Here is a 546,986-nt window from a genome sequence, read left to right as displayed (position 1 = left end):
TGGGAGGCTGAGTCAGGAGAATCACTTGAACCCAGGAGGCGGAGACTGCGGTGAGCCGAGATCACGCCATTGCACTCCAGCCTGGGCAATGAGAGCGAAACTCCATCTCAAAAAAAAAAAAAAAAAAAAAAAAAAAAAAAAAAAAATTGGTAAGTAGTAGTGCAAATATATGGTAGACTTCAAAAGTAGCTTTATATCCTTTCCAGAGTCTGTTCTTTGGCTTAGTCATTCACTCCTTTATTTACCAAATATTTATTGACCATCAGCTTTGACTCTGGGCTGGGTCTACAATGGTGATTCCCTGTCTTCAGGGGTTGTGAAAATCAGTCCAGTACACAAAGTAGATAGGTCTTTTGCTGTCTGTGTCTCATAATTGGCTAAACCTTATGAATCCAGACCTATAAATAAAATTTAACCATCAAGTTAAAGAGAACAATTCTCAAACAAAGCTAACTGTGCTTGGTAACTAGGACACTTTTTTTTTTTGAGACGGAGTCTCGCTCTGTTGCCCAGGCTGGAGTGCAGTGGCATGATCTCAGCTCAGTGCAACCTCTGCCTCCCATGTCCCAGCGATTCTCCTGCCTCATCCTCCCTAGTAGCTGGGATTACAGGCATGCGCCACCATGCCTGGCTAATTTTTGTATTTTTAGTAGAGACGGGGTTTCACCATGTTGGCCAGGCTGGTCTCGAACCCCTGACCTCGTGATCTGCCTGCCTCGGCCTCCCAAAGCGCTGGGATTACAGGCATGAGCCACCGTGCCCAGCCTAACTGGGACACTCTTAACTGTGAATATGGTCCAAGCTACTGAGCTTAATTGATGTGTAGGACAAGACCAAAGTTAAGGCCACTTCTTGTAATAGCTGTGTAGCTACCTTCAATCACATCTCCTTTGCTGGGCGCTTCCAGTCAACTCATAACTTATCACCTGACTTTGAAAAGGGGCAAAACTTCTCCATCAAAGATTTCTATTTCTGCCTCCTAGGCTTTTCCCATTCCCTTTTTGAGCGGAACCTTTTTCTTACGTTTCACCTGCCATAGTTCAGCACGTCGACTTCACAAGGGCAGCATGGAAGCTGTAGAATAAATCAGACCGTCAAACAGCACTATCCATCTAGTAGCCAGAGTCATGCTTTCAAAAAACCATAAGAGCCTAATGCTATGTGCTGTTCTAAGCACTGGAGATACAGCAGTAAATAAAATAGATTTTTTAAATCCCTGCTATCCTGGAGTTCACATTCTAAAGACAGGTAAGAGTGGTCCCTCTCCAATGCTAATGAGAAGTACCACGGACTCTCGTGTAGGAACAGAATACCTAGGAAAGATGCAGGAAGAATGGGTGGAATTCTGACCTTGGGAAATGTGGATTGGAGGGAGGAAGAGGCCATCCACTGCCAACACCAAAGTATGAAGAAAGGTACGGAGGTGGGAAAGTGTGGAGGTAGCTGTGGAAATACAGAAGGAAAGGTAGGTTGAGGGCCGTATTGTTACCATAGTAATGGATATCAATTTCCGAGCATTTACTTATGCCAGGCTGTGTGCTGCCTTCCGGATGTGTAATCTCATTAGGTCCATACTACAACCCAGCTTGACAGGTGAGGGGAAACTGAGGCTGAGACAGGTTAAGTGACAGAGCTGGAATTCTGAACTAGGTCATCTGACGCTAGCACCCCAGCTCACGATGATGACACCGCATTGCTGCACAAGGTCACAAAGGGCTGCAGATCCCAGGCTGAGGAGCGGTGGACTTGATTTCATAGGACCTCATCAGAGCTTCCAGGAAGATGAGCCTGAATGATAGGATCTAGGACGTGGTGTGTGTGCTGCATTCCCTACGTGGGTTGAGTGCCTAATAATAGGCTTACCAATATGGTCTCCTGGGTGTGGAACAGGTGTCTGGATGGAGGAGCCACTAGGAGCCCAGGTAGGTCAAGTTCATAGTCAGTGATGAAATGAGGCAAACCCAACTCCTAGTAGCCTAATGGGGGGCTGTTGTTAGCTTAAGTAGGGTCATCTGAGAACAAGGATTGCAGAGGCTCCTAAACCTGGTTTTCTTCCATGGGACTTTTGCCTCTGGCAGTGGTCACACAATCTTCCAGTCATGTATGCCAGCCAAACTCCACTGAGCAATTCCTTTCATATAATCAAGGATTGCTCCACCAGTGTCCTCAGGATGAGCCATGCTCATGCCCTCCTTTCCATGAGGCTCACACAGGGAAGGGCAGCTGGCAGGGAATGTCAAGAACCCCATCCCACACACATACTTCAGAGGTCCAGTCCTTCATACCTGGAAGGTGGCTGTCCCCACCCATCCTCATTGTCTCTCACCTGGATGATTGCTCCAGCCTGGCCTCCCCACTCCACATCATCCTTCACATTCCTATCTGCCTCACTTTTCGAAAACCTCATGCTGCCAGGCTGCTCAGAAACCTCCATGGGTTTCCCAGTTCCTGCTAAAGCATAACTACTGTAGACCTATGCCTAGTTCAGACCATAGGCTTGGACTTTCTGGTTTGTTTCCTTCCCCACTTCTGCATCCTACTTACTCTACTCTCCAGCCAAATCTCATATTCCTTGAACGTTCCCTTGTATCCGGATGTAGGCATTGCTAATGCTGTACCCTTTGGGATGCCCCCTTTGTGCTCTCTCCTCCTGCTAGAATCCTACCAATTAGGCAAAGCTTTTTTTTTTTTTTTTTTTTTTGAGATGGAGTCTTGCTCTGTCACCCAGGCTGGAGTGCAGTGGCATGATCTCGGCTCACTGCAACCTCCGCCATCCAGATTCACAAGATTCTCCTGCCTCAGCCTCCTGAGTAGCTGGGACTACAGGCACGTGCCACGACACCCGGTTAATTTTTCGTATTTTTAGTAGAGACAGGGTTTCACCATGTTGGCCAGGCTGTTCTAGAACTCCTGACCTCAGGTGATCCACCCATCTCGGCCTCCCAGAGTGTTGGGATTACAGGTGTGAACCACCATGCCCGGCCTATTTTTTATTTTTTGACAAGGTCTTGCTCTGTCTCCCAGGATGGAGTGCAGTGGCACCATCTTGCTGCTCACTGCAACTTCCACCTCTTGGGTTCAAGTGATTCTTGTGTCTCCTCCTGAGTAGCTGGGACTGCAGGCGCATGCCACCATACCCGGCTAATTTTTTTGTATTTTTAGTACAGACGGGGTTTCGCCATGTTGGCCAGGCTGGTCTTGAATTCCTGGCCTCTAGCAATCCACCTGCCTTGGCCTCCCAAAGTGCTGGGATTACAGGCATAAGCCACGGTGCTCGGCCTAGGCAAGGCTATTTCTAATGCCAACTCCTCTAAGAAACTTCCACTTTTCTAGCCCAGCATCATCTGTCCTTCCTTAGAACCCCATAAAGCTTAGGTCGTGTCCTGCACACAGGCATCATTTAGAACACATTTCTAGTTCTGTGAGGACCAGAGGGCTGCGAGATCAGCTTACTTCTGTGTTCCTTACAGCCTAGGGCCTGGCCCCCAACAGGTGCTTGTTCAGTTGAGGTCACAACAGTCTCCTACAGTCTTAAGACAGGCTTGGGAGTGGCACTAGCAGGGTGAGAGACTGGGGAGAAGAAAATACTCCCTGAGATCCAGAGATACCCAATTCCTGTTCTGGTGAGGGCTACAAATGTATGAAACTGCACCCTTAGTGGTTGTGTTGCCTCTTGTAAATTCAATCATCCAGTAAATACAGATGTTTCATTACCAGCCACTCCCAAGCCAGGCACGACCTGCTTCAGAAATTACTGGGTGTTGGCCGGGCACGGTGGCTCACACCTGTAATCCCAGCACTTTGGGAGGCCCAGGAGGGTGGATCATGGGGTCAGGAGATCAAGACCATCCTGGCTAACACGGTGAAACCCTGTCTTTACTAAAAATACAAAAAAATTAGCCGAGTGTGGTGGCAGGCGCCTGTAGTCCCAGCTTCTTGGGAGGCTGAGGCAGGAGAATGGCATGAACCCGGGAGGCGGAGCTTGCAGTCAGCTGAGATCACGCCACTGCACTCCAGCCTGGGTGACAGAGCGAGACTCCGTCTCAAAAAAAAAAAAAAAAAAAAAAAAAAAAAAAAAAAAATTACTGGGTGTCGCAGGTCAGCTTTGTCACATTCAAGTTTCTCCCCTCTTCGGGACTGAAATGTGCTGAGCCACAAAGAAGCTCCCACAGCTCCTCCACCAGCCTGGCCTGCGAGCATCTGTCACAGCTGGCGTGCGGTGCCTGGGATCAGGAACTGGTCACTGTTCACAAGCCAAAGTGGTCTGACCAGGCTGTATGTCAGCCACCCTCTACTCTACCCCTAGCTGAGCTGCTTCTGCACCTCCTGGTCTCTGCACCCTCTCTGCAAATGGAGGCCCATGGTCATTCAGGCTGGATTTTCTTTTGGAACTTAGAAAAATGACTAGCTTGGCTGACTTTAAAAACACAGTCTCTTGTTCTTTGAGTCATCTTATCAGGGTCACAAACCTCCCTTTCAGAAGTCTGGACCCCAAATTGCCTCCCTCTACCTTGGGCAGGATGAAAGTCAACTTGTTATTCTACCGAATGCCTGGGAGGCAGCTTGTCCTGTGATCAGAGTTGGGGGGTGGGGGGATTCTGCCGGGTGGAAGGGCAGCCTCCTTTGTGGTTGGCAGCCCCTCCCCAAATATGACCCTTATCTGCTCCAGGCAAAATTGTTACATGCTCTTACAGATTTTCTCCTGTAACAGCTGCACTTTCCAGCAGCTACTGACCCCTGGCCTCCATCAGGGGTAATGATACGGAACTTGCACAGACAGTGATCCAAGGAAGAGACCCTGGATAAGCATTCCCGCCCCCTGCCAACCCTTATTCACTAGAAAAGGAAGGTTTTCTCTTGGTAGAGTTTAATGACTCCTATGGACACAGGAGAACTTGGCTGAATGCACCATTCTTTCCATCGCGCTATTAGTTTAAACTTAAAGAAATTTACACAAAAGCTTGCATTATCATTGTGTGATTCAGTCATGGACCTCAGGATTTCCTGCTGGCCACATGCACTTTTTTTTTTAGTAACTGAAGTATGATCAAGCATAAAAGCACAAATCATAAATGTACAACTCAATGAATTTTCACAAAATGAATGTGCCCATGTCACCAAGTATCTAGATGAAAAAACATGGAGCTCAAAATTTCCCTCATTCTTCTCTCCAAGGGTAACCTATCCTGACTAGTAGCGCTATAGAGTAGTTTTGCCTGTCTTTGAACTCAGTATAAATGGGATCGTAGTGGCTGGGTGCAGTGGGTCACATCTGTAATCCCAGCATTTGGGCAGGCTGAGGTGGGAGGATTGCTTGAGCCTGAGAGTTTGAGACCAACCTGGACAACACAGGGAGATCCAGTGTCTACAAAATAACATTAAAAAATTTTTTTGTGGCTGAATGCGGTGGCTTACACCTGTAATCCCAGCACTTTGGGAGGCCGAGGAGGGCGGAGCCCTCAGCGTCCTGAGTAGCTGGGACTACAGGCACCTGCCACAACGGCTGGCTAATTTTTTTTTTTGTATTTTTAGTAGAGACAGGGTTTCACCGTATTAGCCAGGATGGTCTCGATCTCCTGACCTCGTGATCTGCCCGCCTCGTCCTCCCAAACTGCTGGGATTACAGGCGTGAGCCACCGCGCCTGGCCTCTGCTGAAGAAGTTTAACTGGAAGAGGAATCCAAAAGCCAAGATAATCAGCAAACAGGAAGAAATGCTCCAATCGTTTCACTGAAAAGAATCGCTGTCCAGGCCGGGTGCGGTGGCTCACGCCTGTAATCCCAGCACTTTGGGAGGCCGAGGCAGGTGGATCATGAGGTCAGGAGATCGAGACCATCCTGGCTAACACGGTGAAACCCCGTCTCTACTAAAACTACAAAAAATTATCCGGGCGTGGTGGCATGCGCCTGTAGTCCCAGCTACTTGGGATGCTGAGGCAGGAGAATGGTGTGAATCCAGGAGGTGGAGCTTGCAGTGAGCCGAGATCATGCCACTGCACTCCAGCCTGGGCAACAGAGCGAGACTGTCTCAAAATAAATAAATAAATAAATAATAAAAAGAATCGCTGTCCCACAAGTGGGTTTCTGGAACATATTGTTGGTACAAGAGCGATGATGGAGGAGAGGTTGTTGCAGGTGACTCTCCCACTGGGAGAGAGAACGAGGTCAGTTACACCCAGCCCTCCTGGGGCTTAGCTGTTGGTTGTCTCTTACAAGTGGACTCTGCCTGTTTTTCAACTGTATGGAAAGGCAGGGTGAGCAGCAGTTTTGAGAGGATGTTAGCATAAGGACCCAGGAAGGCTGGCATGGTGGGAGATGGTCTGCCTACAGGCAGGGTGGTTGGAATGCTGCCTAATCCAGAGGGTGCTACAAATCTGTGTTCCCTGGTTCCGAGCCATCTCATTCTAGCGGGAGCCTGACCTCTTTTTGTCCTTCCTTTGTTCCTTATTTTAAAACATTTATTGAGCACTTGTCTGTGCTCAGCTTGGTGCTATGCTCAGGGACCACAATGGGAAATAAGACAGTCCCTGCCCTCAAATTGCAGGATGCCCGTGACAATAGGAGATGCTGGTAACTTCTAAGAACCACGAGAGAGCAAGACAAGGTCCCTGTTGTTAAGCTGCTTATGCCTGACAGTCAGCAGATGTCCAGGCTCAGTGTGATAGTTCCCAGGTAAGTTGGGCGTGATAGAGAAGCTAGAGAAGCTGCAGGAAAATAAGACCTCATCTCAACAAACCCCAACCTGGATATAAGAACTACTATCTATTGCATGTTTATCACATATTAGGCACTTTGTAAAGCACCGTACAATCATTATCTCCTAGGACTACTCCCAACAACCCTGTGGGATCAAACAATTATCTCCATTCTATAGATGGGGAAACAGAAGCTCAGAAAAGCATCTTCTTTGTTCAGTGAGTTTTGACAATGGAAACTGTGTCCTTAATTTATTGCTTGACCAGAATTTGAGCCACCCCTAACTAGACTTCAGGTCTGAAAGTTCTGTTGAAGAGAATGGGTGCAGGTTACCCACTTATCTGAATGTCCTATGAGTACTGGAGGCAGGTTATAGGGAAAGTCTTTTAGTATATTTTTGTCAGCTAAGCCAGGCTTCTGGGCTTGGAAATTAAAAACCTGCTTTGGTTCCAGCCAGGAGGAGGGATTGAAGCAGAGATACTGAGATTCTCTCTGTGCAAAAAAAAAAGTCATCTGGATGAATTTAACCTACTGAATAGTTTGGCAGTGAGCACCAAGGTTTCTGGAAGTTCTAAAAGCTACTTACTCTCAGGGAGAAAAACGGTATCTTGCAAGCCAGGGAATTAGAAATAAAGGAAGAGCCAAGATACCTCAGTCTTCCGGAGTCTTGATTGACAAGGAAGACATCCTCCCCTTTGAACAGAGACAGCTCTTCAGGCTATGAGGCGGAAGGGAGGGAGGGAGCAGATCGGTTGAAGAGTTTTCTCATTAAGTGGCCAGAGGCAAAGATTCCACAGAGCTAAGCTCCATGATGAAAGGGGAGCCCAGAATGACAGCAAGTCAGGGGTGGAGTGGGGGAGGGAAAGGTTTGAAGGAGGGGAGGGGGAAGCAAAGCCAGGGTGCACCTCCACGCCGTGCTGCTCCCTCACTGCCCCCTGCATTGCTACCATCTGCTCTGCCCCTCATATGCCAACAGCTCCTATTGACCCACCACCAAGTAAGTGCAATGTTCTACAGACCACTTTACCTCTGCTATCTCCTGGGATTCTTCTAACAACCAGCTGGGACAGGTACTGTGACGATGCCCATTTTACAGAGGAGAAACCCAAGAGTCTGATTAATTTGCCCAAAGGCTCATGGTTTTTACCATGTGTGCCCAATCTCGGAAATGCAGTGAAAGAAGTCAAGTGCCCAGTAACAGTGGAAGCACTGAATGTGAAAACAAGGCCAGTGAAGCTCTGGGCCAGGGATGGGGAGCAGGACTACAGAGCTGGAACCAGGAGACAAAGGGGACCCAGGAGCTGACGAGGAGCAGATCCCAGAGCAGCCAGCAGAAGAGGATTGATCACAGCAGGACAAGTAAACAGGGCTCAAGTAAACCCCGGCTCAACATCAGCAGCGAGGAAGATGGTCAGGAAGGCAGGTAATGGTACCAGGGGTCCCTGCTCCCCTGACATCCGTGAGCCTCCTCTTGTTTCATAGAGTAAGGCAAGACTAGAAAAAAAGTAAGAATTCAAACTAGTATTAAAACACCCTCATTGGTAATGTATTTCTTCTCCTGTTCCCCTTTCCCAGTTTATTTTTCCCACACCCCTTCTCACCATCTAGCATATCACACACGGTTACTCTATGCCTCTCCTTCCCATGAAAGCATGAGATATCGTGTAAGCTGAAGAGTATGGGCTTTTTCCCCTGTCTAGTTCTTTTTTTTTTTTTTTTTTTTTGGTGAGACAGAGTCTTTCTCTGTTGCCCAGTCTGGAGTGCAATGGCACAATCTCTGCTCACTGCAACCTCTGCCTCTCATGTTCAAGCAATTCTCCTGCCTCAGCCTCCCGAGTTGCTGAGATTACAGGCGTGCACTACCATGCCTGGTTAATTTTTGCATTTTTAGTAGAGACGGGGTTTCACCATGTTGGCCAGGCTGGTCTCGAACTCCTGACCTCAGGTGATCTGCCTGCCTTGGCCTCCCAAAGTGCTAGGATTTACAGGTGTGAGCCACTGCACCGGCCTCCTGTGTCTACTTCTATATTCGCATTCATTCTAGAGCAATGCTTTGCACTTAGTAAGAGTTCAATAAATATTTGTTGAATGAATAAGCATGCAACAGTAGTTTTCATGACAGGCTCTCCCTGGCACCGTGGGCCTCCCTTGCACAGCTGGGTCTGCGTGCAGCATGGTGATTCTCACCTGATTGGGACTCCTTCACTGACTATTTCACAGCGTGAACAAGCAAGGCAAGGATGCATGGGGACTCTAGGAAGCAGAGTTAAAACAGATGCTGAGTACTCTGTTGATGCTCAGCCAGGAAGAAAGGCAAAAGTCAAAAAAGCAAGGTCAGCCAGGCATGGTGGCTCACACCTGTAATCCCAGCACTTCGGGAGGCCAAGGCGAGCAGATCACCTGAGGTCAGGAGTTCGAGACCATCCTGGCCAACATGATAAAATCCCATCTCTACTAAAAATACAAAAATTTACCAGGCATGGTAGCACATGCCTGTAATCCCAGCTATTCAGGAGGCTGAGGCATGAGAATCGCTTGAACATGGGAGGCGGAGGTTGCAGTGAACCTAGATCGCACCACTGCACTCCAGCCTGGGCAACAGAGTGAGACTGTCTCAAAAAAAAGCAAGGTCATGGTGACAGCGAACAAATGTGTACATTGGTCAAGACTCATCATACCTCATTAAAGTTTATTAAAAGAAAAAAAGCAAAGACAGACTCTCCCTCCTCCACAGTGCTTGGGACAATGATCTCATAGCCCCCTGGGATTTTTATCCCCAAAGGGCTCCTCTCCATTCTGATTCTCTTGTAAGGAGGAAGGGAATAAAGGACCAGCAGAAGAAAAAAAAAAAAAAAAGGAAAGAGATTAAAGAGAGACTCCCTCCCCTTCTACTCTCCAGATCCTCACATTTGAAATCTTTAGTGAGGTCTTCAAGCAATCAGATTCCATAACTTTTATTTTTAAATAGCTCTCAACTCTGAAGAAAGCCCTAAAGTCATGTCTAAGGTCAGTGGAACTATTTGCTCTAGGGAAATTTACTTAGAGGGAAAAGGTTCCATCTTCCCAGGTATCTATTTAAAAAGCCTTGGTCATCAAAGTCATCCTGCAAAGCCCTCTGACTTCTGAGCGAAGGCGAGCAATGTTTCTGGTCTCATGTTTGATGGACAGGATGTTGGCTTTAGATTAAACATATGTGGCGGTGTGAATGCTCTTCACGTGCGGTTGGCTCCCTTCACTGAAATCCAGGGTGTGCTCAGCAGGTTTCTGCCTGGTTTCTAACACTTATAGCACAAAGTCACCTCTTTAAATCAGGCTAGATCTTTGAAGATGTCTTCACTTTTCTGACTGCCTGTGAGAAAATGCAATGTGAGTTACATCAGTCCACCCTGAGACATAGCTTTCAAGAATGCCATTGATTCTGAGCTATACTCTGGATGTAATGACTGCCTTTGGGGCAAAAAACACACAACCATATTAAATATATGCATTGATTGTAAGTTGTCCTCTGATTCCAGAACAGAAATTCAGTGACATTAGTCCCTGTTTTCAGATGAGTAAGAAGAAGTAAAAAAGATTAAGTGATGCACCCAAGGCAACTTTAAAGACCCCTCCATTCTCTTAACCAGCACACAACACTGCCTACCACGGTACTGTGAGTGTGGTTATGAAACTTTGCAATTAATAGCTCTGATGAAAATTGAGAGGCAATTGTACTGTGTTGAAAAAGTGGGTCCTGTTGAAGGCATCCTTTTTGACCAGGTAGGTGTGTCCTCTGCAGGAACTGGGGTGGAGAGGTCCATGCAGATTTCTTGAAAATCTTATTCTTATTTATTTATTTTTTTGAGACAGAGTCTCCCTCTGTCACCCAGGTTGGAGTGCAATGGCGCGATCTTGGCTCACTGCAACCTCCACCTCCCGGGTTCAAATGATTCTCCTGCCTCAGCCTCCTGAGTAGCTGGAACTACAGGCGCATGCCACCGCACCCGGCTAATTTTTGTAATTTTAGTAGACACTGGGTTTCACCGTGTTAGCAGGATGGTCTTGATCTCCTGACCTCGTGATCCACCCCTCTTGGCCTCCCCAAAGTGCTGGGATTACAGGCGTGAGCCACCGCACCCAGCCTGAAAATCCTATTTTTCTCATGAGGATTCCCTACAAATGTGGAAGGCATTTCTCTCTCTTCTCACCTATTATCCTTATGGGTCAAGGGAAGCTTCCAGGTAGGGGCTGGTTAGGACCAAGAAAGCATTTACAGTGAGGGGAGAACCAGTCTTAAGGCGTGATACAGGTAAAAGGGGAAAAGAAATGGGGTTTCAGTCTCTTCATTCATTCATTTATTCATTCATTCATTCATTCATTCATTCATTCATTCATTCATTCAGCAAACATTGTTGCCCATTCAGTACCAGGTTCTCTGTAAGGTGCAGGGAAAATGGAACAATAAAGCAGTCCTTGCCCTCAGGGAACATAGAAGAAAAACAGGTAGCCACTCATTTTCTATTAATCCAAAAAATATTAAGTATCAAGCACTGAAGAAATAGCAGAGAAGAAGTCAGACAAGTTCTCATCCTCATGGAGTTTACGGGCTAGTGGTAGGAGACACAGCTATTAAACATATAATTGTACAGGTAATTAATTACCATTGTGATTACTACAAAGAAGTGCAGAGTGCCAGGAGAGTCAGTTAAAAGTGCTGGAGAACCATCAGGAAACCAGGAGGGCGCAGACCAGGAAGAAAATTACAGAGAGGAAGAACTCCAGAGGCAGCACCTGGGCCCAGTGGGTGTCAGCAGGGCTCAGGTCAGAGACAGGCAGGACTCGAATGGAAGCTGAACAGGGGAGACAGGCGGAGAGTAGAGAGCAAGTCATCTCTGCAGGAAGTGAGGAGTGGCCTCATGGAAATGGGTGGCGGCTCTTGAGACCATCCTTTCTCCCTTTCTTTCCTCCCTTTCCTTCCTTCCCTTCCTCCTTTCCTTTCTTCCTTTTCTTTCTTTTCTCTTCTTTTTTTTTTTTTTTGAGACAGAGTCTTACTCTTGCCCAAGCTGGAATGCAGCGGTACCATCACAGCTTACTGCAGCCTCAATCTCCCAGGCTCAAGTGATCTTCCCACCTCCCACCTCAGCATCCCAGAGTAGCTAAGACTGTAGGCACACACCACCATGCCTGGCTAATTTTTGTAGAGAAGGGGTCTTGCCATGTTGCCCAGGCTGGTCTTGAGCTCCTGTGCTCAAGCAATCCTCCCACCTCAGCCTCCCAAAGTGCTGGAATTACAGGCGTGAGCCACTACACCCGGCCTTCCCTTGCTTTCTTGCTGATCAAAAATACTTATTGAGTATGCCATTCTGAAAACATTAAATTATTATCTTATTTGCCCACTGAGGTGGGTACCATCCCCGTTGCTACACAGACGAGGAGGCCAAGGCTCAGTAGGGTCAAATGTGACCTGAGACCCATCTCAGGTCACAGAGGTCTTGTGCGGCTGAGCTGGAGTTTAGACCTGGATCCACCTCATTGCTTAGCCACAGGATTCTCTACTGCCCGGTCTTGATCACGGAAAGGAAGCTCTTCAAATCACACCCCTCAGCCTCACCATCATCTAACAGGTGAAGAAGAGAAGCTCCGAGGGGTAAACCAACTACCTGGTCCTCATTGCAAAGGCGGTGAGTGTCTGAGGGTTCTCCAAGGAAGCGCTCTCCCTGACCCAGGAGGAATGTTCACCCTCCTCTGCAGAGGTGGCCAGGTAGAAGGAAACTTGACCTACTGGAATGATCTGGAAGTCAGTGGACATCTTGGGACTGTTTGGAGAGACAGGCTCCCCCTTCGACGGTACTGTTCAGGTAGTGAGGCAGGTAGAAGGGACACACTAGTGGGTCCTGGTTAGAGGAGGAAGAATGAGGAAACCCCAAATAATTCATATATTTTGTTTAAGGGAGACACATGAGTTACGTGTGTGTATAAAGACTAACAGGTGCCAACAGTCAACAGGTTTTGCCAAACTCTGAGGAGTGCCAGGTGGACCACAGCCAAGTCCTGCAGCCAGACTTCTGGCAGAAAGGGTCCCTTGTGGGGGCCAGAAGGAGAAGCTGGGACCAGTTATAACCTGGCTATCTTGGCTCTCCAAGTGCTCAGGAATCTGGAATCAATGAGAAGCGGAGATTCAGGCCGTATCTGTCCAAGGAGGGGGAGAAGAGGAAAGAATGGGAAGGGAATTAACTTTTACGGCAGACTCACACATGCCAAGCACTTCACAGGCTACCTCAATTAACACATGACACGGTGAGGAGGCTGGAGATGTGTTTTAGCCATGTGCTGTGGAAGAAGAGAAGGCAGAACACAAGTATTGGTAAGCTATCAGCCATCACCCTCACATAGGCTGACTCCCACGATGGGAAGCCCTGCATCTTTTTTTTTTTTTTTTTTTTAAGAGAGAGTCTTACACTGATGCCTAGGCTGGAGTGCAGTGTGGTGATCATGGCTTACTGCAGCCTTGACCTCCAGGGCTCACGCGATCGTCCACCTCAGCCTCCTAAGTAGCTGAGACCACAGGCACGTGGCACCACACTCAGCTTTTTTTTTTTTTTTCTTTTTTGTAGAGATGAGGTTTCACTATATTGCCCAGGCTGGTCTCAAACTCCTGGACTCAAGTGATTCTCCTGTCTCAACCTCCCAAAGTGTTTGGGATTACAGGCATGAGCCACCTCACCTGGCCAGAAAACCCCTTCTTAACTGTGGATTGAAGGACAACACCAAACTTCAACAAAATGTGAATTGGATCATTTCATAAATGCTGCTGGGGAAAATGGATAACTGTGGAATAAATTAAAATGAGACTTGTACATCACTCCCTAGACTTCTTGATTTCAAGGGAGCGAACGAGTTAAATCATTTAAAACTGCCACAAAGATTATGGGAAAACAGAAACACATATGCACCTCAACTGTGGAGGAGTGACAGTTTTTTAACTAAAATTAGTAGAGACCATGACAATCAGCTAAACAACAAGAACAAAAAAAGCAAGGGGCTGGAAAAATATATAAATGATGAGTTTGGTGACCCAGTTAGGTGGGAGAGTAAATATAAACTATGAGGGAAACACCCAGCGTCCAATGGACAGACAGATGGCTAACAACTTTGAGACACTTGGCAGAGGAGGGTCAAAAACTCAGGAACTATTTTAGTCTTTATAGTCCTTAATGACATGCAAATATTGTGTCACAGCCAAGAAGACCCTAACTCTTACCAACGAATTTAGCAAAAATCAGTTAAAATGATGAGGCTGATCTGCAGGAAAAACTCTGGGCATAAGAATCAGCTCAGTAGTCCGGAGGAAACCTGACAAGATGATGTATTCCTGTGCCCTGGGTGCACACGTACCTCACCCTTGGGGACAGATCTCAAGAAAACAACTCAAGTGCAATAGCAAATCAAGAGCGAGACTACCTGTCTGCCCAGGTGCCTGCAGTTATAGGCGGGTTGCCTAAAATGCTATGCTTGGATGTTCTGTTGCTATAAGAAGGCAGAGAGACAAGGGAGTTCATCCCAAGTCTGCCATTTACTAGCTGTGTGACTTTCGATAAGTCATTCAACCTCTCTGAGCCTCAGTTCCCTCTTAGATTAAAATGGGAATAGATCGCCACCTCCTTAGGTTGTGTTAAATGAGGTCATGGCTGTCAAGTGTCTACACAGTGCCCTGTATGGAGTGTTTGACAAAGGGTAGCTGTTGTTATTGGAGGATGACCACTGGACAGATCCTGGAGAGACAGTTCCTGCTTGCAAAGGATGAAGTAACATCAGGAAGTCTCCGCAGCTTTCTATCCTGAAGAGGAGCTGGTATCTTTCCTCCTAGTTTATTTTTATTACAAAGCCAGAAAAAGGAAAATAAACCTCTGCCACAACTACTGACTCCACCAAAATGCAAAGGGAAGCTCTTCAAAGAGTGTTACATTGGTCTAAAGCTGAGAGGAAAATGCTGGGTGAGGCTCCCACTCCCACCCAACGGTTTGAAGATTGGGGTGTCCCCAAGGGTCTGGAAATGCACATTTTTTGAGGCATGCTCTGTGACGTGGGTTTTATAACAGTGAGTTGGGAATTTTCACCTCCGTTTTGTTTTGTTTTTGAGACAGGGTCTTGCTCTTTCACCACTGCTGAAGTACAGTGACACGATCATGGCTCATCGCAGCCTTGACCTCCGGGACTCAAGCGACCCTCCCACCTCAGCCTCCCCAACAGCTGGAACTACACGCATGTGCCACCAAGCCTGGCTAAGTTTTAAAAAGTTAGATGGGGTCTCCCTATGTTGCTCAGGCTGGTCTCAAACTCCTAGGATCAAGTGATCCTCCCGCCTTGCCCTCCCAAAGTGCTGGGATTACAGGCGGGAGCCACTTCCGTTTTGAGAGAGAGAAAACCTGCCCAAGGTCATAAGGGGACCCCCTATGACAGGTCCCCAGAGCCCTGCTGCTAACCACTGCACCTTGCTGCTTTCAGCTGCCCTGCCAGGAGCAGCTCGGGTGCGTGGCAAGCGCCTGAAGAGATGCAGGAGGGAGGGTCTTGGAAGGGAGGGCTGGGCTGGAGGCAGTCCCCCAGTGCTGAGGGGGTCGAGGGTCCTGGGCTCTCTCCCACCCGTTTGATTCCGGGAGCCCCTGAAACGCGCCCCACTGCGCCGCCCTCCTCCCGCCAGCAGGGGGCGCCGAGGAGAGCGCGGGCTGAAGGCAGAGCCGACGCCGCTCCCCGGAGTCGGGACTCCGGGGTCCAGACCAAGGCTGCCGCTCGCCCGCGGCGAGGCTCTGGGACGACAACCGGGCGGGCTCAGGACTCCGGGCCCTGGCGAGAGGTCCGCCGCGAAGCGCCACCACCCGGGTCGGCGCCTGCCCGGAAGCGCGGGCGCCCAGGGGGCGGGGCGGGGAAGCGCTTCCGGGGGCGGGGGGCGCGGGCTGGGGCGGCAGCCGGAGCGGCGGGGACGGGCCTGGCGCCGGCGGCGGCGGAGGGGGCGCCGCGGGCGGGCGATGTGAGCGCGGCGCTCTGGGCAGGTGAGGCATGCTGGCCGGGGGCGGCGAGCAGCGGGCTAGGCGCGGGCGGGGCAGGCGGGGCGGGGGGCAGTCCCCGGGCCGCTGTCCGGCTCCCTCTGGGCGCGGCGGGGCGGGAGCCTCCGCGCCTGGTCAGTCCCGCGGGCAGGCGGCCGGCGCGGGCAGGAGCCAAGGCCGGGCGGGGTCCGGAGGCCCCGGGCACCTGCTGGGGTCAGGCGCGCGCCCCCGAGGGGCCAACTGTGCTCGGTCCTGGAGTCCGGGCGCCGCTGGCCCGGCTGAGGGTCGAGCTCGGGCAGCTGCCCTGGGCTCCCCAGCCTCCGCCCGGGGCGTCTCGGGATCCCCAGCTTCCGGGCCCCTAGCCCTGGGGGCGCTCCCTTTTGTACGGGGAGGGAGGGCAGATGGTTGAGTTCCCTGGAGAGCCGGCCGGGCCAGGGGTCGGCCCTTCGGGTGGCTGCCACGGAGCCGCTGCCTCACGCCACCGCCTTCCTCCAGGTAAACAGGCGGCGGCGACGGGTTGCGCTTGGCCCCAGACGTCTCCATGGTCACTCGCGCTCAGTTGGTCCTGCCATTGCAGAGGGCTGGGCTGGGGCTGACCGGGGGTGTAAACAGTGCCCTTCTAGGCCAAGTGGATGTGCTTTCAGGGCGGCACTCGTCTGGGAGTCTCTGTCTTGAGGCCTTCCGCAAGCCCCTTCCATGCTAGGACTCAGTTTCCCCGTGTGATCATTGAGGGTTTCATTTAACTCTCTAAGAACCCTTCTGGCTCTGCCATTCCGTGTATGTCTCAAATTGGAAGGGCTGTCCCTGATTCAAGATACTGGGCAGTTTCGCTGAAGACTTTGTCAGTGTGGACTTTTTAAGCCACTTACTGCATTTTGTTTCAGACAGGCTTTAAAATGATTTCAAGAAGCGTTTTCTAAACCTCACCTTAATCCTCATTCATCCCTTGTTTTTGTCCCTAGTAGTAGTTAATCACATTCCGCCGAGTTTTTGCATGCAGAATTTTTTGTTGTTTATATTTGCCCATATTCTCTTTGTTCCGTAGTCCAGGCCCTCTTTGCTTCACATCTGGATTATTGCAACAGCTTCTTAGCTGGTCTCTGACTCCAGAGGTTCCCCCCTCCCCCATCCTTCCTTTATGCTAAAGCCAAACTTACTATAGGAAGTCAAAAAATAGTTGAGTGCTTGCTTGCTTATTAAATGGCAAGATACTGTTCCATGTGGTGGGAAAGTAGTAGAAGGCACACTTACAGTCTCCAAGCAGCTTTACACAGGGTGCTGAGACATTACCTATGAAAAGGTAATTTTGATGAGACAAGGCTGTGTGCTATAGAATTAAGAAGGAGAGATGGAGGTCACTGTAGGCCGAGTGGTTAGGGAGGGTTTAGTGAGGGGGCGGGATTTGAGCCGGGTGTTAAAGGATGAGTAGCATTCAGATAGGAAAAGAGGAATCAGGCCCAGTGATCCTATGGAGTTAGTGAATAGACCAGTCTCCTGGCAGAGAAGGGTTCATATAGGAGGGAAGTAGGAGGAGAGGTGGGCCGCGGCTAGTTCCTCAACTCAAACACTAGGTCAAAGTTGAAACTACTGAAAGCATTGGTGAAGAAGCTAGAGGCCAGGAGATCAGTTAAGAGGCCACGGCAGTTATACCACTGTTCAAAGCTGAGTAGTGGCCTCTTGCCTGCCACTGTGGGTCCAGCCACCGCCCACCCTGTCTTTTCAAGACTCTCCGTGGTTTGGCCCCACCCCACCTACCTGAACCTTATTCTCTGCTTCTCCAAGTCTGTCCCCTGCAGAACTGAGTTAGTTACGGCTTCTTGGGCTTTGCTTCTGTTGTTCCCCCTTTTGAAGCACTGGCCTCCTTTTTCTTTTCTGTGCAAATTCTCCATTTCACTTCCTTCAAGCCCCTGCTGCAGATATACTTCCTCCAGAGGGTGTTCCCTGACTTCCCTGCCCCCATGGCTTTGTGGCACTCGGATTCAGCACTTGTTCCTTGGGTGTTGAACTTGTTCTTGTCCCAACTGGAGTGGGAGTTTTTTTAAGGGCATGGTGTCTTAATACTCCTCTCGGAGCCCTTATAGTATCTAATACTGGGGCTGGACTTCTATAATAGGTACTCAAATACTTCCTGATTTTTGTTGGTAAACAACTTTTTGTTTTGTTTTGTAATTTGCCTTTTTTTTTTTTAAGGAGAATCTGTTTTTATCAGCTTTCTGTGTCGTATATAAGTGATATGTAATGCTACCATTCAAGGTGGATGTTTTCAGCTTGCTCTCTTAGGGTGCAGAAAGCACAAAACGAATCTTTGAAACTTTAAAACGTTTCCCTCTGATCATGGAAAAAGATAAAAATCATGTGATTCTTCATTCGGAGGCTATGGGGAAAGAACAGCAGCTTTGGAATCAGACAGACCTGGGTTTGAATCCTAGCAAGTCTACTTACCAGCTCTATGAAGTTGAGCAATTTATCTAATGCCTCTGAGCCTCCGTTTCTTATTTGCAGTGGTGGAGGATAATAAAATCCATTTCATAGGGTTACTGTGAACTGTAAACGAAAATGGAACGAAGTAGAAAAATGTGCAGCACCTAGTAACTGCTTAGTACATTTTCATTATTGTTACTGTCATTATTGGGTGTACATTTATCAAGGTGGAGAAATGATAAGCTGCTGAACTGTGTACCTACTGAGTTTTGGATTTCTGCACCTCTGTGTCCCCCCACTTTTGCCTTCCATTTGAAGCACTTGTCTAAAATGTCAGTACCATGAATCTAGTTACATTTTATTCCCATTAATGTTCATGTTACTTTAGTTTAAATTCTGCTTAATGTTTTTCAAACTTCTTAATTGTGTCTATTTAATGTTTTGTAGCTGACAAACTGCTGAATTTAGCTTAGTGAAGGTCATCAACTGAACGCAGTTAAATTTCTAATGGTTATTTTCTGGTTGATGTTGATGGCAAGGAAAACCTCATGGAAGAATGCAAGTCAAGGTGAGCTTTTCTAATCCTTTTGTCATAAGAGGCAGGACTTAATGTATTTTCCAGGGCCAGTGCCCCTGAAATGCTAGCCAGCAGTAAGCAGATAAGATGCTGTGCCTTAATATTTTTTCGTTATTTGCCTTAAGAAAGCTTATTCTTTTATCTGAAACAAATCCTCTCAATTAATGATTAAAATATGAAACATCTTTTTGCCTGCTTCACTGACAGAAGTAAAAATAATGGACATTTTGCAAAGAAATGGCTGCAAACCACTTGAAGTACAACATATTGTGACCCCTTAATCATCACAGTGTCAGACTCAGCCTGACTTTGTCTGTGTGGCGGAACATCCTTAAATGAGAATTCTCTTTCTACTCGGAGTTGATCAGTAAGAATCCAGCACCAATAAAAATCCTGCATCTCACCAGTAGGCCTGGATTAAAATCTTACTCTTACAAGAGATAAGAGTTCTGAGTCTGAGACTGACAAATCTAGGTCCAAATCCTGGCTCAGCCAGTCATTAGCTGAGTGACCTTGGGTAAGTTTCTCAGCCTCTCTGAGTTTGCTTCCTCGTCTGGTAGAATGGGGATAACTGCAGCCTCTTAGTGTCGTCTAAGAGCTTACTTACCATACTGTACACAGTAGGAGCCTACTGACTGTTAGTCCTTGTGATTGTCAGTAAAATTAAAGAGGCAATTCCTCTCCTGCTTGGAAAGCTCAGAAGAAGCTTCTGATGATGTTTTGCATTGACTAAAAGACAAATCGCACCCTCTTGGAATTAGTGTATCTGAGCAGACCTGGAGAATGTTAACGCCTTGGTAGGAAATGTAACAGTTTGGATAAAAATGTTCTTTCAGGCTCACATGAATTAATGCAGTAAGAACTCTAAACTTGTTTTCTTTTAAATTAGGATGAGTGCTTCATGAATATCCATCACAGAATGCCATTTTATTTATTTTTTTTTCTTGCATTGGGTTTCAGTAGCACCAGAATGTTTCACGCAGCCCTGGTGTTATTTGACTACTGCTTTCTAAAAGATTAGATTGTAGCTCATGACAGCTCAATTTTGGTTTTAATCTAGACCCAGGCAGAAATACCTAGAAAAGTTATTTTTATGTAATTGTTACTTCTGTTACCATGCCTTTTGTCTGCAGTGCTTCAATCTGTGGTCTTTTTAATGACTTCGTATGAAAATGAAAATTAGGGATCTTCAGGTTTCTGGTGCCTGCCAGAGAAAGCCTAGTTTGAGCCGTGTCTCAGGTATCAGCAAATGACTGAAGCCAGCAGGTGCAAATCTGGGTTTGGAATCATGAGCATCTTGATTGAGAATAATAGGTACCTCCTGGTGCCTTAAACAACTTCCAAATTTGTAACTTTCCTTTCTTTTCTTGGAAGTGTAACTGGATATTTTTAAACAAAGTGTAGCATCTTGTGGAGCAAATTAGACTGTTTATGGGTTAGGTTGGAATAAGCCACCTTGCTAGATTTTGCTGTTGGCAGAGATGATCCCACATCTCTGGGGTCTCCAGAAGGAAAAGTTCAGAGCCGAGGGTGCGGCTGTAGTGGCAGTCCATGGATCTTGAGCCACCAGCTTGTTTTAGTTGACATGTACTGAGAGCCTCTCTGCCCCAGACACACTGCTGGGCTCTGGGCACACAGTCCCTGCCCTCATAGAGCTCACCGCCAGGAGTGGAAGCTCAACAGCGAGGAGTCTCACAGAATCAGCACATTTCTAATTGTTCAGCTTTTACATTTCTGCTTTTGTTCTGGTTGTTGATATGTGGAGACAATTCCAAGTCTTTATCCAAGAAAGCTGCAGAGGAGATTTTAAGGCCCAGGTGGGTGTTTTGCCCAGATGGCATCTGAGAGTCCCTTCTTATTTTTAGGTTGTCTGCAGAATGGGCCAGCAGTGTGAGAGGATGTCATTAGCTTTCCATTGTTTCGTTTCCTCACAGCTTAACACAATACATGGTGCAGAATTTTACTGAAAGATACTAGCCAATGGGGCCGGGCGCAGTAGCTCATGCCTGTAATCCCAGCACTTTGGGAGTATGAGGCAGGCGGATCCCTTGAGGCCAGGAGTTTGAGACCAGCCTGGTCAACATGGTACAACCCTGTCTCTACTAAAAACACAAAAATTAGCTGAACGTGGTGGCACATGCCTGTAATCCCAGCTACTCAGGAGGCTGAGGCATGATAATCTCTTGAACCTGGGTGGCGGAGGTTACAGTGAGCCGAGATCACACCACTGCACTCCAGCCTGGGCACAGAGCGAGACTGTCTCAAAACAAAACAGAAACAAAAACAAAACTAGTCAATGGAAAGGCTTGAGGGGAGGGCTAGATGAAGGGCTAGCACCCTTTCGTCAGGTGCTGTGTTTCCATTCCTCTTTTCTAGGAGCAAACACCCTTTCTATTCTCAGCCTTCTCTTTTTTTTTTTCCCTCCCTGAGTAACCTCATTTTACCACAACGATCCTCAGTCAGTACCTGGTCACTCCCAAATCAGTATCTTCGGGTCTAATGTTGCTGTCTAGCTCCAGCCCCGTATTTCCCACGACCCTGTGAAAAACCTGAGCCCAGCTTGTCCTGGCTGAGCTAAATGGCCTCCGAGTAGACACCATGCCTCAGTCTCCAGGTGCTGCCGCCAGAATTCTGTTTGAATTCTCTGAGTGTTCAAGGCCCTCCACCTTCCAGCTGTGGCCTTCTTCTTCCATGGCCTTCCTTGTCCCTGAGCTGGGGCCACTACATGCTGCCTGCTCTACCCCAGACGCTGTCTGTTTGCATTCCCCTGTGCCCTGTTCCTGCTTTTCCTTCTGTCTAGAGTGTTCTTTCTTTTCCCTTTGAAATGCAAGGCCCTGTTCAAAAATATCTTCCTCCATGAAGTTTTCGTTTGTTCTATTTTGATTTTTTAAAAATCTTTTTGGTCAAAAGTAATCAGCCTTGTATTGTTCCTTGTAGTTCTTTGTTTCTGCCTCTGTAACTGTCTGCTTGATGTAATAATTATCCATTTGCAGCCCATCTTTCTCCTCTAGATTCTTTGGTTTAAAAAATTATATATTTGTAGGTACTAACCTACATGTCTTAAAAAAAACTTCTAGTGAGAATAATACAGTTATATGATTTTTTAAATGCAAAGGTATAAAATAAAGTCTGTTTCCCTTCCCTCTCCTTAGTCCTTCCCCACAGTGACCACCATTAATAGTACCACATGGTTCCTTCCAAAATGGATACAGCAAGCAACATAATATAATTCCTTTACAAAATGTACGTGAAGGGAATGACATATATGCATACGTATTAGTCTACATCTTGCTGTTTTTGGCTAAATCTTAGCACTCTTTCCATTATCAAAGCATACAGATCTACCCACTCTTCTTAATAGCTGCGTAGTATTTCATTGTTGATTATATTTTTTGAAACCAGTTTCCTTTGGGGGTTCTTTTTGTTTTTGCTATAGCAAAGAAAAATTCTTAGTGGTCATTCTCATATGTCTCTCCTACACTTTCGTATGTCCTATATATTAGTAGGCTTAATTCTTCCCCGTTATTTGTGGAACAAAAGGTAAATACCTTTTACATTTTGATAGAGATTACCAAATTATTCATTCCTCAGGACTACACTTGCCAGCGCTTTTAAACTGTGCAAGGCTGATGGATTAAAAATGGTATCTCATTATTTTTTCTTTTTGTATTTCAAACGTCTTTAATCAGAAGTAAATTTTAGCATCTTTGCTTCTTTTTTTGTCATTTTTCTTTTTTTTTTTTTTTTTTTGAGCTGTTTGTATCCTTTGCCCATTCTCTCTTAGGGGTTTTTTTGTGTATGTCACCTAATTTGATTTATAAATTAAGGAATTTGGAAAGTAGTTCTTTGTCAAATATGCATATATTTTTCCTCAATATATATCATTTATCTTTTGGCTTTTGGGGAAAAGGGGTATTTTTTTTTGTCATATACTTTTGTGTTGTCGAATGTATTTGTCTTTGCCTTTGTGGCGTCTGAGATTTATGTCATGCTTGGAAAGGCCTTTATGTCAGTATTATAAATAAATTCACCTATGTTTTCTTTCATTTTTTTTTTTTTTGGTGATAAATCTTTTTAAAATACTGGCATAGGAATAGAATGGCATTAAATGGAAAGTAATAAGATCCTCCATACATTCCTTGGTGCTTTATAAGAAATTGGTTAACATGTGACACCTTTGAAAATTCAAAGGAGCTGTGTTTGCCATTGGTGGGCCATGGTATTTTATGTGACCCTCTAATGTTACATATAAGGGCTGTTATTGCCTTTTTGCCTCTCTTACTAACTCAGTGAGGGTGGGGAGCTGAATGGAAGAGCAGGGGCTTGAGTCACTGGTTTCTGTTCACCCTTCTCAGCATCAGCTGTGAATGTGACATGATGGTCGCTTGCTTTTCCTGTCTTTGTCGAGTGGCTTTTTGTTCTTAAGCCCCTTTGGGTGAAATGCGTTAACCTGGATTAGGGGGTGTCTCTCCCTTGTGTGTTGTTGGAGAGCAGCCTCTTGCTGTCCTGATGCATGGGTGCAGTGACGGATTCTGTAGCTTTTTTGAGTGGGATCTTGCGAAGATGTCAAGCAGCATTACTTACCAAGCCTGTCCTCATACGGTCTCGCATCAGACCTTAATTTTCTTTTCAGCGCATCCATGCCTGCTTATTTCCAGAGCCCCCGCTTTGGCTTTGGACTTCAGGTCTGTGGGAGGAGTGTCCCAGGATGGCTCGTGCGGTCATTTCCAGGCAGTGCCGCTCTCCCTGTGGCTTGTACCCACAGTGCCTCACTGTGTGAGTGGCCTCCTGCTCTGGTTGCCCAGCTGGCCATCACTCCGCAGCCTGTGTTCATTTCTCCCAAAGCTGCTTGCCTTCAGCTGTGCTCACCTTTGCGGTGTGGCTTCCGTGTCTGCCATCCTCTGGTGCTTTCAGACTTGGCTTCGTCACTGCTTGGTCAGTCCTGGAGGGCCCCTCACAGTTTGCTGTTGCTTTCAGGGCGCCGGTCTCAGTGCTGCTTTGAATTCTGTTGAACTTGGGCTGAACCCTGTGTCTTCTTGGCAGCATCTGCTCTCTGTGACTTTCACCTTCAAACACCAAAAAGACCGGTTTACTTGAGCCCTAGATCTGTGGTTTCTAATTAATTGAGGCTTTCTCATGTAAAGATAGCTTTTTATTTAAAGCAAGTAGAGTGAGCCAGGGTCCGGGGCTCTGAGGAGGAAAGGGGGATCAAAGCTGTGAATATGGAGGGCATGATATATGGTGGCTGCGGGGCCCACCTGGAACATTTTTCTCCTCATAACCCTTCTGCCAGTGATTCTGGTCTAGAAAAGAGGGAGATTTTGCTCTACAAAGAGAGTGCTTCACTAAACTCCTACAGCTGAAATTGCTTGGTCACAGCAAATATGCAGATGTAATCCTGATGGATATTACTAAAATGCCCTCATTTGCCTTCTCTATTCTGGGCAGCAATAGGGAGGATGTTTGCCCACCCGCATCCCCCACCCCATCTCTATCCCTTTCCTTGACACTGTCCTAGGGCAGGAATGTAACACAGGGCAAGCTCGCTAGGGATAAGGAGTTGTTGTGTGGGGGCCTAAACGCGCACACTTCAGAAGGGTCCTGGGAAAGTCAGCTGCTTGGATCCTTGGTTTCCCCTTCTTTAAAATAGAAGCAATAGTACCTGCCTTAAGGGGCAGCTTGGGAGGATTCAGAGACATACTGCATCCTAAGCCTTATTTATGACATGCCTGGCATGTATCACACATTCAATAAAAGCTGGTCACGGATGATGATGGTGGTGGAGTGACTCTGCCAAGTAAAGGGGGAAGGCTGAGGGGTGTGGCAGCAGGGGCAGTCATCCCGTTTTACAGTAGCCCAGGCTGGTGTGGGGGCGGCTGGGTGCCTGGAAGTAGGAGAATGTCGGTCCTGCCCACATCAGAGGTGGTCCTTCCCAGAAGCTACCTGGGAGACCAGTGGTGGTCTTGTGTGGTCACAGCAGAGGCTGCGAGTGAGGTGAAAGCTATTCCACAGGTGTGAAATTATTCTCTTTCTTTGTAAGAAAGTAAGAATGCGGAAGTAAGAAATTAAAGAAATTGAAAGAGGCCGGGCGCGGTGGCTCACGCTTGTAATCCCAGCACTTTGGGAGGCCGAGGCGGGTGGATCACAAGGTCAGGAGATCGAGACCACGGTGAAACCCCGTCTCTACTAAAAAATACAAAAAATTAGCCGGGCGTGGTGGCGGGCGCCTGTAGTCCCAGCTACTCGGAGAGGCTGAGGCAGGAGAATGGCGTGAACCCGGCAGGCGGAGCTTGCAGTGAGCCGAGATTGCGCCACTGCACTCCACCCCGGGCGACAGAGCGAGACTCCGTCTCAAAAAAAAAAAAAAAAAAAAAGAAATTGAAAGAGCAGAAAGATTGTCTTTCCATTGATTGAGTGAACAGAAGAGACCTGTGAAGAAGTTGAGGAGGTGACAATTTTGAACTTAACAAAAAACCATTTCAACAAAATTCTATCCATGTGTATTTTTTAAAAGAAGTATTTCACATTCTTTTTCCAGAGTATAGTTTTTACAAACAAAAACAAAATTTTTGTTAAAATACATATTGATACTGAAAATAAATCCAGCTTGTATGTGCTTGTTTTTTCAATTAAAATAATAGCAGTGTAAATGTCTAATTTGGGTGTGGTTTTTTTGCCTAGAATAATGTGACAGAAACACCTATGATTAATCTCCTGAATTAAAGAGTCCTGGTTCTGATGGTTTTAGTGAGTGGAATAATCAAATTCATTATTATTTTCTGAGGCAGCTGCAAACTTAATCTAAATGAAAAACTAATATAAATCACTACTCTGCATTATCAAAAATGAATTCCATTCCCATCTCTCTCTGAGTGGGGAGGAATCTGCATTAAGCCTCTATCAAACTGCAAGACTGGGACTTGTATTCATCTTTGAATTCCCTTTGGTTTTCTTTATGTAAGAGATTGATATTGAGTGAATATTTCCTATAAATGTAGGAAAAATAATTTAAATTCCCAGTCAGTGTGCCATTTAGTGATTGCAATTAAATCTAATACTTGCAGCGCATGACAAAAGGCTAATTTCCTTAATTTGCGAAGAGCTCTGACAAATCAATAAAAAAGGCAAATAAGGGCAAAGGATATGAGTAGGCAGTTCAAAGACAAACTTAGACAAATTGCCATTAAACATGAGAAAAGATATCAACCTCATTTATAATTAAAGAAATGCAGCCGGGCGCAGTGGCTCATGCCTGTAATCCCAGCACTTTGGGAGGCCGAGGTGGGTGGATCACGTGAGGTCAGGAGTTCAAGAACAGCCTGGCCAACATGACGAAACCCCGTCTCTACTAAAAATACAAAAATTAGCCAAGCGTGGTGGCTTGCACCTGTGGTCTGAGCTGCTAGGGAGGCTGAGGCAGGAGAATCGCTTGAGCCTGGGAGGCGGAGGTTGCCTTGAGTGGAGGTTGCACCACTGCACTCCAGCCTGGGCTGCAGAGTGAGACTCTGTCTCAAAAAAAAAAAAAAAAAAAAAAAAAAGGCAGCACATCAAAACAATGAGGTACATCTTTCATCTATCAGTTTGGCTGAAAAAGTGAAAAGGTTCGATACCCATTGCTGGCGGTTATGGGGAAGGAGGCCCTTCCCTGTGAACAGATAATTGCTGCTACCTCTTAGAGGGTAATTTGGCATTATCGACTGAAATGAAAAATTTACCACAATTCTGCTTGAAGTTGAGGCTACAGATTTGCTTACATAAGAAAGCCAAGATGTAACTGAGGGGTGTGTGTGTGTGTGGAGTGGGGATGACATTCTGAGTTTGTAATGGCTATCTTAGTATCAACTGGGAACTGATTAAGTACGTTGTGATATAGCCATCCGTGGAATACTGTGAAGTTAGATAAAAATTGGTCAATGTGTGTGTACTGCTATGGAAAGATTTGTTTTCTTTTTTTTTTTTTGAGACGGAGTCTCACTCTGTCGCCAGGCTGGAGTGCAGTGGTGCAATCTTGGCTCACTGCAACCTCCCCCTCCCAGATTCAAGCAATTCTTCTTCTTCAGCCTCCCGAGTAGCTGGAATTACAGGTGCGTGCCACCATGCCCAGCTAATTTTTGTATTTTTAGTAATCTTGATCTCTTGACCACGTGATCCGCCCACCTCGGCCTCCCAAAGTGCTGAGATTACAGGTGGAAAGATTTTAAGGTATATTAAACGCATTTCTTTAAAGTAGGATACAGAACAGTTTATGCTGATAGATGTTGAAAATTTTCTCTGAAAGAATACCCCAAAACTCCTACCAGTGATTATCTTTGGAAGAGGAGCTGGGGGAAAGTTTTATTATTTCTGTTCTATGATCTGAAGTTCTATCATATGCATATATTTTATTTTAAAGATAAAATTAATTAAAAATTGGCCGGGTGCAGTGGCTCATGTCTGTAATTCCAGGACTTCGGGATGCTGAGGTGGGAGGATCCCTTGAGGCCAAGAATTCGAGACGAGCCTGGGCAACATAGTGAGACCCTGTCTCTACAAATTTTTTTTTTTTTTTGAGATGGAAATTCACTCTTGTTGCCCAGGCTGGAATGCAATGGCACGATCTCGGCTCACTGCAACCTCCGCCTCCTGGGTTCAAGCAATACTCAGCCTCCCGAGTAGCTGAGATTACAGACGCCCGCCACCATGCCCGCTAATTTTTTTTTGTATTTTTAGTAGAGATGGGGTTTTGCCATGTTGGCCAGGCTGGTCTCGACCCCCCGACCTGAGGTGCTCCACCCGCCTCGGCCTCCCAAAGTGCTGGGATTACAGGTGTGAGCCACCGCGCCCAGCCTACAAAAATTTTTTTTAAAAGCTGGGTATGGTGGTGTGTGCCTATAGTCCCAGCTACGCAGGAGGCTGAGGTGGGAGGATAGCTTGGGCCTAGGAGGTTGAGGCTGCAGTGAGCCAAGATTGTGCCACTGTACTCCAGCCTGGGCAACAGAGTGAGATCCTGTCTGTAAGAAGAAAAAGTAATTCAAAATTGATCTAACTTAGGTGTAGGCCCACTGACATTCCATGCAGGGGAGAAAATCAAGACCTTCAAGAAACCAGGGAGTAGTCCATGTTGTAAAGCTGCCAGTACAGAGGGATAGAGGATCTCATTTGAACTTGAATTGTGCCTACATAAGAGGCTCTGACCTCCTCTATCCTGGGATCACTGGACCTGATAAATCCACACGTGGAGCGTAGAACTTGTGATCGATGATGAGTTTCTCTTCCTTTAGTTGGTCATATGGCTCAGACTGAAATTAACTGTAAGTTCACTATGTGCCAGTCATTTAGAAGCTTCTTGTTCAAGAGTGTGGCTTGTTAGCAGCTCTAAGGGGGAATCTTTGAATCTCATTGTCACTGTGGAAAGGAAGTGTTAATGTAAGGGAGAGGAGAGCAAAGCACTTCCTTTCTCATATTGCAGAAAAATGGAATCCCACTCTTAGGTGTTAATCATGGCGTTCCGTTTTTCTCAGTGATTATCTTTCAAGTGTAGTTCTCCACCTTTCTTCTGAGAAGTAGATAAGAAAAAACCACACAGAGGAGGAGGAAGCCTCATTGGGAAGCCGCTTTCAGTTGTACATTCTATTTCAGAAATGCTCTGTTGCATTCTTTTCTGTACTGGTTTTCACCCTGCAGTCCACACCTTTAAAAAGCCTGAACCCACCTTGCTTTTGTCCTTGCATTCCAAAAGTCACTATTTACACGCCCCGTGTCATGAGAATGCTATGATGAGTAGGTAACATTTGCCTATTTGTTAGGTGCCAGCTGAGTTACATTTTTATAAGCTTTGCCAATTTGAGAAAGAAGTATTTTGTCTCATGTTTATGCATTTATTTTTGAGACAGTGTCTCACTCTATCACCCAGGCTGGAGGGTAGTGGCACAATCTCAGCTCATTGTAACCTTGGCCTCCAGTACTCAGCCCCCCGAGTACCTGGGACTACAGGCGCCCACCATCTTGCCCGACTAATTTTTGCATTTTTGGTAGAGACAGGGTTTCACCATGTTGGCCAGGCTGGTCTCGAACTCCTGAGCTCAAGCAATACGCCTAACTCAGCCTCCCAAAGTGCTGGGATTACAGGCATGAACCACTGTGCCTGGCCTCATATCGATGTTTGTTTACTGATGAAGTTGTTAAGCATTTTTTTTTTTCTTTTCTTTTTTTGAGACGGAGTCTTGCTCTGTTGCCCAGGCTGGAGTGCAGTGGCGCAATCTCAGCTCACTGCAACCTCCGCCTCCCGGGTTCAAGCGATTCTCCTGCCTCAGTCTCCCGAGTAGCTGGAATTACAGGCTCCCGCCACCACGCCCAGCTAATTTTTGTATTTTTAGTAGAGACAGGGTTGCACCAGGTTGTTCAGGTTGTTCTTGAACTCCTGACCTCAGGTGATTTCACCCGCCTCAGCCTCCCAAAGTGCTGAGATTACAGGTGTGAGCCACTGTGCCCGGCCTAAGCATTTTTTCTGTACGTGTAAAGGCTATTTTTATTTCTTTTTAAAGAAATACATACATAGTCGCGTTTTTCAGTTGTTACATTTGGCTTTTATTGATTTGTGAGAGACTCTGCTGTGTGTGTTCTTTTTTTTTTGAGATGGAGTCTTGCTGTCTCCTAGGCTAGAGTGCAGTGGCGCGATCTTGCAATCTTGGCTTACTGTAAGCTCCGTCCTCCAGGTTCACGCCATTCTCCTGCCTCAGTCTCCCGAGTAGCTGGGACTGCAGGCGCCCGCCACCATGCCCGGCTAATTTTTTTTTTTTTTTTTTTTTTTTTTTTTGTATTTTTAGTAGAGACGGGGTTTCACCGTGTTGGCCAGGATGGTCTCAATCTCCTGACCTGGTGATCCACCCACCTCGGCCTCCCAAAGTGCTGGGATTACAGGTGTGAGCCACCGCGCCCGGCCTCTGCTGTGTATGTTCTAAGTATTTTTTATTGTTTTCTACCTCAGTGTTTTGTTTTGTTTTGTTTTTTGCTAAAAAAGTATTTTTTAGATATATAAAAGTTGTATTTCTTCTGTAGTTAAACCTACATTTCTTCTGGTATCTTTGTGTGCTTAGAAAAACCTCTAGAGGTTATTTTGGGGTATGCTGTGAAGAAGGATCTAAATTTATTATTAATTCAAATTCTCTAAGCAGCATCTATTTCAGTAATTCTCCCCTTTTTACTTACTTGAAATGGCCCATGAGGCCATCTCAGTCTGATTTCTACCGTGACAACCTCACGTGGCTTCTGTCCTACCCCTTGCGCCTTGTTCCAGCTGTGCACACACTTCCAGCACGTCCTTCCTCCCCAACCCTTTGTACGTGTGATTCCGTCTGGACAGTTTCCCTGCAGCACCCTGATACCCACATGTATCTGACTAACCTTTACTTGTCCTTTAGTTCTTATTTAAAATAGCAGTTGTTCACGTAGGCTTCTCTGACCACTCCCCCATCATGAAAGATCTCATAGCTTTTATCATGATTTATGATGAGAGAATTAAAACTCTGATGGATCCCTAGTGCCTGACACTTAATACATACTTAGCCGATGAATTGTAGGCCAATCATAAATTTTGACATCTATAAGTTTGATTGTATTTGTCTATTTCTAAAATTTCTTTAGTATTCTAGATCTGCACTATCCAGTTTGGTGGCCACTGACCACATGCGACTGTTGAGCACGTGGAATGTGGTTAGTCGAAACTGAGCCATGCTGTGTGTAAAATACACATCAGATTTCAGAGACTTAGTGTGAAAAGAATGTAAAATGTCTTAACTTTCTGATATTGATTACATGCTGCAGTGATGTATTGGGTTATATAAAATATTACTACAATTTATTTTTTTTAACTTTTAAAAACTGTAACTACTAGAAAGCATTAAATTACACATGCAGTGTCTTATATTTATGTTGGACCACAATGTTCTAGATGAATTTTAAAATCATTTTTTCAGGTTTCTAAGAAAAGATTTCATCAGGCTATGTTATATTTATGAATTAATTTTGGGGGAGAGTGTCTCTCTTTACGGTATTGAATCATCCTGCCAGAAGCATGTTCTCTCTCTTCATTTATACAGGCTTTTGTCCATATTAAAATAAGTTGTATTTTTCTTGTTGACCCTGTTTTTTGCTTATCTTCCCCCACCCCTAGGTATTTTCTAGTTCCTGTTGCTATATTGTTGGTTGCACCTTATTGTCATTATCTTACCTGTTTTTTATGTATAATTTTTTGAAACCTCTACTTAGTAGATGCCGATTCTGACATTTTCCAAGTGATTCTCTTGGGTTTTCTGTATAATAATCTGCATATTATATCTACATGTAATAGTAATTTTGTCTCTTTTTTAATGGCTACTTGCCTTAATGTTGCTTTGGCTAGAAGTTCTGAAATAATGTTAAGTGAGAGTCGTGATGGCAGATAACCTTGTATATCTTCCCAGGCACTGATGGGAGTGACTGTACTAAAGTTTTACCAAAGTATGCTCCAGGGAACACTCATTCTTGGGAATATTAATATGTGTACCTTGAGAGAACAGTTCCACCATTAAATGAGTTTGCGAACTGTTGAGTTAAGCAGGATTCTTGTCCGCAGGACTTTTCTGATGGGATATTATGCTAATGTGTGTTTTAATCCCTAGGAGGTGAGGATATTGGGGCTAGCTGTTGGGCTTGGGTTCTACTAAATGCATTTTGGGAAATGCAGACGTCATGTTTCCTTTTTTTTTCCTTCCCCCCTTCCCCCCTTTCCCCCTTCCCCCCTTTCCCCCTTTCTCCCTTCCCCTTCCTTCCTTCCTTCTTTTCCCTATTAAGTATACCAACATATGCAGTGTTTCCTTTTTAAAGGATGATGTTGCTATTGGTTTGTAGTAGATACACTTTATTGTGTTAAGAAAGTATTGTTCTGTTTCTAGCCTATTGAGTATTTTTGCCTTACTCTAAAAGGCATTTACCTTTTTCTCACGTGCATTTTTTACATAGTATTGATTTGGTCATATGGGTTTTCTCCTGTACTTATTGATGTTGCAACTTATATTCGTCTATTTATTTCTGAACATGTAGACATCCTTACATTTGTGAAACAGCTGTTCTTGGTCATAATATATTATTTTAATAGGTTGTATTTGCTAGCATTTCTGTTAAGACTTTAAAATCTATTTATTTAGATGAAGTAGACAGTTTTCTTCTTTCTGCTATTTGTCATCTTCTGGTATCAGATTTGTGCCATATGAACTGAGATGCTTTAAATGTTTTTACATGCATCTAGAACAGTGTGAACGGCCTGAAGATCATTTGTGCCTTGGCACTTCTGTTTCTTATTTAGTTCTGCCAATTTATGTTATCCTAAAAATATGTTCATTTCATACAGATTTCAAATTGATTTCAATCATAAATCTAGGATAAATAAGGGCACAGTATTCCTCTTCGACTAAAATGTTTTAACTCAAGTTTTGATGTGATAAAAAAAATTCGGACATGATCTAGGCACATTTAACTGATCCTTTCCTGTGAGAGTCTTAGATTTAGTTGCACGTTGTCTTGTCTTGAAATTTAAAAATTCCGTCTGTGATTATGTGCTGTTTTTCCGTATTAGTTATTTTCCTACTGTCTTTGGGCATCATTTGTTTTTCCTTTTCTGACCTCCTGAGTTCAGTCATTTCACTTGTTTTTAGTATTTATTGTTTAGTGATAAAAACTCTTAAGGCACTGACTTTTCCTGTTACAGCTTTTTTTTTTTTTTTCAAAACTCTCAACATTTCATTTTGAAAAACTTCAAACAGAAAAGGTGAGAAAATTTCACAATAAGTGCCCAGATATTCACCATGTAGACTCTACAATTGTTAACATTTTACCGTGTTTGCTTTATCACGTATCTGTCCATCTCTTTTTTGGAGATACATTCTCAAGTAAGTTGAAGACGTGAGTAAACTTCATTCCTAAACCCAGATTTTATGAGTTTTCTCATTGTCTAAGTAGTTTTATTCCATTTAGTTTTTTTCTGATCTAATACTTAGGAGGTGTTCACATTTCTGTTGGTCAGGTTTTAAAATATAATTGTTAGATCTGGTTTTGTTGTGTTTCCATCAGAGGATGGAGCCGGGGCTGTATATACTTAAGTAGTTCTGAGCAGTCTGGTGCTGCAGATTTTAGGCCACAGGAAGGAAACCTGTTGTAGGTGTGCCACAGCTGTGAGCGCTAGTAGATGGTGATACCTTTTGATGTGTCCATCACCCTTTTCACTCTTGTTGTCTAAAATGACTACTGTTTAAAAACACTGTCTTGGCAGAGCGCGGTGGCTCATGCCTGTTATCTAGGCACTTTGGGAGGCTGTGGCAGGCAGATCACTTGAGGTCAGGAGTTGGAGACCAGCCTGGCCAATGTGGTGAAACCCCATCTCTACTGAAAATACAAAAACTAGCTGGGTGTGGTGGTGCACGCCTGTAGTCCAGCTACTCAGGAGGCTGAGGCAGGAGAATCGCTTGAACCCAGGAGGCAGATGTTGCAGTGAGCCAAGATCATGCCATTGCACTCCGGACGACAGAGCGAGACTCCATCTGTAAAAATAAATAAAATAAAATATTGTCTAAAATAACTCTTCACTGGTCGGGTGTGGCAGCTCACACTTGTAATCCTAGCACTTTGGGAAGCTGAGGCGGGAGGATCACAAGCTCAGGAGTTCAAGACCAGCCTGGGCAACATAATGAGACCTCATCTCTAATAAAAAAATAGTAATAATAGGCCGGTGTGGTGACCGTTGCCTGTAATCCCAGCACTTTGGGAGGCCGAGGGGAGCAGATCACCTGAGGTCAGGAGTTGGAGACCAGCCTGGACAACATGGTGAAATCCTATCTCTTCTAAAAATACAAAAATTAACTGGGCATGGTAGCGCATGCCTGTAATCACAGCTATTCGGGAGGCTGAGGCATGAGAATTGCTTGAACCTAGGAGGCAGAGGTTTCAGTGAGCCAAGATCACGCCACTGCACTCCAGCCTGTGCAACAGAGCAAGATTCTGTCTCAAAAAAAAAAAAGTAATAACAACTCTTCGCTGAAGGAGACTGAGCATAGTAAGTCTCAGCCAAACCAACCCAACCCAAAAGAGATACAAAGGTGTACAGAGCTGAAGGGCAAACACACAAATCAAGACACTAATACTGAAAAGAGTTTAGCTCCATTTATTGTATCCAGTGTGCTACAGAGTTGAAAAATACCAATCAGAAATACACAAGTAAGGCAGAACATTTTTAGATGAATTTAGTTTTGTTTTTTTTTTGAGAAGGAGTCTCACTCTGTCCCCTAGGCTGGGGTGCAGTGGTGTGCTCTCGGCTCACTGCAACGTCCGCCTTCTGAGGTCAAGTGATTCCCCTGCTGCAGCCTCCCAAGTAGCTGGAATTACAGGTGCACAACACCACACCAGGCTAATTTTTGTATTTTTAGTACAAATGGGGTTTTACCATGTTGGCCAGGTTGGTTTCAAACTCCTCACCTCAAGTGATCCGCCTGCCTCAGCCTCCCAAAGTGCTGGGATTATAGGTGTAAGCCACTGCGCCTGGCCTGAATTTAGTTATTTTTCACAAAGTACTTCAAACCCTCAAAAGTACTTGAAATGGGGAAATATTTTTCCTAAAAGGAGACCAATTTCTCAGTCAGAGCCAAAATAGTCCTACTATGTGTAAAATATTTTACTTTTGATCAAGATGAATATTAGGCAATTATGACACTAGGCTAATTGATCATTAGTTTATTTGGCTTTAGGTGAATTAACCAAAACATGAAAGACTAAAACAAGGGGAAGAATGCTTCAGGTAGATTTTAGGAGGTATGATAGCCACAATGGTATTGTCGTTGTAAGCTTATGTTTATGCCACTTGTACTTAGTGAGGAGTCATTGGTGAATGATGCAAACTCTCTCTCTCCGCAGAGTACGCTTCATGTCAGTAGAAATGGACAGCAGCAGTTTTATTCAGTTTGATGTGCCCGAGTACAGCAGCACCGTTCTGAGCCAGCTAAACGAACTCCGCCTGCAGGGGAAACTATGTGACATCATTGTACACATTCAGGGTCAGCCATTCCGAGCCCACAAAGCAGTCCTTGCTGCCAGCTCCCCATATTTCCGGGACCATTCAGCGTTAAGTACCATGAGTGGCTTGTCAATATCAGTGATTAAAAATCCCAATGTGTTTGAGCAGTTGCTTTCTTTTTGTTACACTGGAAGAATGTCCTTGCAGCTGAAGGATGTTGTCAGTTTTCTGACTGCAGCCAGCTTTCTTCAGATGCAGTGTGTCATTGACAAGTGCACGCAGATCCTAGAGAGCATCCATTCCAAAATCAGCGTTGGAGATGTTGACTCTGTTACCGTCGGTGCTGAAGAGAATCCCGAGAGTCGAAACGGAGTGAAAGACAGCAGCTTCTTTGCCAACCCAGTGGAGATCTCTCCTCCATATTGCTCTCAGGGACGGCAGCCCACCGCAAGCAGTGACCTCCGGATGGAGACGACCCCCAGCAAAGCTTTGCGCAGCCGCTTACAGGAGGAGGGCCACTCAGACCGCGGGAGCAGTGGGAGCGTTTCTGAATATGAGATTCAGATAGAGGGAGACCATGAGCAAGGAGACCTATTGGTGAGGGAGAGCCAGATCACCGAGGTGAAAGTGAAGATGGAGAAGTCCGACCGGCCCAGCTGTTCCGACAGCTCCTCCCTGGGTGACGATGGGTACCACACCGAGATGGTTGATGGGGAACAAGTTGTGGCAGTGAATGTGGGCTCCTATGGTTCTGTGCTCCAGCACGCATACTCCTATTCCCAAGCAGCCTCACAGCCAACCAATGTATCAGAAGCTTTTGGAAGTTTGAGTAATTCCAGCCCATCCAGGTCCATGCTGAGCTGTTTCCGAGGAGGGCGTGCCCGCCAGAAGCGGGCTTTGTCTGTCCACCTGCACAGTGACCTGCAGGGCCTGGTGCAGGGCTCTGACAGTGAAGCCATGATGAACAACCCCGGGTATGAGAGCAGTCCCCGGGAGAGGAGTGCGAGAGGGCATTGGTACCCGTACAATGAGAGGTTGATCTGTATTTACTGTGGAAAGTCCTTCAACCAGAAAGGAAGCCTTGACAGGCACATGCGACTCCATATGGGAATCACCCCCTTTGTGTGCAAGTTCTGTGGAAAGAAGTACACACGGAAGGACCAACTGGAGTACCACATCCGGGGCCATACAGATGATAAACCATTCCGCTGTGAGATCTGCGGGAAGTGCTTTCCATTCCAAGGTACCCTCAACCAGCACCTGCGGAAAAACCACCCAGGCGTTGCTGAAGTCAGGAGTCGCATTGAGTCCCCCGAGAGAACAGATGTGTACGTGGAACAGAAACTAGAAAATGACGCATCAGCCTCAGAGATGGGCCTAGATTCCCGGATGGAAATTCACACAGTGTCTGATGCTCCCGATTAAGATGGTAAAGAAGTGCACCCAAACAAAGCACATTAATCAATGCATATTTGTGATTTGCTTTGTTGTAATCTTTGGTTTTCCCAACCATCTGGAAATCTCTTGGTCTCTTGGCAGTTTTTCTAAAGTTTCTGGATGGAACACTTCGTTGTGTTTATCCTTTCCCCTGCCCTCCCTCCCCGAAGGAGCTCAAAGCATGAAGGGCAACGCATCCAGGGAAAACACAGGCTGACAGTATTCCTCTTTGGCTGAACTCTTAATCCAAAATCTGCCAGTGATTTAGCTATGCCAACTGGTTGACCCTCCATTCTCTGCCAAGAGGCATACTCTCTCTCATTGTGTGCGCTGGCAGCAGTGCACTTCCACGGAGGGAGATTAGGATGCCGTCAGCTGATACAAATGGGTAACCTTTTCTAATTTAAAATTCCTTTTAGGGGGTAGCTAGACAATTTATATATATATATAATAAAACTATTATTATATATATAGTATATATACATTCTCAAATTTGATTTTATTCTGGTTGAGGTGAATGTAAGAGGAATATATAATTTAATACAATGTGAACAGGGCTTCTGAGTCTGTCTCATCCCTACCTAATATGTTAGGGTTTTGCCCCTTCATTTCCCTTACAAAAGAATGTTAGTAGGTTTATATTAATCATTGTGTCCAAAAGCAAGCAAAGCAAATCACAGTGTTCACAGCTCTGCTTCATAACAAATACATAAACCAAATGCCATAAAATTTCTTCAACTCTAGTTGGAAACCGTTCGGAATTTTTGTTAGTTGTCCAGCAGGTGAGCTGGATGACCTGTGGTGCTGACCTTTTTACATAGTGTAGTGTTATATTAGCCAACCCCAAAGGAGCAGTGGTTTTCAAGGTTTTTACTGGCCTACAAATCTACCTTCATTCCGTACTGTAGAAACATACATACCAGGTAACTAAATCGAATCACTCTCTATCATGAGTTAGTACTCACTCGCACTTAAGGAAAGGGATTTGTAGTTCTGTCTACAAAATTCTCCAAGCAGTGTTGTGGTTTTTTTTGTTTTTTTTTTTTTTTTTCTTTCTCTTCAAACAGCCAGTTCAGGTGCACAGCAACTTTTTCTACATGCAGTTCCCAGGGAAACTGCAGAACTTAGAATTTGTACTTTTTGTAAAGCTATACTCTATGGGAATTGCAAGCAATATATCTTAGTATTGTGTGTGCTAATGAGAGCCTCAGTGGCTCCCCCATTCTCTCAGTGTTTCCTGCTTAAAGAACCAACAGTTTAAAAGCCCTCTAAGATACTCTGTGTGTCACCAAATCTGTGTGTCACCATTTTTTGGTCATGTGGTGCTATTTTTGTTAAGTGTCTTTTTAGGTCAGTATAGTTTTAGAAAATGTGAAATCTGATGGTAATAATGAATTATAATTGTTTTCCTCTCTCGAGTTCATAGCTTGAAAAGAGACCTCAAAAGCACGTGCTGGCAAACACGTTACTGTATGAAAAGATGCCTGAGTCCTGTTTGAATAACGTTTTATTAGTACTTTCAGAAATGTCTTCAGTTCTGTATTGTGTTCACATACACAAACAGGCTTTACAAGATTGCTTCGGTACTGTAAACTCTGGCAGAGAGTAATTTTGTAGGCGTTTTGGTGGTGAGTTTGTGCTGCAAGCTGCCTGTGGGATGTCAGCGTTCTGGTACCTGCCTGAGAACCTGGGCTCTGAGACGCACAACCAGTGCACCTCCATAGGAGAACAGTGCAGCCACCTAAAAGAAAAACGAACGAAGGACCAGCTTCAGAGTCTAGAAGTTAAAGGAATACAGAATTAGATGTTTGCTGGTTTTCTGTGCTTTTTTGGCTCCTAAAATACCAATGGTGGATTTGTTTTTGTTTTTGTTTTTTGTTTTGAGAAAAAAAAAAAGTCATTCAAGCCCTTTGTGTGTAATAGCCCCCAGGGGTGGCAGCTGTGCAGTCGCATCTCTTTAGCACACAGGATCTGTTCACGTGTGAACTGCTGCGCTACACATCAGTGTTAACTCCCTACAGATTACACTCTAATCCCGCTGCTCCCGAGGAGCGGCTTTGCTAAATCGGGTATATAGTATATGCCTTTTTCCTCGTCAAACTGCCTAAGTAGAGGGTCGTTCTCTCCCTGAAGCACTTGTTCAACTCCTGTTAAAGGCGGGTGCCTCAAGGGGAGGCTGGACCCCAAGTGTTTACCCATTTAAATATGTTCTGGGGTTTCAGGTAAATGTTTGTGGTTTTTTTTTTTCCTTACATGAGTAAGTTTGGTTTTGATTTTTTTTAATTGAATGCAAAAAATTTGTGTTGTGATACAAGCTAAGTTTGTGACAAGAAATGCCCAAATCCAAGGACATAAGGGGTCAAGCTCAGGGAAGGAACCTCCTTTTCACTCAGGCTTGGGGCCTTCAGCGAGGTCTCCAGAGCATTCCGTGGTATGAGAGACAGTGAGGAGGGAGGGCACCTGGCGCGGGCACCTCCAGCGTCCTGGCTCTTGGCATTGTCCGTCTTAACCTTATTTACATGGAGTTCTTTGTATTTGTGAATCTGTTTAACTGGTTTGAGTTTACCAAAGAGTGACTTATCCAAAATTGTCTTTGACAAAAATATCCATTGCTTTGATTGTACAGTTCAGGTTCAAACATTGTAATGGGACTGTTAAGGGGCAGAAAATTGATTGAGTTTCTCTCTAAGAATCATGATTCCACATTTTGCAAGTTCCACTTGCTCCCATTCATGTTGCTAACACTTTACCCTTTCCACTGCTCGCAGTGTTAAGAATGAATTCTCAAGCCATAACACAGTACTGTAAAGTTCCGCAGGGCTTCGAGGGAGGCAGCGCCTAGGCCAGCACGGAGCTGTGTAGCCTCTCTGAGCGCTCGCACTGTCATGCTTCCCAGGGGTGTGACCGGTGAGAGATTAACTCCATTCAGATCGGGCAGCAGCAATTAATTGTGCCTTGCCGCATGAGGATGTGTCAGGAGGATTAACATGACCACAGAACCGAAATATTCTCTCCCTGAAGTTCACTTCACGTCTCCGCAGACGAAGTACGCTGTGTAACTCCTTAGAGCAACTCTTTTTGGAAAGTAAAGTCCCTATTTCTGTACAGTTTTAGGTTAGGTGTTTCATTTATAACAGATGCAGAAATCAATTAAGATAAAGTGATATGTGAAGAAATCTTTTACAGTAAAATATATCCTGAATTCATATAGGCTTGTTCATAATTGAGTCTCTTCTTGAGCTACCTTTTCAATATTAGACAATGTGAAGACAGTGACAGCGTCCTTTTTCTAGAGATATTTAGCCTGTTATTACAAACTGTGAAGACAAAGAGTTTTATACTTTTACTAATGTTTGTGGTTTTAAGCAGTTATTTTCATTCTAATCAGTTCTCTACCCTCTAATTTCTACTAAAGCTGTAAATACATTTAGAAATTATATTTGTAAATACAGTATATGGAGACAAGTTAATTTTTTGGTCAGTGGAAAAAGCCTCCCAACCAATTGGCCCTGCCTTGGCAGTTGTGTTTTTTTTTGTTGTTTTTTCTTTTTTTTTTTTTTTTTTTAGTTTAGTTTTTTTTTTTTTTTAAACAGCAGAAAGGATACTGTCGGTTCACTGTTGAGCAGAATATACTGTAGAACGAAAATGATAATTTGTAAATCTTCCAGAGCATGAGTAAATGTCTTTTCTAATGATAGCAAATATAACCAACTCTTTGTTTTTCCCTTAGCCCAGACCATATAGGCCTGCATATTTTGTGTGTGGTTTTGTTTTTATTTTCGTTCTTACAGCCTGGACTCTAGGAAAAATTTGCAGGAACACAAAACAAGGGCTGGGGGGAAAATCATCTATGTGAATGAGCTTTACTTTAAAGAGATCAATGTCTTTTATTTTATCGACCTTTTCTCTTAGTTACTGTGATTTTTGTTGTTGTTGTCCTCGTTATTGTTAAATTCTGTAATGGTTTCCTGTGAAGCCTCCACTGAAAGGGACTCAAATATGCAACACCTAAACTATTTTCCAAGGGCACATGCCCCTTGAATGGTGCTTCTAGACTGGTCAGGGTTATTTATTAAATTTTATATATGAAAGTATTGGGGAATTATGTAAATTCTTTATATGAAACTATCTAGTTCATAAATCATAGATTTCATATTACTCAGTGCAACTGAACTAAAAGTTCAGAAAAGTCATTCACATTGTTCCAAATTTGTAATGGTTGTCACATGTCACATGCGTCTTTTTCAGTAAGTGCCAGAGTGTTCCCACTGTTTCTGCCCAGTGCTTGACTTCTCGGCCCAGAAGAGAACCTGCTTTCTCTGGTTTCCTCCCTGGGTCTGGCACAGACAGGGCTGTTGTAGTTCTTGATCAAGTCCTGGAGTCAGCCTTGCCTGGCTCTCCTTGTAGCAGATTCAGTCCACAGACCTCTTGCTGCCCCTCAGTGACAAGTATGCTGTGAATTCAACCTTTGGACTTGCTGCCCAAGCCTTTGGTTGCTGCCCTGACTATTGTAAGAGGTAAACTTACCTGGTTTGTTTGAGAATGACCATTTTCCTAATGTGAAAACCATCTCTCTCACCACTTTTATTAGTAGGGCTAACATTTTTTTCCGTTATAAATGGTTGAGCAATTTGAATGACTTAACACAGTGTCATTATCTTGCAATATAAACTGGTAACCTCACAACTCCACACTTCATCACCATATGAAGTAAATGAAGCTAGCTAAGCGGATGCTGTATCAACTAGTAACTTGCCATTAAGGATTATTTTATAGCATGAATTTAAGACTATTTATTCAAATGATATTTTACTCTTGTATTCACTTTGTTTTAGATTTGTGACATGAATATTTCAGTGCTGCTTAATTTTGTTCTGAATTCTTGTTTCTTGCTTGTAAATGGCTTTTTTATGGTATAAATAAAGTCAATGGACATTGCTGTTTGTAAATAAAAATGCTGCTAGAGCAAATGTGCTGTGGTCTCCCTCTGCGTGGGCCCCCCGAGCTTCGGTGAGTGTCACTGGCTCTGACAAACATCTGCAGCGTCATAGTTTCTGTAATCACTGTTTTTGAAAGGTTAGGGTTTCCTAAGAAGCTCTTGTGCCACTATCGTGCTGAAAAGAAGAGAAAGAAGCGAGTGTATTTCTGACCTCTTGTGTGGCGACTGCATTGTCGGCCTCGGTCTGCACCCAGGCGCCCCCAGAACGAATCGCTTGTGAATCCCTGCCCCTCGCGCCTGCAGAGAATATCTCTTGCTCAGTTGTCCACAAAGTGTGGGGTTGTACAGGCTCTTCTGTCTCCATTCAGCCAGTTAACTCCCCCTCCTCTTCCAGGTTCCAGCCCAGGGGCCCCTCTTCCCGCCAGCAGCCCTCCAGGTCAGGCCCCTCTAACATAGTATTTGTTGAACTGTTCCTGCTCTTTGGGGCACCTATTTCAGTTTGTAATTGGATATTAATTAGCGAGATGATTCAGTTAGTATTTCTCCCTCTAACCTGGAGGCTCCCTGACAGCAGGGATTATAAACTCTTTTCTCTCCCTCCAGTATCCTTAGCACAGGACCCAGCACCACAGTAGGCACTCAGCAGCGTTTGTTGAGTGAATGAGCTAATGCGTGTCTCCCGAAGGGTCACACAAGGCAGTGTAGCTGGGATGTAGGCAAGATTGACCTCAGCTCCTGTGGGGCTGTGAGGTGACCTGCTCCTTACCCGTAAGGGCTGCTGTTAAGCAAATTCTCACCAGGCCTCCTCTAGGGTGAGATGGGCAGTGAGATGGTGCACAGCAAGAAAGGTCTGTACAGGAACCAGCTTCACCTGCTAGCTGGGGGTCCGGGGATTCCTGAGGGAGGCAAGGGAATGATGGAGAAAGTGCATGGGCTAGCATAACTGAAGGTCTGGCTGTCATCCCTGCCTTTGACTGTGACTTTTAGCAAGCCACTTGCCTTCGTTAGCCCCAGTTTGATTCTGGTGACTCTGAAATGTGAGGCAGTGGCTTCTGATGAATTTGCTTACTCCCTAAGGCCGGTAAAGTAGCTCAACAACAAGAAATGGGCGAGCTGCTTCTCCAGCAGGGTTCGAGGAATATCCCAAGGGGGTGGGGTCCTGGAAATAGGAGCATCAACTGAGGCCAACGCACTGAGTCGGAGCAGATGTTGTGTAGACCACACTGTACTGCATTGCTGGCAAAGGCCATTGGCAGTCGTTGGCTCATCTTTCATTTGTCCTGATGTCAGACCTATCTTTACTCTGGTTTCTTCCAATTATAATTCATACAATTGTTGGCCAAACCTGGGTGGCTTCAGGGATGTTTATGAATATTATAATGTCACAGGACAACCACTAATCCCCAGTTGTCTGCTAGTCTTCACCTCTGTTTCCTGGACCATTTCCCTCAAGCTCCTCAATCCTCAGTGGCCGTTTTTTTTTTTTTTTTTTTTTTTCCTGAGACAGGGTCTTGCTCTGTCACCCGGGCTGGAGTGCAGTAGTGCGGTCACAGCTCTCTGCAGCCTCTACCTCCGGGGCTCAAGCAGTCCTTCCACTTCAGCCTTTTGAGTAGCTGAGACTACAGGTGCACGCCACCATGTCTAATTTTTAATTTTTGTAGAAATGAGGTCTCATTATGTTGTCCAAGCAGGTCTCAAACTCCTGGGCTCAAGCGATCCTCCTGCCTTGACATCCCAAAATGTTGGGATTATAGGTGTGAGCCACCTTGCCTAATTTTTTTGTTGTTGTTGTTGAGACGGAGTCTCACTGTGTCACCCAGGCTGGAGTGCAGTAGTGCGATCTCGGCTCACTGCAAATTCCGCCTCCTGGGTTCATGCCGTTCTCCTGCCTCAGCCTCCCGAGTAGCTGGGACTACAGGCGCCCGCCACCACGCCCGGCTAATTTTTTGTATTTTTAGTAGAGACGGGGTTTCACCGTGTTAGCCAGGATGGTCTCCATCTCCTGACCTCATGATCCGCCGCTTCGGCCTCCCAAAGTGCTGGGATTACAGGCGTGAGCCACGGTGCCCAGCCTAATTTTTAATTTTCGTAGAGATGGGGTCTTGCTATGTTGCCCAAGCTGGTCTCAAACTCCTGGGCTCAAGCAATCCTCCTGCCTTGGCCTCCCAAAGTGTTGGGATTATAGGTGTGAGCCACCGTGCCTGGCTCAATGGCACTTATTAAACATCTCCTATGATGTTTTCCTTTGGTTTTTCACAGCATACCTACCTTGTGCATCTTTCATCAGCATGTAGGGCTCACAATTTCAGAACACGAAATGGCAGAGAGGTGATGGTGAAGGAAAGGCATTACAGACCATGTCAACTTGGTATCATGCATGGACCCTGTGCTATGTAGTTGCTGTGCTTTGCCTGGCCAAAGATGTACAATAAAGCTCACTGCTCTAGCACTCACTGGTGCCTGCATACGTGTGCGTATGTGTGTTTTATTTTTTGAGACGATCTCAGTCTGTCATTCAGGCTGGAGTGCAGTGGCATGATTGTGGCTCACTGCAGCCTTGACTCCCTGGCTCAATTGATCCTCCCACCTCAGCCTCCCAAGTAGCTGGGAGTGTGGGCACGGACCACCTCACCTTGCTAATGTTTTAATTTCTTTGTAGAGACACGGTTTTGCCATGTTGCCTAGGCTGGTCTTGAACTCCTGTGCTCAAGTGATCCTCCTACCTCAGCCTCCCAAAGTGCCCCGCCTATGTGTGTATTTTAGGTGTGCAAATGAGAGTGAAGGTCATTTTGAATTCTGTTCCCTTTCCCAGAGTGCTGGAAGTAGAAGGGAAGACCTTTGCAATTTCCTGACAGTGGGAGAAGGACGTCACGGGTGAGCTACTATCTGGCCTGCCAGTACCGGGGCTCCTGTAGTCGTCCACATAAGTGATCTCCAGTTATGAAAACCAGCTGTCTCCCAAGGGACTCTGCAAATTTGACAGCTTTGGATGAGCCCCAAATCGGCCTCCCTGGAGCTTGCACCCCTGCTGTCTGTTCTACTCCATGGGACCACAGTGTGTTTTAAATCTTCAGTGACGGCTGGGCACGGTGGCTCACACCTGTAATCCCAGCACTTTTGGAGGCCGAGGCAGGCAGACCACGAGGTCAAGAGATCAAGACCATCCTGGCCAACATGGTGAAACCCCGTCTCTACTACAAATACAAAAATTAGCTGGCGTGGTGGCGTGCGCCTGTAGTCCCAGCTACTCAGGAGGCTGAGGCAGGACGCTTGAACCAGGGAGGCGGAGGTTGCAGTGAGCCGAGATTGCGTGACTGTACTCCAGCCTGGCAACAGAGCGAGACTCCATCTAAAAAAACAAAAACAAAAAAAAAACCTTCAGTGACAATATCCAGTCTGTCTAGCCCTCTCTTTGGGCTTCCCTAGGCAAAATGTGTGTCTGGGCTATCGCCTTTCTCCTGGAGTCCAGGCTGTGGGGACAGATTTTTCCTTTCTCTCTGCCCACACCCCCTCCAATTTAGGGACTTGTTTCCAACAGAATTTTCTTGTAACCAAGGTGGTGGAACCCATAACTTGGAGGAACACTTCTTTGGCCAGCAAATTACTTTTATGTGACTGTGATTTTAACTAGCCTGTCTCTGCCAGATGATCTATTCATCACACATAGGGGGCCTGGGTGCTGTTTTCAGGGGTTTTTCTAAATCCTTTTTTCCCTCTTCAGCCCATTCCCTCTCTCCCCTTCCCTCTCCAGATATTCAGGTGAGAATCAGAAGCCAGCCATCACCTTTACTTTGAGAGATCTGGGCTCTGAGCGTCTTGCATCTGAATTTCCCCAGGCCTCTCATGCCATCCATTCTCTTTGAGAGCTTCCTCTCGCTTTGATCACTGATTCCGCCTGCTCTCCAGGGTGCTCTGGCTTCCTCAGGGAGCTGGGTCTCAGCTCCCAGGCGCTGGTGCCACCTTAGCTGGGAAAAGGGTTTCCTGCCTTGCTTGGTTATCACCTTTGCAGAGGGAAGGCACTTGGGCCAGTTGCTAGTCTCACCCTCCTCCTCTTTGCCCTTTCATCACAGTGGCTTTTCCAGGTTCTGGCCTCTCTCTCTCCTTCTTGCTCGCTGTGCCCTGGTCAGGCTGGTGGTAAAATGGGAATGTTATTAGGTTCAATAGCTAAACTACTAGTTCCCTTCTTTTCCTCCACTGTGGTGCCGACCTTCCCCCAGAATGGGCCTCCAGGATCCTCCTGCCACCAGGCTCTTTTGAAAGGCCCCACTTCCGACCGTGGTCAGGGGATGGCCAGCTGCAGGCCCTGTGAGTATTAGAGCCTTCCACTGTAAAGATAAAGCCACAGCTCTCTGTGATTGTACTCGTGGAAGTGGTTCCCAGGCCCTACGAAGTGTCAGGCATTACCTGAATAGAATGGTCTGGCCCAGCTGGAAAGGGTTGAGTTGTTCCCTTCCTGGGGGCTCTATGTGGAAGATAGGGTCCACAGAACCTCATCAACTGCCCCCACAGGGCTGGCAAAGGCCTGGCAACCCCGAGAGATCTCAAGAGGGCAGAGGATTCAGGAACGGTATTCTGTACCTGGGACTTGCCCTGGGCACAAAGATGGCCATTCGCTTGGGTCCTGGGGGGCAGAATACAGGGAGAGCCAGTGCACACCTCCTGTAAGTGGAGGCCTCAGCCTAGGGCTGAGATTGCCTGGGGCTAGTTTGGAGGTCCCTTGAGAACTTACATCCTGCTGGAGGGAGGAGGGACCAGAAGAGGCCTAGTCTGAGGGAGGAGGCCCCGCTAGGTGGAGAGAGAACAGAACCATGAAACAACATTCTGGTGAATTAAACTGTTAATTATAGAAAAATGAAGCCATAAACTAGTTTTTAAAACATTTTGTTTATTTTTATTTTTATTTTCTTGAGATGGCAACTCGCTCTGTCACCAGGCTGGAATGCAGTGGCGCGATCTCGGCTCCACCTCCTGGGTTCAAGCGATTCTCCTGCCTCAGCTTCCCGAATAGCTGGGACTATAGGAGTGCACCACCACGCCAGGCTAATTTTTGTATTTTTAGTAGAGGCGGGGTCTCACCATGTTGGCCGGATGGTCTTGATCTCCTGACCTCGTGATCCACCTGCCTCAGCCTCCCAAAGTGCTGGGATTACAGGCGTGAGCCACCGCGCCTGGCCTATTTTTTATTTTTATTTTTTGGAGATGGAGTCTCACTTTGTCACCCAGGCTGGAGTGCAGTGGCATGATCTCGGCTCACTGCAACCTCCACCTCCCCGGTTCAAGCGATTCTCCTGCCTCAGCCTCCCGAGTAGCTGGGACTACAGGCATGCACCACCATGCCTGGCTAATTTTTTTTTTTTTTTTGTATTTTTAGTAGAGGTGGGGTTTCATCATGTTGGCCAGGTTGGTCTCGAACTCCTAACCTTTTGATCTGCCCACTTCGGCCTCCCAAAGTGCTGGGATTACAGGCATGAGCCACTGCTCCCGGCCTAGTTTTTTTTTATTTATTTTATTTATTTATTTTTTTTTAAAGGAGTTGAAGATTTACTTGCTTTTGCAATAGGGAAGATATTATTAAGGATAAGACCAAAAAGAAGAAATCCTAAAGGGAAAAACAGATTTGACTATATACAATGTAAAATGTGTTCAGTAAAAGCAAAACAAAAAAACCCACATAATTGAAATGTAAACTACACATTTAAGAAAAAAAACTTTGCAACATATAGAACAAAGAGCTTGTAAAATTAATAAGAAAAAAGATGAATACTCTCATTTAAAAGGGGAAAGAACATGAAGCAATCTACAAAAGAAATACTGAAGGCTAATAAATATAATCCATGGTAAAGATGTTTTACCTCACTAGAAAACAAAGCAACATTGAAAGCCAGTTTTCCTACCCATTCAGTTGGCAATACCCAGCATCGACAAGAGTAGGGGAAAATGGGACATTCATGTCCTGTTGTTGGAAATATAAGCTGGTATAACGAGTTCTGGAAGGTAATTTCGTATCACGTTTCAAAATTGTAAATGTATCACTCCCTTGATATAGCAGTACTACTTTTAAGAATTCAATCTAGGAAGATACTCTAAGTAACTGAAGATGTACAAATTTATTCATCCTAGTGTTGATTATAATATTGAAAAGTTGGAAGCCACTATAATGTCTATCTATAAATCTGGTACATTCCTACAATGCTATACTAGTGAGTCATTAAAAATAATGTTGTAAGCTCGGCACGTGGCTCGTGTCTGTAATCCCAGCACTTTGTGAGACCGAGGTTGGAGGATCACTTGAATCCAGGAGTTTGAGACCAGCCTGGGCAACATAGCAAGACCCCATCTCTACAATTAATAATAATGATAATAAAATGACTTATGCATGTGTAAATAAACCTGTGTGGCATGAGGAAATACCCATGATGCACTGTTGAGTGTGGAAAAGCAACTTAAAAAAGAACCTGTGTTGTGTGAGACTATTTAAGTCATAGCATACACATGTGGTCAGGCACAGTGGCTAATGCCTGTGATCCCAGCACTTTGGGAGGCCAAGGCCAAGGTGCATGGATTACTTGAGGTCAAGATTTCTATTTTTTTTTTTTTTTTGAGACGGCGTCTTGCTCTGTCACCCAGGCTGGAGTGCAGTGGCGCCAGCTCGGCTCACTGCAAGCTCCGCCTCCCGAGTTCACGCCATTCTCCTGCCTCAGCCTCTCCGAGTAGCTGGGACTACAGGCGCCCGCCACCACGCCCGGCTAATTTTTTTGTATTTTTAGTAGAGACGGGGTTTCACTGTGGTCTCGATCTCCTGACCTCATGATCCGCCCGCCTCGGCCTCCCAAAGTGCTGGGATTACAAGCGTGAGCCACCGTGCCCGGCCTGAGGTCAAGGTTTCAAGACCAGCCTGGCTAACATGGTGAAACACTGTCTCTACTAAAAATACAAAAATTAGCCGGGTGTGGTGGTGCACACCTGTAGTCCCAGCCACTCAGGAGGCTAAGGCAGGAGAATCCTTGAACCAGGGAGTCAGAGGTTGCAGTGAGCCGAGATCGCACCACTGCACTCCAGCCTGGTGACAGAGTGAGACTCCATCTCAAAAAAATAAAAAAATAAAAAATAAAGTATACACATGTATATGCAAGATATGATGTTATATTACATAATGTATAAATAATGGTCTCTATATTTGATACCTATAGGTATCTATCTTTTTTCTTTTGGAGACCGAGTCTCGCTCTGTTGCCCAGGCTGGAGTGCAGTGGAGTGATCTCAACTCACTGCAACCTCTGCCTCCCGGATTCAAGTGATTCTACTGCCTCACCCTTCTGAGTAGCTGGGATTACAGGCGTGCACCACCACACCTGGATAATTTTTGTATTTTTAGTATAGACGGGGTTTCACATTGTTGGCCAGGCTGGTCTCAAACTCCTGGCCTCAGTTGATCCACCTGCCTTGGCCTCCCAAAATGCTGGCATTACAGGTGTGAGCCACTGCACCCGGCGTATAGATATCTATTTTTATTGAATGAGATAATGAGATAGTATACTTCATGAGATAAAATGTAGTAAATACTTTGTAAATGCTGGCAATTAGGAAATGAGGGTGGATAGGGTGGTTGGAGCCAGATATTAAGGTGTATTTTATTTCAAGCTGAGAAATTTGGATTTCACCCTCTGGCCATGGGGAGGCAGTAGAACTCAATTCAAAGAACACTTAACGGAGTGTCTACTGTAGAAATGTCTAAGTTAAAAAGGTCTTTTTGTGGAGAATATTGCTGCAGAGAATGCCATTTGTATCAAGGGAAGGTCAATAAATTGGCTCTCCAAGGTAGATTGCCTTGGGAACTTCATCAGGGTCTGGGGCTAGTCCTCAGCCTTGTAGACCTAGAAATCTATCTTTGAGACACAGGGAAAGTGGATCTGAATCTGTCACTGACTTACAGTCACTACGTGTAAAACTGACATATAGAATTAGAATGCCACCGTGTTAAATTTCAGAGACCTAGTAGAATGCAATAATCAGACAGATTGCCACATTATTTTCAGCCACTTCTAGTAGTACTAACATGGATGGCTGCCATTTCTTAGACATTTAATGAGCGCTGGACAATATACTAAGCACTTTTTTTTTTTTTTGAGATCGAGTCTTGCTCTGTCGCTCAGGCTGGAGTACAGTGGTGTGATCTCGGCTCACTGCAATCTCCACCTCCTGGGTTCAAGTGATTCTCCTGCCTCAGCCTCCCAAGGAGCTGGGATTATGCCACCACCAATGCCCAGCTAATTTTTGTATTTTTAGTAGAGACACGGTTTCACCATGTTGTCTAGGCTAGTCTCGAAATCCTGACCTCAAGTGATCCACCCGCTTTGGCCTCTCAAAATGCCGGGATTACAGGCATGAGCCACTGTGCCTGGCCAAACAATATACTAAGCACTTTTCGTGCATTATTTCCTTGCATCCTCAGAACAACTCTGTGAGGTAGATACTATTATTATATTCGTTTTACAGAAGTGGAAACTGAGACTTCTGGAGATTCAGTTGGTCAGGGTTGTACAATACTGAGGTGGTGTGAAGTGGGATGTGCCTTCATAGCTTGCCCTACTTTAGATTGTATATGTCAATCATGTCCCAAAGCTGTGCTAAGCATTAGGGACACAGTAGTGAGCAAAGATGACAGCCCAGCCCTCATGGAAGCTTCGAGTTTAGCAGTGGAGAAACATCAGTCACATTAATCACATGGCCAGAATAGCACATAATCACAAAATGCAATGAAGACGAGGTCGAGGGAACCAGGAGAGCCTATGGCAGGAGGATCTGACCCCATGTGGGAGCCACAGGAAGTGACACTTGAGAGAAACCTGATGGTGAGTAAGTTACTAGGTTAAGGGGGGTGGCAGGGAAGGAAAAGCATTTCAAACAGAGGGAACGGCATGTGCAAGGGCCTTGAGGCTGGAAGAATCCTGACATATACAAGGAACCGAAAAAGGCCAAAGTGGCTGGAGCACAGGAGAGTGGCCCTAGATGACACACACGGAGGGCCCGTTCCTGGTGTTCAGCTCTGCATTTCCAATGTGAACCTTGGTGACCCTCTTACAATGCTTCTGTGACCAAGCAACCTGCCTTCTTTTTTTTTTTTTTTTTTTTTGAGATGGAGTCTTACTCTGTCGCCAAGGCTGGAGTGCAGTGGCGCGATCTCGGCTCAGTGCAAGCTCCACCTCCCGGGTTCATGCCATTCTCCCGCCTCAGCCTCCCGAGTGGCTGGGACTATAGGCGCCCGCCACCATGCCCGGCTAATTTTGTTTTTTGTATTTTTAGTAGAGATGGGTTTTCACCGTGTTAGCCAGGATGGTCTAGATCTCCTGACCTTGTGATCTGCCCACCTCGTCCTCTCAAAGTGCTGGGATTACAAGTGTGAGTCACCGTGCCAGGCTGCAACCTGCCTTCTAAAGGATCCACTCCTCCGTTTGAGTGGTTAACTTTTTCAGAGAACAGTCAAGTTTTCTTAGCCTGAGAGTCAACTCGTCTCTTTTTTTTATGAGACAGGGTCTCACTCTGTCACCCAGGCTGGAGTGTAGTGGTGTGATCACGTCTCACAGCAGCCTTGACTTCACAGGCTCAAGCAATCTCCCTTAGCCTCCCAAGTAGCTGGGACTAAAGGTGGGTGTCACCACACCTGGTTAATGTTTTTTATTTTTTGTAGAGATGGGGTCTCACTATGTTGCCCAGGTTGGTCTTGAACTCCTGACCTCGGGTGATCCCCCTGCCTTGGCCTCCCAAAGTGCTGGGATTACAGGCATGAGCCACTGCACCTGGCCAACTTGTCTCTTTAAGGTGTCTTTGCATATCATAATTCTTCTTGCTTCACTTGGTTTTAAATTTGTAGTTTCCGAAGACAGTCTGACTTCCTTTGTAGTTGTGTTTTTGCATCGTGCCTTTCTCTAGCCCCAGATGATATTATTACTGGTCTTCAAGCAAGGAAAGGCTTTTTCTCTCAGACATGGGAGGGCAAGCTGCATCCCTCCCACAGAAGGGAAAGAAGCTCTGAGAGATTCAGGGGTCCGGGCTTCTCAAATTTATCTGAGTCCACTTGGATAGTTGGGCTTGTATAAAGAGTCTCTCTTTAGCCCTACTAAAATGCAGTGCTTGGTGCTTGCTAGGCACTAGGCCACAGACATAAAGTCTTTATGGTTCCTGCCCCTGAACAGCTCACAGCCTCAGTTGTAACTTAGATTTAAAAAATGACTGGTGGTGGGCCTGGAGCGGTGGCTCATGCTTGTAATCCCAGCACTTCAGGAGGTGGGTGGATCACTTGAGGTCAGGAGTTTAAGACCAGCCTGGCCAACATGGCAAAACCTCGTCTCTACTAAAAATACAAAAATTAGCCGGGCGTGGTGGTGAGTGCCTGTAATCCCCGCTACTCAGGAGGCTAAGGCAAGAGAATTGCTTGAACCGGGGAGGTGGAGGTTGCAGTGAGCTGAGGTTGCACCACTGCACTCCAGCCTAGGTGACAGAGCGAGACTCCGTCTCAAAAAAAAAACAACAAAAAAAAACACCTCAGCAAACTATACATTTAAAATGGGAATATTTTATTTTAATTATACCCTAATAAAGTTGATTTTAAGAAGAAAAATATGTTAATATGGCAATACTGGGAGAGAAGTATAACCTATTTTCCCAGTATTAAGCTGGGTCCCTTCTTCAAACCTCTAAATCCTAGTAACCCCAAACACTTCCCTTTTATTCACCCAGCCCAAGGGAGGGTAGCTTCCTTCCACAGTTATTGCCTCTCACAGTTTAGTGATCCCTTTTCATTTTTTCTTAGACTGCCAGTACGTGTTTAACCCATTTCTTAAGTTATCTCTGCTGAAGTAACCAGTGTGATTGTGATTTCTGTTTCTTTTTTTCTTTTTTCTTTTTTTATGTTTTGAGAAAAGGTCTCACTCTGTCGCCCAGGCTGGAGTGCAGTGGTGCAATCATGGCTCACTGCGGCCTCACCCTCCAGGGCTCAATCGATCTTCCCAGCTTGCCCTCCCAAGTAGCTGGGACTACAGGTGCACACCACCATGCCTGGCTAATTTTTATATTTTTTGTAGAGTTGGGGTCTTGCTTTGTTGCCCAGACTGGTCTTCACCTTCTTGGCTCAAGCAATCTGCCCACCTTGGCCTCCCAAAGTGCTGGGATTACAGGTGTGAGCCACCACACCTGGCTGATTTCTTTTTTTTTCTTTTCTTTTTTTTTTGAGATGGAGTCTCACTTTGTTGCCCAGGCTGGAGTGCAGTGGCATGATCTCGGCTCACTGCAAGCTCCGCCTCCCAGGTTCATGCCATTCTCCTGCCTCGGCCTCCCGAGTAGCTGGGACTACAGGCACCCGCAACCACGCCCGGCTAATTTTTTGTATTTTTAGTAGAGACAGGGTTTCATCGTGTTAGCCAGGATGGTCTCGATCTCCTGACCTCGTGATCCGCCCGCCTCGGCCTCCCAAAGCGCTGGGATTACAGGCGTGAGCCACCGCGCCCGGCCACACCTGGCTGATTTCTTCCTCTTACCTGGGCTCTGGCTGGTCTCTTCAGGATGGGACTCTGGGACTGGTTTGGTTGTTCTCCTGGTCTCGAATGCACTGCTGCCTCACTTGCCAATGGGAAAGCGCAAGTTGGAAACGCACAGCATATAGCAGCATCATGACTCATGAAATGATCCTCTGAATTTGATTTTGATGAAATGTGGCTGCCACTTTTACTGATAGGCAGGAATACTAACTTCAAGGGCTGAGAAAGGAATGGCTTTCTCTGACTGCACTAGAGCACTTACAGAAAGAAAATGAGAAGCTTCAGACTCGAGTCATGGTTAGAGAATCCATGGGCTTTTATGGTGGGCCTGAGTGCATCTCTTCCTTCTTGAGGTGTGGGTCAACCTCAGTGAAAACCAGACCCAAACTTTGTGGGTTGCAGAATTAAAATATTAGTTGAACTCACAGCCTTGCCACATTTCTCATGAAAAATTTAGGGCATTGATTTAGAAAGATTGGAAGCCTGAGATCCTGACAGGGGCATCCAGGCAGACTCAGATAAATCTGAGAATCCCCAAACCCCTGAATGTCTCTGAGTCTCCTTCCCTTATGTGGGAGGGACACAGCTTGCCTTCTCATGTCTGAGAGGAAAATTCCTTCCTTGCTTGAAGGCCAGCAATCATCTCACCTGGGACAGTGGCCTTGTATGGAGGTGTCCATTCTCTCCAAGACCCACTCCATCTACCACTTAATCACCCCTACAATTGTATCTAGCATCAGATTTCAGCATGCTTCAGAATACAAAGTGTGACCTGGAAGGAGATAGTAAATACTACAAAATGATCTTGCCATTTATTGAAATAATTTTGCCATTTATATCACAAAAACCTAAGCAGTGTGTTTGGCAGTGGTTAGACCAAGGAGGATAGAATGGAACACTGGACAGGGCTGAATTTATTTATATGGGTGTTCTGACCGGAGAGCCTGGATTCATTGTGCCAGCTCATGCAGCGAGAAGTGGCAGTTTGCCAGGTTGCTTGACTGAAACTTGGATTCACTGAGGATGATGGGACTCATGGTGACAAAAGTCAAGTGGCAGGCAGCCTTTAAAAACCAGGCAGAGGCCGGGCACGGTGGTTCACACATGTAAACCCAGCACTTTGGGAAGTCGATGTGGGTGGATCACCTGAGGTCAGGAGTTCGAGACCAGCCTGGCCAACATGGTAAAACCCTATCTCTACTAAAAACACACAAAAAAAGGCTGGACGTGGTGGCTCATGCCTGTAATCCCAGCACTTTGGGAGGCTGAGACAGGTGGATCACCTGAGGTCAGGAGTTCCAGACCAGCCTGACTAACATGGTGAAATCCTGTCTCTACTAAAAATACAAAAATTAGCCGGGCGTAGTGGCGGTGCCTGTAATCCCAGCTACTCAGGACGCTGAGGCAGGAGAATACCTTGAACCTGGGAGGTGGAGTTTGCAGTGAGCCAAGATTGCACCATTGCACTCCAGCCTAGGGGACAGGGCGAGATTCTGTCTCAAAAAAAAAAAAAAAAAAAATACACACACACACAAAATTAGCCAGGAGTGGTGGAGCACACCTGTAGTCCCAGCTGCTCAGGAGGCTGAGGCAGTAGAATCACTTGAACCTGGGAGGCGGAGGTTGCAGTGAGCTGAGATTGCACCACTGCACCCCAGCCTGGGCAACAGAGAAAGAGTCCATTTCAAAAAAAAAAAAATACCAGACAGAAGTTGGGCATAACGACCACCATGGGCAGCAAGAACACAGTGGCAATCAGAATGTTATGACCTATAGGGAATCTTGTGGGTGGTTAATTAATCATGGTATCCCCAGGGATGAAACAGGTAGCCTGCTGAAGTATTATTTGATTCATCATTATAATAGAAAATATTTCTAATTGTAGAAACCCAACTTGGCCGGGCACGGTGGCTCACGCCTGTAATCCCAGCACTTTGGGAGGCCGAGGCAGGTGGATCACGAGGTCAGAAGTTCAAGACCAGCCTGGCCAAGATGGTGAAACCCCATCTCTACTAAAAATACAAAAAATTAGTCGGGCATGGTGGCACGTGCCTGTAATCCCAGCTACTTTGGAGGCTGAGGCAGAGAATTGCTTAAACCTGGAGGGGCAGAGGTTGCAGTGAGCCGAGATCATGCCACTGCACTCCAGCCTGGGGGACAGAGCAAGACTCTGTCTCAAAAAAAAAAAAAAAGATTAAGACCATCCTGGCCAACATGGTGAAACCCTGTCTCCACTAAAAATATAAAAATTAGCTGGGCGTGGTGGCACGAGCCTATAGTCCCAGCTACTCGGGAGGCTGAGGCGGGAGAATCGCTTGAACCCAGGAGGTGGAGGTTGCAGTGAGCTGAGATCATGCCACTGTACTCCAGCCTGGTGACATAGCGAGACTCCGTCTCAAAAAAAAAAAAGAACCCAACTCAAGTGCCCATAATGGGAAGTTGTAACTTTTCACCTAGTTCTGGACCTAAGCCAGTTCATAGCCCTGGAGCCCCACAGTGGAAAGGAGATCAGGTTTTTTCCTTGAGAAAGGATTCTGCAGTACTGGCACCCGAGGTACCTGTAACTATTTACTAAAGTGACTGTGCATCTTTTGAGGAGTATTAGATATTGGCTCTGTCTTGGTCTGTTCAGGCTGCCATAACAAAATACCATAGACTGGGTGGCTTATAAACAACAGAAATTTATTTCTCACTGTTCTGGAGGCTGGGAAGTCCAAGATCAAGGTGCTGGCAGATTCAGTGTTGGGTGAGGGCCTGTTCCTCATAGATAGCCATCTTCTCACTAACTTTACATGGTGAAAGAGGCAAGGCATCTCTCTGGGGGTCTCTTTTATAATGACACTAATCCCATTTGTGAGGGCAGGGCCCTCATGACCTAATTACCTGTCAAAGGCCTTCCAAATGCCATCACCTTGGGGGTTAAGATTTCAGCATATGGCTGGGCACAGTGGCTCACGTCTGTAATCCTAGCACTTTGGGAGGCTGAGGCGGGCAGATTGCCTGAGCTCAGGAGTTCAAGACCAGCCTGGGCAACATGGTGAAACCCCGTCTCTGCTAAAATACAAAAAAAAGTTAGCTGGGCCTGGTGGCATGCGCCTATAGTCCCAGCTACTCAGGAGGCTGAGGCAGGAGAATCACTTGAACCCGGGAGGCAGAGGTTGCAGTGAGCGGAGATCATGCCACTGCACTCCAGCACTACAGCCTGGGTGCCAGAGCAAGACTCTGCCTCCAAAAAAAAAAAAAAAAATTCAGCATATGAGGCCAGGCATGATGGCTCATGCCTGTAATCCCAGCACTTTGGGAGGTCGAGGCAGGCGAATTACTTGAGGTCAGGAGTTTGAGTCCAGCCTGGCCAACATAGAGAAACCCCGTCTCTACTAAAAGTATGAAAATTTGCTGGGTGTGGTGGCATACACCTGTAATCCCAGCTACTCAGGAGGCTGAGGCATGAGGATCGCTTGAACCCTGGAGGCAGAGTTTGCAGTGAGCAAAGATTGCACCTCTGCACTCCAGGGTGACAGACTGAGACTCTGTTGGCACCCCCGCCCCCCACCAAAAAAAATAGCCAGCTGAGGTGGCTCATGCCTGTAGTCTCAGCACTTTGGGAGGCCGAGACAGGCGGATCACTTGAGGTTAGGAGTTTGAAACCAGCCTGGCCAACATGGTGAAACCCTGTCTCTACTAAAAATACAAAAATTAGCTGGGCATGGTGGTGGGCACCTGTAGTGCCAGCTACTTGGGAGGCTAAGGCAGGAGAATCACTTGAACCCGGGAAGCGGAGGTTGCAGTGAGCCAAGATTGTGCCACTGCACTCCAGCCTGGGTGACAGAGTGAGACTCCATCATACACACACAAAAAAAATACAAAAAAAAAAAAGGTTTCAGCATATGAATTTTGGGGGAACATAAACATTTAGTCTGTTGCAGGGTCTAAATAGATGATGATAATTTCTGCCACACAAAGTACCACTGTGGTCCATGTGTCACAAACTAGGGGCTTATGGTGAGTAGGTAAAAAAAATGGAGTTTTGGCCAAAGTCTGTCCCACTGTGGGCCTGGCAGATCCATAGACCACATATGGTCATTTCCGCAGTTCTTGAATGTATGATTGGAATAGACATACTCAATAACTGGCAGAACCCCCACATTGACTCCCTGATCTGTGGAGTGAAGATTGTTAATGGTAGGTAGAGCCCAGTAGAAGCCCTCGGAATTTCTCTTCTTTATTAGGATACTTAACCAAAAGTAATACCATTTCCCCAGGGAGAATTGCAGAGAATGACATTAAAGACTTGAAATACATGGGGGTGGTAATTCCTGTCTCATTCCCATTCAATTTACCTGTTTGAACTGTACAAAAAGGATGATCTTGGAGAATATCTGTGGGTTAGATGTACTGTGGTCTATTTCTACTCATACTTCTGACACCAAATGCATGTTTTTTTTTTTTTTTTCCATACCAACAACCAGTTCTCCAACTTTCTAGACACCAGCTGGGTGTCCAGTGATTTGATTCTATTCTAACACTAACTACTTGGAGTTAGTGCAGACCCCACAGGTTAAGGGTACAGTCCCACAGTACTGCCCCTACTCCACATGTCCATCACAAGTCTGGGCCTCCCATACCTCTGACCAATCAGCTAGCAACTGGAGATTCCCACAATCCCCTTCTCATGTTTGATAATTTCCTAGAATAGCTCACAGAAGTCAGAAAGACACTTTGCTTACTAATACTGCCTTAATATAAAGTATACAACTCAGGGACAGCCAAATGGAGGAGAATGGGGTAAGGGATGTGGGAATGTTCCTGGAACCGAGCCGGGTCCAGCTGCATTTTCTTGTGGCACAATAACAAGAAGCAGACAAACTAAGAAAGAAGGGAACTTATTACTGTAACCGGATACAGGGAGAAGGCTGGAGATAATTCCACCAGACCAACTCAAAGTGTTACTATTTTCTTAGTGCTTATACAGGTTGGGGTTATGTGCCTATGTGCAGTATAGCATTTGCCTAAGTCTACAGGTAACTAATTTTGTTTCAACTAGGTCAGAGGCCAAAAAAATGATTGCTAAGTCCAATTAAGGGGCCTCAGTACCTTCAAGGCCTGTCTACTGTGGTACTGGAGTGATTATTTTTGTCTTATCTCATTAACAGCTTGGTCCAGAGAGCTGCCTTAGACAGTCCAATAAATCTATTCACACAGCTGCCTCTGTTACCTTGACTCATCTCAGATTTCGTCGACCTGAGATGGGTCCTGGCACTAGGAATGGAAGGCTGTCTCCATTATTTTGGCTTGCTCCAAGTTAGGGAGAAGCCCATGCAAGGCTCCTACTGACCATATGTTTCATGTCTAGCTTTGATGTCTGGGCACTGATTTCCCTAGGTTTAATTATTTGCTCAATGTTAAGGCAGCTCTGTGGAAATTTGTCTGTGTAACTGGAGTGCTATGCAGCCTGTCTGTGTGACTGTCATGGAGGCCTATTTATGTGATTGTCAAGGAGAATTGTCCTGCCACAGGAAGGCCTGCTCTCTCTGGGCACACCAGCCTCCCAGCACCTTGATGTGTTCAACCTAGAAGCTCTCTGAGCCCACAGTTTAGGGGACTTTATGGAGGTTTTATTACATAGGCATGATTGATTACATCATTGGCCACTGGTGATTGAAGTCAATCTCCAGCCCTTCTCCCCTGTCTGGAGGTTGGGGGTCAGGGCTGAATGTTCCAACCCTCTAATTACAAGGTTGGTTCCTCAGGCAATTAGCCCCCAACCCCGATGCTATCTAGGGGCCCACAAAGGGTCATCTCATTAGCATAAACACAGGTATGGTTGAAAGGAGCTTATTATGAATAACAGAAGATGCTCCTCTCACCTCTATCACTCAGGAAATTACAAAGATTTTAGGAGCTCTGTGGCAGGAACCAGGGATGAAGACCAAATATATATTTTGTATTATGTTGCAGTATCTCAAGATGGTTACTTCAATTGGAGCTACTCTCCCAGATATGGAATCTATTGGAGCAATTCAGCACAGTCCTTGGTACTTGGTATGCAGATACTGATTTAGAAAAAAGTCCTTTTTCTTTTTCTTTCTTTTTTTTTTTTTTTGAGACAGAGTCTCACTCTGTCATCCAGGCTGGAGTAGAGTGGCACGATCTCGGCTCACTGCAACCTCCACCTCCCAGGTTCAAGCGATTCTCCTGCCTCAGCCTCCTGAGTAGCTGGGATTGCAGGTGCGTGCCACCACACCGGGCTGATTTTTGTATTTTTAGTAGAGACAGGGTTTCACCTTATTGGTCAGGCTGGTCTGAAACTCCTGACCTCGTGATCCGCTTGCATCGGCCTCCTAAAGTGCTGGGATTACAGATGTGAGCCACTACGCCCGGCCAAAGAGTTCTTTTTCTTTATGCAAAATTGCAGGGACCGCCTAACATAGTCAACAGAGTCAACTATATACCTTTTTCATCTCGCCTCAGGGCTTCCTCAATTCTCTTGCCCTCTTTCATAATCTAGTCCACAGAGATCTTGATTGTCTTGATATCCTATAGAACGTCACGCTGGTTGACTACATTGATAAATCATGTGTACTGGTGTCAAGCATACAGGATAAAGCAAGGTCAAGGCCAAGGTGTGATTGATAACTGATAAAGTTACAATGAGCCGCTTTTAGATTGTTTATTACTCAGACAGCAAAAAGAATAGCTCATGGGGAGTCAATATCTTTGGCAACTAAGAAGCTAAGCAGTTTGCAGGACTGATTGTGTAGCTCTATCTATTCTGAGGGGTTGATCTGGAAAGTCTCATACCTCATCAGAACCTGGGAGCAATAAGAAACTGTCTCATGACAACCTCCTAGGGAAGATAGGAAGGTGAGTCCTCACAAGCTTTCCATCTGCTTGTGTTCAGGAGGATTTCGAGGCATTCTTCCAAGATTCAGGTAAGCTGCCATTCAAGCTTTTTTTTTTTTTTTTGAGACAGAGTCTTGCTCTGTCACCAGGCTGGAGTGCAGTGCCGCGATCTCAGCTCACTGCAACCTCTGTCTCCTGGGTTCAAGCAATTCCCCTGCCTCAGCCTCGCAAGTAGCTGGGACTACAGGCATGCGCCACCACACCCGGCTAATTTTTTGTAGTTTAGTAGAGACGGGGCTTCTCCATGTTGACCAGGCTGGTCTCGATCGCCTGACCTCGTGATCCACCCACCTCAGCCTCCCAAAGTGCTGGGATTACAGGTGTGAGCCACTGTGCCCGGCTGCAATTCAAGCTTTTAATGCATAGCCTCTGTGGATAAGTGCAAGTTGCCAGAGTGCCATGGAGGAGCCATTCCCCTACAACTGGATTAGAGGGCAGGAAATAGCAAGTGTTTAGATGTCTTAGAAAGATACATGTGAGCCAAAGAGTGGGAGATAAACCCCCCAAAGATTCAGGAGCCCACTACCTCAAGGAAGTTCCTGAGGATCCAGCAGTTTGGGAGAATGTTTGGATATTCCTTCTAATGTGAAATAAGAATGTTTCACCATATGCTGCTTATCATTAAAAAGAAACACAATGCTTGGTGAGACTTTTTGGATTTTGGATACAACATATATTATACTTGAGTGAGCTGCTCTGACCCAGTTACCAATAACCTGTTGAGCTGCTGGTTTTGAGTGGGACCTATAGCAAGAGAAAGGTCTGGAGAAATCCAGACTGCAGTGCAAGGTTTTCTGCCACTTGGGCCTTATGACTAAGTAGATTCTTTGATGTTCCAAGTGTGTATGGTTAATAGGAGTGCTCCACGGAGCCTCTACCCAGCCCCAATAAGAGGATGCAGACCTCTGCAAAGTCATACCCTTGTCTGTAGACAAGTTTCTCCTTTTGAGAAACATCTCATGTCTTGCTACTGAGCCCTTGTTGAAATTGAACACCTAATGTGGGAACAGTGAGTGACTATGTGACTGAGCTGCTCATCATGCATTGAGTATAATCTGATCCACCAAGCCGTAAGGTTGAGCATGGACAGCAGCAATCCATCATCAAGTGGAAATGGTGTGGCCGGGCGTGGTGGCTCACGTCTGTAATCCCAACACTTTGGGAGGCTGAGGCGGGCAGATCACGAGGTCAGAAGTTCGAGACCAGCCTGACCAACATGGTGAAACTTCGTCTCTGCTAAAAATACAAAAATTAGCTGGGAGTGGTAGTGTGTGCCTGTAATCCTAGCTACTGGGGAGGCTGGGGCAGGAGAATTGCTTGAACCTGGGAGGCAGAGGTTGCAGTGAGCCAGATTTCGCCATTGCACTCCAGCCTGGGCGACAAGAGCGAAACTCCGTCTCAAAAAAAAAAAAATCAATATATAATTGTATTTTATGTGTTTCTGTTTAGAGATACCTTGTTAATAGACATTGTTGATTTGTTAACATTAAACTCAGCTGGGCGTGGTGGCTCATGCCTGTAATCCTAGCACTTTGGGAGGCTGAGATGGGTGGATCACCTGAGGTCAGGAGTTTGTGACCACTCTGGCCAACATGGTGAAACCCCGTATCTACTAAAAATACAAAAATTAGCCAGGCGTGGTGGCGCGTGCCTGTAATCCCAGCTACCTGGGAGGCTGAGGCAGGAGAATCAGTGGAACCCAGGAGGTGGAGGCTGCAGTGAGCCAAAATCTCATCACTGTACTCCAGCCTGGGCAACAGAGCGAGACTCAGTCTCAAACAAACAAGCAAACAAACAAACAAAAACACAAACACACACGAAACTCACACCCAACAGCACTATAACTTATGCCTGAATGAAGCTTTATCTAACTCATATATGTTCTCAGTAAGGTCCCGCCACAGCTGGCTCGTGCTCAGGAACACCAGACAGCATTACAGCGCTGTACCTGGGGCCACTTTAATCAGTGCAATCACCCAGAAAAAGCACAAAAATATGAAAAATATAGCACTAAATAGACGGAGAAAGGATATTTATTTATAGTACAAGAGGAAACAAGAAGACAGAGTGTTGTTTGACCTCAGCAGGAAATGTATATATCGACCGACTCAAATTATTTTTTACTGCTCTGTGCATGTCCATGAATGACCACAAAAGTGCTGCGAGTATTCATTCTGGGATACAAATAAATTGTAGTGAGCAGGCTAATTCACAAATATGGAACTGGAATCCATGAATAATGAGGATCAACCGTATGTCTGTTTCAGCATGCCTACTTCTGCCATCTGCCAGGGTAGAGGACGATGGTAGAGAATTTCCACTTCACTGAGAATTGGCCATTGTTTTGGCCAGGCTTCTGAGAGCCACCCCAATAGCTGGATTCCTCACTGGGGTATTAAATCCCTTGTGCTGGCCGGGCGCGGTGGCTCACGCCTGTAATCCTAGCACTTTGGGAGGCCGAGGTGGGTGGATCACTTGAGGTCAGGAGTTCGAGACCAGCCTGGCCAACATGGAGAAAACCCATCTCTTAAAAAAAAAAAAGAAAATTAGCTGGGTGTGGAGGTGTGTGCCTTGTAGTCCTGGCTACTCGGTAGGCTGAGGCAGGAGAATCGCTTGAACCCAGGAGGCAGAGGTTGCAGTGAGCCGAGATTGCAGCACTGCACTCCAGCCTAGGCGACAGATCGAGACTCTTGTCTCAAATACATAAATAAATAAATCCCTTGTCTGGAGAAAGTGTCCTTAAGTGAATGATTACTTGCTTATCCAATCTCACATTCCAGCTTCCCTGATCAAGTACCCGCCAAATCCAACCCCAGGGGTACTCCCCCGGCTTGTGCCAGTACAAACCGGTTAAGTTTTGCGATTTAGGGAGGGGATCTCTGTTCTCCCTTGTTTGGTCCAGTCTATCCCCAGCCAGGTTACTTTGGGATTTAATCCTAGTTTCCAGCCTGGCAGCCAGGAGTGGAAGCGGGGGCAGCACCCACGGGGGCTTGTGTTGCCTGTGGCAGAAGAGCCTCTGTAGCATCTTCCAGCACAGCAATAGCTCCAGTCCTAACTCAGCTTGGGAAGCCCAGAGAGGCCTGGGGTACATCTCATGGGGTCCACATCCTCAGGGATATCCATCCAGATGTCCTTATCCCATGTTTTAGAATCCTTGGTTTACCCCACCAGGGGATCCTGACCTTCACACAATAGACCTTCCTTGCCTGAATATTCAAACATCTCTGGGGCTCTAGAGTGTAGCTTAGCTCTTCAGCCTGCAACTCAATTGTGTCTGTCCTTCACCACCACAGGTGATAAGAGCCTTTTTATAAGCTACCATCAAAGCTCTCTGGTTCTCATGCTTAGCCCTTAACTGCCCCTGAACAGCTGTCAGTCAGTCTCTCCTTATCCTTCTGCAACACAGCCAGTCAACTAACTTCCTCTGTCTTTGTCCACGTTGTTCTCCCCATATTTTTCAGACTCTGGAAAATATGTGCCCAGCACAGCATTCTCCTCCATGGGGGTCTTTTCCCAGGTTGCTGTCAGTGAAATCTTTAGCATGTGAGCCACCACCTTGTTCCAGGGACTATCTGTGCTCCAGCAGGAGGGTATTCTCTGTGCCTACTGAGCAGTGGGCAAATCATCCCAAATCCACATCTCACCACCTATTTTCACTGCCTATTCCTGGTGTCTGTTCTTGTGGTCACTGCTTCTTGTGTCTGTCCAGGTTCACTAAGGAGCAGGTGCCATAACAGAATTAAACATGCAAGAATTGGCCGGGTGTGGTGGCTCACACCTGTAATCCCAGCACTTTGGGAAGTCAAGGTGGGCAGATCACGAGGTCAGGAGTTCGAGACCAGCCTGGCCAATATGGGGAAACCCCGTCTTTACTAAAAATACAAAAATTAGCCGGGCGTGGCAGTGCGCGCCTGTACTCCCAGCTACTCAGGAGGCAGAGGCAGGAGAATCGCTTGAACCTGGGAGGCAGAGGTTGCAGTGAGCTGAGATTGCACCACTGCACTCTAGTTGGGGAGACAGAGTGAGACTCTGTCTCAAAAAACCAAAAAAATGCAAGGATTTTATCAGGGGGAAATGGGTTGAGAGAGCCATCAGACTGTGAATCAAGTCTGACCTCAAGTAAAGGAGAGAGGGAAGGGAGTGTGTGGAAGCATCCCATGCTACCACACAGTCCAACAAAGGGTCAGCAAGGCTGTTGGGCTGTCTTTGAGCCAAAGATTATCTATCACCAGAGGACTCCCATTGTCACCCGGGGCCAGGCCTGCCTTAGTATTCCTGCCATGGTCATTGGGTGCAGCCCATGGGTAACATGGCTTTGGTGCCAATGCTTTGATGGATTTCAGAGTGCAGAAGCTGAGCCCTTGGTCAAATAACCTCCCTATAGTTGGAAGTCTGCCAGGTGCATTCTCATGGTCACTACGGGATTAACTCACTTTTCCTCAGGAGCACCCTGTAAGATAGGTACTCTGGATATTATCTTCTCAGAAATGAGAAAACCGAGGCACAAAGAGCTTTGGACATTTGTCCAAGGCCACATAGACGGGAAGCGGAAAAGCCAAGATTGTTTCCTAGAACTGACCAAATTCAAAATTTCACTCTCAGTCCCTATTCTTCCACCTCCTTCCTGCTTCCCATATTGATGGCTGCTTTCCCTGACGCCCCTTGGTGGCACCTCACCATTGTACCTGTGTGCACAGGAAAAGCACCTGTGTCCCTAATGACAGTGCTCTTTCCCGAGCCCTATTTTCTGTCTTCTGATGCCCCCAGAGATACCAGCCACCAGGATCTGGAGGATACTTTATTCCAGAATCCTTATAACACCTGGGTGTTGATGGCCTCTGAGCAGGAGCTACCTCTTAGGCAACAGAAAAGAGTGGGTTATGGCCTGTATTAGTTATCTTTTGCTGTGTAACAATTTTATCCCAAATGTGGCAGCTTAAAATAACACACATTTATTATCTCAATGTTTCTATAGGTTAGGGACAGCTTCGCTAGGCCCTCTTCTTCAGAGTCTCACAGGCTATAATCAAGGTGTTGGCTGTGACTGCAGTCACATCTGAGGCTCAACAGGTGAAGGATCTGCTTCTGAGCTCACGTGATTATTGGCAGCATTCTGTTCCTTTCAGGCTGCTGGGCTGAGGGCCCCAGATTGATTCTTTCTTTCTTTCTTTCTTTCTTTCTTTCTTTCTTTCTTTCTTTCTTCTTTCTTTCTTTCTTCTTTCTTTCTTCCTTTCTTTCTTTTTGAGACAGAGTCTCACTCTGTCACCTAGGCTGGAGTGCAGTGGCACAATCTCGGCTCACTGCAACCTCTGCCTCCTGGGTTAGAGCGATTCTCCTGACTCAGCATACTGAGTAGCTGGGATTACAGACGTGTGCCACCATGCCCGGCTTATTTTTGTATTTTTAGTAGAGATGGGGTTTCACCATATTGGTCAGGCTCGTCTTGAACTTCTGACGTCATGATCTGCCCGCCTCGGCCTCCCAAAGTGCTGGGATTACAGATGTGAGCCACTGCGCTTGGCTGAAGGCCCCCCCAGTTTCTTGCTGGCTGTTGTCTGGAGCCTGCCCTCCGCTCCTTGCTGCATGGTCTTCTCTATAGGGCAGCTCACACCATGGCGGCTTAGATCTTCAAGGCCAGCAAGAGAGTCTCCTAGCAAGATGGGTTACAGTTTTCTGTAATGCAATCACATACCTCCTAAAGCCTTTGGTTCATTCTATTGGCTAGGAGCAAATCAGGTCCTGCCCACACAAGGGCAGGGACACAATGAGGTGGGCATTATGGGGGCACCTTAGAGTCTGTCTGCCACACCTTCCTTATGGGTCAGCATCTCTAATGAGAATAACTCCTTGAACCTTCCCAAGTTTGGCTCTCCATGAAGTGTAAGTTTGTGCGAAGACAGCTGGGTTGAGGCTTGACCCTTGGTGATTTCTCCAATCCTCCTTTCCTCCTGTGGCTCAAAAGTTCCTTTCCCTCATTGAGAGTGACTCAAACACATCAGATACTAAGAATGTGCCCATTTCACCAGCATGTCACACTTTGACAGTGAACTCTAGTGGGCACAGCAAAGATCCTCTCCACATCCTGTTACACATATTTAAGCATGGGAATGATGGGATTGACCAGACTTTACAATAACTTTATTTTATTTATTTATTTTTTGAGATGGAGTCTCTATGTATTGCCCAGGCTGGAGTACAGTGGTGTATGATCTTGGCTCACTGCAGCCTCCACCTCCTGGGTTCAAGTGATTCTCCTGCCTCAGCCTCCCAAGTAGCTGGGACTACAGGCGCGTACCACCGTACCCAGCTAATTTTTGTATTTTTAGTAGAGACGGGGTTTTGCCATGTTGGGCAGCCTGGTTTCAAACTTCTGACCTCAGGTGATCTGCCCGCCTTGGCCTCCCAAAGTGCTGGAATTACAGGTGTGAGCCACTGTGTCTGGCCAACAATAAGTTTAAAAAATAGCTTTATTGGCCAGGTGTGGTGGCTCACACCTATAATCCCAGTACTTTAGGAGGCCGAGGCGGGCAGACCGCGAGGTCAGGAGATCGAGACCACCCTGGCCCTGTCTCTACTAAAAATACAAAACATTAGCCGGGCATGGTGACACCCACCTGTAGTCCCAGCTACTTGGGAGGCTGAGGCAGGAGAATCACTTTAACCCGGGAGGTGGAGGTTGCAGTGAGCCGAGATTGTGCCACCTCACTCCAGCCTGGGCAACAGAGTGAGACTCTGTCTCAAAAAAAAAAAAAAAAGCTTCATTGAGATACAATTAACCCACTTAGAGAGTATAATTCAGCCAGACATGGTGACTCATGCCTGTAATCCCAGCATTTTGGGAGGCTGAGGGGGGCAGATCACTTGAGGTCAGGAGTTCAAAACCAGACTGCCAACAAGGCGAAACCCCGTCTCTACAAAAATACAGAAATTAGCCAGGTGTGGTGGCATACGCCTGCAGTCCCAGCTACTCAGGAGGCTGAGGCAGGAGAATTGCTCGAACCCAGGAGGCAGAAGCCGCAGTGAGCTGAGATCGTGCCACTGCACTCCAGCCTGGACAACAGAGTGAGACTGTTTCAAAAAAAAAAAATAAGAGAAAAAAAGAAAAAAAAAGAGCGAGAGTATAATTCAGTGGCTTTTAGTATATTCAGAGTTTTACAACCATCACCACAATTAATTTTAGAACACTTTCATCCTCTTCCAAAGAAACTCCTAAGTTGTTGCCCCTAAATCCTCCTCTCCTTCAGCCTTAGACAGCCACTTTGTCCACCCTCCATCTCTATAGATTTGCTTATTATGGACATTTCATATAGAAGGGATCATATAATATGTGATCTAGCTTCTTTTGCTTAGCATATTTTCAAGGTTCATCCATGTCGTAGCATGCATCAGTACTTCATTTCCTTTTACATTCCATTGTATAGACAAACCATATTTTATTTATCTATTCATCACTTGATAGACATTTGAGTTATTCACATTTTTTGATATTGTGAATAATGCTGCCATGAACATCCGTGTACAAGTTTTTGTGCAGACATATTGTTTCCATTTTTTCTTGGGTAATACGTAGGAGTGGAATGATTGAGTCATATGCTAACGCTATGTTTTCTAAAGTGGTTGTACCATTTTATATTTCCACCAGCAGTGTATAAGGGTTCCATTCTCTCTCTCTCTCTGTTTTTTTTTTTTTTTTTGAGACGGAGTTTCACTCTTGTCCTCCAGACTGGAGTGCAATGGCACGATCTCAGCTCACTGCAACCTCCACTTCCCAGGTTCAAGTGATTTTCTTGCCTCAGCCTCGCAAGTAGCTGGGATTATAGCCACCTGCCACCACACCCAGCTAATTTTTTTGTATTTTTAGTAGAGTTGGGGTTTCACCATGTTGGCCAGGCTGGTCTTGAACTCCTGACCTCAGGTGATCCACCCGCCTTGGGAGACAGGCATGAGCCACCACGCCCAGCCAAGGGTTCTATTCTCTTCACCTTCTCAGCAACACTTGTTATTGTCTATCTTATTTGTTGTAGCCATCCTAATGGGTGTGAAGTGGTATCTCCTTGTGGTTTTGATTTGCATTTTCCTAATGGCTAATGATATTGAGCACTTTTTCATGTTCTTATTGACCACTGTGTATCTTCTTTGGAGAAATGTCTATTCAGATCCTTCTCTCTCTCTTTCTCAGACTGCACTTGGCTTTATTGCTTTAAGAAACCTATTATTTCTCGCTTATCATCATCTAAGCTTTTCTGTCTTCTTTAACGTTGAACTCCCTTCTTTCTTGCTTCATTTTACTCCCATAGCACTTTTCTCTATCTAGCCTACTACTGTAAATATTGATTTTAATAGCTGCCTTACCCCACTAGAATGTCAACTCCACGAGGACAAGAATTTTTGTCTCTTTTATTCACTGCTGTTTTCTCAGCATTTACAGTAGCACTTGATGCATAGCAGAGAACCATTAGATGTTTGTAGAAAGAATGAATACATCCTTCTGGAAGCATCAAGAATCAAGATTAAATGACGTTTTCTCATTTTAAAATTGGGTTTACAATAACTTCTAATATATCACAAAAGAATCTGTGTTCATTGAAAAAACTTAGAAAGTATGCATAAGCATAATAAAAGTATAGATGCCATTTAGCAAGCATACATTGCACACACTTCTGTGCTTGCCCAAAGTCACACAGGTAAATATAATAGTAGCCAATGTTTATTGAGGTCCTGTTAGGTGCCAGGCACTCTTCCATGTATCATCTCATTAATTCCTGCCAACAGCCTGTCTAAAGAGGTTGCTACTTTTATCATTCTCATCTTTCAATAAAGACACCGATGCAGGTTGGGCGCCGTGGCTCACGCCTGTAATCCCAGCACTTTGGGAGGCCGAGGTAGGCAGGTCACCTGAGGTCAGGAGTTCACGACCAACCTGGCTAACATGGTGAAAACTCATCTCTACTAAAATACAAAAATTAGCTGAGCGTGGTGTGTCTGGCGTCTGTAATCCCAGCTACTCGGGAGGCTGAGGCAAGAGAATTGCTTGAACCTGGGAGACGGAGGTTGCAGTGAGCCAAGATCGTACCACTGCACTCCAGCCTGGGCAACAGAGCAAGACTCCGTCTCAAAAAAACAAAAAAACGGAGGCACATAGATATGCTAAGTAACTTGCTCACACGCACACAGCTTGCTGGTGGCAGAGCCAGGGCAGAACCATTGCACTACACTGTCTCTTGTTCTCTCTCTCTTTTTTTCTTTTTCTTTTTTTTTGGAGCGGGGGACGAAGTCTCGCTCTGTCGCCCGGGATGGAGTGCAGTGGCGCGATCTCAGCTAACTGCAAGCACCGCCTCCCGAGTTCACGCCATTCTCCTGCCTCAGCCTCCCGAGTAGCTGGGACTACAGGCGTCCGCACCACGCCCGGCTAATTTTTTTGTATTTTTAGTAGAGACAGGGTTTCACCATGTTAGCCAGGATGGTCTCTCTCTCTTTTTTGAGACAGGGTCTCGCTCTGTCATCCAGGCTGGAGTGCAGCGGCGCCATCGCTTGAGGCTCACTGCAGACTTGACCTCCCGGGCTCAAGTGATCCTCCCATCTCACTCTCCTGAGTAGCTGTGACTACAGGCTTCGTCACCACGCCTCGCTAATTTTTGTATTATTAGAGACAGGGTCTGGCCATGTTGCCCAGGCTGGTCTCACACTTCTGAACTCAAGCAATCCTCCCGCTTTGGCTTCCCAAAGTGCTGGGATTACAGGCATGAGCCACCTCACCAGGCTCTTGTTCTCTTTATGCAAAACAATTAAGCACCTTCTTCGATGATTACCGTTTTCTTAATACAAAATAGCAGAAACTTCTCCCAGAGGTCTTTTAAGACACAGGTGGTTTAACTTCTACTGACTCTATTTCTTTTTTGTTTGTTTCTTTTTTCCTTTCATAAGCTTTGGGAAGCATAGTAACCAATCATTCCATATTCATTCATATCACTGCATAATTACTTTGAAGATTGTCAAAATGATGTTCTATTTGTCCAAGAATCTTTCGGAGTAGGGCAGGTCATAATACCTCCTCTCTGTGGGAGGCAGAACAGAGTTTTACTGTGGTTCTAGATTTCCAGGGCTTCACAGACCTGGCTTCAATTGTCTTTGCAATGTATTATCCCTGCGACTTTAGCCAAATGACTTAACCTCTGTGCCCACCTCACCGTGCCTGGCACAGAGTAAAGATGTGGGAGCAGGGAGACAGGATCTGGGCTCATTCTCCAGCTTTGCCCCTGTGTGGTCTTAGGCAAGTCCCTTCACCTCGTTGGGCCTAACTCTGCCCAGCTGTAAAATGGATGAGACCCCCAGGATCTCCGAGGTTTCTTCTGGCTCTGACGTTCTGGGCTCTGTGCCTACCTCCCAGCTGTGAAGAATGGGCACTAAGGCGATGTCTCGCTCACAAAACCATTTTTGTTGAAAATGATAAATCCCAGGTAGGGATTTAGGGGGGATATTGGGTGAGGCCTAGACGGCCGTGTGGGGAATGAGATGCGCGGCTATTTCTAGGCAGGGGATGGGCGTGGCGGGCGGCAGGCCGGGTGTGCTGGCAGCGCAGCATCCCTGCGGGCGGAGAGGGCGTCTGCAGATCAGCTCGGAGGCCGAGGCCCGGGAGGACCGCGGATGCAGCGGCTGCGCACTGGTACGACCAGCCAGCCGATTTGCGTGTCTCCGCCCCTGCAACAAGCTGGTTGGGGGGCTGTTCTAGCGCCGCGCGCCGATTGGATGAGCGGCCCGCCGCTCAAGCCCTGGAGCGGACGGTTCCTACTGCGGCTGGGCACCGGCTCCGCTCCCGCGTCTGCCCGCGCTCCAGCTGCGCCCGGCCCGGCCTCGGCCCGGCTTGGCGCGGCCCCGGCCTCCGAGCGAAGGCGCCGCTGCCGCTGGGCCGCTCCCAGGGCCATGAGGAAGCGGCGGCAGCCACTGCGGCCAGCGTCAAGGTGACCGGCCGGGACTGCGGCGGCGGGGAGAGCGGCGGTGAGAGGCGCGGCCGACGGGGCGGGGCGGGGCGGGCCCTGAGGCCGGGCCTGAGGGAGCTGCAGGTGTTGGGGGCGGGACCCCGAGGGCCGCCGGAGCCGGGGTGGGGCCTCGGTGCGGGAGGCGGGGCCGGTGCTGTGCATGCGGGTGCCCGGCGCCGGGGCCTGGCCGGGGTCCGGGGGTTCTGGGGTCCGGGGCCGGGGGCGCGCTGGTCCCCGGGAGCGTGAAGGACGGCGGGGAAGAGGCGCGGGCGCGGGGGGCGGGGCCGGGGCGCCGCGGCTGCAGGTGCGGGGGGCGGGGCCGGCGAGGCTGCCGTGGGCGGGGCTGCGGGGTGCGGCCGGCGCGCCGGACCGGGGAAAGCACAGGTGCGGGGGGCGGGGCCCGGGGACCTGCAGCGGCGGGGGGCGGGGCCCGGGGCCCGGGTGGCTGCGGTGCGGAAGCAGGGCCCCAGGTGAGGAGCGGGCGAGGGTGGGTGGTCGCCCGAGAAAGAAAGGGCGCCCTCTCCGCTGCCCAGGGGGGCTTGGGTGGGAGCGGGGGCTTTGGGCTCCCTGCGGATTCTGGGGGCATCTGGGGCTGCCGCTAGAAGGGCCGTCCGGGCCTGCCTGTGCCTCTGCTGACTCGTGCTTGGAGCTCAGCTGTCCTGGTTACTGGCCGGCTGCCTCCCCTATGCTACGCCGCGCCCTAAGTGGGGCGCGCTATTTTTCGCACCTCAGGGGCTTTCCTGTTGCTGTTGAAGGGGCATGCCAGGCTGCCGGGGGCGGGGGGTTGGCTGTCATTGGATGATCGGCTGTTGAAAAATGTGTGTGCTTGAAGAGTAGTGTGAAGCTTGGAGGGGTCCTGGCTTGCTGGCTACTGATACCAGAAGCTGCTGTAGATCTCAGCAGTGCGTCTCAAAAAGACTGAAATGGCAGCCTGGTAAGTGGGGAGAGCAGGGATGAGAATTCAGAAGCTTTTGACTATGCTACCTGAGAGAGTTTTTCACCTGTTTCCTCCTTTGCAAAATGAGCATGTTAGTACCTGCCTGTGTGCCTCCCAGGGGCCTGGTGAGGATAGGATGAAACAGTGCCTACTGAGCAAATCGCTGGATAAAGTTATGAATTCCCTTTTTCTTGTGCCGATGGGCAGGTTGGATTCAGGGACTGGAGAGTCTAAAGAAGAGAGGGTTTGTTTCTAGTTAAGAGGTGAGACTAGACCATTGTCTTTTCGCAGTTTGGGATGAGGTTTTGTTGGGAGTTCCCAAAAGACTCAGCTGTCTTGGATCGTGACTGCTTCTCCCTGCGAGGCCTCTGAGGGAGCTGCTGCAACGCAGGGAGCAGTGGCAAGTGGAAGCAGAAGAACATTTGTTTGCTGACCTTTAGACCCCAACCCCGGTGAGGACTCTGAGCTGGAACATAAAGCTCAGGCCTGAGGCTATGGAAGTCCCTCTGCCCCCATCCAAGTACAGACCCCGATTTTACCACATTCCAAGAGGGTCGGGAGCGGTGGCTCACGCTTGTAATCCCAGCACTTTGGGAGGCCGAGGCGGGTGGATCATTTGATGTCAGGAGTCCGACATCAGCCTGGCCAACATGGTGAAACCCCGTCTCTACTAAAAAATACAAAAATTAGCCGGGCATGGTGGCAGGCACCTGTAATCTCAGCTACTCAGGAGGCTGAGGCAGGAGAATTGCTTGAACCTGGGAGGCAGAGGTTGCAGTGAGCCGAGATTGTGCCACTGCACTCCACCCTGGGCAATGGAGTGAGACTCTTCCGTCTCAAAACACACAAAAATCCCAAAAAGAAGACCCCCAAAAGAAGGCAATGCCCGACTCCACTGTGTACCCACAGGGGCGGGGAGAAGGAAGCAGGATGACAGGGCTTTTTCTGAATTTCAGAAGAGTGTTGTATACCCATATATGTGACCTTTCAAACCCCAGTGCCTCTGCTCACTGGTAGTTGACCAGTCCAAACTGTAATGCCTCCTACCTTCGTTGCATGGACAGAAGTGAAGGTAGGTGGAGGCTTCTCTACTAACCTGCATTTTTTTTTTTTTTTTTTTTTCACTGTAGAAGGTGTGGAATTTTTAGGGGCCAGAAACCATGGTGCTGGCCTCCCTCATTACCACTAGTTGGTGCAGTGGTGACCCAGTAGCATTGAGGGAATTAGGCCCTTACTGGTGCCTGTGCTTCTGTGGCAGGTCCCAGAGGATCTAGAAGCAGCATGTGAGAGTTCTCCCACTCTGTCTTGGCAGAAGCGGTGTTAATGGCTCTCAGAGACTGCTGCTGTCTGAGTGACCATCATGCTCTTGGGGTTAGAAGGAAAGCCCAAACTTGGTGGCAAAGAAGACCTAGAACATGTGTTGAATAATGAGGGGATTAGCAACATTCAGGGTCGAGAGAAAGACTTCATTAATGAAAAATACTGCATCTGAGGCTCTGTGATATGGCCCACCTCTTGAAATGGATTTTCCTTTTCAGTATGGAGGGTAAGAGCTCTGACTTGGAAGTCAGTCAGGTCTGTTTGAAACCGCAGGCTGCCACCTCCTGCCGAGTGAACCAGCACTACTTCCTTAGCTTCACAGAGCTTTGGTTTCTTTATTTGTAAAGCAAGGAAACCATGCCCACCTTGTGAGGTTGTTATGAAAAATAAATGAGACAGGAGGGGAGAAGGCATCTGATCCACCTGGTTAGGGTCCTGTTCTGTCTCTCACTGCCTGCCCATCTTTCAACACAAGCCACTCAGAACAGCATGTAACGTGCAAGGAGAGCAGGACAGGGAATTCTGAGGCCTCTATTTCTTATATAACCTTGAACAAATCCCTTCCTGTCTCCAGACCTTGGGTTTCTTAGCTGAGTGAGGAGGGTGTTAGACTTTGTGATCACCAAGAGTCCTTCTAGCTCTGGCCTTCTGGTTAGCATGCCGTCATATTTTCTTCAAAGGCAGGAGGGAGGAAACTAATGACCTGTTGTTTAGTTCTTCTTTTACAAACATCTGTCTAGCACCTTGCCAGGCACATAGTAGGTGCTCACTGAATGCTTGTTGAAAGAACAGATGAAGGACTTTAACTGGAAAGAAGGTGTGGCAAGTTGTCCCTGCTACTTTTGTGTGTATGGTTTCTGTACCTTTAACATACATTTTATTTATTGCACAAAAATATTGTAACATTAGTAAAATTAGTGAACTTCAACGTAAAAGACAAAAGTTGTTGCATGGTTCCATTTCATCACACATTAAATTCATTCAATTTTTGTTTGTAAACATACATAATTCTTCATGGTTGCAATCGTATGTATGTAAGCATTTGGGAAAGGCCCAGTAATAAATGGTTTCTTTGAATATCGTTTAAAACTTTTTTTTTTTTTTTTAAGAGACAGGGTCTCCCTCTGTTAGCTAGATTGGAGTGCAGTGGCACAGTCACGACTCACTGCAGCCTTGACCTCCCAGGCTCAAATGATACTCCCACCGTAGCCTCCCAAGTACTGCGCCACAAAACCTGGCTAATTTTTAAATTTTTTGTAGAGATGGGAGTCTCACTGTGTTGCCCAGGCTGGTCTCGAACTCCTGGGCTCAAGTGATCCTCGCATCGGCCTCCCAAAGTGCTGAGATTACAGGCGTGAGCCACCACGTCTAGCAAATATAGTTTTTATTTTATATTTTGAGGAAGTAAAAAAAATCACACAGGGATTTTTTTTTTTTTTTGAGACAAGAGTTTCACTCTTGTTGCCCAGGCTGGAGTGCAATGGCGTGATCTCGGCTCACAGCAACCTCCGCCTCCCGGGTTCAAACCATTCTCCTGCCTCAGCCTCTCGAGTAGCTGGGATTACAGGCACGCCCCACCACGCCCGGCTAATTTTGTATTTTTAGTACAGATGGGGTTTCTCCATTTTGGTCAGGCTGGTCTCAAACTCTGGACCTCAGGTGATCTCCCGCCTCGGCTTCCCAAAGTGCTGGGATTACAGGCGTGAGCCACTGCACTGGGCCCACACATGGATTTTTTTTAAGGCGAGTTGGGGAATAAGTTGTAAGTGTCATTCTTGCCTCAAGTTGACAGTTCCTAGTCCTTTTCCCTAGAGGCAGCCACTGTTACCAGTTTCTTGTTTATTATATATTCTTTCTCTTACACAAAGAATAGCATTTTATACATACTCATTGCCGCTTCATGTATCCACTTGATTTACTTTGGACATTGTTCTAACATTGGAAAATGTGTCGGTTAGTATGTACAGTTCCTTCTTAATAAATTTTTTTGACTGATACAAGCATAATTTTGTACCTCCACCCCCCACGCCCCAATGATGTTTACTCAGTATTGGTTGGCAGTCATTGTTTAGAAGACTAACAAGAGACATCCTTTGTCCTAGGAAAAAAAGTGGCCTTGGTCCCTGTGAACAGTAGATTAAAGGGCAATCCATGTATCTGGATGCAAGGCAGAGTACAGAAAGAGAAAGGAAAAGAGATTTGTTCGCTGGTAATTGAGAACTGATTTTCCATTCAGGCCTTGATTCAAAGTCCAGCTCTGTCGCTTACTGGCTGTGTGACTTGGAACAATTTACCTAATCTCTCTGCATCTTAGTTTCCGTATCTGTAAAATAGGTAATGATAATAGGATCTGTCTTTGGGGGTTTTTGTGCAGAGGAAGTGAGATCATACAATGCAAAGTACATACAGCAATAGCAGGTCATAGTAGGTGCTTAAGAAGGATGAGCTGCTATGTTATTAATAATCTGAAATAGATTCTATTCTTTGTGAGCAGATATTTACTGGACAGTTAAGGGTGAGCCATGGAGAATACCTAAAGTCCTTGCCTTTGAGGTGCTCACATGCTGTGTGTGGAGATCGGCACACAAGCCATTGATTACCAAACAGTATAGTGGGCCAGGTGGTGGGAGGCGAGCGTTGTGTGAGGTCACAGAGGCAGGGAACAGTGACTTCTCCCTGGGGTGATTTGGGAATGCCTCCTCAGCTCAAGTTTTCCCTCCTTTGTGAAACCTACTTGATTTTTCCAGGCACCCTCCTATTTGTACTCCCTTGACTTTCATTCTGTGTACCTGGATCAGAGCACACGTCATTTTATTGCATGTGTGACTTTTTGCCTGTGTCTCTACTCTGCACAAGGAAAGTCTCCTGCTTTCTTTGCTGCTGGGTCTCCAGAGCTTGGCACAGGGTAGGCTCTTGTTGAACAGTGTGATGGACCTATGCTTAGACAAATCATACTACTAAATGGTGGCAAATTCTTATTTATACATCACCAGGACTCTGGTGAAACCCATTCTCTGGACTCTACTTCTTCACTCCCCAAATATTTGAGTGCTGACTCTGAGACAGGCATGTGCTGTGCTATATGCTAGTTGTAGGCTTTGGGTATGGCTCATGATACTTGTCCTAAAAAGTCTTAGGGATGGAGAAGAAGGAAATATTTGTTGCAGATGCTGAAAGTCAAGATGTGGAAGCAGAAAAATGGACAAGCCTGGAATGAGCTGCTCATGCTTGCTGAAACTCACCTCTCCTTTCTGCAGAAGTATGGCTGCTGTCCCTTGCCTTGGGCTGGGGTTGTGTAGCAGCAGGCCAAAGGAGCTGAGTAGGTGGCTCATAGATTTTAACTCGGGGGAAGAGTTGGTTGGATTGGCTTCTGTGAGGAGTGTTTCTGGGCCTCCTTTTGTAGCAGAGAGTACACTTGACTTTCTTCATGTGGGCATTCATTAACCTGCCTTGCTGGGCTCTCTTGCTTTGGGCTAAACCTTGTACTGGATGCTGGACACATGCAGATGAAGCTTTGCCCCTGCCCTTTGGGATCTCACAGTCAGTGGAGAAGTCACCCACAAACAGAAGGTGACTGAAGGCGATTGGCCATAACAGAGAACCTCTCGTGAAGTGGCCAAGCAGTTTCAGGCTCGGGGCCAGGCAGACCCGGGTTCAAATCCTGCCTCTGTCACAGACAACCTGTGTGATCATGGGCAGGTGTCTTCCCAGCTCTGAGTCTTGGTTTACTGATTTGGTAAAGTGGGGATAGCAGTATTACCTAACTTAGGGCTGTTGAAGATTTCAGTGGAATAATGCAGTGCAGTGTTTAGCACAGTGCCTGCCAGGAAGCTAATGCTTAGTGAGTGCTCACTATTGTAATTATATGTGGTGCTGTGGGAGAACCAAGAAGCTGTTTCTCATGGTCCTAATGATGTGTCATGGTCATGGTGAAAGTTAGGTATTGAATGTGAAGGTCAAGTCGTCTGAGAAATCAACTCTGAAGTCACCAAGCGCTCAAGGAGTCCTCAGGACCTTCCTCACCAGCCCTGTGGGTGATACTATGGCTCCAGGGCTATAGGCTTGTCTGTAAGTGTTTCCTCCCCACTTTCTGCATGAGCTCTTCTGAAAGATACATTTCACCCATCATCATTGTGAACACCTTTTCTTTGTCCGAGTACCTGCACTGATCAATTCCATGACTTTTCCCCAAGGAGAGGTGTGAGTTGTACTTGTCTCTCCTGTACTTGCTCAGGAGTGCAGAGACCTGAAGACCCAGAACAGCAAATCATTCCTTGGTTTTTCTGTAGAGCTTTCAAATCTGTCATGTTCTTCTTTGCAGGAGATTTATCTCCTGAGCGTCAGAGAGGCAGATAGGGCAGTGCTTAAAACACGGACTCTGGAGTTGGGACACAAACAGATGTGGGTTTGTGTCCTGACACCGTCACTCACAAGCCATGTGGCTTTGAGCAAATGACTATACCTCTGTTTCCTCATCAATACAAGAAGTGAGATAGAACGCGCCTTTGTGTGGTTTGTACAGGGTTTCAGGGAGACACAGGATAGGGCTTAGCAGAGGGCTTGCACATTGTGAGCACCCAGGAAATGGGAGCTAGAATAGTCTCCTCTTTTCACCCAGGGTTATAAGATTTTTAGGATGCTTTTCTCAGGGTATTAATTTGTATTGCTTATGGAAGTTATGTGAGTTACTGCACAAGCAATGTGTTAAAACACACATGTACTTGGTGATGGGGGGCTGGGAAGCATGTCCAGGGTGGTGGGCAGAACTCTTCCTGCTTTGGGATTGCAGAGGCAAGCCTCAGCTCCCACAAAGACATAGGGTACTGGTGAGGGAGAGGATGGAGCCATTCTGGGCGCCTTTGCCTCAGGCCCATTTAGCAACTGGGGGCTGCTTCTCAAGTTCTTTCTGTTTAATCATTCTGTTATTCCGTGTAAATGATTGGTCTTTAATATAAACTAATAATGCAACATGATACTTTCCCTTTTTGGGATTTAAATATTTATATTTTAAGGTTAAGTCAATTTTTGAGTAATCAGAAGAAAATTTAAATGTTTGGCCTTGACATTCATAGGTTTCTTTTAAAATCATCTGAGATGAAAGGAAGAATAGGGAATGTATTTAAGTCCATGTTTATTGGATACAGTAATTATCACCCACTGTTGTATAAGCCTGATAACTAGGGCAAGGGAAGTTTGTGCTTTTGGCATATTTCTGAATAATTAAATATTTATGGAAAACAAGTTAATAGATTCAAGACAATTTGCTGTGTCTTTCTCTGGCATAAAGTTCGTTATGTGGAATTACAGAGAGGATTAGTCCTCTGTGCAGCTGTTTATTTTTCCCTTCTAGGCACCGTATCTCTAACACTTTCAGTCCACTAGCATTTATAGATTGCTCTCCTACTGGGCTCCCATGACTCTCTCACTGTGTGCCCTGCCGTAGCATACAGTACAATTGTGCCCACCAGTGACTCCCTCATGACCTTTCTCTAGACTTTGCAGAGTGAGAGTCCACATTTGTTCTTGCATATTCAGGGCCTACCCCAGGGCTGGTACAAGGCAGCCAGAATGGTCTGAGCATGCCATTCCCTTTGCTTAAAAGCCTCCAGTGGCTTATAATTTCTGTCAGAAAAAAGACCAAATCATTAGCATGGCCGGTGAGGTGTAAGAATATGCTTTCTAGGGTAATTGCTGGATATGTCTGTCTCCCCTGGTGCAGTACAGTCCCATTAGGTCATGGGCCATGACTGTTTTGCCCACCAGCAGGTCCTCAGTGCCTAGCCTAGCATCTGGCCTGTAGTAGATGCTCCGTAAATGTTTACTGGATGAACAAATGGAGTAAATAGTGGGCTCCCAGTGACTGATCTGAATCTATAAAATGAGAACATTGTTAGAGCTGAGGTTCTGTCCATTGTACATATGTCAACACTTTACAACACTTAGGTCTCCTCGCACTTTTTATTCCAGCCTTATGTTGATTCTGCAGGTAGGTAGGGCAGGTTTTGATGTGCATAGAAGACAATGGAAGCTTAGAGAGGTTAAACACATTGCCCAAGATGTAGCTATGAGAGAAGCTGAGGGTCCTAATGCCTCAAGTGCCTCTTCTCATACTCCTGGCTGCCTCAAGGTGTGGCTTCTGACACACTCATTGTAGAAGTCACAGGTGAGATAAGGCAACAGGGCTTCATTGGAAAAAGGTACTTACAATAGTTTTTCTTTGTTTTAGATATTTCAGTTTCCTGATAATTGAATTTGAGGAGTTGAGTTAAATTTGGAATGATGGGTTTAAGGTCTTGTTTCATGCTTATGGGTCAGAAAATACTGAACTTTCCTGTAAATGGCTAAAGTATAGTAATTATTGGTACCTGTGATGGTTAGTTTGTAACTAGGGTTAAAATTTGTGTTCTTGTTGAGAAGACACAGTCTTGCTGAGTCACGTGGGCTGGAGTGCAGTGGCTATTCACAGATGCGATTGTAGCACACTACAGCCTTCAACTCATGGCCTCAAGCGATCCTCCTGCCTCAGCCTCCCAAGTAGCTCCCAAGTGCCACTACATCTGGCTGACAAGCTTTTTTGATAAGATTAGAAGTTACTTGCTGATTGATATGTAGCATCCTTTGCTGTTTTCAGAAGATACTTGTTGTTTCAGTTAGTTTATTTCTTTAATGTATCTCTGGCTATGTCTGTTATGGGACACTTTGGCAATGAGCATCACTATGGCCTTTGTGCTTATCACATATAGTGTCCGTCTATCCTGATGGTTACCAATCATTGAGTCTACTCTTTCCACTTTCCAGATGAGGGTGGAGGCTTTGCTAGAGTTTCATACTCAGGTGCCCTGATTCCCCACCTGACAAAGCCCATTAACTCGAACATGTCCATATGCATGTAACAGTTTCTCAACAGCTGCCTGCAGTTCATGTACTGCTGCTCATAAACCATGCCCATGGTGAAGCATTTATCTCAGATGGAAGTGTCTGCTTCAAGGGCCTTTGTTGAATCTGCAGTGTGACTGTATAGGAAAAGGATGCAAACTTGACTTAGCACACAGCTGCAATATCTAGTCCAGTGTTGGTGGCTAGTTAAGAAAAGACAGTGCCTGTTGTGGTCTGTTAACACGATAATCACTTCAGGGGGTTCTTAAGGACTAAGAGATTTTTGGAACCTAGTTTTATCAATATAGCCAGTAGTACCTGTTGAACAGAGAAGCAGCCTGGTATATAGAAAGATCAATGAATATGAAGTCAGAATGCCAGATGTGTCCATTTGCTTTGAGACTCCCACTTTCCATGTAAATAGGAATATCTTTGGTGTGCATGCATCCTTTTTCAGTAGGAAAGCCCCAGTTTTAATATCTGAGATTGTGTTATGAGGCTTAAGTCAGAACAAAGAGAGCTGGATGATTATAAAGGATTGTACCAATAACTGAAGGTAGCCTTATTCCTTATTCTTCCCTGTCCTCCATAACTACTTGCCTACTAGCCCATCTGGCCATCCATCCATCCACCCAGTTCTTGTCCAGGGTCTACTGAGTGCCAGTGCCGTGCCAAGTGTGAGGCCACAGTGGTTAAAAAAAAAAAAAAAAAAAAAGACAGGCCGGGCATGGTGGCTCACGCCTGTAATCCCAGCACTTTGGGAGGCCGAGGCGGGCGGATCACCTGAGGTCGGGAGTTTGAGACTAGCCTGACCAACATGGAGAAACCCTGTCTCTACTAAAAGTACAAAAAATTAGCTGGGTATGGTGGCGCATGCCTGTAATCCCAGCTAATGAGGAGGCTGAGGCGGGAGAATTGCTTTAACCTGGGAGGTGGAGGTTGCGGTAAGCTGAGATTGCACCATTGCACTCTAGCCTGGGAAGCAAGAGTGAAACTCCATCTCAAAAATAAATAAATAAATAAATAAAAATACAGATCTGGTCCTTGCTGTCCTTTAGCTTACAGTCTAGTAGCAAGGTTAAATAACAAAAATAATAACAAGTACATAAAAAAGTAATTACAGGGGCTGGGTGCGGTGGCTAACACCTATAGTCCCAGCACTTTGGGAGGCCAAGGCAGGCAGATCACTCAAGGTCAGGAGTTCAAGACCAGCTTGGCCAACATGGTGAAACCCCTTCTTCACTAAAAATACAAAAAATTAGCCGGGCATGGTGGCACGTGCCTTTAATCCCAGCTACTTGGGAGGCCTAGGCAGGAGAATCACTGGAACCTGCGGGGCAGAGGTTGCAGTGCGCTGAGATGGCACCACTGCACTCAGGCCCTGGGAGACAGAGTGAGACTGTCTCAAAAGAAAGAAAAAAAAATTACAGCGCATAGTGTTGTGCACCTATAGTACCAGCTACTCAGAAGGCTAAGGCAGGAAGATTGCTTGAGTCCCAGAGTTGAGTCTAGCTTGGGCAACGTAATGAGACCAGCCTGGGCAACGTAGACCCTATCTCTAAAAAAAAATAATAATTATAGCACTGATGTCTGCAAAAGAGGAGTATAAGGTGCTAAGAGACCATATATTTAATGGCTTTCCTGCTAGGGGAGTCAGAAAGCTGGTACCAGAGGAAGGGGCCTTTAAGCTGACACCTGAAAGATGAATTGAAGCTAGCCAGGTGGAGAGGTGGCAGTTGCATCTGCCATCATCCTAGCTGGGGAAGGAGCATGGAGGACTCCAGATGTACTGGGGAGCCAGCATGGCTAAAGCACTGACAGCAAGGGAGAGACCAGTGTTCATGTTCTGGTCATGGCCTTGTTTCCTTGGACTATGCCAAAAATAATGGACAAATTATGTAGTTGCTGACTCATTTTTCATAACTCCCCAGCTGTCACCAAAAGCATCTATTACTGAAACATTACCTGTGGTTTCCAATATAGCAGTTGGCCTTATTTTTATTGCTTTAGAGATTGGTTGCTTCCTTTGCTTCTTGAAGGTGTGGAAGCAAATACTTGGACCTCATTAGTGGTTTTCAGTCATTAAGTAAACATTTGCTAAGCATGTAATAGGGCTTGACACTGCAGACCCTGCCCTCAGGAGCACCAAGACTTGACAGAAGTAAATACATAATGATAATACAGTGTCGTGGGAAGTAGAGTAGTGGAAATGGAAGCTCATGGGACCAAATAAGACTCACAGGCTCTTAAAGATTTTCAGTTTTCCAGGTGAAGCAGGATACAGGCAGAGGAAACAGATTGTACAAAAGTACAGAAGCAGGAGGGAGTATGATGTGCTTCAGGGATGGTGGACAGTGTGGTGTTGCTGGAGTGCGAGATTTATGGTGGAGGATGGAGGGAGGAGGAGCTGGTTGGAGAGGTGGTTTGGGGTCAGTTCGCAGAGGGACTTGCAGGCAGTGCCTAGGAGTGTAGGTGTTATCTTGTGGTCAGTGGAGAATCATTCAAGCTGTAAGAGGAGAGAAGGATTGTCACTTATAGTCCTGGTGGCAGTGTGGAGGATGATGGCGTGAAAGGGGACTAGAGATTGGGAGCTGAGTGAGGGTTATTATAGGAATTCAGGAGTGGGATGATGGGGTCCTGGCTAGGTGGATGGGGAGGAGAAGGCAGGTTCAAAAGAAACTGATGTAGAGGCCTCTCCTACTTGGTAGATAGGAGGAAGGGTGATGTCAGAGTTTCTCACTCGGTGCCATGAGATGGTAGGACCAGTCACTGAGCTATGAAATGTGAAAGGAATACTGGGTTGGTAGGAAGAAGGTTGTGAATTTGGTTTGGGCCATTTTGAGTTTGGAATGGCTGTGGGGTTGCTTGGTGGACCTGCCCACTTGGCGACTGGCCTGCTAATCTGCAGCTGAGAGAGAGATCTAGGCTGAAACAGTGGTTCTCACACTCTAGAGCATCAGAGTTCTCTGTAGTGTTTGAGGGGAGGGAGGCTGGTTGTCTTATGTTTAAGGGCTTTCACAGATGGTTCTGATGCCCTAGGAGATACTTGGGGTCATTCTTGCATAGCTGGCCCCTGAAGTTGTATTGTAGGAGAGGATGGGATCACTCAGGAAGGCTGTGTGGTAGTGGGTGAGAGTCCTGGCTGAATTGCTGGGGGAGCGTCAGCATGAGAGGTGGAAGTGGAAGTCGGGGAAGAAGCAAGAGGAGGAATGGGCAGCTAGGAAGAAAGACAGGAAGAACGATGGTGTGGAAACAGGTCGTGGGGGCACCAACCTCCACTTCTTTCCCTGCAGGGCTTCAGTTTTCTCATTTTTCTCTCTAGTAATTCATTAGGGAATTATTGCCCTGCCGCCTAGAGCTGAGCCTTCCGTGCCTCCCGTTAACATTTGTTTACACTAGTGTCAGAGCCAGTCTCCCATGAGAGGTTATGCTTCAGTTACCTTTGTTGTTGTGTGCAGAGGACTGAAAGAGGCTATTTGCTGCAGACAGTCTCTACCCCCTTCAGCGCCTCCCAGCAACCTTCTCAAGCAATTCCCTCATGCCTTCTATTGCTGGTCCTTGGGACTAAAATCTCTGTCCCCTGAAGCCAGAAAGTTGCGTCCTCCCCCATCTAACATTGTGAGGTTCAGGATGGATCTGCAACCTCAGGGATGTGTGTCTGGGTCCTAGGAAAGGCAGCTGATTGGAACAGCTGGAGTCTGAGAAGATGATTAAAACATTCAGATTAGACTAACGTGATGCGTGGGTAGGTATCTTTGACTTGGGGTTGGGATGCATCCCTGGTCCACTTTATATCCTGTGCTTGGGTAGCAGGGAAAAGCCTGTTATACAATTTCTGGAACTTATGGTTGGGGTCTGAGAGTTAGAGTACTTGGGATCTACTCAGACTGCTGGTGGCGGTATGGGAGGTGGTATGCTAAATTGGTAAAAGTGGAAGTCTGTCTCCCTGGTAAGCCTAAGTGCCTGACTGAGCTCAGCTTACAGAACCAGGTGAAGAGCCTTTAATCTGAGAGATCCAGTGGGAAACTGATCTGTGATCCGTTGTGTGTGTTGTTAGTATTATCCTCAACCCTAAGACTTTGGAGTGTAGGACAAAGGCACAGACCTAGTTGCCACTGATCCTGGTGCTGAAAGCCACAGCTGAGGAGTAGTGAGAAGGATCAGGGTTAACTTGAGGGGGAGTCGTTAATACCAGGACTGACCACCCTGGTGTGATGCCTTTTGCTTCTTAGGGAAGGAAGAAGAAAAGGAATTAATGTTGGTTGAGCTGAGAAACCCAAATGCTGGGCAAAGAGAAGAGAACAGATAGAAAGTAGAGGCAGGATGATGAGATATGTGTACCAGTACAGAACATAAAATGCTATTCAGCTCCTATAGAACATAAAGAAATGTTTCAGAATAAGAGGCAGACTGAGCTGTGTTCAAATCCTGCCTTTGCACAAATACTACCAGTGAGGATGATACTTTTTTTTTTTTTTTTTTTTTGGAGACGGAGTCTCATTCTTGTTGCTCAGGCTGGAGTGCGGTGGCACAATCTCGGCTCACTGCAACCTCCACCTCCACCTCCCAGCTCCAAGTGATTCTCCTGCCTCAGCCTTCCAAGTAGCTGGTATTACAGGTGGCCACCACCACACTTGCCTGATTTTTGTATTTTTAGTAGAGAAAGCGTTTCACTGTGTTCGCCAGGCTGGTCACAAACTCCTGACCTCAGGTGATCTGCCTGCCTTGGCTTCCCAAAGTGCTGAGATTACAGGTGTGAGCCACTGCGCCCGGCCAGGGATACTCTTACTGGCTGTGAGTTCTTGGATATGTTACCTAACCTCTTTGGGCCTCAGTTTTCTCACTCTCTCTCCAATAATTCATTAGAGAATTATTGCATGGGTTTGGTGGTATATTTCTATGGATAAGGTGCTTAGCAAAGTATCTGTCACAGGTAAATGGTGATGATAATGATGATGACCATCATGTGAGTACCTCTGTAGATATCTCCACTGGACCAAATCCTACCTGTATAATAAATGTTTGAAATGAACAACATCAACAGTAACAAGGTCAGTATGAGATTAGCAGCATATGAGAGGGAAAACCAGATCCACTGGCAAAATTACTGGAACACTGAGAGGATAAGGATAGCAGTGGAGAATCATAAAAACATGACATGATAGAAAATGAAAAGGTACAAGGTAGGAACTGTTAAGTATGATCAAAGTAGTCTTATTGGCTGTGAAGAAGAGAGGCAAGAGATTCTGAATCAACACCTGGAGGTGATGAGGACAAAATAACCTTAGTCTTTAGTGATGATAGAAATTTTCTTTATTTTTTTATTTTTTGAGACAGAGTTTTGCTCTTGTTGCCCAGGCTGGAGTGCAACGGCGTGATCTTAGCTCACCGCAACCTCTGCCTCCTGGGTTCAAACGATTCTCCTGCCTCAGCCTCCCGAGTAGCTGGGATTACAGGCATGCACCACCATGCCCGGCTAATTTTGTATTTTTTTTTTTTTTTTTTTTTAAGTAGAGACGGGGTTTCTCCATGTTGGTCAGGCTGGTCTCGAACTCCCTACCACAGGTAATCTGCCTGCCTTGGCCTCCCAAAGTGCTGGGATTACAGGTGTGAGCCACCGTGCCTGACTGATAAATTTTTATTGCCACTTCTACTTCCCCGAGTATTTTAGTGGATAGACATTGAGGGGAAGTGGCATTAGGGATTTATTTTTACTTTTTCAGAGATGGAGTCTTGCCCTGTTGCCCAGGCTGGAGTACAGTAGTGCAATCATAGCTCACTGAAGTCTTGAACTCCTTGGTTCAAGTGATCCTTCCACCTCAGCCTCCTAAGACTACAGGTGTGCGCCACCACTCCTGGCTTAAAAAATTTTTTGTTTAGAGATGGGCTCTTGCAGTGTTGCCCAGGTTAGTCTTGAACTCTTGACCTCAAGTGCTCCTCTGCCTCAGTCTTCTGAGAATCTGGGATTACAGGCATGAGCCATTGAGCCTGGCTACCAGGATTCTTTACCTAATGTTTGTTTATTTATTTTATTTTAGTTTTTTTTTTTTTTTTTTTTAACTCCAAAGCCCCGTTGTTATAATTAGGCTTGTTACAGAGGAGCCTCATATTAAATATGTATTGAATGAGTAAGATGAAATCAATTAATCAGTTCCTGGCTCTTTCTAAAGAAGTTTAAATATAGTAATAAAGACAATATTTTATCTCCAAATGTTGGCAAAGATTTAATGCAATTCCTATGAGAGATTTTAAAAAGCTTGAAAAAATAATGATGTTTACCTGGAAAAATAAGTTGGTAAAAAAATAAGATATTTATTTATTTTTAATTTTTTTGAAACAGGGTCTTGCTCTATTGCCCAGCCTGAAGTACAGTGGTGCAATCTTGGCTCACTGCAACCTCCACATCCCAGGTTCAAACGATTCTCATGCTTCAGCCTCCCGTGTAGCTAGGATTACAGGCCTGTGCCACCACACCCAGCTAATTAAAAAAATATTTTTAGTAGAGATGGGATTTCATTTTTAGTAGAGATGGGGTTAGCCAAGCTGGTCTTGAACTCCTGGCCTCAAGTGATCTGCCCGCCTCAGCCTCCCAAAGTGCTGGGATTACAGGCGTGAGCCACTGCTCCTGGCCAAGATAGTTTTTTAAATGAGTGAAATTGCCTTTAGTTTTCCAGATTCTTACTCATTTCAACAAATGTTTGAGTTGCCTACTATATAAAAGCAGTGCTAAACTCTTTGTTTAGGGAATATAAAAATGGCTATCTGTGTTATATTTTCTCACTTAACTCTTACCACTCTCCTTGTGAGAGGGCCACTTTAGGTTGTGCTATGAGTGAGAGAAAATGCAAAATAACAAAGACATAAACAAGTTAGAAGTTTCTTATGTGCAGGAAGTCAGAAGGTAATTAGGCCAGAGTAGGTATGGAGCCTGCATAGTCAGAGACCCAGGTTCCTTCTAAGTCCAAAGTCACTTCATGGCCTAAAATGGCTGCGAGAGCTCTAGCCTTTCCATATGCATTCCAGCCTTTGAGGGCTACTGTCCAGAAATTCGGCATCATACCTCTTACATCTCAATCATTTAATCTTGGTCTTACGGCCACAACTATCAGTAAGGGAAGCCAGGAAATGTAATCCACACTCAGGGAAGCCATGTGTCTACCTAAAAGAAGAAAGGGAGGATGACTACTAGTGGGCAGCCTCATAGCAACATTATTAGTAATTGCCAAAAATGGAAACAACCCAAATATCTACCAGTTAATGAACAGATAAACCAAATGTGGCATATACATATAAAGGAGTATTATTGAGCCATAAAAAAGAATAAACTAGGCGGATAAACCTTGAAAACATTCTGAGTGAAAGAAGCGAGACACAAAAGTCCACATACCGTATGATTCCGTCTGTATGAAACGTGTAGAAGAGGCAAACCCAAAGAGACAGAAAGTAGATTCATAGTTGCTGGGCCTCATGGCAGGGGGAGTGGGGAGTAACTGCTGATGGGTTGGGTACAGGATTTCTTTGTAGGGTGATAAAAATGTTCTGGAATTAGATAGTGGCAATGGTTGTGCAACTTAGTGAATATGCTAAAAATCACTGAATTCTGTGGTTTAAAAGGTGAGTTTTATGTTGTATAAATTATATCTGAATTAAAAAAATAACTTTTTCTTATTAAATTTTAACTGTAAAAAAATAAGAAAGACAAAAAAGAAAGAAACAGCCATCATCTCATTGTCAATACCTGGGGTATGTGTCCAGACAGTTTTCTGTGTCTCTGCCTCAAAGGTGAGTTGATAGAGGAGCAATGTGTTGGGATTAGCATAGTCCGCAAACATGTTTTTTTACTAGTGGTTCAGAATTCCTCTGTTGTTAGGCTGTTACGTTGGAAACAACACTTTGCCATGGTGGAAACCTTAGCATATTTGGAAACCATAGCATATTTGAAGATCTGGGTGCCTCTTCCAACTCACATTGGGTTTGTGAGCTTGAGAGAGGCACTTAGTCTCCCTGTCCTCATCTTGAAAAGGGATTGTGGTACTTGGTAGTATCTTTCTTACTAGAATGGCTAAAATGAAGGGGGAAAAAGACAATATTATGTTGGTGAGGTTGTGGAGCGATCAGCTTTCATACTGCTGGTGGGAGTATAAATCGGTCTAGCCACTTTGGAAAATTGACATCATCCATCAAAGCTGAACATATACATACCTTATGACCCAGCAGTTCCACTCCTTGGTGTCAACCCAACTTTGAGACAGACACAAAGAAATACATATGGATGTGTACCAGAAGGCATGCTGAGTCACGCTTCTAGCAGCACCATCTGTAATAGCTCAAACTGGAAACAATCCCAGTGTCCATTGGTAGTAGAAGGGGTAATACACGTGGTACACTCCGATGATAGAATACTGTAGTCAGTTAGAGTTAATGTACGAGCCCATGAAAACAATCTGATGAATGCCACAAACATAATGTTCATACAGATAGAAAAGGTTATAGACCATACAAGTCCATTTAGATAAAGTACATTATATAATGTAAATTATAAAACAAAATGTTATAAAACATTTTTATAAAACAAAAATGTTGTAAAAACATTTTTATAAAACAAAAATGTTGTAAAAACATTTTTATAAAACAAAAATGTTGTAAAAACATTTTTATAAAACAAAAATGTTGAAACGTTAGAACATATAATTAATTTACAAATACATATATACATGTTAGAGGTGCCTTGCTTAATATTTTTTAACTATTGTTCATGAAGGATCATAAAGTTTGGTGAGCCAAGGCTTGCCGCCACAAGAGGGGGCAGTCTGAGCCGCGGCCAGGCTGTGGACGCAGCTGGCTGAGTGGGTGAGCCTCACGCTATTCAGTTGGCGGCCTGTGTTAGGGTTGCTTTCCTTCTTGTAGGATCGTGAAATGTGGGGCAGGGGAGGGTGGTGGTGAAGCTGGAGAGGGGGCAGGGGTCTGGAACCCAGCCGGAGGACTGAGAAGAATGAAAAGGAAGCTTGGTGAGAGGACGAAAGGGAGGCGGCGCTGGTGTGGCATCCAAACAGAAGCAAGGAGCCAGCAGGGGAGGCCAGAGACCAGCGAGGCTAAGGAAATGGGAGGAGAAAGAGGGACGGGGCATCATCAGGGCTGGAGGGATGACTCCAGAAAGAGGGGCTGGTGAGTAGGTAAAGCTGCCATGAGGTGGGAGAGCCTTAGGCCACTAGTCTCAACAATTAGCAGCAGGAGGTTCTGGGACCCCAGAGGGGCCAGTGTGACCCCAGCCTTCGGGCAGGGGTTACTGAGCAGGTGAGTGTCTGATGGGAAAGTAGCCTGAGGTTCAAGGGTCAAAGCTGTTCTGAAGATGTTCTTAGGCAGAGAGAAGAACCAAGGGAGTGGCAGAGACTGAGGTTGCAAGAGAAGGGGCTGACTGCCTGACTGGCAGCTGGAAGTGGACCCCAAGTCCAGGGCCTGCCACCAGCCCTGGCTCTCAATAGATGCCTTTCTCAGAGGTGGGAGGGGAAGACCAGGTTAGAGGAGGGTCCTGAGGGAGCAGAAGTCACCTTCCCTCAGTGAAGGAGGTTGTGAGGCTGCCCCCCTCACAACCTGCCCTGGCTGTGCACAGGTGTGGAGTAAGGTGTGGGGTATGGTGAGGGGGTGCTTTGGAACAGCTGCCATGGGAGACAAGATGAGCCAGTGGCCACTGAGCTCGTAGCACCTTGTGCACAATGCTTGCATGTGCCTGCATGGGGGGGCGTGCCACGCCCACCCTCCCTTGCCTTTATACTCTTTTTCACACAGCAACATGCTCCTGGGGCAGGAGCGTTTGTGTCCAGGCATTCCTGAGGTCCCTTCTTGGTGGGTGGTGCCCGAGGCCTTGGCTCGGTTTTTGGCCTGTCAGAATGCATTTTCCCACAGAGTCAGTTTTTCTCTGGGGTTCATTCCCCATGCACACCTTACATGCTTGTTTACCACAGCGTGTACCCAAAGCATGATGGGAAAGGAAAATAGTGACCACATAGGATGAATTCCATGATTTTAGGACAGGATTTGCCACCTGAGTGGCTAACGATGATATCAAATGTGGATGCATGGGAAAAGTATTTTAACATTTCAAAGAATAGATTGAAGTCAGACCTTGTAGCACTGTAACTGGTCCAAATGACTGAGCTTTGAAAGACAAGTCTTAACCATATGGAACATCAATGTAAATTGAATTATTTTCCCTACTTTTATAGTGGCTACTGTTTGGAAAGAGACGTGCTGGGAAGGTATGTCCTATTGATTAGGGGATTATGAAGCCCAGCATGTATTCCTGGTAAGCCAGTGCCCTGACCATAGTGAAATGTGCCATTTTGAGTAGGTGGTCGTGCCGTGTGGGCACCCACAGGTGTATACTGGGTACAGGGGAGCTGGGTGGTGCTGTAGTCAGAGAGACCTCCTGCCAAGCGGAGCCCGACGGGACTAAGGCGCTGCAGAGTGGTTTTCAGGGCATCAGGCAGCCTCCGCGAGCCACACAACAGGGGATGTGTTGGGGCTTCTTCACCACATGAAGTTCTGGGGTTTTCTCTGTTGGTTCTCCTGTCAACGGTTTTTTAACTGTCTTTCTCTCTCTGCCTCCTCCTTGTGCACACCTCTTTGCTACCCTGTCCTGCTGTCACCCTTGTGTTCCCATTGGTGTCTGTTCCCCCAACAGCTGGGCTTACTTGGGCAACCTCCCGTCAACCTCAGTCAGGTCCCTGTACCTACCCAGAAGCCCCCCTCCTCTCTCTTTCCAGTTCACCTCCCTTCCTCACTTAGAGCTGTTGTTGCTTCAGACCCTTAATCAGAAAGGGCCAGCTTATTGTGTGAGTTATGTTTGTCCATGGGAGAATGGGGTGAAGGAATGTGAAGACAAATAAGACATGAGCCTTGTCTTTAAGGAACTACGAACTGGTTGACCTCCCCACCCCACCGCTGCAGACCATTCTTGCCCCCTGAGATTCTGCCCACCTCATTTGGCACCTCTTCTAAGAATGCTTTTCTGCTCTCCCCAGCTCTTCTTTCCTTAAACCCTCATGACACTGTGGCCCTGGCCACATTCTGCATTGCATCGTGCTGCTTTGATCTACTCTGTACCTCCTACCTTATCTCCTTAACTAGACTTTAATCTCTATTAAGGCAAAGTCTGTGTCTTGCTCAATGCCTTACACACAGGAGATGCTCAATAAATGTTACAAGGCTGAAACCAGCATGGAATCTGTTATGGCTCCCAGCATCCATCTCCTTTGTTGCCGTGGCACTCAGGTCTTGAGCTAACGAGAGAATAAGGGAAGAAACAGAGTGTTTGCCTGGAAGAATCCTAGGTGCTTCAGTTTAGGTAGGAACAGCCACAACAAATGTTGAAAGCTGAAATATTAACAATATTTCTCAGATGCTTCTGGTAGCCTCACTCTTCTGTCAACCTGTTTTCACAAAAGAGGCAGAAGGTAAAGTTTCTGATGCATTTCTGCACAGGGGCCCAGTCTTCTTTCATATTGCATGATTAACAACACTATAAGTAACTCATATAGTACTTAGAAGAAGCACGTTTCCAAAACTTTATATATCAGTGGATTGGTTCTCCTAAGGAGGATGCTAGAAACAACCAGTCTTGGTTTTCTCATATGCTCTCTGCTTTAAACCAACAAAGGAGTAATCTCAGAGATGAGATTCAGAGATGAGTAATTTCTCTGAAGTCACACAGCAAGGAAGTGGCAGAGTTGGACTGGACTCAAGGTCCGTCTCTGGCTCTAGAAGTGGAGCTCTCTCCACTGTCTGATTAGAGTTGGATTCCATTAGAAGCACAGCAGCTGCCCACTTGCTGCCTGTGCTCTTGGAGGGGCTGGTGGGATCCTGCCAGTCCCAAGGAATCTGGGCTGAATTGACCCAAGTCCATTTAGCTAGGGGAGGACTGCCTCCCCCCGTTGTCACCGCAGGGACCAAAGGGCAGAGAATCTGTTTCCATTTCTCTTAGGAAGACCGCAGTCTGCTAACCCATTTCACCTGGGCCCACCTGGATGACAGCTGACCAGTCATCCCGAGCCTCAGGCATGCTAAGGCAGCAGGAGGTCAAGCAGTCTGTTGTGAACAGGGGACAGAGAACCTGCACTCACTGACAGGCAAAGACAAGTGACATTGCATTTAAGGACTCTTGGCCATGGAAGGGAGAGAAGGAAGCCAAGCTTCATACTTGCAGCTGTGGCACTTTTGAGGCAGGATGGGTGGAGTGACTGCATAAGAACTTTATAAGGAGAGAACTCCCAAAGAGAGGAGATTAAAGTATATGAGAGGCTTTCTGGAACTAAAAGTCAATGAAGAACTGAAGTTAGTAGTTTGGAAGGTCAGAGGAAAAATATTTCATGATCCAGAGTAATAATGACAAGAAATGGGAATAATGAAAATGTGAGGTACTTAGAGGCAGCAAGAACAGATTTATTTATTATTATTTTTTTCCAAAGGAAAGAGAATTAGGCTCTCTTTGGGCTTCCCCTGTGCAACTCTGGAGGCTGAAAGACAGCGGGTTGGTATCTCCAGACTATTAAAGGGAGAGGGCCCCAAGTCCTCTATATACCCAGCCAAGATGTCAGTGAGGTGCCATTGCAAAAGAAAGCCATTTTCAAATACGTGAGGACACAAAACATTTATTAAATGTACCTGAGGAAAAGATCCAGTGAAGTTCTCTAACCTAAGGACAATGGAAGTGGAGTAGAGATGTGGAGGCAGGTAAGGAAGGAGTGCAGGAAACAGGAATGGCACCTTTTTTTTTTTTTTTTTTGAGACATAGTCTCGCTCTGTTGTCCAGGCTGGAGTGCAGTGGCATGATACCGGCTCACCGAAACCTCCATCTGCCAAATAGTTCAGGTGATTCTTCTGCCTTAGCCTCCTGAGTAGCTGGGATTACAGGTATGCACCACCAGACCCAGCTAATTTTTGTATTTTTAGTAGAGATGGGGTTTCACCATGTTGGCCAGGCTGCTCTCGAACTCCTGACCTCAGGTGATCCACCCACCTTGGCCTGTCAAAGTGCTGGGATTATAGGCATGAGCCACAGCTGGAACAGCACATCTTTTAGTGCATGTAGTTTAATCTCAATGGATTAAACTGCTGTGAGTTGGAATTTCTATTACTAAATTATGAAGAGTTCTAAAAATAAAGGAGATCTGTTGTAAGGGAAAACATCATAATAGGTTGAGACTGAAAATCCTAAACCATTTCTCCAGTACCTAAGGCTTTGGGAGGAAGGATGAGAGAGTGGGGAAACAAGTGCACTTAAACATAGGGCACACAGAACATGGACACATAGCTATTCATTGTGTTACAGAAGGAGAGATAAGGGTTCAATTTTGACTATTAGAGATCAGAACTTATATTAGGACTAGATTTGATTGCCTATAATAATACCTGAATGACAATGGGTTTACACCCTCACATAAAAAAGTAAAAAGATGGGCAGTCTAGGGTTGGTATAGTGGGATCAAAGACATCAGGGACCCATGTTCCTTATATCTTGCAACTCTTCCATCCATAGCAGATTGCCTCCTGACCCAGTGTGGTTGCTTGAGCTCCAGTCATCACATCCGCATTCCAGGATTCAGAGGAGAAAAGGAGGAAGAAGGATGTGCCCCTTCCCTTCTGAGACACTTCTCAGAAGTTTTACGTAGCTTTAACATGTGCATCTCCTTGAATAGAGCTTAGGCACACTGAGCTGTAAGGGAACGTAGGGGTGCTTGGCTAAAGATGGGAGCTAAAGAAGGCAAGGAGAAAGAAAGGAACTTGGCCTCAAAAGATAATCCCTACCAGGATGCAAGTTACAAAAACAGGTTAAATGGCAGAAAGGTCACAAAGATGGATAAAACCAGTGTCAGCAAGTGAATGGGGAAGGTGGGTGCTCCTTTACATTGCTGGTGGGAGTCTGAATTGTTCAACTTTTGGGGAACATGATCTGAAAATATCTAATGTTAAAATATCTGTGTCTCGCAATCCAGCAGCGTACTTCTGTGAGTCTCTTCTGCAGAAATAAAGCACCGATGCAAAAAGTGGTACATACAATGCCATTTTCTGCATCATTGTTTATAGTGGCAAAAAGGTGAAAAGAAGGGGAGCAGCCATCACCAGTGTTGGGAAGGAGCCAGCTCTCTATAAATTGGCATGAGAGAAGGCCAGGATATATCGTTAGGTTTAAAAAATCTGCTACCCTACCTGAGGAGCTCTGTCTAATCTCCCTCTCTGATGCTTTCTTTGGCCAGCTGAATACTCTACACCTTTTGAAAATGTAAAGTTTTAGGTGGTGTAGTAGCCATAGGCCCTGTCTGTCCCTATTCTGTTAAACCTCCAGCTTCACCATTGACGTGATCTGTCTGGACCCAGCAGGCATGGAGGCCATGACCCTGGTCTCTGGCATGAGCCCAGCATGGTTACATGTTGCTAGGCAGAAAGGCATGGAGGAATGTGCTCTTGGCGGCTCAAAGTGAGGTGGGTGGAAGGGGGAGGGCGTACAAGGAAGGATGGGTTGATGGCTTCTTATTTGTAGACCCCTACTGGGTTTGGCTATAGCAATAAGGATATGTTTTCAAAGTAGGCTTGCTCAGAAAAGGGTTTGCGAGTCATGGAAGCTGTGGGTGGCCACAGCTGTGACAATCCAGTGAGGAAGATGAACACACACTTCACGACAAATGTTTTGAGTGTTATGGAGAAGTCTAGATGCTCTAAAAGCTGTAGGAGAAGGACCTACCTAGGACATCACAGCAGATTTCCCACAGGAAGTGACATTTAAATGAGAATGGAAGAGTAGGAAAGAGCCAGGAGTAGAGGAGGAAGGAGGGTTTTAGGGAGACAAACTAGCCCCCGTTTTTGCTGGTGGTGAAAGAAGCAGGCTGGGTATGGCCAGGGATGTGCCCGAATGATCTTCTGGGACTTGATGTGGTATCCACAAATCTCTCCTTCCTTGGCTGGGCTGTACCTACAGTGGAGCCACTTCTAAGGGCTGGAAGTGGGAGGGGGGGCAGAGGGTCTGCACTTCAGCACAGAACATGCTCCCCCGATGGGCTCTGTGATTCTCATTGCCCCCCAGTCCCGCAGGATCGCTTGTGTCTGTCAGGGCACCTTCTCTCCTTCCAGTCCCTTTGTACTATCCTTGAGCCTTTTGGGACAGCAGAACCAGGCAGCTTGGGTGCTCATGGGGTGGCTTGAGCATCACAGGCTCACTCTGACCTTTCTCCTTTCCATAGTAGGCAGGGGAAGTATTCATTCATTTTTATTGAGAACACAATAGACTATGCTGGGTACTGTGCTGGAAACTGGGGCTGAAATAACAGTATTTGAACACGTATCCCATGCCAGGCACTGTGATCAACACTTATTGCACAGAAATGGCTTCAGTTAAGGAACTTAATACATATAGAGCACTTAGACAAGTGCTTGGCACCCCCAGTACTCCTGAGCGCCAGCTGTTGCTATTAGTTAATCCTTACCACAGCCACATGAGATGGGTACAATCCTGTATCCCCACTCTACAGAAGGGGAAATAGAAGCCAAGAGGCACTTGCCACATAGGTGGTAGATGGCAGAACAGGATTCAAACCCAGGACAGTTGGACTTCCAAGTCCTGTCCTTCTCTGGGAGTGAGTGAGACAGACATAGAGGGTGAATGGGATGGACATGACCCTCGCTTTACAGAGCTCTTATGGTTGAGCAGGGAGCAGCTGCATTGGCAAGTCAGAGTGACAAGCATTGCAGAGGGCTAAGCAGAGAGCCTGCAGAGGAAGGCCATGGACCCAGGCTGGAGGCCTGTTGGGTGGGGGGGAAGGAAACAGTATTCTAGGTAGAGTGTCCTCAGTGTGATCAAAGTCACTTCCTGCTCACCTAAGGGATACGTTTCATTCACCCCTGGGCTTCGGCGAGGAGGTACTAGTTCAGTTGTCTGTGTACAAGCTATTAATGATTAATCATTTGAGTGCAGGAGTGTGGTTACTCATCCAAGCCAGTGTTCTGGGATCTTATCTCCCAGGCACTCCCATTGAGGCTGACCTCTCCTTTTCCAAGCAACCTGTGCCCTGAGGTCCTGTCACACTTCTTTACCATGTGCAAATAGCCTAGGTTATGAATCTGTGCTGCCCAGCCCGCCTCTCACTCCACTTCTGTTGAGTGAGTGAGTTCATTCAGATGTCATGTTGGACTGTTCCATTGCACAGTTAGAAATAAAGAAATGAAGCATCATTATAAACCTATGATTGAAAATCCAAGCCACGTAAATTCTGCTATGATCCTGCCACCTGCCACCCCAACATACTGAGTAGTGTTTATGTTTGTGTACTTTTCTTCAGTCCCTGTCCATTGGGCAGGTGTGTGTATGTATGTATGTATATATATATGTATATATATATATGTATGTGTATATATATGTGTATATATATGTATGTGTATATATATACACGTATGTGTATATATATATACGTATGTGTATATATATGTGTATATATATATACGTATGTGTATATATATGTGTATATATATATACGTATGTGTATATATATATGTGTATATATATATACGTATGTGTATATATATATGTGTATATATATATATAATCACGCCATTCTCCTGCCTCAGCCTCCCGAGTAGCTGGGACTACAGGCCGCCCGCCACCACGCCCGGCTAATTTTTTTGTATTTTTAGTAGAGATGGGGTTTCATCGTGTTAGCCAGGATGGTCTCAATCTCCTGACCTCGTGATCCGTCGGGCAGGTATATTCTTATGCCGTTGTGTACAAAAGTGCATCTTGTCTCTTGCTTCCTCGGCATGGTTGTATGAAATTGAGTAGTTAGGTGATTGGCCACCAGGTGGTGCTGCAGCACCAGGCACCAGACCCGAACCTGGGAACCGCTGTCTTTAAATACCCAGCTCTGAGCCATCCTTGTCTGTGGAAGTTCATTTTCAGTTTTTTCCCCTAAACGCTGTGCCTCTCATAAATGTTTTCCATACCTATTTCAAAAGAAACCAGAAAATATTGAAGTGTACAAAAATAGAAAGTTAAAGTGCCATACAATAATGTCTTTAAGAGGCAGTGATATTAACAGTTTAGTGAATATCATTCTATACTTCTATATGTGTGTTCACATGTGTTATAAAGATTTTAAAACATGTTCAAGTGTCATTTTCTCAGTGAGGACTTCTCATGTACCCCCCCGCCCCTTTAAAATTATGACCTTGTCTAGTCGGGGCGGGGGAGTTTGTTGGGGAAGGAGGGATAATTAATGGATACAAAGAATAGGAAGAAGGTTGGATAAGATCTAGTATTTGATAGCACAACAGGGTGATTGTAGTCAACAGTAATTTAATTGTACGTTTAAAAATAACAAAAGGAATATAATTGGATTGTTTGTAACACAAAGGATAAGTGCTTGAGGTGACAGATACCCCATTTACCCTGATGTGATTATTACACATTGTATACCTATATCAAAATATCCCATATACCCCATAAATATATGCACCTGCTATGTACCTGCAAAAATTAAAAATAAGTGTAAAAAAAAGAGAAATTTATGACCTGTCTCCCACCCTGCCTACTTTTCTCTGCTTTACTTTTTTCTTTATCACTTACCACCAGCTGGCAAGCCTTATCTTTTACTGAGTGATTTACTTAGTGTCTATTTCCCCCACTAGAATATACTGGGGGTTTTGGGTTTTTTTTTCACTGCTCTATCCCTAGCACCTAGGACAGCGCCTGATATATACTAGCTTTTCAGGAAGTATTTATTGAGTGAAAGCATGAGAGTGAGTGTGCCCTGAGTTTATGGACATTGCTCTCTGTCAGGAAGTATTGATGTCCCTCACCTTTTTATCTACCGCCTAGTATCCCATTGAATGGATGTGTTCTAACTGCCTGTACTGGAGCACATTTATGTGGTTTTCAAGTGTTTTCCTGGCTTTTTTGTAGCCAGTGTTAACAGTCAGTAGCTTTCCTGGAACATACTCTGGTTGTTTAGCTGATTATTTCTTTGCTTTGTTCAAACTCTGGGCTTAGTGCTTTACAAAAAATAGCTCATATTAATCCTCACACCAAACCTGTAAGAAAGATGCTGCTCTTAGTTTCTCTTTTTCACCTGATGAGAAAGGGGAGGTTTAGAGAGAACAAACCCCCTGTTCAGGTCCACCCATCTTCCTAGTGTTGAGCCATCCTGTATTAAGGATGTTAATTCATCATCTGTCATGTGACATCACAAACACCCTTTTCCCAGTTTATTGACTGCCTTTCATTTTTTTCATGATGTCTTTTCATGTATAGAAGTTTTAATTTTAATGTAGCTAAATCTGCCAGTAGTTTTCTGGCTTTTGTATCACTCTCAGAGAGGACTTTTTTTACCTCCAAATTATTTTAAAAATTTGATCTGTGTTTTCTTTAGTATTTTCCTTTTTTTGTGGTTGTTTAAGTCTTGAATCCATCAAAAGTTTATCCTTATATAGGATATTGAGTAAGATTTTAAACAAATTCCTCCTTTTCCCAAGTGAATAGTAAATAGTTTCATCAACATTTATTGGAGAATCTATCTTCTCCACTGTTTGAAATGCCTCTTGGTTATATGTTACTCCTCACATATACTGGATCCTGTGTTTTGGACTGTGTCTTGTCCTGCAAATCTGTTCCTCTGTTTCTGTGTCATTTATCATTGACTGTGGCTTCCTGGCAGGATAAGACCCTTCTCACTGTAGTTCTTTTTTGAAAACGTCTTAGCTGTTTTTAATTATTCTTCCAGATGAAATTTTAAATCAATTTGTTGAGTCCCAAAATGAATTCCCTTAGGATTTGGAGTGAACTTGCATTTTATTTATAGATTGATTGGGTGGAATTGATGGCTTTACAATACTGTCTCCTTATTCAAGGGAGTGAAATGTCTCTCCTTTGATTTAAGTCTTTTTTTTTTTTGTCTTTTAGTAAGGTTTTATAATTGTCTTTAAATGATTTTTGTACGTTTCTTTTAAAGTTTATTTCTGGATCTTTTTCTCTTTTGTTAGTGGGCTCTTGGGCCATTATGCTTTCTAGCTGGTTATTGTTCATACAGAGAAAATTGTTGATTTTATGGCTGGATAGATATCATTCATAGATTTATCTTTAATCCACTTCCATTAGCTTGAAATCTAGAAATTCTTCACAATTTATAGTTCACTGATGTCATCCTTTTCTGTGTTTTAATGCTGCAACAGATTTTTTTCCCTTTTTTCTTTTTTTTTTTTTTTTGAGATGGAGTCTCACTCACTCTGTTGCCCAGGCTAGAGCGCAGTGGCGCAATCTCAGCTCACTGCAACCTCCACCTCCTGGATTCAAGCGATTCTTCTGCCTCAGCCTCCCAAGTAGCTGGGATCACAGGCATGCACCACCACGCCCGGCTAATTTTTATATTTTTAGTAGAGACAGGGTTTTGTCATGTTGGCCAGGCTGGTAGTGAACTCCTGACCTCAAGTGATCTGCCTTCCTTGGCCTCCCAAAGTGCTGGGATTACAGGAGTGAACCACCGCACCCTGCCTTATGTTTTACATATCTGGTCTTTTCAACAGGACCTGGAGAGTGGAAGGCAAATGTGTGGACTCGTCTCATTATCTTCATAGTCTGTTAGTCGAGGTTGATGTGAAAGTGTCATCTGTCCCTGTGCCCTTCTGGCACCTCCAACTCACACCATCAACCCTGCAGTGCTCTCCATGGAATGTGGGCTGACCCTGAAGAGCCTCTGAAACTGGGCACAGGTTTTCCGTTTTCCTGCCGCTTGGGGTGTGCCCTTTACTCCTGAAGTCTTTCTCCTACTGCTGCCTTGACTGCTTTCACTCCCCCTTTTCCAACCAGACCTTGCCTACCCTGCCTGTCTCTGTAGACAGCTTCCTTCTTATTTTAAGGGAAGGACCAGGCTGTTCATTATGAAAATCAGGGCATAGGGCCAGGACTCAATGCTGTTTGTCAACAAGGCCCAATAATGTAATGTGGGTATCCTGTTCTGCCAACCTACCCCTTGCCTCAAGGTTTCTGAGGTACCTGATCGCAGAAGGAACAGCAGCCAAGGAGAACTCAGAGACCCTCATTATTAGCCCGGCACCCCAACACAGGGCCCTCTGGTCAAAGCTGGGTTGGAGCAGGTAATGGGCTCGCAGCCTATGGGGGCCTCCCACTTGCCTGAGCTTGATCTGTGTCTGGATCCCTTACCATCCTCCAGCCAGCAGCAGTGTATGGGACATGCAGGCCTGGTGGGCACCCTTAGGCATGCACGCAGGAGTCAGAGAGCGCTGAGCTCAAGCAGAGGCCCTAGTTCCCCACACATCTCCCAACAGCAGTGGAGAGAAGAGAAGGCCTTGAATAGGTGATGATCTTTTGGCACTTAGTGACACTATCGGATGTGTTCCTATCCTGATCTGGCTTGGTACCAGCCAGACCAGTAATGTCTCTGCCTTTGGCAGGATCTAAGCGGGAGGGAAAAGGAGGTCAAGACCCCCTGCTCCCTGCACAACTCCACAGTCCACCTTAGATGGTTTCTGTTTGGCCCACACATAACAGGTATAAAATGCCTGAATGTCAACACCCAGGGCTGCAGTCCTCCAATAATGGTTTTTCACAGGAAATGTTGAGACCCCTGTTTTTAGACCTGTTCCTAAGGGAGATTGTGGGGAGGGAAATTGGGTGGGGAGGGAGGGTGGGATAGGATATGAGAATATAGAATCCTTGAATTTTTTTTAACTTTTTATTTTGAGATTATTTTAGATTTATAGAAAAGCTGCAAAACAGTACAGAGCTTACATAACCACAGTACTATTATGAAATTAATAGGTACTACACTGTTTACTGAACTACAGCCCTTTTTCAGATGTTACCAGTTTTCCCCACAGTGTCCCTTTTCTGTTTCAGGATCCAGTTTAGGGTCCCTCAGTGCATTCAGCCATTGAGTCTCATCAGTTTCCTCTGGTCTGTAATAGTTCTTTAGTCTGTCCAGAAGGTCTCAGCTGAGCCTTGGTGGATGAAATTTAGAGTCTAGTTTTGGTGATTCTATTTATCAAGTCTATAGAGTGAAAGAGTCTCATCCAGCCTTGCAGGTGTTGTTGTAGGTGCCTGGCCTGGCTGGCACTCCCCATGGACATGAGCCTTCCTGTCCACAGCAGGCAGCCCAGGAGGATCCCCACTGCTGCCCTCCTCCAGGTGAGGTATGAGTGGGCCACTGTACTCCTTCCTCCAGTTGCAAGGGAAGCAGCTAACAGGGTCTGACACTTCTTTAAGACTGTCTTTGTCAGGTGTCCTCTCTTTCTCTTGCTTTTTATTTTTTTGAGATAGAGTCTCACTCTGTCACCCAGGCTGGAGTGCAGTGGCACAATCTCGGCTCACTGCAACCTCCGCCTCCCGGGTTCAAGCCATTCTCCTGCCTCAGCCTCCCGAGTAGCTGGGATTACAGGTGCTCACCACTACGCCCAGCTAATTTTTTGTATTTTTAGTAGAGATGGGGTTTCGCCATGTTAGCCAGGCAGATCTCGAACTCCTGACTTCATGATTTGCCTGCCTCAGCCTCCCAAAGTGCTGAGATTACAGGCGTGAGCCACTGCGCTTGGCCTTCTCTTGCATTTTTAATATTTTGCCCTCTGCTAACTCTTTGAGTCTGAGGATGTGCTTAGAAGTCTTCCTCAGGCACCTTAAAACCCCAACCTCAATCTGCTGCCCTCATCTCGTCTTCCCCTTTCTGCTATACTTGGCCCTGGGAGAGTCAGGACCATTAGGTCCCATTGTGTGTCGGGCCTTCCCTGACACCGCACATAGGGTGCTCTTGCCATTATATCCTTAGGCCTGTTCTCAGGTCTCATCCCAAGTGTTTCTGCAGTACCTTATACCATGGACTGAATTCTTTCTGCAGTTCCTGCTTTCTGCTTCTGTGTGATAACGTCGCTCTCTGGGGCAGACATCATCTCTTATCAGTCAGGGTATTTCTTCAGCTTCCGTTTGGAGAAGGGGAAGATGCATTCTGTTTTTCTCCAGCTGGGTATGCTTTAGATATAGGAAAATGTACCTTTTTTAGTGTATTGTTCTGCAAGTTATGACTTAGCTTTTGCAATCACTCTATTAAGAATAAACCATAAAGGGACAGGGGTGCAGCAGGGAGACTGCGTAAGAGGTTTTCACAGTAGATGGGAGGTTTTGGTGGCTTGGATCAAGATGGAGGGATTGGAGGTGGTGAGACCTGACCATGTTCCACAGAGAGGAATTTTCTCTGTCCATGATGTCCCAGGACAGAGACAGTACCCCTTCTAGTTCCAGACAGCGTTGCCTGCCGATACCCAAAGTACATGTTCCCTGGATCCTGATTAAGACTGAGGGTTTGGCCAGGCACGGTGGCTTATGCCTCACTCGGGAGGCCGAGATGGGCAGATCACCTGAGGTCAGGAGTTCGAGACCGTCCTGGCCAATGTGGCGAAACCCCGTCTCTACCAAAAATACAAAAATTACCTGGGCATGGTGGCACATGCCTGTAATCCCAGCTACTTGGGAGGCTGTGGCAGGAGAATTGCTTGAACCTGGGAGTTGGAGGTTGCGGTGAGCTGAGATTGCGCCACTGCACTCCAGCCTGGGTGAGGGAGCAAGAATCTGTCTCAAAAAAAAAAAAAAAAAAAAAAAGATTGAGGGCTTTAAAGAGTTAGGAAAAGGAAATGGGGGGTTGAGTTCCTGGCCTGGCTACTGCGCGCTGTGATTCCGAACACGCACAAGGGGAAGCTTCACTATTCAGGCTTCCAGAATAGCAGGGCACCTCTGATGCACCCAGGGCTTTTGTGGGTATCTGGTATGTCTGAGGTAGACCACCCTCATTTCTTCACTCTCCCTTTCACCCTCATTTCTTGATGTTCCCTTTAAGCCCACCCCCCACAAATATCCCCTGGCCTCCCAGTTTCCTAAAATTTGCCTCCTTTCCCTATAGAAGAAATCAGGTCTTGCCAGCTGGTGGCTGCAGGGGAGGATTTTTTCCTCCTTCACCTGTCTTCTGCAGGCACCTTGTTTTGGAAGGGGAGAATCTTTGATTTCCGGAGTAGATTGTAGATGCTCATGTGGGAGATGGGGACGCTCTAGCCAGCCTTTCATAGAGGGTCTAAAAGAAAACTCTCCTGCCAACCAGAGAACCTTTCCTGGTCTTCAGAGAGATGCATATTCCTCATTCACATTTGTTTCACTGCCTCACCTTCAAATTGATTTCTTGTGGTCTTAGGCTAAGAGAGCATTGTCTATGCTCACTCTTGCCCTGGAAGGTGAAGTGGTGGTGGAGGGTGTTACCGGAAACAATAGCTGTCATTTCTTGAATCCATGCTACCTGCCAGGCTCTGCACCAGCCACTCCTACATACATCATCTTATTAATCCTTTCAGCCTCCTGTGAGGTAGGTACAGGGGTAGGTACAAGATGAGCATCCCAACTCTGAAAATCTGAAATAAAAATGCTTCAAAATCTGAGACTTTTTGAGTGCTGACATGATGCTCAAAGGACATGCTCATTGGAGCATTTTGGATTTTGGATTTGGGGATTTGGGATGCTCAGCTGGTAAGATAATGTACATATTCCAAAATCCAAAAAATCAGAAATCTGAAACACTTCTGGTCCCAAGCATTTCGAATAAGGGATGCGCAGCCTGTACCATGATTCTCCCCAGAGGAGGAAAGTGGATGTTGGCCAGGTCAAGCAACTGGCCAAGGGCACAAAGTAAGTGAAAGGTGAGTGTTCAGATCCTGGTTCTCTGTCCCCTAAGCCACAGGGAGGAGCCTGGCTTCTTTGACTTGCTCTGTAGCTGCCTTGTTTTGTGCTCCTATCAAGCCTGCACTGCAGGCTTGTTACCCTGGTGGGGGTGGGGGTTGAGCTACAGGTGACTTTAAGGCCTCCCCAAATCCAGGTGTGCTCTGAGCCTTGTCTATAGAATGAAGGGTAGGTGCTGTGCATAGCCCCTACTATTACTCAAGTATATGTAGCTACTGCAGGGATTGTTAAACCAGAGTGTTGGTGAATTTATCATAGCTTTTTGTTACAGAAGGTTTTTTTCCTTAACAGATGTCAAAAAGAGAACTACATTTTTTTTTAGTGTTGAAAGGCGGGTCTCTAGAGTGTGTTTCCCTCTATATTTATATGCCTGTATATCCACACATATCAGAGTATCTGTGTGGGTGTGTGCATTAAAATGCTACCCAACACTGTGAACAGTGTTAACCTTGGGGACAGGGACTAGGTAGGGGCTTTGGGGAGAGCAGACTTTACTTTTATATTTTATACCTTTGTATCCAGTTTACATAATTCTACTATGCATATGAATTACTTTTCTTTTAAAAATTGAGGCCGGATGCAGTGGCTCATGCCTGTAATCCCAACACTTTGGGAGGCTGAGGTGGGCAGATCACTTGAGGCCTGGAGTTTAAGACCAGCCTGGCCAATATGGTGAAACTCTGTCTCTACTAAAAATACAAAAAATTAGCTGGGCGTGGTGGCGCATGCCCGTAGTTCCAGCTACTTGGGAGGCTGAGGCAGGAGAATCGCTCGCTTGAACCTGGGAGGCAGAGGTTGCGGTGAGCTGAGATTGCACCACTGCACTCCAGCCTGGGCAACAGAGTGAGAATCCATCTCAAAAAGAAAAAAAATAAATAAAATAAAAATTCATAAAGTCCTTATCCTTGAAAAGGTTAGGCATCCCTGGGCTGGACTATAAATTTCCTGAGGCCAAGGATGGGTTTTCGGTCCCCTTCTGCCTCCTCAGCTTCAGCATACAGAGCCTGGGACATGGGGGCGCTTGAGAATGCCTGTCACAGGATGGCTGCCTGTTTGTGCCGGCCCCCACTTCAGCTCCGTAAACATAGGTGCTTCCCTTCCCCAAGAAGACGCTCTTCCTGGCCCTTCTTTCCATGCTTGCTCAATCTCCCAAGTTCCATCCCTTGTTCCTAGTACCTGTGGAGGATCCTGTCTCTAAAGCCAGCCCTCTTTACTGAGCACTGCTGACTTCTCTCCTCCATGGAGGCCCAGCCCCACATGGCATTTTGGACTCAGTGGTGCCTCCTCAGCTCACTATTTCTCCTTTCTTGGGAGAGAGGCCAGAGGTTGGATGCTGAGTGGTGTAGTTTGAAAGGAGTTGAGGAGGGAGCCGGTAAACACTGGAGTGAGTGATGGCCGTTCCAGTCTGACATGTGCTTACGTGGCCAGGCTCTCTTTGAAAGCCTCCAGATGCTGCTACTTGCCAGGAAAGGAGGCTTGGAGAGTTTGGAGAGGGTCAGGAGGAGGTAGAGGTAACAGCATGGCCATCCCTGCACAAGGGGGCCTTTCTTGAACTCCTGGCAGGAGGTCCAGACCCAGAGTAATGGGTGCCCTAGTGGGAAACCTTTTGGCAATACAAAATCTGATGTGCTGTGGCTATGGCTGAGTGTGTGTGTGTGTGTGTGTGTGTCTCTCTGTGTGCACGTGTCTGTGTGCGTGCTTGTGCATGTGCCTGTGTGCACACGTGTACACTTACTGTTCATGGAGTAGACCGAACAGTTGTTGGAGGAGTTGTGGCAAAATCCTTCTTTGTTACCTTCCTATTTGTCTTTGTCTAGCTTCTGTGCGTGACACAGAAAGGAGGAAGAGGCAGCTGCAGAGTCGTGGGAGAGCTGCACGTCCACACTGCGGAAGTGGGCTCGGAAATGGTGTTTGGGATCCATTTTCATACTTGTCTGAAACATTTGGAAGAAATCACTTTCTTGTAATTGAACATTCCTGGATGTGTGTATTTTCTTTGAAACAGCCTCCTTAAGCTAGGAAAAAGTGATGATTATGCCTTCTCAGGAGTGGTCTGCATTGGACTGTCTCGTGTTATTTTCTTGGTTTCCTGAACCTGAAACGTTGAAGGAGAATTCTCGAAGATTGGAAGGAAACCAAGGTTGCATATGGGATTTTCCTTTCCCTCTTCAGGAGTCCCCCCACACAAGACCAGATTCTGTCATAAGCAGAAAAAAAAGATGTGGGATTGTACTGTGGTTCTGATACAACTGCCACGTTCTTAAGAAGTTACATCATGAGAATCACTTTTTCTCCTGCAGTGTTTTGGTTTCCAGGGAGGAATTAGCAGCCAGAGTATGTGTGTGCATGTACACGTGCATACGTGTGTGTGTGTGTGTGCGTGTGTGTATGTGTAAGGTGAGGGCGGAAAGAATGGCATTTTTGGTGCGGTGCAAACTAATTTGCCCAAACTAAAAAAGCTGGTGCTCTCACCATTATGCCAGGCTACCTCCCTGTGTAGTAGATGACACAGCTGATGTAGATGTATAAAAATGTAGCCCCTACAGTTTAATTTATCTCTCTGAGCCTCAGTTGCCTCATCTGTAAAGTGGGTCTTAATGTATATAAATCCTCTCACCTGACACGAAGTAAGTGTCTGATAAATTGTCTCAATGACAATGATCAGACTGTGTATGAGCTCCTAGAGGCCCAGGGCTTGTGTGACTCCCCTGCACAGAGCAGGGCTTGGGAAAATTTTACAAAGTTTGCTGAGTGGATGAGGGAGTGAACAGGAGGCAAGATGCTGTTGCTATATTGTGGTGTTAGTTCCATCTGTGAAAGGATAAACTCCGTGGAGAGTCCTGCCTATTTTATTTGCTGCTGTGTCCCCAGAGCCCATTTAATCTGTGATGGACATGGGACTGGGGAAGGTGGGAGAGGACACCTGCCACTCATGCCCCAGCATGCTGGTATCCCACCTGTCCCTTTGTTCCCCTGTGCATCCACACATGCCCAGCGCCCTCCACACACTGCCCACACTTTACTTGGAGCCTCTCATTCATCCTTTGAGACCCAGCTCAGTGGTTCTTCTCAGCGATGTCTTCTTTGACTCCCAGAGGTATTGGTCACTCACTTCTTTGTGCTCCGGTGAACCCCCTAGTGGGTGGTAGTTCATAAACAAATGAATTAACTACCAAGCAGTGTGTGGCAGTTAGGCCGCCATCTACTCATTCATAACAGCCTCAAACTTAGAAGGCATCCTTGGTTCCTCTCTCTTCTTTTCCCTCTGCATGCAGTCCATCAGTAAGTCTTGTCTATGCAACCTCCAGAACATCTCCTGGATCCATTCCCCATGAATCCAAGCTGCTGCCATCTATTACCTCCTAACTGACTTAACTGCCTCCATTTTGGCCTTTCCAATGTAATTCTCCACAAAGTAGCCAGAGTGATCTTCCAAAACAGTGCCAATCAGATCATGTCACTCCCCTGCTCAACACTCTCTAGCACAGCCAGGCATGGTGGCTCATGCCTGTAATCCCAGCACTTTGGGAGGCCAAAGCAGATGGATCACTTGAGGTCAGGAGATCAACTCCAGCCTGGCCAATGTGGTGAAACCCGATCTCTACTAAAAATACAAAAATTAGCCGGGCATGGTAGTGGGCACCTATAATCCCAGCGCCTGTAATCCCAGCTATTCGGGAGGCTGAGGCAGGAGAATTGCTTGAACCTGGGAGGTGGATGTTGCAGTGAGCCAAGATTGCGCCATTGCACTCCTGTCTGGGACCTGGGTGACAGAGTGAGACTCTGTCTCAAAAGGAAGAACCTCTCTAGCATACCCTCCAGTATACTCCAAATGAAACCCCAGCTCCTCACCATAGCCTACAAGGCCATTCATGCCCTGGCCCCAGCCTGTCTGTCCACTGCTTCCAGGTGACTCAGCTCCAGCCATGGCCTTTTCCCTCCATCATAAACCTGCTAGGCTCATGTGCATCTCAGGGCCTTTGCACTTGCTGTTCCTTCTGCAAAGAATACTCATATTCCCACTGGTTTGTATGGCTGCCTCCTTCCTAAGGTTTCAGCTCACATATTGCATCTGTAGAGAGTCCTTCATTGACCATCCTGGCAAATATCATCTTCCACCCTATTTCATTTCTTTAAGGCATTTATCAGTATCTTAAGTTACCTTCTTATGTGCATTTTCTGACTCCCCACCTAGAATATAATTTCCATGGCAGCAGGGACCTTCTGTGCCTGCCCACCTTGTGTGTCCAGTGCCTGGGACAGAGGTTCTTGACCAGAGTATCTATGAATTTGGATGGAAAAAGTGACATTCATTAACTTTGAACTGAAATTTAGCATTTATCTCATTTATTAATATAGACAGTAAACCACAGTAATAACAGTACCTGGGACTTGGTCACCAATAGAAATCTCAGATATTTTCATGTCACATAACATTTGTGGGCAACTCAGAATATCCGTGCTCATAACTACTTTGAAATTATGATAGTTATTAGACTCCCCAATAGTTCTTGTTATTGAATACAATAATAAAGATATATATTTCCTTACATAAAGAAATACATATATTACTACATAAAAAATTATTTAAAAAACAATTTAATATATTTCAATATAATTTTTCGGTATAATTTTATGCACTTAAAAACATTTCTATGAGAAGGAGTCCAGAGGCTTCATCAGACTGCCAGAAGGGTCTAAGACACAAAATCGTTAGCAACTGTTGGTTAGGACAGTGTCTAGCATGAGGTAGGGGCACAGTGAGTGAATGAATAGTGTGTGTCTTCCCCTTTCCAGTGAGCCAGTGCATTTCCAGGGTCAGATTTCCCATGGATTGGCATGAACTTGATGTTTAGGAACGAGCTTTGGTCAAGGTCTTGTGGAAATGTACTCTAACTGCCTGATGCTGACAGAGAGGCATTTATCGCCAGGCCCCGGGCTGCTCTCCTTTTCTTTCAGACACAGGCTCTTTCTTCAGTTCCTGTCTGTGCATCTGCTTCCTCCCCCTGCTTTCATTCCTCTGACCAGACTGTCCCTGCATGGGGCCACTGTCTACTCCTGAGGGTGTGGCACCTTAGCTTAGTTGACCAGCAGAGACTAATATCTCAGGGTCCTGAGTTCCTAGGAGAACCAGGGAGCACCCTGGTCTAGTCAGTCTGGCCTAGGAAGCACAGTTCCCTATCTTCAGGGCCCTACTCTGGGTAGGGAAGCTGTTCTCAGGCAGGGGCTAGGCCAGGCTGACCCCCTCAATGGCAGTCTGCTCCCTGATACAGAACTGGGGGCTCAGCCAGGCCTCAGGGACTGAAGTTGGATGGGTGGGGGTTTCTCTGAGCCTTGAAAAGGACAGTCCATTGTACTTGATCCTGTACTTTCCTAGCATGTGAAGTATCACTTGTCTGAGAGTCGCTGCCCATAAATTCGGCCATTTTTGTCAGGGGCGAGACATGCCGGAGTCAGACTGGAAACAAGTGCTCTGTCTTTCCTTCTAGGTCAGACCTCTCATAGAAAGCATAATGGGTAACACACTATGACTGCCATACTTCATCTGTGGGTGGGGTGGGCCACAGGAGGAGGATGGGCAGGTTGAGAGGACTCCTGTACTTGGACCCCTGGACTCAGCTATGCTCCCTGGGGAGCCTGGAACCCACTGCTGGTGATCGCCTTCCCAGCAGTGGAAGCCCATGGTTTTACAAAGCATGATACAGTTCTTTCTCAAACACTTAAAGTTAATTTTTTGTTTGTTTTAGGAAAAAAGAATAGGTATAAATGAATAGAAAATTGTATGATAACACTGACACCAATAGTAACTGATAATCTTGATTACTTGCCCTATGTCTGGCCCCGATGGAGCATTTTAAATACGTTTCCTCATCCAGTGCTCACCTGGACTCTTGCAAGAGGCAGCATCATGGATGATGAAGAGCCCAGGCCTTGGCATTGACTGACCAGGGTTTGCACCTCCCAGTCCTGCCACTAACTCACAGCAAGTCACATTACCTAACTGTGCTTCCATTTCCCTGAAGTCTTAAGTAGTCTTTACCTCATGGGGCTGTTGTGACGATTAAATGAGCTAATCATGTGATGCTTAGCCAGGTGCCTTGCACAGCACCTGCACTCACTTTAGTGCTGGTGTTGGTGTGTGGAGCGGAGCCACCCAGTGAAGCTGGAGAAGTGGTTAGCGTGGTGGTGCCCTTCAGATGGGCAGAGGGTGTGTGCTGATGGCCAGTGACAGAAGAGGGCCTGAGGACTGTGTTGAAGGGCTGTGAGACTTGAGAATTCAGTTGTTAGGAAAGAAGGGAGAGCAAGGCCTCTCGTTTGGGCCAGGCTGAGCAGTTTGAGCTCCATGTCTGGGCTCCCCTTGGGAAGAGCTACTGAGTGCCAGGCACACCCAGAAAGGAGTCAAGCCACTTCAGCCTGGGCCTGAGACAGGCTGGATCCACTCAAAGAAGATCAAACTGGCTGTCTTCCATTTGGTCTCCTGTGGTGACTCTCTGTTAGGCCTGGATTGAGTCACTTTAATCCTGTTTGAACTGATCTGAACAGGTTCCATCCATACCAGCTGGTTTGTTCTGGCTTAGAACAGACAGGCTGAGTTGGTCAGCCTTATACTGCCTTTGAATCTTGAGCTGGATTTACTTTTAGTCTCAGTTTTTGGTTTCCTATTTTGAAGTGTATGGGTTTTTCATGGGAGTCTCTGTTGGAGGGTCCCAGCCACTCCATCCTGGGAAGTCTTTCCTTGCCTCCAGGGGCTGTTTCCCTCCTTGGTGCCGTCTCTTCTGCACTAGACGTTCTTCAAAGTTTTTTGCTTATTAATAGTATCCTGGCTAAGTGTGGTGACTCATGCCTATCTATAATCCCAGCGCTTTGGGAGGTGAAGGTGGGAGGATTGCTTGAGCCCAGCCTCAAGACTAGCCTGGGCAGTGTAGTGAGACTTCATTTCTACAAAAAATAGAAAAAAATAGCTGGGCATGGTGGCATGTGCCTATAATCCCAACTGCATGGGAGGCTGAGGATCCCTTCAGCCCAGGAGTTTGAGGTTGCATTGAGCTATGATTGCAGCACTGCACTCCAAACTGGGAAACAGAGCTGTCTCTTAAAAAAAAAAAAAAAAAAAAAAACTCTCTCTCTGTATATCTATATCTATCTATATATATATATAATTTCAAGGGGAATGGGGGAGGGAAGATTAAACATGTAAGTTCAGATCACCATCATGAAACAGAGCTGAAGGTATGCTTCTTTTATGGTAGTATAATTTATATTTCATAAAACCCACCCCTTCTAATTGTATAATTGTATGAGTTTTAGGGAATTTTTAGAGCTAACTGCCACCACGATCCAGTTTTAGAACATTTCCATCCCTCAGAAACTCCTGTGTCCTTGTGTAGTCAGTTCTGCCCCTGCCCTGGCCCACCAGTGATGTGCACTTTTGTCGCTCTAAATTTGCCTTTTCTGGACATTTCCTAAAAATGGAATCACACAGTACATTCCTTTGCATCTGTCTTCTTTCCCCGAGCATGTGTTTTAAGGTTTGTTGGTGAGGTGGCTGTATCAGTGCATCACCTCTCTGTTTTGCTGGGTAGTGCTCCATCCTGCGGTGTGTCGACTGAATTCTCTGTCCATTTACCAGGTGATGAACATTTGGAGGGTTTGTAGCTTTTGGCTTTTATGAATAATGGTGCTATAAGCATTCATGTTCATGTCTTTGTGTGGACATATGTTTTCTTTTTTTAGGTAGATACCTAGGAGTAGAATTACTGGGTCATGTGATAAATTTATATTTAACTTTTTAAGAGAATACCAAACGATCTTTCAAAGTGGCTGTGCCATTCTGCCTTCCCACCAGCAATGCATGAGGGTTCCGTCTCTGCACATTTTTGCCAATACTTGTTATGGCCTGTTGTTGTTGTTTTCTTTTGTTTTTAATTATAGCCATCCTGGTAGGTATGATGTGGTATCCCATTATGGTTTCATTTGTGTTTCCCTGATGGCGTTTCTCTTATTAGCCATTCATATATCTTCTTCTTCTTTTTTTTTTTTTGAGGTGGAGTCTCACTCTGTTGCTCAGGCTGGAGTGTAGTGTGCAATCTCTGCTCACTGCAACCTCCGCTTCTTGGGTTCAGGCGATTCCCCTGCCTCAGCCTCCTAAGTAGCTGGGATTACAGGCATGTGCCACCACATCTGACTGATTTTTGTCTTTTTAATAGAGATGGGGTTTCATCATGTTGGCCAGGCTGGTCTCAAACTCCCGACCTCAGGTGGTCTGCCCACTTTGGCCTTCCAAAGTACTGGGATTACAGGTGTGAGCCACTGTGCCTGGCCCATATATCTTCTTTTGTGAAGGATCTGTTCAAATCTTCTGTGGAGCAGCTTTTTAAACCTGCACCAGCTGTGGATCTCTGGTTCTTGGTGATGGCAAACATGGCTTCTCTCAGGACAAAAATGACTAACAAATGAGACTTCTCAGCCCGTCTCTTCTCCTTGCTCATGAAAGAGGACTTTGGCCTCTCCAGCTCAGCTGTTTCTCTAAGGAAAAACTTTACCTGACCAGTTCTTTTTTTTTTTTTTTTTTCTTTTTCACTATGAAAATTATCAAGCACTTGGAAAAGTGCAGAGACTGGTACAATGAACTCCTAGAGTCTAGATTCAGCCATCGTTACCATGCTGCCATATTTGCCTTTCTCTACTCACATATATTTTGCTGACCCATTTGAACCTAAGTTTTAAACTCACTTTACGTCTATATGTTGACACATACCTCATTAAGCATAAAGACCTTTTCCTACTTAACCACTGCACTGTTATCATACTTAGGAGAATTGACAGCAAGTCAGTGGTACCCTCTAAGATCCATAGTCAGCTTTCCCCAGTTGATTCCCAAATGTTGTTTATAGGGCAGGCTAGTTCTTCTGAGTGTTCTTGGGAAGAATGGGAAGGTAGAAGGCTCACAGGATAGAACTGAGGAGGGGATAACTGAAGTGAATATATTGTATTGGAGCAACTTTGAGGGATGAGAGAAGAGTCATTATCAGCACTGGAGATGTACCAGGAGAGAGCCTGGGTCATTTGGACATTCCTTTTTGGTTGCTTGCCCCTGTTTCTTCCCTTTCTTCTCCTTCCTTCCTTCCTTCCTTCCTTCCTTCCTTCCTTCCTTCCTTCCTTCGCCTTCCCTCCCTCCCTCCCTGCCTTCCTTCCTTCCTTGTTTCCTTTTTTTTTGACGGAATCTTGCTCTATCGCCAGGCTGGAGTGCAGTGGTGAGATCTTGGCTCACTGCAACCTCTACCTCCTGGGTTCAAGCAATTCTCTTGCCTCAGCCTTCCAAGTAGCTGGGACTACAGGCGCCTGCCACCACGCCTGGCTAATTTTTATGTTTTTAGTAAAGATGGGGTTTCACCATGTTGGCCAGGCTGGTCTCGAATTCCTGACTTCAAGTGATCTGCCCACCTCGGCCTCCCAAAGTACTGGGATTACAGATGTGAGCCACTGTGCCTGGCCGCTCCTGTTTCTTTGACAGCATACTGCTGTGTGCCGGGCCCTGTGACTGAGGGACCTGGGAGGGTTGCAGATGGAGTCAATATTATCAGGCTGACTTTTTCTTCTTTTTGAGCTACCTCCAAAGACTGGAGCCAACTGCAATTATCCAGGCAAATCATTTTTCGCAGTGACCTTTGGGCTAGATCTTGCTCTCCAGGACTGATTTTCACATAGGCATCACAGATTCGGCATTTCCCAAATCAAATTCATCATCCTTCCCCCAAATCTACTATGTCACCTCTGTTCCTTCCTTGAAGAAGGACACACCATCCTTCTGGTACCTCATGCCAAAAACCATCTCATCCTCAGCTGGTGCTTCTGCCTCCCCTCCACTTCAGTGCCCAGGGAGTCTCTGTCCTTCCTGTCTCTCAGTCTCTCTCCTCTCTGACTTGACTGCTGCAGCCTCAGCTCAGGGGCCCTTCCTTACCTCTTGCCTGGATAACTGCAGTTGGTTCCAGTCTTTGTCTTCTCCTTGCCTTCCTCCCAACCCCCTCCTTACTCTCCTGGTCACTTGCCACTAAAAAGCTGTCAGTGGCCACAGCTTTCTGTGTTCAGTGATGTGGTAAATGCTCTACTAGAGGTGTGTGCACTTGGGTGACAGAACAGCTGGCTCTGTTTTGGGTTGTTCAGGCATGATAGCCAGAAGAAGGGACATTTGAGCAGGGTCTTGAATGATGACAGGGTGGTAGGGTGGCATGAACAAAGCCATCAAATAATGAGATATCTGTCTCCCTGTGCCTCAGTTTCCCCACATGCAATAGGGTGTAATGATAGGACCTACTTCAGGATTTTTGGGTTAGATGAGCTAATGTATGCCAAGCATGGCATATAATACTGTATGGGGTTAGCTATTACCCAGGTTATTATTGATGAAGTGTGGTGCCAGGGGAACACAGGAGAATTTGCTTGTCTTCTTCACCCTGCCTTTGTTTTAAAAGAAAAATCAAGGCTGAATGCGGTGGCTCACACCTGTAATCCTAGCACTTTGGGAGGCCGAGGTGAGAGGATTGCTTGAGCCCAGGAGTTTGAGACCAGCTAGGCAACATAGCAAGACCCCACCTCCACAAAAAAATTAGTGGGGCATGGTGGTAAATGCCTGTAGTCCCAGCGACTCGGGAGACTGAGGTGGAAGGATCACCTGAGCCCAGGAGGTTGAGGCTGCAGTGAGCCGTGATTGAGCCACTGAACTCCAGTCTGGGTGACAGAGTAAGACCCTGTCTCAAAATAAATAAGACAAAGATCACAAACTCTAGAGCCTGCAAGGGCCAGGCACACACTGAAATGGTTGCACAAGCCAATTGGGGACTCAAAGGCCCTGCTCCAATCCAAGGGGCAGCCGCCACTCAGCTGGCTGATGGTCACCATGCAGGAAAATGGGCCCAGTATTGCCAGAAAAGTCAGAAATCCAGAATTCTATGTGAAATCGTCTAATTTTTAAATGTTGATTATTAATTTTAAAAATATTAATACCCTGTACAAGCCCATCAAACTGTATCAGTGGGCCATAGTTAGCCTGAAAGCCACTAGCTTATGACCTTTCTTTAAAGGTCTCTTCTGAGATGATCTGCTCAAGTCTGGTACAGCTTTTGCCTGGGGGTGGGGATAAATTTGTTTTGAAGACTGGTTTTTATGAGCCCCTTTGCCTTGCAGGACTTCTCCAGACAGGTTATGTTACCTGCAGAGGCTGCCCTGAAGCTCCCTGTGGCCTGGAGACTATGTACAAGAGGAATGGTCTGATGGCTAGCGTGTTGGTCACCTCTGCCACTCCACAGGTACTGAGGCTGCCAGAATCAGGACAGTGGGTAGAGGGGTCTCCTTTCAGCTAACCCAGGCCCCAGCTGAGCCTTGGACAGCAAGGCAGTAGGGCTCTATGAATACCACCATTCTTAGCACTCCTAAGGCCCCTGGCCACGCCAGGCGTGAGATTTGGGAGGCAGTCAGCCCTGAGGATCAGCATGTTTTCTGAAGTCATTCTCTTCAAAGAAAAACAAATACCTGCCCAGTCCAGTCGTAGCAAGTGCCACATTCCATTTTGGTGGCAAGAAGGGATCAGACCTTTCCCAGGAAAAGCTGCTTCTGATTATAAATAAGTCACACACATTCCAGAATGAAGTCAGACAGAAGTCATTCCAGCCAGCCCTGGGTTCTTATTTACCTTGCTCAGTAGGAAATGGTTGTAAGGACTGGTGGTCTGCAGTGGCCTGGGCTAGGGCCCCTGCTGTGGGGTTTGGGAGTTTGCTTTCCACGCTCAGTAATGGCACAGAAGCATGCAGGAGGAGTGGGTGCCATTTGAGGCCCAAGATGCCACCACCCTGTTGTGTGTGTAATGCCTGCTCCTCTGACAGATTGGCAAGGCCATACCAGGGTTTGAGCCCACAAGGCCCTCCTCATTATGCTAGGCTTTTGAAGTGATCCTGGGTAACCAGCCAAAAAGTCACAGGACTCAGTTCATTTCTTATAAACCGTTCAAGAAAATTCGGTGTTTTGATCTCTGGTCCTGAAATCGGGATAGGTTTAAGTAAAGCTGCTGCTGCAGCAGGATTGTCATTACCCTCATCATCATCACCAATGAATGTATTTGGGGCAGCCTTTGATTGAACAAGTCCCCTTGTATGATTGTGTGTATTTGGGGCAGATACAATGGTGTTTCACTGGAAAGTTATAATACCTGAAATCCCAGGAATGGACTCCTTTTTGTAACTAGAGGAATCAGACTTCTATTTCCGTTTAGAGTGAGCTTCTTTTTTCTCTGGTCTGTGTGTGTATATATGTATATATGTGTGTGTGTGTATATATATATATATTTGAGTGTATATATATATGTATACACATTATACACATTCACACATATATGCTGTGTATATGTGCATATATGTGTATCCAGCACAAGGTAAGTACTCAATAAATATTTTTTGAATAAATGAATGAGCAAATGAATGAATACATGTATAACTGAAGGGCTCAATAAATTTTGATGTCTGAGTGATACATTTACACCCACATAGCCCCATAATTTGTTGCTTACTATATACCAGGCACTTTTTTGCATGTTCCATAGGCATTGTCTAATTTAATATTCACAATAACCCCATCAGGTGTATATTATTATTTTATCCCCAGTTTATAGATGAGGAAGCTAAGGCACAGACAGGTGAACAAGCTGGCTTGGAATCACACAGCTGCCAGGTGGGTGGGGATTCAAAGCCAGGCCTCCCTGACTCTGGAGCTGGTGCTCCTAACCATGACATTATACCATCCAAAAGAAAATCCACCCTGTCACCCTGATATATTCTGCTTTCTGGAAGGTGGGTGTAGAAGTACAGAACGGTTTGTGCAGAATTGTCTGCTCAGGATCTACATATGAGACTGGGAGATGGAGTAGACTGCCAATTCCAGCAGCATCAGGAGAAGTCTTTATAACTTTTCAAAAGTTCACTCTGCATAGGTTCTCCTCAAGGGAGAATGTCCTGTCACTGTGGAACTTTAAAAATAGCCATGCCTGGGCCGGGTGTGGTGGCTTCATGCTTGTAATCCCAGCACTTTGGGAGGCCGAGGTGGGTGGATTACCTGAGGTCAGGAGTTCGAGACCAGCCTGGCCAACATGGTGAAACCCCACCCCTACTGAAATTACAAAAATTAGCCAGGCGTGGTGGCGGGTGCCTGTAATCCCAGCTACTTGGGAGACTGAGACAGGAGAATCACTTGAACCCAGCATGTGGAGGTTGCAGTGAGCCGAGATCACACCACTGCACTCTCGCCCGAGTGACAGAGCGAGACTCCCACCCAAAAAAAAAAAAAAAAATAACCATGCCTGAGCTCACTGGAGTCCCCTCGAATCAGCCCTTCTGGGGGTGGAGGCAGATTCTGCCAGTTACTTTTTAAGCTGTATTTTATATAACCCATACTATGGCCCTGGGAAGTAGGTTTAACATCACCATTTTACAGATGATAACTGAGACTCAGTAAAACGAAGTTATTTGTCTGAGCACAGACAGCAACTGGTGTGGAGCTGGCATTTTAACCAGGCCTATCTGACCTCAGAGCTCTTAACCACTATGGTATACTGCTTCTTAAGATCATCTTAAGAGTTTTTGGTATAGTAGACTCATTTTAAAATCTTTTGATGACACAGGCCTATCGAAATCTACAGGTTTAAGTTCCTGCTCTTCTTTTTAACCTTACATTTCCAGTTGTTGACTATTGGTTTCCCTCACTGGCCTAAAAGCACTCTAGTTTTCAGGAAGATTACAAAGTTTTTCCAGATATAGCCATTTTGGACAGAGTGAAATAAGGAAGAATTAGTAAAAGCATATTCTCTAAATCCCAGTCCAAGATGTTGAGGTTAATGGAAACCACAAAATCCTTCTTCGTGAGCTGAGACGAATAAAATCGTTTATGAACTGGGCACAGTTTTTGGGTGGTAAGCTTGATTGAGCTTGATGAAGTTAAATTAAAGAGAAAGTGTATTCAACATTCTGGGATCCCCACAGTGTTGAGATTCATGAAATCAGCCACATTTGAGGAGTTTTAACTTGCCTTTTTATGGGAGACTCTTTCATATCCATGCAGGATGCAGAGTGTCCTTAGCACAAAGGACTCTACTAAATATAACTTTCACACCAGCCTCTAAAGCCAGTTGGTTACCTCTCAGCTCATTAGCAAGCAGGCGTTGAATTCCAAGTGGCCCCCATGATAAATAAGCCTTGAGAGCTACTTTCACATTTTGTGTAATAATTTCCTGCAGTGACTTCAAGTAGGAAAAAGAAAGGTAAAACCAGGTAATGTTTGAAAGACATCATGAAGCAGATTGTCTCCTCAGGCCTCCTAAGACATGCAGTACTGTTCTCCCTCAAGGAAGATTGGGCTGTAATTTTTTACACCACCACTAAACCACTGGCCAGAGAAAGTTAGGGTGTGGCAACTGAAGGTATGTGTTTTGGGGTCGGATAGATACAAAAGTAAGTTTATTTTCTGGCTTTCCCTTTCATAGCTGAGATACCTTGGAGAAGTAACATTGCCTCTACTTCCTTATCTATAAAATGAGAACAATAATAATGTATACTCATAGGGCACACATGAGAAGGAAATAAGATGATACACATGCAGTGCTTAACACGGTGCCTGGACTGGGGTAAAGCTCTAATCAATAGAAGCTGTTTTTTTTTTTTTTTTTTTTTTTTTTTTTATTATTATACTTTAGGTTTTAGGCTACATGTGCACAATGTGCAGGTTTGTTACATATGTATCCATGTGCCATGTTGATTTCCTGCACCCATTAACTCATCATTTAGCATTAGGTATATCTCCTAATGCTGTCCCTCCCCCCTCCCCCCACCCCACAACAGTCCCCAGAGTGTGATGTTCCCCTTCCTGTGTCCGTGAGTTCTCATTGTTCAGTTCCCACCTATGAGTGAGAACATGCGGTGTTTGGTTTTTTGTCCTTGCGATAGTTTACTGAGAATGATGTTTTCCAGTTTCATCCATGTCCCTACAAAGGACACGAACTCATCATTTTTTATGGCTGCATAGTATTCAAAAGAAGACATTTATGCAGCCAAAAAACACATGAAGAAATGCTCATCATCACTGGCCATCAGAGAAATGCAAATCAAAACCACAGTGAGATACCATCTCACACCAGTTAGAATGGCCATCATTAAAAAATCAGGAAACAACAGGTGCTGGAGAGGATGTGGAGAAATAGGAACACTTTTACACTGTTGGTGGGACTGTAAACTAGTTCAACCATTGTGGAAGTCAGTGTGGCGATTCCTCAGGGATCTAGAACTAGAAATACCATTTGACCCAGCCATCCCATTACTGGGTATATACCCAAAGGACTACAAATCATGCTGCTATAAAGACACATGCACACGTATGTTTATTGCGGCACTATTCACAATAGCAAAGAGTTGGAACCAACCCAAATGTCCAACAACAATAGACTGGATTAAGAAAATGTGGCACATATACACCATGGAATAGAAGCTGTTTTTATTGTACTATTCTATTGCTCTCCCATCCTCAATTCCGAGGAGGTTTGGGAGGCAGTGATTCCACGTCAGATCATTCAGTTGGCACTATCTCTCCCTGCTCTCCACAGGGCAGCAGCAGCTCGGACTCTCTGGAGGGCCAGAGCTGCGACTATGCCAGCAAGAGCTATGATGCTGTTGTCTTCGATGTCTTGAAAGTGACCCCAGAGGAGTTTGCTGTAAGTGAAACAGGGCTGGTGTGGGTGGCTGGGCACCACAACAGGGCACTAGAGGGAGCCACCACTTAGGCTTTGGGCTCAGATTGGAAACACTCTATATGCCCAACAAGAGGGGAGCGTTGAGTAAAGTCCGTACCACCCTTTATGAAATACAATGCAGCATTAAAAAGGGTGCTGTCTTGAAATTAACTAACCTGGAAGGCTGTATACTATATATATAAAAGTGAAAGGAGCAGACTAAAGCACAGTTTGTGGAGAACATGCAATTTAAAAAATGCATGTACAGGCTGGGCAAGATGGCTCACGCCTATAATCCCAGCGCCGTGGGAGGCTGAGGTAGGAGGATGGCTTGAGCCCAGGAGTTCGAGATCAGCCTGGGCAACATAGGGAGACTGCCTCTACAAAAAATGGAAATAAAAAAATTAGCCAGGTGTGGTGGCACACTCTTGTAGTCCCAGCCACTCAGGAGACAGGTGAGAGGATTGCTTCAGCCTGGAACGTTGAAGCTGCAGTGAGCTGTGATCGTGCAACTACATTCCAGCCTGGGTGACAGAGGAAAACCCTGTCTCAAAAAAAAAAAAAAAAGCATGTACAACACACATATGACATGTATTTGCACGAGGTCTAGATTTTTTGTTTACATATTCGTAAATATCTGGATCTGTGTAGCCAAACATATTATTTACTATAGTATTTGGTTATAGATTCCAGGTAATTGGAATTTAATTTTTCTTTTTTATGTATACTTTCTATATTTTTATAACAACCATTTTCTACAATGATAAACAATATTATTTGGGCAATTTTAAAAAATATAAATTTAAAAAGAAAATATATCTTCAACCAGTGTGTTGCTCCCGGTCTAACTAAGGGACTGTCCCTTGTAGTGGAGCAGTGTTGGCTCCTTGTTTTGCCATGACTTGGTTTTCTCCTTTTGCACTTTGACAGCAGAGGGAGAATATTGACTCTGGGGTGACCTCAAACCTGATTGAGAGTGTTGTCCAAGCATTGAACTTCTCTCCAGAACCCTGGAAGTGTTTCTAACCCATACCCACGTCTTCTCTACCCTCTTTGGTAAAAGAGGTTTCTTGTCCTCCTGGGTGCCAAGGGAACTAGCTGGGCCCCATGTCATTGCTCTGCCATCATTGGCTTCTTCCATGTTTACTTTATGCAAGGCCATACTGAGCCTGGCACATGCGTCATCTCCTTCAGTGTGTCTGAGGGATCATTTTAAAACCTTCAAACTCTCTAGTGGCTCCCTCCTACTAGAATGAGACCCAGAGTTCCTCCTGAGGCCTCCAGTACTCTCTATGGTCTGGCCAAGCCTCCTCGTCTGCCCCCACCTCCGTGCTCTCCCACTGTCTCTGTCTTCCTCAGGCTCACCTGCATCCTCTGTCCTTTTCTTTTTTCAGTCTTCATGGCTCTTCCTTAGTTGTCTGCTCACTCTGTGTTCAAATGTCTGTCCTTAGGACTTTCACTGGGCTAAAGTAACATCTTTCCATCATTACCTTTCTCCTTACTCTGCTCTGTTTTTCTTCATAACTCTTATTACTACTCAACATTACATTATAGAATAATTTTTTTTTTTGAGACAGCATCTCATTCCATCACTCAGGCTGAAGTGCAGTGGCACAGTCACAGCTCACTACAGCCTCTATCTCCCTGGCTCAAGTGATCCTCCTGCCTCAGCCTCCCAAAGTGCTGGGGCTACAGGTGCACACCACCGTGCCCTGCTAATTTTTTTGATTTTTAGTAGAGATGAGATCTCACTGTGTTGCTGTGGCTGGTCTCCAATTCTTGGATTCAAGTGATCCTTCCACCTCAGCCTCCCAAAGTGCTGGGATTGCAGGCGTGAGCCACCACTCCCGGCCTATATAATAATAATTTTTTATTTCATTTCTCTCCCACTGGAATATAAACTTTCTGAGGACGGGAACTTATCTGACTTGTTCACTGAGTTTTTTCCCAGTGCCCAAAATATGCCTGGCTCGTAGTAGGTGCTCAGAAAATATGTATTGCCTGAAAGAGTTCAATTCTTTTTTTTTTTTTTTTCTTTGAGACGGAGTCTTGCTCTGTCACCAGGCAGGAGTGCAGTGGCGGGATCTTGGCTCACTGAAACCTCGGCCTCCCAGGTTCAAGTAATTCTCCTGCCTCAGCCTCCTGAGTAGCTGGGATTATAGGTGCACACCACCATGTCCAGCTAATTTTTGCATTTTTAGTAGAGACAGGGTTTCACCATGTTGGCCAGGATGGTCTCAATCTCCTGATCTCATGATCTGCTCGCCTCGGCCTCCCAAAGTACTGGGATTACAGGCAGGAGCCACCGCACCTGGCCAAGAGTTCAGTTCTTACAGCAACTCAATGAGGCATATCATTAGCTCCCAATTTTTTGATAAAGTAAGGATCCAAGAGATTAATTTTCTTACATGGATTATATAGCCAGGTATTGGCAGAGCCAGGTCTGAAACTCTCATCTCCTAATTACCCACGTAATGCTAGGAAGTAATAATAAGAGCAACTCCTATGTTTGAACACTGATTATGTCTAGGTCTTGTGCTAAATGTTTTACATGCTTTATCTAATTTACTTTTCATAACAGCCTTATAGATTAGGTATAATTATTATTCCCAATTTACTGATAAGCGAGTCAACCCTTAAGAAAGTTGTCTCTTCACACAGATAGTACCTGGCACAGCTGGGATTTAAAACCAGGGCTGTCTGACACTGTAGACCAGTGATTTGCAATAGAAATACAATGTAAGCTACGTATGCAATTTAAAATTTTCTACTAATCGGCCGGGTGCGGTGGCTCATGCCTATAAATAATCCCAGCACTTTGGGAGGCTGAGGCGGGTGGATCACCTGAGGTCGGGAGTTCGAGACCAGTTTGGTCAACGTGGAGAAACCAGGTCTCTACTAAAAATACAAAATTAACTGGACGTGGTGGCACATGCCTGTAATCCCAGCTACTCAGGAGGCTGAGGCAGTAGCATCGCTTGAAGCCAGGAGGCAGAGGTTGCAGTGAGCCGAGATCACGCCATTGCACTCCAGCCTGGGCAAAAAGAGCGAAACTCCGTCTCAAAAGAGGAAAAAAAAATTTTTTCTAGTAACTACATTAAAAAAAGAGGTAAAGTTACTTGTAATAATGTTTTATTTAACCCTGTATATCTAAAATGTTATCATTTTAAAATATAAGCAACATAAAATTATTGAAATACTTTATATTCTTTTTCTTTACAAGCTAAGTCTTCAAAATCTGATGTGTGTGTGTGTAAGAGACAAGGTCTCACTATGTTGTCCAGGCTAGAGTGCAGTGGCTATTCACAGGTGCAGTTACACCGCAGTGCAGTGCCTTGAACTCTTGGACTCAAGCCCTTTTCCTGCCTCAGCCTCCTAAATAGCTCGGACTATAGGCTTGTGCCACTGTACCTGGCTCCGATGTGTGTTTTACACTTTATAGTGCTAACAACATTTCAAATGCTCAGTAGCCACATGTGGGTAGTGGCTACCATATTGGACAGTGTAACACTAGAGTCTGCACTCTTAGCCACAAAGCTGTATTGCCTCTCCTTTAGAGGACATCATGGATCTTGCAGGCTGATGGCCTAGCTTCTATGTTCTATTTATGTATGTTTACTTGTACTCTTAAGAGTCATGTTTTTTAGCTTCATGAAAGAAGCAATAATGAGGCTTAAAAATCCCTTTATAGCTGTTTACCCTGTGGAATGGCAGAGAGTTAGACTGCGTCATAGAAAAACATTGCCTAACAGGACTCCTTGGTGAGACTCAGGGCCTGGTTTTCTAGCCTCAGCCGTAGGGTATTGCTTGGCTTGCTTCAGGCTGCCTTTCTGAGGCTGGGAAGACTGTAGGGAAGGATGGTGAATACTTTTTGAGAATACAGTGCTAAAACTGTGGCTGTCCCTGCTGGAGCTAGTGTGTCTTTAGCTTACATGTGAAACCAGGTCTCTGGAGTCTTTGGCCTCTGGGAAAGCACTGGAGTGCCTAGGTGTTAGATTTGAACCAGACCAACTGGCATTTTAGTTTCCTGTCTAGTGAAAGAAAAAACCCAGACATGAAAACCCACTGAAAGAATTATTTAAGTGATTCTGGGAAGATGGTGGTGGCAGTAGCATATTTTTAAATTATCTCTTAATCCGTATTCCCCCACTGCCCCACTGTGGACATTCAGAACAACTAGATAGCAAACCCTGAAATCCATGAATAAAGTTGTAGTAAACCTAGGTGACAAGTTATCTTCATCACCCCCAAAATACAAGTGGTTGAATATATACCACCAGCATCCACAAGACCTTCAGGGTATCAGCATCTGTAGAGGAGAAAGCAGAATAAGCATTGGGGTATTTGATAGACTTGAGAATAAGAGAACCTGAAAGTTGTCAATAGGTATTTGCTAGAAAGTTCAGTGGGTCAGGGTGGGAATAGCAGCTGAAATTGGCAGGGATTTTGACTATTCAAATAATGGGTGAGTAGAAGGGATCTGTGGAATAGCCATTATGACCTCTCGAAACCAGGCAACTAAGGGGTCCCTTCTAGAATGATGCTGCATACCTAAGAAATTCAGTATGGAGTGGAGTCAAAATGATCAGAAAGGATAGAGATAGTTGTGGCAAAAGATGATCTAAGAGAGTGTGTGTGTGTGTGTGTGTGTGTGTGTGTGTGTGTGTGTGTGAGAAATCTCAAGAAATAGTGGCTATGGTGTTGAACACTACATGAAAGCAACCTAAAACAGAGCTGTGTGAAGTTAGAAGAGGTACTCTGAACCATATTGTCCTGTAAAAGCTCAGGAAAACTAATTTTGCATAAAAATAAGCAACAGGAAATTATTGCTGTCAAATCTCATTCAAAGTTATTATACAAAAAAAGAGACAAGAATCCCTATAGACAATGAAAGCATGCCACAAAACAGACAAAACCTGTAACTGTTTATTTTTAAATGAGCTAAGATATGTTAAGATCACACATGAAGATCATAAATCAGAAAAACGAAAATCTCAGAAATGAGATGACAGAATTTAGGAAAGACTTAAAAATAAAAGAATTCTTTTGGAAATGAAGATTGAACTAGTAGAACACAGGAACACATAAACAACAGAAAATGCCTAAAGGAGGAAACTTTTTCACATGAAAATAAATGAAGAAAGAATAAGACTTTGGGGAAAAGTGACAAATATTCATGATAGCCAAAGAACATCCAACATACAGATAATAGGAATGCCTGAAAGCAGGGAACAAAAAGGCAAGGGAACTTCACAAATAATTAAAACTAAAATTTAGGAAAATGTTCATGAAATAAAAAAAAAAAAGATTCGAAACTGCATATTGAAAGAGCACACCATGAAGCCGAGAATGTCAACCCCAAATGGTCAATACTAAAGACATATTTTTTTACAAACTACTGGCTTTTAAAGGAAAAAAAATCATTTGGACATTTAGGCAAAAACAGCAAATGACATATACAGGAAATGATTAGATTACCATCAGTCTTTTTTTGACAGAAACACGTTTTTGCCAAAAGGAAATGGAACTATATAATTAAGGAAAGAAAGAAAAAGTGAGCCAAAGAATTTATAGTATATCCAGCAAAACTGACTTTAAAGTATAAAGGACACAAACAAACTGTTGTGAACATGCAAGGCCTCAGAATCTTATTCCCCTGAGCCCTTCCTGAGGAATCTATGAGAGAATGAATCTTAGATAATGAACATAATTAGAGAACCATCACTATAAAGACAGAGAGCAGTAAACATGCAATTACTTGTGGAATTAAGACTGAATGAGGATTAAAGATAGAGGGTATAGTTTGTAATGAATGTATGCCCAGATGGTAGATATAGTATGACTATAGGATAAAGTAAATGAAAACTTAGGGGATTCTGGAATCCTAGTATACTCTGTTTCCTTGAGACCAAGATTTTCAAAATAGAAGAAAGGAGATACAGATATAATACAGAAGAGGTTAAGTAAGTTTTTAAAAATGCCCTGAATTTGAATTGGAAATATCAGTATGAATTCTGCATTGTGGTCTTGAAATAGCATTTCTTACTAAAAGAACCCATGGCTTCCAGAGAACTGGTTGATTCCAAGCCTGGGAAAGGACATGTTCAAGATGAGCCTGGTACATCTTCCCAGTACCCAGTGAGGAAGCTGTGAAGGAATAGGAGGGTCCGTGGCAAAAGGACTCAAGAGCTAGCTAGAAGAAGCTCCCATTGCCCCATCATGGCACAGTTTGAGCTTCAAAGGGATAACAATTGCAAATGATTGAAACTCATCAAGCAATGGGCCACCTTTCGATGATAATGGGGCAGTTTATAATCTTAAAAACTGGTAAATATGAGGAAAGAATCAAACATTTGTCCTGCCTTTTACTTTTGAACTAACTGCACTGGATAACCAAACAGTAGATGAGGGAAAGTGTCTATTAAATTAGTTCAGTTAAGAAAAGGAAAAGAAATGAAAGAATTGGAATATCATCATTTTGTAACCCCAGTGAATGAAAATATCTAAGCAGTGAACATCAATAGCCACTAACATTACAAAAGGAGAGCCATTGTGTGCCTCCTGATGAAGCAGTGTGCCACCACCTGCGGTCTTGCCAAAGGGATGCATTTGTGTCTGATGAAGTCCCTGGGTTCAGCTGCTGATTTGCAGACACACCAAGAATGGAAGAACACATTGACCTGCTCCGTAAGTGTGGAGAACTGTGTAGGTCAAATGGCTTGGATTCTTCAGCAGATGTATTACAAGGAATATAAAGGGATGGAGAGAATATTTGTAGATTAAAAGAGATTTAAAAAGTACATATTGGCTGGTGCAGTGGCTCACGCCTGTAATCCCAACACTTTGGGAGGCTGAGGTGGGCGGATCACAAGGTCAGGAGTTTGAGACCAGCCTGGCCAATATGGTGAAACCCCGTCTCTACTAAAAATACAAAAATTAGCCGGGCATGGTGGCGCACACCTGTAGTCCCAGCTACTCAGGAGGCTGAGGCAGGAGAATTGCTTGAACCCGGGAGGTGGAGGTTGCAGTGAGCCGAGATTGCACCACTGCACTCCAACCTGGGCAACAGAGCGAGACTCCATATCAAAACAAACAAACAAAAAGTACGTATCAGGTTGAGCATGGTGGCTTACATCTGTAATCCCAGCACTTTGGGAGGTTGTGGTGGGAGGACTGTTTGAGGCCAGGAGTTAGAGATCAGCCTGGGCAACAGAGCTAGACTCCATCTCTACAAAAAATTAAAAAGTTAGCTGGGCATGGTGGCTTTATACCTGAGTTGTAGCTTCTCAGGAGGCTGAGGCAGGAGGGATCACTTGAACCCAGAATTTTGAGGTTAGCTCACTAGGTATGATCACACCACTGCATTCAAGCCTGGACAACAGGTAAGACCCTCTCTCTAAAATAGGTAGGTAGGTAGGTAGATAGCACTTAACAAATTTTTAAAAAAGTGGACAGGACTACCCTGTGATGTATAGGTGTATATACTTGAGTGATTAAATTATTTAAAAAACTTGAAGAAAGTCAGGATAATGGTTACTTTTGGTGGGAGAGAGACTTGTGATTGGGACAAGTCACATTGAAGAACTTCTGGGGTGGCTCTTTTTTTCGTTTTGATTGTGGCAAAATATACATAATATAAAATTTACTATCTTAACATTTTTCAGTGTACAATTCAGCAGTGTTAAGTACATTCACAGTGTTATGTAACCAGTCTCCAGAACTGCTTTCATCTTGCAAAATGGAAACTCTGTATCCATTAAACAACTCCCCATTCCCCCCCTCCCAACCCCCAGCAACCACTATTCTACTTTCTGACTCCATGATTTTGACTCTTCTAGTTACCTCATGTAAGTGGAGTCATATAGTATTTGTCATTGTGACTTTTTTGTAGATTTGACTTTTTGTTTTGTTTTGAGACAGAATCTCACTCCCAGGCTGGAGTGCAGTGGTGTGATTTCGGCTCACTGCAACCTCCTCCTCCTGGGTTCAAGCAATTCTCTTGCCTCAGCCTCCTGAGTAGCTGGGATTACAGGCATCCACCACCACACCCGGCTAATTTTTGTATGTTATATTAGAGACAGTGTTTTACCACGTTGGCCAGGCTGGTCTTGAACTCCTGACCTCAAGTCATCCGCCAGCCTCGGCCTCCCAAAGTGCTGAGATTACAGGCGTGAACCACTGCGCCCAGCCTAGTTTGACATTTTTTAAAAATAAAAAGTTAAAAAAGCTTTGAATAAGTTACTGCTTGATTAATTTTCAAAAGGAACAGAACAGTTCCTAGGCCCATCCCCTGACTCTTTTCTAAAATTGCCAGACATGGGCTTTCTGTGGTTCTGTGAGTCAAAGCAGGAATAGATCTTTGGAGCTGATTACCCTTTGTTCTGTGAGCCCTCTTGGCCATGCCTTGGTGGAGTGGGGTAAAGCCAACGGCTTTTTTTGTTTGTTTATTTGGGGTCTGGAAGACCCTTACACTAAGGTTGAGGCTGGGAAGAGAGGATTTAGTCGGCCACTGTTAGAGAGGAGAAATACTACATTTAACATATGCAAAAAAACTTTTTTTTTTCCTTTTGGCTAACCAAGTAGCATTTCCCTTAAAAGCCTGGGTTTTTAGAGGGCCCTGGACCAGGAGGAAGGAGGAGATGGGAGAAGGGACTAGGTAGTCTTAAGGAAGCCATTGCCAGGTGACTAGCTTGACTGAACATCTTATGTTAATGCTTTATTTCTCAAAATAAGGATAGGCCATTAAGAGACTTACGAGTGTTCTCGCTCAGCCCCACTACTGGCCGGATTTGCTGCTTGGAAACGAGAATGGGAGGCTCCTTGTCTCATGTTTCTTAGAAAATGCCTTTTCTCTCCAGGAAACCAAGGTACCTCTCCTGAGGGAGGGACAGGGTGCTGAGATGGTCCCAAGAGCTGGCTATGAAGTGTGACGGGACCTGACCTCACCTCTTACCACACCCCCATACCCACACTTCCCACCCCCCTTTTTGATAAAACTGAGTGGCCTTGAGTGTTCAAACTTCCGGGGAAGGATTAGTCATCAGCAACCTCTTTAACATATGTTTGGCTTTTTAGTAAAATGGCATGAAATCGATAATCTGATGATCTTTATAAGTATCTTGTATCAAAATATCCTCGCTCTAGACACTGTATCTTTTTTGGTCAGAATTGAAAGGATAGAAATAGGAGAGATTCTTCTGAAACCTCACTATGTGTTTCGGACTAGCTAGTCTAAGTCTGGTGACCTTTGTTGTTGTTTGTTTTGAATAAAACACCTGAACACATTTTCTGACTTATGGTCTGAGTAGAGAGCAGAATATTTGAAACTTGGACCATCCAAAAAATGTGAAATGTAAGGTCACTGCTTTAATAAATCATCTGGAAATTCAGTAGCAAACCCTAGAACTGGTGGCAGGATGGAAAGGAAGTTTTCTCATTTTCACATTAGCAGACTTTTGGTTCTTTTCCTAAATGACATTGCAAACATCCTGCCGGTTCTCCCGGATAGGGTGTTAACTTGAACTGCAGGGGAGATTTCCAAGGTCCTCTGAGCTTTCAGTTCAAATCTCCTGTCTTTACAAGGCCTTTCTGTTCCCCAGGATGGCAGACTTAATCCAAATATGAGAAACACTTGGCTAACAATCTTGATGGATCTGGCAGAAGAAATGCCAGTCTGTTTGCACTGCTCAGGACATAGCTCTGAGCCATGTAGCTGTAGGCCAAACATAGACCTATAGGCCTTCAGGGCTTATGGCCACTCAACACCCAGATTATGAGGGCCAGATACATTATGCTGATGTCAAGAGTCTCCTTGACATCAAGAGGTGTTGGGTGGTACCTGGAGGCAGAAGAGCTCAGATTCCGCTCCAGTGCTTCCTTATTCCTGGTCCTCTCTCCCACCTCTCAGCCAGGCTGGTGGCAGCATTTCACCCGTTTCCATGAGGAACACTAGCTCCTGGGAGAGGAAAAAGAGGTTCTCCACTGAAGCCAGCCGCATGTTTTCCTCTCCACTCTGCCTGAGGATGGTCTGCTTTGGCCTGTATCCTGTGCTTCTCAGGAACCCAGTGACCTTGAACCACCTTTGAGTGTATTGCCATTTTTCTCCAATATATTCTTAATACAAGGGTTTTTACTGGCGCAGTGGATTTTAAACATGTTCTTTAGAGCAACCTCAGTGCATGGATATTCAACCAAATTAATAGTCCCTTATTTGCTAGCTTATGTATTGGTCAGGAACCGTAAGTTCACATGCCAGTACATGAGCCCATCTGTGTGGCTTCCGTTTTGACACACACACATACACACCCTCACACTCACATTCTCTCACACACACATACTCACACTTTGATACACACGCACACACGTACACCCTCACACACACACTTATACACTTACACTCACACTGTCACACACACCATATCCTCACACACACACACTCAGATACACAAACATAAACACACTCTCTTATGTATTTATTGAGCATCTGTCAGGTGCCAGGAACACTACCTCTTGTCTTGAATTTTCACCGAGACCCTGTAAAATAGGGATTATTGTCATCATTTTCTAGATGTGGTACCTGACTGAGAGAGATTGTGTGTCAAAGAGAACATTGCCATTAAGTGACAGTGTCCAGACACACACCCAAGCTCTGTAGACTCCAGAGCCCATTTGTTCCCTGTATCATGTCATCCTGGATGGCCTGTGTTCAATGGACAGAGTGTCTTCTCACATTAAAGGCATCCAAAGGTCTTCAGCTCTCCTCTCCCTGGCGTGTCACAGAGGCATCTCTTAACTGACATCTGGCATCCCATGTGACATGGAGGTAGGTGGATCATGTGAAGGCAGTTCAGTTCATGCCTTGGTCTGAAAAATGGTCAGGATGATGCTTCCTCTTACTGTCACCAGATGAGGTTCTTATGATGAGCGCAGCCTTTTAACCCGATATATGTCTTCTCTATTGATGACATTGCTGCCTCTTAAGCCGGCTGTGGTGAAGGACTAGTTTTTTCCATTTCCAATAATTTGAGGACAGATACTTAAAATGTATATAATGGAAATGTCATGGTCATGTAAAAAATTGCTATGCAAGTTCCAAATGGTTGCTCTCAGCTTCTGTACTTCTCTCGTTGTGGGCTGGTGGAATAAACAGTTTGTGGTCCCGTGATGGTCTGTGGGTGCATCTTGAATAGCACTCTACCATATAATTTAGGGGCAGTATCAATGACTTCAGAAGAAAAATATAATTTCTATAAGCCACAACTTTAAAATGAACTTAATTTATAGTAATAGTGTTTCTGTTTAGCATTCTAATTTTAAATATTGTTTCTACAACTTTAAAAAATTACAAAAGTAGTTCATGCTTGAAATACAAATTCAATTAGTATGAAAATTTCCAAATAAAACTGTTCCCTTTTCTCCCACGCCCACCCTCCAAACAACTTCTTTAATTCCTAAATTGAAAGTTCATCTCACATTCAAGAAAGAAGGGTGTGGATCAGGATTTATGAAGAGGGGGAAGGGTTGGGAGAGGCATTTCAGAAATGTATCCAATTTTTTACTCTATTCGGTCTTGTTTTTTATCTCAAAGGGGAACGTATAACTTTTATGAATATATATGACTCTGTATAAAGTAACATGACAGTTATCTTTGATGTACAGTATTTTCTAAAATTAATTCTCTTTTGTTGCAGAGCCAGATTACATTAATGGATATACCTGTGTTTAAAGCTATCCAGCCGGAGGTCTGTACTTTGTCTTTCTGCTCTTCTATTAATGCTGTGGGTGGGCAGTGAGGATTTAGTCAGCCACTGTTAGAGTGACTCCATTTCTCAGTTTCTCTCTTGAAGGCTCTATAAATGCATGTTATCGATTTAAACCCCATTCTATTCTTGATGGTGCTCATGTTTTTGAGCCCGTTATTTGGATTTTCCAGAGAATGTCTCCTGTCTGGCTTACTCTGGCAGGGCTGGGAGCAGTTGGTACCCACAGGACTCTATGCCTGAGAGTCAGGTCTTAACACCCTCATTCCTTTTCCCAGGCTCCTCCTGCTGAAAATGTTTACTTTCAAGAAGTGATGTGAGGGAACATTTTTCTAGACAGTTCTCCTTTTGTTGATCCCAAATTCTGGTGGTTGCCTTGTTTCTATTTTTGAAACCAGTTGCCATAGCAAACATGTACATATTTACATTGAAAGCATATATTGGTCAGGTGTGGTGGCTCACACCTATAATCCCAGCACTTTGGGAGGCCTAGGTGGGAGGATCACTTGAGATCAGGGGTTTGAGACCAGCCTGAGCAAAATAGTGAGTGTCAAAAAAAAAAAAAGCATATGTATATTTTTAGAAACAGCATATTCAGTAAAGGGTAAAAAGTTGATTTTGGTCTTAAAAAAATTCCTGGAAATGTTTGGCAATTGATAACAAGGTTTTGGTTATTTTACCCAGGGTGTGTGTATGTGTGTGTGCGTGTGAGATCAGGTAAACAAAAATCCATTTCAAAGTAGCTGAATAGGGAGGCTGAGGCAAGAGAATTGCTTGAACCCGGGAGGTGAAGGTTGCAGTGAGCCATGATCGTGCCATTGCACTCCAGCCTGGGCAAAAGAGCGAGACTCTGTCTAAAAAAAAAAAAAGTAGCTGAATAGGCTGAAGAGGAATTTATTACAAGGATAAAGGGGCACTTTACAGAATTCATGGGGTGAGTTCAGGCACCCAGAGAGCCACCAGGACACAGGCAGTCACTACTTCCTGCTCCACTTTTACCTCTCCTTCTCCTGCTTTCTTGTCTGATTTGACCTGATTTGGCCTTTCCAAAGGGCCCACGTTTACATGATCTTTAAGTCACCGCCCCAGACTGGGACCAGCAGATTTCAGTCCAGGCCAGCATAGTCATATGTCCAATGCTGGTCCAGTCACCTAAGGCCAAGAGTATGTGGTCAACGTGGGCAAACACTGAGGGACCCAGCCTTGTGAGTGAGGTTCAGACCTCAGAGGAGAGGAGTGTGGTTGGGGAGGTAGATCAAAAAGTACTGCAACTAGGGTGTGAATTCCAGAATACTCTTAACTTAATGCCTTTCTTCTTAAAGAACTGTGACTGTTAAGACTTTGACAAAGAGCATATCTTAACACAAAGTCATAGTGTTCAAGCCTTCCAAGAGCTGGCACCTAGTCTACTAAAAATTAGGAGGAAACTAGTACCACTAGCATTGTTCAGCATTTATGTGAAGACGTGGCAGTTATTTGTATTATTGTATTATTGTGTGTGTGTGTGTGTGTGTGCTTGTGTCTGTGTGTTGTGTTCATTAGGGTTGGGGAACAGAGCTTTGTTTGCTTTTTTTGAATTGGCTGACTTCCATTCTTTTTCTGTTTTGTTCTAGTGTGGTATGATTCATTCTTTCTAATCAAAAACAACATCAAATCACTGCCTCTTGGAGCCTTTTGGTAGAATAGGTGTGTGATGGTTGCCTTAGTTCTCAGCTGAAGCTATTTCTGATTACGTTCTCTGCTTAGCTCGGATCTGGAGCAGTTTAGACATTTAGGGCTTTATTCTTCATCCGAGCATCAAGGAGGGCAGCCCACCTGCCGTGAGCCCTGAACCTGCATGTGCCCAGGAGACTGGGATCATTGCCAGGCTGCTGGAAGGGGGGAAGCGGGTGGGGGTTTCTTCCTCTTCAGAGGCATAGCCAAGGCCAGACCAAGACTTTTCCTCAGGGTGCCGCAGTTTGGAAGGTACCTCATCGACACATATCTTAGTTCAAGTTGTGACAAGATGTTAGAGTGGAGATGTTTTGTTTTCAAGACTGTAGTTTGTAGCAGTGGTTCTTAATCGTGGCTGCACATCAGAATCACCTGGACAGTCTTGGAAACATGGGGGTACCCAGAGCCCCCTCCCCACACTCCCCCACAGACCATTGAATCTGAACTTGAATCTCTTGATGGGGGTCTGAAACCTAATCAGCCCTATTTTGTAAAAGTTTCCCAGGTAATTCTGAGGCAGAGTGAGGATTCAGAACTAGTTGCTTTGAGGTATCTGGAGAAACCCCAGACTTGAACATTTTGGATCTATAACATGTTAGCTAAAAATGGAAGAGTTTGTTCCTCATTGTCAAAACTGTGGTCAAAGGAAGCACGCTGGGAGCTGCCCCAGCTTTTTTGCTGATGTTATTATCGTTAGCAGACTGAAAACTGAAAATTTTCTTCTTGGGGATGCCTGCCATGTTGTGGCTGGACCACCCCAGAGTTGGAAGGGCATAAAATAAGGATGCAGAGGCCAGCATCTGAGAGCAAGATGGGTGCTGTGAGTGACCTAGGCTCCCAGGAGATCAGGAAACTTGTAGACTAGTGCTTTTCTTTTTTTTTTTTTTTTTTTTTTTTTTTGAGACGGAGTCTTGCCCTGTCGCCCAGGCTGGAGTGCAGTGGCGCAGTCTCGGCTCACTGCAAGCTCCGCCTCCCGGGTTCACGCAATTCTCCTGCCTCAGCCTCTCCGAGTAGCTGGGACTACAGGCGCCCACCACCACGCCCGGCTAATTTTTTGTATTTTTAGTAGAGACGGGGTTTCACCGTGGTCTCGATCTCCTGACCTCGTGATCCGCCCGCCTCGGCCTCCCAAAGTGCTGGGATTACAAGCGTGAGCCACCGCGCCCGGCAGACTAGTGCTTTTCAACCCTGGCTGTGCATCAGAATCCACTTGGGAATTCTTTAAAAAAATTACGAATGCCTAGGCTTCAGCCTTAGAGATTCCAAATGCTTAGGTTTAGAGTGTGACTCAGGAATCTGCTTTTGACTGGGCACCCTAGTGGGTTCCCAGTTGGATGAGAACCAGGGATGTAGTGATTGTAAGACCGATAGCAATTTGCTTTGTGAAATCCTAATTTTCTTTTTCTTTTCTTTTTTTTTTTTTTTTTTGAGACGGAGTCTCGCTTTGTCACCCAGGCTGGAGTGCAGTGGCACGATCTCGGCTCACTGCAAGCTCCGCTTCCCGGATTCACACCATTCTCCTGCCTCAGCCTCCTGAGTAGCTGGGACTACAGGCGCCTGCCACTACACCCGGCTAATTTTTTGTATTTTTAGTAAAGACAGGGTTTCACCGCGTTAGCCAGGATGATCTCGATCTCCTGACCTCGTGATCCACCCGCCTCGGCCTCCCAAAGTGCTGGGATTACAGGCGTGAGCCACCGCGCCCGGCTGAAATCCTAATTTTCTAAAGATTTTTTCTTGCCTAGTTACTAAGATTACCCTTAATTCAGCCCACAGAGATAAGAAGAAGAATATTAACCATAGACCCTGTAGCCAGGACTTGAACCAGGCCTGTCTGAGCCCTGACCCTAGAGCTCAAGCTCTCAGCCCCTGTTGCATGTGGGTGTAGCCTGACTCCTGCACTGCACAGTGGGCTCTTACCTCTTTTGATGTGGAAACAGCCATCTTACCAGGCTTCCATTGTGTAAGCAATATAGTTTATGAGCCTTTCCTAGGCTGTTCAGATCCTTCACAACTGGAGAATTGATCCTGGCTGGGTTTAGATATGGTGATTTGGACCTCTGGGGTTGTCCTGGAAGGCATCAGCCACTTCCTAGCTGGTCATTTTTCCACCCTGGCTCAGACTTCTGCTTTCTCATCATGCTGTTTGCCAACTCTGTGCTTATTAATGAGGAGCTGGGGGTATGTAGCTTGAAAAAAGAAGATACCTGAGGGCCATGATTCTTGTCTTTGGAGATCTGAAAGGCTTTGAGCAAGCTATGAGGAGTTATGGTGAGACCTGGATACTTTTGGATAGTATTCGGGATGGTCCTGGAAGAAGAATGTTCCAGGTAGTTGGATTAGCATGCACAGAAGGTGTGGTCAAGGACACTTGCTTTGATGGAGGAGTAGGGGAGATTTGAACATAAAGGCTTCTAAAGCCCTCCCCGCCATGGGGGTCCTTGAGTTTCTGGTGCTTGTCTGGAGGGCAGCTCCCAGTGATGGAGTGGTGGGCAACACCCTTGCCCATGCAGACCCTTGCCTCTGTGTCCTTGCTTGGCTTCCTAGCCCTCTGACGTAAGCCCTGAATGCCCAGTGGCTCACTGTGCACAGGGTTGAAAAGGGGTGCGTGCTGATGTGGACTGTTGCTGGTTAGCCTGGGCTGTTTACATTTTCCTGAGCATCTACTGTGTGCAGGCTCTAGGCTAGGTTCCTTAGATGTAGGGTCTCATTTAATCCTCATCACAATCTTATGATGTACCTGCTGTTATTGTCTTTGTTTTATATGTGAGGAAGCTAAAGCTCAGACATGTTAAGTATTGTAACTTAGTCCATGATTACTGTATTAGTCCTCTGTTGCTATGTAACAAATTACTCTCACATTTAGCAGCTTAAAATAATAAGCATTTATCTCTCACAGTCTCTGTGAGTGAAGAATCCAAGAGTGGCTTAGCTGGGTGATCCTGGCTCAAGGTCACTCAGGAGGTTGTAGTCAAGATGTTGGCTGGGACTGTAGTCATCTGAAGGCTTGACTTGGGATGGAAAGTCTGCTTCCAAGGTGGCTCATGCACAATGCCTGGCTGTTGGCAGGAATCCTCTGTTCCTTGCCATGTGGAACTGTTCATAGAGCCACTGAGTGTCCTCATGGCATGGCAGTTGACTTCTCCTAGAATGAGTGACCCAAGAGAACAAGACAGGAGCCAACAAGGACTTTTGTGACCTGGCTCAGAAGTCACATACTGTCATTTGCACAGTATCCTATTAATATCACAGATCAGCCCTCTTCACCAAGGGGGGCACTATACAAGAGCTGGACACCAGCAAGTAGGAAGTGGAGGACCCCTTGGAGACTGCCTGCCACAGGCCTCAGGTCAGGAGGTCAAATACAGGTAGTCTAACTCTGGAACTTTCACAATTCTGCTTCTGCCAGTGCCCCAGCTATGTGACCTTAGGTAAGTCACATCACCTCTCTGAGTTTTGGTTTCCTCATTCATAGAGTGGGAATAGTAAGAGTACCTCCCTCATAGGGTTATTTGGAGAATGAAATGAGATAATGCATATAGAGTACTTAGCACAGAGGCTAGACCCTAGTAAAACAACATCAACCATTTTTGAATGTGTAGTGCATACCAGGCATTGTGTTGAGCGGTTAAAGACTTTATTCAGAGTTTACTGCTATTATTACTGTTGTCGTTGTTGTGGCTGTGACTGTGGTTGTCACCCACCAGTGTCCCTTTGTGTCAGTCTCTGGCTTGCCCTAGGATACATGCCTTCCTGCCTCAGCCCACTGCCCTGCTGTCCTCCTATCTTCCTGCCTCTCAGTTCCCCTTCCTTCTTATTCTTTTAAAGTATTTCTTCTTCTTCTTTTTTTTTTTTTTTTTTTTGAGATGGAGTTTTGCTTTTGTCACCCAGGCTGGAGTGCAGTGGCGTGATCACAGCTCACTGCAACCTCCGCCTCCAGGGTTCAAACAGTTGTCCTGCCTCAGCCTCCCAAGTAGCTGGGATTATAGGTGCCTGCTACCACGCCCGGCTAATTTTTGTAGTTTTAGTAGAGATGGGGTTTTACCATGTTGGCCAGGCAGGTCTCGAACTCCTGACCTCAGGTGATCTGCCCGCCTTGGCCTCCCAAAGTGCTGGGATTACAGGTGTGAGCCACTATGCCCAGCCCTGTTCTTTTTAAACATTTCTTATTGGTAACAATTTCGAATAGATACGTGTATGCACATACTGGGTTTATATAGGAAGAGTGGTAAAATGAACCTTTGTATACCTGTTACCTAGATCCAACAATTGCCATATTTGCTTCATTTACCTCTTTTTTTCTTTTTATTTATTCCTGGAAATCTTTGAAAGCAAATGCCTAACATCTTCTTATTTCCCTCCTTCAAACTTCAGATGTATAGCTCTTTAAAAAGTTATTTTCTACCATAATCACAATAGCATTATCACACCTGACAAAATTAGCCATAATTCTTTAGGATCAAATTGGGGGAATTTCAAATTTCCCCAATTGTCTCAAAAACAAACAAAACCCACTAATAGCAGTGACAATTCCAGGGCCTGCACATTGCATTTGGTTGGTTGTAATGTTTCTCAAATTCCTTTTGATTCTAGTGTAGTCCATCCTCCCTCTCTTCCCTCATGCACTTAACTTCTTGAAAGGTTAGTTGCACTGTGTAATATTCTAAATTGTGAATATTCTGCTGCTTCTTGGTGGTTTAACTTGTTCACTTGTCGCCTATTTTCTTTCAACTAGAAGTTAACCCAAGAGGCTTGATTGGATTTTGGGTCAGTCTTTTTGGGAAGAATGTGTCCTGGGTGGTGCTGGGTACTTTCTATCACATATCACATTAGGAGACATCCAGTTGTTTTGCTCTGTGTCATGTGAAGATTTATTGATGGGTTCAGGTGGTGACTGTTTTATTCCTTCATTGTGAAGTTCCCCATCTACCTTTTACCTAATTATTTCATCTGTCAATGATCTTTGCCTGAATTGAGTATTTTATTGGGCCTAGCAAAATGGTGACTTTTCTCTCCTTTTTTTTTTTTTCTTTTTCAGAGACAGAGTCTTGCTCTGTCACCTAGGCTCTAATGCAGTGGTGTAGTCATAGCTCACTGCAGCCTCAAACTCGTGGGCTCAAGCCATCCTCTGCCTCAGCCTTCTGAGAATCTAGGACTACAGACATGTGCCACCATGCTTGGCTAATTTTTAAAAAATATTTGAAGAGACGTGATATCACTGTGTTGCCTAGGCTGGTCTTGGACTCCTGGCCTCAAGCAGTTATCCTGCCTCAGCCTCCGCAGTAGCTGAGATTACAGGCATGAGCTGCCACGCCTGACTCTTATAGCTGAAATTCTTAAGAAGAATTTTTCCTCATCAGCTAGGGCTACTTGTACATACTTAATTCTTTCCTTTTAATTATCAATTTTCAGAGTAAGCAGTTGGTGCCCCACTTACCTTTAATGGTGACTTGTGGGTGTGTAACCGCTTTGTTTTGTTTTTGGTGAGCAGTCTCTCTCCTCCGTCATAAGGAACTTGTGGATGTTTATTATACATCCTGTGTGTTTCAGTCAGTTGTAGTCATCATTCTTTTTGGTATACAAATTGTCCTGTCTTTGACCAGTAGGATCCCTTTTATGTTGGCTCCTGTATCTTTTTAATGTGATCCCATTCATTTTTGATCACTTCCCTGCATTTTGGCCCAACAAGATCCCCAGGGTTATGTTGTATATTTTCTGCTGCAGACCTGGAATTAGGCATTCCTTCAGGGGGTTTCTTTTAGTGGGGAATAATTTAGAAACCATAATCTGGGTGAAGACTGCTTAGTATTACTGAGTTGCCATTGCTTTTAGGCCTTTGCCATGGACAGAGCTAGTAAACAGTTATTTTTTAAAAGGAAAAAATCATGAGTTCATAGTTAGGGTAGATGATATTATTTCTCCATAATTCTTCCTTCTCTCCTTACTCCTTGTCATACCTTCACTGTGGGTGGTGTATATCTCCCCACCCTATTGACTTTGGGCTTGGCCCTGTGACTTGGTTTTGCCCATGGAATGTGGGCAGCATGGCAGTGTGCAGATTTGAGCTGAGCTGCTGAGAGGCGTGGCAAGCTTCGGCCAGCTGTGTTGGAACTTCCCTTCCCCATGATGTACCGCTGTTGCTCCTTTATCTTCAGTCCCCAAATGAGGACATTACAGTTGACCTGAACCGACCTGAAGTCTAGATTCCACACTGAGACAAGCCAAAGCCAACCTGGCAGAGCTGGGCTGAGCTGCATCATCTACAGACCTATGAGCATGAAATAAATGTTGCTGTTGTAAGCATCTGAGATTTGAGGATTGTTCGTTATACTATATTATCTTGTAAAAATTTGACTAACATAATACTGATCTTTCCAATTCAAATCTAACATTATAGAGTTGTTACTTAATTCCCTTGATATTTATATATTTTATTTTACAATGACAATTTTGGTTCCTAGCAACATTACTTACTTTTTTAATTATCCCATCATATATATGTAAAATAATTTAAAAATAATAATACCAATATTACTACTAAGCAGTAGACTACTGGTCAAATTTTAACATTTTCTTGCAGTTAGTTCTTTTACTTCTTGTCTTCTCTCTTTCCTACTACTTATATATCCAAGTAGGCCTCTCCCCTGGACTTTTCCCTTAAAGGTCTTTGGAAGCAGCAGGACAGAAAAGGAGGGTTATGCTAATTTGGTTCTAGAGGGTCTGCATACTGAGATACCCTGTTGTAATCCCAGTACCTGGAACACAGTACATAATAAATATTTGTTGAATGAGTGGAGTGTGAATGGATGCCTGAATGATAGGGGAAGCGCCATAGCAGAACATTATCTGGCTATGTTTAGGCACACTGCCAAGCGAGGGGGTGTGCCAGCCAAAGGAGCGATATTACCAGGGTGTCTGTTTTGTGGTATAACCACTTCCCGCAAAGCAAGGGTATTTCCTGACGAGCTCAGCCTTTTGAAGATTCACATTTCCAAATGCAGTTGATAACTGAGGTGGAGCTGTGGCTTTTCATGACTTCTGCTGGTTTCTGCAAGGGGGACCACAAAGAACATCATTTCAGGGCTTGGAGGAAGCCAGGCAGACGGTGAGTTAAGGATTGGCAGAGAGTAAGGAAAATGGAAGTTACAAATACGGAACCATAACTGCCCTGTCCCCTGGTGACTCTAACGAGTGACCAAGTTTATCAAAAATTGGTGTATTAATGCAGATACAGCTTTGTAGCATAATATCTCACAGCTGTGTTGAACTTACAAGTTGTGGCGTAGAACCCCATTGCCACTGTGGTGGATTGGGTTGCAGGGTGGATTCCCGGTTGCCAGGGCTCGGGGCAAGGGCTGCATTGTAAAGGAGGTCTGTCTGAAGGTCCTGGTGGCAGCAGCCTTCTAAAAGGGTATGTTTTCAAGGTGGTGTTTTGTCTCTACCAGAGCTCCTTACCAAATCTGTCTGTCAGTATGCCCAGTTCCCAGCCTATGGAGTTGAAGGCGCAGCAGTGTCTCAGAGGCTGGTCTAAATGTCAGAACTGTTTTTGTCATTAGTTTTAACATGTAGCAGCATCAAGGGGGAACTGCTGTTCTCAGAATGTGCTGAAAATGGGCACAGCCTGTGCTTTATTCAGCCCAGGGTTCTGTCAGAGCCGAGCTGCTGGGTCTGTTAAAGCCACACAGCTTGAAGAGCATGAACTTTGATCTGATGAAGCTGAGATTGAGTTCTAGCCTCACCCCTCTAGCTTGGAGACTTAGGACAAGTCCTGTATTTTCTTTATGCCTTGATTTTCTCATGTGTAAAGTTGGCGGGGGGTGGAAATCATAGCTTTTACCTTACAGTGGGCATGTAGGAACTTAGTACGGTGCCTGTACAAAGCAAGTTCCTAGTCACGCGTGGCTATCATTTCACCAATGTATAGTTTGAATAGGCACTGTGGGTTATAGATGCGAGGTTGTTGCTCAGAATATTCAGTGATGCCTGTGCAGGAGCCAGTGCCCCAGAGGAGGTGATACCTGTGTAGCAGAGTGTTTAAGAGCATGGTACCTGGGATCCTTCAGACCTAGGTTCACCTCCTGGTGCCCTGGATAGCTGGGAGGCTGAGGGCTAGAACAAGACATACACCATGGTGCCCTAGGGGCCCTGCAAACATCATGTGGGGAACTCACTCAGTCTTGGGGTTGCGACATTATCACTAGGCCTTGAAGGCTGAAAGAGATCATCTCTTATTGGTGATTTGGGGAGTTGGGGTGCAGTTGGAATTTCAGGCAGAATGAATAACCCTTTGAAGAGACAGGTGATATGCTTAGCAAAATTTAATACTACTTTTAGTGCCTGGTGTTCTTGAGAGAAGAAAAGGAGAACCTGCTCTTCCCTCAGTTCTGTGCTCTGCCAGGGCATCATTGCCCTGGTGCATGCCGAAGGCTTACCAGAAGTCAGTGTTTCATTCCCTTGCCGACTGGCAGCTGGGGCATGGGTGTACAGTGGACCTCAGTGGGATGGAAACGAACTGCAGTGGGTACCAATTTCAGTGAGGTGGAAAGCTTTCCTAAGTGCTCATGTTTTTTCCAGTCTTCTCACTGCCCCTGCCAACCTTGTTCCATCCCCACTGTCAGATTTCCCAGTAGTCGGCCCTGCCTTCACTCATTTACTCATTCATCAGTCTATTGTGCTAAATGCTGGAGAGACGATGAAGGGGACCTCGGCACAATCCAACCTGAGTCAGGCAGATATGTAAATAAATAGTAAACAAGAAGTATTCAGGGGTTGGGGGGCTAGCGTATCAAGGAAAGAGTGAGGGTGGGGATGGGCAGAAGGCAAGGAGCATGTCCCACAGAAGGGATGTTTGAATAAGGAAGCCAGAACGGGGTGGCCAAGAACATTGCAAAAGCAGACAGATTCAGTTGCATGTGGGTATTTGGAGAGCAGTGAGAAGTCTGTCATGACGGGAGAAGTGTATCTAGGTCTCTCCTGCAAGACCAGGACCAAAATCCAGAGGATGAGTGGCCAGGAAATACAAGGACCAATGGTGAGGTCAGCAGCAAAGGAGGTGGCAAGAAAGGAAGAGCCTCAAGCCTGGCGGGGGCGAGAGATTCAGAGGCCTTGCACTGAAACCGGGACATACAAGGCCTGGCATCTTTGAGGAGCATGGACATGTGTCAAGAGAGCCAGGTTGGGCCAGGCAGTTTGAGTTGGGCAGGAGAGGGCAGTGAGGCTTGGAAGGGAGGCTTAGACTTGCCTAACTAAGGAGTTTGAGCTTTATCTTGTTAGCCCTGGGCATTCAGGAGATTTAAAAAAACAAAAAATGGAGACAAAGTCTTGCTATGTTGCCCAGGCTAAAGTGCAATGGCACGATCATAGCTCACTGCAGCCTCAAACTCCTGGGCTGAAGCAATCCTCCCGCCTTAGCCTCACAAGTAGCTGGGACTACAGGTGTATGCCACCATACTCAGCCCTCTGAAGGATTTTAAAAGGGGAGCACCATGGACAAATTTGTATTTTAAGACGTTCATTTCAACTGAGCCAGAACCCACTGTAGTCAGGGAGACTAGTTAGGAGGATTTTGCAGCAGTCTGCATGAGGCAAGGTGGTCACACTGGAGAGAAGGGCGGGGCCGGATGTTATACTGGTTGTGAGGCTGCTGCAAGGGCCAAGATGAGAGGAAGCAGGCTGTAGTTGTGCCTGGAGAAAAGTGGCCTGTCCACTTAGGGAGCAGAAGGAAGGATGCAGAGAAAGTGGCCCCAGAGGTAGGAGGAGGCCTAGTTAAGTCAAGCAGGGTGGTCAGCAATGTTTTGCCTGTAGGGAGGGAGGCCAGAAGGGCCAGAGACAGCTGATGGCCTGAAAAAAGACTGAAGGACTCAGGAGGCCAAGATGGGAGGACCACTTGAGCCTAGGAGTTTGAGGCCAGCCTGGGCAACATAGCAAGACCCCTTCTTATCATCATCATCATCATCATCATCGTCATCATCGCTGAAGGACCAAAAGTCAGGAAGAGAGCAAAGCACAGATTTGGTTAGGGGAAGGGGAGGGAAGCCAGGAAATAATGGAGGGAGGAGGATTTCAGAGTTCAGGGTCTTTGAGGTGGGGTGGCTCTGGTGACTGTGCTTGAAGGTGTGATGGCGGTGCTTTTGTGGAGCACAGAAGAGGTTGAGGCATGGGGGCACCCGGAAGTGAGAAGTTTAGTGAAGTGTGTGGAGATGACAATAGGAGAATGGGAGGAGGGGAAGACTCGAGCCAGAGCTACAGGCAAGGGAGCATCATGGTGGGAGAGCAGACAGCAGCATGGAGGGGAAGTAGAGGTGTCAGGACCCGGCGTGGGCCTCCCAGAAGACAAGCTGTGGGCCTGGACTGTGGGTCTTGGAGGTGAGGGACCAGAACATCCCCAGTATCTATTCCTGGGTTTGAGGCATAGACCAGATGCTCAGTGTTAGTGAAAGGCAGGCCAGGGGTGGTCTGGGTGGGCCTGCTGGTCCTCTCCCTCTTCCTCATTGTCTGTGGCCCTGGAGGGAACCTGCTAAGTTCCTCCTAAGTGTGTTTTAAGGAAGAGGCAGTTCTGGTTAGAATGAGGAAGTGGAAGCAGCATTAACAGAAATGTTTTGGGACAAAGGAGGCATTCTGCAGATAAAAGACATATTCCTCTGGGACACTTACTCTAGAGGGATTCGATTTCACCCTCCCTGCATCAGGCTGGAGCTTGAGACCTTGAGCTTGACTTGACCAGCATCTGTTGGGTCCTTTTCTGGTTTACAGAAAGGCTGGCCTGTCAGAATGGAAGACTCCCTGCAGAAGCCCACAGTTTCCTCCAGGCCACATGACACGTTGCAGTTCAGGAAAACACTGCCTGTGGGTCCAGGAACCTGACCCTCTGGCCTTTTGTCTGGATGCCGTTTGCCTGCTCTGAAGAAGCGGGCATTCCAGAAAGCCGAGGTCAATGTTGGACGTCGGACAAACCCTGTGTGTCTTTGCTGCTCCTTGGAATCAGTGTTTGGCCCTCGGAGAGGGAATAATGTGGCCAGCAGGCAGTCATTTGTAAAGTGGAGATTGGTTTCGCTGACATCCTTAAAACCCCTCTCTCAGGTCACATGCTGGGCAGTTTTCTCAGACCATTTCTCTCTGCTACACCAGCCTAGTCTAATCCACTGCCACCCCTCCTCTGAATGATGGCAGCAGCCTTTTCACGTGTCCTCACATTGAGTTCCATCCCCCAGCCTCCTCTTTGGAACCAGAGACATCTTTCTAAAGCCAAAGTCTGACCATGTCCCTGCCCTGCTCAGAGCCCTCTGTGGCTCCCCACTGCTCCTAGGATGCAGATCCGCCTTCATGCAGCCTCCCAGGCTCTGTGAAATAGGCCAGCAGTAGACTTCCTGACTCTCTCCTGCTCCAGTTCACCACTTTGTGTGCACACCACAGCCTCCCTGGTGTTCACTCCTGTCTCAGCACCTCCGCACAGGTTGTGCTCTCTGCCTGGAATGCTCTGCTCTGCCTCTGGGAGATGATGAGCAGTCAGAGCTCTGAGATAGTGCTTCTCCTTCTCATGCTCCCTCTCATAGCCGCCTCATACTTCTTACGTATGGCACTTTTCACCCTCGTACTGAAATATTATGACTTTTAAAAGTTTGAGTTCAAAGTCTGTCTCCCTCCTGGTTTGTGAACTCCAGGAATGCAGAGATCATGCCAGTACTCTTCATCCCTGACTCCTGTGACCTAATGCAGTGCCTGATGTTGTTTGTTATTTGTCGGATACATTTAGGATGTAGCAATAGTAATAATATTAAAATCCCTTGAATCCTTTCCACTTCTATGCTATCTGCCTCTCTTTGTTCAAAAAACTGGATTAGGCAGTAGGAGCAGTCTTGGTGTCCACAAGTTGGGGCCAAGGCATAGAAAGGATGGCTCCCAGCGTAAGACTCATTACAGCTGTTGTTACTTCGCACCCAAAGGCTAAACAGCTGTCTAATTTGTTACTGCTCTGAGTTCACATTTGTTATTTGCACATTTTCTAGGAATTGGTCTGTTTTAACAGTTTCTTGTCACAATGGAAACAGAGTAGAAAAGGAATTCCCCTCAACTCCATTCATTTCATGGTGGAGATAAGAGTAAGGGCTGGAGTTCCTCTCTGAGCCACAGGATAAGACCTGCCTGAAGGGTGGGGAGAGGCTACTGGGGCAGGAGTCTGAACTGGCTGCACACACAGGCCAGCAGCATATTTGATCCAACACTTTGCAACTTCGAGACTCATTTTTTTTTTTTCCCTTCTTGAGCATGGGTATGACATTAGTATTGGTTAGAAACCAAATTTCCTTTTAAGTGAATTAATAACACGAAACAGAGCCTTTGGTGAACAGCTGTTTTCATCCGTGGGGACTTGGCGCCTGTTTGGGATTTTTGTCTGCAAGGAAAAGAGGGTTTGTTTGAACTTTTGTCATAGGAACAACTACATGATCCCAGGAAGTTTGGGGTAGTGAGAGGATCATAAGTTTTGGAGACAGGAAGGTCTGCATTTGAAACTTGGCTCTGCTACTCTGTAGCTGTGTGATCATAGGCAAGTTCCCTCATCTTTCTGTGTGTCTGTTTTCTTCTCTGTAAAGTGGAAATGATACCCATCTCATAGTGTCATGATGGTTAAGAAGATTGTGTAAGAGGGGGCCTAGAATGGGCCTCGCACATGGCAGAAACTCACAAATTGTTTCTTAATTTTTGAGAGAAGTCAGGGATGTAATAAGGAGAAAAGCAATAGGTAGCCCTAATAAGTCAAGCTGAGAAGGGCTCTGGGCTCAGCAGTATGTAAAGCTTCCCAAGGGTAGGACCTCATCTGTCATTGCTATGTCCCTTATGGCAAGCAGTGAGTAAGCAGTGTCTGGTACATGACAGGATCAATGCTTGTCAGTACTTGTTTGATGAATGACAAGTGTGTAGAAAAGCATCTCCACCTGTATGGCTTAAAGCTTAAGAGCTTGGGCTCTGGAGAGAGAAGGACCTGGATTTCTATCTCTGTGACCATGGTCAAGTCACTTAGCCTCTCTAAGTCTCAGTTTCTGTATCAATAAAATGGAAATTATAATATGACCTCAAAAGAATTGGACATGAGGACAGCATGAGATTATTTTCAGCGTTATTGAGGTATAATTTACGTATGATAAACTATGCATACTAAAGTCAACAGTTTGATATGTATGTATCTGTAAAACTGTCACCATCTCAGTATAATGAACATACCCATCACCCCAAAAGTTTTTTAATACCTCTTTGCAATCCCTTCCTCTTCTTCCACTCCTCCCACTTTTCTTGAAATTAGGTAGTGTATGTCCTTAAAGTTTGTTATTCTGTTTCAAAATTGTTCTGACTATTCTAATCCTTGGCATTTCAATATGCATTTTAGGATCAACTGGTTAAGTTTCACCAAAGAAGTCTGCTGGGATTTTGATTGTGATTGTGTTGAATCTGTAGATCCATTTGGGGAGAATTGACATTTTAATGATATTGCATCACCTGAACTATGAAACACAATGTAACTCCAGGTATTAAGGACTCATAACACAGTATATCACCTCATGTATGTAGGTCTTCTCTAATTTAGTTTAGTAATGTTGTATAGTTTGCATTGTATAGGCCTTATACATCTTTTGCCAAATATATGTAGGATTTTCTACACAGATGATGATGCCTCTGTGAATAATGACAGTCTTGTTTCTTTCTGAACTGGATGCTATTGTTTCTTTTTCTTGCCTTGTTGCATGGGCTACAGCCTCTAGTACAGTGTTGGGTAGAAGTGGTGTGTGCAGATATTCTTGGCGTGGTCCTGATCTTAGAAGAAAAGTGGTCTTTACTCATTAAGGATGATGTTTGCTGTTAGCAGTAGGTTTTTTCATTGAGGTCCTTTTATCAGGTTGAGGAAATTTCCTTGTATTCCTAATTTACTAAGAGTTTAATCTGGAATGGGTATTTGAGTTTTATCAAATGCTTTTCCTGCATCTATTGACATAATCATATGGTTTTTCTTTTTCAGTCTGTTACTGTAGAGAATTACACTGATTGATTTTCGACTATTAAACCAACCTTGTATTGCTGTGGTAAACCCCACTTGGTTATGATGAATTAATTATCTTTTTTGTATATTGTTGGATTTGATTTGTTAAAATTTTGTTTAGAATTTCTGCATCTGTGTTCATAATGGGGAATGTTGATCCATATTTTTATTTTCCTGTAAAGTTTTTGTCTGGTTTTGGTATCAGCATAATGCTGCCCTCACAAAATCAGTTGAGAAGTATTCCTTCCTTTTCAATTTTCAAGAAGAGTTTGTATAGAATTAGTATGAGTCTTTCTTAAATATTTGGTAGATATCACCAGTAGAGCCACCTAGGTCTGGAGTTTTCTTTGTGGAAAGTTTTTTTTTTTCTTTTGAATAGAGTTTATTTTTAAGAACAGTTTTAGATTTCTAGCAAAATTGAGCAGAAAGTACAGAGTGTACTTTCTGTATCTCCTGACCCCATACATGCACAGCCTTCCCCACTATCAGCATCCTCCCCCAGAGTGGATTTGTTAAAATTGATGACCCTACACTGATACAGCATCATCACCCAAAGTCCATAGTTTTCATTAGAGTTAATTCGTGCTGTTGTGCATTCTATCAGTTTTGATAAATATATAATCACATGCATCTGCCATTATAGTGTCGTACAGAATAGTTTTACTATTCTAAAATCCTCTGTGCCCCGCCTGTTCATCTCTTCCTCTCTCTTAACCCCCTGGCACCACTGGTCTTTTCATTATCTCCATAGTTTTACCTTTTCCAGAATGTCTTATAGTTAGAATCATATAGTATGTAGCCTTTTCAGATTGGCTTCTTTGATTTAGTAATAAGCATTTATGTTTTCTTCATGTCTTTTCATGGCTTGATAGCTCATTTCTTTTTAGTGCTGAATAATAATTTATTGTTTGCATATACCACAGTTTATCCATTCACCTACTGAGGGATATCTTGATTGCTTCAAAGTTTCGGCAATTATGAATAAAGGTTCTGGAAAGATTCATATGCAGATTTCTGTGTGAACACAAGTTTTCAACCCATTTGGGTAAATACCAATGAGAGTGATTGCTAGATCATTATGGGAAGCTTTTAAACCACAAATTTAATTTCTCTAACTATTCAGGTTATCTGTTTCTTTTTTAGTGAGTTTTGGTTGTGTTTTTCATTGAGCCTGTGCATTTTATCTAAGTTGTTAAATTTATTCCCATGAAGTTGTTCATAATATTCCCTTTTTATTCTTTTATATCTGTAGGATCTGTCATGATGTCCCCTGCTCTCATTCTTCATATTGGTATTTTGTGTCTCTTTGCTTTTTTTTCCCTGGTCAGTCCAGCTAAAATTTACTAATTTTATTGATCTCAAGGAGAGCTTTTGGTTTCATTATTTTTTTCTGGGGCTTTTCTGTTTTCTGATCCATTGATTTCAGTTAATATTCTTTCTTCTGCTTACTTTGGGTTTAATTTGCTCTTCTTTTATAGTTTCTTAAGTAGAAGCTGAAGTCAATGATTTGAGCACTTTCTTCATTTCTAATGTAGGCATCTAATGCTATAAATTTTCTTCTAAGTGCTGCTCTAGCTTTGCTCCCACGCATTTTGATATTTTGGGCCTTCATTTCCATTAAATTCAAATGCTTTCTAATTTTCCTTTTGATTTCTTTTTGACCCATGAGCTATTAAAGATGTGTTATTTAGTTTCCAAATATTTGAGGAATGGCTAGGTATATTCCTGCTATTGATTTCTTGTCTTGTCTTGTCTTTTTTTTTTTTTTTTTTTTTTGAAACGGAGTTTCGCTCTTGTTGCCAAGGCTGGAGTGCAAAGGCATAATCTCAGCTCACTGCAACCTTTGCTTCCTGGGTTCAAGCGATTCTCCTGCCTCAGCCTCCCGAGTAGCTGGGATTACAGTCATGCACCACCACTCTGGCTAATTTATTTTTTTGTAGAGACAGGGCTTCGCCATGTTGGTCAGGCTGGTCTCAACCTCCTGACCTCAGGTGATCCACCCGCCTCAGCCTCCCAAAGCGTTGGGATTATAGGCGTGAGCCACTGTGCCCAGCCTCTGCTATTGATTTCTAATTCCAATGTAGTTAGAGATCATACTTTGTATGACTTAATTTAAATTTATTGAGACTAGTGGCTAAGAATATGGTCAATCTTGGTAAATGTTTGGTGTGAGCTTGAGAAAAAAGTAAGTTCAGGCCAGGCATGGTGGCTCACGCCTATAATCCCAACACTTTGGGAGGCTGAGGTAGGAGGGTTGCTTGAGCCTAACATAGTGAGACTCTGTCTCTACAAAACAAGACAAAGCAAAACAAAACAAACTTAACTGGGCATGGTGGTGCATGCCTGTAGTCCCAGCTACTAGGAGGCTGAGGTGGGGGATCACTTGAACCCAGGAGGTTGAGGCTGCAGTGAGTCAGGATTGTGCCACTGCACTCAAGCCTGGGTGACAGAGCAAGACTCTGTCTCAAAAAAAAAAAAAAAAGTAAGTTCACACTATTTTTTGTTCTCTTTTCCTTCTTTTTCTGACTTCTTTTTAATTAACTGAGCACACTTCATGATTCCACCTTAACTTCTTTATTGGCTTATGAGGTATAATTTCTTTAATTTCAGTGGTTGGTTTAGGGTTTTTAGTATATATTTTAAACTTATAGTCTACTTTCAAGTGATAATATGCCATTTTATGTATAATGTAAGACATTTACAACAGTGTATGTCTATTTACCTCCGTCCTATTCTTTGCAGTATTGTTGTCATACATTTTTCTTCTAAATATGCAATAATCGGGCCGGGCACGGTGGCTCACACCTGTAATCCCAGCACTTTGGGAGGCCGAGGTGGGTGGATTACTAGGTCAGGAGTTCAAGACCAGCCTGGCCAACATGGTGAAACCCCGTCTCTACTAAAAATACAAAAATTAGCTGGGCGTGGAGGCGCGTGCCTGTAATCCCAGCTACTTGGGAGGTTGAGGCAGGAGAATAGCTTGAACCTGGGAGGTGGAGGTTGCAGTGAGCCGAGATCGTGCCATTGTGCTCCAGCCTTGGCAACAAGAGCGAGACTGCGTCTCAAAAATAAAAAATAAAAATAAAATATATATGCAGTAGTCTCTGTGTTGTTATTACATTTGCATTAAACGAAAATCTGTTAAAGTCTATTATCTTTTAAAGAAATTTTTTAAAATGCGTATAATCAGGTACACAAATCTTAAGGCTATAACTCAATGTATTTTTACAAAGCAAACAAACAATGTAGCCACCATCTGGATCAAGATATAAAACATACCAGCACCCCAGAAGGCTACCTCATGCCCCCTCCAAGTCATCAGCTGTGTACAAATGTAACCACGATTCTATCACCATAGGTAGTTTTGTCTGTTTTTGAACTTTATATAAATAGAATCATAAAATATGTATGTTTTGTCTGGCTTCTTTCACTTAACATTATATTTGTGAGATTTATCCTGTTTTTGTGTGTAGCAGGAGTTTTTTTCTTTCTCATTTTTGTATAGTATTCCATTCATTGTATGAGTAGATCATATATATATTTTTTTTCAGTGGTGATGGATATTTTGGGTTTCTGGTTTGGAGCTATTATGAGTAGTGATGCCACAAACATTCTTGAACATGCCTTTTGTTAGACATAAACTCCCATTTTTCTTGGATGCAATACGTGGGAGTGAAATTGCTGGCTTGTAAGGTATGTGTATATTTAGCTTAATAGATACTGCCAAACTGTTTTCTTTCTTTTCTTTTTTTTTTTTAAATTATTTTTTAAAATTTTATTTTAAGTTGTGGGATACATGTGCAGGATGTGCAGGTTTGTTACATAGGTAATGTGTGCTGTGGTGGTTTGCTGCATCTACCAGCCCATCACCTAGGTAAAAAGTGACTGTATCATTTCACATTCCTGTCGGCACTCTGTGAGAGTTTCAGTTGTCCAGCATCTCTGTCAGCACTTTGTGTTGTCAGAAGACGAAACAGTACCAAATGCAGAGCTCACCTCAGCACATTTATCCTCTTTCTGGCATCTTGGGCCTCAAATCCTGGCTTCTTCGGTTGCTCTCTCTCTTTAAGTTGCTGTGCTTTTGTTATTGTAGTTACTTTATCCAATTTTTATGGTTAGTATCAGTTACTTTGCCGTAGACAGAGTCAAAGTCTCTTTCTTTACTCTCTTCTCTTCTCTTCTCTTCTCTTTTCCTTTCCTTCCCTTTCCCTTTCCTTTTTTGAGATGGAGTTTCACTCTTGTTGCCCAGGCTAAAGCGCAATGGCATGATCTCAGCTCACTGCAGCCTTCGCCTCTTGGATTCAAGTGATTCTCCTGCCTCAGCCTCCTGAGCAGCTGGGATTACAGGCACCTGCCACCACGCCCGGCCAATTTTGGTATTTTTAGTAGAGACAGGGTTTTGCCATGTTGGCCAGGCTGGTCTCAAACTCCTGACCTCAGGTGATCCACCCGCCTTGGCTTCCCAAAGTGTTGGGATTACAGGCATGAGCCTGTAATTGTTTTGAAAACAATCTTCTGTGGAAACAAATTATTTTTCTTAAATTATATTAAGGCATTGTTCTACTCTAAAGGGTTGGGATGGCATGAAGTGCTGCTACGTATGTCTGAGTAATTGCAGTTTTCATGTCACTATGTTATGTCTACTGTTATAGTGTCTGGAGTATGTTCCATTTGAAAGGAATTTATAAAACTGTAACTTATCTTTATGATTATACACATCTTTTTGTGTTTATTTGATCTTAGCTTAAGTTGGAAAATGTCAATGAAAAAAATATATTGTGAAGCTTACATAATCTTTAGTGTTACTTTCATAAGCAGACCTTTAGTCTGCAATGATAGGCTTCTTGTCAATGGTTGCATGACATCTGCAAAGGGGAAGGAGCATCCACCTCCAGAAAATACATAAGGGAGAGGGGACCTTATTTATGAGAAGAAGGCTTGACTTAAAAAGACTGGAAATTTTTGAAAACAGATTTACCCTAATACAACAGCCTTGTTTTAGAATACCCTTCAAAATTGTTTATTGCATTGCCAAGCAAAAGAAGTCATTCTGGTAGGAGAGAACTTGGTGATGCTGCTTAACTGAGACATGACTGAGCTGAGTTGTGGCCCAGAGCAGAGGAAAGAGATTAAGTAGTTCCTGTGTCAAGTGATGTGATTTCTAGAGTAGCTCACTTGTCTTCTGGTATTTTGAAGCAGGTCGTGGAAAGAATTGGCAACAGTGCCATTTCTCTTAAAACTCATTGCATGAACTGCTAGTGATAGTTTTAGTGCAACCCAGCTCCTGTTGACATCTGTACCTGCATATTGTCAGCATCCAAGAAGAATTGTTATACTGCAAACCCTTTGAGAAATTTCAAAGTCTTCAAAATGGCCAACAGTTCCTTTGCCAAGCTAAATTTTGACTGAAAGGAATGTCAAGGCTATCTGTGCACGGATGAAGCATCTGCTTTCTCTGGCAATACTTCTGGTTTTGTAGCTTTCATGAAACAAGAAGGCCCACCTGTCACTGCGGCTGGGACTTTCTATGTCAGCATGCATTGATGTCAAAGATTGCAATGGTCCTGAAAGCCTGCTTTGACAGCCTATGATTTCATCAGAGCCAGGCCTTGAGTCACTGCCGTCTCAGGAGGTTTTTTTATGAAATGGAGCAGAACACAAAGCTGCACAGGAGTTCACTGACTCTCCAAAGGATAAGCCTTGAAGTACTTCACTGAACTTCAGGCTGAAGTTCTACTTTTTTTTCTTTGAAAGGAAAGGAAAACTCACAAAACAGAGAAAGAGGAATTCATTCATGACTTGTCTTACTTAACCAGATATTTTTGGCCATGTGAGTGAGGTAAACCTTTCAATTCACCATTATAGATGTTGCTGAAAAGTGGGCATTTTTAGCCACTCTGCCTTCTACAAGAGGAGACGTAGGTGGACAAGTCTGCAAACCTTCTCCTGCTGGAAGAAATGTTTGTACAGCTTGGGAGTGGCAGAGTCATGCTTAGTCTTCAGCAGCAGAAATCTGCAGAGACCAATAGATATGAAAACGGCTTTCGATAAAATCCAACATCTCTTCATGCTAAAAACCCTCAACAAACTAGGCATCAAAGAAACATACCTCAAAGTAATAATAGCCATCTATGACACATCCACAGTCAGCATCATACTGAATGGGCAAGAGCTGGAAGCATTCCCCTGAAGAACAGGAACAAGACTGGGGTGCCCACTGTCACCACTCCTACTGTCTGCTTTTGAAGGTAACTTCTGCTCAGCAAAACATGAAAACAGAGTATGGATTCACAGTCCTTTGGGGACAAGCCATTCGTGAGGAAACCTTGACATTGTTTTCCTCAGGGACTTAAGAAAAAAGAAAAGGATGCAGTGTTGATCCAGCTGGAAAACCCTTGGAGAATGGTGGCGTTCTTTGACATCTGTCATTCACTGACTCTTGTCAGTAGGCTTTGGGAGTGGTGATTTAGTATACCACTGCCTTCCTTTGGGAGTCTGGGTTTTCAAGCATTTGTTGGTATCTAAATTTTAAAAAGTCAGGTTGACCAAATGTCAAGGAGTGTTTCACAATTCCAGTGTTACATTCAATAATAATAATCATTATAATTTGTTTATTGAATGCTCGTTATGTGACAGGCACTATTCTAATAACTTTCCATGAATTAACCCATTGAATATTTCCAACATTATTATAAGGAAGGCAGTTTTATAATCTTCATTTTCAGATGAAGAGACTGAGGTCCAGAGAAGTTAATAAAATTGCCCAAGGTAATAGGGCTGCTCAGTGGTGGAGTTAGATATAAGCCTAGGTTGTCTGGCTCCAGGGTCCACATGTCCACACCCCTGGTAACTGCTTCTGTTGTGCCAGGGTACAGCATACTTTGTGTTATAGTTTTCATTTTAATCTTACCGGCACAATTTGGATTTCTTTTGATTCTTTTTAGGGTGTCGGTATTAACTTTTGTGCATGAAAGGGAGAGAGGGAGAGAGGAGAGAGAGAGGGGGGAGGGAAAATAATCTCTGAAAAGATTTTTAAAATTTAACTTTAAGATAAATTGTGTACAACATTTCTCATGCCTTGGTTATTTACATTTTACTGGAGAGGGAGCTCGTAACTGTTATTAGGGATACCAGAGACTCCTGAGACCCAAGAGCAGGGACCACATCTGTGTGTCTTTGTCTCCCATGTGCTTAGCATAGTTCTGGGCACATAGTATTTGTTTTGTAATTTTTCATTGAGTATAAAGTTGCTGTGCTTAAAGAGTTAAAGCTCTATTTTCTGGAAAACTTACTTTTCCCAAACACTTTACTTCCAACTAGTTGATACAGGATAACACTCATTTGGTCAACAATTAGTTATTCAATGCCTTCTATGACTGGGTGCTTCCTTAGGCACCAGACACACATAGATGCACATATTAGATTGTCAGGTCCCATTCCTGCACATTGCTTGTAGCCTATGGAAGGAAGACATGACTCGAGAAGCAATTTAATAAAGAATGGTAGGGGCTGTCGGGGGAATTACACGTGCCACAGAAGTACATAGAAGGAGCATCCAGCTTTGTCTGGGGTACGGTGGGGGGCTCAGGAAAGCTTGTCTGAATAATAGTATATAAGCCAAGACTTGAGGAATGAGCTGGTAAAGGGGAGAAGGAGTTTTTCAGGCAGAGGGAGCAGCATGTACTAAGGCCTGAGGCAAGAGAACGCAAGACAGGGAGGGCAGAGAACTGAAAGAACACATGTCAGCATGGCTGGGTCACGCCACAATGAGGCCAGTCACAGATGAGCTAGAGAGCCAGCCAGGGGTCAGGGCCGAAGACCCTTGTCTGACAGGTCAGGCAGTGTGGATCGTCCGCTGATAGCAATAAGACATTGGAGGGTTTCCCGCAGGGGAGAGCTTTGATTAGATTTGCATGGCTTGCAAGGATTGCTCTGGCTGCTCTGTGGAGAACAGACCTTCGAGGGAGAGCAGTTCAGAGACTCTCCTGTGGTCTAGGTGAAAGACGATGTGGTCTGTATGAGGATAATGCAGTGGAGAAGGGTGACCACATAGATGCAGAAATGTCTAGGTGCTGTTCTCTGCAGGCCTTGGTGCTAAGGTGGATGTGGATGTTGTGAGAGAGGGAGGAGTCAAGGATATCTCCCAAGTTTCTGGCCTGGGCAATTGGGAGACTGGTCAAAAAACAACCAGATGATGTGGGGGTGGGGCGGGTATGTGCAGAATTTGGTTTTGCACATGTTGAGTTTGAAGTGCCTGTGTGACACCTGCATGAGGTATCCTGTGCCAGCAGCATGACTGTGCGGCTAGTACACTTCTTGCTCAAACAGCTGGGCTATTCCATGGACCTAATCTTCATGCCTTCTGGCAGAACTCTAGGTTCTTAGAAGCAGCTGCCCCTGGACCTGTCTGTGGGAGGACCTCTAGGCTTGTGAAGGGATCTGGTTGGGACTGGCTTGCCACCAGAACCTCAGTAGTGGCTGAAGTGTCTTTGGAGATTGGGACCTCAGCAGGACCAGGGAAACAAAACCCTTGGTAGAGGCAGCTGTGGGAAAAGTGGGATGGGGTGAAGTTGAACATCTTAGATTAGATCCCTGGTTGTCTAGAACCCTCCAGAAAGGAAGGGAGGAGTCAGAAAGGAAGCTCAAGCACCTTGTCTGTGGGAAGACTGGTGACATCCTGGTTAGTAGCATGAATTATGGTACAGACGAAGCTGGGCTTGAGATCCTGCTCTACCACAACCAGATATGTAAATCTGGGCTTAACATCTCAAAATCTTCATTATCTCATCTGTAAAATGGTGAAAATAATAGTACCAACTTCATAGGATTATTGGGAGAGTTCATGTTTAATGAATTTAGATCCTGGCTGGAACATACTCAGGAAATGGCTGCTGCTGCTATTTCTTCTCTTCCTCTTTTCCTTTGGCCTTCATTTGCTGTTATAATCGTCACTCAGCTGTCTCTCTGAGAAGTATGTTCTTGAATCTTGAATCCCAATTCTGTGGCTTTAGAAAGGCTTTAGGAAGGTTTTTTGCTTTCAAAATCCATGCAAGTTCCTAGAGGCTTATTTTTGTCACATATACCATTTTTCACTGCGCCACAGTGATGTGGAGACAGTTCTGCAAGTTCTTCTCAAAGAGTCTGTCATATAGAACATTAGGGAGCCATATACACTTCATTGAAAGGAAAATTTGGGAGCTGCACTGTCAGCTTTAATAGGCACTATAGGCATCACTGTTTCTAACATAGCCATTGGATGCCTCATGATTGTGGGCCCTTTAGCTCATCCCAGCCTCTTCCAGCTTTCCCCTGAACGACTCTTTGTTCCCCCCTCATCCTTTATCATGGATTGTCCCTGGGATCATCCATCTCCTTTTACTGTACAGAGCAGTTCAGATTCCCCAGCACCTGTGGCCCAGCACACATCCTCCAATCCATCAAGGGGACCAGCAGGTCAGAGCACCCTCCACCTAACAGGACCGCCTTTCCTTGAAGTTTGTGGGTATAAATAGCCGCTTTTAGCAGAGAAAGGATCTGATTTCATTATTAATGGTCACGGATATCTTTATTTATGTTTCTTTGATCTAGGACCTAGGAGATGAGGGTGGGTGAAATCTATTGAAGGGGTTGTGAGCATGGATTTTGGCTTATCTAAGTTGAAATTTGGGCCTTCCCACTTACTGTTCTGTGGCCTTGGGCAATTTGCCTCACTTTTTTGAATCTCTGAGCCTAAGAGTCTAGGCTGTTGTTTCTCTTCTTTAAAGCTACCACCATCTACTTTGTGCCTTGGAAAAAATGTCCCCAGCATACCTGTGAGATGGAGTACTGTCTTAGCCTCTGCCCTTCCCACTTTCTTGAAGGTTTAGCCCACAGCCCTCAGTTTGTTGATGTTTAACTGCTAACTTCCCTGAAGGGAGGCAGGGAAGCAAAGTTGCACACCAGGAATATCAACAGAGATTCTAGAATTCCACAGAATTGGAAACTGTGCCCCTGGGTCTATGTTTCTTGGCTCCTGACTCTTCCAAGGAGGTCCCTGGTTTCCTGTCTGCTTCCATTTTCCCCAAGAGAGGAGCTTTGCCTTTCCTTTATTGGGCCACCGTGCTGAAGGGCTGTGAGAGTAGAACAGTGGGAGGCCAGGTGAGTCTGGTGAGCCAGCTTGACCAAACAAGGAATTTGGCCATCCTCACGGGGCGGTGTCATGGAGGCTAGAGGTGAGGAGAGGCTGGAACCAGAGCCTGGACACCTGGCCAGGCTCTGGTTGTTCATCTCTCTCCTCTTTGTCCTTCATCCCTTTCTCCTGCCTCCCCTGACTTCCTCGGACTGTATTAAGGTGACTGCCCTGCAGCTTCTGAGTCCTAGAGACTGACTGACTTTTTCTCCCTCCATCTAGCTTCCAGATTCATACACAATGAATTTATTAATTGACTGGAGGGTTCAGATTTATGTCATTCAAAATGACTGCCTGGATTCCACCCCTGGCTGGGGTTGAGGGCAAGGTACCATTGTTCCTAGAGATGTGGGGATGGTTGAGAGCCGAGCACTCTCAACATGCCAGGAATGGGCGCCATTGTCCATCAACATCCACTTGTCCTAATATGTCATTTGCCTCTTGGGGCCCTTCTGGCTCTGAGAGCCCTGTCTGCTTTGATCAGTGCCTTTCGTGTTCATATTGTGCTGGTTTCTGAGCAGAGGCCAAGAACATGGCAGCAGGGCTGGTGGGCTGGGAGCCCACAGAGGAGTCAGAGGATGAGTGATGCCTCCTGCTAATTGATGGCCTCAAAATCATCCATGTTAGTGCAGCCTTTAGTTTTACATGACTTGGGTCAGATGTGGGGACATTTGGCCATTAGGAAGTAAGCTTTACATAGCTATTTGGGGTTAAGAAAGATTCCCCTTATGAGAGAGCTCATTCTACATTTTTGTAACTCTTTGTTTGGTCTCTGATGTGCTGCCTCTTTGTGGGATGAAGTCTGCCTCTGGAGAGTCCCATATATCAGTGGCCTATCTGGGTCTTTCGCCTTCTGTGGAGGCTCCCCCAGACCTCCTCTGGGGTGGAAGGAGTCCTAGAGCTACTTCAGTCCCTTCTCTGTGGTGATCATAGCAGTGTGGCCAGGCCAGGGGCTGTATCTTGGCTGGGCAATGAGGGGGTTTGCCCTGGCGGCTGGAGATGCGTAGGGTGTTCCTAGACCGAGAGCCCACCACCCCACCGCCCGCCTTTTTTTTTTTTTTTTTTTTTGAGATGGAGTTTTGCTCTTGTTGTTCAGTCTGGGGTGTAGTGGCATGACCTCGGCTCACTGCAACCTCTGCCTCCTGAGTTCAAGAGATTCTCCTGCCTCCACCTCCCGAGTAGCTGGGATTACAGGTGCCCACCACCATGCCCGGCTAATTTTTTGTGTTTTTAGTGGAGGTGGGGTTTCACCGCATTGGCCAGGCTGGTCTCAAACTCCTGACCTCAGGTGATCCGCCACCTCGGACTCCTGTAGTGCTAGGATTACAGGCGTGAGCCACCATGCCTGGCCAAGAGCCCATTTTTTATGGAAGTGCACTTCTTTGGGACTCTTAGAATTCAGTAGGGTATATTAGACGAATTATATGTCTAACTAGAAAAAGTGCATTTTAAAAGCCTTATTTATATCTGGCTGATATTTTAATAGCCATGTTAGTAACTTCTGACTAGGTTTGTACCTATATTTGACTGAGACAGTTAGGTTGACTCTCCCTCTCACCCTAAGAAGTTTAAAAAATAAATACTTTTATAGGACCATAGGATTTTACATGCCAAGATTTAGGCTGAAAATCCGAGCATAAAAATTGGTTTGTATGTAACAGGAAGATTAATAGGCAGTTCCTCCCATCCCCTGTCCCCTGTCTTACAGAGTGGTCCTGGCAGCCCCTGCCTGCCTGTAAATAGTTGGGTTTGCCTCACTGGCAGGTCAGCATGGGGGAGGAAGAAGCCAGATTATTTTATGATCCATAAACGCAAGCACCAGACATGCTCCGAAATTCATTAGTGTTTACTTGTCATTACAAATAGCCTGTGTTGTTTGCCTTCTGACTAGACGGGCAGACAGTCAGGGCCCAATTGCAGGGTGTGGAGGGCCCTGAAACCCTGACTCTCTTGGGAAATGAGAGTTTAAAGCAAAGCTTTAATTTATGGCTGCAGATTGTTTCTTTCTCCTGAGTGTAGGTATTGAGGATGTGAATCTTCAGAGTCAGACTGGCTTTTTCTTCAGTGGAAAATATGAAGTTTTTGGATAAAATCTACTAATAAGTAGTCATCTCATGTTTTGTTTATTTCCCCCTTTTGAATTATAGATAAACTTTTTAAGCAGGGAAAGCTTAAAAAGTTTAAGCTTAAAAAGCCTCAAAATGTTATGCCCAGATACTTCCCTGGGCAGCAGATTTTGTACCATCTCCCCCTGAGCCTGCCTGCTTTACAGAGAGCAGCCCTGTGTCTCGGCCACCCTTCCCTTCCCTCCTCTTGGACCTGGAGCACCCAGGGCTTGGGCTATGGCAGGCCCCTGACTATAGCCCCCTTGGTCCGTTTCAGACCCGGGTGACACCGCGAGGTGATTGTTAGACTATGGAAGCCCCTAAGACGCTGCTGTTCCGATGTGGAGGTAGTCAGGATGGGCTGAGCTGTCTCAGCTGCACATGTGCTGAAGCCGAGACTAAGGCAGCCCTTGGAGGCTGAATGGCATCTGGGGGATGGCTGGTGTGCAAGGGGCCAGATGTCTGAGGTTTCTGAGTGGAGTTGTAGATTTGAATGTAATTAGAGGATAATTCTTCCAAATGATCTTCATGTGGGGCTGGCTTAGGCATTCCTGGGGTCTGCTTGGGATGGTGACTTCATGTCTATTAGTCACTCAGTTGTTCAGCACCTATTGACCAGGCACATACCATGTGTAAGACCCCCTGCCTGGTATTTCAGGGAACTCGAAGATGAATGAGGAATCCCTGGTCTAATGGGAAAGGTAAGAGATTTACCTAAATAATTACAAGGGTCTCACTAAAGAGGACAAAGTGCTATCTGGGAGGGGAGCCAATACTTCCAGCTAGGACAACACCCAAAGCATCCTGGTGGAGCTCCCATTGTGGCCTGGAGAACTGGTATAATTTGGGCACAAGATAGGGAGAAATGGCAATTCAGGTATCAGGAACAGCTTGAACACAGGTAAGGCAGTTGGGAAGAAAGTGGCCATGTACAGGGACCAGTGAGCAGATTAGTTTGATCTAAAGCAAAGGTGAAGGGCTTTGTGGGAAGTAAGACTGGAGAATAGAGTGGCCCCACTATGGCCTTGGTTCTGTGGGCCCTGGCAGAGCAGGTGTTGTTTAGGAGCTGTGCTTCCTTCAAGAAGCTGAACAGGCAGAAGCCAAAGTCCTACAGGTGCCCCAAACCAAGCCTGATTCTTTCCCCAGAATCCCGCTGTGGTACACACCCCTGGAATGGCATGCCTGCCCACCCAGTCAGGCCAGAAGCATGGTGGCTGTCATTGACGCCCCTTCTCTCTCCCACAGTCTCTGCTCCCAGTCAGTCCCCACACCCTATCTCCCCTTTTTCCACCTGTCTGTCCCCAGTGCTACCCCTCAACTTTGGCACTTATCTCCCAGCGGGCATCTCTACACCCATGTCTACCCCATCCCACTCTGTTGCCCACTCTGTGGTTTTAAATCTCTGTCCTCTGAGCCTCTTCAGCATCTCCAGTGGTTTCCCCAGTGCCTTTGGGTGATTCCACATCTCTAAGGGGTCCGTGCAAGTAGGAGTAGCTTATCCTTTCCTTCTAGCCCTCTTCTGGCCTCCCGACTCACTCTCTGATTCACCTCCTCTGGCCTTCCCACAGGTCCTTGAACCTACCTCCAGGCCTGTGCATTTTCTGCTCTCTGCCTGGCATGCTAGTTCCCCCGCTTCAGCTAAGCCAGTCCTTCTTACACAGTGATTGCACTCTGAACTTGTCCTTATGCGTTCAGCAACATGTTCATAATTGATGCCTGTCTTCTCCACTGGAAGCCAAGCATTGTCTTGTCACTGCTCTGTCCTCCCAAGCTTTGCACAGTGCTGGGCACAGAGGAGGCACTCCATGAAGACTGACTGGCATTACTGATTAAAGGATGCAGGCGACAGAGCTGGGGAGCTAAGGCAAACAGAGCAGTCCGGGCCTGAGGTTGGGAACACTGCCATGGTCTTGCTTCCAGCCTTAAAAAAGGGGTTTCACACCATTGAAGGCTAGTGGCTCAAATGTCCACAAGGTTTCCTCATACTTTTAAGTATCCATGTATAGATCAAACATTTGAAAGTTGTTTTTCCTTTGAGCCTTTTAGGAAAGGGAACTTTCCTGAAAGAGCCATTCCTCTTGGTCTATGTGCACACCAGCCATCTGTAGCCATCATCAGACAGTACAAATGCCAGAACAGCCTAGCACCCCATAAGATGTTCCACTGCGTAGCCATTGCTGGAATTTATCAAATTCTGGCATTGCTTCCAGGAATCCTACTCTGTCTAGAGACTTCAAGCTGCTTGTGATCAAAAAGTGAGTTACTGGGATGGGGGAGAAAACTCTTTGGCTGTGAAATGTTGAATGAAATTATTATCTTGACGAATGGAGTCTTACCCTGTGGTCCCTCTTGCAGTCTGTCTTGCTGCATACTGAATTCGGCCGACACTGCAGGGAGGCCTGGGGGTAGGGGGTGTGGCCCAGGGTTGAGACAGCCTTCAGTCCCTGTGCATCCTCTAGGCATATCATTTTTTACAGCCCCCATCCCCTGCCTCATCAGCCTTTTCTAGGTGATGTTTGTCCACTTCCTGGTCTCCTATGTGGTTATCTTACATCATACCTGGGACCTTTGCTTATTAAGAGGTCAGGCTCTGGAGTTTGCCATTTACTACCTGGATGCACTTGCACAGTTATTTAATCTCTGTGAGCCACAGTCTTCTCATCCATCAAATGAAATAGTAAAATCTACTTTATGGTCTGGTTTTGAGACTTAAAATAAAGTAGATTTAAGCCCATTATATAGTACCTAGAATGTAGGAAATGTACAGTAACTTATAGTTCTCTTCCTTCCCTGTCTTTTTGTTCCTTTTATAACCCCTGTGGTGCCATTCACTTTGTAGATAATATTATTCAAAATACTGGTAGAAAATCATGGTAACAGTGCCTGCCCAGGCTGACAGCACTGTGGTTAGGAGCCTGGGCTTTGGAATGCCGACCTGGATATGAACTCCACTTTGCCACTTATTTGTTACATTGACTTTAGGCAAGTTAATCATCCTCTCTCTGAATCTCAATTTTAGTTATGTGTCACCTGGGGGCAATCATAGCCCTTCCTCAGGGTGCCCTAAGGGGCATAATGTGAGAAAAGTATTTTGCCTAGTGCCTGACATACAGTAAGCAAACTGTTAGCTGCTGTTGTTATTGTTTATTATTATTATTCTCAGCCTGGGAACAGGACTGCGAACAGATCTTGAAGGACTCTGTTCACTTCTCAAAGTGAGGAGGAGCTAGGCGTTCTGGCAGTTGGTTATCTCAGTGTGTTCCCGCTGTATTCTTGTCCTAGCTGGTGAGATTTGGGGCTACACGGTTTGGGTCTCAGCCTCCCCAAGATGGGTCCCAGGTGTAAGATGGCCTAGGTTGCCTCTTTGGTATCTGACCATCTGGTTGTGTCTGCTCCTGACCTGCAAACTTTCAGAAACAGCTTTGTCTTGGGAACATGGAAAACATGTGGGACACTTCATATATGCCACCCATTTGTTCCTCTCTTCTCCCAAGTTCTTCTCCTGCCCTGGACGTCACATCCCTCCCTCCCTGCCTTGCTCCACTTGGAGGCACTTCTCACACCATGTTTCCACCTCCAAAAGATGCACCTGATCCCACCTGGGGTTTAACCTTTCTGCCCTTGAATGCCTTTCTCTTCCTTCACCTCCTTTTTTCTTTTCTTTCTTTCTTCCTTTCCTTTCTTCCCTTTCTTCTCTTCTCCTTTTTCCTTCTGTCTTCTCTCTGTCTCTTTTTCTGGAACCTGAGTTTTCCATTTGAATTTTTTTCTGTTCATCTGCTCCCGTCTGTTCCCAGCCTCCCTCCTTCCCTGCCACCCCACTGTTTCCTGTCTCCTGCCACACCAGATTGTCTTGTCCAATTTATCCCTGTACAACAGTGCAGTGCCTAGAAGCCCCTACCCCTTCTTGACTGTCTCTCTTGGACTCAACCTCTCCATTTGCCCTCGAAACACTGAGAGAAAGAAAAGTGCTGCAGTTGCTCAGTCTCCAGGGGCAGGTCTTACTTAATAACGTTTTTAGGTAATGCCAGATATATGGTCCCTGCTTCTCTTAGGCTCACAGAATGGGAGAGCTGGGAGGATCTCAAAGACCATCTGGTGCTGCTATATTTTACAGAGAGGAATCTGTAACTCCTGCAGTGGGATGGGCTGACTTTAAGTCACAAAGGGGGTTTAGGACACATCTCAGATTAGAACCCAGGACTCCTGACTTAGGAAGTCCTCATAAAAATATAAAGTTGCCAATGTGAGCTGCATCTATCCTTGTAGGTCTTTTTTTGTATTTATTTCATTCTACCTATAACCCGAGGCCTCTAACAGTTGCAGCTGGATCTACTTAACCCATTAATGACAAGCCTTACCTCCTTTTGCAGGAGTGAGGCGTGGAGGTGGGGACAGACTTCAAGCAATGGAGATATAAACAACCTAGGTCAGTCATACGCAGTGTCATCATCTGTTCAGTCTTCCTACTTGTCCTGGGCTGACCTTGCCCTCTGGTTCTTAGCTCACTCCAGCCCTTATTGATGGGGCTTCATGGTTTGTCTTTGGTTCTCCTACCTTGACCCCACCTTTTCAAGAAGTACACCTTATATTTCAATGTCATGTCTTTTTATACCAGTTAGAGCTGTGTTGTCTTAATATGGTGGCTGCATGTGTCTGTTGAGCATTTGAAATGTCATTACTTCAAATTGAGATGTTCTGTAAATATTAAAAAAAGACCAGATTTCAAAGACTTACTACAAAAAAGGAAAGTATCTCCTTAATAATTTATTATATTTTCTATTGATTACATTTTGAAAAGATAATATCTTGGATATACAGTCATGTGTCACTTAAAGATGGGATGCATCCTGAGAAATGCATCATTAGGTGATTTTTCCCTAGTGCGAACACCATATCGTGTACTTACAGAAACCTAGATGGCATAGCCTACTATACATTTAAGTGATATGGCATAGCCTCTTGCACCTGGGCTACAAACCTGTACAGCATGAGTACACTGAGTAATGTAGGCAAGTGTTATATGGTAGTAAGTATCTGTGTAGCTAAACATAGTTACACATAGAAAAAGTACAATAAAAACATAATGTAAAAGATAAAAATGGTATACCTATATAGGACACCTACCATGGATGGAACTTCCAAGACTAGAAGTTGTTCTGGGTGGGTCAGTGGTGAGTGAATGTAAAGGCCTAGGACATTACTGTAATACACAACTGTAGACTTTATAAATGCTGTATACGTAGGCTATACTAAATCTATAAAAAATTTTCTTCAATAATAAATTAACTTTAGCTTACTGTAACTTTTTTTTACTTTACAAACTTAAAAAAAACTTTTTGACTCTTTTGTAATAACACTTAGCTTAAAACACACACTGTTCAGCTGTACAAAAATATTTTCTTTTTTAATATCCTTATTCAATAAGATTTTTTGTATTTTTAAAATTATTTTTTCTACTTTTTCAACTTTTTTTGTTAAGAACTAAGACACAGACACACACATTAGCCTAGGTGTACTCAGGATCAGAATCATAAATATCACTGTCTTCCACCTCCACATCTTGTCCCACTGGAAGGTTTTCAGGGATGGTAATACACGTGGAGCTGTCATCTCATGTAATAATGCCTTCTTCTGGCTGGGCGCTATGGCTCACACCTGTAATCCCAGCACTTTGGGAGGCCAAGGCAGGTGGATCACCTGAGGTCAGGAGTTTGAGACCAGCCTGACCAACATGGTGAAACACCGTCTCTACTAAAAATACAAAAACTTAGCCGGGCATGTTGGTGCACCTGTAATCCCAGCTATTCGAGAGGCTGAGGCAGGAGAATTGCTTGAACCTGGGAGGCGGAGCTTGCAGTGACCCGAGATTGCGCCACTGCACTCCAGCCTGAGTGACAGCAAGACTCCATCTCAAAAAAACCAAACCAAACCAAAACAAAAAAACCCCAAACCAACCAACCAAACAAAATAATGCCTTCTTCTGGAAGGACCTGCCTGAGGCTATTTTATAGTTAACTTAAAAAAAAAAAAAAAGTAGAAGGAGTACATTCTAAAATAACAGTGGGCTGCGTGCAGTGGCTCACGCCTGTAATCCCAACACTTTGGGAGGCCAAGTCAGGTGGATCACTTGAGGTCAGGAGTTACCAGCCTGCTGAACACGGTGAAACCCCGTCTCTACTAAAAATGCAAAAATTAGCTGAGCGTGGTGGCGTGTACCTGGAGTCCCAGCTACTTGGAGGCTGAGGCACACGAATCGCTTGAACCTGGGAGGCGGAGGTTGCAGTGAGCTGAGTTCATGCTGCTGTACTCCAGCCTGGGTGACAGTGAGACTCTGTCTCAAAAAAAAAAAATAATAATAATAATAACAATGAAAAGTATAGCAAATACATAAACCAGTAACAGTCATTTATTATCAAGTATTGCGTACTGTATATAATTGTATGTGCTGTACCTTTATATGACTGGTAGCACAGTAGGTTTGTTTACACCAGCATCACCACAAACACTTGAGTACTGAGTTGTGCTATAACCTTTCTGTGACTATGGCATCACTAGGTGATAGGAATTGTTAGCTCCATTATAATCTGATGGGACCACTGTTGTATATGTGGTCCATTGTTGACCAAAATGTCATTCTGCAGTACATGACTATATTGAGTTAAATAAAATAAATGGTCAAAATTAATTTTACCTGTTTCTTTTTCCTTTTTTAAAACACGGTATTCAAGAATTTAAAATGTGTGGGTTACATTATATTTCTGTTGGACATTGCTGGGTTATAGCCTCATAGGCCTTTCTCAACCAGGATTTCATGAGAGAATTAAGCCTTGTGCCTGAAGGTCCATTGTATGTAATGAATGTACCATCTCAGGAGAGTTAAGAAACAGTCACTCAAATCATTTTCTGTGCCCTGTGGTTCGGATAAGAAACTTAGATGAGAAAGGCTGTAGCACCTGTTGTTACTCTTTTTTCTGTTGTTGCATGCATTTACTGTTCATTTTTTATTTTATTTTATTTTATTTTAGAATTGGAGTCTTGTTCTATCACCCAGGCTGGAGTGCAGTGGCACAATCTCGGCTCACTCCAAGCTCTGCTTCCCGGGTTCATGCCATTCTCCTTCCTCAGCCTCCTGAGTAGCTGTGACTACAGGTGCCTAGCTAATTTTTTGTATTTTTAGTAGAGACAGGGTTTCACCATGTTAGCCAGGATGGTCTCGATCTCCAGACCTTGTGATCCACCCACCTTGGCCTCCCAAAATGCTGGGATTACAGGTGTGAGCCACCGTGCCTGGCTGCTGTTCATTATTTTTTATTGCTTACTAATATTCCATTGTATAAATATACCACAACTTGTCTGTCCATTCTGCTGCTTGACATTTGTGTTTCCAGGTTGAGGCTGTTATTTGACTTTAAGTTCAAGGGTGCATGTGCAGGGTGTGCAGGTTTGTTATACAGGTAAACGTGTCTCATGGGGGTTTTGTTGTTTCAAATTTCAATTCAAATTCCTGCAGTGTTTCTCGCAATTGTATAATGAGGGCTGTTGGTTTGAGACAGATACTACTGAGCTTCAGAGTTATTTTTCTCTTTTTTAAAATCTCAAATGAAGGTTACATTTTGCCAGTTACCATTTCAATATCTATTGAGAGGATCATATCACTTTTTTATCTTGGAATTATCAATATGCTTGTTTGATTTTTAACATTAGCAGATTCCTATATTTCTTAGCCAAACTTGTTAAGTTTGAGGATTTTTTTCCCATCACTTTTTGTGCTGTGGTATAAATTATTTGCTGTAAGAATTATGTGTTCTCCAAAAGCCTGAGAGAACTCACTGGTAAAACCATGTGGTCCTGGAACCTTTGGGTTAACTTTTTTCGTTTCTTGCAGGGTTTTTGGCATACTCATCAAATACAGAAAAGTTTCAGTTAGTCAAAAATAGAAGGCAGTGCGAAGATTAGGTCAGAGCCTGCACCTTCCTGTGAAGCAGGTACTTCCAAAAATTTCATTTTGTATTCCCAGCAGTGGTCAGGATGACCCTGCAGCACATGAGGATCAACATTAAGAAAGATTGAACTGTGCTGAGACACATGAATTGCAATGGGAAAAGTGAGCAGCAAGTTAGAGATTGCAGAAAACCAAAGTAATAAATTAAGGGACAAACTACAATTTTCTTCTGAAACTCAGAGCAAAAACAAAGGAAGATGAATGTGATGAATTGTTTCTAGGAGATGTCGTGTGCGTATATTACAGGAATTCTAAAAAGGAAGGGTGGGCAGATGTGAGAAAATGTTTGTAATGTATTAAGGACAAAAGCAAATTATAAAACCACAGCTATAGTATGAGCTCAGTTGAGAGCCAGTGTGTGTGCATGTGTGTGCCCCTGCACCTGTGAGTGTGGGCATAGCCACCGTCCTGGCCATGGATGTGCTCTGTGGCTGAGGGTCCAGGCTCCAGAGGCCACGGGCCTACGTCTAGTCCTGGCTCTCATATTGAACACATATGAGGATTTGAGCAAATTGTTGAACTTTTCCAGCAACGCCTCTGTTTCTTCATCTGTAAAATGGGGCAATAATAGTACCTATCTCTTAGGGGTGTTGTGAGAATTCAGGGAGTAATGGATAAATATATGTAAAATGATTGACATTGTGCCTGACACTTAGAAAGTCCTCAGTAAATGTTATTGTTTTTATTGTCATTATGATAAACCAAAATGTAAACTTTAGTTTTCTCTGTTAAGGCTAATAGGTAATTTAAATTTTCTTCATTGGAGGCCAGGTCCAGTGGCATCTGCCTATAGTTCCAGCTACTCGGGACGCTTAGGCAGGAGGATTGCTTGAGCGCAGGAGTTTAACGCCAGCCTAAGCAATGTAATAAGACCCTGCCAGCCAGGCTTGGTGGCTCACAGTTGTAATCCCAGCACTTTGCGAGGCCGAGGCAGGTGGATCACTTGAGGTCAAGAGTTCGAGACCAGTCTGGCCAACATGGTGAAACCCCGTGTCTACTAAAAATACAAAAATTAGCTGGGCATGGCGGTGGACACCTGTAATCCCAGCTAGTCGGGAGGCTGAGGCAGGAGAATTGCTTGAACCCCGGAGGCAGAGGTTGTAGTGAGCTGAGATCGCACCATTGCACTCCAGCCTGGGCAACAGAAGGAGACTCTGTCTCAAAAAAAAAAAAAAAAGGCATTCAGATTTTTTAAAGTTCTTCATTGGGCTTTCTGTATTGTGCAGGTTTTCTATAATGAACATGTATTAGGTCCCTAATTAAAAAAAAGCAAAGTTTTTCTTCTTCTTCTTCTTCTTTTTTTTTTTTAAAGAGAACATGTGAATGATGTATTTGGAAAAAAACATTTCCCAAGAATATGGAGAAAGGGAATTGAACATAGTTCCCAGTGTAAGAGTGGAATGAACATGTGGCCCTGTGGGCCTAGTCCCAGTTTGTTAATCTTGTGAGCAGAGCTGCTGGCGGCTGCTCTCTGTCCCCTAATCGGGCTCTTTCTCTGTCACGTGGACAGGAGACTGCTCACAGGGTTGCAGTTGGCTGCTGCCCTGCGTTGACAGCTGGTTCTAATTGTGCAGCGCTACGTAGTACTAGGGCTGGAGAGGGAAGGTTTTGGGAAATTTGCATCATCTTCCTGACCCTAAGTCTGCATGTTTTCCAAGCAGATGGTAGCTTGAGGATTTGATGAAACAGTAGTGGCTGTAAATGAGTTTTATTCTATAGAAACTAGTATGACCTGAAAGCTGAGAAAGATGAATTGCTTCTGCTTATTCAGTGAGTACATACATGTGTATACTGACTTCACTGGAGGCACCATTTTTCCACAGTGATCCTTTCCCCCTCTTGTGGTTTGTCTAGCTAGGGGTTCTGGGGCCTTGGGAGGCCCTCATGTTCATTTCTTCCACGGCTCACCCTGCCTCCTCCCTTTCTCCACACACACAGCCCTTAACAGGTATTTATTTCAAATTACCAAAGTGAGTTGCTCTCACATAAGAAAATGCAAATATCCCGTGCACTTACCAAACTTGATTCTAATATAGTAGAAGGTGCTTAAAGGGTTTGGGCCCTCTCTGCCATTCTCTCCCTCATGGCATCAGGGCAATACAGCCTACCAAACACTCCATGTGAGGGTTTGGGGAGCCACCTCTGCCCAGTCCCTACATTGTTTTCCCATCCCACGCAGAAAAAAAAATTCCACTCTTTACCTTCCCTTAAGGCTGGTACCTGGCCTCCCACCTCTGTCCTGTCTCACTGTTTCTTCTCCCACTCCTCCCCAGGCTCCTTCTGCTCCAGCCATGGGCTACCTTGCTGTTCTCAGATATCCCATGGTGTTCCTGACTCAGGGTCTTGACCCGTGCACTTCACTTCCTTCTGCCTGGGACCCCCCTCCCCTAGATACCTGCAGAGCGTGGTATCCTTTGGAGGAGATGTCTCTACTCCATGCCAGCTTGTCAGACAGGCCTGCTGAGACATCTCCTCCAAATATTGCTACCTTCATCCTCATTCATGCTTTTTCACAGGAGTTATCATCTGACTTATTACAATTTCTTTAATAATCTCTCTTCTCCTGTAGAAGGTAAGCACCATGAAAGTAAGAGCATGTTTGTTCACTGCTGCATTTCCTAAAACATACTTTAATTTTGGTGAATAAATGAATAATTTTGGTGAATAAATGAATGAATTTTGGTGAATAAATTTTGGTGAATAAACAAATAGATGTGCTTTATAAACTGCCAGTCACTGTTGTCTCTTCCTTTCTCTTCCTTCCTCCTTTATCCTTTCGTATCAACCCTTTCCCTTCTTCAAACACCATCATCATCATCATCACCACCACCACCACCATCATCATCCAAGAAAGAACTAAAGATACCTCAGTCCACTGGCAGCTCCCAGAAGGCTTGGACCTAGGCAGTGTCTATTAGGACTGCAACCTTGGGAAATAAAGCAGGAAAGTCCAGTTGTCCTTTGTGGCCTTGAGTTGTGGTAATTTATGTTCCTGTCTGTCCCCACTTTGAGCAGACACCAAGCTCAAGACCTGGTCTGACTCACTGTGGAACCTTTCCAGCACAGTCCTGGCACTTAGATGGCTCTCTCTTCTTCCTTTCCCACTTGCCCTTAATCCCTTTATTCCTCCTCCTCCCTTCTTTTCTTCAATTTTTCTTCCTCTTTCCTCGCTTCCTTGTTCTTTTTGTCTTTCTCTCCTTCCTGTTTTTCTTTCAGGTTTCACTGCAGCTGGTCTTGTTCCAGGGAGGGCTTGGGACAGTGCCTGGCAGTGAATTCCCCTCCAGCCATGAGCTTTTCTGACTCCCTCAGTGCTAACGCTCCCTCCCTCTGCTACCAGGGGACCTGCATGCACTTGATTCTAGCCTTAACAACTCTCCTGTAGGATAGGTGTGTTTCCCTAAGTCCAGCTGGTCATGATTTGCACATGATTACTCCATCAAAAAGTACAGAAACAGGCTGGGCGCGGTGGCTCACGTCTGTAGTCCCAGCACTTTGGGAGGCCGAGGTGGGTGGATCATCTGAGGTCAGGATTTGGAGACTAGCCTGGCCAACATGGCAAAACCCTGTCTCTACTAAAAATACAAAAATTAGCCAGGCATGGTGGCGGGTGCCTGTAATCCCAGCTACTCGGGAAGCTGAGGCAGAAGAATTGCCTGAACCTGGGAGGCGGAGGTTGCAGTAAGCTGAGATCGCTCCACTGTACTCCAGCCTAGGTGACAGAGTGAGACTCTGTCTCAAAAAAAAAAAAAAAAAAAGGACAGAAGCACCTAGTGGTCATGTGAAAACTACGTGTTATTTATAAATGTTGACACTGATAGGTTATAAGCAGGTTATGACTTTATAAAAATTTGGCGTATTTTAGAGTATTTACTCAACTTCAAAATTTAATTTTTACAAGGTTTACAATGTGTAATATGTCATCTAGTAAAAATTATTTTTTTCAAAGTAATCTTGTACATGATAAATAGTACAGGAAAGCTTATGAAGAAAAACCTTCACCTCAGTCCCCTCCCCAAAGGTATACTCTTTAAACTGTTTTTTCCACTGGTTACTTTTGGAATTTTATTTGGCACACCAAAGCCTGAATTTCTTGTTTCACCAGCTTTGTGTGGTATCTTGTGACCGCTCACTTCCCATGCTTTCCCTCCAGTTCTCCACTGCCCACCTTCTGTTGATTACACTTTTACATTGCCTAATTAACGAGCTTCACCGAACTCATCACACTTTTCCTTAGGTGGACTCTTAAAGTTGAAAACCATCAAACACACTTATTATTATGGCTACGTAACTGTTACATATAGTCAAGCCAAGTACTATGCCAGGATTGTGTTTCATTCCCTAGTAACCCTGGACTGTTCAAAAGAGAATATGCCTCACAAGACCTGTAGATTTTCTTTTCTTTTAATCCATTGATTGCTTGATACTGGGTATGTATTATATTTTGATTCGTGTTATATTTTTAATTGCTTTTATATTTCCCCAGAGGCTTCCCTTCAGGAGCCCTTTGTCCGGCTCCAGTGTGAACTAGTTGTTTTCCAGTCTTTTGCGCAGCTGTTTTTATAGGACCTTCCTTTGCAATGCTCTATGGTTGGACTCTTTCCTTTTTTTTTTCTTCATCATATTTATTGAGGTTTAATTACATCCAGTAAAAATCACCCATTTTAGTGAACAGTTTGGTGATTGTGAAGAATGAGTGTTCTCATGTGGAGACCTTGTCTATCAACCCCAAAAGTTCTGTGTGCCCCTTTGTAGCCAGTTTGCCTCCTGTTCCCAGTCCTTGGCAACCAAGGATCTAATTCCTGTCTCTGTCATGTTTACCTTTTCCAGAATGTCATGTCAGTCAAATCATAATACTTTCTTGTGTGGTTTCTTTCACTTAGTATAAAACTGTTGACATTCGTGTATGCTGATGTATGTGTCACTCTGTCGTTCCTGTTTTTATTGCTGAGTAGTATTGGATTATATGGCTGTACCATGATTTGTTCATCCCCTCACCAGCTGGTGGAAATCTGGGTTGTTTCTAGTCTGGGGAAATAGAGAATGAAGTTGCCATAAATATGCACATACAAGTTTTTTGTGGACATATATTGGTATTGGGTAAATACCTACCCAATGGGATTGCTGGGCCTACCAGTGGGATTGCTGGGGCAGTTGATAAGTGTGTGCCTAACTTGATGGGAAACTGCCCACCTGCTTTCCTAAATGGCTCTTCTGATCCTCCGCAGCACCTGGTATTGTCTGTCGCTTATGTGTGCTTTTTGCAATGATTGAACTAAATGTGGTGTCCATTGTCATTTAGTTTGCATTTCCCTACTGACTAATGACATAGAGCACCTTCCCCTGTGTTTACTTGCCATCTATGCATCCTCTTGGTAAAGTGTATGAACAAATCTTTTGTTTACTTTTTTTTTTTTTTTTTGAGACAATCTTCGTTCTGTCATCCAGGCTGGTGTGTAGTGGTATGATCATGGCTCACTGCAGCCTCGAATTCCTGGCTCAAGCAATCCTCCTGCCTCGGCCTCCTGAGTAGCTAGGACTGCAGGCAAGCACCACCATGCCTGGCTAAGTGTTTTTTTTGTTTTTGTTTTTGTTTTTTTTCTAATTTTCCGTAGAGACAGGGTTGCACTGTATTGCCAGGTTGGTTTCAAACTCTTGGGCTCAAGCAATCCTCCTGCCTCTGCCTCCCAAAGTGCTGGGATTACAGATGTGGTTTACTTTTTAAAAAACATTGGTGTGTTAGGGTTCTCTAGAGAGATAGAACTAATTTTGTATGTATATAGGATATATATACAAAAGGGAGTTTATTAAGTATCAACTCACATGATCACAAGGTCCCACAATAGGCTGTCTGCAAGCTGAGGAGCAAGGAGACCCAGTCTGAGTCCCAAAACTGAAGAACTTGGAGTTCGATGTTTGAGGGCAGGAAGCATCCAGCACGGGAGAAAGAGGTAGGCTGGGAGGCTAGGCCAGTCTAGTCTTTTCACATTTTTTTTCTGCCTGCTTTATATTCTAGCCACATTGACAGCTGATGAGATGGTGCCCACCCAGATTAAGGGTGGGTCTGCCTCTCCTAGTCCACTGACTCAAATGTTAATCTCCTTTGGCAACATGCTCACAGACACACCCAGGATCAATACTTTGCATCCTTCAATCCAATCAAGTTGACACAGTATTAACCATCACAATTGGGTTGTTTGACTTCTATTGTTGAGTTGTAACAGTTCTTTGTATTTTATATACAAGTATCTTTTCTATCAGATATTTGTTTTACAAAATGTTTTTTCAGTCTGTTGCATTTCATTTTCTTAACAGTGTCTAAGTACATTAGAGGGTTTTTTCTAAGTTTTTGTCTCTTTTTCTTCCAGAGTCATTGTCATTTATTACCTTGGTTTTCCTTCCGTTCTGTTGGCTTAACTCATATGCCTAGTGGCTTGTAGGTGTTGTGACTTTTTTCCCCTGGCTTTTCTCCTGAGGGGAGTCTGCCTGGGAGAGCCAAGTGGCCTGGGCAAGACACAGCAGATTGCCCACACTGCAGGATGACAGGGTGGGGACTGGCGTTCACGGTGCAGTTTTCTAACTGTCAGCAAAAGGAGGCGACCTTTATTCTGGGGGTTCCAGCATGGAAGCCTTTAATTCTCCCATCCCGCTTTTTGCTTGGGGGTGGATGCTAGCAGGCAGCAGGTGGGGGTGCTGGCTGAGACAGTGTCCAGTACACTGACCTTTCATTTGTCCTCTGTTTATTGTTCCTTAATGACTCTGAGCCAGGAGCCTCTCTGAGGTCCCCCAAGGCAGCCTGACTTCACCACCTCTGTAGCCCCTTCCTGGCATAGTCTAGCTTGAGACTTTCTGTTTTCATTTAATCAAAATCCGTGCTGATCTCCAGTAATGTTGAAATCTCTCATTTGACGAGGGTAGTGGTGCCCTCCACTCCATTCTCGTTCCTAGTTTAGGTTTATCTTTTACTTCTGTGCTTTGTCAGAGGGGTCTTGGGAGTGATGTTAGGCAAATGTGTATGTCAGGTGTCATTTGAACATGCATCCCATTTTGAACTTAATATGGCACCAGTTGTAGGTGGTTTTGGGTTTGTCACAGACACACATGATGGAATCAGCTTCTCCCTTTTGAAACTTGTTTTTAATCATGGACTAACTTCACTGTCCTCTCACATATTTGATTCATGGTCTTATTAAGAGTTATAGAAAAAGATGATATTTGATTGTGTTTACAGTGAAATATACACAAATGCAAGCATTTATATTTTGTTAATAACTATTAGGATCTGCTGGAACTGCAGATTTTACCGAGGGGAGAACTAGTGGTACTGGATGCGACCCCCACCCACCAGTGGATGGGGCTTCCCTGAAACAGACCAGATGAGTATTCTCCCCAATTAGCATATCCATAAACTGTGGCGCATTTGCTGCCTAAAAGAACCAAGAAGCTTCTTTGCTTCCCTTAGCTTGCTTTGTAGTCTCAGATTGTTCTGAGTTCTGACTTTTCTGACACCATGTAGAGCGTGGGCTCTGGAATCAGACTGAGGTTTGAATCCCAGTTCCAGCACTTACTAGCCGTGTGACCTTAGACATGTGGCAATCTCTCTGAGCCTCATAGTCTCATCCATCAAATGGTGCCTATCTCATCGTCTTGTTTGTGGATTCAGTAAGTTACGGCATGTAAGTCCCCTAGCCCAGAGTCTAGCAGGCCATTTTAACACTCAGTAAACACTGATTCTAGATATCCCTAAGTCTCTGCCCCTGGAGGAGCTCCCTGTGTATCTGCAGACATTTAAACTCTGGATCCTACTATCCCTTTTGTCTTTTAAGCCCTGCCTGTGTTGCCAGAGGCACTGTGCCCCATTCTGGCCATGGCAGCCCGATTCCTGGGCTGGCCCTGACTCAGGTGTGGTGCTCTCAGAAGCCTGCCCAGGTTCTGCTTTGGTCTATGCCTTCATGTCACCCAGTTCTCCTGTAGGCTGCAAGCCTGCCGGAGCCCCAGCTGAGGGCTGCAGCTCTGTTCTGGCCGTGGTGAGGATGGGCTCCCATCACTTCTACCATCCACTACTTGTGTGGTCTGGACAAATTAATTTGCCTGCTTATTACATATTATTTCATTTAGAAATTGGAGGTCAGAGCAGTCGTATCCACTGTGAGGATTCTGTGAGGATAAAATGAGATGGTCTCTGTGGAGTGTGTAGCACAGTTTCTGGCACAACTTAGGTGCTCAATAAATCTTGCTGGTGCTTCCCTCTGACTGGGCCTTGGCTCTCATCCTGGCACCATTGGAGTCCTAGTGTCCAGGGACTGCTGTCCTGTGTGCCTCCTCCATCTGATTCCAGGGGCTCTCCTGGCCTGGATTTTCAGCCCCTGCACCCACTGCTCAGCACTGCCTTTCCCTTTTGAGCATTATTTAATTTAATAAACACATTAAAAATATTACAATGTATCATTTTTTTCTAAGCACTTTGCAAATATCGGCCCATTTAATTCCTATAACTACCTTACAAAGGAAGTGCTATTATTAATGCCATTTTTCAGATGCAGAAAGTCAGGCACTGAGAGTTCAAGTGACTTGTCCAGGTTCACACAGCCAGGGAATCAGCCCTGGTCCATGTAAGTCCTTAACTACTATATGCTGTGGCCTCTCTTTTGTGACCCTTGTGTCCTCAGAGCTCACTCCTGAGACCAGAGCCAGCCCCTCTGCCAGATCCCAGGTGGGTAGCTTTCATGGAATTCTGTTGCTCCTGCTTGGGCCTCTAGACCCCCAACTTCCACACAAGGAAGGTGTGGACATCGTGCACCTTTGCTATTGCCACAGCAGTCAGTATATGTGGTCTCCTGGGGTGAACTATAGATAGAGAAGAATGTAGACTTCCTTGTGGGTGACAAGGCATGGAAGTACCTGAAGGACACGCCAGCCACTCTCTATTATTTGCCCATCTCCTTAGCCCATTCTTAACTCTGTCACAAGAGTCTAGGCCCTGAATGCCTTACTCCCCAGTCAGACCCACTCTGGTCAGGTCCCCAAAACTGGCACTGTCTCCCTGACCACCTTACTGGGTCACCTATCTCCTAGGGTGTTTTAGAACTCCTTTGGTTAGGTGTGTAATTGTCCCACCAGTTCTTCTGAAGATGATTTATAAAAGCAAATCTGGCAGGTCTTTCCTGTTGTTGTTTTTTTCCTTCCTGTGAGAGGGTAGGGTGGGAAGAGTGGTAGAAACATGGAGGGAGGAGGAAGAAGAAAGCCATTGAGCACAGTGGTGATGTGCTGTTGGCTGGTGTCAGCCTGGCAGTGGTCCTGAGGTCTGTTGTAGTGACTCGCCCTTGAGGCAATGCGTTTTCCATGTGGACACGTTTGATGAACATGATTTGGAGATGACTGCAGTGAGAGGCACACGTGGAAGGGCCATGTGCTGACGCCAGCTTCCTGTGGCCCAATGGCCTAGATGCCGTGGGGGTCTTCAGAGAGGACTTGTCACCACTCCCCAGTCTCCTTTCCCAAGGCCTTACCTGATGGACTCCAGACACGGTCAGGGTTGGGCCTTTCTCAGCCCACCTCAAGGCATCTGACTCCCAGACCCCTAAGCACAAAACCGGCAGCTAGTGGAGTGAGCCTCATGGTGGGGTGGCCCAGAGCAGCTTTGCAGGGGCAGCTGAAACCAGTGTTGATTCTTGCTTTCACCTAGGACTGCTTACAGGTGGGGGTACTAAGTTGTTTTTGCACAGTTAGGGATTATTTCCACAGTGTCTTTGTGATAAACATTCTTCTTTGACTGTCAGAGTGAATGGCTAAATGAATTTTATGTTGTTATGTGTTTTTTATTTAAGGCAGCTGGTCAGATACCCCTTTGGTTCTGGGCCCACTGATTTTGAGTTGTCTGTGGGATGCCAAAGAAGATGTGGCCAGGAGGTACCTGGCTATGCTGGACGGGAGCTCAGGAGAGAAACTTGGGCTGGACACAGACATGTAGTTGAAGCCACAACAGTCAGTATATGTGATCTTCTAGGGAGAAATATAGAAGAATGTAGAAGATGACCTTGGACAAGTTGAGGTGGAGATTGTGTCAGAAAAGAGAAGAGCAGCCGGAAAATAAGACTAAGAGTGAGGGGCCCGAAAGGTGGGGAGACAACAGGAGAACACAGTGTGCAAAGGCAAGGCAGAGGACAACATATATGGTGGGGGCCAAGAGCAGCCGGTGAAGGGACACTGATTTCCTAGTTGGGAAGTTGTCTTAGGGGAAGGAACAGTTACAGGGGAGCAGGGAGCAGGGAAGGCAGGTAGGAGAGGGGAATGAGTTTAAGTCGTTCTCTTGCAAGGGAGAAGAGTGAGCAGGAGCTGGAGGGGGCAGGGTCTGGGAGAGGTGTTTTTTATTGTTATTAATATTAATGGGAGAAGCTTAATGCATGTTAAAATGCTAGCAGGAAGGAGAAATTGGAGAGGAAGACGTGGAAGGTACAGGGATGACAGAGGGCATCAGAGTAAGGTCTCTGAGAAGGCAGAGGGTGGGATGGGGGCAGGAAGAGAGCGAAAGAAGCCCCTCTTTCATTAAAGCTAGAAGGAGGGAGAGGATGCAAGGACATTTAAGTTTGGTGGCAGGAAGTTTTCTTCTCATAGCATCTGTTTTTCCCTGATGAGCCTGAGGAACACCCTGGTGACAGGAGGAAGGTCTCCGCAGCACCTGCCAAAAGACTGCACAGGCTCTTAGTCCCCTCACATCCGGTCAGCTCAGCCATGAAGTCAGGGCCAGGGACTGCCTGGGCAAGATGTGGGCCTCAGCGCCCATGGGAAGGGCTGTGCAACAGTCCCTGGGCAGCTCATTGGCTCACCACAGACACAGAGCTACCAGGGCCGTACTGGGCTCATCCCAAACCCTTGTCTCCCTTCTAGAATCAGCCTTGTCTCCTCTGGTCAATTTTAACTAAATTACACTCAAATAAGTTCCACAGTGTGGACCTTTTTTAGGCATTAGTGACTGAAAGAGTTTTGTTCTATTACTTCACATTTTCCTAAACCCACTTAACACGGATGGAATCTCTTGTAATCCTGTAAGGCCAAACACAGAAGAGGAACTGCACCAAAGCGGTCGGGCCCAGTACTTGTTTTAGCACAGATAGAATGGTCTTATTTCTTCTGACATTGTGATAAATCTGTGCTGAATTTGGGAGGTCTTCACACTGAGGAGTGCTCATGCTTCATTCATTCAACAGAGGCTGCTTGAGCATCTACTGCCAGCCAGGCCCTGTGCCCCGCATGTCACCTCCCTTGTCAGGCTCTGCCTCCTTCAGTCTCCATCACAATTCTATGGGGTTAGCTACAGCATCTTCATATTTAGTACTGAAGGAACTGATGCCAAGAGAGATGATTTGTCTGGAGTTTCCCAGGAAATAAGTGACATGGTCTGGGATTCAGAGCGAGATAATTTGGCTCAAAATCCTTTGCTCCTTCCATTTTATCAAAGTGCTTCTCAAACATAATGTTTTACTCTGCTGATGTTTTAATTTTAAATGTTATGTGCATTCCAGTGTGAAAGGTTCCTTAGGAAATTGTCAAAACCCAATAACTCCACATAGAGTTTTTGAATTAGGGTCTTAGAAATGTTCAAACCAAGTAAATTTAGGGAAGATGTATTAAGTACCAACTGGTTCTTGCCTGCGTGATATCAGCAAAATGAAAGAGAAATAATAATAGATTTTTGTTAATAATTCAAGACAGTAAAGAGAGAGTGGTGTGGGAAAAAGAAGACGTTTGGCGTTCAAACTGAGTCTGAATACTGCCTTGTTGCTTAACAGCAGCGTGGCCCTGGGAAGAGGAAGGCAGGTAACCTTTATCAAGTACCTGTCATGTGCTACGTGCTTTGCATGTCTTAATCTCATTTAATTGTTATAATGAGCTTCACAGATAAATATAGTATCATACCCACTTTAAGATGAGAAACTAGAAGTTCTGAGAAGATAAGCATCGTGTAGCTGGGGTATGGCCAGCCAGGATCTGACCCTGGGGTCCACACTGCTCCCTTTCTGGGTGTTGTCTGAAGTTATTATGGTGTGGAAATAAGACTACAGAGTCTGAATTAAATTCACGTATGCACACGTGCACGTGCACACACACACAACTTCTTCTATTTATTTGAAAATTCAGGAAAAATACAAAGGGAGCAATTATCAGCTAGAAATTGGGCAACAACTATGCCTCAGTCCTGAAACATCAGTTTTATGAGTTGGGCTTTATATTTGATTATAAACCCATACTTTTCCAGGACTGGCTTTGTGATTCACTGGGGAGAGAGGCCTTTGTCTTCACAAACAAACTTTAAAAGGGCAATAATAACATATATTTGCAAAGTGATTCAAGTATGTGTTTTAAAGAGAGGGAGATAGTACATGTAACTGAGGTAGGTCAAACATACATTTGAAACCGAACATAGGCTGGGTGCAGTGGTTCATGCCTGTAATCCCAGCCCTTTTGGAGGCCGAAGCAAGAAGATCGCATAAGGCCAGGAATTTGAGACCAACCTGGGCAACACAGTGAGACCCCCATCTCTACAAAAATAAAAATTAAAAAAAGAAACCAAGTGCAAATATATGTCATCAGAACAAGAAGAATCATAGTAAAGAGCTATAACTTCTACAACTTAAAGAGATTCATCTCTGCTTTTGAAAAGAAGTAGAGTCACAATATTCATCCAAGAGAAAGAAACCTCTTTATTAAAATGGATGTGGTGAGAATTACAAGAGATGACATAGGTGAGATGCCCTGTCCAGCGCCTGCTGTGTGGGGAATTCTTGCTAAATGGTAGCACTAGTGAATTCTGTTGTCATTGCTGTTACTTGAGTCTAAGTTGTGAGGCTGTGAAGGACATGGCAGGTTCCAGGTTGTTTGTGTTCTCTTGTGTGGGTGACTTTCAGGACAGAAGTGAGGCACCAGGAGGAGGCGTCTCGGCCCCTGGCTGGTTCCTCTGTGTTCCTAAGTCCAGGGCATTCATCTTGTGACCAGGAGCTGCTGTTGCCTTTAGCCAGGCTCCCACCAAGACCCTGTCTGTGGCTGTTTGTCAGGTCCTAAGGTGTGTTTGACAGGCGTGGCCCTTCAGACGTGACTGCTAGTGGCCAGTTTTGTCCTGGGCTGTTCCTACTGCTCCTCTCCCTGCTTTCCTAGGAGACCCCTGATCTATATCTATTGTAGCTGCTGGGCAGCTGCCTCTCACTAAAGATCTTATGAAAACTCTAGGTGAATGGCAAAAAACAATGTTATTAGTAATACTGAGGCCCGGTAGGAATTAAAAGGCGGTCTTGTAACTTACAGGTGGAGAATTTCAGAATTTGTAACCTTTGTTACCTTTCCTCTAGTCTGTGTCAGGGCTCCACAAGGCACACGCTGAGAATGCTGGGCATTTGGATGACGGCTTCTCCTTGGTCCTTTTTTGTAACACCAAGTAATCCTATTAGATTGGTCCTGTTGTGTCCAGCTTTCATCCCTTGGCTAAGAGCCAGCCTTACTGATAAATAAAATCTAGATAATTCAGTTTTTCAAATTATAATGCTAAACCTAGTGGAAAAAAAGAGACAAGGCCCCTGGACAAGATATTAAAGGGGACCTTTCCTTCTGCATGCTTTTGGTTATATGAGGGATTGGAGGGGCCAACTTCAGGACAGAATCTGAGGTCATACCAGAAGCTTCTCTGATTGCAGTAGGCTTGGACTGAGACTTTGCCTCACACCAGGAATGGATGATGTCATGTGGCCAGTGAAATCTGAGATTTTTTAATGGAGCCCTGGCATCACAACTATGCGGGGATGAGTTCTGCTGGTTAAAACATTTCTGTGCCCCCTCAGACGATTTGCATTGTAAGAAGGACTTCTGGTCTTAGAGAAGCTGGCAGAGTGGCAGTGGATTTCTTTTGGCACAGAAATCCTGGGAAACATGGCCAGAGTTGTGGAGAAAAGTATTCCACTTATCCTCACTTCTGGTAGTCCCAGGCTGCACCGTCACCTACAAACCCAGCCCTCCTCTCCCACCTGGTAAAGATGGGAACAGCCAAGGTGTCAGCCCTTTCCCACCTTCATGCATGCTCATGTTCCCATTTGATGCCCCTGGTGTATTTTGCATCCCAACTAGAATCACTGTTGAAATTCATTCTGTGCTTCCTAGGAACTAGCCAGCTGTGGATGGAGTAAGAAGGAGAAACACAGTCTTGCCCCTAACGTTGTGGCCTTTACCCGGAGGTTTAACCAGGTAAGCAACACCCCTTGCATGTGCCTATCCAGAGAGCAATCTGCTGCTGTCCCCTATAGGCTGCGAGCCGCCCCCCCCCCCCGCCCCCGCAAAGCTGTCTCCCAGGTACCTGGCCCCAGATCCAGCTTCTTTTCCTGAGTCCCCCACCTTTATCCAGTTTTGTGCCATTATAGTCCATTTTCACAGAGCAGGTGGAACTGAACATACCTTTCCTATGCTTAAATCACTTCAGTGACTTCCAGTTTCACTTAAGCTAAGGTTCAGGTACCTTAATATGCTTTGCAAGGTTCAGCATGGTGGATCTCGCTTCTGTCCACCCCTCCAGCCTCATCTCTTTTCCGTCCTCCTGGCCTTCCTTCTCTTACCTGATATACCTTATCTCTGTCCTGTCAGGCCCCGTGTGTGTGGTCTTCACAGCCCAGAATCCTTCCTCCCTGTTCAACTTCCAATCAGATCTCAGCCTGAATGTCATTTCTTCGGGGAGTCTTCCCTGAATCCCCAGCCCGTATGAGTTCACATATCCCCACATTGTACCCTGTACTCCATGTGGTCCTTTATTAATTTGTCCTCATGTTGTATAACTCTGTAGTCTCCACCTTCCTTGCTGGCCTGGGAGCCCCATGAGCATGTCTATCTTGTTCATTACTGTGTCCCTCACCACCTTGCCCAATGTCAGGCATATCATAGACCCTCATTAACTGTATATGGAACGAATAGATGAGGTGCTCAGGAAGTACTTTTTAAATTGAACTTTCTTGAATTCCTGATGGCCTGTTCCCTGGCCTTGCACTACTTTAAACTGACTTGGTCCAACAAGAACCTGTGCTCCAGGTATGAAGATCTGGAATGATGATTGGAGACTTGGATCAACTGAGGGAGGTAGGGTGTCTTTATTTCTCAGCCAGACCTGCATGATCTTCAGGAGAAGGCATGCAAACCAAAGCCCCAAATTGTACTGTTGACAGATTTCCTTCATTCTTATTTTTCTGGTTTCAAATGAGGCCAGTGGCCTAGAGGTTGCATAGTATGTATGACTGGCCCTCTGGGTGATGGGGCCTGGATTCCCTTTGGGCCCTCTCTCCAGCTGGGCCTTCTCTCTCGGAAATGCTTGGTCTTGTGCATCACTGTTGCTCAACCCTCTCCAGGCTTCTCCAGCCTTGACCTTCCACCCCAAGTCCAGCGGGATCCTCAGAAAGGCACCAGCTTGTAGTTTGAAGATTGGGGCTGGAATTAGCATTATTATTATTTGATGAGATATAGTAGGAACCAAGAAAGACCTAGGTGCATCTGGAGTAGGGGCTGCACACTGTTTGTTTTGAAAAGAGAAGTTCCAAAGTCTTTTGCTTCTTTTTTCTTTGTTTTGAAAAATCGTCTCTTTTCAACTGAGCTTAGTCTTTAATTTAAAAAAGAAAAAAAAAGTGTGAGGATTTTGTCAGGGAATTCATAGTTTCCTTAACAAAACTATTTGACTGGGAGCCAACTCAGTCCCCACCTCTGACCAGCCACAGCTCGCAGAGGAGGGAGCTCTGTTTTGCTTTGCTTGTGGATCAATCTGCTTTGCATGTGGATGCCAGGTCAACTTGGCAAAGGCAGTGTGGCTTATTCTGTGAACAATTGTATTGTGTCCAGCTCAGACCAAGTGATGAAATGAGCCAGAAGCAAAGTCACATTTTTTTTCTAACAATGCTCTGGGAAATGGTCTTCCTGCTGGCCCATCAGCCAGTCGGAGAGCCAGCAGCTCCTGGACATAGCCCTGGTAGCTCTAGTTTGAAAATTGGCTAGAGGCCAGGCCTGATCAGCCATTGGGGCTGCTTTCTTTGGGATGAACTTGTTGGCGTCCCTTCCTGGCAGAATTTTATGTGTGAGAACAAGACTCATCAGACTCCAAATAAAAGAAAGCAGTTCACTTACCTGTCTGAGCCTCAGCTTTCTTTTCTGTAACTGAGAATAATAGTAGTGTTCTCCTTGCACTGTTGTTATGAAGAATAAATGGAATATGAAGAGCTTTAGCACAATGTCTGGCATGTAGTAAGCATCCAAATGTTTTGGGAGAAGAAAAGAGAAATGTGAAGATCAGCTGATTGGGAGGAGGTTGCGAGGGGATTTGAGGCTTCTTGTGGACAAACAGAAACCCGGTGGCTAGTGCTTGCCTGCTTCTCCATGGGATCTGAGTCCCTTGGGATTTGCTCATAGAGTGGCTGAGATGGAAGAGTTTGGCCAAGTTCACTAAAGGTCTTTTATGAACCAGCCTATGTTACAACCCCAAGGAATACACCGTGTAGCACAGAAGTTCTCAATCTTTTTTGGGTCTTGGGTTCTTTTGAGAATCTGACAGTATCACATATGAATGTTCCTCCAGAAAACTGCACAGATATACAAATTTGCATTAATTTTAGGGTGTTCACTGCCTTCCTGAAGTTTATGTGTGGACATTTATGGGTCTGAGGACAATAGACTGAGAAGCTGTGTCTCAGGGAATCCAACAGGCCTGGGTGTGAGTCTTATCGCAACAACTTATTAGCTGTGTGATCTTAGGTTGGCTTTTGGCCTTTCTCAGCCTCATAGTCCTCATTTGTAAAACAGGAAGAATAATTTCAAGTGGATTTTGAAGACTGAACAAGAATCATGAATATAAACGGATTACCCCAGTACTTGACACTTAGTAAACATTCCATGTAAGCTTAAACAAAGGGACAGAGTAGTGGGAGCTATGAGCTGAAAGGAAGGTTAAGACCAGACCAACAGGCTTGGGTCTAAGTGCAAGGTTGGGCTTGTATCACAAAGATGCTGAAAGTTTTGGAAAAGGTGCAGAGGGAATTGGCAGAAACGTGGTTCTAGTCTAGGCTGTGCTGCTAACCTGCTTTAAGGCCGCTCCTCTCTTTGGGTCTCAGGTCCTTTTTATATTCATGGAGACTGGACAGGGCCAAATGTTCCCAGCTTTTCTCATGGACACATTTTATAGTTCCTAATGACTGAAACCCCAGCTCAAACTCAGGTAAGCACAAAAGAGAGCTTCATGGCTTATGTATAACAACTAAATCTAGGGAGATACTGACTTCAAATATTGCTGAATCTAGGCAGTGGGGACAGTACCATCTGAACTTGGTCTTGCTCTCTCCACCTCCAGGTTCTGCTTTCCTCTGAGCTGGTTCCACCTCAGATAGCCTCCCCCTGTGATTGCAGGATGGCTAGCAACAATTCCAGGCTTGTATCATATTCCGAGGGCAACCTCAGGAGAAAAGACATGCTGCTTTTTCAGTAGCTCTATCTGATGCCCTGGAATTGAGACTCAGTGGCTCAGATTCCCCTGGCTTGTGGCCCATTTTGTTTGTTATGATCTAATCACTCTGACCAGGAAGACATGAAGCTCTGATTGACCAGGTCTTGGAAACAGTCCTTCCTATGGAGGAGAGATGGTAGGCCTAGGCCACATGGACTGAGAATGGAGAAGGGGTATTTCCTCAAGGAAAATCAGGGTGTTCTGGAAGGAAGAAGCTGTGAATGAGGGCCAGAAAGGAAGACAGATAGTTATCATAGACCTTCTTTTCTCTTGTACTCTTCCAGTCTGCTCTGAGCTTTCTCCCCAATCCATTCCGTTGATAACCTTGTCACTCTCAAGTCCTGTCTGCCCTGTGAACTCCCATGCTCATGAGCCTAGTCCCTGAATGTTTCTGCTTCCTCTTGGCTTTAATCGAAACTATTTTAAAAACGTTTATTGAGCACTTATGCTGAACTTATTGAGTCAGATACTATGCTAAGCATTTTACCCGTGCTATCTAATTCAATTTTCACGTGCCTAATGAGATAGATATTTTATACTCATTTCATGGATAAAGAAACTGAGACTCTGCAAAGTGAAACAACTTCCTCAAATTTACATAGCTGATGAATTCCTCTGCTTAAGGGGCCTTCTGTTTTTTTCTGAACATTTTTCTAATAGAACCTTCTGCTTTTCCAAACCTAATTTATCACAGGGCTGGGAGACAATGTTAGCACTCTCCTGTCTTCCACATGCTATCTCTAAACAGTTACTCTTTCCTGATTGTGTAATACTCCGTTTTATATGAGGCTCATTACTGTAGTTATATTCATTTATGTATTCAGTAGTCATTGACTGAATATGTACTAGGCTCTGTGCTGGTTCAGGGGGTCAACAATAAACAAGTTGTCGCCCTTGCCATTGTCAGCTCATAGTCGAGTGCAGGAGGCAAACATGATGGAGGCGATTCCAGTCCAGGGGAATCCATGCTAGGGCGGGGAAACCAGAGGAGAGGCATGTTCAGGAGCAAGGGAGGCCACAGTGGGGTCTGTTCCGTCAATCTGCATGAGGGATTGGAGCTGTAAACTGGCTGGGCACAAGAAAATACTAGAAGACAAAATGACAGCCCTTGGTGATTGATTGGTTATGGAGCGAAATGACAGAGAAGAGTAAAAGAGGGTCCTCTTTTGGTATTTGGCAGTTCACTTGAGACAGTGAACACAAAGGAGGAGCAGTTTTGAGAGTTGGAGATGAGTTAGGTTTGGACATGTGGGATGAAGTATGCAGGAGGTCATTGGATATTTGAGTCTGGAAGTCGGGGAAAGGTCCAGTCTGGGGATGCAAATATTGGAGTCATCTGCATTTGAAGGCCCGGGGTCAGTGAAATCATCCAAGGAGAAACAGAGGCCCAAGTGAGTACCTGAGGATTGCTGACATTTAAGGGATGGGCAGAGGAGAGGAGGCCACACAGGAGGCAGAGAGAGAGCAGCCTGGGAGCAGAACACTTGGTGATATGGAAAGGGCAGTATCTGGAAATCAGTGTTTCAGAAATGAGGGAATGCTACAGAATGAGTCATCTAAGACAGGGCTGAAAGAGAGTCCTTTGATTTTAGCAGCAAGGGCAGTTTTGCAGGGATGTAGCAGATTGAGTGGTATATAAAAGAGCAGGTGTAAGTGATTCTTAACAACAGTGGCTCCAAGGGGAGCTGAGAAGGGAGTGGCTGGAGAGTGGAGTAGTCAAAGAAGTCCTGGGAGGTGGTTGCATGCTTTTTTCTTCTTTGAAGTGAGCGGAACCTTAAGGATGTGAAGGAGCCAGTGGACCCGGAAAAGTTAAAGATGAGGAAAGAGAGGAAGTACTTAATGAGGTAAAGTCTCAGAAAAGGTGGAAGAAGCCAAGACCTGGGTGCCTCTTCAATGTAAGAGATGAGTCAGCAGAAAGGAAAGGGGCAGATGTAGACCCACTTGTAGGTGCAATACAAGGAGAGTGATGGCTTTTCTTCATCAGTGAAATGGGAGGGAAAGGGGGAAGGAGTGGGGTGAGAAGATTGATGGGTTTGGGGAAAGCTTGAAAAAATCTGCTTCACAGGAAAGGAGAGAGAGCTGACTCTGGAAATACAGCAAGACTCTTGGGCAGTGATGGTGGCCCAGATGAAATAGAGATTGTGATTTTCTAAGTGGCCCCAGTGCATGTGGGTAGTAGATGGTTTTCTCTAGTTGCACTTCTTAGCCTAAGAGTAGGTGCATGGAAGAGCAAATGGTTAGACCCAACCCCTTAGGGGTTGGCAAAGCAGATTTTTTGGAAGGATCAAGATGCAAGGGAAGTTAAACTAGTGGCAAAGAAAAGGCTGAAGTAGGCCGGGCATGCTGGCTCACGCCTGGAATCCCAGCACTTCGGGAGGCCAAGGCAAGTGGATCGTCTGAGGTCAGGAGTTCAAAACCAGTCTGGCCTACGTGGCGAAATCCCATTTCTACTAAAAATAAAAAAATTAGCTGGGTGTGGTGGTGCACACCTGCAGTCCAAGCTACTCGGGAGGCTGAGGCAGGAGAATTGCTTGCACTCGGGGGGTGGTGGTTGCAGTGAGCCGAGATTGTACCATTGCACGCCAGCCTGGGCTACAGAGCGAAATGCTGTCTCAAAAGAAAAGAAAAGGCCGAAGTGACAAATGGTAGGGGATTGGTCTGCTTAAGAGGAAAAGGATGCCAAGGAAAAGGGCTGCCAGGGAATCCAAGACGTGGTGAGAGGAAAGGTCTGACACAGTGGGGGTCAAGGAGAGAGTAAGGACTAGAATGTTTAAAGATCGTGGCCCCAGATGGAACTGAAGTTTTCTGACACAGAGCGGATCTGGGAAATCAAGAAGAAAGAGGTGGCTGAGGTGGTAGGGAGGTCTAGTTGCTAAAGTTGAAGTGCTCAAGGGATCCGAGGCCAGGGTCATTTGCAGTGATGTTGAAGTTGCCCAAGGAAGAAGGCAGGATTGATATGGAGAGGAGGATAGCAATCCAGATCCTAATCTGTTTACCATCTCTACCGTGGAATCATAAACATGTAGCCTTTTCACACGGACTTTTTTCACTTAGCGATGTGTAGTTAACATTCATCCATGTCTTTATATTACTTTGTATGTCTTGACAGCTCTTTTGTATGTGTATATTCCATTGTATGGATTTACCATCCATGGTTTGTTCATCCATTCACCTACTGAAGGACATCTCAGTTACTTAGTTACTTCCAGTTTTGACAACTATGAATAAAGCTGCTACAAACATTTGTGTGTGTGTGTGCGTGTGTGTGTGCATGTGCGTGTGTGTGTGTGTGTGTGTACCAAAGTTTTCTTTCTTTCTTTTTTTTTCCCCGAGGCGGAGTCTTGCTCTGTTGCCCAGGCTGGAGTGCAGTGGCGTGATCTCGGATCACTGCAACCTCCGCCTCCCAGATTTAAGCGATTCTCCTACCTCAGCTTCTGGAATAGCTAGGATTACAGGTGCACGCCACCACGCCCAGCTAATTTTTGTATTTTTAGTAGAGACGGGGTTTCACCATGTTTGCCAGGTTGGTTTCGACCTCCTGACCTCATGATCTGCCCACCTCGGCCTCCTAAAGTGCTGGGATTCCAGGCATGAGCCGCTGCACCCGGCCAGATTTTCAAATCAGCTGGGTATATACCTAGGAGCACAAGCTAGATTGTGTCTGTCCCAATTTGTATTCTCACCAGCAATGAATGAGTGTGTGGCTTCAATCCTTGCCAGCAATTGATATTGTCAGCTATTTTGTGTTTTAGGCATTCTAATATGTGTGTAGTAATCTTGCTTTTCTCAGCTTTATCCAGACCACTCTTGGACAGTTACGTCTGGTTCTGGGTGCCTCACATGGGGGGTGAGGGTGGGAATTATCGCACAGGAGTGGCATGTAAGTATTACAGTGACTAGAAGAGTAGAGGAAAGAAAACATGTTATACAGGGATAGGTGGAGGATCTGTGAGTGAGAAGACTCAGGGAGAAGGTCATCAAGGTTTTCAAGCAATTGAGGAGTTCTTAATGGGGAAGCTGGATTAAACATAATCTATGGGGCCTGGTCAATAAGTACAGGGCCCAAGGGATGGAAATGGGGAGGCAGTTGGCCTTCTCCTAATAAGTTTCTTAACCATGAAGGCTGAGGCAGAGACCAGACAAGGGCTTTATTACTGTAGAACACCATCCAGCTGTCAGGGCAGGTAGTAGATGGGACCTCTAAGATTCTTTCAAACTCTTGGTTTCTAAGAAAACTGTGAATGGACTTAGGAGAAATTTGTGACAAAAGTAGATTTTTCATAAGAAATGATAGTATTCTTAAACCTGGATTTTTCTTGTTGTTTTTTTTTGTTTTATTCTTTGATTGTTTTTATTCATAGTTGGTTAACTGAATAAAGTTGTGTCCATAGCTATTCTGTTTTTTTATAATTCCGCCATGGCATTTCCCAGACATCATAGTCCTCAGTAGCTAAATGCCAGTGCTAGCTATACCACTATAACAATAATAGTGTTAATAATAGCTTACGTGTATTAAAAGTTTATTAGCACCATGACCCACTGGGGATATGCTCCGGGTGTGTTTGGCTCCTTCAGCAATTGGAAATCAATTAATGTAATCCACTGTACAATAGGCTAGGGTAGAAAAATCATATTATTATATCATTTGACCTGAAAAAGCATCTGACAAAGTCCAGTACTCATAATTTAAAAAAAAATAGCCAATTAGGAATAGAACAGAACTTCTTCAACTTGATAAAGAAATCTACAAAAGTCCTTCAGCCAACATCATACATAATGGTAAGACACTGAATACCTAAGATTGGGAACAAGGCAAGGATGTGCTCTCATCTGTTCTGTACAACATCTTACTGCAAGTCCTGGCTAGTGCAGTAAGACAAGAAAATAAATAACTAAAATGTATACGGATTGGAAAGGAAGAAGTAAAACGACCTTTATACATAGGTGACATGATTATCTAGATAGAAAATTCCAAAGAAATCTCCAAAAATACTCCTGGAACTAAGTGAGTAAGCAGAGTTGCAGGACACAGGCCAGTATACAAGAGTCAATTGATTTCCTCTAGACCAGCAATGAGGAACTGCAATTTGAAGTTAACAAACAATACCGTTTACAATATCACCAAAAAAACCATAAAACTTAGATATACCTCTAACAAAATATGTACAGGTTCTGTTAATGTGGAAACCTCAAAAACTTAGAAATCAAAGTGGAGCTAAATAAATAGAGAAATACTCCATCTTCATGGAATGGAAGACTCAATACTGTTAAGATGTCAGTTCTTCCCAACTTGGTCGATAGATTCAGTGCAATCCCAATCAAAATCCTAGAAAGCTGTTTTACAAATATCAACACAATACTGAAAAAGAACAAAATTGGAAGACTCACTCTACCTGATTTCAGCACTTACTATAAAGCTACAGTTATCAAGACAGCATGGTATTGGCAAAAGAATTGGCCCCATAGGTCGTTGGAGCTGATAAATAGACCTACACAAATATGGTCAGCTGATCTTTGATAAAGGTACAAGGGCATTCAGTGGAGAAAGGACAAGTGGTGCTGGAAGAATTTAAATATTTGTGTGTATATGTAAAAAAAAAAAAAAAAAAAGAACCTAGACACAGACCTTAGACCTTTCCTAAAAATTAATTGAAAATGGATCACAGGCCTAAATGTAAAAGACAAAACTAGGAGAAAACATAGAAGAAAACCTGTATGACCTTGGATTTGTTAATGAGTTATCAGATAAAACACCAAAAGCACAATTCGTGAAAGAAAAAATAAGTTGGGACTTTATGAAAATTAAATTTTTTCACCCTGCAAAACACATGGTAAAGAGAATTAAAAGACTTACCACAGATTGGGAGAAAATATTTGCAAAACACATATCTGATAAAGGACTTGTATCCAAAATATACTCTTGAAACTCAACAATAAGAAAATAGCCCAATTAAAAAATGGGCAAAAGATCTGAAGAAATCTCACCAAAGAAGATATGCAGATGGCAAATAAACATATGACAAGATGCTCAACATTATTTGTCATTAGGGAAATACAAAACACTACATACGTATTAGAATGTCAAAATAAAACAAAAAACCCCGATAACACCAATTGCCGTCAAAGATCTGAAGCAACACAAACTCTTATTCATTGCTGGTGGGAATGTGAAATGAGACACTCAGTCCAACAATTGCAATCCTAGGTATTTACCTAGCTGATCCGAAAACTTATATCCACACACAAAAAAAGCACACAAATGTTTTTAGCAGCTTTATTAATAGTTGTTGAAAATCAGAAGTAACCAAGATATCATCCTTCATTAGGTAAGGTAAATGGATAATAAACCATGGTAAATCCATACAGTGGAATAGTATTCATCCACAAAGGAGAGAATGAGCTATCAAGTCATATAAAGACATGGATGAATCTTTTTTTTTCTTTTTTTGAGACAGAGTTTCGCTCTTGTTGCCCAGGCTGGAGTGCAGTGGCGTGATCTCAGCTCACCGCATCCTCCGCCTCCTGGGTTCAAGCGATTCTCCTGCCCCAGCCTCCTGAGTAGCTGGGATTACAGGCATACGCCACCATATCCGGCTAATTTTGTATTTTTAGCAGGGATGGGATTTCTCCATGTTGGTCAGACTGGTCTGGAACTCCTGACCTCAGGTGATCCGCCCGCCTCGGCCTCCCAAAGTGCTGGGATTACAGGCACGAGTCACCATGCCCAGCCCGAATCTTTTTTTAAAAAAATAATTTCATGTTTTATTTTAGATTCAGGGTACATGTGCAGGTTTGTTACATGAGTATATTGCATGATGCTGAGGTTTTGGAGTATGAATGATCTTGTCATCCAGGTAGTGAGCATAGTACCCAATAATAGGTACTTTCTCAGCCTTTGCCACACTCTGTCTCCTTCCTCTAATAGTCCCCAGTGTCTGTTATTCCCATCTTTATGTTATGGATGAATCTTAAGTGCATATTGCCAAGTGAAAAAAGCCAATCTTGAAAGGTTGCATATGGAAGATGCCTTTTCTCTTTTCTTCCTCCTTCTGAATCATTATTGTTGGTTTATTACAAAGCAAAGAAAATGTTCTTGCTAGCATAAATCAAGTTACCAACATGATTATACTTCTACATTTATACTTCCTTTTTTGACATTCTGGAAAAGGTAAAGCTATAGAGATGATAAACAAATCAGTGTTTGTCAGGGCTTTGAAAATGGGAGAGGGCTGAATAGGTGAAGCCTGGGTTTGTTTTTTTTTTTTAAGGCAGTGAAACTATGTGATATTGTCATGATGGATACATGACACAGTGCATTTGTGAACTTTATAGCACCAAGAGGAAACCTTAATATATGCAAATTTTTAAAATTCAACTTGAGGGATCAGTGTAACACTTTGTTACATTTTGTTACATGTAATGTTACCAAATGTTTTAGCAGAATGTAACAAAAGAATCTATTACAAATGTATGAACAACCTTACTGAGGACGGGGAGAGAAAACATTGCTGACCTAAGTACATTTGTAATAGAGTGGAGCCTATAAAGCTAAAGACAAAGGAACTGTATATAAGCACCATACTCTATTTGATAAAGTTGTTTCCCAAGGGGGATGGGTGACAATTCTGAAACCATTATCCCTGTGTACTGGAATCAAACAATATAAGAAATGGATGAATATAAGAGAGGATAAGGAAATGGGTGGCAGATGGTGGGAACCAAGTTTGTCACTGTTGGAGTGGGAAATTACAGATAAGCTAGGTGTGAGGAGGCTAGAATGATCCATGTGGTAATGGATTACAGTTGGAGACATCAGTATGAACTCATGTTTAGCTTAATACAGATATAGATGGTTACATATAGAAATCTTTACAGATATGTATATAGGCATGGGTTAGTGTACACACACACACACACAACACACACACACACATACATTTCTTGGCTCTGCCAGCTGAGAGGACCTAGAAATGATGATACCCCAGTAGCAGCAAGCATACTTCATACCTGTTTTGTGCTAATCTTGGTTTCTAATACTGTTATTTGATAAAAGGAACCAACGTTCCTTGGAGAAATGACTAATTTTAAGACTAAGGCAAGAAATATAAAAGATGAGCCTGCTGCATATTGTATTGCTGGAAGGTAAGGAAGTGCTCAAACTAACAAACCAAAACAATACAGGGGTTGTGTCAAAGGGATGCAGGAGCCAACTGAAAGAACTCTCAAAGGCCAAAGCTGGAACAAGTTGAGCAGCATATAAATAACAGTATTGGATTGTAACCCAAAGTATAAAATAAATATCCACAAGTCTATACTGATATAAATAAATGTGGAAGAATCGACAAATCTCTCATGCAGAAGAATTTCAAATAATCCATGTAGATTAGACCTCAAGAAGGTAGAATTTAATTTCCCACTTGTTAAATATTGGCTGAGCTTAGTGACTTCCTTGCAGAGTTTGAGGTGGTAGTGTAAATTGTGTAACCAATTCCCTATCAATGGGCTTTTGAAAATTGTAGATAGTGCTTCAGTGAAACCTTGTATATCTGTGTTTCCGTATTTCTGTATTTTTATAAGGTAAATATTCTAGGGAGACTATACCTTAAACATCTTGAAAGATATGTTCAAGTTGTTCTTCAAAATGTTACTGATTTCGATTCCTCCAAACAATGTATAAGAGTACCAATGTCTACATGCTCTTGGTACAATATATGACTCACAACGTGTATTTTTATTTGATACACAAAGAGCTTTTATCAATCAATAATAGGAAAAAATCTGCTTGGGTGACATAGTGAGACCCCATCCATACCAAAAAAAAAAGAAAAAAGACTAGAAGGACGCATACCACGGTGTTTATGATGTTGGTCTATATGTGAGACTGAGATTTCTTTGTCTTTTGTACTTACGTCTTACGTCTTACTTTTGTACTTATCTCTTATTCCTTGTTTTCTGCATCAAACTTCTGAAGTTAAAAACTTAAGTTTTGTAGTTAGAAAAGAGAATAAAATAAAAAAGTGTTTAAAACTATGCTGATTCTACCTTTGTAATGTCTTCCTTATCTCCCTCTTCTTCCCATCTCCTTCAGCATGGCCCTGGCTCAGACCTCCTCATCTCTCACTGAGACCATTGCATCAGTTTTCTAATGGGTGTCTCTATCCTTGCAAAGGATCTCATCTATCACCCTGCTCAGAAGCCTCTGAAAGTCCCTGTGTACCATAGTGTTTTAGCTCCTTCCTCTCACCTTGTTGCACCAGTCCTCCCCTCCCCACCACACACCCAATCTGGTCTTTTTCTCCCTCCCTACCCTCATCGTCACTCACAACCCCCAACCACAGCACTCCTGCAACACCAGTCCTTTCAGCCTATCCAGCCATCCCTGGTCATGGAACATAAGGCCACACTTCAGTCTTCTCGTTTAAAGTCTACCCATCTTTCAAGGCCTGTCTTCTTCGAGAAGCCTTCCTCTATCATTACCTCTCTCATACTTTGGTTTACTGTTTGAACTTCTTCCATGGCCACTATTACCAGCTGCCTTCTAATATAGTGATTCCTTAAGGATTCTGCCTCCTCCTTTGGTCACCTCAATTTCAGGAAGGTCTGGGCTCCCAGTGCCTGGAGCCCGCACACCGAAGGGGCATCATGGAACTCTGCTGAATCGAGTTGTTGACTCAGAGTTGCCTCTGCACAACATGGGCTGCAGTTCCAGAGTCAATGCTTCCACGTTCCATAATATGCCATAAACGTGTGATTCTTTGACGTGCAGGAATCTATTATACGTGTAAACTATCACACTTGAGTGTGATAATATGGCATAAAAATGTACACATATTAAAATATAAGGTTTATGGGCATCCCATTTGGTATTTAGAAAAACTTTTCTCTGTAACTGGCTAGTAAATATTTGAGTGTGAGCTTAATTGTGGGCAATTCCTTGGAAAAAATGATTCTATGGAAACCCAGTCATGTCCTGGAGGCAACCACAGATAATTACACTGAGAAAACATTTCTATAATACTCCTGCTTAATAATATAAAAAGCACATTGTTGATTCTTGGTTTCTCTTTCTTTACTTTCTATTTGAAAAGTGATGGTATTTCAATAATGAGAATACATTTTATTGCAGCAGTAAGCTTGTTTTATTAGCTCTGGAATATCCTTAACTATATTTTTCCCTATAAAGTTTAGGGGTTTTAGATGCCTTGCCTTCTTTTTAATTCTCCCTATGCCCCGTGCTTTGTCTGGCCCTCCACCTTTCTTTGCAGTGCTGTCATTGCACTCTTGGGCATCCGTGTTTCACATAGAACTGTTGTTACAGAAGTGAAACATAAACAGGAAGAGCTAGCCACTTCCCAGCATTTCTTGGCATGAGTCTCTTCCGTTGCATTGAGGTGCCATGTGAGTCAGCTCCGCTCTGGTAGATGACTTTCCTGTTCCACCATCAGACACGGGTTCAGGCTGCTGCTGTATGTGAGAGGTCAAGCATGAATGGGCTTCTGAACCAAAGCTACCATCATACCCTTTTTGGTGCGTGCTGTCTCCAGGAAAACATGCCCTGTAATAGGCATTGCTTTATGGAACTTTGAAAGAGATACTTCCATATCATTTACATTATGGGATGAGCCTCTCCCAAAAAATTAAATTTGTTAAAATTGTGCAGATATTGATGAATCCTCCTTATCTTAGGGCTGGCTGGGGATATGGACCTCACAAGTGGTCCTACCAATATACATGTCCCTTTGGCTATTTGTCCATCTGTCCCTCCATCCACCCATCATCTATGATCTCCCCACAACTGGGATCCTTCTGAGCAGGAATTCAGTCTGATTCATCTCAAGATTCCCAGCAGCTCTTCTCGAGACTCGTGTCATGGAGGCCCAGCCCTCCCCGGGATGACAAGGAAAGTGCTGCTTTCTCTTGGTACTGCAGCGTGCACTGGAGACAGGGTGCTCAGAACACGGCCCATTTGCAGGGTTGGGTGCTGTAGAGGAACCCTTTAACTCATGTGACCCCAGGCTATCCTCTCCCCATTTCCTGACCTCTTGGAAATCCCATAACAGCGGTGGGCAAGGGGGACATGGGTGGTCCAGCAATTAACAACTTTTCTGGTGTGTATGTGTGTGTATTTGACTCTACAGGTCAGTTTTTGGGTTGTACGAGAAATTCTAACAGCACAGACTTTAAAAATAAGGGCAGAAATCCTCAGCCATTTTGTGAAAATAGCCAAGGTAAGCTTTTTATTATTATTTTTCCTTCCTTTTCCTCTTCTCTCCCACACCTCCTCCCCCAAAATATGTTTCCTCAGTACTTTGGGAGCTGCTTTGCTGTGGGCCTGCCGGGCACAGTTCAAACAGGGTGCTGTGGCTTGACTTCCCCAGGCAGAGCCAGCTGTTAGACCTGCCTGGGTGCTCACCAGCCCGCTAGCACCTTGTGTGCAGATTGGCAGCATGCGCCACACCCTATAATTTTGGCAGCCAGCCATTCTCCTTACCTGGGCTTTCACAGTCTCTCCGCAAGGCAGGACCCAGAGGCTGCCCCTGGAATCCATTCATTCTCCTACTTTAGGAGTTCTGGGGGTTGATGGATTTTAGTTAGCATCAATGCTCAATGCTTGTGATATCATCACATCCTGCACAATATTGTCAGCAGTCAGCACACCCCACCCGCCTCCCACTGAGCTTCAGGTCTGGGCCAGGTGACTCTGCAGCCCCCCATCCCCACCTCCTGCCCCCTGGCCTGATAGGTTCTGTCCTTGATGGGAATCACCTTTTCCCTCCTCTTCCCTTATCTCTAGGAATGTGCCATCCCGTGGGCCATCCCGGACCACTGTCATGCCCAGCAGCTCCTCCCCATACACTGGTTTCAACCACTCAGGCTTGCCTGACTCTCAGTCACAGTATCATGCTGGCTGTTTCGCTGCTTGCTTCATGTGTGCATGTGTTGTCTTCCCACCCAGGTCCTAGGAAAGCTTCCCTTTACGAGCCAGGCACCATGCTATGGTCAGCTGCTTTACTGACCTGATCATATTCAGTGCTCACATGATTATTATTCCATTTGCAGAGGAAGGAGAGCTTAGAGAAGTGAAGTGTCCATGCTCAGGGCACCATAGCCAGTCAGTGGTGGGGCAGGAATCGGAGTCGTGCCTCTCTGCCTTCAGGGAAGCTGCTCTGCTGGCCCTCATGGGCAGGTTAAGTGCATCATCTATTTATGTTAAGAGCAATGGTCACATTTACTTCCTGTGCATTCTCCTGAAGTACTTGGAACTGGTGCTGGACTTAATGATATTTGTTGCTGTCAATCAGTTCTGTACCGGGCCACAAGAGAAAGTAGGATGTGGTTCCAGTCCTCCTGGGCTGTCAGTTTGGAAATGTGTTTATGGTGCCCACCCATGGAATCCAAAATGATCCCTCCTTAATCTCTGCCATTTTCTGTGTGGCAGACTGTCATGCTGGCTCTGTGCCCTGGGTCTTTCCTTGTGCAAGCCCCTTCCTTTCTCTGGGCCTTGGTTTTCCCATCTATAAAATGAAAGTGGTGGGTTAGATAATTTCCAGAGCTGTGGGTTAGATAATTTCCAGAGCCCTTTCAGCTCTAAAAAGAAGTTCTGTGACCGGCATAACCATGCAGATACATAGAATGAAATTCAGTTCACTTAGAGAATCTATTCTTACACGCAAGAAATAATTAGAGAATGTTACAAGATGTATGAAATGAAGTATTTAGCTCATGTGGTGAGAGATAAATTTCCAAGTAGGAACAGAGCTGTGAGGACTAAGTATAAAGGCTTTTCCTTTCTTTATGCATTTCACTAGGCCCTACGTACAATGTGCTGGGCATTGTACTGGGTACCAGAGACACGATGGTAGACAAAACTTTGTCCCTGCTCTCAGGAAACACACAGTCCAGGGTGAGAGAGAGGCAAGTAAAAAGCAAGTACAATCCAGTGTGCTACAGATATGCATGGACTTCTGGGGACATGGTCAGGAAAGACATATTAGAGGAAGGGGCAACTGAGCTTGGAAATACCTAAGTGACGGGGGTGGGAAAAGACAAGGCTGAGACTCATATTGTACTGAGCTCCTGCCCTGGGACCAGCCACTGGTCTAGGCAGTTGATATGCACTGTCTCATGTAGCAGAAGTGCTGTGATTGCTTTCCGCACTTTAAGTATGAGGACACCAAGGCTCAGAAGGATTAGGTAACTTGCTGAAGGACACACAAGTAGTGGGAGCTGGGATTGGAACCAGGTCTTTTGGTTCCATAGAGCCTGCCTAATAACCCAAACTTCATTGACTCCCGAGAATGAGAAATGGCACCCCCATCCTGTTAGCAAGTTTCTCTTAGCATAAAACCAGGAACAGAGCAGTCGCATTTTTCTGCACTTACACTCGACTGTGTCTCATTCTGTTTCCCTCCATGGTAAGAAACTTGTCTGAGACTGAATTGAATCCAAATGTTCTCACTAATTTGGGGTCTGGTTCAAAGGAACATGGTCAAGTGATGGGGAGGCCCGAGCATTGCCTTCCCAGCTGAGAGGGATTATGCAGATTGGTACCATCTTTTCTCAGCCTCTGTCTCCTTCTGGTGTTAAGATAATCATAGAAGACCCACGTTGATGCTGTTGGCACATTCGGGGTTTTAGTTTACAAAAGCCTGCTGGGACAGTATTCAGATTTGTCTAAAAAAAGAATGTAATGCACACTATCAAACATTACCCTGTGCCACGTTTCTGTCCAGACTAGTCAGCTTATGAAATTTTGCACGTTTTAGATGCAGACTCACCTTTTGACAATTTAAGAGAAAAAAAGCATATGGTTTCTATGAAATCCTTAGAACTATGTTTTCTACATGAGATATTTTTAAGTGTAATTGAATTTCATAAATATGACATTTGGTAACACTTGAGCATGTTTTTGTTCTGTTGTTTATAGCAGCAAAATAATCTATTCCATATCTTTTTTTCAGAAACTTCTAGAACTCAACAACCTTCATTCTCTCATGTCTGTGGTGTCAGCATTACAAAGTGCTCCCATCTTCAGGCTGACAAAAACCTGGGCTGTAAGTTAATCTCCCTAAGTCTATCTGATTTTGGCTATCATTTCATTGGTGAAGTTCTTCATTCCACAAGCCCCAGCCTTTCTCTTACTGTCTATACTTTGCCAACGACAGAGTTACTATGAGTTGATGACAGTTCTGTAGGCATCCTCACTCCATCAGTGACCCCAGCCCCGTTTTGGCACCAGGGAATGGTGAAGGTGCTGACGTGGCTGGGGTCAGAAGCCCCCAGAGTGGATCTTCCTGGACACCACCATGGCATGTGTGATGACCGGGTCAGCGGCATGACTTCTGCCCTCCACTTGGCTGGAATTTTTCTCTGGCAGGCTCCAAACTGTCCTTGGGAAGGTCTCTGGGCTGATGGTTCGCAGCTGCCCTGGGTCACTAGCCATACCGCTAAGTTTCTCCGGAGAAACCTGTGACCCCCGTGTAGGAAAAAACTGATTTTTTTCCTAAGGCCCTGGATAATTTCAGCTCAAAGGTGGAGTCTGATAGTTACATAATTGAGTCTGTAGGAAAGTTTTTCTGCTGTAAAAATACTTTAAAAATATCTCAGACCTCTTTATCCTTCTTCGCTTGGCACAGTGCCTGACATGGGGGAAGTAATTGCTATTTCCATAGCTCATTAGCATTCACCTCCTGGCCTGTCTGATCTGGGGTCTCTCACAGCCACACAGCACAAGCCTTTCAAGACCTGTTTATATCCCACGGAACTGACAGAAACTATATGGAATTGTCAGATGTGCTTCTGCAACTCATTTCTGAACTGCTTTCTGCCAGTCTGTGGGGCTGGGCTCTGTTTCCTACTTGGCTGGTTCAAGGGCCTTTAAAATACTCAGGGATTATGTTGTAGGTGATCGAAAATGAGCCTTGTTTCTTTAAATTGCTGTTTTCCATAGATCTAGTCCTCGCAAAGTAGAGTGAGAAGTTTTAGCCCAGTGTCAGAAAACTGGGTTTGCATTCAGGTGCCATTCAAGAGCATGACTTCTGTGTGACTTATTTTCTCGTATCAACTCGGGGAGGTTGGCCTAGATTCTTGGTTTTCCATCAGTGCTTCGTGGAGTCCCAGGGGTTCCTTAGAGTTGCCTTGGGCGCCACCAGGGGCTGAGAGAGTGGAGAGATGCTGCCAATCAGGCAGTTTGGGCACTATTTCCACCAGAACAGCTCTGTTTGTAACAGTTTTATGTACTGGACTTCTGGGTGAATTTCAACTGAGCAATGGCTTTGGAGGTCGAAAGCAAGTTTGGAAGCCACCGGTCTTAGCAGTTGCTGCCAGCCCTGTGATTCCAAGTCCATCTGACCAGTGAGGCTTTTTTTCAAAAGTTGCTTGGAGATTCTTTTTCAAATGAATTTTCCATCACTTAGATGCTGTTATTGTTTCTTGGACTGCTGGGAGCTATGTGAGGACCCAGCAGGATGATTTTTGAATCTTCTCATGATGCCTAGACTTTGCTGTCAGTAATATTGTAACTCTCAACTATCCCTATAAGCTGTACAGTTGGTGGAGGCAGAGATAGTTAGCACAGAGGGCTGGGATGTCTAAGGGTCTTGCGCAGAGATACCGTCCACTCAGTGATAGGGCCAGGCCCATGGATAAAGCGATGGTGTCCTCCAGGGGATGCTGTGTACTGCCAGGACAGTGGGCAGCAGCAGGTCACAGCAGTCTCCAGGACCACTTTGTTTGGCTTGACACGCCCTACTCAAGGTGGCTGGGTCTTCACTCCTGTTGACGGTTCTTTGCTGTAATGAAAATAAACCGCCAGGCCAGGTGCAGTGACTCGCTCCTATAATCCCAGTACTTTGGGAAGCTGGGGGTGGGAGGATTGCTTAAGGCCAGGAGTTTAAGACCAGCCTAGACAACATAGCAAGATCTCATCTCTGCAAAAATTCACAAAATTAGCTGGGCATGGTAGTGTGCCCCTGTGTCACAGCTATGCAGGAGACTGAGGCAGGAAGATCCCTTGAGCCCAGAAATTCAAGGCAGCAGTGAGCTATGATTATGCCACTGCCCTCCAGCTTGGGTGACAGAGTAAGACCCCATCTTTAAAAAAGAGAGAGAGATTGAGAGAGAGAGAAGAAACCTCTTTGGGGAGCCTGGAATGGAATTTGCACCCAGGAGCCATTCAAAGGCATGGGCATATTCACCTAGCTCCCTTCCAGGCCATCCGGGTTGTGTTCTTCCTCACACATATGCCAAGATAAAAACATGTGGCAGGCACCACCCTAAATGCTTTTTCTATCTATCTATCTGTCTGTCTGTCTGTCTGTCTGTCTGCCTATCTATCTATCTATCTATCTATATCTATCTAATCTATCTATGTATGTCTCAGTCTGTCTATCTATCTATCTATCTATCTATCTATCTATCTATCTATCTATCTATATCTATCTAATCTATCTATGTATGTCTCAGTCTGTCACCCAGCTGGAGTGCAGTGGCCTGAACACAGCTCACTGTAGCCTCAGCCTCTTGGGCTCAAGCAATCCTCCCACCTCAGCCTCCTGAGTAGTTGGGACTACAAGCTATACCACCACATCCAACTAATTTTTAAGTTTTTTGTAGAGATGGTGCCTTGCTACGTTGCCCAGGCTGGTCTCAAACTTCTGGGCTCAAGCAATCCTCCTGCTTCAGCCTCCCAAACTGTTAGGATTACAGGTGTCAGCTTTTATACCTGGCCCCTAAACACTTTACATATATTAACCGTTTTGTTCTGACAGCTACCCATTGAGATAGGCACTGTTACTATTGTCATTTATAGATGAGGAAACAGACACAGAAAGGTAGAATGGTTTATGCAGGGTCCCACAGCTAAGTGGCAGGGCTAGGATCAAACCTAAGCAGCCTGGCTCCAGAATCCATGCTCTTAACCACCATACCCCACTGAACAAAAAAGACAATTCCAGCCTACCCCCTGTCAGCCAAAACAAGAGAGAGGTCTTATTTTTTTTAATTTTTGTTTTTGTTTTCCCTTTTGTACCATAAGTATTGCATTAGGAACTTGAAAATAAGGTTGGTAGACTACCGGTGCCTCCCGGGCCTTTGGGTCTCTGTCTTGGCTGTGGCTGCTGCTGGCCTGGCACCTGGTTGCTGGAGTGCAGCAGAAAGAGCAGTCAGAGGAGAGGCCTGTCAGGGAGGGGATGTGCAGCCAGTGATCCAGAGAGCTGCAGCAGGACTTTGAAGGCTGCCTTGCAAATGCCTTCTGGCCACTCATTCCTTGGATTGATTGTTTATACCATGGCTTCTGTTGCTCCTCTACTTCCCTGGGTTGGCTCCTGTCTTTGCACCTCAGTTGGCATTTAGCTGGTGGGGAAGAGGAAGATGCCAGGGAACTAAGATTACATGTCACCAAAGAGCAGGGGACTCAAGGCAACAACATGTCCCTGTTCCTATTCTGAGAAACTTCCCTGTTGTGTCCTAAGGGCTGAGCCAGGGCTGTTTCCCTGGTTACAGAGAGCCACTTACCAGGGCAAAAGGTGGGTAGATGCAGCATCCTAGGAAATAAGAATGGCAGCTGCCACAGTATTGTGTCAGGGAGAGAGGAGGTGATACACACTGTGTGGATTACAACATGAGGTCTCCAAGGTCACTTGTGGGGTAGCTGCTTGTTCTTGGTGAACCCACTATTCAGCCTTTGTTTTAGATCAGACTCTCCCCTCTCACTCACTCACATGTCTTGTTAATCCAAGGACTGCAGTTGGCATAGAGCATTTAGGAAACAGAGGGGGCCAAACTCATCATCTTTTTCTTTCATCCAAATCACCCCCAGCCCCAGTGGAATGGGAGACTCCACTGTCTGTATTCTTGATGCACTTGTCTGGTAACAGCACGCAGGGTGGAGCATGCACCGACTCTGCAGTTTTGTTTATAGGTCTGCCTCCCCCTTTTGACTGCATTCCTCATTGATGATGTTGATTTTTCTCTGTATCCTTGGTGCCCAGCCACTATACATTTGTTGTTTGAATTGTATGTGTTGTCCTGAGTTGCATTGCATTCTTCTTTTGTTATTAATTTCTGGTATGAGATTGCCATAGAAATGTTGCCCAAAGAGAGCTGTTTCCTCTCTGCTCACTTGTCCTTTGGGTTGGGACTGGTGAGACCTCATGTGCCACAGAGTAGGGAGGTGCAGGTGGCATTGGAAGAACCAGCCATAACATCCCCAAAGGGCAGTGCTATGATAGTTTTTGTTTTGTAGAGGAGGAAACTGAGGTTTGAAGAGGTAGAATGACTTGTTCAAGATCCAGAGCTGGTGAGTGACAGAACCAGCATGGCACAGCCTCGTCCTGCTGGAATCCACAGTCCGTCTTCTTGGCGGGTATGCTGGATGGCTTGCTAATGGCAAGAACCTGTGAGAGAATCAGGCTGGGCACAGGGCAGGGACAAATAGACACCTACACTGCTTGGGAAATGAGGCTAGAGAAATGCAGCTGGCACACAGAGCCTGGGGACAGTTCAGGCCAGCTCTATGTGCCATCCCTGTGGGTTGCACTGAAAGCCTGAATATCTGGGGAACCTGGTGGAAGGGAGTTACAGGTGTGGGAGGATACCTGCCACTTGGCCGCATCACGGATGACCTCCAGAGAATTGGCCATTAAGCTAGGGCAGGGCGTCCTGTTGGCCTCTCTATGGGTGGCTGCTAAGTGCTAGCTGCTGGGTGAGCTAGACAGGACCGACTGACACTAAACATAGGCCTGTACACAGTAGGCCCTTAGTAAATGCTGTCTGCTTACACAGACAGGAAGGCTACCATAGCTGGCCTGGAAAAATGCAGATGGGTAATGATTTATCCCAGCACTGGGACCACTTTGGAATATTGGCTCCCTTAAAGCCATGAAACCTAAGCAAGAAGTTGTAGCAGCCAATTCTGATTTCCTGAGTACACATCACCGTGTGGCTGTTATTCATTCTGCAAATCAAACATTTCTCAAATGTCAGGCCCTGAAGCCATAGTCAAGGCCCCTGTCCTCATGGGCTTTCATGTTGGGGAGAATAAACATGTGCCTAGTCTGGCTGGCACAAGAAGTGATCAATAAATGTTTATTGAATACATGAAGTGATCAGCAAGGAGCTGTCAAATTGGAAGCAAAGTGATGCAGAATACATGACAGAGAATGACTGAGTGTCTGCTTTAGTGTGGCGTTAGGGAAGGCCTTGCTTCCCTAGTGTCATGCTAAAGTACAGGCCTAACGTACATTCAGGCCATGTACTTTCAGTCAAGGCCTGAATGACAAAAAGGAACCAGTCATGCCAAGATGAGGGGATGAGCGTCCCAGGCAGAGGAGATGGCTGGTGCAAAGCCCTGCACAGGAATCAGCTTGGTGTGAGCAAGGAACTCAGAGGTCAGTGTGGCCAGAGCTCAGCGTGCCAGGAGGAGATGGATGTGAGAGGCAGTGGCTGGGCAGCGGGGCCAATCATGTAGGGCTCAAAGCCTGGGAGAGGAGTTAGGTTCTATTCCAAGTGCACTGAAGGATTTTAAACAGGAGGCGGACACAATCTGGCTTCCAATTGCTCTTTGGTTTTTGTGTTTTTAATTACTGTTGCTACTGTGTGGAAAATAAACTGGGTGGGGGATGGGGACCAAGAGTGGAAACTGGGGGCCTACTCAGGAGGTTAGGGCAGAATTCAGGAGCAAGGGGACGTTGGCAGGATCAGGGTGTGGCTGGGGATATGAGAACAGCAGGCTGATACTGGATATGCTGGGGAGAGCTGACAGATTGTCTGCTGGATGAGATGTCGAGATGAAGAGAAGAGAATGAGGGGTGAGTCCTAAGCTTTGGGCCCGAGCAACTGAGAAGCTGATGAAACCTTTTCTTTGATTAGAGTGATCTCAAGAGGAGACTGACTGCTTCGTGAGTGATGTAGGGGTATGGAATTCCTAGAGTATGGATGAGTCACTCATTACAGTAATTACAGTCAGGTGCTAGACATGCCACGTGTGCGCATGTACATAAACATGCACATACCCCACACGTGTGCACACGTACGTACATGCTTTTCTTGCTCTGTGCATGTTCCCAGAGTGATTCGCTCTTTCCTACTGAATTGATCCAAAGAGTTTGACTCATTTGCAGCAGCATTGTGAAAATTGAAATTTTGCAGGCAGGAAATCATAGCCAATGGGTCAGGAGGCCTGTTCTGGAGGGTGGTGACCTGAAAGGCGAACTATCCTGGGAGTGGGGCTCTCACTCCTAGATATCTGGGGACACAGTCATTGAGCTCTGCAATTCGAGAATTGCTCCTTGTACCAAGAGAACTAAGGCCACTTTGCAAATATCACAGGATGGCAGATGTGTGACATTCACATACTTTGGAATTCAAAGTCTTTCGTCCAGGAAGTGCCCTTTGCCCCCGTTTGTCGGATGCAGTGCCTCAGTAGCCACCCTCTGATGTTGTTGAGAAGGTGGTGATAGGCCTGAGCTGCTTTTTGGAGGCATTTCTGAGCATTTGGTCAGGTGGGAGGTGAGTCAGGTGAGGCGATAAGGAGATGGATGCAGAGGAAACCAACATTTGTAGCCCTCACTCACACATCCTCATCATTCCTCATAGCCTGGCTTGGAACTGCTTCTCAGAAGTTCTCAGTCAAATCTGCTGACATTTGCACCCTCATCTTCCTTGACATTGCTACAACATTGGACACTGTTCATAACTCCCTTCTTCAAGAATCTCTTTTCCCTTGGCTTAATTTTCTTCCTCTTGACTCCTTTTGTTGCTATGGATGTGGATGTTCTGCAAGGCTGTGACCTCTCCACCTCCCTGATCCATTTGCTATCTCTTGGTGGTCTCCTCTGCTTGGGGAGCTTCAAGTGTCACCTCCTGTACTCCAGTGATGGCTGGCTTTTCAGTTATAGCCCTGATCTCTCTCCTGTACCCTAGAACCCTGTTCCAGCTGTCTGCTGCATAGATCCCTCTGCTTGCATGTTCCTTTGACAGCTCACACTTGGCGTGTCTGAAATCAAACTTTGGTTTCCAGGAAGATGATGGTGAGTGCCAGAAGACTCTCTTAACAGACTGTGTTTTAGGCTCTTAGGCAATATGGTAGACTGAGAAATAAGCCTCTCCCTCCCAGTCTCCTGCTTCAAACACACAAACATAAATTCTGGATAAAATACAACCAAATTAAAAAACCAACAAGCAAAGCTAAATTAGAAGCCAAGAAAGGGAAGTCACCATGTGTTAAAAATAAAGTGCTCTCAGAGTCAAAACAGTGAGCAGAGTTCAGAGAAACTGCTGTGTATAAGCCTTTGCAGCTGGGAGCTAGGGTTGTAATGCCTGAACAGAGAGGAGGGTCCAGCTGCACACACATGGGGGGCTGGAATTCAGCTACCCATAGAAATCAGAGAGACACGTCAGGTATTGCTGCATCGAAAAGTCCCTCTCCAGCCTAGGAGAGCCCCAAGGGAGCATGAGTGGAAAAACTCATCTATGAGAAATTGTCATCCTAGCCTGAACCTCATGCAGCGAAGGGATCTGAATACATACTACATGTGACCTGCATTGGTGTGGGGACCTCAGACCAAGAAATGAGAGGCATGGAGATTGAGAGCATGGCCTCCTAAATCAGACATGTGGGTTGAGCCCTGGGCCTACCTCTTACAGTGAGGATTAAATGAGTAAATACATGAAAAAATGTTTAGAACTATGCCTGGCTCATATTGAGGGTTTGGTAAGTATTACCTGTTGTTGTTGTTGTTATTATTTTCATTATTATTATTATTATTATTATTATTATTATTATTATTATTATTATTTTCAGCTCTTGACTATTCTCGAATGGGTTGGCAGAGGCTTCCCTCCTTGTATGACAGGGCCTTTTACTTATGGCCTGAACTGTCATCCTCTTTCAGCTGGTCTCGTTGCTTCGGGACTTGCTCTCTGTGGGCCATCCTCACACCACTACTGGAGTGATCTCTCCAAACATAGCTTCAAAGTTTTCACATCCCTGGTTAAAGATAGTTCTTAGTGTTCTCCTTTAACCCCTCGTCCACCTTGCTAGGATGGGGGCTCTGTGCCATCGCTCCTTCAGAGCGTCATTGTGCTCAGATACAACCATTCGGACACCAGTTTTTCTTTTTGATCTGCCATTTGAGCATTTATTTCACCTTCAGTTTTATGATAATATTTTGTCAGCCAGTTTTTAACCATCATGTGGTTTTCCAACCCTGTATTTCAGTGATGCCTCTGAGTGAGGGAAAGAGACTGAGCTAGAATGAGAGAGAGAATTGGTCTGTCCTCATGAGTGTTTCTGAGAGAGACTTGCATCTGGGGATGAGGCACATGATGAAAGCTGGTGGGTGCTGAGTGTCTTGCAGAGTGCTGAGGACATAATAGAGGCATTTTGACATTGGCAGCAAACACCGAAATATTTCATATCTACTTCCTGACCCTAAAAAACAAACCATAAACCTTTCAGCTGTGGCCAGCAGTGCATCTGCTACCACCAGCAACACAGCAACTCAGAGCCCCAAGTCATGTGTGCAAGAGATGCTAGAGTTGGCCTGAGGAATTTTCTGTTAAAACATGGCCATAATCAACTCATTCTTTTCGATTTGCTGTTCATGCTTAGCAGTTTGTGATTGGCACCCTGTTTGCAAGTTGAGCTGAAGTATCTGGAAAAGTAGAATAAGCAGTCAAAATGGTGTTCACATGTCTATGGCATCCAAATGGCCAAGTCAAAACCACACTTTTTCCAAAGGTGAGTTTCCATCTCTCTCTTTTCTAGTCTTATGCAAAGCAACACTTACCTGCACTTTAGCCAAACTGCTGTTTCCTTGAACATCCCTTGTGTGCCCACCTCCAGGCCCGAGCTCATGCCTTTTGTGGCTTCGGGGCCTCTCCAGCCCCACCTGTGCTTGTTGAAATCCCTCTAGACTTGTTTTCAGGACTACCTCTTCCTGCAGTTCCTTCTTTGGGTCATAGAGTTTGTTCTTCCCCTAGAGAGTCCTCTCCTATATAGTGTTTCTGATTCTTCCTTGCTAAACCAGGTTGAACAAATGAGATGTATATTTGGTGCCTGACTCTCTGCCCACCACCAGACCAGATCTGGACCCTGAATGGGCCGTTGGCAAACTTATATCAGGGGATTGATCTCAACCTCCCAGCTCTCTCTCTCGGGTCTTTGTGGGAATATCTGCTGGGTTGCCATGGCTGGAATAAAAAAATTAACAACATTATTAGAAATAAATGAGAAAATTGTCCTACAGGATTGTGTATGTATTTGTATATGCATGTGATTGGATACATGTATACATATGTGTGTGTGTGTAACTGTTTAAGGATTTTTGTTTGTTTGTTTGTTTTGGTTTTTCTTGTTTTGAGACGGAGTCTCGCTCTGTCACCCAGGCTGGAGTGCAGTGGCGCGATCTCCGCTCACTGCAAGCTCCGCCTCCCGGGTTCACACCATTCTCCTGCCTCAGCCTCCCAAGTAGCTGGGACTACAGGCGCCCGCCACCATGCCTGGCTAATTTTTTGTATTTTTTAGTAGAGACAGGGTTTCACCGTGTTTGCCAGGATGGTCTCGATCTCCTGACCTTGTGATCCGCCTGCCTCAGCCTCCCAAAGTGCTGGGATTACAGGCGTGAGCCACCGCGCCCGGCCAAGGATGATTTTTTAAAAAGATAAAATCATGACTCATACAAATATAAGATGAATACTTGTCAAAGATTTTATTTAACTTGTTGATTAAGGAGAGAACCAGTAAGATATTACAACCGTATCAAAAGAGAAGCTAGAGTACTACACTTTTATAATCAGGTAAGGAAGGTTAAAATCACTTTAAAAAAAGGTATGAAATTAGTCAGTATTCCCATGGTGATAATCAGTAGCATTTTATGAGGTATTATTTGCCTTTCTGTAGACAGGAATTATTTATATTACTACATTTTCTACAAATTAACTTCTGTCTGTACAGGGTTTAAAATAGCTTTAGTCAAAGACAAACATGGACAGCTAGCCAGGACACCGCTAAATTTCAGTTACAGTTTTTCCTTGTGTTACATACAGTAGTCTCCATTGCATCTAATATTTTATATTAGCTATGTGACTTTGTAGTTTTTTATTTTTCAGAAATGGGTATTTTGCATCCAAAGAAGTAAAAAATTATTTTAAAAATTCCAGTTCATTTCCTTACTGATTCCATACTTAGTCTGCTGAATCCATTGGTCCATAGATTATCCACAACACTAAAAATTCTTTCCATATCAACAGTAGACACTGGAATTGAAATGGAATTTTGAGCCAATTTTAACATATTTGGAGCAACAGTCTCTTTGCTAAAGAATATTTCCATGCATCAAGAAATATTATTATCTCGAGGCAAGGGAACAAGACACCAAAGTCCTCATAAAGAAAATTTGGAGAAATTTTTTTCTTCTCCATGGAGACAACTTCCAGATTTGAACTGCTTTACTAGAAAGCGGAGTGGTGGTTTGTGATCAGTCAAATACAAGTGCCACATACAAGGTACTCAGAGCATGACAGGAAATTTCCAAAAGCCACCCACTTCTTCAGGTATTTCTCCAAATTTGTGATCTTTCTGGCTTTTGACCTCGTGGTTTGTGAGTCCCATTTACCCTTTGTACCATGAAAATGATTCACAATTAATAAGCAGGGACTTTGTTTTTACTTTGTAAATTAATTCATTTTGCATATGTGGTTATAGCCCCTTTGTCAGTCCTATGTTGTATATTTTTGCTTCTTAATAGAAATTTTACCTATTTTATTGATATTTTATGAAAATTAGCTCTTAGATTTAGTTATCATTTCTGTAGGTTTGATGTTTAGCTTTTTTTAGTTTGATGTTTTGTTTTTTAACATGCCAATTTTGTCATTGATTTCTTTCTCCAGTTTTCCCACTATTTTCTTAGCTTGTTGAGTTGAATATTTAGTTCATTTATATTAGTTCTTGTTTAATAATAAATGAGTTTAAAGCCACAAATTTTCCTCTTAATGTGCTTTTGGCCTCATCACATAGTTTAACGTACAGTATTCTAATTACATATGGCTTGTAAATAGTCCATTATCTTGGCTTTTATTTGGTCTTTTGCCCAAGAATTATTTGAATATTCAAAATTTTCCAAGTAATTGAGTTTTTCAGTTATTATTGTTATTTTTCTCATTATTCTTTTATGCAGCAAATATTTTGGCAGTGTTTCCTCTGTGTCAGGAATCATACCAGATGCAGGGAACAGTAGAGTGGATGCAGCCAGCATGGTCAGCCTCCTCATGGAGTCCATAATTTGTTGAGGGAGACACAAATGTAATCATACAGTCAAGCACAATCATGATCAATATTATGGAAGAAAATCTCAGGGTGCCCCAAGACTTCTAAACTTTACTAGAAGTGAAGTTAGACTTAGTGAAATTTTTCTTTAACTTTACTTCCTTATCTCTTTTCTTGAACAAGAATGGTTTTAGTATCTGTTTGACTCTGGGTAAGCAGACAATTTACTTTCTTGTATGTAGTTCTGATGGTGTCTTCCTGAGGCTTCCCATAAACTCCAAAATCTAAGGGACCCTCAAGTTCAGATGAGGTTTGCAGTTTATGGTTCTTGTAATGAAAGCTTAAAACGTGTGAGTAAATGCTGTTATTTTCTGAGTAAACAAATCCTACATTTAAAAAATTAAACCTAAAAAAATTATTATCAGCATTATATGCACATGAATTTTAAAAATCACTAAGTACTGAAAGGTTTAGTGAAACAACTGACATTCAACACTCATCTCTCCATGCCCCAGTTATTCCCCAGAGGCAACCACTTTCAGTTTATTGGCTTCTTCTAGTAGTTTCTGCCATATACTTACCAATGTGCTTTTGCTATAGTTTCTTGACCCATCTGCTTTAGACAGCATCTGGTGACTTCTTTGTATGGTAGATGTTGGTTTAGTTTTCCTGAACCACCTTCCCTTGTTCCTCAAACACATTCATCATTATAGTGAAATCACTTTTGTTAAATGAATATTTGGTGTTTTAATGATTAGGAATGAGTAAATATGCGTCACTATATAGTCAAGTAGTAAACTATGAATAACATGTCCTTCCTTGAATATTTTATCATTTCCATGGATTGATTTTTTTTGTTTATTTGTTTTTGGTTTTGGTTTTGTTTTGTTTTGTTTTCGTTTTGGTTTGGTTTGGTTGGGTTTTTTTGTTTGTTTGTTTTTTGTTTTTTTGTTTTGGGTCTTTCTATTGCCCAGGCTGGAGTGTCATAGCTCATAGCTCACTGCAACCTTGAACACCTGGACTCAAGCAGTCCTCCTGCCACAGCCTCCTGAATAGCTGGGACTACAAGTGTGCACCACCATGCCCAGCTAATTTTTTTAATTATTATTATTTTTTTGAGACAGAGTCTCACTCTGTGGCCTAGACTAGAATGCAGTGGCCCACCGTTGGCTCACTGCAACCTCTGCATCCCGGGTTCAAGTGATTCTCCTGCCTCAGCCTTCTGAGTAGCTGGGATTACAGGTGCACACCACCAAGCCCGGCTAATTTTTGTATTTTTAGTAAAGACAGGGTTTCACCATGTTGGTCAGGCTGGTCTCAGACTCCTGACCTCATGATCCGCCCCTCGGCCTCCCAAATTGCTGGGATTACAAGCATGAGCCACTGCGCCCGGCCTTAAAATTTTTCTGTAGAGATGACATCTTGCTATGTTGCCCAGGCTGGTATCAAACTCCTGGCCTCCCAAAGTAGTGAAATTATAGATGTGAGCTACCATGCCCTACCCATTTTTCTGGAATTTCTAATTGCCTTAAAAAACTTTTCCTGGCCGGGTGCAGTGGCTCACGCTTGTAATCCTAGCACTTTGGGAGGCCGAGGCGGGTGGATCACGAGTTCAGGAGATCGAGACCATGGTGAAACCCCGTCTCTACTAAAAATACAAAAAATTAGCCGGGCATGGTGGCGGGCACCTGTAGTCCCAGCTACTCGGAGAGGCTGAGGCAGGAGAATGGCGTGAACCCGGGAGGCGGAGCTTGCAGTGAGCCGAGATTGTGCCACTGTACTCCAGCCTGGGCGACAGAGTGAGACTCCGTCTCAAAAAAAAAAAAAAAAAAAGAATTTCCTTATCCTATCTACCAGATATCTAAGAAATCCTAAAATTATTTTATATTTATTTTTTATTATATATAATAAATATGTCTATCCCCTCCCCTCCATGTGCCATCATGTCAGGTTTTTAACCAAGCCTTCTTTTTCTCTGGGGACATCTCTTCCAGGGCTGATCCAATGTGGACCAGTTGTTCTTAAGGCCTGCTATTCACTGGACACCCCAGAATCTCCCTTTCCTACTCCTGGATTGGATCCACAATTTCCCGTTTCCCATGTCTTACTAATTCCTGGCTTATTCCTGCATTTTTCTAGAGGAAATTCTCAGTTTTCAAATACATCATGGGAAATACATGTTTAGGGTTTTCTGATGTCTTCTAGTGACCTACACACTATTCTTGAGAAATCTGATACTGTCTGAGTCTCATTTGTAGGCACAGAAGGGAGCAGATGAGTAAAGTTAACTAGATTTAGCCCTTCTGAATGTCTGTGTGAGTGTGTGGGGCAAGTTGGGGATGAGGCATAGAAGATAGGCTGATCAGCTTTGAGGTGCTGTCTATACAGGCACTTGACAGGCTGGGCAGGTAGGCTGGGCATGGCAGGGAACATGGGCAGTCCTCCAGCTGAGACCAGAGAACCAGTGGCCTGAGCCCTGGGAGCCAGCTTGGCCCAGCCGCAGTGTATGTGAGGAGGACATCCAGATTTGTTTAATGGCTGGCATTGCCAAACAAGTAAGGGGTTCTAGGTTGTATTAATAAAGAATGACCTCCTGAATAAGGGACATAAGTGGTCTGCTTAACAAAGGAGCAGTTCTTTGGCCGGGCATGGTGGCTCATGCCTGTAATCCCAACACTTTGGGAGGCCAAGGCGGGCGGATCAGCTGAGATCAGGAGTTCGAGACTAGACTGGCCAACATGGTGAAACTCCGTCTCTACCAGAAATACAAAAATTAGCTGGGCGTGGTGGCACATGCCTGTAATCCTAGCTACTTGGGAGGCTGAGGCAGGATAATCGCTTGAACCCAGGAGTCAGGGGTTGCAGTGAGCTGACATTGCAACACTCCTTTCCAGCCTGGGAGACAGAGTGAGACGCCGTCTCCACAAAGACAAAACAAAACAAACCACAATGGAGCTGTTTTCCAGTAGGTATCTGGTTCTGGTCTGAGTATATATTGTTCATTGGCAAATTTCTCATCTTTAAGTGTTCATTTCAAATGCTGCCTCTCTGTATAGCTTTCCTTGACACTTCCTTTCCCCATAATTCATTTACAATAACAATAATTATTAGGCCGGGCGCGGTGGCTCACGCTTGTAATCCCAGCACTTTGGGAGGCCAAGGCGGGCGGATCACGAGGTCAGGAGATCGAGACCACAGTGAAACCCCGTCTCTACTAAAAATGCAAAAAAAAAATTAGCCGGGCGTGGTGGTGGGCGCCTGTAGTCCCAGCTACTCGGAGAGGCTGAGGCAGGAGAATGGCGTGAACCCGGGAGGCGGAGCTTGCAGTGAGCCGAGATTGCGCCACTGCACTCCAGCCTGGGCGACAGAGTGAGACTCTGTCTCAAAAAAATAATAATAATAATAATAATAATTATTATTATTATTACTATATTTTAGAGACAGGGTGTTGCTGTGTCACCCAGGCTGGAGTATGGTGGCGCAGTCAAGACTCACTACAGCCTCAACCTCCTGGACTTAAGTAATCTTCCTGCTTCAGTCTCCCAAGTAGCTCATTTATTATTTGTCTGGGTTATCAGTCTCTGTTTACTTACCACATTACTGTGCTATGTTACTCTCCTGTGTTGAATCAAGTTCCCCAAAGATATTTGGAAAAGTTACTTAATACTTGTGATTATGAACTGGAAATGGAGGTAAAAGTCCTCGCTCCATTTTTACCACTGGGCTTTGTGAAGATAAGATGAGTTATATATTACAGTGTCTTACAAACAGCAAGTAGAAGATGGTGTTTTTCCGTGTTCATTTTAGCAGACCAGTTAAGCAGCCATTGTCCTGAGCATCTGTGTAGCATCCCCACACTGATATGTCCTGAATTCCCCAGTGGGAAAAGAAAAGTTCGCTTTTATTCTTCAACTTCTTCAGCACCAGAACCTTTCTTTCAGCATATTCTTCTGCCTCTCCTTACCGAAGTTCGTAAGCTATCACTGCTCCTGTGCAAGTGGGCTGTCTCATGGCTGCATCCTCTGTGGCCCCAGAGGCTGAAGATGAAGGAACCAGGCAGGGCCTGCCCAAAGCAGCCCAGGGCTCCCTAACGCACCACACATGGCCTGAGTTTGGGAATTGCAGACCAGGTCTCAGGAACTGCACTGCTTCCCCAGGTGCTAGGCAGTCATTGTCCCACTCCTCTCCATTGCACGATGGGGCTTTTGAACACTGGCCTACGTCAATCTCATGGACATGGTGGGTCTCTTGTTCTAGGTCCTTGCACAGAGCATCGAGGTCTGAAGACCTTGGTCAAAGGGACTCCAACCCTGGGGCTTCTGTTTATTCACCCTCTTGGGCTTAGCCATTGACCTCCAATCCCAGAAGCACTGGACCCTGGCAGCTAGACTCACGGGTGCTGCCAGCATCAGCCTCATGCTTTGCCTCAGCCACCCCTCTCCCAACTCCTCCTTTTAAGCCTGGCTTTTCTGCCTAGACTTCTTTCCTTAAAGCCACGTTTAGTCAGCCATGTTGCCATTTGCTGGCACTGGGCCTTGACTTGGGACTTTCAGGTTAACCACAGCCTGAGTCCTTAGCATAAAGTCTTGAAAACCAGGAGTTCTGGTTTCTGTTCCTTTCTTTTGAGAAGGCTTCAAATGCACATTGAGCCACTGTTTCTCTGGTGGCCAGCTTTACATACCAGAGATCTCAGTCACAAAGGATTTTGCTTCTCTAATCTCTGACTAGGGATACATGTTCATCCTGTATTTGCTTAACTAAGTTGCCCCTTCGATGACTGCATATAGAAAAGAAGGTTGTCTTCTTTTGGTTAAAATTACCACACCCAGTGTAAATATGACACAGTTGACTGGGGGGGTTCTGGAGGATATAGCCTGGATTCGAGTGTTGGCTTGGCTTTGTGTACATGGGCATGTGAATTGTGTGGAACTTACTGGGACTTTCGGCCCTGGAGATGGTGAGGAGAGCAAATAGCTATGGATGCAGGGAAAGAGACTTGGTGTAGCTGTGAAATAACTCTTCAGGTGACCCTGAGCAGTCTGCTTTTCTACCTCAGCACCTTGCTCTGTAGGCTCTCTGCACCCACAAGTTGCTGTTATGTGGGGTATCCTGACATCATGTAGAACAGTGGGCCAGGTCGCTTTGGGGGATAGCTTCCAAGTGTGAGGTTCTGTGACAATGACAAGATTGAAGCTTTCCATCTCTGTGATGTAGGGAAGACAAACCCTAAAATTGGTGCTTGGCCCTGGAGGGTTCTTGGCTTTGCCCAGGAGAGAATTCAAGGGTGAGCTGGTGGTGTTAGACAACAGCTTTTATTGAAGTGGCAGTGTATAGCAGCAGCAGCAGAGATGTTGCTTTTCATTGTGTGGGGCTTACCCCATAGGCATTGTGCCCAGAGTAGCAGCTCAGAGGCAGGTCATATTTATGTATGTTTTTAATTACATGCAAATCAAGTTGCAGATTATGCAGAAATTTCTAGAAAAAAGGTGGTAACTTTCAGGCCATTGCAATGGAAAGGGGTGGTAACATCCAGTGTTGCTATGGTGATGGTAAACTGACATGGCACACTGGTGGGCGTGTCTTATAGAAAGCTGCTTCTGCCTCATCCCTGTTTTAGCTAGTCCTCAATTTGGCCCAGTGTCCAAGCCCCACCTCTGGAGTCAAGTCCTGTCTCCTACCTCATATGCATGAAACAGCCTTTTAAAATCCTTAGTTCTGTCCAGGATTTGGCACACCATAAATGTGCCACTTAGGATTTTCCCTTTTAGTCTTCATCCACAGTTATCCACTCTTTAGCTTCTTCTGGTTTATTTATTTTGCTGTATTTTCTTCTCATTCTAGCTTTTGAATCGAAAAGACAAGACTACCTTTGAGAAATTGGACTACCTGATGTCGAAAGAAGATAATTACAAGCGGACACGGGAATATATCCGAAGCCTGAAGATGGTTCCAAGTATTCCCTATCTAGGTAGGAGTTTGAATTGGCTTATTATTTTTTAAGAAACCTACTCTGTGCCAAATAAGATGTTTTTATAGTTTCTACTTGAGAAATTTCCAGGAAGTGACATGGCCCGTAGATAAAGAGGCACTTGGTTGGCTTCTTGGGTTGGAACAGGCTGTTGATACTTCCCAAGGATGGAAACATGGATTAGGGTGATATATAAAGGATGTTCTGCTTTTTATATGAAAGACCTGTGGGCCTCAGGGTTCCCCAGGCTGCAGCCCAGAGGGGTCACAATGAGAGTGATAAGACTCTTACTGGTTCATCCACATCCTCCTGAACTGGGGCATGTCAGGCACAAACCCTCTGTTCTGGTTCTCTGGGCATTATTAGTATATTTCATATTTGTACAAATTAAATTATAGTAATGCTTATTAATTTTTCTGGTTAGAAAATAATGCATGTTAATTGTAAGGAATTAGAGAAGAAAGTATCTTTTGTTATCTCACCTGAAGATATTTGCTTCATATCTTATTGATTTGGGCATATCTAAAATATGTATGTTTACTCTGTCCTAAAACTGTTATTTTTATCTTAAAAATGTTACCTACTTTTCGATACTATGACTCAGTCCCATCAGATGGATTTGTCAAACTCGAATCTGCTCTCCAGTATTGACCATTTAAGGCAACAGCCCTCAACCTTTTTGGCACCAGGGACCAGTTCTGGAAGACAGTTTTTCCACGGATGGAGAGTGGGCTGAGGAGAGTGGTTTCAGGATGAAGCTGTTCCACCTCAGATAATTACTCTGAGGAGAAGCACACAACCTGGATCCCTCACGTGCGCAGTTCACAGTAGGGTTTGCGCTCCTATGAGAATCCATGCTGCCACTGATCTGACAGGGGGTGGAGCTCAGGCAGTAATGTTTGCTAGCCCATCGCTCACCTCTTGCTGTGTGGCCCAGTTCCTAACAAGGAGTTGGGAACCCCTGATTTAAGGTGTTTCTACATTTTTGCTATTAAAATGTCTCAATGAACATCCTTATTGCAAAAACTTTCTACATGTAGTTATGATTATTACCTTGTGATAAATTCCTAGAAGTGTGCACAGCTTCAAAACATATGCAAAAACGTATGCCTTTTCATGTATATTTCCAAAATGCACTCCAGAGAATTTGTGTCAGTTTGTACTTTCATCAGAAGGGGATGAAATTGCCTGTTTCTCCCACATTACAAATACTATGCTTTTTCATGGTTTTGTTTTTCCGTTTTCTTTCCTTCTTTTTTGTCTTTGCCAATTTGATAGGTGAAAAATACTTCTTGTAGTTTGGATGTCAGGGTTATGCCAGTTTTATGAAAAAATCTTTTGATCTTTTATGATCTAAAATAATTCTAATAACAAGGGAAACCAACATTATATAGAAGTGACTCCTGATATTTGCAAGGGATTTAGTGCAATTTTTTTTAAATAATTTTTTTTTGCACACAAAAACAATAAACATTTTCTAAAAATACATACAAACAAAAAGATGCGTATCAAACATATTAGGAAGGTTGCACATGGGAAGTCGGGGAATAGAAATGGGGGTGGGGATTAAAATAAATGAGAGAGGGACTTTATATGGATCAGTGATAATAACTCAATCCTCTATTTGACAAAGAAGAAGGAGAAGGAAGAGGAAGAAAAAGAAAGTGGGATAAAGGATCAGAAAGGGAGGAAAATAGAAAAAATTAGAGTATGACTCCAGGGTAGACCTGTTTTGTTGTCACTGAGTTGGTTGGTTGGTTTGTCTGTTGTATTTTTCATATGTTTCGCCATGTTGGCCAGACTGGTCTCGAACTCCTAGCCTCAAGTGATCAACCCACCTCGGCCCCCCAGAGTGCCGGGACCACAGGCGTGAGCCACCACGCCCAGCCCCTACATTGCTTCTGGCCTCCGTGGTAGACCTCCCAGATGGGGCGGTCGGGCAGAGGCGCTCCCCACATCCCAGACGGGGCGGCTGGGCAGAGGCGCTCCTCACTTCCCAGACGGGGCGGCCAGGCAGAGACGCTCCTCACTTCTTCCCAGATGGGGCGGCTGGGCAGAGGTGCTCCTCACTTCTTCCCAGATGGGGCAGCCGGGCAGAGGTGCTCCTCATTTCTTCCCAGACGGGGCGACCAGGTAGACGCGTTGCTTATTTCTTCCCAGACAGGGCGGCCGGGCAGAGACGCTCCTCACTTCTTCCCAGACGGGGTGGCCGGGCAGAGGCGCTCCTCACTTCTTCCCGGATGGGGCGGCCAGGCAGAGGCGCTCCTCACTTCCCAGACGATCGGTGGCGGGGCAGAGGCGCTCCTCACTTCCCAGACGATGGGTGGCCGGGCAGAAGTGCTCCTCACTTCCCAGACGATGGGTGGCCGGGCAGAGGCGCTCCTCACTTCCCAGACGATGGGTGGCCGGGCAGAGGCGCTCCTCACTTCCCAGACGGGGTGGCCGGGCAGAGGCGCTCCTCACCTCCCAGACGATGGGTGGCCGGGCAGAGGCGCTCCTCACCTCCCAGACGATGGGTGGCCGGGCAGAGGCGCTCCTCACCTCCCAGACGATGGGTGGCCGGGCAGAGGCGCTCCTCACCTCCCAGACGATGGGTGGCTGGGCAGAGGCTCTCCTCACTTCCCAGATGGGGAGGCCGGGCAGAGGGGCGGCCGAGCAGAGACGCTCCCCACCTCCCAGACGGGGCGGCGGCCGGGCAGGGGCTGCAATCCCAGCACCCTGGTAGGCCAAGGCAGGCGGCTGGGAGGCAGAGGCTGCCGCGAGCCAAGACCACGCCACCGCACTCCAGCCCGGGCAACACCGAGCACCGAGTGAGCGAGACTCCATCTGCAGTCCCAGCACCTCGGGAGGCCGAGGCGGGCAGAGCTCTTGGGGTCAGGAGCTGGAGACCAGCGTGGCCAACATGGCGAAACCGCGCCTGCAGCCAAAGGAGAAAAAGCAGGCAGCGGTGGTGGCGTGCGCCGGCAGTCCCAGGCAGTCTGCGGTGCGGGGCAGCAGCGAGCCGAGTAGATTGCAGCCTGGGCCACAGAGGGAAAAGGATGGAAGGATGGAAGGAAGGAAGGAGGGAAGGAGGGAAGGAGGGAAGGAAGCTAGTGCAATTTTTTGAAGTTACATTTTTGACAATTTAAAAATTTCTTTCATGAGCATTGTTTATTTAGATTTTCTTTCTTTTAATTAAAAATTAATTAGAATATTTAATTCTTTTAAGGCCAACTTGGAAAATTTGTTTTTTAGTAGAAATTGTCCATTTGATCCAGATTTTCAATATTATTAGCATAGTTTTTTTCTTATTTAATTTTTTGACAATATAGTATTCTCTTATAAATTTGAATCTCTCTCTCTGTATATACACTAAATACTAAAGCAAATATAACTAAAAATGTACTAAAATATAACTAAAAAATACTAAAGCAAACATATATATTATATATATATTATATATATATATGTGGTTATATTTCCTTTAGTATTTCTAATAGTTTAGTATTTCTCATACTTTGTATTTTTTGTTTTCTTTCTTTTTTAAAATTTACGTCCTTGCCGGAGGTTTGTCTATTGGTCTTTCCAAAGATTAAATTTTGGATTTGTTTTCAGTCACACTGTCTTTCTGCTTTTTAGTTTACTGTATTTTATCAATCAAGGATGTGCATTTTCTTTCCACATTTTAACACTTCTGAAATTGGGATACATCTTGCAATTGATAACAAAGCATTGTGACATTGTTTAATTGGCAGCAGTTTCTCTTAGTGATACATAAAAAAAGACACACCTGATAAAAGGTGACATCTTAAACATAATGAAATATGGACTTTCCATGTTTGTCTCTTATAATTCATCTCTCCTGTTTTCCTTAAGTTGTTTCGCCATTTCTGTTAACTACTAGAGTTAAATTACTGGTTTATTTGTGTATATGTTATTTTTTTTCACTTTAATATAGAAAATAGTTAAGGCTATAAATTTTCCTCTAATTACTGCTTTTGTTGCGTCCTACATGTTTTGGTGTGTAATGGTCTCAGTGACATTCTTTAAATACTCTCTATAGTTTTAATTTTTCTTTTATGCAAATATTTAAGATAGTGTTTTTTTCATTTTCAAGGGCTTAGGCTTTTGTTTTTAAAACAGTTTATTGAACTATAATTAATACATAATCCATTTAAAGTGTACAATTCACTGGTTTTTAGTAATATTCACAGTTGTGCAAACCATCACCACAATCAGTTTTAAAGCATTTTTATCACTCCATAAAGAAACCCCACGCCCATGAGCAGTCATTCCCGTTTCCCTCTAGCCAACCCTCCTCTCCCACCTTCCGCCTTAGGCAACTATTAATCTACTTTATGTCTCCACACATTTTCCTGTTCTAGAAATTTCATATAAATCTAATCATACAATATGCTGTCTTTATGACTGGCTTCTTTCTCATAGCATCATGTTTTCAAGGTTCATCCATGCTAGAGCGTGATTAGTACTTCATCCCTTCTTATTGCCAAATAATATTCCATTGTACCAATGCACCACGTTTTAGTTATCCATTTGTTTTTTTAGACAGGGTCTGGCTCTTTTGCCCAGGCTGGAGTGTGGTAGCATGATCTTGGCTCACTACATCCTGGAACTCCTGGGTTCAAGTGATCCTCCTGCCTCAGCCTCCCAGGTAGCTGGGACTACAGGTGCACGCCACCACGTCCAGCTAATTTTTTTGTATTTTTTGTAGAGACGGGGTTTCGCCATGTTGCCTAGGCTGGTCTCAAATCTCTGAGCTCAAGCAATCTGCCTGCCTTGGCCTCCCAATATACATTTATTTGATAAACAATTGAATTGTGTCCATTCTTTGACTATTATGAATAATGCTTCTATGAATGGCTTAGGTTTTTAAAAACATAGTATTCTCTAATTTTTGAGATTTGTTTTGTGGCTTAATGTAAGATTGGTTTTTATACATGTTTCATGGTGCATGCTGGAAAAGAAGGTGTAATGTCTCAAATTAATCTTATAATTGCGTTGTAATGTTCAAATTATGAATTTTTGACAACTTGGTCTATCCAGAAAGAAGTATATGTTACAGTCCCCTTATATTTCTAGTAGTTTCTGCCTTACATATTTAGTATATAGAAGTTTGTAACAGTTGTAGATTCATTATGAAGTAGTCCATACAAAGTTATCTTAGTTCCATTTGTTACTTGCTTTTACTTCTAACTTCTATTGTCTGATATTAATTGTGTGACATCTATTTTGTTTTTCATTTGGATTTTTTTGCTAAGTGAAGACATTATTTGTATTGATAGATAATATTTTACATATTTAAGGGTCACGTGGTATTTTGTTACATGCATAGAATGTATAATAATCAAGTCAGGGTATTTGGGGGTATCCAGCACCTTGAGTATGCATCATTTCTGTGTGTTGGGAACATTTCACGTCCTCTCTTTTAGCTACTTCAAAATACACAATACTGTGTTAACCATAATCACCCTACTCTGCTATTGAACATTGGAACTTATACCTTCTCTCTAACTATGTTTGTACCCATTAACCAACCTCTCTTTATTCCTCCTTCCCACCCACACACACTTCCCAGCCTCTGGTATCTATCATTCTACTCTCTGCCTCCATAAGATCAGCTTTTTTAGCTAGCACATACGAGTGAGAACATGTGATAGTTGTCTTTCTGTGCCTGGCTTATTTCACTTAACATAGTGACCTCCAGCTGCATCCATATTGCTGCAAATGACAGCAAATTTCATTCTTTTTATGGCCAAATAGTACACCATTCTGTGTGTGTGTGTGTGTGTGTGTGTGTGTGTGTGTATAACATTTTCTTTATCCATTTATCTGCTGATAAACACTTAGGTTGATTCTATATCTTGGGTAAGGTGAATACTGCCGCAATAAACATGCAAGTACAGTACTGATTTCTTTTCCTTTGGATAAATACCCAGAAGTGGGATTGCTGGATTGTATGGTAGCTCTATTTTCAGTTTTTCAAGCAATCTCTATACTGTTTTCTGCAGTGGCTGTACTAACATACATTCCCACCAACAGTGTGTAGTTCCCTTTTCTCCACATTCTCGCCAGCATGTTTTTTGTCTTTTTAATAATAACCATTGTGGCTGGCCCAAGATGATATCTCATTGTGGTTTTGATTCATTTGCATTTATTTTATAAATCTTTGGCTATAGTTTAGATTTTAATTTTTTATTTTATTATTATTATTTTTTTGAGACTCAGTTTCACCCTTGTTGCCCAGGCTGGAGTGCAGTGGCGCCGTCTCGGCTCACTGCAATCTCTGCCTCCCAGGTTCAAGCAATTCTCCTGCCTCAGCCTTCCGAGTAGCTGGGTTTACAGGTACCCGCCACCATGCCCCGCTAAGTTTTGTATTTTTGGTAGAGACGGGGTTTCACCATGTTGGCTAGGCTGGTCTCGAACTCCTGACCTCATGTGATCTGCCTACCTCAGGTGATCTGCCTGCCTCAGCCTCCTAAAGTGCTGGGATTACAGGCATGAGCCATGGTGCCTGGCCAAGATTTTAATATTTTAAGTTGCCTTGATTTAGTCATGATTCTTGGAAACAGCATTTAGTTGGACCGTACATGAGAAACCTTGCCTTTTAGTAGGGGAATATACCACTTTCATATTTGTTTCACCTTATGCCATAGATTGAATTCTATTGCTTCCTTTTTTTCATGCTTTTGCATCTTTCTTTGTTTTCTTCTTTGGCTTACCATAAACTGCAGTGTCTTTCTACTTGGTTACTGGGAAATCCCCATCTCAGGTCTACAGATGGAAGGCATGTTGCTGTGCACAGCTCCCAAGTCCATTCCCATCACACCCGAGGCTCATCAGTTGAGAGACAGCGTTGATGGTACTACCGTGAGGGTAGCCTAGTGCAGCCGACGGGTTCCACTAGCAGAGGTGTTCCAGGGTCATTAAGGATGGCCTCTTTTCTCGAATAAGGATGATCATGAGAGCTGCTGTGCATTGTTTGCTTTCTCTGTGCCTAGCACTTTGCTAGGCATTTGAATGCACCATTTCATTGAATGCTTACAATAGCCCAGTGAATAAGCAGGCAGTGAGAGGTTGCCTAAGGTCACATAACTGGAAAGTAACAGAGCCAGGACTGGGCCCAGATGGCCTGGCTATAAGCCCTAAGCTCTTGACACTGCCCTCTCCTGATTCCCCACCCTATTCAGGTCATTACTTTCCTACACACCCTTGTGGTTATTACCACCTGTGTCCTCTGGCTATTTATGACTTGTGGGTGGCCCCCATCAGGCACTATGTGAAGGGGATAAATTATTGCTACTGTTTCTTGTGACATTCTCTATTGTGGGACCACAAAGCAGTGCAGTCTTGGGCTTCCAAGGGCATTGGTCAGCCTGTGCCAGCCCTCAGGCCTCTTGCCCCTCAGAGTTTCTAGACAGATGCAGCCCCCCATGTCCTTGATCACCTCATCTCAGCTGCTGCTTCCTGGCAGGTGCTTCCCAAGAGGCTTCATAGAGGCCTCCATCCTCCTGCATTCTTCCTGCTTCTGACTCTAAGCGAGTCCAGCTGAACTGCTGTGGTCTTATCCCTTCAGCCTTATGATTATTTTCCTCTCCCTTTCAACCAGGTGGACTACATTTCTCATGTTGCATCTGACATATACAAGTCAGAGGGAGAGAAGAGGAGGTAACTGCCACCTGCTCTCTGTTCTTGGGATAGTGTATGAGGGTTTACCATGGGGTGCCATAGTTTGCTTAAAAAAGAATGAAGCAAGACCTTCTGAGGCAGCTGGGAGTTCCACCTGCATGCATGTCTGGTTGCCTTGGACATACCCTACCCAAATCCAGGTTGTGTATTCTTCTCGAAAACCCAACCTGTCCCAGGGACAGATTTGTTTATTTAAAGAGGAATAGTTATATAATTCCTGGAAAGTACAACATAGAAAAAAATATCTGAAACCATTTGTTTTTTCTCTGGCAAAGTCCTCACTATAGGTCTTTTCCCCCTTGGGGTGAGAGGAGGCTGTTTTCTGGGAGGAACTGTAGGTCAGTCCCTGATATTTCAAGCTGCTTTGTTACTTCTGTTGCTTGAGACCATGAATGCTGCTTCAGCAGTTATTTGCCTCTAATAGCAATTATGGGCTTTGTTTTTGTAACAATTCTTTTAACCCTCTGTGGAAGATTCTATATGCTAACTGGGCTCGTGTGACTATTCACATATGTGTCTCTTTGTTCCATGTAAAGATGCCTTTATGTAGTACTAGCCTTTGTTACTAACCACGTGGATGTGATTCTGACTCCTTTTAATGCAAATTGTAGAGCCAGTTGGCTGTACTTTGGTGTAGTGAGTTCCTGATGAAACATAATTTTAAAAATACTGAGGGAAAAATGTATTACATTTATAAAATAAGACTCTTTGAATCAAAAAGTTTCTTGCAGATTACTTAAAAGTGTGAAAACAGTGATGAGAAATAGTTCAATTATTTGCAGCTGATTTTATCTGATAGCAGCTCCTTGCAAATACCTGGTTAGATTGGAATGATAACAAAAGCAAGCAAAGAGCTTTGAAGAATGTCTACATCATTTGCTTATAAATAGCTGTATTGATTTAGGGGGTGTTTTGTTCTTACTACTTATTTCCTTCAGGAAATAACTAAATTAGAAATGTGATGGATCTTAAATTGTTTAGAGCTGATTCTAAAAGTAACCATAGCAGTGTGGAAAATTATGATCTCTCAAGGAACAAAAATTAGGTATTCTAACACTTCTGGATAGAGATTGCTTGAAAAACTAAAAATAGAGCTACCATACAATCCAGCAATCCAGAAAACATTTGGAGACATTCTTAGTAAATTTACCCAGACTTCTAACATGTGAAGTAAATTTCTAGAATGTAAGTTATTCCTTCAAACAAGCAAACCTTTCCATTTTTCAAAAAGTAGGACTTTATTTGCAAATATAAATTCTAAAGTTTAATATCAATATAAATTCTAAAGTTTAAAATCAAGACAAATTTTTCCAAATATAAAATCAACAGGGCTGAACTGTTGGATGTCTAAAAGGGCTTTCAAAAAGAACTGATCATTGGTCAAAAAAAGCGTTTACTCAGATGCCCCAAAGCCCCCCAGTCAGACACCGCCCTTGCCCTCATGGAGCTCACAGTCCAGTTGTGATCACCAGCACTGGACAAGAAACTGCAAGTGAGCTGAGCATTATGAAGGAAAAGGCAAAGGAGCAAACCAAGGGGGCCCCAGCTAGTCTGGGGGAACCAGGAAGGGCTTTTTGTGAGGGAAGTAGAGTCCTGAAGGATGAATAAGCTGGGTGAAGAGGTGGGAAGTGAGCATTTTACACAAAGATGACAGCTTGTGCAGAACCCTAAAGTGAGGAAAAACATGTTTGTTAGAAAAACTGGCTGGAGAGTAGTGAATGAGGGGGAGGGTGTCATGTGGAGCAGCTGCAGTGGAAGGGAGGGGAAGATTGCTTAGGGCCTAGACATGGGAGTCGGGAGGCAGTTGAGAGCCCAGGCTCTGACCAACCTAGAAGCAGTAGGGAGACATGAAAGTGTTTTAAGCAAGGGCATGCTGGGTTGGATTTGCATTGAACACACATCACCTTGGCTGCAGCAAGTGGCTTTGAGGAGGTCAGGCTGGAGGAGTGAAGGTCAGTTAGGGGATCCTGTAGAAGCCTGTGATGAGTCACTGTATTTCAGAAATTTCCAGGGAGGGGGAAGGTGCTTTAAAAGCAGTTCATTTTAGAGCAAAGCCTTGGAGAGACCTAAAACAGTTGTCAGTGAGTATATCCCTTATACATGATGATGACACATAGCATGTCCTTGTACTCTGGTTTTGAGAATCCATTTGTACACTTCAGCTGTGGGCCCCCTTAAAGCAGAGAGGAAAGAGCAAGCAAGGGTGGGATCAAGCCAAGGATGCGGCAGAGCTGCTGCTTCCCGGAACAGGGATATGAGTGGTGGCTGTTGCCCCCTTGATGGGGGCTGCCACCCTAGGACCAAGGTGCAGTAGTTCCCTTGTCAGGATTAGCAATAATGTTAACTGGCTGTCCCCAGGTTGGCCAGCTTTTAATGCCCAACTGAAAAAATTCCATTCCACATGCAGGAAATCCAGCCTTTTTTTCATTTCCCCTCCCCACGTTTCCAAGGTTCCCCAAGGAACACTCATTTGTTCCACAGATCAATCCTGGTTGTTGCTTGGTGCCTCAGCCAGCTGCCTGGCCCCAAAATTCTGAGCCCTCCTGCTGGTCCCCTCCTGCCTTTCCCAGTTGGACCTGTGTGGAACCAGGCTCCTTCCTTAGCTGGAAAAGGAGGTATCTGTCAGTCCACAAAGCAAAGCTTAAGGCTGGATTCTGGTCTGCCTGCCCATGGAGCCATAGGCCATGTTCGTTTTTCTATTCTGCCCTGATGGCCATATGCTACAGGGGCCAACTTGCTGCCCTCCCCACCCCCAGCCCAGGAAGCCTTTGAACAAATCTCCCTTTCCCTAAATCTAGGCATTCAACCCTCTCTGGGATCCAGCAAGCAAGGAAAAGCTTCCCTCGATCTCAGGCTCACACATACTTCTCAGTCAACAGAATGATCTCAAAGACACTATCCCATCCAAAATGAAACTATTTCCATGATTTTGAAGAGTGGTTAGCTACATTTTGTTTCAAATCTCTTTTTTGCAATCTCCGGATTTGTTATCTTAAAATTCACATTTTTTCTGGGACTCCGTAGTCTTTCTCATTTCTTACAAAAGGCCAGTGGATGTTATTAAAACCCCCATTTTATGAATGAAGAAAAAAACATAGCTTGACTTATGACTTACCCAACATCATATCCAAGGCGGATACCAAGTTTAACTGAAGATCTCATGCTTACTGCTGGGGTTCCACCCAGCCTTAACTTACGCATCCTCCTTTTAATATCTCCGTCTCCATGGAAATAAACAGTGGAAGGAAAACATGTGGGGGTCAAGAAAGGAGCACTAGGTGGAAAGGCTTGTTTCCCGAATGCTTTGCTGTCCAGAGTGGGAGAATCTTGTCCCATTTGTCCCTTCTGGGGCAAAGGGAGAATCTGCAGTCAGCTTTTCTCTGGGTCAAGAAGTTGTGTCTGACCCTGCAAAACGAGGTATAAGCATAAGCCCATTTTGTGCAAGAAAAAGTGTTTTCATGGTAGGAATCTTTATACTCATTAGGATGACTATTCCTCTTTGACTTCCTTTAGTTTTTTGGATTTCGAATTAGAAACTAACACTAATTACAAAAACTCATGTTTACTGTTTTACTATGTGATTGCACTGCATTATCTCATTTAATCCTCCCAACACTCCTTCCTCTGAGGGAGGCATTATTTTTATCTTATTTGCTAGCTGCAAAATATGAACAAGATTCACATTAAAGTTTACACACTAGTAAATGGTGAGATCAGTGCTTGTATCCAGGTCTGACTCCAGTACCCCAACCGCTAACCTCAAAATATGCCGTATGTTCCCCAGAACAGGCCTTTAACCTCTGGGAAAAACCACAGCTGAGAAGGAAAGTACTTCTAGGGACTCTTCCTGTGTGGAACAAGGAGACTTCCTGGTGGGAGGTCCTGGAGAAGCACATTGATTCATGGGTGGGGACAGAGTGGATTCAGTAGACACTGGTCTTCTACTGACACACTCTTATTGTCCTCTTGTACCTGGGCTGGCCCAAATAAAGAAAAGGATTGGGACAAAGGAAAGACTGGGGAGCTTCTGCATCCTCAGGACTAACCTGGAGCCATTGGGATGTCTCATGTAGTAGACAGCTCTTCAGATGGCCCCCGATGATTTCTGTTCCCTAGTGTTTGCATCCTTGTATAATCTCTTCCCCTTGAGTGTAGGCAGAACATAGTGATTTGCTTCTAACAAATATGACAGAAATAATGGGATGTCCCTTCCAAGATTAGATCATTAAAGACTATCCCTTTTATGTTGAGTGCTTGCCCTTTCTACTCTCTTTTGGATCATTCATCCTGGAGGAATCCAGCTGCCCTGTGTTTGACGGTCTTGTGAAGAGGCCCGTGTGGCATGGGATTGAGACCTGCCAACAACCATGTGACGGAGTTTGGAAGAAGATTCTGCTTAAAAGGCGAGTCTTCAGATGAGACTGCAGCCTCAGCCAACAGCTTGACTGAAGTCTCATCAGAGACCTTAAGCCAGAGACACCCAGCTAAGACATGCCCAAATTCCCAATCCACAGAAACTACTAGATAATAAATGTTTATTGTAAGAGGCTAGGTTTTAGAATAATTTGTCACACAGCAATGGATAACGAGCACATTGCACAACCTTTATCACTGCACAATTATTACTTTGTTGACCAATCTGTATTGGGACAAAATCAACTGTAAAACTCAACACATAAAGGACTATAACATTGGCCTCTAGGGCAGCAGGACGTGCTGGACCCCTCTGGAAAGCTAGTTTTGAGATGGGGGGATTCAATAGGCTAGAGAGAGTGGTTGCTGCTTTGAGAGATGATGAGTTCTTGCAGTTCTGTAAGAAAGATGGGTGCCTGGGGATGACTGATTAGGGTCTGAGAGGGCCTGGAAGGTTACCCTTAGGAAGCCTGTTGTTCCCTGATGGAGTGTACAGTGGACTCCTGAGTACTCAAGGGTACTCAAAGGATATATCCTTTTTTGTGACCATCCAGAAAGGCATTTGGTGCCCACTCATTCTTTTAAAAACTTAAATATTACAAAAGTAACACATTGCTTGTTATAAAAATTATTCGCACTGAAAAGAAGTTTATAAAGTAAAAAATGAATGTGCCATTCTTCTCCCACTTTCTAGAGGCAGCCAGTGTTTGCAGTGGGTGTGTGTTCTTCCAGACATTCTTATCCACAAATACAAAAGGACGTGCCTGTGGAGGGGCACGTATGATATTGTGCTTTTTAACCAAAATGGGAACATTTTATATGTGTTGTTTTGCACATATAAACTGTCATAGATATTGTACAGTGGCAGCAAATCTAGAACTCCCCTGTTCTTTCTGGTAGCTCTTTGGCACCCACAGATGTATGGGCAACATGTTGGATATCTCCTGGATGAGTGCTGATTTGCCTAGCTGTGTCCCAACTGATAAATATTTAGACTGTTTCTAGTTTTTCCGTTTTACATATACAAGTTAAATATCCCTAATCTGAAAATCCAAAATCTAAAACATTTTGAAAATCAACATGACACTCAAAGAAAAGCCTCATTGGAATATTTTGGATTTCAGATTTTCAGATTAGGTTCACTCAACAGGTAAGTATAGTGCAAATATTCCAAAATCTGAAAAAGTCTGAAATCTGGAACATTTCTGGTCCCAAGCATTTTGGATAAGGGACACTCAGCCTGTAGTGCAGTGGGGAGCATCCTTATCTGTGTGTCTTTACCGTCCTGTTAGAGTACTTCTGAAACTGAGTGCTGGAAGTGGAATTGCTGGGGCAAAAACTCTTTGCAACTTTACAGTGCCTACTGCTGGAATGCCCTCTGAAATGCTTGCAGTTATATTTCTGCAAACAGGATATGAGTATGCCTATTTTTTCCACTCTCACCAACACTAGATATTATCCACCATGTTTTATTTATGCTAAAATTATAGGCACAAGATGGCATTTTTTTTTTTTAAATATACATTTCTCTGCCCACCAATTCTCTTGGGCTCTAAGTTAGGTAGCCAGGCCTTCAGGCCTTCCACCCAACTGATCAGCCACCCTCTGCCATTGCCTCTGCTTCCTGAGTATCTATCTTTATTCCCTCTCCCTGTGTCCCCAGCACAGGCCTGCACTGCCCTGATTGATGAGGAAAGGCTGCCTTGCTGTTTGGTTCCTGTGGAGAGGAGGCTGACCTAAATCCATCCCCTGCACACTTGCCTGGGCATTGGTCAACATTCCAGGCTTGGAGAAGGCTGTGTGCTTCTTTTAATCCTTTTCCCTTGTTGAGATGACTAGGGCGTAGGCCTCTGTCATCATATGGCCCCAGAAGGGAATTCTAATTCCACTCCCTCCACATTAACTATCCTTCTAGGCTCTGGGCCATTCCCAGCTCTGCTGAGGCTCAGGGCAAATGTGGCCTGTCTTTCCTCGTCCAAGGAGCCCTCTCCTGGTACTGTGAGATGGCCTTCAGCTTCAGGATGTGCTGCAGCAGTGGGGAAGGGAACATTCCTTGACCAGCCCATGGAGCTGGATTTATTAATATCATGACCATCAGCAAGCACAGCATGGGACAGGCAGATGGCCCACCCACCTAGGAGGTGCTGCATGTGGGAATGCCACACAGATGGGAGAGATTGTCTGCATCTGGGCTCCCAGTGTGGGCTGAGCTGGCCCAGGATGGCCATTCAGGAGAGACAGGGATACTTGAATGTCTCAGGGATTGAAACGTCGTGTCCACAGAGGCAGAATCCCAGACTAGGGCTGGTTCACGCCTGCCTCTGAGGTCTGAGAGACCTGTAAGCAAGCGCCAGGCCTGGAGGCATAGATATGGGAGATGAGCCACCACTACTGGAACCCAGTTACCAGATAATGAGGACCAGGGCTTGAACCAGGTAGATTTGGTCATCTGGTGACTGCCAGAGCATCCACAAGTAGGATGTTTGGAGTAGCAAAACAGGGGGGCTGATGAGTCTGTAAGCTGTAGGACAGATGGCAAGAAGAAGAGGAGCTGCAGCCTGGCAAAGGATTGGTAGCCCAAGGAGCTGCGGAACATTCTCCTGCACTGCCCCTTGTTACTCCGTGTCCATTGTTTGAGATAAATTAGGCAGACAGCTATGGACTGGCTTCCTGACATCTAGGGACTTTCTGATATCAAGCTGCTGCTGCTGCATAGGCAGGCTGGCTGGCCACCTGACATATCCACTGCTGTGGGCAGGAGGCTCCATATCACCGTGATTCTCAGATGTATTACTGAGTAATATGGGGTGACATAGGAGCTGTAGTGTGATCTCACTTCCTCCCTGGGTATAGTGATCGATGCTGTAGAGGTAGGAGCTCAGAAGTTAGACTGACTCAGTTCACATTCTGAGTGTCAGACTGCATGCACCTGGGCAGCTCACTTACCTCTCTGATGTAAGTTTTCTATTATGTTGAAGAGAGAGTAATTATAGAATCTACCTTGTAGAGTTGTTGTGAGAATTTAAAGAGCCATGCATACTGCCTGGCACATGGAAGGCACCCTATAGATGATGGCTAGTATTAGTGCTTTCCACATGAAAATACATCTAAGAAGACCCTATCAATGAGAACCCTGTTGCCCCCTGTATCTCTATTGAGAAACACAGCATACCCAGGAAGGGCAGCGTACCCAGGAAGAGGCCCATCTGGGCACAGCCAGGTGTCATGTTAGTTAGCCACCTGGCCTTAGAAGGGTTGGATGTGATTTCTGGGATAGTGCAGGGGTCAGCAGCAGGAGAGGTTGGGGAATAGGATCCCATCTGATGAGTAATGTCTGGCTGGCAAAATATGGTCCTGGAGAGGATGGGGACCAATAACATCTGGAGTGTAGTCTAGACACCTTTTTGGATAGAGACCCAGCCTGTGACCCCTCCTTCTCTGGGAACCTACTTCCCCTGCTTCTCCCTTGGCAGTGCACGCCAGCAGCAGTGTTCCCCCACCTAGCTCTGCTCCACGGTCAGAGCCCATAGAGTTGGGGTGGATACCCAGCCTGAACTGGGCCAGTTGGACCCTCTATCTGGGAGCCAGCATTGGAACATAGATGTGGTGGCACTCAGATCAGGAGGATGTGAACTGAAAAATGCCATCTGGTGCCATGTGCCAGGACAGCTGCAGAGAATAGTCCACAGATGGATGCTTGATGAGAAGCAGAGAAGGAGACCCTGCAGGAAAGGGGAAAGGGAAGAGCAAGGGAGAGGAGCTGAGAAAGTTGCTGCCTTGCATCTTGAAGGCTTTCCAGGCAATTTCTGGTTCCTGGCCCTTGTGAGGCCCAGCTGTGTCCCTGCCCGTGGACTTGGGGAGATACCTCGTGTCCTTATGTAACCAGCTTATTAAATGAGCTGGACTCAGTCAGGTGTAAGAAGAAACCAACCTCATTTTTTCCCCAGTGTCCTTTTGAGCCTACTCTATGGACTTTTCTTTTCCCAGTCAAAGCTGAGAACTCAGCAGGTCCTTTGGTCTTTCAGGTGCTACCCATGAAACAGCCCAATCCATTCTAACAATTCTTCATTCCAGATAGTCCACCGTAGTAATTGCAAGTCTGGACTCCTAAAGCTGACCAGCTGTGGAGATCTGGAGTGGGGGAGGACAGATGGTCAGCTTGTTTGTTTGTTTGTTTTGAGACAGGGTCTCATTTTTTTTTTTTCTTTGCCCAGGCCTGGAGTGTGGTGGCATGATCTTGGCTCTCTGCAGCCTCTGCCTCCTGGGCTCAAGTGAGCCTCCCACCTCAGCTTCCCGAGTAGCTAGGACCACAGGTACATACCATCATGCCAAGCTGATTTTTTTAGTTAATTAATTAATTAATTTTGGTAGAGACGGGGTTCTCACCATGTTGCCTAGGCTGGTTTCAAACTCCTGGGCTGAAGCAGTCCTCCCACCTCGACCTCCCAAAGTTCTGGGAGGTGTGAGCCACAGCACCTGGCTGACACACAGTCCCCTTCTTCACTGGATCCTGGCCAGTCCCACTGCCTCCCCAACCTGTTCACTGAAGTTTCTGGCCGGTGGAAACAGGGGAGGAAGAAGGGAGAGAGAACAGCCCATCTTTCATAGCTGTTGGTAACTCAGAGCTTGTGCCCTGTGGGTCTGCTAGATGCTTATGCAAGCAACCCAGCGCTGCCTTTCACCCTCTTGGCAGCTGCTGCTTCAGAATTTCCCTCCTGGCACCTCTGACTCAGCTGCTCCTTTGGTGGAGTAATGTATAGCTCCCTCCCTGGCTCCTGTACTTCCTGCCCTGCCCCCACCCCCACCATCCAGGCAGCCCTCTGGTCCTAGGAAGCCTGAATTTGTGCCTCAGTGGGCTGGCCTTGTGCTGTCAATGTGGGCCCCTCTTCCCACTGCTCTTTGTGCCCCTGGCCTGAGTCAGACAGGAGTGCTTATGCCATCCCATGCCAGGCTGTGGGAATGGTCCCTTGAAGTCCCTCTCACTTGACTGAAGGTGGATGAAAACACCCACCTTCCTTGTGGTGGTGGAGACACGTAAAGGACAGTTCATTCTCCCCTCCCCAGGACCTTCTTTCTATACTTCTCACACAGCGTCAGGGAAGCCATCAGCTAATGCCGGAGAGCCAGTGCGGGGCCATGCCCTTTGCAGGGATGATCTTGCAGCTTTTATCTTGTCCTTAGCCTTTGAAGTCTCAGATAAAACTGAAGCAGAAAGAGCGCCTTTTAAACATGTTGTTACACTTAAAAGCTTCCCTTTTTGGCTTAATCTAGTCATGTGGGTTTCTCTTACTATAACCAGAGTCTTGACAAGTCTGTGTGAAACAGATGAGGGGGTCTTGGGAGATCAGAGAGGACACCTTGAACCTCCTAAGGGTGTCTGTGAACTGTGAGCATGGTACACTCCCATTACCATTGTTTTCAGTAATGTGAAGGTTTCTGTTTCAGTCTTGCTCAAATCGGCAAGATTACGGGGAGGGGGTCTTTTTCAGTGTCACTTGCTCAGAAAACGTCACTGTCTTCTGGCCCTGTTCACACAAGCCCAGCAAGTGGGTGCCCCTTGTCCCCCAAGAGACCAAGGTATTGGCTAAAACTGGGATGCAGGGGTTTGGCTGGGGCAGGAGAAAGTCTGGGCTTCATTGACTTCCTTCTGGGTCTGCAAATGCAGTGCAGCCACCATGGAGAACTTAGTAATAGTAGGACTCCTGTGATTGTAGGCCTTAAAAGGTCACCGATGGGATAGGAGAGGATGGTCTGGTTGGCAAGTCCCCAGGATGCTGACTGGCTGTCTTTGCTGGCAGGTAGAGCCGTTCACTGGGTACCCAGGCTAGGGTGCTTGGACAGAGCCCTCCTGCCCCATGCTCTTCTTCCATGCCACCAGCTTAGTGAACTGACCCCTACCTTTCATTTTCTCTACATCTCTGATGAGCTTATTCCTTCCTCTCCTTCTATATAGCCTGGGTGTGGTTTGATTAAGATTCAGGCTTGGGTATTGAGATGGGATTTGGGAGAAATAGCTAGTGTCATGACCTGCTTTCATTTGAATCCTAACTAGTTTAGAAAAAGGATGGTTCTACAGTGTCCAGCATGGCTTTCCAGAGCTCTCTGTTTGGGGTTTTAGAGCCAAGACTGGTGACCAGTAAGGTTGGGCCTTGTTTTCCTTTGCTCTTGTTCCCTATGTCCCACACACTCCACTCCACATGTGTGTGGAGGGGTGACTATAGTCTGGGCCAAGATTAAGATATTTTCCTCAAATAGCATTCCGATTCCACTGTGATCCCAACAACTGACTAGGGGCTTAGGAGAAGGGAGTTGAGAACTCTTACTTGATGCCTGACACCCAGCACCTTCTGGATTAATTGCTGCTGGGGTATTCTTACCAGCAGTCTGACTTCAAGCCTCATTTCCACCTCTTTTGTAAAGTGAGAATAATGATCCCTCCTTCACAGAGCTTCTATGAAGGTGACGTAAAACACACATGCACGCGCACACACACACACGCCTGTTTCTAAGCACATGGTAGGCTTCAGTGCGTATCAGTGCATCTCTCTCTAACTGCAGCTTTACTAGAAAAAGCTATCATATGGTTATGTCGCTTGGTCATTAGGTAGAAGGATTGCTGGGGCCCAGGGTATAAGTGCATTTACAATTTTGATGTATACACTGGCAAGTTACTCTTCAACAATATGGAGTCAATTTATACGTCCATCCATAGTGCACACATCTGTCCATTCCCTTGTCAACATGGAGATTGGCATTTTTTTCATCTTTGCCAATCTGACAGGCAACACGTCATGGTTTATCCTTCACTTATAGCACCTCTCTGATTACTACTGAGGTTGACATCTTGTTTACTGGCCATTTGTGAGTCTTCTCATGTGTACGTGTACTTTGCCAAGTTTTCTGTTACAGGATTTGCATCTTTCTTAATTTGAAAGAGGTTTTAGCATAGCACGAATGTTCTGTATTTGCTATATATGTTTCAAATATGTTTCTCTTGTTCGATATTTGCCTTTTAATCTTGGTCATGTTTTATTTTTTGTTTTGTTTTTTGGAAAGCAGAAAATTTGAGTTCTGAAAAAAGTTGTATCTTTTAGTCTTTTCCTTTAGGTTTTGGGGTTTCCTGTCATGCCTAGAATCACTTCCCAACCTACAGATTTGTTTTACAAGGAGACAGTTCTAGCGGCTAGGGTGGAAATTAGACTGGAATGAGGGAGATGGAGACTCCTGGTCTGGAGCCTGGTGCAGTAGTTGAAGGGAGAGGAGATGAGATCCTACGCTAAGGCAGGCAAGACGGCTTGGTGTGGAGGGATGGATTGTTCTTGGCAGGGGAAGGGAGAGGTCCTTGTTTTTGATCTGAGCAATTGAGTACCTGGTGCCATTTGGTGAAAAGGGACCAGACCTGGAAGAAAGGTATGTCAGGTGTCAAGTGCACCGCCCGTGAGGTGCTTGGAGGACATCTGGGGGAGACATCCAGGACACAGCTGGATGTGAGGAAGTGGAGCTCCAGAGAGCCATCTTGGCCTGAAGTACTACTGTGGTACTTCTGAGGGTATAGGTGGTAACCAGAGATAGGGTGAGTGTGATTTAAATGATTCTGGTGTGGGTCCTGGTGCCGAATCTCTTCCTGGTTTTACTTAAAGAGGCTCTGATATGGGAGGCCCCAGGAAGGCATTCTAAAACAGTAACACAGAGTGTAGATACATCCAGATAGCACTGATGGCTTTTATTGCAGATTCGTGTCATTACAAGGATAATCTGGGAATATATTTTTTAAAAAACCCTCCCTTTTATATATACAAAACATGCTACATGGTACACTTTGTGAGAAATGCTGAGGTAATAGGCACACACCCAGACATGGACAGTACCAAACATCCAACATCTCACACAGCCTGGCCCACGTGCCCACTGGGAAGGGTCTCACCTTCTTGACTCATCCGTTGCCCCTTCTTGGCAATAGTCCCGGGAGTGCTGAGGCTGACACTTCGTGGCCAACAGGACTCAGAAAGCGACCATGCTGCAGTGCATCAACCAAGCGGTCCGGTGACCCCTGATTATTCAACTCCTGAGAAGTGGCCCGTTTTCATTTTTGTGGCACTTGTTCTCCAGGGAAGTGTAGTTTGGAGATGAGATGCGGACTCCAGTCAGCCTGAGAGTGTGGAACCTCTGGTCTGTAGCCATCTGGGGGCTCTGATGATCTGATTACTTCTGTTCAACCAATTGTCTCCTGGCCAGATAGGTTATTATTTGTGTGAAGACTAAAATGACCTGTAGGCTAAAGTATGAATGGAAGTACAAAACTGCGAGTACATTATCTATACGGCCGGTGGAGCTTTTGGCCTGGCCTTCCCTTCCCAACCAGAAACCTGGAGCCCGGAGTGTTTCCTACTCAGAAGCTGAGGAATCTCGCCTGGAAAGAAGGGGCTGTGCGACAGAAAAGGCAAGGAGTAGGTAGGCGAGGGGTACAGCAGAGTACAGTACAAGGAAAGGGGGCCTTGAACTGCAGTGAGTGGCCAGGGACTGACACACAGAAGGCACTTAATGAATGGTGTCAAATGAAGGGATAAGTGGGTGATGGATGGTGAAAAGTCCTGAGAATGGGGAAAAGTATGAAAATGCGGGGGGAGGGATTTTGAAATTTGATTAGGTGCCAAAAGGGGTTCTTAAGAAGCTGGGAACCTCTATGTGAGAGATTAGCATTGTAGACATCCTGGAAGAATCCAGGCACACAGATGCCAAGGGTGATCCTTTCAGTTGAGACCACACAGTCTGTGATCTACCCTTAGACTCAAGTAATACAACACTAATGAAATGCTTTTCTCCTAAGAGCAAAGCTGCTGGTGACAGCTTCAACATCTGAGAACTGAATATATGTGTATTTAGGTATCTAAGGCAAACCTATATATGGATCTAGATATATCACATGTGATGTATATCTAAATGCATATATATGTGGTATACATATACGTGCACAAGGGAGGCTCATACACATGTATATTATGAAGGTATTTTGCAGTTGTGTTTTTATTGTAGAGACTTAATTTATTTAAAGAAAGAGTTGTCTGTAGTCCTGTCCTGTCCTGGAGACTTGAGGGGCTGTCTGGTGTGAAGGAAAGTAGGAGGGACAGAAAACACCGTATCGATTCAGTTCCATCATCTGCTGCAGTGACTTTGGAAAACAGAATCCAGCATCCTGGTCCTCCTAGCCTCAGGATGAACTGGTGAGGAGTTGTTCTTTGTGCTGTGGCCAGTGTGACCAGGGTGGGCTCCTGGCAATGGCCATGAGAGGTCAGGAGGGGGAGCTGGCTTAGTGGAAGGTGTTGGGGTTCGGTCGGATCATCATCACCACTTTCTTGAGTGAGTAAGAGCCTCCTCGGAACTCAGCCCAGTAGACTCCGTCCTGGTAGCGGCTCCGATAATGGCCCCCGCGGTACCAGACCCCGTTGAGGTTGGAGTGGGCACAGGCGTTATACCACCAGCCTCCCTTCTGGTAGTGGGCACAGTTTCCTGCAAGAGAGAATGCAGTGAGAGGGCGTCTGGGAAGAGGCCATTCTACCTGCGTCCATAGTGCTCAGGGCTTTCAGCAAAGCCCTCTCTGGGAGGCATCTGGAGCAAGAACGCTTGAGAGGTGGACCCGTCTCCATGGGTGGTGAGAGGCCATGCTTCAGGCCTGCCTTTGAGGCTCAGCTTTATAACTAACTAGCTGTGTGATCTCAGACAAGTGACTTAACCTCTCCCAGCCACTGTATCCTCATCTGTAAAATGAGAATAAAAATGACGCCTGCCGCACAGGATGGCTCTGAGGATTGAATGAGGATGCGTACTTGACACTTAGCCCAGGGCTGGGTGCAAAGGAGGCCCCAGGGGAACTCCACACCTTGTGTTCTGATAGGAAATGGAGATGGCCTGAGGTGGGCAGGGAGGGAGAAAAGCTTTTTCTTAGGAATCTTTAGAGTTGAAACTGTTGGATCAGGAGTTTTTAAAGAATGACAGAGAAAGTGTTTAAGAAGAAATGCTCCTCTAGTCCTCCCCGGCTTGTATTTCATCCAAACAATTTTTTGTATTACTTCACAAAGGAAAGGTATTTCCATAAAACTTTTGGCATTATCACTTCATGCTGAATTTTGCTGCCAAGGACAGGCAGTTCAGAACAACAGTAAAAACTGTGGGAAGGTGCGCGCGGGCATGCAGGGGCAGTGCACTCTGTGGCAGGAGGACAGGGGGCCACTATCTGCCAGCATTGCTCTTAGTGAAGGGGGGTCCCCACTTTCCTGACTAGGCCTGGCAAAGGGACCCCGTACTCAGGGGAGGGGCTGCTCCAGTCAGGATTGTGGGTTGGAGGGCCCAACAGAGCAGGTGGCCGAGGCCGTGGGATGAGGTGAGGAGGTCGCACTCAGTCTGAGGCAGAAAGCAAGAGGGGAGGTGCAGTCCAGGTTTTCCCAGAGTTTTTCTGGGGGTCCTTCTGGGCCGTGATTCCAGGCCACAGGGACCGAGTGGCAGTGTTGGACTGGTGTAGCAGGGAGATCCTTGGGCACGCCATAACCAGCCTCCTCTTTGCCAACGGAGGTCCCACACACCTCCAGGGACAAGGAACTTGCCAGCTACTGATTTTGCTGCTGGCTAGATCTGAGTTTGGATCATAGAATACACTTGCCGCTCCTTAAGGAGGTAGCCCTCCAGAAAGGCTGTAGCAGCCCCTGTGTCCCAGGGTCTGACCAGCTCTGAAGGTTATCCTCCTGCCCTGCTCTTCTAGAAGCCTCAGCAGCCCCTACTGCTTCAGAACGAGGGCCTGCTCCTCTTCCAGGGCCCCTTCGGGCTGGGCCAGTTCAGTGTCAGTGGGTGGACAGAGGTGTCTGTGTGATACAGGGATGGGCAGGTCATGTCCCTCCTGTCCCCTGATGTTGGGAGAATTACGCTTCAGAATGTGGCTGCCATGGGTACCTGGCATGAGGATCCCTTCCACCTTACTATGTAGGTTTCAGGGCCTGCCTGAAGTGCAGGACAATCTTGAGAGCTCGCTTCTCAAGTGGGAGGGAGTAGCCTTCTGACCAAGACCACATAGGAAATGGAGGCAGGAGGGGACTGGGTTTGCCCTTGAGAGCAGACAGCCTGAGCCTGGAGGCGGCATTGGCCGTCAGGTGGTGCCAGCCTCAGGGAGGAGTGTGGCAGACCGAGAGGCCTTCATCTCAAGAAACTGGGTGTTGGCCCTGGGGAGGCATTAACTGTGTGGGAGTCTGATATCTGGACTCAGGGCCAGACCATATCTATGTTTCCTCTAATTTTCTGGTTTTTTTCTCTTGTTTTTTGTTTAATAAAGACTCTTAGTAAAGACCTAGGTTTGAAGCATGTGATCTTAGACAAATCACTTTTTCTCTCCTATCTGCTTTCCTCTTAATAGCTTCCTCTCAGCACTGCACTAGCATTACATGCAGTAACAGTGACCATGAAGAAAGCCACTTTGTATGGAGCCCTCGCTGTGTGCCAAATCCTAGACAAAGCACTTTAGGTACATTCTCTCTACCCTTCTCCCTACCCTGCAATGTAGTTCTTGTCCTTACTTCCAGATGCAGAAACTGAGACCCAGGGAGATTTAGCAGCATGACTAAGGACACGTGGCTGGTAGGAGATGGGGCCAGCACTAGAGCCCAGGTGTGTGGCCCAGAGCCTACGCAGTTGGTTAGCTCTATACCAGGTGCCTTGGACATAAGTGGTGAGGACACAGCCGAACACGTCTTTCTGCATTGGCCCCAGTTGGCCCTGGTATGTGTGATTTATATACCTCTTTATGTCTCCTCCCACCCCATTTTTTTTTTAATTTGTAAACGCCACTCTGACCCAGCTTTGTGAAGGGGACCTGTGGGCAGGAGAAGGGACCCTCATGGGGTGGTAACAGGGTCAGGCAGCTTGGCCCAGCTGCTTGTCACCCTGGGATCTTCCCGTTTCTAAGCCCTGGAGTCAGGGGCTCTGGCTCTAGTTGACCTCTTTTCTCTACCGTGCACCTGGGTTTGACTCCACTTTTCCTACCTGTGTAGACATCGTGGTCTCTGTCCAAGGTGGTGAACTGCTTGCCATTGTGCCATGTAAAGGAGTCACCCGCATTGCCATGGTAGCGCCCCAGCCGCAGCTTATAATACTCGCTCTCAGGTTCCAGGCGGAAACTGGCATATTCTGCAAAGACTTTGCGGCCAGACCAGTCCTCCATGGTCACCAGGAGTTTGTAGTTGCCTTGGTTCGTCAGCCAGTAAATGTTCTCCAGGCCCAGCCAGTATTCGCCATCAATGTTCCCAAACCCTTGCTGGGGAAAACCCAGGAGAGTGTTAATGTGGAGCCTGCAGCACCTGCAGCCAGCAGGCTTGGCTGTCAGACACTCAGCCTTGGATAGAGGGGCCTGGGAAACAAGCAGAGCATGAAGCAGACCTGGTTCAGACCCCTACTCCACCACTTAATCTCTCTATGACTCACACATTATTCAAAAATATGTAGAGTGCCTACCCTGTGCCAGGCATCATGTGAACCCCAGATTCCTTGTTCTTACATCAGGGAGGCTACGTTACCTTCCCCACAGGCTTGCTGCAGGAACACGTGTGCTGTGGCAGGTGGAGGGCCTGGCACTCAGTAGGCATGCAGCAGGCATTCCTCAGACAAGTCTCTGACCCTCACTGAGCTTCACCTCCTCCTCTGGAGATGAGCTGTGTGTGAGGGTCATGTGTAAGCTCTAATGCACCAGACGGGTGTGAGCTGTGATGCATGTGTCCCATCCACCGGGGCTCCCCTCTAGGTCTAAAACCCGGTGGTTTTGTGGTTATTGTTTTTTTTGCATGTGGTTTTGGGGTCAGCAGCTGAGTGATGGCCACTAAAGTCTTGGGAATCTGTGATTCATTAATATAATAATTATTATTATTTAGTATTGAGCGCTTGTGATGTGCTGGCACTGTTTTAAGAACTTTACATAGGTTGTTTTATTAATCCTCATGTCAACTCTAAGAACTAAGTGCTATCATTATCCTCCCTAGTATGGATGAAATGAGGCCCAGAGAGGCTCAGGGCCTCAGAATGCCTGAGGGTGAACCAGGATTTGAACCAAGAACCCAGTCTTAATCATTGCACTGTATTGCCTCTAAGAAAGGAGGAAAGAGTCTCCTCCTCCTAATGTAGGTGGAAGAGGAGAAGAAAGCAGAGACACAGGCTGGTCAGGAGGTGGGGTAGGGGGCAACCAGGACAGGAGACTCAAGAAGGGGCATGGCAGAGCCATGTGTGCAAGGCATCATGGCTTCAGGTAGTTTGTGAGCTTCAGTGTCAGAGGCCTCAGCTGCAGTCACTACTGGGCCAATTCCTGGCTTTGCAACCCTGAGCAAATTACTCCACACTTTCACCCGTAAGCTGGGTCCATAACAGAACCTCCGTCAGGGGGTTGATATGAGATTAAACAAAATAACGCACGAAAGCCCTTAGCATGGTGCTGGCATAGGTTGGGCGCTCAGCAAACCGAGCCACTCTTGCCTTCCTTAGTGCCACCTCTGTTTAGAGGGGGAAGAACGATGTATGACTGAGTCCTGGCAACTTTCCCTGCTACACAGATGAGCATTTCAACTCCCCGGGAACCAGGGAGCCCAGAGGATGAGCCTGGAATTAGGACTTGAGCATTGCCACAATTCCCTACCAGGACTCTTTGGGGGATTCTCCCAGGGACTGGGAGCCTCTTGGGACTTGCACCTTCTGGGCTTTGAGAGCAGGTCTTTCCTCATGGAAACCCCAGTTGGGAGTGAAATGCTCCCCACCCCTGGGCCCCCATACCAGCGTTTCTAAACTCTCACCCTGTCCCGTGGGGCTGTGGTGGTCTGGTCTACTAACTCTTGTCCTGCAGCAGTTTCTAGCAGCAGGCAGAGGAGGCGCTGGTCCTCACTACCCCTGGTGGGTTTGCAAAATGGCCCTGTCTGCATCCTTCTTGCCTCAGGTATGTGTGTTGTTGGGGCCGCACAGGCCTGGACTTGGTCAGCCTGTACCTCTGAGTGGGCTCTTCTGCTGGTCGCTCAGGCCTCTCTTGGGGTGGGCCAGTCACCTTGTGGGCGGCACAGACAGCCCCTGCCGGGACTCACCTTGTACGTCTCCCAGTTCCTGAAGAAGTTAACAGAGCCATCCAGGCGTCTCTGGATGACGGTCCAGCCCCCGGGGTCGTGTCTCTGGTCGCACCACACCTGCATGAGGCGGTTGGTGTTCTCTGGCTTCACCAGGTAGATGGAGCTGGTGTCGTGGCCATCCTCCAGGGCCTGCAGGCAGTCTCTCCATGGGCCTGGGGACACAGACATACACATACATCACAGACCTGCCTGTCACCAGGCCACACCCCCAGCTGCACCCCAAATAGGCACAACCTCTGGTGAGGCTCCACCCGGGAGCCACAGGCCCGCAGTCTAGGTAACCAATTTTTGTTTTGCGAGTTTGATAAATAATTATAAAGGCAAGAGCCTCGGACCGGGGGTCAGGATGCCCACACTCCAAGCTCACTTTCTTCTCTCACCCGCCTCATAATGTGACTTTTGGCAGACTTCTTCACTTCTCTCAGCCCTCAGTTTCTTCCAATTGTAGAAGGGAGATCAGATTTCCCTCATACAGGGTTGTCAGGAGTTGCTGGAATGATCTTTTTCAAGTTCATTGTATTAGGAAAAAGAGATGTGGACCTACTAAACGTGGCAACATCGGTCAGTGCCTGCAGGCTCTGATGGCTTTGCTTCTGCAAGGAAACTCAGTTCCACTGGATTACTGTTTCTGGGGGCCAAGTGCAATTGGCCCCCTTCAATTCTGACTCCACATCTGCCCTTCCAGTGACAGTGCATCATGATGACTGCTGCAGCTTTTACTAAATGAACTTCCACAGTCATGGGGGCCTAGGCCATGCCCAGAATTTGGCCATGTAGCCAGAGACTTTGGGATATTTCTGCAATTCATTCACTGCTCTTCAAGTGTGTTTTTAGGGGGCCAGGTTCCCTTTCAGCTCAATCTGTGTGTTTTCCAAAGGAAGCTCAGTGAGGGCCAGATGCTTGGCACTCACGCATTCTGAGGTCTTCCTTTCAGGCTCATAAACTTAAAGGATGATGTCTAGGATACAGCCCAATCCATGGCTCTCTTCTGAAGCTGAGGCCAGAGGGTTCTGTGATTCTTTGTAACTCCACTGAGCTTGGGCAGCCCAGTCAGAAGGAATGGGTGTTATACCACAGGTCTTTCAGCCCTCACCACCCCTGCCCATCAACTCTGCCCTCCCCAGGCAGTTTCTTATGCTCCACTATTGGTCACATCAGCAAGAAGGTACAAACTTGAGTCACCAAGGGTCTGGACAGGCTGGGGCCTTTCTCACTGATCTGAGGAAGCTTTAGAAGGTCAAGGCCTAGCCATTCACATGAAAATGGCTGAAAGAAAGAAAATCACATTTTGCTTCAGTCTCTTCAAAATATTCCCCATAGGGCCAGGCACAGTGGCTCACACCTATAATCCCAGCACTTTGGGAGGCTGAGGCAGGCAGATCACAAGGTCAGGAGATCGAGACAATCCTGGCTAATATGGTGAAACCCCGTCTCTACTACAAATACAAAAAATTAGCCAGGTGTGGTGGCATGCACCTGTGGTCCCAGCTACCTGGGAGGCTGAGGCAGGAGAATCACTTGAATCGAGGAGGTGGAGGTTGCAGTGAGCTGAGATGGCTCCACTGCACTACAGCCTGGGCGACAGAGCAAGACTCCATCTCAAAAAAAAAAAAAAAATCCCCACAATGAGACTGGTTAAGGACAAAAGTGCTAAGAAAGTACCATTGTATGTTTTCTATCAGTTTGTATGTTTATTCAACAACTGTGTATTGAGTCCCAGCCTCTGCAGATGCGGTGCTGGGCAGCGGAAGCTCAGGGCAGGGTGGGGCGCCGTTCTGATGCCCTGCGAGGGAGGAGATGACCTCCCTACCTCCTCCCCACTCGAATTCCTATAGAATCCTGTCCTTTCTCTTTCTGTGTGAGTTGAAGGGAGGTGCCCATCAGTGACAGGTATACTCAGCTTTTCTGGTACAGGTCACACTTCTCAGATTCCTTCCTAGCTGGTGTTTGGGCTCAACTAGTTCACAGGTAATGGTTATAAACCAGAAAGATTTAGGTTTCTGGTCTCTGTTAGACATCTCAGGTGGGCTCTTCCTGAGGAAGAAGCCTTGTGTTTGAGCATTCATCCACCTAGAACCTGATGGGAAGGCAGGGGCTGTCTTGCTCATTCCTTGCTTCCCACTGCCCAGTATCGCCCCTAGAAGAAAGATTGGTTTGGGTGCCGACAGTTAACTCAGGGGCTTCTCCCTTCATCTTCCGGGGAGGAAGAATCTTCTCACCCATTTACCTTTTTGCCAGACCTCTTCTTCAAGGGATGGGGCAGGACCCAATGCTCCCCACCCCCTGGGTAGCAGATGGGGTACAAGCAGCTGCTTCCTTTGCCAGTGCCACTTCCTGCCTTTCCCCCACCACCCCCTCAGTATCCTTCCTGGGGAAGGGGAGGCCAGACCTCCAGAAAGAGCATTTGTGAAGGAGAAAAAGGTTTTGGTTGTGTTCGGCTGAAGCCCCAGGGACAGAGGCAGAGAATGGGAGTCTGTCCCCAACAGCTGGAGCAGAGCGCCGGTGGGCGTGGGAGGCCTCCCAGCTCCTTACCAAGTCAGCAGCACAGGAGAAGCTGTTTGATGCGAATGCTGGTGACGGAAGATCCGGCAGAAGCCTGCAAAATAACGCCCACTGAGAGCGAGCAGCCCAGCCTCTTACTGCACAGCTGCCAGGACTGCTACAGAATTGTCAGAGGTAAAGGCTGCCTTTGAAGGAGGCGCCACGTAGGAAGAGGCTGTGGAGGCTGCTGGGAGAGTGGCAGTTGGCCTTGTGGCTCCAGCTGGGGCTGCCTTTGTGGGCGCCATCAGTGATCTCAGTTTTACCTTTGGCATTTCCACCAAGGGCTCTTTTTAAAGGCAAGTGTTTTTAAATGTTTTGGGGCTACTAGTCCCTTTAAGAATTTGGGGATGGTTCTAGATCCTTTATTCAGAAAAATGAACAGACTCACACAATTCTGTAGACAGTTTCAGAAGGTAATGGATTCCCAAAGTCCCAGGTTATAAACTCCATGTTCTAAGAGTCATGACTGAAGTAATAATAATAATAGCCAGTGTGTACTGAGCATTTCCTGTGGTCCTAGCCACGTATTTCCACAGCTGACCCTCCTGACACTGCTGTGAGGTAGGAAAGCAGACCCTGTGGTCATTAGAGGATCCCCTCAAGGTTACCTGGTGGGTAAAGGACACAGCAGGTGTATGCACCCAGGGGGTGTCTCAGAGTTCACACACTAAAGTACTCTTCTTTTCCCCCAACCAGAGCGAACTCAAGAATGAGGGACCCAGGCTGACTTAACTCTGTGTCCTTAGAACTAATGTTAATCTTTGCCAGTCAGCCAGCGAAAAAATAAAACATAAAAATTTATAGTCCTTTGTCAAGGTGTAAAACTTTTAAAAATCTTTAATGATTTTTTTCTTCCATATTTACCTTTTGGTGTTCTTTGCCCATTTTTCAACTATTGTAGTGTTCGTTATGACGTAGAAGTTTTTCTTTTTTTAAAAAAGGCAAACATGGTAATTCTTTTAAGGCTTTCTAGAATAATGGAGTAGGTATCAAATTGTATAGAAGTGTTTAGTATTTTCTGCTGTTACAAAAAATGTGCATATGTGTCTGTACACGGAATTTCAAATGACAATCAGACCCCATTAGCTTCCATCAAAAACACATATTCAAACACAATTTCCGTCAGAACCCTTAGTAGACCTCTATGAAATCTCCTGCATTCGAACACATTTCCTTTTCACACACCAGTGGCAAAGGTCAGAAACATCAATAATGGATGAAAATTAGTCAGAAAAAGAGTTAACATTGAAAAATTGTCAACAGTAAAATTATGTGGCTCCCTTAAAATAGCAGAGACAAAACATGCTACTTTGATGAGAAATCCACAACTGTAACGTGTAAATAATACTGTGAAAAATCTATAACTGTTCCATATAAATAATGCCCTCGTAGGGGGCCAGGCAAGGGTTTGGCCTCGATGGATGAAGACCTGGCTGAGGAAGCGAGGGCTGGAGGAAGACTCCACACTTGGAGTCAGGAGCCCTCGGCTCCAATCTCAATGGCCTCACCTATGCACAGTGTGACTGGGCAGGGTCCTCATTGAGCCTCAGTTGCTTCTTCTGTGAAATGGGGAAGAGACCATAGCTGTTCTGAGGATGTCATGAACCCAAGAGCGGCCAGCATGGGAGCCAGCTGGGGCAGGTGCTCTGTGAAGATTATCCCTTTCTGTTTCGTTTGATAGATGAAAGCTGACATTTTTGAAGTTGTTCACCGCCCCCCCCGCCGACTAATTCCTCCTCCACACACGTTGCTATATTTGCTTTTCAATACAAGACTAAATGTAAGATATTTACCAGTAGATGTTTTCCATACATTTTTAAGTCAGAATTTCAGTGAAGAAGGCCACAAAGATATATTGACATGAAGAATGGAAATCTTTTTTGTCAATGAAACTGAGTTTTCAATGTGCAGTGGGCAAAGCGCTCCCTTTGGACCAGTGCAGAGTACCTAGCGGTGTTTAACTTGGCGCCCCTTCTGAGAGGGCAGCTCTGCCCAGAGCATCAGGCCAACACTAACTCGGCAGCACCTGGGCTCAGAGTGGAGTGAGTGCCCCGACCTCATCTCTATAAAGACCACATTTACATTCTTGGCGGAGCTGTGGCCAAATGTTCCACGTGAAGAGAAATGCAGCCCCGTGGCTGAGCCGAGTCTGTGTGGTTCCCTGGAGAAGCAACAAGAATGGGTAGGCACACAGGGTCTGGGGTCAGGAGGCCCCCAGAGGAGGGACATCAGCAAGTGGGGGAGTACCAAGTACACAGGTCTCAGCCTGGACCCCACTGCCACATCCTGGTAAGTGTTGGAGGTGATCAGCTTTGGGTCCTTCCTTCCTCCTCTCTGGGGTTCTTTTTTTTTTTTTTTTTTGAGACGGAGTCTCACTCTGTCGCCCAGGCTGGAGTGCAGTGGCACAATCTCAGCTCACTGCAAGCTCCGCCTCCCGGGTTCACGCCATTCTCCTGCCTCAGCCTCTCCGAGTAGCTGGGACTACAGGCGCCCGCCACCATGCCCGGCTAATTTTTTGTATTTTTAGTAGAGACAGGGTTTCACCGTGGTCTCGATCTCCTGATCTCGTGATCCGCCCGCCTTGGCCTCCCAAAGTGCTGGGATTACAAGTGTGAGCCACCGCGCCCGGCCCTCTCTGGGGTTCTTGACAGGGATTAGGCACACAAGGACCATGGCCTCCCAGGAAACCAGGACCCACTTGATTGATGGCTGATACAGTGCTTGCTACTCGCAACACAGGGCCTTTCTGGTCAAGCTGAGTTAGAACCGGCACCTAGGCCAGGCAAGCATAACTTCCTATTTCCAATTCTCTCTCTGTGGGTCTGGGGCAGACCAGTGTCAGCCTGATTTACCGGTCCAGGCCCTAGTGGAGAAATGGGCTCACAAGCTGCATCAGCTCTCAGTGCAGTGCCCCTCCTACTAGGAAAACATGGCTCTGTGAATATCTGACCTTGAGGCTGGGAGCTAAGCAGTGAGGCCTCCGTGGGCAAGAGGGATGCCTCTTCTCTCTGAGGTGCCTGAGGTGTGGGGGGAGGAGCAGAGTCCTTCCTCCACAGTGGGACTGGACCCCATGGCTGGCCAGCAGCCTGACAGTCCTTTTTATCCCCTGAGTCCAGCCCCAGGTGTCAGAATTTGACCACCTTAGGCCACTCAGAGGACCCTGTGGCCTGTGGGAAATGTTCTGGGGGGCTCTTAGTTCTGGGAAGTCGCTCCTGTGAATATTTTAGTCCATACGCAGGCACTAGGGAGAGGCTTCTGTGATATCACTAAGATGCAGTCTGCTTTTCATGAGAACTGTATGCTGTTTTCAGTTACTCTCACTGATGGTCTGTCTCCAAAAAGTCTTCTCACCACTCCCTGAAACATTTTTCCAACAGGAGAAATGACTAACTGTTGAAATTGGATCTGCAATTTCCTACCCAAATTAATGCATCTGAGTGCCACGGCACGTGGCCTGCTTAGGTGAGAGTCCCACCCAGGCCAGCATCAGGACTCACTGGGCACCCCATGAGGGCAGGATAACAGACACACAGGGTCGGGGGATGGGGTGTGAGGGGTGGCTACAGTGAGGAGCAGTTGTATGGGGGTCTTCGAATGTCATTTATCCAGAGGCTTGGCAAAATAAGATTTTGGTTATGGATGCATATATATTCTATGTCAATCACTGCTTTTCAGCGAACCAGAGTACAAAACAATAACCTAAACACAGGAATAGCTTGTATGGTCCCAAAGGCATTTCAGTTCCTGCAGAACCTCAGAGTTGACATCACACATATCATTTCTGATCATTCCAGGGAAAAGGTCCAAATGCTTGTGCCTGCTTTCAGGCCGCTTTAGTCCTCAAACGATGGGCATGGTGCCTGGGGACAAGGAGTGTTTCAGGAGTTGATGAAAATGTTTGAGGCCTAAAAAAACTTACTGGTTCTAAAATATGAAAAGAAAACTGCAAAATCAAAATTTATTGTATGTAATTAAATTACTACAAAGTGTGACATCTTGTCAAGTTCATTAATTGTTAAATTTTGTCTTCATGAAAATGTTATTACTTTTGAAAACAATTTGTAGGTTAGATTTTTTTCACTTCCCAAGAATTCCTGAACGTGCTTGATGTTTACTGAGAAATGAGATCCAACCATAAATTAATTGAGTTACTCTTAGCCAAATAATTTTAAAAGCAAAAGTATTCCAGTAAATTCAAAATTGTTCCAGTAAAAATTATATTAAATGTGTGAGGTAGGTCATTTCAATGCATGTGATACAGCCTGAGGCCTCTCAAGTAAGAGCTCTTAGGGCCCAGAAAGGGCTTATAAAGGTCCTGTTTCTGCTCGTTTGACCTTGGGAGAAACAGACATTGTAGCGCTGCTTTCCAGAGGCCACTGTCCAAAGCATTACGTCACTCTTAGGTTTCCACCAGCGCCGTTGGGCAGGAGGAGAAACAGGGGCTTTAAAGACATTTTAAAAAAGAGTTTAGAAGGGGCTTTGGTGGTCTCACTGTGTGCAGAGGTGAGCAGCTCACCTTGGCTCCCTGGGGGCAGTGGCCAGTTGCACCCAAGGCTTCCTGGGTGAGGGAGGTCTCTGATGTAGAGGTGGGCAGTGCCCCAGGGTTCCACAGGCACACTAATGAGAGTTACCATGGCTCTGTCAGAGACTGTGGCTCTGTCCTACAGGCACATCGTGGAAGAACTTATCAGACCCATGACTACAATCCACAGATACTGGACAGGTAGCAGTCCCATAGTTGGCCAGCCTATTAACCCTTTCCAAGGAAGGGATCAGCTTCATTGGTTTCTTCTTTAAGAACCTATGCCGGCTTTCACGGGTGACCTTTTAATCTTCCAAATGCTCGTGAACCCTTCGTGTACTCTTTTCTATAATTTTACTGGGGTTTGACCACAAGCCAGTTGTATGTGATTTCTGGTATACATTCTTTTTCTTTTTCTGAAAGCAGGACATTTGTCTGGCACCAAGCCTTGTCTTCATGTTTTCTTGACTATCACTGGCGGTAGTTCTGAGAGCACCACAAGGCCCTTACCTTCCTCATCACCTCCTTCAGGAAGCTTTCCCCAACCCCAGGAAAGCTACTTAATCCTTTTCAGGGTTCCCAAAATGCTTTGTGTATTTATCTCTGCTGGAATAAAATAAGAATGGTGATGATCATGTATCTAGAGCCTTTCACCTGTCATGTGCTCTGCACACTGTTTCATTTCATCCTCATAAGCCCCTGCACCTGCGAGAAAGCCAAGGCTCAAGAGGATCACACGGCTGGAAAGTGGAGGATCTGGGATTAGAACTCAGGTCCACCTTCTGTGCTGCAGTTATCACACCACATTAGGATTGTTGGGGATCTGTGTCCCCATAAGACTGTGGGCTCCTTTCAGGCAGGAGCCCTTGCAGGCTCACTCCATGAGTCCCTCAACGCTCTGTGTGCCTCCCTCCATCATTCAATCCTCCATCCTTCACCCTCCATCCTTCACAATCCTGAGCTGCATTCCCTTTGCTACCTTCATTCTGTGCTTTCCAGCTGAGAACCAATAATAATAAATCCATCTGGAAACAGAGACCCCACAACAGATGATAATCCACATCCAGACCAAACCCCGGCAAAGGGAACCTGCTTTGTGGGAAAGTCTGGACAGTTTGCAGTAGTCTCTCTGCACATTATGTCTGGGATGGTGCCAGATGAGTGGATTTTTTGTTCATTTGGACCCTACTCTAGACATACCATCTAAGATACTTAATTTCAACATTTAGGAGCTATTGTATTTATAATTTAAACAAATTCTCTTAGCAAGATTTTTCTCTGTGCGTATAGTAGTTTTGACTTACTGTATTCAAAAATATCAGGGAAAAGTAACTTTTTTTAAACAAAGGATCACATAAATACTCCAGGCCCTGTAGCTCCATAGCCTCATCTTGAGATATAAGATGAGGACCATCAGGCTTATTTTCAGCATAATCTTTGACCAGATTCATGCCAGGGAGAGCTGAAGTTGAGGCAGTGGTGATGCGGGGATAGTAGGAAAGATCATCTCCAGTGTTCCCGTCAAGAGGTCTCTGCTGCCTGCATCCTTCACTGATGTGGGTATAAACCACTGGAAGTATATACTTCATTACTTTTACAGGACTAAACCTAGTCCATTTTCTGCTGCTATAACAGAATAGCACAGACTGGGTAATTTATAAAGAAAGGAAGTTTATTTGGCTCACAGTTATGGAGGCTGAGAAGTCCAGGAGCATGGTGCCAGCATTTGTATGAGGCTAATTTAATACTACTTTATTTTTTTTGTGGGGGTGAGGGCGGAGGGGAACAGCATCTTAGGATTAATACTATACAAGTTCACCACAACAATCCATTTGTATGGCCAATTAGCTGGCCACAGATGCCTGATCTGTAGGGTTTTCTAGATTTCTTTCGGTTTGCCAAGTACCAATCTTGGGATTTTCAGGCATCAAGATCCCAGATCACGAGATTTTTTTAACAGTAACAAGTTGATAGTTTATCTCCTATGACTGTAAATACCCTGAGCATTTAGCCAAGTGTCATCTTTGGAAAACTGCCTGAGGAATGGAGGGGTAGCTTTCCATCTCACTCAAAAGGCTCTTTGTGATCAGTTCCCCAAGGTACCAGAAGAGGAGGAAGAGAAAGCAAAGCAATAAGGGAGCTGGCCCTCCTGGAACCATCATCCAGGTGGGCCATCTTCCTAGAGTAGATTTTGTTTAGGAAGAAGTTAGCAAAGAATGCTCTTTGGGAAATCACTGGATTATGTAGTTTGTACTGAATTTGGAATCTTATTTTGCTTAACAAAACCTTTTAGAATAAAAGAAAATATTGTACAGTGGAAACAGCACACGCTCTGGAGGCAGGAGACCTGGGTGGGCTTTTCCCTCAGCCTCTGTGACCTTGAAGGCTGAGTCAGGATGGGCAGTCACCCTCACTCGCCACCATCACCACACACACCCTGTGCGTCTCCCCCTCTCTACAGTGCTTGAGCCTGGACACCCAGCCTGCTGGAGCTGACCCAGCCACACATGGGTTGACACCTTTTCACCTGGTTGCTTGCTTGACCTCCAGAAAGAATGAGAGCTACAACATCATATGTTTCTCTGTTTTAAAACATACCATTGTGCTGGGGAACCACAATCGTGTACATATTTCCTACCTTATAGAGTAGAATAAAATACAGGTGGAAAATCCATCTAGGAAAACACTCTTGTTCAAGTTGTCCGTGCCATCCTGGCCATAGCCCAATAGACCATCTGTTGTGAGAGGGTGGCTTCCACGTGTGCACTGTTGTCAGTGAAGCAATGTAGGGGCCTCCTAATGTGGTCCCAAGGGAAGGTCATGTCTACTGACATTTATACAGTCAGGGCTAACATTTAAAGAAATCAGAACTTCACACTTAGTATATGTTGAAAGACTCAGCTATACATTGAAATGCTGAGTAGAAGGAACCCCAGAGGATATGTCCAGATTTGATAAAAATTAGACTTCAGTTGGGACCATTTGCTGGGAGTCGGGTGCACATTGTGCTTTCTACTGGAGAGCTTGGCTGGTTCCTGCTAGGCCTGGGGAGGGGGAGCATGATGTTGGTGGGTTGGTAGCGACAGTATTTTGTGTTATTGGAACCATGAGCATTCTAATAACAAATCTACCACCTCTGTTCCCAGAGCTCATTTTAAGGAACTGTTTGGAACATGGCATCAGGAAGTAGAGATAGAAGATCAGGAAGTAGAGATAGAAGGTCAGGAAGTAGAGATACAATGTCAGGTCCCTGTGGCAGCTGGGGCCAAGTCAAGCATTCATGGGGTGATTTTTACACCAGTTCCCCTCCAGCCTTCCCGTGGAAGTGTGCAATATCCAGAGTAGTTAAGACATACTTTGGTTTGAGCCTTGGCTGGGCCACTTACTAGGTATGTTCCCTTGCCTAAGTTACTTGACCTCTATGAACCTCAATATCCTGCATGTTAGAAGTCCCAGGATCGATCTCTGCTCTGCCACCAACAGGCTCTGCTACAGGAAGGCCATGCTAGGGGATCTGAGAGGCTCCTAACAGTTCTGGTATTTCATGGTTTTATGGCCTCTCCTTCTTCACTCATTGAGAAATAAACTGAACTGGTTGTATTCTCTTAGGAGAGAAAACAGCTAAAAGTGCTCACTCCTTTTGGTCTTTAAAGATTAGTTTCTGACAAAGCCCATCTGTGGCAGCTGCTGCTGGCACTGTCCTTTCCTCCCTGATCAGTCTCTGGGATGGGCACTGTGTAGGAGGGCTGGCAAATGTGTGACTCTGCCTTGGGTGGGCTGAGAAACAGTACCAGGCCTCCCAGAACCCAGGTGCCTGCTCTATCCTTTGCCTCTTAGAGAATGACCCCTGTAGCCTTCCTCTTTAATAGCAGCAGCAGGATATGTGGGGCAGAGGACCACAGACAGGGCTATTTGGCCCAGGCCTCATCACAGAATCATCCTAACCAAAATGCCTTTGGGTCTGGCCAGACCTGAGAGACACAGGACAAAGCCCAGGTGAAGAGCCAGGGAAGCCAGGAGCTGCCTGTGCCTCCTCACTCAGGCTATCAGCAGTCCATCCTGGCCTGGGGCCACCCTGTTACTGTCTCAGTAAGGCTGGGAACAGGCTTGTGAGTACAGCTTCAGATAAGCAGCCATGGCTCCCTTAGTCCCCTGGGGAAGGGCGTGCCGTGGGCAGACGAAGAAAAGAGCACATGGCTCTGAGGTTGCTGAGTGAAAGATTTGGAAGCTGCCAAGGCTCGGGTGCAAAGGTGTTTAATTGCAAAGGTATTTCTGGCTGAGTGATGTCCCTAAGAACAAAGGATCTGTTGGGTAAGAGCACAGAAGAGTGTTTTGTCTTCTAGGATCAGAACCTGCCCCAAGCTCTCTGAACAGACCTGATAAGAATGTTCTCTGCTGATTGGATGCCCTGACTGTTCCGTGCAGAGAGACCATCTGTTTTTTCCTCCCAGTTCAGTCCTCAACACCAGGAGAGGGCAGGGCCCTCCCCCAGCTGCTCTCTTCCTGGGCTCTGTCTACCCATTCATCTTCCACAGCTAGGCACTCAATCCCAGCTGGCAGTGCCTTGTGTGGGAGCTCAGTGGTGAGATGGGTCACAAGAAATCTACTAGTAATGAGCAAGTACCAACATTTGGGGATCCTTACGTAACAAAAAAGGATAAATTCTAATGCATTCCAGTTATCTCTGTGATGAAATCACTGCCATTCCCTCCCATGACGGCGTGCTTTCTTAAGTGGGAGACAAAGGTGGGCGAATGCAGGACCCTTGGATACACACAGCCCACACTGGATTGTGAACACAAAGAAGCAGGAGATTGAACCATTTGAGGTGCCAGGAGTAGAACTGTGCCCCTGGGCCCTTGCACAGATTCATCTCCATCAGGGATCCACTAGTCACTTGGGTTCCCAGCTCCCAGGTCTGCCTGGTAAAAATCTTACGAATCCTTCAAGATGCAACAAAGAAGTGCCACCTCTATCTAACCTCTCCCTTCCCTCTAGGCAGAATTAGTCATGCCACCTTACTGTCCGCCAGGGCACTTAGCAAACCAGGGTATCACCACAGTGATCAGACAGCCCAGTTTTCACTGCATTCCTGATTTTAGAAATTTTGGCCTCGACGGATACTCCCTCCCAGAGAAATCCATTGTCAGATCTGATGTGCTGATGTTAGGGACTAGAAATCATGGGCATTGGACAGATCCCAGATGCATTCATGCACCTGCCATCTACCCCAGACTGAGTTCCTGGAGGTCAGGGACCACAGTTGTCACCTGCTCCCCCAAGTCTAGTGCTGCAACCAGCATGCAGTAGGGGCTCAGCAAATGTTGGCTGTACTACACGACATAATGTTTCATGCTTGATTGTATTGTATCCACAGCATAACACTGTGAGGTTATGACGCTTGTCCCCATTTTACAGAGGAGAAAATTGAGGCTCAGAAGAGTTAAATAACTACGTCATGAGCGAACAGCTAACCAAGGGGTAGAGCATGGATGCAAACCCAGGTCTTTATTCCTATACTATGTATCTGCCAGCTTAGTTCAAGCCCAGGAATGTCCTGAAATGTTTTGAGTTAGAAACCAGAGACACTTAGGCCAGAGAAGATCTGTTGAGTAACCATTGAGTCCAGCCTGTCTCCAGTCAGGGTTATAACAACATTCAACTGAGCCTTTGTTTGGTGCCCAAGGGCACGTTTTACCCTCTTGGTATTCTATCAAGACAAATTAACACACCCTGCCCTCTCTTTCAGAGCTTCTGATTTAAAGCAGACACGTGTACAGATGGAACGCCAGAGCTAAAAAAGGGACTGTTTATTTCAGTCTCCTTGTTTTAAGATGAAAAGACCTAGATCAAAGGAGGCTTGTAGTTTACCGTGGACCCAGCGTTGTGCTAAACATGTTTTTTGCAGTATTTCATTTCCTAAAGTGACAGGCACTATTTTAATCTATCCTCAATTAACAGATGAGGAAACCGAGCCTCAGGGGGACAAAATGACTTGCCTAATGTCCCAGAGCTAATCAGTGGAGGAACCTGGATTTAAATCCAAGCCAGCCTACCCCAAAGCGCCTGCTCTCAATCCTGCACCCAGGCCAGGTCTTTCCTTTGAGGTGCTGCAGCGGATGCTCACCTTGCATTTAGCTCACCTCACCCGCCCTATCTGAAAACAATGCTGCCCTTGTCCTCTGCACTGGCCACCCCCCTGCACTCAGGTTCAGCCCCTCTTTGGAATTAGCAAGAAGCTGCTATTCCCAGTACTGGTGGTTATTTTTAAAAGTGTGAAATAAGTGTAAAGCAGGATATTTTCAGTAAAAATCTCTCCCTGCTTATACAATGAAGTGGTACCGAAAGTACTGACTTGGAGTAGATACATGGTTCGTTTTTGCAGAGATGAATATAGTTCTCATATGGCAGCCCACTGGGAAGGCTCAGGTGTTCTGGATGAACAAGGGGCTGAGCTTCAGGGGACTGGATGTGTGCTGACATTCTGACAGGGGAGCCTCTGGCCTGCTTCTTCCAGAAATGATGGTTCCTAGAGTCCTAGAGCATAGAGAAGTCAGCCAGAGATTTAAAGTGAAAAGATCTGAATGCAAATCTTGCCTGAACATCCTAAGCCTATTAGCAAGTTACTCATCCTGTCTGCAAGGAGCTCCAGGAGTTAATTATGTAACATACATGGAAATGTCCAGTGCCAGTATCTTGGTTAAGCTTTAAAACCTGCCAGCAATCCCATTCCTCCCCCATAACGGTATTCTGAGAATTGCTATATTTTAAGATGAAACGTGTATGTAAGAGCATATGGAAGCATCATTGAAAATTCTAGACAGCAGCAGACTCTAGGAAGTGTGTGGGCTTTAGGAAGGACTCCTTCCCATGCCCAGCCCCTACAATGTGTTTATCATATTCTTAATGTGGGTAATACTTTCTTTTCTTTTGGCCCATTGTTTATTTGGTGAGCATTTACAGAAGGCCAACCCTGTGCCAGGCACAATGCATGAGCTGCAGGAGAGTCATTCTCTTCTATCTGCCAACACACGGGATCTCATGCAGAGCCTAGAAAACTACAGGCCTTGGGTTCTTTCCTGTCAGAAACCAGAGAGTGTTTGCCCTCTTCTGAAACTCCATTTCTTGGTAATACCTTTGAGGATCCATCTAAGGAATGTGGTCCCCCTCCCCTCACCCCACTGGCTCCAGCAGCTCAGCCCAAGGGATTGCTGGGGGATTGTGCACGTCTTTGGCCCGGCTTCAACTGGCCGTGGCTTTTCCCCCGTTTGTGGACACAGCCAAGGGAAGCCTGGTGCCTGGCTCTGAGACCCACATGGAACACGATCCCAGAAGGACTTACCCGACGGCTTGTCTGTGGAAGATGGGAGGCTGGTGAGAGTGGGCATAGTGGGCAGAGGGGGTGGCAGCACCTTCAGGTTCTGATCACTCTGGATCTCGTTGGTAGAGATCTGGTTGATGATGCGGTTGTAGGTGGGTGGCTGGTAGACCCGGGGCGGGGCAGCGGGGGGTGGCTGGGGGACGGGCCTGGCCGCGGGCACCCTCTGGCAGTGCTCCTCAAGCTGTGCAATGATCTCCGATTGGTTGTGGGCCAGTGTGGCCAGGTGCTGGTACTTGTGCTCCAGGTCCTTGTACTTGCTGGCCAGCTGCAGCATGTCGGCTGTCTGGTTCAGGATCCTGTTCTCCAGCTGGGAGAGCTCCAACGCGTTGTCCCGCTTGCGGATGATCTCGTGCAGGAGCTGCATGTAGAGCTGCGTGACCCGTGAGTTCATGTTGCGGCTCTCCTTGCGCAGCAGCTTCACCTCGCTCACAATGCCGCCGTCCACCTCCACCAGCTGCTGCAGTGTCTCGATCTGCCGCTTCTGCTTGAGCAGCTCATTGTTGAGCAGCTCTAGCTCCTGCTTATGCACTCGGTTCTCCAGAAGCACCTCAGGCTCCTTGGAGTTGACGCAGATGGCACCTGTGACCCGCTGCTGGGGCACAATGAAGGTGTAGGTGCACTTGTCCTGGGACTCGCCCGCCCGCTTGTACCTGTTGAGGTAAATGAACTCTCTTGGCGAGCCCTCCTCAGTGCCCTCAAAACCATCCTCCTGGCCTGCAGCAGCTCCCATGGCAGCCAGCAGTCCGAGCCACCAGCATGTCACGCACAGTGGCCTCATGGTCCTTGCAAAATGGTGGTTATTCTTTGTGAATAGAATCTATGAAAGCCTGAAAGTAAACAGAGGGGAGAATCAGTGACGGTCCCACCACTGTCAGTGCCCTGTGCCGTCAGTGATCCCAGCCTTCTCGCCAAGCAGGCAGAGCTTTCCAAAAACTCAGCTTCAGGATGCTGGGTTACATTCTCTTGGAGTCAGAGAACAGGCAGCCATTCTGGAAGCAAGAGGAGACAGGCAGGCCCCAGCAGAGGTAGAAGGGAAGAGGGAGGGTCTCAGGGCGTCTGAAGGCAGGAGGCCATAGCCCTGCTACTCCCAGAGTCAGCTCCAATGCCTGCAGCCCCCTTGCTGAACTCCTGGCCTAGAGCCTGAGAGCCATATCCAGGCAGCTTCAAGCTGGGGAGCAGAGGCAGAGGGAGGGTTTTTCTGGTCTCCCTCCTCTGCTACCTTTGGCTCCTCAGACTGTTGAGTCTCCCTATTCTATACTTTCACACCCCCTGAACTTTCCCCTTGTAATACCTATCACCGCTGTGCTGAATAGCAGTTCTGTTTGATCTTCTCTGTTGGATTCTAACTCCATGAGGGCACGTCCTGTGTCTGATTCAACCCTGTATTCCCAGGATATTGCACTTTGGGCAAATATTTGATAAACGAATGAATCGTTAGACATGTTATGGAATACATTCAGTTTTAGTGGACAGCGTCAGTGGAAGGATGTGTCCAGTTACGTGGCTCTGGTCACTCTATTAGCTAAGCTACAGAGCCAAAACAGGAACAAACAACCGAGCTCTTCTGAATCCAAATATTTGCAATAGCCAGTGACAGCACAGTCCTGACCACTGCAACGTGATTAAGTTAGAAGGGAGCAGAACACAGAATGTGTCTCCAGATTTGCTTCACTTCTATTCTTGGACCATTCATCCCTTCACCAGATGTTCATTGAACACCTGTGATGTGCTGGACAGCATGCTAGCGGCTAGGGATACAGCTACCAACAGGATGGAGCCAGCCCCTGCCCTCATGGGGCTTTCACGTCATTATGCCATTCCCAAATGCCAGAAAGCACAACTATCACATGCTGTAAAGGGGTATTACAGGGAATTGACCTAATCGGAGGGTCAGGAATGCTTCCCTGAGAAAGTGCCCTTTACACTGACCCTTGAGGAATGAGTAGGAGTTAAATGGGCCAAGAGGGAGGGGAGGACATGTGCTAGATCCCTTCTCTTGCCCACTTGAGGGCCTTGCTCCAGCAGTCCTCACCATCTCCCCAACATCATGATGATTTTCCTATAATCATACGGTTTTTTCTGTCAACTTAAAACCCTCTCTTGACCTCACATCCCCTCTGCAGCTCTTGTTGCATTTCACTGCTCCCCTTTTTAGCAACGCCTCCAAAGAGTTGCCTGCACTCACCATTTCCAGAAAGTTCCTCTCTTCCTGGTCTCTCTTGAGCCCACCCTCATCAGGCTTTGCCCCCCCCCCCCTTCATTTTAGGTTGCTCTAGACAGGATCCCCTGTCTGTTTGCCAGATGGAAGGGCTGGTTCTTGATCCTCATTAATATTTTCCCTCTCACACTGTGGGATACAGTTGGGCTCCCTTCTTGACCTTCCTTTCCAGAACGCCACCCTGCCTCCTGTCTTGCCGGCCGTTCCTCCTCAGAGCCTGTGCTGGTTCATCCTCATATTCCTATCCTTTCTCTTACTGTTGAGGGGGACCCAAAACTCAGTCCTCAGAATTTTCTTTACCTTAGTGATCTCATCCAGAGGTCACGTTGGTGATCACCCTCAAGTACTGATTACATCCGCATTTATTTCTGGAACTCTCCCCAGGACTCTAGACTCATACATACAGCTGCTTTTCGGACATTTCCACTTGACTATCTGCTAGGTATCTCAACTCGTCCAGAAACGAACTCGTTTTTCCCCGTATCTCCAACCCAACCTGTTCATCCCAGTTTTTCCTGTGTTCGTAAATGTCCACTCTAGTTGCTCAGACCAAAAGCCTTGAAGTCATCCTAGACGCCTTTCTTTCTTTCATACCCCACATCTAATTCGCCGCCAAATTACGATGCCAGAAATATTCTCAGAGTCCTGTGTCTCCCCACCTCCCTGCCACCACCCTGGTGCAACCCACCTGTGCCATTTACCTGGACTATTGCAGTAATTTCCTAACTAGCCTCCCTGCCCCAGCCTTGCCCATCCTACCTTCTGTCCTGAACTTGGCAGCCAGAGTGGTCCTTTTTAAAAAGTCAAACGGGGTCACTCTTCTATTCAAAACCCCCCAGTGGCTTACCATCTTGGAGGAAAAGCTAGTGGGTCTCCAAGACACTCTATGATTTGGCCCCCACTTCCCCCCTGGTCTCGTCTCTGACCCCTCTCCCCTTCGATCATCTCCTCCAACCACCTGGTTGGCCTTTTGGTTGTCCCTCAAGTGCTCTAAGCACACTTAGGACTCAGGGCCATTATACTTGCTGGTCCCTGCCCCCTTCCTTCTTCATTGTTTGTTCCCTCACCTCTTTCAGTTTTTGCTGAAATATCACCTTCTCAGTTAGACCCTCCCTGCTGATTTAAGATTGTGACCTCACCACCTTCCCCTTCCAGTGTCCTTATCACCATAAGATACACGCTGTCTCCTCCCCATTCCCTTGAATGCAAGCTGCATGAGGGTAGGGGGGTGTTTGTGTTAGTCACCACTCCATGTGCAGTGCCTACCGCGTGGCCTGAAATACATAGGAGCTCAATAAATATTTGTTGTTGGAATGACAAGACACACCTGCCAACAGCTGCTGAGCAGCTGGGAGTGCTGGAAAGAGGGATAGATTGGGGCAGGGATCCCATGGACAAGTGACTACCTGAGGAGGTCAGAGCTGCGCAGAGGAGGGCCTGTGTATGTATTTATTAATAACATCCATTGACCAAGGTCCACTATATACCTGACCCTGGACTAAACATTTTGCAAGTGTTTTCCACTTTCCCGTATTCTCATAATCTCCTTTTAAGGTGGATACTGTTGCTGTTTACATTTTACAGATGAGGAAACTGCAACTCAGTGAGGCTGAGTGACTTGCCCCAAATCAGAAAGCTAGAAGGTGGCAGAACCAGGGCTCGACCCTGGTCTGTTGGATTTGAATCTGCTAACTCTTAAAAACGACACAGGCATATATTTAATCTGGTTTTTACTAGTAAAAGGGTATTAGCATCAGTACTTTTCTGATTTCACATTAATCGATGCTAAAATAACAAGCATGACACAGGACCTAAAGATTTTGTCCTCCCTGAACCCTTTTGGGGGTTTCTCCAGTGAGGACCCTGGGTCTGGGCTCCACCTTGTACCAGCCAGTGAGCGGTTACAAAAGAGACCCTGTGCTCCCTGGGGCCTTGCTGAGCTGTTTTCCACTTAAATGACAAAGCCCAAGCATGCATGATTCCTATGGCCTGCTCAGGCCTCTCTGAGGCCAGGCAGAGAAAGGTGTGCGGGAGCCTCTGGTTTGGGCTCTGCTAGGAGGTGGGGCTGCAGTGACGTCAATGGAAACCCAACTGAGTTTGGAAGTGTTTGCCTGGTTTCCAGCGGTGCTTTGGCTGCCCCTGTGCTAGTGGCCACACCCACCCCAGAACAATGGGGAGGAGCCGCCCCCGACCCTGGGCTAGGGCAGGCCTGCTGGGCCACCGCCTTCTTCAGGCTGCTCACCTGAGGCAGTGGGTGACAAACACCTCTCTGTGCCTATGTGGGCTCAGGGCTCCATGGTGGCCAAGAAACTGCCAGAGACCCAGGAGGGAACCTGGCTGCAAGACAAGGTTGGTTTCCAAGCCTTCCTGTACCTCCAGATTTGAGAGGGCTGCACTGTTTATGGTTGAGTTCTATCCTCTCCCAAACATGGGCTCTCATGGCTCCCCGGCAGAGTTCTTGCCGTTGCACTTGAGACCTCAAAGGCTGAGTCTTTTCTGTGAAATGGGGTGATCCAACCCACCTTGCACACTGGGTGAGCAGCATGGAAGCACATCAGAAGTGGGAGATTGGAATAATGTGTTAGCAATACGATAGCAAGAACAAAGCTGAAACAAACAACAACAGTGAGGATGCTGGGCGTGGGCCAGGCAGCATGCCAAGCACTCACACTATCTCCTCGACTAATGCTTGCACAGGGCTTTAGGGCTTCCAGGCCCTTCATATCAACGTTCTCTCATTTAATCATTCCAACACTCAGAGTGACTTACTAGTGTTATGCCCATTTCTAGGCTGAGGAAACTGAAGCTCAAAAAGGTGTGGGAGTAGCTGACTTTGAGGTCATGTTGCTAGCAGTGGGACCTCTTGAAACTATATTGATTCTGAGTCCTACTGTTATACCTCTGTGGGGCCTAGGCTTAGTGGGGTGACTCGGAACTGATTGGGTTACAGGAAGGAAGGGAAGGAACAGGGCACTGTGCTGGGCGCCTGACATACATTATCCCAGGTAATCCGGTGGGTTGTTATTCACCCCTGTTTTATCAACGGCGACATTGCAACCCAGACAGGCTCAGTGATTTGCCCAGGAACACACAGCAGATAGCCAAAGCTGACTGAGTCTAGGACTTGGGTCAGCCTGACCAAGGGCCATGCTCCTTGGGCTTCTCTTTGAGCCTCAGAGTCATTTATTTTCCTTGGAGTCCAAGGCTCCAACCCCAATTCCTCCCCTCCCCCCAGCAGTTTTTTGCCAGTTTGGCGGCTCTTAATGGGCAGTAATAAGTTTGTTTACTTTTGCTCTCTTGATATTTATTCAACTAATTGTATCTCAAGAGAAATAACACTCCCCGCCCCCATCCCGGCATTCCAGCCATCTTAGGACTGCAGAAGACCTCAACTCCAATCACAGTGATGCTCCTCATTTTTTTCCTGCGTCCAACAAAGAAAAGCAAATCCAACTGTTTTCCTTGGCTTCAGAATTAAAATAAAAACGATTCTTAAAATTGCTTTTCCACATTGTATTGTGAGGAGTTTCCATCACGCACAGGTTTTCCCTCCCCACAAGTGAGGCTGGTGTGACTGTGCCACATGACAGCCTTTGTACACTGGGAGGCAGCCTCTCCAGGGCTTGGGTCCCACCCAGTCTCTGGTGGGCTGCCTCTGAATGTCCCCGCTTGGCCTGATGTGGTGGGGCCACACATCATGTGTCCGCATCCCTCTCACCACTGTGGTGCTACAGCCCAAGCAAGAGGCCGCTTTGTGGGCAGAGCTGTCATTTTTATAAGATGGAGCTGTATGTTCTGCCCTGTAGCAGAAGCTGCCAGCCTAGGATCCTCTTTTGAGTTCACCCCAAAGGTTAGAAATGAGAAAAGTTCCAGTAATAAAAAGAATAACAACAACTAATTGTCACTATGGCTCAAGCACTTTATATACATTATCTCACTTAATCCTTCCAACAGCCCTTGGAAGGCAGCCTGTTGAGGGCCGCCATGTATGGTGGCCCCACTTGTGCACTATACAACTCTGGGGGACACAACTCACATTCATAGTCTTTATGTTTTTTATATTTATATTGCAGCAGTTTTCTAATGCCCACAAAGATGCTTTTAAGGCTGACAGCAAAGCTGACATTTATCCCTATTTGCAGTTGAGGAAACTATTGAGATTTGAGGATGGCGAGTCATTTGCCCAAATCACAAATTACTAAGTAGTAGAGCCACTAATACACCCCAAAATAACCCCCAAAGATACCATACTGAGAATAAAGAGAAACCAAAATGCCAAAGTGACTGGAAGCCCAAAAGAGATTGTTCTCTGACCCTCTAGGCAGGAGGACGACAGGAGTGCTCTTGCCATCCTTAGGCCTGCAGATCCCAGGGAAGCCTCCAAATTAAATCCGGATCTCAGGAGTTGTTTCATCATCAGTCCAGGTTGTAGGCCTGCCTGGAGGACTTACAGAACCACCCCCTCACCATTCGTCCTCTGGTCAGCACTGCTCATTGGTCTGTGATCACAAATGAAGGCCAATTATGGGTCCACGCCAGAAGAGGCATCCCAGCACTGCAGGAGGCCTGAGAAACGAGCCTCTGCCAAGGCAGTCGGGGAATCTGGAAATGCCAGCTGGCCCCTGACATTGGGGTTCTGGGAAGCTAGAAGCCTGAGCTGTGTTTGAGTGAGTCTGGTGGACCTGAGCATGAATCAAGTTTGTGAAACTATCATCAGGACAGAAGACAGATGAAAACATCAACATTAGCTAGCAGGTGTTCCTACCAAAGCTGTTGAAATGTATGGTGTACTAGTAGGGAAGTATCCAAACCAATTGGTAATCCAAGATGTGGGAAGGATCTAGATGAAGGGAAAAGGCCCAGCTGATCACGTGACCAGTAGTATTGCTAATAATGGCTGTCGTTTGTTGTGAGCTTGGGTGCCCAGCTGTACTCTATCTCATTGGCTCTTAATAGCTCTATGAGTAGGGGACCATACATCTTGGTTGGCCCCAGTCGAGGTCTGTTGTCTTATGTAATTATTATTATTTTGAGATGGAGTTTCGTCCTTGTCACCCAGGCTGGAGTGCAATGGCACCATCTCAGCTCACTGCAACCTCTGCCTCCCAGTTTCAAGCAGTTCTCCTGCCTCAACCTCCTGAGCAGCTAGGATTACAGGTGCCTGTCACCACACCTGGCTGATTTTTGTATTTTTAGTAGAGACGGGGTTTCACCATGCTGGCCGGGCTGGTCACGGTCTTATGTAATTATTAATAGCACCCACTTTTCACTCTCAATATTGTCCTGACTGAGCAACAAACTATATGGTCCCATTACCTAAGAGAAAGGTATTATATCTGCATTTGGCAGTAGAGGAAACCCAAGTCTAGAAAGGTTAGGTCGCTTGTTCAAGGTCACTTGGAAGTAAATATCACAACTGGGATTTAGCTGTCAACTGCTAGGTCCAAACCCTGACTGGCATCAAGATTGTCTCTTCAACCAGTATGAATAAAAGGTGCTTGTTTGTTTAATGGCTGAGATGCAGCTTGCATGTTACTCACTGTTGACTGAATAAGTAGAAATAGCTTTCAGGTTAGGACAAGGGTGTGTTTTGTTGGATGTTGGAAAGAGCTGCTTGATCATGCAAGTGGTAAGACCCCAAAATGGGCATCTGGGATGAGCAGTGACACCCTCACCTTGGAGAACCTGGTGAAAGGACTGTGCATCGTTTGTCCTGGATGATTCACCATCAGCCTGAAGGCCAGGGAGGGCATATCCAGATCTCCAACTGCCCTCTCCTCCCAGCTGAGGATGCTATGAATCATTCCCCACCAGAAGGCACCCGGGGAGTCTGGAGCCAATTCCCAAACGCTTCTAGTTCAGCTCTCATAAGACCATTGAATGAACCATTTATCCATCCAGCCAGCCCTCCATCACCCACCCATTTAGACTTCCAATCCAGCTAGCCATTGTGCATTGCTACTACCTGGTCATGGGTGATGGGAGCCATGAGTCAGAGAAGCAGGATAAGAAAGATTTTCCTGAAGGAGTAGCATTGGGGGTTCGAATCTGCCTGATGCTTTGGGCTGTTGTGCTACTGCCATTGGTGAGTTGCTGGCTCCAGAAGAGTTCATGGAGGAGGTGGGTTGTGGTCACACCATGAGATCACAGGGTAGAGGGGGATGTGGTTAGGGAGTGGGGGAGCTGGTTGCCTTTGCCAGGGGGACAAGGACACTGCTGTTACTTTTTCACAGTGCATTATTTGGGAACCATTTTGAGATTCCCCCAAAGTCTGTGCACTGAGCCCTCTGTGCCAGGAGCCTTGGCCAACAGAGCAGAGGCGGGGAAGAGTCTGCAGAAGCCATTTCAGAGTCCAGCTTCTGAGTTGGCTGCTGCATTTCCGGCAGCGCCTAGTGTGCTCTGGAACCCTACAACTGGGAAAGCCCTAGACAAGAGGGAGAAGTCCAGGGCTGGGTGGACAGCACTGCCCCAGGGTGGCTTTCTTGGGAAGTCCAGGCCTTGCCTGGAGCTGCTTTTCTGGGCCAGGCTGAGAAGTTGGCATCAGGGCCACCTTGGCTGTTTGGATGGACTTGTTCCTCAAACACTGGGACAACCAATTTTTGTGTCTGCCTCACTGATCCCGATAGCTCTTTGAGGCAGTGGCTGTGACTATCCCCATTTCACAGATGAGCAAACAAAGGGTAAGGGATGAAGCCACTTGCCCAGGGGCATGGTGCTACCAAGTGGTGGAGCTGGGCCCAGAAACAGATTTGTCTACCCCAGGGCCAGGTTTCTTACCCCCACAATCCTAATTGGCCTCCCTGCCTTTGGGTGCTCTCTCCCCTGGAGCCTACACTGCATGCAACTCCAGGGCTGTCTGTCTGACACCCACATCTGATCATGTCAGCGTCCTGCTTAAAAACAGACCTTGTGTTGTCATGCCTCCCTGCCTTTGCATGTGCTGTGCTTCCTGCCTCCAGTACCTTCCCCCACCGTCCTGGCTGATGCCTGCCTGTCTTCCTAAGTTGACCTCACCATGAAGCCATCCGTTCAGTGAGGTCCTCCCTCCCTCCTTCAGCTCACAAGTGCAGCTGTGGCTGCTTCCAACCCAACACCCAAGACTCAGATTGCAGTCATCTGGTTATCTCCCTCCTGACTACAGCTTCTTTAAAAAGCAGGGCCAGGGCAGATTCCTCCTCTGAATACTGAGTATCCAGGATGGCACCTAGGTTACTAAATAGGAATTCAAGAACTTCATTCATATAACGTATTTCCCAATAAGTTCTCCTCTTCCAGCCACTGTGCCAGGGGCTGGAGGTAGAACAGGAACAAGGTGGGTGAGGTTCTTACCCTCAAGGGGTCAACGGTAGTAGGTGAGACAGAGACTAGGCATTTGCAATGCAAAGAGATCCATGCCCAGATAGGGAAACTTGGGGGGCTGTGGGGCACCTGACCTAGCCTCAGAAAAGCCCTTGGCTGGACAACAGAGAGAGGAATGGTGTGGCACCCTGGGGTAGAGAAGCTTGCTTGCTTGAGAGCCTGGGTCTGAGGCTTGCTTCATTGATTCATTCATTCCACAGATATCTTTCCTGCCTGGCCCTGAGTGGGTATTAGAGATTCGGCAGTAACTGAGACAGACACAGCCTTTCTCTCATGGAGGTTGGAGTGGGACCACCTCAGGCAGGACTTTAAGGATTCTTGGAGCTGGGCAGGTCCTCAGGCATCTCTTGAAGATAAGAACAGAGTCCATTCTGGGCTTTTCCTTGGTGGTCTTGGTACTGCCTGTCCGGACGACTAGGCAGCAGGGGGTTGCTGAGGCTCTGGGGCTGCTGGCCCCAGACAGGCTGATTTCAGCAGAGAATGGACTGACACAATAGCTCAGCTGTGAGAGGCCTGGCTCCCCATACCCAACATTTTATTTTTTATTTTTGAGATGGAGTCTTGCTCTGTCACCAGACTGGAGTGCAGTGGCGCGATCTCGGCTCACTGCAACCTCCGCCTCCCGGGTTCAAGCGATTCTCCTGCCACACCCAACATTTTAACATTCCTGGGACCAAAATGTGGCTCACGATTGATGTGTACATGTAACAGGGCATCGTAACGTTGTAACCCCCAACACTGTTATGAACTCAGTCATGTGGCTTACAGTCCATGTGAAAGAACACAGTTTTGTCATAGAAACTAACCCCAGAATGAGGCTTCTGACGTGACCTGTGTATCACCACAAACTCCAAGCTGCCTGTGGCTGAATAACTCTTCTATTTGGGGTGTTTTATATAAATTCACAAAAAAGAAACGCTATTCAATGAATTGATTCTTTCTTGAGATTTCCACAGTGTGGTTGTCCAGGATGGCAGCAGGCTGGGGTGGAACCAGCACAGGTCTGGGTTTCAATCTTTGCTTTTTGGCCCATGAGTGGAGAGACCGTGGGAGAGGTGCTGCACCCTGACCCCCAGTTTCCACTTCTGTAAGACGGGGACAGCACCACCCACCTTGAGGACCCTCTTAGCTCCTTGTGCCACCTCTTTACAGCTTTCACACAGTTGTGTGTTCGTGTGATTATTTACCGTCTGCCCAGTCCTGCTGGGCTGTGGGCTCTGTGAAGCAGAGCCCCTCCCCCATCTGCCTGCTGTCAGTTGAGACCATTCCAGATTAAATGGGCTGTGATTCAGAGAGGCCAGTTGCTGAATGTACCTGCTTTGGCAGGGCTGCTGTCTGTTATGTTTGTTCTATTGTAGCTACCCATTGCCATCTCCCTGATGTTTTCTCAGAAATTGCTCGTGTGTGACCCATTGTGGGTGATGAGGACCTGAGCTCTGATTCTTCAGTCCTAAAGGAGCCTCCAAGTACGGATGTAGAAAGCACATCAATACTATCTCAGTCACATGGACCAGTGTTTCCCTGAGGCTCTGCCCCCACTGAGCTGGGGACAGAGTTTCCTGGTGCTAATGTGGTGAGACAGTATCTCAGAGCACCCAGGCACGTGGAACAAGTCAGCCAACCTGGTTTCAAAGCTCAGTTCCTCTTGTCACTGACCATATTACCACATAACAGGTACCCTCATAACTGTGCTGAGGCTCATCTCTAAGAGTAACAGTCATGCCTATTTTGCCTCAGAAGTAGGCTTCCATGAAGAGCAAGGAATGCGCTAAAGTCGAGTAAGTCCGTGATTTTCAGAGGGGTTGGTGCAGCATTTGATAGGACAGCAACCAAAGCAGATGTGGCTACTGATGACACTGGGCAGGGACCGAGTGACAGGCAGGATAAGAGAAGTTGAGGCGTCTAAACAAGGCACTGAAGTGAGAGGAAGTCAGGGGCTTTGGAGCTAGACAAAGCTGGGTTCCAGTCCCACATAATCACGTAACTGTGACTTTGGGCGAGTTAACCTCTCGAGCCTGAGTTTTCCCATCTGTAAAATGGGATGCTAAAACTAGAACCTACCTTCTGGGGGTTGTGGTGAGGATGAAATGACATAATGTATATGTCTTACTTAGCCCAGTGGGTACTTCCTAAATCACCGGGGGATGGAGGGCCAGATGGAGGAACAGCTTATTTGCTCTGCCCGTGAGCTTCAGCAATAAGATGTAGTCCCCTGCTGGACCATGTGCATTACACATTTTTGTCTGTTCCACCCAGACTGCCTCATTAGTAGTAAGTAGTCCCATTTTTTTTGCCAAGCTCATGAAGTAAGTCAGAGCCTCTGCTCATCCTGAGCTGCCCAGAGAAGACAGTGAGCCACCATGGTTCCAGGCTGGAGGAGGGAAACCTGTGGCTTCAGTAGCCCCAGAGGCCTTGTGCTAGAGAAGCAAATACTTGACATCGCCTTTTCAAAATGCTTCCAAGCGCGCAGGGAGCCCACTGGAACCTCAGGGGGCCACAGGACGGAAGCTCCTCTCCTGGGCTAAGATGTATCAGTGTTGTCTGGTGTAAGATCCACCAGACATGGCCACCATAGTGCCAGACTTGGTGATGGCCATTCCTTGCCTCTTCCTCTGCTACTCCGGGGCAGACCTGACTATGGATCCTCCTGATTTTGTGAGCTTCCCACAGCACTAAGGTAGCTGCATTTTCTTATCCACTATCGTTCTGCTGGGGAGATCGATAGGCAGACAGGCAGTGTCCATGTGGGAAGCAGGATGCCCTTCCTCCTGTAAGGTTGGTATTAGATCCTTTTGTTAATATATCTGCACTTTTTCTTAGTATGGACTTCTAGGATGCGGGCACACTGCAGGTGGCCCCAAACCCAAACCCCAGACATAAAGCCCCCCCTTCTCAGGCCCCTGGAAAGCGCTCCAGTGTGGGCAGTGGTAGTAGCCACAGTATTATCTCTGTCTTGTGGGATTTTCTGAAAACCTTAGCAGGATATGTCCAGAACAGGGAAAGAATTTGGGTCTCTGGCCGGGTGCAGTGGCTCATGCCTGCAATCCCAGCACTTTGGGAGGCCGAGGTGGGTGGATCACGAGGTCAGGAGATCAAGACCATCCTGGCTAACATGGTGAAACCCTATCTCTACTAAAAATACACACACAAAAAAAAAATTAGCTGGGTGTGGTGGCGGGCACCCATAGCCTCAGCTACTCGGGAGGCTGAGGCAGGAGAATGGCATGAACCTGGGAGGCGGAGTTTGCAGTGAGCCGAGATTGTGCCACTGCACTGCATTCCAGCCTGGGTGACAGAGGGAGACTCCGTCTCAAAAAAAAAAAAAAAAGAATTTGTGTCTCTGCTCTTCCCTTCCCTCTGTGCCAGTCCTGATTGCTGTGGTTTGTAACCATCAGTGACCAAGGTTTGCTCAGGGTTTGCTGTGCACCAGGCACTAAGCCAGGGCCTTCCTAGGCATTGGCGCCTAGCTTTCTCCTAGAAAGCAGTAGGGTGTGGTTGAGTGGCTCCAGAGCCACACCATTGGGTTCAAGTCCTGGTCCTGGCACTTACTAGCCATGTAGCCATGGGCACATTACTTTACCTCAGTTTCCTCACCTATAAAATGGGGATGAATAATAATGCCTGTGCTATAGGATGGTCATGAGGATTCTACAAGTTGAGTCTGGCATAGAGTAAGTGCAATATAAGTGTTAGCTGTTACTCTCTGGCCGTTGTTACCACCTGGGCACTATTATCCCATTTCACAAATAAGAAAACTGAGGTTTAGAAAGGCTGTGTTCTGCCAGAGCCATTGGCTAGTAGGTAGAAGAGTTGGGATTTGAAGCCAACTCATGAGGACTGCCCTACTCTGCCTCCATTTGGAAACATACATGTGGGGAGCATTTGGCCGGCTTCGGAAGTGGCATTCTCAACTTTCCCCAGAGACTGGGGTGAAAGGAGATCCTTTTCCAAGTAACTGAACTGGCCTCTGGGAGCTCTCATAATCCTACAGCAGAGGCAAGAGCTGACCCATGACACACATATCACAGAAGGAGAAGGGAAGGATCAGTGAAGAATTTGTTTGGAAATGTTATCTAATACTGAGTGCTTTCAGGCGACTTGGTATGTGGAGCCCCTGCTGTCCCCTCACGGGGGTACCAGGGAAGCCGCATCCTCCCTGTATCTTGGCCACATCCACTCAGTTGGAGACCCAGGGTACCATCCAGTGCAGCAGCCCCTGGGTGATGCGTCTGTTCCCGTGCTGGGTGCTTCTGCTCTCCTCGCCAGCTGGAGGGTGTGAGCAGAGGCAGCCCAGCTCCTGTAACTCTCTGAGCAGGGGCTCCCAGCACCTCAGCACAGCGCTTGCCATTGCCTCACATTGTCCCGGCCTGGGGGCATAGGAATCCAAAGCTTCAAAGTGACTACCCAAGTCCTTGGGCCACCCCTGCCTTCTGCAGCTCTTCAGTCCGCTGCCCTCTAAGCACACACCTACACACACACACACTCCCAGCTGCCCTGCCATGCCGGGAGCTGCCGGCCGGCACCCCAGAGGCTCTTTGTCCAAAAGAGGAGAGTGAGGCTTACTCATGAAGTCCTCAAGATGCCAGCCCATGATCATGTGCCCCCAAACACCACCAAATGTCCACAGGTTCTGCCCCGGACATGCCTTGTTTGGCTCCAAGCGATAGCAGGGAGCGACCCTCTGAGACTCAGCTGCACACACCCCCAGCTGGAGGGTCAGAGTTGTGGAAGCCCTAGCCACGGGGCCAGCGGCTGCCTCTCGCCCCTGCCTCTCATGGCCGCAGAGCTGGCCCCTTACCTCTTCCCTCCTGCTTGGCTCCGGGGCGGCTCCTCACATGCTTCACTCTGGCCGTCAGTGGGGCAGCCTGTCCATGGCCTCTGGAGGGGTTCCTGAGTTGCAGGCCGGTGGCTGCCAAGCAGCCCTGCCTCACTGGGCTCCACCGGCTCTGCCTCCACAGAGGGCTCCAGCAGAGGCTGGGGCCAGGGCTGGCCAGGGGTCCTGTGGGGCTGCTCACAACCCGCTTTCCCTCACAGTAGCGTCAGCCGCTGCCTCAGTGCCACGTTTGGCAGGTCCGGGGCTTGGGGTCCATCCTCAGGCCGTCTGCAGCAGCCTCATTTGAACTCCCAACTCCTTTGTGGAGCCTTTACATGCCGCCAGAGGAAACTGTGAGCACAGCCTGACCCTGGTTGGCTGCAGGCGCTTCTCTCCACCCACCAGTGCAAGAGGATCCCCCAGGCCCCAGAAAGGCTCCGGGCCTCCCCTCAGCCCCAGACAGAGGCGGGCCGCCCGGTGATGTCACACGAGCTCCGGCCCCAGCTGGCCTGGCCCCTCCCGCCCAGCCCGCTTTGGCGGCCTCGGCAGGCCCCCTCCTTCCTTGGCACGGGCAGCCTGGCCAGCTCTGCTCCCTGGCCCGCCCTCTCTCCAAAGCTCAGGCAGCTCCTGCATGCTGCGAGGCGGAGCGCTTCCCCTTTGACTCAGGGAATGGGTTTAGATCCGCTCCAGCTGTGCGTGCAGCCCCGTGCGAGCAGCAGGCAGCGGGTCCTCCCCCTGGATGCCTCGCTGGGCACTGCCCCACTGAGCCCCAGGCTGGCGGGCGGGGCAGCTCAGCCCAGAGCGCCTCTCCCCATCAGCGGCCCTTCGTGGAGGCCTCATTCTCATCTCTAAACACTGGGGAAGGGAGTCCAAGGCTGTCCACACAGAAGCTGTGGCATCGGAGCTGCTCGAAGTTAGCAGGAGGCAGTGGCTTAGGACGGTGGAAATACCACAGGTTGAGGGTGGAGGCAGCACTGGAGGAAAGCTCTGTGACTTCACACCTGAGTGGCTTTGATTAATTCACTTCACCTCTTCTGGGCATCCCTTCCATGCATCAGTAAATGAGCTAATTAATACTAGTAATCTACCTGCAACAGCTGCAGCGAGGACTCTGTGAGGTCACATGGGAAGGAGCTTGGCACAGTGTCAAGGACACCTCCTTGAACTGAGCTTAGGACTCTGGAGATGGGTGGATCAAGGGTCTCCTGCTCCCAGAACCTCTGCTTTGTGATCCTCTTTAGCCTATGTTTTCATCAAAATGTGACCTCCTATTGGGCTCTTCTAGGAACAAACACTGGAACTCCATCAGAGTCCTCAGCATGGAGCCAGCCGCATAGGTGGAGCTCTGTGAATGTTGATAGAATCAGAAAGGAGAGGATGGCACTGGACCGCACAATGCAAGCATCGTCCAGACGTGTCAGCACTGGCAGCCTGGGAGAAGGTACAGTCAGTGCAGGAGGACAGGCCTGCTGCCGGGCACCCTGCGGGGATACAGAGAGTAGGAGGATGGCAGGTACCAGGAAGGGAGCCCCAGGGTACAAGTTTGCCCCTGTGCTTGGACAAGAACATGTGAAATATTGGTGGTATCTTTGCTTTTTTAAAAAGGTTTTAGTGATGATGGTGGTGATGATGTTTGGGAACAAATTGGGAGAAAAACTTTAATGGGACTCTCCCTGCCCCTAGGCATCCTCCCTACCACCAGGCACCCCTCTCAACCCTGTGGCAGATTCCTCTTTCAGAGATGGCCCAAGCAATCTCTTCCAGTCCCCAAGGAGACCCTGACACTTCACCCATGGAGCAGTGAGGTCCCTGCTCCTCGCCTTGAACCCGAGAGGGTTTGTGACTTGCTTGTGACCAGAGGAATGTGGTGGAAGTGGCACCACCTGACTTCTGAGGCTGGGAGAGGAAAGGCAGCGCAGTCTCTGCCCTGTTCACCAGGACACTCTCTTTTGAAGCCCCGAGCCAAGCTGGAGCCTAAGATGTCCAGCTAGAGGCCACACACAGTGTAGGTCCCAGCTGACAAGAGCATCACCCGCAGACACATGAGCAAGGAAAGATGCCTGTAGATGATCCCAGCCCTTAGCCACAGAGTCACCCCAGATGCTGCATCACTATCAGCTGTAGAGTCTTCCTGTTGAGGCCCCACACACTGGGGAGCAGAGATAGCCATTCCACTGTTTCATCTCCATATTCCTGACCCACAGGCCCCAGTGATACATGGTGGTTTTAGGCTGCTAAATTTTGGTGGTGATTTGTTACACAGCATTAGTAACTGGGATAGACTCGGGCAAGAGCAGTTGGAGGGAGCCCTTTAGAGGAGCTGAGAGAAGTACATTGTGACTGAGGAGAGAAGATGGGGTCTTGTTAGAGAGGTGGGACTTTATTCCAAAGACGGTAAGGAGCCACTGAAAGGTTTTGAGCAAGACAGTGTTGAGACTTGGTTTTATTTTTTAAAGGCTACATTAGTTATTGAGTGGAGACTGGATTAATGTGAGCTACAGACAAAGTGTCCTAGGACCTTCCCACCCTCTGGTAACAGGTCCAGTACAAGCCCCTTGGTTACTAAAAGAAAGTTGTTTTCACGATTCAAAGTTCTTAGGATCCTCTCAGTGGAGGAGGAGCACCAGGGTGTCTTGCCCCGTCCATCTTTGCACACCTCCTGCCCCAGTGGTGGCATTGGGCAGTCAAAATTGGTGGCATTGGGCACTGTGGAGCTCGGGAGTCAGATTCTAGTTCTACCATTTAGTTGCTCTGACCCTCACTTTCCTCATCTGTAAAATGGGGATGATATGAGGATCTCCCTCACAGGGCTGTGGGCTGTTGTGAAAATGAAGTAAGATGTGATACGTTAAGTGTAACACACACTGTCTAGTACAAGGCTCAACAAAAAGCTCTTGTAGTTTCTGTTGCTTCCTTCACTGGCCTGTGAGTACCCTGAGGCAGGGGTGTGTGCAGGCCATGTAGAGCCCTCCTTTTGTGTAGCCCAGTACAGAGGAGTGAATAAACGAACTGCTGGCTGGAGGAGGATGAAGAGCCATGGCTCAAAGTCTAAGGGACCTATGCTCAAATCACAACTCTGTCACTAATCTCGGGCAACTTTCTTATTCTCTCTGAAACTCTGTTTCCTCACTCGTAAAAAGGGGATGCTACTACTCCCAGGGTTACTGTGAGGATTGAGTAAGATGATGGGGCTTAAGCATTCGGCCCTGCGCCTGGCTGCAGCATTTAGCAGTTGCTCAGGAAATTCCTGCTGTTGCTTCTGCTCCTGCCCTCAGACTTCTCCCCAATCCTACCCTGATCCTCTCCAGCATGCTTCTAACTTGGTGACTCCTGGATCTCAGTGTCCCCTGACCTCCTTGAGCACCGTTCCCACATTTCCACTTGTCTGTCAGACAGAAGCATCATGTGACTAAAGCATTTGAGGAGACATGAATCTTCCTTTCCTTTTTATAGTTTTTATCAGGATGAAAAATGCATGACATTTACGTGGTGGTAGAATACAAAGATTCTTCATGTAAATGACACAATTCGTAAGAATGATTTCATGTCTTACCACCTTCCTGACAGTTACAGGTTTTTTTCTGTCTACTGGGAGACTGTGTATATATGAGGAGTGGTGGGTCAGGGGATGCAGGTATACTGTTTCCTAGAGGGGTGTACTTGGGAGGGGGCAGTTTTGCTGTATCTTGCATTCTCAGAGTGCCACCAGTATTTGAAGCTTCACACATCCCAAACTGACTCTTTCCCGTACCCCACCCCACCCCTACCCCCAACTCCCTGCTACCTTCAGTACTTTTTAAATGTCTTTCCATTGTCTTCTGACCAACATTGTTTCTGATGAGAAGTCAACCTCCTTCCTTATTGTTGTTCCTGTATACATAATGGATCTTTTATTTTCTGGCTTCTTGTAAGATTTTCTCTTTATCTTTGATTTTTCAGCAGTTTGACCATGATGTGACTAAGTGTGGTTTCCTTTGCATTTATTCCATGTGGGTTCACTGAGCTTCTTGGACCTATATGTTTTTACTAAATTTAGGGATATGGGGAGAATTTTTAGCCCATTATTTCTTTGAATATTTTTTATGCTCAATTATCTCTCCCCTCTCCTTCTAGAACTCCATTTACACACTTCTTCTTCCACAGGTCACTGAAGCTTCATTTGTTTATCTTGTCTCACGCTTCAGTTTGGATCACTTCTCCTTCCTGTCTTCACATTTGCTAACCTTTTATCTGCAGCATCTAATCTGCTGTTAATTTCATCTAAAGTATTTTATGTCATACTATAATGTTTGGTTCTAGAATTTTCACTTGGTTTATTTTTATAATTCCCATTTCTCTTCTGGGATTCCATATCCACTGATTCATTCTATCTTTCATGTTCTCAAAATCCTGTGCATATTTATAATAGCCATTTAAAAATCCTTGCCTACTAATTCCAACGTCTGGCTCATTAGTGAGTCTGATTTTACTGCTTTTTTTTTTCTTGATTATGGGTCATATTGTCCTGCTTCTTCACATGTTTATAATTTTTTATTGCATACTGGACATTGTGGGTGATACATGAAAGACTCTGTATTTTCTTGTCTTGCTCTGAAGAATGTTGAGTTGTGTTCTAGCAGGCAGTTAAATTACTTTGCCTTCTGTTGTGCTCCTTGGAGTCTCTCTACTTGTATACAGTTTAGGAGTTAACTAAGGATTTGAGGGGAATTGGTATAGTAATTTTGGGGCTTCCTCTTCTGTAATTCTGTCTTTTCTGGCATTTCCCCACTCACTTTCTACCCTCAAAGTCCAACCTCTTTCCCATCTTCCCGCACAGTAAGACTACTGCTTTCTGTTTCAGATTCATTCTTCTGTGTGTCACCATGAACTGGGAAATGCTCTAGTGTGCTTTCCTTCTCCAGTGATTTCAAGCAGGTCTTTTTTTATTTTTTTGGTCCTGAGTTTGTAATTGTTATTGACCAGAGTAGTTGTTCAAAACAGTCCACTCCTCCATTTCAGGGAACTGGAACCCCATATCCCAATTGAATTTGTTTTCTCACCCACACCTTCTGTACCCCTGCTGCTGTTGGTGCTCTGCCATAAACCTAGTTGGTTGGTCATCCTTCATCCAGTTGTCTGTCCTCCCTGCTTCTGATCATGGTCTGTTGGGAAATGTCAACCCCAAGATCCCAGGTTGGTACATCTCCGTGTACCACCTGAGCACTAGAAGATGAAAGAGATGTACTGTCCTCACAAGCCCTGTTGGAGCACCTTATGTAGCTACTTGTGATGTGCTAGACATTGAGCTCAACATTTATAGGTATCACTTCATTTTAAAACCATATGAGTAAAATATTACTATTCTATTTTACTAACAAAAAGATTGAGACTTAGCAAAGTGAGGTTCCTTGTATCAGGCCACACAGCTAGGAAATAATGGGACTGTGATTAAAATCTGCATCAAAGCTAGGAGGAACAGAATTGTCCTGAAAAAAAAAATTGTGCTTGTTTTTATTATTATTATACTTTAAGTTCTGGGGTATATGTGCCCAACATGCAGGTTTTTTACATAGTTATACATGTGCCGTGTTGGTTTGCTGCACCTGTCAACTCGTCATTTACATTAGGTATTTCTCCTAATGCTATCCCTCCCCCAGCCCCCCACCCCGCTCCCTGTGTCCATGTGTTCTCATTGTTCAACTCCCACTTATGAGTGAGAACATGCAGTGTTTGGTTTTCTCTTCTTGTGTTACTTTGCCGAGAATGATGGTTTTCAGTTTCATCCATGTCCCTGCAAAGGACATGAACTCATCCCTTTTTATGGCTGCATAGTATTCCATGGTGTGTATGTGCCACATTTTCTTTATCCAGTCTATCATTGATGGGCATTTGGGTTGCATCCAAGACTTTGCTATTGTGAACAGTGCTGAAAGTTGCTCTTGTTTAATACCAGCATGCTGCTTCTTGTTTTAAGGTCTCTGACCAATCAAGATGCTTCTCACCATCAGTGGTGTATCATAGTCTAATTGGCAGCACTTTTTCATTCCTACTAGAATGTGACGCTTTTACAGTTGATGACTTGTCAGATTCAAGGAAGTGTGGCAGTTTTAGTCATCAAGGCCCCAGTGAGGTTGGCCTGTGGCCGAGGAGCCAAAAGGCAGAGCCCCTCCTCTCCTGGTCAGCTGGCCTTGGAAAGGTCTGGGGGAGTGTCCAAGCATCAAGAAGCCTGTGGAACTGCCAGAAGCCTCCATTGGTCCAGATTTAATAAAACAGCTGCCACTAGACTGAGTGCGAGCCAGCTGGTCCCCTCCTGTCTTGAAGGCACGTGGTCAGGTCTTGTGACTCTCTGCACCATGCCGGGTGGGGGAACCACATGTTCCCTGGCTCTGGTGAGGAGAAGTTAGGAGACTTGGACTTGTGGGACGATTCTAAGGTGGTGCTACTGTCCAGTGTCACAAAGCATATCCAGGCACCATGGAAAGCCCTTTGAGGACACTGTGACTGTTAAATGCTGGCCAAACAAGTATATCCAAAAGTCATAACAGGATGCATGCTCGGGTACAAAGCAGCTTTGAGAGCCTGTTGTTAGCTCATGTGTGACTTCTCAACTCACTTGCCAGGGGACTGTGAGGACAACATCTCTCCTCAAGTGTGGGTGTCACCTAACAGCCAACAGATATTCGTATTAAGCTCCATCTGAGCACCAGAGTTGGGCTCTAGGTCAATTTGCCCAAAGACAATTTGCTGGGAATTTTAGCTGACTGGTTTTCATTTTGTCTCATAACAGTATTTTAGGGCGTGTCCAGCTCTCTCATACCATAGCTGGTGCATGGCCCCATCCCCAAGAGAAGAGACTGAGGACTGGCAAGAGTAGAGATTTAATTTTCATTTGCTGGTTTTCTTTGTTTCTTCATAGCGAAAAATTCATAGACGCTTTCCAAAGCTGTTTAAAATAATTCCCATCCAATATAAATTTTTAAAAAATATTGTCACTTCTGGAACATTGTCTGTGCCAGACAGGACCTATATCCCAAACAGGAGACAAGGTACTGAGGGCAGCTTTATAGTCAGTGGGGGAGGATTCCAACCCCCTTACACAGATACCTGCTGAAATTCCCATTCCAAAGAGCAGCAAAGCTGTTGCTGACCTTGTTTATCTTTCCTGGGACCCAAGGAGGCAGCTGATTAGATAAACGAGGGCTTCTGGCAAAAGACTGATAGAGTGAGCCTCCCAGGAATGAGAGCAGGGTGGTGTCACCCCAGACAGAGGTGCTGGTGCTGGACAACAGGGGCTTCTGGCAGAGAGCTTTCTGAGTAGTAGGTCTGATGTTGGGGGTTTCAGGGGCACCCACATAGGCCCCGCAGGGAGTAAAGGCAGCCAGTGCAGGAGGCTTGCTTCAGCCCTGCCAGCCTCCAGACTACCCCACCGCCCTCCCTCATCCCTCCCTGGGCTGGGCTGGGTAATCCTGTCTCTGAGGCCTGGAACCCTGGAGACCAGGGGATCTGTTTTTCCTGTCTGCTCAATATTCTTCATCTGCTCCCAGGATCTGCTCTTTGGCACCCTGCCCTGTGCCCAGATGCTGGTTGACCTGTGGGGATTGCCTCTATGGGCTCTCTTACCTTCTGGATTTGGGTTAGGGCTGGCCTGTGGCAGGTGCCCACAGGAAGTGAGAAGATAGGAAGCGAGTGAGGACACGTGTGTCACCAGCTCCCTCCCTGTTGGACCATAGGTGACTTGGTCGAGTGATAGGAGTCAGCTAGGCTTGGGTTTGAATTCCACCTCCACCACTTATTAGCCCTGTAACTTGTGAAATTTACCCATCCTTCCTGAGTCTCAGTTTTCTCATTTAAGAACTGGAGATAGTAATATCACCTTCCCAAGATGGCCGGGAGTAAAAAGTGAGACAATGTGAGTACAGATGTCCTAGTGCAATATTGGAGACACACAGCAGGTGCTCAATAAATGCTGGCTTTCTTCCTTTAGTAATTTGGAGCCTTGTTATCTTGGGTTTCTAATACACTTGGGTCCTCTGAAGGTCATCAGTCATTTCATGTCTCTCCGGACAGCTTTCCTTTAAGTTGTCCCTTTTTGGTTTGCACATCTGTCACTGTCCCCAGAACCACTGCCATAGAGCCTCACTGCTAATAGTCCTTTAGTCAAAGAAGTATTTCTCTGCCTTTTCCTTTGCCTGCAGCCTGTATATGAAGTCTGCTTAACCAAAGAAAAGAATCCTTTTAACATAGTAGAAAGCAAGCTTATGGAAAGACAGTGCATGTATTGACATCCAAAAATAATTCATAATATTCACCGAGCACTTATTGATCCTCGCAACAACCCTATGAGCTACGGTAGGTTCTTTTATTATTCCCCAGTTTTCAGATGAAGAAACTGAGGCTCAAGTTAAGGGACTTGTCCAGGGTCACACAATGGGCCAGTGTTGACCTTTGGCCAGTCTGGCACCCAGAAGCCTGCCCTTTCAACCTCTTCGTTATCTGCCTATGTGATGGAGAAGGCTCAGCTCTCCAGGCCCTGGGGACCACATCATTTTATACAGTTGAATTGGCTAGAAAGCTACAGGGTTATCTCTTTAAACATACAGTGTTTTAAAATTTGTATTCATTCTTGTTATGTTTCTGCACAGACCCACACATGCATATGTGCACTCGCCTCCATAAACTTGGCTAATTACATTGTTGGCCGCTCCTTGGTGACTCAGTCGTCTTGAATAGACTAGCTTGACTGTGGGCTGTGGGGGTGCAGGGCACTGTTGACAGAAGCCGTGTAAGCCCCAGGCAGCCGTGTTTGTTGTTACTTTCCTAGCAGCCTCTCATCCCTCTCCTGATTTGTTGCTTCTCACCCAGCTGAGATTCCAGAAATCTGACAAGAGTTATTTGTAAATAAAAATAACTGGTCACTAAACTAGTCTAAAGGGCTCTCCTGTGAATAAAGTAACTGAGACTCACTGCCTGGACTTGATCACATCAATTTTGGGTACTCATGGGTCTTTGGGGCTTGCAAGACCTCTGTTCTAATGTAACAGCCAACAGCTGCCATCTGTTACACACTCACCACATGCCTGCACCGGGAGGCCTCCTGCATGGATTACGTCATTGAATTCTCAAAAACGGAGCCTCTCAGGAGAAGTTCTCTTCATCCGTCTTCCATTTTAACTGATGAGGTAGCTCAGGCTCAGAGTGGTGAGGGAGTCTACATCTATGCAGCCAGTAAGCAGCAAAGTCAGGATTTAGACATGGGCCTGTTTGACCCAGAGTCCACACTCTTAACAGACTTCAGTCTCTACAGCTTCCCAGCAATGCGAGGTTGGGCAACTTAGGGAGGCCCCCAACCCTCATGTCTTCATCTGTAGGATCATCCTGTGTATGTCCAGAACTATTGTGAAGGTTCATGGAGGTGTGTGCTTGAGATATGCATAGCAGGCACCCAGTCAGTGGCGGGTCCTTGCACTCACCTCTTCAGTCCAGGTCAGTGGTTCTCAAGCTTTTGCACTTCAAGATCAACTGTTAAACTTGTTAATTTCAATTGTCAAACTTGTTAAAAGTTTGCTGGGCCCCACCCCCAGTTTCTGATTCAGTAAATCTGGGGTGGGGCCCGGGAATTTGCTTTTCTAACAAGTTCACATGAAGCCCTTGCTGTGGGAACCACTCCTCGAGATAGAGGATTTTGCCATGAAGGAGAGTCAGGACTGGGCTAGAAGTGACCATAACCTGCATCTGAGAGCTGTTTCGTGAGTGCAGATCCTGGTTACGTATCATGCAGGAAAAATGCGGTTTGGCTTTTTTCAGGCATTTCCTGGGAGCTGGCTGTCTTGCCCTTTCACTCTTCTGAGTGTCATTGACCCTGGGAAAATGTAGCGTTTAAGCCACATTGTGATGTCTGAATGTGAAACAAGCTTCATTCGACTGATTACATTAACACGTCCCTGATTTCCAATTGCTTTCCTGAAATAGAAAAAACAAAAGGTATGTTAAGAAAAGGTAGTGAATCATCTTGCAGAAATTACTTCTGTGAATTATCTACCCCCACCACAACACAACACCTGAAGCACGGCTCAGACTAGGTATACTTCTGCTTCGCCTTGGAATTTTAGGTTTATTGACACGATGGTGTGATTAGTGTTCTTCCCTCCCCAGCACGCTGTAAGGGCGGAGCAGCCACCTCATTGCCTTTGGGTCTCCAGTGCCCAGCACAGTGCTTGACACATACCAAGGGGTGCTCAGTCAGCATTGCTGTCACACAAATGAGTGAAGGGTGCAGCGCCGGGTACTAGAGTCAGAGGGACCTGGGTTTGAACCTTGGGCCTGCCCTTCCCAGCTGAATGGCCCTGAGCAAGTAACTTAACATGGGCCTCATTTCTCCTTTTCTAAATTGGGGATTATAAAAATAATACCCATATTTCATAAGGTTGCCATGAGAATTAAATGACATAAAATATCCAAAGTGCCTGCCATATAGTAAGTACTTAATTTTTTCTTCATAATCATCATCAACATCATCATCCTCATCCTCACACTGCCAGGAAGGCCAGTGTACTGGTATAGACTGTGGGCTCTGGAACCAGACTTTTAGGTCCAAATTCCAGCCCCACTGCATGCTAGCTGTGTGCCCTTATTCATGTCACTTCTCTATGCTTCAGTGTCCTCATCTGCAAAGCAGGGATGAAAAAGCACCTACTTCATAGAGTTCTCATGACCATTGAGGACATGTACATGTCAGGTGCTTAACTGTGTGGCTGGCACATGGTAAGCATTAACTCTCTCCCCACCACCTTCACAGAGGGGCAGGGAAGGAGCCTGTGGAGAGAGCAGTGTGGCCCCATGAGGAGGGAATGGGAGGAGGAGGCACCGTGCACCCTGGGGAGGCTGCGCTGCCCGGTGCCCTGGACCCTCAGCCCCAGCCCCCAGGGGGAGAGAAGGGCAGCCTAGCAGAGAGGGAAAGTGGATAAAGAAAGATCCTCAGGCTTCTGACACTGGAAACCCCCTCTTCCTGGCAGCCCTTGGAAGCGCAGCTCAGTCTTCACTGTGAGTTGACAGACTCAGCTGGTTTTGTTTACTCAGCAAGCTTGAGAGCATGCTGAGGTGGCGTCCCCCTCTGCAGAGCCGCCTTCGCCTGCAAATATCACCCCCTTTCTGCTACCTGCCAGCCAGGGCTGTGGGTGGGGTGGACCCAGTAGGGACAAGCCCCACCCTGCCACCCACTCACCCACTGGCCTGCCTTTGCCTTTCTTCCTCTGCCAGGCTCGCTCTGGGCAGCCCCAGGTTTGGCCCTCCTTCCCAGCATTGTCAGAGAAGCTTCCAACACCTCAAAATCCACCCTGGGGGGACCATCTCCATTTTCTTTAACGTGGAACCAAAACTATCCTGGTTTCTATGTGTGCAGAAACGTTTGGTAAACAGAATGCTTAAGCCGTGACTTGCTGGAAGGGGCAAATCCCAGCTGACACCCCAGACGCTCGGCCTATTTTGGGCCCAGTCTCTGTGGTCAGAGTGTTCATCTTTGGGCCTCCAGCACCCACTGTGGGTGTCAGATGCTCCTTTCCTGACTGAGTGTTGGCCCGGCCTAGTCCCCTGCCCCTGCCTCCCAGGCTGCTCCGGGTAATGCCCAGTATCTACTTAGTAAATGCTCTTGTCCTCGCTCCCCCCTGTGAATGCTGTGATTCAGCACACACAGAGAGGAGCTTCACGTAAGAAAGAAAATATTCACGGCCGTCATCCAGCTCCGGCAGGCGCCGGGAGACAGCTGCTGGCTCCTGCCTGGCCAGGATGGGATGGCTGCCCACCCTCCACACACAGGGGGGTCTCTCCTCCTTTGTTTTTTTAAAGACCCACAGTCTCTTTTGGTTGCTAGACTAAATGCAATTTAAATCTGTATTCCGAACACCTCTGATAAGCAGCAGATAAATAGAATCCTGGAATTCAGAGGACATCACCCATTCAACAAAATACGTGTTACAGGCCTGCTGTGTGCCTGGCACTATGCTAGGTTCCTCTGCAGAGCTGGGAGCAGCCTGGAGGACACTGAGCCAGTGGCTTGGATCCTTTCCCCACCTAAGACCCCTTTCATTACCTCTTCTTAGCTCTGGGTTTTGAAAAAATCTATCAGTAATAATAGCAGCCATGCCTACTGTGAAGTTGAGTATGATGTGAAGCTCTTTGTTAATTCATTTCTTCCTGTCCATCACGCCTCACCATGGGTATGATGATTCTAATCTCCACTATATAGATGAGGAAACCAAGCCCTAGAAAAGAGAAAAATCTTGCCAGGGTTACAGAGCAAGGTCTTGCTGCCTAAACTGACTCAGATCTTGATTTTGTTGTTGTTGTTGTTGTTGTTGTTTTTTACTGTTGCAATGTATACAGTCTCTGTGAAACATGCTGCTTATATTAAATAAAAATAAATGTCTTACCCTTTTATTTTTAAAAACTCATAGCGCACTGTTCAGAGATTCTGAACAGCTGAGAGTAATCATATAATGTCTGTCAGAATAAAACCAAAGTAATGGTTCCCTGCCCAACCCCCAAGCTCAATTCCTTCTCCACCCCCTCTCCGGCCCAGTGAGTCCCAGATGGGCACTGTGGGGAAGAGAGAGGGTCCTAGACTTGCAGCAAGTGTAGTGCTGAGATGAGACAGGTGGGCCTGCTGCCCGGGGCACTTGAATGTGATGAGCTATAGACCTTCGGCCCACCAAGGAGCATGGAAGAAGAGGGGCCCTGTCCTTTCAGTCCTCTCTCCCTCTCTGGGGAGGGAGATTGACATGTAGCCCCTGGAGTTTGGGTCACATTGAACATAGAAACTGGTGCCTGTTTCTATTATAGAGATTTCTGAAAGCAGAAACCCATGGGGTCACGAGGCCTTGGAAGGACTTGAGTATCTGGGAAGAAGTGGGTTCCACCCTCTCATTCCTGTCTCTGTGGCCCTTGCAAGATGGGCCAACATGGAGCCAAGAAGTTACTGTGGGTCCATGTGAAGGGGCACAGAGGCTGGAGAGGGGCTGGAGCTGTGACTAGCCAGGGGGCTGCTGTACCAAGCAAGGGACACCCAGCCCAGAGAAGGGGCCAGGGACATGTGCCCCTGTGGCAGGGAAAGATTTGAGTGCCCTTTGGCAATGGAGGGGCCAGGGCAAAGCCAAAGACAATCTTAGGAGACCCAGATCACCACCTCTGTGGGGACCGGCTTGACAGGAGCCACCTACATCCGAAGGAACCAGACCAGCGGCCCTCCCCACCACGGATGGACAACCCTGTGGGAGCAGATCTTGCTTGAGAGAGTGGGCCCCAGCCAGGCTGTGCTAGAGTCTGTGAAGGGGGTAGGGGAGGAAGTTTACAAAGGCAAAGACAAGGGGACTTGGTAAAGAGCAGAACTCTATCCTACCTCCTCCCAGCTCCCAGAGCCGTAAATAACTGTGGGGAAGGGGCATGCAAGGAGAACAAAGATGAACTTTGAATTGCGTTTGAGTCAAGTTTTCAGATAAAGAGAACCAAGTGTTAAATCCTGAAATGAGACTATTCTAATAATGGAAAGTGACTGCAAAGTTACAGAATCTGGCCCAGATTTCATTTAGGGACTTGCTGCCCAAAATTGGAAAGGGGAGGCAACATAGCATAGTCGGGGAGTGGGTGTTGGAGAGAACGAAAGCATTTTGTGTTTATACCCCTGGTGGATCCAGATTCCTCAATAAAGTAGTAACGACCTCAGCCATCCAGTGACCCCAGGTTGTGAGTCTGTGGTCTGGCCACCTGAACCTCCACAAATGCCCGAAGGCCTAGGGTTACCCAAGGAGTCTCTGCACACTCTCTGAGAGAAGTGGCAGGAAGGGGCAGAAGCACTCCCTGAGCTCCAGCTGGCTGCAACCCAAAGGGGAACCCAAATGCATTAGACCTGCTGGCACTGCCAGCCAGGGAGGGGGAGGCCTATGGCAGCAGAGATGATTTGGTGAAGTGAGAGAGTGGGAAAGAAGAAAGCAGGAGCTGAGCCAGAGAGCCTTGTGAGCATTGCGGAGCACCCACCCTCTTCCCGGGACCCCGCTGGGGGCTCCCAGAGGCTTCTTCCTCCACCACTCACTCACTGCAGAAGGTGGAGTTTGCATGCCAGCTCCCTGCATGGGACTGTGTGCCTTGGGAGAGCTCTTCAGCCTCTCTGAGCCTCACTGTCCAAGTCTATGGAACAGCGATTAAAACAGTCTGCTCCTAGGGTTGTCATCAGGATACAGTGAGCAGAAGCACGTGGAGTCCTGAGCTCAGCCCTGGCCCCCAGAGGCATTCCACACTTGCAAGCTCTCCTCACTATCACCTCACCTTCATCATCTCCTCATTGTGATCACACAGGACCTGGTGCATACCTGGTTTTCTGGGTGGGATACCTTTGTCTTAGTGATTAAGGGTCAGGGATTAGGCCGGGCGCGGTGGCTCACGCTTGTAATCCCAGCACTTTGGGAGGCCGAGGCGGGTGGATCACGAGGTCAGGAGATCGAGACCACGGTGAAACCCCGTCTCTACTAAAAATACAAAAAATTAGCCGGGCGTGGTGGTGGGTGCCTGTAGTCCCAGCTACTCAGAGAGGCTGAGGCAGGAGAATGGCGTGAACCCGGGAGGCAGAGCTTGCAGTGAGCCGAGATTGCGCCACTGCACTCCAGCCTGGGCGACAGAGCGAGACTCCGTCTCAAAAAAAAAAAAAAAAAAGGGTCAGGGATTAGATTCAGGTCTGCCTCACTCCAAACCCAAGCTCTTTTCTGCCTCTGACCACATGGAGTCAGTGGGCGCTAACACTGCTCTAGATTCTCATCACCACAGGCTCTGTTCTTGTCATCCTCCTGGGAGGGAGGAAGCAGGGACTCAAGACATGGGAACCGGTAGACTCCAGTGTAGAGGCAACCTCAGTGGTGGCAGGGAACAGATGGCCACAGGAATGACCCATGTCAGAGATTTTAACCTCAGCCTTGGGAGAGGGGTATATTTTTAACTACCCCACAATTAATAGGAATTGAGTTTGACAAAAAGCCGAAAGTATGCATGGGTGACTGAGATAATGGCCTGTTTGACCAGGTTGCCTAAGGGGATGGCTGTTCTTTTTGCCCATCTACCACCTGATTGTAGAGAAGAGCATGCGACCCAGCTACCCCAGCCACGGCCTCAGACTGGTGCCCCACCTGGGCACTAGGGAGATACATGGCGTGAGCAGAGCAGGTGTGGGCTCTGACCCTGCTGGACCTGCAGCCTGGTGGGGACATGTATTGAGCAAGCAGCATGTAGAGGCTAAGGGGTTAGATGGATATGGCCATTTGACCTTGAACAAGTTGTTTGATATCTCTGAGCCCAGGTCCCTCGTCTGTAAATAGGAGATAATACGTGTTGAGCTCACAGGTAGCCCTCAGAGAATGGAAGCCACTAATATCAGTATGATTAGAGTCCTTCAGTTACAAAGTGACTGATTATCACAAAGGAGCGGCCAAGGGCCTATGAGAACTGCAAATGGGAGAGCTAATCCTGTCAGAAGGCAGGAGGGCTCGGCTCTGCAGGGATGCTGTAGGCCATGGCCGAAGAATGAGGAGGCCTCCCCGGGTAGCGAACGTGTGTTCATTTCCACAGACTTATGCTCTATGTGGTGTAGCATTCCAATCTCTGGAATCAAAATGTTCTTGAATGTTAAAGCTGGAAGTTCCATCCCCCTCGTTTATCAGTGAGGAAACTAAGCCACAGAGAAAGGCAGCAATTTGTCCGTGGCTGCATTGTCAGTAAGGAAGAGCTGGGAAGAGAGGCCAGAACCCCAGGTCCTGCTCAGCCTGGTAAGTGCTTATTGAGCACTGTGGCCATCAAGCCACCAGTGAGAATGAGGAGTGCTCCAGGGTTCCCACAGTCTGGATGAGAGAGGGCAAATGGGCTTCACTAACCGCAGTGACAGTGCAAGAGGCAGAACCCTGAATCATCCTGGGCACACACCACTCCAGGGAATAGGTGTTGGGCAAGCTCACAATTGCTATACATACTCTATAGAAGAAACTCCTGGAAAGAAAAGGCCCTTGGTGCCAGTCATCAGCCCTGCAGAGCCACAGAATCCTGTGGAGGTCAGCCACAGAAGGGCAGAGAGTCTAGGTCCACATCTCCACACGTCCTGGCTAGTTGTGTGACCTCGGGTGTCCCCAAGTCTCAGTGCCCACATCTAGGAAGTGCCTGCCTCAGAGAGCTGCATGAGGACTCCATGGAGCTCATTAATGCAGAAAAAGCCTGGTGTGACATCCATTAGGAGCTCAGCTCATGGTAGCCATTCTCACTAGTTTATTATTAATACACTAGGGTTACTGTTACTGGGGGGTAGATAGCTCTCTAATTAGCAGTAATTTTTGGTTCACACTGAATCAGAATTCTTCACATTTCTGTCCTGGTCCTGTCAGAGATGGGGATTCCTGGTTTGGGATTTACCTGATTCTTCTATCTCTCCTTGTAATTTACTGCCCTGCAATTTGGCCCCTGCACCTCAGCTCTGTCCTTAGAAGGGATGGAAGATGATCCTTCCTGGAAGCCAGGGACAGACCTCAGGGCCAACAGTGTGTTGTCTGGGCTCGCCCTGCCTCAGAGGAAGGTTTGGCCAGAAGGTGGGTCACATAGTCCTGTGCTGACACACAGCAGACCTAGTGAGGTATGAGTTTTGACAAGCCACCCATGTTCCCATCTCCAGAAGCTGCTGACCTGCCATTCCTGGGTCACTCTGACTAGTGAGGCTTCAGGAAGTTGTCAGTGCCAGGTCCGAGGCAGACTCCCCAGGTCAGGCCACCCCATCTTCTCCTCTTCAGGAATGGGGCCTCTTGTTCAGCAGTGGCACAAACATTCATGAACCCAACCCACCTTGTGCCCAGCTATGCCGGCTGAGATGCCCATACAAACAGGACCAGTAGTGGAAGCTTGTCAGGAGATGGTGCCCAATGACCAGTGGCATACCCCAGTGCTTGGAGCGTCTGCCTTGGGCTCTGAATAGCAGCTGGGGTGGGGGTGTCAGCATCAAGGGCAAGGGGAAGAGAAGCAGAACCTTCCTTTGCTGGGCCCTGGGCCAGTGGAGGTCCACTTTTGACAAGACAGGCCTGGGCCCTAATCCCAGTCACCACCAGTCAGGTGTGTGGTGTAGGTGGTATCCCTGTGCCTCGGCCTCCATGTAGGTAGAACAGCTGCTGAGAGGAGTCAGCGAGGTAACACAGTGTTTTCCCAGACCTCAGGCATCTCTGACCACCTTTGCCATTTCTATTAACTTTCTTGCTCAGTTTTTCTCTTGAAGTCTATTTTACTCATAGTCTGAGTTCAGGGGTTTGATGTGCCATAGTTTTTCTAATGCATGTTAAGAATAGATACAAATCCCTATTCCCGTGCCACCCGCCCGTGCCACCCGCCATCCGCTCAGTGGCGTGTGTCCACCCTTTGGGAAACACGGAGATGACACGTGTTGATGGCTTGTCACAATGCTTGGCATCCAGGGAGTTGTCAACACTGGTCAGCTTTTGTATATTATTATTATTGTTGTCACCCTTATCACAGCAGTGAGACTGTGGGAGGAAAGAAAAAGGGAGCTCTGGCTGTCTTGTTAGGGCCAACTCCTTTTCTTTACCAAGGAGGCCAGTCCTTTTCCTTTTACCACTTTTCATCCTGCCTTGAGAGTTGACTTTGGGGCACCCTGGAAGGCAGTGCAACAGGTCAGTCTCTGGCTGACAGATCAGATGGACGTGCTGTGGCTGCCCATTCCCAGACCCCAGAGCCATCCAGGCACTTGTGTAAAATGGTAGCTCTGATTATTTGCAGTCAAGAAAGGCCTGAACGGGATGTACCCAGGGGCCAACAGCCCCTGTCTACCCCCTTAGATCTTCATGAAAGGTCTCTGGGGGCACCCAGCACTTAAATCAGTGTCTTGGTGCCCACCTGGGCTGGAATCCTTTCCACTTCCACTGAAGGATGAATCCCCTGGGGTCTTCCACCAACAGAACATTCCACCAGGACCACATGGCAGCATGTGATCAGCTTGTACAGGTGTGTATGTTTATGCGGAGGACACATCTAAATCCTAAGAGCAGTTACTTCACAGTGATGGGATTACAGGCAATTATACTTCTCATTATACCTTTCTATATTCTCTAGAATGACCATAAATGCCCTTTTAATTGAAAAAAAAAAAAAAAGTTTTAACCCCCCGCCAAAAAAAATCTGGTAGAGACACTTAAGATACACAGAACAGCATGGGGCAGCCATGGAGTCCACGCTGGAAGAGACTTGGGCGAGGGTGGAACATGGAGGTGACGGACAGTCTGGCCGTGCTGCAGAGGCAGGCCCTGGAGAGATGGAAGGGTGGAAATCCTGGCAGATCAATAAGGGGGCAGGGGCTGGCAGCTGAGGTCATTCATTTAGGAGTCAAGGTGCCTGCAGGGCTGAACAGCAGGGAGTTGGGGGTAGGCAGCTGCTGGGAAAGACCAGGCCCCAAAGGGAGTGGGAGAGGACCCAAGTGGGTGACGTGGAGAGGGCTGTCCAGGGAGTGGAGGGATGGCCTTTCTGCAGTGGTGGAGATTTCCTCCAGCAGCGCTGGGCAGCTGGTGCAGCATCTGGGAAACTCCTTCTGAGACTGATGCAAAGATGGGGCTTTGCTGGGTAGTGCCAGGGAATGCCAGGGATTGTGGGTGTTTGTGAGATTGGGATTCAGGCAGTCAGCCATACAGTAAGATATAAATTCTGACTGAAAAAGAGGGAAGAAGTAAACTCAAGTTTGAGATTTTTGTGCCAAACTGAAATTCCTGCCTGCTTAACTTTCAAATATTTTAAGTTTTAAAGGTCCTCCAGCCAACAGTAACGCAGAGCTGCCTCCCTCCCTAGCCATCTCGCTTTCCTTGCTCAGAAGCACCCTTGGGGGTTTCTAGCTCAGGGACAGTCCATGCCAACCAACAGCCTGACTGCTGCCAGAGAACCACGTATGATCTCAGGCCAGTGGGTCCCAGACTTTGGATTTCATGGGCAAGGGAAGCTTCAAAGTGAAACTTCAGAGATTCTCACGGGGTTGCCAATTTTTTTTAATGGCAAAAAAAAAAAAAAAAAGAAAATATCCTTATCATTTCCTGGAGAAAGGAACATTTTAACACCTACAATGTAAGCAGGGCATAATCTCAGAATAAAGAATATTTTTTCCCAAGTAAGGACAACTGGCAGCCTTTTGCTAATATATTTTAAAAGTTTTTTTTTAAGTGTCTTTCATTTTAAATATTTTAAATATAGAAAATTGAAATGTAAATTTTTATTGCATGTTTTACTTCATATGTAAATGAATCATTGATATGAATTTGTCATTTGGGTTATGTATCCAATAAATTATTCAGTAATAGTATGTTTTCAAAAATCACATTATTGAATATGTAACCCCATTCCACTATAGTACTTGGTGTTTTCCACAGTCCTTTGTAAAAATCCAGCCTTGCATAGGTCTGTTGATAATGACAGGAGCAACACCCTAAATGGTAGTTGCTTCATTTGGAACATTCTGGGAGAAAACACAAGTGGCAGGCTAGCAAAGGCTGTGGGCACTCCTGCCCTGCGGTCTGAGCCCTAGATGCCTCGTCACATCATAGAGAACAGGAGATGCCTCTAAGAGGGCATTAGGGGATCCATCCTTACAGACCAGCCTCATATGCAGATGTATGGGAAGCCCTGGTCTCAGGTTGCAACAGTAGGAATAGAGTGTCTAAGAAAAGGGAGGTGATCATCCACTCTGCAGTGTGTTCATTGGTGAGTGCCACACTATGCTGTGAGTGGTCTGTGAGATGGGTCAAACTGCAGACAGCCTAGAATGCTAGGCTAAGTGATCCCACCTAATTGTTTGGATGAAGAGGACTCTGGAGGCAGTTGGAGGGGTGGGCATGATGGGCGCATCTGGAGGGAAGCAGAAGCCAGGGTGGCTAGCAGAGAAGCACCATGGAGTGTCCAAGCAGGTCAGGTTGAGTCAGCAGGTCCATGACTCCCTCCACAGGAGGGCCTCCAAGCTCAGTTCTCTTGGGTTGCAAATAAGACCCTGGAATCACAGCAGGACCACAGACATTTTACTTGCTTCTGGCTCAGAGCACACAATGATCAGCAAATTAAATAACTGAAAAGAGGGTTGTATAGTTAATTGCCTGGCATTTTGAGAGGAAACCACTGTTCTTTGAGCTTGTTGACTCTTTATTTATATTTACATTATATACATTTGTGTGTGTATGTATGTATGTGGTTATGTTGCTACTCTGATAATAAATCTGGACAGTAAATATCAATTATTAGAAGAAAGTTATATCTTAATGATTAATCAGCTCTTTTTTAAAATGTACAAACTATGTAACAGTGCTGTAAAATTTTTTTATTTTTTTATTTTTATTTATGTTTTTTGAGACGGAGTTTCGCTCTTGTTGCCCAGGCTGGAGTGCAATGGCGCGATCTCGACTCACCGCAACCTCCGCCTCCCAGGTTCAAACAATTCTCCTGCCTCAGCCTCCCGAGTAGCTGAGATTACAGGCATGCACCACTAATTATGCCCGACTAATTTTGTGCTTTTAGTAGAGACGGGGTTTCTCCATGTTGAGGCTGGTCTCGAACTCCTGACCTCAGGTGATCCACCCGCCTCAGCCTCCCAAAGTGCTGGGATTACAGGCGTGAGCCACCGCGCCTGGCGAGTGCTGTAAAATTTTTTAAAGCACTTAAAATTCCACTGTTCCAGTACTTTGCGGTTCTGTATTTTTGTTAAGTAGTTATTTTAATTTCCTTAGCTATTTCCCTATTGTTTGATATTAGAATGGTTCCAAGTTTTTGTTTGTTTTCTTTTAACCACCGTAGATTTCCCTGCAATAAATACCCTGGTGTGTACAATGTTTTCCCTTCTTTTAGAATTATTTCCTCAGAATAAGTTCCTGGGAGAGCAACTGCTGAGTCAAAGGATACCAATATTATTCTGGCTTTGGAATCCCTAATACTTTCCCAAAGGGTTGAACCAGCTCACCCTGCTCCAGCAGTGTATGGGTTTCCTGATTTCACCACAACCCTGCTAGCTTTCACACTGGTCTTATTTTAAATTCAATGATAACTGGATTTTAGATGGCGGCTTTTATTTATTAATCTACACCTCTCAGTTCACTCCATTGCTCTGCCCAGAGCTCCTATACTTTTTCTCCATAGCCCCATGCTGTGGTTTGATTGATGTCTGCTTACCCTCTAGATATGAAGCCCTAATGAAAGAATGATGATAGGGCCTAGACATTCCTCCTTGTTTATGTGGAAACTACCTCAACAGATTTTAAGAAAGGGCAGTTGAGAGATATTTAAACTATAAATAGACTTGGTGACACCTCTTATTTGGTCAAGGTGGTCCCAGTAATGAATGCAGACTCTGTGCTTCTGGGAGTATGTTTATGTCTCACTTGAATTCTAGAAGACATCAGAGTTAACATTAAGTCATGATGTATAATTTAAGACAGAGATGAAAGAGTTCCCACTGAAAACAACCCTTCTTTCTAGGTGCTCCGTAATTACCAAGACAGAGGTCTCCATATAGGGGCAGGACTCCTCGTTGGAGAATGTCTGAAGAAAGCTGAAGGCAAGCCCCTTTGCTCTGCCCTTGCCCTCCCCTTCTGGGCACCTGGAGAGTTGGCCACAAGCACAGCAGAGGATGGATTAGACTGTGGGAGGGGCAGCCTGAGACTAGCCCCCAGAACCCCTCTTTGAGCCTCTGCTCGGAAGTCACCTCCGTTGTTGGTGCTGAAGCCTGGAACCCTCAGCCTTGTTCCTTCCCTGCCACTTCCTTTTCTCCTCTCCACCCCATGTTCTGAAAGCTTAGCCCTGAGGCCTGAAAATGGAGCTGCTTCCCTGGCTCAGAGCCTTGGCTGTCCCCCTCTAACAGTGCTTTTGACCCATCAGGTGACCGCTGGATCCCCACCCAGCATTAGCTCCTGGACCCGTAGTACCCCAGCAGTGGCCCTCATGGACGATTCGTGCAGGAACACATGAAATCTGAGTTTCCCAGAGTGTGGGCATGCACTACTTTCGGTCCTCATGATTTTAGATGGCATTGTAGATAACCTTACTTTGATAGCTAAGTATTTATCTTAATGTTATTAACACATCAAACTTATGATTTCACTCAAAAAGTTAAGTAAAAAATCATATAGTGTGACCCAGCAATTGTACTCAGGGTATATACCCAAAAGAAGAAACACATGTTCAAACAAAAACTTGTACATGAATGTTCATAATGGCACTATTCACAATAGCCAAAGCATGGAAACAACTGAAATGTCCACCAACAGATGAATAGATAAACGAAAAGTAGTATATGCATACAGTGGAATACCATTCAGCCATAAAGGCAGTGAAGTACCGATCCATGCTACGACACTGATGAACCTTGAAAATGCTAAGTGAAAGAAGCCAGACACAAAAGGTCTCATATTGTATGATTCCATTTATATGAAATGTCCAGAATTAGTAAGTCCATAGAGACAGAAAGTACATTAGTGGTAGCCTAGGCTGGAAAGGGGGGAATGGGGAGTGATTGCTTAATGGTTGTAGCATTCCATTTTGAGGTGAAGAAAATGTTCCAGAACAAAATAGTGATGATAGTTACACAACAGCATGAATGTAATAAATGTCACTAATGGTAAATTTTATGGTGGGTGTATTTGGCCACAATAAAAAAAATATAGGTACTATGTTGGCAAAAATCATGAAGGTGATATGTGAGTAAGGCAAAAATAGCCTTACAGTATATAAAGCAAGATAAGAAATAGAGCTGCTGGGCCCTGACACTCCAGCTGGGTTGTATTTCATTGTTGAAATCCACTTTGCTGGAGGGAGGACCAGCTTGACTTTCAGTGTCTACAGGAGGACAGCTGCTCCGTGCCTGGCACTGAGTTAAGCACTTCGTCGGTACTCTCTCACTGTAGCCTCACAGTGGCCCTCCAAGGGAGGTGCTCTTATTCTCCCTGTTTTTTAGAGGAGGAACTCCAGGCCACAGCGCTGGTCAGTGGCAGAGCCAGGTGGGCACGCCTACCCTCCAGGCCCTGTGACGACCTGCATCTTTTCACCCAGGGTTCCTCTGAGGTATCCTGGTTGGGTTGTCACCTACTGGTGATATCTGCTACCCTTATGTTTTCAAAAATGGGGCAGTTACTTCCCTAAACTCATTTATTGACTATTGGAGGACGTAGAATTCTTCCTCATGATGCCTTCTTTCCCAGGGTTAAGTAACCCCAAGGGACCAAGCCCTCCATCTTTCTGACTCAGCCCAGGGAGGGCTGCGTGGAGGCACAGCAAGCCTTTTGCTCCGATTCCGCCTTTACTCTGAGCAGCTCTTAGACTAGAGGTAGAGCCCCAGAAGATGTGGAGCTCTCTGCAGATGCTTTTGAACTCTGATGCTATTCTAGGCAAAATAATTCCTATTCAATGAGATTTGAGGCCTAGCCCTGCCACTTACCAGGTCTGTGGCTTGAGACAAGCTTCCCAACCTCTCTGACCTTTCGTTTCCTCATCTAGAAAATATATATAATGGCATTTATATAAATGGAAGACTGGATGTAGTCTTTGTTGTTCATATTATTCCATTTATTTAAGTAATTATTCATGCAGTTATTTGTTTACTGTTTGACGCCTCTGCTAGGCAGTAAGCTGCACAAAAGCAGGAACCGTATGAGTTTTTTTTCCTGCAGTATCTGTGGCAGGGAGAACATGGTGGATTCTCGATACGTTATTTATTTTTTAAATTTCAAACTTTTATTTTAGGTATGGGGGTACATGTACATATTTGTTACATGGGAATATTGCATGATGCTGAGGTTTGGGGTATGAATCTCATCACCCAGGTAGGGAGCATGCCACCTAATAGGTAGTTTTTCAGCCCACACCCCTCCTCCCTCCTGCCTCTAATAGTCCATGATGCCTGTTGTTCCTATATTTATGTCCATGTGTACCCTGCGTTTAGCTCCTGCTTATAAGTGAGAACATGCAATATTTGCTTTTCTGTTCCTGTGTGAATTTGCTTGGTATTATGGCCTCCAACTATATCCATATTGCTTCAAAGGACATGATTTCATTTTTATGGCTATGTAGTATTCCATGGTGTATATGTACATTTTCTTTATCCATTTTACCATTGATGGGCACCTGGGTTGATTCCACAGTTTTGCTGTTGTGAATAGTGCAGTGATGAACGTGTGAGTGCGTGTGTCTTTTTTTTTTTTTTTTTTTTTTTGAGACAGCATCTCACTCTGTCATCTAGGCTGGAGTGCAGTGGTGCAATCTCAGCTTACTGCAATCTTGGCCTCCCAGATTCAAGTGATTCTTGTGCCTTAGCCTCCTGAGTAGCTGGGATGACAGACATCCACCACCACGCCTGGCTAATTTTTGCATTTTTAGTAGAGATGGGGTCTCACCATGTTGGCCAGGCTGGTCTCAAACTCCTGACCTCAAGTGATCCTCCTGCCTCAGCCTCTCAAAGTGCTGAGATTACAGGCGTGAGCCACCACAGCCAGCTTGAATGTGTCTTTTTGATAGAAATGATTTATTTTCCTTTAGGCATATACCCAGTAATGGGATTGCAGGGTTGAATAGTAGCTCTATTTTAAGTTCTTTGAGAAATCTCCAGACTGCTTTCCACAGTGACTGGACCAATTTACATTCCCACCAACTGTGTATGTGTTCCCTTTTCTCTGCAGCCTGACCAGCATCTGTTGATTTTTTAACTTTTTAATAATAGCCATTCTGACTGGTGTGAAATGGTATCTTACTGTGGTTTTGAGTTGCATTTCTCTGATGATTAGTGATGCTGAGCAGCTTTTCATGTTTGTTGGCTGCTTGTATGTCTTCTTTTGAGAAGTGTGTTCATGTCTTTTGCCCATTTTTTAACGGGATTATTTGATTTTTGCTTATTGATTTGCTTAGGTTTCTTATAGATTGGTTATTAGGTCTTTGTCAGATGCAGGATTTGTGAATATCATCACTCATTATGTAGGTTGTCTGCTTACTCTGTTGATAGTTTATTTTGCTGTGCAGAAGCTCTTTAGTTTAATTAAGTCCCACTTGTCTATTTTTGTTTTTGTTGCATTTGCGTTTGGGGACTTAGCCAAAAATTCTTTGCCAAAGCTGACGTCAAGAAGAGTATTTCCTAGATTGTCTTTTAGGATTTTTAATAGTTTAAAGTCTTACATTTAAATATTTGATACATTTTGAGCTCATTTTTGTGTACAGTGAGAGGTGGGGGTCCAGCTTTAATCTTCTGCATATGGTTAGCCAGTTATCCCAGCAGCATTTATTGAGTAGGGAGTCCTTTTCTCATTGCTTGTTTTTGTCAGCCGTGTTGAAGATCAGATGGTTGTAGGTGTGCAGCTTTATTTCTGAGTTTTCTATTCCCTCGATACATATTTATTGGATAAAAGAATGAATTAATGCCTGAGAAACACTTAGCACGATGCTGGGCACTCAGTAAATGCTAACAGATGTTGGTCACTGGTGGTGGTGTTATCATTATCATTACTTTTGGTGTATTAAAGGCATTCATATGAAAACTCTGATTCTCAAAACAGCCTTGCAAGGTTGGAGTTATGCTCATCTTGCAAAAAATGGAAATTGAGATTCAAATAAAGTAAATATCTTAACTTGCCCAAGTCCTTTAGAACTTACAGCAAAGTCTGTAACCTAACACTGCCCTAAACTCCTCCTCAGTAGGTATAAAACCCTGAGTCCCTTCACATAGACCAGGAATTGGTAGCACTACTGATATATAATTGTACTTTTTTGGGCACACATGTCTTAGAAATAAAGCACATTTTGTGGGAGGCAGCACAGTACCTGTGGGTCTGATGTATGAGGAGCTGTGGTTGCCCAGAAGATAAGCAGAATTCCCAGGCTGCCATCCCTGCCCAGACTGCAGCTGGCCTCCCGAGCTGTGAGCCCCCAGCCTGGGATTCTCTCTGCACACCCAGGTGGGGGCCAGTTGGGCTGGATGTGGGGTTCCCATGGAAGAGAGGAAGGACACAGGCACTTCTTCAGTGCTTGGCCATTGTCAGGCCCATGAGGGGAGTAGGGAGCGTCTGGTTTTTCTCACTGTTGTATCCTGTGAGCCTAGCACAGAGCTTAACTGAGAAAGTGCTCAGCAGCTACTTGGTGAATAAACGAATGAATGACTGAATGAATGAAGAAAGCTGCTGTGTGCCAGGCACCGTGTTGGTTTGCTTATATGACCTCATTTAATGCTCAGCCTGGACACATGAGGTGAGAGCACATGAGATGAGGCTCAGAAGGGTGAGGTTGTTTAACGAGGGTCACCCAGTGGGGTGGGTGTTCAAACCAGGTCTCCCTACCTCCTGTGCTACCCCGGAGAGTAGGGAGGGCTCCCAGGCCATGGAGAATCCCCTTCCCCAAACAAGAGAGCCCATTTCACCTCTGGCTGTGATAGAGGATCAGAGAGGAGGCAAGGGCAAGGGAATAAGTTGTTCTCAAGGCAGTTGCATACTTTTTCAGCCCTCGCTGTGGGTGGAACAGAATGTGGGGCTGGAGGAGGGAGAACACGTTGGAGAGGAGTGGAAACTGAGGCCTGGGTCCTCGTTTCTCTGCAGTCTGGGCCTGCCATTTTCTACTAATGTTATCACCATCACCCTAACCTTTATTGAGCTATGACCTCATATATACCTCATTCTGTCTACACCTCCACATGGGGGAGGCACCGTTGTTACCCCTGTTTACAGAGGCCAAAACTGAGGACCAGAGGAACTGTTCTGGCTGAGGAACTGTCCTGAAGCCACAAGTCAATGGCAGCATCCCCCCGACCCACCGAGACCACCTGGCTCTAGAGCCCTACCCTGTCCAGGCTGGCCTGCAGAGGATCGCTTGGTCCTGGAGCAGCTGCTGCTATTGCAGAGTGTGGCAGGCCTTCTGGTTCTGAGTTTAGTTCATCCACTGGTTGACACTGGTGTCTTATTGTTGTCTTCCAATGTTGGAGCTGAGAAATCTCAGAAGGCTTTGTTGTGAGGTACATGATAGGGGTGGTGCTGACACCGGGATCTTACTAAAGGAAGCGTTTGGCTCTAGAGGCCTGAGCCCAGCAACATAGTGGAGCTGGGCACCATGAGCCTGTTCAGTGAGGTTTGATGGGCTGTGAATCAGACTTGTCTTCCTGAGCTCGTGGTAATCCACTTGGAACTAAGTCCTGTTCTGGTCTGGAGATGTTTCCAGTCCCCAGCAGGACATCTGCCCCCTCTGAGGGCAAGGCCTGTGCACCTACCCTCCAGGACTGGATTAAGGATCACAGAGAGTGGGAACCACACAACTCAGCTCTCAGTGTGAACACAAAACAGAGGTTCATGGCTGACAGGTGGGTCCCTGGAGTCTACCCAGCCATGGCCAGGAGGTTGAAGGAGCAGGGTTTGTGGCCAGCCAGACCTGGATTCAAACCTTGTCTCCTCCAACTGTGGGCCAAGAGACCTTGGGAAACTCACCCTACCGTTCGGAGCCTCAGTTTCCCCACGTGGATGGAGAAGGTCATGATGCTTTCCTCGGAATGCTTTTGGTAGATGAGCTGAGGAGATGGCTCAGGTCAGCCCATATGGCAGCACCCCTGCCCTGGCTCAGCAGCTTCACACATTCACATGCAGTCAAATAAGGCCAGGTTGGGAAGGGCAAGCTGAAGCCATGCCATGGATCAGGGCCCAGACTCAAGAGTCAGACCTGGGGTGCAGTGTCAGCTCTGCCACACACTAGCTGTATGATCTTGAACAAACAACTTAGCCTCTCTGAGCCTCCCTTTCCTCTTTTGTAAAATGAAGACTCCATGAAATTGCACAAGTGCTGCTCAGCCCAGAGCTTGTGACCATGGTCACCATTCCCAGCATTCTTTTGCCTGCAGGCTCCCATTCTCCCACCCCATGCTCTGAGGCAGCTCCCTTGACCCAGGAGCCTCATTTGAGCCCCACCTCTCCCAGTGCCCCTGTTTGTGGGCTCAGGGTCACCAGGGGCCAGATCACTGTCAGGAACCCTTACCGAAGGAGAGAAGCAGGCCTTTTCCCAGACCAGTACCCATTGCAGCCTTTGAAGAGAACACTTCAAATTACTCCTCTTTCACCATTGCTTTAGGCTTTCCAAGCTCCAAATGGGCCTTCTTACTGGTATCCCTAGGCTACTTTACCACCCCCCTCACCCCACCCACACAGCTGCACTAGGTGCAGCCTGTGCAGAGTGGGCATTTGTATGCCCTTCATGGCCAAGTATAAGCTCCTGCTTCCTGCGTTTGAGATGCTCATGCTCAAGGAGTTGGCATGAGGCATCCTCATCCCCATCTCAAACTGGACTCGACAGAGATGCCCTTTCCTGGGCTCTTACAACTGGATTACTAGGGCAGCCTCACTACCGAGCCCCAAAGAAAGGCGTTCATCCTTAGAGCTCACCAGATGGGATGCAACCGTGAAAGCCACCCAAGTGCTTGCTTTCTGCCCCAGGGGTTTGGGTGGCATCTGCAGAAGGAGTTTGCGGGCTTCACAGACCGCTGATGAGGGAGTGTGGCTACAGTGGGTGTGATCCATTCAGAGTGAATTCAGGGCCGGGCGCGGTGGCCCACGCCTGTAATCCCAGCACTTTGGGAGACCGAGGCGGGCAGATCACGAGCTCAGGAAATCGAGACCATCCTGGCCAACATGGTGAAACCCCGTCTCTACTAAAATACAAAAAAAATTAGCCGGGTTTGGTGGCACATGCCTGTAGTCCCAGCTATTCGGGAGGCTAAGGCAGGGGAATCGCTTGAACCCGGGAGGCAGAGGTTGCAGCGAGCAGAGATCGCACCACTGTACTCCAGCCTGGCAACAGAGCAAGACTCCGTCTCAAAAAAAAAAAAAAGAGTGAATTCAGAAGTTGACAGCTGCTGCCGCTGCCGATCTGTGATGGTGAAACAACCCCATAGATTTATATGGAAAAAAATGTGCGTTGACCAGAATTTTATGGCATCCAAAATCCTATCTCTTTGGGTCTTTATATCTAAGTACCATAATTACTAAGGGAAAATATCCTTCTTAAAAAAAATCAAAGCAATTGACATATCATCAGATGTCCACTAATATTTCATGGGTAAACAGTCCTTCCTGCCTTCTAGAAGCTCCTCCTCCCGCAGGGAAGCAGGTGGGAAGGCCAGCAGCTACCATACAGCATCATAGCTGGTCTGGTGGAGTGTATAATTCAATTACAGCAGAGGGAAAAGGGAAATAAAGAGGGTCAGGGGTCACTTTTATGGTTTTTTTATTTTTTATTTTTTGCTTTTTGTGTTTTGCCTGAGTCTTTGCAGGAGTTTTTTGTTTTTATTTTTGTTTTTAATTCAAGTGTTTAGCCAGAATGTGTCTAGCATAGATTTCTTTCCTGGAACCTAATAAACTCAGAATGTATCTAGGCATAGATCTCTTTCCTGGAGCCTGATATACTCTTGAGTTCTATCCCTAGATACTTTCTGGCTAACTACTTGAATTCAGGAAAACACCCTTCTCTGGGTCATCTCTCTGTTCTCAGGCCCCTGTATCCCCTTATGTTCTTTCTTCCCCTTCTTCCCTTTCTCTTTTCATTGGCACTGAGGGAGAGCTTGCCAACCTTGCCCACCACATCCATGATGCAAATCTCCGCAGTATCTGCCTCACTCCTTATTGTTTAATTTTTTAATTTTTCTGCTATGTTTTTAGTATTCTTTTATCTTTTTTCGTATCTCATGCATCTCTCTTTCCATCGCGTCCACCTGCAGTTTCATCTCTGACAGTTCTCTCTTATCACAGAAGCCTTGTCTTGTCTTCTTGTACTGTATTCAAAAGAAAAGCTGTTTGAACTTTCTTCCAGATCCTGGAATAGACTGTGTGGGAAGGTGTGGTCTCTCTTATCCCTCTACTTCTCCTACATGCAGTTCAAACCCATTACTTGGAAGTATTCTTTCCTATGCTCCTTTTTGGATTTTCTTTCCCCTGAATGTACCCTTGAATGTAGTAAAATCTATTCAGCTTTGGGGTTTATTAATAGGCAAGGCATTTGGGCTTCCCTCCTGGCACACTCCAGTTCTTTTCTGGAAGTAGCAATCTACAAATGAATGTGAGAAGATGGTGGGCAAAGGGTGAGTCAGAGCATTCTAGAACCCCTCCGATCAGCTCCTACTGGGCAGTGAGTGTACTGGTCATTGGCCCAAATTTTCTGGTTTCCATAGCCTTGGATCACTGTGTCTTGGGAAGAGCCCCAGGAGATATGAATTATTTTGGTTTCAAGAGATAAGGTATAAATCTGTTCAATTTCTGTCCTGTATATCTGCCCTGTAGTATACTAAATTTCTTAGATCCTAGCACTAAGGCTGTCTGTACATAAGTCTTAGTTGGTAAGGAGGTTTTTAATGGTAAGTCAGGGAAAGCTCTGTGAGGGGCTACCTAGTCTCTTCTGGAAGGTTTCCAGAAACTGGTCTGTACCCCCATCTCCTCCTAAAGCTTCAGGGATTTTTTTTCTCAAGTAACTTCATTGAGGGCCAACATTATCCAGATAATCTGCAACCCTTTCACATGCGTTATCTCCTTTCCTCTTCAGCCCTGTGAGAAAGTTACAGATACTATCTCTATCTCCCAGATAAAGAAAGCAAGGTTCCAGGAGTTGAATAACTCACCCAGAATCACACTGAACAATAAGTGGCAATGCCAGGATTTGAACACAGATGCCTCAGGTTTTCGTAGTTTTCGTATCTTTCCTCCAGTGTATGTGTTGAGCTACATGTGAACATCACATATGACATAGTATATGTGAGTGTGGGTTCTGCAGTCAAACTATCTGGGCTGGAATCCTACCATTGTCACAGAGTGACCTTGGGCAGATTACTTAACATCTCTGGAGTTGAGGAGAGTAGCCGGGGCAGGGGGAGAGCAGTTGAATGAACTCTGTGAATGCTGAAGACATAGCTAACCCGCTTTTGTTTCACTCGTCTCTTGATTCCTTTGGGGTCTCTCATTGGCACCTGAGGATGATTCCCCCAAGTAAATATATGCTAGAGGATTACTTTTTTTTTTTTTTTTAGCAGTTTCATGCCCTTGTTTGTGTAATTAATGCCTCTGTTGAATGTCCCTCTCCTGCCAGGCTGTATGCCTCATGGGTTCAGGGACTGTGCCTGTCGTGTTCTCCTGTATACCCCTGTGTCTAGAATGTGGGAGGCCCTCAGTGAATATTTGTGATGCTAAGGCCCTTTCATGATGGCAGCAGACATCACTGAGTGAGCTGGTCCCTAAGCACATCACCCTGTGCCCTTGCAGCTTCCTCTCCCCACAATGACCTGCCACCTTCCTTCAGCATCCTTGCTTCTTCTAATTGGTCAGCAGACATGCTTTCCTGCCACTTCGGCCTCTGTTCCCTGCAGAGCATCCTCTGACGATGTAGCCAGAATGTTCTAATGAGGGGAGCATTGGCCACAAGGCCTGCTGGTGTAGCAGAAGGGGAAGTCAGAATTGAGTAAAACTGGTGCTGGAGAACCAGTGCACTAATTGGTGCAGAGCAGAAGGATGGGTCTCAAGGAGGTGACCGGGAGATCAGAGTCCAGAGGGTCAAGTTTCTTGGGTCCTTTTCCAAGGGAGTTGAGTCTCATGGGCAGAGGAGAGGCAATACAAGGAGAGTAGGTGTAGGTAGGCCTTCCAATCTGAAGCTGACCCCAGCCAGTGATGGCCCAGGCTCTCCCCTACCTTCCTATCCCACCCCACCACACAAGACCAGACTAACAAGAGCACTGGCTATTCCATCACCCACTGCTGGCAGAGCTGAGGGCTGAGTGCTTGGCCTGCCTTGGGTGAGATTGGCTCCCAAGCTTGGTGGGAATAGCGCTGCCTACAGACCCTGACCAGGGCGTTAGGGCTGCAAGGGCTAGCAGGGCTGCTGCTGGGCCAGCTGGATCTGACCAGGCCAAGTGCCTTGTGTCCACAGGGTGTCCTGGAGAAGGGTGTAGCCCACAGAGATGGCTCATGCCATGGAGTAGGAGGAGCCCCTGCCCACTGAAAGCCTAGGACCTCCCCATGGGGACTCACATCCTCTCATCTCCATTGAGAAAGGCAGGGAGAGATCAAAACACCTGAGCCTGAAAACCACAAATAAATTCACAATCAGATGCCTTCTTCCTTCCAGAGGGCCCAAGGAACCTCTCAGTATTTCATTTCAGCAAAATCAGTAAAGAATTTACTTTAAGGAAGTGAAAATCAGTTTCGATCTAGCTAACCCTCTGAAAATCTGTTGCTTGTTTTCCAGAGAATGCAGGGATTGGTAGCTGAGGTTTAGAATGTTGTCTTTTGTTTCGCAGTTTCCATTGAGTAATGAATAAAGCTGACAGTTTTGCATCTGCCTCCATTATTATTTTTGTTATACTTAAAGACTAGGTACAGTGTGGTCACAGATACGCGAGTGCATTAGTGGAAATGGAAAATACTTTGGCGACTGAAGCGGCTGTCTGATCTCACTCTCTGGCCGGGATCCTGGTGGCCTCGGACGTTCGGGGAGCCTTTCTGTGCACAGTAGCAAATCTCTGAGCCAGGGTTGGAAAGACAAGCTCGAGAGTGTTTTCCTTGGCACATGGGCAGCCTCGGTTCTACCCAATATAGAGGCAGGTTTCTAAGGCTTTCACTGGGGGAATCATCTTGCATTTCCTTTTAGTGACGTTAGCTCCTCTGGAAGCACTTTATAGCACTCTGAGAAATATGAGTATTTAGCTTACAGATACCACAGTGTGGGGCTGTCCCTTAACAGAGTGGCTGTGGAGTGGGGTGCCTGGCAACCACAGCCACCCTTCCACTGAGCAATAGAATTTCAGAGGCCAGGTTGAAGGGAGATGTGTATGTTCAAATAAAGATTCAACATGGGGTCCAGTCATTTCCCTAGCCATTTTCTGAGCCCCTGCTCTGTGCTAGGCTTGCTGCTGGGCCCTTGAGCATGCAGAGATGGATAAGGCACAGCCCTTGCCCTCGATAAATGCTGTAATCAAGGAAAGGACAGTGTGCTGCGAGCCCAGGAGGAGCCAGTTAGCAGCCAGGAAGGAGAAGGAGGCACAGAGGCAAGGGGAGGAAACCCCTCTGCTGAGGCTCAGAGGCATGAGACAGAGGGCACATCAGGGGCTGCATGGAGAGGCTGGCATAGTTGGGGCCATCACATGAGACGTGGAGGAAGAGGCTGGAAAGGTAGTGTGGGGCAGAGCCCAGAGACCTTGGATGCTGTGCTAAGGAGTTTTCACATTGCCTGTTGGGATGGAAAGCCACTGGGTATTTTTAAGTGGGTGAGGAGCACGGTCTAATAGGGTTTAAGAAAGATCACAGGGTATAGACTGGACTGGAAATGGAGAGACCAAAAGCAGGGAGATGAGTGAGGGGATAGGAAGCACTAACAGATTGGAGTCAATGTCTGTGGCCTTTAAATCTAAACTTAAAGACCAACCACGGTCTGAGAACACTCGGAAATTCTTGTCTTCACATATTGCTCTCCTTCTCCCTGCCAAAACAGTGTTTGCTTCTTTAATAGAAAGAAGGAGAAAGAAAGAAATACCTTGCTTTTTTTTTTTACTTCTAAAACTGTAGTATATATTCATAGCTAAAGGTTAAAATAATATAAAATTGTATAAAGCAGAAAATAATCCTGCAGTTTCATACCCAAAGATGGCTATCGATAACAGATTGAGCAATGCGTTCTCTGTGTGTGATTTCTCTATTGATACAGGTATACCTGATGTTTTTCACTTAAAAACATATCATGGATATCTTTCTGTGTCAGTTCTTAGAAATATATTTTATCCTTACAATAGCTGCATGATGTTCCACTACTTGGATATAAAATAATTTCTATAAACCATGCATTTTTTGTATAATTATAAATTACAAACAACGCTGCAATGAACATTTCTTATTAATGTTTGCCAATTTGTAGTAGTATTGCTGTAGAGTAAATTTCTAGAAGTGGAATTACTGGGTCCTAGAAAACACATTATTGAACATCCAAATTCTCCTCCCAAAAGTTTCTATCAATTTATGCTGTAGTCACTCTTGTATAATGTGACTTTTTCCACACACTCATCAACACTAAGTATTATCAATTTTTATGAACTTTTTCAGTATAAATGGGAAAAAATATCTTGTTTTAGTTTGTAATTCCTTGATTATTACTGAGTCTTGGGAATCATTCACATTTTTATTTACATTTATACTCTTCCACAAATTGCTCATCTTTTATAACATAATTTGCATTTATTGTAAGAGCTCTTTATATGTGAGGACTCTTGACTGTCTTATAAATTGCAAATATTTTTCCTACTCTGACATTTGTCTTTCAGCTTCATGTATGGTGTTTGATTTGATCATGCAGAAGTGTGTGGGTTTTAAGAAATGGACCCCAATATGTCAGTCTTTTTTTAATGGTTTTGGGTCTTATGTCACACTTAAGCCTTTGCGTACCTCAGCATTATAAAATTATTCTCCTGTATTTTATTCAAGTACTTGTATTATTTAGATTTCAACTCCCTAATTTATGTGTAATTTATTCTGTTTTAGGAATGAAGTAGAGATCCAGCTTTATATTTTTCCAAGTCAATCATCATTTGTCTCAATATCATTTATTGAAGGGTTGTTCCTTTTCCTATTGATTGGAAATATACCTTCATCGTACACTAAATTTCTATATCTCTATGTATGTATTGCTGGGCTCCCTTTATTTGTCTAACTCTGTAGCAATACTATACTGCTTAATGACTGGGCATTACAGCACATTTTATAACAAGCCCCTCTCTTCATTCTTCTTGTTAAAAATGTTTATTTTCATACATTTCCTCTTCCAAGTGAACTTTGGAATCATTTCAGATATGAAATGTGTATGTTAATTAGGCAATAATTGACATCCTTGCAATGTTGTGTCTTCCCATCTAAGAATATTATATATTTCCTTACTTATTTACATCATCTTTCAATCCTTCAGATATTTTTATTTCATTAGTTTTTACCTGAATTACCAAAGCGTTACATTCTCATTGCAACAACTCAGATACAAAGAGATGTAGATAAAAGATTTGTATTCTTATGAATTGTGCCTTTGTTTGGTAAAATGGATTCTTCGGAGAAGGATTAATAAGCCCAGGATATGCGTATACTTTATTTTAATAGATATTATATATGATTTTCCTACCAAATATGTTTTATTCATATAGATCTACACATTTCTAAGTTTATTCCCAGGTGTTTTATAGTTTTACTGTTATTGTAAATTACCCTTTTTTTTCCATTGTGTTTTCTAGCTGATGATTACTGTTATAGAAGAATGACATTGATTTATGTATATTTACTTTGAAGTTAACTTCGTTATTCTAATAGTTTTTCAGTTGATTATCCTAAATTGTCTAATTATATCACTAATGTGATAACTCATCATATCACCTGCAAAAATGACACGTGATATGCATCTTTAATATTTATTCCACATTTGTTGTCTTGCTTTATCACATTGGCTAGTGCATTCAGCATAGTGTTAAATGATAGCAGTATGTCAGATATTCCTGATTTGTTCCTATTTAATAGGATTTCAGTATTAACATTGTTTTAATTTTCTAATATGTATCCTTTATCACATTAAGGAAGTCTATGTCTAGCTCAGTGCTTTATCAGGACACGCCAGTGAGTTTTATTTGATAATGTTTTATTTGGAATCCCTGCATCTTGATTTATTAATGTGATTGGTCTCTGTTTTATGCCACCTCTGTCAGGTTTGGGTGTAATGGTTATGCTAGCATCATAAAATGAACTGCAGATATTTCTGATTTTTCCTGTTCTGGAACAGTTTAAGTAATGTTAAGTTTTTCTTTTACGGTTTTATGCATGAGTTCCTTAAAATCATCTAGATATTGTATTTTAATTATATTAGGTTGGTGCAAAAGTAATTGCAGTTTTTGCGATTAAAAGTAATGGCAATTACTTTTGCACCAATCTAATAGTATCTTTCTCCATTATTAATATTTTTCTCTTTATTAGTAAATTAAAGTTTTTTGCCTCTTCTTGAGAGAAGTTTGAGAAGATATATTTTCCTACTAAGCATTCATTTCATCTAGATTTTCAAATGTTACCATAAAATTTACACATACCACTAACATCTCTTCCATATTTGAAATCATATCCCCTCTCTCATCCCTGATATTGTTCATCTGTGTTTTTTTCCTCAGTCGTACATACCAAAGGACTGTCCACTTCATTGATTTTCTCAAAGAACCAACTTTCAGTTTTAGTTATCACTCTGCTAGACTGTTGATTTTTTAAAAATTCATTATTTATGTTCTTATATTTTAAATTGTTTTCTCGGTTTTTTTTTCTAGTTCTATATAATGAATACTAAGTTCACTCTTTAAATGTTTTTTAATTATTAATGTAAGCATTTGAGGCTGTGGACTTTTCTCTCAGTAGTTACATGGCCTTGAATCATTGTGGATAATTTTGATATTTTAATTTTAACTTATTTTTTCATCTCAAAATTATTTGGTGTTTTTTCTTTCCCAAATAATTATTTTTAAAAATTTGTTTTTACTCCTGGGACAGAGAATGGGGTGGAATTGCTCCAGATGCCCCGAAGCCACATGGGTTATGAGTGTGGGAGGTATAATTTCCCCAAAAGGAAATCAAGGGCTGTTTCCAAAATAGGGAGTGGGTGTTAGGCAGAAAAAAGTGTCAGTTTCTTCTCTATTCCCAAATGTCATTGAAGGGTTAAATGAGCTAGTACATGTAATATACTCAGCACAGTGTCCAGCATGAAAAAAGGCCAATAACAGTAACCAGATGCATGCCCTCTCCTCATGCCCCTTCTTACTGCCAGTCAGAACCCCAGTGCACGCTATGCCATCCATTGCACTCTGGGGGAACATTTGCAAACAGTGGATTACCTCTTTGTGCCTGTACATTACCAGGCAATCCCCAGGGCATGAGGGGATCTATAGTTGTGTCCTCATTTCACCTTGGGGAGCCAGGAGGTGATTTGGCTTCCCTGGACTTCAGGATTCTGTCCAGACAGCAGGACTTTGCCCACGTGCCTTTGTGATTCATGAGCCACAACCCCAAGTCATACACAAGGCCATGTGCTCATCCAGAAAGCATGGCCTCTGACCACCTGCCATGTGACTGCCTGCGCCTGCCCCCTTCTGCAGACCAAGGAAACTGTCTCAGTGACAGTAAGCTTCCAATAGCTTTCACAAAAGGAATACTCTCTAAATGAGGATTTTTTCTGAAGCCCTGTTTTGCTTGATGGATATTAATTAGCAGGTGCTAGTTAATACTCACAGTCTTCCCCATCTTCTCAGGGAGCCTGGGCTGCCTGCTGAGATCTCGTCATGCAGTAGATGAAAATGCTTTGTGCTCTCTTAAAGAGAGCACACATATCCTAATGAGCTGCTGCTCTGTTATTTCATTTGGAATTTATCAGGACAGTTTATGTGATCAAACCACACAAGTATAGTTCTGGATGCCAGCACTCTTCAATACTGAAGTTTGAAAGTGATCTTTTTAAGGCAAAGCAGGAGAACATGGAAAAAAGTCTTTCATCTCAAACTTTGAAAAAGGGAGAGGGAGAAAATGGAAAGTATAAGATGGAAATGTGGCACATTTTTATGCTGTAGAGGGTTTTTTTTTTCCCCTCAACACAGCAGAATTTTCCTTATTAAAAAGATAGCTGTATGAGAAAAACCAAAACCAGACTCGGGTTGGAAGTGAGACGGGGTGGCGATGGGAGAACAAGGGAGCAGTGAGTCTCTGGGCTTGTGGGAAGCCCTGGTGCCAGCCGCGGGCTTTGGCTTGGGGAGGCTATGAGCGCCCAGCTTCAAGCAGGCTCTGGGCCATCGAGCATGGGTGTCCCTCAGCTTCAGAGAAGGTGTCTGTTCAGAAGAGCACCTCCTTTGTCAGCCTGGCACTCCCTCCTTGGGGCCGGGTGTCCTGTGGACACCTCTGGTGGGGAGCCTGTATTCACTGTCAGGAAGCAGGTTTGGCCACCTGCCCCTTGTGTTGAGGCCAGCCCAGCTGCAGAGAGCTTCTGGAGCAGAACGAGCTGAGAGCTGCTCACTCTGGCCCTGCGGGTCTGCCTCACCACGGTGGTCTGGTTGGCACTCATGTGGCAGCTACAGCAGTGTCACCAGGCCCTGTGTGGGGCGTGGAAGGAGGGAGCAGAGCCTAAGCATGGTCTGGGATCTGTCTCAGAGGAGGTCCAGTCTGCGGGTGGGCATGGCCATGGGGCAGATGCCAGCTGCCAGCAGTGTCCTGGGGATTGGGGGAAGACAGGCCACAGCAGGGGTCCTCACACCCCCAACTCTCTGCCTGGAATCCTCATCCCTGTGCCAGCCAATGACTTCCAGCCCCCAGCCTCCAGCCCCTAGCACTGCTCTCTGTCCCAGATCTTTGGAGTCAGGCAGTCCTGAATTCAAATCCTAATTCTCTCACTTGCAAGCTGTGTGATCTTGGCCAACTGAAACTAAGCTTCAGTTTCCTAATCTGTAAAATGGTGGGGAACAGGAGTGCCTTCTGTACAGGGTCACTGGTAAGGTGCCATGGTAAACACAATACCTACCTTCCCTAGAGTAGACAGTGGCTGTTACTGTCAGGGTTATTTCCCCCAACAGGTCTGCACCTCTCAGCCTTGCCTGGTCCCTGGCACTGTCCAGCCCCAAGGCAGCCAGGGCCAATGGCTGATCCAATTACTGTCCATCTTCATAAGGCCAACATCACAGTGTCATCTGCTTTAGTAACTCTGTGTAAATAGGAATAGGAGCTGAGGTGTCCAGCTGTGCTGTCCCAGTCCAGGTGACAGCTCCAAGCACTGGGCCAACTGGGGGGTGGCCACCATGCAGTCGGCATCTGGGCGCCATCCATGGTTGTGGCAAACCCAGCTGGGCTCATTCCTCCCATGCTGCTGCTTCGAATAGGGCCAGCCATAAGGTCAGCTCAGCTTCTTATGCACTTAAGTGGTCCAGGCCCTGGACTGGGAGACTCGTGTAAACCACTGTTATTACCCTTATTCACAGTCAAGGAAACTGAGGCCCTGGGAGGTAAAAAGGCTTGCCTAAGGCCACCGAGCTGGTGAGCGGCAGAGCCAGGGTTCCGAGTCTCCTGGATCGGGGCCCCACGTTCTCTCACTTATACCACAGCTGCTTGTCATGTAGCAGAGCTGGAAGGACCCCCAGGACTGGGTGGGACACTGATGATGGGACCTGGGGGCTGACCAGACTGACCACAGTGGGCATGAGGGAGGTGGAGAGTAGCAGGTGGTAGATGGCACAGGGGAGGCAGCCACAGTAGATTCATGAGCCCTTTTGGAGAGTGTTGACCCCATAGGGGAAATCAGGCAGGGACAGCCATAGCCTGGGTTCACCTGTGCCCCTATCTTGCCTCACTGGCTGCCATACACCAGAGAGTCTGGCTGGAGTAAAAGAAGAACCGCCCATAGGCAACCTGGACAGACCTGTGCTCAAATCCTGCTTCTGCCACTTCCCAGCTGTGTGGCCACAGACAAGCGGTGTAACCACTCTCAGCTTCAGTTTCTTCCCTTATAAAATCACAATGAAACCTCCCTGACAACAGCATTTTTCTTATGAATCGATAATCTGGGCAACTGACACACAGTATGTGCTCGGTAAGCATTAGCTCTCTTTATCATCACTTGACTGGTGGTGGCTCTCTCTTCAGCTACAAAACGAGGGTAACATGTGCTTCATAAGGTTATTTTATGAGTTAAATAAAATATGCCTTCTCTCATGCATTCCTTTGTCAGCCAGCATTTACCAAGCAGCTCCTGTGTGCTGGGTTCTGGATGCTGGAGATTGAGCTCCTGGAGCAAGACACACTTCCTGCCCTTGAGGCGTTAGGCCTGATGGGGAATCAGATTTGAAATACGCAAATGATGCAAACAAGTGTCTGAGTACAGTTGTGGGGAGTGCCAACTACATGTAGGGCTCGGTACTGTGCCTGACATGGTACAAGTGGAAGGTGGTTATTCTTATGATTTCATTATAGTTTAGGCTTATACATATCTCTGTTGTGGCCTAATACAGTACTGAAAAGATTTCTGTGGATTTGTGCAGTGTTAACTGTAGGAGACTTGCTGCTTGTGCTGTGGTTTTCGTTGTGGGAGTGAAAGGCTATTTATATGGAGGTTCTTTCTAGGCATTGCCTAGGCTCAAGGTCTCCCCACGTCATTGGAGCCAGGAGGCTTCCTTTTGAGGGGTGCTTTACCCAGTCCTCAGCAGGTATGGCCTTGGCTCACACTCCTGGGTCTTGAGGAGTAGGCAGGTGTGGGCATCTGCACGTTTTGTAGAGGGGAATTATGAACTCTGTGGGCCTCAGTTTGCAGAGCGCCACTCAGGGATCCACCTCCAGGAACCCAAGAGGAGGCCCAGTGTCCGGCACCTGTCCTCACAGGGCAGCATAGGGTGCACCTTTCATGTTGAGGGTGTTACTTGAGAAAAGGCAACTCCCTCTGTGTTTCTGATGACCAGTGGGTGGGAACATGGGTGCAGCAGCCTGATAGACCTGGGTTCAAATTCCATCACCCTTACTGTGAGGCCTTGGGCAGGTTTCTTAATCTCTCTGAGCTTTAGTTTTCTCCTCCTACTTTCCAGGGTTGGTGGCAGGATCCCATGAGACAGGAGGGAAGTTTCTGTCTTGGATTTGATCCCCCGGGAGCAAGTTTCCTTTCCCCCCATCCTACTCTCCAGTTTCTCTGCTCCTAGGCTGAGCTTTCACTCTGCCACTCTGAGCCAGCTGGGCCGAAGTCTGCACATTGCGTCTGGAATAAAGCTGCCCTATGTCCCACATCTCTTCACTCCCTGCCATGCACTAGAGGATGCTTTTTGTTGGGGGTGAAGCCGTAATAGCATTTTCAGGATTGCCATTGCTCACACTTCAGGGTGGTAACTGAGTTACATGTTTAAGAGGGGAGAAGAAAAACAAGGTGAAGAGAAAGAATAAATCTGTGGATTCAAACTCACCAAACTTGGAGTTTCTCTACAAGGGAAATTATTTCTAATTATTAAAATTTTGGAAACATGGTACCACCAGGAAGAAAGGAAGTGGTAATGGCTCCTGTGAGAAGCATTAGCATATGTTTCTGTGATTTAACAGTTTCCCGTAACAATGTGCATCTATTTTAAAAGCAGACGAATGACTCATGGTATCTAGCACCAGTGCTCCACTGTAACGACAGGAAGTGTGTACTCTGGAGGGGGCAGGCTTGGGTTCGACTCCTGTCTCTATCATTTACCAGCTGCATGACCTTGAGCAAGTTACACATCCTCTCTGAGTTTCCTTTTCCTTCTCTGTAAAATAGCTTGTTAGAAGGATAAATCAGATAATGAACATATAACTCTTAGTGCAGTGCTCATCTATCCATGCACAAACCCTCACAACTTTTATATAATTAACCAAGTTAATTCCAATGTTTGTAATAATTCTTAGTTGTTTAATAGTAAATTTTTAAGGCTATAAATTTCCCCCGATTACCACTTTGGTCAGAACCCATAAGTTTTGATATGCAGTATTCTCCTTGTCATTGTCTTCGAATAGATTCTTCAAACAGATTTTTTATTTTTTCTTTGACCTAAGAGTTACATGAGTGTGTGTGTGCATGCGTGTTTGTTTTCAAATGGTTAGTTTTTTTTCTGTATTTATTGTTAAATCCTAGATGTAGTAAGGTCAATGAAAGTAGATAATACAGCATTTACTTTTTAGGACTTACTGAGGTTTTCTTTATATCACAATCAATTTTTGTACTCCATGGGTACCTGAAAAGAACTATGTTTTCATTTATAGAAAACCAAGTTTGTTATTGTTATTATTATTATTAGACAGAGTCCTGCTCTGTTGCCTAGGCTGGCAACAGATCGGTGGCCCAATCTTAGCTCACTGCAACCTCTGCCTCCTGGGTTCAAGTGATTCTCCTATCTCAGCCTCCCAAGTAGCTGGGATTACAGGCGCCCACCACCACACCTAATTTTGTGTTTTTGGTAGAGATGGGCTTTCACCATGTTAGCCAAGCTGGTTTTGAACTCCTGACCTCAGGTGATCCTGACCTCCCAAAGTGCTGAGATTATAGGCATGAGCCACCGCCTAGCCTTTTTTTTTTTTTTGAGACAGCCTCTTGCTCTGTCACCCAGGCTGGAGTGCAATGGCACAATCTCAGCTCACTGCAGCCTCCACCTCCTGGGCTCAAGTGATCCTCCTGCTTCAGCTTTCCAAATAGCTGGGACTACAGGTATGCACCACCATGGCCAGCTAATTTTTGTATTTTTTGTAGAGACGGAGTTTTGCCATGTTGCCCAGGCTGGTCCCGAGCTCCTAGGCTCAAGCAATCTGCTCACCCCGGCCTCCCAAAGTGGTAGGATTACAGGCATGAGCCACCATGCTCTGCCCCAAGCTTGTTAACGTTGTTACTGTAATACTATATCATTGCATTTATATATATATATGTGTGTATATGTATATATATATATGTGTATGATGTATACATTTATACTTATATAAATTCTGGAAAAGACATACCAAAGCCTCCCTCTATGGTTGTGTTTTTGTTGAACTCACTTTTCATTTCTAACTTTTTTATACTATGTATAATTTGATGTATTGTTTCTTTATGCATATAAATTTATAACCATTAGATCTTCTCGATCACCTGGGCTTTTGTTTTTTAGAGCAAGCACTCTTCCTTGCTTTGCTTAATGTTTTCTGGGTTGAATTCTGCTTTATGTCACTTCTACTGCCCAACTCTGCCAGTGTGGTGGGCACAACAGCAGTGCTCCTGGAGGGCAGCTGAAAGGACATTCCATTCTTGGCCCATGCACATCTCCAGGTGTCTGAAGCTCGGCCCTGCAGCTAGTCAGCCAGCTGAGAGCGGTGTAGTGGCTGCATAGCCAGCGGCCCTTCCCCTTCCCCAGCCAGGCAGTTTGTCCTCAAATCCCCCCAGCTTATCACTGGCCTGCGATGGATCTTATTAAGATCCTTTTAGACATAGGTTTGATCTTCAAAAGCTGTGCAAACTACATATTACTATTTCTGTAACATAGCCGTATTTTTATTTCACATCTTTTTTTCTTATTAAGCACCATTGGCCAAATTCTCTAGCTTTAGTTCTTTGTACTGAGAGCTGTTGCTTTTTTAATTTTTTCTTTTGTTTCTTAGTTAATGTATGATGAGGTAGGGGTAGGGGAACAAATAGACAAATAGACAGACAGCTGGGCAAATAAAGAAGAAACTGAATTCAGCCCAAATGGGTGTTCTCCTGGACGTGGCACCTTAGACCTATTAAACTTCAGCAGTTGGTAAGAAACACAAGTATTCATCCCTTTCATGTCCCGTTATTTTCTAGTTGGATTACAGGTAAAAGCCTTATTGCTGGAGAGTATTTGAACTAGAAATGCTAAAATCTTGCCAGCATACATTTTGGTTGTTGCTCAGATGTTTGATTTATAGTTGGGCAGTGCTGTGTGAAAAAATTAGTAATCAGGATTGGAATTAAAGTCCAAATATTATCTCAGTTTTCCATAAGTCACCCTTTATATTTTTTAGCAGATCAGTACTATTTTGTGCTATTTTGTTCTGGTTTGTGGTAAGCTCCTTCTGTCATGAAATATCTTCTTTAATTTTAGGAATCTATCTTCTGGATTTAATCTACATTGATTCTGCATATCCTGCCTCAGGCAGCATCATGGAAAACGAACAAAGATCCAATCAGATGAACAATATTCTTCGAATAATTGCTGATTTACAAGTTTCCTGCAGCTATGGTTAGTACCCTTTTTGTTAGAATTGTGAAATCTTACCTCATTGAAATTTGGGTCTTATCAGTGAGAGAGCTCTAGAAACCAAAGAACTACAAAGTTCTTCATTTTAATATCTTGAGCATCAAACATGTACTAGATCCTTTTATACATAGGTTTGATTTTCAAAAGCTGTGCAAACTAGGTGTTACTATTTCTGTATTACAGGTGAGGAAATTGAGGCTGAAAACAGTTTAGTCACTTGTCCACAATCACACGTCTAATGAGTGGCAGAGCCCAGGTCTTTCTGGCTCCTGGGTCATTCATGCATGAAGAGCTTTCTGGGCAGCTCTCCTCCAAGCAGATTTGGGGATCAGGCTTCTTTGTTCTGTGAACCTGCCATCTCCCATGGCCTCAGAATCCTCCACTGGACTCTGCATCCAGCTGGCAGGTGCAGGATGAGAGAGAACCACACATGGGTGGGTTTTATGGGCCAGGCTTGCAAGCAGTGCAGGCCACTTTTGCTGACAGGGACTAGGAAATATAATCTAACTGTGGGCCTAGGAGAAGGGAAATGATGTGGTGAGTGACTGGCCACACTCTGCTGCACGTGGCCAGATCCACAGTGCGCCCATGATAGTGGGTGTGTAAGAGGGATGGAGAAAGTCATTGGAGACGATATCAGAATGCTGGATGGGCCATCCATTTGGGGATTGATTTCACCCGAGAAGATGGCAGACTTGGGGTGTGGAGCTTGACTGTGAGCCAGGTGCTGAAGTCTTCTGGGAATTAGCACTGATGAGCAGGCGGCCAGTCAGCGGAAGTCAGCTGTGAAGGGGGTGTGGTGCATGGGGGTGGGGCTCTAGGCACCTGCCTCTGGGGAGCAAGGTTTTCACAAGACGGCAGAGGAGTAAAAGTCTAGAAGCACCAACGGGGCGTGGTAGGAAGGAACCCAGCCTCACCTGCTGTGCATAGGTTGTGAGAAAATCCACAGCCTCCATTTGGGAACGTCACAGGGAAGCCAGGGTGGGTTCACCAAAGCAAGAGCCCTGCTCACCAGCCCCTCCACAGCATCCCTAGGCAGGGTGGGGGTTCCCACACTTCAGGGCAGCTTTCCTCTGACAGGAGGGGTAGGAGGCACCTGTATTCCCAGGGCAGATTTCTCCTGGCCCAGGCCTTTTCCAACACAAATACATTGATACTTGTTGTTCTGCTGGCCAGCAGAGCAACCAGACATGGGCTTCAGGGTCAGATAGACTCCGGTTCCTATTCCAGCTTTGTCTCTTGAAAAGTCACTTTCTCCCCTTGAAGGTTTTCTCATGCATGAAAATGGGGATAGGATTCATTCAGAGCCCTTAGCACAGTCCCTGGCATTTCATGAGAGCCCAGCAAATGCTGTCTTACCACTGTTCACCTTCACCTGCGTCATCTCCACCATCAGCTTTGTAAAACAGGTGTCATCCTCACTTCAGAGAGAGGACACTGAGGCTTCAGAGAAACAAAATGATCTGCTCAGAATCTCGCTATGAAGGGCCAGAGCTATCGGGTGTTCCTGCTGCACCTGGACGCACCTCCCCAGAAAGTGAGGGTCCTCCCCACCCTCTTTTCTGCTCCTCTTCACGACCTCCTCTACTCCCTCCACCTCTCCCCTTGGCTTGTTCTGTCCCACCCAGTGGCCCTCTCAGAAGGAGTGCAGTGACTGTTTGTGAAGGTCTGCAGAGAGCAGCTGACACCAGTCCCTCCAGAGATGGGCAACACTATGTGACAGAAGCCTTCCATCACCTGGAGTCCAAACCCAGCTCTGCCCTTCTCAGCAATGCGACCTGTGCAGGTTGCCACAGTTTCTTCCTATGTGCAATGGGGATATTGTTTCTCCCACATGAGGCAGGTGTGAAGGTTAACAAAGATGACTCCTATAAAATTACCTGCTGCAGAGCCTGGCACAGGCATGTTCAGGGACCTCTCCCTTTCTTCCTAGGATGCAGCAGCTCCAGTCATAGGCCAGCTTCTGGGTTAGGCCTCCACACCTGGCTGGACAGGGTCTGTTCGTTCATTCTTGTCTTCATGTCACACAGCTGGTGGGTAGATATAGGAGGCTTGCCCATTTACTCCAATGGAAACCTGTTTTAGGGCACAGACACCTGGCTCTGGTCTGTTCTGGAGGCCAGGGAGCCATCTTTCCCCAGTTCCTGATATCTGAGTGGAGGTGCAGCTCCTCCTTCCTGGCTAAAAAAAAAATGGTGGCCTCAGAGTGTGGTGACTAAGGCCCAGTCATCTGGGAGGCACTCCTTGAGGGCAGAACCCAGGCCTGATGATCCCTCTGTTCCAGTGGCCAGCACAGGGCCAATCCCCAAATTGCATCAGCAACTGCTGGAAGAGTGAATGAGCCTCAGTATCCTGGGAGCATCTAAAATCGTGATTTCTGTACTCCTCATCTGGGGGCCTAAAGATGGGGAGAGCCTAAAGTTTCTGGATTTGGTCCACCTTTTGCAGATCACCTCACCACCCTGCCCCATGTGCAGAAGTACCTGAAGTCTGTACGCTACATTGAAGAGCTCCAGAAGTTTGTGGAAGACGACAACTACAAGTAAGTCCCCACCTACTCCTGCGTCAGGCCTCCCAGCCCCACTTTTGTCCTTAGTGCTCAGGTCCCTGCAAGTGGCCTAGCCCTTGTTGGGACCAGTGAGTAGCCACCTGCAGGGCTTATCAGAATCCACGGCAGTAGCGCCCAGGCCCCAGCACACACAAGCACACGTGTGCAGTGTTACCTTCAACCTCACAGCCCCGCAGTGGTGATGTCTGAACAGCTCTCATACCCATCTCTGCCCCATCCTTATAGGCCCCCCAGTTCAGAGGAAGGTGTTGTGTTAACTTCTCAGTGTGGCTTCCCCACATGGCGTGGATAATATGAACTTGGACCCCACAGCTGTGAATGGCACAGGCTTGGTGTTCTGGTTCTCACAAGTGACTCCCCCACCCACAGTGCTGGGTGGCAAGGCAGCTTCTAGCCATATCTCCAGACCAGCAAACAGAGTTCTCCAAGAGCCTGTTTCATGGATGAGACAGTTCCTTATAACTCAGCTCTCTGCAGTATTCAAGGCCCTACCTCCTTCCCTGTAGAACCCCTGTGGAGTAGACCCAGTTCTCATAACAAACCCATGGGCCCTTTGGCCTCATCTTCCACTAACCCTGCTGAGGCCTTCAGTTCTTTCTTCATTTGTGGCATCTGGGAATTTATCCAGCATTTCTATGTATTTGGAGGGAAAAGAAGGATTTTTTCGTGTTAACCCTGTCTGCCATACTGCTTGGAAGTCCTCTTGGCCCATTTTCAGCTTGAGACTAACTAAGAACTTCAGTACTTTTTCATATGACCTGGTATTAAGGCAAGTCCCAGCCATCTTATAATCAATTATTTACCACTTAAATGTCAACTTCACATTCACAGATGGTCCCCAACTTAGGATGGTTCAACTTAATGATTTTTCAACTTTACAGTGGTGCGAAAGCAACGCACATTCAGTAGAAACTGTTGTTTGAGTACCCATACAGCCATTCTGTTTTTCATTTTCAGCACGGTATTTAATAAATGCCATGAGATATTCAACACTTGCTTATAAAATAGGCTTTGTGTTAGATGATTTTGTACACTCATATAAGTGTTCTGGGCACATTTAAGGTAGGCTAGGCTGAGCTATGGTGTTTGGTAGGTTAAATGTGTTAAATGCATTTTTGGCTTGTAATATTTCCAACTTATGATGGGTTTATTGGGATGTATCCCCATTGCAAATTGAGGAGCATCTGTATTCTTTTAAATCTTATCTTATAGTGGCTTCCAGTATGCCATGATTCCTTGGAATCTTGTTATTCCAGTATATTTTTTCTCTCTTCCAGTTTTGTGTCTGTGAATTTAATTAGCCAGACTACATGGTCTTCATCTAAGGTAGTGAAAACTGTAGAGAGCTGTAGCCATAGAGACAACCCCCACGTTACCCACAATTCACTCATCAGGAAAGACCCTAAGGGGAACGGATGTTCAAGCAGTGTCCCACCTGGTCAGCTTTACAGGCATGGTCTGCAGCCGTGGCTATAAACCAGAGTCACCTGGGAAACTCTCTAACCATCCAGATGTCTGGGGTGGGGCCTGAAAATCTGTATTTTTTCAAAGCTCCCTAGGTGGTTCTAATGATCTTTTGGAACATAGACATAATGCTTTTAGTTGTTTTATATAATAATTTGTTAAAATATACGCCTAATGCTAAATGATGAGTTAATGGGTGCAGCACACCAACATGGCACATGGATACATCTGTAACAAACCTGCACATTGTGCACATGTACCCTAAACTTAAAGTACAGTAAATAAATAAATAAATAAATAAATAAATAAATAAAAGAAAAAATATAATATGAAATTGTGATCTATTACCTTATAGTAACAACAATAGATGAAAGCCAGAGATTACCATTAAAATTATGCTTACCACAAATCAAGCTCATTTCATTTATTTACAAAGCATTTGCTCTTCCTGAAAACAGTGCCCTGGAGTACAAAATTATTCCCACTTAGTTTCTGGGATAATATTTTCCATTTATGCACCAGTATTGTGATAAAGGAGACAATGGTTTTTCATTAACACTAATATGCTTTAGAGAGAAAAATGCCCTATAAATACTTCTGACCATGAGATAATCTTTGGACAAGCTGCAAATCATGAGTAATTACTCCTTCTACTTTGAAGGAGTAACGCCCCAGCACCTGATGCTAAACAGCAGTCAGCCTAGCTCTTTGTTGTGGTCAAAGTGGACAAACCCAGGGAGGAGGCCTGCATTCTCACCCCCGGCCCTCAGACCATCAAGGGAGTTCCTCCCCAGGGAGATCCTGGCTCCAAGGGGCAAGAGATGGGCAGAGCTTGTGATTCTGCTTGAGGACCCACACTCCATGGCCCAACTGACATCTGGAGGCTGGCTCCTCACCCACAAGGATGCAATGGCTTAGTTATTACATTAGTGGCATTGCATTGCTGACATTCTCCCCCATCTGCTTTGGAGATATTATGCCAAGAGGTCCAACCAGTGCTTTATTTCCCACAGCCTTTATTCTATTTTATTTTATTTAAGAAAAATTACCCAATTTCCCATTACCTAGAAAGCATGACCATTAGCATTAAGTGAACATACTTTTGGACATTTTTCTATGCATAGAAAATATATATATATGTAGGGAAGGATGGATAGATGGCTGGATAGAAGGATAGAATATTAAAATTGGATTCCACTACACTGGCTATTTTTAATTTAAAATACTAACTTTAATTTCATTTTAATTTAACTAGAAAAAAACTTTCATGTGAAAAAAAAATGCTGCTCTTTAAATATTTATTTACCAAAAGAGAGATTATTTTCCAAAAGAGCCTTCCAAAGTTAATAAAAGAGGGCCGGGCACGGTGGCTCATGCCTGTTCACGCCTGTAATCCCAGCACTTTGGAAGGCCAAGGAGGGCAGATCACCTGAAGTCAGGAGTTCAAGACCAGCCTGACCAATATGGTGAAACCCCATCTCTACTAAAAATACAAAAATTAGTCAGGCATGGTGGCTCATGCCTGTAGTCCTAGCTACTCGGGAGGCAGAGGTTGCAGTGAGCTGAGATTGCGCCACTGCACTCCAGCCTGGGTGACAGAGTGAGACTCCATCTCAAAAAAAATAATGATAATAAAAGAGGTCAGGAAAAACATTAGGAGGCTTGAGTCAATAAGTTTTATTTTAACTAGGTTTCCATTGTGAACAGTGTCAGCCAACTCAGGTTATGAAAGATGAGAATATTAGCCCTCTCCCCTTCCTTAACTTCCACTTCACCAGCTTCCAACTTTTTGTTAGTTATGTTATTATTACCACATAGTCTAAGTCTATAACATAAACATGTTCAGGAATCATAATTCTTACTGTTTAGTATTTTTAAACAGATTCAGTTTTTACCACCTGTTGTTTCTCCATAGCTTCTCCATTCCTGCAGTCTTTATTTTAATCAGTCCCTTAATTTAGCTGCATTTCATCAGGAAGTAGGTCCCTCTACCTGCTGCTCCACCAAAAAAATAAAAATGCTCACAGGGCCCGCATGCCCTGCATTCCCTCAGAGAAATGTCTGCATTGGACTGGACCCGGCCTTGCTGGCTGCCCTCCTTTGCTTCTCTCCCTCAGCACTGCAGGCTGTGTGCCGTTGCCTCTAGGCTTTGGGTGTTGCTGTAGAGAATGAGCCCGTCTGATTTTTTTTTCCCTCTTGTTAAGGGTCTTGTCTACCTGGTAGGTGAAGAATTCCTTAAAGTTCAAAAGCTTCATAAGAGAATGCCTCAGAGTAGAGGGTTCTGTACCAGATCTCCCCAGACCATGATGTCGTCATCTTTCTTCATGGCAGAAGAATTCCTTTTGTTTATATCTTTGACTACTTGTGTGCCATTTCGTGGCGTCTCTCTTCCAGGGATTCCAGGAATCCGTGTTGGATGCTCTCTGCCCGTCATAGCCATTCGCTTCTTGCTAGCAGTGGCAATCTCCACCTTGTTCATCAGCTGTCACTGTGATTGTCTGTTTCTACTTAGGTATTCATTCAGCACTCTCTTATTTCAGTCCTGGATTTGTTCCCCCTAGGTCTTCAATCTCCTTTTTTCTTCTCATTCCTTTGTTTTAGCATCTCATTTTTCAGGTTTTGTTTTACTTGTGTTTCCACTGCTCTAAGCACTTGAGGGGATTTCCTCTGCTCTTGGGGCTGCCTTCTTGGTTGGGCCATTGGGCAATGCTCGCCTGTTCTCTTTCCTTCTTTTGCAAGAGTATGTTGGCTGTATTGCCATTCCATTTCTTTTCTTCTGGCCCCCATTTGAGAGGCTCTGTCTGGATGTTCCATGGCTGTGATATGAGGGTGGGAGAGATGTCTGGCCCTCCTCCCATGTGTGTGAGAGGGGAATCCCTTACTGCTAGCTGGGAGGTCCAGGGGTTTTAGTCTTTCTCCTCTTCTGTAGCCTGGGGGAGTAGAAGGCTCAGGCTCTGTGGAGGCAGTAAGCAAGCAGTCTGTTTCACATATGTGTTTTCTGGCAAAAGGCCTATGTTGGAGTTTCCTTCACCTCGTTGGGGAGCTGTATCCCATTCCAGAAAGAGATACCCTCAGGTTTCACATCATGCCCCATGGAGCCTTCATTTCCATCAGAGGAGCTGCCATGCTCTCCACCTGTTTCCTTAGCATCTGGTGCCATTCAGCAGAGGGAACGATAAGGACCCCCACTCAGACCCAGTGAGACCTGTCATTGGGCTTGACGGGAGCCATGCCATGATGCAACTCTTGGTCCAGTTTCAGAATCCTCTTTTTCTTTCCTTGACTCTAATTCTTTGAAGTTCATGGCTTTAAATTATGCCCCTTCCCTTGTTTAGTTGCACCTGGTGAGTTATTTTACTCGTAAGCTTTTATAATTTTTTGTTGGTTTTGGGAGGAGAGGGAGAGTCTGGCATCTAGTCTCACTCTGTCATTTTCACCCAGAAGTTCTTAATCGGTGCTTTAAAAAGATATATTGAAGGGCCAGTCCTCATAGCATGTCTGTTGCCTTGTCCCTCTCTAAGGGCATCTGATGATGGGGAGTGCAGTGTAATGATTAAACACTCTGGTTCAGAGGCCACGTGCGGTGGCTCATGCCTGTAATCCCAGCACTTTGGGAGGCCGAAGCGGGCTGGTCACTTGAGCTCAGGAGTTCGAGACCAGCCTGGCCAACATGGTGAAACCTCATCTCTACTAAAAATACAAAAATTAGCCAGGCATGGTGGCACACGCCTGTAATCCCACCTACTCGGGAGGCTGAGGCATGAGAGTCGCTTGAACCTGGGAGACAGAGGCTGCAGTGAGCCGAGATCTTGCCACTGCACTCTAGCCTGGGCAACAGAGCAAGACTCTGTCTCCAAAAAGGGGAGGCCGAGGCGGGCAGATCATAACGTCAAGAGATTGAGACCATCCTGGCCAACATGGTGAAACCCCGTCTCTACTAAAAATACAAAAATTATCTGGGGTTGGGGATGCATGCCTGTGTTCCTAGCCAGCTACTTGGGAGGCTGAGGCAGGAGAATCACTTGAACCCGGGAGGCGGAGGGTGCAGTGAACCTAGATTGCGCCACTGCATTCCAGCCTGGCAACAGAGCAAGACTCCATCTAAAAAAAAAAAAAGAAAGAAAGAAAAAAAGAAAAAAAAAACTAACTCTGGTTCAGGGTCACACAGTCCTGGGTTTGATCCCCTACTCTGCCACTTGCTAATCCTATGAATTTGGGGAAGCTGCTTAACCTCACCACTCCTCAGTTTCCTCATCTAGAAAATGTACTGGTTCAGAGTGAACACATCTGTGCTCAGTAGACAGTAGGCCACACTCAACTCCTTTTCACTTTATCTTAACCATTGTTTCTTGGCTGTGGAAACCCCCTGGAGACCTCAGAGGGAAGTGACTGTGATCTGGAGCAGATCTCACAGTATTCCTGGCTTCTGTGACTATAGTAGCTTTTCCCAGCCCGAAACAGGTTCCTGTGTGGTAAACCAGAGCCCATCTGATCTTATGAAAATCTTTGTTTTCAGACTGTCGCTCAGAATCGAACCAGGAAGCAGCTCTCCAAGACTAGTCTCTTCCAAGGAAGATCTTGCAGGTATCGTAGCTACCTTGAGTGGGAGCAAACCCACTTAATAGCCTAATTGTGGCTGCCAGAGTTGGCCTTGACTGGGGAGCCCAAGGGCAAGTCAAGTTTGCAGCTTAGCAGACTCAGCTATCCCTGTTCACAGCCCTCCTGCACCAACCTGCCCAGGCTCCTGATCATGCGGGATTTCTGTGGTTCCCCTCTGTGCCAGGGCTCCCTGGAAGAGCCTGAGTGTTAGAGCCTGGGCTTGAACAGCCCCAAGAGAGGCAGGATCAGAGCCCCAAGTTGGGAGCACACACAAGGTAGAGAAAGCCCCAGCATCTTCTCCAGGCTCTCCAGACCCTTAGCTGGGCTGCTGTCCAGGCTTGGGTTTATGTGCCCTGGAGGGATGGGGAGGATGCCCAGGGTATTTGGTGCCACCAGATTCAGGTGGCTCATCAGACTTGTGAAACACACATACACTGTCCCCTAGTGATCTGAGCCCAGGCTTTGCAGTCAAGCCCGAGCTCTGCCGTTTCCTGGCTTTGTCGCTTTACCTGTAATCTTCAGTGGCCTCATCCACAGAATGAAGATGAGGACTTACCTTCCCGGGTTGTTGTGATGCCTGAGTAAGCTCATGCCTGCCTGTAAAGTGCTGTGCTCACACTGACATTGTGAAAGTGCACTCAGTGTTGGCTGCTTCATCGTTGCTATTTAATGGTTACTTTTTACTCATATTCCAACTGACTCTCAGCAACAGGAGCTGATCTCCGTCGGGGGCGTGGGGGGTCAAGGGGAACCCAACAGCACTTCCTCCCCCTGGTTTGCGCTCTAGGTCATACCACCCTGGGTTCTAGGCCACTGCAGTCTTGGACAAGTGACTTAACCCCTTTGGGCCTCATTTTTTTTTCTTTAACCTATAAAACGGGATGATGAAACCTTCCTCCCAGGAACGTTGGAATGTCAAAAACAAAATACTATTTGGAAGGCACTCGGCTCAGAGTCTGATGTGCCGTGTTTGTAAGGGGGTGGCTGCTACAAACTGCTATGTGGTGCCACACCTCCCCTAGCCCATTGACCTGCTCAAGCCACTCTCCCCACTGTCTGGTGCCAGGCCAACCTCTGTAACAGCTCCTGGTGGACACAGGACCACAGAGCCCATAGGGCCAGTGTGGCAGCCTCTCATGAGCCCCACCCAGTAAGGCTCTGCCCTGATTCCCAGGGGGGACTCCGGGCTGCTTGCCTTTTCTAGCCTCTCCTGGCTGCATTGTACAAGCCAGACCCTGCCTCCAGCACCGCTGGGGGCCTCTGGTATCTTAGAGAGACATACTGGTTGATTCTCGGGGCCTCTGGAAATGCTGTTGTCTATACCTCAAGACAGTCCTGGTGGAAGCTTGATTTTCACAGGGTTTCCATAAGCCCAGTATTAAAATATCTCTTGCAGTCTTCCAAATCCATTGCCTTCCATACGTGGCAGGTGACCCCCAGCAAGCGTGGCCAGAAGGAAAGCTCCTAGTGCTGGTCTTGTCTCTACTTTGTCATTTCTGCCATTCTAGAACACCTTCCCCTCGGTCAGCATTGCTCCTTTTAAGTGTGCAGTCATCTACAACTAACCTGTGGGGGACGAGGAGGGAGCAGGGCAGGGTTCCTATCAGAAGACTGTAGGAGACAGCAGTTGTTTAGAGCTACAGAAGGAATGCTAGCAAAGACTAGCCTATTGCATCAGGAGATAGTGCCAGAATTCTGGAGCAAAATGAAAGTGGTGGTCTGTCCTTCCGAGTCCCCTCCAAATTAGTGTGAATAAGAGGCCTGTTTGGCCTTTGCAGCCTCTTCAGTTCAATGGCCTTCACAGGATGAGCCACATCCCTGGACTTCTCTAAATGCCAAGAAGTCTCCATGCCACACTTGCTGTCCTTCAGACAGCTCTGGAATACTCATCTCCCGGTGCGCCTTCCTGCTGCCTGATTCCATGCTGCAGCCACTGAGCAGGGAGAGGTGGGAGGGCCCAGGGTCAGGCACAGGATGGGGTTCGCCTTGGCGTGAGCCAACTCTGCCTCTCCGTAGTGGCTCTGTCCATCCACAGGCCACACCCTAGCCTCACCTCTGCCTGAGAGTAGCAAGGCCTGTGAAGTTCTCTTCCCCAGGCCCCTCGCTCGAGCCTTAGACATTCTTCCCCTTGTTTTTGTGGTCTGCTCCTGCTCATTCTGTTGGGTTCAGGGTGGCCTTTATTTCAGCTCTTGGCTTCTTTATGGCACTCACCACAACTTGTCATTATTCTCTGTCTGGTCACTGGGCCCGACTCATTCCTTGTTGGATCTTTACCACCTGGCATTATGCCTGCCCTTTGTAGATGCTCAATTTTTGTAGGGCTTTTGGAGGAGAGGGTGGGTGCGTGGGTGGGTGGATAGATGGGTGGATGAAGAGTCAGGCTGCAGCTCTGGGTGGGCCTCTGGTATACACTAGCCCAACTGTGGAGGAGATCCTGTTGCTGCAGCCTCATGACTGAGGCTCAGAGGGCTCTTCTCCTCCCTAGTGTCTCCACCCTCACCTCCAACCCAAGCCCTCATCTGCCAGCCTGGCTCTCCCTAGCACCAGCCATTCAACACTCCTGCACGCTGCTTCCTGCCGGGGCGATGGCGACAGAGGCTTCCTCTTCCCCTCCAGGCATCTATCTGACCCAGCTGGTCCCTTCATTTCACCACCATCTGCCCCGCTATCTCCTCCCTGAGGAAGAGCCCAGGGCCCTGCCTCAGCCTCAGCTTCAGCCCCAGCCCCCAGCCCAGGTCTGCACTGAACAACACTGGCTCCCCCTGCTAGGGTTAGGGAGAAGACAGGAGGTTGCAGACCTGGAGCCAGGCTTAGAAAACTAAAAGTGCTAATTGGGGGCCTCAAGAATGGGGTCACTCGCTGGGCCCTGGGGCAGGAAAGGAGGCACTGCATTTCCTGGCCTCTTTTGACCCCTGACTGTCCTGGAAGTCAGCTGGGGAGCCAGGAGCCAGCCCTGGCCCAGCCTCCTCAGGTACAGCCTCCTTTCCCACGATCCACCCACACCTCTACTTGGCTCTGTTGTTTATTAGCCATGTGAGACCAGAAACCAGCAAGCCAGCCAACCTGCAGCATCAGAGCCCTGGCAGGGGACAGAATGGACCCCAGATGGTTGACATAAAGAGACTTTAATGAACAGAACCAATAAAGCATGGCGAGGCACCCATGGGCCAGCCCAGGGTCCTGGGGAGGGTGGAGTCCTAGGCTGAAGGGCATGGGGAAGAAGTGTTACCAACCCTGGGGATGGCTGGGTTCTGGAGGATGATTGGCTGTGCAGGGTCTGTGGGCAGGGAGGAGGAAGCAGGAGGGAGCAGAGAGAAATCCCTGGCCTCTCTCTCCTCCAGCCCTCAGTCTGCCGCCAGAGCCTTTCATTGGCCAAATCCAATAGAAAGCTGAGGGCGAGGGGTCCAGGAGATGCATCTCAGGGGGCAGCCTCCCCTGACCAGAAGTGGCAAGTGGGCAGGGCAAAAAATGCAACTGAATTGTGTGAACAGACGACTCAGCATACTGCCAAGCCTCAGTGTCTCCATCTGTAAAGTGGGCATAAAATCTTCCTCCTTCACAGGGTTGTGTTGTTAGCACAGTATGCAACATAGAACACACGTGTTAGGTGGAACTTGATCATGGTGATGTGATTATCATAATTGTCAATATTGTGATTCTGCCTCCATCACTGCCTCTGCCTGCAGCTTTTAGCTAAACATCACTGCCTCGGGGAAGCCTTCTCCCCACTATCACCCCCACCCCCGATCAGGTCAGGCTCTGTAACAACCAGGCCCTGGCAAACTGGGGGACAAATCCACCCTCTGTTCTCATATGGGCACAGCCACCCCCCTTTGGTTGACATATGGCCTGTGGCTGTTTTCATGCAGCAGTGGCAGAGTTGAGTGCTTGGGACAAAGACCCTGTGGCCTGCAGAGCCTGAACTATTTACTATCTGGCTTTTACAGGCACATGCTGGCCCTGGCTCCTTCCTGCAACTGGCCCTCATGCCCCTCTGTGGCACTTCCTTCTGCAGTGATGGCACAGTTAGTTGTGTGCTTATTTGCCCATGTCTGTCTGCTCCACCAGACTGAAAGCCCCTTGAGGAAGGGCCCAGTCTAGAATTCCTAGAGCCCAGGACAGAAATCCCTCCGTCAGCCACAACTCTTCAAGCTCCTTACAGGTCCTGTAGGCACCTGGTCCTCAGAGGCAGCTCCAGAGTGGGCCGACTGCTGACTCGGCACAGCCTTGGGAGAAGTGCTGATGCCCACAGTTTTCCACAGCAGAGCAAGCCCCAGCTCATAGGAGTGTTTTCAACCAGTTTTCCAAATCCCTGGCTTCAGCCCTGGAAGCAGGATGTGAAGGTTTTCATTGATCACCCAGAGGGTCGAGGAGTGCCTGGAAGGCTTCAGACATACTCGGGGGTCCCAGCTTCCCACTAGCAGCCTCAGAAGACAGAGAACGGGTGCTGCTGCAGCTTGTGGGATGGCCTGGGGTCCTGGGGAGGGTGGGGCCAGAGGGGCAGCTCCAGGGATGCCTTTCTGGACCTGGCAGCCAGACTGAGCTGCATGGCAGGAGCCTGACCAGACTCAGGGACAGGAATGTGCCTCTTGCAGTCCCAGGAATGGGAGGAACGCAGGCTTCCCCGGCTCCTCAGGAGGGGGTTTAGGCTTCAGCTCGGTGCCCTTTCCAGTAGGCACATCCCCTACACCTGCCAAGGAGAGGCCCTAAGACATGTTCATTCATTCATTCACCCAAGACTTCCAGGCCAAGGACTTGCTGTGAGCCAGGTGCCCAGCAAGAGAAGGCAAGAACCTTCCCCCCAAAGCTCACATTTTAGTTGGGGAAACAGGCAGCAAAAGCTGCCAGGGGCAAGGATGGGCACACTGAGGAGCTGAAAGGAGGCAGTGGGAGCAAGACCAATGTGCCGGGCGGTCTCTCTGGCCCTCTTCTAGGCAGCGCCCACGCCTCTACGCCTCTACCCAGCCCACCTGCCCTCGCATTGACAGTGGCCCAGGTCTCGCCCTTTGAGGCCTTGATTCACGTCCGAAGTGGTCTGTGGGCTGAGGCTGCCCTTTGTCTCTGGGATGGTCCCTGTTGCCCACAGAGAGCTGGCCCCCACTTTCCACCCCTGCAGAATGACTTCACAGGCAGTTCCACCCCAACAAATAGGCTGTGAGAAAGGAAATGGAGAAACCTTCTCAGTTTCTGTGTCTGTGGAGAAAAAAAGGCCAAGAATGCCACGTTTTCCATTTTCCCTCCACATGTAATGTTTAGTTTCTATAAATGAACTAATATTTTCCTGGAGAGAAAAAAATCATAAAGAATGTTGACCCCCAGAGAGGGCAAGTAATGTTTGTGTGTACTTTGGAACTGGTGAAGACATTTCCAGATTTTGTTAGCCCCGCCTCCACGTGGCTTTACCAACTGACAGGTTTTCTCGGAAGATTCCTGGGCAGCACCGCGAGTCCAGGACAATCTTCAGCCTTGGCCTCTGGTTTCTGTGCTCGCACTGTGAGGACTGCTCTCTGACATACCTGTGTGTCTCCCTGTTGTATTGCCTGGTGGTAGAAACCACCTCTGGAGTCAGGCAGAGCTCAGTTCAGAGCCTGGCTCCAGCAGTTCTTAGCTGTAGGCCCTTGGGTCATTGGTTTGATCCCCCTAATTCTGTTTTCCTATTGGAGAAATAGGAATAGGAATCTTCATACAGACATACTTCACAGGGTCTCTGGGGAAGTCCCCTTAGTTCAGTGCCCGGCATACACTCACCTCTTGAGAGTGTTAGCTCGTGGCCTCCCAGGCAGGCTCTGGTGCCGTCCAGAGATTGGGGAGTTGGTGGGGGGACAGAGGGAGCTCCCGCTGAGGCACTCACCAGCATACCAGTACTGCTGTCACTCACAAGCCACCCCAGAACCTATGGGCATGAAACAACCATTTTATTACATGCATAGACTCTGTGGGTCAGGAAGCTGAACAGGGCTCGGGCTGGAGCTGGAGTCACCTGGAGCCATCTTCACTCACATGCTCAGTGCTTGCTGCCAGATGGGGCTGGGGCTACAAGCGGGGGGCGCGGAACACTTACCTGTGGCCTCCCACTGTGGCCTGGGCCTCCTCACAGCATGGCAGCCTCAGTATTGCAGCCTCCTGCAGGGCAGCTGGCTTTCACCCAGAGCAAATGGCTAAGGAGAGCAGGGTAGAACCTGCATCACAGAGCCCTTATGAGCCAGCCTCAGAAGTCACGCAGCCTTACTGCTGCCACACTCTGCTGCTCAGGGCAGTCACGAAGGCCTGCAGGTCCAAGGAGAGGGATGTAGACCTACCACTGAATGGGAGCAGCATCAAAGACTTTGTGGACAGGTTTTAAAGCCAGCACCTCAGCTGTTCCACAGGAGGGAAACAGAGGCTCCAAGAGTTACATAATACCAGTCATAGCGGCTGAGCTGCATTGAGTATGTACTCTCTGCCAAGCACCATCGTAAGTACTTCTCATGTGCTCACTCAGTGACCCTGGCACAGACACTGTGAGGTGGGGCCAATGTCATCCCCATTCTATAGGTGAAGATGCAGGTGCTTGCGCAGCCTCATGCATTGAGGAAGTGGCAGAACCAGTTGCCAAGCCCAAGGCTCTGGACAGCCTCTGGGCTCTGTCCCCATAGCTCCATGTATCTGTATAGTGCAAGTAAGCATTACATTGGCATGTCCTTGACTTTCCTACAGTCACTTTTGAGTCACACATTGTCCCCAGTTGGTCCTCAGAAGGCAACTTCCATGTAAGAATCAGAACTCCAAACCTGATCTAACATTAACTCTAATCTCCTTGTCACAACCTAGTTGGGGTGCTTCAGGCCTGGCTGCTTGTGGCAAGAGAGGGAGGGGTGTTTGGCCCTTCTCCCTCCCTAGGCCTTTCTCCATCTTTTTGGCCTGTGGCAACAGGGGGAGAGGATACAGTCGTAATTGGAGCATAGGGTGATGTGGGCCACATCCAGGCAGGGAGTTGGCCAGAGGTGGGTTTGAGTCTCGCCTCTTCTGCTTGACCTTGACGTCAAGGCTGCTGAGATGGGAGACTCCAAGAACAAAGGAGATGTGAAATCCCAGAGTAATGGGCCACAACTGGCCTCCTATCCCTGGAGCTCCGCACGGAGGGCCCCTCCCGCCCATCCATTCTGAAAATATAAATGGGCAGCGAGAGTATGTTTCCCCTGCAGATCTCATGTTTAGGGGCCAGGCGTGGTGGTTCATGCCTGTAATCCTGGAACTTTGAGAGGCCGAGGCAGGCAGATGGCTTGAGCCCAGAGTAGAGTTTGAGACCGGCCTGAGCAATATGGCAAAACCCCATCTGTTTAAAAAACAAAAAAAAGCCGGGCGCGGTGGCTCACGCCTGTAATCCCAGCACTTTGGGAGGCTGAGGCGGGTGGATCATGAGGTCAGGAGATCGAGACCACGGTGAAACCCCGTCTCTACTAAAAATACAAAAAAATTAGCCGGGCGTGGTGGCGGGCGCCTGTAGTCCCAGCTACTCGGAGAGGCTGAGGCAGGAGAATGGCGTGAACCCGGGAGGCGGAGCTTGCAGTGAGCCGAGATTGCGCCACTGCACTCCAGCCTGGGTGACAGAGCAAGACTCCGTCTCAAAAAAAAAAAAAAAAAAAAAAAAAATTAGCAAGGCGTGGTGACTTGTACCTTAGCTTCCTGAGGCCCTCACTGGAAGCAGATGCTGGCAGCATAATTCCTTACAGCCTGTAGAACCATGAGCCAGTTAAACCTACCTACCTACCTGCCTTCCTTCCTTCCTTCCTTCCTCCCTCCCTCTCTCCCTCCCTCCCTTCCTCCCTCCCTCCCTTCCTCCCTTCCTCCCTTCCTCCCTTCCTTCCTTCCTTCCTTTTTTTTTTTTTTTTTTTTTTTTTTTTTTTTTTGATGGAGTCTCGCTCTGTCATCCAGGCTGGAGTGCAGTGATGTGATCTCGGCTCACTGCAGCCTCTGTCTCCTGAGTTCAAGTGATTCTCCTGCCTCCACTTCCCGAGTAGCTGGGATTACAGTCACCCGCCACCATGCCCAGCTGCCCAGCAAATTTTTGTATTTTTAGTAGAGATGGGTTTCACTGTGTTGGCCAGGCTGCTCTTGAACTCCTGACCTCAGGTGATCTGCCCACCTTGGCCTCCCAAAGTCCCAGGATTACAGGCATGAGTCACCACGCCCAGCCTAAACGTCTTTTCTTTATAAATTATCCAGCCTCAGGTATCCGTTTATAGTAATGCAAATGTACTAATACAGAAAATACCGCACTCCTAGTACCTATATTCTGTGTTAGGCCATTCTTGCATCACCATAAATAAATACCTGAGGCTGAGTAATTTATTTTAAAAAGAGGTTTAATTGGTTCCCAGTTCTGCAAGCTTTACAAACATGGCACCAACATCTGCTTGGCTTCTGGTGAGGGCCTCAAGAAGCTTACAGAAGGTGAAGGATGAACAAGCATGTTACATGGTGAGGGCAGGAGCAAGAGAGCCAGGGGTGAGGAGAGGGGAGATCCCAGACTTTTAAACAACCAGACCTCACACGAACTGAGTGAGAACTCACTTATCACCAGGCAGATGGTGCTAAACCATTCATGAAGGATCTGCCCCCCGATCCAGTCACCTCCCACCAGGCCTTGCCTCCAACACTGGAAATCACATTTCAACATGAGATTTGGAGGGGGCAAACCACTTCACAGGGCCTTCTAGCTGGCAGCCAATATCACTGATGCTTCTTCTCCCAGGCACTTTCACGGGTATTTCAGAGATTCCACAAGTCCCTTGACCCAGGCAGATGCAAATCTATTTTAGGGACCCCTGCAGCCCCTTCCATGCCCCCCTGCAAAGTCTGGTGCCCACTGCCAGCTTCCTGATGCTTGGGTCTCCTCCAGCCCTCAACTCTGCCAGCTTTCCTCACGTGGGCCACCTCGGTCCACAGGAGGCCATACCTGTCCTCATTCTAACAGACCTGTGAGCACAACAGACCTACCTGTGGCCACCGCTGTCTTCTGGCACAGCTGTTTGGCCTCGTCAGACCTGAGTAAGGCACAGCAGCTCTCCTGGGTCTCCTGACTGCTAGAGACATAGTTCAACCTCCCCAGGGGGTCTGTGGAGACTCCCCCTAACTATGTGTGAGTAGAAAAAGAGAACAGCCAGGGGCAAGCGGTAGGCCCTCTCTCCATGTGCTCCTCTCCCTGGGAACATACTCTCTCTGCCCGTTTATATTTTCGGAATAGATGGGCGGCGGGGGGGCCCTCCATGAGGAGCTCAGGGATAGGAGGCCAGTTGTGGCCCATTACTCTGGGATTTCACATCTCCTTTGTTCTTGGAGTCTCCCATCTCAGCAGCCTGTCACGTCAAGGTCAAGCAGAAGAGGCGAGACTCAAACCCACCTCTGGCCAACTCCCTGCCTGGGTGTGGCCCAGCTCCTCGCAAGTACTAGCGGCTCCCCCAGCATCTGCTGCTCTGCACTCCCCGTGGCCTAGGAGTCTGCCCTAGGATGGGTGATTGGATGCCATTTGCAGAAAGAAATGATCAAGGTCAACCAGGTGCAGTGGCTCACACCTGTAATCCCAGCACTTTGGGAAGCTGAAGCAGGAGGATCACTTGAGCCCAGGAGTTTAAGACCAGCCTGGGCAACATGGCAAAACCCTATCTCTACAAAAGTATATAAATTATCTGGGCATGGTGGCGCGTGCCTACAGCCCCAGCTCCTCAGGGCTTAGGCAAGATCGCTTGATCCCAGGAGGTGGAGGCTGCAGTGAGCCATGATCGCACCACTGCGCTCCAGCTTAGGTGACAGAGCGAGACCCTGTCTCAAGAAAAGAAAAAAAAAAAAGGAAATGAACCAGGCCCTCTAAATGATGTGTGAGACAGCTCTTGGCTGACAGCGAGAACTCATGAGAGCTGCATGTATGAGAAACAATGTGTGTGAATGTGAAAGTGACTAGCTCCCAGGCTCCACTGTGAAACCTGGCCAGAGAAGGGTTTCAACACAGACTTTCTGTGCAGAGGGGCCCCAGTGTCCTGGAGAGCCACAGGGTCTGGCAGACCTGGAGAGGGCCTGAGTCCTTGGGAACCGGATTCTCAGCTGGGGTAGGAGGGACACTGAGCCCCCTTCACATTAGGCGAAAGTCACCCTGTGCACCAGAGGCTCAGAGTGGTACCCGCAAGAGCACCCGGTTGCACAGTTGTCAAGCCCCCTCCTCCAATGAGAAAACGCGGGCTCCAAAGAATGAGACTGGACTGTGAGCTCCCAGCTCAGCGTGGGGCAGAGGCTGGACTGGAACCCAAGTCTTGTGACTCCAAGTTGAGTAGTTTCCCCTCTGCCACAGCTGCCTCCCATTAATTTCTGATGTGCGATACTTGGAAAGTGCCCCTGTGAGCGGCAGCAGGGCTGCCAGGCTGCTTAAATAGGGCAGTGCTGTCCCAGGCAGGCCACTTGGATGCTGCCGGAAATCCATGGGAACGAGGCTTCCTGTCCCAAACACATGTCTTCCTCAGCAGCCATGAGCACTATGCCCATCTACCCAGTGGCCTCCAGATATCAATCCCAAAATGAACTTCTCATCGTGTCCCCAAAACCTGACAGTACCAGGAATACCACTCCACCGACGGTCACCCCAAGTCCCCCTCCCTCCATACCCCCAGCCTGTGGTGTCAAGTCTTAGCCACATCTGGTTGCTCTCCAACCAAAGCAAACTTTCTAGGGTACACATCTGAATGCATCAGTGCCCCTTCCTAAAAATATCTACACTTTCCCCTCATTGAACTCCAGGCTTCTTCAAAGGCCTTGCTCTCTGTCACCCCGAGTCTGTGCACATGCTGTTCTGTCTGCATCCATCACTGCTCCTGCTGGAGCTCTAGCACCCACCTGGACATCAGGCCCTCCAGGGGTCCCCTCTGTGTTCTCACATGCACCGTGCTGAGGGCTGTCCCGTTCACTGGCTGCTCAACCAGGCAAGTTCCTGAACTCTTCCCCCGTCAGGTTCTACATCCTAAAAGTGAGATAGCAACAGTACTTGCATGGCAGTGTTAATGTGAGGCTTAAATAAGATCAGGTGTACAAAGCATTTATCACAGTTCCTGGCACCTTGTAGATGCTCAGTAAATGTTAGCTGCTGTCATTATTACCATGATTATTATTGTAGTTATACTACTGGCGTAGTTGTTGCCTTTACCGTATTTATTATTGCTATTATTCTCATGTAAAAGTAGATGTCTCTCTTGGTGTAATTACTTGGCTACTTCTCTCTCCCACACTTGACTGGAAACTCATCTTTCTAATCCAGTGTAGTATCTCCAGCTCCTGCCCCCAAGGTCAGGGCTCAGGAAAAGTTTGTCACGTGAAGGAGGGAGGGATGCTGAATGGCTTACTCCTCACAGGGAGGCTGTCAGTCAGGGTCACCATTCCTGTTTTGCAGATGTAGAATTCAGGTTCAGAGGTGTGAGGTGACTTGCCCAAGGTCACTCAGCCTGCAAGTGGCAGGCACAGGTGGGTGACCAGGCCTGTCTGCCTTCAGATCCTGAGTCGTTGCCATCACTGTTCATCATCCTGTCCACTCCAAGGCTGTTGTTAGGAGGCTCTGGGCTCCTTTCTCTTCCAATCAATGAGTGGTCTGTTGGGCAGCCTGTTGCTTTCTTGAAAGAAATGTAATGAAAACCAGATTTTTTTTCAACATGATATCTCGTTCCCCACAGAGACTGTCAGTTCTCATATGTTCCAATAAAACTGCTAAAGAAACAGCCACTTAAAGAGCTTTAAAGATTATTCATGGAAAAATTATGCTGAGGAAAAATGGAGCAATCCTCTGAGATAGTCAAGCCACATGGTCAGTTTTTCCAGCTGTCCGTGCCATATCAGGGCTGGCAGCAGGAACTGCACTCTGCTCAGCCAGCCCAGAGCCCTGGTGCATTATGACCACCCACACCCTTGCCCCTGCCCCAGGACATGGAGAAACAAACTTGCCAGCCACCCAGCTCACAAGCAGTCCCAGAAGACACGTGTCCCTGGTGCTGTCACGTGGTGGCCACCCCAGGCTTGGCAGGGCAGGAACATGAGGCCTTTCAGTAGCAGAGGGTGTCGTTTACTGGCAGAGAGGCCCCCCATCCCTGGGGCCCAGTTGAATGGGAATTCTTCTGCTTCCGAGTCAGACCCGGGCTGTTGGTCAACAATGCAGAAGAGGGGAGGAGCTGAGACCCAGAGCGGGGAGAGCAGCATCAGCTTTGAAACGGTGCCCAGGGAGGCTGCAGGCTCTTCTGCTGGGCCCCCCACCCTTCCTCCAGTTGGGTCAAGGGGCATCTGAGGCCAGGCGTGCCTCCCAGGGCCATCCACAGCCGAAAGAAGAGGCGGCAGATCCAGGCCTAGTCCTGGAGGGAAAGTCAAGAATTGAATGGAAGAGATCAAGGGCAAGTCCAGTGGGTTTGGGAGAGACTGGGCATGGGAATCGGAGCTACAGGCAGGAAACACATGGAGATAGACAGGAAAAAGAGTCAGGCAGGAGTGAGCAGGAAGGGCCGAAGAAGTTACCAGAAGAGACTTGGAGCCTCTGCATCTCACTGCACCCCTCCAGCTGTGTGACTGCAGAATGCCTCTGAGCCTTCCTTTAAAATGGCCATGATAAAAGTTACTAACCTCATAGGAGTCAAAGAACAGGACTCAAGTCTGGCACACAGTGCATAATAGATGCTAGTTCCCATCACCTTCCATTCCTCAAGGGTAGTAATGGGTCTTACCCACTACAGACTTCCTGGAGGAAATGTCTCCTGTTTACTAGATCACTTCAGATATGGCCATCGTGTTCCTCCTTCCTCATGTTCTGACCAGCGCCTGACCTGTGAACAGCTAGCCTTCCTCCCCAGCCACCACAAGAGTGCCACACACCTGGGATCAAGTCCTGCCTCCAGCGTGCTGTAGCTCTGTAAGCCCCACTTTCTGATCTGTAAAATGGGGCTACTTAGAGTTTCCACCTCAAGTCTTGTGGCACAGGTACAGAGCATAGCGCCGGGTGCGTCACATTAGATTATAATTATCATCATTATTATTACTACCACAACACCAGGTAGCCTTGGGTTCCACTCCAAACCACAAGGGAGGAGCAATGCAGTTTGACCTTTAGAAAACACTTTTCTGAGTCAGGGTGGGAGCCAGAGTGACTCAGGCAGTGAGACTGTAATCCCTCGCACACGGCTGCTGATAAACAAGGGCAAGATCCACCCTCTACATGGATTCGTTTCTTGAGCAATATGTGCAGAACCAAAACAAAGCAGGATGGTTTTCATTCTTCCTTTTCCTCTCTGGAACAACTGCACGAGATGTTTCCTTCGGAACAGAGCCTGCCTGTATTGCAGTGCTTTGAGCAGAGTTTCTTCCCCCAGGGTGCACAGCAGAATCACCTGGAGAGCTTTGGCTGACTGCAATGTCCAGACCCACCTGTGGCCCACAGACTCAACCTCCAGGGGTGGCCCAAGAAACTCCACTTTTAACACTGTCTCCAGATGGTTCTGATATATTCTTTGGTTAAGAATTAGAGCCTTTTTTTTTTTTTTTTTTGAGACAGAGTCTCACTCTGTTGCCCAGGCTGGAGTGCAGTGGCGCGATCTCGGCTCACTGCAACCTCCGCCTCCCGGGTTCAAGTGATTCTCTTGCGTCAGCCTCCTGAGTAGCTGGGACTATAGGTGCCCCCTGCCACACCCGGCTAATTTTTTGTATTTTTTAGTAGAGACAGGGTTTCACTATATTGGCCAGGCTGGTCTCAAACTCCTGACCTCATGATCCACCTGAGCCTCAAAGAAGCTGATGACCACATGGAACCCCTTGCGGGGAAAATGCACAGATACAAAAGCTTAGCTGCACTTTCAGTCCTCTATACACCTCTCCTGGGTTTGTGAAGTCTAGACCACAAACCTTTCCTTTAGAGTCATGCCTCTCCGTTTCCATTACGGTGGATTGGTCTGTCAGATCCTGTTCTTGAGATGCCATCTGAAAGCAGGAACTGGGGCCTCAGAGAGCCTCTCCTCTCTCCTGCCACCAGGCTAGTTTATTTAGGCAGCTGCGCCGAGAGGCAGTGTTGGGTGGTGGGGTCTCTTTGTTAAGGTTCTTTGAACTGCAGCAACAAAGACAGACTGGCTGACTTCAACCAAAAGAGGACCCATTGGGCTGGTTGCAGTGGCTCATGCCTACAATTCCAGCACTTTGGGAGCCTGAGATCGGTGGATCAGTTTGGGCCGGGAGCTTGAGACCAGCCTGGCCAACGTGGTCGCAAAACCCTGTCTCTACTAAAGACTAAAAAACCCCGTCTCTACTAAAAGTACAAAAAAAAAAAAAAATTTAGCCAGGCATTGTGGCGTACGCCTGTAATCCCAGCTGCTTGGGAGGTTAAGGCATGAGAATCACTTGAATGCAGGAGGTGGAGGTTGCAGTGAGCCAAGATGGCACCACTGCACTCCAGCCTGGGCGACAGAGCAAGACTGTCTCAAAAAATAAAAAAGACCCATTGGCTCACAGAATCCAGGGAGGGCTGAACAGCCAGGCCAAGGACACACTGGGTGTCAGGAACAACTGAAACAGAACTCTCTTCCACCTTGCTTTGTGGCCTCACTCAGTGAGGTTACTTTCTTTTTCTGTCACCACAGATCAGATTCCCTCACCACAAGCAGGGAAACATGGCCATCCTTAGTATCTAGGTTTTATTTCTCATTCATCAAACAGAGATTGTCCTCAAATGCTTTCTAGGCTCAAATCCAAAAATCCTGGGGAGGGTATCCACTCGTAGACCCATCAGCTGGGGCCAGAGGCGAGGCCGCTTTGGACTGGCATTGCCTCCCCTGTCTTCATCAGTGGGAGGAGAACGTGCTTCCTGAGAAGGTGCTGGGCAGGTGGTCCCAGGTGTCTGCTTCGTGCACCCACAAGGCCTAGACTTGAACCTAACCCCATCGCCAGCCAGGTCCTGGATGCATGCTTGGTGCCTACCCACTGAGCTTCTACTACTTCACTTGCAAGTTTAAGCTAATAATACCTCAGAGGAGTGCTGTGGGGATTAAATGTGAAGGCACTACAGGGTCAAGGCAGACACAAATGACACACTCAAGTTGGGTGGTTGGAGGAGAGTTTCAGAATGGGGCTGTTTACAAAGATGTGGGCAGAATGTGGGGACCCCAAAGGACAGCGCAGTACCCCAGGGTTAGAAATAGACTGCCACCTCTCAGGAGTGACCCCGCAGGGAGAGAGCCAGAGGAGGCAGTGCCCCAGCCTGCTCCCCATCAGCCTAACCCAGTGAGGAGCCAGAGGGGGCCAGGGAGCCTATTGACCTAGCCCCATATGCAGCCCCCTGGTCCATGGCACAGAGTGGAGAAGGGTGGAGGACAAATCTGGAGGGGCAGATGGAGATTCCAGCACAACACCTGGCACAGAGTAGGTGGCCACTATTTTTAAAGTAGTCTCACTTTAAATAATGAAATAGTTAATGCATAGAGAATACCCATTGTCCTCACTATCCGTATTTAACAGCAGTTAACGTTTTGCCAGGTTCACCACATATTTCTTTAAGTAATAATACTACACATGGAAGGAAGGCCTGTCACCCCTATCCTGCCTCATTTCCCTTTCCTCCCTACAGATAACTGCTGTGCTGATTTACATTATTCTTGTGCAGGTTTTGCATTTTACTGCATATATACTTGTGTGTAAACATATATACTGTTGTTTTGTGTGTTTTTAAAAATTTGACCTAAGTGGCATAATGCCATAAACATTCTTTTGCAACTTACTCTCTCCACTTAACATAAGTTTTGAGTTTTGTTTGTTTGAGACGGGTCTCAGTTGCCCAGGCTGGAGTGCAGTGGCATGATATCAGCTTACTGCAACCTCCACCTCCTGGGTTCAAGCAGTTCTCCCACCTCAGTCTCCTGAGTAGCTGGGACTGCAGGTGCACACCACCATGCTGGACTAGGTTTTGTATTTTTTTTTTAGAGACGGGTTTTCACTATGTTGCCCAGGCTGAAACATAAGTTTTTACGATTTGTCTGTATTGATACCTGTAGATGCAGTTTCTTCTCTTTGTAAAATTTGTTGAGTAAATAAACCACAGCTCATTTATCTATTTCCCTACTGATTAGCATGTAGCTTGTTTCTGCTTTTTTGCAATGACGCACAATGCTACTTTGAGCATCCTTGTATATGTGGCTCCTCGTGTATATATGCAAGAGTTTCTCTAGAGTAAAAACCTAAATTAGAATCACCAGATATAAAAGGCAGGGCATCTTCCTTTATTCAGCATTGCTCATTGCTTTCCAAATATTTTACCTTCATATAAGCCCCGAACTAGAGTTCCTGTTCCTCCACCTTTGCCAGTGCAATACATTATCAGGCTAATTTTTTTTTTACCATCTGTTGTAATAAAAAGATGTCTCCTTTTACTCTCATTTGCATTTCCATTATTACCAGTGGGGTTAAGCGTCTTTCCTTATTGTTACTGGCCATTTGGAGACTCTGTTCCTTGAATTTGCCTTTCATATCTTTTGCTTGTTGTCTCTGTGTGGTTTGTCCTTTCTTACAGATATTTGAAATTCTCTGTATATCTGAAAGCTAATCGTGTGTTGGTTTAGGGGTGACACATACCTTCTCCCAGACTATGATTCGCCTTTTAACACTGATTTTGATGTCGTTTTTGGTCGGTTGTTTTGGTACAGACATTGAAATGTTGTCAAATTTATTCATCTTTTCCTTTAGGATTTGTGTTTTTTCTTTCTTCCCGTTCCCCAAGATTATAGTGATTGTCTCCTATTTTTTTCCCAGTAGTTTTGCTTTTCACATTTGTGACATTAATCCACTTGCTTAACATAAGGCAAGACTCTAATTTTGTCTTTTTCCACATGGAACCCAGTGGTTTTGCCCCTCATCCTGAAAAGTTCCTCCTTTCCCCACTGACTGGTAATGCTGCCACCATCAGGAAGCAGGTCAGGCTCTCACTTTGTATTCACTGAACTGTGTCTGCATCCGTGCCCAATACCACACTCTTTGAATACTACTGCTTTAGGTTTTGTTCTGCCATCCAGTAGGGCAAGTCTTGCACTGTTTTTCTTCAGAATAGTCTTGTCTACTTTGCCCCTTTTCTTTTCCATCAGGATTTTTTTTTTTTTTTTGAGATGGAGTCTCACTCTGTTGCCCAGGCTGGAGTGCAGTGGCACGATCTTGGCTCACTGCAAGCTCCGCCTCCTGGGTTCATGCCGTTCTCCCACCTCAGCCTCCCAAGTAGCTGGGACTACAGGCACCTGCCACCATGCCCAGCTAATTTTTTGTATTTTTAGTAGAGACGGAGTTTCACCATGTTAGCCAGGATGGTCTTGATCTCCTGACCTTGTGATCTGCCCACCTCGGCCTCCCAAAGTGCTGGGATTACAGGCGTGAGCCACCGCGCCTGACCTCCATCGGGATTTTAAGATCGGCTTAAATGGCCAGGTCAGGAAGAACTTTGAACACCATGTCATGGATGATTTCAAGCAAGGCGGTGACATGGTTAGCTTCACGTTTTTCAAATACTTGTGAAGCTGTGCTTGGGTTAGATTTTAGAAGATCAGACTGGAGGCAGGAAGACAATAAAATGTGGGGGCCCAGACCAGTCAGTGACAAGAGAGGTGGGCAGGGAGGGGCTGTGCAGAGTCTGGAGGCCGTGGTGACTGTGCAGCAAGTGAGGAGGGAAAGGGAGGAGAGAAGAGGCAAGTTGCCGTGTGGGAGGAGCCGAGGGCGGGCTCCCATTCCAGGCCAGGCGACTGGGTAACCCACAGTGCCTCCAGCCAAGGCTGGAAACAGGAGAAGGAGTTGCAGGCCTAGCCTCAGCTGTGCTGCACTTGTTGCATCTTAGGAAAGGGCAGATGGAGGAATAGTGGCAAGAGGTGGATATATGGGTCTCAGGCTCAGAAAAGAGGTCTGGACCAGGCCTGGTGGCACCCTCCTGTGGTCCGAGCTACTCAGGAGGCTGAGCTGAGAGGGTTGCTTGAGCTGGTGAGCCGGGGAGGTTGAGGCTGCAGTGAGCCATCATGGCATCACTGCGCTCCATCCTGGGTGACAGGGCCAGACCCTGTGTCAAAAAAAAAAAAGAAAAGAAAAGAGGACTATAGTCAAGATTTAAGAGTCATCAGCTATCCAATCAAATAAAAAACAGGAGCCAAAGAGGGAGGCCTATGTGGACAACTTAAGCAAGAGGGGTGTTCGAGGAAGAGGAGGAGCTCACGGAGGAGGTGGTGACAGTGATTGAAGAGGCACAGGGAGAAGCAGGAGAGTGTGGCATAGCGCCCACCAAGGAAGGAGGGCACTTTGAGAAGGAGTGACCCCGAGCACCAGGTGCCAAGGGCTCTGGGAGGAGGCTGACAAACCTTCATTGATTTGGCAAGAAGGAGGTCAGTAGACATGTTGTTAGGTACAGAAGTCAGAGCTGAGTGACTGGAGGAGCACAGACCTCCATTTGCTGGGAAAAGATCCAGTGGAGGACCTTGGCTTACAGGAAAAGAGAGACTACAGCTTGCCTATAGACTGGGGGAAGGAGCCAGAGTGAGAAGGGGAAAGTGAGGCAGTGAATTCTCAGAGGAGACGGGTAGGACCTGAGAGAAGAGAAGGGCCCCGGCCTGGCGGGAAGGCCAGTGTGAATGGAGGTGTGCATGGCCACTGCAAGGGTGGCTGTGAGAGAGATCCCACCTGACAACCAGTGTTGTCACTGAAGTAAAGAGTGGCAGCATTTGAAAGGGTTGGGGTCTTGGAGTTGCCCAGGGGCACTAAGGAAAGAAGTGACATTTTGGAATGTTATTGACAATAAGAAAGTTGGCTAAGGCCTAATAAAGGGATTGGGGGGGGCGGATGAAGAAGGTGCCTGTGCACAGTGGGCTTGGGAAGGAGGGGGGACAGTAGAGGAGACAACTCGTGGGAAGTGAGCACTCAGCTGGCAGCAGGAGCTCAGAACTGGAGGTAATGCAAGTGCCCTTGCCTCCTGAATCTGCCAAAATGCCAGATGGGCCAGACTTCCCATGGTATACGGGCTGGGAGTGTGGGTCATTATTTTGGACATTAAGATGACCCAAGCAGGCTGGAGGACATGGGAACCTGTAGGCCACTGGTGGGTCTGTAGGGCCTTGTGTTGGAGGACCTGGAGCTCTGGGTGGGCTTGGGCTTTATGGGCCCCCCAGGAAAGTTCTCCAGCCATGGCCAGGCAGCCACCCCCTTGATCTGCTCTGCATTTGATGTGCTCTGCAGGAAGCAGCTGAGCCCCTTTGTAGAGTCACTGGTTCCCACCCTCAGTGCCTGGCCCAGATAGCCAGAGCTAGGCGAGCCTCTGAAGTCACCTCCCTTAAAGACCTCCCTTCCCAAGCCACAGAAACTAAAGAGTGCCACAGTGGCCAGGGTCACATTCCTCCAGACATAGCTGAAGACATGGCCAGCATGAAGGATTTGGCCTCAGTCTCTGTGTATTGTGCACAGTGAGGTTTGCACCCCTAACTCCCTGGCTCTGGTGACCTGTTAGCCCCATGACTGGGTTGAGAAGGACATGGTAATAATAAATTAAGTATGAGGGCCAACTATGAAAGTCTGTGTACATTACCTCATGGACTTCTTCTGACCACCTGCAAGGTGAGTTGAATTGTTCCCACTTTTCAGACGTGGAAACTGCGGCTCAAGGGATAAGTTCAGTAACCTATCCATGATCCCAGGTAGCAAATGAAAGACCTAAGATCTGAACCCTATCTGTCTAGCTGTGCTCTTGCCCCATTTTGTTTAATGAGTACATAGAGACCAGAAAGTGGCTGTGTAAGAAATCAGGGGTAAGGGAATGGACTTGGTGTTAGAAAACACACTTTTTTCTTTGGAGACGAAGTCTCACTCTGTCACCCAGGCTGGAGTACAGTGGCACAATCTTGGCTCACTGCAACCTCCACCTCCCGGATTCAAGCGATTCTTCTGCCTCAGCCTCCCGAGTAACTGGGATTACAGGCGTGTGCCACCATGCCCGGCTGATTTTTGTATTTTTAGTAGAGATGGGGTTTCACCATGTTGGCCAGGCTGGTTTCGAATGCCTGACCTCAGGTGATCCACCTGCCTCGGCCTCCCGAACTGCTGGGATTACAGGCATGAGCCACCACATCCGGCCTAGAAGACATACTTTGAAGTCTCACCTCTGTCGTTCACCAGCTAGGTGTCCTTGGATAAGTCATGCCATGGTGAAGCAGGGCCAAGACTAGGCTGCTTATCCCCATGTCCATCCATGGTGCCCTCCCTTCGTCCAGGACAGCAGGACATTGACCATCCTGAGACTTGATTATCAGCCTTGGAAGTCAATTACTATATGGAGAGTGAAGGATCAATATCTAATGAGTAGGAAGCTACAGGGCTCATATGAACCTTGCCCCACCTGTGACAGCTGGGCCAGTTGCTGTTACTTCAAACCCAGGGCCCACCTCCACACCCCAACCCAGCCTGCGCAGCCCCTCACCCTCCCATCATAACCCCCATTGTTGCTCTCTCTGCTCTGTTTGCAGGTCCCTCTGCTTGCGCCGGTTCTGCGAGGTTCAGCCGGAGGCCCACTTGTCCTGATACATCTGTTGCTGGCAGCCTCCCCACACCTCCAGTCCCCAGACACAGGAAGAGCCACAGCCTAGGCAACAAGTGGGTGACTGAGCAAGCCCTCCCCCCGGGCTTCAGACCGTCCTGCACATGGGCCTGGGCACAGTGCAGGGAAAACCCTTGCTGGCTGGGTCCCTCCTCTGCCCTGTTCTGGGAGTTGCTGATGAAAGCTCTTGGAATCCTGGCCAGTGCGCTTTCCTGAGGCTGGTGTGAGCTTGGGAAGAGCTGAGGGGCACTGTGGCAGCACTGACTCCACAACACCGACAGGTGTCTCAGGCTCAGCAGCTGATGGAGGAAGGGTGCAGGGAAGGGCAGGGAAGTAGCAGTGGCATTCCAGAGAATTTGCCCAAGCCCAGTTAATGACTCATGGAAAACCCCAAAGTCCAGTGGACACCAGTGGCTGTCATCCAGGGCAGTGTTCAGTTTCTCATGGCATCTGCCTACAGAGCAGTGAACCTGCTCATCAGCCCTTCGGGGCCCATAGCTGGGGGACATGCGTGAGCCCTCAGCATGGCTAGGGCAACTATGCCTGTGTCTCCAGGGCATTAGGTACAGGCTTCCGAACAGATGAGTCCCTTCCTTCCTTCCTTCCTTCCTTCCTTCCTTCCTTCCTTCCTTCCTTCCTTCCTTCTTTCCTTCCTTCCTTCCCTCCCTCCCTCCCTCCCTCCTTCCCTCCTTCCTTCCTTCCTTCCTTCCTTCCTTCCTTCTTTCCTTCCTTCCTTCCTCCCTTCTTTCCTTCCTTCCTTCCTCCCTTCCTTTCCTCCCTCCCTCCCTTCCTCCTTCCTTCCTTTCTACCTACCTACCTACCACTTCCAAGGCACAAGCCTCAGCCCAGCCCAGGCAGGCCCTGGAGGAGCTCCAAGGCTGGAGGAGAAAGAGTTGCTCTTTGAGTGTTAAGCAGCCCTCTGTGCTAGACACTCTGCATATGCCTGTCAAGCATGATCTCCCTGAGTCCCCATGCAGGCCTCTGATGTGGGTGCTGTTATTACATATTTTGAGAATGAGTCTAATGAGGTTCAACAAGGTGAAGTTCCTTGCAATGGTGGAAAAACATTGGAGCAAGGGTCTGGACTCGGTGCGTGTGACTCCAGGAGCAGACATCCTGGCCTCAGGCCCACTGCTGCTCACCTGTGCAGCCTCATCACTCACAAGCAGCATCTGCTCACTCGAGCCTTATAGCCACCTGGGAGACGGGCAGGGCAAGTATCGTTATCCCCGTTGGATGGATGGAGAAACTGAGGCTCAGAGAAAGGATGTGACTTGCCCAAGGTCATGGCGTGAGAGAGGACAGAGCCTGGGCTGTACCATGGCTCTGAGTGGAGGCCTTTTTCCTGCAGCTGCACCATCTGCTCCGGCCCCAGGCAGGTGTAACCACTGTCACTCCATAGATAAGGAGCTTTGCCTTCTTTCTTCCTTTCCATTTTCCAGTATGATGTGTCAGTTGAGTGTAGTTGAGAGTAAAAGTGCGACATTCCCATCGGAGAAAGCAAGGCACCTACTGGACGACAGTGTCCTAGAGTCCCGCAGCCCCCGAAGGGGCCTGGCCCTGACCTCCTCCTCTGCTGTCACCAATGGACTCTCCCTAGGTAAGCGTTTCCGGCCTGCACATGATAGGCTGGTGGGCTGTAGGCCCAGCGTGTGCTCCGTGTCTGTCTCTGTGTCACTGTGCCATGCCCAGTGGCGCTATCATTCTGGGGGACCCAGTGGCCCCTCACCTCCCTGCAGAGGTGGCTGCCTGCAGGAATCGCCCAGAGCCAGGGAAACCCTTGTCTCCTAGCCTCGTGGGCTTCATGAAGAGCCCTGGATCTGTCCTCATCCTACTGGTGGCATGGCAGGCAGGTAGAAAAAGCAGCCAAATACATGCCTGTGACCAGCTGCCATTGGCTGGCAGCTCCCCAGACCAGACTGGACCACAGTCAGGCTTCTGTCCCTGAGGGGTGATGACCCACAGGGCCCTGCAGGGCAAAGCAGGAGAGGCTACCAGGGAGGGTAGCTGGGTGGCCACTGGGTTCTCACTGCGTACTTGTCTTCACAATCGGAAGCTAGAAGGAGGGAGGATGAAAAATTGATGTTCAGGGATGAAATTGTATCACTGAGCGTCAGCCAGACATGGTGCTTATGGCAACAGAACAGACAGAAACTGTGCTGCTGAGGCTAGGATAGGAAGAACTTGACATTAGGACTCAGGCTGGTGTTGAGCTCTGGTTGAGCTCTGGTTGTAAGTCCGTACCCCTGCAGTGTCCAGGTCAGCTGAGGACAGGTGGGCACCACCCTGTTATTAACGGCCATCAGGCCAGTGCGCTCTGATGCCTGTTGCCTTTCAGTGTGCCTATGCCTTTGTGGTCTGTGTGTCTGTGTGTCTGTCGGCTTCCCTTAGCAGGGAGTCCTCCCATGGCTGGTGGTTAGACCAGTTGCTGAGCTGGGAGTTGATCTTGTGAGGACTGCAGGGCAGAGGGCCCAGAGCATGGGGGTGGGGGGCGGGAGGGGACAGGAGAAACAGGCAGGAATCACTCCCACGTCTCTGTGAAAGCAAGTCAGTCTCAGAGGGTGTGGGCAATATCAGTCCAGGGGTCGCCATCTCCCACGCCCTGGAAGTCTAACAAGCATGTTCTGTGTCTGCCTCTGTCCTCATAGGAGGTCATCCTGTTTGGAGCCAGTCAGGGTTATACAACGGCTCAGGACAATGTGTCCAGGGTTCCGAGGTGTGCCTTGGGAGAAGAGTTCCAGGTCATGCATGCGGAAAGGCTGGGTTGAGCAAAGGTGTGCAGGTTTCTTCCCAGAGACGAAGCTGTGCTGGTGGGTGGGAGTCCTCTAAGAAGGCATCAGAGTCCACAGTGTCCACATTCTTTGGTCATGGGACCCTCTTCCTTGGAGTGTCCAATGGGACCTGGGTTCTGAGGAATGCCCTCTGGGAAATGCCGGCCCAACAGCACTTAGCTGGGCGGCAAAACAGCTGTTTTATATCCAGAAAACTTTCTGAGCTGCGCCTGAGTCCATGCCTTGCTATTCCTGAGACAGAAAACGGAGTCAGATGCAGAGCTGTCCAACGTCCAGACGGGAGATCCTAAGGTTATTTGGTTCCCGGCTCCTCAAGTTGGGGAATTGAAACTGTGTTTCTGTTTGGGGCCAAAAGCCCTGATTAAGTGGCCATGTGTGCATGTGCCCTGTTAGGAGCTGGGCTGGTCCTCCCCTCTGTGATGAGGGCCATTACTCAGACAGATGCCAAGGGGCCTGGGATCTCCTCCCTCTCCCTTTCCCAGTGCTCGGCCTTGGTGGTCTTTCAGGCAAAGAGCACTGAACCTCAGAGCCTCTGAGGTCTGAGAGATGCTCTAGAAGCATTGCACATGGATGCTTGGGTGAGAGGAGAAAATCTCTCCTTCAAGAGGGCTTAGAGAGCCCGGGAGAAGCAGGGTCACCCATTCAGCCCAGAGGGACAGGCCTAAAGGAGGAATAGGTAGCAAAGCTGCGACCCAGCCCCTCTCTGTGACCCCACTGGCCAGGGGTCTGTAGGGGCTTTCCCTTGAGGCTTCTGTCTAATGCCAGGTAGCTGCACTGTGACCAGCGTCTAGTCAAGCCCTGACCCTTGGGGAAGAGGAAGAGGTGCTCATTTGGCCTCACCAGCTGAGGCCTGCTCTAGTCCTGGCTTCCCTTGGGCCAGAAGGGAGGCAGTGGTGGAGCCAGGTCAGGTCCAGAAGAAAGCCTGAGGACCCAGACCCCAGTGGGCCAGTGGGCAGTTAGTTGCGGCCCCCGGGGGCAGTGGGAAGGTAGCAGAGGACCTGCCTGGAACAGTGGGATGGGGTGGTTCTTTGACCCTCCCAGAGCAGAGTTAGAACTCGCAGCAAAATCTCGAGTATGTTGAGGCTCCCAATGTCAGGAAGCAGTTTCTGTGGCACTTCTGTGAGCTCAGGGGCCTGGGCCCGGTGACCCAGAACAGGCCCCTCTTCTGTGAAGCCGTTGTGCTCATTGACCTGTGTTCCTTTTCCAGGCAGTAGTGAGAGCTCAGAGTTTAGTGAAGAGATGTCTTCAGGGCTGGAAAGGTGAGTGTGGCCTCAGCATGGCCTCCCTCCCAGGGGTGGTGCTCAGGGCTGAGGGAGCCAAAGACAGGCCCCGGGCAGGGACAGGCCCTGCCCCACCCACCCCATGAGGCTGCTCTGTGGCTCCTCCAGCAGCCTGGCCGGGGCAGAGCTGACTAGGAGGGAGGATGAAAGAGCAGGATGGTTGTTGGGGCCCCAGCCCCCATGCTCTGAGCAGCCCCATGCCTCCCCTGATCCAGGAGGCTCTTCCTCCAGCACAGCTGCAGGAGGCCTGGGAGTAGATTTGGTCTGAAGTGTGGGTTCCTGAAACCGAAAGCCTAAGAAGTGGCCTGTTCTTGAGATGGGCATGTGGCTCCGCCTGGTGGGGTCTAAGAATATTGCACCCTAATGGCCTCAGGCCTTGGGTATTTATTGACCCCCACCCTGCTAGGCACTGGTGACAGGGAAGTGGCCACAGCCTCTGCCTCCCTCGAGGATCCCTCTGCCTCTCTCGAGGATCCCTCTGCCTCCCTCGAGGATCCCTCTGCCTCCCTCGAGGATCCCTCTGCCTCCCTCGAGGATCCCTCGGCCCAGGGTTTGGCTCCCTGGGAGAGCCTGTCTGCCAGGGCCCCAGGCCTCTTGCTCAGGAATTCCCATCGCACAGCTCCATGTCCTGGTGTTTTCCTGTGCCAGGCACCAGGTGATCGCTAGGAAGGCAGGGGATGCTGTGAAGGGGGTGCCCCTACAGCCATGGCACCACCAGGGGTGAAGGGCATCATGGCGACTCAGGGTCTGAGGGGAGGTGGGAAACATCCAGTGACACAGAATGTGCAGGAAAGGCAGGTTTGCACCAGTATCCAGGGCCCTGGGCACACACACATACACATGCACACTCACATATACACACCCTACACACTCACATATACCCATGCACACACTGTACACTTGCACTCACCTATGCATGCAGTCTCACATACACAGGCACACGCTCACACATGTGCTTGTGTACACATTCATATAACTACACTGCCACACATGTGGGTGTATACACTCACACATGTACATATGCATGCATGCATGTACACTCTCACACATTTGTGTGCATAAACACTCACATGCATACATGCACACACACACACACTTCTCCTCTGGCGCTGAAGCTTCTCTCCTCAGTTCCCATAATCATAAATTGGCCAGAGAGAAGATAAGTGCTGCCTAGCAACTCCTCCCAGGGCAGAGGGGCTGCCTGCTGGTCAGTGCTCTTGGTTGAGCATGGCCTGTGCCAAGCACTGTCCTGGTGCTTTGCATGCATGGATGTACCAAATCCTCAGCACTCCTGCACAACAGCCATTCATAGTGTCCCCATTTTATACATGTGGAAAACAAGGCTCAGAGAGGTAAAGTGACTTACCTGCTCCACACTCTGGTATGGACAGAGCTGAGCCACATCCAACAGCCTCCTGACCACTGAGCCACCTCTTCATCACTGCTCCACAGCTTGGCCAGATACGGGGACTGTCCCATATTGGTCAGTCAGTCTGTCTGCCTGCGAAACCCAAGATGGGGGTTGGTGGGGGAGTGATGATATGCCAACCCTCAGAGGCTCTCTCTTTCCCCTCCCCGCCCATCTGGGTTGCTCAGGCAAATGGGCCAGTAGCTTTCACCCTGGAAGCCACCCCAGCAGTGGGGAGGAGAACCGGACAGGCACAAGGGCAGACTCTAGAACTCAGCATCAGTCAGGGGACTCCTGGGGACACCCTGAGGGAGATGGCTTACAGGCAAGCCAGCACCTCCCCTGGCCTCAGGCCAATGAGAAGACATCAAATGGCAAACAGAGGCACAGATCCTGAATAGCAGCTAGACCTGAACCTGTTGTTCATTCATTCATTCATTCTTTCACTCGCTTATTCCTTCATTCACTCACTTATCCATTCAGCAGCTGTTAAGCAACTGCTCCCGTCCAGACACCACACTAGTTACTGAAGGTGTAGCAGATACAGTTCCTGCTAAGTACTCATGACTGAGATTAGAGCTTCTAGGAAGGAGGATGGTGAGAGAGAATTCCTTGTCCCAGGGAGATGATGCTGTTTGCAATGCTGTCATGATCACTGTAGGCCACAGCATTTCATACCATTTAGATCACTATCCATCTGAATGTCTAGAATAAGTGATTTTAGGATCTCTTCCAAGCACTGGTCTCATGGCTGGCACAGATGCCCGGCTCTGCCTCCAGCAGTCTTGAAACATCCCTGCAGGGAGGATGTCCTGTTTCTCATCCTCAGAGGATGGCTTTTGGCCCAGCCCCACCTTGCTGAGGGGAGCAGGAGGCCACCTGCTTTGGAGGATGCCAGTGGGCCTGCGATGTCTCCTCCAGTCAAGACCCAGGCCCCGTGCAGTCCTGATGAGCAGATGCCAGCTGCCTCTTGGCTACCGGCCTCCGTCTCCATCCTGCACTGCCTCTTACATTCCCTGAAATAATCCACACTCGCAAAAGTACCGGAGCATTCTGGACCTTCCTGGAGAGTCCACGCGAGAGTTGGAGGGGAAGATTTACCTCTTGCAGCTTGAAAATCTTCATTGCCTGTGGCTCTTTTCTTTCAGTTACTCACCTTCATGCTCTTTCCTGGGTCTTCTCTATTCCTGACCTTCATGGGCCCGATGCTTAGCTCCTCCAGGTCCTCCCTCCACTCCCAGCTCTCCCCCAGGCCAAATCCTCCTACTCTAATGGGGAGCAGACTCCCTCTTCCTCAGAAGCTGAGTGTCAGCCTGCCTGGGCCCAGAGGCCAGCACCTGTCCTGAAAGAGGTTCCCCTCCTCGGAGACCCCACCAGCTGTTCCCTGCAGATGCCATAAGAACACAGCTTTCGGCTGGGCGTGGTGGCTCAAGCCTGTAATCCCAGCACTTTGGGAGGCCGAGGCGGGTGGATCACGAGGTCAGGAGATCGAGACCACGGTGAAACCCCGTCTCTACTGAAAATACAAAAAAAAATTAGCCGGGCGTGGTGGCGGGCGCCTGTAGTTCCAGCTACTTGGAGAGGCTGAGGCAGGAGAATGGCGTGAACCCGGGAGGCGGAGCTTGCAGTGAGCCGATATCGCGCCACTGCACCCCAGCCTGGGCGACAGAGCAAGACTCCGTCTCAAAAAAAAAAAAAAAAAAGAACACAGCTTTCTCTGCAGGTCACACCGCTTGAGCAGACAGAGGCCGTGGAGCCAGAGCCAAGGGTGCAGGGGAGGCCTGGGGCCCACTCAGAGAAATGAGGGTGTGCGAGAGGAGAGGAAGAGGCTTGGCCGTGGTGGGGGAGACAGCATTTCGCCCCACAGCTCTGAAGTGTAGGGGCCACAATCTTCTCTTGAAGATTGCCACCAGCCCCCTGCCCCTCAGCCCTGGTAATAAGCCTGCCCAGGCTAGGAAGAGAAATAGAGCCAGATACCAAGAGGAAAGACAGGGAGACCCCAGGCCAGTTCCTCCACACCACACACACCTCTGGTGGGTTGAGGGCACACCTTCATCACCAAGAATGCCGCTGTCAGCAGGCAGGCAGGAGTTTCTATTGTCTGGCCAGGGGTGGGACCGCGCATGCGCGTCTGGTGAATTTGCCTTCCCTGAGTTTACACACATAGATGTCTCCTCTTTGGGTAGTAGCCAGAGTTCAGGCTGCAGATGCCCAGTAGATCCCCAAAGTGTTCGGCCATAAAGAGCTTCCACACGGGAGCTGGAGCCCACTGAGGCCTGTGGAGCTGCGTGTACTGCCCTCGGTGGGAATGGGCCTGTTCCTACTGGACTGCGGAACAAGGGTGCAGAGAGCAAAGGGGGACCCTCTTCTGCTCTTCATCCTCCTGTCTCCTCACCCATGTCAGCCTTGGCAAGGTCACAGGGCCTGTGGGGCCGGGGAGGGGCAGTGAGATGCAGGGAGGTGTTTGTTAGTCACTTCTGAGCTCCCAGGCTGCCTTAAAGACCCTCCCCTACCCTCGGGGCCCAGAATGAGGACAGGGTGGTGGTCCTGGGCCACGGCCCTCAGGAACCAGAGAGCTGTGGGCAGGGGTGGGCCTGCTCTTCTCTGACTCCACCTAGTGTCCCTGGTCAGCAGTCTTCCTCATCTCATGCCGGGGAGAGTAGGGACGAGGAGAGAAGGGGGTCCCCCAGCACACTCTGCTCTCCCAGGGAGGCGGGGAGGTGGCCACAGGGCATCAGTTGCCTGGAGAGGAGGGCTATGGGCTTGTCAGGATGATCTCCAACCATCCTCGGGCCCCTCGGAAACCAACAGGGAAGGGAGCGTTTAGTCAGGAGCAGCAGTAATGGATAACAGATGCCTTTTTCTGCCTGATTTGGAAAGCAAGTGTTGGCACTAAGATGAAAACAAGAATATCAGCCTACGAGTTAAAGGATTTTAAATGAGGTGTTTTTAAAAAGACGAACAAAATGGATTGTAGCGGCGATCATGTATGTATATATGAAAATAGAGTCTCACTCATCCTGAGTATTTCTGGTCTCTAGGTTTATTGAGTGAGTTTATTTTCCCTGTATTCTTCAGATTTTCCACAGTGCGTAAATGTTTCTTTTCTACCCAGAAAAACAATTAACATTTAACTGTACAAAAGAAGACATAATCAGAAATGATTACTGATCAGTTTTTAACAACTGAAGTATGAAAGTGCCACAAAGTTGATTACGAAACCCTTGGCCACCATCTCCCCTGGTCGGAATCACCTGTCTCTGTGGAAGGGCCTTCTCATGTGAGGCACAGGCTGTAATACAGGTAGTGGGAAGAGTAGGGGATCGGGGAGTCCTCGGAAGGCCCAGGGTGAGAGGAGGCCCCTGTAGTGGGTGAGGGAAGTGAGGCTGGGGCAGGGTTGGGGGGTACGGTGCACAACCCTCTCTGAAGCAAAGCCCATTCCTCTTCCTGCTCTGGAGGAGGTGAGGGAATGGGTCAGAGCTCACAGTCTTAAATAAGTCCTGTCAGGGAAGCAGTTGTGCAGGATGCAGTGGGAGGATCCAACAGGGTGACCTGCATCAGCCACCTCCAGAGGTGGCTTCTGGAGGAGGGGATGGTTAAGCAGTAGCCCAGGACATTTAGTGAAGAGGACCCTAGAGAGCCCTCGAGGCAGGACCTGGGACCTGAAGAGGCTGTGGGCTGTGAATCATGCACCAGGCTGGGACAGATGGCCCAGGGCTTGGTGTCTGTGAGAGTCTCATACAGGAGAGCTGGGCCCCATGGCAGGTCCTGTTCTCTGAAGTTCCCAGTTGACCTCCACAGTGAAAGGCACAGCCAGCCATGTGGGGGCACCTGAAGTTAGGACCACTGATCCTCCCAGGCCCTTGGGCAGCTCTCAGTACCTCTGAGCCTCCATTCCTCAGCCCTGTGATGAGGCTAGGCACAGTGAAGATCTAACACATAGGTGGAGCTACCACATCTGAGGAACTGATTTAGGGACTTTTTTTTTTTTTTTAGACAGAGTCTCACTCTGTTTTCCAGGCTGGAGTGCAGTGGCACTGTCATAGCTCACTGCAGCCTTGATCTCCCAGGCTCAAGCGATCCTGCTGTCTCTGTCTCCCAAGTAGCTGGGTACAGGTACATGCCACCATACCTGGGTAATTTTTTTAATTTTCATTTTTCAGTAGAGATGGGGGCTGACTGTATTTCCCAGCTGGTCTCAAGCAATCCTCCCACCCTTACTTCCCAAAGTGCTGGGATGACAGGCAGGAGCCACTGTGTCCAGCCTGAGTTGGAGACTTTTATGAATTTCCCTCAATAGGTACTACTTACCACCAAGAAAGCAACCCAGGGGTCTAACGCTGGGTAGGGGGAAGAAAAATTTCCTCAAATGCAGTTAAGTCATCATGGGAGGGATAGACCGGAGTGATAGCAAATTTCTACCAGCACCTGCTGGCCTCCAGGATGACAGTGGACTGTGGAAGCGCCCCTCTAAGAGGTCACTGCAGACAGTTGCCCCCCAGAGTGCTGTAGGGCGGTGCTGTAGGGCGTTCAGGGAGTTGGGTGATGCAGTTTCTGCCCATATGAGGTTTACCTGTTCGTTTTAGCTGGTGGGATCATCTGACATCCTTAGGGAGGCACCAGGGAAATGCAGTCATGGTGACAGAGCACCAAGTCTCCTGCCCCAAAAACTGAGTTTTAGAAGACACTCGTTTCCTTCCTTGAGAAGATGAGAGGACCCTGGTAGATGTCCAGGTCTGCCAGGTCCCAAGGATGCCTCTCAAGCCCCAAACTCTGCAGTATTTTGGGAGAGGCAGGCCAGGCTCTGGAGGCGATCCTGCAGGTGATAGGTCCCCTTGGCTGCAGCAGACATGCCAGTGGCCATTCTCAGGGTGACTGCCACAGAGGACCTCACTGTCCCCCACACCTGTGGCTGAGGCCAGGATCCCAGGCTGTCATTCCTCCCCTGAGTCTGGTGTCCTCGGGTTCATTCTGCAGTGCTCTGGACACTTGGCCTATCTCTCCTGCATGAGACTCAGAGACACTGAGCCCTGGGCCACCTGTCCCAGCTTGGTGCATGACTCAGAGCCTGCAGCCTCTTCAGGTCCCAGGACCCCCCTCGAGGGATCACTAGGGTTCTCTTCACCAAATGTCCTCTGGGTGGCAGCCCAGTTAGACAATTTGCCAGCTTCTGATTTGGGTTTCCCTCCAATATGTGATCTCTTGCTTCACTCCCTTAGCTCCAAACACTAAAGTCTGGCAGTTGAGGCTCCAGCCAGCAGACTGAGAGAAGTCTGCAGAGAGAAGAGTGCACGAAGAGCCCCTGGCCTCTAGGTGCCAGGGCCTTTGCTTGACTCTGTTTTCGAGCCCTGCCAGGCAGCTGCTGCTGCTTCATGGGTAGCTGAGAAATCTGTGCCCACAGCTTCCCTGTTCAATATCTACAATTCCTCCAGAGTCAGCACCTAGAAAGCAGGCAGGACACTCCTTCCATCTTGTGTCCATCCTTGTCTGTGCATATCTGCTTTACCCCTCCCCACTCTCTCTCAGACAAGATTTCTGAACTTCTCAGTGCACAGAGGGGAAGATGGATGATGCCTCAGAGCTCCCAAGTTTACATGTGATAGTTTCGCCCAGTCACTGAGCCTCACTTTCAGTCTCTTAGATCTGGTTCCTAATCACCAGGAGAGAAGATCTGGCATACCTGGCTTGGATCACTGGTGTTGCCCTGTCCACTTAGCTGTCAGAAGGATGGGGACATACAATACAAATGTGGTTCCTAGGGGCCCACTTAGTGAATCAGGGACATTGCCCAGAGAAGAGTGGGTGGCCCATAGAGAGCAAATATCCTTCAAAAAGTGCTGCTAGAAGGGACATCCCAGGGCCCAGCAGAATTCAGGGTAGCAGCTTCCTGCCTGAGGATGAGGGTGAAGCATCAGAAAGTGGCCAGCGTAGGCCATGGCCTAATTGGATGGCTTCCCATCCAGGGTGTGCAGGCGCAGGTGGACACTGCTGATCAGTAGCATCACCTGGGCCCTTCCACATGTGCACTCCTACCCAGGCTCTGTGGACTTGAGGCTGGGGCTCTGTGTACAGAAGATTAGGGGAAGTATATTAGTCTGTTATTACGCTGCTAATGAAGACATACCCGAGACTAGGTAATTTATAAAGGAAAGGTTTAATTGACTCACAGTTCAGCATGGCTGGAGAGGCCTCAGGAAACTTATAATCATGGTGGAAGGCGAAGCAAACACGTTCTTCTTCACATGGTGGCAGCAAGGAGAAGTGCTGAGCAAAAGGGGGAAAAGACCCTTAGAAAACCATCAGATCTCATGAGAACTCACTCACTATCATGAGAACAGCAGCATGGGGGTAACCACCCCCATGATTCAATTACCTCCCACTGGGTCCCTCCCATGACACATGGAGATTATGGGAACTACAATTCAAGATGAGATTTGGGTGGGGACACAGCCAAACCATATCAGGGAGGGACCCTACTTCTACTAAGACCAAGATTACCAAGGCCTCAACATAATTATTTTCTGGGGAGGTTGCTCCCCAACCTCCTAGCCCAGAAACAGGGACTTAGGGCTTTATGAAATGTAATCCCCAGGATACCTACAACCTAATGTGTATGTAGTAAATGATGGAGTGAAGATGGCCTTTCAGACCTGCTTGACTAGTCTGAATTCTCATGATGCTGTTGGCCCAGGAAGTGCCCTGGCCACTTCCACCTCAATAGCACCACCCACTCTGCCTCTTCCCAGTGTCGTGATCTTGGGCAAGTGACTCCACATCTCCAAGCATCAGGTTCTTTATCTATAAGGTGGGGATAATAATAGTGCCTACCTCACAGTGTTATATGAATAAATGAGATGCTGAGCAAATCCTGCTTAGCACATTGCCTGGCACCCATTGTCTCATCACCACCACCGCCACTGTTACCACTATCACCGTCCTCATTTCATCCTCCCACTTTTACTGTCACCACCGCCACCACCACCACCATCGTTATCCCATCATCTCATTGTCCCATCGTTATCATCATCCCATGGCCCCATCCTCCTGCTCATCATCACCTTGTACACCCCTTGGGACTGAAGTGTTGTACTTTGTTGCCAGTCGATGTCTTCCCCAGACCCAGGTTCCCACAAGCTCCTGGTCTGGGCAAGCCTCAATTGCCTGTTGCCGTCCTCCTTCTGACTCCACCTAAGATCCCTGAGAGGGATCTTAGTCAAATGGCCTTCCTAGGACACTGTGTTCAGCCACAGGTTCTCAGAATGACACTGGAAAAGGTGTCTGTGGTTCTGGGCTGTGAGCCCCTATGCCAGTTACCAAAAAAAAAAAAAAAAAAAAACCCAAAAACAAAAACTATGATTTCTGGTGGGGTTCCTCTGATACCACCACCCAATCATTTTGCATTTTCTTGCCCTGAACATTCAAATAACAAATTTTCTCAAAGCAGGGACATTTCCCGACACTTTCAGATTGTCTGGTTTTCCAGTGGCTGAAGATCCTAGCTCCTCTATGCTGATGCTGGCCTGCCAGGCAGCCAGAGTTGTCCTGTCCAGCACGGTCCTCCTCCAGCTCTGGAGGGCTCACCTGGAGGGAAGGCTGGCCACTTCCACCCTGACTCTGTGTTCCTAAAGGCTGGCCTGGAGAAAGGTCACACTGGTGCCGCCCTTCAAGGCCTGGGGTCGCTCCCTGTGGCTCCAGAGAGAGCAGGCTCTGACTTCCATAGCCTGGAGCAGCCACCCCGGCACAGGCCCTCCACCCACACCAGAAAATGAGCCTCCCTTTGTGAACACTTGAGTCTCTGTCTCTAATGACAGGCCAGTAGGGTGGGACAAGTGGCTTCGCCTCTTTGAGCCTCAGTTTTCTCATCTAAAACTGTGAGAACAGGGCCCCTCTCACAGAGCTGGGCATGCTCTTGTGTGAAAGCATGTAGTTGGCACATGGCGTGCAGTTGAGAAGAGGCAGCTGCTCTTCAGTGCCAGGCAGCAACTGCCAGGAGACTGCTCCACTGGGGCCACCAAGGGACCAGGAGACCTGGGAAGTGGCCCTATCCTGGGAGATCCCCAAGCCTAAGAATCTTGTGGTCATTTGGTCTCAGACACTGACAAATCCCAGGCAGCGTGAGTGCAGGTGGGGATCCACAAGTAGAGGTGCCTTTGAGAGGAGAATGCCAGAAAGGGCCCCCACAGTGGGCCCAGTCCCAATGACAGACCCCACCATGTTGACGCTGCCGCCTCTCCCTTCTCCTGCAAGGCCGCATCTCACAGTGTGGTGACGAACTTGGGCTGCAGAGTCAAACAGTCCTGGGTTCAAGTCCTAGCTTACAAGGCTCATGCCTTGGTCAAGTAGATTCACATCACTGAGCCTCAGTTTCCTCATTGTGGGGAGGGTAAGGGTGCTTTACACAAAGCTTCGGTGGCAGTGCGAGTGCACTCGATGAAGTTGCAGGGGCTTCAGAGCATGTGAGCGCTCACTACCTAGTGACTGCTTGGTCTGTCAAGACGTACCCAGAGACCCCTGGTGTCCCTGTGCTCCCCGCCAGTCCGCTCCTCACTCCTTTAGGGAGGACATGAGGAAAGGCTGCTTACGAGGCTAGCCTGCTTGGAAGATGCTCGTTTCAAGCTCTCCATCAGCAGATGTCATTTCCTTCAAACATCTGTGAAATATGAAGCCACGCACTGTCTCACGCAAAAGGAGAGAATGATGGGAAGAAGGTAGTAGCCGCGCTGGCCACTGTGCCCTGTCTCAGGTACTGTGGGAACTGCGGACGGTCCACTGCCATCACATTCTCCTCAGGTAACAGGGAAAAAGACTCATGAGAAGAAAAGTGGCAAAGGGGCCAGAGGGCCCAGCTCTGGGAAGGGGGACTCCATCCTCAACTTCCAACAGTCGGCAGCTCAGAGCTGGAATCTGGCCCAGGTGAGGAGGAAACGTCCCTGGGTAGCAGACAAAGCCACAAAGGATCTCACTGCAGAAAAGTCCATTGTCAGGACCCTGCTCAGAAGAAATCCCCAGTTATGGCTAGAAGAAGAGCAGCCCCGGAGGCAGCCGTGGCCGGTTCTCCTGAGCAGTGCTGCTTCTGCATGGGCTAGGGACCTGCTGTGCTATTGCACTCACTTGTGAGGTGCCCAGCGTGTGATGCCGGCAACAGTGAAGTTGGTGACTGTTTGACTTGTCCAAAATGAGAGAATCACGGTTATCTGCATGGGTCACGTTCACTTGCTGCATTCCACCCCTCTTTCTGAGATAGAGGTGGCCAATGGGCCAGTGGCCTGGGAGTTGAGCACACCAGGGCCTCTCTCGTCTGTGCCACAGCTCAGTGTGGGTGGTGGTGGGGTCAGCCTATGACCACCCTGACACCCGTTTTGTTAGAGGACCGGGGGGCCAAGCACATGCTATGGTACACCATCACCCAGAGAGGAGGAGCCGATGGGCAGGAGGCTAGGGGGCAGGAGGCTCGAGGGCCTGGAGCAGCCATCCCAGCTAACCATCAGACTCCCACCAGCCCTGAAATTGGGCCCCCAGACAGTGGACCTGAGATGGTCATCAAGAAGAGCTCCTTCCTGGGAGGTGGACAAAGGCCCCTGGGCAGGTACGATGTACCTGCTACAATGCGTGAGGGCGGCCCCACACTACCCACAGGTACTGGTGTCACAGAGCAACATGCAGCAACCTACAGCTGACCATGGAGGACTGAGGGGATCTTACAAAGGAACTCTGGGCCTCATCTGACTTTATTAAGTTGATTACATTGTTGTCTGGCCAATGGGCAAGAAGAGCTGTGGTCAGAGAATAGGCCATGCCTCAAGGGTAGGGAGAAGGTTGGAACATCAAGTGGATACAGGAAGTGAGTCTTCTAAGACAGAGAGGCTAAAGGAGAAAGAGGGTGCCTCCCCGCAAAGAGGCTGAGCAGGAAGCTGCACGTTGCCCTGGAAAGGCTCACTGTCGGGGAGTGCAGGTGAGAGGAAAGCCAGAGGGCCGCCCACGGCGCAAGCTTGGAGCATGGACTCCTGGATGCTGCAGCAGGTCACAGAGCAAGTTTGCAGGGGCCTGGCTGGAGCCACAGAGGAGACTGTCCAGTGGAGAGGATGCAGCAAACAGAAGGCTCCAGTTGTGTCCCGGTGAATGACCCCCAGGCCCAACCTGCAAGGTTGCCCACAATTCTGTGTGCACTTTTCATGTGGACTTGCCATGGACTCTCTGGGCTGTACAGTGTTTGCTATGAAACATCTCAGCTCCATGCTGAGGCAAGTGGGCATGCCTGGATTTTAATCATGTTCTTGTCACTGGAAAAAGGGTTAACACTCAATAAAAAATTGAAAGAATTACCCGGAGACTTGGAGACTCTGAGGGGTGCTGTGTTTACTGGCCTGGCAGCTCCAGGTGTGCTTGTAGTGTGGCCGAGGCGGCTGGGAGGAGTTGGGGAGAGAGGGAGGTTGCTCTGCAGGGCTTCCTGAGCTAATTGACTATGTAGTCCAGGCTGCTCTTGCCTCCTTCAGGAGCATCTGGTCTTTCAAAGCTGTTGCTAAAATTTAACCCTTTTCCTCTGAAGCAGGGGACGTCTCTATGCCACCCTGGGGCCCAACTGGCGGGTTCCAGTTAGGAATTCTCCCAGAACCCGGAGCTGTGTCTACAGGTATTCATGTGTTCATGTGTTCATTTGTTTGACACATAGCTTGTTATGTGGCCTGTTGGATGCCAAGCACTGTGCTAGAGGCTGCCAAAAGAAACAGACACAGCCTTTGCCTCCATGAGGCTACTGCCAGGTGCACTGGCTGTCCCAGAGGAGGTGAGGAACACTCAGGAAGAGGAGGGGGAGCTTACTTGGTTCGGGAGATCAGGGAAGGCCTCCCTGAAGAAGAGACTGGAAGAATGATAGGAATTCGCCAAATAATTGGAAGTGGAAGGGCAATGAGAATGCTCCCAGCAAAGGGACAGCATGGGCTCTGAGGCAGGAAGAGCCTGATGATTCGAGTGAAGGGAAGGGAGTGTTCGAAGGAATGAGAGAGGGCAGGAACATGAGATGAGCTGGAGCCGCATCCAGCATCTAGCATCCAGCAGGGGTGAGAATGGTGGTTCAGACCTTAAAAGCAACAGGGAGCCATGAAAGGGGCTTGCTGTGGGCAGGTAGAGGAGAGGAGAGGGGGAGGGTGGAGGCACTGGCCGGTGTGGACCCAGGAAGGCCCGTGGAGCGCACTGGGCAGTGGCTCAAAGGAAGGTCTGGTGGCCTAAGGTGTGGTGGGATGGCTAAGATGGATGGTCAGACATATTTAGTACCTGATCCCCAGTGCACCCTTGGGAATGATTAGGTTGCAGGGGTATCCGAGAGGAAGAAAACCCCCACTTTCTGGCTGAAGCAGCCAGTAGGGGGTGGTGCCATTCCTAGGGCATGGGCAGATCTGGAGCTCAGGAGGGAGGTGTGGGCTGCCATGCCCTTGGACGCCTTCATCTGTAGGTGGTGCTTGAGTCCCCAAGGGAGAGGATGAGTGAAGAGCCTGGGAAAGATGTGGGGAATAGTGCATGTGGGCTCACGTCACTCCTGTCACTCCACACCGCCTCTTCCCTTCCTCGCTGCTCCTCTGAGGCTCCTGCCAACACCAGAAGGAGGGGCTGCTGGAGCTTGGGCTTCACAGGCACCAGCTCCTCAGGTGTGGAGGAGCCCACGCCAGCCCCAGGGAGCGGCCAGGCTGCAGCAGCGACAAAAGCATCCCTTAGGATAGGGTGGGGGTGCTGATCAGGGCCTGGGTTATGAAGAACTTGGTCACCAAGCCTGGAGCTTTGCAGCCCCAGAGAGACGGGTGTGGGAGTCCTTGGCAGTGGGCCCTTCATGTGTGTTATCACCTGGCCCTCTTCTCCGGGCCTTGCCCTGCGCCGTTGAGTCTGGACTGCTGGGAAGTCACGGACTTGGTAGTGGGGCACCTGTGGTCCCCAGTGAGTGAGAGGGTGCTTGACCTCAGCTCCTCCAGGGCGATGTCTGACTGGTAGTCTCTCCTCAGCCCCACCGGCCCATGCATCTGTTCTCTGGGGAACTCCGCAGCTATGCCCACCATGGAGGGGCCTCTGAGAAGAAAAACCCTGCTCAAGGAAGGGCGGAAGCCTGCAGTAAGTACAGACCCACATCCACCCGGGGCAGCAGGGGCTTCCCCATCTGTAAATAGTGCCCACTCCCAGAGGTCTCAGCAAGAAAGTCACATGTGTGGCAGAGGCTCTGCTTGCATTGGGCGTGCAGGAAGCTGAACTCAGGAATTATACCTGACACTGCCTTAAAACGAACAAAGGAAAGGCTCCTTGAGTAAAGGAGCAAAAGAGGGGAGGGAAGACGCCTCCTTTCTTGGTCCTAGGTGGAAGCTGGCATTGCCAGGGGGTGGTGGAGGGCCAGGGAAGAGATGGGGCCTGCACTGGCATTGATGGGATGGCTGGGTATGTAATCAGCCGGGGGTCCTCTACCCCCACGACCCCTGGTGGCATCACTCAGCCTCCCCTTCCTCTGTAGCTGTCCTCGTGGACCAGGTACTGGGTCATACTCTCAGGATCCACCCTCCTGTACTATGGAGCCAAGTCCTTGCGGGGCACAGAGAGAAAACACGTAAGTCCCTTGAAAGGACTCTAGTGCTGGGACTTCCTCTAGTGGGAAAGGGACTTCCGTGAACTGTGGAGGATGGGGGTGGGAAAGGGATCTATGTGAACTGCGGAGGATGTGGGTGGGAAGGTGGCAGGGGAGGGAGGGAGCCTTGCCTGGCCCAGGTCGGCCTCCCTTGTGGAGTGGAGGGCTGGGCCCGGGTCTCCAGCTGTGTTGTTGCTCTCCTCCAGTATAAATCCACACCTGGCAAAAAGGTTTCCATCATGGGCTGGATGGTGCAGCTGCCCGATGACCCCGAGCACCCAGATATCTTCCAGCTGAACAACCCTGACAAAGGTAGGCAGCAGGCCAGAGCTGGCGCCTGCAGCTGCTCTCTGCCCATTTCCTCTCCTGCACAGCGTGCATTTTGAAGTTATTAGGAGCTTTTGAGGCTGCTGCCTTCCCTTTGCTTTAGATTCTGATGTTCATGGGGTCCACGCTAGTCCACAAAGCTGCATAGATCATGGTTGGCACGTCCATTGAGCAGGGTACGAGGCACGGGGTGCTGGAATCCTTTTTGCAGCCTTACCTATGGCTGCTGGGGCCCATCACTCCAGGAGCTGTAGCCTCATGGTCTTGGAAAATATAGTAAGGCTGGATGAGGCAGGGCCATGAGGCTGGAAGGGTCTTGGCTCTGGGGAGATTTCAGGGATCCCCTCACGTGCCTGTGCCATAAGACTGGCAGTGTCCAGATCAAAGGCCAACTCAGAGAAGAACCCTTTTAACTTCCCAAAGCTCCAGCCTTCTCTAGCTATCTCCCAGTTCCTCCTGGTTACCACTTCATGATCATGCTGGGAAGGAGGAGAGATTCTGGATGCCATCCTGTCCAGTAGCCCCGTCTTCACTGACATTCAGAACAGACTATGGTGGGTCTCCTCAGTAACCCATGTCACATGACAAAAACCCAAAATTGCCTGGGTCAATTGGATTCCAACCAGGCAAACTGATTGGGGCTGGAAAATCCCCACGCATTTTCACACCTTAACAGGAATGTTCTACTGTAGGGTTCATGAACACACAAATCACCTGGGGATCGGTTAAAATTCAGATTTGGATTCAACAGATCTGGGGGTAGAGACCAAGATTCTGCATTTCCAACAAGCTCCCGGGCGATGCAGATGGCAGTGCTGGTGGGGAGACCATGCCTTCAGTGTCAGGCTCTAGTGTTCTTAGCTGAGAAGCAGAGAAACAAAGGGAGCCTCCAGGAGCCTGGAATGGGGAAGAGATAAATTGCCAAGTTCTCTGCTCCGTGTCTGAGTGACTGAAGCCACATTTGTTGCACAGATGTGGCAGTGTGTCCTGAGTTTGGATACCATTTGAGTTTCTTCCTCCCTCGACAGTCTGGACCGGATTAGCAGTGGTTTCTTAAGGAAATGTGACACGAGGGTGGCCAGGGCCCATGGATAGAATTCAAGAGGTCTGTGAACTTGGGTGGAAAAAAAAATGCATCTTTGTTTTGAGTGACTTCTGACTCCTTCAGTTATGAGTATAAGCATCCAACAACAAAAATGTTAGCAATACCTGTGACTTTATCTCCAAGAGGAATCACATATTGTTACATTTCAAAATGTCACTTATGCTCATCTCTTTGAAATTACAGTGCAGTATCAGACCTGTACTAGATCTTGTTCTTAGTGCTTTAATGTAGAAGCACCTATAGAATTATACCACTGGTTTGTTTTTTAGTAGTTTAATAACTGTATTTGAGTATTATCGATTTCCTTTGTATTTTACACATTTGGAAACATTATTCTGAGGATGGCCCACAGGTTTAACCAGACGGCCAAAGGCACTATGGCCCCAAAATGGTTAAAAGCCATGGTCCAAAGAGACCACTGGAGGGAGCCCTGGAGGCTGCTTTCTCTGCACGTTCCAGCTCACCTGGGGCCGACCTTCCTAGTTTAGTTACCCGTGTTTACATTTCTCTTTATGCCACAGTCACCAGCTGACCCTCCTACGTGGCCCTCTTCTTAACTCACGGTTTCTCTACCCATCAGGCAATGTTTACAAGTTTCAGACTGGTTCCCGATTTCATGCAATACTGTGGCACAAGCATTTGGATGATGCATGTAAAAGCAACAGGCCTCAGGTAAAGTCACCAAAATCCTGCTTGTCACCTGAAATATCCTCTCCCACCCTTGGAACTAAGGGTCTTTAGAAAACATAGTTCCCTTCTTCTTTCAGAGCCCACTGGCCACACTCTCAGATACCCTCTTCTGATCAGCATCTTCCCTTGAGACAAGGCACCCCCTTGCTCAGCTTAGAACTAAGCCCAGCTCCAGACCAGAACTTTGAATCTGGTTCCTGTGTCTTTCCCACAATAGGAAATGCCACAGAAACACCCACTGGGGGGTAATTATGAGCAGCTGTGATATCACCCCAGGATCAGGTTCTAGCATCTGTTTAGGTCATCCCTGCCAAGAGCTGACTTCATGGGAATACTCCAAACTCACTAAAGGGCCTCCCTGCCCCACAACCCTTGGGAATAATGCTGCTAGCTAACTTACTGACAGCCAGCCATGGGCCACGGAAGGCTGCTGGTGAAGGGGGGTCCCTAGCTTCTCAGTGTGTTTGAACCAGTGGGATCTGTCTTGACGTAGGCGCCCTCTGGCCTGCTGGGCCTGGCTCATGGTATGGCCCCCTCCCCGGTCACCCCCAGCCGTCCCACGAAGGGTGTTATGCAAAATGTCTCACATGCAGGAATTGGCTGAATTCTCCCAACATCCCTGTGAGGTAGATTCTCTTACTGTCTCCATTTTATGCTGAGGGTCCTGAGGCTCAGAAAGGGGCAGACACATGTTTAAGGTCCCACATTAGTGAGCAGTGGAGCTGGGATTGAACCCAGGTCTGCCTGACTCCCCTGATTCTCTACTTGTTGCCCCTGAGCCCTCCTGCCTCCGCTTCCCTGGTAACCCCTGCAGCTGAGCAAAAGACTGGAAGCACATCCCCAGCTGTCCAGGCTTGTGAGAGAAATGGCTACCTGAGCCCTCAGCAGCAGATGGGGGCAGGCTGAAGCCTCCTGCTCCCTGGGGGTCAGGTGGGCAGCATTGATGCTCCTGTCCCTAAGTGTCCATGTGTGTTTTCCCCAGGGATCAGCCAGAGGAGGAGCGGGGGAAGCAGGAGTCCTCTCCTAGCCCATCTTGGGAGGGCTAGGCGCATGGCATAGAGGGTGGCGCTTCAAGGAGGACAGTTAGGGGTAGTGCCTGGGAGTAGGCTCAGCAGGTCCCTTGCAGGCAGCAGCTCTGAAGTGTGGGGACCTCAGCAAAGGCAAGTTCATACCAGGCATTTGGGTCCAGGAGGATGAGGACTTCATGGTGCCACACGGCACAGTCACAGACTTCTTGGTCCCTCCAAGTGGTTCTGGAAGCTGGAGGGAGGTCTCTAGTGACAGTGACAGGTCCTAGGGCTCTGTGCTCAGCTTGGTCTGTAACACAGATGAGGACAAATATGAGAAGCTGATTGAAATTATAGATGATAAGCTAGAAAGCAGAATTAGCAAGTTCTCAGAATTAGTCCTCAACCAACTAAGATAGGACAAGACTAATACAAGAATAAACATGAGGTGCCACAGGGAGGTTCCAAATAAATTGCACTTGATTCCCTTGACTCACCCGTCTGACTTTGGGGAATTTGTCCTAGGGATGTGCTCACACATGTGCTCAAAGATGTGTTTAAGAATGTTCACCGCAGCATTGTTCTTGATAGGAACAAAACCCTGGAAGCCTCTGTGACCCTCAGGGGGTCCCTATTATGTGACACTTGATAGTTATTAGAAAGAGGCAGATCAGGGCAAAAACATTTGGAAAGGATGATCTCATCTGTATAAAAGTTCTAAGATGATACACAAGAAATGGTAATTCTATAGTTTCTAGAGAGCTTTATGTATAGTTTGTACATTGAATAAATGTAATTGGCCATCCGTATGACAGGAAGGCAAGGGTTTTGGTCGGCAGCCATCTTAAGGTGATCCCTTGAGACAAGGTGCCAAGACCTGAACAAGGCTGCCGCCACCCCAGCTTGCATTAAGAGAGGAAGAGCATCCTGGCCTCCTCACACTGGTCACACCATGTGTGTCTGGGGTCCCTCAGTAGCTCTGAGGGCCACTCTCTAAGAGCACAGCACACTGAAGCTCACCTACCACACACAGGAAGCCGGAGCAGCTCCAGGTCCAACAGGAACTGACAGCCCCGAGGTGTACCACCTGGAGGGCGGCGGGGCCCTGTGCCTGAAGCCTGGGCACCATGGTGGCCCCAGTCAGGAGCAGCAGTGGTAGCCCTGAGTAAAACCCATTGTCCCTCTTCGGAGGAGCAGCCAGAGGATGACAACAGCCCCAGCAGGCAGCAGTGCCTGGGCAGGCTGATCCAGCAGAGCACTAATGGGTCAGTTTCATGTATTGGCAAATGTGGTGTAGCATGGCAGGGCTACAACTTTTAAGGATTTTTGTCTGATTTTCAGACCTGGAGGAGGGGATTTTTCTTCCTACTTTTCCCTTTTTTTATTTCTAATTTACTTTCAACCAAATATTCCCACTCTGTGCTATATGTAATAATAAAAAGTTGACAACAACTGAAATATTCAACAGCAGAGGATGATTTAAGTGAATCACAGTACATCCGTGTGATGGAATGCCAGGAGGGTGTAAGAAAGAGTGTGACAGAAATGCATCTATTCACGAGGAAACATCGCAGTGACTAGATTGATTTTCTATTCTGTGGAACTGCATGTCCTAAACTTGTTTTTGTTAACACTGAATACACTTAAACCTTATCTATAACATATGTATAGCTATAAACAACAGCAATAAAACACCTTATTGCCACCATGCGCCTAACAGCAGAGCCACCAGGGCCTTGGAATGCTGTCCCTCACAGTGGCCTCTTCCTAATTCGGTTTCTCTCCCTCCCACCTGTGCCCCAGAACCACTCTCCTGATTTGTTTGCTGATTATTCCTTTAGAATTGCAGGTCACGTACTTGATTCCTTCATGTATTGTCTGGGGTGCTTTTTTTTTTTTTTTTTTTTTTTTTTTTTGAGATGGAGTCTCGCTCTGTTGCCCAGGCTGGAGTGCAGTGGCTCAATCTCGGCTCACTGCAAGCTCCGCCTCCCGGGTTCACGCCATTCTCCTGCCTCAGCCTCTCTGAGTAGCTGGGACTACAGGCGCCTGCCACCACGCCCAGCTAATTTTTTTGTATTTTTAGTAGAGACGGAGTTTCACCGTGGCCTCAATCTCCTGACCTCGTGATCCGCCCGCCTCGGCCTCCCAAAGTGCTGGGATTACAAGCGTGAGCCACCGCGCCCGGCCTGGGGTGCATTTTTAAACTTTCTTATAAATAGAACCATAACGATGCATTTTCTTATGTCTTGCTTTTCTCCTATAACATGTTCCTAGGATTCATCTGTGTTACCACATGTAGCAGTCATTCATTTATTTTTACTGATTTTGTTTTTATTAGTTCTTCTGTTGGGCATCCCAGGACTGATTTTCCGCTTTTTTGCTATAGTGAACAGTGCTGCTAATGACCATTCTTTTAACTGTCTCCTGGTACATGGAGATGCATTTTTTCCTAATTCATCGTTTGACCAAACTGACACCAAAATGGATTTTTTTAAATGAAATTATTTCTAATCAAATCCTCCCACAGCAGTGCTGAGGGAGGAGGTCTGGGGCTGAGGGCCTGTTGGCAGCTTTGGGGGTTGGCAGAAACACTCTGACCTTGGGGCTAGTGGTCCCGCCAGTAAAGGGGGCTAGGATCTTGTCCTGGGGGCAGAGCTATGGGAAGATCTTGGGGTTTCTGATATTCCCGAACTGACTCTTTCTCCCATGCTTCCCTTTGCCAACTCCAGCCACCCACCCTCCGCACACACCTCAGGCCTTCAGGATTTGTCTGTCTGCCCCAAGCGCAGTTTGATTTTCACTGAAGGAGATAGGTTGAGAGCGTGGGCTCTGGGTTCTTAGCCCTGCTGCTTACTTGCTGTGTACTGAACCTCTCTAAGCCTCAGTTTCCTGTCTTTGTAATGAGGACGATCCCAGTGCCTGCCCCATGGGGTTGAAGTGAGGACTCAAGAACGCAGTGCATGCGGTGGATTCAGAGCAGTGCCTGGCATGCAGTTGCTGCTTCACATGGGGTGGCTATTGTTATTGCCATACCCTCTCCCTCCCCAACCTGTTCATTCCCAGACTCACAGGGAAAGGCCTGTCCCTTCCCCTAGGGACCACCCCTTGTCCTTCTCTGAGGTCGGAACTTTAACAAGAGGCTGAGCTTTCTCTTCTAGGTACCTGCAAACCTTATGTCATTTGAGTAAGTCTCTGCAGGATGTGGAATGACTTCAGAGGCTTCTGGGAACCCAGGCTGGGCCTGGTGGTGAAGAGCAGTCCTGGGCACAGGCTGTGAGCCAGGGTGCTGGGAATCTCACAGCCAGACTCAGGGGACACAGCCTGTGGCCTCACCATCCCAGAGGGCTTCACCAGTGTGGGATCCACCTGTCAGTCCCCAGCGACTCTCATGACACTCATTCTGCAGCACTGCCTCTTGGGGCAGTGGTGAGACCCCAGACTGGACACCCCGCTCTCCCTCTCTGGGCCCACCACCTGCATCTGCGACTAGAGAGCGCCCGGCCCACGTTGGGTTCTCAGCGCTTTCTACTGTGCAGAGTGGACAGCGCTAACTAACCTGCGAGAGGGACCTGAGAGAAGGAACAGCTGTGGAACAGGCTTTTTACACCCCAAGTGCATGGGGTTGCTCGCCCACAGGGCTGCCTCAGATTTTGTACAACCCCGAAGCGTCCTCTGCGTGTGCGTGCTGTACGTGTGTGTGTGAGCGAGTGTGAACTCTTCAAGAAACATGCATTTTGGCACAAGACTTGTGACATCACACACTTCATTCGCTTTGAGGCCCTGCTTTAACCTTAAGTTACAGCCCTGTCCACCGAGGAAGGTCAGTGTGAGAGCCTAGATTCCTCCTGTGTTAAGGGTCCCTCGCATTCTTTTACTGTAAACAAACAATGCCTTAAATTGTGTCTTGTTTTCTGTTCCTATGGGTGCTATTCATCTGGAAGGCCTGCCTCCAGGCCTCTTTGCTGTCAGCCCTTCTGAGACAGGACCTGGCTTCAGGACTGTGGACTGGGCTGCTAGCCTGCTTGCTTCCTCCCTTCCCCATTCCTAGCAGGGCCTGAGGCCCTCCTCTTCTCACCCTTCCCACCATGCCAGAATGGGAAGTTGTGACGTTGCAGCTCCAACCAACGTGCTCATAGTGATCAGCTGTGCAGGAGCCACGAGGCACCAACTTCTCCCCGCAGGGCAAAGCCTGTGCCCCCATCATCTCACCCCTTTGCCTGCACTGCCAGGGTGGGGCCCACCAAGATTCCTGATCATGACGGGAAGCTGAGTGACCCTGAGGCCTTAAGCTTCCCCAGTCTTGGCCCCAAATGCAGTCACCAGCAAGTTTTCCATTTTCCAAGTCCAAGGGCACAATTGTTGATGACCGTGTGACAACAGAGCAGAGCCCCGGGGAGTGAACGGTCCAACCTCTGCATTCAGTTAGGAGCTCTTTACACGAACCACATCCTTATCTGTCACCTTTTGTCACATTTTAAAGTGATTTTTATTTTGCACAAATAATTTTTATTCAAAATAATAAATCACTCTTTATCACAGTATCTTCTCTTCCCCCTTCCCCTTTAGTTTGGATAGCCTAACTCTGAGAAGTTAACCCTTAAACAGTTTTCTGGAAGAGACTGAATTTCTGGGTCCTTGTAGCTGTAATGGTTTCAGAGCTCAGACTAATCAGGCATCAAGCTACCCTCAAGAGTTTCTGGGCTGGATGCTTCAGAACAACATCTACACCAGTAAACTATAATAGGTCAGTTTCAAAACGACCAAAAGACCCATCACTGTATTTTGACCAAATAATGACAACTTCTCTAGAAATTTGAATGGCTTGGTGAGGAAAGTAGTTGTCACCAGGGCTTCATTTTGTAGTTGAGCCTTACAGTGCTTAGTACTTCATCTTCTTTCTGAGCGAAGACTAGAATACTTTCCTTCTAAGAGAAACTCCCAGGTGATAAAGTTGATGCCATCAAACCTTGACACTGGGTGCTTTGCACACCCACGCGGATGTTGCACCTCATTCTCCCGATGACTATTCAAATCAGCATCTAGAGGCTGAATGACAATGCCAAACACTCCACCTCTGATCAGAACCATGCAGTGTTAACACTTTAACCTACATTGAATCTGATTCTACCTGTTAACTTTTAAAAAGTTGTAAGTTTGGATGAAAGTGCAAGATGTGGAACATCAACTACCTATTTTCCTTGGGTTTTTCCACTCTGCAAACTGTCCTGGTTTTTCATACCAATGAAGTATTATAGATGCCAATCCAAAACCTCAGAATTTCAGGCACCACAAAAACAGGTAATTTTCTATCCCTTACAAGTTTGTCTTTTCTTTCACAAACATCTCTGAGCCTAATGTGAAATAGCACAATCACAATTCAAAATGGTTAGTCTTCTCACTAATTGAGTCTGCTTCCTCGTCCTCTCCCAAGAACATTCTTAGCTCGGACTCTTGAAGAATCTCTTTAGATTTTGTTGGTAAAAGCCTTATAGAAGCAGTAAGAGCCTTGACCACACCGGAAGAGTCCTGGAGCTAAAGCTGGAAGACACTCAGCTCTCTAAGCAGGGGCTCGGCCAAACATGGGCGTTAAGTGCTGCTTGTCTTCCCAGTGTTGATTTGAACCCTGTGAGCCTGAGACAGAGAGGGCCAGGCACCAACCACAAGGCGGGAAAGTCCATGGGTGGACCCTCCCCCCTGGAGGGAAGCATTTCTAGTTTTTGCTCCTTGACTGCCCAGAGTGTACAAATGTTCATAAAGCCATTGAAGGGATTATTTCTTATATGCATATGCTGTATTTTTTAAGCAAATGGATCATGGCACCCCAAAATGAAAGTTATAGAAAGCTGTCTACAACTGTGGAGTTGGTAGCTGGTAACATTGTTGTCCCAAGAACAACTCACCTCTCTCCCTAGGACTAATTTTTGTCTCTCTGTTGAACATGTTTTGTCATTCAAGATCAGTCAGGTGCATTCTGGCAACGGACGTACTCGATGGAGGATTGGTTCGGCAGAGAGCAGTAGAAACCTTGTTGTAACTGTGCCCAGTGAGAGACTTTGGCCCCCTCCCTCCCTATAAGGCTGTGGAACCTGAGGAAGTAGATACTTGAAGAGATTTTGTTTAGGAAGAAACTCACTCTCTTTTGCCAATTGAATTTATAGAGCATTTTTTTTCTTACCAAGATGGCCAGTTATCATCTTATCCCCACCTCCCAAGCCCCAAGAGGTGTACCTTTTCAGATGCCATTTTACAGGCGGAAATGCTCCATGAAACAGGAAGCCACTTGTAAGCAACATCTGCTCTGTTCCTCGGGTGGGGCCCAGAGCCCTTCCCCGAGACTGCTGATGGCTGTGACCACTGGGGAGCACTGCCAAAACTACAGCTTTCTGGTTTGTGAGCCCATAAATGACTTAAATCAGCTTTACATCATTTTTACATATCAAGTGGTTTCATGTTAAAAAAACAAACTCCTAGTCCTTTAGAAATAACAGATTCTGTGCACAAAACCACCCATTCATTCACATCACTAGCAAGTGCTGCCTGTGCTAAGAACAAGTCAGATCTGATCCCTGCCCTCATGGACCTGACCACTCAACGAGCAGTCCCCACCACACCTATCTCCTTAGGCAAGACTGCCTCTCTCCTAGTCCTGAGTATAAATCCTGTGCATAGATTCCTCCAGAAAGGCATCAAAAGGCTCAACAAACTGAATATCCTCTTGGTCTGCGAGTTCAGTTGCAATGAGGATGAAGTCACTATCCTAGAGGCTGCTTGGCCCAGAAGAGCCAAGCACAGAGCTGCAGTTGGGCACGCCGAGGATTCCAAAGGTGGAATGAGAGAGTAGGGTCAAAATGTCACAGTATTTGCTCCATAGGTTTCTGTTTTTAATTTCAATGTTAAATACAACTACAATATGAGCGAGAACTGCATTTTCTTGGGTATTGAGACCTTGTACCATGGACTTGAGACCGCCTTGCAGCCCTATACTGCACAAGCGTGTACACCCCCTGGGCAGCCTCAAAACCCCGCTTACAGCAGCAACACAGGAGATCATCTGTCCATTTTAGAACCATTGATCTCTTTATCCATTGCTGAATGACTGTGACTATTCAGTAATGAAATAATAGTAATTAATTTATTAGTATGGTATAATCTTTAATACATTTCGTGCCAAAATGCATGGTTTCCCACTTAGCATTCAAAATGCTGCATAGAGAGTAGTTTTCAGTTTCTTATGTACTCTTCGAAGTAAGTTGAAAATCAGTTTCTACATTTTAATTCGTTTCCTGTTAAATCTGTTGCACTCTCCAGGGCTGTCTTTTTTTCCAGCAGACCCCTGCATGCAGTTGTGTAAGGACTTTCTCTAATTCTTGTGAATTGTCTCACCCGCAGTAACCACTGAACATCAATCAGCCCTCCACGGGGTTCTTTAGATTTTTGGTGAAGTATTTTGTTACCTCAGTCTTGTATCAAGTTGCTGTATTTTTCAGCTTGTTACATTGATGATAATTATTTCACTAATTAAATAATGTACAAACATCTTTGTTTACTTTGAAATTAAATGTGTTTTCCAATGAATATTGCTCAGTTTATTAAAGTCACACACATTCACTTAGCAAACAGTTGCTGTTTCAGATAGACACAAAGGAGGCATGGGGTGCCCAAAACTCAGCTAGGACGTAACCAGAACATAAAAACCATGCAGGAGCAGCATCCTCAGGAAGGGACAGGCACTCCAGGGAGAGAGGCAGGAGACCTGGGGATGCTTTAGAGAGCAGTGGGTATTTGGAGATTCAGTTCAGAGGCTGCAGAACACAGGAAGGGTGGGGGCAATAGGGAGACAGAAATGAGAAGGAGCAGGATGAGGTTGGGGAAAAAGGAGGCAACCTGATCGCACTGAGTACAGGTTTCGCGGGGGTAATGGGATTTAAGTCTGAAAAGATATGTTGGGAGGACTTCATGATGTTAGGCAAAAATCCAGAACTCCACTATACCTCGCTTGGAGAAAAAGGAGGGCTGTCTTAAAAGGGTTATCTCCTGGAAACCTGAGGGGAGGACCAGGGGCATCTCTAGAGGGGCTGGAAGGAGAAACAGGCCTCCTCTACATCTTTCAGTGCTATCTGGGCAGCCCCTTCATTCTCTAACAAAGTTCAGGCCTTACTAAGAAAGAACCTGGAAGTAATTGAGGAAGTGTGCACCAGGGGGTGATGTGATCCAAGTTGACTATAGGATCCCCTGGCCCGGACTGCCTCAGTTTCCCAGCCAGTGCCTTCCAAAGCTGCAGTGGCTAGTCCCCCAAGCACAGCTTCCCCCCAACAAGCACACTCCTCGGGCTCTGCTCCACCATCCCAGTTCCAGGCCAGCATGGCCACACCTCCCTAGCTACGACAAAACCCCGCTTGCCGAGGTAGCCCTAGCTTACCTCCTCCTCCTGATTTAGACGGCACGGTGGCCCCAGCTTTACCCAGATGGGGTCGCTGCCCTCAGTCACAGTGCAGTGTTCCAGGGCCCTGAGAAGAATGCATTTGACTTAGCGAAGTGGGGATGGGGTTGGGGGTTGTCACAGTTTAACAGCCAAGACTCGAACCCACAACTGGTATCCTGCAAAGTTCCAGCCCCTTAGCCTCAAGGCGTCAGGCGCCACAAACGGCCACCAGGAGACAGCAGTACCTCCGCCTTGATGGATGGCGGGATCCCGGAGCCAACGCAGACCAGACGGCGGAACGCCGCTTTAGCCCCGGGTGCGGGCATGTACCCAGCTCAGAGCCTGCGGACAGGCTGGGCGAGGGCGCGGGAGGAGGGAGTGGTTGGGCGGGGCCACCGAGTGCGGGCGGGGCCTCTCGCGGCTGGGCGGGGCTGTGGCGGGCCCTGTCAGAGCAGAACTGAGCAGGCGGTGGAGCTGGGTGTGGTCCGGGCAAGGAGTGGGAGCTTCGAAGGGAAAAGGCGGGCTCCTGGGGGCAGAGCCATACCTGTGGACGGGACATGGGAAAGGAGGGCCCGAGGGGCGGAGCTAATATAGAAAGGGCCAGGAGGTGCTGAGGCGAGGAGAGGCCGAACTCCAAGGGACGACGCTCGAGGAAGCAGAGGTTTGAGGTGAGGGCGAGGGCCTTGCGCGAGCTTAGTAGTGCAGGGGTAGGTGAGCAGGGCCTGGGTCTGTGCCGAGGGGCAAGCAGCAGGAGGGGCGGGGTCGTGGACTGGACAGTCGAGGTTAGGGTGGGCGTTTTGGGCCTGTGGGCCCCGCAGAGGAGCAGAAAGCCGGCGGCAAGACCCCTGCGGGGCTGGCGCGGGAGGGGCGTTACCGGAGCGCGGGGCGGGGCGTGGGCGGGGCGTGGGCGGGGCCTGCTCTGGGCCGAGGGCGCGGGGGAAGCAGAGCTGGAGTTGGGAGCGGGGCCGGGGCGGGGCCTGTAACAGGCTGAGCGGGCACGGGGCGGGGTCTGTAACAGGCTGAGCGGGCGCGGGGCGGGGCCGGGACCAGGGTGAGTGATCGCGGGGCGGGGCTTGGGCCCAGCGGAGGGTCCGGGCAGGCTGGGGTTCGGGGCGGGCTGGGGCGGGGCCTGAGCCAGGATGAGAGGCGCGAGGCGAGCTGGGCCGTGTTTCGGGGCGGGGCCGGGGCGGGGCCTGGGTCCAGCGAGGGGCGTGGGGCGGGACGTGGGCTGCGGCGCGCGAGCCGAGCGGCCGGCCGAGGCCCGAGCCCACCCGAGTGCGCCCGAGCCCGCGGCCCCCGCCCGGGGCGATGGAGCCGGAGCCCGGCGGGGTGGCCGCTGCGCTCCTGCGGCAGAAGAGGGCGGCGCTGCGGCGCAGGGGATGCAGCTTCGAGAGCCCAAGGTACTGCGGCCGGGGAGGGGTGCGGCCGGACGGGGTGCTGGCCACGTGGGGGGATGGCGATGTAAAGGGACAGCGGGGCGAGGCCGTGGCGTGGGAAGGGTCGGCGGAGGTTCTGAGGAGACCGGGCGCGGAGCCCGGGCTGAGCGGCCGTGGGCTGTGGGAGGGGCCGGGCCGTCGCGCGGGAGGTGCAGGGACGGGTGTCGGGCGTCCAGAAGCGTTGGTCCAGTGGCAGGCCCCGCACGCCCGCGGCTTCGGCGGGGCATGAGCTGAGGAGAACGTGCCCTGCCCACCTCTGGTAAACCCTCAAGGGCAAGGTCGGGAGCTCACCCCTCGGTCCACTGGAGGCTTCCTTCCGGCGCCCGCGTGCCCTGGCAGCCGCGCACCTGCTGCCTCCGCGGCCCGGCTCGGCCTGGTGCCCGCGGCCCGCGCGCCCCTCTCCCTCGCGACGCTGGCCTCTGCCTGGGCCGCCGGCGCCCCTCGGCTGCTCTTCCCCCGGGGCCTCTCACGGGACGACCGCCGCCCAGGCGCGTGCCCTCCCCTCAGCTTCCCTGGCATTCCCTGAACTTGGAACGGATTCTCCTGCTTCGACGTCGCTCAAGTCGGCCCTACTATTTTCCCAGGTCTTGGAGATGACTCCAGCGTCCTCTCAGCCACACTTCCCGTCTCTGTCCTGACACCTCTGAAATCCACACCCCAGCCGGCCGCGAAAGGGGTCTCCCTAAAGCCATGACTGTGCCCTTCGCGGCCAACACCCCTTGAGGAGCTCCCCATCACCCGCAGCAGTGGTAGGGACCAGAGTGGGGGACAGAGAGAGAGAAGGATGTGGACTCCAACCGGCACTGAGGCCAATAGGAGGATTCCATTGCTAGGATAAAAAGCAAACTAACCAGGATCCTTAAGGTGAGGTGCGGGGCCCTTGACTTGGCCTTTTCCCTCCATCCTCAGTTCTTGGCATTCCCTGCCTCACCCTTGGCGCTCCAGCAGTACTGGTGAGCCTGGCATATAAGCATCGCGAGGGCAGGGAACAGAGCTGGCCTGGTCACTGCTGGGTGCCCAGAGCTGTCTCAGGCCTGGCCCATGGGACATCAACTGTGTGTTGTATGAGTCAGTGTCTGACCCGCTAGTGCTTCCTCCCTTGTGCTGCACTGTTTCTCTTCTGGGCCCTTATTCATATCATACTCTTCTGTCTACTTAGAATTTTCTTTCCTTTCCTCTCTGTATACGCCCACCCCTCCTCCTTCGGAAGTCTTCCTTGAACCCCAGATTGAGCTCTTTGCTGTGTTAATAATCTGCGCACCTGTCTTCAAGGCCACATAACACTGCGTGTAGTTACCCAGGTAGTATGTCTCCCCCACTAGACTTGGAGAACTAGACAGATACGGTCTTTGTGCTCATGGTGCTTACATGCCTGTTGCTGGAGCATGAAGGATGTGAGAAACTGAACCAAGGGATGAGGCTGAAGAGACAAGCCGGAAGCTGGATCCCTCAGGCCTGAAGTGGAATGCATGGAGCAGCGCTGTCCCATGGAATTTTCCACAGTGATGGAAACATATAATCCATGCTGTCTGTTATGGTAGCCTCTAGCCACCTGTGGCCATGCGGCACTTGTAATGTGGCTACTTGAACTAAGGAACTGAATTTTACATTTTATTTAGCTTTAATTAATTTAACCGCCTAGGACTAAAGTCTACCATATTGGGTAGTGCCAGTTTAGAAAATGTTTTCCTTTGAATTCCCACTTTTATTACCCTCTCCTTTGTCTTCATAACCTTACACCTGAAAGACTAATGATTTCCTGGCTTCCAGAGTTTTCTTATTCTCTATTTGATACTCCATGACATTATCTTATCAGCTGTAGGATAATAATGATTATCATTTTTTCTGACTATAAAACTAATTTGTGGGCTAGGCGCAGTGGCTCATGCCTGTAATCCCAGTACTTTGGGAGGCCAAGGCGGATGGATCATTTGAGGTCAGGAGTTTGAGACCAGCTTGGCACAACATGGTGAGACCCCATCTCTACTAAAAATACAAAAATTAGCCGGATGTGGTGGTGGGTGCCTGTAATCCCAACTACTGAGGAGGCTGACGTAGGAGAGTTGTTTGAACCCAGGAGGTAGAGGTTGTAGTGAGCTGAGATTGCGCCACTGCACTCCAGCCTGGGCCACAAGAGTGAGACTCCGTCTCAAAACAAAACAAAACAAGACAAAACTAATTTGTGGCTGGGCATAGCAGCTCACACCTATACTCAGTGCATTGGGAGGCTGAGGCACGAGGACCACTTGAGGCCTCAGGAGTTCAAGACTAGCCTGGGCTACATAGCAAGACCCCATCTCTACAAAAATGAAAAGAAATTAGCCAGGCATAGGGGCACATGCCTGTAGTCTCAGCTACTCCAGAGGCTGAGTCAGGAGGATCACTTGAGCCCAGGAGTTTGAGGTTACAGTGAGCTGTGATTGCATCACTGCACCCCAGCCTGGGCAACAGAGCAAGACCCTATCTCAATAAAACAAAATAAAACTAATTTGTGTTTGTGAGAAGAAATCTGAAAAATCAAGAAAAATATAAAAGGATAATTAAATTTTTATTTACCCATAATACCACTAGGTATTAACTAGCCTTTTTTCTTAACTATGTATGTGTATATTTATATTAATGTTTTAACTTGCTTTTCCACTTAATATAGTGTAAGGATTTCCACACATCCTTAAACATTTGTGAAATCTATTTTAAATTGCTACCTGGTATTCTGTCATATGGATATATTACCATTTATTTATTGGACACATGTAGTTTACTTATAGTTTTTCACTCTTACTAAAGAGGCTGTAAATCCATGTGCATTTGTTTGCTATGAAGAGGTCAACTTTTATAAAGAGGTCATCATAAATTTATAGAAGTGATGGGAGTTATTGGATCAAAGAAAATGAACATTTTAAAGCCTTTTGAAGCATAATGCTAAATTGCTCACCAGAGAGTTGTACCAATTTATAGTCCCCCAAGGGCATATGAGTGTGCCTGTTTTTCCCCACTGTCAATACTAGGCATTATCATTTATAAATATTTGCCAAAGTGGTACCTTGTTTTAATTTGAATTTCTTTGTTTCATAGTGAGGTGAAACTTTTCCTTATATTTATCCATAATTTGTACTTATTTTTATGAAATATGGATGCATACACTTTGTCTATTTTCCTTTGGAATGCTTATTTTTTCCTTATTGAATTGAAGCACTTTTTATTTATTTATTAAGGAAATTAATTGTTTGGGTCAAATATATAGCAAATACTTTTTCCAGTTTATTATTTGCCTTTTTATTTTCTTTATGTTTCTGATAAAGCTTTTTAAAATTGTGGTTGTTGTTTTAAAATTTAGTCAGATCTTCCTCCTGTTTATGCTTTTTTTTTTTTTTTTTTTTTTTTTTGAGGCACAGTCTTGCTCTGTCACCCAGGCTGGAGGACAGTGGCTCAATCTCGGCTCATTGCAACCTCCGCCTCCTGGGTTCAAGCGATTCTTCTGCCTCAGCCTTGAGTAGCTGGGATTACAGGCGCCCACCACCACACTCGGCTAACTTTTGTATTTTTTACTAGAGGCGGGGTTTCACCATGATGGCCAGGCTGGTCTCAAACTCCTGACCTCAAGTAATCCACCCGCCTCAGCCTCCCAAAGTGCTGGGATTACAGGTGTGAGTCACTGTGCCTGGCCTTGTTCATGCTTAAGTAAAAGTGAATTCCTTAACTTAAAACAGATAAATATTCATCTATTTATACCTTCTCCCCTTATTTTTGTTGCCTCAAAAATCTACCTCCTTAATTCATTAATCCAAGTTACCTCACAACCCTGACTGTGCATCAGAATCACCTGTGGACCATCTTAGCCATACATGTGCATATGGGTGCCCCTGCTCCAGGCCTGTTGATTCAGAAAGTCCAGAGTGGCACTGGGCATGTGGATGTTCAGAAAGCTCTGCAGGTGCTTCAGAGGCAACAGCGCCTGCCTCAATTGTGGGCCTGTTACCAGATTAGCCTCCCTTATCCAGAGTCCTTAATTCTTTCTCATTTCCTGTTATATCAATTTTATTTATTTATTCATTTATTTTTGAGACAAAGTCTCACTCTATTGCCCAGGCTGGAGTGCAGTGGCACAATCATAGCTCATTGCATCCTTGAACTCTTGGACTCAAGCGATTCTCCAACCCCAGCCTCCCGAGTAGCTGAGACTACAGGTGAACACCACCATGCCCAGCTAATTTTTAAAATTTTGTGTAGAGACTTGATCTCACTTTGTTTCCCAGGCTGATCTCAAAATCCTGGCCTCAAGCTATGCTCCTGCCTTGGCTTCCCAAAGTGCTGGGTTACAGGCTTGAGCCACCATACCCAGCAGTTTAAATGCCTCATGTTTAGGGCCTTTCAGAATCTGATTTAGCCCTATTTACCTAAGCATCCTGTTGGCATCAGGAGAAGAAAGGCCTTATTTTCACTTTGGCAACTCTGTTGGCTAAATATCTGATGTCAGCTCTGATAACTAACTAGCCTGCAGACACAGCAAACGGATTAATGTAAAGGCGATGGGAATAGCCCAGGCATTAGGCCTCCAGGCAGGGGCAGTGAGAGAGTAGCTGGGAAACCTGGATGCAGTAGAGTAAGACACTTATGCTGTTAAACCACTTGCCCTGGATGTATTTGCCATCATTTTGTAGGAAGGCACATCAGATAGTGTTAAAGAACAAGGGCTTTGGAGTGAGACAGACTTGGTTCAAGTTTCTGTCTTTTCACTCACCACCTGTGAACTTGGACAAGTTGCGTAACCCCTCTGAGCCTTGGTTAACTCCTTTATAAAATGACCTGCCTCAAAGTATTGCTGTCAGCTTTAAATGAACTAATTTATGCAAAGTGCTAAAAAACAGTACCTGGCACAAAGCTTTAGTAAATGGTAACTAACATTCAGCCGGGCGTGGTGGCTCATGCCTGTAATCCCAGCACTTTGGGAGGCCGAGGCAGGCAGATCACCTGAGGTCGGGGGTTCGAGCCTGACCAACATGGAGAAACCCCGTCTCTACTAAAAATACAAAATTAGCCGGCGTGGTGGCGCATGCCTATAATCCCAGCTACTCAGGAGGCTGAGGCAAGAGAATCGCATGAACCCAGGAGGCAGAGGTTGCAGTGAGCCAAGATCACGCCATTGCACTCCAGCCTGGGCAACAAGAGTGAAACTCCATCTCACAAAAAAAAAAAAAAAAAAAAGACATTTACATAAAAATTCTTCTCAACCTTTTCCTCCCCTTGCCTGATTGAAACTTCAGCTTTGCCTATTCAGTTTTTCCTCCTTCCCTGCCCTCAGAATAAGGTTCCGCTTTGCTTTGTTGCATTTTTGAGCTGCAGATTTAGGAAGAGAGGAGGTGAGGAAAAGGACAATAGGTACCTAGGGAAATGGTTAAAATTGGCTGAACAAAACTTTTAGGGGTGTTTAGAGGTGAAACATACAGGAAAACCTACTTTGTGTGAGGGAGGCTAATACAGGCAAATGATATATATATACACACACATATGTATATATACACACATATATACATATATACATATATATACACACATATATACATATATACACATATATAATATATACATATATACACACATATATAATATATACATATATGTGTATATATATACACACATATATAATATATACATATATGTGTGTATATATATACACACATATATATACATATATATAGATATATACATATATATACACATATATGTGTGTGTATATATATATATATATTTTTTTTTTTTTTTTTTTGAGACAGAGTCTTGCTCTGTCGCCCAGGCTGGAGTGCAGTGGTGCGATCTCAGCTCACTGCAAGCTCTGCCTTCTGGGCTCACGCCATTCTCCTGCCTCAGCCTCCCTAGTAGCTGGGACTACAGGCGCCCACCACCACGCCCAGCTAATTTTTTTTTTTTTTTTGGTATTTTTAGTAGAGACAGGGTTTCACTGTATTAGCCAGGATGGTCTAGATCTCCTGACCTCGTGATCCGCCTGCCTCAGTCTCCCAAAGTGCTGGGATTACAGGCGTGAGCCACCATGCCCGGCCAGGCAAACTATATTTTAAGACATATATCTGTTGTCTTTTGTCCCTTTGTGGTGATCAAGCAATTGATGAACCAGAAATAATTTTAAATTATTTTCGATTGCTGAGCTGTGTCATTTTGGCTGCAATATTTCATAGAGGCCAAACCACATATGAGCTACCACATTAACAGGGTTATATATTAGTAGGATTGAATTTGTGAGGTAAATCCTGAAGATCAAATAATCTCAACTTTGAATGGAACTTTAGACATCACCTAGGCCAACTGCTCAGACAGTGCTTCTCAAAGTGTGGTCCCTGGACCAGCAGCATCAGCATTCCCTAAGATCTTGTTAGAAATACAGATTCTCAAGCCTCACCCCAAATCTACTTAGTCGGAATCTGTGGAATGGGGCTCATGAAACTGAGTCAGATTGCTAATACAGTTCTCAAACAGAGCATAGACAGGAGGAGGGCTTCTTAAAACACAGTTGCCTGGGCCCCACCCCCAGAGATTCTGATTCACAAGGTCATCAGTGGGTTCTCTGAATCTGTTTTTAACACGCTCATAAGTAATGCCATACTGCTGGCCCAGGGACATACAGTACTTCGAAAACCCACCCTCTGAGTAATACCAGAATCTTTCCTGCAACAACCTTTGTAGTTGATCATCTGGCTTCTGTTTCTTACATCTAAGGTCCAGGAGCCCACCACTTCATAAAACAAGCCTTTTTAGTATTGAGCAGCTGCATTATCTTTCCCTGAGAGTGAAGTCAAAGCTTGCCTCATTATTCTTGCCACCCATCACTCATGATGCTCTCATGGCCACTTGTAGTACCAATGTTCGTAGGCTGATTCCAGGTGTAGCCTTGTCAGGTGGCTCTTACCCACTTGTAATCACCATTGAACCCTTCTCCTTCAGCTACTGAAGCAGGAGTAGTAACTCATCAACATCCTTTCTTTTTGTCTTTTTAAAAGACAGAGTCTCACTCTGTTGCCCAGACTGGAGTACAGTGGTATGATCATAGCTCACTGCAGCCTTGAACTCCTGGGCTCAATGATCCTCCTGCCTCGGCCTCCTAAGTAGCTAGGACTACAAGTATGCACAACTACTCCTGGCTAATTTTTAAATTTTTTTGTAGAAATGAGGTCTTCCTGTGTTGCCCAGGCTGGCCTCGAACTCCTAGGCTCAAGTGATCCTTCCACCTTGGCCTATCAAAGCACTAGGATTATAGGCATGAGGCACCATGCCCAGCCTGCATTAGCATCTTTCCTGATTGGCTGATATCAGTGCCTTACCAGTAGTTAAATTTTTTCTTAATATTGTCAAAAGCTATGAATGACAAGCAAAGGAGAATTATTGGTTCCTGCAATTGCAAAATGCTGGGGTAGACCAAGCGTTAGGAAAAGATGGCTCCAGGTGCTTAAATAATGATATTAGTAGTCTTCATCTTCTGAGTTGACTTTATTCTCAAGGCCTTTCCTCATTGAGGCAAAGAAAGTTAACTACTCCAGACTTACTTTCAATGTAGGATCCCAGCAGAAATATAGTGCTGCTTTCTCAATAATTCTAGCATATGACTTGGCATGGTGGCTTGTGCCTGTAATCCCAAAATTTTTGAGTCCAGGAGGTCGAGGTTTCAGTGACTCATGATTATACCGCTGCACTCCGGCCTGGGTGACAGAGCAAGACCTTGTCTCAAAAGAAAATAAAAAATAAAATAAAAATTGGCTGGGCATGGTGTTGCATGCCTGTAGTCCCAGCTACTCAGGGGGCTGAGATGAGAGGATCACTAGAGTAGGAGCTTGAGGCTACAGTGAGCCAGGATCATGCCACTGCACTCCAGCCTGGGTGACAGAGTGAAACCCTGTCTGTTAAAATAACAATAACAATAATAATTCTAGCATATGTCCCTGAGTTGACATTCATTGGCTCTCTTGGGTTCCATGGTTATCCTTGAACCAATTGCTTTGGCTAGAAGGGGGTGAAACATGCTGATTGGCTGGGCCTGGTCACATGCTGAAATCTTCCATTCACAAAGACCAAGAGGTAGCGATTTCTCAAAGGAAAACCACAGTGCTATTACCAGAAGAAGGGAATTGATAGTGGGTTGGCAGAAAAAAAAAGTCATTATATCTGGAATGCTTTTCCAAAATATGGATACCCAGATGCCACCCAGGGTCACAGAATTGGGGTTTCTGTATTTTTTTTAGTTTTTGTTGTAAAAGACTGCCTTAGTTAAGTGGTTAGATTATGCTTGCTAAGTTTAGCCACTGTGGGTGCAGAGCCCTACCATAGACAGAAGATTTTGAATTACAAATGGAAAACATATTTTCTACTTTCCCAAATATTGCTCTGTACATGGTGGTTTCCTTATTAGTAATGCATAGAACCCACGCCTTGTGAGAACAAATTCGATGCCAAGACAAATGCTTTCTTGTTCCTGAATGTTGCTTTCCAGGCCAAGATAAGTTCAGAAAAGAGCAGTTATCCATTATGCATCGGGGTGCCTCCTTTTCTTCTTCCTTATGTTTCTTGGGACTCTTAGAGTTTGTTTTTCTTGTAGTTTTGCAGACTTTCTTTTTTTCAGGTAGTTTTGTGAACAAATATTTTAACGTGAGCTTTTTTCACAGTCTTCATTCCTCTGTGTTAGGTTATTACTCTTTTTTTTGTATCAGGCCCTTAAGTATTTAATCACAAATAAATCTGCTGCTGTCAGTTTTCTTTTGGAAAAACAACAGTCTTCTTGGGAAAGACTATTAAAAGCTGTCTTGTATTGGGCTGACATAATGGGCTCTTAGGGCCAGCAGAAGAAAATTAATGTTCATATTATGTCTGTTCTCCTAAGAGCAGAGAAAAAACAACTTTTATTATTCACTAAGATTTTAAATTAATGCAAACCAGCTTCCTTTCTTGGAGGAAGACAATAGTCAAATTAGTTTTGCTTTAGAAGGTTAATATGAGAGATTATGCTTGGTTGTCTGGTTTCTAGAGTTAAAGATCTTAAGAGAGATGAAGTCTGACAAACAGTGCTGTAGGAAAATTATAAAAGATTTGTCCTTTACAGTGAGACTCACGGCTGGTTTTCCTGGGAGGAGAAGTTCTACAGCGGCATGCAGAGATATACAGAGGCAGAGAGTGTAGAGATGTGGGAAAATAGAAACCCCACATCTGGTTGTCTCTAGAGCTAGGATCTTAGAGGACAGTAAGCAAGTATGAGTTAGCAATGAGGTGTGACTGCCCAAAGAGATTTACGAAGAAGGCTATTCACTGTAGGATTGCTTGTTGCCCTAGTCCATTTGGGCTGCTAAAACAAAATCCTTTAGATTGAGTAATTTATAAACAACAGAAATTTATTGTTCACACTTCTGGAGGCTGTAAAGTCCAAGATCCAGGTACCAGCAGATTTGGTGTCTGGTGAGGGCCTGTTACAGCGCCTTTTGTGTCCTCATGTGGTAGAAGAGGTGAATAAGCTCTCTTGGGATTCTGTTATACGGACACAAAAGGACATATTCATGAGAGCTGACCCCTCGTGTCCTCCCAAAGGCCCCACCTCTTAATACCATCACGTTGGGGATTAAGTTTCAACATATGAATTTTGGAGAGACACAGACATTAGACCATAGCACTTATAAAAGTTTTATTTTTAAGTCCATCAGAAGTATGTCAATATAATATAAATAATCTGTTAGAATTTATATTTCTGCTCGGAAAGATAGCTAGCATATACATATGTGTTAAGTGAAGAGAAATAAGCAGCTTCTGGCAATAGCCAGGGTACAGAATTGCATATGTAATTTAAAAATTCTAGTGGCCAAATTATTGAGAAAGTTTCCTTTTTTCCCATACTGTCTTCAAAATCTAGTATGCATTTTACACTTATAGCACATCTCACTTCAGGCTAGCCACATTTTAAGTGCTGAGTAGCCACCTGTGGTTGGTGGCTGCCTTAGGACAGAGCAGACATGGATCCTCAGGTAGGAAACGTTTGAAAGAATGCACCAAGGTTTTTGTTTTGTTTAGCTTTGTTATTTAATGTGACTGTGAATCACAGTGAAATAGGGAAACATAAAAATTTTGTGGAAAAAAGGGATATCAGGAGATGTTAGGAAAGAGAATCACTACAGAAACTTTATTAGTCAGGAAAGGTAACCTGTGATTTGGTAGACTTTGATTAATTGTTCATATAAATCTCAAGTGAAATGTAGACTTGAGACTTGAATGTGAAATCATTGTGTCATGGATACATAAATGATTGACATTTTTTTATTTGGGGGAAGTAAGATTCATATAGTTTTTTTTTTTTTTTTTTTTAAGAAAAACAAAGAGGGAGTGATTTTCTGTGTCATATGTTGATAGGTCAAACAAAATGAAGAACTAAGAGTTGACCACTGGGTTTAGCATCATTGGTCCATTGGTGGCCTTTGACAAAACTGTTTCTTTGGAACAGTGAGGGTGAAAATCTCACTGGACTGGCTTCAAGAGATAATGAAAGGAGATGATTGGAAACAACGAATATAGTCAACTCTTTGCACAGGTGGAGGGAATGTGAGTTGAAAATTTGTTTTTGTTTGTATGTTTTTGTTTGGGTTTTTTAGCTCTTGTTTTATAAAGATGTTTATATCTGATGGAAGTGATCCAAAAAGGGAAAAAATCAATATGGGAGAGTAGTGTTTTACATGAAAAAGAAAATTCATGGAGGATATGACAGCTGCCTTACCACAGTTGACAGGGTTTCATTTACAGAGAAATTAGGCTCACTCGGCATATGGCCGTTGGCTAGACCTGAAATCACAGTGGGTATGAGGTATGCTAAAACTGGTTGGACTCAGCAACTGAAAGTACATTCCTACAGTTAGTTCTGCTCCAAGCTAGGATGGCTTACTATAAGGAGCAGTAAAAAATGTTATCGGAAATGTCAAAGCATCTCTAAGTTAGACTAGTATTTCTCAACTATTTTATGTTTTCTGCACACTTTTGAATATAATTTTTGGTAACAAACTTGAAAAGACTCAAAACAATGCTAAGCAGGTCAGCACCAGTGATAGCACAATCACACTCCAGTGTAACGGTGACCTCAGAAGTATTCTCAATTAGTGTGCTGTTAGAAACAGGGTCTCTAGACCTATTGTCTCTAGACCAGACAGTCAGGTGCACAGTGGCGTGATCCATAGCTCACTGTAACTTTGAACTTCTGGGCTCAAGTGATCTTCTCACCTGATCCTCCCACCTCAGCCTCTTGAGTAACTAGGACTAAACTTCTTGTAGACAAGGTCTCACTATGTTGCCCTTGCTGGTCTCGAACTCCTGGCCTCAGTTCCCCCTGCTTCGGCCTCCCAAAGTGCTGGGATTACAGGTGTGAGCCTCCACACAACCCTGGTGTGCTATTCTTTTGGTTGCTCCTCAACATTTCTTTGCTGCTCGAGCAGAAATACCTAGTGCTTTGAGCAGGCTCTCTTTTGTTCTAAAAGACAACATTCCTATGTATTCCAGTAAAAATATGCAGTCTCTTTTTGTTGCCCTGGAGGTTATCCATTGCTTCTGCCAGAAGAAGAAATTTGTGCCCTACTCTACGCTGTGCACAGGGTCATTTAAACTGTTAAGCTCACAATCCAATCTGACAGACACTAAAAAAGGCATATCAGTTAGTAATCTGTTGCAGACAACAGAATCCACTCTACCCAATATAAGCAGTAAGGGATGTTTTACTGATCCAGGGAATTAAGTGTGTACAATTTTGTTGGAAGGGCTGGAGAGCCGACTGCTGTCTGAGCTCCCAGGACCACTCTGCTCTACTGTCTTCAGGAAAGGAAAGCTGCCACATCATGTCAAGAAGCTGATCAATCAAGAAGCAAGGAGCTCCTGGCACCTTGACTAACTACAGACCCATGCTGCCGACTCTGCCTGGATCCCCAGAGCCACCACTGCTACTTCAGAAAGCTGGAGAATCAAGAAGCTGCTGACTCTAGAACCATGATACCCTTGTCACTGTCTGTAAAACCAGAACGATGCTTGTATCCTCTCTTTTGCACCACTGACTCAGTTCCAAGTCAGAGTCTCTCATGAGTGCATCTGACTTGTGGAATCTAAATCACATCCAGAACTCTAACTGCAAAGGAGTTGAGAACATTTAAGTTTTAGCTTTCCAACTTTTGCACAGTGGAAGGGGACTGAAGTGGGTATTGAGCAAGTCATTCCACAGTATCTGCCACAGACAATATTTTTCTCTAATCATAACAAAAATAAATGAGACATATTGATGGAAAGTTGGTCACACAGTAGCCAAAGGTTCCCTGTACATGGGTGTGCTGTTGCATAGCTGGCATGCTCATGTGGGAACCACCTTATTGGGTGAAGAGGTAAAAATGGGCAGTCCAGCTTCAGTTGGGTGCTTGAGGTAGACTTTCCAACCATAAGTGTCAGCAATTGCATAGTTTCAGCACAAATGAAAGTAAGGACATAAATATCTGTCTTGCATTTTATGACCAGAGAAAAAAGTGTCTCTAGAAGCACTGCCAGCCACTAAGTATTCCCCAGTGTCAGTTCCATAGATCAAGCCCAGGTTGATGTTTTGCAGATGGATTGTCTTTGCTCCTGTGCACTTGTCACAGTCCTCACAAAGCAGCTGCCTATCAGAGACTGGTAAAGCCGTGGAACAGGTTTCCCATCCGCCTGACTGAAGCCAGCAGTGACCTCATTCAAGAAAGGCCAGATCAACCTGACATGTTCTCCCTATGCCAGATGAACATCTCTCTAATGCTTTTGGCATTCACATAGTCATGTATTCATTCAGCAGCTATTTGTGGAGACTGCTATGTGCTAAGTGCTTGGGATACACCATGAACAAAACAGATGAGGTTCCTGCCCCCTCATGGAGCTCACATTCTAGTGGAGGGAGATAGACCATGTCCCAATAAACAAATGCGTAACTAGGATGACTTCCAACAGTGATGAGGGCTGTGGAGTAGGAGGTGATAGCATATAAGGAGTGTGCATGGGAGGGGGCCAGTTTAGATTTGGTGACAGGGAATCTGGTGTCCACTCCTGATTCGTCCACTGACAGCCGGCTGCTCACTGTAGCCTCCCACTACGCCAGCTCTGCGGGGGTTGCTGCTCACTTGGTGGCTGCATCACTCCAACCTCAAAAGCTGATATTGGTTTGAAGACCTGCAAGAATGATGATTTATGACTGGGTCCAGGTAGTTTTCAGTGAACAATCAGAACAAGGAGTGTGCAAGATTAAGGGTGCAAGTGAGTGGGTGTAGCTCCCTGAAGCTTCCCATGTTCCCTGTGGGATATGGCTGAAGGTCAGTGATCAGGGTGGTGAAGTGGCTGCCAAGTTGAAGGAGCCAAAACTGAGATCTTGTCCTTTTTGCTGTTGTGCTGCATTCAGGGGTCTCCCTACTAATATTTGAGATGCCTTCTGGGCACAGTTGTGTTCTTCCGTGGTCTTTTTTTTTTTTTTTTTTTGGAGACGGAGTTTTGCTCTTGTTGCCCAGGCTGGAGTGCAATGGCACGATCTTGGCTCACCGCAAACTCCGTCTCCCGGGTTCAAGCGATTCTCCTGCCTCAGCCTCCCAAGTAGCTGGGATTACAGGCATGTGCCACCACCCCGGCTAATTTTGTATTTTTAGTAGAGACACGGTTTTTCCATGTTGGTCAGGCTGGTCTTGAACTCTCGACCTCAGGTGATCCACCCACCTCGGCCTTGCAAAGTGCTGGGATTACAGGCATGAGCCACCGCACCTGGCCTTTTTTTTTTTTTTTGAGGACAGAGTCTCACCCTGTCACCCAAGCTGGAGTGCAATGGTGTGATCTCAGCTCACTGCAACCTCTGCCTCCCAGGAAGCGATTCTCCTGCCTTAGCCTCCTGAGTAGCTGGGATTACAGGAGCATGCCACCATGCCTGGCTAATTTTTTTGTATCTTTAGTAGAGACGGGATTTCACCATGTTGGCCAGGCTGGTCTCGAACTCCTGACCTTGTGATCCGCCCACCTTGGCCTCCCAAAGTATGGTCTCTTTTAGACTTCATAATTAGGCCTCATCAGGCCTGGCTGTGGCTGCTACAGCTAGAGGGGCCCAGTCCAGCTCCCATACAAGTTCTCTGGACTGCTGTTACTTTCTTGTGGCCTTGAGGAGAGGCCTAACTGTGAAGTAGGCTATGTTTCTCTCTACCCCTATCCCTTTGGATTCACAATAGTGAGACTCAAGGCACACCTAGGGCTTGGGAGTCACAACACAGGAGGGGAAAACTGTAAACTGTATGCCTCTCAGTGCTGTCCTCTGTCAAATAGGAAACCACATACATACAAAAACACTTTCCATAGGAGAGCTGCTCAGGGATACCCCCATGTCCTCTCCTACAGGTCCACTGCCCCGAGAAAGCACCTCCACACTGAATCATCCTTTCTCCTACCTTATTCTGGGATATTTATCCTAGAGCCTTGTGAAATCTGCCTATTGCAGTATTTGACATTTTGAGAGAACCTTTGTTCTCTTGGTGTCTTATTTTTCATGTGCTCCCTGTGGAAACCTCCTGATCTGTACTCCTCATCTGCCCGGTGCTGCCGTTTCTCATAGGTCCTGTGCTCGGTAGTCTTGCATGTTCATCTTTGACTAGCAGCAGCTCTCCTGGGTCACGTACCCACTAATAATGTGGGTGGAACCACCTAGACTCCCTCCCGCTCTATCTGAGCAATGGTTGGATCTTCTCTTTTAGAATCTGAGCTTGAGGTCTGGCCTCAGGAAGTGGGGAGGGTACAGAGGCAATAGGAATGTGCCATCTCTTCTTACCAGTCCCACATTTTCCCATCAGTCCACCCAATTCCCTGTTCCTGTGCTGTATCTGACCCCCCTGGCAGGGCTTCCCTTGAATTTCCAGCCTTCACCCCTCACTTCAAGGCAAGACCCTCTGTGGGTCAGTGTGATTTCCCCTGACTTGTAGTCTTTCTTTGGGCAGGTTCACGTGTACTTCTGGTTAATATCTTTCAAGAGATCTAAGTGGCTCCTAAGACATACTTATCCTTCTCTTCTTTGCAGCCTGTCTTCAGAAGGTCACCCTTTCTCATTAGAAAGCTGGGACAGTGAAAAAAAACAAAAAGAAGAGGAAACCCTCTGCCCAGTCCCACCCTTGCTGCCAGTCCTCACCCCTCCAAATCAAGCCTGGCCAGGCCTTCAGGACACGCCAGGTCATTTCCCTCACATTATGGGAGATGTACAGACTCTCAATGATCTCTTTCAGTTTGTCTACACTTAGTCATATGTAGCAGATCTCAGAGTTCTAGCATGGAGTTTGGCCACTCTCTTGTTTCAATAAGTTGTCTTTATATATTGAGCTATTTTTTGCTTTTTTCCAAGAGCGCCAAGGAGTTATTATGCAGATGAGTACTTACTCCACTTCTTTCCAAGAAGTTCTTCAACTGCTATATATTTTAAATAGTGAGAAGATAAAGGTAAAATATGTCAGAAGGTTAAGAGGAACATATTTTTTTTAATTAGAAAGTTAGGACTAGAAAAAATAAATGAGTAAATGAATTAAAATTAACAGTGATGAGACAAAATCTGAACAGTTTCAGAAGTCAAAGAATTAGATGAAAGTGCAAAAAAAGAACTCTAAGAGTAAAGATGGCAAAAAGATAAAATTAAATGAGAAAAGGTTTAAAAAGGCTAGCCTTTTAAATTTTTAATAAAATCTTAAATATTAAAGGGCTGGAAAAGAACATGGTAAGACAATTAAATCATCTTAGTATTTAAAGATTAAAAAGCTAAGAAGAATGTAAACAGTGTATTCTGTAGTATTCCAAATTAAGGATGCATGCATATTTACTGATGTAGAAAGATGTATAAGACCTCTAGTTTAGAAAGAAAAGCAAGTCACAGAACATTGTATAGTCTGAGCATATATATTGCATAAAGGTTTGCAGATAGAGAAAAGAATGGTAGGAGGCCAAACTACTGAAGTGGTAGGGAGCTACTGAAGAGGAAAGGGAGTGGGGTGGGGGGTGTCATGGACATCGTCAGCCAGTCCCCTTAGATGCTCTCAGGTCCTTTTACCGTTTCTGTGCTCTTTTTCCCATCCTGAGTTCCATGCACCGCCAGCACTCAAAATGGTGACTCACAGGTGAACTGCCTTTGCACCCTTGCACCCCACATGCGTAGACAGCTTGAAGGATTCACTTGGGCCTTTACAGCACCCCATCCTCACTCCCACCCTGTGGCCCTCAGCCAGTGACTGAGGCTGCAGGAAATGGAAGCCTCGCCCCTTGTCTCAGGTGGGGACAAGTCTGAGATGTCAGTTACCTTGAGCAGCAGTGTCCAAAATATAAAGCAAGCTACATATGTGACTTTACATTTTCTAGTAGCCACATTAAAATTCATTTTCATAAGGGGCTAGGCATGGCACTCATGCTTATAATCCCAACACTTTGGGAAGTTGAGGTGGGAGGATCACTTGAGCTGAGGAGTTTCAGACCACTGTGGGCAACATAGGGAGACCCATGTCTATACAATTAATGTTTTAAAAAATTAGCCAGGTGTGATGGTGCACACCTGTGGTCCCAGCTACTCAGGAGGTTGAGGCAGGAGTATCTCCTGAGCCTGGGAACTCAAAGTTATCGTGAGTTATGATTGTGCCACTGCACTCCATCCTGGGTGGCAGAGTGAGACCCTGTCTCAAAAAAAATTTTTTTTAATTAAAATCATTCTAACAATGTATTTATATCATTCAACATGTAATCAGTTTGAAAAAGTATTGAGATGTTTAAAATTCATTTTTATTTGTACTAAGTCTTCAAAACCCAGTGTATAACACACTTCACTTGGGATGTCCCCATTTCAGTTGCTCAGTAGTGGCTAGTGGCTACCAAGTCGGACAGCACAGCGTCAGTCACGTGGAAGCTGTTCCTCCACAGGGCTCTGCCTGAAACTGAAGTTTCACTGGGTTTCTTCTCGTTCCCTGTCCTGCTTCCTCCACTCCCTTATCGGTATCTTTTGAGAGCACTGCTTAATAAATCTTTTGCATACAAGTATTATCTTTGTAATTAAATCTGGGAGGTTCAAAAGAAAAAGAAAGTGTCTCTCATCCCAAAGCCCTGATTTGTTATTTATTTGTTGGTGTATCACTAAGGTAGCCGTAAACTCTAGTGACACTGGGTTTTAGAAGACTCGGGGTTCCTTTGGGTAAAGAACAACTGATAACAGAACCCTGGTTTCTTGCGCTTTGTCATAAGTGGCCACTTGAGCCTTTGATGTCTATCTAGTTGCTGCCAAGATAAATGGCCTGAAGCCAGCCTACAGTGAGATCACCTAGAAGTCTGGGTCAGGTATGCAGCATGTGGCCTCTTGGGCCCAGGAAAGGCAATGGGGGAAGCCAGGTCATCATTTATAAGAGGAATACCAGAGGGACCTGGCAAGAGAGAAGACAAAGGGGACAGGTAGGAGGTTATGTGAGTCTTGAATCCTTCCTGCATTAGGCACAGGTCATTACGGTGACTTTTTTGAGGTTTTTTTGTTTGTTTGTTTTGTTTTGTTTTGTTTGAGACAGTCTCACTCTGTCACCCAGGCTGGAGTGCAGTGGTGCGATCTCAGCTCACTGTAACCTCTACCTCCTGGGTTCAAGTGATTCCTCTGCCTCAGCCTCCCAGATAGCTAGGATTACAGGCGTAAGCCACCATGCCCGGCCTGGTTTGTTGTTGTTGTTGTTTGTTTTTTAATATGCCTGCAGCCTTGGGTCTAATTGGCACCACTATAGAACCTTCAGAGTGGCCAGTGCCTATCTGATTCCAAAGCCCCAACTTGTGTGGAGTCGCTTTTCTTGGTCTCCAGCCTCACAGCACTCCCTTCTCATGCATAAAACCTTTCTGAGCCATTAGGCCTTTTGTCTTGTCACAGTCTTTCTTTCTTTCTTTTTTAAATTCACTCACGACTCCAGCCAGAGATGTCACATGTTTCTTAAGAAGACATTATAGAGTCCCCTTTGACCAAAGTGTTATATAGGATTGCTTTTTATTTTTCCATTTCCAAGTAATTGGATTTTGCTGGCTTGTTTGTCTGTCAATTGAGGTAGAGGTGAGTGAAGAGCCCTGCCAACTGGCTCAGAAAATAATTTCAGTCAGAAGGAGCATGATGCTTGCATTTCCTAACAAAGTAGCCCCATCATCCCACAACTGCCTTTTCCACCTTCCTTGATGCATCACCAGAGAAAGGAGCAAACACATCTCAGGAATGCATTTCTCAGTTTATTCCCATGAACAAGGCATTTATTAATTCAGCAAGCATTTACTGCTTATATATACTATATGCTATTACTCTTGAACTGTGGGCTTTGGTCCTTGTCTCCAGTGTTGTTGCCAGTCTAGGCCCTTTTTATGGCTTTTCTTGGATTTTTAAATTAGAAGATAAACCAAGTGCTCCTGGATTACCGCAGTGATGGCCATGAAGTCCTGCCACCAGTGATTATCCAGAAGCATTCTAGACTTAGCTTCCCTTACCAAATTCATACTGCCTTTCTCTAAACAAGTTTGTGATTGTTCAAATGCTCACTGGGCCTCCTTTTATTTTACACTCCACTGACTTAACTGATTGCTGAGGGATGTAACAGGACTCGGATGGTTCCATGGCCCAATGCTTCCTTGATGCAGTAAGGTCATATGCGGTCTTGGTGGGGCCCCTGGGTCTTGAGGGTGCTTCAGTGTCACCCTCTTCCTTGCTTACCAGTGGGGCTGCCCTTTGGGAGGAGGGTAAAGCAGGTCAGGGATTGGCCTGCTGTTCTTCTCTGTCTCTTAGTGCCTTTCCCAACTCTTCTGCTTCAGGACAGCTGCCCAGCTTCCAGGCCCACTGATGGACCCGTTAACGAAGGGGCCCTGTGGGAGTCAGATGGCACAAACCATTCTATGGAAAGCAAAGTCGTCTCTCTCCTTCGGCATCCAGCCCCTTCAGACATGGCCAACGAAAGACCCTGAACTAGAGTCCCAGGTCAACCTGTAAGTAAGTAAAAGAAGCATCATCTCAGCTTGGGTTTATGTTCACCATAGCTTGAAATCTCCATGTTTAGGAAGAATATACTTTTTACTTTTGGGGGGATAGTGGGGAGGGAGAGAGGAGTGGATGTTTGGTTGGGAGACTGCATTTCTGTTCTTATTTGTGTATTTAGTAATATTCATTGAGCACCTACTCCGTCCAGGTCCTGTGTCAGACATTATGAGCAAAATAGATTCAGTTCTTGTCATCAGTGGGCTTGCAGCACATGGGACAGATAGCCATTACTCAAATAATCACATAAATAAATACTAACAAATTGTAATAAGCTCTATGAAATGTGCTGCCTTGATTCAATAAACATTTACAGAATGTCTTCTCTGTGCCAGCAACCTACTGGGGATATTAGAGAATAAGACATTTTACCTACCTTTGAATATAAATAGTATATGGAAGCAAAAACATTCCAATGTAATACAAAATAAATTTTAATAATAACTAGAATAGAATTAATACATCAGTAGACTCTAAGGCCTATAGGGTGGTAACTGTGTTTTTATATTTACTCCTGAATCCCCAGGCCTTTGTTATGGTGTATGATAATACTCGGATAAGTGAATAAGTAAATGAATAAAGATGATACAAGAGAGGGGTACTTAGCTTTCCAGGGGGAATCAAAGGCAGCCAGATGCAACAACACGATTGACTTCAAAACAAATGAGATGCTTCATCAATTCAATGCAACAAATATTTGTATGCTTACTTACTGTACCCAGTGCTTTTGTGAAGCGAGTTCCTAGATAGGGACATGGATCAGAATCACCAGTGGGACTTTAAAAGTCATTTATGCCTGAGACCTGCCCCTTGAGATTCTGATTCAGTGGATCTGAAGTGGGTGAAGGAAGACACTTTGTCTGCCCTCAAGGAACTCCCTACTTATCCAGGGAGACAGACAAGTCACCAGGTCATGCCAGTGATGCTGGAGAAGCAGCGTGAATAACGTGCTAAAGGAAACCATCACCTGCTGGAGGACAGGGAAGAGAAGGGATAACAGTTGAGCTTGGCCTTGTAGGATGAGCATTGATGAGGCAAGAGAGAGGGAAGAAGACCTCTTTAAAACGAGGATGCCACAAAGCAAAGGCTCACATGCATGAGGCTGTGTTGATACGCAGTAAACCAACAGTTCTTAACCCGGGTTGCACGTGAAAATTACCCAGGGTAGCTTTAAAAACATAGAAGTCTGCCCTGCCCCTCCAAAATTCTGAGGTCTAGGGTGGGACACAAGAACTCGTATTTTTACAAAGCTCCCCAGGTGATTCTGACGTGTGGTAGACGTTGAAAAACGCTGCTTTTAAGAAATGTAACCGCAAATAAGTAAATACAAAATAATTATGAAGCACCTTATATGCCTAGCTCAGGGGCCTGAACCTTACATCTTAAGCAATGGGCACCATTGACAGCTTTTATGCACTTAAGAAGTGATGCAGTTTGGAATGTAAACAGGTCACATCGTTTAAATAAAATCGTGATGGTCAGTTCTGTGGTGGATTCTTAAGGGAAACTAGCGAAGCCAGGAGTCACTGTTGGCTTTTCAGAGCTTCCGCACCTTCCAGAAACTGCCTCTTAGGTGAATAAGATATTGAATGTCTCCTTGATCTGAAATGGGAATTTCAAATTTCAGGCGATACTGAATTATCAGAGCTACATGGACCCGGTAGTCTCGCGGGTCCTCGGTGGCCCCAGCCCACTGCCGAGGAGGGGAGGGAACCCAGGGTGTCAGCTCCAAAGGTGGGGCGGGTGGGTAGCCCCGTCTTCCCACTTTATCACTAATTAGGAGAAGGAATTTGTGTCCGGGGGGGTTTGGAGATAACCCGGGGACGCTCAGCGCTGGAGCTTGGAGCAGGAGTTAAAGTCCCAGCAATGCAGCTAGCCCGCGTTGCCTCCTTTCCAGACTGCAAGGCCCACAGTGCACCGCGCGGATGACGTGTAACAGGGGCGGGCGGGACCGCTGGAGAGCCTATGAGCACAGCGGAAGCACCCCGAGGGGCCGCCTTCCGGCCCTATTGGTGAATCCGATCAGGGGTGAGACCGAGCCCTGGTGATTGGCGGCCGGAGGGATGGCAAAGCGCCACGCGCACGGGGTGGGGGCTGCGGGACTGCGATTGCTGCCGGGTAGGACCAAGTAGTGTGCACACCTCCGTCCTTAGGAAGGAGCCCAGCGGCAGATTCTGGACTTGCGCGGCCTCACCCGCTTATCTCACCCAGCGGCATGTAGAAATGGGTGGAGTCAGGCCTTGCTCTGGACCCCAGACTTAGGGGCCGGACTTGAAACCAAATTGCAAGGCAGCCAGAGATTGGGTTCCCTGGAAAGATGTGTCTTTAAGAACCACTACCATTTTGTGGGCCTTCTGTTCATTAACTCCTTCATTGAACAAATATTTATTGATCACCTGTGTACCAGGCACCTTACCCAAGCATCCTAAATGCATTTTCTCATTTATTCACAAAACCCCAATGAGATAGGTGCTGTTATCTCCACTTTACAAGTAAGGGTGCAGAGGCCCAGCCTTTTCTGGGACACACAGCTTGGAAGTGACAGAACAGGGATTGTACTTCGGTCTGTCTGGTCCAGTGCCCATCTCTTAACCTCAGCACACTCAGGCGTGCAATCAAGAGAAAAATATTTATGGGATGGCAGCATCCACAGGGCTTCTCGTTGCTGTCCAGTGAAGTATATATAACAACAGTCCAGTGCAGAACACCAATGAAGTTGACCAAGCACCAAGTTGGGTCTTACACTAGGTACCACAGTACCTCAAAGACCTACTTTGAAGTTGGTGCTTCTTAGGGAGTGGTGGGCAATGAGCCTGTAAAGGGAGACAGAAATCAACCCATTGGGGAGTGGGAGCCATTGGTCTTGACTCTCTAGAAGGTGGCATAGCATGCTCAGATTTGAAAGTTGGAAAGATAATTGGCATCAGTAGGCAACCGGATTTCAGTAGGATGAGGCTGGTGGCAGGAAGACCTATCAGAGCAGAAGATATGAAGGTAGATGTTAAGAGTTCTGATGAGCAACAGGAATGATGGGATTGATTTGGGAAGTATTTTGAGAAAGATTAGAGTGGATCTGGTAAGCGTGTGGGTTGTGGGGTGAGGAAGTGAGGCTCAAAGCTTCAACTCAGGGAGCTAAGTAGTTGGTGTTGTCATTAATAAGAGGGCACTGAGATGAGAAAGCACAAAATATAAGATAGAATAAAGCAAAGATCATGTAGAAAATGATATCAGGGGCCAGGAACAGTGGCTCATGCCCTTAATCCCAGCACTTTTTTTTTTTTTTTTTTTTTTTTTTTTTTTTTTTTGAGACGGAGTCTCACTCTGTCGCCCAGGCTGGAGTGCAGTGGCGCAATCTCGGCTCACTGCAAGCTCCGCCTCCCGGGTTCACGCCATTCTCCTGCCTCAGCCTCTCCGAGTAGCTGGGACTACAGGCGCCCGCCACCACGCCCGGCTAATTTTTTGTATTTTTAGTAGAGACGGGGTTTCACCGTGGTCTCGATCTCCTGACCTCGTGATCCGCCCGCCTCGGCCTCCCAAAGTGCTGGGATTACAAGCGTGAGCCACCGCGCCCGGCAATCCCAGCACTTTGAGAGGCCAAGGTGGGTGGATCATCTGAGGTCAGGAGTTCGAGACCAGCCTGGCCAACAAGGTGAAACCCCGTCTCTACTAAAAGTACAAAAAATCAGCCAGGTAGGGTGACACGCGCCTGTAGTCCCAGCTACGTGGGAGGCTGAGGCAGGAGAATCACTTTAGCCCAGGAGGCAGAGGTTGCAGTGATCCGAGATTGCATCACAGCACTCCAGCCTGGGCAACAGAGTGAGACTCTGTCTCAAAAAAAAAAAAAAATTTGCTGTCAGGGCTGAAGAAGGGTACAGTAACATCTTCGGGAACAGGAGGCACTTAGGAAAGTCTTCTTGGAGAGAAGGTGAAATGGACCTTGAGAAAGGAGTAGACCTTCCTTCTTTTTTTTTTGCATCAATTTTAATAGGCAAAGATTGGGGAGGAGAGGATTCTAGATGGTGAGATTGGCATGGCAAAGGCACAAAGCAGGGACACTCAGCGCATTTTTGAGGAATAACAGCTGTCTTAGTTTGCCTCTTGTGTGGTGAAGTAGTGAAAGTCTGGAAAGTCAAATTGAGGGACATATTGTGCAAGATGTTGTACTGAATCCTGGAGTCATTGGGAGGTGCTGAATGGCTTTTGAGACAGGCAAGTGGTGGTTTGATGTCTGCTTTAGAAAATTAGTTTCACTGTTGTGTACACTGAAGAGCCCAGTTACGGGCTGGACTAGTGAGGGGCTTCTTGGTCATAAGTGACAGAAACCCAACTCAAATTAGCTTAGGCCAAAAAGAGAATGTATGGGTTCATGGAACCCAAACTAAGAAAAGGGACGGATCTGGCTTCAGGGCTGATTAGATCCAGGGCCTCAATGCTGTCAAGTCAGATGGTTGTCTCCTATTCCTTCACCTCCTTTTCTCCCTTTCCCCGTGCTTCTTGATGCCTGCCAGCCTCCCTGTCTCCTACTGTCCATATTTTACTTTTTGATCTTTTGAGCAAAGTTGCCATGTGTTTGAGTTTGTCACCAAGGCATTTAACAAATATTAGGCAATTTTGTTATTTAGATATTTTTTAAAATTTTATTTTTTATTATTTGTTTTTAGTTTTGTGGGTACATAGTAGGTGTATATATTTATGGGATACCTGGGATATTTTGATACAGTTATGTAATGTGTTATAATCACATCAGGGTAATTGGGGTATCCCTCGCCTTAAGCATTTATTCTTTGTGTTACAAATAACCCAATTATACTCTTTTAGTTATTTAAAAATATACAGTTAAATTATTTTTTACTATAGTCACCTTGTTGTGCTAGCAAATACTAGGTCTTACTCATCCTTTCTATTTTTTTGTACTCATTAATTAAAGCTTCCCACTACCCCCTGTCCCCTACTATCCTTCCCAGCGTCTGGTAGCCCTCCTCCTACTCTCTATCTCCGTGAGTTCTATTATTTTAATATTTAGTTCCACAAATAAGTAAAAACATGTGAAGTTTGTATTTAGACCCTTTTTAATAGCTTTCAGAAGCTTTGAAATACCTAGTTTGCTCCTAAGTGTAGAGCTACTGTATTTTAAAACAAGTGCCAGAAAGTAAGCTTTTAGTTTACTGTTAGGAGGAATTCTATTCCCCTGCCCTTGCGTTTCCATGAGAAACTTCTGCTTTACTCCCATGGAGGAGAGAGGTTGGAAGGGTGGCTGACTTGTCCCCTGCCCCCTTTCCTCTCTCCCTTTTGGGATCTGGTTGCCCACAGAGCTTGTGTGTTACCTCGCCTCCTATTTCTATGTGGGAAAATACACCCGAGTCTTCTAGAGGTAGGCGTGGGGGCCCATCTGTTTCCATTCCCCTGTTGGAGCTTGACAGTCCTGAGACTATTTCCTTTGCAGCCAACTTGGCAGGTGTCTGCCTGTCTGCAGATCAGAGTCTCCCACAGGAGGGTTGCCCCAGGGTCTAAACTTGTGGGAAGTAGTAGGAAACCCATTTGCTTTTGAACTCAGCTTTGTTTGTCAATGAAACACTGACAGCAAGGAAATGTCTTATTTTCTTTTTCTTTTTTCTTTCTTTTTTTTTTTTTTTTTTTTTGAGACAGGGTCTCACTCCATTGTCCAAGCTGGAGTGCAGTGGTGTGATCTCGGTTCATTGCAGCCTCCATTTCCTGGGCTCAAGTGATCCTCCTACCTCAGCCTCCTGATTAGCTAGGACCACAGGTGTACGCCACCATGCCCAGTTAATGTTTTTGTATTTTTGGTAGAGACATGGTTTCGCCATGTTGCCCGGGCTGGTCTTGAACTCCTGAACTCAAAGAGATCTGCCTGCCTCAGCCTCCCAAAGTGCTTGGATTACAGGAATGAGCCACCGCGCCTGGCCAGTATTTTGTTTTTCATTTGCCTGACTCCTGTCACTAATTCCCAACTAATTCCAAAAAGGCAAGAAAGGGTTTGTTTATTAATAAGTTCCCAAAGCTCCAGCGACAATGAGACAGGTGAGGATTTTTGGGCTGGGTTTTCTTTTTTATTTCCTTTTTCTTCCCTGTCTTAATAGAGTACCTGGCGTGTAAAAAGTGCTTACTATTTGTTGTGTGTAAGTTAAGGGTACTAGAGTAGAGATGCCAGTTAGAAGGCCTCTGTAGCAGTGAAGATCTGAGCTAAAGTAAAGAAAGTAAAAATGGAAAGGGGAGAAGGGGCAAGAAACTATGACAGGGTGGAATTCTACTAGTATTCTCGTGTGAAAAATGGCATATACAATATTATGGACCAGGTGCAGTGGCTCACATCTCTAATCCCAGCACTTTGCGAGGCTGAGGTGGGTGGATCACTTGAGCCCAGGAGTTCAAGACCAGCCTGGGCAACATGCTCTAACCCCATCTCTACCAAAGATTCAGGAAAATTAGCTGGGCATGGTGGTGTGTGCCTGTGGTCTCAGCCACCTGGGAGGCTGAGGTGGGAGGATCACCTGAGCCCAGGAAGTTGAGGCTGCAGTGAGCCGTGATTGTGTCACTGCACTTCTGCCTGGGTAATAGAGTGAGAACTTGTCTTAAAATAAATAAATAAATAAATAAATAAATAAATAAATAAATAAATAAAAGATTATGCATTGCAGCATCATTATTGAAAACCATTTAACTAGGGGCTTGGTTAAGTAAAATATGGTATGTCTACTCAATATAAGAAAGAATACAAGAGGCCCAGGTGTGGTGGCTCATGCCTGTAATCCCAGCACTTTGGGAGGCTGAGGTGGGTGGATGACCTGAGGTCAGCAGTTCGAGACCAGCCTGGCCAACATGGTGAAACCCTGTCTCTACTAAAAATACAAAAAATTAGCCAGACGTGGTGGCAGACGCCTGTAATCCCAGCTACTCGGGAGGCTGAGGCAGGAGAATCACTTGAACCCAGGAGGCAGAGGTTGCAGGGAGCCGAGATCGCGCCTTTGGGCGCTAGCCTGGGCAACAAGAGTGAAACTCTGTCTGAAAAAAAAAAGAAAGAATACAAGAGCTTTTTTGTTATTGATTTGGAAGGATTGCTGAGATACATTAAATGAAAAGAACAAGGAGTAGGATTGTGTGTAGTGTGCTACCATTACACAAAAAAGGGGAAAGGGGAAGATGTATTTCTTTTTCTTTTAAATACATACAATACCTCTGGGAGTTGTACAAGAAAAAATAAAGGTTGCCTGTGGGGAGAGGAAATGGGGGCTGGGAGGCAGAAGATGGGGAGACTTTTTCCTGTACAGCCTTGTGTACTCTGAGTTTTGAACCAACTGAATGTGTTATATCTTTAAATAATAAAATACAAATACATAGATACAGTCATACATGTTTCAAAAGCAACGTGATGGTGGGAGCAGTAGCAGGCCTGGTGACTGATTAGATGTGGGAGGTGAGAGAAGACATGGGAGATGACTCTGAACTTTGTAGCTTGAGTGACTGGTAAGAGGGCAGCCCCTCTGCTAACAGAGTCAGGAATGCAGGAGTGGCAGTAAGTCTGATTAGGGGCACATGATATTTTGGGGGCTGCTGGGGTATCCATGGAACCATGTTCAGTATTTTGAAGTCTGAGTCTGCAGTTGGGGAGAAAGATTCGAGTTGGAGGTTTGGTTTGGAGAGTCATTAGAACAGAGCTAATATGTGAAGACTCAGGCACCGTCAAGATTTTCAGGGAGGGAGGTGGACTGAATTGAAGGGAGAGGGATGTGGATCTTCACCATTCAAGGTGACACAGAGTTAAGGATGCTGCTCCTAGACTGCAAGCACAGAACCGAACTCGTTTGTTGCTGCTTCTTGTGCCCTAAGAACAGGGAGGAGGATGGTCTCGCTCCCTGCCAGGACGTCCTGGCCCTTTTCTGGATGCCCTGCTCACTGTTGAGCTCAGCATCCCCTGCAGGAATAACTGCTAAAAGTAATCATTTTTCCTCAAGGAGGTTATGCCATTACTAAGAATTCTATTCCTTTGACTATTCCAGTCTTCAGGTCTTTCAACTTTCATGTTCCTCAAGGACCAGTAACCCATTTTTGGTGCTAACCTTATCTCAAAGTACAGTACAGCACACCATAAGGGCACACTATAAATAGGGATTAGATAGTATTACTATTTTTAATCAGTGCTTTTAAGAGGCAAAAGGCAATTGTTTGGGCTGCCCTGCCCTAAATTCACCTTAGCCAGCACTCATTTTTATAAATCTAATTTCGTCCTTAGAAACAGGCTGGTTGTTTTCTTGTCATCTCCTATAGTAATAAAGGTTCTTAGTTCAAATACTTTTGCTTCCTATATTTCCATGAGTTTGGCTTATCTATTATTCTGCTTTCTTTGAAGAACATCCCCCCTTCCCTCATCACTCAATCACCATTGATTTCATAATTTTTTTTTCAGGAGAGTATCTCAGAATCAGAGCAGCTTAGTGAAGTAAACATTTTAGAAAATCTTTCAAAAATATAGTTTGACCTTAAAAGCACAGAGTAAGCTGCTTTTCTTCCACTACGTGGTCTGAATGTGCCTGAAGACAAACAGAGCACAGATAACATGGAGTGGACCTAAATTAGTCCAGAAATTTGGAATACAGTATGGAGACCATTTGAAAAGTAGCTCTGTGCCTCCCGATCCCTTAAGGCAAAATTCGTGTCAGTTCCACAACATTTTTTTTTTTTTTTTTTGAGACGGAGTCTCGCTCTGTCGCCCAGGCTGGAGTGCAGTGGCGCAATCTCGGCTCACTGCAAGCTCCGCCTCCCAGGTTCACGCCATTCTCCTGCCTCAGCCTCTCCGAGTAGCTGGGACTACAGGCGCCCGCCACCACGCCCGGCTAATTTTTTGTATTTTTAGTAGAGACGAGGTTTCACCGTGGTCTCGATCTCCTGACCTCATGATCCGCACGCCTCGGCCTCCCAAAGTGCTGGGATTACAAGCGTGAGCCACCGCGCCCGGCCCCACAACATTTATTTTTATGTTTGAGACTAAGAATTTCTCACATATTGGTATTGGCAATGAAAGGGATCAAAATATGCCACCCCAAAATACACCACTTTGGCAAAAGGATTATTTTGAGCTGAAGGCAGTTGAAAAAAAGCAGACACAGGAAGAACTCTCTGCCCTTTTTCTATCTGCCTAAAAGCAGGGCATAAATTTCCCCTTGTGAAGATGCTCCCTCCCCTTAACTGCACCAAGAGGAGAACAACACTTATCACCAGAGATGGAGATAGAGATGAGACAAACTCTACTAAATAATATTTAACTACTGTTAGTTTCTCCCACATATAGCTTCCAATAAGTTGCCAGCCCTAGAAACCCCAAACCCTTTTTCCTTTGTCTAGTCATTTCTCCCAAATTTATCGCCCTTTGTCAAAATAGCATATAAGCCCCCCAGTGTAAGTGCCTTTTTGGATTTTTATTTGTTTTCTGTGGAACCTCCCTGCATGTAAAATTAAACATAAAAAACACTTGTATACTTTTTCTCCTGTCAATCTGTCTTTTTCCAGTTAAATTTGCAGGCCTCAGGGAAAGAACTAAGAGGGTAGAGGAAGTTTTTCTTCTCTCATGGTTATGTTCCTAAAGCAACAAAATTGTAGACTACAGCAAATTCTGGCTTGCTCCCAGCCACCTACAGAGACCTTTTTTCTTCTCTGTTGTTGATGAGAAGCATGGATACACAGCCTGTTTATTCAAATATTTATTGTGTAAGCTGGACACCACAATAAGTGCTTCATATGTCTTTTTTCGTTAAATCCGATGGGAAGACACTATGATGATAAATATTTGTTGAGTTAATTCATTAATCAAACCAACAAACCCCATTGTATAGTTGTAGGAACTGAGGTCCATGAAGGCGATGTTTGTTGCCTAAGATCAAGCAGTGAGTTAGTGGTGAGTCAGACAGGGCTAAGTAGATACCAAGCAACATTTACGCACATATAATTTCTCTACACATGTAGATATTTATTTAAGTTTAAGTTCAGAGTTCTATATTTTCTGTATGTAATCTTTGTTTTGGAATTTTTTGTTAAGCTGTAATTTACATGCAGTAAAATGCAGATATCTTAAATATACAGTGGGATGAATTTTGACAGTTGTAGCTGATTGATTTTTTAATGTTATGGTGCCAGTCAGTTCCACTTAATTGCATTATCTATGTATTGAGAAACATCAATCTCTAGACATGGGGAATGTCATCGTGAACTGACAGCTAGTGAGCCATGTCACAATTTATTCATTGTGATTGCTCCCACAGTATTTTCTTTGTTCACTTACATTAGTGGCATTGTATTAACCTCTGAAATGAATTTTTTTAGATGAACCTGAGGCAAAATTTATAGCATTTTTATGTCTGACTCAAAAACAAATTTCATGAATATGCTGTATAAGGCAGTTCACTTCAGCTGTTAGTGGGATTGTGAGCCAAGGGATTGTCTCATGGGCCTGACCCTACAGAAAGTTATGAACTGGTCTGTGTGTTTGCCTTGTCCCTTCTTTAGACACTTCCCCAGTATAGCTGGCCTCACCCTCCCCTGTTACTCCCAGCCTCCTTTACAGAAGGAAAAAAACCAAGGGGGCATGATGGCTGTCCTCAGATATTTGAGATATTTGAAGGGCTTTCCTATACAAGTGATTTTAACTTGTTTTATATGGCCCCAAAGGACTGGCTGGCTTGCTTGCATTCATTCACTCTTTCATTTAACAAAACCCTACTAAGAACTAAGTCTGTTCCAGATAGTATGTTAGGTGGTTAGGCTCAGTACTGAAAACAGGGAACCCATTGTGAAGCTTAAATTGTAGGTGGGGAGGCGGGTGTTAATCAGATTCCCTCTTTGTAATTCCCAGTTTGGGAGGGAGATTCAGGAAGAAGGAGGAGTTTGGAGGGAGCATTCTAGGTGGTAAGGGCAGCTCAGCAAATGGAAGGGAATAGGAGAAAGGCAGTATGGCTGGAGTGCCGAGCGGGGAGTGGTGCCAGACTAGGCAGGTGGTTGGGGGTGTGGGAGTGATGGTGAGGAAGTTAAGAAAAGATGAAGGGTGTAGGTGTAGGACCAGCTGGTGGAGATAAAGGTGTGATGGATTTCAACTCAATATAGAAAAATCTGTTTAACAGGAATAAGGGAGGACCTGGGTTGTGGGGGTGTTTCTTATCACTGAGAGTGTGCCAGTAGAGACTGGATGGCTATTTTTCAAGTATCTGGTAAAGGACACACAATTGCAGATAAAAGATTAGACACTATAAGGTCCTTAAGTCTCTGGACCTGGAAGTCTCTGAAGTCTCTTCTAATCCAGTGAAAGAGACAGAGATGAGATGGCTTCATGGGATTTTGTAGAGAAGATACCTTTCATTGGCATCTGGTGGGTGGGAAATGAGTTGGTTAGCATCTCTCAGGGTAACTGTAACAAAATCACCTATTAAATGTATTTTAGTTTAAAACTTAGGTGCTTGGATCCCATTCCTGAAGATTCTAATTGAGGAGGTCTGGGGTAGGAACTGGACATTTACTTATTTAGATGAAAAAATTATAAAGCAAACTTTAAAACTTTTGCATGGAACAATAGAGACTCTTCAGGAAATCATGATGGTGAAGGATTTCTTAAGTGGGAAAAACAAAGACCATAAAAGAAAATATTGAAAATGTCTGCATTAGAATTTGAAAACTTATGCATGATCAAAGATATCAGAAACAAAATTTAAAAAGAAAAACAACTATCTGGAAGAAGACATCTGTAATTTGTTAACAAAAAAAGGGTTAGTATTTGGAATATACAAATAATATCTACCAATTCTCACACCTGTAATCCCAGCACTTTGGGAGGCCAAAGCAGGCGGATGACTTGAGATCAGGAGTTTGAGACCAGCCTGGCCAACATGGTGAAACCCCATCTCTACTAAAAATACAAAAATTAACCAGATGTGGTGGCACGTGCCTGTAATCCCAGCCACTCGGGAGGCAGAGGCAGGAGAATCGCTTGAACCTGGGAGGTGGAGGTTACAATGAGCCAAGATTGCGCCACTGCACTCCAGCCTGGGTGACAGAGCGAGATTCTGTCTCAAAAAAAAAAAAAAAAATCTACCAATTAATTGGAAAAAAACCAACAACATACAAAAAAGGAGGGGGCAAAAGATTTGGAATAGGCAAATCATGGAAAAGGTAGCCCAAAAGGCCAATAAGCAAAGAGAAAGATGTTCAAGCTCTTGAGCTATCAGAGGAATGCAAATTAAAGCCGTACCTCAGTGAGATACCATTTCATACTCTTCAGACTGGCAAAAACTAACGTCTGACCATCCCAAGTGTTGGCTAGACTGTGGAGCAACTAGAATGCATATGCTGCTGCTCATGAGTGGGTAAATTGGCATACTCACTTTGGAAAGCAAATGTGACACTGTGTAGAAAAAATAAGAGTGCACACATCATGACCTTGCAGCTTCACTCCTGGGTATGGAATCTAGGGATATGATTGCACTGGTATTCAAGGTGGCGTGTAAAAGGATGTTCATTACAGCTTTATTTAAACATTGGAAACAACCAAAATGTCCAACAATATGAGAATGGAGGATATTGATGCAGCAGGATATCATGTAGCAGCTAAAGTGGGTGGGTTAGAGTTACAGGCATCACCATGAACAAATCTCAAGAGCAAATTGTTCAGCCAGATGAGCTTGTTGCAGGAAGATATGCACGGTGTAGTATTTACTTGTGTAAATTTTTAAAACATGCTAAACAATGCAGTATATTGGAAATGAATAAGTACATAGTATAAATATAAAACTATGAGCAGGCAGTATAAGCCCAATTAGTGATTGTTTCAGGGGAGGGAGAGATGTAAATGGGGTCAGGGAGAGGTACACGGGGGTTTTAAGTATATCTGTAATGTTCATTATATTATTCTTCATTATTCTGTATCTTGAAATATTTGATAATAGAACAAGTTAGAGACAAAATTCCAGGTGATTCTGATACATAGCTAGGTTTGAGAACCAAGATCTACAATCAGTGCTTCTCAGATTTCAATGTGCATATGAATCCCAGGGAAATCTTGTTAAAATGCTGATTCTGTTTCTTAGGTCTGGAGTGGGTCCTGGACATTGCATTTCTCACCAGCTCATATCAAAAGACCACACTGAGCAGCAGAATCACAATGACCTTGGTGTTCTCTAGGAATCTCGCTACCTAGGGACTGTGCAGAAACACCTGTTCCAAATAGTAGGCATCCCTTGAAGGTCTGGGCACAGCTGGGGGCAGATCTTGTGAATCCCAGCGGGGAAGCCTTATGAACCTGGAGAGACAGACTTTCAAGGGATTTCCCCAAAGAGGTAGATCTGCAGGTGGTTAAGGGAGGTATGCCACAACATATGTTGTCTACTGAATTATTTTCCTTGTATTAAGTTTCCGTTTAATACAATTTGGTCATGCATTTATAGATCCCACATGGAGTGATGTTTCCCAAACTAAATTATACTCTGGGCTGGAAAACCTTCAAGTCTTGACCTTACAGGAAAAGAGAAGCCAAGGTCGCTGTCACTGAAGAGTTAAGAAAGGAGGGAGCAGGTGTGCAAAACATCGTACTTCACAGGAACCACTTAGTAATGTTTCCCAGGTTTCTGGATGATGGGTCTTGAGCTGAGAAGAGTGTGACAGACCTCCCCGGCTTCTGCTGTGGGCACCCACACCCGAAGACTGCATATGCTACTGACGAAGGGGATAAAAAGAGGCTGTTTTACAGTTTGCCAGATTTGCTATATACATATTATGCTTTGCTTGCACAATATTTTTGTTCCTGTGAAGTCCTGTGTACTTTGTATCTTTCTTTCCCACTGCACTGTAAGCTGTATGAGATCAGGGACCACATATCTCAGGTTCAGCACCTGGCACAGTGCCTAGTACCTTGCAGGTACTCAGTAACCGTTTATTAAGTGAGTGAAAGAATTTTCACTCAGATACAATATTTTAAATTAAACTTTTTTTTTTTTTTTTTTGAGGCGGAGTCTCGCTCTGTCACCCAGGCTGGAGTGCAGTGGCGCAATCTCGGCTCACTGCAAGCTCTGCCTCCCGGGTTCTGGCCATTCTCCTGCCTCAGCCTCTCCGAGTAGCTGGGACTACAGGCGCCCGCCACCATGCCCGGCTAATTTTTTTGTTGTTGTTGTATTTTTAGTAGAGATGGGGTTTCACCGTGGTCTCGATCTCCTGACCTCGTGATCCGCCCGCCTCGGCCTCCCAAAGTGCTGGGATTACAAGCGTGAGCCACCGCGCCCGGCCTAAACTTTTTATTTTGAGATAATTATAGATTCATGTGGAGTGGTAAGAAATAACACAGACATCTCATGTACCCTTTACCAGGTTTCCCCCAGGGGCAGCATCTTGTGTAACTATAGTAACTATAGTACTGTATTGCAAGCAGGAAATTGACATTGATATAGTCCACTGGTTTAGATTTGCCCAGTTTTACATGCAGTTTTATTACATGTGTAGGTTCCTGTATCTACCTGTATTCACAGACAAGATACAGAACAGTTCCATCCCCAAAGGCTCTCTCATGTTGCCCTTTTATAACCACACCTCCCTCCATCCTCCCTCTATAATTTGGTCATTTCAAGAATGAATCACACAATTTGTAACCTTTTGGGATTGACATTTTCCATTCAGCATAATTCCCTGGAGATTAATCCAAGTTGTTGCATACATCAGTAGTTTGTTCCTTTTAATTACTCAGTAATATTCTGTGGTGTGGATGTACCACAGTTTGTTTGACTGTTTGCCCTTTGAAGGACATCTAAGTGGTTTCCAGTTTTTGACTGTTATCAGTAAAGCTGCTTTGAACATTTTTGTGCAGGGTGTTGACCATACATTTTCATTTTTCTGGGATAAATGCCCAACAGTGCAATTGCTGGGTCACATGGTAACTGCATATTTCACTTATAAGAAACCGCCAAACTGTTTTCTGAAGAGGCTTAGCTTAAAATTTTATAGTCCCACCTGCAATGGATGACTGGTCCAGCTTCTCCACTTCCTTGCCAGCATTTGGTATGGTTACTATTTTTTATTTTAGAGATATGATAGTAAAGGCACTGATAGAGATCGTTATTGAAAAGAATCTTGCCGTGAATTGCCACAAGTCTTTATTAATGCTAGTGAACCACATAAATTTCAGGGGCACATGTCTGCATCAGAAACTTAGTGGACACACCGATTCTGTAGGAGGTGTGCTTTCCAGAATTAGAGAAAAGATAAGTAGAATGAGAAAGATGACTGAAAAACGGTAAACAGTAGCTTCAAATGTACTTGAAAGTGTGTCTGAGAATGTATACTGGCAGTTGTTGGGGGGTGCAGGGAGAAGAGAAAGGGAAAGGAACCCACCTGTGTTCAAGTAGAGCAAATCTAGTAATTTATTCACAATTAATTTATTCAGCAAATATTTATCAAGTGGCCTGTTATGAACCAGGAACTCTATAAGGTGCATCAGGGCATGGTGATGGCCAAGACAGGTAAGATCCATGACAGTTAGAATAACTAGCATTTATTTAGTAGCTACTGTGTGCCATATGATCTCTTTCAGTCCTCCCATGGAGACAGATACTGTTTTAACCCGCTGTTGCAATGAGGAAACAGGTTCAGAGAGGATAAGTAACTTGTCTGAAGTCACAGTGGTCATGTGTGATGGAGCTGAAATTCAAATCCAGGAGTATCTAACCACTTTATGGTTGGTGGATCTTGCTAAGGGATGGTAAACTTAAGATCCTGGTACAAGGAACACATGGTATTGTACCCCCAGAAATACAACAGGGGAGCAGGGAGCTGTCTGGAGAGTTAGAAGAATCAAAGTGCCCTGATTTCCTGGGTCCCCTTTTGTTTTGGCAATCTTTCTGCTTACTTCCTGTGTCGTATGTCTCAAAGGCCTTCAAGAAGACAGAATTGTTCCATTTCATTATTAGAAGTTAATGTGGGCCAGGTGCAGTGGCTCATGCCTGTAATCCCAACACTTTAGGAGGCCGAGGCAGATGGATTGCTTGAGCCCAGGAGTTTGAGACCAACCTGGACAGCATGGCAAAATCCTATCTCTACAAAAATATGAAAATTAGCCAGGTGTGGTGGTGCATGCCTGTAGTCCCAGCTACTTGAGAGGCTAAGGTGGGAGGATTGCTTGAACCTGGGAGTTCGAGGCTGCAGTGAGCTGTGATGCTGCCACTGCACTCCAGCCTGGGCCAAAGAGTGAGACCCTGTCTCAAAAGAAAAAAAGAAAAGAAATTAATGTCATCGCATCCCTGCTTTTCTGTGGCACTTATCTTCAGGAGGAGAGACAGCTGGTCCCTTCTGTGCAAGAAGCTATTCTAGCACCTGTTGTTAGGAGGCCCTGGGCTCCCTACAAGCCTAAAACTACAGTCTGGCACATGGTTTAGATTCTCTGTCCCTCAATAAGGAGAATCCCTTCCATCTGTTTCTTACTGTCTGCCTATCGTGGAGCAGGGGCTGAGGCCTTTTCCTAGAGCTCCTGACTGTTGGTAGGCTTCTGAACAATTGCCTGTTACTTCTCACAAATTCTCTCTACTGATCTAGGAAGAGTCTCCCTTGTCACTGTTGCCCTTACCTCTTCCACCAGGCCTGGACACTGCTGAGGCCTGGCCTTGCGGGGTCTGTTGTGAGGTCAGCACTAATCTCAGTGTCAGTTGGGTGATGACCTGGATCTCTGAGTTTGGCTTGCCCTTGGGGGCTGGCTGACTCCTTTTCTTTCCTTATCAGTTTTAAGAACTCTTGACTCTTTGGAGGAGGTTGTCCTGCTTTCCAGGAATGTGACTTACATCATGGAAATCTGTCTAGCTTCTACGTGGAGCTGGAAATCTTTGCTCTCATCCCAGGCCATATTTAGAGATTTAACATGTAGGTCCTCAGCTCTGTTCATGCCTGCGAAGTGTGATTCAGCATCCTCACATGTTAAATTGCCAAAGCAGAAGGGTTTATATTTAGAGCCTGGACCACGTTGCCTGTGGGAAACTTGAAGTTCCTTTTGGTACTTGCCTTGTTTAGGTCACTTCCTCTAGCCAGGTTTCAAAGTCTCTTCCCCTTGTCATGGCAACAGGGGGTCCCAGGTATTTTCTAGGTGAGGTCAAACTGCTAGGCCAACGCTTTTAGGGAGGAGATGTAGTGCTGAAGCATGATGCCATCCTCAGCGCTGCCCTGGGAAGCCTGCTGCTTGGCCCTGGGTCTCCCTTACTGCTACCTGGGGATAAAAGGCAAAGCATTTTATTTAAAATTATTTTAAAATTTAGTAATCATTTATGCTAACTTTCCAGGTCCCTTTCTAAAAACCTGAGAGGAATTCATATTACTAATAAGAGCTGGCTGGATGTGGTGGCTCATACCTGTAATCCCAGCACTTTGGAAAACTGAGGTGGGAGGATCACTTGAGGCCAGAGTTCGAGACCAGCCATGGAAACATTGTGAGACACCCCACCCATCTCTACAAAAAAAATTTTTTTTAATTAACCAGGCATGTAGTCCCATCTACTCAAGAGGCTAAGGTAGGAGGATCGATTAAACCCAGGAGTTCAAGCCTGCAGTAAGCTATGATTACACCACTGCACTCTAGCCTGGGCAACAGACATTGTGTTTAGAACCTTGCCTGCTTTTTCTTGTTTATTCTTTATAACCCTGCTAAGTAGATGATATTTTCAATTGCATTGTACAGATGAAGGAACTAATGCCCAGAGAGGTTGAGAACCCATATCTGTGACTGAAGTGCGTGCTCTGAGGGACTATATTGCATCTCCTCCCGTGGATAGAAACCTGGATTAAGTTAGCCTTGTCCTTCCTTATAAAGAGTGCTACAGAATGGTTTACAGGTTTCCCAGGATTCCTGAGTCATCTGGAAAAGGAGTATGTTTCAAAGTATTGTTTGTGGACCACCTGCATCAGAATTCCCCTGGCTGCTTGTTAAAATCACAGATTAACTGACTTACAACCTCTCGGAATAGGGCCAGGGAATCTGCATTTTTGCAAAGCTCAGACTCTAAAGTCTGAGGAACATGTCCTCTGACATGGTGTCAGAATTTTTTTCACTGACACGCTAATCAGTTTCTGGGTAGGCCTAAAACCAACAGTAGGGATTCAGGAGACTATACTACAGGGATTGGCAAACTTTTTCTTTAAAGGGTCAGTTCGTAAATAGTTTGGGCTTTGTGGGCCATATGGGTCTCTGTTGGAGCAATTCAACTCTGCTGTTGTAATCCAAAAGCAGCCATAGACAGTTCATAACCACTGGGCATGGCTATGCTCCAATAAAACTTTGCTTTCAAAAACAAGCAGTGGGCTGAATTGGGCTGTAGTTTGCCAACCCCTGATCTAGAGTCATCCTGGCCCACCAGCCCTCTGACAACCCGTGTTTGTGGAACTTATTCTTACACTACTTTCTATTACCTATGGAGAGCTGTATCAACTAAGATAAAATTGCCTAATGTAGCAGATAAACCCTGAATCCTAGTGACTTAAGGCAATAAAAGTTATTGCTCACTTATATCAGAGCCCAATGAGGCTACTCCTGGTTAGAATCTTCTATGTGGGCCGGGCGCGGTGGCTCACGCCCGTAATCCCAACACTTTGGGAGGTCAAGGCAGGCGGATCACCTGAGGTCAGGAGTTCGAGACCAGCCCGGCCAACATGGTGAAACCCCATCTCTACTAAAAATACGAAAATTAGCTGGGTGTGGTGGCGGGCACCTGTAATCCCAGCTACTTGGGAGGCTGAGGCATGAGAATTGCTTGAACCCAGGAGGTGGAGGTTGCAGTGAGCTGAGACTGCACCATTGCACTCCAGCCTGGGCAACAAGAGCAAAACTCTGTCTCAAAAAAAAAAAAAAAAAAAAAAAAAGAATCTTCTATGTGGTCATTTAAGACCCAGGCCCCTTCATATTGTGGCTGTATCCCTCTTGGGCCCCAGAGTCCTCTCCATGCAGCTGGCAGATGAGGAAAGAGACCAAGTATTATTCATGGGAAGGTTTTTTTGTTGTTGTTGGGTTTTTGTTTTTGTTTTGAGACGGAGTTTTGCTCTTGTTGCTCAGGCTGGAGTGCAATGGCACAATCTCAGCTCACCGCAACCTCTGCCTCCCGGATTCAAGTGATTCTCCTGCCTCAGCCTCCCAGTTAGCTGGGATTACAGGCATGCACCACCATGCCTGGCTAATTTTGTATTTTTTTTAGTAGAGACAGGGTTTCTCCGTGTTGGTCATGCTGGTCTCGAACTCCCAATCTCAGGTAATCTGCCCCCTTCGGCCTCCCAAAGTGCTGGGATTACAGGCGTGAGCCACCGCGCCCGGCCTTCATGGGAAGTTTTTATGGGCTGGGTCTGGTAGAGGTGCCCCTCATTTCTACCCATATTTCTTTGGCCAGAGCTGTTATTGTTTGGGATCCAGAAACTGATTTCTCAAGTCCATGAGGTCCTTGGTCTCTAGATTCATTCTGTTTTCGTCTATGTTTGCTTGAAACCCCTCCAATTCTTTCCTGGGATTGTCTCTTCATTGTGAAGAACCTTGCTAAGTTCAGCCAAGAGGAGCCGGTGCTCAACTTCACTCTGATTGTTTCTAGCCACTTTCCCTAGATCTGCAGGCTCACTGAGTATACGGTCCACCTTCTGAATGACTGCAGGTATAAGTTTTACCAAATATTTTGCTACCATCTAATACAGATTTCTCTTTCCAGCCTCTGAGATCCATTTCCTCACTGGCTGCTGCCTGCCTACTACTTTAGGTTGTTGCTATTGCGGCACCCCACTGCAAGATAGCTACTTCTGTATTAGTTCAGGTAAAACGGCAGCTTTAACTGGTAGACTCAAATTCTACCTGATTAACACAACTAAATGTTTACATTTGGCTCACATCATATTCTAGTACAGATGTTTTTTGTGGTGTAGCCTTCCATACAGACGTTCTTCATGGTGTGGCCTTCCATGTGGTCAATCAGAGACCCATGGTTTTCTATCTTGAAGCTCTGCCCTCCTGCAGGTCTCTACAGCCTCTCTGTCCAGCTGGCCACAGGCTAGGAGATCAGGCACATTTCAGAGGATGTGCTGGAAGTGATGCATATCCATCACTTTGGCCTGTGTTGTCTTGGCCAGAGCTCAGTCGCATGGCCACACATCCTGCAAGAGGGGCTGGGAAAGGTAGTCCAAGCCCAAGACAAAAGGAGAACAGGTTTTGGCATGCACATAGCAGCGGCTGCCTTATAGGCCAGGACTCTGGACTGAGGGAATAATGGCCAGCAGGGAATAATAATGGCTCATTAGTAGGGGTGGCAGTGGGCAGCCTGCCCTGGTAGAAGAGGTGCTGTCAGGCATTAGCTAGTATGATTCAAAAGATATACAAATACCTTCATTAATGCACTAAGCATTTACTGCATGTCCACTATGTGCCAAGCAGTAGGCCAGACACTGGGGCCTTAGGAGGAGAACAAAGCTCCCCTTGGAGCTCTGGGTGAGCCATTCTACTCCTAACCCTTGTGCTGGAGGCCTAGAGGCCAGAGATCCTGGGAAAGGAAGAGGGAAGCGGCTAGGTCTTTTTAACTTGGCTGGTTTGAATGCCTCCTACAACCCAAGAAATGCAGCCCATATAGGTCAGCCTGGTTCCCACTATTAGCAAGCATCCCTCTGCGGTATATTGAATGAAATGTAATATGGGGGAAGGGAGGGCAACACATAGTGGACATTCTCTTTATAGCTCGCTCCCTGGTTGTTTTCATAGGACGCTGTTTTCCTTCTGTGAGGCATCTAAGGAAGGTGGTGGGTCTAGGATATAGGGTTATGTGTTTGTGTCTGGCTGCTGGTAAAGTTAGGGAATTGGCACCGTGTCTCAGAACCCCCTCAGCAGAGCTGATGGCAGCACAGGGAGGACCCAGTGCTCCACATCCTCGCTTTTTTCGTGTTACTGGCTATTCATGTTAGAAGCTGTTGCTGTTGTTGATTTCTTAGTGGGCCTGGCTGAAATTGAAGCGGCGGGTTGAGCCCTGGGCACACAGAGCATTTAGTCAACAGCCATTGGGCATCTGCTCTGTGCTCGATCTCTGTCCAAGTCCACCGGCACTCCTCTCACTGGAGCCGCCAGTGATGCGGGCTTGGCAACTGATATGTAGGGCAATGGCAGTAGCCTCCAGGAAGGTTTTCAAAATGAGCTAAGAAAATGGGCATAGAGGACATATTTCATACAGATTGGAATAGACCATGGAGGGAAGGTTTTTATTCTTTTTTGGAGATTTTTGGGTAGAAAATCATATCACTAGAAGCAAGAATGTAGCCTGGGTAATATCTGGAACACTCTTTCAAACTGCATGCATTGATGTGTTGCCCATTTTCAGCTAAGAGAGGGAGGACTACAAAAGGTTAAATTTCTCATGTAAGATTAATTCAGCCATCTCTGTGAAATGGTGGAAGCAGAATACCATTAGACTCTCTAATCTCATTTCTCTCATGCTGTCTTTCTTGGAGCCTATCAAACAGTGTCCTGGCAGAGAGTCAGTTCTCTGGTTGCTAAACATCAGAGTCAGTCTCTTTCTGCATGTGCCAAGAGGGCTGTAATTTAGAAAATGCAACCTACCTTTTAAGGAAGGATGAAAAGGTATTAAATGCACCTTTCTTTGCATGTTAGATCCCAAATGTTTTGAATATAGTAAACATGTTGTTCCTATATAATTTTATTTTCTATGTTATCGTAGAGTTATTTGCATGACATATTAGAATCAAACTTATTAAAACTTTATAGTTTGTGGATCTCATGTGGTTTCATGAGTATTGCTTGAGTGCTAAATATACTAACTAGTAAGATTCGTGCCTTTTGAATGTGCAACTGTGCATTCAGGATGAAAACGTAGTAACAATTTTGCCCTTGTTTTAATTACTCTTCAGCAACATGTGATTTTTGAAATCTGATTTAAGCATTTTTGGGGGGTGGGTAACTGCTGCTATGTAAAAAGCTGAATATACTTGGACATTAGATTTTCTGTTAGTTCTGGTCTTTTTTCATATTGCCACATAAAAATCCTAAATTAAAGGGGGACGGGGGTGGAGCCTACCAAGATTGTGAAGTTTCTTTCTCTTACTTAAAATATAGCATTAAATAATGCTGGTTATTTTTATGTTGCATATTTGGGACAAAGAGCCTCTCTTAAACGAAAGATAATTGCAAGATCCGGTTCAGCAGCTTTGTCCCTTGCCTCAAGTTTACTGCAGGGCTTCTCTCCTCTCTGGTTATACAGAAATGAAATTATGAACCACCAGTAGCCTTGGAAATTTCAATCGATTCCAAATGACTAAATATTTAATTCAATCATTGCCTATGCTTCCAGGGATGACTCTGGCATTTGCTTTTTATTGAGGGCTCCATGAAAGCCAGGCTCTGCAATGGCTGCTGGGGACTGTGTCTGTTGCAAGGAGGCTCCCCTGCAGTGAGGAGCCAGGGCACTGCAAGTCTATTCCATAGCAGCCCTTTTTGCAAATGGTAGTTGATTTTTGCAGAAGGTTTGTGGCCAGATCGCTATGTATAATACTGATGAAGCATTTTTGTTCCAGCTCTGTCTCGGAAGACCTAGGCTGTAGACGTGGGGATTTCAGTAGGAAACATTATGGATCTGTGGAGCTGGTAAGTTTATGCTGTCTGTTCAGTGGTAGTACATTGATTTAGATTTAGAGACGATCGCCAAGCTCATCAGATCTTTTGTTGTATATTTACTGTTAGACCATGTGGGTACAGTGTAAGGATTGGATTGGAATAAACAACTATACAAAGGCTATGATAATTTGATCATCTTTATCTATTTGTTTTTATTGTTACATACTTTTTAATCTTGTCTTCCAGTTTGTTAAAAATATGTTATGGCTTGCTATTTTTCTCTGTGTATATAATTAAATAAAACAATTTATGAATTAAGAAAGGTGGCATTTGGCTTATATATGATCTTTTTCCTAAAAGTTTATAAATCAAGTTTTCAAGGTTTAAATATTATTGAAATACGTATTCTGATTTTCTGTATGTTTGCTTTCTGGGTGTGTGGTAGGAGTTAGAATATTTATGAGAGCTGTTTTTCCCGTTAAAAGCATATTGGTTGGACTAGATAAATGACTATTATGGATGATCAATATTTGGAATGAAAATATCTACATTTTCCTTAATGAGAGACATTAGTGTTTGTGCTATGATTTTTAAAAATTGTATGTTTTCATTTTAAAAGAGCCATAATGAAAGCATATAATAGTCTCAATATTTTTTAAAGATAGAATGTGATTTTTTCCAATTACATGAAAATCTGAACAAATTTTTCAGAAAAGAAATGTGCTCATAAAATTATATTGATTATTATTTAACACTATTAATGACATCGTCTACTATTTCTATTTATTAAAAATGAGTTGCTTGTATCTATTTGTGTAGTATCCAATTTTCCCCTATTAATATAAGCTGCATCCTTGCAGAGTTTAAGTAGTAGAAAAATTTATACTGGAGTTGTGTACCAGTGGTGTTCTACTTGAACTCAAGCATATATTATGGACTTGACTGTACCTAGCCTGGAGCTGGGTATTCTTGAAAATATAAAATGAGTAAGATATGGTCTTTGTTCTTAAGGAGCTTACTGTCCTCTGGCTGGGCAGATAAGACACATAAAATATCTGAAGAATGAATTTAGCCACATAAAAGATACCTCAGTTGATTCAGTCAACACCTGTTCTGTCTGTCACTGGTGACACCACGCCACTTAGACCACCACCTCCCCTGAAGGAGCAGGTGCATAGCTATAAGTCAGAGTAGGAATTGGTACTGTGAAAGAGATGCATGTAGAGCACCACGGGGGTTCAGAGAAGGGAGGGATCACCCATTCTGGCCAGGGGTCTCAGAGACACACCATGGAAGACCTTGCAGAGAGCTGTGGGATGTGGGTTGGTGGCAGAGAGGATAGACAGTAGGTATGAGCTAACAGTATGATTCCTGGCAATGCCGTGTTCCAAGACAGCGAGCAAATGGTCCTGCCTAGCAAAGAGCTTTGTGATTACAAAGCAAGCAAGCTTTGGAATCAGGTAGGCCTGGGTTCCCATACCAGGTCTATTACCTATCTTTATGACCAGTCAGGTTACTTCCCTGAAACTCAGTAATGCTGAAGAACATGTGCTCTGAAGTCATTCTTGTTTCATCATTCACTAATTGTATGATCTTGGACTTCCTTTGGCATCCGTTTTCTCATCTATAAAATGGGGATATTTCTATTATCTACCTTAGAGGGTTGTTATGAGGATTAAATGAGATCATGTACATAAAGTACTTAGCACATAAGCACAGTTTATGTTAACTAGCTGCAGTCATAAAGACAAAATTCAGTAGCAAAAGTAGAGCCTTGACTGTCAGGTGAACACTTTGGACTTGGCCTAGCAAGTAATATGGAGCTCTTATAAACAGTGACAATACTACTTGGGGGAGATAACAAGGGTGTGAAAGATGGACTCTTTAAAGATGTGGGGAAATCACAGAATATCAGAATGGAAAAGTACTTGAGAGCAGTGGTTCTCAAACTTGAGCAGACATCAGAACTCTCTGGAAGGCTGATTAAAACATAGGTTGCTGGGCCCTAGTCCCAGAGTTTCAAATTCAGTAGATCCAAGGTTAACCTACAATTTGCAATTCTAACAAGTTGCCAGATTGATATTGATATTGCTGGTCCCAGATCACACTTTAAGAAGCTCTGCCTTAGAGGATCTCAGCTAGGTTATCAGTTATCCTCAGCCTGATGAGGTATCCAATTGACCAAACATTCTTCAATCCATTTGTTCACATTTTTCCTCTGGGGCCATGACTGTGTGTATGCGTATTTGTAGTTGACTTTTTAGAATATTATAAAATACATTTTAAATATATTTTAAAATTCCATGTATAATCTTACCTTGCAGCAACTGTTTTCATCTCCTTTTGGTACCTTCCAGTCCTTATAGCTACAAACCTCATTTTTATATTGTTATAATGAAATTATATATTTAATTTAATTTGGCATTCCTCTTTTTCCATTTATACTGTATTTTCTAAATGTCTTCTTATATAGTCTTCAGAGTCATATTTTAATGGGTACATGATAGGCCAACATAGTGATAAATGATTATCTGTGTAAATTTTGTAAAATTAGGTTGTTTCTCATTTTCCCGTATTAAAAATGACATGTGTGCTTGTGGTCAGAAAGGTTGGGAAAAGTGAAATGAGCAGAGCTCCGTTCTTGTTATCTGAGGATCTCTTGAAATTCTGACTGCAGTGTTTTAAGAGGAGAGTGATGTTTCCTCTCACTTCTGAACAACAGAGTATTATTAAATTACAAACCATTATGTGTTGTAGGTTTATGAAAAAGTGAGTTTGACTTTTCTTATGCCTGCTGTGATGAAAATTGTTGGGAACCCAATAAGTATTGGGCATCTTGGAACTCAAACTTTCCAGAAAGGCATCTAAGGTTATATAAAATTGAAATTTTAGCATGAACTTCTCCTGACCTTGAACAAGTCACAAGTCTTATGAAGAATGAAGCTCGGCCATTCATATCAGTAGTGAGAGAAGACTTAGGGCTTAGTTCTCTAGGTTTCAATCCTGCATTAGTTTGGTGATGAGAAGATGGAAACTCAGATCTTGACAGACTCGTGGGAGAACTACTTAGCATTCTTTCAACACACATTTACTGAGGGTCATCCGTGTGTCAGGCACTGTGCGAGTCACTGAGAGTGAGGGGAGAAAAGCAAAACCATTTTTCTGCTCTCATGGAGCCTTTGCTTTAGAAACCAGCAGCCTCACACTGTGTCCCCAGGCTGTGTTATATCTGGATCTCAGCTGTTTCCCTGCCTTAACCAGGGATTGTTTCCTTGTGAAGAACAGAGATCTGTTGAGTCTAGGTCAAGTATAAAGCAATTCACTGAAAGGATATGGGTAAATCTCACGGAAGGGAAGTGCAGCTGCACCTCATGTGATGGAAAGCCAGCAAGCCTCTATTTTCTCTTTCTCTCTGGTCCATATGCTTTCTTGTCTTTACATTTCTCTGTGTCTGTATCACTCTCCTCTCTGCAGAACAGCTTCTTCTGATGGCACAGTTGCCTCTCTCCAGCTCATTTTCCCAGCAGCCAGAGTGGTGTTTTCTTTTTTAGTTTATTTTTTATTGTGGTAAAACAGACAGAACATAAACTTTGCCATTTCGACTATTTTTAAGTGTACAGTTCAGGGAGCGTTAAATACATTCACATTGGTGTACAACCATCACTGCTATACACTTTCAGAATGTTTTCCATCATCCCAAAATGAAACTCTTTATCAATTAAACACTGGATTCCTACTTGGCAGTTCCTCAAAAAGCTAAAAACAGAGCTTCCCAGCCCCAGGTAGCCTCTATTCTACTTTCTGTCTCTATGAATTTGCCTATTCTAGATACCTCCTATAAGTGAAATCATACAATATTTGTCCTTTTGTATCTGGTTTTATTTCTCTTAGCATAATGTTTTCAAGGTTCATCCATGTGATAGTGTGTAGCAGAATTTCATTCCTTTTTATGGCTGAATAATATTCCATTGTATGGATACACCACATTTTGTTTATCCATTTATCTGTTTTGTTTATTTGTCTGTTTGTGAGACAGGATCTCGCCTTGTCACCCAGGCTGGGGTGCAGTGGCACAGTCATGGCTCACTGCAGCCTTGACCTCCTGGGCTCAAGTAATCCTCCCACCTCAGCCTCCCAAGTAGCTGGTATTACAGATGCATGCCGCCACACCTGGCTAATTTTTTTGACTTTTAGTAGAGACAAGGTCTCTATGTTGTCCAGGCTGGTCTCGAAATCTTGTCTCAAAATCCTGGGCTCAAGCAGTCCTCCTGCCTTGGCCTCCCAAAGTGCTAGGATTACAGGCATGAGCCACCACACCCAGCGTGTTTATTGATTCATCTGTTGATGAACACTTGCGTTGTTTCTACATTTTAGCTATTAAAATTAATGCTGCTGTGAACACTGGTGTACAGATACCCGTTGGAGTCCTGCTTTAATTCTTTGGAGTATATTAACTAGGAGTGGAATTGCTGGATCATAAGGTGATTCTGTTTTTAGCTTTTTGAGAAACTGCCAAACTTTTTTCCACCGTGGCTGTACCGTTTTACATTTCCACCAGTAATGCACAAAGTTTCTATTTCTCCACAATCTTGACAACACCTGTAGTCATTGTAATAGTGTGAAGTGGTATCTCATTGTGGCTTTGATTTGCATTTCCCTAGTGATTAGTGATGTTGAGCATCTTTTCATGTGCTTATTGGCCATTTGTGTATCTTCTTTGGAGTAATGACTATTCGAATTCTTTGTTCATTCTTGAATTGGGTTTTTGGGGTTTTTGTTTTGTTTTGGTTTTTGTTTTTTTTTGTTTTTTTGGGGTTTTTTTTTTTTGATGTCAAGTTGTAGGAGTTCTTTTTATATTCTGGTTATTTTCCCTTATCAGATGATTTCCAAATATTTTCTTCCATTCTGTGGCTTATTTACTCTGTTGACAGTGCCTTTAATGCACAAAAGTTTTTAATTTTGATGAAGTCAAATTTATCTATTATTTATTTTGTTGCCTGTGCTTTTGGTGTTATATCCAAAAAATTATTGCTAAATTCAATGTCCAGAAGATTCTCCCATATGTTTTCTTCTAAGGCTTTTATGGTTTTAGCTGTCTTTGAGCCATTTTATGTCTTTGAGCCATTTTGAGTTCAGTTTCTATATGGTGTGAGGTAAGAATCCAGCTGCATTCTCTTGCATGTGGACATCCAGCTTTCCCAGCACCAGTGGTTGAAAAGACTGTCCTTTCCCTATTGAATGGCCTGGTACCCTTGTCAGAAATCAATTGACTATAGATGTGAGGGTTAGTTTCTGGGCTTCCGTTCTGTTTCATTGGTCCATATGTCTGTCCTTATGACAGAATGATGTTTTAAAATGTTGACAATACAATGTATTTTCCTTCTTAAAATGTTTCTTCAGCTGTTCATTGTACTTCAAGGCCAGACCATGTACCAAGCCCTACAAGAACCTATGTGATCCTTACCCTGCCTTTCTCTTTCACCGTCTTTCATGCCGCTTCCTCACTGTGCCTCAAACGTCTGGCCTTTATTCTGGTCTCTAGAACACACTGAGCTCTTCCCTGTCCCAGGATCCCTGCGCTTACTAGTCATTCTTACTGATGAATTCTTGGGGCTTCTCACGACTGATCTCAGCTTAAATACCATCTTCTCAGAGGGGCCTCCCCTGACCATCCCATCAACATTAGTTCCCTCCTCTGCTATTCTCTAACTCAACATCCTATTTGTTTTCTTAGCAGTGCTTATCACAATCTATATTCATTTCATTTACCACTTACTTACTACTCTGTATTGTTCATTGTTTAATTTCTAGAACCTGGCACAGCGCCTGGCACATACTAGTTCTTATAAATGTTTTTTTATTACTGAATTGATTTCTGGCCCCCCAATCCCCATGGTTTACATGGGTTACAGCTCTGTTGGCCACCGTGGTCTCTTCATTCTTGGATCCTAATTTCAAATTCCAAATAGAATACTATGGATTGTTTCCTCTTTGTTCAGGTATCTATCCCTGATTCAAACACTTGTGCTAAGGGTAGTGGGGTCATAGACTATAAACATGGCTTTTGAGGCCCATCCCCTCAGCAATGCTTGTGGACCAGGGCAGATTTTCTCTGGAGATGATATAGACAAGTCAGTTTCAAAGAAGGGCATGAGCTGAGCTGAAACTCCCAAATGTGTCCATTAACATTCCTTCATATAGCGAGAATTTAAAAGCTCAAACTAAAAGCACTTAGTGAAAATTTCTTCCTCGGCTGATGGACTCCCTTATCTCTGTACTTTTTTAAATACCATAAATAAAGATATAGATTATGAGCTCCCTAAAAATAGGAATAATGTTTATTTGCCACTGTATCTCTAGAACCAAGCACAATGCTTAGCATTAGTTACTTAGTAACAATTGATTGAATGAATGAATGATCCAATTTGGTTGAAATTAGAGAGTGGCCTAACCCATCAAAAATAAATAAAGGAAAGAGAAAACAAGCCTCTTTGATTCCCCCCCTCAGCCAACATACTTAGGCTCATTAGCTGGCAGTGCATTTCATCAAAAGCATATGCCATTTTTCTTCTTGATGAATTGCAAGTCTTGTCTCTCATGGCAGCATTCTAGGCAAGACACAGCTATCACACCATCAACCATTCTTCATCACTTTATATTGAAATCTGTCAGAAAAAGCACAAGATTGTTTGTAGCTTTTATTGATTTTTTTGGCCTTTAAACTGGATGGCTAGGAAATTGATACAGTATCAGTGATAAATGGTATGAGCACAATACCATTTATTGAGCACCTCTCCCCTCCCCAACCCAGCTGCTGACTCTCATAAAACCCCATATCTTGATACTTCTGGGTAAGTAATGATCTACTGGTGATTTCAAGTCAAGATAAAACAGGGTATTATATTGTCCATTCCTTTTTAAGCTTGTTTCTTAATGACTCAAACCTGCATTTAGATGAGCTGCGTGCATGCTCCCCTGCTATATAGGAAATAAATATATCAGTGCTTCTCTATACAGATAGCATGATTTTGTTGTCATGAACTCAGGGTAGCCTCAAAGGGTATCTGGCTATACTGTCTCATAACTATCAAAAGATCGGTTGATGATGAACTTGCTTGTCATCTGCAGATTTTAACATTTGAGGTTTTGACTGTTTGAGGACTCTTGGAAGTCTGATGTGTAGTAATTTGTATTTTTGTTCAGGCACAGATTGGAATTATACCTGTGGGACTGTTGTAAAGAAAGATGATGCTTTGCTAATGAGTGATTTAACTGCCTGTCCAGCATCCCTAACACAACTCAGTTTTGTGCTCTACTCAGGGTTAAGTAGGGTTTTTACTTTCAAAGGCATTTTATGGGAGAAATTATATTCTGTCTAGTATTACCGAACTGAGAGATTAGTGAGGGTACCAGAATATTTCCCTCAGGAACATCAAAACATCAAGACTTCAGCGTTGTACAGCTAAAATCATAATTTTGACAGATGTTCTTTAAAATTTATCTGGCTTATATCTGTGTCTCACATAGCAGGCCAACTCTTTTTTTTTTTTTTTTTTTGAGGAGTCTCGCTGTGTCCCCCAGGCTGGTGGCTCGATCTTGGCTCACTGCAACCTCTGCCTCCCAGGTTCAAGCGATTCTCCTGCCTCAGCCTCCTGAGTAGCTGGGACTACAGGCGCACACCACCACACCTGGCTAATTTTTGTATTTTTAGTAGAGACAGGTTTCACCATGTTGGCCAGGATAGTCTTGATCTCCTGACCTCGTGATCCACCTGCCTCGGCCTCCCAGTCAACTCTTGTGGATACCTCCAGATACAACGTATATCAGAACATTCACCAACAAGTTAACATGTTTTAAAACTGTGGATGGTGCTTTTTTGATATTTTTACTGCCTCTGTTGGTGATTGGTAGTGCTCACTTTCAAACTTTTTCAGGCCAAAATTATTGTAACCATTTTCTGTGATGTAGAATTTTGAGACTTTAATAATTACTTTTTATACATTAGAATGGAATCAGAAATATTTTATTATGGTTATTATTTTATTATTTTTATTATTAGTTTTAACATTTTATTGAATGCTTACCACGTACCAGTCTCTGTTGAATACTTTAGATGTATTTACTTATTTAATCCCCACAAAAAACCATATGAGGTAGGCATTATTTGACTAGGCCACACACTGTAGATGCTCAGAAGACATTTGTGAATATTGAATGGATTCCCATTTAACTGATGATATCAGAGCAGTCCCACAGCTAGGAAGAAGCAGGAGTGACATTTAAACCCAGGTCTATGTGCCTCCGAGAGCCCCTGCGCTTAATCTCTTCGCCTGCAAGCCCATGCTCTTAAAGCCCTGCTGTGTATAGAGTGTTTCCTAAGAAAATTAGGTTGATTGTTAGAATAAATACCGCATCCTTAATCAAAAGCATAAAGTAGCTCTGCTTTAGGTTTCCATTCCAACATATAATTTCAAACTGTTTTTCGTCCAAATCTTAACAAAAGCTTGCTATTAAGAATGTCCATAAGAAGTTATCCAAAGATATGCCCATGCCTTAAATGGTTTAAATTTAATTCCTAGATCAAGCCCAACCATAAGTTAGCTACAAACACTTGGCCTGCCTTTGTTGGCCCCTCTCAGATTTGCTTTTCTTGACTTGTACCATGGCATTATGCCTTTAACCTGCATTGATGGACAGAGTGGAAAGCAGCCAGACAGATCTTGGTGGTGTGTTGCTTGTAGGATGCTGCTAAGAATTTTATGTTCATCATATACAGAGTCTCCTTTAAAAAGACCTATGAGAAAAAATTTTCTCAGGACCAAAAAGTGTCATGCTTCTCCTGAGAAGCTGGCTTGTTGTTAACCTTATAAGCAGTGGGAATCCTGTAAATGAAAGGGCTTTTCCTCTTTGCATTGGCTCCTAGGAAGCTCAGAACTCCATTTGTGGCTTATCTCTAACAGTCTTAAAGGACTTTATAACATACATCCTCATCTCATTCTTTTGTTTTCAGTTTATTTACCTACACTTGATTTTTCCTTGTTCTGAGTGTGCTCAGTATCTCATTTTATCCTTTAAGTAAGATATATTTAAGTAGGCTGCTTTTAAATCCTTTCTAAAAAATAAGGTAGAGCATAAACATAAAAGTATTTCTGTATCTAGCCTTAACAGCATAATCCTTCTGTCCTCCACTGACAGGATTTTGGTTTGTAGAATAACTTTGATGCTTGTCTCCTCCCTACCCTACTTTTTGATACAGTATGGTTTTATGACCTATTTTTCTAGGATCAACAAAACTTGGGGAGAATTAACACCACCTGACCAGCCATTTGGTGACCATCTTGAGCTCCGAGTGCTGTGTTAATGACATGCATAGCTGGGTCACAAACTAACAAATCCACCAGCTGAATACATGCTGTAATAAGAATACCAGATAACTTCTCCAAATTTTCCCAGACAAAATCAACCTTTAGAAGAGCCACCTCAGTGATACTAGACATCAGCATGCTCTCTAGTTTCAAAACCAGAGTTACAGGCACCCCACTCCCTCCTTTCTGAGTCCTGGCTTCCTCATGCTCTCCCTAGAGGCCACAGGAGTCTCCCATTCCTGTGCCACTCAAGGCTCTCCTCCTCAGGGCAAGCCTGTCTGCGCCTCTGTGCTGCTCTCCTGCAGCCACCTTGGCTTGGCTCACAATCTCAGGCTCCTCAACCTTATGCTGGTATCCTGGGAGTCTCTGTTCTTTGACTCCAGTAGTCTTCAACTGATGGGATATGGTCCCCTGATGTATATAAAAACACTTCCAAATTTTGATCAATGTATAATAGTTTATTTTTCATATAACCAGAAATACAAACTGTGAACACGCCACTTACCTGGTTAACTCTTCAGCAAAGGAAATTGAGTAGAGCAGTTTTCTACCTTGATTGTGGTTTCATATACTCAGGAGGCAAAATTCACATAAGTCTCTAAACACGCAGACTTTCTTGGTGTCTGTTTGGTAACAGCCGTTGCCGTTCACACCTTACTTGTCCCAGATCATTCTCTGCCCTGCATCATGGCTTGTCATGTGCCTGCCTCAACTTTCAGATAAGCAAGACCAGGCTCAGCAGTATGCATCATCTGTTGTAACAGGAATAAATTTTAAACTTGATTAAAATATATAATGTAATATACCTTTATGTACTGCTCTTAGCAATAGAATATATTTTGTTTTCTCAAAGTTGCTTTTTTTCAGAACCTATGTTTTCTTCTGAACTTATGCAGGCCTTCCCTCAAAATTGTGGTATTCACGTGCCACGAACATGCACAGAGTTTGAAAACCACTCTTTTACCTCTTTGAGGCTGTTAAAGATGAAGAGGAATTTGGTGTTTTTGCCAACCTTTCCCCACATGGGCTGTGGACTTTAAGAGCTCTTTTATTAGGCCCTCAGAGAAAAGTCTAGCCTATTTAACTTATTAACTGCCCCTTGGCAGGCAACTTGGAACAAGTTTCCCTGGGATGCAGGATCCAAGAGAATTTGAGGCTTCATCAAAGTCTCTCTTGGTGCCCTTAAGATGAACCCCTTGTCTTTCAGCTTTCTCCTGTCTCAAGGCAAGTTTCTGTTTTCATAGGGCACATATCCATTCCATGGGTTAGAAGAGCTTTTGGCCCTGTTTGTTAAGGAGGGGAACATCTGTGGGTTCTGAAATTTGCTTCCCTTTTATATCACTAATCAAATTTAGGGAAAGTCATGCAAAAAAATCCAGCGTAGCTTGCCATGACTGGCTTACCATAAATGGCTGGCTCATGGTGTCACACTGCTACTGTTAGTTGAGCTATAAGTAATATTTTTATATTGAACTATTTTACCCACATAATTAAAGCAGTTACCTTGGGTTCTTTTATGTGTAAGAAAAGGATTGTATGCTTTTTGGCCTCAACTTTTTAATTGGTCTATTGCAGTTATCATTGTGTTGCAGTCTTTTAAAATATAATCTCAAACTGTGCGTGCATAATAGATATGAAGGCTTTTTAATTACTTTGGGAGTACATTTCAGCCATTCTCTAAATTCTCTTTTTGCTCCTTGTAATGGTTCCACAGTTTCCCTTCTTACTTTCTCCTTTTGATGCTTCCCTTGTACTCCACTGAAACTGTTCTTGCCAAGGTCACCAAAGACTTCCTTGCTACCAAATCCAGTTGGCATTCTTCAACTCTGCCTTTTTTTTTAAAAAAACATTTTGAATTGGTTGATTGATTGTATAGATGGGGTCTTATTATGTTATCCAGGCTGATCTCAGACTCCTGGCCTCAAGTGATCCTCCCACCTTAGCCTCCCAAGGCAAGACTGGGATTACAGGTCAGTCTTCATCTTACATGACAACTCTGTAGCCCTGTTAAAACTTTCTCCTCTCTTGACATCTCCATACTATCAGCTTTTCCTCCTGCCTCCCTGCTTCACCTTCTCTGCATTTTTTTTTTTGATCCCTTCTCTTCTGCCTGGCCCTTAAATGTTGGTGCTCTTCCAGATTCTGCCTCCAGCACTGTTCTTACTATATATGCTCTTTGTAGGTAATCTTTCCCTGTCTTAAAACTGGTGACTCCCAGATCCATATATTGAGTCCAGATTTCTATCCACAGATTTCTTTGCATGGGCCCATTTGCCTAAATGCCCATGGGCAATCTCTCCTGGGATGACCCATAGGCAACTAAACTGCAACATGCCCCAAACTGAACTCACCCTGTCTCTCTTGTGCCAAACCACTGAGTGAATGGCACCATCTTCCTTTCAGTTGCTAATTCTAGAAACCAAGAAATCACACATAGCCATGTCCCAGTCTCTTACCAAATCCCATTAGTTCTATTATATATTCTCAATGGATTTCATGGCCAGTTGCTCTTTATTCACATCACTGTGCACAGCCAGTGTCAGACAGCCTTTTGAGTGCTTCGTATGTGTAAACTACGTTTCACAATGACCTAATGAGATGGGAGTACTGTTATCATCCCCATCTTACAGATGAGTTAACTGAGATTCAGAGAGGTAAATTAACTTGTCCAAGGTCAAGTGGTAAGTGTAGGGGGTGTCCCCCAACTCCCATCCACAATAGATTATATTTACTTGAAAGATCCACGATCTTGCTGCTGTTACAGGCTGCTCCAGTGCCCCTCAAACTTGATTATGCGTAAAAATCACTTGAGCAGTTTGTTTAAAACCCATGTTCTGATTTGGCATATCTGGAGTGGACTGAGTCGTGTGCATTTTTTACAAGCTTACATTTTGAAAGTGATTTTTAATTCCTTATGTGTTTCTTATTTAGACTCTTGAAGAAATACAAGTAAGAAAAGAACAGGATGTTTGCTTCTATGTAGTCCTTCTTTTGTGTGACATTGTTATCATTTCCTCTTTCCCTGAGCTGCTGGCACTTTCTCTTGCTCTCCTTGACTTCTCAAAAATTCCATTTAACAAATTCTTGATAAGATTACATCTAGTTTGTCCATGTCCTCAGATATAATTAACCTAATCCTGGGAGCTTTGATTTCCTTAATGCTGTAAAGAGTACTTTCCCTAATGTACAGCTCTGGCAACATCATCTTTATGCATTCATACAAACAAATTCCTGCCATAATAACAGCAGCAAACCTTCAGCATCTCTTTTTTGCTTATGAGATAAAGTAGGTAGTCTTTAGCTTGACATTCAAGGCTTTCTGCAGTCTTGCTCCAACCTATCTGTGAGCCTTACTTAGCTCCTGTGGCCCATCCATGATCCAGCAAACAGGCCTTTACCCACCATTGCCCAGGCCTGAGACTTCCTTATACCTTTTCATCATTCTAGAATGCCCTCTTGAAATATGCCTCTGTTGAGTCTCATTTTTTCCATGCAGCCTTACCTGATTCCCCTATGGGAAAGTCATCTTTCACTATCTAGAACCCCACAATTGTTTGCATTTCTCTATGGTACCTGTCATATTTTACATTGTCATTATTTGTGAGCATTTCTTACCTGTCCTAGTAGGCAGAGATTATGGTGCTTTTCTTATTGTATCCCCAGCAGTACTTGGCTCATTGCCAGACATCCACAAATCAGCTAGAAGATGGGTTTTGCCAAAAATATCTCTAATAAATTCTTTTTCTTAAATTTTTATATTACTTCATAGTATTTGTGTATTGCATGTGATGCTGATATACTTTTTAATATATTTTTCTGATTATGAAAGGAATACATAGTCATTATAGAAAATTTGAAATATAATGAAAAGCACAGAGAAGAAAATTAAATTCATATGTAATCCTACAAATAATCACTATTATGATTTAGTACACATCGATTTAGTAATTGAATTTGTATACAAAATGGGTTTATGTATTTTATTGGGCTTCTTTACTTAAAAACAAAGTATAGTCTTTTTAGGCATAAAGTTGTCTTCCGTAAATGACTTCATTTCCTTATATCCAAATCTCTTTTTTCTTCTTCATGTGTAATTGCGTTGGCTATGACCTCCAAAGCAATCATAAATAGCAATAGTTGCAGATGTCCTTGTCCTGGAGTTTCAGGTAAGTTTTTAAGGCTGTACATGAGGGTTTCTTTTCTTAATCATTACATGTCTGAGCATGTCTCTGATTCATAGCTTTCACAAGAACAACTTTACCCGCTTTTAAGTGTCTGAGTCATCACCTTTTTCCTTTAAAACTTCACAAATGTTGATCTGTTATTGTGTTAGTTTCCTAGGCCTGCTGTAAGAGTTTATCATAAACTGGGTGGCTGGGTCACTTAAAACAACAGAAGTCTATTCTCTTACAGTTCTGGAGGCTAACAGTTCAAAATCAAGGTGTAGCAGGGCCATCCTCCCTCTGAGGGCCCTGGGGAAGAATCCTTCCTTGCCTCTTCTAGTTTCTGGGGTTGCAGCAATCCTTAACCCCCTTTGGCTTGTAGCTGCATCACTCCAGTCTCTGCCTCTGTTATCACATCACCTTCTCTCTGTGTCTCTGTATCCGAATCACCCTCTCCTTTTCTCTTATAAAGACATCAGTCATGAGATTTAAGTCCTACCTGAATCCAGTAGGACCTTATATCAACAAATTACATCTGCAAAGACCCCATTTGCAAATAAGACCATATTCTGAGGTTCCAGGTGGACCTGAATTTGGGGGGGACACTATTCAACCAGTACAGTTACCTTTTGCCGTTTAGTGTTCTGAAGAGAAATCTGAGCCAGTTCCAATTCAGTTTCTTTCTTGGTGACCTTTCCTGGCTGGGTTTTTCTTACATTTTTTTTCTTTTCATCTTTCATTTTTTACATGTTTCCCATGATTTATCTGCACCTTTCTATTTTCATTAATTTTCCTTAAAACATTGCACCTCTGGGATTCTTAGATCCAGTCCTTTAATCAATGATGAATATTTTCTTCCGTTATATCTTTGATTATTGCTTATTTTTTCCCCTAAAACAGTAAAGACCATTTTCTGTGTCCTCCAAGACTGTCTTTTCTTTCTTTTTATTTTCATTTTGTTTTGTTCCTTTGCATTCTATAATCAGCATCTAAAATGATGGAGATATTACTGTTTTAGTTCCCTAAAATTAACATTTTGTTTTCCTCCTCCGGTGAAGATTTTAATCCTACATTTGCATTTTTTCGCCCTCTTTTATCTCACCCACTTGCACAAGGTTTCTACACTATTGCAAAGAGCTCATGTCTTCTCTCTTCCTGAGGACAGCAATGGCTATTCTGAAATTTTATTTTGGTTTCATAGTAAAGATGGTTAGAGGTATGCTTCCCTCTTTTAGTTTTCAGAATTATGTGTAGCATTTTTTCATAGCCCCCATGTTTTGTTTTGTTTTGTTTTTGTTTTTGTTTTACTTCAAACAAAAACAAAGAGCTATTCAGACTCTTTTTTTCAACATTCAGAATGTATAACTGGCTCTCCGCTATCATTGTTCATTTGGGACTGTAGCTTCTCTGAGTTAAACAACTGGATGGCTGGAGATTATACAAAGCTCCTTGATCAATTTCCAGGGTCTAGTTGGTGTTTATCTTATAAAGCTCTGCTGGAGTGAGATAGGATGTTCTTCTGTGCTTGGCTTTTTGCTGCTCTGTACCAGTGGCTCTAGAATTTATACATGACGGGCTTAGGAACTACCAGTAGCAGTCTGGTTGAAAGAGGCATATTGAAGTAATGTTTGCTTAGCTCTTTACATAAGCTTGAGAAAATGCCAGCTGTCTAGATCAAAAAACAGGATGCAGATTGTGAAGAGGTTAAATCTCTCCCAGCCCCTTGGCATGTTGGGGAAACTAAACTCCCTAGGATGCTCTGCCCTCAGGACCTCCATGTCTCACTCCCTACCTAGGGCACTTGGTTTATGAGGACTGCATTCTCTAAGATGGACTCACTCTCCCTCCCTACTTCTTGTCCAATGTTTTCTTGTCATGAAAAAGAAGTGCTTGTACGAGTGAGGCAACCTCGAAATGCAGTGCCCATGCAGTAAAAAGATGATTCCTAGTGTTTTATTCTTACTCTTCTGAAAGACCCCATGTCTCTTAGCTAAAATTAGATGGTGTGGGGAAGATTAAAGTGCCTTCCAGGGGAACATCACACTCCGGGAACTGTTGTGGGGTTGGGGGAGGGGGGAGGGATAGCATTAGGAGATATACCTAATGCTAAATGATGAGTTAATGAGTGCAGCACACCAACATGGCACGTGGATACATATGTAACAAACCTGCACATTGTGTACATGTACCATAAAACTTAAAGTATAATAATAATATAATAAAAAAGTGCCTTCCAACCTTCCATAATTATCACAGATTTGTTCTGTTCCAAGCAACAAAGCCAGTCACCAAATACATTTCTCGATTCTTCTCCATTGGCCATGTAGTAAGTAGAAAATATCTTGATATTTTGGACATAGGATTGCCAATCATTCCTTCTTAATATTCAAAAGAGTTGTCATCATTTGTGGTGAATTTTCGCAAGTCTTTTACTGGGAAATGGAATGTCAGGGACTACTATTCAGATATGATTTTAATTAGAAAGCCAAGACAGGTATATTTTGAGCTGGAAAGCTACATGACAGTGCTCATCCTGAATTGCCTCACGTTTCTCAGTAAAATAGCAGAAAGGTCATCTGTTAGGAGAAAGGGTGTTTCTGTAGTGGTAACGTGTGACAGATAAGGTGGAGGATGTGATGGGAAGTAAAAAAATAATGGCTCAAAAAATTGGATGGTGGTGAGGATCTAGCCATAGTCAAATAGCATGAGCATGTTGTAGGCCTGGTCAGATGTAAACCCTTCTTTGAACACAGAAAAAGAGTGAGAGTTCAGTTGGCAGGGGGTGAGCGAGTGACTTGACTTGGTGGCATGAGGAGGAGTGAGCAGCATGCAAGGTCTGTGGGGTGGTAAGTGCAGCCTGATTAACCACAGATCCCCAGATAGAACCCATGCCAAAAAGAGCCCGAGTGGGTTATGAGGTAGGTCCCATGATGCCACAGCTGTGCCAGTGAGAAGGAGAGGATGCTGTTGGAGTTAGGCATGGGTGGCAGAGCCATGGAGTTGGGAGGTATTCGATTTGAAAAGGCAGAAGAATATGAGCTCAGGCTGTCAGATCAATCATAGTGATGGGTGTTGAGTTTGCTGAGGACAGGGGCCAGGGACAAGGATGATAAGAAAAGTCTGAGTCCAGATCCAGGGCCTTGGTGGCTCTCCTCCAGCCAACATTTATCCTCCTGGCTGGGGAATCTGCCTGCCACCTGGTTGGTTCTGTATGTGCCATGGTGCTCTCAGCACCCCAGCTGCCCAGTCACCCAGATCTCCCTGTCCCCCGGCACAGGCAGAATAGGATCAAGGTGAGGAGTGGAAGGAGGAGAAAAAAACCTGCCCCTTCCCCCTACTCTGGTCCTCGCACTGGCTCCTTCTCCCTTGCCTTTCCCTGCAGGCACAGAAGTGGACTAAAAGAGACCAGAAGAGAGGCCCCAGGGCAGCACTCGGCAGTGAGGGGATGGCTCATTCTACCCATGTTTATGCCTTTTCTCACCCCCTCCTTTTGATACAGACATTTAAACTTTTCTTTCTTCCTTTCTGAATAGTAGTGCTTTCTAAATCAGGGATGTGTCTGTGTCTGGGTGTGTCTGTAATTTGCATGTGCAGGGTCAAATGGATCTGCTTTCTTGACCAGTATTTGCAGTTTAAATAAACCTGCTTATGTTGGAAATCATTTCTCAAAGGTCCTGTACATCTTCCAGAATAAATTGCATTATAGCAATGCAACCTTCCCCAGTTCCCCCAGGCAAAGTTGGTCTCTCCAGTGTCTGTCCCCTGTTCTTTTGTCTGTTGTTATGGCATTTAACCAGGCTGTATTGTGATTTATCTGATTATATGTATGTGTGTCTCTCACTCCCTCTAGGATTTGCAGTCCTCTAGGGCAGGGATCATGTTGGATTTATCTTTGTCCAGCAGTTAGTACAGGCCCTGAAAAAAATAGTTTCAGTAATGTTTGCTAGATGGACAAATATTTAAACAGATCTTCCAAGAGTTTAAATGTAGCATAAAGTGGCTTAATCATGCTAATCAGAGCATTTTATATTAATCACTATCATATTACTACAATATATATTATAGCATCATAACATTTATTGACCACTTATTATGTCCAGGTACTATTCTAGGCTCGTTATACATTTTACATTATTAAATCCTCACCACAAGCCTAGAAGTAGGTACAGTCATTGTCCCCATTTTAGACATAAGGAAACTAAAATTTAGAGAGGAAATATTAAGTGATTTTCCCAAGGTCACACAGCTAACAAATATGGAACTGAGATTTGAACCTGGTCAGTTGAGCTCCAAAACCCATACTCATAACCACTCATTTTAAAGAAAGGGGATCTAGGAGAAAATATTACATATTATTCTTAAAGATGTACTTTATATAACCTTTTTGAGTTTTTTTTCTAAGTAAAAATACTGTTCCTGTGATTTATATTCCTGAATGCCAAGTACACAGTGCATGCTAAACAGAGATCATAGGGAACCCCAGCACCGATTTCGAATGGAAACAAGCACCAGCCCAATGAAACAAAGCAGTGAAATAGATGAGGAAGTGCTTTTTATTTTTGAAAAATTACGTATTTGTATTAATCTAAGAAAGATCCTCATTTAGTAATAATTGCCTACAATTTGAAACTAATAATGTTTTTATTTATAGTTAATAACATTTTATGCTTTCTATTTGAAAAAAATTAATTTGTTAAATTCTACAAACAAGTATTCTTGCTTGGATCTTATTTTTTTTTCTGAGATAAAACATCTAATACATTGAACGCTGTTCAGTGTTAAATGAAACAGTTAGTTTTGCTGAGATTAGACCAAGGCCTCTACTCAGGATGTTAAATAACATGAATTTTCACTACTTAACTAACTGAATGGGAAACCAATTTGATTCGGGTCACCCGAGCTGCATGAATGTGCAGCATGTCATTATACATAAAAATATGTATAATTGGACAGGGCTGTGGCCCTGTCCAGTAGAACTTTCTGCAATTATGGAAATATTTTTATCTGTGCTGTCCAGTGTAGTAGTCACACATAGCCACTGCGCACTTGAAATGTGACTAGTGCACTCAGGAACTGAATGTTTTTTATTTTAATTAAAATTAAATCTAGGCTGGGCACAGTGGCTCACGCCTGTAATCCCAGCACTTTGGGAGACCTTAGCAGGAGGATCACTTGAGACTAAAAGTTCGAGACCAGTCTGGACAACATAGTGAGGCCCTGTCTTTACGAAAAATAAAAAAGCAGCCAGGCGTGGTGGCATGTGCCTGTGGTCCCAGCTACTTGGAAGGCTGAAGCAGGAAGATTGCTTGAGCCCAAGAGGTCAAAGCTGCAGTGAGCCATAATTGTGCCACTACACTCCAGCTTGGGAGACAGAGCAAGACCCTGTCTCAAAAAATAAAAAAATAAAATTTAATTTAATTTAAACAAGGCTGGTGGCCACAGTATTGGACAGTGCAAGAACTCAGAAGGAATCACTCACGGTGCCTGGCAGATCCTAGCCAAATGATCATTAAAGTCGTTTTGTTGTTGTTGTTGTTGTTTGTTTGTTTGTTTGTTTCCTTTTTCTCCCTCCTGGGCACGGTCTTCCTCAGAATCTGATTATTTGGTGTATGACCATAGCAGAGATGTAAGACCAAATAAAGTTAAAAAAATCCTGTCCTCTTTTCTTAGCATTAGTGATGTTACACATACATGTTAATACCCTTTTCCTAAACATATCCATCAAAATGAATGCAAAAGATCTGGTGCCTCTTCTCGAAGGAAACTGCCCTACTTTTCTGTGAGTGTGTGGCTCTTATGTGGCTCTCATGTGGCTCTCGTGTAGCTCCGGTGTGGAGCATCAGATCCTTCACCTCCTCAGAAGACGCTCTGGGCCGGGGCTGCCTTTGTGGGGCAGTGTTCTGACAAGATCTTCAGTTTTGCAACTAGCTTTTGGTCTACTCAGATTTCTTTCTTAAAATAGTTTTCATTGTGTATGTTTTCCTAGAAAATTTGCCATTTCATTGAACTTTTTGATGATATTGGCGTAATTTCATATAGAATGAATGAATATAATTTCATTCTCTTAATCTTTTAGAAATCTCTTTCTTCTTAGTGGTTCTATTTTCTTTATTATCACTATATGTATTTGTCTTTGTTCTTTGCTTTTTAATATCAGACTTGCCTTGGAATATCTTGGATATATTAATCAATTATACTATCTTTCTAGTTTTGTAATTTCTGCTCTGATCTTTTATTGATTCCTTTCCCCTGCTTTCCCTGGGCTTATTTCATTGTTCTTTTTTTATCTTCTAGTGGTTAATGCTTAGTTCATTGTTTTTATCCTTTTTTGTTTAATAATAAAAGCATTGAAAATGTGAATTTTTCTGTAAATATAGCACCTATCACATTATGTGTTTTGATATGTACTGTTCTTATTGTTGTTCACATCTGAATAGTATCTAATTTTACTATTCCTATTTGACTCAAGAATTTATATATGTATATATGCATATATAAATTTATTTATATATGCGTATATTTAAAGAGTTGGGATATCACTGTGTTGCCCAGGCTGGAGTGCAGTGGCTATTGATAGGTATGATCATGGCACACTATATCACTGAACTCCTGGTCTCAAGCGATCCTCCTGCTTCAGCCTCCCAAGTAGCTGGGACAATAGGCACAATAGGCTGAGATGCATATTTTCTGATTTTCAGTTTTTAAAATCCTTTTGATACTAATTTCTTATTCAGTTGCATTATGCTAAAAATGACCTGTACAGTTTTATAGAATATTTTAGAAGTTTTTTATTTTATATTGTTCTGTAGAACTTCTTCTTGCTTTTCTGGGCCAGACATGGTGGCTCATGCCTCGGCACTTTGGGAGGCCAAGGCAGGCGGATCACCTGAGGTCGGGAGTTTGAGACCAGCCTGACCAACATGGAGAAACCCCGTCTCTACTAAAAATACAAAATTAGCTGGGCATGGTGGTGCATGCCTGTAATCCCAGCTACTTGGGAGGCTGAGGCAGGAGAATCGCTTGAACTCGGGAGTCAGAGGTTGCAGTGAGTCGAGATCACGCCATTGCACTCCAGCCTGGGCAGCAAGAGTGAAACTCGCTTTTCTTTCTTTTCAATATTAGGTCGGTTTTTTTAAAGTTTACTAGATATTTTTAAAGGTGTGTATTCTCTGTACCTTGATACAGTCAATATGTGTCTATTAAATCATGTTTATTAAATTTATTATTTGATTCCTTTATAAATCCTTACTCATTTTTGCCTTGACCTATCAGAGAGAAAAGTACTAAAATTTCCCATTACAATTATGATTTTATTAACTCTTCTTTCTAGTTATAATAGTTTTTGTTTTATAATTATATGTTGTTATTCATTACATAAATGTTTATAGTTAAATTTTGGAGATGGGTGGTTCTAATTATCCATATAAAATAACTTTTTTTATTTGATGTCTTTTTCTCCTAAGTTCTACTTTGTGATTTTATTATTCCCTTACTTTCTTTTTGTCCCAATTTGCCTAGAATATTTTTTACTTTGCCTTTCTTCTTCATGATTGCTTTATTGTATTTAATATATTTCATTTATGTTACTGATCAAGTCTTTTTTGTTTTAGTAGGGAAATGTAACCAATTCATATTTATTAAAACATCTATGCTGTTCTGTTTACCTTTAGGAGGAGTTCCAGGCTCCTCTTTATCCACTTGCTCATTTTATCCCTCCCTCTCACTCCATCCTTCAGGAGTACAGATCTGGATTGATCAGATTAGATAACATCTTACTAATTACTAAACTCCTGGATAGACAGAGCTATATTTGCAAAGGTCAGAGCACACATGCAAAAGTCTCTTTTCTGGACCCTTCTCCCAGAAGAATAACAAAGGGCTGGATGCATTCCAGTGTGAGAGGAGACCTAACCAACTCCCTCCTCTTTGCTGGCTTTGGAGGGGTAAGATCTCAGACTGCCTTGCTGTCCTCTTTCTTTCTACACCATGTAGGCTGATCTGCCTTCACTAGCAGTCCTCCTTTAGTCTTGGTCTCACTCATTAGTAGAGAACCTTGCTAGAGGGGGTGGTTAGTGTAGGAGATGATTTGCTTATTCCTGTGTTCTGTTCTCTGCCCAAGGACCACTTTCGTAACACTCCAGTCCATTCTTTACACTTTCTCCCAGATATGTTCTCTGTTTTTCATAATGATTTTCCTCTATTTATCTCAAACTGATATTCTGATTACTCTTTAGGGGCATTTTCTTCTCAGTATCTAGTTTTTGGTTCACCATGGTCACTACATTTTGAAATTCAGTAATTACACTTTTCATCTGAAAGCTGATTATAGATTGTCCCATTTTCATAGATCCAATATGCTCCCAAATTATTACCATAATTAGAAATTTTCAAAACATTCCTTGTACTTTTTGTAGTAAATCTGTTTCATAGAACGTTTTCTCTGATATTTCAGATTTTACATTTTATACTATGAAATTATCATAGGATCAGTGATTATTCTCTTGATTCTTCCTTATTGGGTGTATTAGTTGGCTTAGAATGTCACGGTGCGGTAAAAAACAACAAGTTTATTTCTCTCTCATATGCAGCCAGGAATTCTAAGTGGGTGGTGGGTCTGCACCACACATTCAGGCTCAAGAAAATCTTCTGTCTTCAACATGAATTTCCAGGATCCCTCTGGTCATTGGGGTTCTAGCCAGTGGAGAAGGAAGAAGTGCATGGAAGAGGTACCTCCCCTCTCCTAAAGGGCCTGGGTCCATAAATGTACCCAGGTGAGCTTTGGCCCACCTTCAAGTGGAGTTAATTCAGTCAAATGGCCACCTCTAGGGAAATGGGGTCTAGCTTTGTGTCCAGCTACGATTCTGCACTGTGACAAATGGCGAGAGTGGATTTTGGTGGCAGCTGGAGCTCTGTACCCTCTGGATGAATTGAGGGAGAGGGCTTCTAGGTTATGCAGTTTTGACATTTAGATGGGTTCTGATAGAGATTATGTCATTCCTGAGCCAGATCTTCTCCCAAAAAAAGAAAGTGTAGATTTTTTGTAGTTGTAATTGGCCAGATCAAAGGTTTGTGAGGATAATAGAAAGAAAATGGACAGAGATAGCTACCTGATAATCAGCTTCTCTACTGTGTTAAAAAGATTTTTTCCTGAAATGTTAGTTTTTTCATTCCCTAGTTTGCTGGGGCAACTTTCTCCTTTCACAGCAGCTGATATACTGGTCTTCATCAGGCCCCAGCCACCACAGCCCCCTCTGCTTTACTTAGCAAGCTGTGTGAGCCAGCCTGGGTGGGGGGGCACTGAGACTGCCACTCTGTGCTGGCCCTGAGTGTGACCAGTAGGATCTCCTGCCCACCTACTGCCCTCCTACACATGCTCTCCTCAGGCAGGTCCTGCCAGCATGAGCTCAGGGTGTTGGTGTGAACCTGCATGGTTTGATTAAGTTACTTCCCAACCGACTTTCCCCAGCCTGTGGTGCTTCCGGTTATCTGGCCTGCCCTTCACTTTGGCCTTTCCTTCATGATAGAGCTGGTAGAATTTCTTTGACATTTCTTGTATGATTAATGAACCTTCTCTGCTTTCCAGGGCCAGTATAGGTCTTACCCCTGTCTTTATATCCCTTTGGCCATTTGCAGTAGAAATTTGGCATTCATCTATTCCCGTATTTCTTGTTTATGAATATTCAATGAGATCGATACTATGTCAGGTGTTGTGCTTAGCTCTGGAGATGCAGTGGTGAGAACAAATAAATGTAGCTGCTGTCTTTTTGAAGTTTGCTGGAGAGCAGAGAGAGCACCTGAGGAAAGACAGGTGCGAACCAAGTAATGACAGAGAAATGTAAATCACAACTCTGCAGAGTGCCCCAAGAACTGACGACAGGGTCATCTTCCCAGGCAGTGGGTCAGGGAAGGTATACAGAAGGAGGGGGACTTTGGTGGAATTGAAGGATGAGTAGTAGAGTTTTTTAGGGGAAGGTGAGAAAGGAGGGCCTTCCAAGCCAGGAAGTCCCAAGCATGTGTCCTTCGGTGAGAAGAAGTGGGGATGCTGGAATAGAGGTGGGATTGTGGCACAGTCATATTTGTAGTTTGCATAATCACCCGGGCTGCAGGCTTCGGTGTGAGGAGCTGCTTGGAGAGGAGCAGTGGTAGATGGGTGTCTAGACTCAGTAGGAGGTGGTTGTGGTCATCAAGGTGACAGATGATGGTGACTTGAATGAAGATGGGGATGGTGAAATGGTAAAGGTGATAGTCAAAACCATTAGCATGAGCTCTGTCTTTATGGATTTCATGAGTTCAAAGGGAGCTGAATTTCTTTTTACCATCAAATCGTTAAATTTGTTCTTCCTTTTTTTCTTGAACTTTTTAAGCAAGACAAGCAATATGCTTCTTGTTCTAAACCCAACAAATGAAAAGAGCATTATTACATATGCCTGTGTCTAAAATATAGTGTGTTTTATGATGTTTAATTTACATTTTTATATGAATGAATGACTATCAGCTCTTCTCCCAAGGCTTCAACTCCTAGATGAGACTAGTTATAGTCAGGACTATCTCTAGCAACCTCTATTTTAAGGGTAACAAGTAAGGTGAGGGTGTGTCCTACGTCTCTATAGACCTATGTCAAACATTATTAATTGATCATAGTGCTCTTTTCTTGCCAAGTCCAGATGTCATCTCAGAATGCTTCTCCCAAAGCCCTTGAGGCAGCATATACCAGTAACACTCTACCTGAAATCTGCTTGCTTTTCCCTCTATTTTAACAGTGAGTAGAAACCCACAAAGAAGCTGCTGATGCTGAATCCTCTATACTTCCCCTGTGAAAACGGCAGTGGCCCTATGATGTCTAAATTTATCTTTCTCTTGTACTTTAAAATTGGCCTCTGTAAAGTTAGAGACAGTCCACCAGATTACCCTCACTTCTGACACCAACTACTACAGTGTTCAGGAGTCCCCAAGACCACTCTCGGGTTTGATAGTTTGCTAGAAGGACTCACAGAATTCACTAAAAGCTGCTAAGCTCACTTATGGTTTATTACAACAAAAGGATACACATTAAGATTAGCCAAGGGAAGAGGTGCATGGGACAGAGTTCGGGAGAGTTCCATTGCAGAGCTTCCCATTGTCCTCTCCTGATGGAGTTGTAGACAGCATTAACTCCTCCTGGTGATGATGTGTGACAACATCAGCACCGAGTGGAATGTTGCTCATCAAAGAAGCTCACCTGAGTTGTGGTATCCAGAGTTTTTAGCAGGGCTTGATCCCGTAGATGTGGTTGACCACCCACATGGCCTACCTGAGCCTTCAGCCCCTCCAGAGGTAGAGCTGATACTGTGTGACCCAAAGCCCTCACTATAAATCAGTGTGGCTCAGAGCCCCTAAGTAATCAGACACTAACAGAGGTCATTCCCAGGTCTTAGAGATCACCTCCCAGTAGCTGAGGACAAAGGCTAGACCTCTGTTTGGACAAGTTGAAATTCATGACTACACAGCCTCTTGGGCTCATCCTCAGTTTAGCAATAGTGTAATGATCTGATGTCATCAAAAACATTTGCTTTTAGAAATTATTTTGCAGGAGAAAGATGAAATATAAAAACTGAACCTAATCATGGACATTCTCTGGAAGATGGTTGGGGAGGGTGGTGGTTAGATGAGGACAATGGGTTTCTGGGGTCTGGCTACCTCTGTTCACATCCCAGCTGTACCTGTACTAACTAGTTAAGTGACTGTAGCCCGTTATTTTACCCTTCTCTGCCTCAGTTTCCTAGTTCATAAATGAGAATAATAATAATACCTACCTTGTATTATTATGAGAACTAAATGAGATAATACATATTAAGAGCAAAAGAATGCATGGCATTCAACAAATACCAGATACTGTTTTTATATTTATCGTAGGAAAAATTTATCAATCTCTTTTAAATAATTTTCCTTGAGAAAATTCTTTGGAGTTTTTCCCTAAATTTTTTTCTATTAATTTTTATACCATCGTATCTCTTAAGCGCTAGTGAAAATATGAGGTAACTATCTTTCCTGAGAAATCACATTTCTGTTTTACTGAGCGAGCTCTGAGTTAGAGAGGTGAGAAGTGCCCCTCAGGGCAGATGCGTTCTGATGAGTCTGCTGCAGATCTTTGTTGCAAATTGTGGGTAGATTTAAAGGCTAAAAAAAGATGTGTTGCTTTCCCAAGTCACTACTGAGAAAATCTAGAAGGAGAAAATAAGTTAAATCTTGAGTCAGTAATTTTGGACTCAATTGCCAAGCCCCGGTGTGTTCACTCACCTCTTTCGAACATCGGGCCCCTTGGAGACTGTCTATTTGCAAGCATCACCTTGCCAGAGCTAAAACACAGTCTGCCTGCCTGGGGAGGGACTAATTGGCCTTTTGGAAACTGTTTAAAACTGAATAAAACACAGGGGCTTTCTCCGATGGTAGTAGAGCTTGGAGTTCTTGCCAGCCACTAATTGTTCTTTAGGCCTTCCTGTGAAGGCGGCTGAACTCGAGAGTTAGCTTTTGGTCTTGCCATCTGTGAACTGCCACTTGTCCGCATGTGGTGTGTATTAAGATTGTGTTTGCTGGGAGCATCAGTATTGGAATGTGTTCAAATTTAAATGTGATGCTCTTGTTTTCTTCTACTCTTGCAGGTTAGGCATTCCTTACTCTTGGGTTCCCAAGGACAGTGGCAGCCAACTGTATGAGTACCTGGCTGATAGAGCTTTAAAAAAACTGTTAGCTTCTAGGCTGGGCACTCCAGCCTGTGTCCTTAGATGTGGCTTACTTACAGGATAGTTACATACAGATAGAAGAGACATTGTAAATGCTTCCTAATTGAATGCTTTTTCCCCCATAGCTTATTTCCAGTGATGCTGATGGAGCCATCCAAAGGGCTGGAAGATTCAGAGTGGAAAATGGCTCTTCAGATGAGGTAAGGAAGCCTCCCCACTTCCTGTAATGCCACCAAGCACATGATTATAGTGCCTGGGATATAGCAGTGAAAGAGTTCTGGAAGAGGTAAATAGAGCTTTTCGGAGCTTTGCTTGAAGCAAATGGAAGGGAAATGTCAGTATTCTGGCATGGAAGATGCTATTCATAGGGTGACACATACCCTTTAAAAGATCTATGTTAAAACCAGGTAGACACAGGAAGTTGTTCTGCCAGCAGTGGCACCAAAGACAATTCTGCCACCCTCTGTGAATGGCCCCGAGTCCCAGTACTTCCTCTGCCAGGCTGATCAGCTTGGCACAGCCATCCGAGCAGTGCCAGGGTCCAGGAGGGAGATGCCAAAAATTACTGCAATGACAAAATGTCACCAGGAAAAGAGGCTGGTACTGCCTACTGCTCCTTGGGCCACGCCCACTTTCTGGGCTCTCTGGGTCCTCCTTGCTGCAGGCCACAGGGACTCATCTGGCTTTTTTTTTTTTTTTTTTTGCCACTACTCTATCTCACGGGGTCTACCCTTTAAACTGCAGAGTATGGCAAAAACTCCCCAGCCTTTTTCTTCTTTGCTGCCTTTTTGCACGGTAGCTCATCATAGCTCTAGCTCCCTGACCCTGACCCTGGGCAAGGACCCCAGCCACCCTGAGCCTCAGTTTTTTTCATCTGTAAATTAGAAACTGTCTCAAGATTATTGCAAGAATTCAGTGAGCTATGTTTGTAAAACTCCTAGCACTATGCCTGGCACATAGTAAGCTTCAAGTGCTAGTTATGATGCTATTGATGGTTATTGTTATTGTCATCACTGCCACATTGCCAGTTTTCTCCTGACCACCTCCTAATGCAAATTCTCAGTAAAGAGCTATGAATTTAACTTGAAAGCTCATGACATTTGGGAAGTGATTGCTCATTTTTACCCTTGGCCTTAGCCATATACATTTACCTGACCCTTGCCATTGACATGTTAGCCAAATGGAGGCTGAATACCCCTGAATAGGTACCCACATACTTCTTGTTCAGAATGATGTTAGCCGACCCACATGGAAGAAGGAATTCATGGAGAATTTTGCTTCTGAACCTTAGAAACAGCCGTCTCCAAATGGCCTGGCCCCTGGGACTAGATAGCCTCACGTCCACAAGCTCAGGCAGCCAAGGGTTCTCAGGAGCTAAGCCAGGCACAGAGGCATTGAGTTATTGCTCTCCAGTGCTTGGAAAGCTAGTGGCCACCATGCTGAGTTTCTACTTTGAGAGCCCATGGAGGCTGTATACCTTGAGACATCTTTCTGCTACCAAAATTTTGCAGAACTTCAGCCCAGCCTGAAATGGACAAACCAAACTGGACTTTGCCACCCTACGTAAGCACAACTCTGGCCCCTGCCACATCCAGTGTCTGGAGGAAATACACACCTCCTAGGAAAGACATCAATGGGGCCTTCATGTGATCCTTAATCACCATACACTTGGCAGTCAAACACTGCTCACCTGGCTCTGCCATACACCAGAGGATAGGTTCTGGGACCCAGTCAGGGGTTAGAAATAACCTGTGCTTGGGTCATGATCAGGAGTGGCTTAATAGTCAGACTTCCCAGGGTTCAAATTATGGCCCTACAACTCACCAGCAATGTGGCCTTGGGCAATTCAGTCGACATCGTGGGAACAATTTGGGGGAATTACTGATTTCACAAGTCATTGCAGTCTGTTGTGTTCAAAACACAGTCCTGTCTCAAATTGCTTCTCTGGAAATATAATATCAAGGATCGAATACTGTTTTAGGTTTTATTTCCACCAAAACTACTGAGCATGATGCTCCATTGGAGCACCTTGGCTGTTTTGTATTGGTGGTCTTCAATTAAAAGTTTCTGGCCAATGGTACTTTCTAGCCTGATAAAAGACCTTATGGGCACTTGACTTCCAGAAGGAAAAAACAGCTGGCTTGCTCTGAATTAGTTAAAGCAGTTAGTGCAGTAAAGGACTCACTATATATAGTTGCTTAAAAATTCTCAAACCTCTGAACAAACCAAATTGCAAATTTTGTTTTGGGGTTATTTGTCCTTTTATTATTCAATTGTAAGAGTTTTTTATATAGTCTGGATAATTAGACACTTATCAGATATATGATTGGCAAAAGTTTTCTCCCATTCTGTGGGTTATCTTTTCACTTTCTTGGTTGTGTCCTTTGAAGCACAAAAGCTTTAAGATTAGATCATGTCTAGTTTGTCTATTTTTTTTCTTTCATTGCTTGCACTTCTGTTGTCATGTCTGAGAAATCATTACCTAATCCGAGGTTGCTTTGTCACTTTTTATAGTTTACTGTTCCCTTGAGATAATGTCAAATTTGTCTTTTATTTCTTTAAACATAGTGTAATGGTTTTATCATCTGCGACCGAGAATTCCAATATGCGAAGTTTTTGTGGCTGTTAATTGTTTTCCTCTGGCCTGTGCTCCTCATGTAATGTGCTTCTTTGTGTGCTAGGCTGCCTGATTGTGTGCTATTTGTTGTTCCTGAAAGTTACTTTTTAGGAGTAATATGAGGCCTAAGATGAGTTGCTTTTTGGTAGGGAGGACTTATGTTTGCTTTTGCCAGATACCTTTAAACCAAATACCCAGCTTGAGACCTTTTAAACTGCCAAAGTGCTGCAGATTACAGCTACAGATTTATGTGAAAGCCGGCTTGTGGTCACCACACCTCAGAGACACTCCCCTGCTCAGCTCTGCTTGGTGCTGTGACAACTTCCTTGTAGTTTTTGGTGGTGGAGGTGGTTTCTTCTGATTCCCTCTTCCTTGAGTGTGCAGCCCTTTGGGATCCTAGCATAATGTGGGGCAGGGCTCCTATTGGACTTGCCTACCCCAGTGGGTCTTGGGATTTGACTCTTTGTCCCCCATGAGGTCACCAAAACCCAAATTCAATTTTACTGGGATTGACAAACATCCTCAAGCCAAAATGGACTTTCACAGGTTCCCACTTGCCTTTCAGTTTTAGTTGGCAATTCCTACTATCTGATAAGCACTGTAGTGCTTTTTTCCCACCCCTCCCTGCTCCAAGATGGAGTCTTGCTCTGTCACCCAGGCTGGAGTGCAGTGACACTATCTCGGCTCACTGCAACCTCCACCTCCTGGGTTCAAGCAATTCTCCTGCCTCAGCCTCCCAAGTAGCTGGGATTATAGGTGTGTGCCACCATGCCTGGCTAATTTTTGTATTTTTAGTAGAGACGGGATTTCACCATGTTGGCTAGGCTGGTCTCGAACTCCTGACCTCATGATCCACCAGCCTGGGCCTCCGAGCGTGCTGGGATTACAGGCATGAGCCACTGCGCCCAGCCTTCAGTGCTTTTAAGGAGATGATTTTAATATTTTTCTAGTACTTTTAGTTTTTTCAGTGGGAGGGTTGATCTGAATAACCTAGCCTGCCATTACCAAAAACATAAGTTATATTGGGAGTGCTTTTCATATAACATGACAAAACATTCATTCAACTGGCATTCATAGGGTCATTTCCTAGTGCCAGTCAGGCTGAGCCCTGGATGTAGGATTGAATAAGCCTGCTGAGGTCCCTGCTCCTAGGGGCCTACAGATGGCAGGGAGAGCCATCAGTAACCAATACAAACACATAGAAGGATTGCAAATTTTGGTAACTACTGTGGCAAAAACAGAGGACCATGGTGCAAAGAAACAGGAAGAGCCCTATTTAAGATGGGGTCATCAGAAAGCCCTTACCAGAGACAGCCAGTGAGGCCGAGCCTCTGAGCAGTGCTTCTCAGACTGTCCATCTTTTTAATTTCCAGCCAGTTGCAGGAAATTAAATATGTGGTCCTACTCTGCATAACTAGTACACAGAACCCACCTTATGCAACTCATCAAGGAATTGGATATCATCCAGATTGGTCTGGACTGTTTCATGAGATGAATCCACTGAGCATGTACTTATATGCCACAGGCATGTCAGAACACTGTAAAGGTTTCTTGTACACCTTGTCATGGGCTAGTAAACAGTTTGCAGATTGGCATCCATCAGAATGGACCATACTTTCCTGTCTTAGAGTTCATCTGGGCCAATCCCCTTCCCAATGCATGAGTTCCTGCATCAGCTTTGCCAGCAGTTAACTGATCTGTTCCTGCTTGAGTGTATCTCCAGTAATGGGAAACTTGATACCTGCTTGATAGGACTTTTTTCCTCCTGACACCAATCAATTCTGACACCAACTGAGTGTCCTACAATTCAATTCTCACACCAACTACGTGGAGTTAGCGTCAGACTCCACAGGTTTAAGGGCTCAGTCCCACAAGACTGTCCTCATTTCAGAAGCCAGTTACAAGCATTGGGTCCCCAGGTTACCTACATTCCACATTTCTGACCAACTTGGCTACAAAGTCAGGTAGCCATTACCACAGCCTCTTCCTCAGCTTCTGTAACTCCCTAAAATCACTCACAGAATTCATGGAAGCACTTTTTTTTTTTTTTTTTACTATTACTGATATATTATAAAGCATCAGTCCCCAACCTTTTTGGCACCAGGGACCAGTTTTGTGGAAGACAGTTTTTCCACGGACCAGGCAGTGGGAGATGGTTTCAGGATGATTCAAGCACATTACAGTTATTGTGCACTTTACTTCTATTATTATTATTACATTGTAATATATAATGAAATAATTATACAACTCACCATAACGTAGAATCAGTGCGAGCCCTGAACTTGTTTTCCTGCAACTAGACAGTTCCATCTGGGAGTTATAGGAGACAGTGACAAATCATCAGGCATTGGATTCTCATAAGGAGCACACAACCTAGACCCCTCGCGTGTGCATTTCATGATAGGGTTCATGCTCCTGCGAGAATCTCATGCTGCTGATGATCTGACCTCAGGTGATCCGCTCACCTTGGCCTCCCAAAGTGCTGGGATTACAGGCATGAGCCACCACGCCTGGCCAGGTAGGCATGATTAATTAAATCATTGGCCATGGATGACTGCCTCAATCTTCAAACCCTCTCTCACCCTGGAAGTTGGGGTATGGGGCTGAAAGTTCCAAGTTTCTAATCAAGGCTTAGTCTTTCTGGCAACCACCCCCAATCCTGCAGCTATCTGGGAACCCCCTGAGAGTCCCCTCCTTAGAACAAAAGATGCTCCTGTCACCCTTATCACTCAGGAGCTCTGTGCTAGGAACCAGTAACAAAGTCCAAACACATATTCCCATTATACCACACCCCTAAATCAGTTGATTGCATTTTTCAGAATCTCTTAATTGCTAAAAAGGTCTTTTTATTGAACATAATTCACCTGTCTACTGTATTTTCTTTTTCTTTTTTTCTTTTTTTTTTTTTTGAGACACAGTCTCCCTCCCTCTGTCACCAGGCTGGAGTGCAGTGGTGCAGTGATGGCTCAATGAAGCCTCGACCTCCATGGCTCAGGTGATCCTCCAACCTCAGCCTCCTGTGCAGCTGGGCCTACAGGCGCAGGCCACCACGCCTGGCTAATATTTGTATTTTTTGTAGAGATGGGGTTTTGCCATGTTGCCCAGGCTGGTCTTAAACTCCTGGGCTCAAGTGATTCGCCTGCCTCAGCCTCCCAAAGTTTTGGGATTTCAGCTGTGAGCCACTGAGCTCAGCCTGTATTTTCTTTTTTTTTTCTTTTTTAACACAAAGACAATTTTAATCCTACGTTTTCCTGTAGTATAACAACATCCATTGCTAGCTATCTATGAATTGAAACTGCATTTGCTAAGAACTGTGAACATTAAGAAACTTTACATGAAGTCACATGTGTCGATATAGGCACATAGACATCTTCTAGCACCAACAGAATACATACATAACACATACCAAATGATCTTGATGGATAAATTTGCTTCACCAGGTAATTCTATTTAGTAAAATTCAGTTAATGCAGAATCCCATTTTTAAAATTTACATCTTTATTACACATTTTTTATTTTTAAAAAGTCATTCCAGATTGTAATTTGCATGGCAATAAACAGTGGCTTCATGGATTCTAAGTTTCTTAAAGCTGTCTATTGCAATTTAAAACACAAGTCTTCTTTTCAATTTGCAGCACCTGACTTAGAGTTTAAATTCATCGAATGTACTCATTAAAACTGTTCAGTTTCTCTTGTGAGAAAGACATGTTTCAATTGCTATTTCCCAAACTATCTGTTGAGCATGGGTGTGTATTGTTTTTATTTGGTTAGTAGAATTACTCACACAATTTATAGCTGGAATAAAAACCTCTAGCCTCTCTGAATGGCCTTCCACTCAAAACAGTGATGATAATAAATGTCTAAAATGTATCTGGGGTCTGCCCCAACTTGATATCACCAAACATGTTTCCAAGTTTTTGTTTTTGGCTTTTTGGTGTTTTTTTGAGACAGAGTCTTGGCTCTTGTTGCCCAGACTGGAGTGCAATGACGTGATCTCGGCTCACTGCAACCTCTGCCTTCTGGGTTCAAGCGAGTCTCCTGCCTCAGCCTCCCAAATAGCTGGGATTACAGGCACCTGCCACCATGCCTGGCTAATTTTTGTATTTTCAGTAGAGACAGGGTTTCACAGTGTGGCCAAGCTGTACTCAAACTCCTGACGTCAGGTGATCCACCCACTTCGGCCTCCCAAAGCACTAGGATTATCGGCATGAGCCACCATGCCCGGCCTGCTTCCAGGTTTTCTTAGAAAATATGGTTTTTAACTCTATGCATAATACTCTACCACGTGATACACCATCACTTCTTTATTTCCCAGTTGTTCATTTCTATCATTTTATACTTGTAATTTTTTATATTATAAATAATATTGTAATGAACACCTTCATCCATAAGTTTTATGTGAGACTGGTTATTTCTTTAGAATAATATCAAAGAAGTGGCTTAATGGTTCAAACAGTACATGTGGTTTTAAGGCTTTTAATATAATTTACTGAATAATCTCCAGAGTAGCTCAAAAAAGTCCTACTGACAGTATGTTATTATGCCTCCAGAGTCAACTTGCTAACAATGAAGCAAATTCAACCACAAGTGTATTAGATTCTCCCCTATCTCAAGATTATTACATCAAAGAAGCAAGAAGATGTATTACTGGTGAGGAAGCCAAATTCAAATTCTTTAAAAAAAATTACTCAACTTTAGATCTGTAAAATAGTCAACAGAAATGCTTCCCACAAAAAGTCTACAGGGCTTTTCCAAAAATAAAGTTAAAAAGAGAGAAAGAGAAGTCAGGCCAGGCACGGTGGCTCACGCCTATAATCCCAGCACTTTAGGAGGCCGAGGCGGGTGGATCACAAGGTCAGGAGACTGAGACCATCCTGGCTAACACGGTGAAACCCCGTCTCTACTAAAAATACAAAAAAATTAGCTGGGTGTGGTGGCGGGCACCTGTAGACCCAGCTACTCGGGAGGCTGAGGCAGGAGAATGGCATGAACCCGGGAGGCGGAGCTTGCAGTCAGCACCACTGCACTCCAGCCTGGGCAACAGTACGAGACTCCGTCTCAAAAAAAAAAAGAGAGAAAAGTTAGTACCAAATGACCAAAATTTTTTATTTGACTAAATTCTATTCCATGCATAAGCGTGACAGTCTCCCCTGTTTATCTGACTTTGGCAATAAAAAAACAAGCAGCCTTGTACAGAACAGTGAAAATGCCAAGGACGAGGGTAGTCTGCAGTTTTACTATAGAACATATATATACTTTTTTTTTTTTTTTTTTTGAGACAGAGTTTCGCTTTTGTCACCCAGGATGGAGTGCAATGGTGCAATCTTGGCTCACTGCAACTTCTGCCTCCCAGGTTCAAGCGATTCTCCCACCTCAGCTTCCTGAGTAACTGGGATTACAGTCGCCTGGCTAATTTTTTTGTTTTTGCTTTGTTTTGTTTTTTTGAGATGGAGTCTCGCTGTGTCGCCTAGGCTGGAGTGCAGTGGTGTGATCTCAGCTCACTGCAAGCTGCGCCTCCCGGGTTCATGCCATTCTCCTGCCTCAGCCTCCCAAGTAGCTGGGACTACAGGCACCAGCCACCACACCTGGCTAATTTTTGTATTTTTAGTAGAGACCGGTTTCACCATAGCCAGGATGGTCTCGATCTCCTGACCTTGTGATCCACCCTCCTTGGCCTCCCAAAGTGCTGGGATTACAGGTGTGAGCCACCGCGCCCAGCCAATTTTTTTGTATTTTTAGTAGAGATGGGGTTTCACCATATTGGCTGGGCTGGTATTGAACTCCTGACCTCAGGTGATCCACCTGCGTCGGCCTCCCAAAGTGCTGGTATTACAGGCATGAGCCACTATGTCTGGCCATATATACATTTTTTTTAAAGGCCTGTCTCCCTTTGGCCATATCAAGATTAAGCTCAGGTCATTAAAAACAGGCAGATTTTCAAAACCGCTTCTTTACTTCTCCAAGATCTTCAATGCTGTCATCATTTACCTCTGGCCAGTTTTCCTGAATAACATCAATTACATCATCTGTAAAGTCTTCCTGAATGATAATTTCTTCCTCTTCTGTTACTGAGGCACCACACAATTTTTGATCAAAAAATCTTTGTGCTTTTTTAAGATCAATTTCAAAAGCTAGAGGCCACACATTCATGTTACATGTTTCTTCTCTGCTCTGGGAATTTTGGCTGTGTAACCTTTTCTGGTACGGCCTTCTTTTCTTTGTTTTATTTGACCCCTTTCACCTCTCTTTTGTATTTTCTTCTCCTCTTCTACCCCTGCTGTTCCTTGACCCTCATTAATTCCAGCTTCATGTTTGGGTGAGTTTTCTTTTTTTTGTTGTTTTTTGAGACGTAGACTGGAGTGCAGTGGCGGGATCTCGGCTCACTGCAACCACCACCTCCCAGGTTCAAGTGATTCTCCTGCCTCAGCCTCCCGAGTAGCTGGGACTACAGGCATGTGCCACCATGCTTGGCTAATTTTTGTGCTGTTAGTAGAGATGGGGTTTCACCATGTTGGCCAGGCTGGTCTTGAACTCCTGACCTCAAGTGATCTGTCTCCCTCGGCCTCCCAAAGTGCTGGGATTACAGGCATGAGCCACCGCGCCCGGCCCTGTTTGGGTAAATTTTCTACAGTAAGTTTTGCAAATTCATTTGGAAAATTCTTCTCTAACCATTGTCTACATTTAGCAACATTAGGCATATATTTACAGTAGCCTGTTGGTAATGAACAGACTCCACAATAAAGGACTCACAGTGGGTAATCAGCATCTAACTCGGCCCTGTTCGTTAGGTCTCCTTTGCACTTGGCCCCATTGGATTCAGAAATGTCTGCAGCCATTTCACAAACCCAGGTGGTTCCCTCCGCTATTGCCAGTTGAAGCGACACATGGAACTATCGTCTGTATTTTCCACTCAGAGTTTCTATTTATGTTCTCCATAGCCCCAGACTGTAAGTCTGAGCCCTCTTCAGTGTGACATCTGTTGTTTTCCTCCTAAGACACAGGATCAGTTCCATCATTGTCATCCTTATTGCTGTTCCTTGGACACGTGAGGTTGTTAATGAACCTTTTGGACTGAAGTGCTCAGAACTGAACACAGGGCTCTGGGCATGCTCCACACAGCCACAGAGTGGAGCAGGCTCATCCCCTTCCTTGCTGTAGACACTCTACCTCTTTTTATGGACCCTAATGACTCATTATGAACCTATAATATGCTACTTTGCCCACCCCCCATCTTTTTCACATGTGCTGGTGTTTAGCTGTGGGGCAGCACTATGATATAATGGAGACTATTTTGGAGTCAAACAAACCTGGGTTCAAACCTCAGCTCTACCACTCTATAGTTTACAATTCAGTGTCTCTGTGCCTCAATTTCCTAATGGGTAAAAAGGGAGGGGAAATCCTTCCTTATACCATCTGACCTTGTCCTTCAGTAATTTGTGTTTTGTATCTAAGTGTAGGATCTTGCATTGTCTACATTGAATTTAATCTCATTAGTGTGTCTCATAATTCCTAATTGTCGAGACTTTTTGGTGCATCTTGATTCTGTCACCCGTCCTGTTAGCTAACCCACTGAGCAGCTTTATTTTACCTTCAGATGTGCTTGTCTTGCCATCTGTGTGCTTATTCAGATTGTTAATTAAAATGAGTGTGACCCCTGGGTGGATCACTGGGGACCTCCCTTACAGTTCACTTGTATGTATCAATTAGTAGATGGTGCAGCAGAGGGGACAATCTTTCAGCTTTTTACAAATCTATCTTCCTTAGCATTGGGAGGACTCTTTTTTTTTTTTTTGAGATGGAGTCTCGCTCTGTCACCCAGGCTGGAGTACAGTGGCGCGATCTCGGCTCACTGCAAGCTCCGCCTCCTGGGTTCACGCCATTCTCCTGCCTCAGCCTCCCGAGTAGCTGGGACTACAGGCGCCTGCCACCACACCTGACTAACTTTTTCTATTTTTAGTAGATACAGGGTTTCACCATGTTAGCCAGGATGGTCTCGATCTCCTGACCTCATGATCCACCCGCCTCAGCCTCCCAAAGTGCTTGGATTATAGGAGTGAGCCACCGCTCTCGGCCGGGAGGACTCTTATACAGTTGGAGGATATGTAAATTAGTACAATCTTTTGGGAAGGCAATTAGCAATAATTAAAAATGTGTATACCATTTGGCAAGACCTTCTATTGCTAGGACGTATATTGTAGCATTATTTAAAATAGGAAAAAAACTGGAAACAGCATCAATTTCTTTCAGTAGAGGAATTATTATGTAAACTATGGTCCATTTACACAATGAACTGGTTAGTGGCCATTAGAATGAGGTAGACACATATGTACTACCACACAAAAAGTGTTTAAGATACAGTGTTAGACATAAAGGCAAGTTCCAGAATGACTTGTTTAATATCATGCCATTTTTCTTAAAAACAAAAAAATGGGAAATATGCTCATCAAGATGCGAGAAAATTTCTGAAAAGATATGTAAGAATATAATAGTAATCATTTCTGGAGAATGGAAATGGGAGCTCAGGAAAGAAGCTGGAGCTGGAGGACCTTAACTTTCCATTCGATGCCCTCATATACTGTTTACATATTTTACAAGCTTATATTCATTCAACTGAAGAGTTGAATTTTTGAAAAGAAGAATCTATGTAGTTGTTAAAAAGAACAAAGTAGATCTATATGTACTGACATAGAAATATTCCCGGGCTGGGCGCGGTGGCTCACGCCTGTGATCCCAGCACTTTGGGAGGCCGAGGCGGGCAGATCACGAGGTCAGGAGATCAAGACCATCCTGGCTAACACGGTGAAACCCCGTCTGAACTAAAAATAGAAAAAATTAGCCAGGCATGGTGATGGGTGCTTGTAGTCCCAGCTACTTGGGAGGCTGAGGCAGGAGAATGGCGTGAACCTGGGAGGCGGAGCTTGCAGTGAGCCGAGATGGCACCACTGTACTCCAGCCTGGGCGACAGAGCGAGACTCCATCTCAAAAAAAATAAAAATAAAAATAAATATTCCCAAGATATTTTCTTTAGCAAAGTTTTTCAGTGTAATATCTATACTACTGTTCCATTTATGAAAACAAATTATGCATATGTATATATAGGCTTATGTATGGATATATATTTTTGTATGTATATATGTATGTGAATGTGTGATATGAGTGTATGTATGTATAAAGTAAACACATCTTTGTAAATGCATAAAAAGATCTGGGATTATTCAGACCAATCTAGTAGCATGGTTATTAGAGGGAAAAGAAGTAGGTTGGGTCATGGAGGATGGGGGAAAGAAAAAGATTTTAACTTTTGTGTGGTTTCAAGTTTTTATAATCAGCTTTCATGCTTACATTTGTAATTTTTTAAAAGTTTTAGTTTGTTTTTTAAAAGAATCCATCTTCCCTACTGCTATGTGATCTCAGCAGTTTAACCTAGGAGCTGAAGTAAAATCAGCGTAACTGCATTCATTCGTGTATTGAACTCACTCTGGAATAGACTCTATGAAAAATCAAAGGAATTATTTTAAAACTGTGGATACCATTTGTATTCTGAGTGTCTGTATTTTGTGGATTCCCTGCTTAAAGTCAAATATTTAAGAACATTCAAATAAAATCAGGGTGTCATATATGGATTTTTATTACATTCTCCTCAAAATATCCTGGCCAGATTCAGTCTTCCTCTGTCACATCCCACAAGTATAAGTATAAGTAGGGGGTGGGGGAAGATAACGAAGGCAGTGAGAAGCTTTGGTGGGCTTTGGATCTGATGCAGAAATGATTCAGGACTTTTGGGTCTCTGTGGGCATGTACAGGCATGAATGCAGTATGGGGCAACTTGAGTTCATTTCCCTTTGTTGTAGGCTTTCACAAATGTTTACCTAAAGGGCATAAAATAAGCATGAGTGTTTGCAATGTTAAACTTCAGTTATCTGGAAAATGTACTCATCAGCCTATTTTCTCCTAACTTTCTAGTTGATGTCAAATGAATAACGTGTTCCTGTTTCATTGTCGTCTTAAACTGCTATAGACAGAGTTTCTATATCTCCAAGATCTTTTGTAAAATAGGTGACACTTAAATTAGCTAGGATTTATTGTAGGTTAAAACCACAATTAGGTACTACTTCACCCACTCTAGAACTTCAAGGACTGAAAAGCTTAAAGTTTGGTCAGAGAACGTGGAACAGCTAGAGCTCTCGTATATCTTGCTAATAGGAGTTTAAATTGGTGTGTGTATCCTCTTTGGAAAATTTTTTGGCAGTATCTACTAAAACTGAACACACGCATCGTCTGCGTCCCCGGATGTATACCCAACAGAAATGAGTGCTTGTATCCACCAAAAGACAGACTCAATAATGGTCATAGTGGCTTTATTCTTTTTTTTTTTTTTTTTTTTTTTGAGACAGAGTCTCACTCTGTCACCCAGGCTGGAGTGCAGTGGTGTGATCTTAGCTCACTGCAACCCCCATCTCTTGGATTCCAGTGATTCTTGTGCCTCAGCCTCCCGAGTAGCTGGGACTACAGGCATGCGCCACCACACCTGGCTAATTTTTCGTATTTTTTGTAGAGACAGGGTTTAGCTCTGTTGGCCAGACTGGTCTCAAACTCCTGACCTCAGGTGATCCACCCACCTCGGCCTCCCAAACTGCTGGGATTACAAGCGTGAGCCACCAATCCCAGCCAGTGTCTTTATTCTTAATAGCCAAAAACCAGAAACAATCCAAATGTCCATCAACAGAAGAATGAATGCGTAAATTGTGGTATTCATCCGGTGGACTACTACATGGCCACGAGAAAGAGTGAACCACTGCCACACCAGTAACACAGGTGAATGTTGCAGACCTAATGACAAAGGATAAAAAGCCTGACTCAAATACACATCATATGATTTCATTTTCGTAATGCTCAAGAGCAGGTAAAACTAATCCATGGTGATAGAAGTTAGGACAGTGGTTCTCTTTTGGCATGTGGTTGAGTAATGACTGGGGAAATGAACAAGGGAGCCTTCTGGAATACTGAAAATATTTTCTATATTGATCTAGGTAATGGTTATGAGGGTGTATAAATGTAAAACAAATTCTTTGGCTCTGCACTTCTTTGTGCCCTTTACTGTCCACTAGTACTACACATCATCGGAACCTGGAGCTTGTGTTCAGAGTTCTTCTTCAGGGTCCTGGGAAAAGCGGGATTTTTTTGTTGTTTTTTGTTGCCTAGTCTCCATTACCTTTGTCAGTTCCTGTATGTGTTTTTGTCTTTACACCTCATCAAATGTGGTTTTAGCAAGGGATGGGATGTGTCTTGCTCTGTGAGACTCACAACATTTTTGGAGTTGGGTTATTTCCCCTGTGTTTTGGTTAAGTATTCAGTGAAGAGGAAAGTGAAATAGGTAACTTTTATTTTAATTTTTTTTAATTTTTAATTTTTTTTTTAAGAAACAGAGTCTTGCTCTGTTGCCCAGGCTGGAGTGCAGTATCACTGTCATGTCTCACTGCAGCCTCAGCCTTCTGGGTTCAAGTGATCCTCCCACCTTAGCCTTCCCAGTAGCTGGGACTACAGGCACACACCACCATACCTGGCTACTTTTTATTTTTGAATTTTATTTATTTATTTCTTGTAAAGACAGGATTTAACTATGTTACCCAGGCTAGTCTTGAACTCCTGGCCTCAAATGATCCTCCCAACTCGGCCTCTCAAAATGCTGGGATTATAGGCATGAGCCACTGTGTCTAGCCCAGTAATTTTTTAATCATTAAAGAAAACTCTTCATATTGACAGTTGGTATTCAGCATGCCACTGCCTCTGGAGTCCCATCTCTCCCTCTGCGATGCTGAGCGGCGCCTTGCGCCTCCCTGTGGTGTTCCATTCTACACTTGGCAGTGTTCAAATCTCTGGGAGGCAGACAGATGCAAGTGCTTCAGAAGCCTAGAGCATGCAGGTCATTTTCCATGCCTTTGAATCCCCTTGGAAATCTGGTAAACCTGTAGACCCCTTCTCAGAATAATGTTTTTAAATACATGAAATTAAATACATAGGATTACGAAGGAAAACAGTTGTATTGAAATAATTATCAACATGATTTTTGAAACCTAATTTATGATACAGTAATATATATGATTTTAAAATACATTAAATAAGCCAGATGTAGTGGCTCACGCCTGTAATCCCAACACTTTGGGAGGCTGAGGTGTGCGGATGGCTTGAGGTCAGGAGTTCGAGACCAGCCTGGCCAACGTGACGAAACCCCGACTCTACTAAAAATACAAAAAGCAGTCAGGTGTGGCCGGGCGTAGTGGCTCACGCTTGTAATCCCAACACTTTGGGAGGCCGAGGTGTGCGGATCACGAGGTCAGGAGATCGAGACCATCCAGGCTATCACGGTGAAACCCCATCTCTACTAAAAATACAAAAAATTAGCTGGGCATGGTGGCAGGCGCCTGTAGTCCCAGCTACTCAGGAGGCTGAGGCAGGAGAATGACGTGAACCCAGGAGGCGGAGCTTGCAGTGAGTCGAGATCACGCCACTGTACTCCAGCCTGGGTGACAGAGCGAAATTCTGTCTCAAAAAAAAAAAAAAAAAATTAGCTGATGTGGTGGCACACACCTGTAATCCTATCTACTCGGGAGGCTGAGGTAGTAGAATTATTTGAACCTCAGAAGCAGAGGTTTCAGTGAGCCGAGATCACGCCACTGCACTCCAGCATGGGCAACAGAGCAAGACTCCGTCTCAACAAAAAATAAATACATTAATTAATTAATTATAATACATTAAATAATAAATCTAGCAGCAGGCCTCATAAATACTGTAATTTTGAAAAGTGAAGAGTGTAAACAGTATTTTGAGATATCTGCAATCACTATAATGAATTCTGGAAATATCTTTGATTTTTTTTTTGTCAGCATGGTTACCAGGACCGTCCATTCTATAGTTTTTTTGCATATATTCATAACTGAATGAAACACTAAATTTTAGTTAGAACTTAGGGAAAATAAAATTATATTTGTTTTGCCCCATCCAAGTTTATGCCCCGCTCTCTGTGCTGAATTCTTTTAGAACTGGCATAGAGCATTGTTTCTCAAAGTTCAGTTTTCATCAGAACCACTTGTAAAATAGATGCTGGTGCCCCACTCATAGAGATCTTAAGGAAGAAGTTTACGATGGGCCCAAGAGTACACATTTGAACAAATTTGAGAAGCACAGAACTAAGATCTGTTGCTGCTACCTGCAAGAAGCTTCTCTGTGCCATCGACGCATCTCTTGGAGGCCCCAGAAGTTTAAATGTTCTGATGACAGCTTAAGAGTTTACTCTCTAGGCGAGAGAGAAAGACGTTCATGACAGTGTTGCTTTTAGTAGAACAAAGAAAAATAACTGTGATAGGCGACTGATCAAGCACAATAATGTGCAATTATGCAGTGAATACATGGAGTTGTTATGATGTAAATACATATTTATGAATAGTCATAGTGGGAAAATGTGATACCAAATAGTATGCATATTATGATCTCTATATATGCAAATGAAAAATTGTGGAACATTACACGAAAATGTTAATTTGAAAATTCAGGTGATTTTTGTTTAACCTTTGTTTTCTAATAGGGCTAACAAGTTTTTCTTAATGTATCAAGTAAATAAAAGTTTTAAAAATACTAAAAAATAAAAAAAAATAAAATAAAAAGTTTACTCTCTAGGCTCTGCTCTAGCTTTGTAGGATCCAAGGCCTTGGGACCATGACACCAACCACTGTGGAGTCTGGCTGAGGCCAGCTTCCTTGGCTGGACTCCCCCTATGTCTGGTCAGCTGATGCCTAAGGCTGGCTGGTGGGTCATGCCATCGCTGCATGCCCTGCAGTGGCATAGTGCAAAGACCTGGATACCAGGAGTACTGCCAGTAGTTCATGGTTATAAAGTAAATAATTGTTGATAATTAATCATGCGAAAATCCTACAAGGAGCAAAATCCAATGATATGCTTTCACCAAAGGTCAAAACTAAGAGGTAATATCTTGAATAGGTAATCAAAATTAACATCACCACTGAGGAACAGATGGGTATTTTGAAATATGATAAGCTGAGGACAAACCTCACTTACATGGTATTCCAGCCAAGTCTGCATACCCTGACTCTAACTGGGGAAACATCAGACAAACCCAAAATGAGGAGGGAAGATGCTGCATTCTTCAAAAATGTCAATATCAGACACAAAGAAGGGAACTATAGACACTGGGGCCTACTTGGGGGTGGAAGGTAAGGATTGAAAAATTACCTATTGGCCGGGCGTGGTGGCTCACGCTTGTAATCCCAGCACTTTGGGAGGCCGAGGCGGGCGGATCACGAGGTCAGAAGATCGAGACCACGGTGAAACCCCACTATTAAAAAATACAAAAAATTAGCCAGGCGAGGTGGCGGGCGCCTGTAGTCCCAGCTACTCGGAGAGGCTGAGGCAGGAGAATGGCGTGAACCCGGGAGGCGGAGCTTGCAGTGAGCCGAGATATTGCGCCACTGCACTCCAGCCTGGGCGACAGAGCGAGACTCCGTCTCAAAAAAAAAAAAAAAAAAAAAAGAAAAATTACCTATCGGGTATTATGCTGATTACCTGAGTGACAAAGTTATCTGTTTACCAAACCCCTGCAACACACAATTTGCCCATGTAACAAGGCTGCACATGTACCCCTTCAACCTAAAATACAAATTGGAAAGAAAAAAAATAGTGACAGCCAAAAAAAATGTCAATGTCATAAAGACAGAGTCAGTGGAAATGTTGCAGATGAAGGGAGTCTAAAGAAACAATGAAATGATCCTGTACTGCAGAGAGAAAATGCTTAAAATGACATTGTTGACTCAATTGACAACATTAGAATACAGATGGCATCAATGTTAGACTTAGAAAAGTTGATAAAGCTCTACTGTGGTTATGTAAGAACGTAGCCCTACTCTTGTGAAATACACACTGAAGTATTTAGGGATGAAGGCTATTATTTTACATCTGAGTCTTAAATGGTTCAGAAAAAATATTGTATATGTGTGTATGTTTGTGTGTGTGTTGGGGGTTGTGAACAAATGAGCCAGTGGGGTAAAACATTAACGGTAGGTAAATCTGGTAAGTAAAAGGTAAACATACTTTTTTACACTGCTCTTATTCTTGCAGCTTTTATATAAATGTAAAATTATTTCCAAATAAAAATTCATATGTATGTAGCAATAGCTAGTTTTTTAAAATTCCAGAAAATCAGATAAAAGCAAAATAATACTAAAATTTTCACCTACGTTTTTACTCCTTAATAGGCCTAAAAGGCAGGACATAAAAAAGGACACAGAAGATGATGTAATGGTTAAGATAAAAAAAGAAAAAAGAAGAAACCTCTGGAATTGGAACTGGTTTCAGTTCCAGCTCCACTACTTATTATCTCTGTAACCTTGGGTAACATATTTAAACTCTCTAAGTCTCAATTTCCTCATCTGAAAGTAGGGGGATAAAATAGAATCTATCTCATAAGGTTGATGAGTGGTTCTGGAGATAATGCATATAAAATGCTTAGCCGAATACTTGGCATTTAGCACTCTCTCAATGCATGTCAGTATTTCCAGAGTAATGACAAGGACAGAGAGCTTCCCGTTTCATTTTATAAGGTAACATAACCCTGAAAGCATGACAGAAATACAAATAGAAAGGAAGCCTATAGATCTATCACACAAACAAATATGATACATAAATCATTTGTTAAAGTCAAGCAGTATCTTAAAAGAATACTATACCATGACCTAGTAGGGTGCATTCCAGAAATGTAAGAACCTTTCAATGCCAGAAGAGCTATTACTATATTCATTATTCGTTCATTACATTACATACTGTGATTCCCCCCATTTAACCTATTCTCTCAATAGTTGCCTCCCAAAAAAAGCTTTTGGTAAATTCAATTTTCCTTCCTGAGAGAAGCCTCTTTGTAAACTTCGAATTGAAGGAAACATCTTCAGCATGATAAAGAAACTGACCACAGACATCTAGTAAATTGCTAGAGGCATGTCAAAGTCAGAGAGTATGTTCCAGTAGTCTGTCTTACATACGTGGCACGATGGAGATACCAACAAAGCTGCAACAGAGTGACATCAGTCATGCGGGAAAACTGACATCTAACACAGTCTCAGCCCAGACCATGCAAGATTCAGACATTTACTGTAAACAGTAATTTAATGCCTTATAAGGATTGAGAATGATAATTCAATAAGTAGAACCGAGTTAATTGATAAATGATTTGGGGAAAATTGATCCTTACCTCAGAGCATACATCAAAATAAATGATAAAGAATGAACTATAAAATGAAACATCTAAAAGAATATAGAGGTAAACAGTTTCGTTAATGCTGGGATGGGGGAATTTTTGATACTAATTAGGCAAAAGCCATAAAGGGAAAAAAATGAAAAATTTGCTTATGTAAACATTTTGAAACATCTATGTGGCCACAAATAGCATAGAACAAGTTTAAAAGCAAAAATTTGATCAGAAGAAATTATTTGCAATCTATTTCAAAGATTTCACAAAAGAATACAATAATCAGAAAACTGGCAAAGGACATAAACAGGTAACCCACAAAATAATTGTAAATGACCAATAAAAATATGAAGAAAAGCTTCAATCTAAATGTTATACAGGCCAGGCGTAGTGGCTCACACCTGTAATCCCAGCACTTTGGGAAACCAATAATCACTTGAGGCCAGGAGTTCGAGACCAGCCTGGCCAACATAGTGAAACCGCATCTCTACTAAAAATAACAAAAATTGGCCAGGCAAGATGGCATGTGCCTGTGATCCCTGCTACTCAGGAGGCTGAGACGGGCAAATCACTTGAGCCCAGGAGGTGGAGGTTGCAGTGAGCCAAGATGGCACCACTGCACTCCAGCCTGGGCAACAGAGTAAGACTCTGTCTCAAAAAAAAAAAAAAAAATACATTTTGTCATTAAATTGTAAAGAGGCAATGTTGACAATATAGGGAATATGGTACCCTCAGCCATTGATGGTGGATCTGTAATTTTGTATCAGTCCTCCTAGATGTCAGATTGGCATTGTGTTGCAGATCCTCGACAATGTACATACCCTTTGACAAAGAAATTTAACTTCTAAGAATTATCCTAAAGAAATAATTGAACAAGTATGCAAACGTGGAATTAGAAGATGATAAATTTTATTTACAACAACAAAAATTGGAAGCAGCCTAATTGTCCAGTATTATTAGTTGTATCTATATAATAAAAGAGTATACAGCCAATAACATAGGATTATATTTATTGACATGTAAAATAGTTATTGGCAAAGCAAGCCACAAAACTGTACATTCAATATAATTTCATCTTATTAAGAAAAATACATATGTATATGCATGGGGAAAAAAAAAAAAAAAACCTACCAAAACATGGATGGATTCTAGATGAATTGTGCCTGTTACAGGGGTAACAAAAAGAAGGGGGTTCCTCTAGGGGGCACCAACTCCCAAATATTGTGTAAGTTTCAGCCCAGAAAGGAGAGGTACTTGGTACCCATTTTAGGAATAGCTGAACTCACCAGTTCACTGGTTATTTTTCCTACACCCCAAAGGCTTCCTGGATGCTTCCACGATGTGAATTTAGACTGGGTGTCTTTTCTAATGAGAACATGCAGCCACAGCCCTTGGGTGTATGCTTTTAACAATGATTTTTCTGGTTCTTTGGCCTCTGGTTCATTGCCAGCTTCATGTTTACTTTCTGAATAAGCCTCTTAATGTCACAACTTTGTTCCATTACAGAATGCAACTGCCCTGCCTGGTACTTGGCGAAGAACAGACGTGCACTTAGAGAACCCAGAATACCACACCAGATGGTATTTCAAATATTTTTTAGGACAAGGTAATTATGCTATTGTGGTGGTAGGGAAGAAAGGGTATTCAAAATGGAAGTTAGTGTTCATATAATTGCTGGTATCCTATATGAGTGAAACTAGCCATTTTAGGAACACTAACATCAGGGCATTTCACTTCAAGGTCAGTAGTAAGCTTCGTAGGTTAAAAGATTAAATTCAGAGTCTCAGCCCTAAGAGTTTTTGCTCATAGTTTCCTTTTTTATGGACAGTCATTTTTGTCCCTGGAGAGCTAAAGATTAGATCATCTGAAAAAGTGATTTGAGAGATCAGATGAATTTTCCAGGGTGGAAAAACAACTTTAGACCTAACAAGGCAATTGCCCTGTCTATATTGAGTTTTGAATACTTAGTTCAAGGCAATGAGGGAGATAATTGGTTCCCTGAGCTCCAGGGCCTGTATAGAACTAGAGAGACATCAGACTGTAGACTCTGGCATCATTCATACATTCAACCATGACAAGTATTTATCACCTACTACATGCCAGGCAATGTGCAGAGCAATGGGGATACAGTGGCAAAGACACTCATGATATGGGTTTGGATCCTGATCCTGTCATTATTAATCAAAGGACCTTACACTAGCTACTCTCCATTTCTCTGAGACTCAGTTTTCCTTTCTGTAAAGTGGAGATATTACGAGTGCATATCTAGTAGGTTTGAATGGAAGTTTCAATGAGATATGCAGGAATAACACTAAGCCCAGTGCCTGGCACATACCAACAGCTCAGTCATTAATAGCTATGTACATTTAAAGTGAAAGGCTCAAGTGAAAATATACAGAAAGGTGGAAAACAGGAGTGTGATTAATGACAAAAGATTTGGAGAATGGAAGAATAATCACTATTTTGGGATTCAGAATGAGTTAGAGAAATTGCTTCTCAGGCTAATGTATTCATTTGTAGATATGATGCTTGAATGATGAAATGAGAGTGAGCAGACCTAAATGATGCCTTTAAAGAAATCTGACTGTGTATTATTGTAAGAAGTTCCTTTATTTGGCCAGGCAAATGTGGGGGGGATATAGAAGCTTTTATTTAAAAAAAGGAAATCAGCAGGAAAACTGTCATCTTCCCAAATGCTTCCAAGTAGTGCTCAGAGCAGTAAGGACTTTAGAGAAAAATGGTGCCATAAGTTTGGATGCCTTCAAGTGCAGTACAGAAAACCTGACTCAAACTGGCACAAACAGTAAAGGATATAACAAAAAACCCAGAGGCAGGGCAAGCCCCAGGGTTGGGGGATTCAGAGGCCCGGTAATGTCAAGGACCCAGGCCTTTTCCCTTTTTCTGCTTCCCCATCCTTAGTGTGGCAACTTGGCCCTTGGGCTGGCCCTGTTCAGGGTCACAAGATGGTTTCAGGAATTCCAGGCATCACTTCTAGACTCCACCAGGTCCAGAGGAAGAAGAAGGCCATATTTAGGAGTGAGGAAGCCTCTCTAGAAGCCCCTTGACCGATTTCTCCAGTCTCATTGGCCAGAATTTGGTCACATGTTCATTCCTGAACCAGTCAAGAGCAAAGGGAAGAGGAATACATGATCCCCCGAGAGAGATCAGGGTCCATCCCAAGCTGGCTTTGGGATTATTGTTCCCTGAGCATGTGGGAAGGGCTGGACACCACCTGCAGTGTCCTCTACCATCTATGACTGGCAGGATCAGTTGCATTCTCACTATTCTAAACCTTTCTTTTCCAGTCCATCAGAACTACATTGGAAACGATGCAGAGAAGAGCCCTTTCTTCTTGTCCGTGACCCTTTCTGACCAAAACAATCAACGTGTCCCTCAATACCGTGCAATTCTTTGGAGAAAAACAGTAAGTAGATGGCTCACACTTGAAGCAAAATGTATGCATCAGTTTCAGGAGATAACCCCTGTGTTGTGGAACTGTGTGCCAATTTCTTCCAGGGCATGCCTCATAGTCTTCCCGTGATTCACCTCTGAGAAGCTGACAGTGCCTTTGCCCAAAGCACCTTATTTTCTGCACCAGGAGACTGTTTTCTGGCCTTTTTTAAAAAAAAAAAAAACTTATTTATTTTATGTTTGCTAATTACAGCATTCTAGTCTTTTCTAGTTTAAATATTTTCTTTGGGATGACTCTGTCTCTTTTGGGCAAAGAATCAAGCCTTTCCAATTTTTTCGCCTCCTCCTGCTCCTCTTGCGGTTGGTATTTGTGCACATGGGGAGAGGGCTTATGAGATCTAATGGTCACAGAAGAGAACCGTGGATCCACGTGGGCCCTCTGAGTTCTGTCTGACTTCCATTGTGGAGTGACTGATCCAACCTCTGAACTCGTGACCACGGAGATATAATTCCTCGGGCTCTTTTGGGTCATTGGAAAGCATCTGCCCCTGAAACCCATGGTGCCAGCTATTTGCCTCTTGTTGTAAAGTCACTCCTTGTCCTGATCCCATGTCTCTGCTAGTCTCTGAGTCTCTTAGAAGCTCACCATCCCCTCCTGGGGCACATCCCCTATGTGCTATAGGTCAGATGTGAGGAGGCAGGACCATTGCCATAGGCCTGCGTGTATCATACTTCTGGTCATTAACACTTGCAGCCACTGAGTTGCTACCCTTCACCAAGTTCAAACCAGGTGCTGCCTGGACTTAAGATTCCCGTGCAAGGCCATGCCCGGGAAGGGGCCTCTGGTTCACATGCTCTGAGGTGCCTCCAGGTCTTCCCTTGACAGAGTTACAGCATCCCACAACGCCTTCAAAGCCTGTCCTTGGCATGGGGGCATCAAGGGCCCTGGCATCCACCTCTTGGCCGGCCTTTCTTCCTTCCCCCCTTCCTTCCCCCCTTCCTTCCTCCTTTCCTTCCTCCCTCCCCCTCCTTCACCCTCCCTCTCCCTCCCTCCCTCCAAGGCAGGAGAGGGTAGGTTTCCCCCTTCTTCCACTTTTCTGGAATGGACTTTCTCAATGTCCATATCTTCTTCCTCCAGGAAGTAGCAAGTAGACATCCTCACTGAGATGGCTGCCATGTATGAGGAGAGACAGAGTGGGACAAATGCAGGGGGAACGTTTGCTTATTTTAATTTCCAAAGATACTGTCTATATGACATTATAAGTTGTGATAAGCACTCTGAAGACAGAGAATGACAGAGCATGCTGCAGGAGCCCCGCTTAGATGAGACAGTTTAGGGAAAGCCTCCTGAGGCGGCGCCCAGCAAACAGAGGCCTGAAGATGGAAGGGAGCCAGTCATTTGACGAGTAGAAGGGGAATCAGAGAGTGTTCCAGGTAGAAGGAGCAACAAATGCGAGACAAACAAGGTTTACTCATACCTGGTATTAGAGAAGCCAAGGAGGTGGAATTTAAACCCCAGGACTGCTGTGAAGGCAGCATAGGGGCAGGGCATGATGAGAAGTGCCAGTGCCTTCACCCAACACCTCTTCCCTTAGCCTTCAGTTATGTGCCAGCGACAGTGAGAGAGTTCTCAGCTACTGATGGAAATGCTGAAGGGAGGGAAGAACTGATAAATCAAAACTGAGCATTGGTACAAGGGGTCAGTTATTAAGCCCCTCTTGGCCTAAAACTAGTGCTAGAGGCTATGGGAAGTCCACAGAAATATGTGATTCAACCCTCGCTCTCCCAACTGCCAGCACACATCTTCTAGGTTATAAAGCAGTTAGAAAACTAGCTAGGCCCGGCACAGTGGCTCATGCCTGTAATCCCAACATTTTGGGAGGTCGAGGTGGGAGGAGCACTTGAGCGCAGGAGTTCAAGACCAGCCTGGGCAACATAGCGAAACCTTGTCTCTACGAAAAATAAAATAAAAACTTAGCCATGCATGGTGGCTTGCACCTGTAATCCCAGCTCTTTGGGAGGGTAAGGCAGGAGGATGGCTTGGGTCCAGGACTTCAAGGCTGCAGTGAGCTATGATTGTACCACTGCACTCCAGCCTGAGCAACAGAGCAAGACCCTGTCTCTACAAAATCAAAGCAAGAAAGAAAGAGAAAAAAAAAAAAAACTAACTAAACATATAACTCTACACAGTCTTGCATATCTCTACTGTGTTTCTTCTAAATACACAGAAATGGCTCACACAAATAAAATATGAAAAATGATTTATACTTATTGTAAAAATTCTATCCAAACAATACAGCAATTGAAAAGAATCCAACTCCTCAGAGATAATCACTGCAACAGGCTTCTAGACATCCGTCCATGTAGACACACACCTGCACACACACACCTGTTACACAGGGTAATCTTCGACGTGCACTTCTGCATCTTTGCTGTGCTCACTGGGTGTTGCCTGATACATACATGGACTTGACTCTACCTGTGCATTTGATATTTCCACTGAACACAGAACCATTTTACTTGAACATTGACTCTGGAAGCTACAAAAGGGAGGAGATGAGGAAGAGCTTTACTAGTTTGTGGTGAAGAAAAACACAAACCCACAACCCCAGGAGCCCTGGGTTTCGCATCCACATAGGCAGCTCATGAAGGTGTCACTGTCACCCAGTGCAGCACTGGAGCCCTCTGCTGTGCCAGACATTCCCCCAAGCTGCCCTTGGCTTCTCTTTAAAACTGCCTTTGGGCTGGGCATGGTGGCTCATGCCTATAATCCCAGCCCTTTGGGAGGTCAAGGCAGAGGGATTGCATGGGACCAGGAGTTTGAGACTAGCCTGGGCAACATAGACCCTGCCTGCTACAAAAAAAATAAAAATAAAACTGCCTTTGGTGTGTTGGGTAAGAAGAAAAGGTAGACAAGATAGGATCTGAGCTAGAGGGGCAGATTCAAGACCATCTCTTAGACAAGGGATGTACTGTAGGCTGGGGCCAGTTAAAAAGCAAAGCCACAGAAGAACTCAGGTTTCAATGGGAAGGACCTGTAAAATCAGAAAACGTGTATTTCTATCTTAATATTCCTCTATAATTGGAAAAAAATTTAATCTCTGTAACACAGACTACAAAAAGAAAAGCTCAGCCCAGTTTCCTTGGCTAATGGAGAACCCATAAGAAGGGCTCTCTCTAGTGCAGCTACTCATCCTCAGCTCCAAAGACATCCTCCTCCCTGGCCTGGAGAGGGGTGAGAGTAGCAGGCCTCCAAGGGTGTAGGCGTGAAAGTTTTGTTTATGCAAAGAGACCATGGGCTTGGAAAGCTCAAAGAACTCCTCTCCCTTGCCATTGTTCAGAGCTTGGACAGATGAATTGGCAGATGTGTCCCAGTAGCACAAGAAAAATCATATTTCTTTGCCCATTCCCTAAAAGAAATGTTCTTACCCTCCTCTAGCCATTTGTGATGACAATTGTATTACTAATTGAAGTCAGGAAGAAAGTTTTAAATGTGTGGTATATGATAATCCCTTTTGCTAACTGTGTAGTGTGAACCTTTGTGGATCCTAAATCTATGTCACCTCTTCTTAGACGATTAGGAAGAGAGTACCACTCATCTGTTCCGGGTGGTGTGGACCTGAGACTGAATCAGTTAGGCAATTCTTCATTCCCTTTTTAGTCAAAATATATTCATTGAATATTCCTATGAATGAGTCACAGTTGATGCTCATTTAGGAGAAAAGAGACTTTAAATAAGAAAACACAGATAAATATAAAAGTGTGCATTATGAAAACCTCTCTGAAAGATTCAGGGAATTTCTAGTTCAAAAAGTTTTTGACTGGGAGACATTATTTTTGGATGCTATTGAACATGTGGAGACTGTTTTCTTATGGTCTTTGAAGCTTATTTGATGCTTGGCTCAGAGACCAAATTCCCAGCCGGGCACAGTGGCGCATGCCTGTAATCCCAGCTACTCGGGAAGCTGAGGCAGGAGAATTGCTTGAACCCAGGAGGCGGAGGTTGCATGAGCCGAGATCACACCACTGCACTCCAGCCTAAGCGACGGAGCCAGACTCTGTCTCAAAAACAAAACAAAACAACAGGCCGGGCGCGGTGGCTCACGCCTGTGATCCCAGCACTTTGGGAGGCCAAGGCGGGCGGATCACGAGGTCAGGAGATTGAGACCATCTTGGCTAACACAGTGAAACCCCATCTCTACTAAAAATACAAAAAATTAGCTGGGCGTGGTGGCGGGCGCCTGTAATCCCAGCTACCCAGGAGGCTGAGGCAGGAAAGTGGTGTGAACCCGGGAGGCAGAGCTTGCAGTGAGCCGAGATAGCGCCACTGCAGTCCAGCCTGGGTGAAAGAGCGAGACTCCATCTCAAAAAAAAAAAGAAAAAAGGAAAACAACAACAACGAAAAAACAAATTCCCTTCTCATCTGGTTCAGATGGCTCAAGTGCTCTCCATAATACCTAAGACACTGAAGACCTGTATGTTGAAGGCCATGCTGAAATCCACACATGTTGGGATGGAGAGATCCTGGAAGTTGCTATCAAACCTGAGCAAGATTGTTTTCAGTCATAGAATGTGTTTATTCATGTACATGACCCTTGAGGAGAAAGGAGAAAGACTGGGCATGGGTTTCTTTTGAATGACCAGAGAGGCTCTTTTGGAGAAGGAAGTTGTAGAACTTGTCACTGATTTGATGTTTGGACTTTTCCAGGGTACCCAGAAAATATGCCTTCCCTACAGTCCCACAAAAACTCTTTCTGTGAAGTCCATCTTAAGGTGAGTTCTAATGGGTAGAAAGCCCACGCATGGATTTGGAGCCTGTTATACACTGTTTTTGCCTGTGATCATTCTGATGTTACCTTTCCATTGTCTTGAGCCTTGACTGTGTGTGAGACATTTTGCTAAGCACTTGACATGACATGCATCACCTCGTGTCATCATCACAGCAACCCTGTAGGACAGGTGCTGTGACTGTGCCCATTTTATAGATGAGGAAATGGAGGTTCAGAGAGAGAAAGCCACAAGATCACATAGCAAGTGTGTAATGGAACCAAGGCCTGAGTCCAGGTCCAACTGATTTTGAGCATTGCTCTTAGACATCTCTCCGTACCACATTAGTTGTCAGCTTCTTTTTTCTTGCATGCACTCAGATACTTTAGTTTTATAAAGATAATCAAGAAATATTTTTCCTTCCATTTTTCTACCTCGAAATAGAAACCCAGATGTCAGCAAAGAATGTACTTATTCTTCGCCAGACAAAACGTTAAATGGATGGAACATCTGGCTGCTCCCTGCTCAGCCGCCTCTTGTGCCCCCACCCTCCCACCTCCCTCTCATCTCTTTCCCATGCTTAGGTGGCAGCCTCCCCTAGGGAATGCCGCCACTTGGATCCAGCCTGTTGCTTTGTTACCAGCTAAGATGTTACATCATAGTTATGGTAGCTTCTGTTTGTCAGGCACTGTTATGAATGCTTTATGAGTGTTCTCTGAGTCAATCTTTAAACTAGCTCCATGAAGTAGATCTATTATTATTCCACTCCACTTATCAGGAATTGGAGCCTCAGAGAGGTGAAGGGATCTGACAAAGATCTCACAGCTGGTAAATCACAGAGCTGTAGTCCATGTGACTCCAGAGCTTGGGCTGTTTAACCACTAATGCCCTATCGTATGAAGGACAAAGCTTATCTCAGAGCCGTAGTGATTTCCTCTCTATTCATCTGCAGCTACATGATGGTAGATGTGTTTCCAGTGTTCCCAGGTGACACGTAATAGCTACAACTCATCCTTACCAAAATGGCTCTTACAGTGACAAACTTGACCCTATCTGTTGGGGATTGCATCTGGCTGATTAAACGGCACCAAGGCCGGGCGCAGTGGCACACGCCTGTAATCCCAGTACTTTGGGATGCCGAGGCGGGCGGATCATGAGGTCAGGAGTTCGAGACCAGCCCGGCCAATATAGTGAAACCCCGTCTCTACTAAAATACAAAAATTAGCCAGGTGTGGTGGCACACACCTGTAGTCTCAGCTACTCAGGAGGCTGAAGTGGGAGAATTGCTTGAACCTGGGAGGTGGAGGTTGCAGTGAGCCAAGACCATGCCATTGCACTCCAGCCTGGGTGACAGAGTGAGACTCTGTCTCAAAAAATAAAAAAATAAAAAAATAAAGGAACCAAGATTAAGAAGTGAAAAATGTTATATCCCACTTTCAAGCTTAGTTTGGTCTCCAGATTGCAAACCTTTTCCTGTCTGCTCTGTGCCTTCTGCTTTTTCTTCTGAGCAGTTCTAAAGCCTGAGTTAAGCCTCTCCACCAAGAGGCTAACATTTTTGCTGAGCACAGAAATATCCTGCTGCTTTCAAGGAACTATAAATCTTAATTTGCTTGGAGAGTAATACCTTAAATTATACTGGTTTAAGATTTCTGTGAATTATTTTTTCTAAAAAGAAGTTTACTCTAGCTCCTTTCTTATTTATGTTTAAAAACTAGGCATTTCATTTGTTATAATTTCATTTAGTTGTATGAGCAAGTCTTAGCTTTTCAGTACACGCTCATAGCCAGAGCAAGGTACAGCAAGATTTTAAAAGATATGACAAACTGCACATTCTACAGTTGCTGCCAGCAGAAGAAAAGATTTTATCTTCTTTTGTTACAAGAATGAACTTGAAAACTTAAAAGGAAATTAAAATATAAATGCTATAGAGTCACATAAGCCTAGATTCAAGTCCTGGCTCTGCTTTTTACCAGATTTTTATCCTGTTATTTAACTTCTGAGCTTCAATTTCCTCATCTTTAAAATGGGGCTAAAATAGTACTTGCCTCATAAGGACTAAATGAGACAATTCATGAAAAGCATTTATCACAGTGTCTGGTGTATTGTAAGTAGTCTAGAAGTTCGTTATTATTTTCGGCTTTCACTTATAAATATTAGAATATTAGCTGAAAGGAACTCTAGAGATCATCTATTTCTTTTTATTATTATTATTATTATACTTTAAGTTTTAGGGTACATGTGCACAATGTGCAGGTTTGAGATCATCTGTTTCAATCTCCTTGTTTTACCTCTATGGGAACTTAGGTTCAAGGGAATTTACATTGCTTGTCCAAAGTAAAACATTTTAAAAAGCCTTATTAAGGATGGTCTTTTGCCCTATGTGGCATAGAAATTTCAGTTAAATCTTAATTACATTCATCACTTTTAGTAAATAAAAATAAGAATCTGGAAGAATAGCCAAGGTTACCTGAAACAGATGTTCCTGATTTCTCTTTCCCTCTCTTATGAGTATCACTAGGAGCCAGTTATATAAGTCAAGTACATGTGGTGTTGGTTACTTTCATCTGTTTGTTCATTGATCACTCATTTGTTGATTTGTATCTTCTGAGTGTCAGGCCCTTTAGGGAAAACAGCTGTGATTTTCTAGAAGCTCCTTTTTAGCTTCTCTAATGCTGCAGCTCATCCTGTCCATTCTATTTCAGTGCCATGAATCTGGACAAATTTGAGAAAGGCCCCAGGGAAATTTTTCATCCTGAAATACAAAAGGTAACAGACAATTTTATGCTTCATAATTGTACAAAATTGATTACAGTGTTAGGATAGAACTGACAGGTCATCAGTAATCCTTAGCCTAGGATACAAAGCCAAATCACCTATGCAACTTTAAAAAAATCATCATGGGAGAACCTCACACCTAAGGTTCTGATTTGATGGGTGTAGGGTAGGGCCTGGGTATCTGAGTTTTTCAGAAGTTCCTCAGGTGATTCTGATGCATAGCCACTCCTGAGAACCGCAGAACTGTCCTCAATCCACGAACCAATAGGGTGTACATTCAGAAAAATCTTATTGGCTTAAAAGCCACCCTTTTTACTGAGTAATATAGAATTGTGTAGAATGTTAAATAATTTTTTTTTTCGAAACGGAATTTCGTTCTTGTGGCCCAGGCTAGAGTGCAATGGTGCGATCTCAGATCACAGCAACCTCCACCTCCCGGGTTCAAGCGATTCTCCTGCTTCAGCCTCTAGTAGCTGGGATTACAGGCGCCCGCCACCATGCCCAGCTAATTTAGTAGAGATGGGGTTTCACCATGTTAGCTGGTCTCAAACTCCTGACCTCAGGTGATCCACCTGCCTCAGGCTCCCAAAGGTGCTGGGATTACAGGCGTGAGCCACCACGCCCAGCCCGGAATGTTAAAGAGATTTTTAAAAAATTAATAAATACAAAATGTGGTTGATTGAGCTCTTACTCATATAGTAGACTGCGCTGGCTACCATCGAGGATAAAAGGTATCCAGAAAGCCATTCCTGTTTTCTTAGGTCTTACTGTTAAGGGAAAACAGTCTGCCTTGGGAGAGAAAAAAATTTAGTCATAATTTAGGTGATGGTTTATCAGAAAAATGTCAACCAAACTTTTGTCTTGTAGTTATAACCAATTTAGCTTTGAAACTTACAAACACAGCCATCACTAGTAGTGTGCCTGTCATGTGTGAAGCTGAGATTGAAGTAGTTGGGTACGCCAGGGATGGGTGACAAGAGAGGAGGCTGGAGAGGCAGGCTAGAATTCTATCCAGGAGGCAGCAGGGAGCCAGTAGAATCTTTAAGCAGGGATCATCATGCTCAAATTTGCTTTTAGGTAAATAGCAAGAGGAGGATTGATTGGAACATGAACAATCTTTGCTTGCATATCTTTAAAATACGTTTAGCTTTTAAAATAAGGTTATCAGCTCTTGGCTTACCCCAAATATAGACAGTTGTGAATTCCCATATCTTTTGTTTTGAGGTAATTTTTAAAATAGTATTTACACCCAGCCTCAACCCCAGACAGAACTCAGGCAAAAATGGGTATGTTAGGTTAAACTGTAAGCGACTTTAAGCCATCCAGGCTTATTACAAGTGACACTTTATAGCAAATTTTAAAACAAATTAGAATTATAAATATGTCAGTACCCGTGTACCCTTATTACTTCACTCACACAGGTTATTATTCTTAATCCTTCTTTAAGCCTTGGTCTGATCTCCCACACCAATTCTGCTTCCCAGACACGGAGCCCCAAAACCCACAGAGCCAGCTCTGTGACGCTTCTTTCTGCCACTTGCTACTGAGCCAGTTCCCTCGGCAGAGCTCATCTCTGCTCAGTCATCCCTGTCTGATTTTTCTAAAAGAGGAAAAGAAAAAAAAAAGATATAGCAGCATTCTGCCTATTTATATCACAACTCTGTGCCTGTTTTTACCAAACAAAAGGTACTTTTATGCTTTCCTACATTTGTATTTTGGCTTTTTTCCCCTTAGCAAAAGGAACCATTCGTGAACTTTCCCCTTGTCCTCTGTGTGAGTGTGCATGTGTGTGTGAATTTGCACATGTGTGTGAGGCTCAGAGACGCAGGGTGAAGGCTGTTGTCACATTTCTGTAGATTTCCCGTAGGAACAGTTGAGCAACAGGCTTTAGGTAGAGAGGAAAGAGTTCTTAAAAATGGTAGGAGCCAGAGAGTAAACAGAAAGTAAACCAATTGTGTTATAAAGAAGGCATCTTTCCACAAAGAGGGGAGGTGGCTGGTGCTGTTTTTAAATGTTATTTGTCTGTTTCTGGCTGCTATACTGTAGTAACATTTCCCTGACCAAAATCCAGAAGCAATGTGTGATTAAGCTAGCTTTAAATGGATAGAGAAATCAGGGTATCTGTGTGTTTCTTCCCACTCCTACCCATCAAGTTTGTTCCCAGATAGTTGCGATATGTTTCCTAAATGACCAGGTATTTTATAAAAACCTGTAGGGCTAAATTTGATTTTTAAAACATTTCTAGGTTTAAAAAGTGTATGTAAAATCACTCTCCCAAATCTCATATATATGAAAAAAATCAGTGTCAGCCTCAAACTAATGATTAGAATCATGCATACATCAAAAGCAATGCCAGTAGGACTGTATTGAGAAACACCATTGCTAGCCAAAATTATACCTTCTGGGCTAAAATTACACACTAGAAAGCAGCAAAAAAGAGGACTTTCGATGCTCACAAATTCAGGAACAAGAATATTTTAAAAATCTGAATTGTGTTAAGTGGGACATTGGCAAACCAGGGCAAATTGCAGGACTATTCGCTTCTGAACAAATGTAATCCAAAATAAAGAAACTGTAACATAAATGTAACCTGACAGCCTATGACATCCCTCCTGCCTCTACAGCTGAGTGTTGAGACTCTAGCCCTGAGCTCAGCGGGGACTCCTGTCGCAAGGCTCTGATTCCTTCAGCCTAGCCCACTGAGGAGCAGCCTCTATTACCAGGCCAGGGACTGGTTGCAAAACATCCCAGTCCTAATGCTTGCAGGGCTAGTGGCAATTGACAAGCTGAGAGGTGAGACCCTTTTCTTATTCACCACAGTTAGCAAGGAAGGAGCACTGGCGTGGGTATTAAAAGGACTGGGCATGAGATTCAGAGCTGACACTTATAGGCCACATGACCTTAACTGGAGATCCAATTCCTCCACCTGTGATTCAGGAACAATCAAACTGCACCCCCCATAAATATATATATACACCTACTGGTGTACCCATAAAAATTAAAAATAAAAAAAAAAAACCACAAGGTGTTGAGGAAGATCAAAGTAAACCATGGAAAGAGAGAATTTTGTAATGACATATACAGTGACATGCAAACATAAAGTCCCAATGTAAAAAATGTGTAACATAATTTTATTTTTTCCCAGAATTCAGAAATAATACAACCAGGCGTGGTGGCTCACGCTTGTAATCCCAGCACTTTGGGAGACTGAAGCAGGAGGATCGCTTGAGCCCAGGAATTGGAGACCAGTCTGGGCAATATAGCGGAACCCCATCTCTACAAATAATACAAAAAAATAGCTGGGTATGATGGTACACGCCCATAGTCCCAGCTACTTGGGAAGCTGAGGTGGGAGGATTACTTGAGCTCATGAGGTCGAGGCTGCAATGAGCCAAGGTCACACCACTGTGCTCCAGCCTGGGGGACAGAGCCAGACCTTTTCTCTTTAAAAAAACAAAAAAAGAAAGAATAAAATAATAAAGATGGCTGAGTTCTGAATGAAAGAGGCTTTCTGTTAAATGAAATGGAGGTTTGTTTGCCTCTTACAGTTCTTTCAGAATTGCCATGTCACCAGTTGACACAGCTCTTCCCCAGAGAGTCTTGGGCCAGAAGGAGGGTAAGGGTCCCTCCAGCCTCCCTGCCTGCATCCTGACCCTCGTCGCCTCTGCACTGTCCCCATGACTCATCTTGGCCATTCCTTCCCCCTCCGTTCAGCCACAGGGTCCCTGTCAGAGCCTTGGCTTTGGTGTCCGCTTATCAACCAGAATCTACTTTTTTAGAAATTCTGGAAAAGATGGAACTTCCTTGTAATAAGTTTACAAACTTTTATAGGGGTGTGACTGAGAATGAAAAGGAAAGTAATTTAAGTTGATTAAATCTCCGTTGTGTACCAGGTCTTCCATACACACTGACAGTGATCTTCACAGGGGTTAAGACAGAAGGAAGGAGAGACCCAAATAGATTAAATGACTTGTGCCCAAACACAGTTAAGAATGCGACAGCAGGGATTCAAAGGATTGTTTAGGTTTGCTGCTCCATGCTGCTCTTACGAGATGGTCTTATAGGGGAAAAAGATCCGAGACTCTTGGCACCCACCTTTGTCATAGTTGTTGGGTTTTTTTCCCCCAAACAAAGCTCCTATAACCAACTTTTAAAATTATTTTCAAAATGTCAGTGTGAGCAAACCGAAGCTTGGCTTTCACAGCAAGTCAAAATGAAATAATTACTGTTACGCCTGGATGTAACTTTTAAAACTTTATTTGACAGGACTTGCTGGTTCTTGAAGAACAAGAGGTGAGTAATTCTATGGAGATATTTGCACCTCCTCTGCCTCCATGTTTGTAAATATACTTCTCCTTTCACTGTGAACCCAGCCTTTGCTTTCAGCCAAATCTCCATGTAGATTTGCACAGTGGGACACATTGCACGGAAAGAACTTACTGGCATGTATTTTTAAGGTATATTTTAGAATTTTCTATGCATCTAGCTATAAAGCTATGAAAACAAACTACTTAAATCTGCTTGGAAACATTTAATGTGTTAAGCTTATGATCAGGGTGAGTAATGAGGTTTTAATTTTCATTAAAGTAGGGTGTTTATGCTTTATTAGGATGCTCTTAATATACAAAATGCTGAATTTATTTACATGTTGCCATTCCCTGTTGCCCCCATTAAAAATATAAATATATTGGATTTTCTAAGTATATAACTAACATACGGAAACATCTAAAATATTATCAATAGGCAATGGAGTAAATAAATTATGGTTTATGTATCTTATCCCTCTCAGTAAATAGCAGTATCTTTTGTCTTGTTGCTCAGGCCAAACTTGGAAAAATCTTTAATCCACGTCTTTCTCTCTCATCCTATATCTAACCTATCAGCACATCCTGGTGACACCTCTTCATAAACTATCCCTAATCCAAACACTCCTCAACCCTTCTACCACCCCATCCTCTCTTGCCTGGGCTCTGCAGACTCTCCTAACTCTTCTCCTAGCTTCCACGCTCACCCTCTCTTCTGGTTTCCAGATAGTAGCCAGTTGTCCTTTTGAAACATGTGGAATCAGGTCATCTCTCTGCTCAAAACTCTAAAGCCTTCCTGTCCTGTTCAAAGGGAAGCCCCAGATCCTGACCGTGGCCTGCTGGAGCCTGCATGATCTGGCCCCTGTACCTCTCCAGTCGTTAACTCCACACTAACCATACTGAATTCCTTGTTCTTCCATCTCCTCAGAAAGAGCCTATAGTTCCCACTGCTGGGGATGCTTGTCCCCCAGATGTCCTCACTTAATCAGGACCTCTGCTCAGAGAGACCTTCCCTGACCACTCTGTCTAGAACAGTATACCCTGCCTCTCACCCTTAGCCTCTTTGATTTGTCTTAATGCTGGTATTTTCATTTGTGTGCTTATTATCTGTCTCCCCCATGAGAATAAAAGCACCATGAGAGCAGAGACTATAAGCACCATGAGAACAGAGACTTCTTTAATTTTGTGTTCCCAGATCCTAGAACAGTAAAAATAGAAGGTATAGAGTAAATATTTGTTGGTTGAACAAGTGATTGATTGATTGATTGATTGATTGAATGAATATATTATGAAATGCTATGATGCCATTAGAAAAAATAAGGTAGTAACACAAAGGATAAATGCCTGAGAGGATATATACCCCATTACCCATGATGTGATTATTATCAAAACATCTCATGTACCCCATAAATATACCTACTAATATATAATACACCTAATATGTAATACTAATATATAATATACTTGCTATGCACCCATAGTGTGAGAGTGAGATAGAGTGCCATGGTCTGAATGCTTGTGTCCCCCCAAAATTCATATGTTAAAGCCTGCCTACCAATGTGGTGGTATTAGGAGTTGGGGCCTTGGGAAGTGATTAGGTCATGGGGGGGAGCCCTTGTGAATGGGATTAGTGCCCTTATAAACAAGGGAGTTTGTTCGCCCCTCTCACCATGTGGGTATGTAGCAAGAAGGAGCCATCTGTGAACCCAGAATATGCCCCACCCCAGACACCGAATCTGCCACTGCCTTGATCTTGGGCCTCCCAGCCTCCAGAACTGTGAGAAATAAATTTCTGTTGTTTTTAAGCCACCCAGTCTATGGTATTTTGTTATAGCAACCCAAATAGACCAAGACATAGACCTTTACTTATTGGCATGGAAAGATTTCCACCACATAGTATTTACTGAAAAAAGCAACTCACAGGACATTATTTACATATAATCCCAATTATGTTTTTATAAACAAATATTTGTATGTATATTCATTCATTCATTGATTCAACACGTACTTATTGAGCTCCCACCATGCATGTACCATGTACTGTTTGAGGCGTTGGGGATACATCAATGAGCAAGACAAGGTCTCTTCTTCACAGAGCTTACAGTCTGGTGGGGTAAGACAAGCTAAACAAGTAAACAAACAAACAGAAACATGGTAAGACCAGTAACCCCAAGAGCTGTGAAGAAAGTAATGCACAGAGGTGGGGTGTGCAGTAAGGGGTAGGTTTTTTACATTGAACAGAGAAGGTTTCTCTGAGGCAGTGACACCTCAGCTGATTCTTGAACATGTAGATGTAAATGCAAAGAAGGGGCTGAAAGGATGCACCCCAAATTGTTGGTAGGAGTTACTTTTGGGCAGGACAGTGGAACTGGGGTGGGATGCAGCAGAGAGCAGGCAAAGGGAGATGCCTGCTTTTTTTATTTTTTAAGAGAGGGTCTCGCTATATTGCCCAGGCTGACTTCCACCTCCTGGGTTCAAGCGATCCTCCCAGCTCAGCCTCCTGAGTAGCTGGAACTACAGGCTCATACCACCATACCTGACTACATTTTTATCCATATTTTGTCCATCTTAGATTCATGCTTGTTGCAGGAGAATTTATGGACTTCATGTGTAATTTGTAAAAGGCAAAAAGTAAAAATAATCACATTTCTGGTAAAAATGTGAAAAATAAAGAAATACACAAAAGATAAAAGGAAAAAAATCACCTGCAGTCACAAAGATGACTGCTATCAACATTTTGGTATATATGTTTTTTACATTTTATATAAAATTAGGATTATATATAGCTTTTATATCTCAAAATTACTCTGTTCATTAATCCACAGATATTTATTGAGCACCCACTGAGTGCATGCACATGCCTGTTGTAACAAACAAACAATAGAGAGAATGTACCGATGGGAAATGGGAACACTCCCCCTGCCCCGACTTCACCACTTCCAGCCCCTGAAAGAACTCCTGTTCACTGTTCATTGCATCCTCCTCTGCTTTTTCTGAAACTCCCAAGTTGTGAAAAATAAGTTGCTGATCTCTTTATTTCTCAATTTTATTTCCTTACTAAGGGAATATTAGCTTGAGGCAACACTAGTCACTTGTCATGACATCTCGAAGTGTGAACAATGGCCATGATCCTCCAGAGCTTCTGAGAGCTGTGTGGCGAGGCACTCTATTTAACCCTGCTGCTTCTCAACTGGAATAAATTGGGAGCATTTATCCCAATTCCAGCCTATTCTAGTGGTAAACTATTAGCTGCAAAGATGGGCAGATAATCCAATGAAGAATACTAGTGAGGCTCCCGAAAGGTTAGCACTTTGGTAAAATGATGTCAGTGTCCTGAAACCCATGTTTTGTTTGCTGCATAGAGAGGCACCCCCACAAGAGAACACGGCATCCCAAGCTGTACTACACGTGAAGAGAGATGTGTAGGAACCTTTGGAACCCTAGAAATATGGAAGCGTTGCCTAAACAAGAGTAACAAGGAACCAGGGGTGTCTCATTTTGAATAAGGCCATCATTTCTCAGTTCCAAAAAATTCTTCTGGAATCATTGGGACCTCAGTTTCCCCTCATAGTTTGTGTTTCTCGGAAGAACTCTAATTCATAGCATACTACTGATTTCCAAGAATGTGACTGCCTGTTGGTTTGTAATCAGGTTGAGTTTTGTCTTGTAAAATTTAGAACTTAGAAAATTTAAATTCCGTCCAAGCAGGAATGACAGATGTGACCTTACCTGTATGTTGAATGTTTGAGCAAGACTTACATCCTGAGAAAACCAGTACCTGTGAATTCCCTCTAGCAGCACCTCCGTCCAGGGACCCAGGTCTGGCCTTCAGACCTTGAGAGCTCTGAATGGCTGGTTAAAATATTATCTGTGACAGTCCACTTACACCAGATCAAACTATCCCCTCCTAAAATATGAAATACCTCATTATTATGAGCCATACCTTGATTTCTGGAGATAGGTGAAAACTGTTAGTCACGGACATAATTTGGGAAGTCCTGGACACCATATTACCTAAATGAGGCTCTATAAGTAGGTTCAAGTACTTAACAAGTACTTCCAGTCTTTCTGGAATCTTCACCTGAAGCAGGAGGAATTCATATAATTTATCATTTAAACAGGAACCCTTTGAGAGTAATTATTAATAACATCAGGACAACAGATAAAACAGATATAAGCCAGGGCTGTCTTGGCAAACTTGGACACATGTTCTTCCTACCTTGAAGATCCTACACCCTTGGGTGCACAGGTACTTAAAAGACCCCCATCATGCAACCCTTGCTGCCTTACAGACCTTGCTCTTGTCTGACCCTAACAACTTGTGATGAAGACTTGACAAGACCTTGCAAAAGCAGTCTTTCTGGAGTCTCCACCTGAAGCAGAAGAGGTCCTCAGCAGGGTATGGTAGCATGGTGCCAGTCTCAGAGCAACCCTATAAAAGCTTTTAAAAGCATTGGCCAGTGATCAGGTGGTAGTAGGCCCCATCTCTGCTTGTACATCTCAGTTTCACTCGAAACTTTTCAGAGAAGATTATGCCATGATATTGGAAAGAATGCTGGATCAAAAGTCAGAAGACCCAAGTTCCAGCTCCGGTCCTACCATTCAATTAGTTCCAGCCATGCGCAAGTCCCTGTCTTCCCTGAGCTTCCCTGTCCTGTCTTAAAAGCATGGACTCAGTAGACTATAGGGTCCTTTCTGGTTTTAGCAAGCTGTCAGTTTATGGCTCAGAGTTATGGTCATTGACCTAGTCCTTCTTGCTAGCTGTCAGCTCAGCTGGACCTGATCCTGGGCCTCCTGACAGCCTCTTGGTTTTTTCTCTAGTCCAGTGATTCTCAAAGTGGGGCCCCTAGGCCAGCAGTATCAGCATCACCTGGGAACTTAGAAAGAAATGCAAATTATCAGTCCCTATCCCAAACCTACTGAATTGAAAACTCCTGAGGTGGAACCCAGCAATCTTTAGTTTAACAAGCCCTTCAGGTGATTCTGATGCCTAGTCAACTTTGAGAACCACAACTGTAGTTCCTGCACTATTATTCTAAGAGGATCATATGTCAGACCCCAAATTACTGTAGGTGCTTTTTAAGGGACCGTTGAGACATGTGCTTGCTGTCATCACTTCCAAAACAGAGAAAGAAAAGTTACAAACCATAAAACCCTAAAGTGAATAGAGGTCCCTGAAAACATTCTAAGAAATGTATCAAAAGCTAGTTTGTAAGGAAGCAGTGATCATTTGGAGACATCGTATGAAAAATAAGTTGTTTCTGACAAAGTTTGTTTTCTCATTTATTATGCATACAGTCACTTATGTCATGAATATTTATTAATCTTTTCCAGTGTACTATGGTCAACACTGGGGATTCAATGGAAAGAAAACAGTGTATGATTTCTCCTGCACAGGACTCAGGTTCTAGTGGTAGAAACAGATATGCAAGTTCAATAAAAGATTTACGGAGTGTAAATAGTGCTTCTAGGAGAATAAACAAGGTTCCCTGATGGAGAATAACAGCAGGAAGGAGGGTGGCTTTATATGGGGAGATCAGGAAAGGCCACTCTGGAAATCGACACTTGAGCTGAAACCTGCTTGATGGGAGAGAGCCAGTCATCCTCGGAACTGTGGAAGAGTTCCAGGTGGAGGGGTCAGTCTGGGAGTGTCCTCTCTCTTCCTGTATAGAAAACCACTGTTAGTGATAAATGTGCATCTCAGGTGTGTTGGGGACAGAAAAATGTTCGGATGCACAGCCTTAGAACTTGGATTTTCAGATTCTTAATACTCCCAGATCCAGCTATCCTGAATCCTGGCAATCGCCTTGACTTCCTGCCTCTGACCCATTGGCCAGTGTGCTTTAAGTATCTTTGTCCCTTGTCTACCCTTAATTGACCACCAAAACTTTCTCTATCTAGTGGTGGGTCAACCAACCTTGTAGAGGTTGATTCTCTTCCAACATTTGATTTTGTGTTTATTATGAAATACTTCAGGCGTACAAAAAAAAGTATAGAGAATAACATAATGAAGACCTACAAAACCACTACCGGCCGGGCATGGTGGCTCACGCCTGTAATACCAGCACTTTAGGAGGCTGAGGCAGGTGGATTGCCTGAGGTCAGGAGTTCGAGACCAGTCTGGCCAACATGGTGAAACCCCATCTCTACTAAAAATACAAAAAATTTAGCCAGGCATGGTGGCATACGCTTGTAATCCCAGCTACTCGGGAGGCTGAGGCAGGGGAATTGCTTGAACCAGGGAGGTGGAGGTTGCAGTGAGCCGAGATCACGCCACTGCACTCCAGCCTGGGTGACAGAGTGAGACTCTGTCTCAAAAAAAATAAAGAAAAAAAAAAAACCACTACCCAATTTAAGGAAAAAAAACATTAAAAATATGATCGAGTCCCTGTTTACGACTCCCTGACCCTGTTCCTCTGTCTTCCTCCCTTCCCTGTGGAAGCTGCTATTTATCATTTCCACCAGATCAGAATTAATTTGGTTTAAAGTTGGAGATGGTAGATTGCACATTTGTACCAGCTACTGCTTGCTTGGCTTGGGCTTGCTTTTTTTTTTTTTTTTTTTCCCCCACATCTGTTTTGTGACTTCTTCAGATCGAATATCTTTAGGAATTGGGGAAAATGAGCTTTTAGTATAAATTGCCTATAATTTTCATTTCTGTTTCTAAAAGAGTCCACAATATATCAGCCTGAGATTATGTTAAGCTTTGAATTACAACGAACTCTTCTTCACTGACTGGGATTTGGACTGTTGCTCATGGGTTGATTGGAAGATGGTGCCAGGCCTATGAGTTCCTGTGGCCATTTGTTGGAACCCTGTTTTGCCACAGAACAGGACTGGTATCCTAGAGATGCCATTATAATAAATTACAAATGAACTAATTCATAAAGGCATACAGTCTCATCTGTAAGCTACAAATACCTATAAAAATGAAGGAATGATTGTTGTTAACATTGGTCAAAACCCGGATGGATGGGAGGAAGGGATCCCCCGACTGTCCATCCTGGTGACTGCCATTGTGCTAAGTCACGAACAGCACATCTCAGAACTATATATGCTGTGATGATAAAATTAACTGTAACACCTTTTATTATTATCCTAAGGGCTCTGTGAATTTCAAGTTTGGGGTTCTTTTTGCCAAAGACGGGCAGCTCACTGATGATGAGATGTTCAGCAATGGTGAGTGATCTCCCGCTCTCTGCTGCCAGAGACCCTGTCCTGCTTTGTTGCATTCTTGCCAGTTGGAGCTTAACTTGTCTGTTGAGTTGGAGTCTTTAATACGAGGAGATAGTTTTACACAATTTCAGCGTGAATTTTGTAGGGCAGTTGTTGCCCAGTTTCATTCATTTGGCAAATATTTATTGACTACCTTGTTTGTACCCAGTCACTGTTCCGGGCACTGGAGAGACAGAAGAGCACATGGGATTTGGAGAATTTGGTTCTACACAGTCCCAAGAGCAGTGGAAGATTTTTCTGTGATTTTTATGAGAGGAAGAATTATAAGATGGCGTCACCTTCCTAATATTTAGCACTTTTCATGTTAAATACCTGCTTATTCTGAATGCAAGCAGTAATAACATTTTTGTTTTGTGATAGTAAACACCTGTGGTCCCAGGCTGGCAGTAGTAAGCTGGGTTCATCTGATTCTGCAGTTTTCCTTTCCTTGGAGTCCTGGGAATTGTGGGCCTTCCTCATGGTCCTCAAGAAGAAGCAAATGTGACTTACCCATGCTGTTTACCATGCATGAATCGGCAGAGCCTGGTTAATTTTCCAGCGACTCCAGTGCATAGTTAGAAAATGAGGACTTGCTGATGCCCATACTTTCCTCATACTCTACCTCTTCCTGCAGAAATTGGAAGCGAGGCTTTTCAAAAATTTTTAAATCTTCTGGGTGACACAATCACTCTAAAGGGCTGGACGGGCTACCGTGGCGGTCTGGATACCAAAAGTAAGCCTGCCTCTTGATCTATTCTGTTGTAATTTGTATAACTTTTGTAAGTCAGCCTGACCCATGTCTGAACTTATACCAGAGATGGGGGAAGGGATGGATGACAGAAGACTGGAGGGAGGTGAGCGCCACACTCTGTTCAACATAGAGTCACGGACCTGTTTGGCACTTCCGTTGAGCTTCGTAAAATTAAATCAGCCCTCACAGCCCTGGACAGTGTCAGAAGTCCTGGTCTGCCCATGAATATTACTGCTTAGCACCATCTGTGTGTCAGGACTCTGGGGATATAAAAGTGGATAAACCAACATGGGGTCCTCCTTTCTAGGTGCCTGCAGTCCAGGGGACATCCAGCAGATGTTATGCAGATAATTATCAAATGATTTAGCACTAAGTACAGAAGGCAACTAAGAAGAAAAAGTACAGAGTGCTATGGGGCATTTTGCCTAATCTGGGGGATTAGGGAAGGCTTCTCTGAGCTTTTTTGAGACAGAGGGAGGAGCGAGTCGGAGTAATTGGAGGGTCTCGAGGGGAGAAGAGAATTCCAAGCAGAGAGAACATCCGTGAAGACCTTCAGGCAGAAAAGAACATGTTGTGTTCTAGAAACTAAGAGAATGTGTTTATGGCTGGAGGGAACGAGGCACTGAGAATGATGCAATGTGGCCTGGAGTAGGAGAGGGGGCATGACCCTGAAGGGAGTTTTGAGGTTATATTAATAAGTCTGAGGTTATATTAATTAATAAGAATAAATTAATAATTTATTCTGTCATTAAGGGGTTTCGAGTAGGGGAGTGGTGAGATTAGATCTGTACCTTTGAGCAGACAGGGGAGGCAGAGGAGAAGCCTGCTCTCAGAGGCTGTGGCAACAGTCCAAACGAGACAGGGTTGCCTTGGGAGAGGGCCACAGGTCAGAAGGGAGACAGGGGGACTAATTCAAGAGCCATTTTCATGGTAGAATTGGCAAGTGGAGGATGAAAGAGGAGACAGTACTTGAAGACACTTCAGGGTTTCTGCCCTGGGTAGCTGCGTGGGGTTGGCACCGGCAGTGAGATTGGAAACACCTGAAAGGAAGCATTTTGAGGATGGGGGCCTGAGTGGGGAAGGTAGGTAAAATTACAAGCTTAGGTTTGGAAGTTCTTTCACCATCTCTTTTTTGTGTAGCGTTGCTAGCTTTTCCCTTTGTTTCTGTTTTTTTGCTTTATTTGATCTTCACAGTCAGTCCTTGAGGTAAGTCAGGCAGCGGGTGTGAGGCCCTTTTGGCCTAATAGTGATAGGCTTCCAGTGCAGGTACCCTTACCCTCTGGGAGCCTCATCTTGCCACCAGCCCGCCATGGCATCACGGATTCCGAATTCGGGAGAGCTAAGTGTGCCCTAACTGACAGATGCAGGGATGGGGGATTGAGCCCCAGTTGTCAGGCTCCAGCTTCACTCGAACACACATAGAGTGCACAAGGTGAATTCTTCAATGCCTGCCACTCATACCCCCACTGCCAACCCTTAGCGTCTCCGATATGGTCATAACAGCCATCCACTGATCCCTTGATACAGCCAGGCATTCTGCTAAGCACTTTGCGAATATAATCTCATTGAGACTCCCCAATATCCCTAGGAGTTAGATATGACTTTTATCCTCATTTTCAAATTAAGGAACTGAGGCTCAGAGAGAAGTGAGGTAACTTGTCAAAAGCCACATAGCCAATGACAAATTGAATCCAAGTCGGCCTCATTGTAAAGCCTTTGCTTTTAATCACAAACAGTTCTGTCACAAATACCACTTCCTTTTGGTTTATGGACATAATTGTTTGTGTCATCTTGTGTTAATTTCATCCTGTACCTCCCACAGCAACTGCAAGGCAAGGAAACGCAATACTCTCCTCTTTAGCCTGGACTTCTTATGACCTCCTCCATTCTGAGGCAAGGCATGAATGGGACAGCAAGTGAGCTTAGGGAGAGAGGAAGAGGCCTTTCCCTGTGGGGGGTTGCTTCAAGTGGAGGGTTGTTGCTTCCGTGAAGGTGGATAATCCAAATATCTTTGAGAATGTCTTGTGTACAGTATTTCCCTAGTCTGCAAATGAAAACGCTTTCCTTTTGACTCGAATTCTCTGTGCTCACTGAATGCATATTTATATTTTGCAGATGATACCACAGGGATACATTCAGTTTATACTGTGTACCAAGGGCATGAGATCATGTTTCATGTTTCCACCATGTTGCCATATTCCAAAGAGAACAAGCAGCAGGTACATGTGAACATACAAACCATCAAACAGTGATGTGAATGTGGAGAGGGCACCATTATGATTCCATAGAATTAGAGGCTATGCCGGTTAACATATGAGCTGAACTGCAGCCACCAATTTAGGGATGCTTTTGGTGGTCTGTATTGGAACTTTCAACAAATCTTAGGAAGAGCTATTCTCACTGGTGCTGTCACCTTAGAGAAATAAGGGGTCAGAGATAATAATGTGTGTGCGTGTTTATGTGTAAACATGTATAGGTATTTGTGTGTGTGCGAGTGTGGTTTCGTAGACTCTTTTTTGTCTCTTTTTTTTAAATATATTTGATTCAAACATTCCTCTATCCAACATGGACTCTTGAGAGTCTATTTTGTATAGGTGTTACCCTTTCTCTGTGCCTTCTCTCAGTGTGCCTTGCGTCTTGTCAAAATGAGACTATCCAGGACATATCATAAGTGGTCCTGTGTGATGGTTGACAAGTATTGTTTTTAGGTCACTGCAGGAAGTTAACACTGAGTATCTACATGGGCTGTACCAGGCTGGGAAAAAACCTCTCCCTAAGATACTCCTCACCCACCCCAGAGCTTGGCCACTGAGACAGGAGCAGAGGAGATGGGTTGGAGAGCAAGGGCCTAGGCTGGCAAAACATGGGAGGCCTGAAGTCAAAGATGCCTGAAGTTCAGGGCTCTGTCATGGTGGCTGTGGCTTGTTATATTGGGTTATGGTTTTTTAACTCTGTGAATGTGCCATGTTTGAGAGTCTTTCTCAGTGATATTATTTATGCTCACTACAGGTGGAAAGGAAACGCCACATCGGAAACGATATCGTCACCATTGTGTTCCAAGAAGGAGAGGAATCTTCTCCTGCCTTTAAGCCTTCCATGATCCGCTCCCACTTTACACGTATCCTGGGCCTTTGTAAATGCTCCAGTGTGGCAGGCTGTGGTTCAGCCTCATTGGACTTCCATGACCCTTAAACCAAATCTTGTCATGGACTTGTTTTGTAATGCTAGCTTTAGACCCACTTTTGGGGAATTTTTCCTAAGCATTGTGTACAGTTCCCCCTTCCTCTCTCCTTCCATTTCAGTAGTAGATGGATTAATTCTCAGAGAATTCTTGACTCCTGAAATATGGTCTCTTTCCTCAGGTAGTCTACAAAATGAGAAAAACTTCCTGCTATCCTTCAGTCATAAATGATTTAGAAGAATTATAGATAGTGAATTCTCTGAGAAATTTGCTTTAGGCATAAGAACTTGCAAGTTAAGATAAAAGGCCAAAATAATTTTTCTTGTTGATTTAAGCCCTGGTAATAGCTGTTGTATTACCATCTCTTGAAATCTGAGAAATGATAGAATTAATAGTATTTTTATCTGATTCCCCTAATCCCTGTTCAGCTCATGTTGCTGGCAAAGTCCAGCAATGGGGCTGAAACTTCTGCAGTGTCTGAGCTCGGCTCTACCAGACAGGCATGGGGCATGAGCTTGACCCACCCAGCAGACACTCAGTTGTGGCCCTGTTGCTCTGGGTCCCAGACCATGACAGCAAAACCCAAAGTTGGTGGCTCTACTGGTTATACATAATGAGCAAAAGGCAACAAATCAGCATTTTCAGAATAAATTCTAGTCGAGTTACTCATTTCCCTGGAGGCTCCAAGTAAACATGTTTGGAGACAGGCCCATGGTGACTCATTGCATCTGGAGACTTGGACTTGTTCCTTGTGACATAAAAATAGAGGATGGAAGTAAGTGTTTAAAAATTAACAGTTTCCAAACTTTCTTCCATGAGGGTAGGGAAGCAAACGATATGCACTTGCACCTTGGTTAGAATTTTCTTCCCTTTTCATCCCTGCTTTCTGAGTAATATCTGCCCCTGTCCCCTGGGATTTAGGACTAATATTTCCCCTTTCTAGAGGCGGTTCTTCTTGTATAACAGAAAACTTCTCCAACTTCATAGTAGAAGCAGTGGTGAGGTGACTGTTCAGGTGATTGAGAGGTAGTCATTATTTTTTAGAATTTCCCTGAGTTATATGTTTTAGACTTGGGGCTTGGCACATTTGTTCCTGAAAAGGGGCAAGCAGATCATTAAGGCAGATTCATTCCAGGGAGCCTAGAAATGGAGACACTAAGGAATTGATGGCTCCATAGCCCTAGCTAAGGAAAGCAGGGGTTGGGAGATGGTGGGTGGAGGTGGAAGGGGAGGAAGAAGGGTGGGAGAAAGGAAGAATCTGGATGGATTCTTTCCTACTATTTTAGACTCCGCAAAGCCCAGCACAAGCTAAGTAGATTCTGCTCAGAATCTGCCACCAGCTACAACAGGCTTGTTTTGTTTTGTCTACCAAACCCAAAAGGAGAGAAAGGGAAGGTATACAGCGGAAACATTTAAATTGCTTTCCCTTTCCAAATGTGTGAGAGGAAATGTATTACTAATTTCCTATTGGGATCTTGTTTGTACTTCCAGGCAAGGGAACTGCTCTTTTTGCTTTGCTGACTGCTTAGTTGTTTAATAGCTATATTTCTATTGCTTTTCTGACAGCTTTGGAGATTTAAACCTTTTCCCCAAAGGATGCAGATACAGACATTGAACCTACTCATGGTGCCCTCACATAAGTCTCCCTGGGCTGTCTCTTGGAAAGAAGTATAGGTTCTGTCCCAACCTAAGAGTGATAGGTGCCCTAAGCACAGAAGCGCTGGTCGAGAATGACTCTGCACAAGGGATTTTCGGAGTGCAAGCTGTCAGTTGTGAGCATCAGTGTTGTGATTAGTTCCCTTAACCATCACCACAGACATTTTTGCCTTAGTGAGGTACGATCAACAAAATGACAATTACAGGTAGGTAATGACTTTGTCTCAATTGCTTCTTCTAATTCTCATGCTTGTTAATTTCGCATTGATTTTCATAAGACTCTTGATATACATATTTCTTGATTGATTTAATATGAGTGCCCTCACCTGACAAAACTTTCTTCAAGGCCACCATCTCTTCAGGAAACATTTACTCCATCCAGTGTTGTTCCATGCAGGAGACCTAGGGGTCAGGGTTAGTTTGATATTTTATTGTACTTTACCATGGGAACACGTTTGATATATTTGATCTTCATCCTTTCCTAGTCTACATTCTTGCCTGCTTATCTTTCTGTTCTCAAATATGAATCTGCTAAAAGGTAATATGTTGTAAAAAGAACCTGAACTTTGAGCCAAATAGATTTGAGTTCGAATCCCAGCTCTATCATTTATTTGAGGCTTTGAAAAAAATGTTTCATCTTCTTGGAGCCTCAGGCCTTCTGTGTAGAGTGAAGGTAATGACACTACCCTGGCAGGTGTAGTGACAATCAGAGGCAATACTGTATCTTAAAATACCAAGTATGCTGCCTGGTATGCAGCAGGTGCTCAGTGATGGCCATTGCTCTTCTTCCTGGGTACCTGGCTTGATGGGTTGGACCATGAAGGATTTGGGAAGACCTGGTCTCTACCCTCAAAGCACATTGACTAAGCTGGAGGGGAAAGTGAGGTAGTGGCCTCGGCTCTGGCAGACCAGAGAAGGCACTCCTGGCATGGAACAAATATTTCTGACACATCCCATATGCAGCTGGATAAATGGAAGGACAGAATAGTGGTGTATTAGTTCATTTTTATACTGCTAATAAAGACATACCCAAGACTGGGAAGAAAAAGAGCTTTAATTGGGCCGGGTACGGTGGCTCGTGCCTGTAATCCCAGCACTTTGGAAGGCTGAGGCGGGCAGATCACGAGGTCAGGAGATCGAGACCATCCTGGCTAACATGGTGAAACCCTGTCTGTACTAAAAATACAAAAAATTAGCAGGGCGTGGTGGCGGGTGCCTGTAGTCCCAGCTACTTGGGAGGCTGAGGCAGGAGAATGGTGTGAACCCGGGAGGCGGAGCTTGCAGTGAGCCGAGATCGCACCACTGCACTCTAGCCTGGGCGACAGAGCAAGACTCCCATCTCAAAAAAAAAAAAAAAAGAGGTTTAATTGTACTTACAGTTCCACATGGCTGGGGAGGCCTCAGAATTATGGTGGGAGGCTAAAGGCATGTCTTACATGGTGGCGGCAAGAGAAAATGAGGAGGAAACAAAAGCAGAAACCCCTGATAAGCCTATCAGATCTCATGAGACTTATTCACTATCACAAGAATAGCACAGGAAAGACTGGCCCCCATGATTCAATTACCTCCCCCTGGGTCCCACCCATGGCATGTGGGAATTCTGGGAGATACAATTCAAGTGATTTGGGTGGGGACACAGCGAAACCATATCAAGTGGTAATATTAATTCTGTAATGTTCTCTACGTAGGCTGAAAATATTTTCAGAAGAGAGTGTACCACTCTTTGGCCCTCCCTTGCCAACTCCACCAGTGTTTACAGACCACCAGGAATTCAGGGACTTTTTGCTAGTGAAATGTAAGTTTCTGTTTTGAAACCATTTTGCAACTTCTTCTATGTCAGAATACATTTCTTCAGATTCTCCCAGGATGCTGTTTAAGGAAATGTCATTGTTTAAGCATTCCATGTTCCATTAATTCTTTGCACAACATGTGTTAGTATTCTGGTCACATTGTGCACGTTTTCTCCTATGTTTTCATCCCCACCTTCCATCCTGCCACCTGCCTTGAAGCTTCTCTACACTCGTTCACTAAGGACCCTCAGGCCTCAAATTCGCCTTTCTGCCCTGTGTTCTGATAGAGCCATTAGATACATATACATATACAATGCTGAATCTCTGCTTGTATATGTATCTGTATCTGTCAGAGAGTGGGATGTAGGTGGGGGAAAGAGTGGTTGTGGGTATATGCTTAGGGATAGGGAGAGTTGTTGGGGAATGTGTATGCACACTTATGTGAGTGTATATGTGCACCCATGCACATGTGTGGGAAAGAGAAAGACAGAATGAGAACATAATGTGTGTAGACCGTGACTGCCAGGCATCACTTGCTGGCGAGCACGTATTTTCACTCTACTGGTAATACCCAAATACCCAACTCTGAGGCCACATCTGCTAAAGCACAAGAGCTCTGTGCATCCCTCCTCAGGGCACCCCTGGGAATTATTTCTGGTAGTCCCATGGTGGGACTGTGTCATTGATGATCAGAAACAAGTTACTCGGGTTCATCTGCCACAGCTTGCCAGCCACATGCCCTGGCAGGGCTGCTCGATCTGTGCCCTCCATGAAGATACTGCTTTCCAGCCTCCTGCCAGGTGTGCTGGGCATTGCAGCTGCTTTGCTGGCTGCCTCCTGTCCCCACCCCCAACTCCTCCCCACTACAGTCTTTGCCTAAGTCTGTCACTGTTGCCGTGCAGCTCTGAGACATCTAGAATGTCCCTCTCTTCTCTCTGTCCATCCTGGTCACCTGGCCTCAAGGAAGCATTGACTGAGCCCAAAGCCTCACTGAGTCCTACATGGACAAGTGTTACCCAACCTCCAATCTTAATCCTACTCCAGTACTGGCGCAAACCAGTCCCTCAGACCAGGGCAAGGGACAGGCACATGTTATCTCTCCTCTGTCTTCCTATCTCCCCAGTCACTCCTTCACAGTCCCAAACATGACTTCTCCTGCACAGAAACAGTGCCAAGCATGAGTGTCAGTTCTAGTCACCAGAAACATCCAAGTCCTGGCCAGGCTGTTTGATAGCCTCTCTTCCATAGGAAACCCCTCCCTTCCCTTACAGCGACCTCGGCATGATTCCACAACTTTCTCCTGGAGAACAGAGACATGAAAGACACCTTTGCTGAGGCTTCCTCTGCTTTCCAGCTGGGCTCCCTCTCTTCCCAGCTGGACCACCAGCATTGTTACCTCCCATACTCCAACCTATACCGGGGTCCATGGGTGATGTCTCCCTTGACACATTAGAGGCAGCAGACATTGCAAACCATGTGCAACAGATGATGATTTTGTCTCTCCCTTTCCAGTGTTTATACTCATTATTTCAAATGCTACAACAAGGTCCCAAACTCAGATGCCTGGAGAGCGAGGCAGGGAGCATGAGCAAGTGAGGCGGGCTGAGTGGAGGACAGTCAGGAGTGCTGGGAGCTGTGACACACTTGAGAGCGTGTACTCACTCCATCCAGCTGAGGCCTTTCAGAGCATGCACCGTGGCCAGGGTTTCCAGATACTCTGAGTTTTCAAATCAAGCCAGGAAGCTGAAATTGTATGTGAAATTGTCTGAGTCTCATGTGTTCAAGTCCAGAGGATCAGATAGAGAGCAAGAAACAGGTCTGAAACAGAGTCAGCAACAGAGTAGGTATAGCTACTGGAAGCTGAAAGAGTGTTGGCAGCATGGGGCTCAGGAAGAGAGCATTCACTGTAGATGGCCTGTGGCAAGGAAGGGGCCACTAAAGACCTGTAACTACCAATTAGACATCAATCAGCAGCACTAAGGACCCAGCTTGTAAGTGGAGCCAGTCAACAGAGGGACTTTCATCAGCGTTGTCAAAGACTTGGGGTGAAATGAAACAAAGGGCTGGGTTGATTTGACGTTGAAGATTTGAAAGTGGAAACAGCAGAAGAATGCAGGCTCAAGGTGATGGAGAGGGTGTGTTGAGGAGATGGAGTGTGGGGCCAGGAAGGACCAGGAGGGGTTGGTGCACTGAGAGGACAGGTAGCAGCCGGGGGATCAGAGGGTCTTGGAATTCCAAAGTGGATTGAGTAGCGAGGTGGAAAACTCCGGGATTACAGGAAATGGCATTTCAACAAAAATCTTGACCTTTTCCTTTATTCAGCCGAAACGAGGCTTTAAAATGGATTGTTCCAAGGTACTAAGCAGAAAAAAAAAACCTCAAACAAAAAAATTCCCAGTCCCAGAACTAAAGAAAAGAACAGACATGCATAGTTTCAATTCTTGTGTGTGTGTCAAGAGATATCTTGTAATTCCCTTTTTAACTTGATTTATTTTAGTAATTAATGGTGAAAAAGCCACTTTGGAAACCCCAACATTTGCCCAGAAACGTCGGCGTACCCTGGATATGTTGATTAGATCTTTACACCAGGATTTGATGCCAGATTTGCATAAGGTAATTCCGGGTCCATGGTCTTCTTTCCTTTTTACGGGGTCTGAGTTGAGAACACAAGTCCTCAACTCAGCAATGAGGCCCTGGTGAGAAAAGCATAGGAGGCGTCTTGATCCTTGCTGTCAGGACTGTGCTGTGGCCACCATGGGCTGACAGTCTCTCATTGTGACACAAGAAGGAAGGACATTGGGTTTCCATACACAGGAATGCAATTTCCAGAAAGCCAGGACCTGTGGAAATCAAGGTGCAAACCAGGGACAGGTAGGTTGGGTATCAATCAGCAATCTGTGGAGCATTGAAGAGTGCTTTTTTTGGGGTGGCTGTTCTTGGTAATACTACTCAGCATTGCCAGTCATGTGAGCCGATGGGCAGGCAAAAGTGGGATTTTAGAAAGACATAGGGTGCTTTTTTTGGAGATTTATTGGCCAGCCCCATATTCAGACACTGAAACAAGCATTCCCATTTACTGAAGACCCAGATACTTCGTAGGCCTGAGGCATAGCCACACTGATGAGACCCAACACCTTTCTATCACTTCAGGTGCACATGTGCTCTTTTCTTTTCTTTTTTTTTCTTTTTGGAGACAGAGCTTCTCTTGTTGCCCAGGCTGGAGTGCAATGGCGTGATCTCGGCTCACCGCAACCTTCACCTCCTGGGTTCAAGCGATTCTCCTACCTCAGCCTCCCAAGTAGCTGGGGTTATAGGCATACACCACTGCACCTGGCTAATTTTTTGTATTTTTAGTAGAGACGGGGTTTCTCCATGGTGGTCAGGCTGGTCTCAAACTCCCAACTTCAGGTGATCCACCTGCCTTGGCCTCCCAAAGTGCTGGGATTACTGTCATGAGTCACTGCACCCAGCCGACCAGCACCATTTTATAGGCACTCCTTGACTCTTGTCTGGTCGGTATACCCCAACTACTTACAGGGATTGGGCCAGGCTAACCCCAGGACCCTAAAGAGCAAACCTTAGTTGGTAATCTGTCAATTCCCTAAGGTCAGGGAAGATACAGAGAGGGTACCAAGATGAGTAATGATGTCCTTCAAGATGAGTAATCATATCCCAGCTGAAGCATCACTGCCTGAGCCAGGCTTCCCTAGCCCCCCAGTTGAAGCCAGGTCCCCCGTTAAATGTTTTCATATACTTGCCACACTTCCCCTTCATAGCAGTGATCACATGTGCTAAACATGTCATTACTTAATCTGTCTTCCCAGTAGACTCTGTGCTCCACAAAGAGAGAGACTATGTCTATCACATTCCCAAAATCTGGCAGAGGACTAGGTGCTCAGTCAGTACTTGCTGATTAAATGAGTGTACCCCATTCAGTAACTACAGTTTTAAAGAGAACTAACTTTACTAAGTATGCACTAGGCACTGTGCGAAGTACCTTACATGCATTGCCTCATTTAAACCTCATAACACACCTAGGAGACAGGTATTAACCACACAAAGACACTGAGATTCGGAAATTAACTAATTTGCTCAAGGCGACCCACAGGGCTGCAGATTTGCACAGCTCTAGGGGTACTGTTCTCATAGAATTCAGTTTGTTGTGTTCCAGGGGGTGCTGCTGTGTAAGATTGGCATCCCAGAGCTGTGCAATGTGGTGGCCCAGGTCACACTGTTAGTAAGTTAGTAAGTGATAGAGCTGCAGGTCTGCTGATTTCAAAGCCATGTCCTCAGCCCCCATGCAATGCTGGCTCTCCACCTAGTGACTGAATCTAGTATCTACCATGGACCTGGTACACAGCAGGTGCTCCATCAATGCTTATTGAGTGAATGAAACAGAAGGTAGAAATAGGACCATTTGGATAAATAGTTTTGTGCACTATGAGAAGCCAAAAGATGAGACTTAACAACTGTTTGTGGAATTCATAACTTGTTTTTCTTTTTTAGAACATGCTTAATAGACGATCTTTTAGTGATGTCTTACCAGAGTCACCCAAGTCAGCGCGGAAGAAAGAGGAGGCCCGCCAGGCAGAGTTTGTTAGAATAGGGCAGGTGGGTTTTCTTCTGAAACCTTTTCTGCGAGACATGTAGTTTTGAGTTCCATCCTAACCAGATGGCCCACGTGCAAAGACTTTGTTTGCCTGCTGCTGTAGGAGCTCTGTAATTTCTCTTAGGATTGTTGTGGCAACCACGAGTGAGATTTTTGAGAACTGAGTAGGTGCAGTTCTCTGCAGGCATCACTGAGAGAGCAGCACTCTGCAGAGGTAGGAATGCTACTGCCTCAAGGCAGGTAGCCACAGGGTCCAGCTCTGGGCCCCCCTCTTCCAGAGAGCACAGACCACTTGCCTGCCTCCTAGGAATTTTCTGAAGACTGAGGAGCCAATTTGGGAAATGCCCCTTAAACCCATGACTGGCAGGAGGAAGCACAGAGTGGCAGTGGCACTCACAGAAGACTTGAATTACCACCCTATGACTTGGAAACAATCCAAGTCACCATGAAGTTAGGTGGTGCCCAGTCATCCCCTTTTTCCAGGCATTGGAGAAAATCACTCTCCCTTTGCCCTGCTCGCTTGTGACACTGGTATTTCTCACTTCCGGGAGGTGACACAAGTCTGCCTTGATCGCACATCACAGCATAGAGAAGGAGGAGTGCCCTCAGCTGCAAATAAGGTTCTGGCCCAGAAGTAGAAACCTGGACAAGGCAGGTGGAGAGAGGAAAGCCATGTAATCAAAGGAAGCTTAGTTACAAGGTTCTCAAACATTGGTTCTTGTTTAAAGATACCCAGACTTTATTCCCAGAGATTCTGATTCATCAAGTTTGAGGAGGGACCGGAGAATCTGCATTTTTTCAATGCTCATGGTTTATAAATCACAGTAATGATATATTGATTAAATGAAATGACAAAATGCATTTGGATAATTTGGGTTGGGACATTGTCATTAAGCCTTCACTGTGTCCAGCTAACTTCAATTCTTGATTAACAAGTCAGTAGAGGAACCCAAAATGTTAGCCTGCAATTACTCCTGTTTTATTAAATTTTTGGCAAATCACAATTGTTTATCCTGCTGTACTTTTGCCACCTGGCAAACTTTAATAGAGATCTCTGTTCTGTAAGGCACTAAAACTGAAATCCATTGTGAGAGGAGATGCTCCATCAAGCTTGGCAGCTTCAGGGATCTGTAAAAAAGAGGTGAGTTCATGATACTTTCAATTCGAACTTTAAATTCCCCTTTTCCTTAATGAAATGATTGAGATTATTGGAAAAAGGTTTGAGAGTGGAAGGAAGAAGAGCATGTCTACTGCAGAGTCCTCAGGGAAAGCCCTAGATAAAATTGAGTGGCCATTTAGTGAGAGCCTCTGTGTTGCCATGGTATGCGCATGCCTTCACCTGCTTCAATGGAGCAGAGCTGCTGGAGGACCGACCTGGTCAGGCAGGCCAGGCCCCACAGGGCCTCTCAAGCTTTATGTACATACACATCACTTGGACACCTTGACCAAATGCATGTTCTGATCCAGTAGGTCTGGAGTGGGGCTGAGAGTCTGTGTTTCCAACAAACTTGCACGTGATTCCTGTGCTGCTGACCACAGACACGCTTTAAACAGCAAGGCTCCTGGGCAGTGCTGCTCAAGCTTTAGTGTGTATTGAATTCACCCCCAGAGTTTCTGATTGAGCAGGTCTGGGGTGGGACCCGAAAGTTTGCAGCTCTAATGGCTTCCCAGGTGATCCTGATGCTGTTGGTTAGAGGACCACAGCTGAAAAACCAATGCTTAATCTACAGTTCACTCAACCAGCCAAAAAATTCTTTGGCTATTTATCTACATCTTGTTCCACTTTCCATGGGGGTAAAAACTAGGTGATTATCAAAAATAGAACAGATAAAAATACACAAGTTATATTATGAATATGATTTTGTATTGTAGAACAGTACCCCATGTACTTAATTATATCTCCATTCAGAATACATAAAAGTTAAATGGGACAGATTTACAGCACATCACCAGAGAAGTGTCCATTATAAAAGCAAAATAATTATGAATACATTTACCTTACTAATAAAGGTATAGATGATGTGAGCCTACGTGCTTTAAAGTCTGGTTTCAGGAAAATGATGAGCTCAAAATATAATTAACCCTAAAAACCACAACCAACTTCAGACAAGACTACTGGAAAAACATCTTTCCCAAAGGCTGCAGCAGTTCCAGTGTCTGCCTGTTCCCATGCACAGTAGGAATTTACTGTTTCCAAGCACGTTATAGATACAGATTCCAGTAAGATTTAATAACGATAAGAAGTTCTTAGGCTTATATTAAAAACAGAAGTTGTGGAACCATAACTTGTTCACCAGGTAATAACAAAGAATGAGCGTCCATTGTTGAGGTCAGTACTTATAACCCACCCGCGGGCCATAGACCACCTCAGAGAAACTCAGCTCCAGAGGGCCCCATGGGCTGCTGCTATGCAGTTGGCTCTGCAGAGGCCAGAGTCCCCTGCTGTTCCCAAGAGTGTTCTGTGCCCAGAGAACCTGGCTTTGCCCACCTGTTCAGCACTCATCATTTCATGAGCTGTGTGGTCATGTTCTTAGAGAGAACCCAGGAAGAGTCTGCACGTAGACATGAAAGCCTGGAGACCACATTCTCACCTGGTGGAATCCTCATGAAGGCTCCCCCGTGGAAGGGAGTCCAGGGCAATGGCAAACACTGTCTGTCGTCAGACCAGAGCAACTGTGGGACCAGATCTGAGTTTGCTGCTGACACTGCACACCCCAATATTCAACAGTTCTTCAGACCTCACATGGTCACTGGCACCCGTGTAAAGCAATGGACACCCTGCATGCACCTGCCCATTAAAATGGGGCTGGGTGCAGTGGTTCATGCCTATAATCCCAGCACTTTGGGAGGCTAAGGCAGGAGGACTACTTGAGCCCAGGATTGGAGACCACCCTGGGCAACATGGTGAGACCCTGTCTCCACAAAAAAAATCAAAAAAATTAGCCGGGCATGGTGGCTCATGCCTATGGTCCCAACTACTCAGGAGGCTGAGGCAGGAGGATCACTTGAGCCCAGGAGGTCAAGGCTGCAGTGAGCCGTGTTCACACCACTGCACTCCAGCCTGGGTGACAGAGCAAGACCTTGTCTCAAAAAAAAAAAAAAAGTTAAAATGGCATATATATACAGCATTTGAGTACAATTTTGGGGGTTTCACAGACCTCCTTGAGACCTCTGTGGATCCTGTAGGGCCCTTGGATCTTATGGGGGAAGAACTTTCTGCCTTAGTGTTCCAAACTTGTGTCTTCTGGGCAGAAAACATATTGTTACTAAGAACTGGTTGTTCTGTCTTGGTGTTACCTACTGCTGATGTCTGTGTCTTCTCCCTATTGACATTTATATTAACTTTGCTTTTTTTATGTCCTTTTGGTGTAAGTCACAAACTCAGAATTGCCAGAAATTTTCGTGGGGAAATGCCATTTCAATTAACGACCTGCATTTGTTTAGCCTTTTTTCCATTTACAAAATGTTTTCACATTCTTTAGGGGATCTTTTTAGAACATCACAAGTTCCATCTTAGCAATTAGAATATTCTTTTTGAGGCCATGCATTTCCTAAAGGGAGAGCATCCTTTCCTTTTCTAAGAGAGCAGTAACACACAGTATTTACCCTCAGCCCTAATGCCATTTTCAAAGGTGGTCCTCAGAGCCCTTTGCTTTACCTTGAGTATGCAAGTGCATGTTTACCTGGGTACTTAAGAACACACCTACATGTGCACACGCAGGCTCTACTACAGCCCCAGGTGGGACACATCAGGCCCTGATGCCTGCCTGAGAGTAAAAGTGAAGATGTAATACTTCAACTTGGGCCCAAGAATCTCCACAAACTCATTGAGGCTCATCCAGTGCTTTGGAGGGAAGCTAAGAATTCTGTTGAAAATGTCCACAATTCTGGTGTGACTAAGATCACGGTACACAATGCCTCCTACTCTACACATCCACATGTGGCTGTAAGGCTCCCCCTTTATGCCTGAGATGGAAATGAACGAAGAAGAGTTTGCTTGATACAGATGTGTCATGCGGAAACCTGACTAGCTCTGTTTACAGCACTTGCCAAACAGATGTTATTTTTTCTTTAAGATTTTGTATCTTATGTGGGTCAATAAGCATTTTCACGTGAAAGCAATATCAACATTTTAATGCGTCATGTATGTTTTACTAATTTGCTGAATCAGCAACACAGGAATCTTTTTATAGAATTATGTGGGACTTCCTTTAATGATGAACTGATATGAATTCTCTAAAACAGAGGCACCATTTGGCCCAACTCCCAGGTGTTAAAGGGAAATGTTTCCTTAGAAACCATTACGAATGCGTCAATTGCCCCTGAGAAACATTATAATACGGAGACAGGTTATGGTGCCAGAAACCTGTGAATTCACTCTTTTCCTATTGCATACGTATTTGAAAGGAGACTTTCCTTCCTAAGAAAGGCAATTGAGTCCAGACCCCAGGGTTTGGAGTGACTCCGCTCCCACGGGGGTATCTGTGTTACTGTTTCAGTTGTGGTACTGTACATTTCCATTTGGTGGGCTGCAGTGTATTTTTTCTGGTGCACTTATCTTCCGATGCTTGTATTGCCTCACAGCCGTGGGAGCCCCAGTGTTTCTGCAGTAATTTCCCTCACGAAGCCGTGTGTGCAGATCCCTGGGGCCAGGCCTTGCTGGTTTCCACTGATGCTGGCGTCTTGCTAGTGGATGGTTAGTGAGTAGCTGCTCCTACAAATGTCTTTTTCATATAACTTGTAGTACTTCTAAGATGAGTGACCACCAACCAACTCCCTTTGGGCCATAAATGTGTGATCTGCAGAGAGTTTAGCAAAGTTTTATTTCCTTATGAAATTAAACCCTTGTTTCCAGGGCAAGCAGAGGAAATATACTCTGAACCAAGCATGCTGGAGGGTGGGCCATAGGTTCTCTTCCCAAAATATATGATGGGAGTGTGGATATCAAATGACCTGCAAAAAGAATCTCCTTTTCAGCCAATACTTATTATCACTCCAACATTTTACTTTAAATCAACAGGGATACATTATTTAGAACCACTGTCTCTGGGACATTCCCTCTCTCGAAGTCTTAAAAAAAAAAGATTTCTGATTCAAAAAGTACTGATGTCCAAAACAAACAATAAGAATCTTAGATAACCCATTTTTTATGGATATAGAAACAAAAAGATTTTGACAAGGAAACAGATTCCAGCTCAACATAAAATCACACATTCTGGCAGCCAGATAGATTAGCCTGCCTGGGCGGTTAGTCAGTTCTCTGTCGCCACAGATCAGCCACCGTCGCCCAGAGAGGGTGCAAATTCAGAGCAGGTGTAGACTCAAGGACAGTGTGGTCCCTTCCATCAAGAGTCCCGTTTAGATTATTCCAGACCCTGAATGAATGACGGAGGAGCTAAACACTGGTAACAGGTTGTCTCCTGGGCTTCCGAGGAAGCCATAGGCACAGAGACAATGTCTTCAAAGGGCATTTCCTCAGACTGCTCAGAAACAGCTGCCCAGTCCCTGGTTACCATAGTGACATTTTGTGAGAATCCCAAAGCCACCACTGTGAGAATGACATAATGGCCTAAAACTGTAGCATCTTCGCATCCTTCAGTACAACCTATACGTCCTCCCTCCGACGCTTACTGGGCACATTTACCAAGCACCTCCTGTATGCCGGGGCCCTGTGCCAGGTGCCTTCTGAAGCATGATAGGAGATGTGAGCCGTGCTTCATAATGGATCTATTTCTGACCTCATCTGTTATTTTTGATATGTGTTTCAATTGTGTGCCCATAGTCATTGTATCTATAACGAACTTAAGGCAGATAATTTAAAATTCATAAATTTATAATTTAAATTCAATATGTAATTTTTGAAATTACAAAATGATTGGAAACTGTGATCTTAAAGAAAACTCAACCTCTATGAGCCTCGAGTTTCTGTAAATTGGGGATAATTTTTTAAGATGCTGAAAATAGTTTATAATGATGAAAATTGGTGAAACAAAATGGGATGATGATCACAACTAGAAGGAGGGGATTGTAGGGGCTAAATAAAGTTATCTGTATTAAGTGTTTACATAGTAGTTGGCACATAGTAGTAACTTATTAAATGGCAGCTATTATCTTTACTATGTCTCTATGAACTTGCTAAGAGGTAATAAAATCCTTCCGGGCGCAGTGGCTCATGCCTGTAATCCCAGGACTTTGGGAGTCCGAGGTGAGCAGATCACAAGATCAGGTGTTCGAGACCAGCCTGGCTAATATGGTGAAACCCCGTCTCTAACTAAAAAAATACAAAAATTAGCCGGATGTGGTGGCGGATGCCTGTAATCCCAGCTGCTCAGGAGGCTGAAGCAGGAGAATCACTTGAACCTGGGAGGCGGAAGTTGCAGTGAGCCAAGATCGCACCACTGCACTCCAGCCTGGGCAACAGAGCAAGACTCCATCTAAAAAAAAAAAAAAGAAAAGTAATAAAATCCTTAGATCTTGCCAAAAGTGAAACAACAACAACAAAAAAAGGAATGCAAAAAACAGACTTTAGAGGTTTAGTGCAGTCTGTTAGTTTTATTGATGAACAAGCTGAGGCCTAAATAAATGATGTGAGTTACCCAAGATCACAAAACTGGTTAGTGGCACATCTGGAACTAGTACCCAGATGTGATTGTTAGTCCAGGGCTCTTTCCACTAAACCAACTACATTATATTAAACTCTACCAATGTCTCTAACACAGATTTCCAAAAATATAGCCCTGGGCAAATAATTATGACAAATTTTGTGATTTAAAGAATGTTCACTCCTTCCCTTTTGCCCTTTTGGGAAAGAGAAAGCATGCTTCATAATGACTATTCGTAAGCTTGCCTAAAACCAAAAGATTCTATTTGAGTTGCCTCTATTTTTTAAAATGCAAAATCCAAACCAAAATTACCAAGTTCCTTTCTGAAATTTTTATCTTAAGGATCCAAAATTTAATGGAAATGTCAGATATAAGGAGTATTGTGATTTGCCAGGAAACTCTTTCTTCCAAATTTGAAGGAAGTTGCCTTCGACAGGATGGTGGGTGTAGCTGTTTACACCCACCACTGGCTTAGATTTATGATTTAAATTAGTTTTTTCATGTCCTTATTGTACAATGATGCTTCTGTTTGTTTTTGCTTTAAAAAAAAAGAAGAATCTTAAGGGCCTTCTTTGTATTTCTTGTTGTGCTTTTAAGCCACAATTCTCTTCTTTGTTTACCTTTTTCTTGTCTACATTTAATCATATTATGAGATGTTTCCATGAGTGAATCCATCCATTTTGTTTCAGACTGAGTTCCACTCTATCCCATTAGCCTTTGCTTAATTTTGTTAGATGTATCCCTTGAGAGTCTACTCCTTTCAAGGTCATTATTAAAAATCAAGACCTTTTGTATCCTAAGTTAGCAAAACCTACTTTGAAACGAAACTAAATACTGATTAAATATGCTCTCGCCATGTGTTTTGGTTTTGCAGTAACAGAAAAGCTGGTTCTAAAAGATTGTTCTTCATAAAGAGATTACAGGAAGGAAAGCATTGTCATCAATCAGTCATTAAATCCACCTGTCGCTCTGTCAGGTCCTTGCCTCCTCCTCCTTCTTGTGTTGTATACAAACCTGTTCAGCCATCTGAGAAAGACTGGATGGAGATTAAGTGCTAATTCACTCTGTACACAGCTCGGCAACTTACAATGTATACCTCTGTTCCTATGTAAAATGAAGGGCCTCTGTCATTTATTAATTCGTTGGAGTGCTGTTGCAGCTGTGGTCGCATCTCTATCCACTGGGATATGGGGCTACTCCAACATCCCATTTTATGTTCCAACACTGGTGAAGAGCATGGCTTTGTCCTTGCACAGGCTTGGGCTCCGCATGCTGGTGGCGTGACCTCAGACAAGTTATTAACACCAAGCCTCAGGCTCCTCGTTTGTTCAATGGGAGTATTATAAGTTCCTACCTAATAAGGTCATTGGGACATTTAATTTAAACATATGAAACCCTAAGCATTAGGGTCTGGCATATGGAAAGCCCTTAGTATATGTTACCTGTCCTTGCTGTGACTGCTCTTCTCCCACAAATGGAATAATTATAGTTATTTAGCCAACTATGATGATGGGTATGAGGGTGATCGTCTGGTGTTTTGAAAAATTAAGTCTGCCCCAGCGGAAGTACAAAGACCCTGAGAATTAGTTCCATTTTGTGGGAGCCCAGGGTAGAGGAGGAAGAAAAGTGGTTGATGAGCTATCATAAAATTTACATTTGCCTCAGTAATTGAGAGGAACAAGAGACAAGCCCTAGGTGTAATCCTAAGCTTAGCTTAGTCTGTGCTCTGACAAATCGGAGCCCTCAGAGGCCTACAGGAGTGGGAGCTCCTCTCCCCACTGTGGGGCAGTTATTAATCCTGATGGTGAAAGCTCTGCTCCCTCCTGGACCATCCACGAAGGGATGAACTCCCAACCACACTTAGATTTCTGGAAAAGAAAAGATCCTCAGGGCCCCTTGCTCCTAAATTTTAATTAAACCCACCCCCACAGCAGAGCATTTGCAGAATAAATGCAGGTAAGGAATGAGCCAGCCACTTCTCCTGCCCCAAATGTCTCCACCATCCCGGACACCTCTGCCTTACCCTGATTCTGCCATCCATCTCAGAACAGACCCTTTTGCTTACAGAACTGAATGGAACAGCCTTAGTAATTCTTTTAGCCCCCTGTGTCCTCGGGGCCCCTAGGAGCAAAGTAATTGTTAGCAACTTAGATTCCCAGTAAGTAACCTCAACAACAAATCCTGTGTGGAAGTGCAATGTCTTGCACCATCACTTTATTGGAGATTTCCCTGAGCATTTCCACTTCAGTGTGTTTTTCCTGCTGTTTTGGCAATTTAGTTAATGTTTCTCTTTATGTTTTTGTCTAAAAAGGAGATTTCCTATTCCTTTGGGAAAAAATACTGAAAATGTATAGGCAAACTACCATTGCTACAAACACGGGACATGTTAGGGTAGAGTGTGTTTGTATTTATCTTAAGTCCAAAAGGAAATTTTAATTTTGCTTTCTTGAGATATATACAATATGACCTAAGATATAATGCAATTTCAAATATTACATAAAAATAAGAAAATACTTGAGAAAAATGGCTGCTCTTTTTTTTTTTTTTTTTTTTAACTTGGTGTTCAGGCCTTTGGTACAACCCTAGTAAAAATTGGTATTGAGAGATGTTGCTTTTTCTTTGATGAACACAAATAGCGTTTTCATGCCTCTGCTGCTACGCCCCCTATATAGAGTTCGGGATATAGAATTGCCTATGGGAAGAAAGCATCAGTACTTCTTCCTGAGCTAGGAGGAGAATAGTGCTTGAACGTATTTTCTAGAGCTTATGAAAGCCCTAGAAGCTGACTTCCTTCCTTGCCTAGAGATAACTTGGGTTCAAAACTACCCACAGGCACATTTGGTGGGTTCTGGAAAGCGTGGGCTGGGTTGCAGTGATGGATAACCAGGTTTCCTTTTCCAGATGACCTTCCATCAGTGCCCGTGTTTGACAGAACTCTGCCAGTGAAGCAGATGCATGTGCTCGAGACCCTGGACCTTCTGGTTCTCAGAGCAGACAAAGGTGGTATCCCCTGCCGGGTGGCATGCTGTGAAGGAAGGAAAACAGTTGCCTTCTGCGGCCCACACCACAGGTCGCCAGGGTCTGACTGCATAGGTTCTGCCAGCTGTTTCCTTTCCTGATGCCCAGTGCTTGGGATCCCTCAGTGGCCCCTTTGTTCTCTGGGGAGGGAAGCTGTGGGGGGAAAGGGGTGCATACGTAATTACATTGTCAGATTAAAGTGGTGTGGGGTGCCTCCTGAATTCCAGAACACCTCCAATCCTAGTTTTTCTACACAGTCTGCCCTTGGAGGCCTTCCAGGTTACCTTACTTTTCCATTTAATCTCCTCCTCTGTCTTTTTTATGTCACCAGGAAAAGACGCTCGCCTCTTTGTCTTCAGGCTAAGCGCTCTGCAAAAGGGCCTTGAGGCGAAGCAGGCTGGGAAGAGCAGGTCTGACTGCAGAGAAAACAAGTTGGAGAAAACAAAAGGTGACTTGATAGATTGGTAGATTCCATTCAATTCATTTTTTTTCTCTCAGGCTGCCCTGAAAATTTTATTACTGAAAATAAAAATGAGTAGGAATTTGATCTTATTAGTTTGTTTTTTGTTTGGAAACATCACAAAAATAGCATCACTGTTTCCATAAGGAGCTTGAAAGCTAGACAAACACGTTGAGGACTAGAAGAAATTCTAGGCCTTGCATAACAGGTTCTAGAGATGCATTAAACTCTATTAGCAAATCTGTTACTGAAGAAATGTTTAGACTTTGGTTCCCGGAGCTCTGATTACTTTAATTGATATCATGTAGTAGGTATGAAGTTAAGTTCACAAACTCTAGAATATAGGAAATAGGACTTTCTTTCCTTTCCCTTCCTTTTTCCTTTCCTTTCCTTTCGGCAGAGTCTCACTCTTGTTGCCCAGGCTGGAGTGCAGTGGCACGATCTCGGCTTACTGCAACCTCTGCCTCCGCAGTTCAAGCGATTCTCCTGCCTCAGCCTCCTAAGTAGCTGGGATTACAGGTGCCCACCACCATGCCCAGCTAATTTTTGTATTTTTAGTAGAGATGGGGTTCCACCAAGTTGGCCAGACTGGTCTCGAATTCCCAACCTCAGGTTATTCGTCGGCCTCGGCCTCTCTAAGTGCTGGGATTATAGGCGTGAACCACCGCACCCAGCTGGGAATAGGACTTTCTTAATTTTCCTGTAACTCAACCTAATTTTAATATCTAGTCTCTGTTTTGCCTAGTATCAGAAACATTCTTAGTCCATTCACTGAGTTATGCTTAATTTCCAGGGTTCCTAGGTATTGCCAAATTGTCAAGGCCTGGGGGCTTCCACACCCGCATGTCATGTGTAGGGCATCATTTCTTTCTCCTCCCAGGCTGCCACCTGTATGCTGTTAACACTCACCACAGCAGAGAGCTGAGGATTGTGGTCGCAATTCGGAATAAACTGCTTCTGATCACAAGAAAACACAACAAGCCAAGCGGGGTCACCAGCACCTCATTGTTATCTCCCCTGTCTGAGTCACCTGTTGAAGAATTCCAGTACATCAGGGTAGGTTTGCTCTTTAAATCATTTATCTCCCAGCCAAGTTGTCTTGAAGCAGACTCTGTCCTTCCAGAGTTTGTTACCCACTGAGGTTGTCCCACTGTTTAGTAGCCAACTAGGGAAACCCTCATCTCTGGTGCCCTTGTTTCCCCCAGAAGACTAAAGCTAAAGCTCATTCATTCATTCCAGTGAACATCTACGGGTGCTGTTCTAGGTACGAAGGACACAGTGATGACCGAAACAAAGTCTTCTGATGGGGATTACTTTCCAGTTGACAGTTAACAGAAATAAGCAAATAAAGCTATGATGGCTGGCATAAAGAAATACTAAAATTAAACATAGAGGAGGGCCAGGGAACAAAGGATAATGGAGCAGGGAGTTGGGAGATTCTGTTTAGAAAGAATGTCCCAGGAAGCCCTCTCTGAATAGGTTACCTGTGAGCAGAGATCTAAAAGAAGTATGGAAGTGAGTGATGTGGATATCTAGGGAAAGGATATTCCAGGCAGAGGGAGCAGCCAGGCAAGGCCCCTGAGGTCCTATTGAAGGCACAGTCAAGAGCAGAGGGAACAAGGCAGGCAGGTCAGAGAGAACTGGGAAATATACTCTTGAGCCCTCAGGCCATTGCAAAGACTTTGGCCATGACTCTGAGTGAGATGGGAAACCATTGGAAGGTTTGAAGCAGAGAAGTGGCATGTTTTGAAAAGATTGTTCTGGCTTCTGGGTAGAGGGGAGCTTAGGAGGCCAAGGGTGGAAATAAGAAGGCCTGCTACGAGACCAGTGCAGGATCCTGGCAAGAAAGGTTGGTGGCTTTGGTAGCAGGAGAGATGGGAAGAAGCAGTGGGCAATGCTTTCCTGCTTGCCTCAGTCAGCAGGATTTGCTGGGAGATCGAAGGGGGAGCCTTGTGAGAGAAACCTCCTCCAGGCTCAAGTTCCCTCCCTGACGTCACCATCTCTTATCCTTTAAAGACTAGGGTACATTAAGGTATGGAATATATCTAGCATTGGCCACTAAGATGGAGTATTTCTACTGGAGAGCTGAGAAGGTATTTTTTGCCTAGAGTTAAGGCCTTTTGAATTATGCCTATCAATTTCTGCTAATGTTCAACTTCAGGGGACAGAGCAACATGACAGTTAAGTTAAAACATGTCTGCTAGTGTTCATCTTCAGGGGACAAAGCAACGTGACAGTTAAGTTAAAATACATCTGCTAATGTTCAACTTCATGGGACACAGCAACATGACAGTTAAGTTAAAACACGTTAAAATCTTGCTCTACTTAAGTGTTAGCTTTCTTCCTATAGTGATTTGCTATTTTAATGAAGATTTACATGCAACATATACATTTATGTAATATGAGCACTGAAATTAGATCTCCTGAGTTTATATCTTAGCTCTACCCTGTGTAAACTTTGTGATTGACTTTTAAGCCTGAGTTTCCTCATCTGTAAGACAGAATAGTAGCTGTACCTACCTTATAAGTAGGATTCAATGAGAACAGTGCCTAGCACATGTTAAGTACACAAATAGATTAGTTAGCAATTATTAATACTATTACTGAATCCCAGGACAGGACCAGATGACGTAAGGGATAAAGCTGACCCTACTGTTGATTGCATTTTGTTTAATTGTTTCCTGGCCTCGACCCTTTCCAGTAGGCAGAGGCCTGAGTCTTGAGGACAGGTTATGGGAAAGAGATGTCTGATGTGACCCCTGGCACTCCTCTCTTGTCCCTTCTTCCCTGTAGCATGGGGCTCTGCAGGAGCCTGGAGAGGGTGCCTTCTCTGTTAGGAGGGAATGGGCAGTGGGGCTTGGCATGGAGCTGGCTGCTCTGTTCTCACCCCTGTCTCTTATATCCTCACCAACCACACAGGAGATCTGTCTGTCCGACCCTCCCATGGTGATGACCTTAGTGGATGGGCCAGCTGAAGAGAGTGACAATCTCATCTGTGTGGCTTATCGACACCAATTTGATGTGGTGAACGAGAGCACAGGAGAAGCCTTCAGGCTGCACCACGTGGAGGCCAACAGGGTAAGCCAGCGGTTGTGGGGACAAGTGAGAATCAGAAAAGACTAATCATCGTTGTGTATTCTAACCCTGAGATGCCATGATTTGGATTCTTTAAAATTATGTACTATTCATCACATCAGTATTATGTGATTCACTATTTAGACTGAGCCATGTGAAGTTGCCATTTTTATAGGTCAGAATGGTTCTATTATCATGTGACTGTCCCGTTTGCCCTGTTTAGTTTTCAGATCTTTCCTTGCCATTCCATCCTTCCGAATAAGAGATATGAAATGGCTGGGTGCGATGGCTCACGCCTGTAATCCCAGCAGTTTGGGAGGCCGAGGCAGGAGGATTGCCTGAGCCCAGGAGTTCGAGACTGGTCTGGGCAACATGGCAAGACCCTGTCTGTATTTAAAATAAAAAAAAGACATGAAGAGTCAAAAGGCTGAATATAATAACTAAATAAATGAGAGCATTTGTTAGATGATTTGTCCTGGGAGGGTCCTTGGAGAATAAGTTTGACCTCTGAGGCACTGCAGACTCTCATCTTGGGGACTGGGTGTCCGGGGTGGGTACCGCACCCTCCCTACCCCCTTAAAAGCCCAGTAGGAAAGGAATAAGGGGTAGAAAACCATTAGGAGAGAGTGAGCAGGCAGATTTGCCCTGAGAGTCTACACCCCTGGCCTGATGCACAGAGAACAAGGATGTCCTAGTGTGGCACAAAATCTAGGGCCACCCAAAACTGCACTCATGTTCTAAAGGTGACTGTGTGGGGTTTGAACCTTGGCGCCCACTGGACAGTGGTGAGCACTCACCACCCTGAGGCCTGGCAGCCTGTCTGTCACTGGAGAGCATTCGACACTGACACTGACATTAGCAGATCACAGAGCTCTTCAGCCCACATATGTATCTCTGTGAGGCAGGACAAGGCCTGCTGTCAGTGAGCCATTGAGGTTTTCATCATGCAGTGCAAGCCAGTATTCTGGCCTAGGTACTAAGGAAACCACAGAATGGGGATGTCAGCCCCAGGGAAACTGTAGTTCCTAGTGAGGGCTTCCGGACCCACAGGCTACCTCCAGTCCTGTTCAACTAAATCAGACAGACTGCAGAATTCTTCCAATTATGCTTTATAACTTGTATTAATTGTAAATATGCTCTGTATCAATGTTAAAATTGCTAATTACTATTTTAGGAAGACCTAAGACCTAATTAGAGCAAAATTTTAAGAAACAGAAAAATCAGAAATAGAAAACTGTAGTTGTGATTAGGAGGCCTTCTTGTCTTCAGCTATTATTGATCATAGAGTGGTCTATCATTTCTCTTATCTATATTGGTAGTGGCCAGACTTGTCTGCAATTGGAGTCATCTGAGGAGTTTGAAAAGCTACCACTGCCTGTGCTCCTCCTCCAGGGATTTCCTGGGTCTGGGGCGTGGCATGGGTTTGGGTATGTTTAAATGGTCCCCAGATAATTTTAATAGTTAGCCAAGTTGGGAATCCCTGGTATATTTCATTGCTTTGCAACCCTGGCTGTCATCCCGTGGAGAGCTTTAAAAAGATCAGTGTCTGACCCCAGGCCAAGCCAATTATATCAGAATCTGGGGGTGTGTGGTACTTGAGAACCAATATTTTTTTAAGTCTGCCCCCAGGTGATACTAATATAGACCTAGGAGAAGGAGTGAGTCCTGAAACTTCCTAATTTAAAGCTGGGAGGAATGCTGCCCACTCCCCCTACTGCCTGGGCATCCCTGGACCAGCATGTCTTCCCGCCCACTGACTTCTGAGGAGCTGGGGCCCTGATTTGTACTTTTAAAGTTCTCACCCCCTTGGCCGGGCACAGTGGCTCACACCTGTAATCCCAGCACTTTGGGCGGCCAAGGCCGGCGGATCACCTGAGGTCAGGAGTTCGAGACCAGCCTGGCCAACATGGCGAAACCCCATCTGTACTAAATATACAAAAATTAGCCGGGTCTGGTGGCACACACCTGTAATCCTAGCTACTCAGGAAGCTGAGGAAGGAGAATCGCTTGAAGCCAGGAGGCGGAGGTTGCAGTGAGCCAAGATCGTGCCACTGCATTCCAGCCTGGCGACAGAGTGAGACTCCATCTCAAAAAAAAGAAAAATGTTCTCACCCCCTTCTTCCTTCTCAAAACTGTGTAAGCAGCCAAACAAAGCAGAAATGCCATGGTGCAGCAGGTCCTTGTTCAATCAGTCCTTTTCCTGGCAACTAGTTTCCTTAGACTTAGCCAGCTTTTGCTAGTGGAAAAGTCCTCACCTCATTTCAGAGAAACTTTCTGACAAGTTCTATTTTAAAATAAATCATGCTTAAGTGGCTGAAAATTATGCAGTTTACTTACTCATCAGGGTAGCTATAGAGAATGTCATTTTATGAAATTTCTTTTGTATGATGGTTTTTATTATTTACCTATATTTAATGTCCTATAATTCGTTATAGAATTTCTTTTTCCTATGATTTGTAAAGACCCTGGATAAATTGGGTTAAAAACCATTTTCTTTGATGACTTCTGTGTTTTGTCTTTTGGATGGCTGTCAGGAACGACTCTCAAGTTTTCTGTCCTTTCTTCTATGTGCTTCTTAAAAGACAAATATACAAAGTTTTTTCCTAAGAGAAAAAAAAATTTATTTTTTTTGTTGTTGAGACTGAGTGTCGCTCTGTCGCCCAGGCTGGAATGCAGTGGCGCGATCTCGGCTCACTGCAACCTCTGACTCCCTGGTTCATGCGATTCTCCTGCCTCAGCCTCCCGAGTAGCTGGGATTACAGGCACGGCCACCACGCCCAGCTAATTTTTGTATTTTTAGTAGAGACAGGGTTTCACCATGTTGGCCAGGATGGTCTCAATCTCCTGACCTCGTGATCCCGCCCACCTCGGCCTCCCAAAGTGCTAGGATTACAGGCGTGAGCCACCGCACCCAGACAAGAAAAAAAAGTTTTTAAGGCAAAAAGAGGAAAAAAAAACCCTTCCCTGTTTCCTGGCTCTGAGAGGATCAGCATGTACAGCCCTCCCGTGGTGGAATGGCGGCTGCACGGCTCCCAGCAGGCACACGTGCTTAGTCAGATGCACTCACTCATCTTTCAAGGAGGGTACTGTCTGACTGGGGAGATGAGCCCTAAGAAAATGAAAAAGATAATAAGCTGCATGTTTTCTAATAGCTGGTTAGAAATAGGCCTTGGGGGAACAGGACTAGCTTTTTACCAAGATATTCCTGCAGCTCAGCACCAGGGCAGTGGGGACAGCAGAGAGAAGCTGACACAGCGTAGGTCATTGGAATTTCATTTCCATTCCGTCTACACTTGCTGCCTGCCCACTTTTGCGGGCACCAGTGTTAACTGGGCAGGCCTCGCTTTCTGCTCCCGTTCCTCCTCTCTTAGCCAGGACCACTTGATCCCTATTTCAGGCTTCTACCCACCCCAGGTTCTATAACAATCCTAGCTCAAGAGAGGAAATGTTTAAGAAGCACTAAAGCAACATTCTGAAAGTCACTGTCAAGTTCAGTGTACCAGTGGGCCTGCTGTGACCCACTGCCGCTGCTTTAGCCACCAGCACTGACCTCATTCCCAAAACCAAGTGCTCCTCTAGGGGGAACTGCAGGCATGGCCATGGGATCTGGGTCCCTGGTTTATGAGAGGGGCTCAGTTCCTCATCTTGACATCTGCCCAGAATCCAGTGGTTCTCAGCTGGGGACTGAATCCAGAATCACAGGGAAGGCTGAAGGCAGAGCCAGCTAGGGGAGGTACAGTTCCTACTTCACTTGTTACAAGTCTGTGTTTTGAATTTTTACAACCACCATATATTATTTGTTATCATTTTGAAATACCAATAAAATGAACTACGTATTACATTTTTTTTTTTTAAGAGAGAGAGAGAGACAGGGTCTAGCTCTGTCCCAGGCTGGAGTGCAGTGGTGCAATCATAGTTCAATTCTCCCTTCTTGGCCTACCAAAGCACTGAAATTACAGACGTGAGCCACCATGCCCAGCCAGAACTACTTATTTTTAATCAAACTTATGAAATAAAGATTTAATGCGTATGTCCTACAACAGACCTGCCGTATCAGGATCTCTAGGAGCAAGAACCCCTCCAGGCCCCTCTCCCAAGGTGGAGACAGACACCTATATCAAGGCATAAAATAGGTCTCATTGTGATAAGTGTTAATAAAGGTCTGAATAATAAAGTGCTGTGGCATGCCTGAGGAGGAAGTGGTTAAGGGTTAAGTCCAAGCCTGTTCCTGAAACCTGGCCCTGGGGCTGAAGCCTGCCACCACCTGCCCCGCAGCCCAACTCTCTGAATATTGCCACGTCTGTCTGCCTGTCAGCACAGTGTTGGAGCCCCTTGTTAGACTTACTTGATGCCAAGTACCCCCCTGGTGTCTGTGATCACTGTGCATAGATCTTGGTCTAAAAGGCTGCCTGAACTTCCTCCATACGTGTCACCACTGCCACCCTCCCTCACCCCACCGCAAACACACACACAGGCCTTATCGCTAAACTAAAAGGCTGTCTAGTTCCACCTTTCCCACTGCAGTCAACCCTCCCATAATTATAATAATTGTGGCCACCACTGAATGGCCACCTCTGTGTACCAGGCCCTGGGTCAGAGCATGTCATAAGTGTTATGTCTTGGAGGGGCTCTTCGTTTCTCCTTGTTTTTTTTTTTTTTGGAGACAGAGTTTCGCTCTTGTACCCCAGGCTGGAGTGCAATGGCGCGATCTCGGCTCACTGCAACCTCCACCTCCCAGGTTCAAGCAATTCTCCTGCCTCAGCCTCCCAAGTAGCTGGGATTATAGGTGCCCACCACCACACCCGACTAATTTTTTTTTTTTTTTTTTGAGACAGAGTCTTGCTCTTTTGCCCAGGCCAGAGTGCAGTGGCACGATCTCGGCTCACTGCAAGCTCTGCCTCCCAGGTTCATGCCATTCTCCTGCCTCAGCCTCCCGAGTAGTTGGGACTACAGGCGCCCGCCACCGTGCCCGGCTAATTTTTTGTATTTTTAGTAGAGACAGGGGTTTCACCGTGTTAGCCAGGATGGTCTCGATCTCCTGACCTCGTGATCCGCCCACCTCGGCCTCCCAAAGTGCTGGGATTACAGGCGTGAGCCACCGCGCCCGGCCCCTTTTTTTGTATTTTTAGTAGTGACAGGGTTTTGCCATGCTGGCCAGGCTTGTCTCGAACTCCTGACTTCAGGCCCGCCTCAGCCTCCCAAAGTGCTGGGATTACAGGCATGAGCCACCATGCCTGGCCCATTTCTCCATTTTTATTGAAAAGGAAACTGAAGTCAGAAAGAAGAAGTCACTTATTTACCCCAGAACACACAGCTAGTAAGTGGCAGAGGCAGGACTTGGACCCCAGCTGGCTGACTCCAGAGACCATGTTCCCACAGCTGGTGGCGATGGCAGGTCCAGCCACAAAGCTGGTAGCACTCGGCCCCTCCCATGGAGAAGCTCACAGTCTGGCAGAGCAGACACGGTGCAGCACGAAGCCTCTAGCTGAGATAGTGAAGTAAAACTAACATGTACAAGGACATCTGAGGAGGAAGTGATTCTAAGTCAAAGTGGTGGGGCCAGGAAGGCTCCCTTCTGGGGTCAGAGGGGACTCCAGGACCATCCTTCGTGTAATATACCCATTGGTGCTGGTTCCTTATCTAAATGAAGATATCAGCCAATATTGAGCATTTACCAAGCTCCACGCCCTGTGCTAGGTGCTTAGATAAGTTACCTCCTGGAGTCCTCAAGCCAGTAGGCCTAGATACTCTTATTTTCTACCATCTTACAAATGAAGAAACTGAAGGTCTGAGAGGGGAAACAACTGGCGTGAGTGCACACGCCTCTAAAGTGATAGAGCTGGGATTTCATTTACTCACTTGTCCATCCGATGAGTTTATTCTATCCCTGCCACCTGCCAGGCCCTGATCTGGATGCTGAGGGGCCAGCAGTGAGCAGCACAGACAGGCCTTTGTGTCATGAGCCTTAGATCTCATGGGGAGGGGAGCCACAGGGAACAAACAGACAAGAGAGCACCAGAGGGTGAGGCACGCTCTGCAGAGAGCCTAAAACACAGGGCATGATAGGAGCCATGGGGATTATTTTGGATTTGACAACCCGCAGGTCTCTCCAATGCCAGTGCTGGAGCTCTTGGCCACTGGTCCTCACTGTCACTCCCTGCTGAGCTCCCGCAACTTTTGGTTGAGGCATTTGCCCCATTATACCTTGTTTTATGTACTTATGTGCTTTTCTGTTTTTTTTTCTTAAGGGGTCAACCTCACCTTAATATTTTCTGTATCCTAATGGCACTGAGTACAGTGCTAGATAATGACAGATGGGAGAGAGCTGGGGATTCCATTGGAAGGGGCACCCAAGCCCAGGCAGTGGCACTGGCTGAGGATGGCCAGTTGGTGCCTTGGCACCATAATGAGACCATTTAGAGGTGAAGGCTGTGTTCTGGTGACACCAGTGAAGAGGAGGGTCAGCCAGTGCAGGGCCAGTGGGAGGAGCACAGTGTGGACGGAAGGGCTGGGACAGAGGAGCCAGCAGGAGCCCACAACATGGTGCTCCTGCGAGGAGGTCAGGGCTTAGCCTAGAACAGCAGCAGGGGCACAAAAAAGACACCTGAGAAACTGTGTGAAGAGGCTGCTGCGGGACTTGGGTTGGAGGTGGCCCTGAGACTTTGAGAATAGTTATGCTAGCAAAAAGGAGGAGGTTTAGAAGGAAAGCTGGTTGTGTGGGAGATAAAAAGCCAATAGCCTTCACTGAATGCTCATCATTCATGAGGCCCTGTGCTAAAATCTCTGCCTTGTCTCACTGAATTCCCATTACAATCCAGCAAGGTCGGTGTTCTCATTATGCCTGCTTTATAGACAAAGACCTAAGGCCAGAGGCTAAGCCATTTGCCACACACCACAGAGGCAGTAAGTGGCCTAGACAGGGCTTGATCTCCTGTCTGTCTGCCCAGTCTGTGCCTCTCCAACCCCCCCACCCCCAACCCACTACCTCCTGCTTTTAATGTCTTGGATGTGGAATCAGCTGCATCTGAGAACAAACGACATAGTCTAGGGGCTGCAGCCCTGGGGAGAATGTGTGCCTGAGCCCGTGGATTTAGAGTTTTGAGCGCAAAGCAAAATGTGTAGCTATAGAAGTGGGGTTTTACTAAGGAGAGAAGAGCCAAGAAATTGAAGAATAATCTGAGGTGGGAGAGAGGGCAGGAGGCAGAAGATGTCACCCATCAGAGGCTGCAGAGGGCAGGATGGACAGATAATCTGAGGTGGGAGAGAGGGCAGGAGGCAAAAGATGTCACCCATCAGAGGCTGCAGAGGGCAGGATGGACAGATGAGCAGTGGCCAAAGCCTTCGGTTGGGGAGAAGGAGATCTTGGCTGAGCTCAAAGGGTGATTTTCCTGGAAGCACGGGAGACCAGGCTCTAAGGGTTGAGAATACAAATGAGGAAGTGAAAGGAGCAGGAGGCTCTTAGAGGGCTGGAGTTTTGAAAATCAAGAAGGACCAAGGACGCCATCAGGTTGAGTGCCCTCCTCTCAAATGCAGAAACTGAGGCCCAGAGAGAGGAGTTTGCCCCAGACCATGGAACTAGGTGTTCTGACACCCTTTTCATTGCACCATGCTGCCTCTCTTGACATGAAGAACAGAGAAAGAATAAAGTGTGAAGACATGCCGTGGCGATTTTAAGGTGCACAGACTTTATCTGTTGGAGGCAGAAGGATGCCTCGCTGGAGGTACGAGAGCGGTAAGGTTAAAAGAGAACCAGAACCTTAGTTCAGATGTTGGCTGTGGCGTGTACCAGCCAAGGGACTTAAGTGACTTCACCCTGAGCCTCACTTTCATCTTCTGTAAAATGATAATTATACCATAATGTCAATAATATTAGGTTGATGCAAAAGTAATTGCGGTTTTTGCCATTGGAAATAATGGCATATAAACCTGAGGCATTTCAATAGAGAGAGGAGACATATCAAACACAGAGCTTCTCAACAGCTATGAAAAGATGATGAGAAAGTCCCAGAGAAGAAAGAATGGAGAGACTTTTCTTTCTTTTTTATCTTTTCTTTTCTTTCTCACTTCCATTGTATTATAATCCCAACCCCCGATGTGCATCGTGGGTGCTGGTGGGGCAGACATGACCCTATGGCACCTGCATCACAGAGGGCCACGGCCCCTGCAAACGCTCACAACTTGAAAAAGTCTTTTCACAGGGTCAGCATCCAGCCTGCCCACTACCGTTGCCCGTTATCATTGCAGGTTAATTTTGTTGCAGCTATTGATGTGTACGAAGATGGAGAAGCTGGTTTGCTGTTGTGTTACAACTGTAAGTTAAAGATGTGCTTTTATCTTTATTTGTTTAAATGGACTGTTTTTTTTCTGGGCAATTTAAAAAGATTGTCCTTAGATTTACCCAGTGTATCATTCCTGGGTTTGTAATTGCCTTCCAGGAAGGAACTGAAAAATACCTTCCTCCCTGCGTCTCCCGCTGCGCACCAGGCCTCTTGGTGACACAGTGCAAGAACTGGCACTTGTGGTGCTATCTCCAGGATGCGCCAGTGATGACAGTGGCTTCCAGTTAGGGGGCCCTTACTGTGTGCCAGGTGCTGTGCTCGGTATGCTGTGGTCATTGTCTCACTTGATTCTCACAAGGAATGCCTGCAGCAGGCCCGGTTATTATCCCCAGTTTAGAGATGAGGCAACTGAGGCCTAGAGAGGTGAACTCGTCAAGGTCTTGTGGCTACTAAGCAGCAGGGCCAGGGTTTGCATCTGGTGCTCTGTTGACTCCAGCACCCACAATTTTAACCACTGTCACTATTCTACATTTTGCTGTTTCTCAGGTATTAATGAAATCAGCCTCAGCCAGGGTATCCAGCCTCAGTTGGGCTAGTTTGGATTAGGTGGCAGGGTAGGTCTTGGGCAGACCAAAGGTATCAAATGGGATCTTTAAGGATTTTCAGCATTTCAAAAGCTAATATTGTAATACATTTTCATAAAATGATTTTTTAAGGGTAAAAGAAAAGAAGTAAGCTATTTTCCTAGATAAAGCTGCCCAGTCTAACAAGACATAAAACATGTTTGTTTTTCAGCCTAGGATTTTATCAATTTAGAGTGGTGATGCTGGGTCAGATGTTTTGATTAATTAATATTTGATTAATAAGTATAAGAAAGCTAATTATTAGTAGAGAAGGTTGTTTTATAAACATCTTTCAAAATTCGAGATTTATGGGGAATAAATTAGGAGAAGGTGGTTGAACCTCTTCAACAATAAATTGCTCTTTGGGTACATTTTATGCACAGAACTGTGCACCCTCCTCAGAACAGCGGGTCTTTAAAGGCCCATGTGATGAGAAGGGCCCCATCAAGGCAGCAGGAACAGGCCACTCTCCCACACCCCATGGGAGGCCGCTGCCGCTCCTGCTGCCCTGCATCCCCAGGTTTATGGGGACAAGGAGGGGATGAGGCTGTGTGGTAGAAGTCACTTCTGTAAGAAATTCACCTTTCTAAAGTATGCTCTTTTTTCTGAGACATCTATGAGAATAACTTGTGGGCAGAATGTTTTAAAAACTGATTTGGATTTTTTTTATCCTTTAACCGTGTGAAAGGATGGAAGGGATTTTAGGTGGAAGAGAAGTTAGGAACAGAAAGAGCAGGTTTTTAGAGTGGGAGAATTAATCCCAAACAAAAAGAGGGCATGGAAACAAATGTGGATGCCATGGGCTCTGTGCCAGACTTGCCAGTGCTGACTGGAACAGGCCGGGCTCCTCACTCAGTAGCTGCTGCATTAGCTGTGGTTCCCACAGCCTCTGGGTCTCACGGAGCCCTTCCTTGGGAGTTCCATTTCCCATGGCTTTGCTCATCTTCCAGCTTCAGGCTCTGACTTCATCTCAGGATGGGATCGGTGTGGGTCTGTTTTCACAGGTCCACTACATCAGAAGTATCTTTACATCTCTGTATCTTTACATCCCAAGGTCAAGGCCCTGGCAACCTCAGAGGTTCCCATAGCTTCAGTCTTCCCCAAACCATGCCACTTCCTCCCGTTTCTTTGGGTCAGGAATCTGGCTTTTGTTTTCCATATTTCTTTTTCCCAAGACATTGGGAGGCATCTGGTGAACAACACCAATAAAACAGTTCTCTCCCCACGGTCATCCAGGTCACTTCTCTAACTCATTCCTGCACACACAGCACACGTGGAATTTGCCTGTTTAGTCTATGTTCTTGACTTGATCATAGATGCCTGTACAATAAAGCCCCTTTTCAACAAGGTGCTGCAGAATGATAATGCTCTCCCCAAAATTTGAAACTGATTTGTATCATTGAAGTTTTTTTCTGTATTAAAAATAAAGCAAAATTAAAAATAAATTTTATGTGGAGGAATTTTTATCTCAGATATGTTAAAGTTGAAAATATTTTATAATGGAGATTGCAACTTTCAGTTATGTGTTATTTGAAAAAAATACATATTCACATGGTAAACTTCAGGGGAAAAAAATAGTATAAATTGTTCAATATGCTACTAATGTTGGATTTTTTAAATAATTAAACTCTATTTTTATTACCAAAGTCTGTCTTTAACTGTTTAAAAAGACAAAAAGAAAACTTGGCTCTGCCCTTAGCACCCAGTAATCATTCACCTTTAATGCAAGTAATTTCAGTGCTAAGGGTGAACTCTTGTGTTTGCTGATGATGCTTTAAAGACAACCATGCCAGGAAAACTAGAAAAGCTCGCATAAGTGCCTCTTGTTTTTGATGTGATCATATTTAACCTCACTAAGTCTTCACTTCCAGATAAGTAATAGTAAGAATACAAAACCTGCTTCTTACAACTGTTGTAAGTACTAAGCAGGATGATACCTGTAAAGCCCATAACACATTGCCTGACATGACAGGATTTTATTTTCCCACTATTTATTCCAGAATCATCAGAGTATTTATTCAGAACTCAGTTTTTTAACCTTCATAGACTTTATTTTTTTTTTTTTGAGGTGGAGTTTCACTCTTGTTGCCTAGGCTGGAGTATAGTGGTGTGATCTCGGCTCATTGCAACCTCCACCTCCCGGGTTCAAGCGATTCTCCTGCCTCAGCCTCCTAAATAATAGAGAGGCGACAGGATCCACAAGGTTGAAGAGGAGCACTCTGGCTGCTATGGGACATTCACTGAAGGGGTAGGGGCAGGGAGACCAGGGAGAAGGCGACTGCATATGTCTGATGAGAGGACAGCAGTGGGACCAGAACTACAGCAGTGGAGATGCTGAGAAGGTCAGGTCCAAAATACATTTCTTTTTTTTTTTTTTTTTTCCAGATAGAGTCTAGCTCTGTAGCCCAAGCTGGAGTGCAGTGGCACAATCTCGGCTCATTGCAACCTCTGCCTCCCAAGTTCAAGCGATTCTCCTGTCTCAGCCTCCTGAGTAGCTGGGATTACAGGCACGTGGCACCACACCCGGCCAACTTTTGTATTTTTAGTTAGAGACGGGGTTTCACCATGTTGGTCAGGCTGGTCTCGAACTCCTGACCTCAGGTGATCCACCTGCCTCAGCCTCCCAAAGTGCTGGGATTACAGGCGTGAAGCACTGTGCCCACCCTGAAATGCATTTCAGATATAAGGGCCAAGCACAGTGGCTCACGCCTGTAATCCCAGCACTTTGAGAGGCTGAGACGGGCAGATCATTTGAGGTCAGGAGTTCAAAACCAGCCTAGCCAACATGGTGAAACCCCGTCTCTACTAAAAATACAAAAATCAGCCGGGAATGTTGGTGCGCACCTGTAGTCCTATCTACTGGGGTGACTGAGGCAGGAGAATCGCTTGAGCCCAGAAGGTGGAGGTTGCAGTGAGCTGAGATCTCACCACTGCACTCCAGGTTGGGTGACAGAGCAAGGCTGTCAAAACAAAACAAAACAAAAACATTTCAAATGTAAGAACAGAGATCCAGTACACATCCCTCAAATCTGCTGCTTCCCCTGCCTTCAGCTTCCCAGCAGCAAGCACCAGCCTTCCACAGCAACACGGTATCTTCGTGCAGCTTTCCTGTTTACACTACTGCTTTTTTATTAAATGGTGTTCAGTTTAAAAAAACAAACAAACAAAAAAAAAAAACAAGCTAATTTGCTGATGAATCAAATTTGGGATGTGAGAGGAAGACGAAAAAAAAGGGAAGACTCTGCAGTTTGGAGCCTGAGCAGCTGGGAGAAGGAAGAACACGGCTTCCTGAATGAGGAAAGCTCGGCCAAGAGCAAGTTTGAGGAAAAGCTCAAGAGTCCAGCCTGGACCCATCAGTGCCTTCCTGTACCCCCATGGAGATGCCCAGTGACCTGCATGTGCAAGTCCAAGGCACTCAAGAAAGAGCTGTGCCTGGAACTCTTTCATTAGCATATAAATGATGTTTAAAGTCATGAAACTAAAGAAATTACCAAGGGGAAGGGAGAGACAGAGGTACCAGCAAAGTAGACTGAGGAAGAGTGCCCGGAAAGGCAGGGATTACCAGGAGCCTGCAGGAAGGAGGGCGTCCCCACCTGTGCCCCCGCCAGAGCAGGCGAGGCCTGTCTGAGAGGGACCCTTGGACCCAGCGAGGTGGAGGTCATTTGGAAGACAAGAGCGGGCATCTCTGGAAAGCAGGGGGGACACTTGCTCACATGGGTTGTGAGGCAGTGGAAGAAGAGAAAGCAGACTGGGAGCACAGATGATTCTTCAGAGACTCGCTTTAAGGGAAAAAGAGAGAGGCGGGGTGTAATAGCTACAGGAAGGGTCTTTTTGTTTTTCTGAAGTGTGGGATAAATAGTAAGTTTGTAAGGCCATGGGGGAAGCTCCAATAGGGAAGGGAGGACTAGTGGTGTCAGGGAGAGGGGGAGAATTGCTGGAGCAAGTCCCTGCATCTGTGGAAGCCATCAGGACACAGTGGGAAGAGGAAGGATTGGCCACACCTGAGAGCATCAGAGCCATAGGCAGCCGTGGCAGTGGTGCCCAAGGTGTCCTCTCTGGAGCATTTGTTCTCTCGGGAAGTAAGGGCTCCCTTGACTGTGGTTAGCTTTTTGTCTTAACTCACTCTGTCAGATACACAACTGTAAGACACTAAGATAACTGTTTTACAAGGCACAGTGGCCACATCAAAGAAGTCCCTAAGCCCGATGGGCCAGGACATTCCAAAAAGATTCGACATGGTGGGAGAGGTACTTGTTTCTGGAGCTTCCGATGGCGCTGTCACCTCCCCTGTTCCTGCCCCGCAGCGCAGGCCTTGATCCCAAGCTCCGGCTTTCTACACCTCTCTCTCCCACGGAAGTGGGAAATATCAGGAGTTTAAAAAAAGAACTGTTAAACTGTACAGGATTCCATATGACAGGATGCCGTTGAAAGTGTGCTGCCCAGAGAGAAGGGAACAAGGAAGCAGATGGCATGAAAAGAAAAGAAGGGGAGAGCCTCCTTCAGTGAACCACAAACATCCAGAAGGCCAGACCATGGCCCAGCTCTCTGGCCCGGACCCCAGGACCCAGCTGGCACAGTGCTTGTGTCCATAAACTTTGCTGGACTGAGCCAAACCTGTGCCCTGTATCAGAGAGCCATATCAGAGGCAGATCTATCCAAGGAGACTTTTCTGTCCCCTTTCTGACATTGCTGTCCACTCTCCTTTTCAGACTTCTTTCTCTCCCAGCTTCTGTCCCATCCTCTTGCTTTCTTTCTGCCCCTCTGGCTTTCTTGTCTCAGTGCTGTGCCGTTCACAGTCTCTTCTCCAGTCACCCCTTAAACACTGGCATTCCAGAGGGCCCTGTCCTCGCCTTTCCATCTGGCGTGCTCATTCTCCCCTGCAAGCTTGATCGCCAGTGTGCTGCTGCTGACTCCCAGGTCTCTCCAGCCCAGACCCACTGCTGAAACTCTGCACCAGTGCGTCACACTCCTTACCGTACAGCCCACTTCAGCAGCTCAAGGGCACCTTGAACTCAACCTATCCACCCTGAACTCAAGATCTTTCCTCCTCACATGTGCTCCTCCTCTGATGTGCCCCACCCCAGTGCAAGGGCAGCACCCTCCACCCATCAGCCAAGCCAGAGACACAGTTGGCACAATGGACTTCTCCCTGCCTTTACTCCCCATCTCCAAGCTGTCTTCCCACACAGCTCAGATTCATTCCAAATGGCCTATCTTTTATGGACCAGTCACTCCTCACCTGGTCAGTGTACCACACACGGAATTTCTTGGACTTTGGCTCCATCTTAGAGCAACCCACCTCTCCCCTCTGCACTGCTGCTCAAGTCAGCTTCCTAAAACCCTAATGCGATCCTCTCATTTTCCCTAGCCAGGACTCCCTTCCCCAAGCCGGCCTCTGCCTCCCTCTGCCTTCCTTCACATAGGAAGTCCCTATGTGACTTCCGGAGATTCCTAGAGACAGGAGAAGGTGTGCCGTGATTCTGTGGGAAGCACAGAAGGAACTGGTGCAGGCTGTGTGTGTCATAGTGTTGGGTGACAACGGGAGCAGCTCACCAGTCTTGTTCTGAGCAAGAGGCTGAAGATCGAGGGATACATTCCCCATCTATTTACCTGCCAGCTGTGCCTTGGTTCAAGGCAAATTTTATGTAGAATATAAAATGCTATTACAGAAAAAGTGCCATAGACTTTATTCAAGATTTTCAATGTCATAGTTTTTGATTTCATAATGACAAATATATTTTAAATGTTTTTTAATCAAGTGAGTCAATAACAGTATATCATTAATGTGTTATGTATTTTGTTATCACATATAATTACATAAACAAATTTGTCAATTGAACAAAATAAAGAATCCAGAAATAGATTTACACATATTTGGTAAATTGATTTTTGACAAAGGTGCGAAGGCTATTCAATGGCAAAATAAGAGTCTTTTTTAACAAATGATACCGGAATAATTGGATAGACATATGCAAAAAAAAATTTTTTTGAGTTGGAGTTTAGCTCTTGTTGCCCAGGCTGAGGTGCGGTGGCACGATTTTGGCTCACGGAAACCTCAGCCTCCTAGGTCCAAATGATTCTTCTGCCTCAGCCTCCCAAGTAGCTGGGATTACAGGTGCATGCCACCATGCCCGGCTAACCAAAAACTTTGATCCATACCTCACATTCATTCATTCATTCATTTTTCTTCAAAGCATTCACTCATTTATTCAGAATATATAAATAAAGAAGTACAATATGTCAAGTATTGTTTTAGAGGAGGAAGACACTATCCTTGCCCATCTCCATCCCAGGATTCTTGACACATAAACAAATTGGTGCAATGTGCTATAGGAGATGTGTAGGGGAATAAGAGTACCAAGAAAGAAGCCATGAGGTTATGGGTGTTTGTGGGGATGGGGATACAAGAAGTGTTGCCTGTAGGAGATAATGGTAATATGTGTTTAGTCTACTATGTATTCTTAATCTGTATTTGTAAAACAATGGTCCACATAATGATATCTGACTTGTACAAAATATCTTTTAAGGACAATAGTAGTTTTTATGCTGGCAAATTAAAATTATGTAAGAACTCTGGGACCTCTTAAGTTTTCCTGGATCTTACTTACTTTGTAAATATTAGCTCTACATAGTGCAATATGTGTTTTATCTGAATGTTGAGACACACTAAGGAACAACACACTTGTTTTTGCACAGACTGGTGGCAACAGCTTTGGAATGTGTTTATCAAATTAAGAGACAAAAACACAAAATGCTACAGTTCAAAACTGGCTTTTTATTAGATCTGCTACTTTGCTTCAAACTTTAAACTATACCCAGATAATGCAAGAACCAGAGAAGTACCAGTTGCAGAAAACCCTCTGTGTTGATTGCCTTTTGGGAATTTTAACATTTGAATATACTTCCCAGTGTGGAAGCATGGAGTCAGGGGTGGACTCCAGAAGATAAAGGGGCCTACCTAGCTGTAACCACATTATTATGAAGAACAAAATTACAGCTGAATTAAATTTTGAAGGCTGTCCTTGAGAATATGCATAGAAACTTGTGTGTTACCTAATAGATAATTTGTGAGCCTGATGTCATTCAAAAGCCAGAGAAGAAATATTCAGGCTAAAACAAAACTTGCTACTTTCTTAGAACAAAGAGAATGTACTTCTTGTTGGGAAGCTAAATCCTAGGAAAGGGAAAACAAATACTCCATAGATTGCAAGTCCCAGAGAATTTTAAAGTGAGTAAGATCGAACCACCAGATGAACCAGGGACCTTCCTAGAGAACTGAAAAGAAGCCTCAAGTATTGCTATTGCTGTAGTGTATAGGCATCAGAGTGGGTGTTTTAGTGAGTTAGGTTGAGATCAGGTGGCCTACATGAGTTCTGGGAACCAAAACAACAACATAGGAATATAGGTTAAATGTGTAGGTGGTGCTATAACTTTGAGTGGCTGAGTTCAAGACAATTTACAGTGATTTGGTCCTAGACGTTGTTATACTGGCACCCACCCAGCCTTTTTAGAAAGATAAAATCGGCCGGGTCCGATGGCTCACACCTGTTTTCCCAGCACTTTGGGAGGCTGAGGCGGGAGGATCTCTGGAGGCCAGGAGTTCAAGACCGGCCTGAGCAATATAGTGAGACCCTGGTCTCTAAAAAAAAGAACATCAAAGCCTAAAAGTACAAAAGAGGTCTTTCAGGTTGCAGAGATAAGACATGATCTGTCACCCCCTTGGTGGAAGAGTGAATAAAAATATCGGCCACTTTGATTTTGCTGCTGTTTAGAAAGACTCCTGGCTGGGCACGATGGCTCACGCCTGTAATCCCAACACTTTGGGAGGTTGAGGTGGGCAGATCACTTGAGTCTGGCCAACATGGTGAAACCCCGTCTCTACTAAAATTACAAAAAATTAGCTGGGCATGGTGGTGCACACCTCCAATCCCAGCTACTTGTGAGACCGAGACACAAGAATCACCTGAACCCAAGAGGCGGAGACTGCAGTGAGCCAAGATCAGGCTACTGCACTCCAGCCTGGATGACAGAGTGAGACTCCGTCTCAAAAAAAAAAAAGGAGGCTGGGGGTAGTGCTTCGTGCTTGTAATCCCAGCACTTTAGGAGGCCGAGGTGGGTGGACCACCTGAGGTCAGGAGTTCGAGAGCAGCCTGACCAACATGGTAAAACCTCGCCTCTACTAAATACAAAAAATTAGCCAGGCATGGCGGCGCAAGCCTGTAATCTCAGCTACTTGGGAGGCTGAGGCAGGAGAATCACTTGAACCCAGGAGGCAGAGGTTGTGGTGAGCTGAGATTGTGCCATTGCACTCCAGCCTGGGCAACAAGAGCAAAACTCTGTCTCAAAAAAAAAAAAAAAAGGAAAGACTCCTCTCACATCAGATTTAAAAATTCATTCAAAATGGATCATAAAACTACATGAAAAACCTAAAACCTAATAAAAACTTCTACAAGAAAGCATAGAAGATATTTATGAGCTTGGATTGGGAAAAATTTCTTAGATATCGCACCAAAAGCATAATCCATAAAAGAAAAAATTAATAAATTGAACTTCATCAAAACTAAGAACTCTTCCTTGAAAAACACAAGCAAATGAAAAAGCAAGACACAGACAGAGAAAATATTTGCAAATCGCCTATCTCATACAGGACTGGTAAAGGGAAAATATAAAGAACTCTCAATAATAAGAAAATAACCCAGTTAAAAAGGGGGCAAAACACTTGGTCAGGTAGTCCATCAAAGAAGATTTATGCACGGTAAATAAGCACATGAAAAGATGTTCAATATCGTTAGCTATTAGGGCAATGCAAATCAAAACCACAATGAGGGCTGGACAAAGTGGCTTACCCCTGTAATCCCAACACTTTGGGAGGCTGAGATGGGAGGAACACTTGAGGCCAGAGTTCAAGATTAGCCTGGGCAGTATCGTGAGACTCCATCTCTACAAAAAAAAAAAAAAACTTTTTTAAAAAACTACGATGAGATACCACCACACAACTATTAAATGGCTAAACTGAAAACGATTGCTCGTAATCAGTGTTGGTAAGGATGTGAAGAAAATGGCTTTCTCATGTGTGGCTGGTGGAAATGTAAATTGGTATAATCACTTTGGAAAACAGTTCTTCAAAAAGTTAAACATTCACTCGCCATATGGCCCAGCCGTTCCACTTCTAGGAATGGATGCAAAAGAAATGAAAGCACAGGCTGGGTGCGGTGGCTCACACCTGTAATCTCAGCACTTTGAGAGGCCAAGGCAGGCAGATCACCTAAGGTTAGGAGTTCAAGACCAGCCTGGTCAACATGGTGAAACCCTGTCTCTACTGAAAATACAAAAAAAAATTAGCCAGGCACGGTGGCAGGCACCTGTAATTCTAGCTACTCGGGAGGCTGAGGCAGGAGAATTGCTTGAACCCGGGAGGCAGAGGTTTCAGTGAGCCAAGATTGTGCCACTGCACTCCAGCCTGGGTGACAGAGCAAGACTCTGTCTCGAAACAAACAAACAAAAAAGAAATGAAAGCATATGTATGTCCCCACAAAGATTTGTATCCAAATATTCATAGCAGCATTATTTGTATTAGCCCGAAACTGAAAACAACACAAATGTCCATTGTGGAGGTTTTAAAATATGTCCACAAGTTCTTTGATACTTCTTCCCTCAAGAGGTGGAGATCATTCCTCTTCCTTTGTAGGCAGGCTGGACTTAGTGATTCCTCTCTACCGAACAGAATATGGTAGAAGTGAAGGTATGCAACTTCTAAGACTAGGTCAAAAAAGGCATTGCGACTGCCTTATTGTTCCTTCTTGTGTCACTTACTCTGGAGAAGCCAGCTGCCATGTCCTGAGGACACTCAAGCAGCCCAGGGGAGAGGTCCTTGTGGTGAGGAACTAAGTCCTCTGCCAAGAACCATGTGAGTGCACCATCTTGGAAGCAGACCCAAGTCAAGCCTTCTGATGACTGTAACCTCCAATGACATCTTTTTTTGTTAGTTTGTTTGTGAGACAGAGTCTTACTCTGTCACCCAGGCTGGAGTGTAGTGGCGTGATCTTGGCTCACTGCAACCCCTGCTTCCTGGGTTCAAGCGATTCTCATGCCTCAGCCTCCCAAGTAAGCTGGCATTACAGGCACGCACCACCACGCCCAGCTAATTTTTGTATTTTTGGTAAAGACAGGGTTTCACCATGTCAGCCAGGCTGGTCTCGAACTCCTGACCTCAAGTGATCCACCTGCCTCAGCCTCCCAAAATACTGGGATTAGAGGCGTGAGCCACTGCACCCAGCCTCTTAACATTTTGGTTTTTTTTTTTGAGACCGAGTCTCGCTCACTGCAGGCTCCGCCCCCCGGGTTCACGGCATTCTCCTGCCTCAGCTTCCTGAGTAGCTGGGACTACAGGCGTGTGCTACCACTCCCAGCTAATTTTTTGTATTTTTAGTAGAGACGGGGTTTCACTGTGTTAGCCAGGATGGTCTCGATCTCCTGACCTCGTGATCTGCCCGCCTTGGCCTCCCAAAGTGCTGGGATTACAGGCGTGAGTCACCGTGCTCGGCCAGCCTCTTAACATTTTAACATCTCTGAATTTAGCATGCATCTTATAATTATAGTGGACAGCTTTCTTTCTTTCTTTCTTTTTTATGGGACATTTTAAATGATGTCTTATTACTTTTGCCAGAAAAACGGTACATCTTTTATTCAGTGACATCCTAGATTCAATGAAATATGGTAGGTTTTGAAATCTAGGTAAGAAGAACAATTTTGTAGTTGAAAATAAATTCCTAAAATTGTCCTAAAAAATGGCAGAAAACCTGATCGAGTCAGTAAGTATAGAAGATATTGGAAAGTTTTTTAAAAACTAGCCTCCACAAAAGGGTCCCAACCCTCGTGGAATTTGGGACAAGGACAATCCAACATCACTGTAGAATCTAAGAAAAAGTTTGAACAAGTGGACAAATATACTATGCTACTGAATGGGAAGACTTCATCTTGCAAAGATGTATATTTCTCCTCAGATGAAATAAATTAATGTGATTCCAGTCAGGATCCCAATTCTTTTCTCTTTATGCCTGGCATGTAGTAGGCACTCCATAAATATCTGCTAAGTGATTAGATGAATGATTTGCCAGAAAATTTTTTAAAAGATTTGTCATGAAGGATGATTATTTCTTTAACATTGTAATTTATTGCAAAGCTACAGTAATTAACACAGTATGATGCTGGTGCAAGAATAGACAAGCCACTCAATACAACAGAATAAAGTCCAGAAATAAACTCAAGTATATATAAAATGTATACGATGAAAGTAGCATTTCAAATCTGTAGAGACATGATGAATTTTTTTAAAAATAACGTTAGGACAATTGGACAAACTTTTGGAAAAAGTATATGCCTCTGTTTTTAGTTCTAAATAAATTAAAAGTGAAATATAAAAAGTCAGTGTCTGAAATTTATAAAAGAAAACATGAACCACTGTGTACCAAGTCTTAGCGGTGGAGAGAGCCTTTCTAAGGACGACATTAAAGCCGAAGTCGGCCGGGTGGGGTGGCTCACACCTGTAATCCCAGCACTTTGGGAGGCTAAGGTGGGCAGATAGCTTGAGGTCAGGAGTTCGAGACCAGACTGGCCAACATGGTGAAACCCCGTCTCTACTAAACCACATGCCTGTAATCCCAGCTACTCAGGAGGCTGAGGCAGGAGAATCGCTTGAACTCGAGAGGCAGAACCCAAGAGGCATAGGTTGTAGTGAGCCAAAATCGCGCCACTGCACTCCAGCCTGGGTGATAGAGCAAGACTCTGTCTCAAAAAAAAAAAAAAAAAAATACATATATATATATATGTATGTGTGTGTGTGTGTGTGTGTGTGTGTGTATTTCTCCCTGGGACATAGGGTTACAGATGATTTTTTAAATTTTCTTCTTTATGTTTTTCTTTGTTCCTCAAATATTCTACAAGAAAACACAGAAAAAAATAATGAAGCTCATAAAGATGTAGATATAGATACAAAGTATTTAACAGTAAATAACATTCTGAATAAAAATCACGTGACTTACATATAACCCAGCAATCTATACAAGAGAAATGAATATATGTCCATGCAGACTTGTACAGGAATGTTCATAGCATCTTTATTAACAATAGCAAAAAGCAGAAACAACCCAAATGCCCATCAAATGGTAAGTAGATCAACAAAATGTAGGCTATTCATACAGTGGAATATTATTTGGCCATGAAAAGGAATGATGCACTGACACATGGGTGAGCCTCAAAAACATCAAGCTCAGTCAAAGAAGCCCGACACAAAAGGCCACATGTTGCATGATGCCATTTATATGAAATGTCTGGAAAAGGCAAATCCACAGATACAAGCAAATAAACTGGTTGACCAGGGCTAGGGGAAGAAATGGGGAGTGAGGGTTCATTTTAGGGTGATGAGAGTTCTAAAATTAGATCATGGTGATGTTGGACAACCCTGTAAATATGCTAAAATTCATTGAATTGTACATTTTATTTTTTCGAGACAGTCTAGGTTTGTCGCCAGGCTGGAGTGCAGTGGCACGATCTTGGCTCACTGCAACCTCTACCTCCCGGGTTCAAGTGATTCTCCTGCCTCAGCCTCCCGAGTAGCTGGGATTAAAAGCATGCACCACCACGCCCAGCTAATTTTTATTTTTAGTAGAGACAGCATTTCACCATGTTGGCCAGGATGGCCTCGATCTCCTGACCTCGTGATCCGCCCACCTCAGCCTCCCAAAGTGCTAGGATTACAGGCGAGAGCCACTACACCTGCCTGAATTGTACATTTTTAATGGATGAATTTTGTGGTCTATAAACGATCTCAGTAAAGCTGTTATTTTTAATAATTAAAAAATAAAATTGGTTTCATTATTTTTCAAACAGTAAACATACTAATGCAGCCAAGACCCAATTGCAACAAAACTCTGTATCTACAGACTCATCAAGTTGCTAATTATATCATGTTTTCTTCCTTTTTTTTCAGAAATTAGAAATGTGATTCTAAAATGTAGGTGGGGACATTTTGTGAACTAAAATGCATTAGCAGAACCCAAGATACTGGTCTTACATGTCATTATCTCTTCTCAGAGTAACACTACCGTCTTTACCTCTACCCTCTGTAGACAGTTTTAAACATTTAAATGAATGAAATTATACAGTATGTGCTCAGATATCTAGCTTCCAGCTTTTCTTTTCTTTTTTTTTTTTTTTTTTTTTTTTTTTTTTTTTTTTTTTTTGAGATGGAGCCTCGCTCTGTCACCCAAGCTGGAGTGCAGTGGCATGATCTCAGCTCACTGCAAGCTCCGCCTCCCGGGTTCACGCCATTCTCCTGCCTCAGCCTCCCGAGTAGCTGGGACTACAAGCGCCTGCCACCATGCCCGGCTAATTTTTTTTTTTTTTTTTTTTGTATTTTTAGTAGAGATGGGGTTTCACCGTGTTAGCCAGGATGGTCTCAATCTCCTGACCTCGTGATCCTCCTGCCTGGGGCTCACAAAGTGCCAGGATTACAAGCGTGAGCCACCGCGCCTGGCCGCTTTTCTTTTTTTGCTCAATATTATGTCTGTGAGTCATCCCTGTTGTCGTGTGTCAATAATTAACATTCAGATATTTATTAACATCCATTCTTTATGATGTTAATAAAAATTCAGGCTGGCACGGTGGCTCATGCCTGTAATCCCAGCACTGTGGGAGGCCGGGGCGGGTGGATCACTTGAGGTCAGGAGTTCGACACCAGCCTGGCCAAATGGAGAAACCTCGCCTCTACTAAAAATGCAAAAACTAGCTGGGCATGGTGGCCGGTGCCTGTAGTCCCAGCTACTTGGGAGGCTGAGGCAGAAGAATCGCTTGAACCTGGGAGGCAGAGGTTGCCATGAGCCGAGATCTCACCACTGCACTCCAGTCCGGGTGACAGAGCAAGACTCCGTCTCAAAAATTTAAAAAATAATAATAATAATAACTCGGTCTTTCATTGAGAAAGAAATGCATGGCTAAAACATGATGGTTTGGGAGGCCGAGACCAGGGGATTGCTTGAGCTCAGGAATTGGAAACCAGCCTAGGCAACATAGAGAGACCTTGTCTCTACTGAAAAAAAAAAAAAATTAGCTGGCTGTGCCGATGTGCACCTGTAGTCCCAGCTACTAGGGGATTTAAAGTAGGAGGCTCACTTTAGCCTGGGATGGGGAGGCTGCAGTCAGCTGTAATCATGCCACTGCACTCCAGCCTGTGCAACAGAACAAGACTCCGTCTCCAAAAAAAATTTTTTTTAATTAAAAAATGTGATGGACCGCTGTAATAAATGGGGCCTTTGTTTCTCCTTGGACTTTCTCACTCTAAGAGAAACCACGTGGTCTGAACCACGTGGACTTGTGTTCAGAGCTTGCAGCAGGCCAGGAACAATGTACTCGAATGAACCTTGTGTTAATCTAATACTGGTTGAGGTTCACCAAGAGGATACAAGTGTATGGCTTCAAGTCCTCTTGAATAATAATAAAATGTTTGGGGGTATCTGGCTCCCACCACCCTCGTCCTGAATGAGGCTCAAGGTGTGATCCGCCTTGCAGGAGGGCATTCTCCACCCAAGGGCTGCCATCAGGTGTCCCTTCTTGACCATTCACAAGTGTGGGAGACAGTAGGGCATAGGCATGCAGCACACAGGCTCTGCAGTCACGCAGACCTGTGTTCAAACCCTGCGTCCCCCACACAGTGCTTGTGAGACTTTGGACAAACTACTTCGCCTCTCCTAACCTCAATTTTCTCATCTGTAAAGTGAGTGTAATAATGGTATCTACTCTGTGAAGTTCTAGAGATTAAATGGGATAATGGCTTTAAAGCTCAGTGCCTGGCACATAGTAAATTCTCCCAAAACAGCAGCTCTTATTATTTGTAGTAGTAATATTATTCTGGCTCAGAATGCCTTTGACCCTAAGTATCCAGCATCATGGCGGTATTCATACTGGCTATTTATAAAGAACTAGCAGATAGGATACTATTCTTGTTGCCTGTTTTTCATTTCTTTAATTACAGTCATCTAAGTGTCATCTCTAACAAAAATGAGTTGCTGTTGTTTTCATTGCAGACAATTGCATCTATAAAAAGGTTTGTCCCTTTAATGGTGGCTCTTTTTTGGTTCAACCTTCTGCGTCAGATTTCCAGTTCTGTTGGAACCAGGCTCCCTATGCAATTGGTAAGAAAAATCTTTATCATAACGCTTTTCCCCTTCTTAGATATGTCTGAACTATTGTAAGCAACTCCTATGTAAGCAAATCACTGGCTTACTGCGAAATTGCTATAAATTATATGCGCATGATGAGTATTCACAGCGTTCTTTTTCTTTTTCTTTTCTTTTTGTTCCCCTTTCGGGACTATTGTCTTCTACTGTTCCTCCTAGTTTCTTTCAGTGCCTGAGCATGTATGCATTTGAGAACAATTAAATGTCATTTTTCAGTACTTGGTTATCATTTCAGCACCTCAGTTCATTTCTGGGCCTCACTTTCCTTTTTCTAAAATTCAAGTGTAAGGTCTCCAGCCTCAAAATGCTGACTGACCTCGGGGAGAAGCACAGTGCTTTCAGGGCCATCGGTATGTTTCATAGAAACTCAGGTACCTGCCTGCCACTAAAATGTCAGGACGTGAGCGGCGATGCTTTGTGTTTGTGACTCAAGATCCACAACTGGCCATTGCCTTTTGGGAGTCAGATCAGAGCCGAGAATGTTCCAGTTCATTCTTTTGTCCTCACAATAAAACTATGTGTTAATAGGTCCACAGGACAGCATTTTGAGAGGAAGGCAGAGGGACCAACCTAAGATCCTGGGAGGACCAGTCAGACTTGATGACAGATTAGACCTGGTAGACAGGAAAGGGAGGTTTTGAACCATGTTGCTGGAGGGGCTTGAAAGTCATGGCTAGAGGCATAGATGTGGTAGGCAGAGTCACCAGGAAAGCCAGGAGAGCAGATGTGCTCATCCACGGAAAGAGTGCAGAGAGAGCCAGTGTGAAGAAGGGGACGACACAAAGTGCCAGGAAGAAAGAGGTGTGCCACAGGGCAGCCAGGGCAGGCACAGTGCCTAGAAGCCAGTGTGTCATCCAAATCATTTCAAGCAGAGGGGCCAGCCCTTAACAAATAACTCAGCAAACCCATTGATCCCGAGGGATACTGCGAGGGCCAGTGAGGAATAAGATGCAGCCCCAGCTCAGACATGCAGCCCCAGCTCAGACGTGCAGCTGGAGGAGCACATGGGAGGAGCGAGGGGCACTGAAGGACACTAGGGCTGGGCCTTGAAGAGCGACCAACCAAAGGGAAGGGTCCCAGGCAGGATGGCCTGGGCCTGCAGACAGAATGTCAGGCTGGCATCTGAACAACAGAAGGGACTCCCCACAGGACTTTGGCAAGTGAGCTGCCTCGCTGGAAGATCAGGCAATGGGGTTTCCATAGGGGAAAATGGCAGCAAGCATGGTGACAGTGCACACCTCCTGGGAGGTGCAGTGTGGCAACCGAGGGGAGGCTGTCTTGGGAGCCAAGGCTACCTTAGGATCAGGGCTACATGCACATGTGAAGGAAGGAGAGAAGCAGCCAGAGGAATGAGAGATGGAAGTTTCTAGAGAAGTGAGTGTGACTATGACACAGTCACAGCCCCTTCGCGGCCACCAAGCCAGCAGCTGGGAGGTGACACTGCCGTTCCCTTGCAGTCTGTGCTTTCCCATATCTCCTGGCCTTCACCACCGACTCCATGGAGATCCGCCTGGTGGTGAACGGGAACCTGGTCCACACCGCAGTCGTGCCGCAGCTGCAGCTTGTGGCCTCCAGGGTGAGTAGGACTGGGATTTTATCTCTGAGCGGTTTGGGGGACCCCCACACTGTGGGATTTCAGGTGAGCACAGAAGCCGCCTCTTGTCAAGTTAGGCTGATGAAGACCTGTGTCACAACGCCAGCGCGAGATGGAAAGCCTGAGACCAGACTGATCTGCTGGGTTTTCATGTGTGATTTCAGTGGGCTTTCAGAACACTCCCCAGCTTTGTTAATAGTCATTCGGTGCTGGTGGCAGCTGGGGAGCACTTAGATGAAAAGAGATATCACCGATCAGAGACTGGGTCAGTTATTCATGTCACTGCTGCCCTGGAGGACAGTCCAAGTCTAGAAAAGTCAGAGCTTGCAATCTTTCTTCCTTTCCCACCCTCTATCCTCAATTTGAATTCATAGCCTATGAAACATGGTTAACTGATTAATCCATGCCTCATAACCCAGAGCTAGGGCAAAACGGAGGGACGCAGGAACAAAGATGCCTTCCAAGATGTCTTTTGTCGCTGGCACATAATCTGGGGGTTCTTGTTCTAGTCCCCTCCCCTGAGTCAGGCCCACAAAGTCCTCCCCAGCCCTGCCAGACTGGGCTGGCTCCCCCGCTGTGTCCCCTGTTCCCTTCCCTGGTCCTGACATCCATCACATTTGGTGGTAGGTGACTGCTTATTTGTTCATCTTTGCTGCTGCACTGATGGTTCTGTGAGAGCAGACGCCACGCTGTCTACCATCATAGTACCAGTGGTGTGCTGAATGCTCCGGTCCCACAGTGCTCTGGAAAACGTGTGTGTGTGCACATATGTGCATATATGTATGATATGTGTACATATGTGCATGTATGTATTATATGCGTGTACATTAGTTGATTGTAAATAGCTTACAATTTACAAATAATAAATATACAATGCTGTTTATCATAAAAATCCACTTAGCCAATTGGTTCTTACAAAATGTTTTTGTTAATATTTGCTGAACTCTTGTATCCATAGCCAACCTACAGTTGCAGTTCAACCATTATTTTACACTTGAAGTTATATCTCAATCCAGTCATTTTTTTCCAATGTTTATTGTCATTTAATCTGATAGGTAATCTGCTATAAAACTATTTTTCACCCTCATATAATTCAGTCATTAAACTGAAACTTATTTCAGCTTCTGTACCTGACTAAACACACTTCCACATTTCTTGTTCATTACTAGTACTTTCTCCATCACTGTAAGTCTAGACAATCAACAAAACAACAAATCAAAGTCAAACTGACAGTCTTCGCTGGATTCCATGGTTTAAAGAGTCCCTCCATGATTGATTCCAAGCTCCCAGCGTGACGCCACTGCAGGTGGTGTTGGGGAGACGTGCGTTATGCCCCATGGTGCAGTATCTCTCCCCCAAGCTCCACACAGACACTGTTGGTGTCAATAACTCCAGAGCAGATGTAATAGTAAGCACAGTCAAATAATTAGGAATGGCTGGATTTGGATATTTAGGGCCTTTGTTTTTTTAGGTTTGTATAATTTAATTTCTAATCATGTGTTTAACAGCCAGTTTGCAAAATTCCTGAAAATTGGATCTCATAAATCACATCCAGCACACCACTGCTGTTAGCAGCAGCGCCAGCGCATCGTGGGTGTGCATGAGTATCTGCTGGATCAGTGAATGAAGAATCCATTTCCCCATCTGCCAAATGGGCCTAACTAAATCCCTAAGATCTTTCCCGTTCTAACACTCCAGGTGCCTGAGATTCCTGTTAGGGAAGCGTGTGCTGTGTTTGTGATTGCAGAAGATGTGTGGTGGAACACTGACTGTTTTCTATTGTGGATCAACAAATAGATGATGGAAAGTGGCGGGGAGTGGAATACTCAGGAAAAGTGTAACTAGCCACGCTGGGCTTTCCTCCAGAAGCCTCCCTCCATCCCTTACCCTGGCATCCCACACTGCACTGCATGCTCCAAGGATGGGGACCAGTTGGAGGGTTTGCAGTGATGGCAGGAGGGCCAGTGGATGCAAGGCCTAGAACACGAGGCAGCCTGGTAATGCTCTCTCTTTCTTTCTAGTCGGACATATACTTCACAGCAACTGCAGCTGTGAATGAGGTCTCATCTGGAGGCAGCTCCAAGGGGGCCAGTGCCCGAAATTCTCCTCAGACACCCCCGGGCCGAGATACTCCAGTATTTCCTTCTTCCCTGGGGGAAGGTGAAGTCCAAGTTTTACTGTTTTATTAATATTCGTAATCCACTCTAATTTCTCTAGTTCATTGTCTAATATCTACATGCGATTACTGCTTAAAGAAGTTACTATTTAAAGCCATTAAAAAAAGAAACCAGCCAAGTGCGGTGGCTCACGCCTGTGATCCCAGCACTTTGGGAAGCCGAGGCGAGTGGATCACCTGAGGCCAGGAGTTTAAGACCAGCCTGACCAACATGGTGAAACCCCGTCTCTACTAAAAATACAAAAGTTAGCCGGGTGTGGTGGCACGCACCTGTAATCCCAGCTACTTGGGAGGCTGAGGCAGGAGAATCGCTTGAACCTGGGAGGTGGAGGTTGCAGTGAGCCAAGATCGCACCATTGCACTCCAGCCTGGGCAACAGAGCGAGACTCCATCTAAAAAAAAAAAAAAAAAAAAAATCTTGCAGTCTGAATACATTGGTTGTGTTCTTAAGAAACCTTGTGATAACAACAACAAAACTCCATTATAAAAATAAATAAATAAATAAATAAATAAACTGGGCTAGGCACTGTGGCTCACAGCACTTTGGCGGGCTGAGGCAGATGGATCACTTGAGCCCAGCAGTTCAAGACCAGCTGGGCAACATGGCAAAACCCTGTCTCTAAAAAAAAAAAAAAAATACAAAAACTAGCTGGGCTTGGTAACATGTGCCTGTAGTCCCAGGTACTTGGGAGGCTGAGGTGGGAGGATCACCTGAGCACCGGAGGTCAAGGCTGCATTGAGCCAGGATTGCACCTCTGCACTCCAGCCTGGGCAACAGAGTGAGACCCTGTCTCTACAAAAACCAAAATTAAATTAGCTGGCTGTGGTGGCATGCACCTATGGTCGCAGCTACCCAGGAGGCTGAGGTGGGAGGATCACTTGAGCCTGGGAGGTCAAGGCTACAGTAAGTCATGATTGCATCATTGCACTCCAGCCTGAGTGGACAGAACAAGACCTTGTCTCAAACAAACAAAAAAAAGTTTCAGTGGAGAGGAGGGAGTTAAAGGCTATAGAGTTTCCAACTTGCAACAGCAGTGATTTTTCCTTCAGGGCTGTTAACAGTACTGGGTTTTGAAAGCTAAAAGAATAGAGTCATCAAGCCTAGACATTCCCCAGCACATGCAGTCTTTCACTCTATCTGGCTTTGCCCGCGAACCCCAGAGGCCTCTGCTGTGGTTACCTCATCGCTTTGAACACAGCGCTTTTCATACATTCTTACCACATCACTCGTCTTTATTGCACACAGTTAAGATAAAGCACAGAATTCCCCAAGCAGGGCAGCTTTTTGCTTTTCTTGTCTAGTCTTTTTTCTTGTGCAGTCGTGAGTGCATTTTACCTAATTTACACAGGAAAATGCTCTTAGAAAACACAAAGCCATCAGGCGCCCTCAAATTAGTGCCCCCCGGCCAGCCCTCCCAGTGGGACATTACAGATCAGCGTGTGACATAAAATCTTCCTTCATGCTATGTTAAGGAACAGGAAATTACTCTCTTGTAAATAATATGAACTTTTCTGAAAGTTCTGATGTTGTTTTTGAAATCACATTTCAGGTGAAATTCAATCAAAAAATCTGTACAAGATTCCACTTAGAAACCTCGTGGGCAGAAGCATCGAACGACCTCTGAAGTCGCCCTTAGTCTCCAAGGTCATCACCCCACCCACTCCCATCAGTGTGGGCCTCGCTGCCGTTCCTGTCACGCACTCCTTGTCCCTGTCTCGCATGGAGATCAAAGAAATAGCAAGCAGGACCCGCAGGGAACTACTGGGTAATGGTTCTCAATCTTGGTTTCCACTGTCTGTGAACAGACCAGCTGGTTTTATCTTTGGATATGAATTGTCCTCAGAAACAATGAGTTTAAAAGGAAAGTTTCCTTTTAAGAAGGGATTTTTAAGTAAGTTCTAATACATCTATACCAAGGAATACACTATAGTGTAGCCACCAACAGTGATGTTGTTGATCTATATTGATTGGTGTGGAAAGCTGCTCAAGCCACGTGAAGGGAGGAAATGGGCAGTTTATAAAACACTATGTCTAGTCTGATACCATTTTTAAAAATAAAAGTACCAATCTATGTATGATTTCCTAGAAAGGTATCTAGAAGGATTTATATCCCACAGTCCTCAGGCAACATTTTATGTTGGTGTATCCCAAAGTGGAAACGTACCATGTTTTTACACGTGTGTGTTCAGTTCCCTTATTACTTCTCCCAGCCCTAGACAGTGGGGGCAGGTCTGTGGATAGAACAGATGCAAGATATGTGTTGAGCTCTTAGCTTCTCTCAGTATAACTATGGGACTGGGCTCACACCTGTTATCCCAGCATTTTGGGAGAGGCTGAGGCAGGCAGATCACTTGAGTTCAGGAGTTCAAGACCAGCCTGGGTAACATAGTGAAACACCATCTCTACAAAAAATACAAATTAGCGAGCTATGGTGGCATGTGCCTATAGGCCCAGCTACTCAAGAAGCTGAGGCAAGAGAATCGATTGAGTCCGGGAGGTCAAGGCTACAGGGACCCATGATTACACCACTGCACTCCAGCCTGGGTGACAGAGTGACACCCTGTCTTTAAAAAAAAAAAAAAAGATGAGAGCCCAAACCAGAGAAACATAAAGCCCCAGATAAGTGTGAAAAGGTTAGACTGTTAGAAACCTTTTTGTTCAGATTTGTGGAAACAAAATAAGGAAAAATGGAAGTGACATGTTAAACCAGGAGAAACTGGTTTGAAAACTTAGAATGGGATCTGCATGAACGCTGGCCTGAGCACATCCCTGCCCTGCAGTAATATTCCCTGAACAACTGGAGGAGGGGATTCAGGCCACCTGACAGGGCAGGACTTGACACTAACAAAGTCCATTGGTTTTTCCAGTTGGTGCCTTCCACTGTGTTTTTAAAATAAATGTATTGCTATTTTTGATGCAGTCTTCCATATCAAAGCTTGATCTGTCCACCACTGTTTACAAACCGCTGAGCTTTTGCAAAACGGAACCTCTGAATTGGAGAATTACAGGGTTATCAACGGTAGGACTGTAAATCATCTGTCCTCATTAGGCTCTTTGAGTCTAAATTTTTTGCAAAGTGTATATACTTTATAATCAGAAAAGAAAAACCTTCTACCAAGCAGAAAACCAATAATTTGAAAATATATATTCTATCATCTTTCTTCCTGACTCTAGCACAACAATGCACCAGTTCCCAACCAAGAAAAAATAAGGGTCTTTTCTGTCTCCGTGGCAGCCCTGTGGTAGTGACCCTCTGACCTATGATTCTCAATCCAGGCCTCTCGGATGAAGGTGGACCCAAGTCAGAAGGAGCGCCAAAGGCCAAATCAAAACCCCGGAAGCGGTTAGAAGAAAGCCAAGGAGGCCCCAAGCCAGGGGCAGTGAGGTCATCTAGCAGTGACAGGTAAAGAGAGGGAGAGGCACCTGCTTGGGTTGGTGGACCTATGAGTCACAGTACCGCCCAGGAGGCCCCTTCTGTGGATTGATAATGCCACTAGTGGCCCCTTTGGCAGCTACAGCAGAGGGCCAGCAGCCTGTTCCTCTCTGAGGGTCCCCAGACCCTCAGGCCTGCCAGGGAGGGAGCTAGACAAATGGGCACCCTTACCAGCAGTCAAAAGCTAATTCAAATACATTGAGACCTGGCCAGGCACAGTGGCTCACACCTTTAATCCCAGCACTTTGGGAGGCCAAGGCGGGCAGATCACCTGAGGTCAGGAGTTCGAGACTAGGCTGGCCAACACAGTGAAACCCCATCTCTACTAAAAATACAAAAAATAGCCGGGCGTGGTGACGCATCCCTGTGGTCCCAGCTACTTGGGAGGTTGAGGCAGAAGAATCGCTTGAACGTGAGAGGCGGAGGCTGCAGTCAGCCAAGATTGTGCCACTGCACTCCAGCCTGGGCAACAGAGCAAGACTCCATCTCAAAAAATATATATATGTAAAATATATTTTAATATATATTTATTATATATTTTATATTTATATATTTTATATATATATATATGTAGAGGGAGAGAGAGACTTTTTCCTCACCAGATTGACAGAGAGTTTTTAAAATAAAAATGCTGGCTAGGCATGGTGGCTCATGCCTATAATCCCACCACTTTGGGAGGATGAGAAGAGAAGATCACATGAGCCTAAGAGTTCAATCTGAGCCTGGGCAACACAGCAAGACCCATCTCTACAAAAAAAAAATATATATATATATATATATATATATATATATATATATATTAGCTGGGTCTGGTGGCATGTGCCTGTAGCCCCAGTTACTTGGGAGGCTAAGGTGGAAAGATCACCTCCTTCTGGGAGGTCAAGGCTGCAGTGAGCCATGATCACACCACTGCATTCCAGCCTGGGTAACAGAGCAAGACCCCGTCTCAAAACAAACAAACAAACAAACAAAAAACACTTAGTAAGACTGCAGGGAAACAGGTGCTCTCTATGCAGTAATGCAGTACTGGTAGCATATACACAGTCCAGCCTATCTGAATGCCAGGTCAGCATCACATGTCAATGAATAGTAGTTAAGTCACACTGATTTGTCCTATAAGATCTCTGTTATCCTTCAAGCAACATCACACGTGCTCCAGTGTGGGGAGTGATAGTTCGTATGTCCAAGCTTCATTCATTCACTCAACACACATTCTTGGAGCACCTAGGACTTAGTTGGGTATTAAGATATGGAAAGGACTAAGCCCCCACCTGTGCTTTCAAGGGGTTCCCAGGCCAGTGACAAAGACCAACAAGGGTCCAGACAATTACTGCATTCCAGCATGGCAGGTGATGTGTAAGGAGGGTTGCCATCCAGCCCACACCTGGGGCAGGAAGGGTCTCAAACATCAGGGGAGGCTGAGCCTCCTCTCAGAAGTCATAACCTGACAAGGCCCCTGCCCTCAGGGACTTTGCACTCTAGTGTGGGAAAACAGACAGCAAACCTGTAAACAAGTAAGCAAATAAAATCATTTCAAATAGTGACAAGTGCGACAAAGAAATTGAAAAGAAGTGACGGGGCTGGCACATAGAAGGTCTACTCTGAGAGAGGGGTCAAGGAAAGCTTTTTGAGGAAATAGCATTGGGCTGGGCTTGGAATGAATGGTAAGAAGCTAGGGGAACAGCCCTTCTGATAGCAACAACCTCAGGGCAAGGGCCCCGAAGCAGGCCTAGCATGGCCAGTTAAAAGGCAGGAGGAAGAGTGGACAGGCTTGAGCAGAGAGAACGGAGCCAGGAACTGTGTGAGGCCGAGAATGGGCAGCAGCTGGGCCGGGTGGGCTTTTGCAGGCCAATGAGTATTTGTGGAATGCATGAACTCCCTGAGAAGTGCAAACCAATATTGGTCAAATTAATATGCAGCTACTGAGAGAGTCCTGAGGAGCTGGAGGAAACAGAGGGAGTCAGGGGTGCCCTGGGAGGCTGGAGGGGTCACAGGCCTGGTCCCGGAACCTTGGCTATGAGTTTCAGCCTGATCCTCAGGCCCTGGGCACCCATGGGAGGGTCTTAGGCAGGGTGACATTATCTGGATTTGCACTTTAGAAAGGTAGGTAAATAATGCCTCACAAACACCTTCCATGTGTCACACACTTGGCCTTTAATCCTCACAACCCCCTGAGGTGATGGGGGTGGCATTCCATCACTTCCCCACCTCTACCACATAACAGTGAGTGTTTGGGGAGCCAAACTCATGAGCTCAGATGAGCAGGAAGTTGCCAGAAAAAAATAGGCCCAGTTCCGTGGTACTCCCAAGGATCCTCTTACAGTGACTTGTCTCTTCTAGGATCCCATCAGGCTTCTTGGAAAGTGCTTCTACTTCCGAAGCCAACCCTGAGGGGCACTCAACCAGCTCTGACCAGGACCCTGTGGCAGACAGAGAGGGCAGCCCGGTCTCCGGCAGCAGCCCCTTCCAGCTCACGGCTTTCTCCGATGAAGACATTATTGACTTGAAGTAACAGAGTTGAAATCTCATTTGCCATCTTTAGTTTTCCTATGGAGGTTTATACTCTTTAAACAGTTCTGATGTAATTTCTCAACAAAATGTGGCTTTTAGCCTGTCAGTGATCTATTGGACCAAACCTTCTGCACACTCGGCCAGTTTCCTCTCCAATGTCCAGTGCCATCTTTCCTGACCTTTGTTTCTTTCTGTTCAGGAACCATCAGTCCCCTTGTAATAAAGGTGGTAGATTTCATTGAGGTTTTAGATTGAAACTTTGAATAAATCAAAAATATTCATTCTTATTTACTGCAACCTTCTCATATTTTATATACTTAGATGGAAAATTATTTTTTCATTACAGTTTTGATTTATGTCACATAATGTGTTTCTTTTATAAAGAAAAGTCATTGCTTTTTAACTTTATTATAAGTAAGTTTTCTTTCTGCACCTTTGGCCCCGGTTGCTGTTTCAGTTCACTGTGATTGGAACCAGCTGCATTCCTGCCTGTAGACTTTTGAGAAAAGCTGGTTAGATCTTAGAAGCTCCTCCTTCTTTCCTGCATCTCATGAAAAATATTAAGACATGGGAGCTTGTCAAAAGTCTTCAGATTATTTTGTGTGGTTTTATTGTTACTCTGCAATAATGTAACCAGAGAACAGCTACTCCTTGTGGTTAAAAGTATTCTCATTGTAATCCCAGCGCTTTGAGAGGCCAAGGTGGAAGGATCACTTGTGCCCAGGAGTTCAAGGCTGCAGTGAGCTAAGATTGCACCGCTGTACTCCAGTCTGGGCAACAGAAGGAGACTCTGTCTCAAAAAAAAAAAAAAAAAAAAAGAAAAGAGAAAAGAAAAAAAAAGAAAGCATTTTCAAACTCCTCCTTCTTTTTGAGTCCCCCTCACTCTTTCACATAAATGATATGAAGATAATTGGTTTACCTGCCTTTCCTGGCTCCCTCTCCAGTGTGAGCAGAAAGAAATGTGGACTGGGCCAAGTGCAAAAGAAATAGTTAAATCTCAGCCACAAGCCAAGGGGAGATCCAGTTTACTAGCATTGTTTGCAAATATTTTAATCTGTGTGAAGAAGGTATTTTACCTTTGGCTTTAGTCTAGCCAATTCAATTTTATTCTATCTCTTCCTACTTACATTATTCATCAAAAGAAACTTCCTGTTACCCTGTTAAAGCAGCTCAGAAGAGTTCTTCTGCAGGCCTTCTTTTTTTTTTTTTTTTTTAAACAGAGTGTCACTCTATTGCCCAAGCTGGAGTGCAGTGGCACGATCTCAGCTCTCTGCAACCTCCGCCTCCCAGGTTCAAGCGATTCTCCTGCCTCAGCCTCCTGAGTAGCTGGGATTACAGGAACGCACCACCAAACCCAGCTAATTTTTGTATTTTAGTAGAGATGGGGTTTCACCATGTTGGCCAGGCTGGTCTCGAACTCCTGACCTCATGATCCGCCCGCCTTGGCCTCCCAAAGTGCTGGGATTACAGGTGTGAGCCACTACACCCGGCCAGCAGGCCTTCTTTGTGAGTGTGGAGAACTGAGTTTGACAGGACCTTGGTCTGACAGATTTTATAGAAGTTTGGGTCGTACCTCCTAGTGGGCCTTGCATACTGTGGGGAAAGCTCCCCTCTCTGTCTTTTGTACAAACAGATCAGCATGATAGCCCAAGCTGAAGGTTGCTTGGTTCATCTTCGGCAGAAGGCAAGAGGCAAGAGTAGTAAAGACAGTGCTTTTTAGATACACCCAGATGGGGCTGTTTATAACCAAATGTGGCTGCTCATATTCTTTGCAGCAGTTAGCATGCCCATTCTTCCTTTGTGTTTTTTATGCCCTTTTCCTATATAGGGGGAAAAAAACACTGTGTCTCAACCCCACCAACAGTTTAATGAATTATGTTTTATTATTCTTGCTTTTCTTTTTTTTTTTTTTTTGAGACGGAGTCTCGCTCTGTCGCCCAGGCTGGAGTGCAATGGCGCAATCTCGGCTCACTGCAAGCTCCGCCTTCCGGGTTCACGCCATTCTCCTGCCTCAGCCTCTCCGAGTAGCTGGGACTACAGGCGCCCGCCACCATGCCCGGCTAATTTTTTTGTATTTTTAGTAGAGACGGGGTTTCACCGTGGTCTGGATCTCCTGACCTCATGATCCGCCCGCCTCGGCCTCCCAAAATGCTGGGATTACAAGCGTGAGCCACTGCGCCCGGCCTCTTGCTTTTCAAATAAGGAAACAGGCTTAGAAAGGGGCAATGGTTTGAACCCGCAAGTTCTTTGACTCCAGAGCCCATGCTTTCCCCATGTCTGCCATGCAGAGCCAGGCTAAGTGCCTTGTGTCAGCTGGATCTGGCTGGTGTTTTTCATGTTAAACTAATTTGTAAGCTTTATGAGCTTGTATCTATGTTTTTCCTTTTTTTCCTGAAGTTTCTTGCTTCACAGCGTAGCATAAAAAAACCCAAGGACTATTTTAGAGCATTCTTCCAAATCAGCAGCATTAGAGCCACCCACAATTTGACAAGAGTCACAGGTCTGAGGAGTGATGTAGCGAGGGCAAGAGGTGGACCCTACTGATCAGGCTGATGTTGCTTTGCCTATGAAAAGGGGGCAAGAGGCTGTTCTGGCAACATTATTTGTTTACAAAGCCAAGAAGTGAGTTCTGCACACTCATGGGAAGGGAAGCCATCGGCCACAGGGTAGGAGCATCCTGCCTACATAATCCTTTCTGTGTACCCGACTGGCTGAGTCACACAGAAAATCATCTAACTGCAGTGTCTGCCTATGGAGTTTGAGGCATTGATCCACTATCCAGACACCAAGTGCCTCCTCTCCAGAGGAGGTCATGTCCATTGGGGGAAGGACGGAAGTAAACAGGGGATCACAAAGCAGTGATAAATGCTGTGATAAGAATAACACATGTAAGGCCGGGCGCGGTGGCTCACGCTTGTAATCCCAGCACTTTGGGAGGCCGAGGCGGGCGGATCACGAGGTCGGGAGATCGAGACCACGGTGAAACCCCGTCTCTACTAAAAATACAAAAAATTAGCCGGGCGTGGTGGCGAGCGCCTGTAGTCCCAGCTACTTGGAGAGGCTGAGGCAGGAGAATGGCATGAACCCGGGAGGTGGAGCTTGCAGTGAGCCGAGATCGTGCCACTGCACTCCAGCCTGGGCGACAGAGCGAGACTCCGTCTCAAAAACAAACAAACAAACAAACAAAAAGAATAACACATGTAGTGCTCGAGTTATCAAGCATTAGATGCTGTGGGAGTATAGAAGGGCAGTTGCCTAAGTCTTTAAAGATAGTCTTGTGGTCATATTGAAAAATGTTGGTTGCTAGAACCATCAGGTGACTGCAATATGTCAAATGACTATCTTCATCATACCGGTTAGCCTTTGAGTGCTTCACATGTCTTATATACATTACCTTGCTTCACAACTCTCCTGGAAGATAATGGTCATCCCCACTTAGAGATGAGGAAACACAAGGCCCAGAGAGGGATTACAAGCCAAGCCTCTTACTCCCATGCCCTGGCTCTTTCCAGAATTACACTAGCATTCCACCGCAGCTGCCTGCACCCAGTGTGTTGGGTATGAATTGGGTACAAGTGGTGAGATCCAACAGTGTCTCATCATTCGACTTGGGTGCACACGGGGAGAAGGTGGCATTAAAATCCACAGGGAACTCAAAATATGGAGGCAGGTAGATGAAGATTCAAGAGTCAGGACTCCCTGTGAAGTGAGTGGCACTTAAGAGGGGGAGTGGAGCCCAGATTTGTCACACATACAAATCTGGGGGACCCCACCTACCACCGGTCCTCAGCACCTGGAGACCCGAGCCTTCAGCAATCTGAGAAGCATGAAAGTGGGTTTCGGTGCACAGGGCCACGCCTCCGCCGCCAGCAGCCCAGCGGGAGCGTCTGACCAGTC

The 546,986-nt window shown here is 45.6% G+C and overlaps 5 protein-coding genes and 1 pseudogene across 44 annotated transcripts; 3 read left to right on the top strand and 3 right to left on the bottom strand.

Moving 5' to 3' along the window:
• Nucleotides 1–15,619: 15,619 nt before the first annotated feature.
• On the top strand, nucleotides 15,620–41,716 carry ZBTB34 (zinc finger and BTB domain containing 34). 5 transcript variants are annotated; one of them, XM_055271049.2, is made up of 3 exons: nucleotides 15,648–15,720; nucleotides 18,583–18,703; nucleotides 34,631–41,716. In XM_055271049.2, exons 2-3 carry the CDS (start codon nucleotides 18,684–18,686, stop codon nucleotides 36,153–36,155), a joined length of 1,545 nt encoding a protein of 514 aa, XP_055127024.1. In that variant the 5' UTR covers nucleotides 15,648–15,720; nucleotides 18,583–18,683; the 3' UTR covers nucleotides 36,156–41,716. The 5 variants fall into 5 exon arrangements, with proteins under 5 accessions (XP_055127026.1, XP_055127024.1, XP_055127023.1 ...); XM_055271048.2 differs by lacking the exon at nucleotides 15,648–15,720 and adding an exon at nucleotides 15,950–16,209; XM_055271050.2 differs by lacking the exon at nucleotides 15,648–15,720 and adding an exon at nucleotides 18,920–19,229 and having other exon boundaries at nucleotides 18,591–18,703.
• Nucleotides 41,717–70,297: 28,581 nt separating this feature from the next.
• On the top strand, nucleotides 70,298–372,560 carry RALGPS1 (Ral GEF with PH domain and SH3 binding motif 1). Of its 30 annotated transcripts, none has more exons than XM_063635809.1 (21): nucleotides 70,298–70,538; nucleotides 114,601–114,722; nucleotides 119,054–119,161; nucleotides 130,870–130,920; nucleotides 181,098–181,181; nucleotides 195,600–195,689; nucleotides 198,423–198,515; nucleotides 215,570–215,696; nucleotides 314,407–314,544; nucleotides 317,011–317,104; nucleotides 323,112–323,179; nucleotides 343,708–343,834; nucleotides 345,221–345,378; nucleotides 346,427–346,552; nucleotides 347,778–347,829; nucleotides 359,805–359,888; nucleotides 361,249–361,354; nucleotides 361,746–361,838; nucleotides 362,063–362,168; nucleotides 363,869–363,960; nucleotides 368,144–372,560. In XM_063635809.1, the coding sequence occupies exons 2-21, from the start codon at nucleotides 114,666–114,668 to the stop codon at nucleotides 368,171–368,173; spliced, it is 1,884 nt and encodes a 627-aa protein (XP_063491879.1). In that variant the 5' UTR covers nucleotides 70,298–70,538; nucleotides 114,601–114,665; the 3' UTR covers nucleotides 368,174–372,560. The 30 variants fall into 30 exon arrangements, with proteins under 30 accessions (XP_063491879.1, XP_063491882.1, XP_063491873.1 ...); XM_063635812.1 differs by having other exon boundaries at nucleotides 359,808–359,888; nucleotides 368,144–368,882; XM_063635803.1 differs by having other exon boundaries at nucleotides 366,019–368,882.
• ANGPTL2 (angiopoietin like 2) lies at nucleotides 235,488–271,523 on the bottom strand. The gene is made up of 5 exons (XM_055271053.2): nucleotides 270,753–271,523; nucleotides 256,339–257,204; nucleotides 241,892–242,085; nucleotides 239,820–240,090; nucleotides 235,488–237,302 (listed from the first exon to the last, which is right to left on the bottom strand). Exons 2-5 carry the CDS (start codon nucleotides 257,153–257,155, stop codon nucleotides 237,103–237,105), a joined length of 1,482 nt encoding a protein of 493 aa, XP_055127028.1. The 5' UTR covers nucleotides 257,156–257,204; nucleotides 270,753–271,523; the 3' UTR covers nucleotides 235,488–237,102.
• LOC129478876 (uncharacterized) lies at nucleotides 372,281–374,279 on the bottom strand. Its single transcript, XM_063635938.1, has 3 exons — nucleotides 373,653–374,279; nucleotides 373,405–373,492; nucleotides 372,281–372,787 (listed from the first exon to the last, which is right to left on the bottom strand). The coding sequence occupies exons 1-3, from the start codon at nucleotides 373,964–373,966 to the stop codon at nucleotides 372,776–372,778; spliced, it is 414 nt and encodes a 137-aa protein (XP_063492008.1). The 5' UTR covers nucleotides 373,967–374,279; the 3' UTR covers nucleotides 372,281–372,775.
• On the top strand, nucleotides 373,940–543,376 carry GARNL3 (GTPase activating Rap/RanGAP domain like 3). 7 transcript variants are annotated; one of them, XM_055271028.2, is made up of 31 exons: nucleotides 373,974–374,075; nucleotides 375,428–375,707; nucleotides 393,690–393,860; nucleotides 416,470–416,539; nucleotides 442,882–442,956; nucleotides 463,132–463,231; nucleotides 464,931–465,049; nucleotides 469,745–469,809; nucleotides 472,506–472,569; nucleotides 476,845–476,871; nucleotides 483,986–484,061; nucleotides 484,732–484,830; nucleotides 486,964–487,067; nucleotides 487,858–487,966; nucleotides 489,846–489,891; nucleotides 491,374–491,480; nucleotides 493,973–494,088; nucleotides 495,982–496,086; nucleotides 497,151–497,225; nucleotides 500,669–500,780; nucleotides 505,588–505,686; nucleotides 506,036–506,152; nucleotides 507,045–507,220; nucleotides 509,084–509,242; nucleotides 517,484–517,550; nucleotides 533,222–533,329; nucleotides 534,832–534,950; nucleotides 536,990–537,128; nucleotides 538,695–538,910; nucleotides 540,422–540,548; nucleotides 542,919–543,376. In XM_055271028.2, the coding sequence occupies exons 3-31, from the start codon at nucleotides 393,718–393,720 to the stop codon at nucleotides 543,088–543,090; spliced, it is 3,111 nt and encodes a 1,036-aa protein (XP_055127003.1). In that variant the 5' UTR covers nucleotides 373,974–374,075; nucleotides 375,428–375,707; nucleotides 393,690–393,717; the 3' UTR covers nucleotides 543,091–543,376. The 7 variants fall into 7 exon arrangements, with proteins under 7 accessions (XP_055127001.1, XP_055127003.1, XP_055126997.1 ...); XM_055271026.2 differs by lacking the exon at nucleotides 375,428–375,707 and having other exon boundaries at nucleotides 373,940–374,075; XM_055271022.2 differs by lacking the exons at nucleotides 373,974–374,075; nucleotides 375,428–375,707 and adding an exon at nucleotides 374,650–374,807.
• LOC129478877 (density-regulated protein-like) lies at nucleotides 451,019–452,215 on the bottom strand (annotated as a pseudogene).
• Nucleotides 543,377–546,986: the final 3,610 nt, after the last annotated feature.

Source organism: Symphalangus syndactylus, chromosome 3 (genome assembly GCF_028878055.3).
Source record: "Symphalangus syndactylus isolate Jambi chromosome 3, NHGRI_mSymSyn1-v2.1_pri, whole genome shotgun sequence".
In the NCBI taxonomy this organism is placed as follows: domain Eukaryota; kingdom Metazoa; phylum Chordata; class Mammalia; order Primates; family Hylobatidae; genus Symphalangus; species Symphalangus syndactylus.
This window is presented reverse-complemented; position numbering and strand designations above follow the sequence as displayed.

Excerpts from the sequence above, each read along its gene's own strand:
- ZBTB34 (XM_055271049.2), top strand. The coding sequence starts at position 18,684 with ATGGAAGAATGCAAGTCAAG. Across the intron at positions 18,704-34,630 it reads ATGGAAGAATGCAAGTCAAG|AGTACGCTTCATGTCAGTAG; the intron begins GTGAGCTTTTCT and ends CTCTCTCCGCAG.
- GARNL3 (XM_055271022.2), top strand. The coding sequence starts at position 374,716 with ATGGAGCCGGAGCCCGGCGGGGTGGCCGCTGCGCTCCTGCGGCAGAAG. Across the intron at positions 393,861-416,469 it reads CTAGAGTCCCAGGTCAACCT|CTCTGTCTCGGAAGACCTAG; the intron begins GTAAGTAAGTAA and ends TTTTTGTTCCAG. Across the intron at positions 487,068-487,857 it reads CCAAAGAGAACAAGCAGCAG|GTGGAAAGGAAACGCCACAT; the intron begins GTACATGTGAAC and ends TGCTCACTACAG.
- LOC129478876 (XM_063635938.1), bottom strand. The coding sequence starts at position 373,966 with ATGTCCCGTCCACAGGTATGGCTCTGCCCCCAGGAGCCCGCCTTTTCC. Across the intron at positions 373,493-373,652 it reads CGCCATCCATCAAGGCGGAG|GGCCCTGGAACACTGCACTG; the intron begins GTACTGCTGTCT and ends CATTCTTCTCAG.
- ANGPTL2 (XM_055271053.2), bottom strand. The coding sequence starts at position 257,155 with ATGAGGCCACTGTGCGTGACATGCTGGTGGCTCGGACTGCTGGCTGCC. Across the intron at positions 242,086-256,338 it reads TTCCACAGACAAGCCGTCGG|GCCCATGGAGAGACTGCCTG; the intron begins GTAAGTCCTTCT and ends CTGTGTCCCCAG. Across the intron at positions 237,303-239,819 it reads AGACCACGATGTCTACACAG|GAAACTGTGCCCACTACCAG; the intron begins GTAGGAAAAGTG and ends TCTCTCTTGCAG.
- RALGPS1 (XM_063635803.1), top strand. The coding sequence starts at position 114,666 with ATGTACAAGAGGAATGGTCTGATGGCTAGCGTGTTGGTCACCTCTGCC. Across the intron at positions 130,921-181,097 it reads TTAAAGCTATCCAGCCGGAG|GAACTAGCCAGCTGTGGATG; the intron begins GTCTGTACTTTG and ends TGTGCTTCCTAG. Across the intron at positions 215,697-314,406 it reads TCCAAGTATTCCCTATCTAG|GAATCTATCTTCTGGATTTA; the intron begins GTAGGAGTTTGA and ends CTTTAATTTTAG.